The sequence below is a fragment of the Carcharodon carcharias genome, chromosome 20 (genome assembly GCF_017639515.1).
Source record: "Carcharodon carcharias isolate sCarCar2 chromosome 20, sCarCar2.pri, whole genome shotgun sequence".
NCBI lineage: Eukaryota > Metazoa > Chordata > Chondrichthyes > Lamniformes > Lamnidae > Carcharodon > Carcharodon carcharias.
Window position 1 is genome coordinate 18,827,791 of NC_054486.1, and position 576,716 is coordinate 19,404,506.

General features: G+C 41.8%; 2 protein-coding genes and 1 long non-coding RNA gene across 20 annotated transcripts; 1 reads left to right on the forward strand and 2 right to left on the reverse strand.

Moving 5' to 3' along the window:
- The first annotated feature begins 51,952 nt into the window (after positions 1 to 51,952).
- On the forward strand, positions 51,953 to 348,692 carry pcnx1 (pecanex 1). 8 transcript variants are annotated; one of them, XM_041214599.1, is made up of 36 exons: positions 51,953 to 52,283; positions 128,777 to 128,985; positions 143,106 to 143,211; positions 158,708 to 158,747; positions 166,336 to 166,425; positions 176,317 to 178,122; positions 202,999 to 203,128; positions 203,712 to 203,818; positions 226,710 to 226,791; positions 236,971 to 237,028; positions 239,617 to 239,831; positions 242,542 to 242,695; positions 242,783 to 242,815; positions 260,420 to 260,591; positions 264,065 to 264,175; positions 266,735 to 266,826; positions 271,252 to 271,361; positions 284,480 to 284,585; positions 285,501 to 285,593; positions 289,860 to 290,010; positions 291,563 to 291,704; positions 292,952 to 293,129; positions 294,962 to 295,070; positions 296,145 to 296,274; positions 298,425 to 298,483; positions 306,898 to 307,113; positions 313,442 to 313,695; positions 314,947 to 315,177; positions 316,438 to 316,538; positions 320,121 to 320,271; positions 327,665 to 327,895; positions 332,681 to 332,955; positions 336,888 to 337,087; positions 339,617 to 340,053; positions 345,269 to 345,409; positions 347,412 to 348,692. In XM_041214599.1, exons 1-36 carry the CDS (start codon positions 52,131 to 52,133, stop codon positions 347,550 to 347,552), a joined length of 7,014 nt encoding a protein of 2,337 aa, XP_041070533.1. In that variant the 5' UTR covers positions 51,953 to 52,130; the 3' UTR covers positions 347,553 to 348,692. The 8 variants fall into 8 exon arrangements, with proteins under 8 accessions (XP_041070533.1, XP_041070534.1, XP_041070531.1 ...); XM_041214600.1 differs by having other exon boundaries at positions 203,715 to 203,818; XM_041214597.1 differs by lacking the exon at positions 203,712 to 203,818 and adding an exon at positions 208,371 to 208,555.
- Positions 270,129 to 378,685, reverse strand: LOC121292522 (polypeptide N-acetylgalactosaminyltransferase 11-like). Of its 6 annotated transcripts, XM_041214610.1 has the most exons (13): positions 377,806 to 377,902; positions 376,999 to 377,307; positions 376,224 to 376,347; positions 375,477 to 375,643; positions 375,062 to 375,187; positions 373,371 to 373,620; positions 373,013 to 373,130; positions 372,497 to 372,649; positions 368,037 to 368,261; positions 359,782 to 359,886; positions 357,877 to 358,014; positions 355,012 to 355,144; positions 270,129 to 270,266 (listed from the first exon to the last, which is right to left on the reverse strand). In XM_041214610.1, exons 2-12 carry the CDS (start codon positions 377,267 to 377,269, stop codon positions 355,013 to 355,015), a joined length of 1,809 nt encoding a protein of 602 aa, XP_041070544.1. In that variant the 5' UTR covers positions 377,270 to 377,307; positions 377,806 to 377,902; the 3' UTR covers positions 270,129 to 270,266; position 355,012. The 6 variants fall into 6 exon arrangements, with proteins under 6 accessions (XP_041070544.1, XP_041070540.1, XP_041070542.1 ...); XM_041214606.1 differs by lacking the exons at positions 270,129 to 270,266; positions 377,806 to 377,902 and adding an exon at positions 378,553 to 378,685 and having other exon boundaries at positions 351,870 to 355,144; XM_041214608.1 differs by lacking the exons at positions 270,129 to 270,266; positions 377,806 to 377,902 and adding an exon at positions 378,339 to 378,384 and having other exon boundaries at positions 351,870 to 355,144.
- An 18,848-nt stretch (positions 378,686 to 397,533) lies between these two features.
- Positions 397,534 to 406,457, reverse strand: LOC121292826. 6 transcript variants are annotated; one of them, XR_005946338.1, is made up of 3 exons: positions 406,400 to 406,457; positions 401,430 to 401,558; positions 397,534 to 400,759 (listed from the first exon to the last, which is right to left on the reverse strand). It is a non-coding gene; the product is annotated as an uncharacterized LOC121292826 (long non-coding RNA). The 6 variants fall into 6 exon arrangements; XR_005946340.1 differs by lacking the exon at positions 406,400 to 406,457 and adding an exon at positions 406,362 to 406,384; XR_005946337.1 differs by lacking the exon at positions 406,400 to 406,457 and adding an exon at positions 406,218 to 406,351.
- Positions 406,458 to 576,716: the final 170,259 nt, after the last annotated feature.

Sequence of the window (576,716 nt, forward strand, 5' to 3'; positions counted from 1 at the left end):
TAACATAGGTCGACACTGTACAATACTGCTGTCCTGGGGGAGTTCTGCATTGCTGGAGGAGCTGTCTTTTGGATGCACTGTTAAACCTCCAACAATCAATTCAGGTGAATATTAAAAGGTGTATACAACTATTCAAGGAAAACCATGGTGTTTTGTCCAACCTTCTTCACTCAACCACCACGTCTGAAAAAGAGATTAACTTGTCGCATCTTGTTTGCTGTTTGTGGCACCTTATATACAAATTGGTTGCCTTTTTTATACATATGTTGAGTGCACTTCACAAGCAATTAATTATTTCTGAAGAGCTTTGAGACATCCTATGGACAAGATAAGAGCAAATTTTTTTTTGTTCCCCAGGAATTATTTATGTTCCTGAAATTTACTTCAAACTGCTTTGAAATTTTAATACATAGAAGTGAAGTCCATTGAGGGAAGATAGTGATTCTTTGCCATTGACTGCAAGGACAGTGATAAGTAATACACTCCATTGTAAGATTTCTTGAAATCTACATTAATACAATTTATAATCACAGAATTCTATGCATCCATCATACATAACATCATCCCACTTCACCCCATCTCAGCTCACCTGCTGCTAAAACCCTGCTTCATGCTTTTGTTACCTCTAGACTTAACAATTCCAAAGCACCTCTGGCTGATCTACCACATTCTACCCTCCATAAACTTCAGGCATTAAAAACTCCAATGCCCATGTCTTAATTAAGAGCAAGCACCTATTTGTCATATGCCTTTACGGGAAAGCAGCAGGACATCACTAAAAGGGAAATATGTCATGCAATCCAATCTTCATTTTATTTTTGCTTTTCACCAAAGCGCGCAAACGCAACCACACACATACAGCTCTGGTGTTGATATCTTCAAGCTTTCTACCTGTGTATATCTGTTCTCATGTGCCTAGTCTAAATAAATGAACCCACAATCTCTTTTAAGTGATTGGTGCCAGTATATCATTATAACAACACAATATGATGCTATGTGGTGGTCAAACAGCATGACAGGAAGATTAAGTACAGATATGACACGGTGAACAGCTTTAGATCAGGCTTCATGGTACAAAATGAACCTCAACGTTTTGGTCAGACTGCAATGGAGTTCCAGCATCGGAAAAGGCTGAGAATACAGTTGCCGACTGCACAGAAAAGCTTTGAGGACTCAGTGCTGAGATAGTGCTGAAGTAAAGAGCTGAGAAGCAGACGGATCCCTCGTGGTAAGATTGCAGCATATACACTGTCAGTTCTGTGAGTAGGACAGCATGTCAAGAGGACCAGTACCAGGTTAGCTTAGTCAGGACAGGAGAGTGACCAGGGTGTGGGCCAGATCAATAGCAAGACGGAGAGCCAAACAAAACAAAAAGCGTCATAAAAATCAGGCCAGAGAAGGTTGCAATAATAGTGGATGGAGCTTCAGAAAAGCAGCTGCATCGACACTTATCCCAAGTACTATAGGAGAAGGAAGGTCAAAGGGATATTGTCAAAATGTTTAAACAGCATACTGAGCTATGGTTTCTTGATTCTGATGTGTCCGAACCAGACCAGTGTTAGGAAATAGAGATAGTTTAAGTAAGTTATATTGGTATTTGTAGGTGTTAGGAACGAGTTTTAGCTTTAATGTTTAAATTTGATTTGTATTTCTGTATCTATGTATTAAGAAAGGTCAAATTGAGATTTAATTTCACTTTAAAAAGGTGCTTGCATTTCTAATGAGAGTTTACGACAAGAAGTTAAGCAAACACAGGAGTAAAAAAAAATAGTGCTATTGCCTAGCAACACAGGTCCAGAGAGGCAGGTCCCTCCCACAGGTACACACACAGACAAGAAGAAAGACAGCAGTTTGTTTTGGAAGCTGTTGGAGTTCAGCTGGTTTTGAAGATAGCTGCCAGAGAAGCAGCCTAGAACGGGATAGAAAGCCAGTCCCAAGCTAAAGAAAAACCCGTAAATCCAGGGGAGTGGAACAGGGGAAACTCCCAAGCAGACTTTCTAGTCAAAGGAAGGACAGGAACCTAGAAAAGGTCCTGTTAATGAAGTTAAGAGTGAGGCACAGAGATAAAGGCTCCAAGCTTCAGATTTAAAGAGACAAAAGCTGCAGAAAACAGATTTAAGTTGAGAACAGCTTGCAAGAGGCAGGAAGGTCCAAAGAGATGGCTGAAGGTCTGTAACTCTTTGCTACGGGCATGTGAAGCAGTGGTACTGTTGTTGGCTGTGTTGGTGGGAGAGAGTGCATGGAAGAAAGCTTGAATGCATCTGGCAACCCAGAGAAGAGGAACGTCGGGAGGAGAGTTCGAAACCCTGGCAGTGAACCCTTGCTGAAGGTGTCTGAGAGAATACGTCAGTTTGGGAGAAGAATCCAAGGCGAGTTCTTGGAGTGTGGAGATTGAAATCCTCATGTGAAAGATGGAGTTCAGTGAGACGGGTTGGCTCACTGTGTGACAGGCGTCTGGGGGGAATTGATGAGAGATCCATAGCATCTGGTTGGGTGGCATCTGTCACTTGGTTTCAGACTATGGTGTGTCTGACCACAGGGTGCCATAGGTTTACATAGACTGTACTTACTGTGAACATTAGAGTATAAGATAGCTTTATGACTTATGTTATCTTTACAAATTTGTATATATCTCTAAAGGTATAGTTGTGGCTGAAGGAGTATCGTAATATAGTTTACCCTTTCTTGTTGAATAAATGGTTTGCTCTTTTGTTAAAAGTTCATCAGCTGACTCCTGTGATTTTGTTCAGTAGCCACACTCTACATATCTAAACAAACAATTAAAAGGTAGGATCTATCAAACTGGGTTCCACCCTCGGATCAGGCTTGTCCAGGAGTAATCTCAATTGAGGATCATAACACAAGCAAACCATAAAAATTCATTGAGCAATTGGGAATGAAGGTCTACAGAGGCTGAACAATCCAGGGCCAACAGAAGAAGAGCTAAAGGACACCCAAAAATATGAACTACACTCGAAGACTGGTTCAGAATCAGGTATCAAGGACATGACATATTCTGCACTTTATGATGCAAGCAGTACATAATGAAGGATTGATGTTCAATAGTCTGAAATGTGACATCAACATACAACAGATCAATTTCTCCAGTTCTATTTTTTCCAGAGCTGGCGTATGTCCCAATCCAAGTGAAATAGAAGATATTAAAGCCATGCCAACTCCTCCAGATAAGGCCAATCTTCAAAGATGTCTAGGTGTCTTTAATTTATTGTCTCTATAAATTCCCAATTTTGCTCAAAAATCTTCATCGCTAAGGGAATTGTTGAGAAAGGATGTGCCTTTCCTGTGGCACGAAGACCACTAATTACTCTTTGAAGCACTGACAGAGTCATTATCAGAAGCATCGACATTGCAATTTCACAAATCTAGGGAGACAACTTCCCTGGAGATAAATGCCTCACAGAAAGGTCAGGGAGAATGCATACTACAAAGAGGCAAACCAATTGCATTTGCTTCAAAATCTCTTCCCTATCACAATCCAACTACTCCAACATTGAGCCAGAAGCATTAGCTTTAGTATTTGGAATCATGCATTTTCATACCTATCTCTTTGATGAAAGATTTGTGGTAGACACCAAATACAAGTCACTGGAGATGATTTGGCACAAAGCATTGACCAATGCACCACCAAGTTTGCAAGGTCTCTTTATAAAGATTCAACTTTGCAATTGTGAGATTAGGTGCAAGCCAGGTAACTTGATCATCACATCAGATACACGTAGCTGATTGCGTAACCCAGCAAAAAGAGAAGCTATATCTTTAGATCTACAAGTTGACTTCCTTGACATCGAACTTGAAGATGTTCTCCAAATTGATCTGGTACATTTTACACAACATAAATGCAAGCAACTACAAAGAGAAGTGTTGGAAGATTCTACACGATAAAACCTGTGGAAAACCATCATTGAAGGATGGCCTGATTCAATTTAGCATGTCCATGAACACGTGAGACCATTTTGGATTTATGGGACGAGCTCGGCATCTCCTGGGGAGTCATTTTTAAAGACAGGCAGATCATTATACTGGAACCTTTACAAATTGATATTCTGCAATGACTTTATCACTCACACATGGGCATAGATCAGATGAGAAGACTCGAGAGAAAGAGAGAGAGAGAGAGACAGCCTATTGGTCGGGTAAGAACGTTGATGTTGAAGTCATTGTCAAGAATTGCGAGGCATGCCAACAGCTTATGTGAAGTCAGCACAAAGCACCATTGATTCTACACGAAGTTCTTACCCATCCTTGGTCCAAGATCATATCCAACCTCTTTCATGTCCATGGCACTGGCTTCATTGTCATTGACTACTTCACCAGGTACCTCATTATTTGACAATTGCATACTATATCAAGCACAAATGTCATGAACACTCTAAGTGCTATTTTCAGTTCATTTTGTAAGCCAAGATGTATCATTATGGATAATGGTCTGCAACTTATTGGTAAGCCATTTCAGGATATGTGAGAAGTGGAATATCAATCACACTACTTCTTCTTCTCATTACCCTAGATCTAACAGCCTAGCTGAACAAATGATTTACATGTCGAATTCCCTAATTCTCAACTGTAGACAGACCAAACAAGACCGACACATCGCAATGTTACATCTGAGGGCAACACCTTTGAGTGCAACTATTCCATCACTGGCAGAACTCATGTTTGGCAGACCAGTGTGTATGAATCTACCTACTGTTACCCATTCTACTCTCTCAGAAACTAAAGAGCAACTTTTAAAACTGCAAGAGAAGATGACCAACACTCATGATAAAAAGGCAGAGACAGGATTGCCAAGTTTACAGTTGGGACAATAAGTTCACATGCAGGATCTCACAGAAGGTAAGTGGCAATCAGCCAAAATGACAAGTATCTGTTCAGAACCAAGGTCCTATGAAGTCATTACATACAAAGGCGCAACAGTGAGTTGTAACTGAGAACAGATCAGATCCATTCCGGCTCCTCAGCCACCATATAATCCTATTTCACCAGGGCAAGATCCTGAATTCAACAAAGGACAGCATCCAAGGACGACAATCCCATGGATCACTGTGAATAATTAAAGACACATCCAGACAAGGTTACCATTACAAGATCTGGGTGTACCAGCAGATTACCTTTACGATTTAGAGACTCACAGATTTATCAATTCCATGCACTTATGCAATGATAACTAAACATTAAAATGTATTGTAAATAATAGTACTTCTTTGGAAGGGGGGAAAGTATCTTTGAAAAGAAAGGGGGTGAAAGGGATTGCAGCATGACATCACTGGAAGGGAAATGCATCTTGTGATCCAGTCTTCGTTTCACTTTTGCTTTGAGCAGAGCACACATACACAGCTCTAATGTCTTTAAGCCTTATATCTATATACAACTGTTCTCATGTGCCTAGTCTGAAAAAATGAACCCACAACGTGTTTACCAAATCCCTTTTGAGCGATTGGTGCCTTATGTCTGGTACAGTAAATAAGCCCAAGGTATATCATTATAATAACATGGCAACAAAGGATGGTAGAAGTTTGAATCTTTATTCCAAAAAATGGCAATTGAGATTTAAATCTGATATTGATAGACCTTTATTATCCAAAGCTAATAAGGAATATGGGGCAAAGCCAGGTATATATGGAGTTAGGTCACAGTTCAGCCATGATCTCATTGAATGGGGGAACAGGCTCAATGGGGACTAAATGGTCTATTCCTGTTTCTATGTTCTTGTGTTCCATGTAACAAGTTGTCTTATCACTTTTAGCAATGTGTATCTTAAAATGGGAGAAAAGGTAGTCGCATATATAGGTTTCTTGATGCAAAATGTACCTCCAGTTTATTCCCATTTGGCCGCTGCAAGTGAAAGATTATTGTTTTGCTGTCAGATCACATGCCGAATGTCAGAAGTAAAGCTAATGTGGTGATAAGAGTAGCTCTAAGATTATTAATGAGCAGCACAAAACTATTGTCAGAGGAAACTTGCTTGCACTGTGTTTGGAAAAAGCAAGGGGTAAAATGGCACCGTGGGATCTTTTATGTCCACCTGAGAGGGCAGACCAGTCCTCAGTTTAACATTTTTAAAATATTTGTTCATTGGTTGTGGGCGTCACTGGCTAATTCAGCAATTTATTGCCCAAGCCTAATCACCCTTGAGAAGGTGGTGGTGAGCTGCCTTCTTGAACCATTGCAGTGCTGTTAGGGAGGGAGTTCCAGGATTTAGAACCAGTGACAGTGAAGGAATGGAGATGTAGTTCCAAGTCAGGTTGGGTTGTGACTTGGAGGGAAACTTGCAGGTGGTGGTGTTCCCATGCTGCCCTTGTCCTTTGAGGTGGCAGAGATCATCGGATTGGAAGAGTCTATTGAAGGAGCATTGGTGAGTTACTGCAGTGCATTTTGTCAATGGTAGGCACTGCTGCCACTGTGCGTTGATGGTGGAGGGAGTGAGTGTTTATTTTGGTGCATGGGGTGCCAATCAAGCAGGCTGTTGTGTCGTGCATGGTAAAGAGCTTCTTTCGTGTTGGTGCTGCACTCATTCAGGCAAGTGGAGAGTATGCCATCAGACACCTGACTTGTGCCTTGTAGGTGGTGGACAGGTTTTGGGAAGTCAAGAGGTGAGTTACTCTCTGCAGAAATCCCAGCCTCTGACCTGCTCTTGTCACCACAGTAATTATATGGCTGGCCAAGTTCAATTTCTTGTCAATGGTAACCCCCAGGAATTTGGCAGTGGGGGGTTCAGCAATGATAATATCAAGAGGAGATGGTTAGCTACTCTTTTGTTGGAGGTGGTCATTACTTTGCCCTTGTGTGGCTCGAATGTTGCTTGCCACTGATCAGCCCAAGCCTGCATGTTGTCCAGGTCTTGCTGCATATTGACACGGACTGCTTCAGCATCTGAAGAATCACGAATGGTTCTGAACGTTGTGCAAACACCTGCAAACACACCCACTTTTGACATTATGATGAAGGGAAGGTCATTGATGAAATAGCTGAAGATGGTTGGGCCTAGGACACCACCTCAAGGAACTCATTTAGCGATATCATGGAACTGAGATGATTGACCTCCGACAAAAACCATCTTCTTTTGTGCTAGGTATGAGTCCAACCAGTGGAGAGATTTCCCCTTCCCCCTACCCCCCACCGATTCTCACTGGTTTCAGTTTTGCTGGGGCTCTTTGATGCCTCACTCGGTCAAATGCTGCCTGGATGTCAAGGGAAGTCACTCTCACTTCACCTCTGGAGTTCAGCTGTTTTGTCCAAGTTTGAACTAAGGCTGTCATGAGGTCAGGAGCTGAGTGCCCTGGCAGAACCCAAAGTGAGCGTCAGTGAGCAGGTTATTGTTGAGTAAGTGCCACTTGATAGCACTGTTGACTGCACTTTCTATCATTATACTGATGATCGAGAGTAGGCTGATGGGGCAGTAATTGGCTGGTTGGATTTTCCTGCTTTTTGTGGACAGGACATACCTGGGCAATTTTCCACATTGCCAGTTAGTGTTGGAGCTGTACTTGAACAGCTTGGCTAGGGAGAGGGGAAATTCTGGAGCACAATCTTCAGTACTATTGCCAGAATGTTGTCAGGGCCCATAGCCTTTGCAGCATCCAGTGCGGAGGTCTGTCATAAATTAATTCTCAATAAGCGTCCAAGATTGATGCAAGTTATCTCTTGGTAGCTTTCTACTTTTGCCCATTCTGGTTGCCAAAATAACTTTTCAACAATGTACACCTTCACAAGATATAAAATGACCATATGTTCTCGACGATCCACTGTTAATTACCACATGACAAATCTTTGTTTAAGTCAGTTAGTGTGTCAGCCTGACTATATCAACGTCAGCCAATGCCATCTCTTGGCATCTGCCCTGATAAATACGGACAAATAAAAAGACCATAAGACGTAGAAGCAGAAATAGGCCATTTGGCCTATCGAGTCAGCTCCGCAATTCAATGAGATCATGGCTGAAATGATAATCCTGAACTCCACTTTCCTGTCTTTTCCTCATTACCCTTGATTCCCTTACTGATTAAAAATCTATCCATCTCAACCTTGAATGTACTTAACATAGAAACGTAGAAACTAGGAGCAGGAGTAGGCCATTCAGCCCTTCAAGCCTGCTCCGCCATTCATTATGATCATGGCTGATCATCCAACTCAATAGACTGCTACCGCTTTCTCCCCATATCCTTTGATCCCTTTCGCTCCAAGAGTTATATCTAACTCTTTCTTGAAAACATACAATGTTTTGGCCTCAACTACTTTCTGTGGTAGTGAATTCCACAAGTTCACCACTCTCTGGGTAAAGAAATTTCTCCTCATCTCAGTCCTAAATGGTCTACCCCGTATCCTCAGACTGCAACCCCTGGTTCTGGACTCCCCTATCATCGGGACTATCCTTCCTGCATCTACCCTGTCAAGTTCTGTTAGAATTTTATAGGTTTCTATGAGATCCCCCCTCATTCTTCTGAACTCCAGCGAATATAATTCTAACCGACTCAATCTCTCCTCATATGTCAGTGCCGCCATCCCAAGAATCAGTCTAGTAAACCTTCGCTGCACTCCCTCTATAGCAAGAGCATCCTTCCTCAGATAATGAGACCAAAACTGCACACAATGTTCCAAATGTGGTCTCACTAAGGCCTTATATAATTGCAGCAAGACATCCCTGTTCCTGTACTCGAATCCTCTGGCTATGAAGGCCAACATACCATTTGCCTTCTTTAACGCCTGCTGCACCTGCATGCTTACCTTCAGCGACTAGTGTACAAGGACACCCAGGTCTCATTGCACATTCCCCTCTCTCAATTTATAGCCATTCAGATAATAACCTGCCTTCCTGTTTTTGCTACTTAAGTGGATAACCTCACATTTATCCACGTTATATTGCAACTACCATGCATTTGCCTACTCACTCAGCTTGTCCAAAACACACTGAAGCATCTCTGCATCCTCCTCACAGCTCACCCTCCCACCCAGCTTTGTGTCATCTGCAGATTTGGAGATATTACATTTAGCTCCCTCATCTAACTCATTAATATATATTGTGAATAACTGGGGTCCCAACACCGATCCCTGCAGTACCCCATTAGTCACTGCCTGCCATTCAGAAAAAGACCCGTTTATTCCTACTCTTTGTTTCCTGTCTGCCAACCAGTTTTCTATCCATCTCAATACACTACCCCCAATCCCATTCACTTTAATTTTACACGCTAATCTTATATGTGGGACGTTGTCAAAAGCCTTCTGAAAGTCCAAATAAACCACATCCACTGGCTCCCCCTCAACAACTCTACTAGTTACATTCTCGAAAAAGTAGATTTGTCAAGCATGATTTCCCTTTCATAAATCCATGCTGATGCTGTGTGATTCTGTCACTGTTTTCCAAGTGCTCAGCTATTAAATCTTTTATAATGGACTCTAGAATTTTCTCCACCACTGACGTCAGGCTGACTGGTCTATAATTCCCTGTTTTCTCTCTCCCTCCTTTTTTAAATAGTGGGGTTACATTAGCTACCCTCCAATCTGTAGGAATTGCTCCAGAGTCTATAGAGTCTCAGAAGATGACCACCGAAGCATCCACTATTTCTAGGGCCACTTCTTTAAGTACTTAGGGATGTAGATTATTAGGCCCTGGGGATTTATCAGCCTTCAATCCCATCAATTTCTCTAACACCATTTACCTACTAATACTGATTTCTCTCAGTTCATCCCTCTCACTAAACCCTGTGTTCCCCAACATTTCTGGTATGTTATTTGTGTCCTCCTTTGTGAAGACAGAACCAAAGAATGCATTTAGTTGGTCAGCCATTTCTTTGTTCCCCATTATAAATTCCCCTGTTTCAGACTGTAAGGGACCAACATTTGTCTTCACCAATCTTTTTCTCTTCACATACCTATACTTTTAGTCAGTTTTTATGTTCCCCACAAGCTTACTCTCGTATTCTATTTTCTCCTTCTTAATCAATCCCTTGGTCCTCCTTTGCTGAATTCTAAAGTGATCCCAATTCTCAGGTCTGTTGTTTTTTTCTTGCCAATTTGTACGCCTATTCCTTGGATCTAATACTATCTCTAATTTCCCTTGTAAGCCATGGTTTGGCCACCATTCCTATTTCACTTTTGCTCCAGACAGGAATAAACAATTGTTGCAGTTCACCCATGTGCCCTTTGAACGTTTGCCATTACCTATCCACCATCATCCCTTTAAGTAACACTTCCCAATCCATCATAGCCAACTCACATCTCATACCATCGTAGTTTCCTTTATTAAGATTCAGGACCCTAGAATCAGAATCAACCACATCACTCTCCATCTTGATGAAGAATTATATCATATTATGGTTGCTCATCCCCAAGGGGCCTCACACAACTAGATTGCCAATTATTTCTTTCTCATTACACAATACCCAGTTGAGGATGGCCTGTTCCCTAGTTGGTTCCTCAATGTACTGGTCCAGAAAACCATCCCGTATACACTCCAGGAATTCCTCCTCTACGGTATTATTACTAATTTGATTTGCCCAATTTATATGCAGATTAATGTCACCCATAATTACAGATGTTCCTTTTTTGTAAGCATCTCTAATTTCATGTTTAATGCCATTCCCAACATCACCACTACAGTTTGGGAATCTATATACAACCCCCACTAACGTTTTTTATCCCTTAATGTTTCTCAGCTCTACCCATACAGATTCCACATCGTCGGAGCTAATGTCTTTCCTCACTATTGCGTTAATTTTCTCTTTAACCAGCAATGTAACTCTACTGCCTTTTCCTTTTAGTCTGTCCTTCCTAAATACTGAATACTCCTGGATTTTCAGTTCCCAAACCTGGTCATCCTGCAGCCATGTCTCCGTAATCCCGACTATATCATACCTGTTTACATCTATTTGTGTGGTTAATTAATCCACTTTATTGCGAATGCACCTCACATTAAGGTACAAAGACTTGAGGCTTGTCTTTTTAACATTACTTGTCCCGTTCCCACTATTTTTCACTGAGGCCCTGTTTGATTCTTGCCCTTGATTTCTCTGCCTTTGCTTTTCTTATTCCCCTTTCTGTCTTTTGTTCTCGTCCTTGATTCCCCCTCCTCTGACTCCTTGCATAGGTTCCCACCCCCCTGCCATTTTAGTTTAAACCTTCCCCAACCACCCTAGCAAATATTACTCCTAGGACACCAGTCCCAGTCCTGCCTAGGTGTAACCTGTCCAGTTTGTACTGGTCCCATCTCCCCCAGAACCGGTCCCACTGTACCAGGAATCTGAAACCCTCCCCCTCAAACCATCTCTTCAGCCATGTATTCATCCAATATATCCTGCTATTTCTACTCCGACTAGCACGTGGCACTGGTAGTAATCCTGAGATCATTACCTTTGAGGTCCTACTTTTCAACTTACTTCCTAACTTCCTATATTCTGCTTTTAGGACCTCATCCCTTTTTTTAACTATATCGTTTGTACCAATGTGTACCACGACCACTGGCTGTTCACCCTCCCCCTTCAGAATGTCCTATAGCCGCTCTGAGACATCCTTGACCCTGGCACCAGGGAGGCAACATATCATCCTAGAATTTCATTTACGGCCACAGAAACACCTATCTATTCCCTTTACAATTGAATCCCCTATAACTATTGTATTCCCACACTTTTTACTCGTCCCCTGTGAAGCAGAGCCTACCGTGGTGCAATGAATTTCGCTATTGCTACTTTCCCCTGAGAGGCCATGCCACCCCCCCCCCAACAGTATCCAAAGTGGTATATCTGTTTTGCGGGGGAATAGCCACAGGATATTCCTACACTGCCTGCCTAGTCCTCTTGCTCTGCCTGGTGGTCACCCATTCCCTTCCTGCCTGTGGACTCATAGCCTGCGGTGTGACCGCCTCTCTATACATGCTATCAACAATACTCTCCGCCTTGTGGATGCTCCACTGTGTCCCCAGCCGCTGCTCCAGCTCTGAAACCCAGGCTTCCAGGAACTACAACTGGAGATATTTCCCACACACATGCTGGCCCCGGGCACTGGAAATATTCCCAGCTTCCCACATAGAGCAGGAGGAGCACACCACGTCCTTGAGCTGTCCTGCCATGATTTACCCCTTTAATTAAATTAAACCTTTTGGAAGATACTTAATATTAAATAATATCAATTACTCTAGGGCCCTTCTTCCCTGCCCCTTGCTTTTACAGAATATGGCCCTTACAAACAATGAGCCACAAAATTAGACCTTAAAAACTATAAGCGATAAAAGTAGTAAATACTTACCTGACTGTACTCACAGTACTCAAAGGATCACCTCATTGCCTTTTCACTGAACTCCCTCAGTCACCTCTGTTCTCCCAGCTCCTTTTCAACTCCCGACTCCTCTTGCACTCCTCTTCAACTCCTGGCTCCCCTCAAACTCCTTTTCAACCCCTGGCCCCTCTTGTGCTTCTCTTCAACTCCCGACTCCTCTCACGCTCCTTTTCAACTCCCAGCTCCTTTCGCGCTTCTCTTCAACTCCCGACTCCCCTCGCACTCCTTTTCAACTCCCAGCTTCTACAGCCCTCTGCGATAAAGAATTCCACAGATTGCCTACCCTCTGAGAGAAGAAATTCCTCCTCATCTCTCTTTTAAATGAGTGACAGCTTACTCTGAGATTATGCCCTCTGGTCTGAGACTCTGCCACAAGGGGAAACAGTCTCTCCAGCATCTACCCTGTCAAGCCCCCTAATAATCTCATATTTTTCAATAAGGTTGCCTCTCATTCTTCTAAACTCCAATGAGTACAGGCCCAACCTACTCAAAACAAAAATAAAAATACCTGGAAAAACTCAGCAGATCTGACAGCATCTGCGGGAAGGAACACAGTTAACATTTCGAGTCCGTATGACTCTTCAACAGAATTAAGGAAAAATAGAAGAGAGGTGAAATATAAGCTTGTTTAAGGGGGCGGGGAGGTGGGACAAGTAGAGCTGGATAGAGGACCAGTGATAGGTGGAGATTGGCAAAAGATGTCATAGACAAAAGGACAAAAAGGTGTTAAAGGTGGTGATATTATCTAAGGAATGTGCTAATAGGTGACATTAAGGGTAGAAAGCAGGACAAGCAAGGTACAGATAGCCCTAGTGGGGGTGGGGTGGGGGGTAGGGATCGAAATAGGCTAAAAGGTAGAGATAAAACAATGGATGGAAATACATTTAAAAATAATGGAAATGGGTGGGAAAAGAAAAATCTATATAAATTATTGGAAAAAAGGGGGATTGGAAAGGGGGTGGGGATGGAGGAGAGAGTTCATGATCTAAAATTGTTGAACTCAATGTTCAGTCTGGAAGGCTGTAAAGTGCCTAGTCGGAAGATGAGGTGCTGTTCCTCCAGTTTGCGTTGAGCTTCACTGGAACATTGCAGCAGGCCAAGGACAGACATATAGGGATGAGAGCAGGATAGTGTGTTGAAATGGCAAGCGACAGGGAGGTCTGGGTCATGCTTGCGGACAGAACCTCTCCTCATAAGAGGACCCCTCCATCCCTGGGATCAACCTAATGAACATTCTTGGACTACCTCCAATGCCAGTATATCTTTCCTTAGATAAGGGGACCAAAATTGTTCACAGTATTCTAGGTGTGGTCTAATTAGTGCCTTCCATGGTTTTAGCAAGACTTGCCTATTTTTATACTCCATTCCCTTTGAAATAAAGGCCAACATTCCATTTGCCCTACCTATTACCTGCTGAAATTGTCTGCTAGCTTTTTGGGATTCATGCACGAGGACCCCCAAATCCCTCTGTGCTGTAGCTTTCTTCAGTATATATTAACCCAAAGCTAAATATATATATTATATATTATATGTTATAAAAATGAACCCAATTCTTAATGTATAATATAGCCCCAAAAATTGCACAACTCCATACCCCAATGGTACTTCTTTGAGTGCATGTAGAAGGGAAAGTATATGGGTACAGGAAAGGTAAACATTTTTCATGGTGGAAAAAGAGACAAATTTAGGACAGATGTCTGGACACTGCACTTCAAACATGGAAAGAACATCACAAGGCAAAAGAGAAATACTGCGGGTGCTAGAACATGGAAATGAAAACAGAAAAAGCTTGAATTTTGACCATTCGCTTTAAATAACCAGTCCATGTGAAGCCTCCATTGATACTGAGATGCCAAAATAAGCTGCTTTGATTGCGTCTTATAACTCATTGAGGGTATTCTATCTGTTTGGAGCAAGAGATAATGATGCATTGGAGCAAGTTAAAAGAAAACCAACTGATCACCATTCTGGGCTGACATTACTGTTAGCTGTCAGGTGATAGGTACGGCAATGCAACTAGATTAAGCATTTCTGGACTAAGGAGCAAAAAGGAATAACAAAGGTTCCAAATCTATGTTGTCAGATGAGTGGATGTCAAATGATGACAGTATCAGGCTCAGCAGTGACTTTCTCTATTATTGAGAGACTATCAATCACTGTTGAGTCTCACACATGAAGAGTGGTCATTGGCCCAGGTGCAAAAAGTCAATTGCTGGTCGTGAAACTATATTCCAGCAAGTCATCACTTCTAGCCAAGTGAAAATTGGATAGAAAACAAAAAGTAAGGACAGCAAATTCAGATGATAATGAGATTTAGAGCCCTGAGTAATGGTTAGTTTCCTGCTGTAAATTAAGCCAGGACTATCCTACCTGTTAGGGCTCTCACTTTCAAGAGTTATCAAAGGTCAAGTCAACCAAAAATGACAGGTTTATCCCTGATAGTCCCATTAGTAAACAAGCTGGCTAGTCGATCATCAGTCACTTAGAGAATTCTGGATGTATATGGCTCACTTCCACCAATAAGTGAGAGGAGCTCACAGACCTCTTTACCTCTAAGATCGAGGACATCCAGTCAGTTGCCTCTGTCACTTCCCTTCCTTCCATTAGTCACTGCCCCCCCTGTTAGTTTATGTTGTTAATGCTTCTCTCTCTTTATGTGTTAGCCCTCTCTCCTTTAAATCTGTTGTCATCACCCCATCTACAAAACAACCAACCTTTGACAAAGCTTCCTTGCAAACCACCACCATAGCTTCAACTTCCCTTTCTTCTCCAAAGTCTTTGAAGATGTTGTCACCTCCCAAATCCATTCCTGTTTCTGGAACTCCACATTTGATACCCTCCAATCAAGTTTCCACTCCTGCTACAGTACTAAAACAATTCTTATCAAAGTCAGAAATGACATTCTAGGTGACTGTGACAAAGGTAAACTTTCTTTCCTCATCGTTCTCGAACTGTTGGTAGCCTTTGACGCCCTAGATCTCATCAACCTCCTCCAATGCCTCTCCACTGTCATCCAGTTGAGCGGGACTGTTCTTACCTGGTTCCATTCTCATCTATCTAATAATAGATAGTGTATCATTTGCAATGGCTTCTCTTCTTGCTCCTGCTATCCCCCAAGAATCTATCATTGGTCCCCTCCTATTTCTCATCTACATGTCATCCCTCAGCAACATTATCAAAAAACACAGCTAGCTTTCATAGATACGTTGACAACAGCAAGCTCTATGTTACCACCTTCCCTCTCATCTCATCCATTGTTGCAAAGTTATCATACCAACATCCAGCACTGGACGAGCAGAAATTGCCTCCAATTAAATATTGGGAAGACTGAAGCCATTGTTTTCAGTCCCAGCTCCGAACTCCATGTCGCTCCCTGGCAATAGTCTGAGAATAAATCAGTTTGCTCACAACCTTGGTGTCATATTTGACCCCATGATGAGCTTCTAACCATATATTTGCCCACTTCCAATTCCGTTCATCACCAACACCGTCCATCTCAGCTCATCTGCTGCTGAATCCTCATTCATGTCTTTGTTTCCTCTAGACTTGACTTAGTACTGGCCTACTGGCTTTGAGATGGAGGGAAACTTGTAAAGGACATGCTCACTAACTTTATCACTTCAATTCGTTCATAGATCCACTGAGGCGTTGATGATGCAGACTGCAGGCAATCCTGTCTTGGTAATGGCTCTCATCCAGATGAGGAGAAGGAGTTTCCATCGCAGGTTGGCACAGGGCCAGAGGAGCAGGGGCATGAGCAGCAAGAGGCAGCAGGGCCTCAAGAAGGTCAAGATGCTGGAAAACTGGGTCCATTTCAAAAACAAACATTGGCCTGACCATGGGTATATCGCAGGCGGTGCTTTTATCTAGAAATGAGCAAAAGACAATGCTGGGGACACCTTCAGATGTCTCGGGATATGGTTACTCACATCTGCCAGCTTCTCCAATACAGGCTGCAACCACAAGGACTCTGGAGGAATGATATGGAAATCCTGGCCTGCATTGAGTGAATAGCTGTTTGGGTGCCCTTTAAATATGGTGCCAGGACCTTTGACCCCATGGGGTAAGAGCATGGCAGGCAACTTCCTGCCCACCTCTCTGCTGAAAGCACTTCTACAGGCTGCTCAACTACCCCAGGCATCACCAGATTTGCGATCTCCTTATATAATTACCCAGAATAAATTGAACCCCTACAATGGGCAATTTTTCTACCACTCCAACTATAACCTCGCCCGTCATCCATCTGCTCTTTAAAGTTACCTTCCACATCGGATTAGATTTAGCATCTCCATGAACCCCACTTATTATTACCTTCTCTTGCAACGCTCCCACCAAACAACAAATATCACTATCCTACAATATTAAAGATTGACTAGACCCTGCGTTTATTAAAACATTAACATCTTTACCTACTCCACTCTGCACACATGAAAAGACTTCCCCTTCACAAAGTCTTTAAACATTTCTGCAACCTGCTCCCCAGAATTCTCTTGAGTAAACTGTGAACACAATCCCGCTTCTTTACCTTTCACTAATTCTGCCTGTTTCACCTGTACACAAACCATTCATTTCTCCTGTGCCTGAGCCTCAGAACCCACAGTATTTTTACTTCCAGAGCTTTTCTGTAGCCCAATTATTCCTACAGATTTATCCTGAAGCCTCCAACATATTTGCTTCGTGTGCCCCACTTCATTACAATGAAAACACCTAAATTTTCAAATGTCACTTCGACCTTCAGCACCTTTGTTTTTATTCTGAGAAAAAACTTCCTGGGAACTTCCAGCTACTCCTCTTCCCTGACTACCTGCCTTCCTTTCACCTTCCCACTTTTTATCCTTTTCCAATTTGAAAGAGTGATGGAAAAAAAGGTTTAGCTCTATGAACTAACTCATAATCATGAGCTCTCTCTGCTGCTTGTCTTACAGAATCAACCCTCTGTTCTTGCACATGAGTTCTCACTGCCGAGGGGATTGAATCTTTAAATTCTTCCTAAAGAATGATTTCCCTAAGGGCTGCTTAGGTTGTCTCTATTTTTAACGCCAGTATCCACAGGTCAAAATTACTTTGTTTTACTCTTTCAAACTTAATATAAGTTTGCCCAGGCTGTTTTCTCATATTCCTAAATTTCTCTCTGTATGCTTCAGGAACCAACTCATATGCATTCAAAATAGTTTTGTGCACCATATCATAATTCACTGAAATTTCTTCTGAAAGCAAAGCATATACCACAAGCCCCCTACCTAATAACGTGGACTGTAATAATAACGTCCAGTTTTCCTGTTACTATTTCATCTGCTTAGCTATCTTCTCAAATGAAATAAAGAATGCTTCAATATATTTTTCCTCAAACTTTGGAAGAGCTCGTACAAATTTAAACATATCCCACTGGGTTCTACTCTAGAGATAAATCCTTCCTCACCTACTGAAGTCTCTTTTCTAACTGCCAACATTTTCAGTTGGAATTCTCTTTCTCTCTCTCTCTCTTTCTCTTTCCTCCTCCAGCTTCACAATTTATAATTCCCTTTTAAAAGCCATTTCTCTGTCCTTTGCTTCTGATTCAAGCTTTTTCATTTGCAGCTGAAGTCTCGCTACCTCCAGCTATTGACTCACTAGTGTCAGGTTTCATGCTTCACCATACTTTTAACTATTTCTGATTTCCTAACTCCCGCGGGTAACCTGGATTGTAACTTGTCCGTCAACTCTGTTAACTTACTTTTGGTTATTTTCTCCAACCCAATCAGAGTTAACTCTTCTACTCCCAGACAAGTCTTAGCTTCTCTGTTGTACATTCAGCTTCTGTGAAAAATATCCTATCGGTTTTTGAATTCCAGTGACATCTTCTTGTAACAGTACAACCACAATGCCAATATTGCTTATGCAAATGGCCAATTTGAATTGCTTGGCATAATGGGGTACTGCCAACACTGGTGTCTTAGTTAATACAGTTTTCAAACGATTGAATGACTTCTGACACTCCAGTGCCCATTGAAACTTCTTGTTCTTTTTTAATTGTTCAGTCTGTGGAGCAACCACTCAGCTAAAATTTGGTATAAATTTCCGATAAAACCCACTCATGCCCAGAAATCTCAAAACTTCTTGTTTTGTTGTAGGCACTGGGAAATCCACCATAGCCTTGACTTACGCGTCTCTTGGAGCCACCTTACCATGTCCAATGGTATGGCCTAGATAAGTAAATTGCGCTTTTGCAAATTCACTTTTAGCCAAGTTCATCACCAAATTAGCTTCTTGCAGTCAAGTAAATAATTCTTCCAGATTCAGTAAATGCTCCTCCCATGTCTGACTGAAAACAATTAGATTATCTGTATAAACCGCACAATTGCTTAGACCTGCAATTACTTTGTCTTGTCAGTCTTTGAAATGTCGCAAGTGCATTCTTCATCAAATGGCATGACTTTAAATTGATATAGTCCACTTGGCGTTAAGAAAGCTGATATCCCCTTTGCCTGCTCCGACAACAGTACATGCCAATATCCTTTTAGCAAGTCAATCTTTGTGATAAATTTCGATTGTCCCACTTTCTCAATGCAATTCTCCAACCATGGTATGGGATATGAATCCATGTTTGTCACCGCATTCACCTTTTGATAGTCCACACACAGTCTTTGTGTTCCATCCAGTTTCAGTACCAATACAATAGGCGCACTCCAGTTACTGCAACTCAGGAGACTTAATGATATCATTTTGAAGCATGAAATCAATTTCTTTTTGTACTTGTAATAACTTTGCCAGACATAATCTATGAGGTTGTCGCCTCACTGAAGATGATTTTTGTTTACATACATCATGTAAAACTAAATGTGTCTTTCCCAACTTATTTCCACAAATAGGTTTGTGCGACTGCAATAGATTTTCCAAATCACTTTGACACTTCCTTGGACGGTAACTGAATATTTCATTTAAATTTTTAAGCACCCCCTCATTATCCAGTTTGATTAGAGGAAAAGCTATTTCAGAGTCCTGCACTTCTATCTCTTTCTCATCATCCACCATCAGTAGTACCTCTTTTTGCCTTCTTATCTGCTTTTATTTTCATCACTTGCTATGAGATCTTTAAATGTTCCCTAGCCAACTCACATGCTCTGTTCAAGCTTTCCCTGAAATTTGAAACATAACCCAGGACAGTAGTTTCTGAATTTTGACCCACCAATTTCTCCTGAGTCAATGGTCCCCTTACCTCATGACCATAAACTAGTTCAAAAGGGCAAAAACCAGTTGGTGCATTAAGAGCATCTCTAATAGCAAATAACAAAAATGAAATTCCTGTATCCAACTCCTGTGCATAATCAAGACAGTATGCTCTTATCAAAGTTTTTAAAGTTTGATGCCACCTTTCCAAAGCCCCATGTGATTCTGGATGATAAGCTGCTGACTTAAACTGGTTTATCCCCAAACTGTTCATTACTTCCTTAAACAGCTGTGACATGAAATTTGACCCCTGATCTGATTGTATTTCTTTAGGTAAACCATATCTTGTAAAGAATTTAATTAACTCCTCCACAATCTTCTTAGTTGTAATATTTCTTAAAGGTATCTCCTCAGGAAACCTAGTAGTCACACCCATTATTGTTAATAAATACTGATTTCCACTTTTAGTCTTAGGGAGGGGTCCTACACAATCAATCATGACCCTGGTAAAAAGGGTCTTCAAATGATGGCATTGGGATTAAAGGTACCAGCTTAATCACTGCTTGTGCTTTTTCTGTTATTTGACATATATGACAGGTTCTACAGAATTTGACTACATCCCTATGCAATAAATACCTCTGTGTCTTTTCCTGTATTTTCATAATTCCTAAATGTCCCTCCATTGGAATTTCATGAGCAATCCTCAGAATCTCATTTCTATACCCTAATAGGATAACAATCTGATGCACCTCACTCCAGCTTTCATTTGCTGAGACATGATCTGACTGCCACTTTTTCATTAATATATTCCCTCGAAGATAATAACATACTGGAATAGATTTTGCTTCAGTTTCTGAATAAGCTTTCTGATATAACTGTTTTAATTGGAAATCATTTTTCTGTAACTCCACTAACCGCTTTGAGTTAAACACTTTAGCTCAACTGTCCTGCACTTCTTCCTCCTGAACAATGTTATCAAATACAGTGCCAGCTAATTGGATTTTGACACCTTCCTCTTGCCTTTGAACTGCCTGCTTATCTTAAACAAAAACAGAGATAAAAACAAAAAAACTGCGGATGCTGGAAATCCAAAACAAAAACAGAATTACCTGGAAAAACTCAGCAGGTCTGGCAGCATCGGCGGAGAAGAAAAGAGTTGACGTTTCGAGTCCTCATGACCCTTCGACAGAACTTGAGTTCGAGTCCAGGAAAGAGCTGAAATATAAGCTGGTTTAAGGTGTGTGTGTGGGGGGCGGAGAGATAGAGAGACAGAGAGGTGGAGGGGGTTGGTGTGGTTGTAGGGACAAACAAGCAGTGATAGAAGCAGATCATCAAAAGATGTCAACCACAATAGTACAATAGAACACATAGGTGTTAAAGTTAAAGTTGGTGATATTATCTAAACGAATGCGCTAATTAAGAATGGATGGTAGGGCACTCAAGGTATAGCTCTAGTGGTTTTTTTTTATTATTTTTTTTTATATTTTTTTTTATATAATGGAAATAGGTGGGAAAAGGAAAATCTTTATAATTTATTGGGAAAAAAAAAGAGGAAGGGGGAAACAGAAAGGGGGTGGGGATGGGGGAGGGAGCTCACGACCTAAAGTTGTTGAATTCAATATTCAGTCCGGAAGGCTGTAAAGTCCCTAGTCGGAAGATGAGGTGTTGTTCCTCCAGTTTGCGTTGGGCTTCACTGGAACAATGCAGCAAGCCAAGGACAGACATGTGGGCAAGAGAGCAGGGTGGAGTGTTAAAATGGCAAGCGACAGGGAGGTTTGGGTAATTCTTGCGGACAGACCGCAGGTGTTCTGCAAAGCGGTCGCCCAGTTTACGTTTGGTCTCTCCAATGTAGAGGAGACCACATTGGGAGCAACGAATGCAGTAGACTAAGTTGGGGGAAATGCAAGTGAAATGCTGCTTCACTTGAAAGGAGTGTTTGGGTCCTTGGACGGTGAGGAGAGAGGAAGTGAAGGGGCAGGTGTTGCATCTTTTGCGTGGGCAAGGGGTTGTGCCATAGGAGGGGGTTGAGGAGTAGGGGGTGATGGAGGAGTGGACCAGGGTGTCCCGGAGGGAGCGATCCCTACGGAATGCCGATAAGGGGGGTGAAGGGAAGATGTGTTTGGTAGTGGCATCGTGCTGAAGTTGGCGGAAATGGCGGAGGATGATCCTTTGAATGCGGAGGCTGGTGGGGTGATAAGTGAGGACAAGGGGGACCCTATCATGTTTCTGGGAGGGAGGAGAAGGAGTGAGGGCGGATGCGCGGGAGATGGGCCGGACACGGTTGAGGGCCCTGTCAACGACCGTGGGTGGAAAACCTCGGTTAAGGAAGAAGGAGGACATGTCAGAGGAACTGTTTTTGAATGTAGCATCATCGGAACAGATGCGACGGAGGCGAAGGAACTGAGAGAATGGGATGGAGTCCTTACAGGAAGTGGGGTGTGAGGAGCTGTAGTCGAGATAGCTGTGGGAGTCGGTGGGTTTGTAATGGATATTGGTGGACAGTCTATCACCAGAGATTGAGACAGAGAGGTCAAGGAAGGGAAGGGAAGTGTCAGCGATGGACCACGTGAAAATGATGGAGGGGTGGAGATTGGAAGCAAAATTAATAAATTTTTCCAAGTCCTGACGAGAGCATGAAGCAGCACCAAAGTAATCATCGATGTACCGGAGAAAGAGTTGTGGAAGGGGGCCGGAGTAGGACTGCAACAAGGAATGTTCCACATACCCCATAAAGAGACAGGCATAGCTGGGGCCCATGCGGGTACCCATAGCCACACCTTTTATTTGGAGGAAGTGAGAGGAGTTGAAGGAGAAATTGTTCAGCGTGAGAACAAGTTCAGCCAGACGGAGGAGAGTAGTGGTGGATGGGGATTGTTCGGGCCTCTGTTCGAGGAAGAAGCTAAGGGCCCTCAGACCATCCTGGTGGGGGATGGAGGTGTAGAGGGATTGTACGTCCATGGTGAAGAGGAAGCGGTAGGGGCCTGGGAACTGGAAATTGTTGATGTGACGTAAGGTGTCAGAGGAATCACGGATGTAGGTGGGAAGGGACTGGACAAGGGGAGAGAGAAGGGAGTCAAGATAACGAGAAATGAGTTCTGTGGGGCAGGAGCAAGCTGAGACGATCGGTCTACCGGGGCTGTTCTGTTTGTGGATTTTGGGTAGGAGATAGAAGCGGGCCGTCCGAGGTTGGGCGACTATCAGGTTGGAAGCTGTGGGAGGGAGATCCCCAGAGGAGATGAGGTCAGTGACAGTCCTGGAAACAGTGGCTTGATGTTCAGTGGTGGGGTCATGGTCCAGGGAGAGGTAGGAGGAAGTGTCTGCGAGTTGACGCTCAGCCTCCGCGTGGTAGAGGTCAGTGCGCCAGACAACAACAGCACCACCCTTGTCAGCGGGTTTGATGACAATGTCAGGGTTGGACCTGAGAGAATGGAGTGCAGTAAGTTCAGAGAGAGACAGGTTAGAATGGGTGAGAGGAGCAGAGAAATTGAGACGACTAATGTCGCGCCGACAGTTCTCAATGAAAAGATCGAGAGAAGGTAAGAATCCAGAGGGAGGGGTCCAGGTGGAGGGAGAATATTGAAGATGGGTAAAAGGATCCGTTGAACTGGGAGAGGACTCCTGCCCAAAGAAGTGAGCCCGGAGACGAAGACGGCGGAAGAAGAGTTCAGTATCATGCCGAGCCCGAAATTCATTGAGGTGAGGGCGTAAGGGTATGAAACTAAGTCCTTTGCTGAGCACTGAACGTTCAGCATCGGAGAGGGGAAGGTCAGGGGGTATAGTGAATACACGGCTGGGGCTGGGATTGGAAGATGGGGTGGGGACGGAGGGACAGGCAGGGGTGGAGGGTCCTAGATGGGTGTTGGTGTCGATGAGTTGTTGGAGCTTGCGTTCCTTAGCACTTGAGAGAAAGAGAAAAAGTTTCTTGTTGAGGCGTCGGATGAGCCGAAGGATAAAATGAAACTGGGGGCATGCGCAGCTTTGAAAAAGGGTACGGCGGTGCTGCTGGAGGGAGAGGTCGAGTGTGTTCATATGGCGGCGCATGGCACTGAGAGTGGATTTCAGAATGTGACGGGAACAGCAGTCCGAGAAACGTTTTATGTCCCGGAGATACCTGTAATCCTGGGTGGGTTCGAAACATGAGGGGTGGAATTTCAGTTGAAATCCATGTGGGGTAAGTCGGAGACGGAGACAGTCACTGAGAAAGGAGATATGGCTGTGAAAGCGAAAACAGAATTACCTGGAAAAACTCAGCAGGTCTGGCAGCATCGGCGGAGAAGAAAAGAGTTGACGTTTCGAGTCCTCATGACCCTTCGACATGAGGACTCGAAACGTCAACTCTTTTCTTCTCCGCAGATGCTGCCAGACCTGCTGAGTTTTTCCAGGTAATTCTGTTTTTGTTTTGGATTTCCAGCATCCGCAGTTTTTTTGTTTTTATGCCTGCTTATCTTGTTTATTTTGCTCTTCTCTAGGGGCCTTTGATCTTGTTATAACACAATCAGTAAACAATCCAGGATGTTCCTTCTGTAGCACTTCTGTTAAAAACACTTCTGCAGGCTGCTTAACTACCAAAGGCATTACCCACATTTGCGATCCAGCTATATCATTACCCAGAATAAATTGAACCCCTGAAATGGGCAATATTTCAACCACTCCAGCTATAAATTCACCCATCTTCCATTTGCTCTTTAAATTACCTTCCACAACGGAATAGATTTAGCATCTCCACCAACCCCACTGATTATTACCTTCTCCTGCAACACTCCCTCTGAACAACAAATATCACTATACTACAACATTAAAGATTGATTAGCCCCTGCGTTTCTTAAAATTTTAACAACTTTACCTACTCCACCCTGTACACATGGAGAGGCTTTCCCTTCACATACAAATGACAGAATTTTGCCCTTGGTGGGTGGGCGGGCAGCCAAACTCTGTCGCTGAAATGGGGCCCACTGCCATTTTGAGTGGGCGAGCCAATTAAGGCCCACCCAGCGGGCTGCCTGACGGGAAACGCTATGCACTTCCTGTGCGGGGGGCGGGGAGGGATTCCCCGTCTGTCAAAATGCGCTCTTTCATGTATGCGTGCAAAAGAGCGCACTGCTCCATGAGACTAAATGCTGTCTCAGGGAGATTACTGACAGGTAAAAAAACTCCAAAAATAGAAAAATATTAAAATTATTAACATGTCCCCCTCATGTGACAATATCACCCACGATGGGACATGTTAATAAGAAACACATTAAATTTGTGAAACTTTTTAAAAATGGACATGAAACCTCATCCCGCCAGTGGATGAAGTTTCATGTATTAACAGGAGCCCGCTGGGGCTCCTGGCCTGCCCACCAGCCTTAAGGTTGGACGGGCAGGGTCTTTAACAATCTTAGTTAGCCTGTCAATCCCGCATCATTTTCCCGTCGGCGAGCAGGCCACACCCCCAAATCGCCGATGGGAAAATCCTGGCCAAAGTCTTTAAATATTTCTGCAACCTGCTCCCTAGAATTCTCTTGCATAAACTGTGAACACAATCCCACTTCTTAACCTTTCACTGATTCTATCTGTTTCACAAACCACTGGTTTCTCCTGCGCCTGAGCCTCAGAACCCACAGTATTTTTACTTCCAGAGCTTTTTTGTAGCCCAATAATTCCCACAGATTTTTCCTGAAACCTCCAACCAACTTTGTGTGCTCCACTTTATTACAATGAAAACACCTAAATTTTCAAATGTCACTGCTACCTTCAGCACCTTGCTTTTTGTTCTGAGAAAAAACTTCCTGGGAACTTCCAGTTACTCCTTCTCTTCCCTGACTACCTGCCTTCCTTTCACCTTCCCACTTTTTATCCTTTTCCAATTCGAAAGGTGACGGAAAAAAAGGTTTAGCTCTATGAACTAACTCATAATCATGAGCTGTCTCTGCTGCTTGTCTTACAGAATCAACCCTCTGTTCCTCCAAATAAGTTCTCATTACTGAAGGGATTGAATCTTTAAATTCTTGCAAAAGAATAACTTCCCTAAGAGTTGCATAGGTTGTTTCTATTTTTAACGCCAGTATCCACCAGTCAACATGACTTTGTTTTACTATTTCAAACTCAGCATAAATTTGCCCAGGCTGTTTTCTCATATTCCTAAATTTCTCCCTGTATGCTTCAGGAACCAACTCATATGCACTCAAAATAGCTTTTATCACCACATCATAATTCACCAACATTTCTTCTGAAAGTGAAGCATACACCTCAAGTCCCCTACCTAACAACTTAGACTAATAATAACATCCAGTTTTCTTGTTACCATTTCATCTGTTTAGCTAGCTCCTCAAATGAGGTGAAGAATGCTTTAATATCTTTTTCCTCAAACTTTGGAAGAGCTCATACAAATTTAAGCATATCTCATTGGGTTCTATGCAAGAGATAAATCTTTCCTCACCTACTAAAGTCTCTTTTCTAATTGCTAACATTTTCAGTTAGAATTCTCTTTTTCTCTCTCTTTCTCTTTCCTCTTTCTCCATCTTCACAATTTATAATTCCCTTTTAAAAGCCATTTCTCTGTCCTTTGCTTCTGATTCAAGCTTTTTCATTTGCAACTGAAGTCTCGCTACCTCCAGCTATGACTCACTGGTGTCAGGTTTCACTTCCAATTGTAGATACTGTGCTATACTTTTAACTATATCTGACTTCCTAGCCCCCGCAGGTAACCCCAATTGCAACTTATCCACCAACTCTGTTAACTTACTTTTGGTTATTCTCTCCAACCCAATCAGAGTTATCTCTTCCACTCCCAGGCAAGTCTTAGCAATTGCCAAAGCCACCTTGCAGTCTCACCCCTTCTAAAATACCTCACCAACTCTTGAATTCAAAGAGCCTCTCGTACTCGTAAGCTTAATAATCACCAATCCCTAACCAAGCAAGGAATTAGCATTATAATTGAGCCCAGATGAGCCCCAAATTTTTATGACCTCTGCAGTTGGTAAAGCGGAGTTATTTAAAAATCCCAGAGGGAAACTTTAAACAACTGTCATAACCTATAATTTTAAGTGTTATATTTGAGATGCGACTCTAAATTCAGGAATCAGATCATCAGTTCTCGAGGTTTTACATTAAACTAAGTGAAACATTTTATTAATTTACACAGGTTAAAATATGTGTACACATGGCTACAAATTACTACTATCATAACTTTTAACAAATTCCCAAACTAATCTCTATTAAGGCAACAGCAACCCATAGACTTAGGCAAACCATTATCACCTTATGAATTCAAAATGTGGTTCTTGTTACTTTGATTCCTTTGGAGCCAGTTGGAGGCTTGAAGCTGCCTTCTGATCTTACATTGCCTCTGTGCTATGCAGATCTTACATTGCCTCTGCATCCGAAAACTACTGAAGTTATGCCTACCAGCCCCATTGAATGTTAATTTTCATTGTATCAACAACCTCTGAACTAAACCTTTCTAACAATAAAATTCCTTTCATCATATCAACTTTATTAGTAATTTAAACATATTGCTTGGTAGCTGCTAGAAAGGCGTCAGTTTTCACCCCACTTCTTGGATGCTCGATTCAAAAAATGCAAATGCATGCTATCTCTCTTACATATCAAAACTAGTACCCATCAAAGCACCCAGACCAGCTGGCTTTAATCCAATTAAGACACACCAGCAGCCTAAATCTCTCTTTTAATAGAAAAATATTTTCCAAAATATTATATACATTAATAACTTCATGACAGCCATGGAAAGCCAGGATTCAGGTTCATAGTTGTTGGAAGAACTGCAAAGTGGAGAGAAAATGCTTTCCCACAGAAAGGGTGAGGCTTTGATAAAACGCTAATGTTAAAAATTCCTTCCTGTGTTATATTTTTCTCACAGGATGTACTCATTATGGCTTTGGCTTTGAGATAAATGATTTACGGAGGAATTTCCAGCCATAACAGTTTCAAAGTGAACCTTGGAGCAAAGGTGAAGAAGTTTCTATGCACAAGTTGTGGGTTCAATTGCACTGATGAAGAAATACATAAATATCACAGATTGGAAAGCAGTCTTCATGTTTGTGGTGCAATTTTATCCTAAATGCAGGATCAAGAGCAAACACTCAACAAGGTAGGAGTGAAGGTGAGCTAAATCAAGAAGTAACATTTTAATGACAGCAAGCTTGGGTTTTACTGAAGCACGAAGAAAAAATCCAAAAAGGCAAGAAACAAATTGAGTTGCACCAGACCTCATCATGCTGGATTAAATTTTCCCATATGCTTCAGATACATAGCAAAGTTAGTGCAGACTTTGCTGTGGATTGATGACAAAGTCCATTAACAAGCAAAAAATTCACACTTCAACATCTTGATTCAAAGCCATGGGTGTCAGAGTGGAAATTAAATTAGAAAAGATTTGATTTTACTTAGGATTTTCTACGACCCATATGAACTGCACACTAAGGAGCCCTACAGTGAGTATAGTGATATTGAACTCCAATTATATGTTTGGTACAATCACAATCACTGCAAGAAAGGGATAAGGGCTCAATCTCAGAAATGAGAGGATGGAACAGACCCTTTCCACTTAATTACTTTGCAAAGGGGATAATGATTATATTCACCAGACTGCCCAGGAATCCATGCAGACGCAGAGTTTAGTGCGAAATGTGTGGCAGTGAGTTGGCCATCCTTTTTACCTCTACTGATGTTAAAGATCCCATGGCATTATTTTGAAGATGATCAGGGGAGTTAGCCTTGGTCCTGGTCAATATTTATCCCTCAATCAACATTATTAAAACCGATTATCCGTACATTATCGCATTATTTTTTGTGGGAGCTTGCTGTGTGCGAATTGTCTGACGCATTTCCAATATTGCAATAGTGACTACACTTCAAAAGTAGTTCATTAGCTGTAACATGCTTTGGGACTTCCTGATGTTGTTAAAGGTCCAATATAGATGTGAATCCTCTTTCATTTTACAAGGCAAGTAACTCCCAGTAACAATGGAAACTGAGACAACCCTCGGGGAATTTCAGCCCAATGCACTTCTTATTCTGTGGAGTAGCAAATCTGCTGTTGCAATGTGAACTCATGCTGCAACAAGGGTTGGCAGCCCTCCAGGATTGGCTGGAGTCTCCAGGAATTGAAGATCAATCTCCAAGACACAGCTGTGTGCAAACCTGGAGAACAATCATTGAGGCATTAAAAAAAAGAGTATTTTTGTCATTTTCTTTGCATGTCTCTCTTTGCCAGATATAAAAATATTGAAAATGGGGGGAAAAGGCTGTTTGGCTGACAGTCAAGCATCATCCTTTTGGGTAACGAGAGTTCTTGCTTTCCAATTGGCATAGGGAATGCATCACAAGGATGGGCGTGTTGGCGGCCTAATGGCTGGAGTGTGGGGGAAAGTCATGTGATGAAACCTTCAGGAATACTCTTAATCAGAGTTGGCAACCTTAGCTACTATGCTGATTTGCAGCCCTGAGAGATCTGACCAGAAAGGCAGCACTGACTGAAGCTTATATCTGATGTTTCCATTTTGTGCTGAGAGCAGGGACCGAACTATGCACTGCAAGTAAGAATCACTGGTCTTGCAAAAAATCAGAAACTTTCACCAACAGAACACAGGCGAATTTGTGAGCGAATTACTCAGGTTGCAAGTGGAAAGAACAAAGGCAATATCATCAGGGAAGAGCAGCGTCTCTCTGAGGGAGTTAAAGGGTAAGCAATTAAGCTTACATGAACAGGGAGCGGTTTTTGTGCAGCAGTAGAATACCAGCAAGAGGTTAAACGAAGAGAGCTTATGTGACCTGACAAGAGTAGAGGAGTGAGTGCTTCTGACAAGACATGTGCCTGTGTGAAGGTGGCAAATCCTCTGTGAGCAGAATGCTTTTGAGAAGGGTCAGAGTTACTGTTTAGGCAGTTTTTCAAAAGGGATTAGTGTATTGGTCAGTTGAATACAAATAAGCTCAAATATATTTTTAAAAGATACTTTATTTAAATTAATTGTGAAAGTGTTTTAAAATTACACAGAATGCACCACTTTAACATAGAAATGTAATAACTTTATGGAAGCATATGCCACTGACCAGCCTAGCATTGTATGCACCAATAGAAGCAGATGCAGGGTGTAGAATTTCAAATTTGCAATCAACAGCTGCAGTGGGTGGCCAATTGGCACAATGTACTGCAGGAATAATACCCATAGGACACCAAGACTAGGTGTTCATGCGTTCAAATTTCCATATGGTGAGTTACTGATCTCCTCTGTGAAATCAACAGGATTCACCAAGCAGAATTTTCTGTGGATAGACAGGCCTGACTTGTGTGCACCCAAGCAGCTGGTTATTGGGTCATATGGTCAGATGCCTTGCTGTAGGCTTCCTGCCTGCTTGCTTAATTGGCCTGGGCTCTGGCATAGTATGGGGAGACCTTGTCCAACAGCCCCATTTCTCTCAGTTGTACAAGATCCCTGGTATTCAAAATCATGAAGGGTCTGGACAGAACAGATAGGGAGAAACTATGCCCACTCATGAAAGGATCAAGAACGGCACGGATTTAAAGTAATTGGCAAAAGAAGCAAAAGCAACATGAGAAAACATTTTTTCACGCAGTGAGTGTTTAAGGTCTGGAGTGCACTACTTGAGAGTGCAACGGAGGCAGGTTCAATTGAAGCATTTAGAAGGAAATTACACTGTGATTTAAGAAGAAGAGTGTGAAGGGTTACAGGAAGAAGGCAGGAAAATAGCATTAAGTGGATTGCTCATTTGGAGAACCAGTGTAGACACAATTGCCCAAATGACCTCCTTCTGCGCTGTAACAGTTTTCTGGTTCTGTGAAAGATGGAGGGAAGTAAATACAACTAAAAACCAATAATCATATCAGAAAGTTGAAATGTATGATCAGCATTAAGGTAAGGCATTTAATTGGATATGAGATTCACACTCTGGCCATTATAAGTGAGTTAAGCTGTGAAAAGCTGGCCAGATATTAATATAGCTAATTAGATAATGGTGCTCACAACTCTAGGTCATTAAATTAGAGGTCACAGCTCACACTACTGGAGTGAATAACCTAGGCTGACATTTTAATGTGACACACAAAGAATGCTTTACTGTCAGAGGTACCTTTCTTTTGGAGATAGTAAACTGATGTTCACTTGTGCTGATACACGTGAACATTAAAACCCCACAGCATCGTCCTCACCCATTATCACCAAAAAAATAACTAGCTATTCATCTTAATGTTGTTTATTGGGTGTTATAGTGCATAACAGTTGCTTATCTTTAGCAACAGTACCAGACTTCAAAAAATAAGTTATTGTGTAAAGTACTCACGATGGCTCTGTCCAAATTCATTTAAAAACAAAAAGTGCTGGAAAAACTCATTTCTCTCCACAGGTAAGAAATAAATTGAACATTTCAGGTCAAGGACCTTTCATTAGAACTGTTCAGATCAGATGCAGCCTGACCTGCTGAGTTTCTCCAGCACTTTTTTTTTGTTTTTATTTCAGATTTCCGGCATCCGCAGTATTTTGCTTTTTTTCCCCCAGCATTGATTTTTCTTGTTTCAGATAAATGTGGCCCACTGCTGCATTGGAGGGTAAATTATAAGAAAGAATTACACAGAGGATGGTCACTAATAGGACTAGACTATCCAGGAATGGTGCATACAAGAGACAGACAGTGAAACTGAACTGTGCCTTTACTGAGGCAATGTGTCAATTTTAAATCTGCTCTCTTGACAGCCAGCATGGTCATCAACAAATGCCCCAGAACAGACATGAGGAGTAAGACCATCAACATACCCTCCTCAAAAGGAAAACACAGTTTCAAAAATTGTCAGAAATGACAAGGAGTACAGAATATGTACATAAAAAAATTAAATTTAACTTACAATTTCAAAAATAATCTTCAGTGGACCAACTCAGCTACAAGGTCCTAAAAAAGCTTTCATGTAGCTATTTATTGCCTATACCTAGGCAATAAATGCCAGCATAGCCAGTAACGCCCACATCCCATAAACTAAAAAAGAAAAACATCGAAGCTAAACAGTTGCCCTTCAAGCAAGGAAACCAATCTTCCAGTGTTCTAATGTTTCGTGTCTTTTACAATTGCTGGAAAACAAGAGCGGCTGTCTTCCCAATGTTCGTAAAGCATGCTTGCTCATAATTAATAAAGTTTGGAAAATCCTATTAATGCTGTCTATGTACATATCATTTGTTGCGTGGTTGGTAAATATTGCTGAATTAAGACCATAAGACGTAGGAGCAGAAGTAGGCCATTCGGCCCATCGTGTCTGCTCCACTGTTCAATGAGATCATGGTTGATCTGATAATCTTCAACTCCATTTTCCTGCCTTTTCCCCAAAACCCTTACTGATTAAAAATCTGTCAATCTCAGCCTTGGATACACTTAACGGTCCAGCCTCTTTCGCCCTCTGTGGTAAAGAATTCCACAGATTAACTACCCTCTGAGAGAAGAAATTCCTCCTCATCTCTGTCTTAAATATATATATATTTGTTTCTTCCAAGTCAGGAATCACATCCTCAACTCAAAATCATCTCAGAGAAGGAGAGTGAAGTGAAGGGGTCAAGAACCCACTCTGCTATTAAATCACCAGAGAGAACCACAGAATCACAAAATCACAGAGTGCAGAAGAGGCCCTTCGGCCCATCGAGTCTGCACCGACACGTGAGAAACACCTGAACTACCAACCTAATCCCATTTACCAGCACTTGGCCCATAGCCTTGAATGTTAGGACGTGCCAAGTGCTCATCCAGGTACTTTTTAAAGGATGTGAGGCAACCTGCCTCCACCAACCTCCCAGGCAATGCATTCCAGACCGTCATCACCTTCTGGGTAAAAAAGTTTTTCCTCACATCCCCCCCAAACCTCCTGCCCCTCACCTTGAACTTGTGTCCCCTTGTGACCCTTCAACTAGGGGAAACAGCTGTTCCCTATCCACCCTGTCCATGCCCCTCATAATCTTGTACACCTCGATCAGGTCGCCCCTCAGTCTTCTCTGCTCCAACGAAAACAAACCAAGTCTATCCAACCTCTCTTCATAACTTAAATGTTTCATCCCAGGCAACATCCTGGTGAATCTCCTCTGCATCTCCTCCAGTGCAATCACATCCTTCCTATAATGTGGTGACCAGAACTGCACACAGTACTCCAGCTGTGGCCTCACCAAGGTTCTATACAACTCCAACATGACCTCCCTATTTTTGTAATCTATGCCTCAATTTATAAAGGCAAGTGTTCCATATACCTTTTTCACCACCCCACTAACATGTCCCTCTGCCTTCAGACATCTATGGACACACATGCCAAGGTCCCTTTGTTCCTCAGAACTTCCTAGTGCCATGCCATTCATTGAATACTTCCTTGTCAAATTACTCCTTCCAAAGTGTATCACCTCACACTTTTCAAGGTTAAATTCCACCTGCCACTTATCTGCCCATTTGACCATCCCGTCTATATCTTCCTGTAGCCCAAGACACTCAACCTCACTGTTAACCACCTGGCCAATCTTTGTGTCATCTGCAAACTTACTAATCCTACCCCCCACATAGTGATCTATGTCATTTATATAAATGACAAATAATAGGGGACCGAGCACTGATCCCTGTGGTATGCCACTGAACACTGGCTTCCAGTCACTAAAGCATCCTTCTGTCATCACCCTCTGTCTCCTACAACTAAGCCAATTTTGAATCCACCTTATCAAATTACCCTATATCCCACGTTCCTTGCCTTCCTTATAAGTCTCCCATGTGGGACCTTGTCAAAGCTGGATATCTGAAATGAAAACAGAAAGTGCTGGAAAAGCTCAGCTGGTCCAACAGCATCTGTGGAGAGAGAAACAGATTTAATGTTTCAAGTCCAATATGACGCTTCTTCAGAACTCAGACACTGTTTCGTGCCATTAAAGTACATCTAATTTGTGCATTAAAGGTAAGTGATTTTCAATGTGCCATAAGTGCACAGTTAATTATTGTTTTTCAGGGACAAAATGTCAGAAGGTTGATTCATATATTTTTCTCTGAAACAACCAATTCTTCCAACTTAATCTTAGAAATGCAAAGGTATCAATTGCACTGAAATCTCACTGAACATCAGTCAGGAGTCCTGGGAACAAACCAGAATCTAAATATTAAAATTGATTAGGGAAAACTGAGACTTGCTGATACTACATATCAAAACATTGAATTCAGTTTCACTTTGCTAATGCAGCTCCTTCCTAGCAAATATGGTAACCCCCACCCCCCCACCCCCATCAACATCCTGGGGGTTACCATTGACCAGAAACTGAACTGGACTAGCCGTATAAATACTATGGCTAGAAGAGCAGGTCAGAGGCTAGGAATCCTGCAGTGAGTAACTCACCTCCAGACTCCCAAATGCCTGTCCACAATCTACAAGGCACAAGTCAGGAGTGTGATGGTATACTCTCCACTTGCCTGGATGAGTGCAGCTCCAACAACACTCAAGAAACTAGACACCATCAAGGACAAAGCAGCCTGCTTGATTGGCACCTCTTCCACAAACATTCACTCCCTCCACCACCGATGCACAGTAGCAGCAGTGTGTACCATCTACAAGATGCACTTCAGAAACTCACCAAGGTTCCTTAGACAGCACCTTCCAAACCCACGACTGCTACCATCTAGAAGGACAAGGGCAGCAGACACATGGAACACCATCAGCTGGATGTTCCCCTTCAAGTCACTCACCATTCTGACTTGGAAATATATCACCATTCCTTCACTGTCACTGGGTCAAAATCCTGTAACTCCCTCCCTAACAGCACTGTGGGTGTACCTACAACACATGGACTGCAGCAGTTCAAGAAGGCAGCTCACTACCACCTTCTCAAGGGCAATAAATGCTGGCCTAGCCAGCAAAGCCCACATCCCCTGAATGAATTAAAACAAAAATATTTAAGCAATATCTAGGTGGTGCAAAGCATCAGCACATGGTACAATGGTCTGTGTGGTTGGATTCTGACAGTATGACAGCAGGCCTGTTGCAAATGGACAGTGCTATGGAAGGAAAAATGTCTGATTAAGGTGTACTCCTTCCCTACTTCAATCTTTGTTAAATCTGTATTAGATTTATTAGACTTTTGATGCAGGCTGCGGGAAGTGTACCTTCTGCAGTTGCAGCATCGCTAAATATCCTATGGAGAGCTTCAAGGGATGTACTTAAAGGCCAACAGAAGTACTTCCAGTTAAGTGGGAGTTGGCCAATGATCAGAGGCGGACTTTCTTTGGGGAGTGTAGTTGGCCACCATGTTAAATGTGCAAACACATGTGGAGGAGCTGTAAGTGCACATTCAAGATTACTCATTAGATTACTGCAGTTTGGTTTGCATTTTTGTTCACATTCAGCAAAGAGGGCGTGAAAATGAGGGTAGTTTTGGTTTTGTTATTTCATGGAGTGCTGCATCATTATGGTATGCTTATAATAAGATTTTATGTTTTTGTACCAAAATTTATCATTTATTATAATTGTCCATTTCTTGAATGCTTATGACTGTTCCCCTCCCCCTATAAAATTTCCATACACAGACATGCCCCTGGCTAAAAGGATTGCCCACCTCTGTTCTGAAGGACATACAATGAAGACACTAGGTGGTGCTCTGATGGGAGTTTCAGCATGAGTAATTTGGGTATTGTGACAGATAAGGTGTAAAGAGTTCCACTGAATGCTCACATCTACCTTACATATAGGGGAGAATTTATTGAGGCTGGCGTTACCCATGGTCTATAGCTCTGCATTTTGCATAGGAACACTATAAGGTTTTGATCAGGGGAATTCATTGGTCCATTTGGCCTAATGTTCCAAACCACCTCTTGTCATGATTCTGTAACTAGTATCCCTGTATCATTTGCAGGACTCAATGGGTGGTGATCAACCAGTGAAACACTGCTTAACGTTTCTTAACCTAAGCTCAATTTCAGGAGTGTCAAAACTAACTGTAGTGTTCACCGCCATTCTAAATGCTGCCAGCCAACTCGGTAAAGGCCAGAAATGGAAGCTAAGACCTTTGTAGTCCTCATTACTGAAGTTAGAATTGAAACAGCTCAACTGGAGCATTGATCAGTTCATCAATTGGGAAATGCCATTCTATACAATATGTAAACTTCTCTGCTCTGTAGAAAATGAATGTACCTGATTCTAATTTAGACATCCCAAATTTCACATCAGACTTCTGGAAGCAATAACCTGCTCGAGGACCTTTTTAATCTTTTGTTGTTGAAACAATATAACCCGATGCTTTTAATGGCAACCCACACCAAACTGGATTGGTATGCCACTTCAAAGTGTCTCATCACCGGTGCTGGGTCTGATCCTGCCAGTTGAATAAAACTTCTAAGTATAGGCACAAAGCCTGCAGATGCCCTGTGCCAGATATATAGTGCCCTTTGGGCAACCACAATTAATATGTGTGCCCATGTCCTGGCCTCCAAATGGTTCTCCAGAATGGTGTTTGCAGTAGCTCAGTCAATTCGTGTCCATTATTCACCAGCTGCCATCTTATGGCCTGAATTTGACACTGCAATGTGGAAGCTGTTTTGAGTCATTTAATGGCGTGCATAGTGTTGTCAGAAATGGAATAGTCAAAGAAATTTGATTCAGTTTGTTAATCTAAACCAATAACATTTTGGATCCCATGAATCTGTATGATTCAGCTCAGGTATCATGTTCGTGCAGCAGACCTACTCCCGACTCTCCACCCATGGAAATGGGCGAGATTGGTCAAATGATAAGTCCTTTATTGAATTACCTAGAACGCTATCCTAATTTTATAGAAGCCTTTTTCTCTACTCAACATATCACAGAAATTCAATTGAAGTTTATCTCTCAGTAGAATAGGGGACCAGTTTAACATTAAAATGAAAATCCAGATTCAAAATCTTGAAATTTCCAATTATCAGAATGCTGTCAGAAAACTTTTAAGGAGTGGAACAATTTAGCTATCCCCTGCCCGAGTTTTGGGCATATTTATACAACACTTGCTAGATGTTAGGAGCTATGCATAAATGTTGTAGCTTTTACAGGAGTGTAATTAGGAGTTTCAGGGGAGGGGAAGGAGTTTAATGGTGTAATTTTCAATTGATTTTTATGAGGGGAGGAGTTGCGAAAGTAAAGATTGTGCTTTTTGAAAAATATTTTCATGGACAATCTGTTCAGTAAGTTAAATGCCTTCTGAACTCAGGTTAGGAAGAGTAGGGGAGGAATTGTTCCAAAATCTCTCAAAGTTCATTGTTGACAGTCTGTTGATTATCATGTGTATGAAAAAATGAGCAGCACAAAAATACCCTCCCTTTAGCATTCGCTTTCCTTTCCCACATCTGCCTTCATATCTCCCCGTCCCACAACCCCACCACTGCTTACAGGAGGCTGCTGTCCCTTGCATCCTTATCCCTTCTTCATATTCTGGGTGAGGTATCAAATGAGTACTTTGCATCCTTCTTCTGTCATCTGTCCAGAGATGCAGGGGGCTGCCAAAGCAGCAGTGAAGGAAGAGGCAGTAGCGATATTAAATAGGATAAAAGTAGATGAAGAGGAGGCACTTGAAAGATTGGTAGTCTTCCAAATAGAAAAGTCACCCTACCTGGAGGGAATGTATCCTAGGTTACTGAGGACAGTAAAGATGAAAACTGTGGAGGCTCTAGCCATTCCTCTTGCGACATGGGAATGATGTCAGATGACTGGAAGATTACAAGTGTTACATCTCTCTTCGAAAAGGAGAAGACGGATAAACCCAGCAACAAAGGCCAGTCAGCCTAACTTTGGTAGTTGGGAAACTGTTATTGACACTAATCCAGGGACAAGATTACTCGGCATTTGATTAAAAGGACAGTGGCCAAGTTGATATAAAATTAGTTAAGGGAAAAAAGGCAAAGAGTTGTGTTGAACAGTTGTTTTTCTGACTGGAGGGAAGTGTACAATGGTGTTCCCTAAAGGTTGGTATTAGGACTGCTGCTCTTTATTGTGTGCATTGATGACCCAGATTTAGGTATATAGTGGCAGAAGGGTTGTTATCTAGAGGCTTTAGATTTAAGGTAATTTGCAAAAGACCCAGAAGGAATGGAGAAGAAACTTTTTTTATGCAGTGAGTTATGATCTGGAATGCACTGCCTGAAAGGGCGAAAAAGCAGATTCATTAATAATTTTCAAAAAGGGAATTAGATAAATACTTGAAGGGGAAAATGTGCAGGGCCACGGGGAAAGACCAAGAGAGTGAGACTAATTGGATCACTCAGAGAGCTAACAAAGGCACAATGGGACCAAATGGCCTCCTTCTGTGCTGAATCATTCTATGATTCCATGAGAAGGATGGGTAGAGAAGCAGTGACACAGAGAAAAGGTGCCCACTAAAGAGCAAGGTGACCAGGCAGCTAGAGGTAGAGTGGTGGGAGGTGGGAGAGTGTTGGGGCAGGGGTTGGGGTCCTCCAAAAATTAATAGAAAAAAGAAGTGCATTTTATCAGGAAAGGAAATGAAAGAGACCCAGCATTGAGTAAGATATAGATGAGGGAATCTGATGGAGAGAACATATTTACAACAGAGCAATAACTATTGTGTGGACTGAACTGAGATGTACAAAAAAGCGATCACCCCAGCCTATGTTTGATCTCCCAAATATAGAGGAGACTGCATTGTGAGCAGTGAATAGTGTACTTCTTTCAATTTAGTATGCTGTATTTTCTAATCACAATACAATCTCCTATAGACTGAGAAGAGCAATTACAGTTTTGGTGTCCCTGAGCTTCTGGTTCCTTGCCATTTTAATTCTTCACCCTATTCCCGATCTGACTTCTCTGTCCTTGGCCTCTGACATGGTTCTATTAAGCTCTCCAACAGGTTACTAGGATTGCTGAGACCCAGGGCAATGCTTCTGTTGAGCACGACACTATGTCATCTCTCAGGAAGACAACATTCATCCTTCCACCCCAGCCACTCCACCAATGCCCCTGCAGTTGCTTGTAAACCAGCCAGGCCAGACTGCAGCCACCCATGCTGAGATGAGAAGTCTGAAACTGGGCCTCACGGCCCATAGCTACTTGAGGGTGTCAGCCAAGGCCATCTGCAGTATACCCCAAGAAAAATCAGCACCCTTTCACCAGCCATGTTGCAGTACTGTGTAGGAGCATTAAGACAAACAAAGGCACACAGGAAGAAGGCACTGAAGGAATACACAAGGGTGTTTTTGATGTTTATATGCAATATGTCATGATTTCACCTATAAATATAGCTTGGAATGTTTATTTTGTGTTGGATTTTATTTTGGCATTATAGCAAGTGGATGCTGTGATTGTCAATGACAGGGAAGGGAAGGTGTTGCTGGTTACTGTGGAGAATTGAGGTTGCAGCTACTGGTATCATACTGGGCTGAGCTCTTCACAGACAATCCAACCAGGAATTGGCTGTCTAGGTAGCCTCCTCCTATCCTCTTCCTCCTTATGCTCCCCTGCTCCACCCCCGATACTTCTGCTTCTCAGCTGTGCTGTCCATGTGGCTGTACCTTCATAATGATGAGATTCTGCAGCACACAGCACATCACCGTGAGTCTTAAAATCCAGCTCTGCCAAGTACTGCACTCTGTACCAGAGTGGTCCAGGCAGTAGGTGGATTGTATTGGGATGCCAATGATCTGCTTTATCCCATTTTGTTTGGCAGCATGGCTTTCATTGTGTGCCCACTGTGCATGTGCATGCCCAGTAGTTACCCTATGGTTTGCTGAGGTGGCTCAAATGCAGCTGGCATAGCAGATTGCTGCAGAATGAAGGCATCATGACTGCTACCAGGCTACCAGGCAACTAGGCATTCACCTGCAAGATTCATTGCATATGGTTACCCACCAGGGTGTGGACTCCCAGTGGAATCCTCCAGTATAGGGCAGAGTTGGCATGTGATGCCCCCAAAGAAAAGTGTGCACAGTTTATGGCATCTTGCAGTATGGGGAAGCCAGGAATACTAGGGTAACTGTATGTTTGCTCCAACTGCTTGTCTCTGGTAGGTGAGAATGAAATGTAGTTATCTCTCATTGATGGAGAGTCTCAATGACTTCCCTTATGCAACAGTGGGCGACAAACTGTGAGATTTTGCAAATATCTCCAGTTCCAGTTTGGAAGGAGCCAGGTCCATAAAAGTTCATCACCACAGTCACCTTCACATCCAATGTCAGTGCAGTACTTGCCCTGCTCAGGAGTTGCAATTGCGGCTGCACAGGTGTCAGATTTCAGTGAAGCTGCTTTTGTTGAACTGCAGACATCTCATACATTGCTCTTCGCTGAGGTTCAGCTAGGAAAATGCTCCTTGTACACCCTGGGCAGATAAAGCTGCCTGCTCAGAGAGCCCTTCTCCTCCTCCTCCTCCTCCTCCCTCAACCAGCAGCTTGACCTGGTCGGCATGACCTCTGTTCCTTCTCCAAGACATGCTGTATTCCAAGGGGAAAGCCTACTAATGCAGCCATCACCATTTCTGCGTATATCCTGTCTCACTGGCAGGACAGACCCACCAGAGGTTGTGGCACAGTAGTATACAGTTGAGAGTGAGTTGCATTGGGAGTCCTCAACTTTGGCTCCAGACCAAGTCTCCAAATTAAGTCTCATGGCATCAAGTCAAATATGGGCAAGGAAACCTCCTGCTGATTACCAGTTATTGCCACCCCACCACGCCCAGCACCCCCATCCCTTTCGGCCACCTCAGTTGATTAATCAGTACTGGCCCATGCTGAACACAATTAGAGGAAGCACTGAAGGTGGTAAGGACGCAGAATGTACTCTGGGTGGGGGACTTCAATGTCCATCACCAAGTGTGGGAATGTACAAGGAGGAAAAAAATTTTCTTGACCTCGTCCTCACCAATCTACCTGTCGCAGAAGCATCTATCCATGACACTATTGGTAGGAGAGAACACTGCACCGTTCAAAGTCCCATCTTCACGTTAAGGATGTCCTCCATCATGTTGTGTGGCACTAGCACCTAGATAAATGGGTCAAATTTTGGGCACATCTAGCAAATCAAAACTGGGCATCCATGAGGCACTGTAGGCAGCAGAATTGTATTCAACCACAATCTGTAACATCATGGCCCAGCATATGCCTCAGTATATCATTTCAATCAATGAAGAGTGCAGGAAGGCATGCCAGGAGCAGCACCAGGTATACCTAAAAAGGAGGTGTCAGTCTGGTAAAGCTACAGCACAGGACTACTTGCATGCCAAACAGCAGAAGAAGCATCCAATAGACTGAGATAAACGATCCCACAACCAACAGGTCAGATCTAAGCCCTGAAGTACTGTCATATCTAGTTGTGAACGGTAGTGGACAATTAAACAACTCACTGGAAGAGGAGTCTCCACAAATATCCTCATCCTCAATGATGGGCGAGCCCAGCACATCAGTGCAAATGACAAGGCTGAGGCATTTGCAACCTTCTTCAGCCAGAAATGCCGAGTAGATGATTCATCTCGGCCTCCTCCTGAGGTCCCCAGCATCACAGATGCCAGTCTTCAGCCAATTCAATTCATTCCATGTGATATCAAAAAACAGCTGAGGGCACTGGGTACTGCAAAGGCTATGGGCCCTGACAACATTTCTACAATAGTACTGAAGACTTGTGCTCCAGAACTAGCTGTGCCCCGAGCCAGGACGTTCCAGTACAGCTATAACACGGGTTTCTATTTGGTAATGTGGAAAATTATGCAGGTATGTCCTATCCACAAAAAGCACGACAAATCCAACCCAGCCAATTACTGCCCCATCAGCCGACTCTCGATCATCAGTAAAGTGATGAAAGGGGTCATCAACAGTGCTATCATGTGGCACTTACTCAGCAATAACCTGCTCATTTATACTCAGTTCGGGTTCCTCCAGAGCCACTGAGCTCTTGACCTCATTACAGCCTCGACCAAACATGGACAAAATAGCTGAATTCAAAAGGCGAGGTGTAAGAGACTGCCCTTGACATTAAGGCAGCATATGACTGAGTGTGACATCAAGGAGCCCTAGCAAAATTGAAGACAATGGGAATCAGGGGGAAAGCTCTCCATTGGTTGGAGTCATACCTAGTACAAGGGAAGATGGTTGTTGGAGGTCAATCATCTTAGTCCCAGGACATTGTTGCAGGCATTCCTCTGGTTAGTGTCCTCAGCCCAACCATCTTTAAACGGTTACAGAAAGAGCTGGAAAAACTCAAGAGGTTTGGCAGCATCTGTGGAGAGAGAACCAGAGTTAATGTTTCGAGTCCAATATGACTCTTCTTTGGAACTTCGGGTCCTTGACAAGGCACAAGTCAAGAGTGTGATGGAATACTCTCCCTTTGCCTGGATGAGTGCCACTTCAACAACATTCAAGAAGTTTGACACCATCATCAACCCAAAGCTTGATTGGCACCCTATCCACCACTTTAAACACTCATTCCCTCCACCACCGACACAGTGGCAGCAGTGTGTACAATCTACAAGATGCACTGCAGCAAGTCAACAGTGCTCCTTTGACAGCACCTTCCAAACTCACAATCTCTACCTCCTACAAGGACAAAGGCTGTAGATGCATGGGAACACCCAAAACTGCAAGTTCCCCTCTAAGCCACACACCATCCTGATTTGAAACTATATCATCACTCCTCCACTGTCGTGGGATCAAAATCCTGGAACTCCCTTCCTAACAGCGCTATGGGTGTACCTACACCACACGGACTGCAGTGATTTGTAAGGCTTTTTGATATTTTGTGTGTTTTTGTTATGCTGTTTGAGTGTAAAATGTAACTAGTTGTGGTGTGGACCAGCGTGCCGTGCTCAACACTGGGCAGTAGGAACGTGGAGTGAGGAGGACATCAGGGTGAAGGGAGAAGAATTCTAACTGAAGACATCATCGCTGGGGCTCATATTGAACTTTTTAAAAATAAAAGCAGCATAGCTCAACAGGGACACACACACACACACACACACACACACACAGGCATGTCAGGACATGTGATTAAGGTGGTGCATCCAGACATTCTGTCGACAACAACTCTCATAAACAATTACCTCTCTGAATATTTGTAAAAGGCTTTCTTCTTGCCTTTTCAAGATGCAGATTGCTGACATACACCTGGAGACACTTGCTTGCTGAGAGCAGGAAATGTCCACACGCAGGATGTCTTGCATAGCCATAGTTAGATTGATAAAGACACCAAAACCCAATTGGATGACCGGATTCAAGGTATTACCTTATCACAGTAATACAGGATCTTTACAGTGCAGAAGGAGGCCATTCAGCCCATTGAGTCTGCACTGGCTCTCTGAAAGAGCATTCCACCTAGTTTCACTCCCCTGCTTTAGTCCCATAACCTTGCACATTCTCTCTTTACAGGTAGCAATCCAATTCCCTTTTGAATACCTCAATCAAACCTGCCTCCACCACCCTCTCAGGAAATTTGTTCCAGACTCCAATCACTCTTTGAGTGAAAAATATTTTCCTCACATCCCATTTACTCCCTTTGTCCTCTAGTTCTTGATGTTCTCTTGAGTGGGAACAGTTCTCACTATTAACCCTGCCCATACTCCTCAGGATCTTGAATACCTCTATCAAGTTTCCTCTCATCCTTCTTTTCTCCAAGGAAACAGTCCCAACCTCTCCAATATATCATCATAGCTACAGTTCTTCATCTTGGGAATCATTCCTGTGAATCTCCTCTGTACTTTCTCCAATGCCTTCATATCCTTCCTCAAGCATGGCACCCAGAAACCTAACTAGTGTCTTATACAAGTTCAACACGACCTCCTTACTCTTAGGCTCAATGCCCTTATTAATAAAACCTAAGATACTATATGCTTTATTAACTGCTCTCTCAACATGTCCTGTCATTTTCAATGACTGATGTACATATACACCAGATCCCTCTGTTTCTGCACATCTTTTCAAGACTCTCCCTTTATTTTATACTGTCTCACCATATACTTCCTGCCAAAACGAATCACCTCACACTTCTGTTCATTAAACTTCATCTGCCACTTGTCTGCCCAATCCACCAACATGTCTATGGTCTTTTGAAGTTCAAGACTATCCCCAACACAGTTGACAACATTTCCAATCTTTGTATCATCTGCAAATTTTGAAATCATGCCCTGCACACCACAGTCTAGGTCATTAATATATATCAGGAACAGCAAGGGTCCCAATACTGACCCCTGAGGAACTCCACCACAAACCTTCCTACAATCTGAAAAACAACCATTTATTACTACTCTCTGTTTCTTGTCGCTCAGCCAATTTCTTATCCAAGAGCCTACTTTCCCCTTTATTCCATGACCTGGAATTTTGCTCAAAAGTCTGTTGTGTGCCACTGTATCAAATGCCTTTTGAAAATTTCTATACATCACATCAATAACATTTCCTTTATCAACATTCTCTGTTATCTTCTCAAAAACTCCAGCAAGTTAGTTAAACATGATTTTCCCTTAATGTCAAGGGACCAGGGTCAGAAAGGGGTAAAGCATTCTTCAGCTCCCTCCAATATCAAAATGTCATCATGGCATCATGTAATCCAAGGGCTACTCTCTTCAGAGATCTCACACAATCATATCACCACTGATTATCTCATGGAAACTTTCGCATCACCACCATCGCATCTATCATGCTGCGCACACTCCATTCTTAGCCCCTTCTAGGGAGGGCTCCCATAGGAGGCCTGCATCTTTCCCAACCTAAGCTCCATCCCTTCTCACCACATTGCCTTTCTGTTGTCTTCATCCAGGGCAAGCTTGCTGACAGCAGGCGTGAAAGAGCTCAGACTGAGGGAGGGGGAGCCAACATTGTGTCACTCATGGATTTTGAGGAGGATGCCGCTGGGATCACGGGGGAAGACAGGGATCACTCCTGTAGGGAAAGGGAGATCATTATGTCTCAGGAGACTCGTATGGATCACACCTCCATCAGTTATCACAATGAGTCACATGCTATTTGGTTAACCACATGCTCATCAACTAAAACTCTTCTCTTTCTTATAGGCACCAGAAGATCAAGGCCCACAAGGCAGCCCACCATAGGTCTTAGCCCCCAGAACACTTCCAAAGAGGAAGCTGAGGAAGAACTATCATAGCATTCATCTGCACCCTCCACCAGCACAGAGATACACACCTCAGTGGGGCAAAGTTCTAGATTAGGCTTGGGGTCACCTACTGGAGAACACCTCGCTGATACGTCCCCACAGCAGTCGGCGGCAGGGGTAGCCCAGGTCTCTGGCACTTGGAGGGCTGCTGCAGACCAGCCACCCGCTCAGTCCGAGTCAGATGATGAGCCTCGGCAAGCAGCTGCCAACTCAATGCTGGAGATGCAACAGGTGGCGGCGAAACATCAGGCAAAGATTCAGCAGTCATTCAGCAGACTAGAGTGAATGATGGAGGAGTCTGTCCCCGTTCTATTTGATGTCATGGCCCCGACCTCGAGGTCACCATGGGAAGGTTGGCAACTACCATGGACATCTTGGTCCAGCAGATTTTGTCAGATTTGCCCATGGCCCCACTCTCCATGGCCACACACTCTGGTGAGCACCATCAATGTGCAGGCAAAAGGGGGATGAGGCACCTTGACCTTCCTCCAGGTGCACCTTCTCCTCAACAACACAGGGCAGGGCCCTCATGCACCCACATGGAGAAAGAACATCAGCCAGACACTCCGGGGGCCTCCTCTCAGGACACCCCAAGGATGTTCAGCTGCTCAGAGTCCCCTCTTCCTTTGACCCCAACAAGGCCAGCAGCTTAAGCCATGGAGGGTGCATCTGCCCATGAGCAGGAGACCATTATCAGGCCGGGGCCCTCCAGGCCTCGGGGGCCAGAGGATGTCTGCCAATGTCATCATAGACATCAAGACGTAGCAGTCAGCAGGTTGCCTCTGCCTCTGCTGTGGATATTGGGGCTCCACCCAGGCATAGTTGTGAAAATTAAGAAATACTGAATTCACTTTTGGGTCAAGGGTGTGCTGCCACTGTGAATATATTGCACTTTTATAAATACATTTGATGTTCATGTGAATGATTTGGTCAGCTGAAGGCATTGTGATTATGTACCTTCGAATTCTCTTATCTTGAGGTTTAGCCATCCTCCCACTCAGTGATAATCCCTCTGTGAGATTCAAATTCATGAGATGTCAACCTCGCTGAAAATAATTTCCACACCCTTGTGTGACGTCAGGGAGATGTGTTAAAATCCTTGCTGGAAGTGTGTGATTAAGGCGCTAATAACCTTTCTTCCTCACAATACACCATTGTATGAGGGCAGCTCAGCAGCCTTGAGGGATTAGTGGCAGTTGTGCCTCCTCAGTGGTAGTGCCAAAGGACAAGACATGTACGGGAGGAGGAGATCCCCAACCATGTCCTCGCAGATTTTCATTTATGTGGTGGTGACTGCTTCAAGTAACTTTTCGCAGCATTCTCATTGTTGAGTGGACTTTCCCCTTGCCTTCACTTTACTCCTCCTGGAATCTGGTAGCAATTAAAATGTCATAGGCACATCTCCCACATCTTGCTTCCCCTATGGCGACGTCATGTTCAAACTGATCCTCTTCACCCTTTTGAGCTTCCTGGGCCTTCTGCTCTTCCTCCTCCTATGAGCTCTCACCCTGCTCTATTTCACCCTCTGACAAGGGATCACCTCTTCGCATTGCCAGATTGTGAAGGTTGCAACATATGGGGTTGTATTGTAGTGTACCACCTGAGCAGCCCAAACATCTGAATTGCATGCCAATGGCCTGCTCTATTAGGATCCGTGTGGAGCTGTGAGCAGCGTTGTACCTCTTATCTGAATGACTTTGAGTGCGACGCACCAGTGTCATCAGCGAGCATTTCAGTGGGGACTCCTTATCGTCAAGCAGCCATCCCTGCAGATGAACAAGTCCTTTAAATACCTGAGGCACCTGCGAGTGACTCAAGGTCTATGAGTCATAGTAACTCCCAGGGTACCTGGCACAAACATGCATTATGTACTTCCAATGATCACACACCAGTTGAACATTGAGCGAATGGCAGCTTTTGCAGTTAATAAGCTGCTGCCATGGAGCCCCTAAAGCTACATGGGTACAATCAATTGCACCCTGTACTCTTGGGAAGCTTGAGATAGCTGCAAAGACATTGAATCTCGCAGCCTGGCTATCTTTGTCCAGAGAAAACCTCATATAGTGATGTATCTTGCTGTAGAGGGAATCTGTGACCTCCTTTATGCATCTGTGTGTTGCAGACATGTTCCTTGTGGATCCCTGGAATGACCCACAGGCAAAGGAATTGAGCACGGCAGTCACCTTTAAGGCCACTGACAGGGGATAGCCTCCCACTCAATGGGGTGTTAGTCTTCATGAAGAATGTGACAGGTGTGATCTACCAATGCTTGGGGCAAGTGTCTGAGTCTCTCCACCTGACCTCTTGTTCCTGAGTCCCCTTGACCTTGGACTTCAGGCGGGGTCTCCTCCTGGAGCTGCTCTTGGTGTTGCCTCTCCCTCCTTCTCCTCCTCCATTTCATTAGAACCCTCAAAAAGGTAGCATTGAACCCTGGATCCATAATTACTTTATTCTTCTCTCCAAAATGAAAGATTGAACACATTAATGATTATCAGGTCAACATCGTGAAACTCACAATCTGTCTCTAATAGCAACTGTAATGGTCTATAGTAGTTTCTATCCTACTTGCATTGTTGCTGATATAGCTAACACACACATTGAGGTGACCAAGACGCCATCCCTGAGACTTGACATCTGAATCCTCAGTGGTTGGAGAAAGTTTGAATGACATGCGCTACCTAACCTAGCTCAGTGCTCCAATCTCTGATCTAGCATACCAATTAACAATAAGTTGCTCATGATTAATGACTAGATGCCCTTTGGCCTGTTATGAATGCCAATTCTGGAAAGCACATGACAGGCGTCTATTGATAGAATGCCATATAAGCTATACCTGTGCCTCCTTAACAGTTGACTGCATTTCCAAATTTCACATTCCTATGTGTTAATCTAATGGCGATCTTCTCAAGGAGGTTTTCCTCCTTTCCCTCAACGCAGGCAGCAGTTTACTCTTGTGGCGCCAGTAAGTTAGAGGATGCCCTCAGAAAGGGCCCCTTAGCCCAGCAGTGTGCTCCTCCCACACTGCCTCAGACCCATCCCATTCAGAATCGCTTCTACTTTCTAGTTTTAAATGCGCCATAACTCTGATAGAGCAAGATGGTGGTTCTACTATTATGAGACCAACTTTGGCGCTCCCTCTCATACTGTCCGCGTCCCAAATATCTACCTGGAACCTCACGATGTGCAAGTAGAGGTCCCTCGTGTTATTCTCCAGCCTCCCCGAGTAATACTGGATCCCATAGTTGTTGTGGTCGACATTCCTACCCTCCTCCCTTAGCCCATGACTACTGATGTGCCCATGCCCCATGTGGACCTCTACTCATTCCATCTAAAGGCTGTATTGCATGGTCACCTAGAGAGGAGAACCCCCCCAAGACAGTTTCACATACCCCCCATCCTTTTTATGTGTTCCCCAAATAGAGGCCGCAGATACATCCCATATCATCTGTAGCCCAGTACGGAAACAGGCAAGCCCATGGACAGTGACTGTGAAACAGCCCTGCACACCAAACTGAGCACACAGCCCTTGCCCATCCCTGGAGGTGGGTTACGTCATGCTTGCCATGAATACTCCTGCAGCATGGCCCACTCCACCCCATGACTGTCTCAACTTTCTGACTCTTGACTGTGAGGTCCACAGATCCCCAGGACTATCTCTACTCTCTGACTCCTTTCCACAGAGCACCAGGAGCTTCTCTACCCTCTGATTTCTGACTGAAAGTCCCAGACCAAGGACTTTGACTTTCACAGAGTTCCCCATTGCCCTCATGAGTGAAGACTACACTGTCTCCCTTCCCCAACACCCCCTGATTTTGAGTCTCCATGTGACCAATCTCTCTTGTGCCACACTAACAAACCCTCCCCCTTTCTTATTCTAGAGTCTGTGTAAATCCCCTCCCATTCATTGTGGTATTGCATTCAGCCCCCTATTAGTCAGCATTGCAGTTTCCTTTGTCGAGCTCCAGCTTCCCACCCTTGGTCTCCCCTCTGCCTGCCATCATTCCCCCTTCTCCTCCAGCTCCTTGTAAAGCCTTTCTGCCCCTTTGCCCCACTTTGTGTTTCCTTTCCCCCCACAAACACATTGCAAAACCTTCCTTCTCCTTTTCTCCCCATGTGTTCCCTTCCACCTCACCCCCTGTCAAAATGCTTGTCTCTGAATGCTCAATCCTGCATGAGTACCACTGCACAGTGGTGTCCTTGTGAACAACCGTGGCACCCACCTGGAGCAGACCAACCCCACAATCCCCCCCAAGCACAACACTGGTCTGTGTCTGAATGTTGAGTGCTCCCTGAGTAATATGCAAAATGGTATTCTTGTGACTATGGAGGCAACCACCAGGAGTAGATCAACCCTACTGCCCCAGCAGTGTGACATTCCACTGGCATCAAAACTAGACTGGCACAGCACTGTGTCAAGTTGGCTATGTATGTTGCACTCACCTTGAAGTCGTGAACGAAGTGAGGTCCGACCTGTGCACGCCACCCTTTTTCAAATGAGATTCAGATCGACGTGATTTCCCTCAGGCATGACGCAATATTGGAAGGTGGCATGTGAGTCTGGCAAGAAGCAAATTTAATGAGCATTCATGAGATGATAATGAATGTAAATGGCGTTTATGCCACTACTCAGCGGTATATCTTGCCTGCCAATAACCCACCACTGGGAGAATGGAAAACTGTTTTTACTCAGGCGGGTTTCCGATTTTTTGCCTTCCACTAGATTCTCTCTTCCCGTCCGTCATGAAACTTGCCACAGGCAGGATGGGAAATTTTCATCCTGAGTCATTGGCAAATTTTCTACTTTTTATTTATAGATTTTCAAAATAAAAATAAATTTGCAAAAGAATTGTTTACAATGGTATGGTTTTCTTTGGGATGGAGAGGAGTCATACTGCTGTTTGGTATTCAATATAACAATTGAAATGAATAATTTACCCCTGTCTATGTAGATGACTTAAGGGGATCATTTGGTAAATTTATATAGTTAAGAGAGCTACTTAATGTAGTTTAATTGCCTTAACAATATCACTTTGAACTTCTTCCCCGAACCCTTCTGCCTCTCTTTCTTTCCATCTTTGAAAAAACAATCTCTTTAATCAAGTATGAGTTCACCTCTCCTAATGCTCCCACAAGACTTGTGTTAATTCTTTTCTTCCCCTATGACGTCTCTTGGAATATCTTTCCCTTGGCGTGATGGGGTGTGAGTGGCACTAACGGGATAGCTCGTTCAAGGAGCTGTTACAAGTATGATGGGCTCAATATCCTCCATCTACGTTGTTTAATTCTTTGAATTCCCATTTTATACTGCTTTGCCTCTCCCCCTCCATCTCCTTCTTTAAACCTCGTATAAAACCCACCTTCCGCCACCCGTCCTAATATTTCTTTCTATGGCTTCAAATTCATTCTTATAACAGTGTCTCCAAGAGGCACCTATAAACGCACTACATTTACCTTCTCCGTCCACAACCTGCTGTATGTCAGCAACAAATCTGCTTCTCTGATGTTCCTTTTGGGCTGTAACTTAAAACCTGAAGATCTTAATCCAGAACTTTATTTTTGTAATGTTTTAAAGAAAATCACGCTTTGCTTTCTGATAATTCCAAGTTGTGCATGATCAAGAATGAACATCAAGCTGCCTGTTAGTAAAAAAGGACAGCTGATCTTTTGTGACATACTACTTTAACATTGAAGATGCCTCACAAATACAAGTTTTTTGATGCAACAAGGAACAGCTGAGAGATGTGAGTAACAGTGCAGCAAACTCCCCTCATTAAGTTTAAAGTTATAGGCAATTTGGAAGAACACATTTCCTTTTCAAATAACATCGTCTGATTTGAAAGATGTAGTAAGCCTGATGTTGCAAAAGCTCTGAATTAACCTGGGCAACGTTAACGGCATTATTCATTGTGTTTCAGCAATTCTGTCATTTTAGCTGTCTGGGTTAAATACACGCTCTGCTATACCTGGGACAAGTTAAGCAGGGTTGAGGTGTATTCTCAGATTTATTCATGTCACATTGTGACTATGGTACAAATGGTGGTAACAAATTTCCTATCTTGGTCAGGGTAACTTATAATGTGGTATTTTTAAAATATAATTCTGGTTTTGATTGATGCAGGATTATGAAATAGTAACTTAATCATTAACAACAACAACACTCATTGTTTTATCCCCACCTTTTATCCTATTTTTGATCTTTCCCCACCCTCCCCACACCCCCCCAATCCCAACCCCACTCCACCACCCCACCAACAACCCCCCCCCCCCACCCCCCCCCCCCCACCCCAATGATTTATGGCTACTTTTTGAACGATGAGTACAATGTCTTCCATTTTTTTTATTGTGGCTACCTCTAAACTTGACTATTCCAATGCTTTCCTGGCTGACCTCCCATTTTCCAACCTTGCAAACTCGAGTTCATTCAAAACTCTGCTGCCTGTAACATAACTCGCAGTAAGTCCTGTACTCAATGATCTACAACGGCTCCTGGTTCAGTACCAAATTCAAAATTCTCACCCTTGTGTTCCAATTTTTCAAAGGCCCCAACTATTGTTGTAAACTCTTTCAGCCCTACCATCCCCTGTGAGCTCTGCATTCCGCCAATTCTGGCTTCCAGCTCATCCCTGATTTCCTTCACCACACCACTCGTGACCGTCCCTTCAGTTGAGCTCTCAAATTTTCTCCCTAAACATCTGCCTTTCTACTTCTCCCGCCTTCTTTAAAACACTCCTGAAAAGGTTCAGTATCAAATTTTGTTTCTGATTGATAATACTCCTGTGAAGCAGGATAACCTAGACCTTTCCCATGCTTACAGGGGCTCATGAGGCAGACAAAGCATGTTATTTCCATGGCTATCTTTTCCTGGAATAAGTCACCAGAGGCTATAGCTTGATGGACACCACACCACGTCAAACTTGGCTGGCCAGTAGGATCTCCTGTTCTTACGTGGCCACATATACAAAAGTACCTTGCATGGCCATCAAGTCCTGGAGTGGGTCTCGAACCTGGAGCTTCTGGCTTAAAGCATAAATGTTACCCACTACACCACAGGGAATTCTGTTTAATTATGATAAAGGTGCTATATGAATGCAAATTTTTGTTGTCAGGGCGATGTCACGTGAGGTGATGCACTAACACTTTTTTAACACAGTGACAATTGATGTCAAAAAAAGAAGCGCTTGCCAAACATATTTCGTGTCTGCGGCTTGAAAGGCTTTCAGCAACATCAAACACCCTACGCTGTAGAATCGTCAATTAGCCTCTAGGTGGCGGCGCGCTCTGTGTTCGTCACCAGGAGACGGCATTGGGGTGTGTCCCTCTTTCTCATCGCACACTCGTTGGCGGCGCTCTCCGGCTCGCCTTTTGTAATTGGACCGCCGCCGTTGCTGTTTACCAGGCGGTGGCCCCGGGCGCTGTCGGGATAGCGTAGCTGGAGTTGGAGGACCACAGGAAGTCATCCGAGCTGCCGCTGTTGCCCAACGACAAGATGGCTGTTGGTAGTAAGTTGAAGCCAGCAGCGACCAACATAGCGGCATCTTACACGTACAAAGGAGGATAGCCGGGGCTCAGGGCTCCTGCTTTCATACCGTTGGGACACTATTAGACCGATATATGGACAGAAATGGGGTCTCAGACTCTACAAATCCTGAGACAGGGAGTTTGGGCTTCCATCACTGGCGGATGGTATTATGATCCTCATCAAAATACATTTGTGAATGCTTTCCATCTCTACATCTGGCTCTTCCTCCTTTGTTTCCCATTCACATTGTATATGGTGAGTATTTGGCTCTACGTGTTTACTAATAATCGTTGGGAGTGTTTTGAAATTCATCATTGATGTTTCAGAAATGTACATGTGTATTTGTGCAGGCTAATATATTATTTATATAATATTATGTATACACACACACACACACACACACACACTTCGTAAGAGTTCCCCCTCCAAGAAAAGAGGCTGTGTAGTAATTATAGGGAATTTTGAAAAGAAAACAAATTCTAATCTGATGTTTTTGGAAGTATTGGAATTAAAAAAAGGTGCAAAACAAGATGCATAAATGATAATGCTTGTAAAAAAAAAGCTAGAATGCAAAGGAGAATTGTTTTATAATTAATATTTAGGATTTAAGATTGATTCACTTGATGCGATTAATGTCAAAGAGTGCTGGACTCGGCATTGTTGTAGATTTAAAATGTCTTTCTCTAGTGAAGTGCATTTTTTTATTTCACAGGTCTATCTGTTTTTAATTTTTTTTTCGCTAGCACTACAGTAAACAAGATGAAATCAAGTTTGCACCTTTTTTAATATGTTGGATTTTGTTTATTTAAAGACATTGGTCTTTCGTGTAAAGCTACTTTTGAAATTATCTTTCTAATCTCATGAAACGATTGCTGTCATCTTTACTGCTCTGTATTTTAGCAGCTGGTGTTGTTTTTCCTGTTTTATTACTGGTTGTAATGTCACCTGATTCATTTAGTCGGTTATGATTCCAGAAAAATGGGCATGTAAGTATAAGAATAAACAAACAGCATAGGTGGTGTGTTGTGTATGATGCAGAAGAGGCATTTTTGCTGGGAGTGGAGAGTTAATAACAGCTCTTTCCCAAGTGCAAAAACCAGTTATGGCTTACGATAGCCTTTTATGATGGTGAGATTCTCTGCACATAGCTCTTGATAAACACTTGGATATAATTCTGTGTAATATGTAGGCCACAATGATATATTAAAGGAAAGCCATAGCAATGGGCTTTATAACAACAACCTGCATCTCTAGCTCCTTTATCATAGCAAAATGTTCCATGGTGCTTCAGAGGAGGCAAAAATAGACACTGCGCCAAAGATATTTGGGCAGAGTAGCTTTTCTTTCAAAAATAATTTTGATTTTTGTACATCCTTTGCTTCCATGTACTCATTTAATGCCCCGTGACTTGGTGACAGCAATGGTCACACCCGCCCATGTACAAGCTGCTGCTGGTCACATTCATTGGTTCAGTTTCAAGCATGTTTTAAATAAACATCCCAAAGTGCCTCATGGAGCAAGAGTGAGCATTGAGCAGTACTGTAGGCTTGCCTACCCTCCAGAATTGGCCAGGAGTGATGCGAACAACCCAAGAGTAAAACCAGAGGGGCATTAAAATGATTGTTTTATTTCATTTTCTTTTAACTTTTTGTGAATTATAACAATATTGATGATGTGAAAAAAGGCTGTTTGGACAGAATGGTGTGATATAGGAAGTCATGTGGTAAAACTTTCAATAATATGTCTGACTAAAGTTGGCAACTTTATAGTGAAGAGCTAGGGCTAGTTGCTAAGGAAACTTTGAAGAGGTTTGAAGGAGAAAAGAGTAACAGTTAGTTGGCAGAGTGATCTAGGGTGAACATGTCAGAATTTGTGGGCAAGATGACTGAAGGCTATACTACTGAATGTGCAGTTAGGGGAAGAGGAGTTGCATAGTTGTGAGGCACAAGTTCACATGTAGGACTGGAGGAGATTGGAGCATTGGAGAAGAGTGAGACTATGAAATGTCTAGTTGAGAAGGACAAGAATTTTCAGTTTTATGCGTTGGAAGATGGGAAAAACTGAGGATAGGAGAGTGGGAGTTTTTGTGCGTTAGTACATTGGGGGTTAGTGTTTCAAATTGCAGTTTGTACAGGTAGATCTTGGGAAGCCACAAGGAGCGTATTGGATCTGTCAGCTTAGTGGACCAGGAAGCAGTGAGGATGTGGTGCGAGTGGAGGGGCTGATGCTGAGAAAGAGAAAATAGGTCAGTCTTGGCAGTGCTTTGAGATAAAAGAATAGATTTGGACATAGTTTACCAAAAATAATTAATGTCAGTAGTAGAAAAATCATAAAATCAAATCCTTAATCAAACAACAAAATAATGTGAAATTTTGTGAATCATAATTGTGTTGAAGCAACTTTTTTTTGCACCTCATTTGTTTCACAGGAATCATCACAATGATGAGGCACGTTAATGATAACATGCATTTGTAAATGATAGCACTTTGATTTTACACACAATAGTGATAAAGACAATAGTGTTGAAGTTGTGGAATTTGGTAATTCTAGTGATGCATTCAGAGCTCTTCTCACTCCTGCAACACATGTACATGTGCATGCTCTCTTTCTTTCTTGCACTCTCTCTTGCACATGTGCACACTTGCATGCATGATCTCAGTGTGTTATGCTGGGTTTTGTGCTGATATTGAAAGTGGGCTAAGGCCTGAATTGGTCCTAAGTTTATGACTGGAGGATGGTAGAATGAAAGGGAAAAATCTAGTACTGTTTTGGTGCTCTTATAATAGTGTCAAGTCTGGGCTGTGGATAGTCTTCAAGGACTTGATGCTTCTACTGGGTGCCTGCATGGGAAATTGTTCCACTTGTTATGACCAGTATCTATCCCTCAACTTGAAAGTATAGATCAGCAAAATGTAGTCTGCAGAATGGAAACAAATAAAGTAGATAAATTGGAAGACATATATGCTGTATCTCAAATTCCAGCCAAGCTGGAATTTCATGGAGTTAGAACAAAAAAAAGGTGTGAGCATCTCAACACCAGCTTGGCAGTACCAAAGCACAGAGAGACCTTCAGAGCGTGAATGCATTACTCTTTAAGATAACTGATTGACTTGATGTAGACATCACACATGTTGCAAATTTTATCTGTATTTGGGGAAATTGCTTGCATAAATGTACAGGGAAATTGATATTGTGTACCTGACAGCTACTGAGGTAAGTAAATTTATTGTATGGCTGTGGTAGTACCTCAGCTATTTGAGAGAGAGAAAATAGAATTTGTGCGCATCAATTTTCATGAGTTTCTGTGACGTGTCTGACATCTATTAAATGAAGACCCCAGCATGCTCTTCAGCATTTGCTTTTCTATTATACAGTGTCCATATCCAGTGTTGAGGGAAATCTCATCTGCAGTATTTGATAAAAGCTTATGTTCTTATGAATCTCAATGTTTTTCAATAATTAGTAATAATAATGAGGCAGCATCATTTGACCAATGATGTGAAATATTAATATTAAATGTTTTTTATGAAATGGGAATGTTTTGAGAAAATATTTTAAAATCTATAATAGCATTTCATTGTGTATTTGAAAATTCCACTTCCTAGTTGCTCCATGTTAAATGCATGACATATTGCCATACATAGAGTTTGACCCCTGGTCTTTTTTTCTTGTCATTGCAGCAGTAAGGACACTACAGTTAACCTTAAATTTGATGGGTGGTGTTGGGGGGATTAATGCCAGGATCAAGGTTAGTTGTGTAGAATTGGCTGCTTTCCTAAGCTGATCGCTGTCCAGCAACAATCTCTTCAGCTGGGAAGTGAGAAAGTGTTGGTTGAAGACCGGGTGGGGTTCAGCTCCGATGATCCCATGGTTAAATGGTCTCCTGAAGCTCACGTTTCAGGCTCATTCATGAAAAATAGCCACGGACAATAGAGGGCTGCCGATGCCCTATCCTAGCAAGAGTTGCCACCTTTAAGAGAGGAGATAGTGCGGCGAGCTCAAGTATTTGCTGCAATGAACTACCTAGAATGTTTGTTTGTTGGATCTTGATTTGAACTCCAGCCTGGACTAAATTTTATGCTTCACTTCTCATTGCTAGTCATCAGATTGGAGGAGGGGAAAATGCACATCCCTCGGTGGCTGGACCAGGTAATGATATTGATTGAAATGTCCTGCTTGAGGGAACATTTCTGTGCCGCATTTTTTCCAGTTTCCTCTGAACTTCTCTTAGTCACATTCCCTTCAACCCTTTTTCTTTTTTCAGATGGTTGCTTGTGAAATTGCTGTAAAGTTATACTTTCCAGCATAGCATTGTCCTTTGGTACCTTGTGTAGTGGGAGAATCTGACCAATGAGTGTTATCAGGCTATTTTGAGTGAAGTGGGTGTGGGATAGGGACATATGACAGCTGGGCTCAATCTTGTCCTCATCAAACATCCACACAAATGCACGCAGCTGGAGTCACAGAACAGTGATTATGGAACATTTGGCTCCAACTAATAAGATATATATTTTATTTTAATTAGGACAATTGACTTAGTGAGATGCAGTTTGATTAGCATGTTTTTAAATGCCTTGTGTTTACCTCTGAGCATTGGGCGGATTTTCCAGTTGGTTGCTGGAACACTTGACTATGGAGTTTACAAGCACTCCACACACCAGCTGGAAATTTCCTTTACTCCTGCACAGGTCAAGAGAGGCAAAAGAGTGGCACTTTAAAATAAACTGTTGATTCAAAGTAATATTAAAATGCCAGTGACATGAGAAGCTGATGGGGAAAATAGCACACTTGGGTGAGAGTAGTGGGATTTATGGCAGGATATTGCGCCACAGAAAATCATTTGCCTTACTGTTGTGATTTGTTCTGAACTCTTCCAGATGTGCTATTAGGTTGGCGTCTTCTGTTGCCTCTGACTGTCTGTACATAAAAGCTGAAATTATGGTCACAAGCTTTTGTTGTGCTGCTTCACATCATGTGACCTGGAGCTTTAAAAAATGCATGATAATGCTAATTCTAAGCTGCAGTAACCTCAACAAAGGCGTTCATGAAAAATAATACCTTTGTGCCTTTTTAAATTAGTAATTTGAAGATATTTTAAAGCTGTTTGAATAATTTTGATGCCATGCAAGGCCAGAACAATAAAGGGGAAGAAAACATAACCGTTACCAAATGTTGACCACAGCTACAATTATACAGCCTTTACAGCAACACCCTTTTGCTTATCTGGTTAAAAGCACTCCAGATAGTTCTGAAACAAGCAATGTTGGTACAATTTACTGAACCAGGAGCAGCATGTATAGAAACATTGTAGTGGAGTGGAGTGCCAGCCAACGCCAAGAGCTTTCTGGCAACCTTGGGATTGGAATGCAGTATCTAACAATTTAGACCAGATTGAACTTTTGAGTGCCTTTGCTAAGAGTCAAATAATCAGCATAAGTTGTATTTTATTCCAAAGTTCAGAACTGGTCATTGGGATCATTCTTTAGGACCCACATTCAGCCAAACTCGATTATTAACTCTCATAAATTTGTTCACTCTAAAATGTCCAAGTTAAGACACGTAGAAAACAAAAGCAGCTTTAGGCAAATTTATTGATTCAAAGCTTGAAGTGTCCATTGGGTCAAATCTTCTGGACTCCAGATCGTCAGAGACCAGATGTATAACTGAAGATGCATGTTGGGATCCTGTGGAAGTCCTGACCTGCGGACCTACATGGGAATTACCCGGATGATTTAAACTTTCAATGGGCAATTCCCTTCTTCCCTGGGATCCTCCGCAAAAGTCTCCGAACTTGAGTTGGAGTCGGAGACCTTGGACTGTTCCGTGTTACTTACCTGGATAGTTACCTAAGAAATATTAGACAATTAAAATCTAGTCTAACACCTGGGTAACTCCACAACTTCCACGCCCCCTTACCCTGACCACCTGACTACTTCCTGACCCAACCTGACTACCTACCCGCCTACCACCCCACCCTGACATGACCTGACTACTCCCCCGACCTGACTATCCACCCTGCTCCCTCACCCACCTCACCAATTCACCCATTCACTGACGTTCAAAGACTGGGTCTTTAAACTTACCACATGGCATCTAGTGCCATTAAAAAAAAGAAGTGTCCTCTTCCCCTGATTCTACTCTGCTTTGGTGGAGTTTCCTGAGGAACGCTGTGCTGTGCATTTTTTTGACTGTTGGGTTCAGAAGATCCCTCAAGAATTGTGCAGCTGTGACTGGTCAGGGAAATCTTCGACCGCAGTGGCAACCTATTCATCATTGCCGCTGCTCAGAAGATTTGGGCAATCATCTGTTAAGTTGGACCATTTTTCAGGTGACCTAAAAGTAGGGAGCTACTTCCCCTAGAGAACCCATATAGTGTCCATTACCACTTGCAGTGCATTTGTGCACAGTATTTACAGTAGAGTTAATATTATTGACAAATGCTATACATTGAGGGGATTGCAACTATATCTTAGAAGAGCAAAATTTGAGTGTTCTGCTGAAGTTATCTGAAACCTCTCCACTGTCCACTGTGCCCCAACCCACCCTCTTGACAGTTTCAAGTTTGTTTTTATTTCTGTGTATAGAATGTCTTTATTAGAAATTAATAATTTGTAGTCAGTCAATCCAAATCTCCAATTTCATTCAACGAGAATGATTACAGAGAATGTTCTTGCAGTGTGTTTTGCTGGTAAAGAGAGAGAGACTGAAGCATGAGCTCCGCAGTCCAGGATAAAACAAGCAGGTTTGCCACACTAATTTTCCTGCAGTATATAGGTGACTCTTGTAGGAAAAAAAAGTTGAATTTAGCATAATTTGATCAAATGGTTCTTTTTTTCCCTATCAACTTTCTGCCGTCCTGTCCTCCTTGGGATTAGATTACGTGAGCAACAGTTGCCCTCCAGTTTCAGCCAAGTGACTACATTATTCATGGCAAGAAAGAAAATAAAAGATGAGTTAGCGGCGATGATTGTTTGAGTGGGGGAGGGTCACGGCTGAGTTGAAACCTAACGTGCACACCCCACGCACACACAATTCCAATGAGGTTTGCTGGATAGCAATCATAAACAAAAATGATGACTACTTTTATTTGTCTGGCCCCTCCTTCTAAGCTTATTAGGCCATTTGTAACCAATTTTATGGCTTCAGTTGGGAGCAGCAAAGTCATCCTTTATCAAGGATTGAATCTAGGACTTCAACACTGGCTGGGGATTGGACCTGGGACTTTCCATTTTTCATTGGATAAACTTGGTGAGCCATTTGGATAGCCATGTATCCTTCATTTTAGTAAGAAACTATGTTCCCCCAGTGACTAAGTAGGTAAATGTACTGCGTGATGTGGTACATAGAAACTAGAAGGTCCCAGCGTGATTTGATTAATACAGTATTAATTCCAGCAGGACAGCAGTGCAAATTAGCTCTGGATGCAAAGCAGCCAGGGTCCTTATTCCTGATCCAGTTACCCCTTGATGGAAAACGAACATGTGTATAGGTCAGGTAAGAACAAAATCAGGCTTGGGCACAATCCTTTGTATAGCTTATAGTCATAAACTCTTTGGGTCCTAACATACATGAAGATAGCTGAGGGCCCTTAGAACTGTTTGGGAGAGGGAAAGTTAGATCAGTGGTTGAAAAGAATATCATTGTATTTCTAATTGAAAATGTGAAAACATTCTGTTACTAACAGATAAAACCATTTTTGTTATTATTTTGGTTGTGCACAGCCTTGAGCACTAGTAGACTTTCTTCAGATCTCTAACACCCATTTTTGGAATGCCAGCTTCCACCACGTTTAAAGGCACACCCTCCAACCAATTGGATTCCAGGTTTTGATTTAAAATTTCTAAGAGCAGAATAGGATTGCATATAAGTGCACTTTACATATTCCATATTCTGCTGTACAAGTCAGGTATTTGACCCAAAAGTTAAGAAAAAAAGCTACTGTACATTTGCCCTGCTAGCCCAGGCCTTAACATTATTAGATGGGTTTTTTACGGCCTGAAAAGTTTTGAATGGGAATCCTGGACCATTTTGCTGTTCTCATCTGAGGTTAAAGAAAGCTATTTGTTCAAACCTTGATACAGGTTTGTCCCAGTTGAGCAAGTATTGAATACCAGATTATTGTGTCATCATCTTTAGAATTGAACTGACATGCAGAGGTGTTGCAGACGTAATGAAAAGTGATTGTCGCTCACCTGCTACCTCTGTGCTTGCTGACCTACGTTAGCTCCCAGTGTCTCAACATTTTCTTTTTACATTTTTCATCCTCAAATTCAAAGCCCTTCATTGCCTTGGCCCTCCCTGTATCTATAATCTCCCACCAGCTGTACAACCCTTTGTTACATGTTCCTCCAATTTGCATCGCCCACTCTTTTCATCCCACTATTAGTGGCTGTGCCTTCATTGTTGTTGACTGGTTAGAAATAACTGGATGACGCTACCACACAGAAAATGGATCTGGGGAGAAACGGGGGAATGTTGCAATAGTGCTGGAGGAAGATTTATTTGATATGTCATTTAGTAGAATGTAACTGGTCTGATCTCCACAGAGCCCATCAAGTATATATAAATACCCTCAGGTCTCTGAAATCCTCAAGGTATATGGACATTTATCAGTCAAATCAAATTTACTTGAGAATGTCTGTTGTACCACTGAAAAGAGTCAGCTGAATATCAGAGTTTGCCAGGCTTTCTAGTTCTGTTTCAAGTAGAAGCAACTGATACACAGGATTGCAAGCATTAGAGAGATCTGATCTATTCTTATTCAGTCCAACTGGATTAGTACAATAAAATGATTGCTGTTTATCTGTTACTGAAAATAAAGTGAATCTCTTGCATTTATGTTCTGCTGTATGGTGTTGTTGAAACAACTCGAAGCATTTCACACAATGACCTAGGGACTTGCTATGTCGGCAAATGTGGCAGCCATTCTCTGCCAGCACTCTTCTAATAGGCAATGGCATTTATTTTATTTCAGTTAATTTGTTTTTTTTGGTGATTTTCATTGTGGGAAGAACATTGGTCATTCTCCCTAACCCATCTTCAAATAATGTCTTGTGATCTAAAGGCAGATGGCACCTCAGCTTAACATGGCGCTCAAAGGGTGGAATGCAGGCCGAGATTATGCACTGAAATCCTAATGTGGAACTTAAGCCCATGGCCTTCAAATGAGAGGTCTGAGAATGCTATGAGCTAGCAGTGCATATTTCACTGTATAGTAGATTTGTTTGAAATTAAGTGAATTAAAATTAATTTTCTATTTAAAATGGTGTGGCATGTTCTTTTGTGCTTCCAGACTTTTAAAACACTATAGAATGGTGACCCTCATTATTTTTAAAAGGTACTGGCATGACAGTGTAATGGTTGTTTTAATGGTTTGGAGGCCTAAATAATTCAAAGAAGTTTGGGGGAATCTGATACAATTATAAAGTTTATAAAGTTATGTTTTGGGACTGTAGCTTTAAATTTAGGGTAAATATGGGGGTCATGTGACATGTTCTGAAGAATGCCTGACAAGCCTAGGTGGCTTGATTGTTAGAGATCAAAGAAGGGCTCAGATTGTTTTACTGAGAAGAAGATAGAAGATTTTAATGCTTGGAGACAATGGCAGCAGATTTTGAGTTGACCATGAGTAAATCCTGAGTCTCCCAAAATCCCAGAAAGTTGCTGTAGGCAATGGGTTGTAAACAGTGGCATTGTAAACATTGGATTTACTTCCAATATGAAAGGAGTTGAGGTCAAGAATAATTAATTAACATTTCACCTAGATACAAGGTTAATGTGTTTCATGTTGCCATGGGGAAGAGGGCAGAGGAAGCAATTTTTGGGATCAGGTTGCAGGCTTCCCTACAAACCAATGAATATCATAGACAGAAAGCAGGAGTTTAGCATGGTCAGCAGAGAAAAAAGATGCTTGACTTTGCGAGCTATCACAGCCAGGATGTGGGAGGGACATACGAAATAGGAGCAGAAGTAAGCCATTTGGCGCTTCGAGCCTGCTCTGCCATTCAGTAATATCATGGCTGATCTGTCTGTGTTTTGAATTCCACATTCCTAGCTACCCCTGCTAACCTTTGATTCCCTTGCCTAACATGAATCTACTTACCTCTGCCTTAAAAATATTAAATGAACCTGTCTCCACTGCCTACTGAGGCGGAGACTTCCAAAGTCGCATAACCCTCAGAGAAAGATTTCCTCCTCATCTCTGTCCTAAAAGGATAACTCCTAATTTTAAAATAGTGCCCCGTAGTTCTGGAATCACCCACAAGAGGAAACATCCTTTCCATGTCCACATCCTGGATCTTAGACACTTCAATCAAGTCACCCCTCGCTCTTCTAAACTCCAGTGGAAACAAGCCCAGTCTGTCCAGCCTTTCCTCAGAAGGCAACCTGCTCATTCCAGGTATCAATCTAGTAAACCTCTTGTGAACTGCCTCTCATGCATTGACTTCCTCCTTAAATAAGAAGACAAAAATTGTGTACACTATTTGAGATGTGGCCTCACCAATGCCCTGTATAGGTGAAACATAACACCCTTACTTTTATAAAAACAAAAAAACTGCGGATGCTGGAAATCCAAAACAAAAACAGAATTACCTGGAAAAACTCAGCAGGTCTGGCAGCAACGGCGGAGAAGAAAAGAGTTGATGTTTCGAGTCCATTTTGACTCGAAACGTCAACTCTTTTCTTCTCCGCCGATGCTGCCAGACCTGCTGAGTTTTTCCAGGTAATTCTGTTTTACCCTTACTTTTATGTTCAATTCCTCTTCTAATAAAGGATAGCATTCCATTAACCTCCTTAATTACCTGCTGTACCTGCATGCTAACTTGTTGTGACTAATGCACTAGAACACCTAGATCCCTCTGTACCTTGGAACTCTGCAGCCATTCACCATTTAAGTAATACTCTGCTTTTCTATTCTTCCTGCCAAAGGGAACAACTTCACATTTTCCTACATTAAACTCCATCTGCCAAATTTTTGCCCACTCACTCAACCTATCTCTATCTGTCTGCAACTTCCTTATGTCTTCTTCACAACATAGTTTCCTACCTATCTTTGTGTCTTCTGCAAATTTAGCTACCACGCCTTCATTCCCCTCATCTAAGTCATTGATATAAATTGTAAAAAGTTGAGGCCCCAGCACAGACCCCTGTTGGAATTCACTAATCACATCCTGCTAATCAGTAAAGGACCCATTCATATGTACTCTCTGTTTTCTGCCAGCCAGCCATTCTTCTATCCATGCTAATATATTACCCCCTATACCATGAACTTTTACCTTCAACAATAACCTTTGATTTGGCACCTTATCAAATCCCTCTTGGAGATCCAACTACAGCATTTCTACAGGCTCCTCTCTATCCACAGTGCAAGTTACTCCTTCAAAGAGCTCCAAAAAATTGGTTAAGCATGATTTCCCTTTCACAAAACCATGCTGACTTTTTCCGGTTACCTTGAGTTTTTTCAAAGTGCCCAGCTATAACCTCCTCAATGATTGATTTCTAACACCTTCCCCACGACAGATGTCAAGTTAACTGGCCTATAGTTACCTGTTTTTTGCCTGCCTCCCTTCCTGAATAGAGCTGTTATATTAGCTACTTTCCAGTTTGATGGAACCTTTCCAGGTTCTAGCGAATTTTGGAAACTTAACACCCACGCAGCTACTACTTCATTAGCCACCTCTATCAGGACCCGGAGACTTGTCAGCCTGCAGCTCCATCAGTGTACTCAGTACCACTTCACTAGTGATTGTAATTTCACCAAGTTCCCCTCTCCTTGCCACCTCCTGATTTACAGCTATTACTGGAATATTTTTTGTATCTTCTATAGTGAAGACAGAAGCCAAACATTTGTTCATTTCATCTGCCATTCTCTTATTACCTACTATTAACTCCTCACTGTCACTCTAGAGAACCAGTCGCTAATCAAAGAGATGCATCCTGCAGCCATCTAAATATTCTGAGAGATTTGTTTTGGTATGGCCTGTGGGGATGAAGAATCATTGTAACCAGCTTTACTGCTGTTGATGGATTTAAGAAACTCTCCAAAAACTGAGATAAATACCTGAAGACGGTCACTTGAAGTTTCTACTTGGTGAAGTGGGGATACGGGAACCCATTGAATGCTGGGAGCAACTATGAACTGCTGTAATTCCATGGAGAGTGTGATGGGTGATAAGTATATGAGGGGAATATCAAGTGTAGGTTGCTTGGATAAAAAAGTTTCGTCAGTTTTTTTTAGTCATTTGTTCCAGTAAAAGTTTTAAAACATCAAATCTTGAGCTGTTTTTTCAGCTACGAACAGGAAGATCAAATCTGTAGGTCTCTGCGGGGATTGTAACAAACCCCACTGTGGCAATTTGATAATTTGAATTCAGTTTATATTAAGTACAATTAAAAATTGGGAAATGAAAAGTTAGTATCAGCAAAAGTGACACAAAGCTGTTAGAATGACAGAAGTTATTGCATAAAAAAACTTACAAGAGACTGGAAAGTAGATATAATTAACACCATATTGAGAAACTTATCAGCCATGATTGAATGGCGGAGCAGACTGGATGGGCCGAATGGCCTAATTTCTGCTCCTATGTCTTATGATCTTATATCTCTTGCCAACACACTGGAATAGTAAGTTGGCTTCCCTGATGTCATCACTGCACATCTGGAATAGGTGGTGGGCATCTACTCCTCTGTATGTGCATCTACTACTCAGTATGCACATGTGCGGTGCAGCTGATGTCATAATTGTGCACCTGTTGAATGCTTGGCTCTCTGCCTGTTGCCGCTTTGCTTGCTGCTTCACTCAGAAATCCGCTCGCTGCTTCTTTCGTCGTTCTGCTTGCTAATGCCCTTGCCACTCCTTTCACTGCTCTGTTCGCCACCTTGCTCCAACAGTCAATATGAAATCAAACATAGATTCCACGAGTGTTTCTTAAATTCATAAATTAGATAAACATAAATTAAAGAAAGAACTCACTTACAGACAATTCCAGGATTTATCAGTTCACTAAAGGAGCACCTTAACCAACTGAGCTCCTGAGTCGAATGGCCCTATTGCCCTTTGACCTAGCCACTGGTATTACTGTTCCCACTGCTTGTATTATTTTAATTTCATTGATGCAACTACCTGTGGTGGTTGCATGTACAATGAGTGCAGTGGCAGCAAACACAGCCTATAATTAATACAGTCTAAGATATGGCAGAGAAGGTTGGACTGTGGCATGTGGTAGTTAGCAGACAGCAACAAAAGGTGACAAAAGTTAGTAAGAGCTAGAAACTCAAATATGAATAGAAACTTGCAAGGGATATCAAAGTCAACACACTTTTTTCAAAACTTTAGGAGGAAATCGAGGGGTGTGAGGAGCAATATGGGCCCTTGAAAACTGATCAGTGATATTGAAAATGAAAATATTTTGCATCAGTATGTACAGTAGAGGAAGAGAATAGCATGTCAGACATCCCAAGGAAGCTAATATTGAATCAGATGGAGGTTCAATTAAATTAACATGAGCAAAAATAACTGCAATGAACAAAACTGACAAATATCCAGAGCCAGTTGGCTTCCAGGTTTTTAAAAGGAGGTAGGTGAGAACATTACAGATGCCGCAACCATAATCTTCCAAAGTTCTCCCAATTTGGGAACTGTTCTCTTTGGTTGGAATGTTGCACGTGCCATTCCGCTATTCAAGAAAATGTGAGAGATGATGGAAGGGAATTAAGACCAGTTAACCTAACATCTGTTGTTGGGAATTTACTAGATAGGGTGATTGAACACCTTGAAAATTTTCAGTTGATGAGTGAGCTGGCATACATTTGTGAAGTATATGCCTTGCCTGATGAATATGATCAAATTTTTTGAATAGTTGACTAAAATAGTGGAGTGGAGAATATCAGTGGATGTTATTTATATGGACTTCCAGAAGACATTTGATAGTTCCCTCATAAGAGGTAGTGAAAACTGAAGCTCATAGACCTGAAGGCAAATTACTGGCCTGGTTATGAAATTGACTGAGCAGACTGAATAGGGATAATAGAGAAGCACCCTAATTGACAGGATGTGACTAGTGGTGTATCACAGGGATCTGCACTGGGGCCTCAGATCGTCACTGTATTTATTAAAGACTTAGATGATGGGATAAAAAGCCACAAATCCAAATTTGACAATAACACAAAAATAGATGGTATAAGCAGTGTAGATGGAAACATCAAATTGCAAAGCAATATTTACAGAGGAGGTGAATGGTTAAAACTGTGGAAATCGATTTCAATGTAGTCAAATGTGAGGTAATTCACTGCACCTAAAAAGGATAGAATAGATTACTTTCTAAATGGAGAAAAGCTACAAACAGTCCAGGTCCAAAGAAACTTTGGGATCTATGCACATAAATCATTAAGATGTCATGGGCATGCACAGAAAAAACTGAGAGAATGCTGACTTTTATACCCTGAGGATTAAAATGCAAGGGATGAGAAATCATTTTCAGCTATACAAAGCCCTGGTTAGACCACACATAGAGTACTGAGAGCAGTTTTGGGCACCACACCTTTTGAAGGATATATTGACCTTGAAGGGAGTGTCGTGAAGATTTACCAGAATTACCTGAACTCATAGGATTAATTTTGAGGTGACATTACACAAGGTAGGGCTGTTTTTCTGGAATTTAGAAGGTTAATGGGTGATTTAATCAAACGTTTTCAAAATATTAAGAGGAATAAGAGGGTAAATTCTTTTCTCTGGCTGGCAAGTGTAGGATTGGGGACCATGATCTTTAAAAAAAAATAGAACCAGGCCTTTGAAGTTAGGAAACACACCTATGCTCCAAGAATAGGTGAAGTTTGGAATTTTCTCCAGGGAAGTATAATTCATGCTGGGTCAGTTGTTGATATTAAATCTGAGATTGATAGAGTTTCGGGTAAAGGCAATTATAGAGATTTAGCCATGTAATAACCATGATCTCAGATTAGCCATGATCTCATTGAATGGTGGAACGGGGGCTGAATGGCCCACTCCTTTGTTCTGTGTACAAGGTTCACCATAATTGAAATAACTTAAAACCTGGGAATTTTCACTTGTTAGCTTGTCGGGGTTGGGTTACTCTATTGCCAGAAATAGCTGTGGCAGTCCCACAAATGCCCAGCTGTGTTTTTGTCCCTGAATCTACCACCCTTTGTTTTTACACTCACCAATTTTGTTGGTCTGCTGGTCTACCCTGCTTGCAGCACCCCTACTTTTCCATATCTCCCCTCCTGTTCTTTCCCAAAGGCGCTGACTCTAGTTGGGGTAAAGTTTCATGGGTGCTGTTTCTTTGGCAAGCTGGAAGATAATTTAGATGGGTTTTTAAAACAAAATGTAATTGGCAAGCAGGTGTAAAATATCTTCCAGTGTTGCCTGAACCAAGGCCAACTAAATGTGCATTGGTTAATCAAAATATTAGAATTAGTAAATGTGTTTTGAACCTTCAGAGACCCACAGGCATTAGTTGGAAGGCCTGCCATGAGGAACTTTACATTGCAATGGTACATTGCTCAAATTTTAAATAAGTTGCAGCCAATTGTGTTAGGTGAAAAATGGTGCTGATGAGGACTCTTGCTTTAAGAATTAGCAGATAAGAGATGATCATCTAACCAATTACGTCATTACATTTAAAAACAAAAGCTTTGCATGCAGTGCTTAATTATTTATAAATGGCGCATCTATGATTTTGCGCAAAAATGCCCTTTGGCGTCAACTTCAGTTACTGCCTACTGTTTTTTTTGTTGTTGACGATTGAAGGAAAACAGCTGCAAGCAATGTTGGACCTTGCGGACTGTTAGCTATGTGCAGCTTACCATAAATGATACAAACATGGGCAGACCTAAGTAAACAGTCAAATGCATTGCACACTGGTCCGATTCTGCAGATTGCTATATTTAATTTAATTTTAACTTCACACATTAACCCTGTGAGCACCGAGATGGCTGGTTAATTTAACAAAATAAAGGTTTTTGCTCATACAAATAATAAAAAAAATATTTTTCAGTTCCGTTTATTCATTGTGTTCTTTGAATAAACCACCACTAAATGGATGATAATGGCTACCTGGGATTAATTACAACGATGGCATTTAATTGTGTTCAGATGTTTCTGAACTGTGTGCGTTTGATTGTTTTCTGAACCGTGAGGTTAAATTACTGCCTTGCATAAGTCTATCCAGTGCTCTAGGAGCACATTGCTGATGGAACTATTAAATCCTTCAGTGCTTGCCAAACTATATTTCAGCTCCAGCAAAAGAGAACCTCATGGTACCTGCAAATGAAATACTTTTTATTAGATCACTTTAACATTGGCAGCCATCCAGCCATCCACAGCCCTCAATCCTCTACAAAAATGTATCCGTTCAGTTTCACTGGGCTTCTGCTTCTTTTAGCTTCTCCAATTTTACTTGGGATCACTACAGTGCTGGTTGATCACCCTCCTCCTTCCCCTCCCGTTAAGTCACCAATTCTTCTTCCAATTCAGCTGCATTTAAGTCTCGCCGCTGCAGTTTTCCATCTGGTCCTGGGCCTTCCTCCTCTTCTTCCGTCATCTCCATCACTTGTCTCACCGTATGTCTTGTCCTCTCCACAACATATGACCATTCCATTTCAATCTCTTCTCAGCTACTTTCCTTTGCTTCCACAATCTTCTCTGGTTTTGAGTTTCACAGGATTATGTGCTCAAAGTACAGTTTAGCAAAACCAACTTGAGAAGTGATCTTGACCACTAACAATATATGGGAGTCAAATGGCAAAGCAGTGTGTAAAGTTTAAATCTTTGCTGAATTAAAAGGCGAGCTAATTAAGCTCATTCGGTGAACGTATTTCACCCCAGCCTGTTTGAACCACTAAATGTTTTGCCAAAATGATGGAGACGGTGATTTAGCTTGACAAACAAACACAACTGTGTGACATCGAAAAGATCGTCAGTCACACCATAGCCATTTTATTGCTTCCTGGGTTTTATTGTGGGGGTCTCGCTGGATTCAAAAATGTGTAAGCTCCAGAACTTCCACTTGGTTGTAGACAGATTGTGCATCCCGGCAAGATGGTTGTGAGAGGAGCCTTTGATAAGCTAAATGTTGATTTGGGGTGCTGTGCAAAATAGCCCAAGCCCAAAAAAATCATGCTTTCAGAAATTGAGTGAAAAAAGTATTTTAGAAATCTGATCCTCATTTCTGACCCACCAGGAGTTGGCTGGCACATTTGTGATGCATGGTATAGGAACATTGGATATTGACTTTGTGAATATACATAGCAGTAAAACCTTAACCTGCTAATTCTTTGAATCAATTCTGCAAACAATACTTAAACTGTCACTGGCTATTGCGAAATGTATAATGAACTTTGCATGCTGAATGTGATAAGACTTAATATATTATCACATTTAATATATAATCACAATGACTGTGATTAAAATAACTTCTTTGATTTGGTGAGCTGCTGTCTGATAGTGGTACAGTCATATTGGCAGCATATATTAAATTTATGTTGATTAAGTACCTTTGTCTTGTTTGCTCTACCAGAGGAAATAGTTTCTCCTTACCTATTCCATTCAGTCCTTGTAACATTTTAAACATCTCAATAAGATCATCTCTCAATCTTCTATACTCACATTGAATAGTTTATTTAACCTGAACTCAAAATTTAACCCATTAAGCCTTGGTATAATTCTGATCAATTTATGTTGCCTCTTCCTTCAAGGTCCATATAATTTCCCTGAGGGGTGGTGGCCAAAACTGGATGCAGTACTCCAGATGTGGTCTGACCAAGGCTCTGTACAACTAAAGCATAATTTCCACATTTTTGTATTTCAGCCACTTTTGAGTTAAAGGCCAACATTTTATTTGCCTTTTTGAATTGTTTTTTGTACCTTTTAATTAATGAAGTTGGACTTTCAAATCTCCTTGCTCCATTTTGGGTCCAGATGGATGACCTCACACTTGTCTAAATTGAACACCGTTTGTCATTGTTTTGAAAGCTGAATTAATTTGTCTCTGTCCTTTTCATACCTTCCATCTCCCATCCACACAACTACTTTTGGCACGTTATTTAGTGTCATCTGAAAACTTGTGTTAATTACAACTCTCTATTCCTTCATCCAAGTCCTTAATAAGTAAGCTGCAAAGTTGAACCGCCAAATCAGCTCCCTGGGAACACCAAGACAAAGAAAAAACACTGTGGATGCTGGAAATCTGAAATAAACACAGAAAAAGCAGCTCTTTGAAAGGCCACATGCCTGAAATGTTAATTCGGGTTTTCTATTCACAAATGCAACTTGACCTGTTGAATATTCCCAGCAATTTCTGTTTTTAATCCATGGGAACACCACTTGTCACATCTTGCCAATCAGAGTATATACTCTTTATCTGCACTGTTTCCTCCTAACTAATTTCCAACCTAAGCCAAAAGGCAATCTCTAACCACAGTAATTTTTGCTAAAAATCTCTTTCCCTATTGAATGCCTTTTAGAAGTTTGTACAGAGACACCTCCCTGTCTATCTTATTAGTGACCTCAAAATTCAGCCATATTGGCACTCTTTGATCAGCTCAAATTTCAGGTGCACTGTCACTCTATCCTGAATGACAGATTCTATTTGCTTCTCTACAATTGATGTTAAACTGACGGACCTGCAGTTACCTGATTTCTCCCCCTTCCCACCCCTCTTAAATAATGAAGGAAAGAAAAAAATAGACTTGAATTTATATATTGTTTTCACAACACTCAGATGTCCCAAGGCACTTATCATATAGTAATTCAATGATGTAGAGTGGCAGCTGATTGTAACGTAGGAGATGTGGCAACCAACTTGCTCACGGTAAACACCCACAAACAGCAGTCTGATAATGACCAGATAATTTGTTCTAGTGATGTTTATTTAGGAATAAATATTGGCCAGGCCACCGAGGATAACTTCCCTGTACTATTTTGAAATCATGTCATGGGATCTTTTCCATCCTCCTGAGATGGCAGATGGGACTATCCCACAAAATGGCAGTGCAGCACTCCTTCAGTACAGCACCACTCATTCCTGGATGATTTGATCATATACATGTACAGTTGCATAATTTCAAATACTTGATTTACATTTTTTGAAAGTGGTGTTATTTGCTCAATTCAAATTATTGGATAATTTGTTTTGTCTAGTTGTGTTAAAAATAATGTTAAATTACTGTAATATGCATGCGAGGATGAAAAAGTAAAAACTGCATTTGGTTAGTTAATACTCCAGCTAACGCAATTGCTAGATGCTGCACTTAGTAGATTTATGAAGTGCAGCTGCAAAAATTGCACCTCAAATTTTGGAATTAATTGTTTAGCGAAAAACCCTGGTTGTTAACAACCATGTTTGTCATACCTCATTTACAAAGTATGATCAAGTAGGACTAGTTTTTCACAAGAATTATCTTAACATTAGTATAAAAATATTACTGCAGCCTTTATTTCAATCAGTGGGCAAGGTAATCGACAGATGTGAAGAAAGCTTGGTTCCACATGGAGCTGCAGCCTGTAACGCCAAGAAAAGCCAAAACGAATTGTATGCAGTTTATGTAGAGCCTTATGGTGTCTTTCAGAAATGCCTAAAATATTTCACATATAATGGAATACTTTAAAATGATACACTGTTGTTACATAGGCAAGCATGAGAACCATTTTATACACAGCAGTAGGATCAGAAGTAATAATACAAGAACATCATTCTGATTGCTAGTGCAGCTAAGATTTTTGTTCATTTTACAGAAGCCAGTACTCCTTTTGGCTCTTGTCTCCTATATAATAAATTCCCAGGCAATTAGTTTTTGATAGTGTTGGTAGAGAGGGGAATGTTGGCCAAGTTATTGGCTGAACTGCTAATCTCGAATCATTCCCTGGCATCTTAAACATCCATCTGAATTACTAGAATAACTAGACAGGATCTCAATTTATCATGTCATCTGAAGTACCTTTGACAGTGGAGCACTCCTGTAGTGCTGCGGTAAGGTGTTGGGCGTTTTAGTCTTTGTGGTCCAGGTTTCTCAATACCCATATATATGGTAAACTGTTAATAATGAATTGGCTGCAGTCAAATATTGTAATCAGAAACTTGGACCTGTACCTCCATGTATCAGTCATACACCCAGAGTCTCCAAAGCACTTGAGATTCTAGGCATGTGACTAATTTTAAATTATGCAATCCTAAGGAGGCTACAGATGACTGGCTGAAAAACAGCTGTATTTGTTGAGTTAATAAATAGGGTATTTTTTATGCTGTGTGGGTATAAATTCCAGCTCCTTTTAATTCTTTCTCCTGTGTAAATATGCTTCAAATACTTTCGTTGAAATTCACATACTGACCCTTGAACTGGTATTGTGTGAGATCACAAAGAGAAAAAAATTAGTTCATGTTGAAATGTCATTGCAGCTTATGCCTTATCCAAACAGATCTTTCCTGGACATCAGTGAGATATGTTTTAGGATGTAGTTCAATATTGAAAGGGATCGGTACCCTGAAAATTGAAGTGACCACACACATTCGGTTTCAAATTTACTCAATAGGAAAGCATTTTTTTTTAATTAGTTCCAATTAAGGGGAGTTTAATACCCAGGAGGTACAGTGAAAGAACCAAAAGAATACTGGCTTCTTTAAAATAAATTAAATCTGCACTAGTGACCAGCTGACTTTGTTGTACCATTAATTCTGATCCCAAGGAGATTAATTTGAGAGAATGTTATGAAAACCGTGTGTGGCATCATGGCAGAATAATAAAACTGTAGTTGAACCATTTCCATTCTTACAAGCGTTGTAGAATTTAGAGAAAATACAAGCAATTGCCTGGTTCTGGAAGCACAAACATTACCTTCTTTGTTTGTCATGAAGTAACCGGAAGTAAGTTATCTTATTGTGTTCTGTGTTAATAAACTGAGCCCAGAAGACTGTCCAACAACTTAGCAAGGTATCTGTCCCTTTTTAGGTTTTTTTAAAGTGTGTTTTTATATCTATCTAACTCTGGTTGGTTTTTCAGCCTTACAATATTTACTGGCGATGCTCACATTTGATCAGTTTGGAATTGCAACTCGGTGATTCCCTTCACCCAAATTTTCCTTGTTCTTGAGAAATTGAAATCAAGGGCCTAAGCATTTAGTGCAAGACAGTATAAATGTTTAACATGTGAGATAAGGCAAGTTAGGTCAAGTAGTGTTGGTTAGATGATAAGCATAGTGTTTGAAAGACTAAATTGTTGGAAGAAGGAGAAATGAGAAAGGCAAATTTGGTGGAGGCGGTGGGAGGGAATGGAAATTTTTGTGATGGGTTTATTTCAGCAGACTGTGGATGCAGTGAGAAGAGAGCTGGGGAACGTCCTGTTGAGCTGAAGAGGTGAAAGAGAGAAAAATCAAGAGATGCGCTGATAACACGGTTGATATGCGGGAGGTAATATTTTGTTGCTCACTTAGCTTTCATTTATATAACATTTTTAAAGTAGATAAATGCCCCAAGGTCTGTCGCAGAGGTGTAATGAGACAAAAATGAATGCAGAGCCAAAGAAGGAGATATCAGGAGTTGAATAAAAGAGACAATTTTAAGTCGTCTTAAAAGAGCATCGTGGTGATGCAGTCTGGGAAGAGTATCCTGCAGTCAGTTCTTGTTGAAAATAGCAAGAGTAACATCACAAGGCAGCACGATGGAGCAGTGGAGAGATCAGAACCAGTGCGAGTGCAGGGAAGCTTCAAAAAGTGATGTCAGCACAAAGGTGAGAGCTGATTGGTGAGTAGTGGGTAAGTGTTTTTCTCCAGTTTAAAATAGATTAAGCTAAGGAAAGATAGGAGTTCTAGTTTTTAATTAGAGTACATAAATGATTTGATTTTTTTTTTACTGCATTTAGCTTAAATGAAGGGTTTTTTTTCAACCAGAGGCATGGCAGGGCAGCTTAGTCCCATGTTATGTACTGCCTGCAACATGTGGGAAGCCCTAGATGCTCCTTGCGCTCTGGCCGACCACTTGTGCAGGAAGTGCCCCCAGCTACAGCTACTTGAGCTCCGAGTTTCAGAGCTTGAGCGGCAGCTGGAGGCACTGAGGTGAATCCGTGAGGCTGGATAGCACATATTTAGACATGGTCACCCCACAGCTTATGGAAGTGCAGACAGAGAGGGAATGGGTGACCATCAGTCAGAAGAAAGCTGTCAGGCAGGTACTCAGGAAATCCCCAGGGTTCGTCTCACTTGAGAACCGTTTTTCTGTGTTGCAAAACGGTGAGAGTGACGGTTCCTCTGGGGAGTGCAGCCACGCTCTTAGCACTGAGAGTGGCTCAGCTGCACAGGGGGAGGAAAAAGAGGGGAAGAGCAATAGTGGTAGGAGACTCGATAGTAAGGGGAATGGGTGTTTCTGCAGCCGTAGATGTGACTGACTCCAGGATGATATGTTGCCTCCCTGGTGCCAGGGTCAAGGATGTCACTGGACGGCTGCAGGGCATTCTAAAAGGGCAGGGCAAACAGGCAGAGATAGTGGTACAAATTGGTACCAGTGGCATAGGTAGAAAAAGGGATGAGGTCCTGCAAGCAGAATTTAGGGAGCTAGGAAGCAGATTAAAAAACAGGACTTCAATCTTTGGATTACTTCCGGTGCCATGCATTCGTGAGTAGAGAAATAAGAGGTTAGTCCAGATGGATGTGTGGCTGGAGAGATGGTGCAGGAGGGAGGGATTTAGATTTCTGGGACATTGGGACCATTTCTGGGGGTTCTGGGACCTGTACAAGGGGGATGGGTTGCCCTGGAATGGAACCAATATCCTTGCAGGGAGGCTTGCAGGTGCTGTTTGGGTGGGTGGGGGGTTCAAACTAACTTGGCAGGGGGATGGGATCCTGAGAGGAGGTTCAACAGGGGGAGATGCAAGCCAAAATTAGAAGAGAGAGCAAGTGAGTCTGGAAGGCTTAGAAATTATAGGCCAGTTAAGGCACAAGGGAGTTTGGCAAGGTTGGATGGTATTTATTTTAATGCAAGGAGTCTGACGAATAAGGGAGATGAGTTGAGGGCACAAATTAACACATGGAAGTATGATGTCATTGTTGTCACAGAGGCATGGTTGAGAGAGGGGGGGCAGGATCGGCAGCTTGATATTCCAGGATATAGGGTCTTCAGGTAAGATTGGGAAGGAGGTAAAAGAGGAGGGGGGTATCGCCACATTGATCAAGGAATCAATTACGGCAGTAAGGAGGGATGACATCTGAGAAGGTTCCTCAAATGAAGCCATATGGGTAGAACTTAAAAACAAGAAAAGAAACAATCACATTGTTGGGAGTGCACAATAGGCCCCAAACAGTCAGAGAAATAGAAGAGCAGATATGTGGGCAAATTTCAGAAGTGTAAAAATAATAGGGTAGTAATAGTGGGGGATTTCAACTTCCCCAACGTTAACTGGGTTAGTCATAGTGTGATAGGTTTAGATGGAGTGGAATTCTTAAATGCATCCAGGAGAGCTTTTTAAGCCTGTACGTAGAAGGCCCTACAAGAGAGGGGACGGTCCTGGACTTAAATTTAGGGAATGAAACTGGGCAAGTGGTAGAGATATCAGTGGGGGAGCATTTTGCAGATAGTGATCATAACTCCATTAGATTCAAGGTTGTTATGAAAAAGGGCAAGGATGGGCCAAAAATCAGAGTTCTAAATTGGGGGAAGGCTGATTTTAATAAGATCAGAAATGATTTGGCCAGAGTGGACTGGGAGCAGCTACTTTTAGGTAAACCTGCATCAGAGCAGTGGGACTCATTCAAGAAGGAAATAGGGAGAGTACAGGGCCAACATATTCCAGTAAACATAAAGGGTGGGACCAACAAATCCAGAGAACCCTGGATGTCGGGGGATTTACAGGATTGGATAAAGAGAAAAAGGGAGGCTTGTGGCAGATACCGAGGGCTCAAAACAGCGGAAGCCCTAGAAGAGTACAGAATGCGTTGGGGATAAAAGGAAATTAGGAGAGCAAAAAGGGGGCTTGAAAAAACATTGGCAGGTAAAATAAAGGAAAATCCAAAGTTATTTTACAAGTACATTAAGAGTAAGAGGATAACCAGGGAAAGAGTAGAGCCCATTAAGGACCTTGGTGGTACTTTGTGTGTGGAGCCAGAAGACTTAGGTAGGGTTCTAAATTAATACTTTGTGTCGGTTTTCACAAGTGAGAGGGACAACGTGAGTATGAAAATCAGGCAGAAGGACTGTAATATAATTAAAGAAATTAGCATAGAAAGGGAGGAGGTTCTAAGTGGTCTGGCAGACTTAAAAGTAAATAAATCTCCAGGCCTGGATGAAATGTATGCCAGACTGTTAAGTGAGGCAAGAGAGGAGATAGGAGGAATGCTGGCAATAATTTTCAATACCTCTCTGGCCACAGGAGAGGTGCCAGAGGACTGGAGGATAGGCAATGTGATACCGTTATTCAAGAAGGGAGGAAGGGATAAACCAGGGAACTACAGGCCAGTCAATCTAACCTCGGTGGTGGGGAAACTATTGGAAGCAATTCTGAGGGACAGAATTAATCTACACTTGGAGAGGCAGGGATTAATCAAGGACAGTCAAGGTTTTGTTAAGGGGAGGTCATGTCTGAACAATTTGATTGAATTTTTTGAAGAGGTGACCAGGTGTGTAGATGAGGACAATGCAGTTGACGTAGTCTACTTGGACTTCAAGGCTTTTGATAAGGTCCCACATGGGAGATTGATAACGAAGGTAAGAACCCATGGGATCCAAGGCAATTTGGCAAATTGGATCCAGAATTGGCTGAGTGGCAGGAAGCAGAGTGTGATGTTTGAGGGGTGTTTTTGTGACTGGATGCCTGTGTCTAGTGGGGTTCCACAGGGATCGGTGTTGGGTCCCTTGCTGTTTGTGGTATATATAAATGATTTAGACTTAAATGTAGGAGGGTTGATCAGTAAGTTTGTGGATACCATGAAAATTGGTGGGGTGGTAAATAGTGAGGAAGATAGCCTTAGATTACAGGAGGATATAGACGGGCTGGTCAGATGGGCTGATCAGTGGCAAATGAAATTTAATCCGGATAAGTGTGAGGTGATGCACTTGGGCAGGACAAACATGGCACGGGAATACACAATCAATGGTAGGACCCTGGGAAATAGCGAGGATCAGAGGGACCTTGGTGTGCATGTCCACTGGTCCCTTCAGGTAGCAGGACAGGTAGATATTGTGGTTAAAAAGGCTTATGGGATACTTGCCTTTATTAGCTGAGGCGTAGAATATAAGAGCAGGGTGGTTATGCTGAAACTGTATAAAACGCTAAAGTATTGCGTGCAGTTCTGGAATCCGCATTACAGGAAGGATGTGATTGCACTAGAGAGAGTGCAGAGGAGATTTACCAGGATGTTGCCTGGGCTGGAGAGTTTTAGTTATGAGGAAAGATTGGATAGACTGGGGTTATTTTCCTTGGAGCAGAAGAGATTGAGGGGGTACATGATTGAGGTGTATAAAATTATGAGAGGCATAGATAGGGTAGACAGAAAGGAACTTTTCCTCTAGGTGGAGGGATCAATAACCAGGGGGCATAGATTTAAGGTAAGGGGCAGGAGGTTTAGAGGGGATGTGATGAAGAATTTTTTCACCCAGAGGGTGGTGGGAATTTGGAACTCACTGCCTGAAAGGGTGGTAGAGGCAGAAACCCTCATAACATGTAAGAAGTATTTGGATGTGCACTTGTGATGCCATGGCATACAAGGCTATGGGCTTAGTGCTGGAAAATGAGATTAGAATAGTTAGGTACTCGTTTGACCGGCACTGACTCGATGGGCCGAAGGGCCTTTTTCTCTGCTGTAGACCTCTATGAGGAGATGGTGGGTGGACATGCTTGGGGGCGGGGGGTGGTTTGGGAGGGGAATCTAGACCCCAGACCAGACAGCTGAAGGTATGGTTGGCTTCACATTTGGGGAAAGGGGAGAAGAAAATGCCCTTTACTATTAGTGCCAATCAAGAATGGGACTCAGCTCCAGCATCCCAGCTGACCTGAGGGTCTTACGCCCTAAATCAGAGGAGCACTTTGAAAAAAATTGAAGTTTTGGATAAGGACTGTTGAGTTTTAAAAGAAGGAAAGAATGAGTGATACTCATATATGACCTATTAATAATTCCTTTATGTTGTATTCCTTAATAAGAGTTCAGAGATATTAATATCTGCACATAACAACAAATCCCTTGCTATGCACTCTCTTGCAGGAATTAGAGGTAGAGGCAGCATTATCCATACACAATAATAAATCTGCCTTTGTTTATGCACTACTGAATTTTCCAAGCAGTCGTTTGTGAAAATGAGCCCTTTTAGTTTGGATACCTATAATTCGGCTTTTGTATCATATAATTGCTGCCACTCCATGAGGCTGACTCTTGCATTTCCCTGCTTAAAAGGATTGAAAATTTTGCAGTGTCTGGCAGTGACAAAGCTGCGTACTTCATCAATGCAGTTGTAAAATTCTTGCACGTGATTTTAAATGGCATACCACTGTACTACAGTTATTACTTACTTCCTCTGGAAAGTTGAACTGAGGCTGCTCAGTGAAAATATTATACCTGTCTATTATATTTCCATAGGCTTTCAAAATTCAAACTTTCTGTCACCTAATCTGTAGCAGGTGAATTGTTTTCTCTTGTACTCATGGTGGCTTAAGCGCTTTGATCTTTTTGAAATCTTGCCTCTCCAGACGTAAACCTTGCTGGGGTGGCTGGTTTTCTTGGGCAGCAGCACAGCCTGGATGTTGGGCAGGACCCCACCCTGGGCTATGGTGACCCCTCCCAGCAGCTTGTTGAACTCTTCATTGATGCGGATAGCAAGTTGCAGGTGGCGGGGGATGATGCTAGTCTTGTTGTCCCGGGCTGCGTTGACAGCCAGCTCGAGGACCTTGGCCGTCAGGTACTCGAGGATGGTGGCTAGGTAGATGGGGGCTCTAGCCCCGACGTGCTTGGCATAGTGACCCTTGCCCAGCAACTGGTGGCTACAGCCGATGGGGAACTGGTGGTTGATACAGCCAACAGGGAATTGGTGGGGGATAGTCAGTGCTGGTGGGAAACTGCAACAAATTGGAAGAAGACATTAATGAACTCAAAGAATAGACATATATGGCAAGTGAATTTCAACATAAGTCACTGTGTGGTATTACATTTTGGTAAGAAAAAGATGAAGGTCACATATTACTTTTAAAATAAAAATCTAAATGGGGTAGAGATGCACAGGGATCTCCCTGATTACAAACCTTCCAAATTTCAATTAGTATTTTTAAATAATAAAAAATGCCATCTAATAAAGATATTAGACAAACGTAAACATTGAAATTTAATAGTAGACCTTCCAATTAGTTCTTTTAAATAGTGAAAACTGCCACCTAATAAAGAAATATATTAAGTCACCAGGAAGATGAACATAAATTGGCATTGAGTTTGTCCTTTTTGTACAGTGTTTGGAAATCTTGCTCCTCAACTGTTTGAAAGTTTGTCTGCTGGGGAAGCAAATTTTAGAATAATAGAATTTTACATCACCGAACCAATTGATTCCTCCCTTCTGAATGTTGAATTACTGCAGTCTAATCCTATTGTCCTGCCCATCTCATTCCCTTTAATATTTATTTTCAACTACTGTCCGATTTTCTTTTTTGGAATTTATGAATTGTGCATAAACAATGGTAGCAAAGAATTTCACACTTGATGTCCTTTCTATCTACCCTCTTGAATTCTTTTTGTGATTATCTTGAATTTGTGGTAAAGCAGGTGAGGAATTTAGAAATAGATGTCGGCCAATTTGGCCCCTGGAACCTGTTTTACCATTGTGAGATCATGGCTGATCTGCGACTGTACTCCAGATACACAGCATTTTCATCTATCAACTTCAGTTTTTAAATTTACAATTGATCCAGCATCAAGTGCTGTTTGCAGAAGAGAGTCACAAACTTCTACCACCCTTTGTGTGAAGAAGTGTTTCCAAATTTCACTCCTGAATGGTCTGGGTTGAATCTGCTGGCTGCTTCCCTTTAGTCCTAGACTCATCGACTAGCGAAATAGTTTCTCCCAATCTACCCTATCTTTCCCCCTGAGGAGCTTTAAAACTTTGATCAAATTACCCTCTCACCTTCTAAATTCCAGGGAATACAATGCAAGTTTGTGTAATCTCTTCTCGTAATTTAACCCTTACAATCCAGGCATCATTTTAGTAAATCTATGCTGCATCCTGTTCAAGGCCAGTGTTCCTGTCCTAAAATATGATGCCCAGAGATCAGCACAGTATTTAGGTGTGGTCTAACTAGGGCTTTGTATCGCTGAAGCATGACTTCTAATCTCCTTGTATTCTAGTTCACTGGATAGAAAAGCCACTGTTCTATTAGACTTTATGTCTATTTTCTGATGGCTGCTCATGACATTTTAATTATCTGTGTACCGAGGTCCCCGAGTCTCTTTGGGCCACCACTGTTTCTAGTTTTTCATCATTTAGAAAGTACCCTGTTCTATCCATTTTAGATCCAAAATGGATGATCTCACACTTGCCTACATTGAAATCTGTTTGCCACAGTTTTACCAAATCCACTTAAAATATCAATACAGGTCCCATGTCCAAAGTCTGGCATCCTCAGGACTGGAGACTATGCTGAATTTTGGTTTTTCCCAGAGTTTGGATATGGGACCTGAAAGGCCAGCAATGTTGCAGTCGGAAGTGTGGAGAGAATCCCTGACTTTACCCCACTTGTGGAACAGGCAGCTTTGTGTCTGGAGAATAGGGAGGGCCTGGCATGGGTGTGGGCAGTAGATCTTAAAGCGCTGCAATGGGCTCAGGTCCTGCGTGTGCACAACTCTAGCTGATTCCATCCTCTGGGATCAACCTGAGAATGGCCTCTACATCCCCAAGCTTGCTTTGTTCTGGGAGCAGCGCATAGATCTCCCGGGAGGAAAAAAACATTTTATTATTAATTTGATTTACCAGATGTATAGAGATCATTAATGCACCAGGATAGACTTGGAATTTATGAAATTCAAGGATTTAGTTGAATATCAAAAATGTCTGGTTTTCGGACAGTGCAGTCAAATTTTGGATGTCCAACCTGTAACTTTTTGTACATTCATGCTTTCATCTACACCGTTTTTATAGTATTGCCTATCTGTGTGTCATCGGCAAGTTCTACCCCATCATCTAAGGTGTTAATGAATACAATGAATAGTTGAGGCCCCAACACAGATCCTTGTGACTGGTTTTGTCACATGATGATACCGTCAAAAACCATTGTTAAAATTTCACTGTGATACTTAATCTCTCTCCATGTCCACATGAGCAGATCTGGATGCAAGAGGGATCAATCCATCTAATTTCAACAAGTGGAAGCAATCTATTTACCTTAGTATAATCTATCTAATATTGAAGAATTCTTCTTATTGAGTAAAAGAAAAAACTTATTGTTTAAACTCTGTTTCATAATGTTGGTGGGAGGGGATTTTAACTTGCCCAGCGGACATTATCCTCCCTTTAAATATCTAAATCTGGATTGTTGTGAAAGCCACACTTACACCCTGGGAGAGCGGGAGGTCAGGAACTTCAAGTCCCGACAGACCTCACAGTTCTCCATGCAGTCGCAGACTGGGAGAGGGTTGCACATGTGCGATTCAGCATAAGTTCTTTGGGCCAAGGACTGACCCTGTGTGCCTGTGCAGAAAGGGAAAACAGCACGAAAACCCAGATCATGTGTTTGATAGTGGAATGCGATTGAAGACAAGTGTCCCAGGCAAGGGACAGGGAGAGATTCCACAAGGAGAGGTCTCAAAAGAAGAGTCCCAGACAGGGATAGGAATAGGTTAAAAAATTAGGAGAAGGGCTGTGGATAGCAGACTTTAAGCGAAGACTGCTCAGGGAAAGCCCTGGTAATCGAAGTGGTCTCAGGAGAAGCCCTGAAGATTCAAGAAGGCAGGAGAATGTTGGTGACTCTGTGCTGTGAAGGGGTGTTGGGGTGACGGTGCCCCTTTGGAGAAGTAGTGTTCTGCTCGGCACGGCTGAAGTTGTGCTTGTGAGTTGGTGCTTGAGTGCACATTCAGGAATCCAAGGGAATGGAATTTTAGGAGACGAGATTGAAACCATGAGACCTCATTGTGACAATGTCAGGTGGGAAATGAAATCAGCAGCATAGTTTCTGTTGGAAACCTGAGTTAAAATCTATCTCAGTAACTCTTCAGCTTTTGTAACATTCTTGTGAATCTATGCTAACCTTTGCCACTGTTTTTGTATCCTTCCTGTAATAAGTTGATCAGAACTCTATATAATGCTTATAACTCTAGTGTTATTTTAGCATCCTAGCAAATTGATTTCTGTATCAAGGCCACACTAAAAGTGGTGTATGCCTTGGCACCGTTGGTGGTGATGTCAGATTGCATTGCATTGCATTGCGTAGCAATTCCGGAGATGCAAAACCCAGCATCTCATGACTTAACACCCTAACTGCAGAACATAGCATGGATGTGGTTGTATTTGGGATTGAGGAAGGAAACAGAATGCAGGATGATATTAAGGACAAAGGTTTCAACTTCGACATGCTATTTCATTGCTTCCCCAGCTATGTGTAGTGCAGACTTGATGGAAAATGGTTTCTTCTAATTCTAGCAAAAATTATAACATGTATTTGAAGATAAAATCAGTTATTTCAAATTTAAGAAATTGACTACATCTGTTGCACTGTGACTGTACAAGTTCTAGTGACTTCAAATGTCCATACGAGTAGACTCTCCACACCTAAAGTGTTAGAGTAGTGAGTTGAAAAATCTGGAATTATTTTAAACAATTAGATGCTGCACAGGGGGGCTAAATGGTTATCTTGGATCAATGTGTTAAAACGGACTAATTAACTTTCCTCATCCATTATTACTTGTGATTGATTTCTAAAAAGTTTAGAAAAGCCTTCAAAGATTAATGTTATATTCTGAAAGCCAAAATAACATTTGTTTCTTTTTTTGTGTCTTGTGTCCTTGTTATCCTAAATACTTCGCTTTCTTTGTTTTGGATTACCGTCAGAATGGAGTCTTAGCTCTTTATGGTCCTGAGAAAACCTCACTAGCTGCAATATATAATTGCATTTATGACAGTGACCCCAAATTCATGGACAGAAATTCTTTCTGTAAAAGATCAGTGTCCAATCACAGGAACTCTCTGCTGTTTTTTTTAAAAGGCATTGTTTCGCAACATCAGATCGCTTCTTAGATATTAACAAGTGAATTTATGTAAAGAAAAATGAACAAGCAATTATTTAATTGCAGTGTAACACTATTGAAAGCAGTTGGACTAACTAGGTTCTTGGATGAGAACAGTAACAATCTTTAAGCTAAGCTATTTGTGGATAGCTTTTATATCTGTGCTTCCCAAACAATTTTTCAATGTGACCCCATTTAACAATTGAAAATTAACATGACCCTAGATGCCAGCAAAAACAAAACCACAATAAAGCAGCATTGTAACATTCAGTATATAATTAAAATGTGCATAATAATACATCATATTAACGTGAAAATCTGAGTTTTTAGGGTACTCATGAAGGTTTCAACCAAGCTCTCCATGTTTCCTGAGGATAGAAGATTTAATGAAGCCCCTCTCCCACTCAACCCCCAACACACATTATAATCAGCCCTTCTCCCCCTCTCCTGCCACCACACATGCACGCGCACACATTCCCCTCTTCCAAACCCCCTACCCCCCCAAACACACACACACACACACACACCAGCCTCACTTCCCAACCCCCCCCCCTCATAATAACTCACTCAACAGGTTCTCTTCTCAACCCCCTCCCTGCACTAACTCACTAAGCAGCCCCTCTTCCTGTCGTGTTTTTATAATGATACAATACCTTGGGCTTATTTACTGTACAAGACACAAGGCACCAATCTCTCATAAGGGATTTGGTAAACTGTTTGGGTTCATTTATTTAGACCAGGCATATGAGAACAGCTATGCATAGATACAAAACTGGAAGGCATCAGAGCTGTGTGCTGTGCTCTGCTCGTAGCAAATGTGAAACTAAGACTAGATCACATGACATATTTGCCTTCAAATGATGTCCTGCTGATATCCTTTCAAAGCATATTACAACACCACCCCCCCTTTCTTTTTAAAAATATTCTTTCCCCCCCTCTTCCAAAGAAGTATAACCATTTACAATACATGTTCATGTTTAGTTACCGTTACAAATCTGAGTCTCTAAAGCATACGAGCATATGAATTAGGAGCAGGGATAGGCATAAAGCATGAAGGTAATTTGCTGGTACATCCAGATCTTGAGGTTTCTTTTATTGCTCACAATGATCTGTGGGGTTGTCATTTTTGGATGTTGTTCCTGGCTGCATTTGGGATCTTGTCCTAGATGCAATAGGACTGTACAGTGCTTAAGGAGCTGGAATGGATCTGATTTGTCTTTGGTTATGCCTCACCGTTGCACCTTTTATATGTAGTGGCTTCGTAGAACCTTATTTCTGAACAAGTCCTTGCCACCTTGGCTGGTTGCCACATACCTTCTGTGGGATCCTGGATGCAAACTCATTGTCCCAACTGTAAACTTGGCAATTCTGTACCTGCATTTTTATCTCGCATGTTGGTTGCCCTCTCTTGTAGTTGCTCTCTGTTCTCTGAGAGAGTAGAATGGGTAAGAGTGGGTAAATTGGCATGCATTGGTCTGCCAAACTAAGCTCTGCCAGTGATGGAATAGTAGCACTTATAGGTGTCTCTCTCAAATGTAACACTGCAATGTGTAGATGTTACTTGCCCTGTCTACATTTGAGATTTTGCATTGTTCGTTTAGTTAGGCCATTAGATCTAGAGTAATGAGGAGAAGTAGTAGTAGTGTGATCAATGTTCTGCTTCTCTCACATCCTGAAATGGCTTACCTGTAAATTCATAATGACCTCTAGGCACACCAAATAAACTGAAAATAGCACTTAAGAATGTGTGTGATTGTTGTGCTTGATGTATTGTGCAATTGTCGAATAATGGGGTACTTGGTAAAGCAGCTGATGATGACTATTGAAGTCAGTGCCATGGACATGAAAGAGGTCAGGTGCGATTTTGGACCAAAGCTGGGTAGGAACTTCATGTGGAATCAATGGTGCTTTGTGCCAACTTGGCATATGCTCTCAATGCCTCGCACTGCTTGACAACGACTTCAATGACATTGTTCATACCCAGCCAATAGACCGTCTCTCTTCTGAGTCGTCTTGCCTGATCTATGACAATGTGTGAGTTATGAAGTTGCTGCAGAATATCAGGCTGCAAAGATTCGAGTATGATGATCTGTATGCCTTTAAAAATGACTCCCCAGGAGGTGTCTAGGTCACCCAATAAGGCCAAAATGGCCTCATGTGTTTGTGTACGGGCATACTAGATTGGATCAGGCCACCCTTAATTGCTGGTTTTCCAGTTTTTGTAGTACAGAATCTTTTGCCGTTTCTTCTTGTAGCTGCTTGCTTTTGCATTGCGCAAATGTACCAGGTCAATCGATGGACTTGCATTCTCCTGCAAGTGTAATGTTGTAGCTCCCTTGAAACTCCCAATTTTGTCGAGACAACATTCTGGATATTTCGATGTTAAGTCATGAACCGAGATGAAAGGAGTAGTTTCTGAGGTTGATCTGCCTTGTGAGATCTGATTTGATTCCAGGAATTGTTGGTTGTGTGATTTCAAGACGTGCTGGTAGACCTTTAATCGTTGGGCCTTTACTTTTCATGATGCAGAACATCTGTGATACCCAGGAGAATTAATTGTACTTGTATTCCAGGACTATGGATCCTGGGCATGGAATTAGTGAACTGTTTTATGCTGAAAGTTTCACAGCAGTAGGTTTTGCCAAGGCCTTCCACATCTGTGGATACACGTCTTTTAGAATTCACAGAGGTAGTATGTTGGCACTTGTCCCTGTGTCAATCTTGGCCAATAATGAATTGTTACCAACTTCCTGAGGGCAGATAGTTCAAATCTTGGCAAAGACTTCGGATGGTATAATGGCATATGCTTTTTCCACAAGCTTGATGTTGTGAAACACGTGTTAACAGCTCTTCATCTCATCGTGGATATTATCGTCGTTTTCTGGTTTGCCAGTCACCTCATGTACATGTTTCTGGGGATACTGGATGGTCATTCTTATTGCTTGAAGGTATCCACTGTCTGTTTGGTGCACAGCTCTTTGTAGCTGCATCAACCTTTGCTCTCCTACACTGCCACTGGCCCTTTCTGCCACACGCTTTGCACAACTGATGAAGAGCTGGGAATTTCCTTTGTGCATGTGGATGTTCATATCTTCCACATGCTTTGCTAGGTTTAGGTGTTCTAGTGAGTGTGTCAACAATTGGGGTTTTGCTTGGGACCTTTAAGCTTTATCGACCTGCAAGGATCACTTCATACATACGTCTATCCTTGACTAGCTTTCGAAGCTATACCTTTTGGGCTTGTCTTGCAGATCTTTCTGGAATGCCTCCATGGGAGTCGATACGATTACCAACTCAACAATTCTGTCTCCTCGCTGTATGTTTGAAAAATTACAGTGTGTACCCTTTTTTTCTGCATCTGCTGACAAAGTGGTCTTCTCATGCCACGTAGCACAGTCTTAGGCTGTTCACCCTGTCATATTTGTTCTTAGTCTTACCGCCACCTGTCTCACCACTGCTGATCACCATGCCATGTTATAATGATATAATATCTTGGACTTATTTACTGTACAAGGCACAAGACACTTATATGGGGTTTGATAAACATGTAGTGGATTCATTTATTAAGACTAGGCACAGGAGAACAGTTACACATGGGTATGAAGCTTGAAGGCCTCAGAGCTATATGCTGTGCTCTGCTCAAAGCAAAAGTGGAACTAAGACTGGATCAAATGACACATTTTCCATCTGGTGATGTCATGCTGATGCTCATTAAAGTAATATCACAACACTTCCTAATTCCCCTCCCCCACACTCACTCAGCATCCCCAACTTGCTCACTGACCTCTCTTCCCAACCCTGCTCTTCCCCACCACACACACATTCACCAGCTGCTCTCCCCTCCCCCTTTTTGGTCTACTTGCTGGTGCCCACGAAACAGAGCTGCTATTGTGGGGAAGGAGCCTGCACAACAGGCAGACAGGGACAGAAACATTGTAAAGTTTGAAGCTGCCACTCGCCTTCCTGGTTCAGCCACATCATCTCCTGTTTTTTTCCCACACTCAGGTCAGTGACTGAGTTACACTTGTGGGCCTCTACCTATGCCAGATTGGTGCACAAAGATCCCAGGCCCACTTGAACTCACCTCTAAAAGTGGTTTCTGATGTTATAAGGTGCTTTGGGCTCATTGTCTGCTCCTTGTTATTTGGTGGCATCGATCCAGTGGGTCCAGTGCTGTCCTGCCTGAGTCTCCTCTACCCTACCCACAGTCGCCACTGCTGCCTTAGAAGAGGGGGAGCTCATGTGAAATGTGACCTCTGCGCCCCATTGGAGGTCATAATCCACAGTTTGGGAGCCCCTGCTTTATATGCACCATATTCCTTCCTTGTCGCTCTTCTAACAGCTCTGCTGATCCAACCTATTTGTCTTTAGGTTCATATTTTTAACTGTCTTGGCTCAAAATATTTTCCAATGTTGGATTTTGATAATTGTTAACTAAGTTCAAAAATAACTGCCAGTATTAATTTTAAGTGAGGAAATCACACTGTGTGTTTTGTTTGACTATGTCTTGGCTGCTTCATCAAGTTTTCTGTAGACAGCTGATAAATACTTAGAACAATAGTTTCAAGTTAGGCTGGAGACATGATTCTGACTGCAGCAGGTGTTCGAGCTGCTGCATGCCCTTTGACTGAATGAAGTGGAGAGCTAAGATGACAAAAATATTTATTATAAACCATGAGGAAAATTAAGTACCCAGACCTTGAGTTTTTAGAGAAGTAAGGGCTTGATGGTTCTGTTGTTGTAGCAGAGAGCTTAGCTAAACAGATATTTAGATATGTTTGGCTCTACATCAAAGGAGATGCGTTTCAGTGAGGGTGGTAGCTTCAGCTCAGAGGACTGTCTCTTCCCTTCCCAAACCACAGTTTGGCATAACATAATGAAACAACATTTAAAAAAAATTCCCACAAACCCCACAGTGCACCAACTATTAACGTGGGAGTGATCCTGAACTTCTATTCATCCCATGAACAACAAGATGATATTACAAGTAGGTCAACTATCACTATACCTGGAGTTAAGAATGTTCCCTTGTAATTATTCACCGCTATCCATATTTTGACATTCCTAAGATCGCCGAAAGCAATTAGAATACTTTTTTTTTACAAATGGTTGTCTGCAGTAAAAGAAGTTTTACATTTTTATAAGGAAAGTAGATCATGTGGTATCTTAGTTTTATTCTCAAAAGAAATTCACATATGAAGATGGTAAAGTGCTTGTTCTTTGTAAAGAATTTGCACATGAGGGCTACTTATCAGGTGAGCTACAACAGTTAATGGCCAACTTTGTTATGTGTGGACTTATCTATCGTGAGAAAGGGAAAAGGTAATCATGTTTTGTTCAGTGATTGTATGCTCCTGCCTATCAGTTTGTGGAAGGATATTGAGATGAGATGGAGAGAATTCTATGGTCCAGAAGGGGAGGGAGATCAAGGTTGTGATAACCTGCAAAGAGAGAAAATGGTGATTAATCATGCATTTATAACAGGTTTTATTGGTTATCTGTCACTCTGACCATCATCCATATCTTTGTTACCTCCAGACTCAACTGTTTCCATGTTATCCAACAAGTTAGCTATTAATCATGTGGCTAAGATGTAGCTAATTACGTTTTTGTTTAGTAAATAAAAAATAACCAATATTAGGCATGTGATTTCAATACTCATATTTGGATAGTATGTGAATGTGACCTATTTGTGTGTTACTTGATAAAATGGGAGGATGAAATACAGACTGTGCGAGTGTTTTCGATTGTGTGTTAATTTCACTCAGCCAAACCTCTGCTGCCTGCGCCCTATTTTGCTCAAGACATCACTGCATTCTCACTGATCTATATTAGCTGTCAAACTCTCAACACCCAAGTTGAAAATTTTCACCCTCCTTCTTCTATTTGAATCCTTTCAAGGCTTCATTCTCTCTCCATATCTGTTGTGCCTTCCAGTGGTACAATCTGTACCAAACTCTGCATTCCTCTGATTCTAACCATTTATGCATCCTCCCTCCCTTTGCTCCACTTTGACCACCCATGCCTTTAGCCATCTAGAACACGTACACTAGAATATTCTCATTAACCTCTGCATCTCCATCTCTTCCCCTACCTTTAAGACCATCCATGGAACAAACCTCTTTGATCAAGCTTTTGACTTTTTTTCTGACTCGGAGCGCATATTTTTCCCTGTGTCTCTGTGGAGCACCCTTGGGGGTATTGTCCTAACCATAAAGGTGCTAAATGAATGCAATTTAAAAAAAAACAAGCAGCCTTCGGACTTAAGACACAATTGGTTCCTGAAAGCCATGCCTTTAGTCAAAACATTGTAACTTGGAACCGATTTTCCCATAAGAACAATGTTATAAATGGGGAACAAAAACAGAATTACCTGGAAAAACTCAGCAGGTCTGGCAGCATCGGCGGAGAAGAAAAGAGTTGACGTTTCGAGTCCTCATGACCCTTCGACAGAACTTATAAATGGGGATTGGTTCCTGAACCAAGGTCCGATACCCTATTTTACCAAAATAACCTAGAATTTTGAACTAATCAATTATGGACGAGTAATATAGCAACATAAATATACTGATGTTGTAAAAGTTTGGAAACACAAAGATTCACCAAATAAGAATGACGTCAGAACAGCAACTGTGTGTCTAGAGTCAGGGAGATGGACGATGCAGAACATCAATGTGCTCAGCTGAACATTTGAACTTGTTTGCTGGCATGGCGTTGTAAAGTCAAGATTGACATGGGAAAGCCAAAACTGGCTGTCAGTTTATAAACATTGTAAGTGCTGCTCATCATAACTCGAACAACATAAAATTGAGGACTGCCTGTATAAAATACAGTAAAAGTCTACAATCTCGATTCTGGTAATACAAAGCAAATGATGTGCCATAAGCACTTACACAAGTTTTGATAAGTTACCTTCAGATTAGAGTGAAATAATTTGCTTCAATCTCATGGTCACCCACAAAATTATGGCGCTCAGCACAGACCTCAAAGAAACTTTTCCATAAAGATCAAGCGATCCCTGTGGCATGGATTTCTGCTTTCCCAATGTCCATTTGATTCTGGCACCAAATCAAGTGGACCTCCAGGTGTCCAGCAAAGTGATGTCATCAAGCCAATCACATTGAAATGATTTTGCGGACAGCAAACCAAGTAAGAAAGGTATCCTCCCACTTTTAATTATCTTTTACAGAAAATGAAATAAATGATTGGAACAGACATATGGGGTTAAGGTAGAATTTGAAATATCATAAAAATCACATTTTTAATTTGCTTATCATAATGGAAAAAGTTGATACTCTATAAATACAAACTTAGTTTTCCAGGGCCAGAGAGGTTTTTCAATAGTAATTGCACAGTTAAAAACCCAGTTACATCTCATTTAACAATGTGGAACTTTTTCAAGGATTTTTACAGACAAACTAATCTGTCCTGGCACATATTGCTGCGACACAACGAATCGAGGAAAACAAATGCCTCCCTATCCATCAGGACCTCACCAACGTCCCTCACTCCCACTTGAAGTCACGTAAGCCCTTTTGGACACCTGTGCACAACCTCAAGCAATGTGATTTCAACCCTGATGAAGCTTGGGAAAAATGAATGGTCCTCACAAGAAGCTACGAACAAACATCTCATGAGAGACCTGTCCCCGGTTTTGACCTCCCACGAAGCTCATGGACAACCCTAAACTGCATCTGTACAAACCATGGCAGATGAGGATGTCTGATGCACAAACGGAAATTGAAAAACTCTCCTGTGTGTGACTGTGGCAACCCAGAACAGACCATGGAACACAGAATGACTCCTTGCCTGACTCATAAATAAGAAGGAAACATTATCGTGATACACACCGCCACTCATGACTTAATATCCTGGTTTGACCACCTTGATGTAAAATTATAGTTGTTGCTTAACACCGAGTCATATTAAAGAAGTTGTCATCACACTAATAGCATAAAATCACTGACATTTTCTGGATTTCCATAATAACAGAAAATGCGGGAAATAGCTCATCTGGTACCACATGTAGAGAGAGAAACAGAGTTAGTGTTTCAGTCTGTGGCCTTCCATCAGAACATTTGCTGTCAGTTTCAGAGGAATAATGATGGCAAGTGCTGATTGAATAGAAGAATCCAGGCCATTAACTTTTCTAACTGCAAGTTAACAAAATGAGATTTTTTTTCATTTCCTGTGTTATTTGCTATATTTTTTTAAGAATAAAGCAATTGTTATATATTTCAGAAAACAGTAATTGGAACACAATTGTGTTTAGAAAATTTAAAAAGAAACATTCTTGTTCTCTTGAAAGTTCCCCTCTCCACACCCCCGAAGCACTTAACACAAAATGCCACAATGTACAAGGACAGGAACAACAATGACCAAGTCAGGCAGCCACATCCGGTGTTAAATATGAAAGACAATTCAAAATGTTTGGAAATGTGCAATATTTGAAGAAGATTTTTTTAGAAGTTTTGAATAGACTGTTCAGTTCAAAAAATAATTATATGCAGCATAGGTTTTTTACACTCTATCATGTGAGGCAATCAAGAGGGCGTTGGATGATTAGCTAAATAGAAACAATGTGCAGGGTTACGGGGAAAAGGCAGGGTTTTGGCACTAAGTGAAAATGCGCAGACAGCCAATGCAGACACAATGGGCCTGATAGCCGCCTCCTACACTGTAACAATTCTGTGATATGTTGTGTCTTTTAGCTAGCCAATTAGCCGGTTTCAGCTATCCAGCCTCCATTTTTGACCTGGAAGCTTTAATGCAAATCAGGCTAATGCCATCACACTGTCTTCTTGATTACTTCATGATATCAAACTTGTTTGGCCATTGGCAGCTGAGTTCTGCAGCTGGTGATGCAATACTTGCTAATGTTTGAATTTTACTAATTAAACCTGCTCCAAAACAAATGGTGTGAAGTGAGCCTTAAAATGGTCATAAGTATTGCAAGGAATGCCGTATAGATGAAAAGTAACTCTCAGATGTGGTGCACAGAAGTTATGTAACCAGGGATTTGGGATAATTTACAAAATACATTAACATTCATGGAAAAAGAGTTGGCAAGTTTTCTTTATTTGGCTACAAACATGTAGAGGAATTACATAAATCGCATTGAAATGACTTTCATCACTTGTACATGAAGTAATTGTAACAAAAATTGGACTTGATTCTTTTAGCCCTATCCAAAAAAATGTTCACCAAATAATTTCCGATTTTGAAAGGAATGTTCTTTGAGCATTGAACCGTTACATTTATCAATCCAAGGCCTTCTAGGCTATTTCGAAATAATCTTAATTGTAGTGCAGTATCATTACTGTCAAGGTTAAACAGTTGAGTGATGCAGTAGTTGATGGCCATTCATTTTATTGGTTGCATTGTGCGGTGTTCTCTATTGTGTGGATAGAGTGTGATCAGGGTTGCAGTTATTCATAGCTGCGTTTGTAATTGTCGCAGAACAATAACTGATGCTAAATAAGTAAATGAGGTATTTATACTCAGCATTGCCAGTCAGTGAAATTAATGCTCATTGGGAAAATTTGCAGGAATAGTTCTACATTGTTAAAGCTAGGATCTGAACCTTACACAAAGTATTTATTCATGAATTTTCCTGATTAAATTAATGTAATTATTACATCTAGCTATAGAAATTATTTTCATGTTAATTGTGAACAGGTTTAATGCAAGCAACCACTTACATATGAATCCAAACTGGCTTGCAAATTTGTCAAGTAAAAACTGCCATTCCCAAGTTGTTTTGCATGGATATAACATCCTCAGTAACTTTTTTTTATGCATTTATTAATGCTAAAGGCTGGATATAAGCCGCATCATTACTTTGACTGGTATAGCTGCACTTAATATTAGAAAGGTCATTAACCTGAAACATTAATTTTGTTTCTCTCTCCACAGATACTGCCACATCTGCTGAGTTTTTATCCCTGATTTCCAGCATCTGTAGTGTTTGCTTTCGTGTTTACATAATTATTGTTCTCCCAGGTTTCTGTTGGCTCTTGTCCCCAAATTTGCCCGTTGTTGCTGACTTATTAAAGGTTGACACTCGCTGTTTTGCACAACAAAATATGGCTACAACCCGGGCACGATTAGGACCAAAATATATCAGGGTATACATTCTTTTCGCAGGGATATGGAAAATAGGAAAGAAGGTGGAGCAAAAGTATAATTTTAGCGTCAGTAACAGTGGAAAGGATGATCATCTGAATTTGTGTACCCATCAATTGACAATATACACCAAAAAAGGTTTTTTTTAAATAGCATTTTATAGACTAGCTTGATGTGATGACCTAATGGGGCTGTTTGTATATGCAGACCAGGATGTGAGAGGACAAGATAGTATTAATGGGAGCTATTAACTTGCATATAAATTGTGAGAGAATTATCACAAGTGGAAAAGGAAATGGATTTTTGAATGCATTTAATAGTTTCCAAAAACATAATGTTCTAAAGCCAGCAGGGAATTGAAGATAATTTATTTAGTTACGGGGAATGCAACAAATATAGTTAAAATTCTAGTAGTAAGAGCATCTTGGGAATAGTGATGACAAAAAGGATAATTCAAAAAGATCAGAAACCAAGGTTTTCGATGTGAAGGTGACCATCTTTGAACGGATCAAAAGGTGGGGTGGGATAAATTTAGTTGGCTTTGGTAGAATCTATAGGGCAGATTGCAAAGCAGTGTACCCTGAATGACAGAAGGGATGCATTTGGGGTTGTGCTATCATGGTCTACAAGAATGGCTCATACCAATATAAATCAAAATGAGGAGGCTCGTGTAATGGTGAAGAAAACTGGCAAGTATGAGACTGGGAAGATTATAAAAAGCAACAAAAGGAGACTAATAAAATGTTAAGAACAAAGAGGGAGTATGAATCAAAAACCTTGCATACAGTGTGCTTTATTGTATCATGATCGTTGATAAATAGATGTCAAGACAGCATTGAAGAATGCAGAAAAAAGTTCTTCCCTGACTGTTATAAGAATGTGGGATGCATCAGCCCCAGATGGCCATAGATACACAATCAGTTGAGGTTCTTAAAAGGAGTCAGATAATTGCTTGGAATTTGGAATTGAAGAAATGAAGCTGCTAATGTTAAGAATGGGGGAATGGAGGCTTCATGAGCACACTCTTGTTATCCTATTATCAGTTTTGATCACATAGCTTAAATTAGGATTAATTCTGTTCCAGTGTGTCTTTCTTTGTCTCCCTACTGTTATCACTAAATACAAGACTTTCTCTCAATCAGAGCGATAGGACATTCAAATATGGACTGTGAGCTCTTGCTTGGCTTGCAAAGCTCCATTAAGTCCCCTTCTTTCTTAGTGTACTGGTGTACAAAGCCACATTGAGCTTCAAGCTAAAAGCAAAAAACTGCAGATGTTGGAAATCCAAAATAAAACAAAAATAAAAATACCTGGAAAAACTCAGCAGGTCTAACAGCATCAGCAGAGAGGAACACAGTTAACGTTTCGAGTCCATATGACTCTTCAAAGAGCCATACGGACTTGAAATGTTATCTGTGTTCCTTTCCACAGATGCTGTCAGACCTGCTGAGTTTTTCCAGGTATTTTTGTTTTTGTTTTTAACTTGAGCTTCAGCTTGTTTTCAGCCTAGAGTAGAAGAAAATAAAAAAAAACTGCTGCATGTTTATTGTAATCCACAAATCAGGAATCACCCTTGCAAGTCCTCCATTTCATATTTCAAGCCAGGTAAACAGAGGTGGGGAAGTAGTGGAAGGACCTTATATTCCTCGGTGTGGAATTTTTTTAAACTTCCCCTTTTTTTTAGATTTTTTAGAAATGCGAAAGATCTGTTCTCTGGATGTGGGTGACCCTAGCAAAGGTGAATTGGTTGTGGACTTTATTTCTTGAACCGTTGTGATGTTGCTGGCCCCATGATGGTGTGAGATGGAATTCCATGACATTAGCTTAGCTACAATGAAGAAATGGCAGTATATATCCAAGCTTGGATGACATGTGGCTTGGAGGGGAAGTTGCAGGTGATGGTGTTGTTCTTGTCTGCAGTCATCAAGGTCATGGGACAGGCAGGTAATTTTGAAGTAAGCAAGTCAAAATACTCTATTACTGATCTATGGCCCCTTTTTGTGAAAGAGTTAGTAGGAATAATATTAAAGTAGTAATAGCAATGATTGCCCTGGTTAGGAAATTGACTGAGTGGTAGGATTTTATTGGTGTTTTCAAGATAGTAAGGAAAAAAAGATAGGGTAAATCGAGAGAAGCTAGTTTTGCTGGTTGGATAGTTGAGGACCAGCGGGAATAATCTAAAAGTTAGAGCAAGAATGAAATTAGGAAACACTTCAAAACAAAAACAGAATTACCTGGAAAAACTCAGCAGGTCTGGCAGCATCGGCGGAGAAGAAAAGAATTGACGTTTCGAGTCCTCATGACCCTTCAACAGAAACACTTTGACAGGCAAAAGATGATGGAAGTTTTGAACTCTATTTAGCAAAAGGCTAGATCAATTGTGAATTTTAAATTTGAGATTGATAGATTTTTGCTGATGAAAGGTAGTAAGGGATGTGGAGCAAAGGCAGGTATATGAGGTTAGGTTACAGATCAGCCATGATCTTGTTGAATGGCGAAACAGGCTTGAGGGACTAAATAGGAACTCCTGTTCCTATGTTCCATTTTACGTACTGATCAAATTGACTACATTTCTGTACAAGAATGATATAGCTCATTGGAATTTATATTATAAAAAACATTTATTGCAAATCTCTCATTTATTCATTGGCCTGCCAAGCATAATGCTTCTTTCAGCAGAGACGAGCCTCTCTAAGTCTTTCTCGATGCCACTTCTTAGGCAGGTGCAGGAAGTAATCAAGAGCACCTTAGATTGTTTCCTGGGCTATGAATTGCAGGCATCAAGCAGAGGCTCCTGAGGAAAAATGTTCTGCTTGTAGCTCACAAAGATTTCTGCCTTCCTTTGTAGGAAGCTGCTTTCAGGAACCCACCAGTCATGTTGGAAACCTGGAAATGAATCACCTGTAATTCTTGAAAATATACCTTTGCCTCCCCCCACATCAGTGGCAGAGTTAATGTCTACTACCCTGTTTGTTGGCCTGTTAGTCTGTTTGACTGTAAGCACTATATCTCAAACACTCCTCAGTGAGGTGGAAGTTCTTAATAAAGATTTTTTTCAACTTTGTAGTCACAGAGCATCAGCCAGGCAGAGAAAATACTCAAGGAAGAGCTGTATACTTGAATTAACACGACGTGGCGGAGGGAAGCACTGCACTGTGTGCCCTCAAAACTTGTTAATATAATCTTAATATTTTGGCTCTGTGTAGTTGGCACCGTATTTTTTTTAACAAGGTAGCAGTTCCATGCTAGGGCGTATGACTTCTTAATACCTGAAGAACATTTTGTGCTTTAATGTAATTTGTTACGAACTCTATAGAGACCGACCACTTTTTTTTAAAAAAAGTAATTTGAATTTCTGGTTATAGCTGAATGGATGAGACAGATTTCACGTTTCAAAACATTTACTGCAACAGACTGAAAGCACTATTGACTAAACTCTATTTTTGTAGGCAACTTATACATTAAATTACAGGACAGAACTTTTAACACAACCAGAAAAACCCACTATCCGGTATACGTAACAGTGTCCTTTAAGTAGACAAAAACAAAAATACCTGGAAAAACTCAGCAGGTCTGGCAGCATCTACGGAAAGGAGCACAGTTAACGTTTCGAGTCAGAATGACCCTTCAACAGATCTGCTCTGTTGAAGGGTCATTCGGACTCGAAACGTTAACTGTGCTCCTCTCTGTAGGTGCTGCCAGACCTGCTGAGTTTTTCCAGGTGTTTTTGTTTTGGATTTCCAGCATCCGCAGTTTTTTGCTTTTACCCTTTAAGTAGACATACAGTTCCCAAAACCCCAGTCCAAAATGATTTTAGCCCCCGAGTGCCATTTAGCTATCCTTGAGATTCCAACTCTCTTCTATCTTGGAAGCAAATGGGCAGTTTAAAGCAGAATTGTTTATAGCCTGACATTCTCAACACCTTTTTGGAACTTTGGAGCTTAGTCTGTCTTTTAGAACTTTAGTCTGTCTACTGTTAGCACTCAGGCTGCTGCAATTGTCTTCACGTGTAAAGACCTTGCACCTTCTTCCCATTAAAACAATCTGGGATGCCTTTAATCTTTAACAATCAAACCACCCAGGTTTGCTTTCAGGCGGTTTGACTTCTGAATAGGTCCCCCTTCATCTTATCTTACATTAAGATACAGTCCCAAAACACAGCAATATTATAAACCTTAGAACTCTTAACAGTTTCCATGGTGCAGCTAATCGATCCCCTTGGCATTGTTCATTGAAATCCAGACCCTTCAACACTGTTTTTGATGTTATAATCTTTATTGCATTTTAGTTAACTCAGTTGCTACCTCTTCACAGAGGTGTGGTTGATTTATTGATTGGAGGTATTGTCACCAAGCTTCAACCAAAGCTGCCAAATGCAATGTGAAGAAAAGAATATAAATGTAAGATTTCACTTGAAGTTCACAACTTCATTGGGGGGGTGGGAGAGGCGGAGGCAATTGTCACTCTTAATTAATTCCAGTTTGGAAATACTTTCCCCCTCAGACTGAATTAGGTAGCACTGCAGTGGGTTGATGGAGTGCACAAAGCTGCTACAGTGCACTGTAGCTGGGGGAAATAATTTTTTTCAATTTAAGTATGTTTTGGAGTTCATGGTTTGTGAGGCCACTGTTGCTATAAAAGGCTCATGGAGCTAAAATCAGATAAGAGGCTTTATAAATTGCAGCTTAACAAAATGACTACTGTAATACAATTAATAACTCAGAATAAAAGCTTGGAGTGGGGCCCTCGAGGTGGCATATTCACAGGAGTGGCTGAAGCAACCAGTAATGGATTTTGGCAGGTAAGACAAGGTTGTGAGCACCTAATTGGATGTAACTAGTGCTGGTTACGAGGAGCCAAGGAGGCCACTAGAAAGCCATACCACATCATGCATCAATCAGCTTACATATGAACATATGAATTAAGAACAGGAGTAGGCCACTTGGCCCTATGAGCCTGCTCGGCCATTCAGTAAGATCATGGCTGATCTGATTAGAACCTCAGCTCCACATTCCCGCCTACCCCCGATAACCTTTCACCCCTTGGATTCTTGATAAGCAATCTATCTCTGCTTTAAAAATATTCAAAGACTCCTCTTCCTCAAAAAGCAGTGGAAGCAAGTTTCAAAGATTCATAACCTTCTGAGGGAAAAAAAAGCTCTCATCCAAAATGGGCAACCCCATATTTTTAAACAGTGGCCCCTAGTGCTAGATTCTCCCACAAGATGAAACATCCTCTCCACATTGATCCAGTCAGGACCCTCAGTATCATATATTTCAATCAAGTCGCCTCTTACTCTTCTGAACTCCAGCGGATACAAGTCTAGCCTGTTCAACCTTTCCTCATAAAACAACCTGCCCAATCCAGGTATTAGTTTAGTAAACCTTCTCTGAATGGCTTCCAACACATTCACATCCATCCTTAAATAAGGAGACCAATTCTGTACACAGTACTCCAGACGTGGTCACACTAATGCCCTGTACAACTTTTGTATTCAATTCCCTAGCAACAAGTGATAATATTCTGTTAGCGTTCCTAATTACTTACTGTACCTGCATACTAGTCTTTTGCGATTGAAGCACGAGGACACCTAGATCCCTCTGCACCTCAGGACTCTGCAATCTCTCACCATTTACAAAATGTGCTTTTTTATTTTTCCTGCCAAATTGGACAATTTCACATTATCTCACATTGCACTCCATTTGCTAGGTCTTTGCCCCTCACTTAACCCTACTATATCCCTTTGAAGCCTCCTTGTGTCCCCTTCACATCTTCCTATCCTGCCTATCTTTGTGTCATCAGCAAATTTAGTAACCATACCTTTTGGTGCCTTCACCAATGCATCATCTGTCTTACTAGCCACCTTTTTAAAGACCCTAGGTGAAGTCCATTAGGACTCGGGGACTTGTCAGCCCACAGCTTCAACCATTTTCTCAGTACCACTTCCCTGGTGATTGTAATTTTCCCCGAGTTCTCCCTTCCATCTCCTGATTTACAGCTATTTCTGGGATGTTACTTGTATCCACTATTGTGAAGACTAATGCAAAATACCGGTTCAATTCATCTGCCGCCTCCTTATTTTCCATTTTTAATTCCCCAGACTCACTTTGTTGAGGATGAATGCTCACTTTGCTAACTTTTTTTTAAGTATCTATAGAAACTCTTACTATCTGTCTTTATGCTTCTAGCTAGCTTTCTCATGTTCTCTATTTTTTGCTTTCTTATCAATCTTTTGGTCATTATTTGCTGTTTTTTATATTCTGTCCAATCTTCTGACCTGCCACCCATCTTTGAGCAATTATATGCTTGTTCTTTAAGTTTGATACTATCTTAGTAGCTTGCCAGAGGAAAATGCATTCAATGTTTTAGACAGTATATTGATGGATGTACAATCACTTGAGGAATTGTCACTAGAAAATTTCATGATTAATTACCAGTATGTTTTCTGTAACTGAATGAATGTCATAATTTAACAGAATTGTGGTATACATTCAAAAAGAAAATTGCCCATTCTTTAAGCCTATATGGTACTTGATATTTGAAAGTAGATTATTATAAATCAATATTTGCCCGATTGCATCTTATGTTTAAAACATAGGAACTTAGGAGCAGGAGTAGGCCATTTGGCCCTTTGGGCTTGCTCTGCCATTCAGTAAGAACGTGGCTGATCTGCTTGTGGCCTCACCTCCACTTTCTTGTCTGCCCATGCCCCATAACCCTTGACTCCCTTGTATGTCCAAAATCTGTCTAACTCAACCTCATATATTCAATGACCTAGCCTCCACTGCTTTCTGGGGAAGAGAATTCCACATACTAATGGCCCTAAGTACTGTATTGAGATGAGATGTTCTGTACCCCACCAGCTGGTATAATTATACCTTTAATAAAATTTGCATGTTGTGTTTAGAATAGCAAGCATTCATGCTTTTAATTACAACAAAAAGAAGAAATAATATTTTTGACATCAAGGCTGCATTTGACCGAGTGTAGCATCATGGAGCCGTAGCAAAACTGGAATCGGTGGGGGGAAATGCTCTGCTTGTTGAAGTCATACCTAGCAGAAAGGAAAATGGTTGGTTGTGGTTGTCGGAGGCAAGCCATCTCAGCTGCAGGGCATCACTGCAGGAGTTCCTCAGGATAGTGTCCTCGGCCCAACCATCTTCAGCTGCTTCATCAATGACCTTCCTTCCATCATAAGGTCAGAAGTGGGGATGTTTGCTGATGATTGCACAGTGTTCAACACTATTTACAACTCCTCAGATACTGAAGCAGTCCATGTCCAACTGCAGCAAGACTTGGACAATATCAAGGCTTGGGCTGCCAAGTGGCAACATTCGCACCACACAAATGCCAGGCATCTCCAACAAGAGAGAATCCAACCATCGCCCCTTGATGTTAAGTGGCATTACCATCGCTGAATCCTCCACAGTCAACATCCTGGGGGTTATCATTGACCTGAAACTGAACTGGACTAACTATATAAATGCTGTGGCTACAAGAGCAGATCAGAGGCTAGGAATCGTGCGATGAGTAACTCACCTCCTGACTCCCCAAAGCCTTTCCACCATCTACAAGGCAGAAGTCAGGAGTGTGATGGAAAACTCCCCACTTGCCTGGTTGAGTGCAACTCCCACAACACTCGAAGCTTGACACCATCAAGGACAAGGCAGTCAGCTTGATTGGCACCACATCCACAAACATTCACTCCCTCCACCACCAACGCACAGTGGCAGCAGTGTAAACCATCTACAGGATGCACTGCAGAAATTCACCAAGGCTCCTTCGACAGCACCGTCCAAACCCACAACCACTACCATCTAGAAGGACAAGGGAAGCATTTAAATGGGAACACCACCGCCTGGAAGTTCCCCTCCAAATCACTCAGCATCTTGACTTGGAAATATATCGCCTTTCCTTCACTGTCACTAGGTCAATACCCTGGAACTCCTAACAGCACTGTGGGTGTACTACCCCACCTGGACTGCAGCGATTCAAGAAGGCAGCTCACCACCACCTTGTCAAGGCCAACTAGGGAGGGACGATAGATGCTGGCCCAGCCAGCCAAGCCCACATCCCATGAATTAATTTTTTAAAAATCGCACTTCTGCTCTTATACTGTTGTACACAGTTATTGTCTGTTGTTCCCCATTTGAGGGTGGACAGATGACTTTCCTGCAGACCTCTGGTAGCCTGCAGCTGACTACTTCCAGAAGAAGCAGAATGTGAGTTATCTGTTTGGCATAATTTTGTTGTCTTTTTATGGTAGGTGCCTCACTGTTCTAACTTCAGGTGCTTGCCTATACTGTACCTGTAGGTGAACCTATACTGTACTGTCACATAATGCAACCCACTTTTTGGGTAAAATATTAAAGACTGTAATATGAGTTTACAGTGCCAAGATTGGATTGATGAATTCCTCTTCCTTTATAAATATTATGGTTTTTGCAATCTGAGCACTTCATTCTGTCAACTAGAATATGAGCCTGGTGACTTGTTGGCAAGACAGCCGGTTGGGATGCTTTCTTATTTTGAGTTGGGAATGGGAGAAGGCATGGTGGGTGCCGACTCACCCCCTTGCATGCACACTTCAACTGAACCATGTCATTAATGATGTAATAAACCATTGAATTTTTGAGTAAAAAGTGAAACATTTGAAAGAAATGTTCTTTGAAAACACAAGCTTGAAGGAAAATGTGAAATCAAGTGTTCATTTAGAATTAGAATTTTGTTTCAGTTTTACTAACAAAAGAAAATATGGGATCTTAAATAATGTGCAAGAACTTAGCCCAAGAGCTATTCATACACTTGTTGTTTGTTATTTAGGGCATGTACTCATCTTTACTGTCAGCAGAATAAGATTAATACAGTTCATTATAAGCCCTCTGCACCTGCTTGCCATTTTAAAGCAATGAAAGTAGAAATATTATACTTAAGCCTCAGCCACCTGCTGCACACCTCACAAAGCTGAGCATTACTGTGAGCACTGATGACACCAATAAACAGAATCGATAGTGAAGCCTATTTGTCACTGGAACCATCTGTTAGTGTTACACCATAAGTATTGGATGCTCTAGTAAAATTTCACGCTTTAAAACTCCTGTTTAATTCTGACATTTTTCATAGTTGAGCACCAAGGATTGTGTATTGGAATGATGTAGATCAGTGTGGTGGCCATTTCCCTACAAGTTGAAATCCTGATCTTAAAGCATTTTTTTATAGCTCTGATGTCTTCAGCTCTGATGCATATATTTCATGAACAAGATTGAATTGTCGAACTTAATTACTCTACCAACCTTGACCTGATAGAAATAGAGGTACTTGTGGCAATGGAAGAATCTGCTCCATGCTTCCAGCTGACCTATAGAAGACTGATGGGAAACTTCAAGTGGGAAGATAACACATGTTTTTTTTCCCACCATGGTCTCAAGTTCTGGATTACACCAATTTATAATCCAAGGGCACCTCTAATGGCACTTATGAAATGCTTGGAATCATAAGTCAAGTGTTTCTTCATATGGAGAGGACATAAACAGGAGGAAGAATCTCATTGCCCATCCTCCCAAGCCACTAGCAAGAGTTGTGGGAGGAGAGAAAGAAAATGAAAATAAAATATTAAAAAACATAGGCATCTACATATTGCACTGTTATTCCCTTCAGTCAACCAATTGAATAAATGTGCACACCAAGTTTTGAGTAATCATGTGGTAAGCAGGCAATGATGGCTATCCAGTGTTTGCCAGTGGACAATGCCAGTAATAGTTAGAAAAGAAGAAAACAGAAATCCAGCATATAAAACTTAAATTGCTTTAGTTCTATCTTACTGCAGGATAAGGTTCTGGGATATGTTCTAAGCTAGTAACATAACTCCTATCTGAAATAGCAAGAGGAAATGACTTAAGCTTTGCTGCTACAGAGTCTTATATAATATCTACAGCACAGAAACAGGCCATTTGGTATTTATGCTCACTCTTAGGCTCCCATCTTCCTTTATTCCTTCATTAACATGGCTTTTTCTCCCATGTGTTGATCTAGCTTCCCCTTCTAATGCATCATACTCAACTATGCCATGTGGTAGTGAGTTCCACACTCTAACAACTCACTGGATAAAGTTATGGCTTGACATTGTCTTAACCCATGATGTATTGCTGGGTTTCTAACACACAAGACTGGTAAATATTACATTTAAATATTAAAAATTGCTGAAGAAAGAATGCATTACTGGATTTATTTCAGTTTCATTAATTCTTTTAAATTATGCCTGTAAAGTAAATGGAGTAACCGTCTGCTATCAGTAGAGTGTGATCCACATGTGCCAAATTCTTTTCATTTGTTCATGGGATATGAGTGACACTGGCAAGGCCAGCATTTATTAACCATCCCTAATAGTCCCCGAGAAGCTGGTGAGCCACCTTCTAGAACTGCTGCAGTCTGTATGGTCTGATTATGCACACAGTGCTGTTAGGAGGGGGTTCAGGGATTTTGACCCCGCTGCAATGAGAAAATGGAGATTATATTTCCAGGTAAGGCTGCTGTTTGACTTGGAGGGGAACTTTTGAGGTGCTGGTGTTCCCTGCATCTGCTGCCTTTGTTTTCTAGGCAGTAGAGGTAGTGAGTTTAGGAGGTGCTGTTGAAGTAACCTTGGTGGGTTGCTGCAGTTTATCTTGTAGATGTTACAAATTGCATCCACTGTGTGCAAGTAGTGAAGGAAGTGGATGTTTAAGATTGTGGATGGGGTGCCAGTCAAGCAGGCTGCTTTGTGCTGGATGGTATTGAACATCTTGAATGTTGGAATTGCACTCATCTAGACAAATTGACGGTATTCCATCACAGTCCTGACATCTGCCTCCTAGGCGGTGGAAGTACCATTCGCAATTCCTCAGAAACTGAAACAGTCCATGTATGCATGCAGCATGACCTGTACAACATTCAGGCTTGGACTATTAAGTGGCAAGTAATATTCATTCATACAAACTGGCAATGACCATCTCCTCAAGAAAGAATCTAACCATCTCATGCTATTCCATGGAATTACCCACCATCAACAGCACCTTCCAAATCCACAGCCTCTGCCACCTGGAAAGGCAAGGGCAAATGCATGTCCCCCTCCAAGTCATACACAATCTTGGCTTGGAACTATATTGCCATTCCTTCACTGTTGTGGGTGCTCCTATCAGTACTGTCATGGACAGATGCATTGTGAAAGGTAGTTTGGTAAGGCAAGTTAAATAGATTTTAGCTCCCTCACCGCCAACTCCAGGCCCAGTCTGGCAGATATGTCCTTCAGGATTCAGCTAGCTTGGTTAGTTGTGGTGTTCCTGAGCCATTCTTAGTGATGGACATTAAAGTCCCCATGCAGAGTATATTCTGTACCATTGCTACCCTCAATACTTCTAAGTGGTATTCAGATGAGGAGTGCCAATTCATTAACTGTGTGAGGGCAGTTGCTCATGTTTGACCTGATGGCTTGTGACTTCATGAGGTTCAGAGTCGATGTTGAAGATTTTCAGGGTCGCTCTCTCCCAAACATATATCGCCTTATTGTCACCTGTGGTGGGTCTGCTTTGCTGGTAAGGCAAGACGTACTCGGATGGTGTTGAGGGTCTCTGGATTTTTAATGAATGGTACGATTTGGTGAGCATGACTACATCAGATTCTTGCTTGTGCCTGTGGGATGGCTCTTCCCATTTTGGCCCAGTTATTAGTGAGGAGGACTTTGCACAATTGACTGGCTGGGTGTGCCTATGTCGTATCCTCTGTCTAGCTTGATGCCGGGTGGTCGATCTCATTTTATTCCTATTATAATGTTGGTAATGGGCAATGATATTACAGATGGTGCGGCCTAGGATTAATATTAGGTTGATACCTCACAGTGATTACAAAATGTGGATTAATTTTTTATACATTTTTATTCCAATTTTGAATACTTTTAGTAAAAGATTAATTTTATTCTGTCTCCAAGATAAGTATGAAGTGCCCGTTTTTCATATGGGGTAACTTACAGACTGTGAAGTTGATCCTTGTCCAACGTTCCAATCAAAATAAAAATTAGAATTAGGCATATGGTTGATAGGACTTTTGCTGTGCCTAGAGGAATTTTCTTGTTCCTAAATAGTCTTGGGTCAAAGGTACATGAAAACACTGAAATTAGAGATGAAGTACAGTAAAAACGTTATCTGATATCCAAGCAACCTCTGAACTAAAAAATGATTTGATGCACTTCGTAATTTATTTAAGTATGTGATACTTTTCAAATCACAAACTAAATCTGTCTGCCTAGAAACGTGCATTATGCTGCCACCAAATAAGGGCTGATATCTGCTTTACATTACCAGTAGTTTTCACTCTTTTTCACTAGTTTCAATGAGCCCAACTGGAATACTATCATGTTTCATTCAAACAAAGTGATAACCTATGTTTTTAATTAAATTACTTTTGCTTGCTGACTGGAACTTGTATTAGCATTTTTACTCAGCATAACTTAAACACCTTTGAACCTTAGCCAGACAGTAAATTTCAAAAGAAAATAAAATTTACATTTCCTTTGGATAAAGGAGCTTGTGAGTGTGATGAGGAAGGGATATGCCAAACCATGTAGGATCACAGCAGCTATGAAAGTGGAGCTGAAAGTTATGAGGCATTGAAGATGGAGGGAGAAAGAGCAAATCGTTCTTCATCCTGGTGATCTGCTTTGTTTCTCAGTTTGCCAAAGCTAGAAGTTATCGAGTGACATTTTCTGTCAGATTAGTTCTCTAGTACTAATTCATTTGTATTGCTAGCGTAATCCTGAGGTGGGACTGTTTCTGTTCTTTTGAGCCTTGGGGGGAAATGACCTATTTGGCTAAAATTATTGCAATTTGTACTACCTACAAGATGTTTTTGATAAACTTACAACAAAACCTTTCAACAGTGATAGTAAATTGAGAATACAAAAATACAGAAAATTAATATTTATATCATAGACATGCATTTTGTTCTTCCCAGACAAAAACAGCTTCACTGGAAATGTTCAGATCATCTTGACTCCATTCCTGATTTTAATTTTTGCCACATTGAAAGATTATTGGAATTGCAGCAGATCTTCATCAGAGATTTATGCTACAGTTTTGTGAAGTACTATGTATCAGTGGTTCTGAGGCAAAAAAACTAGATAAATTAATGAACTAATAAATTAATTAATGAACTTGTTTTCAAAAGCTAGGATAGAGTCAGAGATGATCCAGATCGATGTTCCATTTGCCACTGACTTTCTATTCTAGCATGTGACATAGTTAAACTGAAGAATTCTCCCTAACTGTGTTTTCTCCCTTTTAATGGGATACCATTGTCATTGAAAAACTTGTCAGCAAATGATCGGTAATGATGGGTATAAAAAAACAATGTACTGAGTGATTTCTAAGGATACCATTAGAACAATATCATGAAGTTCCATTTTTCTTCAGTTCTAAACACTTCTCCATTCAATAACCCTTAACTGTCTACAAACTGAACTCTGTCCAACACTTGATTGCTACTCCTGTGTTTGAAGAGGCTAGTGAAGTCCCTGCATCACATTCTAGAGGAAAAATATTATTATACTTTGTTCCTCTCATTCTCTCAACTGAAGCCTCCACATTTTCTTTTGTCATTATAGTATTTTGGGGATTTTTCTCACTCATTGATAGCAATATCAGCAGCTTTTCTTCAAACTCCTGTTCTTCCTTATCTCCAAATGTGGCATCCTCCCTCCATCTTCTTCCTTCTTAAATTTGTTGAAATTATCAGTTTTGTTTACTGTTACGTGACTCTCAAAACCACAGAGCTGCTTAGTCTTCACATCTTGCAGCATATAAGATTTTGGAAACAAAATTTGATGACACCTGATTACTGCTTGATTTACCCCATCTCTTTACATTCTTACTGATGCTCTGCACTTTGGACCTTGCCATCCATGTAGGTTTATCAAATGAACAGACATAAAAAGAAATGACATTTCAAAGCTGCATTTATATAAAGAGTGATTTTATAGAGTGAATTAGCATCTGAATGTTTGGAGTTAATTTTCAGAAGAATTTTGGCATCTGAGATTAAACTGCTCTTGCATTTTTCAAAAAAAAAAATGGAATCCAGGAGGATGACTTATCATAAGTTGGCTCCTGGTTGTTTAGACTGTTTTTTGTTGTCTGGCAGCAGAATCGTCGAGCCAAGTAAAAATTATGTCCAAGACGGATGTATCAACAGACTTGGACATTTTTACTTGGCTTTATGATTCTGCTGGCAAACTACAGAAAATTGATTTACCAGCATTAATGCTAGGAGCCAGCTCATGGATGCAGGGACCCTGGAATCTGAATTTTAACAAATGTTTATAAATTTAGTAGTAGCGACTGTACTAGAGATCCAAAAAGAAACACAGATCTTTATATATCTGAAGAAGACCTCTTCAAACTTTTTCCTTTTTTTGTCTTTTCTATTTTTTCTTTCTCTTTTGTTATTCTTGGATCCTGTGCATAATCATGTTGAACTATTGGCTAACTTGAACCACCCCTGCTGTTCTGTGAATAAACTGTGAATCATCCCTTTCTGCCTTGTTTGGCTAAGTGTAATTGTTTGTCTTGCATTGTGAACGTTGGGAAGCAAAAGCCAACATTTTGTAACAAAGCAAAATATGGCGGATGTTAGAAATCTGAAATAAAAACGGAAAATGCTGGAAATAGCAAGCAGATCTGACAATATCTGTGGAGCGGAAAACAATGTTAATGTTTTAAGTCAATGACTTCAGAGTTTAGGACAGAAGATCGTTAAACCAAAATGTTAACTTGTTTTTCTCTCCACTTGCTGCCAACTTTTCTTCTTTCCTTTTACTTTCCCTTCCCTACCCCTCCAAAAAAAACTTACGTTTCACTAATTTTTTTTGGATTAGAAACAATTATTAAACAAAGGTGTATTTCTTGTAAATGCATTTGGGGCAAAAATATACCACCTCTCAAAGTCAAGCCGTAATGTAAAAACATGAGAAATTTAAGAACAGCAAAGGCCTTTCACCATTAGCTCAAGAATTTAGTGTATATCTTCTAAGTATCCAACAACATTTTCACAATGATGTATTTATCATCACTCCCCTGCCTTGTGAGTAATTCCAGAATTGATCAGTACTTGATTGCAGACGTGTCCATGCTCTTCCTCCAAGCTTTTGGAGGTTAATAGTAAAATGAAGAAAATAAATAGGCAAAGTGCCATCAAACCTCATTATCTGGAATAACTAGAAGGCAGTCACTGTCACAGCTATTATAGGTCAAAGCAGATTGGGAAAAAGCCATATTAGGCATAACTCGTCTGAGTTTCTATCAGTTAAATTTCTTTTGAGAGATAGTATATGACTAATTTGAGACATGACATAATTGTGAAGTGTTTGGGGTGAAAAAGGTGGCTTTGGAGCTATGGGAAAGTAAAATGAAAGTCAGGTTTCATTGTGTCATTTTTGGATCTGTTTTAGACCAATTGATAGACATTGATTTATATGATTTGTCACACACTCCATTATCATTGTCTAATGTGACAGCTAGGATGGTAAAAGGCAAACTAGATTGTCCTTGATCTTTCTTCACCTAGCAATTCCTTTGGTCTAACTCACGAAAACCACACTAAATTCACTTGATAGAGAGTTAGGAAATTGGTTACAACAATCATGTAGCAAAGGATTAGCTGATGTCCTGAAACATAGCTTATGAGTAATGATTGTGCATATTTGAAAGGCATTGTCCTTTGTAGTTTGACTTCCTTTAATGTTGCTGTTTAAATGGTCTTGCGATGTAAGTTAACTTTAAAGAGATAAAAATCAGAATCCAAATGACAGGTCTGTCAGCATCTACCCTTCAACTTTCAGGGTTAAAGCTGCATTGCAGTTCTGACTAAAGGGATGCTGCTTTGCTTCTCAAATGCTATTAAACCAGCATTTTCTGTTGTTATTTAATGCCAACCTTAAAAACACTCTCAAATTGCATCTGAGAAATCAAGCTTGTTGTGCCACCATTATTTTGTACATCACAGATACTATGTGCCAGGACCTTCTGTTTATTTTGATCACTTAGGAATCAAGGGATATGGGAATGGGTCAGAAATTGGAGTTGTGGTAGAAAATCAGCCATGATCGTATTGAATGGTGGAACATGCTTGAGGAGTCATATAGCCTACTTACTTTTGTAATTCTTGTATGTTTTTACTTCACTTGGTGATTTTGTGTTTTTTATTCCTATCTGAGCTATTTAATTTATCATAGTTGCTTCCAGCATGCCTTATCCTCCCCTGTTATTGGCTGTCCTGGAAAATGTGCTTGCTGGTAGCTTTTTTCACCAACACCCTTCTCATCTTCCTCGATTGACCTACTTAGCCCTCTTGGACTCTAGGTGATCAACAATCCTCGCCCTTCTCCATATTTCACTCCAGAATATCTGTTCACTCAAGAACAAGGCCCTTGCCATCCCTGACCTTTATTGTGAATAATTACATTGACACCCTAGCTTTTACTGACACTCTGCTCAACATGCTGTCTTCCCTCTTAGCCAAAATCTCTCCGCTTCTGGTATGAGGCTGTCATACCTTGGCATTTACTCCTACTCCTGTTGCATTTTCTCTTTACTTTGAGCACCCTTCTCCTTTCCTCTTTCCTCATTTAAAATCCTTGTGTTTACCACTTCAACCAGCCCCATTCCAAGTGTGTTTCTGAAATATTGTCCCTCAGTCATCCTCTGTCTTGAATAAATTCTCACCCTTGCTGTTTCTCAATCCATTTCAACCTCCTTTGCATGCTGGTCTCTGAATTCACTACTCTCCTGTCCTTTCTAAACCTCACTCTCCAAATAATTTTTCTATTCATGTATGAGGGCACTCCATTGACCTCTTTATTTACATGGTCTCTATTAATAACAAGTATTAATTCCAACCACTTTGTTGTAACTCTCACTATCTGCATCCTCCTACGCTTTTCTGCATCTATTCCCTTCTGCATCTGACCCAGTACTTCAGCCACTGATTGCTTAACCACTATTTTTCCTCCATCTTTAGTGTCCTTGTACCCAGCAAAACATCCACTGGCTCCCATTTCAGTCATCATCGCTTGCATGGCCTCCATCTTTGTCCCCTGAAATCCAAGGGATGACGATGGGAACAGTAGCATTGTGGTAATGTTATTGGACTAGTAATCCAGAGGCCTGGGCTAATGCTGCATAGACATAAGTTCAAATCCCATTGTGGCAGCTGTTGGAATTTAAGTTCTGTTCATAAATCTGGAATAAAAAGCTAGTCATAATACTGGTGACCAGGAAACTTCTGGAGAGTCACACAAACCTATTTGTTTCACTTACACCTCTACGGAAGAAAATCTTGTGGCCTTAGGCAGCCTGGCCTATAAGTGACTCCAGAACTGCAATAATGTGATTAACTCTTAACAGCCCTCTGAAGTGACCTAACAACCACTCAGTTGTATCAACCCACTATAAAAATGGCAAAAAATAGAATAAAAGTGGTTGGGCCACAATGCATTGACCTAGGCACCGGAAAGGCTGCCAGATTGTCTGGTCAACCCTGCGAGGTCCCCCATCTACAAGGCACAAACAGGCGTGTGATGGAATACCCTCTACTTGTCTGGATGAGTGCTACAGCACTCGAAACCATGCAGGACAAATCAGTCCACATGATCAATACCCCATTCACTGCCCTATAGATATTTACTCCCCCCACCATCAGTGCGCAGTGTCGGCAGTGTGCACCACCTACAAGTTGCACTGCAGCAACTTGCCATGGTGAAGTAAGTTGTGAAGACAACATAAGGAATCTGCATAGGGACATGGGTTAAGTGAGTAGGCAAAGATTTGGCAGATGGAGTAAGTGTGGGAAAGTGTGAACTTGTCCACTTTGGCAGGAAGAATAGGAAAGCAGCATATTATTTAAATGGAGAGAGATTGCAGAACTTGGTGGTACAGAGGGATCTGGGTGGCTTGGTACATGAATCACAAAAAATTATTATGCAGGTACAGCAAGTGATTAGGAAGACAAATGGAATGGTGTCGTTCATTGCAAGGGGAATAGAATATAAAAGTAGGGATGTTTTTGCTACAGTTGTATAGGGCTTGGTGAGACCACATTTAAGTGCTATTTACAGTTTTGGTCTCCTTGTTTAAGAAAGGATATAAATGCATTAGAAGCAGTTCAGAGGAGATTCGCTTGACAGATACCTAGGATGGGGTTATCTTGTCTTATGTGGAAAGGTTGGACAGGCTGTGCCTGTATTTGTTGGAACTTAGAAGATTGAGAGGTGATCTCATTGAAAAATAAGATATTGAGGGGACTTGATAAGGTAGCTGCTAAAAGGAAAAGACTGGGGACACAGTTTAAAAATAAGAGATGCCAAATTTAGAACAGAGATGAGAAGAATGTTTTTTTCTCTGAGGATCATGAATCTTTGGAGCTCTCTTCCCCAGAGACCGGTGGAGATAGGGTGAATGAATATTGTTAAGGCAGAAGTAGATATGTTTTTGACTAACAAGGGAGCCAAAGGTAGATGGAATGTGGATTTGAAGTCATAATCGGAACAGCTATGACTTATTGAATGGTGGAGCAGGCTTGAGGGGCCAAGTGGCCTGCTCCTGCTCCTAATTTTGTAAGGAACATATCTTTTTATTTCTGTTGGACTACGGATTAGAATTATAATGGCTGCAGTTTGAAAGACATGTCCATTGGAACAGGATGAGGAATATATACAGTGTTGTAGTCCTGGAACAGAGTGTGCCATGAAAGACAGCATGTGCCGGAAAGGAGCCCTGGATCAAGTGAGGTGCCTGACAACAGCATTTTAATTGGATCCTGACCACGTGACCAGGGTTTTGTGTGAAGAGCAGGGAAGCAGAGAGCTTCAGGCCTGCAAAAAGAAAATATCTAAAATCTCTCTTCCTCATACCTCGAACACCTGCTTCCCCCCCCCCCCTCTCTATCTCTCTCCCTCTCTCTGAGGAAGCCCCTAAAAAAGGAAAAGGGGAAAACCACTGTTAGAGACATTGAAAAGCAAGTTCTCAACCGGTGAACTAAATATTGAAAGTGCTGGAAGACCACCTCGTGTCATCAACAAGAATTGAAAGGAATTTGGAAGACATCGATCAAAATCAACCCATTGAATCCTGCACTCTGGATTGGTGCTATTGAACTGTTTTATCTCACCTGTAAAATCCATGTTTTGTGTGTGTGTGGATTTAAGGGGGTAGAGTTTAGGTTAGTTTTAGAAGTTAGAAGTTCATAGTTCTTTCTTTTGCCCTTAGTTAAAGACAAATTGTTCAAGAAATAGTTATTTACTTATTAAGTTTACAAACCTGGTGCTTGCATTCTGTTAACCAAAATTAAACAGTTAGGTAGAATTGGGGCAGTCTGGTCAAATTTTTCGTATTTGTCGTGGTACGGTGAACAGTGGGGCTTGATATTAGCGCACTATCGCAGTGAGTTGTGGCAATTTGTATGTTTATATGTATGTTCTTCAACAGCACCTTCCAAACCTGAGACCCCTACCACCTAGAAGGACAAGGGCAGCAGATGAATGAGAACACCACCACTTGCAAGTACCCTGTCAAGCCACAAACCATCCTAACTTTGAATTGTATTGCCATTGCTTCACTGTTGCTGGGTCAAAACCTGGAATCCCTGCTAAATAGCATCGCGGATGCCCCTGCACCAGATGGACTAAAGCGATTCGGGGGGTTCATCATCACTTTCTCCAGAGCAATTAGGAATGGGCAACAAAGTTGGCCTTGGCAGTGACACTCTCAAAAAAAAAATTGAATGTTTATGGAACACAACTAGCTTAGCCATTCATCACCAGATGCTGCTGGACCACATCAAGTGCTACCAGGCCTCATTCTCCTTTTGCCAAAACCAACCATTTATCTTGGGCCATCTGGAGAGAAAATTTACACCCTGGACCCTTTTCCACTACCAGCTATCCCCTTAAACCATGCTCTCCTGTATTCTGCTTTCTGACCTCCAATAATGAGTGCAACAAGCTTTTTGACTTCTGTGCCACGAAGTCTCCAGTTACCTTTGCTGTTTCCCCCTTTCCTTTGTCCACCAAGCCACGTTTCATCCCATGCTCTGCCCTACCCTAGCCCTGAACTCACATCTATTTCTCCATAATTTATCTGTCATTTCCCCTTGTGCTCTTTCTGAGCTCATCTCATCCATACAATTGACTTCCTGCTCCCTTTGCCTCATTCCCACTAATCTGGTGGTTACCGAACTGTCCCCCTTGTAAGCTGACATTTTAAATGATTCCCTTTCCTCAGGGTCTGCCCTCCACACTTTCAAAACTGCTACCATCAGCCATCTCTTAAAATACCCACCTTTTGATCCTGCTTTCCTTGAGAACTAGCACCCCATCTCCAAACTCTTCCTACTTAAGTACGTAAACTAGTTGCCAACTCCCAGACCTATGCACACCTTTTTCATGAGTGGTTTGAATCTTTTCATTTAGGCTTCTGCAAATTCCAAGGCCAAGTTACAAACAAGACTTTTCATGATTGGGACTGTGATGCATTACAGTCCTTCATGACCATGTCACTCTTGGCACACCTGACTATAGCAGTCTCGTCCAATGCCTTTCCTCTATTTTCCAGCTCAGTGGACTAATGCTTTGCCTCACAACTTCAGTAAGGCTCTCCTTTAAAAGCCTCCTTACAGCTCATTAAGCTTTTGGTCACCCTTGAATTTGAGCCGCCTTTGGCTCAGTGTCCATTATTTTGATTATACTTTTGGAATGTTTTCATTTGTGACGCTGTATAAATGCAAGTTATCATCTTCCAATTCTGGCAGAGTTTTTCTTTGTTTTATAAAATAAAGTAAAAAAAAAAGTTTATTTGTCCTAAAATATGATTGAAGCAAGTTGAAATTTAATTTTTCCATTATTTGCCCTTCAGCTGTTAATTAAAACCAATATAGATGGTACACGGGCTCACATTATTCTTGGCTTACCTGATGCAAACTAGACACAAGAACAAAGCATGTATTTTGTGGGACTTCAGCACATATGCTGTAATGTTTTTCTTTTACACCGTGGCAGTCATGAGATTTTGAGTAATGAATCTATAGGGATGTTGAAAGCTGTAAATGAAATACAAATGGTGAATAATATTCATGTTGGTATATCACTTTAGTATCAACAAATTACCAAAATGCTCAAGCTCAGAGTATGTCTCAGGAATAATATTTTACAATTGGAATATGACTACATCTAAATTGGGTGGAGAGCAGCACTAGGGGAGGAGTAATATTGAGTGGAACATTAGGCTTTAGCGTTGTGACTAAATGATGTTTTGGTGCTAAGTCAACAGACAGACTTTAAAAATAGGGTCTGTGTTTTTGACCTTGTTTTTTTTCCCCTGCCTCAGAGAATGAAGCAATTTTTTAAGGCAAAAATCTGGTCTATAAAATGCATCTTCATGCAAATTTGTTCATGAGCTCTACAGTGTGTGAATGCATCTTGTGCACCACTTTGATTTGATGAAACACACTCCAGGTAAATATAAAATATGGGTTTAATGAAACACGAGTAAAAATTGGAATGGGCAGATCTGTGTATGTAAGTTGTGTTAAACTGAATATTTGGTTAGCAAAATATTTGCTTTGTTCTTGTTTAGTCTAAGTTCTGTTTCCCAGTTTACTTTCAGACATAATCTTAGATTTGGCCAGAGTTTGTATGTCAGTTAGGATCCCCTTTCATCATTTATTTTTCTCTATCCCCTCCCACTTCATGCAGCTCCCCCACTCACCCATACTTTGAAGCTTCCTGTTTAGAAATCTACTCTCCAAGTATATATCAAACCATTGTCTTCACTCCGTACCCTAAATTCTGTTCCTCTCACTACCTACTCACTCCCTCTTCTTGTCCACTCTGAGGCTGGATCAGACAGTTTGTATCCTTGTAGTTCTAATTGACCCTGCGTGGAGCTTCTGACCCTATACCTCTCAATCATAATGATCTCCTTTTCCCAACACGGCAACATTGCCTGTCTCCATTTCTGCCTCAAATCATCTGAACAAAAACCCTCCCCCATGCTTTTGTTACCTCTAGACTTGACGATTTCAATGCTCTGCTGGCCAGCCTACCATCTTGCACCCTTCCTAAACTTAAGCTCATCCAAAGCCCTGCTGACTCAAGCTCATCTAAAAGTCTACTCTTATCCTAGCTCACACAACAATCCTTTCACTCATCATTCCTGTCCTCGTCAAGGGGAGCACAAATACTAGCTTGGACTATTTGGGCCAAAATGACAAGTTTCAGTGTTGTATGTTTTAAGTAATTCTGGGTAAAAAGCTTTGATTTTGAAATTTTCGTCTTTGTTTTCTAACCCTTGCTATCACTATCATCCAGCCCCACAAACCTCTAAGATTTCAATTCTGGTCTCTTGTGCATACATGATTTTAATTTTTGCACCATTGCCAGTCTTGGCTTCAGCTGCCTAAACTCTGGATTTCCCTCACTAAAGTTCTCCATCTTTTCACTTCTCTCTCTTTCTTAAAACCTACCTCTTTGTCCAAGTTTTTGTTCATCTGTCCTTATTTTATGGCTTGATGCCAATTTTTTTTTGATAACATTCCGATGAAATGCCTTGGTGTTAGTAAATGCTGAGTTGTTTAAATCCCAAATAGAAACTTGAAACAACTGCCACAACTTGTTTTGCAATTTGTATAAATTTCTAGATACGTGTCTTGAATTCAGTAGTAATAAGACCACCAAGCCTTATAGGTTTTTACAAAACTATATTAAACATTTATTAGTAAGAGAAATGATTTTACAGACACACATAGATCTACAAATTGCTACTATGATAACTTCTAAATCCCCTACTTGATCTGACTCCTCGTTATACTTTTGTTAAAGCAACAGTAACACACACATAGATTTTAAAAGACCCAAGCAAGGTGACGCATAATACCCTGAACCAGTCGAATTCAAAGTGAGTTTTCTTAACTTCAGTTTTTTGAAAACAGCTTGAGGCATAGATGCTGAAGACTTTTTACATTATTAGATCTTAAAAATGCCTAGCCTTACCCACAGCCTTTGCTCCTTTATATATATTACCCCTTTGAATGCAAATTCCCATTGTTTCACTATGTCTTTGGACTTTACCTTTCTGATAATAAAAATTCCTCATAACACGATGTTTTACCAGTAATCTTTGGGGAAAAATAAGCACCGTTTCTAAACTTCACCTAGCTAGGTGACATATTTCACCCCTCCTTTGAAAACTCCTGGTTTATTTAAAAATGCAAATGTTCTTTTACACCGTACATTCTAAACTTCCCTCATGTTTACATCAAAGCCTTCAGACCAGCTGCCTTTAATCCAATTAAGCCTCTCTCACATGTGCATATGCACACACATGCGCGCACACGCATGTATGCCGCGCACACATAAGCACATATAGGCACAGATACCACTATTTTACAATAAATTCCAATAACATTATGAGAATTATAATATCTTCCTAACACTTGGGTCATTTTACAACATTAAAGGCACCATCCAAATGCAAGTTATTGTGGCTAGCCTCCAAAAAACCTTGAATTCAGCCATCTTTACATTGATACGTCGGTCAGTGCTTTCAACAAGCAGCTTGACCTACTGCAATTTCAGCATATGCACATTTCAATCTGCTTATAGTTGACCAGTTTTCAATTGGATAATTTCTGGGAAATGGAATCAGCACACAGTGCTATTGATAAACAATTCTTTCACTTCGCCTTTAACAGCTGGATCCACTATAGGATCTATCGATCATCAGTAAAGTAATGGAAAGGGTTATCAACAGTGCTATCAAGCGACACTTGCTTAGCAATTAACTGCTCACTGACGCCCAGGACTACTCAGCTCCTGAACTCATTACAGCCTTGGTTCAAACATAGGTAGTAGAGCTGAACTTCCGTGGCGAGGTGAGAGTGACTGCTGTTGACATCGAGGCCACATTTGACCAAGTGTGGCATCAGGGAACCTGAGCAAAACTGGAGTCAATAGGAATCGGGGGAAAACTCTCCACTGGTTGGAGCAATACCTAGCACAAAGGAAGATGGTTGTGGTTGTTGGAGGGCAGTCATTTCAGCTCCAGGACATCACTGCAGGAGGTCCTCAGCGTAGTGTCCTCGGCCCAACCATTTTCAGCTGCTTCGTCAGTGACCTTCCTCCCATCATAAGGTCGGAAGTGGGGATGTTTGTTGATGATTGCACAATGTCCAGCACCATTCGTGATTCCTCAGATACTGAAGCAGTCCATGTCCAAATGTAGCAAGAACTGGACAATATCCAGGCTTGGGCTGACAAGTGGCAAGTAACATTCGCTCCACACAAGTGCCAGGCAATGACCATCTCCAAAAAGAGAGAATCCAACCATTGTCCCTTGATGTTCAATGGCATTACCATCGCTGAATCCCCCACCATCAACATCCTGGGGGGTTACCATTGACCAGAAACTGAACTGGGCTAACCATATAAATACTGTGGCTACAAGAACAGGTCAGAGGCTGTGAATGCTGCAGCGAGTTACTCACCTCCTGACTCCCCAAAGCCTGTCCTCCATCTACAAGTCACAAGTCAGGAGTGTGATTGAATACTCCCCACTTGCCTGGATGAGTGCAGTTCCCAGAGTGCTCAAGAAGCTCGACACCATCCAAGAAAAAGCAGTCTGTTTGATTGGCACCATATCTACAAACATTCACTCCCTCCGCCACCGATGCACAGTAGCAGCAGGCTGAACCATCTACAAGATGCATTGCAGGAGTTCACCAAGGCTCCTTAGACATCACCTTCCAAACCCACGACCACTATCATCTAGAAGGACAAGGACAGCAGATAGATGGGAACACCACCACCTGGAAGCTCCCTGCCAAGTCACCCACCATCCTGACTTGTAAATATATTGCCATCCCTTCATCATCGCTGAGTCAGAATCCTGGAACTCCCTTCCTAACAGCATGAAAAGGCAGCTCCCCACCACCTTCTCAAGGGCAACTAGGGATGGGCAGTAAATGCTGACCCAGCCAATGAAGCCCACATACCGTGAATGAATTAAAATAAAAGCTTGATGGCTACAAGCACTGAGGCATGTCAATACGAAAAGCAGGAACAAAAATGGCCATTCTGCTCTCACTTACAGGCTTGAACAATATGCTCCCTAGTGCAGTCTAAAAAGGTTCACAATTATTATATCATGGACATTTAAGCACTAAAGTAAGACATTTTGACCTAATGATGTCTATTCAGCTGCTGCCCAGAATTACTACTTTTTACTCATTTTCCTGATGTTTCCCCATACCCTTGAATATTTTTCTTTGCGTTTATATAACGTGCTTAAATGGTGTGATTGAATCAACTTCAGTAGCTGCTTTTGGTAATGTCTTCCACATTCTAATAATCAGTTGTGTGGGAAAAAAAAATCTCTTAACCTTCATTTTATGCTTCTAGTACTAATGCTAAGTTTATACCCCATGTTACCAATTCAAAAGGAAATAACCTTTCATTGTTTACCCCCTCAAATCTTTTCACTTTTTTAACTAAGCTGTTGTATTCCCTTTTAAGCTTTTCTGCTTTGGTGAATGGAATCTTAGTTTTTTAAGCTTCTGAGACTATTTCCTTTCACCCCTCCTATCCTAGTCAACCTACATTGCTGCAACATTCTTTACTGAGTGTGGCACTCACAATACTCTCACTGTAGTCTAGCATGCCTTATTTAAATTCTCCATCATCGCTTTGCTTTGGTGCATATAAAACCTAAGAGTCCAATCCCTTTTTATATCTTGCAACAGTAAAGATCTTCTTTTACGCATCTCCATAACTCTCTTTCCTGATAACATTGTGAATTTTGCCATTTTTGGATATATTTCCATTCTCTGTTTTTCTCCGAAAGTGTACCAGTTCACATATTTATCTTTGCTCAACTGCATTTGCCATACATCTGCCCAATTCCCAAATCTATCATATGTTCTCCTATGGTATTCTTTCTTAAAATTAGTCATGTCCCTTATTTGATGCCATTAGCAAATTGTAATATTCTCCTATGCTGCTCATGTTTGTATCACTTATGTAAATATGGGGACAAAGAGGTCCCAATACAGGTTCTTGGGGCATCTCGGCAGTTCCATCTTACCAATTCAAGAAATGTAGATTATTCTTCCCCTCTGCTTTTAGTCCTTCAATCCTCTGAATAATTGTAAAACCATTTCATCTTTATACCATCTTCCTAACAAGTCTCTTGTGTGGCTCATGATGAAACATTTGTGAAAATCCAAATAATCATACTGAATGAATTTCCAATCACAATGTTCTTCATTTTCATTAAAGCAGTTCAACTCAACGTGCCATGCTTCCACTATTAACCCAGTAATTGGCTGAACAGAAGATGCATTGGATTGCTGGAAAATTGAATGCTAGATGATGTTTGAATATCTGAAGTGTTTGGAATTGTGAAAACCTTTACAATGAAACCTCCAATTCTTCAATCAGAAAGTGGGATTCACAATGCTATTTTGGTTTTGATCTAGATTTGAGAGATATTGGATTTGGGCGACACTAGTTTCTTCAGTTGGTCCAAATTAAAGTTCCATATGAACTCTCATTTATCTTACAGTACTTTGCTTTGTATCAGTGCACTTCTTCATTTATGTTGTGCTAAACAACACACTTAGAACAGTGGAATCACACCTCCCATTGTGTGTGTGTTTCATGTTCAGTTCTGTCATTGAGAAGAGAGGCTGCACTTTTGTGCATGTCTAACAATTTGGTTTCATCTGCCTTTGGTTGCACTATCAGGTCGCTTAATAACAATACCGGGATCAGCAGACACAAGGATGGCTCTGGTCTCTATTTTGCTAAATTTTGACAATCGTTGTACATGGTAATCTCTCACCTAGTGACTGAAGCTGTACACCAGCTACCAATGGGATCTAGGTACAGGCTGATTTTGGGAGGAAATGGTGCCTCATTTTGCATATTGCTTTATGCAACAAGATGCCTGTATTGCTATTTTTTTAAAACTGATAGAAACTGGGTGGATAAAATGAAAAATAGCAGGAAATGACTCCGACTTGCCTTGGGTGAAAGATTGCAATTTTAGGCAAACAATTTAAGCAGACAGGAAACATCACTGGCTCAATACTACACTGTTAAACTAAATGCAACATTGAAAAACATTCTGTCTGTTATACACAAAGGACATGGTTTAGAACATAATATTTGTCATGAAAATCACTGATTGCAGAGTGTTCAATTCAATTTGCAACTTCTTAGATGCTGCAACTTGTGCAAAAAAGGCTACTGCATGGCATGAATATATTGCCATTTAAGTGCCAGGCAATGAGCATCTCAAACGAGAGAATCTAACCACCTCCCACATTCAGTTAAGTTACAATTGTTAAGCAGCCATCATCAACATCCTATGGAGGTTCACCATTGACCAGAAACTTGACTGAGTCAGCCACATAAATAATGTGGCTAAAAGAGGAGGTCAGAGGCTGAGCATTCAGCGGTCAGTGACTCCCTCCTGACCTTCCAAAGCCTTTTTGCCATTTGCAAGGCACATGTCAGGAGTCTGCTGGAATACTGTCCACTTGCCTGGATGAGTGCAATAACACTCAAGGAGCTCAACACCATGCAGGACAAAGTAGTCCATTTGAATGGCACCCCATCCACTACCTTAAACATTTACCTTGTCTATTACTGTGGAAGCAGCATCTACCATTTACAATGTGCGTTGCAGCAACTTACCAAGGATATTTCAACAGTATTTCCCAAACCTGCAAGCTCCACCACCCAGAAGATGTGCTGGGCCCACCACCACCTCCCAAGTCAGAAACCATCCTGACCCCAAACTATGTTGCTGATCCTCCATCGTCACTGGGTTAAAATCCTGGAACTTCTCTCCACCCCTCCTCCTGTACCACCACTAAACACTCTCTGTGAGGAAATGGACTGAAGTGGAGCATGATGATGATTCACTGCCACCTTCCCAAGGGACAATTAAGGATGGGCAAAAATGCTGAAATGGCCAGTGATGTTGCCATCATGTGAATAAATAAAAATGAACGCCTGTAAGCCTATAACTGTCTGCAAAGGAACCAATTTGAAAGGAACCTCATTTTGAATTCATAAAGTCAAATGTGCTTTGCCTGGTGTCTGTTTAAAGTCTATGGGTTATTGTTGCCTTGGTGAAGATTTACCCAGGAGTGATTAATTTGGGGATTTGTTTAAAAATTATTATGGTAGCAATTTGTAGACAGGTATATGTGTTTAATTTGTTGTTAAGTTGTTAAATATTTAGTTTAGTTTTATATTTAAAAAGCCTCTTGAGGCTTGATGGTTTTATTCCTGAATTCAGAGCTGCATCTCAAATTTACCATATGAAAATGTAGGTTATGACAGTTGTTCAAGGTTCCCTCTGGGATATAAACAACTTAACCTTTACCAACTGCTGTGTCAGAACAATTGTGTGCTTTGCATTGGTCTGTTGGAATCTATTTTGTTTTACTGTTGCCTTAACGGGTTTGTAACAGGGAGTCAGATTAATTAGGGGAGTTAGGAGTTATTATAGTAGTAATTTATAGACCTATGTATGTGCTTAAAATCTTTTATTTCATTAATAAATTTAGTTTTGTAACAAACCTCCAAGTCTCGGTGGACTTCTTACTGCTGAATTCAAAGCATACATCTCGTTATAAAATACAGATTGCACAACAGTTGTGGCAGCTGTTTCAAGTTTCCCTCCGGGATTTGAGCAGCTTGGCATTTACCATTCGCTGTGCCATAACAAAATTGCATAACATAAAAATGTGCCATTCCATCTTTCATTCGTGAGAATTATTTTCTGTGGTGTTAAACAGTAGAACTGAGGATCAATATTCTCTTGATCTAAGCTTGGTTTAATTGTCTTTTGTATAGAGTAATTTGCAGCATAAGGAGCCCATTGAGTCCATGCCAGCACCCTGCAGAGCAGTCCAATCAGACCTACTCCCTCATTCTTTATAAAATGGCCTCTTCTCTTTACATATTTGGGTGCACTTTGTGATTATAACTGTGAAACCATATTATTAGTAAACTAATTTGAAACACGCAAGTATTAAATGTTTAATATTGTTTTACGCTTGGATGGTAATCTGATTCGGCATAGTTAACATCGATTTATGAATGGGAAATCATGTTTGATGAACCTGTTGGAGTTTTTTGAGGATGTTACTAACAGAATTAACAAAGGGGGAGTCAGTGGATGTAGTATACTTGGATTTTCAGAAGGCTTTTGATAAACTCCCCCACAGGAGGTTGGTTAGCAAAACTAAAGCACATGGGATAGGAGGTAATATACTGGCATGGATTAAGAATTGGTTAACAGGCAGAAAATGGAGAATAGGAATAAGCAGGTCATTCTCACGTTGGGAATCTATGACTAGTGGGTTACTGCAGGGATCAGTCCTCAGGACCCCAGCTGTTCACAATATATATCAATGATTTGGATGTGGGGACCAAATGTAATATTTCCAAGTTTGTGGATGACACAAAGTTAGGTGGGAATGTGTGTTATGAGGAAGATGCAAGGTGGCTTCAAGAGGATTTGGACAGATTTAGTGAGTGAGCAAAGACATGGCAGATGGAATATAAATGCAGAAAAATGTGAGGTTATCCACTTTGGTAGGAGGGCCAGATGCACAAAGTATTTTTTAAATGATAAGAGATTAGAAAATGTAATGTACCAAAGGACCTGGGTGTCCTCGTCAGTAAGTCACTGAAGGCTAACGTGCAGGTGCAGTAGGCACTTAGGAAGGCTAATGGTATGTTGGCCTTTATTGCAAGAGGATTTGAGTACAGGAGTAGCGAAGTCTTGCTTAAACTGTACAGAGGCCTTGGTTAGACCGCACCTGGAGTAACGTGTGCGGTTTTGGTCCCCTTGCCTTAGGAAGGATATTATTGCCATAGAGCGAGTGCAATGAAGATTCACCAGACTTCTTCCCGGGATGGCGGTATTGTCCTATGAAGAGAGATTGGGGAAACTGGGCCTGTATTTTCTAGAGCAGAAGTGAGGAACCTTTTTCTTATCAAGGGCCACTCACAAGAACGAACTCAGTCCCGGGCCATACACACAATAACCAACTTAATTTATTTTTATCTAGAGAGAATACAGAAATGTTCAACTCACACTGCTTTACTGCAGTGGCTGAGTTTACTTTTTCTTAATGAACCTTATTATTGTAGATTCTACGCTGTTCACAATGACTGGTACTTCAGTCTGCATTACTGCCACATCCAAAACCTCCTGCCCATCACTGCCGTGTTCTTCAGAAACATGAACACTTTGGGCTATGATTGCTGCTGGTTGTGACCTTTAGATGGTGGAGTTTGACTCACACCGCCTTCTCAAGGGCAATTAGAGATGGGCAATAAATGCTGGCCTAGCCAGTGACGCCAGCATCCCATGAATGAATAATAAAAAGATGACACAATCTGAACTCGCCTCCATGCTAAACTTGGTTAGGTTCTGGGACTAGATTTCGTTATTGTGTGGTCCTCTGATATGCCCTGGTGTCCTTCTTTTCTCATCCTCCAGGGACACTATGGTCCTGAGGCCAATTCCCATGGTGTTACAGGAGAGTGGCAGCAAACAGAAATGGGCAGGTTGCTTTGAAAGAGCAGAAACGGGTCTGCATTGAACATTAACTGAAATGGTAAAAGAAAAATTAGCTCATTGTTTAACAGCGGGAATATCACAGGGTGCCCCCATCAGGCAATGTGTAACCTTGAACTGGTTAAAAAAAACGCTCTCAATAGGGTAAATGGCTCAGAGATTCATAAGACGTCATTAATTTCCACCTTAGAACCAGAAACACAGTGTGTTAATGGCAGAACAGGACAGAGGCATTCTCTTTGTCATATTAAATAAGAACAAAGTATTATAATAAAATGAAAGCAAAAAAACTGCAGATGCTGGAAATCAAAAACAAAAACAAAGATACCTGGAAAAACTCAGCAGGTCTGGCGGCATCTGTGGAAAGGCGCACAGTTAATGTTTCGAGTCCGCATGATGCTTCAACAGAACTAAGGAAAAATAGAAAAGGGGTGAAATATAAGCTGGTTTAAGGGGGAGGTTGGGACAAGAAGAGCTGGATAGAGGGCCAGTGATAGGTGGAGGTAACGAAAAGATGTCACAGACAAAAAGTGTTGAAGGTGGTGATATTATCTAAAGGAATGTGCTAATTAAGGGTATAAAGCAGGAGAAGCAAGATACAGATAGCCCTGGTGGGGTGGGGTGAAGGAATCGAAAAAGACTAAAAGGTAGAGATAAAACAATGGATGGAAATACATTTAAAAATAATGGAAATAGGTGGGAAAAGAAAAAATCTATATAAATTATTGGAAAAAACAAAAAGGAGGGGGAAAGATCAGAAAGGGGGTGGGGATGGTGGAGAGAGTTCATGATCTAAAACTGTTGAACTCAATATTCGGAAGGCTGTAAAGTGCCGAGTCAGAAGATGAGGTGCTGTTTCTCCAGTATGCGTTGAGCTTCATTGGAACAATGCAGCAAGCCAAGGACGGACATGTGGGCATGAGAGCAGGGTGGAGTATAAAGAATTAACCACTTAGCAAAGGCCATGCTAACACAGAGAGAGGGGGAGGGAGTGAAGGTACAATCAGAGAAACAAATATTCAATCATCCCAAACCATACTTAATCACTGCGAGGAAACTTCTAACCATCCATGGCGCTCACCTTATAAGAGTCTCTATTTCTGATGTGAGCAGGTTCACTTTAAGGTTAACTGACTTAACTGCAATAGTTACTTCCTTGAACTCCTGAAAGAAATTTATTTTTCACAGATAGTGTTACTTTGAGTTAACCGGTTATGCGCAGAGATGTCCAGAAGCTTGATGTAGATATTTTCAATAACACTGGGATAGCACAGGGAGATGTAACAAACGGAAGCACATCCTTATGCAAGTGGACACTCTGTTTCTGTTAAGATTCCAGCAATTCTCTGAGAATATTCAAAGCTTTACCTGACCAGCCATCAGTGGAATGACAGTCCCAGCTGATTTATGGTCAGTCTATCCTCTACTGATTCCTCACTTCACACACTGCTCTGAGTGTTGGAAAATGGCATTTGACATATTAGAAAATGGGACAGGAAAAATCTTTTAAAGGAAATGTATGATGCAAAAAAATACTGAAATTACTGAGTGCCTGTTGAATTTTGAATTTGGTACTATAATTTAGCAGAGTTGCAAGTGTAGCGAGCTGAAGTATATTTCTGCCTGGCTCTCAATCAACGACTTTAGGCGTTTGAAGCAAGTTGGGAAACCAATGAATGACAGAACAAATAATTGGCCAACTGTCATGGTGATTTATGTATTTATCTCAGTAACAGTCATACAGCAGCGCCACTTCACAGGCTGCAGGGCAACACTGTGGGTAGAGCTCTGTTATTTTGCCTTGCTTGTACTCTGGGTCTCTTCATAAGGAGATTGTCTGAGCGAGATTGGAATTAGAAAAAGTTATAGCAAAAGCATTGGCTTCTGAGCCATGTAGGTCATGTTTCACTTTACAAGTAACTCAGCAATGAAGCACACATTGCACAGTTTGGTATTTTGTTTGGTTCCAGACGTGTTTCAAAGTAATTATCAACACAAGATTATTCTGTTGTGTAGCATTTTTAAAAGACATATAGAAACAGCAAATGTTTTTTGGCCTAGCCAGCAGCTGACTGCCTTGTTAAGAAATTTGCTCATGAATAGGCTTTGCTGAAAGAGGGAGCATTTGCATGAAATTTTTGGCAAGCGAGCTATTAATTCGTGTAGTCTCTGTGTTTTCCTTGTTCTATGACTATTTATTTAGGAATTGTTTTCTCTGATACATTTTTTTGAAATTTCACTGCGGGCCAGATACAAAAATGCAATGGGCCGCATCCGGCATCCGGCCAGGGGTTCCCAATCCTGCTCTAGAGTTTCGAAAAATGAGAGGTGATCTCATTGAAACCTACAAAATACTTGAAGGGCTAGACAGGGTAGATGCAGGTAAGATGTTTCCAGAAGACATTTGATAAAGTGCCACATCAAAGGTTATTGCGGAAAATGAAAGCTCATGGTATGGGGGGGGGTAACATATTGGCATGGATAGAAGGTTGGCTGGCTGACAGGAAGCAGAGTAGGCATAAATGGGTCTTTTTAAGGTTAGCAAGATGTAACGGGTGGTGTGCCACAGGGAATCTGGTAAGGAGTATAATGTGGGAAAATATGAAATTGTCCATTTGACAGGAAGAATAAAAGAGAAGCATATTATCTAAATAGTGAGAGATTGCAGAGCTCTGAGATGCAGAGGGACCTGGGTGTCTTAGTGCATGAATCACAAAAGGCTAGTATGCAGGTACAGCAAGTAATTAGGAAAGCTGATAGAATATCATTTATTGTGAAGGGAATTGAATACGAAAGGGCAGTTATGCTTCAGTTATACAGAGCACAAGTGCAACCACATCTGGGGTACTGTGTACAGTATTGGTCACCTTATTTAAGGAAGGATGTAAATGCCTTGGAAGCAGTTAAGAGAAGGTTTACAAGACTAATCGCTGGAATGGGCAGGTTGTCTAATGAGCAAAGGTTGGACATGCCAGGCTTGTACCTGCTGAAGTTTAGAAGAGTAAGAGGCGACTTGATTGAAACATACAAGATCCTGAGGGGTCTTGACAGGGTAGATGTGGAGAGGATGTTTCCTCTTGTGGAAGAATCTAGAACTAGGGGTCACTGTTTAAAAATAAGGGGTCACCCATTTAAAATGGAGAGGTGGAATTTTTTCTGAGGGTCATTTGGAACTCTCTTCCTGAAAAGGCTGTGGAAGCAGAATCTTTGAATATTTTTAAGGCAGAGGTGGATAGATTCTCGGTAAGCAAGGATGTGACATGATATCAAGGGTAGGAGGGATGCAGGTTTGAGTTTACTATCAGATCAGCCATGTTCTTATTAAATGGAGGAGCAGGTTCAAGGGGCTGAATGGCCTACTCCTGCTCCTTGTTCGTATGCTCCTCTGTTTGGGGATCTTAGAAACAGGGGCCACAATTTCAAAATAAGGGCTAAGTCACTTAGAACTGAGATGAGGAGAATTTTTTGTTACTCAGAGGGTTGAGCCTTTGGAATTCTCTACCCCAATGGGCTGTGGAAGCTCAGTCATTGAGTATGTTTAAAGTAGAGATTGGCATTTAGAAATTTGTCAATAATGTAAATGGATATGGGGATAGTGTGGGAAAAGGCACTGAAGTAGAAGAGCAGCTATGATCATATTGAATGGTGGAGCAGCATTGATGGGCTGAATGGCCTACTCCTCCTATGTTCTGATGTTTCTTATGTTCCTATGTTTTCTTGTATGTTCATAATATCTGATCATTTGTTCCTGAAATTTTAGGCTGTGTTCCTGATCTTCTATTTGCAAGTTTGTGATGTAACAGTCAACATTTTGTTACATTTTGATTCAGCCTGCGGTAATTAGGAAAATCATGGGAATGCTGTCTAGTGGCTTCCATTTATGGATAGAATGGCAGGATTATGTTTATTTCTTTATCAGACAGTGAATTAATGAAAGCAAATACTGTACTAAACTTCAGGAAATGTCAACAATTACTGATGTACATATTATTGAAGTCAGCATCCAGAGGACTGGCCACAAGATAGCCGTTAAAACATTTTGGATTTAGCATTCCTTCTTTTGAGGTGAATTTATTTATTGTTAATTCTTACAGATGAGACATTACACTCTCGGGTGGATGTAAAAGATCCCATAGCACTATTTTGAAAAAAGGCTGGGGAGCTATATCCACTGTCTTGACTAATTTGGTCCCTCAATCGGCACAACAAAATCACATTATTTAGTAAATATTACATTGCTGTTTGTGGGAGTCTGTTGTCATCTTTCTTACATTACAAGAGCAACTACAATTCAAAAGTATTTAATTGGTTGCAAAGTGCTTTGGGATCTCTGGCCTTGAAAGATGCTATATAAATGCAAGTTTTCCTTTTCTTTTAATAGATTGTTTGTCCATTATTTTCTGATGCCCTTCAAATATACAGTTAACAAGTTGATGCGGTCAGCAACTGAATGGTGCATTAGGTCAGCAAGTTGTCCTTTCAATTCTTTGCTAAACCCTGAACACATTGAAAGATGTGTGCTATGATACCTTCTTGGAAGGAAGAAGAAAGTCATAATCACCGATGTATTACAAGTTATATAGTAACATAGGCAGACACCTGAAACCTAGTGACCTGCCTCCCCCAAGCTATTTGAGTGACACTTCTGTGCAGAATAGAAAAATAATTAGAGCAAAGATGCTTTATTTTTATATATCCATCCTGTAAAACATTGCTTGAAGTTTCTTAATATTTTGTGTACTTTTGTTCTCTTGCAGGCCCTTCCATCAAGCATGATCATTGTAGGAAGCTACAGCGCTGTGATAGCAGCTGTGTTTGTTGTGCTTAAGACAGTGAACTATCGGTTGCACCATGCACTGGATGAAGGAGAGATTGTGGATCAAAGCAACAGTGAGATAACTGAGAGACGTGCAAAAACTGAGCAGCAGGATGGATCATCCAGGAGAGATGACAGTAATGGACCAGGGTGAGTGAATGACATACTACATGCTTGACTGCAGTCAAAGATACTACTTTTTTTCAAAAATACTAACTTAGTTGTTTGTAATTGCCTTACTACTTTGAACAGACCACTAATGTTCTCCAAGGCATCATTACCTGAATGCCAGAATAAAATTGAGATCACTGAGAGATTATCTGAAGTGGTTTTCTTGCAAGTTGACCAGGCTGTCAATTATCTTGAGTTTATTTTCCTTTGCTTTGTAAATTGTCTGCTAATAGTTCAAGTTTAAAAACTTGCTGGTTATTACTGCAGCTTTCCATCAACATAATTGGTTAAAGCATTTCCTTAATTCCAAGTTTATGCCTAAAGCTGATTTTCTGTGATTTAAAATTTTTTAGCAGTATTCATATGTTGAATTCCAAGATTGGATGATTATATCAAATCTGCTCACTGATCCGATGTTATGAAACCTTTCATGTGGAAATTAGTGAATCTTTTAAATGGATTTATAACTGTTCTTACAAAGCAAAAGATATGATATTTGAAGGCATTCTTTGTGAAGCAAGATGTTTCATGATATTTGGCTAGTAATAAAGGACTTTTCATTTTATTGGCTTGTTTTGGGAAGGTAATTGTCAGAAAATGTCTGTGTCCTACATAATTTTGTTGCGTAAGAACTTCTGTCACATCTATATATTCCTCTCAGTTCTGTGCAGTAGCAAGGTATATGCTGAATTCATTGAAAGCTGTTGATTAATGGTCACATTTTGGATTGAGTATACTTAGAATGATGGTGTTTTATAATTGGCAACAAGAATTAGCTTGACCCGTTTTCTCGGTTTTGTATTCCTGTGGTAATACGCACCTATAACTGGTGAAAGAAAGAACTTGCATTTATATACATGTCCTTTGGGCGTCGCAGAGCGTTCTGCAGTCAATGAAATACCTTTGAATTGTAGACACTGTAGTTGTGTAGGCAAACCCAGCAGCCAACTTGTGGTTCTATCAGTAGTAATGAGATAAATAACCAATAAATATTTTTCTAATGGTGTTTATCAAGAGATAAATGTTGACCAGGACAAGAACTCTCCTCCACTTCAAATAGTGCCATGGGATCCTTTAGTTCACGTCACAGACAGATGGGACCTTGGTTCAATGCCTCATTCAAAAGATGGCACAACTGACAATTAATCCCTCTCTTAGCACTGTACTGAAGTGTCAGCTTAAATTATGGGCTTCAGGATATGCCCTTGAGGCGCAATAATTTACAAGGTTATGGGATGTGAGATTAGGCTGGGACGTGATGGACCAAATTGCCTCCTTTCATACTATAAGAACCCAGGACTTTGTGGCTCAGAAGTGAAAGTAATATCACTGAGCTAGACTGACTGTCAAACATAATTTGGAATCTTGGAGGAAAGTTCTGAAATCCCTAAATTACAATGATAAATGCTGCTGATTAAACTGAGAGATATACAATGTAATGGTCACTTAAGATACAGCACACCCAGACTAGGAGATGTAAGATCTCAAGGGCTTGATCATTCCAAAGAAACTTGATATAAGGTACAAGAAGAAAAATAAAATCCTGTTTTGCTGTTGAGAAGAAGGAAACTTGGAAATCATGGAGAATCCTCTTCATGTAAATAAATTCCTTTAATAAAACAGCATGTGCAGTAAGAACCACACATTAATAATTCCCAGAGCATTTTGGAGCTATAAAACAAACTTGCCATTTGAAGGCATCTGTAATGTAATATACATTAGAGTAATGTTAATGATGTCAACAGTAACCATTCAAAACTTGGTTCGAGTCACTTCCGTCCGATTATTAATGCAACAGAAGTCCAACTTCAGTAAAAGTGCAACAACACAAATCAAGCACTGCATTTAAATGTCAGTGCGTATTTTCCATGTCCTTTTAATACTCTTCCTGAAGCCCAAAGAAAGAAAAGTCATTGCATTTATATAGTGTCTTTTATGATCTCAGTGTATCCCAAGGCTCTTTACAGTACTTTAGACTTGTAGTCACCATTGTAATTTAGGGGAACTTGGCATCCAGTTTGCTCACAGAATGGCATCACAAGCAACAAAGAGGTAATTGACCAAATAATCTGGTTTAGTAATGTTAGTTGAGGAATTACTTTTGGCCAGGACACCAGGAGAACTTCTCTACTGTCCTTTGAATAGTGGCACAATAACTGTGTCCACCTGAGTTGGCTTAATATCACATCTGAAAGATGGCACCTCCAACAGTACAGCATTCACCCAGAACTGCAGTGAACTGTCATGTGCTCGGATCTCCGGACTGAGACTTGAACTCTCAATTTCTGAGTCCAAGGCAAGAGTACTCCTACTGAGCCAAATCTGACATCTGATAATACCCAGAGTATTTCACGAGCGACTTCCAAACTTTCTTTCAATTGTGAGAAATGTTGTAATAACTTATTTGAGCTTGAAATACTTTATAATTGTGGTTTAGCTGCTGGAGTTTTGAGTATGGGCTGTTAAACTGGATTCATGTCTGGAGCTTTCCGTGATTATCTTTTGACAATGGAAAAAATCTCCCAAAACGTTTTATCTGTGTAGTGGTTTCCCTTTGGTTGTTTTCTTTCATCGGGATTGAGCAGAGTCTGTACATTGGGGTCAATTTTCTGTCTGGAGGAAATGAGTTTGATAGGTCAAATAGCTTTTTTTTTGTTGGCTTATATTCTCTAAATTGTTCCAAAGATTTGCATTACTCCTCGTGCTGTTTTTCTCTTCAATCCCACATGATGGAATTTATCTTGGACTAGGAGGGTGTTTGGAATATAGGAATTATTGAATATAGAAAGGTTGAAACTCAATGAAACATGGCATTTAAGAGAAATTCGATAAATAACTCAAATGAAGAAAAGAAAGAACTTGCACTCAACTTTTTCCCATCCCAGAGCACTTAACATTCAATGTTTTACTTTTGGAAGATTGTCAATGTTATTCTATAAGGAAAACAGGGCAGCTAATTTGTGTTCAGTAAGGCACCGCAAATAACAAATTAAATGAATGATTGGTCAGTCTGTCTTTGATTTGGTTCAGCGAGTAAAGGATGTTGGGAAAGGCATTGGGAGAGCTGCTCTTTGATTTGTCCCTGCGAATGTTTTTCATCCATCTAAACCACCAGAGCAGGCAGACAAGGCCTTGCAATATAGAGAATAGGAAAGTAAAATTAGTGCAGTTAGTTTTGATGTGGAGGCAATAAAGTACATGAGAGCTTTTGCAATGAAGTAGAAGAATAGGTTTTACTGGATAACAATTGCCAATAAACAAAACCATGGACTATTATTTGATGTGAACTTTTGACTGAGCTGGCATATGCTTGTTTTGACTTGGTCTTTACCAGTCAACATTTCAGTGTTTGTTAAATGAAGGGGTTTAATCTGATATTGGTATTTAATATAATAGCCCCTGACTATCAGGAAAAGTGCAGTAATGTAATGTGAAAATTTGTCTGTATTCTCTCTGCATAGAGTTGCAGGTTTTTGTTTTATAAAGCTGACTGTCATATTGAAAGAAAATGTTAAAATTATTCATCTTAAAATTATTGTGGTTATTTAAGTGTTAGCCAATATTGTTGTAATGTTTTTTATGATCAGCAGAGATGCTTATGGACCACAGATCATAGGCATGCACCCCAATTGCAGTGCTTAGACAATAATCTTTTGTGTTAATAAAAACTTACACTGTAGCAACCCCTAGATTGGCAGTGACACACAGTAACGGTAACTCAAATTTTATTTGTAAAATTATATTAAAGATCATATGTTTCTGTTTAGATCAGAGATCCACAGTCCAGCAGTATCTCTTGTCTGAAATAGTCAAAGGGCCAACAAACTGCTGAATAAACAGGCTGATCTGACTACAAGGATTCCTCTATATGACTGCATATAATTCCAGACAACAGAAAGTGGAATAGATGTGATCACCAGGTTTGGCCTTCTATAACAGAGATGTTCAACAGTAACAAGTCAGGCAATGTCTTCAGGGAGAACGAGAAACAGAGTTGACCTTTCAAGTCAATGACCTTTCATCAGAACTGGTTGTTTAACTGAAATGTTAACTCTGTTTCTCTCTCCACCTGCTGAGTATTTTCCAGCATTTACTTTTTTTAGTTTCAAATTTCCAACATCCACAGTATTTTGCTTGTTTGTATATATCTGCTTGGATGTGGAATCTTAAAAGCATAATAATTCCTCCCTTCCCTTCTGCTCCCAAGAAAAGTTACCCATGGGAACTTTGCAGCTAGAAGTCAAAAAACATAATCTGTGCTATAAAAAGGGGTTAAAGTTATAAAACAATAAAACGAAGAGTCCTGTGAATCCAATGCATTGAGTGATTGTGGTTTAAACGTATGACTTACTGTGGTTACCATGATGATTGAACACCACTTTATGCATTTTTTTTCATTCATTCACAGGATGTGGGTGTCACTGGCTAGGTCAGCATTTGTTGTCCATCCCTAATTACTCTTGAGGAGGTGGTGGTGAGCTGCTCTTTGAACCGCTGCTGCCCATGTGGTGTAGGTACACCCACAGTGCTGTTAGGAAGGGAGTTCCAGGATTTTGGTGGTGTTCCCATACGTCGGCTGCCCTTGATCTTCTAGATGGTAGAGGTTGCGGTTTTGGAAGGTGATGTCAAAGGAGGTTTGATAAGTTATTGCAGTGCAGCTTGTATTTGGCACAAATTGCTGCCACTGTGTATTGGTGGTTGAGGGAGTGAATGTTAAAGGTGGTATAAGTGGGCTGTTTTGTCTTGGATAGTGTCGAGCTTCTTATGTGTTGTTAGAGCTGCACCCATCCAGGCAAGTGGAGAGTATTCCATCACACTCCTGATTTGTGCCTTGTGGACAGGCTTTGGGGAATCAGGAGGCAAGTTACTCGTTGCAGAATTCCCAGCATGTGACTTGCTCTTTTAGCCACAGTATTTATATGGCTGGTCTACTTTGATTTCTGGTCAATGGTAACCCCCCAGCATGTTGATTATGGAGGACTCAATGATGGTAATGCCATTGAATACTAAGGGTAGATGGTTAGGTTCGTTCTTGTTGGAGATGGTCATTGCCTGGCACTTGTGTGACACAAATGTTACTTGCTACTTATCAACCAGAAACTGAATTGGACTAGCCATATAAATACTGTGGCTACAAGAGCAGGTCAGAGGCTAGGAATTGTGTGATGAGTAACTCACTTCCTGACTTCCTAGAGCCTGTCCACCTTCTACAAGGCACAAGCCAGGAGTGTGATGGAGGACTCCCCATTTGCCTGGTTGAGTGCAGCACCCACAACACTCAAGAAACTTGACACCGTCCAGGGCAAAGCAGCCCGCTTGAATTGGCACCACATCCACAAACATTCACTCCCTCCACCAACGATGCACAGTAGCAGCAATGTGTACCATCTACGAAATGCACTGCAGGAATTCACCAAGGCTCCTTCCACAGCATCTTCCAAACCCATGACTGCTACCATCTAGAAGGACAACGGCAGCAGATAGATGGGAAAACCACCACCTGCAAGTTCCGCTTTTAAGCCACACACCATCCTGACTTGGAACTATATTGCCGTTCCTTCACTGTCGCTAGGTCAAAATTTGTGTAGCATAGACTTTCTAAAAGTTAGTTGGCTGTCATGATGGAAATTGACGATCTGTCAACCAGATTAGAATGGACAATACCTAAAAAAGGAGATCATTATTGTCTGGAAGGAGCCTTCGGCAGTGTGAACGTAAATTTTTGTATTTGCTATTATAATATGGTTGTCAGACAGATAAGAACCAAATAGGAAGTTTTCTCCAAAATTACCGGTAAATGTTTATTCAGAGCATTGTTTTGTTCTATAATACTGCACATAGCTGGCAGTCATTATATGGGAGTTTTATGGAATGTAAGATTTGTTTTGCACAAAAGACTTATTTATTGCTTTAGCAGCAAAAGATGCATTTTTTAAAATAGTTTTCCAATTTTACTCCCATCTACTTCTGAAGGCACTGATTGAAAGAAATATAATCCCACCAGTAACCATCTAGCACCTTGTTCAAGTGTCGTTTTTAAATTTTCTGCGTGATGTTGGCAGTGCTAACAAGACTACATTTATTGCCCAGCCTGAGTTGACCTGAGAAGTTCTGTTTGGTCTTCTGCATGAACCACTGCAGTCCTTGAGTGTTTCTGCAAAGTTATTAGGTTGGGAATTCTAAGCTTGTGACCCAGCAATGATGCAGGAACAATGATTCTATGTTCAAGTCAGAATGGCCTATGATTTGTAGGGAGACAGGGAGATGATGCTAGTTTGTAATTGTCGATGGCAGAGGTTGCAGAGCTGTTGCAGGAAGCTTGGGGAGTTGCTGTAGTGTATCCTGTAGATAGTAGGGTTAGAGTCAGGCTATTCAAACATGAGGTCACAAATGACACACATCAATGTTTTTGTTCTATTAAGGTTAGTGTCCACGCATGCATTCTTCAGGAGAGATCATTGGATGGTGATCAGAACCAGAGACCCTAGTTTTTCGCCCTCCTTGCAACCCCACCCCACCCCTCCCTCCTTACCCCACAACCTTCCTAGCCTGTTACATTGGTTATTTTTAGGGCCCCAAGTGGCTCAGCTAATGCAGTGTAGACTTGAGTTGGAACCTGAACCTTTCAGTTCCACATGCTTCAGTAATACACAAGGAAGAGGGAATGATGGAGGAAGGGTGGATGAAGAGGTGTTGGGGAAGAGAAGATGGAGGGACTGAGGAGGAGGAGAGTGGAATTTAGGTTTAGTACAATGGAATAAAGAGGAACTATTTGTGCATTGAACTGCATTCCTTTTTTACACTAGCTATTCGTTGAATCAGAGCAGAAATCTGTCAAACCTGAAACTTTTTACTGGTATAAACTCAGTAAATTCTGCTGTCTGCATCTTTCCTGGTTTCAAGTACAGTGCATCCAATTTTGGGAGAAGTTTTATGCTAGGGCCAATGGATTCACCACTGCTTCAAATCTACCTGAACACAATATATATATATATATATATATATATTTATATCTCCATGAGACATTTTCTTAGTTGATTTTCATATTTGGTAAATTGTTGTGCACCTTTTTTAGCTTACTCCCAGATATGTCTTTTGTGTGGAAGAGCATATTGGAGCATCAGTGCATCCTGCTAGTAAACCATGATACAAGGATCAATTTGACTCTTGCTGAATTCCATACATCAGCTGTGCTGCTGTGGAACTGAATCAAATCCAACATTGCTCCACAAGGAATGATGGAAAATCAAAAGAATTATGCTCGACTTGAGTAGCTCTTATGCAACTTAGAGCAACATTAACAAAGAACTGGAAGCATGTTCCTAACTCCTCCTTTTGGCAATAGTTGGTGCATAACAGTGGAAATGAGGAAATATAGAAAGAAACTGAGGATATTTACTTTTTTTAATGCAGATACCTCTTGTTTTTGCCTTGTTTCAGTCACCTAGCCTTTCTTTGTGAAAGGTAATGTACTTCACAGGGATGTTCTTACCACATTAATGGTACTGTACCAATGCAACTTTTACTCACATTGACCATCGAATATTTTATAATTGCTGCAATGAATGCTAATACAAAGAGTATAGATATAAAATGGCATTGATGTAATGTAGCATAGCCTATATTTGTATATAAGGGCTGGCAGTGTTTTGTTGGATTATTAATAAATAAATGGCACTTTGGTAAAAATAGGTTTTGTATCCAGAAAGCTAGGATGAATGCTGAGAGTAGCTTGCTTTCTAGCTGCCTATGTCAACAGATCAGCCCTTTCCTGCCTCTAACACCCAAAATGGCAGCTCTTCAGAAAGCCTCCTGAAATTAACAGTGGTTATCCAGTAAGAACAAATACAATAAGCTTTATCTAAGTTTTTAAACATTTTAAGTACATGAGGAACTATTTCACGTTGAGAATAAATATCTCCCTTTCCAAAATGTGGTTTTGTCCTTCTGGCGATTTAAGCAGCTAAATAAAAGTTATGGGTAGCGCTGTGTTGTAAACTCACATTCACTGGGATTAGGACTGACATTATTGCCACAAACTCATTTTACTTCAGATCTTTCCAGCTGTTGGAGACAGGTTTATATCCCATCAGTCTGGCTTGGATTCAGACCAAGGGACTGTGGCAGTGTAAAGTCAGGATTGTATTCCACTGTATGGAATTCAATTCTGTGTTTCCACCTGCTGTAGAAGCAATAACGGGATAGTCGTTTCCACCCATAAGCCTAAAATATTTTCACTTTGCCAAAAAATTGGGGCACTACTTACATTTTGAAGTTACTAGTTGCTTCCACAGTTAGCCTTAATGGTAGTGCTCTTGTCTCTTGAGTAGGAAGCCCATGGGTTCAAGCCCCAGTCCATGGATTTAAGCATGTCATCTGACACTTAAATGCAGCATTTAAAGATTGCTACTAACAGTGGAGTTCCCCTGGTGTCCTGGCCAACATCTACCCCTTGACCAACATTGCATAAATGGGTTATCAAGCCATTAACTTGCAGTGCACAAATCAGCTACTGTGTTCCTTGTTTTAGATTTAAAAATACTTAATTGGCTGTGAAGGGGTAAGGGATGACCTGAGGTCATGAAAGGTACTAGATAAATGAAAGTTCTTTCTTTAACAATCAAAGGTTTCAAATTACATCATTCAACCACAACAGGTGAAGCTTGATCCGCTGTGTTTTGTAATTTGTTTTTCTCCCCTTTTCCCTGCACAGATTTTCCCTGCCATGCACCTTCACCAGCCAAGAGGACAAGCTGCCAGGCCTCTATCAATGCTGTCAAGCTGGGCACAAGGTGTGTGAAAATGGCCCATGGTAACTTGGTCCCATGATTCCCCACGCCACACCATCACTCCCAACCTCTCACCACACCCCCAACCTTTAACCTCTGCTCATGTGAAAGTGCCTGATTCTTGCTTTGCACCAACCCTACGACAGCACTGTTTAAACATAAGGAATTTGGAATATGAGGATGTTCACGCTCTCAAAACTTAAGCAATTTTGAGAATCATTCCCAGATTAGATTTCTTCCTTGAAATTACCTGTAGATTTTTTATATATGTATGCAAGATGTAATTGGCAATTTTAAAAATATTGTATGTGACTTATTTAGGGACAACTTGATGATGTTGAGTATTGCAACCTTAATACTCAGTATCATAAAGTGGGGCATTGGAGGGCTGTTTCCTCCACACTGAGCAATGAGTTGATGCTTTGAAAAATGTGGATTAATAGCTGTGGCATCTCTGCGCACAAGAGCGCAAATATTAGATTGGCACACTCTGCTAAAGTAGCAGTTTAGACCTCCTACCATCCTACTAAAATAGGTAATGGCAGAGGTTGGGAGCATGGCTACCTAGCTGCTCATTTAGCAACAGAAACTTGAGTCTTGTTGAAATTAACTGTGTATTAATTGTGCTTGAGAATGGTTACAAAAGAAGCTCTGGGTTTGATTGTGCAAGTGTTAGTTGTCTGTGTGTTCCAGATAGATGCCAGATGATATTCACATTGAAAAATTAACAAGTATGCTGTCATTCCTTCAAGTTATTAAGAAAGAACATGCCGATAATTATTAGGTCATTCTGCAGCCTGTATTAAATATTGCATTTAAACATATGCAAATTAAACAGTTGAAGGAATTTAGAATGCAATCTCTTTGAAAGAAATCACTACATATTTTAATATGTTGTTTTGGCTCAAAATCATGATCAGTACCAGTTCATATTCAAATGAATGAAGCTGCTCCAGGACACATGGGTTGAAACGAGGGATATTGAGAGAAATTAAGGACAGAAGAGATGTCTCCTTGAGGCTGGAAATAAAAGTTGAGATCTCCAAATGGTAGGGGAAACATTTGCAATTTTCCTTGCAGTGAGTGATATGGGGAATTACTTCTTACAAAAAGTAGTTCTACCTTGATTTCCTTTGCCATGTGGCATCAGATGGGAGGCAATTTGAGATTAAGGGGTAAGGAGATGGGGGAGGCTAGTAAATTGGAATTAAAAAACGGTTAGAATGGAGTAAAGAGAGAGTAGTTAAAAGCAGTTTCTCAAAGTGGTTAGATGTGACTAACAGTGTTCCACAGGAGCCTCTTCTGTATACATCAGTTATTTGATTATATGGCTAGAGTGAGTGATGTCCAAACTTATATACAATGCAACAGAAGGCATAGTGAATAATTCTGAGGACCAAAGGAAGCTGCAAGTGATTATCGATAGTGAGTTGGGCTAAAAAATGATGGATGTAATTTACTGTCATAGTCTGTGAGGTAATATATTTAGGTAACAACTAGAAGTGCTGTTTATGTTTTGGGCTTGGAAGAGCAGTGAGATTTTGAAGTACAGTTCACAAAATATTAACTACAGCACCTCAAGAGCATAAGGCTATGAAAAGCTAATGGAATACTGGGTTTTATGGCAAGATGTATAGAATATAAAAGTTGAGTCCTTTTTAAAGCATTTATGTAAAGCTTTGGTAAGACTGCAGTTGGAGTAGCATGTGCAGTTTTAGCTTTCATACTATCGGAAGGATTCTGAGATAGTAGCAAGGGTGCAGCATAGATTCACTTGGATTTGGAAGCGTTTGAGGAAATTCAAATGCAACGAAAGACTGAAAAGTTGACTTGCTTTCATTCAAAACAAGATAAGAGTGTCAGTTGATAGATGTCTTTTGTATTCTGAAGAATGGGATATAACAGTCTGAAACTAACTGTTCCCAGTGTTTGAAGATTTGTGAATAGGAGGACATGGTCATAAGATCAAATCTGAGGGAGTTAGGACATGAGCTGGAGAAATGTTTTTACTGGGCAAATTCCACGGCCTCATAATCTTCTATCATAGTTATTAAATAGATCAATGACCATGTTGACAGTTAAAAATAAGTTAGATAGGTAGTTGAATCATAAGGTGATAAAGGGACAAGGGCACACAGTAGGCACATGGGTTTGGATCTGCAGCTCGTGCAGCAACTAAACATCAACACTGACTGGTTGGGCTAAACATTATGTTTCCATTTTAGAATTTGTGTATGATTCTATCATTTTGGGGTACCGTAAGGATCAGCATTTGGGCCCCAGTTGTTCACAATATATAACAATGGTTTGGATGTAGGGACCAAATGTAATATTTCCAAGTTCGTGGATGACACAAAACTAGATGGGAATATGTGTTGTAAGGAAGATGCAAAGCAGCTTTCAGGGGATTTGGACAGACTTGATGAGTGGGCACGAACATGGCAGATGAAATATAACGTGGAAAAATGTGAGGTTATCCCCTTTGGTAGGAAGAGCAAATGTGCAGAGTATTTCTTAAATGATGAGAGATTAGAAAGTGTAAATTTACAAAGGGGCACAGGTGTCTTTGCCAGTAAGTCACTGAAAGCTAACATGCAAGTGCAGTGAGCAATTAGGAAGCCCAATGGCCTTTGTCACAAGAGAATTTGAATACAGGAATAGCGAAGTCTTACTTCAATTGTATAGCACCTTGGTTAGATTGCATCTGGAGTACTGTGCAGTTTTGGTCCCCTAACCTTAGGAAGAATATTATTGCCATAGGAGTACAGCGAAAGTTCACCAAACTTGTCCCTGAGATGGTGGCGCTGTCCTATGAAGAGAGATTGGGGAAATTGGGCCTGTGTTCTCCAGAGTTTTCAAGAATGAAAGATGATCTCATTGAAACCTGCAAAATACTTAAAGGAATAGGCAGGGAGATGCTGGTAAACTGTTTCTCCTTGTTAGGGAGTCTAGAACCAGGGGACATTATTTCAAAATAAGGAAGAAGCCACTTAGGACTGAGGTGAAGAGAAATTTCTTTACTCAGAGGGTTGTAAATCTTCGGAATTCTCTATCGCAGAGAGCTGTGGAAACTCAGTCATTGCTTATGTTTAAAGCGGAGATTGACAGATTTCTAAATGTGAATGACATAAAGGGGTAGTGTGCGAAAAAGGCATTGATGTGGATGATCAGCCATGATGGTGTTGAATGGCAGAGCAGGCTCATTGGGCTGAATGGCCTCCTCCTACTCCTTTGTTTCTATATTCCGAACTTGCACGAGTACAGCGTGTTCAAAGTAGTAAAACATCCCAAGTGCTTCTTAGGACTGTTTTCAAACAAAATTTCACACCAAGCTACATAAGGAGATATTAGGATGATGACCAAAAGATTGGCCAAACAGGTTTTAAGGAATGTCTTAAAGGAGGAGAGATGGGTAGAGAAGTGGAGAGGTTTAAGAAGGGAGCTCCTGAACTTCAGGCCTTGAGCAGCTGAAGATATGGCTGCCAATGGTGGAATGCTGATAATTGGGAATGCTCAAGTGGCCAGAATTGGAGGAGCATTGAGATTTGAATGAGGAAAGGTTGGAAGAGATTATAGAGGTAGGAAGGTGTGAGGCCATGGAGGGATCTGAAAAGGATGAACATTTTAAAATTGAGACGTTGCTGCACAGAAGCCAGTGTGAGTCAGCGAGCCCTGGAGCGAAGTGTGAATGGTATTTGGTGCGAGTTAGGATGCAGGCAGCAGAGTTATTGATGAGTTTAAGATTATGCAAGGTTGAGGGTGGGAGGTTGCCCAGGAGAGCATTGGAATAATCAAATCTAGAGGTAAAAAATGCATGGATAATGGTGTCAACAGCAGATGAGCTTAGGTAGGGGTGAAGCCAGGAGATATTACAGAGTTGCAAGAAGGTGGTCTTGATGTGAATGGATATGTGGTTGAAAGTTCATCTCGGGGTTATGTATGACATCAAGGTTGCAAACAGTCTGGAGCAGCCTCAACAATTGCTGTAGAGATGGATGGAGTCAGTGGTTGCAGAGCAAGGACTTTGGCTGGGACCTAAGGCAATAGTTTTGGTCTTCCCAATATTTAGCTGAAGGAAATTTCTGCTTATCTATCCAGTAGTAGATGCTGAGCAAGCAATGTGACAAATATGTGACAGTGGAGAGTTTGGGACAAGATATTGTGAGGTAGTGCTAGTTGTTGTCAGCATACATGCAGAGTGTGACATGTTTTTGGATAATGTCATCTTGTGGATGCATGTAGGTGAGTAACAGAAGGGGGCCAAAGATAGATCTTTGCTGGACTGGTAACAGTGTGGGAATGGGAGGAAAAACTATTGCAGATGATTCTCTGGCTACGACTGGATAGATAAGAATAGAACCAAGTGAGGAAAGCCTCACACGGCTGAATAATGGAGGGGAAGCGTCGGAGGAGGATGGCATGGTCAACTGTATCAAAGGTGGCAGACACATTTAGAAAGATGTGCAGGAATAGGTTTCCACAGTCACAGAAACACATTGTCACTTGTGACTTTGATGAAAGATGCTTAAAATCATAAAGATGTAGTAAATGAAGAGAAACGATTTCCAGTGACTTTTATAGGCCAAAAACCAGAGGGCACAGATTTAAGCTGATTAGCAAAATAACAAAAGAAAAGAGTAGGGGAGTGGGACTACCTCTTTGTAGGAACTGGCCTGGACCAGAAGGGCCAAATAGTCTCCTGTATTATTTCCTGATACCATCATATGATTCTGTAAGGGTGTTTCAGTACTCTTGCAGTTTTGGAAACCTGATTAGAGGTATTCAAACATGGAATTGTAGGAAAGGTGAGCATAGATTTAGGAGGTGACAACATGTTCAAGGAATTTGGAATGTAAAGGGAATGTAAAGGGAGTGGTAATTAGCAAGGACAGATGAGTCAAGGGTGGATTTTGTGATAGATAGAAACAAATGAAGTATGGAAGGAACAAAGAGCAGACTTGTGTTCATGTAGTGTCTTTCATCACTTCACAATATCCCAAAGTAGTTTCCAGTCAATGAAGTAATTTTGAGGTGCAAACACAGTTGTAATGTAGGAAACATAGTGGACAATTTGCATGTACCATGGTCTCACAAACACCATGTGATAATGACTTGACAATCTCTTTTCAGTGAGTTGGCTGAAGGATAAATATTGGCAGGACACCAAAGAAATGAACAATAATTTTGCAAAGTGTCTGTTGCTCTGTTGTGGACAAGTTTCAATCAAAACTTTACTTGACAAGAGCCATGTTGGCATAATTTTTCTTTAGTTGTCTTCAAATTCCTCAATTGCCTGTATTTAATTTACAGTGACCCAGGAGGTGGAATAGAGATGACTGAGTTTGTACGGGAAGCTACACCTCCAGTTGGCTGCAGTTCACGCAATTCCTACGCTGGTTTGGACAGCAACCACCAGGTACTGTTAACATATTGTTGCTGCGAGCAGTGACTGCTGCTTAAAACTGTTGCTACTTTTTTGCTTTGGTTCAAGAATTTCCTAGCCAAACGTCAGAACAGCAGTTTTGTTGCAAACTCAAGAAACTTTCAATTAAAAAGACTTAATTCTGCACAATAAACAAACTACATATCATAAACATAGCCGTAAAATTCAAAATCAAAAGAACTTTGTCCTAACATTTTTCTTGTTCCACTTTTCAAATAACTTTTTGAATTGCTTTTTACAAATTTAATACGTCAGTTAAGGAATATCATCTCCAGAGTATCTCCGAGTCTAAATTCAAAAATGGCGGATCTGACAAAAATGAAGTCCTGTGGCAAAATAGAAACAAAATACTGTGAAGATCTGAAATAAAACAAAAAATGCTGGAAAAACTCAGCAGGTCTGGCAGCATCTATGGAGAGAGAAACTGAGTTAATGTTTCGAATCCAGTATAATTCTTTTGTGTTGCTGAAAAGAGACATGCTATCGATGTTTTTTGTCTTGCACTCATCAGGACAATTCACAAGAATACCAAATTGTTAAGGGTACAACAATTTATACTGCATGAAAAGAGAGTGCTGATTGGTTTGCAAGTGGACTCTGATAGCAGCGTCAGATGAACCTGTCTTGATGGGTGCAAGACGAAAAGCTTTGATAGCATGTCTCTTTCTTCAGCAATATTCAAGTTCTGTACTACAAAACAACTATATGACTCATCTCTTGGTTTATAATTTTTTTGCTTAATGGTGTTAGAGGTTATATTATACACATTTGGGGAAAGAAAAGGTCTGGAAACTGCACCCACTAATCAATTTACTTGTCCCACGAGTCAAGGTAACAACAGTGTTAAAATGAGACAAAATGTCTTGCATACATTACCATTTTAACTACAAAATTGTTAATGTCAATTCTGAACATGAACACATCCTGATAATTATCTACATAATTATATACTGAATCTAGAAATGATTAGCTTGTCATCTTGTTTGTCACCTTTGTAATTTGGGTATGTGTTTTGTAGTTCTTTATTTGCCTGTTGAAAATTTCCTGAACAAAAGTTTTAAAATCAAAAATAGGGAATTGCTATGACAAGTTTTAGATGATTACCTTCCTGGAGGAGTTGCGTTAACAGAAGTTGAAGCTCAGGGAATTAGTGGAAAAACTATAGTTCATTTCGGTGTTCTGCTAATGTTTATCCTTCAGCCAAATCACTAAAAGAGATTGTCAAGTCATTATCACATGCTGTTTGTGGGACCTTGCGTCACACAAATTGCCCCACCATGTTTTCTACATGACAACAACAGTGGCTACAGTGGGAGACAGGGTGTAGGGGTAATAGCAGGTATTCTAATTGGCAGAATGTGACTTGTGGTGCCCTGTGATCTGTGTTGGGCCCTCAACTATGCACCATTTATTAACTGCTTAGATGATGGTATAGAAAACCACATTGAAGTTTTCTGATGACACAAAGTTAGGCAGCATTGTAAGCAGTCTAGATGGAGGCGTAAAATTTTCAAGGAGATATTAACAGATTAAGCAAATGGAAAAAACTAACAAATGGATTTTTGTGTAGCAAGTGATGGGTCATGTACTTTGGACTCCTAAAAGATCGAACAAAATCCTTTCAAAATAGCGAAAAGTTAGAAAAAGTGGAAGCTCGAATAGACTTGGGGATCCATGTACAGAAAATAATTTAAAAAGGCCAGTGGAATGCTGGTCTTTATATCTGGAGGGCTGTAACACAAGAGGTAGAAGTCATGCTGCACAAAACCTTGCTTAAACCACATTTGGAGTACTGCGAGCAGATCTGGACACCTCTCCTCCAGGAAGATATATTGACCTTGGGGGGAATGCAACGTAGATTTACCAGAATGATACCTGGACTCTAAAGGCTAAGTTTGAGGAAGAGATTTTAAAAATCTAGGGTTGTGTTTCTTAGAATTTAGGAGGTTAAGGGATGAGTTGTTCAAGGGTTTCAAGATATTAAGGGAACAGATAGGGTAGACGGGGAGAAATTAGTTTTACTGGATGGGAAGCCTATAGGCTATAGTCTAAGAATTAGAGACTGGTCTTTCAGGAGTGCAGTTAGGAAACACTTTATGCAATGAATGGTATGAATGGCAGAAGTTTGTAACTTTTTTCCACAAATGGCAGCTGATGCTGTGTCAATTAATCTGAGCAATGATGACGCAGCTCTTGACACTCAAATTATTTTACCATTAGATTTGGTGAAGGCAGGTTTTAAGTATTCATTTACTGAAAATAACTTCTTTGCCTTTCCCAAAACTGATTTAAACGCATAACTTTCTAATGAACATTTTGCTCTAGTTTTGAGTGAAGAAAGCAGGCATTTGCTGAAGCTGATTTCGGAGTTTTTTTCCCTGAACTCCAGAAAAAAGAACAGACCAATTTGTATTTGACAAGGGATAAAAATAAAAGTTATAAAATTAGAATAAATTGGTTTATAATGTTGAGACTTCAAAAGTGAAATATTACCTGCAATATCATCAGAAAATATGGAATGAGATGGCTGCTATGGTACTTCCAGCTATACTCTACAGATGAAGTTTCGGCGGTTCTGCAGAACAAATCATAGCGTTCTATTGAGTATTCAATCATTTATGCTTCTATTTATCCTTGTAATCTCTAGTTGTGTTCGTATCCATACATTAACTTATCCATGTTTTGTGTAAGTTAATAAACATAATTGCTATGTGAAGTCATTTGAGTATGTTCAGTGATGTCATGCTAAAACTAAAGTGCAAACACCAGATCTCACCTTAAATTGTGTTCAGTTTTGGCACCAATGCATAGGAGAAACATTTGGACCATGCAGTCTGTACAGAAATGAGCCATGAGATCAATCCCCATCATCAAAGAATTAATTTATTGGAGGCAGGAGATCACTGCAAAGACTTGTTAGATGTATGTAAGACATCAAACAACGTGGTTTGCCAGGATGCTAGAACAAGGAAGTATAGGTTACATTTTTCGTAAAAGAGAACTTTGCAACAAACGTGAAGAAGAATTTCTTGACACAGAGTGACCAAGATTTTGGTGTCTTAGTGGAGGAAGCAAAATTGGAAATTAGCATTTATAGAGAAGATTTAAAAAAATATTCTTTCATGAGATGTGCGCATTGTTGGCAAGGCCAACATTTGTTGCTCATCCCTAAGTACCCTTGAGAAGGTGGTGGTAAGCTGCCTTCTTGAACTGCTGCAGTCCATCTGGTGTAAGTACACCAATGTTGTTAGGAAGTTACAGAATTTTGACTCAGCAACACTGAAGGAACGGTGATATATTTCCAAGTCAGGATGATTTGTGGCATGGTTGTGTTCCCTGCATCTGCTACCCTTGTCTTTCCCGGTGTTTGAGGTCATGAGTTTGGTAGAAGCTGCCGAAGGAGCCTTACTGAGTTGTGCAGTGCATCTTGAATAAAGTACACACACCGCTGCCACTGTGTTGGTGGTTGAGGGAGTGAATGTTAAAAGTGGTGGATGGGGTGTTGATCAAGTGGGCTGCTTTGCCCTGGGTGGTGCCGAACTTCTTCAATGTTGTTGGAGTTGCATTCATTCAGGCAAGTGGTGAGTATTCCATCACATGCCTTTTAGTTGGCGGACAGGCTTTGGAGAGTCAACAAGTGAGTTACTCAGTGCTGAATTCCCAGCCTCTGACCTGGTCTTGTAGTTTTCTGGTCAATGGTAACCCCAGGATGTTGATAGTGGTGGAGGGGTGGGGTGGGGCACAAGGATTCAGCGATGCTAATGCTGCTAACTGTCAAGTGGAGATGGTGAGATTCTGTCATTTTGGAGGTGGTCTTTGCACTTGTGTGGCGCAAATGTTACTTGCCACTTATCAGCCCAAGCCCAAATGTTGTCCAGGCTTTGCTGCATATGAACATGGACTGGTCCAGCACCTGAGGAATTGCAAATGGTACTGAGCACTGTGGAGTCTTCAGCAGACATCTCCACTTTTGACCTTATGATGGAGGTAAGGTTATTGATGAAGCAGCTAAAGATGGTTGGGCCCAGGACACTACCCTGAGGAACTCTTCAGTGATATCCTGGGGCTGAGATGATTGTCCTCCAATGACTACAATCATCTTCCTTTAGTGCTTGGCATGACTCCAATGAGTGAAGAATTTCCCCCCCCTCCCACTGATCTTAATTTTGCTAGGGCTTCTTGATGTCACACACAGTCAAGTGCTGCCTTAAGGTCAAGTCACTCTCACTTCACCTCTTGAATTCAAGTCTTTTGTCCATGTTTGGACCAAGGCTGTAAATGAGTCCAGGAGCTGAGTGGCCCTGTAGGAACCCAAACTGAGCATTGGTGAGCAAGTTAATACTTTATAAGTGCCACTTGATAGCATTGTTGATGACACCTTCCATCATGTTGGATGTAGTTGACCATCATCACATTTTGTACAGTTGGTGTTTTGGCCTCTCTTCATGCTGCTCAGCCTGCTAAATCATTTTTCAATTGCCTCATAATATTTTTTCACGTTATCTCCACCAAGCACGAGTTTTGCTTCAGTGCACAAATGGATGAGATAGTATGCAATGTATCATGGGGTTTTCCCACGTGAATGGGGAGTAGAAATTTTGGCAGGTATTTGCAAATACAATCCAAAGGAACAAATATGGTATGAGAAATAGACTCGGAAATATAAAACTTGTGCCAACTTTTGGCACACAATGAAACTTGCGTTACAATAACAATAATTATGTCATAACCTTTGAGATTTCACATTTTCTTCTTTAGATAACATTGCAACAGCTTGCAGCATTCAACATGAAAACTATCAAAAGGGATACAGATTAAATTATTTAACAAAATTCTACCAGGACAGCAAAAAGTGATGCATTTAAATATGTTACCTGTGACATTGTATTATGGATAGTTGTTTTTCTAGCTGAGAATGAGCCAAGGAGATCATACAGCAGGGAATGAAGGTTATTTGGTCCATCGAGCCCATGCCAAAGTTGTGTATAAACCTCAGAATTTTGGGTCATGATGGCCTGGATTTTGTGGTCAGCGGCAATGTGCTAGTGTTCACCACTGACCTGGTAGAAAGCTCCTGAAAAAGATCTAGCAATCTCTGTGGCATGGACCTTCCCCCTTCCTGCAGTTAATTTAAATCTGGCATCAACTGTAGGGGACCTTCAGCTCCCAGCAACAAAGATGTCATCAAGCAAGTCAAGCAGCCAAATCACTTTAAAGAATTCTCACACAGAGCAAACCAGGAAGTCAAATACAGTGGTTATCCTTCACTTCTTTACAGAGAACACAATAAGGATTAGGACTTACACATGAGATAAAGGTGCAAGCTGAAATCTCATAAATGTGAAAAAAAAATTATTAAAAAAATAAACCTTATAATGGAGAAATTTATCATTCCTCAAATAGAAAACTAGTTGTCCAAGGCACACTGGTTATTCAGCAGTAATTATGACTTTTGTATGTTGTTTAAAAACCCAGCTACACTTCGTTCAATAAGGTGTAATATTTTGGGAGAGTTTTGCCCTGGGATTGGAGCATTAAATATGGAAGTTCATGTCAGTTCAAGTGAATTCTAAAGGTTTCCATCTGCGGGGACTTCAGCCTTGTGGAGAGGTTGGGAAATCACTGACAGCAAGTTCTGGGTTTTCACATTTAACTGCATATGCACAGACGCCAGAAGTTCATAGCGGTTTCACAGTTGTAATGACAGTGAGTGCTGACTATTTTGTCATTGTTATAACTGCAAAATCCTGAACAATGTGTTTGTATGATTTTGCCGTTTGGTGTTGCAAACATACATGCACATACAGGCTCCAAACACACCAAGGATCTTTAATCAATTCTGCTATTCACCCCTTATTTGATAACATATAAGCGATTTTAAAAAACTTTAAAAAAAAATAATCTTATCACTTGGTAAGCTGGATTGTTTATTCCACTAAACATAATTGCATGCTCTTGTTCCCAGCTATGTTGGTTGTGGTTTTAGTAAAATGTGTCAACAGAGCAATGAACAAATATGCATTGTTAGGATCACTTGCCAGTGTGGTCCCTAGAAATGGTACTTGCCTATCAAAATCTTTGCACCAAGCTTGGGCCAATATCTTGTATTTTGTTTGCAGCTTACTGTGGATGTTGGAAATGGCTTATTTCATTTTCTGTGTAACTGGCATAACTGGCATAATCAGTGTTAATACAAGAAATACAACAAAGATCCTTATACTGGAATTTGCCTTTGGACATTGCTGGCCTTTTATCTGTGCAGTTTGCTTCACTAAGTTTTGCTCCTTTGAACTGGGATGTGGTGTAATGTGGACATTTCACTGTGCTCCATAGTCACATTTGTCATCTCTAACCAGCCACAATATTACAAGCATTTAATCAATTGCTAACTCAAGGTGGACAAAGTAAGAAAGTTATTTGAGCCACATGAAAGCCCTTTCTGATGAGCAAAAATAATGATCCTCAATTGGAAAAAGAGGCACTGCAAACATTCCCATTCTTAATAATGGCAAAGTCTAGTAAATCAGTGCCGAATACACAACGATATTTGCAGCAGTCTTCAGCCAGAAGTGCTGAGTGCATGATCCATCTTGGCCTCCTCCTGAGGTCCCCACCAATGTGAATGCCAGTCTTCAGCCAATTTAATTCACTCCATGTCATATGAAATGGCTGATCCCATTAGTTGATTGTACAAGGACTAGGGGACATAGATTTAAGGTTTTGGCAAGAGATGCAACTGGGTTGTGAGGAAGAATTTTTATTGCAGTGAGTGGTAATAGCCTGGAACTCTGCCTGTGAAGGTGGCGCAAGTAGAGATGATCAATGATTTCAAAAGAAAATTGGATGGACTCTTCAGGGAAATAAATTTGCAGGGCTTCAGGGATAAAGAGGTGGAATGGGACTGGCTGTATTGCTCAAAGATCCAGCATGAACTCAATGGGCCAAGTAACCTCCTGTGCTGTAATGACTCTGACTCTAAATGTTGGTCTTGCTGGTGTTGCCCACATGAACAAATAAAAAAAAACCATCATGGCCCTTTTGGTTTGATCATCATTATCCATTTTTCTCAATTTGTCAGCCTTTCAAAAGAATTACACACAATTTTAAAAAAAGGGAGAACGAACAGGAAAAGAAATAAGGGCAGCATAGTTGCCAACTGTTTTAGCTTTGCAGGAGACTGTTTAAATGGGCTAAAAGAAAAGTCAACTGATTTTGGGATCATCTGTAATTCACTTGGGTCTTGTGTTAACTGCAGTGATCTTTGTATGCCTCAGGAGGGAATTTACTTTGGTATTGGTTACCCAAAGTGTTTGAAAGGTTTGAATAACTGACTGTACTCACACCGACAAACTTAGAAATAGTTTAGAAAGAGGCAATTGGTGATATTGCTTGAGGGGCACCACTCCATATCAGGTATAGGGCAAGGAAGCAGGCCTCCACTGTGCAACCTGTGCTCATAATTTTACCCTTTTAGTCCAGGTAATTTTCTGATGATTCTGTTCTGCAGCCTCTGCAAGGCCTGTAAATTCTTCCGAAGGCGTGGTGCCCAGAACTGAACTCCATACTTTAAATGGGGTCTCACCACAGGTTTATATAACTTAACTTCCAGTTATTTTGAAGTCCAGCCCCTTGAGATAAAGGGCAACATTAAATTAGCCTTTTTGATTACTTTTGTACCTGTCCACTATCTTTTACTGATTTCTATTTTTGGACCACTAAATCTCTGTTCCTCCTACTTTTCACTATTTAGAAAATGCTCTTTATCTATCTTCCTTAGGTTTAAAGTGGATGACCTCATACTTGAAGCCAATCTGTCAATGCCCATTTGCAGCTTTCTACTTCCATCTACATTTTTTTATTTTACCATCTTTTAGAAACATAGCAAAAAACTGAGGCCCCAGTACACATATCTGGAGAATACCAATGGTCAAACCTGCCAATTTGAGTACATATCTGTTATTCCTACTCTGTCTCTTAGCTCCTAACCAATTCCCTACCCATGCCAGTAGCTTGCCTCTAATTCCATTTTTCATAACCGTCTCTTATCTGGAATCTTGTCGAATTTCTTCTGGAATCCCACATAAATAACATCCATAGACATTATCCACCATGTAGCTGCATCGTGAAAGTTAGTTAGACATTACTCGTCCTTGACAAATCCATGCTGGCTCTCTCTAATGAGTTTATAGTTGTTCAAGTGCTGAGTCAAGCTGTCCCTATTAACAGATTTTAGTAATTTCCCTAAAACAGATGTTAGATTTACAGGCCTATAATTTCCTAGTTTATTACACCTACCTTTCTAAAATAATGAATGACATCAGTTTTTCAATTCAAGGGGACAGTTCCTGAATCGGGACCATTTTGGAAGATTGCCATGTAAGTTTTTGAAGCTGTTTGTCAACTGTTCTGAGTTTTAAATTTTTTAATTCTGTACAGGATACAAGATAAATACAGGATAAAATTGTCTAAATTGCCCCTCTCATCTCTGTTCATCTTATAATTTACAATTCTTTAGGAGAGAGGGTAACTATAGTAATTCGGTTTTAATTTTACCTGTGATAACACCTGAACTTGTATTACCTGCTTACATTTGCATTATTTGAACCTTGCATCATTTTAAAGGCTGGATCTTATTTCCTACTTTCTTTTTTTCCCCTCAAGTGAAAAGAGGTGCATATCCATGTATTTGTAGATGCAATGAGTGTTTCTGCTTCCACCACAGTTTTAGTGAGCTCCAGACCACCTCTATCCTCAACTTCCCTCTAATCTTCTATCAGTAACATTAAAGCGATGCCCCCTGGTTATTGACACCTCTGCTAGGGGAAGAAAACCCTTCTATCCACTCTATCTAGGCCCCTTATAATTTTATAGATCTCAATTAAATCTCCTCTCAGCTGCATCCCTACCAAAGAAAACAATCCAGCCTATTCAATTTTTCCACATAGTTAAAATTCCCCATCTTTGGCAACATCCTCATGAATCTCCTGTGTAGCTCCCCTAGCATGATCATGTCCTTCCCGTAATGTGGTGATAAGAACTGGACGCAGTACTCCAGCAGTGGCCCAACTAGTGTTTTATATAGTTCGAGCATAACCTCCCTGCTTTAATTTTCTATGCCTCGGCTAATAAAGGAAAGTATGCCGTATGTCGTCTTTGAATCCTTTCAGTGTGCCTTGGTCCTTTCAGATGTATGTGCAACAACATTCAGGCGAAGAATGTGGCTACACCAATGAGTTCTATTGCTTTAAAATAGCTTGGTTCAATGTAATTTCAAAAAGCTTTCAGATGATTTCAGTCTTGGTGAGTAGCCCAGTGAACTGAATGCTTCTGCTTCTGCAGTTTTGCCGATGGAATTATTCATTCATGGTATGTGGGCATCACTGGCTAGGCCAGCATTTATTGCCCATCCTTAATTGCCCTTGAGAAGGTGGTGGTGAGCTGTCTTCTTGAACCGCTGCAGCCCGTGTGGTATAGGTACACCCACAATGCTGTTAGGAATGGAGCTCCAGGATTTTGACCCAGTGACAGTGAAGGAATGGCAATATATTTCCTAGTCAGGATGGTGAGTGGCTTGGAGAGGAACTTCCAAATAGATGGTGGTGTTCCCATGTATCTGCTGGTTCCATTTGAAATGTGACTGATCCATTTGGTCCTTCATATTTAATGTTTTCTCTTTTAAATACAAGGTGATACTTTTGTGTATCTAGCAGTGTAACCGTCATTCAGTGATCCATCTATTTTATTTGTCCAGACCAATTTCAGTTCTAATTTCCTTCACATTTACCACCTGGCAAAACCAACCAAAATACAATAAATACCCTTCAGTATATAACTTCTGAATTGTGTAACCACATTTGAGATTCATTTAAATTTCCACGTCATTGGCACCGACACAGATTCTTGCCCATTGATCGCCACTTGCTGTATGTTGCCAAAGCAGCTTTCGGTGCAGCCAGTTCATTTGACATGGATTCCTGGTGCTTTTATGTTTCTTAAAATTCCCAGCTATAAAGCTTTTACAGTCATTTTTCACTAGGCCAGGTATTTGTTGATTGATTTTGTTCCTGCAGTTATTATGGGTGCTTCTTCCGGAGACAAAAGAACTCAGAAGAAGCCCTCCCAAGTGTATTGTTGTTTTGGGAATCAAAATCTGTTTGCTTTGAAAGCATTTTCCACACAAAATGCTCTCTTTTTAGATATTTGTCATTGATGTATTAAATTTGGTGCAACAGCAGTTAAATATCAGTATCATTGAGTAAAAGTTATTTCTGTGACATTCAGAGCAAGTAGTACTCATGCTCATTTCCTTGTCTTTCTATGTGGCTTTCCTTTACAAAAGAGTGTAATGCACATTACCTCGATTTCACTCCTTTTCCATTCTTGTGCTCCCCCCGACCCCCGCTTATGTCGATCTTATTTTGTTTTTCATTTGTTTTCATATTTTCTCCATAATTGTGGGTGTTCCATATTCATGGTTTCAGGGATATTTTCAATAGCATTTACTCCTTCCAGAAATCTGAGAGTTTAGAATCTTCAAAGCAGTTTTGTTTTCATCTCTTTTTGGCTTAATTTTCCAATTGTTTTTGTATGTATTGCTGCTTCCATCGTTGCCAATTGACAGCCATCAGTGTCTTAAGCATGAATGGATTTTGAAGCCTAGACTGGATGAAAGTCATCTGTGCCCCTTAGCTGTAAGAATTATGGATGAAATGACATTGAGGCAGTCTCAATCCATTCATAATGATCAGAAGCCTTTGACCGAGAGCTGTATGAAATTCAGCGCATGATGATAGTAAAGTGACTGACTTTTTGACAGGGACCATGAGGCTGGAGGGGATTCATGTTGTTGGAGTTACTTCTGGTTTGAAAGAGATTTACTCTGTATCTAGCCTGCACAGTACTTAACAGAGAGTGCTGGATCCTAGTATGAGGGAGGGATGGGAAAAGTATTCAATCTTCAGTACTGAAGCCCTCATCTTGATCGCTAGAGGTTTAAGGAAAAAAAACTTTGGCTGCTATTCACATTCATCTTCCAAGTTAAATTAAGAGTTTAGTTAAAATTAAAAATTGCCATACAAGCAACTGTGAAGTAGAAGAAGATGCCTATTAAAAATCTTTCTAAATTCAATCATGGGTTGTGAGGACCAATGGCATTTATTGTCCATCCCCAGTTGTCCTTGAGAAAGTGGTGGTGAACTGCTGCCTTGAAACACAGCAGTCCGTCTGGTGTAGGCAAGCTCATAGTGCTTTTCAGTGGTTTGATACAACCGGGTGGCTAGCTGGGTCATTTCAGAGGGTAGTTAAGAGCCAACCATGTTGCTGTGGGCCTGGAATCACACATAAGCCAGACTGGGTAAGGATGGCAGATTTCCTTCCCCAAAGGACGTTAGTCAACCAGATGGGTTTTTTATGACAATCTGGTAATTTCATAGTTATCATTACTGAGAGTTGCTTTTAATTTCAGATTTATTATTAATTGAATTTAATTTCCCCAAGTTGCCATTGTAGGATGTGAACTTTTATCTCCAGAACATTAGCCTGGCTGTCTGGATTACTAGCCCAATAACATTACTGCTATGCCAGAAAACAGGACTTTAAATTGCCACCCTTTCAATCTTTAGCATTTCTACTGCCATCTCTTGAATGCAGTTGTTGAATTGTGGCACCTTCTGCAGACAAACTCCGAATGTAGTATTTTAGAAGCCATTTTCATTGTTATCTGTACAGGTCTTGTATTCCTCGCTTTAGGTTTTCACTTCCACCACACTGAGATGAAACAATTGTGCTACACCTGACTTAGTATTGGATACCGTAGGTAGCAAGAGTATGCTATTCTTAACGAGCACTAAGTCCTATCAAAATGACTTGGGACAACTTTGCTATGGTATAGAGGAGCCTTCTGCTCTTCCACAGAATACTTTGGTATAAATAGCTTCAACTTTTTTTTACTTTGTGTTTTATACTTGAGTGAAGACTTGTTTTAAATAAAAATTATTTTAAGTATACAGTAAATTAAACTGGAGACATATTCCACCTACACCATGTTGATCTTTCTGAAGTGATTCTTGTACTCAATGATTTAGTGTAACCTATAAGGTGCTGATGAAATGTCATGGATCTGTTTCTGTCTCCATTGATGTTGCCTGACCTGTTGAGCATTCCGAGCATTTTTTGATTTTATTTCTGATCTCCAGCAAGTGGCCTATGTAAGGAATGCAGATTTAGTGTGGGATATGTTCAGATCCCATATAACCAATGAGATCAAAGGGTGCCTGGGAAGAAATAACACCCACATTGTAGTTATACTAGGAGGTCTAACATCCATAGTTCAACCTTTAGATATGCACCTCAACAAGCTATTCAGGGATCATGTTCATGCCAGATGGAATAGACGGGAAAACATAAACTTCACAAAAAGTGGAAATATGCGCGCTGCCCTGCTTAATGTTTTGTGCGGTTTTGTCATCAAATCCATTGGATGCTGTTAGTCTACTAAGTATCATTGGATGATTCAAAAAAGGACTATCCAATTCAGTGCATAGATAGGAAGATAATTTGTTGTGGAGGGATGATTCTGAAAGTCAAAACCCCACATCTGATCCAGAGTGGGACCCTTAGGATGATTGTGTAGCCAAAGTGACTCAATGAATTCGATGAGCTCTTTATTTGGAAGCCGAAGGCAATAAATTTGACAGTTTTGAAACACCTCGATTGTGGTTAAAGGTATCTTTGTACATCTAATTTATTCAATAAACTGTGCTGCATTAATTTAATATGAATCACTGGGGCTATGTTTTTTATTCACATTTCAAAATGGCAACCACCAGAACATACGTTCACACCAATAGTTCACATTTTATATTGAGCGTATAAGTTGGCCCCTGTTTTTGGAGGCTTCAAAAATCGACTTACATGCCATGATCTACGGTACCCATAATGTTGTTTAAAGCTTTTGATCAAGTTGTACCTTGATTTTCCAGATTTTCAATCTTTTTTGCCTCCTTGTCCACATAACTTCATTTAAAAAATGCTAACTTTGTTAAAATAGTACTTAACCACAAAGTAAATGAACTGTTCAATAATGAAAAAGGTTTGTTGAGTTCATCTGTTCAAGTGCATCCTTCATTTATTTCGTGATATTGACAGAAGTTTTAGGTTCCATGCAGCTGTTTATACTCAGTGTCTCCCAGCACATGCTGCCATTTTGGAGAATAGCTTGGGAAGAATAGTTTGGTCTGGGATTTTGTGGTAAAAATAACAGTGAGACTTTTAGTACTCACAATTAATAAAGCGCAAGTTGGGTAGCAATCTCCAATCGTCACAGGTGTTCAGTTAAACGTGGAAATCAGGAAATAGTCGGCACAGTTGCCTTGATCCTCCAGAAGTTTCACTATAACGGTATCACACCTAAAAATTCAACATTGAATCACGTGAAAGGACATTAAGTTGCTGTGCTTGTTTAATATATAGCTACTGAACTCGCTAAAAAAATTTAGGGCTTGTCCATTCCAGCCTAAGTAAATTTTTAGTAGCGTGCTAAGTCTTAATTACTACAAAGAAACCTCCCTGGCACTGAAAATTAACTTTTATAAATATGGGTCTCGTTCCTTCAGATTTTAATTTTGTTGGAAATCTAAAAGAAAAAATTTGTTAACGTTTTCTTTCTGTTACTTTTGGACCCCCGCTTAATTCCATCTTTCTTTCCCTCTCTTCATTTCACTTTTTCATATTAAATTTGACATTTAATTAAATATTCAAACAGACACTTCCTTGTTCAGACTTTGCGCATTTCAGTAAAGCTGCTTCAATCTGATTGTTTAAGATGATACCCAGTCGCTTTCCCTGTTTATACAAGTCGAAGTTCCCCTGTGGAGGGTGCTGCACCTAAACGGATTTTTAATCACAAGTTTCAGTGTTAAAGCCTACAGACTTTCTGTGGGCAAATGTAATGAATGGCTGGTGCGTTTGTTTGACACTGACCACAAAATCTGGGCCAGTGCTCATCGCAGATTAAAGATGCCAGTTTATTTTTGGCATTAGGGTGTGCATATGAACAAGATATTTGAATGTGGGAAATGCCAGGAAATTTCATGTGGATTGTTATGATGTGGCAGATGATGTGTGCCAGGTGGACCAAATCCACAAGGGAAACCTGGTCCCACTATCACACCGGTTTTGCAATTTGTATTTATTACAAGGAGATGTGCATTGAATTCAGAAGTAATGAGTCCACCAAGACATTTAGGGATTTTAAAAATTAAATTAAAATATTTATTAACAAAATAAAAGATTTCAAGCACGTGCATAAGACTACAATTACTTAATACTATAACAAATCCTAAAATTCTTAATTAATCTGACTCCCAGTTACACACCCCTTTTAAAGTAGCAGTCCAAAATAGATTTTAGATGAAAAAAAAATCAGTAAATTAACACAGCACCCACTTGACAGTGGAATTCCAAATGGTTTTCTCCAGCTTCAGTTATTGGACACAGCTGACTTATGCACAAATGGCTGGATGCATCTTGAAGACTGTTTCTCACACTCCTGTTAGATCTTACATGGCCCTCCCCTCACGTAGATTTTTATTTTCCTTTTATATATGTTTCTCTCTCTTTAATATGTAAATTATATTGTTCCATATGTCTTTGGAATGGTACCTTTCCCATAACATAAAAACATTCACGTTGCCAATATTGTCAGTAACCTTTGGGAAAAATAAATGTACTCCTTAGCCTTGTTGATCTGGCTAGTTGTAAACAGAGTAACATCCCTTTGAAATCCAAACTATCCCTTCACTTATCTGAAAATGCAAATTCCCATCACACTTTACAGGCTAAGCCAACATCCATGTTTACTCATTAGCATTTCAAACCCATTTCTACACCTAGCTTCTTCTGATAACCCCAAGCTTGCAGCCTGCCTGACTCTAAATATAATTAAATCACACAGACCCAACTGTACTCGGACCCATAAACCTACTTTACAATAAACCCAAAAAATATGAAAACTATTATTCTATCGTAACAAGATACAATTGAGGCAATCTAAAAAGGGGTTGTACTTGCTCTGGGAATATTTGAATCTGGTACTAAAAATTGAGGGGCAAGGTAGGGAGGGCACTGAAATATAGCACCATTTTCCAACATTTTCTGCTCCATATGCATAGTGAAAACTCAAAATAAATATATTCTTTCAAATTTAAGACTGTAAATAGCTTCAAGAGCAAACCTTTTTTAGAATCAATGAGATCAATCCCTGTAACTGAAAGAGCGCATAGCTTTTTCTTTAAAATGTGCATTGATTATATTGATCTCCATCCAGGAAATGCTGTCTTTACAATCTTGGATTTATTTATAGTGTTTAAGCTGAAGTGTCTTATTCTTAACAACTGAATTTGATATACGGCAACAAACCTGAATTATGAAGTTTATACCTTTTTAATTATTTCCACTCCTTTGTTAACAGGTTGTGCCGCCTCACCTTGGAGCAACAGCGAGCATCAAAGGTATGAGATCTGCAGTCTAATGAGTTGAGGTTTTTTAAATTTACCTAGTAACATTGAATGTTCCAGAATTAAATTCCTCACTGAATTGTACTGAAGCAATGTGTAATAGTTTGCTTACGCAGTACTGATGCCCAGCTCATGAGTGACCTAAAAATAAGCATATTGAATTTTTGACTCTGTGAATTCGTGAATTACTTTGATCCTTTTTGCAAGATGTTAGCAAAAACTGGAACCATAAATCAAATGCCTTGATACATTAATTTTAACTGCAATTTAAAGCAAAAGACTGGAAGGAGATAGTAACTGCGAGGCAGAACTTACAATGCTGTTTAAATTTAGCACTGGTCTACTGCTCTGAACCCAGTATATTTAGGAACAGGCAGAACGTGAATGTATGTGATTGGTCTCATGAATCCCTGAAGGCAGTTTGACACGAAGGCCTGCTTCCTGAATTGTGTCCTCAATAGGAATGGAAAAGTTTTGCGTGCAGGCTTTCAACAATCACCAGTCTGTTTACATGAATTACTCTTTGGGAGATCAGTTTCCTTTGGTTTACCATTATTTTGTGGGGGGTTTTTTCTTGAAATTTTAAACAGATTGACTGTTAAGATACGGTGCTATGGAGTTTTACACTGTCAAAATACCTGATGGAATTTAAACTCTTGGTTTCAGTTAATGGAACAGGAGTTATTATTGGTCATTTCATTGTACTTACACGCTGGGGGAGGACCTAAACCAGAACCTTGTGACTCAGAAGTGAAAGTACATAATGTAGGTTGTTACTCTAGTGCAGTACTGGAAAAGTAATGCAAAAGTATCATCCTTTGATTGAAAAATTAAAATAAGACTTCATTTCAGGAGGACGTTAAAAGACACCAGGGTATTATTCAAAGGGGCATTCTTCCAGTGTCCTTGACCTTTTTGTCCTTGCAAATTCTCAACACCATCTCAAGCCACCTTTTTCTCTTAAAAAAGCTTTAAAGCATTGACTCCACCTAACTCTGTGCCCATCTTTCCCAAATTCTGCCTTTGATTTTCTGCCACTGCTACAGTACCTAAATGGCCCTGGACAATTGTCATCTTCTATAATTGTGACCATGGTGCATTATCTGTCCTTATTGTTCTGTAGTCATTGAGCTTGTTGACCTCGCCACCTTCCCCCATTTCAGTGGGACTGCCTCACTTCGTCCCACTTATCTGTCTGATCATAGTCAGACACCTCCAGCAATGACTTCCCTTCTTATCCTGTCACTGTCTGCTCAGGAGTTTATGTTTCTGTGTTAGTCCCTCAAGGATCTCTGCTTGGCCCCTTCTTCCTTACGTACATGGTGCCCTTTGGCGACATCTGCAAACATGGGGTCAACTTCCACATATATCCTGATGGCACCCAGTTGTACTCCTTCACCACTTGTCTTGCCCCTTCCACTCTTTGTTTTGTCAGATTGCTTTTTCAACATTTAATCTTGGTTCAGCTCCAATATCATTCAGTTAAGAATGGGCAAGATTGAAGCCATTTTCTTCCCCTGAAAACTTAGTACCTTTTTTGCCAATTCTAATTTCACCTTTTATGGCTACTATGTCAGGCAAAAGCAACCTTGGTATCCTATTCAATACTGAACTATGTTTAAGCCCCTTGTTGTATCTGTCCCAAAAACTGCCTACTGCATCTAACATGGCTGGAATTCACCTTTACAGAAGCCCATTTGCACATAAAGCTGTCACCCATATCTGTCATCAAGCTCAATTATTCAAAGCTTTAAAACAAAAGAGTGCTGTAAGGACTCCATTCCATTTTCCCAGTTTCTCCATCTCCGACACATCTGTTTCACACCACTGCTTCTGATATAGCTCCCTTTCTCCCCAACCGAGGACTCCCAAACAACGTTTCCCACCCCACCGCCCTGCCCCACCCCACTTTGATTGACAGGGACCTCACCCATGTGCAATCCATCTCCTACACTTCTGCTCTCACCCCTTCCCAGAACCACGATAGGGTTCCCCTTGCCCTCACCTTCCACCCCACCAGTCTCTGCATCCAATAGATCTTCCTCCACCATTCCTACCACCTCCAGCATGATGCCACTACCAAACACATCTTCCCCTCCCCTGGCAGCATTCCAAAGGGACCAGCCCCTCAGCGACATCCTGGTCCACCCCTGAGACACCCCTAACACCTTGATCCCTTCCCATGGCATCCTCCTTTGCAAACAGAGGAGATGTAACAACTGTCCTTTTACCTACTCTCTTCTCACTGTCCAAGGCCCCAGTCACTCCTCTCAGATAAAGCAGCCATTTACATGCACTTCTTTCAATTTACTTTATTGTGTTTGCTAGTCATATTGCACTCTCAACATTGGGGAGACCAAATGCAGATTGGGTGACTGCTTCGCTGAGCACCTCGCTAGTCTGCAGGTATGACCCCGAGCTTCTGGTGGCCTGTCATTTTAATTCTCCACCCTGTTCTCACCTTTAAATCTCTGTTAACTTGGCCTGTTGCAATGTTCTACTGAAGCTCAATGCAAACTTGAGGAACAGCGCCTCACTTTTAGATTAAGGACTTCACAGTTTTCTGGACTCAAAGTTGGCTTCGACAATTTCAGACGTAAATTCTTGTCCCTCCATTTTGCTTCATTTTTTTTTGCATTTAACAGTCTTAACCTTGTTTTTCATGTCTCTGCTTTTGAGCATGATGATTTATTATTCTGCATCCACTCTGGACAAATGTTTTGTATCTTTACTGCAACTATTACCACTCCCTTTGCTTTTTGTGCAATGAAATCTTTTATCAGTTAACCTTTCCTGCCCTCCAACCTATCACAGACTTTCCCTCTGGTTCTTTTCCCCCGCCCACCTTTCACTTGCTTAAAGCATATTACATTTCTGTCTTCCCTCAGTTCTGAAGCAAGGTTCTTAACCTGACATGTTACCTCTGTTTCTTTCTCCACAGATGCTGCCATATTGAGCATTTCCAACATTTTCTGTTTTTATTCTAAAGCTGTCCTGGATGGCTCCCTGTCCTCATAAACTTCAGCTTATCCAAAACATCTGTCCATATCCTATCCTGCACCAAGTCCCTCTCATCGATGAATCCATCCTCGCTGAACTACATTGACATTCTCAAATTTAAAATTCCCATGTGTACTTTTAAATCCATTCTTTCTCTTAGTAATCTCCGGAGCAAGATGTGATAGGGTTCTGTACAGTATAAGCACACTGTGATTATGGACTACTGCCTCCCAATTACTTGTGCTGTTTTGAAGCTCCAAATCAACGTTATGTACTGACTCAATGCATTGGAGAATTAATGCATGATGTCATTTGCTGGTGCAATGTGAATTTATGTCTAATGTCACTGGGGTGGGGGGGGTGGTGCATAAAAGGTGAGGGCAAAGGTTATGTGCTTCCTGTTGAGAAGCAAGGGAGAGACTGTCACCTACCTCCTGTGACCAATGTAAGAGCAACATTGGGGGAGCCCTAAAAGCAATTCATTGTCTGTCTTAAAAGCTGTGGGTGATACGTGGCACAAGTGACCTATTGTAGGGAATGGGGTGAGGGGGATGGTGTGGTGCTGCAGAAAACAGAAAAACACATTCACCTTCAATTACATTTAAGTACTGCAAACCTACCTTCACTGGTCAGTATATGCATTGGGATTCCTACTGCTCCATGCACTATAAGATTGGCCTTATCAGCAATCTCGTAAATAGGGCCTGAGCCATTTGCTAACCTAGCAAACTTGATGTCAGAATAGAGCGCATCAAAGTTATCCTGTAGGATAATGGCTGCCCTGATCAGATCATTGCTCATTGTGCATCACACATACTAGTGGGCCTAAGGCTGCCACTTTCAGACCTGAACAATGCTCAGTCTATCTCAAGTTATCCTGGAAGTGTTAGTATGTCAAAAATTTGAGCACAGGTGAAGCTAGCCGTTTCACACTGCTACTGTGCAGCAGCAACAGGAGTGGCATTTTCCACTAATAGAATGATGCCTTCAAGCCAAAAGGACATTCTCCCTGCCACACAAATAAATAGTGTGAATATAAATTTCAGTGCTGGTGCAATGCAAGGTACGTAAACCGTACGTGCCAACAATCAGTGGATCATATCAACAGCATGCCATTTCAGCTGTTTCTAATAGGCAGAGTACTGACCGTACTCAATCAGCCCATGCGTTCAAAACTTAAAGCATAATGCCTAATGTTGGATATGATTTGGTGATTGGGCAGAACTTGCCGAATAATCCCGAGTATGCCAATCTACGCTCTTTTTTTTCATGCGGTGTAAATTGTTGCTTGTTTTGTAATTGGCATTCTTGCCTCAGTCCTGATGAGTGCAAGACAAAAAGCTTTGACAGCATGTCTCTCTTTTCATCAATACTCAATTTTTGTACTCCCAAGCAACTAACCTTTATATAGTAAGTGTCCCAACTCTGTTCAGAGGACAAGTCAATACGGAGCAGTAACAGAAGAGTTAGGAGAAATGATGGAAGGTGTGATCAGAGAGAAATTTTAAGGAGGCTTTTGAAGGTGAGGATAGAGGTAGCAAGATGAAGGAGTTGAGGAGGGTTTATCTCGAGAGTTGATCTTGAGATAGCTGAAGGTTTTTGTGAAATGGAAAGAAAATGGGGATACTCAGATCAATTTCAGAAAACTGAAAGGCATGGTCTAGAAAGTAGAGCTGGAGGATGACTGCAGAAATAGAATGGGATGAGGCTATGAGTGGGATTTGATAAGAATAAAATGGGTAAAGGAGAAAATAGCCAGTGAAGAATGGCTGTTGTCTGAACTAAACTTAATGCATGACTGGATGGACCGGAGAAATTTTGGATAAATTGGAATTGGTGTAAACTGGAGCTTGAGAAGTTGTTTTTGACCTGGAGGTACCAAGAGTTGTAGTTGGGTCAGGTAAGGGCCGAGATGAGCTCTGCAGTGAGGGTGGAAGTGGGCAGTCTTGAGGATTGTTTGGATATCTGGCCAGCTTAGGGCCATACAAGACACCAGGGGCCTGCACTGTTGGATTCAGCTTGTGGCATTATCCTTAAGGAAATCTAAAGTAGTTGACCTTATTTTACCTCCTGATGTCCTAAACTAAAATTCAAAATCATTCAACTTGTTTAAAACTTAATTCTGCACTGAAAGATAGACCACTGAATATCTGGTATTTCGTTAAAGTAGAAAACAAATGTAGGCCAGTAAAGGATTCTTATTGAGCATGTCCTGTGCGATAGTGAAGTGCACTGCGAAAATAGGGACTAAGATCAGTTTAATTTTACTTTCAACTGAATTTTGCTGCTGTCAGATTCTCTGGGGTCAAGCTTAAAATTGAAAAGACTGCTTTTGGAGATTGCTTTTGGTAGATGCAGTTTGTTATAGTTTTTTTAAAAATCGCTGAAAATATATCTGTTATACTTGATATTTTCATTTAAGATTGCATTAGATGTTGAACTAAAGTAATGGTGGTGTGCCATTCATAGGTATTTTGAGAGGAATTTAGCATTAAATCATTTTTTTTTGATGTTGCTTGTCCTTTAAAATGTTTTGAATAACATTATTTTGCTGTGAGTGCCAAAGCTCTGAGTGCAGCCAACAAATACTTTGGATTATCATTGCATGATTGTGATGTGTGAGCTAAATAATTGTTAATACTAAACTATTGGCATCTTAACAACACATGTCCTGTGCTGTGTAATTTTACTTTTGTTACTTTGGGGTTGGCAATAATTCCTTGCTGTGGCAAAGTTTACCTGCATTATAAAGGCTCGTGTTTTCAGCCTCGTGTCGAGAGTTTTGAAATGTTGGTTTTTAACGGTGTTGATAGAGCACATGAGAGCTATAGCGTGCTATGTCAGAACGTTTGAGCACAGATTTTCACTTGTAGTTAATTAACAAGGTGAGTTCCATGATGCTTGCCCATTGGAACATACTGAATTTGCAAGTCAATTACACAAGCAGTTCACTGCCAACAGATGCTGATAAAGCCAAATTTCTTAACTGAGTAAAATTTGTAACATAAAGACACTCTGATTACTGAAATATTTCATTTAAATTGTGTTTAACTACAAAATGGTCATTACAATTCAGATTAGCTCATGTACATGAAGTACTTTAAGACATATCTCTATACAATTTTGTTTTGCTGAAGGAGTTTCATAACTTTTAAAATGAGTTCCTATTCAAATCAGAAATTCTTTGAGTAAAGCTCATTTAAGAAGGCCCCATTAATCTTGGTCTCAGCCTGTCGATTAATTAAGCAGGATCAATAGTTATGATAGTTCACCTAGTGGATGAAACAATCAAGGATACAATTAATAGGAAGCTTGGTTAAGTATATGGCATGCAAATCTGTGCCTTCTATATGAAGCAATCAGGATCTAAAATACTGCAAATAATAATTATTGATTAACTCCAAAAGGTGCATTTCGTTCATTCATTTGAAAGATTACCCTCCTGAAGTTAAGGTTCAGGTAATAGGCTTTGCTCATTGAAAAGCAAATCTGGCAAGGTTTTAAAAAATCCCACTTGATGCAGCTTCTCCCAGTACTGAGGAGTAATTGAGGAATAACTTGGTCATTATTTTGCAACCTTGGGTACCAGTTTGCCTTCAAACAAAAAATATTACTGCTACTAGAAAAGTAACTCAACAATAAACATCTTAGCTGAAGCACCAATAGCATTTAAGGAATAAAGATGAGCTTTTCTCAAATATTTCATATATTTCAAATAATCATTGATGAACTCCAGCGGAATGAGGAAAAGTTGCAACTAGTTTGAAAAACGATTATGTACAACAAGAAAACAAAGAAGGAAGTGATGTTCACAGGCTCATTGCTTTGTTCAGCTCACCAAAGGCTGGAATTAACTCATCCCAGACAAGCTGATCAGTGGAAATTTCCAGCCCTGTTTCAGATTTTAGCTGTGATCCTTTCTAGCAATTTTATGCCACAGGCCAAAATTCTAATTAAGTAAAGTTTTTTAAGGAGATTGGTTTCCCTTAAAATGGAAATAATCAGAAAAGGTAGACATAACTTTGTAAGCCACTAACCTTACATTAAGCACCGTAATTGTTTTGTGATGTGAAAATTAAATTTTCAATTTATGTCTTGATATGGAAAGACCCAACAATTATTTTATAAGGTACCAGTGGTTCTTTAGAGGTGTATGGTGTTGACATTAAGAACTCTTCAAATAGAGTTAACATGAAAACAAACTGTTAAGCGTTATCTCCTGTCATATTACAAGGCTGGCAAATCTTGGAGGTGTGCTTTTTTCCCGTTGTCTGCCTGTCAAAAATGTCATCGTATTTCTTCCTGCATAGAGACCCACCATATTGTGGACCTTTCTCCTCAGGGAAGGGAGGAGGTAACACATATACACTGAAGGACCCTTGCACATTGCGCTTAAAGCTAAAACTCTGGATGGTCCAGCAAAGTCATTGCAGGTCTGTTTTCCTTCAAGCTGAGTATTCAGCAGTATCTAGCTGGTAAAGTATTTTCTGAAGGAAGGGTCACTACAGATTAGCATATATCCACAGTAGAAAATTAACATCCGACATTTGGAGATTGACATTTCTTTCCATGTCCATTATAGGGGATGAAGAAACTGCAAAAACTTCTGACGATATTAGCTTGAGCTTGGGCCAGAGCTGCAGTTTGTACAAAGATGCGAATGATGAACAAGGTGAGCTTGGTCTGCAAGGATTTGACTGGCAAACAATACAGTATTCTTTGTTATTATATTGGTACTTCCATAAATGTATCTAGCTGATATTCTGTTGCATTCCACTTAAAATCACCTGTTTATTATTAGTGTAACAACCTATTTTGAGGAATAATGGAATTTGAAAGTTGATCTGCTTATGTAAGGTATAACCTAGCAATAAACATGCTTTTGATAGCTAGTTTAAATTAGTTGTGGGATTTGCATTATAGAAGAGCAAAAACTTAGGTATAGCATTCAGAACCTCAAAGGTAATAACCTCTGGATTACTGTCAGGGTCATGCAGATTAGAGACTTAAATTTGTGGCTCAGAGTGGTATGGGAAGAAGGAGTTTCAATCCATGAAACACTGGCAGCAATACTGTAGAAAGAGGGAGCTGCTCCCCTAAGAAATGATGCACTTAAATTGGGCTGGGATGGACACCCTGGCAACTTGTATAACTAGGGCTGTGGATCGGACTTTCACTGGCAAATGGGTAGATCAGGTGAAAGGAAATTTAGAAATCTAAAGAAAAAAATCAAGGCAATAGAGCAGTGTAGAGATTTGGGTAAAGACAAACTCTCCCTTCCTGTCCTACTCTGTTTAACGATAATTGTGCATTAATGAATATGGTCCATGCAAAGAATAATGGTTTTAAAACAAAAAACTATCAGAATACACAAAGAATTCATAACAAGATAGACAAACTACTGGTACAAATAGAGATAAATGGGCTTGATCTAATCCAGAGACATGGTTGCTAGCTGACCAAAGTAGAGAAGTAAATATTCCAGGATACTTAAGATTTTGAAAAGACAGGCAGAATGGAAAATGAGTAGTTGTTGTCCTGATAATAAAGGATGATATAAGGATGTGAGTAAGAAAAGATCTTGGCTCTGAAAATCAGGAAGTAGAATCAGTACGGGGAGGGATAAAGAGTAACAAGAGTTAGAAAACATCAGTGGGAGTAGTTTATAGGCTCCCAAATAATAATTATACTGTTGTGCAGAGCATTAAGCAAGAAATAATTGGAGTTTGTAACAAAGACAAGTAATAATCATGGAGAAATTTAGTCTTAATTTCACTGGACGAATCAAATTGGCAGAGTAGCCGGAAGATGAGTTTCTAGAATGCTTTTGTGACAGTTTCTTAGAACAATACTTTGTGGAACCAACTAGGGGCAACGTTATTTTAAACCTAGTGTTGTGTAAAGAAGTGGGACTGATTAGTAATCTCAGAGTAAAAGATCCGCTGGGAAAAAGTTTTCATGATACAACTGAATTCCATATTAGATTTGAGAGCCTTTAGTCCAAAACAAGAATCTTAAACTTAAATCCAATTGTATAGGAATGAGGGGAGAACTAACTATGCTTGATTGGGTGAATAGCTTGAAAGGAATGGCAGTAAATAAACAGTGGGAATTTTTAAAGAAATGATTCAAAATTTTGAACAAAAATATATTCTATTAAAAATCAAAACTCAGCAAGAAAGATCCAACTGTGGCTTACTAGGAAAGTTAAGGATAACATAGATTAAAAGACGATGCTCATACTGCATACTGTTGAGAAGAATAGCGGTAAACCTGAGGATTGGGAGATACTTAGAAACCAGGAATGGGCAACCAAAAAGTTGACACAAAGGAAAAAAATAGAATGAGTAAAGTAGCCAGGAATACAAAAACAGATTGTAAGAACTTGTCCAAGTATATATAAAAAGGAGGATGGTAGCTAATGTAAACATTAGCCTCCAGAGGCAGAAACCAGAGAAATTATCAGGGAAAATGAGGCAGATATGTTGAACAAATACTTTTGTCTGCTCTCACAGTACCTATGAGAAATGGAGGGTAATCAAGGGGCTAATTAAAGCTAAGAACTTAAAGTAAAAATATCAGCAGAGAATAAAAGCTAGAGAAATTTAAGAGATTAAATGCTGACAAGTACATTGAACCTGATGGCCTACCCCCTGGGGTGCAAAGATAGGTAGCTACAAGGATAGTGGATGCCTTGTTAATCCCTATTCTCTTATTACGATTTTCAAAAGTTTTCTATATTCCAGATGGGTCCAGTGGATTGGAAGTTAATAAAAGTAACACCACTATTCAAGAAATGAGGGAGGAGAAAACATGGAACTACAAGCCAATTAGCATGACATCAGTCGTCAGGATAATGTTGGAATCTATTATTAAGGAAGTTTTAACAATGCACTTAAGAAAATCATGGTTTAATCGGACAGGGAAATTATGCTTGATGAATTTAGCGTTTAGTATACTTGGATGTCTAAAAAGCAGTTGATAAGTTGCCGCACAAAAGATAATTTCCAACATAAGGGCTCATGGAGTTGAGAGTAATACATTTAAGATTGGTCAGTGGAGAAAAGCGGAGAATAAGGATAAATGGTCAATGGAGAGAAGCGGAGAATAAGGAAAAATGGGGCATTTTTAAGTTGGTAGGCTGTGACTAGTGGAGTGATATTTGGGTCAGTGCTAAGGTCTTAGTTATTTACAATCTATATTAATGATTTAGCTTTGTATTTTCAGCAAACATGGTTACATTAGTCCCAGTGTCTGTCTAAGTGGGACTACAACTGAGGAAGACACAGAGGTTGCAAAGAGATATAGACTGGTTAAGTGAGTGGGCAACAAAATGGCAGATGGCGTATAATGTGCGAAGTGAGAGGTTATTCACTTTGGTAGGAAGAATAGAAAAGTAGAACTTTTTTTCTAAAATGCGTGAAACTTGTAAATGTTGATGTGGAGCTCCATAGGAGCTGAAGTAGGCTATACAGCCCCTTGAGCCTGTTCCACCAATGAGTAGGATCATGGATGATCTTCAAGCTCATTTTTCCACCTGATTTCCATATCCCTTGATTGCCTTAAGAGTCCAAAAATCTATCAATCTTGGCCTTGAATATACTGAATGACAGCATCCAAAGCCCTCTGGAGTTAACAATTTCAAAGATTCACAGCCCTTTGAATGAAGCCATTTCTCCTTGTCTCAGTCCGAAATGGTCAACTCCTTATCCTGAGACTGTGCCCACAGTTCCTGATTATCCAGCTAGTGTAAACAACCTCTCCACATCTACCCTGTCAAAGCCTCCCAGAATCTTTTATGTTTCAATGAGATCACTTCCCATTCTTCTAGATTCCAACGATTAAAGGCCCATTTTACTCTCTCATTATAGGAAAGCCTTCTCATCTTCGGAATCAATCTAGTGAACCTTTGTTGCACTACCTCTAAGGCAAGTATATCCTTCCTTAGGTACAGAGACCAAACCTTTATGTAGTACTCCAGGTTTGGTCTCACCAAAACCTTGTGCAATTGCAGTAAGACTCTGTTACTCTTATGTTCCAATCCGCTTGCAATAAAGACCAATATATCATTTGCCTTTCTAATTCCTTGCTGCACCTGCATGTTAACTTTGTGTTTCCTGTACAAGAGCACCCATGCTCAGTTGTTGAGTATATTCAACACTGAGATAATTTTGTGGTCTCTTGGAATTTAGGAATGCACGGATCAGGCGGGAAAGTGAAATTGAGGCAGAAGATCAGCCATGATCTTATTGAATGGTGGAACAGGCTTGAAAGGCTGTATGGTTTACTCCTGCTTCTATTTTTTAATGTTCTTATGTTCTTATTTACAGAACTATTCTACCCAAGATACAGTGGGGTTCATTTTTATGTGAGATATTTTCCCCAACAGTTACTGAAATCTGCACTTTTGAGAGGCATTTAGAAGGAAAAGAGGAAAGTGAGATCTTCAGAAAGTTTTACTTTAAATAGGAAATCATACACTGCCTTTACTGCGCAGTTTAACCCTGTTACTTCATTTCAAGAATGCAAAATGGCCTTTAAGATTTTAAGGTCCTGCCGAAGTCAGTGGAGTTTAGAATGGCTCACCGCATTTTACAGCCCCGTCCCCGCCGCGACACGGCCGTAAAATTCCAGCCTTAGTGTGCAAAATAGACACAAAATTTAACTGGGCGATTGTGACTTGTGATGGCACCTTTAACATGTACATTTTTTTTCAAATCATAGCATAAGTGTACAATTTACGGTAATATAAATTTGATTTGTGTGCCAATTGATACTTGCCCTACCAAATTCAACAGAAGATGATGTTATGGCAGGAGTGTCCAAATTGCAATTATTGGACACGGGTAGCTCTAGCCCTGACAGTCCATTCCTCATGCATAGAATTTTTTTTTAAGTTGCATGTTTATCCTGCTTATTTCATGAGTCTGGATAAAGTATTTTTGGATAAATCCTACATCAGTACACCAAGGTGAGATTTAAGCCTCTTAAGGTACCTGCAACTTAATGGCTGCATGGATTTAAACTTTATATGGGCTGCCAAGATTTTATCATATACTTCTGTAAGATTCACAGAGACAAAAAAAAAATTCTGGCATCCCTGCTATATGATACTCTCTACTTTTGTCTTCTATCCATAAATTATTATCGACTCAGCAACTGAAAGCACTTAATACAGTGACAAAAGTCAGAAGTGCATTTCTCTCATTGCAATCGTGTCTCCTTTCGTAAAGGTTAGCTATGAACCTAAAACAATGTCCTAATTAGTGTTCATAAGAATAAAGCAGAAATGAGCTGGAGAAGATGACACAGCCCCTTGAGCCTGTTCCACCAATCAATAGGGTGATGGATGATCTTTAAACTCATTTTTCCACCTGATTTCCATATCCCTAGATTGCCTTAAAAGTCCAAAAATCAATCCGTCTCAGCCTTGAATATACTGAATGGCAGAGCATCCACAACCCTTTGGGGTGAGCAATTTCAACAATTCAAAACCCTTTGTATGAAACAGTTTCTCCTTATCTCAGTCCTAAGTGGCTGACCCCTAATCCTGAGACTCCCCCAGTTCTTGATCCTTCAGCTAGGGGAAACAGCCACTCTGTATCTACGCTGTCAAAGCCTCCCAGAATCTTATGTTTCAATGAGATCACCTCTCATTCTCCTAAATTCCAAAGAATATAGGCTGATTTTACTCTCTCATTAGAGGAAAGCCCTCTCATTTCAGGAATCAACTTAGTGAATCTTCATTGCACCACCTCTAAGGTAAGCATATCCTTCCTTAGGTACAGAGACAAAAACTGTATGCAGTACTCCAGGTGTGATCCCACCAAACTCCTGTACAGCTGCAGTAAGACTTCCTTATTCTTCTGTTCCAGTCGGCTTGCAATAAAGACCAATATATCATTTGCCTTCCTAAGTCCTTGCTGCACATGCATGTTAACTGTGTTTCCTGTACAAGAGCACCCAAATTTCTCTGAATACCAATGTTTAATAGTTTTTCACCATTTAAATAAAATTCTGTTTCTCTGTTCCTCCTACCAAAGTGAATAACCTCACATTAAGCTCCATCTGCCACCTTCTTGCTTACTTACTTAACCTGTCTTTATCCCTCTTCGGACTCCTTGGGTCTGATTTTCTTCTTCTTCTTGAATTCTCTGCCCGAAGGCAGGTCCAACCCACAGCACAACAACCTTCACCATGAGTAGGGCAAGGAAACAAGTCTGAATCCACCCCAGTCGGAATGTGGATCGACCCTATGCTGTTGGCACCAACCTGAACCACACTGGCTGTCCAGACAACTGAATCACTGCAGTACCTGTGCAGTACCCAGAGTGCTTCTAGGGAGGGAGTTCCAGGATTTTGACCCAACGACAGTGAAGGAACAGCGATATATTTCCAAGTCAGGATGGTGAGTGGGTTGGAGGGGATCTTCCAGGTGGTGGTGTTCCCATTTATATGCTGCCCTTGTCCTTCTAGATGGTAGCAGTTGTGGGTTTGGAAGGTGCTGCCTAAGGGGCAGCGCATCTTGTAGATGGTACACATTGCTGCCACTGTTCACCGGTGGTGGAGGGAGTGAATGTTTGTGGAAGAGGTGCCAATCAAGCAGGCTGCTTTGTCCTGCTTGGTGTCAAGCTTCTTGAGTGTTGTTAGAGCTGCAGTCATCCAGACAAGTGGAGAGTATCCCATCACACTCCTGATTTGTGCCTTGCGGACAGGCTTTGGGGAGTCAGGAGGTCAGTTACTAACTGCAGAATTCCCAGCTTCTGACCTGTTCTTGTAGCCACAGTATTTATATGACTAGTCCAGTTCAGTTTCTGGCCAATAGTAACTCCCAGGATGTTGATAGTGGGGAATTCAGCAAAGGCAATGCCATTGAATATCAAAGGGCGATGGTTAGATTCACTCTTGTTGGAGATGATCATTGCCTGGTAGTTGTGTCACGCAAATGTTACTTGCCACTTGTCAGCCCAAGCCTGGGCATTGTCCAGATCTTGCTGCATTTGAACATGGACTGCTTCAGTACCTGAGGAGTCGCGAATTGTGCTGAACATTGTGCAATCATCAGCAAATACCCCCACTTCTAACCTTATGATGGAAGAAATTTCATTGACGAAGCAGCTGAAGATGGAGTCCTGGTGTGGGACTTGAACCTGGAGCTTCTGGCTCAGAGGCAGGGATGCTCCCCAAACCACCACAAGATCTCCCTGTCCTGATTTTAGCTTTGTGCAATTGAAAGGATTTTGAGTGAGTTAAAATTTCGCCCCTTCGGTCCTTCCCATAGCTTAATTTCCCACCCAGCTTTTTCAGAAAAATTGGTTATTATTATTCTCAGTCCCTCCTTATTAGTGATTAATATAGATTATAAATAACTGGGGCCCCAGCACTGATCCTGGTGGCACCCCAGGAGTAATGGTCTGCCAACCTGTAAATGACCTGCTTATTCCTATTTTGTGTCCTTTAACAACTACTCTATCCATGCTAATAGATTACCTCCAACTCCATGAACCCTTGCGGAAGAATCTTTTGTGTGGCATCGTATCAGATCCCTTTAGGAAATCCAAATATACTACATCCATTGTTCCCCCTTTATCACCCCTGCATCCTCAAAGAAACTTTAACCAGTTTATCAAACATGATTTCTCTTTCATAAAACCAAATTGACTCTAATCATATTATGATTTTCCAGTGCCTTCTAACCACTTACTTAATAGTGGATCCTAACATTTTCCTGATGACTGATATCAGGCTAACTGACCGATAGTTCCCTGTTTCTCCCTCTTTTCTTGAATAGCAGTGTTACATTTGCTACCTCACAATCCACTTGCTAAGTTGTAGCTTCAAGTGGTTTTGGAAAATTGTAGCCAATGCATTCATTATCCCTGCAGACACCACTTTAGAACTCTAAAATGTAGGATACAGGGCCCAGGGGGTTTGTTGGAATTTAATCCCATTAACTCCTCCAGTACCTTCTGTTAGTGAAATTAATTACTTTAAGTACTTCACTCTCTTTAGACCCCTGCTTTCCCTCTATTTCTGGTAGGCTTTTGGATATTCCGCTGTGAAGACAGATGCAAAATATTTGTTCAATACCTCAACGATTTATTTATGCCCATTATATTTTTTCCTCTCTCAGCCTTGAAGGGACCAACACTTACTTTCAGTACTCTCTCCCTTTTTTCATGCAGAAGCTTCTACAATCTGATTTTATATTTCTTAGCTTACACTCATTCTATTATTTCCTTCTTCAAGTTTTTGGGCATCCATTGTTGATTTAGAGTCATGGGGTTACTTATGGCGCAGAAGGTGGCCATGCAGCCCCACCATGTCCATGCAGGCTTTCCGCAGAGCAATGCAGTCAATCCTACTCCTCCATCCACCAATTGCCCAGACCCATTACTCTACCTAGCAACATTATAAGTTTTGTTGAATGGGATAATACTCTTAAGCTCTTTAGCTAGTCACGAATGGATCACACGTCCTCTGGAGTTTTGATTTCTCAGTGGAATGTATTTTCGTTGAGAATTATGAAATATTTCTTTAAATGTTCACCACAGCTTTTCTCCAGGTCTATCTGAACACTGAGCAGGAGGTATTTAGCTATTGTAAAACCTGGTAATCTAATTATCTCACCTCGAGCAACAGCAAGGTTGTTCTGTTTATAGCACAAAGCTGAAATTCAGTAGTTTAGTACTGACCAATCATTCAGATGGACTCAGTTGCCATTCATATTCTTTAATTATCATTGAGCACATTTATTCTCTCAACTGGAATGCTTGATGGGCCATTCAGTAATGTTTGAGTTTGCAAACTCACGTTTGGGAATTGAGAGTGGGCATCTTTGAATCTTAGGAAATATATTATACTATGTGGTGAAATATATCTTCAGTTCACTTTTAGCAATTTTAATCTCTGTCAAATTAATTACCATAGGTTATGCAGTGATTGTTGTACAGTACAATCTCTATTGTCTGCCATGATATGGGCCCTCCCACCCAATGGATAATGGAAAGCGGCATATAATGAGTTTCCAATGTTTTCTTTCTCCTAAGATGTAGTTATATGTTACGAAGCAAATACAGCTATTCCTTGTTTAGCACTCTTAATGTGTTCCAAAAAAATGACATGCTAAACATAAATATGCTTAACAAAAAACACTTTCCCATAAGAAAGCATGTAATGAGAGTAGATGAGGTTCCTGACCTGCAATTTTTACATTAAAAACTTGTTGGCTGTCTTGAACCTAATAAGCCCAAAGATCCTCTTACTAACTCTTACTAGCTTATGGTTCTCTTTCAAATTAACTCCTGCTCGCCATGTCCCACCTCCAACATGTTACCGCTTCTCCCACTTGCTGCTTCCCTCCCTGACACTCCCGCTCACCACCTCTCCTGACTCTACATTCTCCTGCTTGCCACCTCTCCCGATGCAGCTCGCCACCTCTTCCTCTTGCTGCTATCCTACCCAACATTCCTGCTGGCCGCCTTTCCTGTTCAAAGCGTTTCTCTTGCTCGCCGTTTCCCTCCCACCTGCTCCTTCCCATCCAGCTCGCTACTTCCCTTCTCCTCGCTGGCCCTAACCCTCTCCTGATACCTCATTCCCTCACCTGAACCTTGTCATAAGCGAGGTGTCGGGAGAAGGGTGGTGTGAAGGAGGGAGTGAGCGAGAGGGACTGCGAGTTGGTGGGGAGAGAGTGGGAGGTTCAGGGAATCGGGGAGGATCGGGTTGGGTTAGTGAGTGGGAATGTTTTGGGGGGGTGGGGGCAGAGGCCAGGATTAGGAGGGTTGGTGATTGGGAGGTTCGGGGAGGGAGCTGGAGGGGTGGCAGCCGGAAGGGTCGGGGAGGGAAGCGGGAGGGTCAGGGAGGGAGGTGGAGAGCATGGAGGGTTTTGGAGCGCGGTGGCAAGCAGGACGGTCAGGGAAGGAGGCAGGGAGTGGCAGTTTGTTTTTTAAAAAAAGACTCAGTAACTGCCTTAATGGCGGTAATGCCCAAAAATGGGGCAACACTATTTGGGAAATGTCCCTAGTTTCCCAACAGCCTGAAATTCCCTCATGGCCTTGTCTCCCACTATCTGTGCAATGCTCTCCAGACCTCTAACCCCTTTTTAACTCTTTATTCCTCCAACTCTGGATTCTTGTACAAGTTTCTTTCCCTTACCCCATCTCAGCCTCATACTCTGGAATCCTTGCTCTAAATAACTTTAATTTATATCTCCTTGAAGATCTTCCTACTTCCCTGACCAATTTTGGCCATGCCTGCTTTCTGTGTTGCTAACATTATTTTTGGTACATTTCTTTGAAGTGCCTTAGAACTTTTCTCTGTATTAAAGTTGCAATATAAACACAGATCCAAAATATTAACCTTGCTTCACCTTGTTCGCAATTCAATAGCTCTGATGTTCGAATATTGTAATATAAAGTATGATGTCATAATCTTAGGTGATGGAAAATGCACAATTTAGCTCTTCATATTATCCTAATGTTAAAACTGTTTCTAATGATAAATATAGGTATGTTTGGAAGTTGCACAAACTTTGCAACTTCATTCTTGCCATTTCTTCCCACAGATCTGGCACTAGATTCCAAGCTTTTCCAAGTGGTGTCAAATGATTCCTTCGTGTCTAACCACCCATTAACATCTTCAGGAGCTCAAGACTTTCCAATTGATCCAAATGACAACATGTGCTACCACCACACAGAGCATTCATTGTCCACTGCCTGTGACACAGAAGCAGCCTCCCTTGTACCTTTGCATTCCTTGTCTTACAGGAAAGACCATAGGCCTAGAGGTGTGCCAAGGACTTCAAGTTCAGCAGTTGCTTTTCCAGACTCATCTCTTAGCGATTTTGCTCTCTTTCAGCAAAGGAGAGGGCTAGACACTGTCTGTGAATTAGAAAGTTCGAAACCTCTTTCGGGATCTAAGGAATCATTGAATGAAAACTCTTGTTACGCTGGTGTTTTCCAGTTAGATGACTTACTCAAAAGTGGTGCTTCCCAACCATCATCCAAATCGGGACTCAATAAGCCTCTAAAAACAGATCATAGTGTTGATAGCCTGCAGAGTCTCAGTACCAGAAGTAGTGGGTCAACTGAAAGCTACTGTAGTGGGACAGATCGAGACACTAATAGTACCATCAGCAGTTACAAAAGTGAACAAACAAGCTCAACCCATGTGGAGAGCATTCTCTCAGAGCAAGCAGAAACCTCAGCAGATGAGCGCAGCTCTGAGAAAAAACTTTGTGAGAAAAGCAATGCCCACTGCGGGTACAGTAGTGAACCTGAGGGCACCAGCTCTGTGGAAAATACTAAAAGGACTAACGGCAAAAGGATAAAGTCACAGACTGCAAGTAAAGATGGAATTTGCAGTCAAGATTCTGGGCAGGCTTCCGACCAGGTGCAGACTTCTGACCAGGTGCAGACTTCCGACCAGGCCCAGACATCCGACCAGGCGCAGACTTCTGACTCAGTACAAACTGGAGAAAACCTCAGTGGATCTGGGTCTGGTGATGCCAACAAAAACCCGCATGCTAATGAATTGACTGTGGATATACTGAAACAGCAAGGTGGATCACTTACAGAGGCATTGGCTGAGCAAGCAGAAGAGGTTGTTGAAAAATCCTCTTTGTCAATTGATATACAAGCACTAAAGGATGAAACGGCTAAGCAAAAAGATGGGGACGTGAGGCCCAAGTCTTCTAACTTTATTCACCGAGCTGCTTCTACACACAAGTCAAACCGAAGAAAGACAGGGAAAAAACGAGCAAGCAGTTTTGATTCAAGCCGGCATAGGGAGTATGTGTCCTTTCGTGCTGTGGCCGGTGTCAAAACTAGCAATAGTAGTTTTTGTCCTGATGAAGATTCAAGTGATCAGAGCGACCTGAGCAGGACCTCTAGCATGCATTCAGCGCATCGTTTCAGTTCAGACAGCTCATCTAGCACCACCTCCCATTCATGCCATTCTCCTGAAGGACGATATCATGTCTTAAAAGCAAAGTACTTGACTCGAGAAAGAGGCACTGACTCTGAAGCTACATTAAAGGTCCTTTCTGGCTCAGAAAGCAATGCGAATGCCAGGAAAAGGTCATCGCGCAGGACTCTTAGTGCAACCAGTGCCAAGACTCATGCAAGAGTACTGAGCTTGGACAGTGGCACAGCAGCCTGTTTAAGTGACCCTAGCAGACTAGGCACACCTGAAAAAGTGAGGCCTTTAACTACATCTAAATCAGATTTGGAAGCCAAGGAGGGAGAGGTGTTGGATGAAATGTCCCTTATAGGTAGAGCTTCACAACTAGAATCAGTAACTCGCTCACGAAATAGTTTGCCCAGTCAAGTAAACTTTCCTGAAGCAGAAGAGCAAGGAGCCACCAGTGGAGGTAGGTTGTTTGTTAGATAAACATCATCATTATGTACCTAATACACAATATTGTTTTATATAAATTGATCTGTATTTTCTAACTTCACTTTGTGTTGGCCTCATTAATTATTGTCGTTAAGTTTCAATTGAAATATTTTGTAGCATTAAGAAAATTATATTGGATAGTTCCAGGTATGCTTATAAAATGTATTCCCACTTGTTGACTGGTACGACCTCTGTAATGGATTGAGCGTGCTTGCCACCAGAGCAGTAATAATTGACTGAACCTGGAGGTCTATCTCTGGCAGCCAGCCATGTAAAGGGAGTTAGTAATTAAAAGTTAGAGTGTGATGATGCATTATTAATTGATCCAGATACACTGATAGAATTACAAAAAAAAATACAATACAGGTAGCACTGCTGTTCAGTAGAACCTCAAGCACAGACACTGCAAGCATAGTTTTTTCCAGAATAACTTTTGGGCCTTTTTTCCAGAATAACTTTTGGGCCAAATAGTTAATCTGTGCAGTTGAATAGCATCATTAGATTATGCAATAAAATGGCTTTTTACCTGACCTAGCAAAATATCCACAAAACACTGCATTCAAAATGTCAACATAACCATATATAATAGAAGATTTTGCAAAATAACTATCCAAACTGAGAAGATTATATAAACTCATCCAGTATAGCGTATTAAATAGAACTTACTGGGGATTGTTTTCCACCAACAGTTAAAACTTGCCTATCGACAACAGAACAGGAAGAAATGAATGTTTGCTAACTGCTAGTGAATGGTAAACAGATCCTAATGACGCAAAGCAAGGAAAACTGAATGCTGAATAGATACCATTTTGCTATGCGTTGAGGGAAGTTGTGTTTATAGCTTGTTGAGTGATCAATTCCTTTGGTGAGGAAGTGAAATTGACTTTAAGCCACCCTCAGATGAGCTTGGCATACTTCCTTATAGAATATAATTCCAAATAATGTTGATAAAAAGAGCTGAGCCTTGACTGAAATAGGTGCCCAAACTAGAAAGCTCAATGGCAATCAGGATTCTACTTTCTGTAAAAATCTGTTGTGGTTTTATGCCAGAAATATTGTCTGTACTCTAAAACTCATTTATAGTCGTTCTCATCATAATTACACAATCCAATCATTTGAATTTTTTTCCATGACTTTATTATGTATTGTAAACTTTTTGCTTCTAGTTTCTTTCAGTTTGATCTGTGTGAATGAGCAATGAAATTCTCAAAAATGGATTGAATAATGTTGATTAAAAAACCCCCTCCAGTTCTCTGCTTTGATTCTCTGCAGTCTGAACAGCAGACGCCTAATGGGCCATTTTGGGTATGTGCTTGGTGATATTAATGGGGGGGGATAAAATTGCAATTCTTCTGAAACCAATAGGAACATATGAAAGAGGAGCAGGAGTAGGTCACTCAGCCCCTCGAGTCTGCTCCGCCATTTAGTAAGATCATGGCTGACCTGCTTGTAACCTCAATTCCCCATTCCCGCCTACCCCCAATAACCTTTCACCCCCTCTCTTATCAGGAATCCAACTATCTCAGCCTTAGAAATGCACAAAGACACTGTTTCCAAACCTTTTGAGGAAGAGAGCCATAAAGACTCTCAATCTTCTAAGAGAAAATATTTTTCCTCATCTGTGTCCAAAATGGGCGACCCCTTATTTTCAAACAGTGGCTGCTAGTAGTAGTTTCTGCCATAAGAGGAAACATCCTCTCCACATAGACTCCTCAGGATCTTATATGTTTCAATCAAGTTGCCTCTTACTCTTATAAACTGATACAAGCCCAGCCTGCCCAACCTTTCATGAGAAAACAACCCGCCCAATCCAGGTATTACTTAGTAAATGTTTTCTGAGCTGCTTCCAATGCACTTACACCATTCCTTAAATAAGGAGATCAGTATTGTACACAGTACTTCAGATGTGGTCTCATCAATGCCCTGCATAACTGAAGCATAACCTCCCTACTTTTGTATTCAATTCCCCTTGCAATAAATGATAGCATTCTATTAGCTTTCCTAGTTACTTGCTGTACCTGCATACTAGCCTTTTGTTATTCATGCACGAGGACACCTTGATCCCTCTGATCTCAGAGCTCTGCAATCTCTCGCCATTTAATTAATATGCTTCTTGTTTATTTTTCTTGCCAAAATGGACAATTCACATTTTCCCACATTATACTCCATTTGCCAGGTCTTTGCCCACTCACTTAACCTATCTATACCCTTTCGTAGCCTCCTTGTGCCCTCTTCACATCTTACTATCCTACTTATCTTTGTGTCATCAGCAAATTTAACAATTTACCTTCAGTGCCTTCATCCAAGTCATTTATATAAATTGTAAAAAATTGAGGCCCCAGCACTGATCCCTGTGGCACACCACTTGTTACATCTTGCCAACCAGAAAAAGACTCATTTTTGGCTACCCTCTGCTTCCTGTTAGCTAGCCAATCTTCTATCCATGCCAATATGTTACACCCTACACCATGAACTTTTATTTTTCGGAATAACGTTTGATGTGGCACCTTATCAAATGCCCTCTGGAAATCTAAGGACAATACATCCACTGACTCCCCTTTATCCACAGCATATGTGACTCCTTCAAAGAACTCAAATTGAATGTAAAATTAAATCATATTATGATTGCTGTTACCTAGGGGCACCTTCATAATGAGGTCATTAATTAATCGCACCTTGTTGGTCAATACCAGGTCTAGTGTAGCCAGCTCTTTGGTTGGCGCCAGAATATACTATTCTAAGAAACTATCCCAAAAACATTCTCTGAACTCCTCATCATGGCTACCTTTGTCCATCTGATTTTCCCAGTCTTTATGCAGAATAAATACCCAATTATTATCACTGTACCATTCTGTCAAGCTCCCATTGTTTCTTCCTTTATAACTTGTCCTACATTATGGTTACTGTTTGGGGGCCTGTGCACCACTCCCACAAGTGACTTTTTGCTTTTATCAGTTCTCATCTCTACCCAAACCATTTTCACATCCTGGTTTCCTGAACTTAGGTCATCCCTCTCAATTGTGCTAATAGTATCATTAATTAACAGAGCCAGCCCTCCATCATTTCCTACCTTCCTGTCTTTTCTAAATGTCACGTACCCTTCAATATTCAGGTCCCAATCTATGTCATCCTGTAACCATGTCTCTGTAATGGCTATCAGATCGTCCTTATTTATTTCTATTTGTGCTTTCAGTTCATCTGTTTTGTTTCAAATGCATTCAGATACAGCCTTTAGTTTTGTCATTTTATTATTTTTGTAACCTCTAGCCTTATCTGTTGATTTACTCTTAGATTTGTCCATCCTGTAAGCTCTATCCTTTCCTGTCCTGGTCTGTTTATCATTTAACACATTGATACCTTTCTTGCCTTTTCTCTCTGCTTTGATATACCACATCTTCCCAAATTTAGTCCCTTGCTGCCAGTATTCAGTTTAAAACCCTCTCTACTTCCCTAGTTATGCAGCTCCCTAGATCACTGGTCCCAGCAAGTTTCAGGTGTAGACTGTCCCAACAGTATAGCCCCCACTTTCCCCAGTACAGGTGCCAGTGCCCCACAAACCGGAGCCCACTTACGTAGAAACATAGAAACTATGAGCAGGAGTCGGCCATTTGGCCCTTCAAGCCTGCTCTGCCATTCATTATGATCATGGCTGATAATCCAGCTCAATAGCCTGCTCCCGCTTTCTCCCCATACCCTTTGATCCCTTTCGCCCCAAGAGCTATATCTAACTCCTTCTTGAAAACATACAATGTTTTGGTCTCAACTATTTTCTGTGGTAACAAATTCCACAGGCTCACCATTCTCTGGGTGAAGAAATTTCTCCTCATCTCAGTCCTAAATGGTCTACCCCATATCCTCAGACTGTGACCCCTGGTTCTGAACTCCCCCACCATTGGGAACATCCTTCCTGCATCTACCCTGTCTCGTCCTGTTAGAATTTTATAGGTTTCTATGAGATCCCCCCTCATTCTTCTGAACTCCAGCGAATATAATCCTAATTGACTCAATCTCTCCTAATACCTGCCATCCCAGGAATCAGTTGGGTAAACCTTGGCTGCACTCCTTCTATAGCAAGTACATCCTTCCTCAGATAAGGAGACCAAAACGGCGCACAGTATTCCAGGTGTGGTCTCACCAAGGCCCTGTACAATTGCAGCAAGACATCCCTGTTCCTGTACTCGAATCCTCGTGCTATGAAGGCCAACATACCATTTGCCTTCTTTACTGCCTGCTGCACCTGCATGCTTACCCTCAGCGACTGGTGTACAAGGACACCCAGGTCTCGTTGCACATTCCCATCTCTCAATTTATAGCCATTCAGATAATTATCTGCCTTTCTGTTTTTGCTACCAAAATGGATAACCTCTCATTTATCCACATTATACTGCATCTGCCATGCTTTTGCTCACTCACTCAGCTTGTCCAAATCACACTGAAGCATCTCTGCATCCTCCTCACAGCTCACCCTCTCACCCAGCTTTGTGTCATCTCCAAATTTGGAAATATTACATTTAGCTCCCTCATCTAAATCATTAATATCTATTGTGAATAACTAGGGCCCTAGCACCGATCCCTGCGATACCCTACAAGTCGCTGCCTGCCAGTTGGAAAAAGACCCGTTTATTCCTACTTTGTTTCCTGTCTGCCAACCAGTTTTCTATCCATCTCAATACATTACCCCCAATCCCATGCACTTTAATTTTACTCGCCAATCTCTACACTTCTCCCACACTAGTCTTTGAGCTACGTATTCATCACTCTAATTTTGTGTACCTTATGCCAATTTGCAAGTGCCTCAGGTAATAATCCAGAGATTATTGCCATTGAGGTTCTGCTTTTTTAACTTAGTGCCTAGCTCCTCATACTCTCGATGCAGAACCTCTTTCCTAGTCTTCCCTATGTCTTTGTTATCTATGTGGACCACAACAACTGGATCCTCCCCTCCCACTGCAAGTTCGTCTCCAGCTATGAGCAGATTTCCTGAACCTTGGCACCAGGCAGGCAACAGAGCCATCTCACTCTTCAGTACCTCCATGTAGCTGTTTAAGAACATGGGGACAGGTTGTTTGTCTCATTTGTAAAAATTTGTAAGCTTAGGTAGGGTAAGGTGGGTTTTTCTGAGTATGAAGTCCCTTCACCTCATTAGTTTCTGATGACATTCCTGAGCCATTCACCAGTTGGTGGCAGGAGGACATTTAGAAGTCTGCCACTGCCAGATTTGCCTGCCTGTGAGAGATATGACAGAGCAGCTGTGGAATGTGCTTCTAATTCCTCTTTTACATTGTAGGAATGTCCTTGGCCTTCATTTGGCACCACTTGCAGCATTGTCATTGAAATTATGACACGTTGGCTTTTTAGGGGTGGTGGGGAGGCGTTCCTTTAAAGCGTTGGTTGATGCAGAATTGGTAAAAGCACGATGAAAATCATTTCCAAAATTATGAAAGATAATTTTAAGGTGTAAGAAACTATGCTGTGCAAATGTTAACAATGAGTTCTTGTTACTGTGCAGTTCCTTTTCTATTTTAATGGAGTTATTGCACTACTTTAAATATTTTAGTGCTTAGATGAAAGAGTACTTCTCTGAATCTTGTAGTTTATTTACAAGTTTGTAAACACGCTATCCTATCTTAACAAATCAAGAGTAATATGACCACTGTTAAACCTACCAATATATTTGAATCCAAATCTTTGTTCAACACTCCTTTCACCTTACTATTTCAATGGGGCTTGAGTTTATTTTAAGGCCATTGTATATTAAGTATTTTTTTGGATTCTTAAAGCAAAAGGCCTTGTGTTTACTGTTTTCAGAATAATCGACTGGCTGGTTTGCAGTGACAGCTGTGCTCAGTTAGTACCATTCTTGCCTCTAAGTCACTAGGTTCTGGGTTGCAGTTCAAGGCTTGAGCACAAAAATCAAGGTGGTCACTGGTGCAGTACTGAGAGAGTGCTGCACTGTCAAAGGTGCCATCATTCGGATTAGACTTTAAACTGGGGTCTGTGTGTCTACTCAGGTGAATGTAAAATATCCCATGACACTATTTCAAAGAAGAACAAGGAAGTTAACCCCAGTGTCCTGGCCAATATTTATCCCTCAATCGACATCACAAAAAAATCAGATTACCTGATAATGATCACATTGCTGTTTGTGGGAGCTTGCTGTGTGCAAATAGAGTTTCCCCCATTTCCTACATTATTACAGTGACTACGCTTCAAAAGTATTTAGTTGGTCATAAAGCGCTTTGACAATTCTGATGGTTATGAAAAATGCTACATAAATGCTAGTCTTTTCTTGATTTCTGTGAGCTTGTTTCAAATTTGGGCGAGTCAGTCAGCCCCCAATTGTATCCATGTGCAGTACTTACCACCCCAAAAAGCCAAATCTTACTTAGAAATTTGAGACTCAAGGTTTTGTGAAGAATTTTACATAATTCAGTGAAACAAGAGCAAGCATAAGCTAACAGATTTCTACCTTTAAAAAATTGAAGCCTCCACTCTCTTATTGGTGTATATGGTGTAAAATGTTGCTGTAGCAATCACTATTTAGATCCTAACCTAGTAATGATTTAGAATTTACTCAGGCTTAATGAGATGAAAATGTTTTGAGGTTTTGCTTCTTATTTCTTCTATTTCCTTCACCCATCCTTGCATCCCCACTTCTTGTTACCCCCTCCCCCCACAGCCTCATTCTCCAATCATCTTGCTTTCTCCTCCTTTGATCCGAATCTGAGTATGCTGTACTTTGGAGATATTTTTGTTTGCTTTCCTAATTATAAGTGCAGTCATGGGGATGAGGTTATACAGGATTGGGCCTCTTTAAAGTTGAAAATTGGGAAAAGAGATCTAACTTTTCTGGAGTGAAAATTACTTGGCTATTTAATTTACAAAATATCCAATACAATCTTGGTCATGTGAATAAAAGGAAAGAATCTACATTTACATAGTGTCATCTGTCCTAAAATGTTTCACAATCAGTGAATCATTTTCAAGGTGCGGACCCTTACTTTGACAGAGGAAACCTTGCCTGACATTTTACAAACAGCAAGACTTCACAAATTGCAAATAAGATGAATGGACCAGTATGGTGGGAGAATTCCCACCTTGTCAAACATTCCTAAGGTATTAATTACATTTACCTGGCAGATGGGGCCTTTCTTTAATGTCTCACCCAAAAGACAGCACCTCTAACAATGTAACACTGAAGTGAAAGCCTAAATTATGTGACATAGTTTGAAGTGGCACTTGGAATCATAACCTTCTGATTCAGAGGTGCGATTGCTTCCAACTGAGAAAACTGACACTTGAATGGTTGAAATTTGTTTTCATTAAGTTCTTTCGTCTGTTATTTTGCTAAGGTTCTAATCCAACAAATTGGGTTAATGCTTAATCAAAACAGGGGACAGAAGAATTTTCTAGAAGCATGTTAATATAATCTTTGCTATTTTTGAATAGTTCAGTTTCACCCAATTAGTCATCTTTTAAACTAATTAAATAATTGTAGAGTTTACAGCACCAAAACAGACCATTCGGAATAACTGACCTATGCTTCACACAAACCTCCTTCCACTCCACATTATCTAACACTATTACCATATCCTTCCATTCCTTTCTCCTTCATGTAAAAGAAAGGCTTGCATTTATGTAGTGCCTTTCATGACATCAGGACATCCCGCAGCTCTTACAGTCAACTAAGTACTTTTGAAGTGTAGTCACTGTAATAACACAGGAAATGTGGCTGCTATCTTTGGCCACAGCCAGCTCCCATGAACAACAAGCTCCCATGAACAGTAATGTGATAATGACCAGCTCATCTGTCATTAGTGATGTTGATTGAGGGATAAATATTGGCCAAGACACTTGGAATGCCTCTTCTGGTCATCTTCAAAATAGTACCATGGGATCTTTTATGTCCACCTGATAGTGCAGTTGAGACCTTGGTTTAATACATCGTCTGAAAGACAACTTATCTTGCTTCCCTTTAAATTGCCTCAGCTACACCCTGTGGTAACGAGTTCTACATTCTCACTACTTCTGGACAAAGAAGTTTCTTCTAAGTCTGCTAATTGATTTCTTGGTGACTATCTTAGGTTGATTGTCTCTAGTTTTACTTTCAAAAAGGGAAAACACTCTGTTTTTACTCTTATCAAAACCTTTCATAATTTTAAAGACATCTTAGGCTTCTCTTCTTTTGGAGAGAAGAGACCCAGGTTGTTCACCCTAATTAACACTGTTATTGAAGTTTATTTTGTGTTAATAATTTACCATAAATGCTAGTGACATTGCATTGAATTAAATAGAACTGGTGGTGCTGGAGGTTTCTCAGACACAGTAGAGAGAGGTTCACAGCTGAGCTGTAAAAAGTGTAGGGAAATGCAGGAACCTTGGAAGAAAAGCACACACCAGGAGAAAGAAGTGAGACACGGAAGAAAGTGAAAAAGCAAAAGATACGCTGTGATTGTAGAGATGTGAGTGAAAGTGTGATGAGAGGAAAGATCATGCAAAAACTGACTAGCAATGAGGTTTTGTTAATCACACAAGCAGCAAAAGTGTAAGGATAGAATTAACATAGATCACTTTTATGATCTATTTTTTTGAAGACTTACTGGAGAAGTGGTGAGAAAAAATGCTACTGATTACACCATGAACGCCATGAAAGGGCACAGGGAACGTGATTCTGGAATCAAAGGAACTGCATAAAATGGGAAAATCTCCTGAAAAGAATAACATAGAAATCAGTGTTACAACAACAGAAAATGCTGGAAAAACTCAGTGCATCTAACAGCATCTGTAGAGAGAAAGACAGAGTTAACAGAGTCAGGTCCAACCCTGACTTTTTTATCAAACCTGCCGACAAGGGTGGTGCTGTTGTCTGGCGTATTGACCTCTACCTCACAGACCTACTTTGATAGAAATCAGTGTACTTATTGTGAACTTCAGTAATTGTAGAAATGAGGAAATTTAATATACCTTATAATTTAAAAGTGGGTTAAATATATGAACTTTTACATCAGATTACTCTCCCTTCCACCTATTCCAAAGTCTTGATATCTGAGCTGTAGTCACTGCTACAGTCTGCTGACCTACATTGTCCTGACATTGGTTTTGGTTTGTGAGAGGATAAGTCTGTAGTAAAGTCGACACCAGTTTACACCAGATTTTGGATTTTTTTAAATCAGTGGAGCAGAGGGGGAAAACTTGCAGCGAAGGGAATAAACTTTTTAATATTGAAGAAAAGAAAGACTTGAATTTAAATATGCTTTTTGCAACCACTCAACATCTCAAAATGTTTTACAATCATTAAGTACTTTTCAAGTGTAGCCACTGGTGTAACGTAGGAAATGCGACTACCAATATGCAAACTCCCACAAACAGCAATGTGATAATCTCTTTTTGTTTTGTGTGATGTTGATTGAGGATAAATATTGGCTTGCACACCAAGACTCCCATGCTGTTCTTCAAAATATGCCATGGTTTCTTTTACATCTGCCTGACAGGCAGATAGGACCTCAGTTTAACTTCTCATCCAATGACAACATCTCCAACAGTGTGCAGCACTCCCTCAGTATTGCCTTGATTTTTGTGGTCAAGTCCTGGTGTGGACCTCATGATTCAGAGGCATGTGTGCTACCAGCTGAGCCACAGCTGACAAGCAGATGTCATAATGATTCTTGTATGATACACATAATGATATGTAGTCCACCCAGTACTTCATGTATATACCTTAAAACCCTGCAAAGTCTCCAAACACAAAACAAGCTTGAAAGGGTAAATTACAATTGTACTGTTCAGTGTTTTTCACAGTTCAAATGAACACAATCTAGAAATTTCATCTACCCATCATTGCACGTTATTGAAATTCTCGAAAGGGCAATGTAATGAAATGCAGCTGATTTTGCTTTTAAATTATGTTTTTGTATTACAACCTGTATGTATGTAGTGTCTGTATTGTGACAAAATGCCGTAAGGTTTTTCACAGGAACGTTAAAAGGCAAAATTTGTCACTGAGATATATATGTTTTGGAAAAGCCACTCATTTCTACTTTGTTATTTGGGATTAATTGTTCCTTAGTCACAAAACAGATCTATGTAAGGTCCTTATATTTTTCTGAGAAGGCGCTGCACATTGTTAAAAGTTAAAGTATGGTTCTAGGAAGTCTGATGCCCAAGCTGACTGTCACCCAACACAATAGCAATGTTTATTACAGGTGCGATGGATTTTGTGTTGACAGAAAGCTTGATCAAAATTTTTTAGCTGCAAACTTTTATTGACATTGCTAAGGATTTTTTAAATCTATGTGAGGCTGATGTCCTTTGTGTTTGAAATGCTCATTCTTTAAGACATTGCTGCTCCTTCTTCAATTACTGGGTTCTTTTCAGTTTTAAAAAAAATTGAAGACTGAATGAATTGAATGCAAGCAAAAGAGATCTGAAATAAAAGTGCTGGAAAAACTCAGCAGGCCTGGCAGCATCTGTGGAGAGAGAAAGAGTTAACTTTTCGACTTCTTCAGAAAGGCTGAGGATCTTCAGTTATGTGATTAGATTGGAGAAGCTGAGGTTGTTTTCCTTCGAGAAGAGAAGGTTGAGAGGGGATTTGATAGAGGTGACTAGATAGCATATAAAGAATGAAACTGTTCCTGTTGGCAGAAGGGTTAAGAACTAGAGGACACTGATTTAAGATGATTGGCAAAGAACCAGTGGTGATATGAGAAAAATATTTTTGCGCAGTGAGTGGTTACGGTCCAGAATGTATTGCCTGAGAGTGTGGTGAAGGCAAATTCAATTGTGGCTTTCAAAAGGGAATTGGATAAGTATCTGAAGAGAGAAAATTTGCAGTGCTACTGGGAAAAGTCTGGGGAGTTGGACAAGCTGATTTGCTCTTGCAGAAAGCCAACACGGACATGATGGGCCAAATAGCCGGCCCCTGTGCTATAACCATTCTATTTAAATAGGAGGGAGCCAAGGGTATACCCTTAGGGGACTCGTGGTAATGGTGCCTGTGTGGGAAGAGAAGCTATTGCAAGTGATATTCTGGCTGTGATTAGATAGATAAGAATGAAACCAGGCAAGTGCAGTCCCACCCAGCTGAATGACAGAGAGGCATTGGAGGAAGATGGTGTGGTCAACCATCTCAGAGGCTGAAGATAGTTCAAGAAGGACGAGGAGAGATACTTTACCTTTGTCACAGTCAAATAGAAGCGTAAACATACACACTCTTAATGCTTATTGCTTAGTTCCTTTGTTTTTATCTGCATTGCAGCTTAACTGCACTTACTTTTAAAAATTGACTTCAGGACTTGCACTTTATATAAAAAGAATGTGAAATAGAAACCTGTGTGCACTTAATTGAAACTCAGTTTGTCTTAATGCTGCCAACTGACTTTAGGACGGTACAGCAATTGCACCTTGCGGCCTTCCACTTGAGCATAACTGTAATATGTGCCTCATGTGGTACAGTGCTCCCATTTTTCTCAGTGTCAGTTGAAAATAAATGGAGTAACTCTTCTGTTAAAATAGTTAACAAATGAACAGTATTTGAGTGCACTAAACATTCATATGCTGAAAGTAGGCAAAGTGGTTTCACCCAATAAATGTCATATTAGGTGCATTGAGAGGAACTGAGCTTGAGGTATCTCGTCTGAAGCATTTCTTTGCCATCCTAGTAATGTTTGGTAAGATGACACAGAAATACTTCAGACAAGATGCCTCAGCCTCAGTTTATCTCAACTAAATAAATCTCCAGAACACCAAGAACATCACAGGTGTTGTCTTGCATAACCTGGAAAGGATTTATTTTGGTACAAAAATGACCCATTACATACGAATATTTAATACTCAAAAGTAAATAAGTAGTGATAGTGTTTGGTAATGCCACTTGATGCACTTTTTTGTTTCCAAGCTGTAACACTGGCATGCACCCAATGAGTGCACCTGATATATGAATAATGTCCTCTCCTTTATATTCTTCGACTTGCATGTAAATATATAATTGCTTAAAGACTGAACTTCTTTTGCATCTTGTTAACCTCTGAGAGCACTCAATTCTCTTCTAAACACAGAATCATACTACATAATAATCTGGGCTCCACAATCAGCAGCAATCTTATCACTTGATGTTGAAATCAACATGCGTATTGCTAAAATGACAGCTGTTATGTCCAAACTAAATAAGAGAGTTTGGAACAACAGCAACCTGGCTGAGAACACTAAACTGTAAGTGTACCAAGTTTGCATCCTCTGAGCACTGCTTTGCAGTAGCGAGACCTGGACAATATATGCTAGGCAGAAGAAAAGGCTGAAAAATTTCCACCTTTGCTTTCTCAGATGTATCCTTGGCATCTCTTGGCAGGACCAGGTCACCATCTCAGAGATCCTGGAGCATGCTTATCCCGTCAGCACGCACTCATTATTAAGCCAGCGACATCTGCGGTGGCTTGATTGTATTCATCAGATGGTTGATGGCCATATAAGGTGAACTGGCCACTGGGTCACGATCTGCTGGACACCATACCTCTGCTACACCTGCAAGTATGATATGAAGATGGTGGATATGGACACACAACTGGGAGACAGTCACTGACAGCCGTGACCTCTGGAGGCTGATTGTTTAGTAGGACATTGGAAGAGGTGAGCAGAAATGGAAAGTTCAGCTGGCCGAGAAGAGGACCCAGAGAAAACCGAGACCAGCAAATCCTGCATCTTCTCAACCCACAGTCTTCATCTGCAGCAAGTGTGGCAGAGACAGCCATGCCAGAATGGGGCTCCCGAGCCACACCAGGCAATGTTTCTAAACAAAGTTGACCACCATGGCGCGTACCATTGCCCAATGTGACTGAAGGCTGCCAAAGAGGAAATATCCCGGGTGATGTAGCATTTTTGTGCCAAAATCATCATTTTGTAGGTCGTTCAAGATGACATCTGTGATCTTTTTGCTGTTCTGGAGATCTATTCAGTTCAGCTTTATAATGAGAACTGTATAACAAATTTATTTTTTGCCCATGTCCCTGGATTTGAAATGGCAGATGAAACTGGAACCCTGCCACCCACCCGTCTCCCCAGTAGCTTGATGAACAAGAAAGTTGCATGATTCACATGCACAACAAAAATGACTAACATTGATTGCTGTGAAATGTTAATTTATTGCCCTGCCCTTTTCTTTTGTAGCTTGGCTACTGTTATTTCCTGGCGAGAAACAAGGTACCAAGTTTTGGTCATTTCAATTGCTTGGCAGCAGCGTCACCCAACACTACTGCAAGCAGACCTCACATTCAATTGGAACTTTCAAGACAACGTACAGATCAATTTTTGTTAGGTAATGGAATCGAGGGATATGGAGCAAAGGTAACTAAATGGAGTTAAGCTTCAGAGTATTCACGACCTAACAGAATGGGCTAACAGGCTTGAAGGGCTGAATGGCCTATACCTGATTCTTTTTCCTTACAATCAGGGTGTCCCCTTTTCTGCTCCCCTGAAGTAATACCAAAAACTGGCATATTGTAACAGAGTATGCTGTGCGGTAAACCGATCAGCAGAATATATCATGTGCTGCCACACGATTCTCCTCTCTTTAAAAATCAAAACAAATATACATGCTATCAAATTGAGATTCAGGCTTTTAACCACTAACTTATTGCAACAGTTTATCTCTCCATTTGTGGACTTTAAAACAGAAGGATACTTCTTAGACCATGAAACATGCTCAGTTTCAGAACCTGTTGAGCCCCTTTGTTGGCTGACGTAATCTTAAACACACAACTTTTCTGTTGGTTGAAGAACAGGCAGTCCATCCTACCCCCTTCCTAGGAAATTCAGGGAAGCAGGCTCCTTATGGAATTGCAGTCCAAACCTCCGAAGTTCAACAGGATAGAATCCAATAACAAAAGGTTACATTTGCTCAAATGTACTGCCAGTCATTGACAATGTCATACGATCCATGCTGTGCAATATGAAAGCTGCAACCATTCAACCCAATTAGTACTTTAGACTTCCTGTTGCGTTTTCCCTAATAATTCACACCCTATGAAATCTTCTAAGCCAGCATGCCTGCTCTCTTAATTGAAAGCGTTTCCTTTGAGAAATATCTTGTGACCATGGGTCATTATCCTGAGATGTGCTTACAGAAATAAAGAATACCAATTAAAACAAAAATTCAGCACATTTTTTTTTGCTGTTTGACAGCTATCCCTTTAAATCAAGTGCAGTGCATAATACTTTGAAAAAAACACTTATGCAATCTCTACCCATTTATTAAATATGTTGCAAAATTTGTTATTCTGTTGCCCTGCTAACAAGGTCGAAAAGAAGTCTAACAATTTTCAAGTACTCTGAGACTTTGAAAATTACGGTGTTATTTTATGAATGAGGATAGTAGTTATATGTTTCTAATGAAGTTTGCCAGAGAATGAAGCTTACAGAGAAACAAGTAAGCATATGGATTTTGTGGCCTTTTATTTGAGGGGATGATAACATTTCTCTGCTATATATATTTTATATTTTCATTTCTAAAGAAATATAGTTACAAGTTCACTTTGATTGCTGAAGATCTGACAATGTTCTATTGCTTATTGAGTACTGGATACATATCCATGATGGCAGAGCCATAACTTCAATAGTTTAAAAATAATTAATGGAGCAAGGCTTTTTTATTCAAGGCATGTTATCAATTGTTGAACTATATATTAAGACTGAGCAAGGCACTATGGAACAGTTGGACCTCACCTATGAGAGTGAGCAAACTTTGGAGAGTTAAAAGGAAAGAAGGGAGGAGAAGAGCCAAAAACATCATAATGAGTTCCTAATCTCAGTTACAATGTTGAGAGGAAAGAAGAGTGAGTGAAAATCTGGAGCAGGATCCAAGTTCTATACCGCGGTGTGAAAAGTCATGTCAGACGCAGAGAAATGTGATGTTTTGGCAAAGGACAGATTATAAACTGCCTCCCTGCTCTTTCATGGGATTGGCACAGAAAACGGGGGGAGAACATTACCTTCAACTAGAGAAGCATTTGGTACCTTGGAAAATATTCTCATTATCAAGTTGTGTTTTATACTTCTGAAATATAAGAATGAGGAAACTTGCACAAATAATTCTCATGAGAATGATTTTTGGAGTGAACAATATTTTGAGCCCAGTCAAGAGCCACTTAATATGAAACCTGTGATCAAATTTTGCCCTGTGTAATCTTTCCCCTTCAACAGAATTCTGGAATTTTACAGCACACAAGGCTATTGCATACTTGCCAGCTCTCCAAGAAAGCTATCCACTCAGTCTTACCCTTCTGCCCTTTCATTGTGGCTTCAAATATATAGTCACTTCCCTTTCAAAACCTACCATGCACTTCCTAAGCAAAATCTAGATCATTATAAATGTAAATTAACTCCTGGAGATCAGCACTGTTATGATCCTACTTTGGCTGACGTATTTCCGAATTCTCTTGTCCGGTGAGTCTTGCATGCCCCCACCACTGTCTAGGAAGCATCTTAAGTAGCCCTAGTATCTGTGTAAATTTCTGGCAGTGAACATAGGAAACAAAGCAAATACTCTCTTTTGATGCATCTATCCTGGGTTTTCACAGGAACTTACTTCCATTTTGGAAAAGATGCAGACCTTCACAACAGAAGACTTTATTTTAGACTTGAATTAACAGGTACCAACTTTGGCTAGGTGGCACTCTTGTCACCTCTTAGTTAGAAGGTTGTGGTTCATGTTGAGCAAGTGCTGCATTGTCGGAATTGCCATTTTTCAGATACAATATTAAACTTGTCCACCTGATCTGGTGGATATAAAAGATCCCAGGCACTATTATTAACAGAACAGCATGGTTCTCCTGATTAACTGATCTTTAACTTGCTATGGAAATGTTTGTTCTGTGCTATACAAATGCAAGAAAATTATTTTCAAAGTTTAAAAAGACTTGCATTTATATAGCGTCTTTAATGACCTCAAAGTGCTTTGAAGACAAAGTGCTTTTGAAGTGCGGTCATTGTTGTAATAAAGGAAATATGGCAATCTGCACACAGCAAGTTCCCAAGAACACAGATAAACTGTGCTTATAGTGATGTTGGTTGAATGTTAAATATTGGCCAGGACAATGGTGAGAACTTCCCTGCAAACAAAGAAACTTTTTAGATAAAAGCTGAGCAAGCATATATATGAGCACTATAATGTAGTGACAGATATTATGTTAACCTTGAACCAAAAGATTGGCACAGCCTATGTGTGGAGTTCTTTGTTTATAAACGTCATTTATAAAATTACTATTCCTGTAGTCTCAGTATGGGAGCTAAACTAGCTTATCTTTTATCTCTGGAGGTTTTGACCAGCTTGCTCATTTGACCGGCTCGGTCTGTTGAACAGTTGCGGATACTTGTTGGTTTTAAATAACTGTAACTCAGATAATTCCAGGCCGGATAATTTAACATGGGATGGTTCTTTTAGCTCAAGTAGGAACTGACAGATGGCGAATGGGGGGGATTGCAGTGAATTTGGTATACATGAACTTTCATAATGCCTTTGAGAAGCTATTTACATAGGAGAGGATTGGAGAAGATTAAGTGATGTGGAATTAGGAGTAGGATTTGCTTGAACTAAACTTGAGTTCAAAATTAGTTGGAAGGGAGAAAACAGAGTAAGAGTTAATGGAAGTTTCTCAGTACATGGGATTGGTAGTGATACTGTTCTAGAAACACTTTTATGAACTCTGAACAACAATGATTGAAGTATACAACATTGATTTGAGTATCTTTATAGACAGTAATAGATTTGGAAACTCAGTAAATAATCCAAGAGTCAAAGAAAGCCACATGGAAGACATTAAAGGTGGACAAAGAAGTGGCAGGTGAAATTCAGTACAATCCTCACCATGTATGCTGTCATCACTTACCCTGGTTATGGGAAAGTGTCACAAACCGTTTGCCATGACCATAGGCATCAATTACAAAGGCACACTTAAACTATATTCAGCTATTTCAGGCAGTTCAAGCAGCTGTTCACAGCACTTTAAGGTGTGACTATATCCCACCACCATCCCATGGCCTCTAGAACATTACCACTGTTGCAAGCCCTTCTTACTGGCATGCTGAACTGAATGCATTCTGGCTTTGTTTTAAATTTTGGAAAGAGATTGCATAGGCCAAATTGTTTAACTAATGAAAAAATTGGGCTAAAGTATGATCCAATTACCAAAATTAGATTACAAATTCCAGCACAGTTTTAAGATGAGAGAGTAAATTCAACTTTCCCTCCTACACACAGCTACCATTCCAGGGCTTTAATCGCAACAATGTTGATGGTGCAGGCTTCTGAATCATCCATTGTATGCGCTGAACAGAATTTTCCTGGACATTAAACAGAAAATGCTAGAAGTACTCATCTGGTCAGCCGGCATCTGAAAAATGTTAGCATCATTGCTTGCAATTTTCACCTCTCCCTCACCTTTTGCAAGACCCATTGTGATTCTTCCCTTCCCTTACTCGACTTCTCTACCTGAGGATTTGAGAGGATAAGCTATCAGCAAATATCCACTAAAAACTCTCTGACTCCCATAGCTACCTTGATTACACTCCTCTCACCCTGCTTCCTGTAAGGACTGTAATTCATTCTCCCAGTTTCTCTCAATTCATCTGTTCTGATAATACCATTTTCCATTCTAGTGCTTCCAATTTATCTACCTTTTTCCTTTAATCAAGGATTTCCCTTCAACATGGATGATGGGGCCCTCAGCCATGTCCATGCTATTTCCCCCACCTTTGCTCTCACCCCTTCACTTTGTTCCAGAACACAGGCTTCCCCCTTGTCCTCACCTTCCACCCCACCAGCCTCCACATTTAATGAATCATTCTCCGCCACTTCCAGAATGATGCCAGTTCAAACATAGCTTCCTTTTCCCATTCAGCATTCCAAAGGGACCATTCCTTCCACGAGATGCTGGCCCCCTCTTCAGTTACCTCTCAACAGCCCCTCCCCTTCCCATGGCACTTTCATATGCAAGCACAGGGATGAAACGCCCACCCTTTTGCTTCTTCCCATCATTCAAAAGGAGCATTTTCCAGGTGGAACAGGGATTTACTTGTATTTTCAATTTAGTAGAATGTATTCGCTGCTCACGATGCAGTTTTCTCTATATTGGGGGAGATCAAACGCAGGCTGGGTGACCACTTTGCAGAACATCTCCGTTCGATCTGCAGTAGTGACCCTGAGCTTTCAGTTGTTTGTTATTTTAATGCTCCATCCCACTTCTATTCTGACCTCTGTTTGCTACACTGTTCTAATGAAGCTCAGCGGAAGCTTATGGAACACTTTACAGCCTTTTGAACTCCACAATTTCAGATCGTAACCACTGCTTCCATTCTTTTTGGACTGCAGTTGCTTGAAATAATTCTGTAATTTGCAGCTACTCTGGACCTCATCTTTGATTTCTTTACTTGTCCCATTGCCATCGCCTGTTGCTTTGCACCATTATCCCCTTTTGTCATTGAATCAGTCCTGCTTTCCATCCTATGGGCACTTTCCTTTTGCCCTTTCTTCCCTGACCACTCCCGAAACCTTCACTGCATCTGTACTTGCTTAAAACTTACATCTCTTCTCCCAGCTCTGATAAAAAGGCATCAATTTGAGTCTTACTGTGTTTTCCTTTCAACAGATGCTGCTTGAACTACTGAATATTTCCAGCATTTCCTGTTTATATGACAGATTTCCTGCATCTCCAGTATATTGCTTTTGATTTCAGAATTATCTTCATTTTTTATGCCTCCACTATTTCACACAATCATTTATTTATTACACTATCCACCACTTCCAGCAGGTGAATTGCATTGACACAACCGTAAGTAGTGGGAACTGTATTTAATAAATACAGGAGGTATTTTAAAAGCGAAATAAAAATTAATAATTAGATAAATGAAAGCAGAGTAATATGGACAAGCAGAGGCATTTAAAAGTTCACAATATATTAAAAGCATCACCTGAAATGAATAAGTCCACAAAGAAAACTAAAGGAATACTGTTTTGTATGGCAAGTGATATAGAAAATAAATGTCAAGATATAATAGTGAACATTTATATAACTTTAGCAAGAATACATTTAGAATGTTGTGGACAGTAATAAGGCCTCACACTAAAGGAAGCATTTTGAGGCAACATAGAGAATACAGTGCAGATTTACTGGTATCCTGTCTGGGTGAGAATATGCAAATACAATTAAAGAACTGAAAAATTGGGGCTGTGTTTAGTAGAACAGGGGAGATTCTAAAGTGGTTTGATAGATGTGTTTAAAATTCTGAAGTGGTGGAAGTAGACAAAAACAGGCTGTTTTCAGCGATTGAGGGATCTAAAAATAGGAGGCATAGTTTATACGTTTAAATGTTAAGGGATTTAGGACAGAAGGTAGAAAATAATCCTTTGTTTACACACACAGGATTGTGATTCTGTTGAATAAACTACCAAAGTTGGTGATTTTGAAGCAGAAGCCATTTCAAAAATGAAGGGTGGGCTAGATATGTGATTGAAGCAAAAGGGTGATAGCAGGATGGGGAACTGAGTGGCACATGGGATTAGGACACCAACATGGACTTGTGGAGCAAATAGGCTACATGTGAAGGTATTACTGTTAAAGCATTACTGTAAAAGTGAAGGGATTCAGTGTTTGCTTAATCAGTCCATGTTGGTTTTTATCTTTCATGAGTAGTAGTCCCAATTCCATGTGCCACCTGATCCCCAACCTGCTTTTCCCATGAACAAATAAAACATTGACTCAGATTTGGCGGAAGTCATGACTGTTAAATGTCAGCATTTGTGAGTCATTACTCCTTTGAAATTGACCACAACTTCTGGAGTTCACAAATGCGTAGTTGAATGGGGAACCATCCAGGTTGCTGTCAGTAATTCTACAGTTCTTAAGAGGCCCCCCAGAATAAACTGACAAGAACTTCCACTGTTTCACTATTAGTCTTATGTTTAAAAATGCTTGAAAATGCTACACCTTGTTGTATAAGGTGTAATTGTATTTATAACAGTATGCTAAGTTCACAGTTACTACGTTGCAGAACTAACTAGAGAGCAGCCTGTTCTGGATTGGGTATTGTGCAATGAGAAAGGATTAATTAACAATCTTGTTGTGCGGGGCCCCTTGGGGAAGAGCGACCATAAAATGATAGATTTGTTCATTAGGATGGAGAGTGAAGAAGTTGAATCCGAAACTAGGGTTCTGAATCTAAATAAAGGGAACCACGAGGGTATAAGGTGCGTGTTGGGAATGCTGGATTGGGGAACCTTACTGAAAGGGTTGACAGTGGATAGACTAATATTTAAGGAACATATGCATGAATTACAACAATTATTCATTCCTTTCTGGCGCTAAAGTAAAATGGGAAAGGTAGCTCAATCATGGCTTACAAAAGAAATTAAGGATAGTATTAGATCCAAATAGGAGCACACAAAATTGCCAGAAAAAGCAGCAAGCCTGAGGATTGGGAGCAGTTTAGAATTCAGCGAAAGTGAACAAAAAGATTGATCAAGAAGGGGAAAATGGAGTATGAGAGTAAACTTGCAAGGAACTTAAAAACTGACTGTAAAAGCATCTATAAATATGTGAAGAGAAAAAGATTAGTGAAGACAAATGTAGGCCCCTTACAGTCAGAAATGGGGGAAATTATAATGGGGAACAAAGAAATGGCAGAAGAATTTAATACCTATTTTGGTTCTGTCATCACAAAAGAGGACACAAATCATTTCCCAGAAATGCTAGGGAACCAAGGGTCTGGTGAGAGGGGGGAATTGAAGAAAATCAGTATTAGTAAAACAAAAAAATGATGCTAGAGAAATTAATGGGGTTAAAGGCTGAAAAATCCCCAGGGCCTGATATTTTACACCCCAGAGTACTGGAGGAAGTGACCCTGGAAATATTGGATGCATTGGTGGTCATCTTCCAAAATTCTGTGGACTCTGGAACAGTTCCTACAGATTGGAGGATGGCAAATGTAATACCACTATTTAAAAAAAAAAGCGAGTAAAAACAGACCAGTTAGCCTAATATCGGTAATGGGGAAAATGCTAGAGTCAATTATAAAAGATGTGGTAACAGAACACTTGGAAAGCATTAATGGGATTAGACAAAGTCAACAGGATTTATGAAAGGGAAATCGTGCTTAACTAATCTACTGGAGGTTTTTGAGGATGTAACGAGTAGAATAGATAAGGGAGAACCAGTGGATGTGATATATTTGGATTTCAAGAAGGCTGTTGATAAGGTTCCACATAAGAGGCTAGCGGGCAAAATTAAAGTACATGAGATGAGGGGTAATATACTGGCATAGATTGAGAATTGGTTGATGGGCCAGAAACAGAGAGTGGGAATAAATGGGTCTTTTTTCAGGTGGCAGGTGGTAACTAGTGGTGTACCGCAGGGATCAGTGCTTGGGCCCCAGCTATTCACAACTTTGTGTGTGTGTGTGTGTGTGTGTGTGTGTGTGTGTGTGTGTGTGTGTGTGTGTGTGTGTGTGTGTGTGTGTGTGTCTGTGTGTGTCTGTGTGTGTGTCTGTGTGTGTGTCTGTGTGTCTGTGTGTCTGTGTGTCTGTGTGTGTGTGTCTGTGTGTCTGTGTGTCTGTGTGTCTGTGTGTCTGTGTGTGTGAAGAGATTGGTTCGACTGGGCCTGTATTCACTAGAGTTTAGAGGAATGAGAGGTGATCTGATTGAAACAGATAAAATTATAACAGGGGTAGACAGACTGGATGCAGGGAGAATGTTTCCCCTGGTTGGGAGTCTAGAACCAGGGGCCACAGTCTCAGGATGCGGGGCAGGCCATTTAAGACTGAGATGAGGAAAATTTCTTCACTCGAGAGTGGTCAACCTGTGGAATTCTCTACCATAGAAGCCTGTGGAAGCCGGGTCACTGAGTATATTCAAGAAAGAAATTGATAAATTTTTGGATACTAGCGGATCAAGGGTTATGGAGGGAAAGCGGGAATATGATGTTGAGATAGAGGATCAGCCATGATCATATTGAATGACGGAGCAGGCTTGAAGGGCCGAATGGCCTACTTCTGCTCCTAGTTTCTATGTTCCTATTACCAGACAGCCTCACTTGCCTGAAAGAGTAATTTTATATCTGTTGAATGTAAACAGTCTCCATTATGATTTAAAAACAACACAGTTTTAAAGTATTTGTTTTTGTTTATACAAAAGCTTGTTTTGCTGTTTTAGCTTCTACCTTAATCTCATATATATGTTCCAGTCTTTTAATTCTTTATCTGTACAATTTAAAATTAAAAGTGAAGTGATTCATTGGTTTGGTGGCTGAGAGTACTTCAATGCAATTGGCTGATTACCCTGCTTGGTAACAGCACCACTGTAGATGCTGGGAAATCCTCTTGACTAGGAGCTAGGTTCAAATTGATGTCAGGAAAGGGGAAATCTACGCTGCATGGATTGCACAGTCTTTGTGGGCAGCTTTCTTCAGGATCAGCGGCAAGTGCCACTGTTTCACTGCTGACCACGAATTCCAACCCAATATGTTCCTGTCTGAATGCATTTGGCTTTTCCGTCATGTTTTCCATAGCCCTGGAGACAATGCTTGCAATTTGTATGGAGTTAGTCTGGGGGCATGCCTCTTACTGTAGCTTGTTTTTAAACTTCTGGGAGCAAATTTTCCTCTTTAGCACTCAGCAATGACAGCCTGGTGGGGCAGAAAGGCTTTTTCCTAATTTGGACTTGAGTTGCTCGTGACTTTCATTTAATAATTGTTACTGCAGTTTGTGCCCATGTTTATGATATGTGCTTTTGCTCTGTGCCCTGCCAAGCTTTTCTGCCTCGGTACTGAGCAGGATAATCTGCCTCCTTATGATTTGTAATAGTGTTAGTGGAACCAGTAGTGAAGTAAGACAATAGGAAAATATTTCACAAAAGCATATTGCTGCAGGTGCTACAAATCTAAAGTAAAAGCAGAAATTGCTGGAAATACACAGCAGGTCAGGCAGCATCTGTGGTGAGAGAAAGAGAGTTAACATTTCAGCTCTAAGACCTTTATCAGAACTGGTTCATTGACCTGAAGTGTTGTTAACTCTGTTTCTCTCTCCACAGATGCTGCCTGTTACGCTGAGACAAATATTTCATTTTTGTCACAACCACCTTTCTAACTCTCTTGCTCTTCATTCAGCCCTCATAATAATGTCATCAAACTTGCTGTTAACAAAGTTGAAATGGAGAGAGGAAAAATAGCTATCATAGTTAATTTAATGTTATTTTTCAACTGTAGACTGATGGTGCGACTCCCAATGATTTCCACTTGGGGTTCTTTTGTCATCACATTATTTGCCAACTTTCTTGTTGCAAAAGTTTGTATTGTACTACTGTGCACGTTGAAGTCTTGCTGGCTGCGTATTTATACTTCATTACATTCTTGAATTAAAATATTAGCATCACAATAACAAGAGCTGACATTTAAATTGTGTCTTTAATATAGTAAAACGTCCCCAAGCGCTTCACAGGATAATTATTTCTGAAAATTTGATACAGAACCACACAAGATATTTAGATAACCAAAAGTTTGGTTAAAGAGAGTCTGATAGGAGGAGACAGAGGTGGAGAGGTATCGGGAGGGAATTCCGGATCTCAGGGCCAAGGCAGCCTAAGGTGCATCTGCCAAAGATGGAGCGATGAAAATCAGGGATTGTGGAATATTTTGGCAATTCTTCTGGTATTTTTGAGAGAAAATGTTAGGACTTATAACATTTTGACAATAGTATGATTAAAAAAATATGTTAGCAACACTCATTAACTGCAATAAAAACAGAAAATGCTGGAAAAACTCAGCAAGCCTGACAGCATCTGTCGAGAGAGAAACAGAGTTAACATCTCGAATCTGTATGACTATTCTTCAGAGTTTTTCCAGCATTTTCTGTTTTTATTTTGGATTTCCAACATCCACGGTATTTTGCTTTTAACTCATTAACTGCAGTTGGTATTCTGCATTGTTCTTTATACATCTGACTTTTGATCATTTTTACCCTCTTTTCTGCCTAGGCTTGTGGTAAACCAGCGCTAAAGCTAGTTGCTTGAAGATATGCACAAGTGGGTTGAGATGAGATTTCCTCTGATGTGCCCTACCATATGAGAAGGTGTAATGTAGCACCTCCCCAAAGTGGCATTGCTGAGATCAGAAATTTTTAAATGGCAGAATGTGGCTAATAGATCTAATTTCACCACCCTATGACAATTGACTGTATTTAGCTAATTACCATAGTCTACTTTTAAAAGCTATAGTGACGGATAGGGTTTGAAATTTATCAGCAAGGTCATTCATAATAGTTGTAGTAAGTATCTTAAAAATTAAATTTACGACACACTCTTCTTCCATTCTTTTTGGATTGAGTAGCCAATCTAATTCTTCTTATTGCCACATCTCAGCAGTAAATCTTTGATCAAGAATTTATGCTTTTGTAACATTTATTTCCATAGCTTGACTTAATCTTCTTAATACCTTTGGGTATCAGCTGAGCTGGTTAATTTTCATACAAGTAAAATCCTCAGCAATTTTCTGTTATTATCTTAAATTGACTTTTTTCAGGTAATACATTAGTTTGTAATGCTTTATATATTTTACATCAAATTACAGCTTTTAATCTTTGGACATATTGAAATTAACTGGAGCAACTCAGAAAGAGAGGGTATTAAAGTTCTCTAATATAAGTAACAAAATCTGTTCCATTACAATGAACTTGAGTGCCACTTGGTGTAAAAATGCTACATTAGGGATGACCTGTGTAAATAAATAGCTATTTAGCATGACCGGAACAGAATTGTTCATTCTGTTTTTTGACTGAGTTGTTAATGCCTGTCTTGCTTACACCTGTCTTGCTGTGCCAGCCCAAACCACTGATGAGACGGTTACTTTTCGTCGTGAACGCAGTACGTTCAGGCGCCAAGCCGTACGGCGGCGGCACAATGCGGGGAGTAATCCTACCCCTCCAGCCTCGCTCATTGGATCACCTCTCAGGTATGACATGAAATGACCATGCCAAATGCATGCCACAAATATCTCTTCCATTCTGTCATTTCCTCAGCTGTTTTTAAAAACTAGCATGTTCTGTGCCTTAAGGCTGTCAATGCATGACTTCATAAGCATGTTGGCTTGATGAAAATGCAAGTTGTCCTCTGTGCATAAAATTTTGATGTTGCAGATCTTGGACCAAGATACAGCTTCTCCATTTTAAAAATGTCCTAATCATTATCTGGTGTTTGTTGTGACGCTCACCTAATGAATTGGAAAAAGAAATCCTTTGTGCTTGCACTACAAGTTAGGCATTGTTAGTGTGGTTTTTCAATTCATAGTTGAGTAAAATCTGCAAACCATTACCTTTTTTTCTGCCCGCCTTCAGAAATGCAGTATACTGTACATGAGTTCAAGCACTTAAAATAAATCAAGTCTGCCCAAATACTTGATAAATTCTGATGAGTAATGAGTTTTTAATTAAAACTCAATTTTTATCAGTTCAGAATCTTGACTCTACACCTTTTAAAATGTTGTTGCCAAAATGATGTTGCTTCCCTGTTTTTTGTATGAATTGTTCCAATGGAAGAAGCCGTGAGTTGGAACAGGAGCATGGCTGGGATTCAACCCAAGATGAGATCGGTGGAACGGTCCATTTTGCCAAAGGGGAGCAGCATAAATTTGACAAAATAGAAGGTGTGTTTTCAGGATTATAAACCTTTAAACATTAGTGTTTAATAAAGGCTCTATCCACTGCTTCTCAGAATTGTAAATATTTGCAATTAGCAACTTAGGGAAAGCATGGTGTCACCATGCTCACTGAGTGGTTCCTGATAAATGATTTTCCAGTAAATGACCTGTGACGTGGGTTAATTTGTAATTTATAGTCTTTTACAGAAAAAGAACAATTGCTAATTAGTATTTTAAATGTGTTACCACGTGGACGACAGCAGCAGAAAATTCTGGAGCAAAATTTTTAATTTCTGCATCTGTTAAGAAATGTGCAAGTTATGCAATCTGTGAAAACCTAGCTATTTTCCCCTTCTCATTCTCCCTCCTCAATGATACTGGCAGCCCTCTGGTACCCTCCCAAGTGACATCTGCAAGGTTGGACAATGAATCTGTGCAGACTGTTTAACTTTGAAAACACCGCAACTCAGTTTAAAAACAGAAAATGCTGGAAGCACACAGCAAGTCAGGCAGCACCTGAAGCGAGAGAAACAGAGCTAATGTTTTCAGGTTAATGACCATTCCTCAGAACTGGAAAATTTGAACATTTTTAAGCAAGTATAGAGCCAAGGAAAAGGAGAGCAAGGGAAGAACAAAAAGTAAATGTCTCTAATAATGTATGACAGTGAAACAATTTTGTTTTCACTGACAGCCACATGCTTACTTTCCAACAGAATTCACTTAACTAGTCTTCAGGAATGGGAACCATGGCTAATTTCTCCTCTTCACCACTTCCCCCTCCCCCACCTGCCCACATGCAGGTAAATCATTACTACTCTGGCTGACATTAACTAAGCACAGACTGGCAATCAAACATGAGACCTTCTGGTCTATGTGGATTAGATCTTCACCAGTTGATGCTTTTACCCACTAATGCATTCAAGAGGGCTACATGACCTAGCTGTTTGCTTATCATCACACACATTTCCCCTCCATCCCATTTACTCTTTATTCTTCACATGATGCACTATTCCTAGCTAAAAATCTTTGAAGCCTTCACCACTGCATCCCTGCAACTGGCATTTAAAAGTTGGGGATGTGAGAAATTGAATTACCTAGGCTTGCATGTACTTTTATTTCCCTGCACCATTTCTCCAAGTATTCTGGCTAAGACTTGGACTTGATATTGCTAGAGTCAAGTTTATAAATCCATGGCTGACCACTTTCAACATAACACCTGGCACAGTAATATAATATGCCTGCCACCTCATAGCCACATACTTTGTTTAACTTCAAACACTTTAGATTTTGTAACCAAATTAAAACAAGAGGCCAGTCTTTTTATGCAAGCAGAGCAATAATTGCAATCTTGAAGCTGGATCGTTTTAAGCTTTTCAGTATCTCTCTTTTTAATCTGTAAACTCTTGGATTTGTTTTGACCTGTGTTAACAAAATTGCATATGTACAAAACAATTATCGAATTACATATTTGTATTTTTTAAATAGATTTGCACATCACTTTATGCAATATATTCACTTTATAGCTTTTATTTTATTAATAAGGAGAGACTTGAAGCAGCTTCATCAAATAAAACTTTTCTTGGAGTTAATAAGATTGGTGAGGAGGCATAATACAGTTCTTAAGATTAATACAATTGAAGCAACCAAGGATTTTAACATGGAGAATGATATAGAACTTGAGAGTACAAGTGCAAAATTTAAAAGCCCTGAGCATGGTTAAAGATGTGCAACGGGCTTCCAAATAAGTTATCTTCGGATTAAGTATCTTTTTTATAAAATAGCTGGATGAACATCTGCTGAGAAGGGAGATAGAGATTAGAGAGACACGAACAGATTGATTTTATTTTTAGGGAGGATAAGAGATAGAACTTAGTCTTATAGACTCATAGACACTTACAGCATAGAAGGAGGCTATTCAGCCCATCGTGTCTGTGCTGGTCAACAAAGATCTGACAACACTAATCCCATTTTCCAGCGCTTGGCTCATAACCTTGGAGGCTATGGCAATGCAAGTGAATATCTAAATACTTCTTCTGTTACAAGAGTTTTTGACTCAACCGCCCTTTCAGGCAGAGTTCCAGACTCCCACCACCCTCTGGGTGAAAAAGTTTCTCCTCAACTCCTCTCTTGGCCTTCTACCTCTTCCCTTAAATCTATGCCCCCTGGTTATTGACCCCTCTACTCAAGGAAAAAGTGCCTTCCTCTCCTCCCTATCTATGCCCTTCATAATCTTATACACCTCTATCAGGTCCCCTCTCAACTTTCGCTGCTCCAAGGAAAACAACCCCAGCCTATCCAATCTTTCCTCATAGCTCGGACCCTCCAACCCAGGCAGCATCCTTGTAAATCTCCTGAACCGTCTGCAGTGCAATCACATTCTTCCGATAATGTGTTGACCAGAACTACATGCAGTACTCCAGTTGTGGCCTAACCAGCTTTTTATACAGCGTCTTCTTTAAGATAGAAGCTCAACAGTGGGGAAGGAAGATTCAGATGCATGATGCAGTACCCAGATGGAACTAGCTTGATGGACCAAATGTCCTTTTCTCACTTCCAATTTCCTTATCTTAATGGAAAACTTTGTACAGTACAATTGAATTCACGATGGATCTAGTTCTCTTTATAGACTTTGTTACATTTTCATGCCTGTTCACATTCAAATAATTTCTTAATTTAATCCGAACAGTTTAATTTAACCGCAGCAAATATCTTTAGTATTAAAAATGCAGGGAGATGGGAAACAATTTTATCAAAAGAAAGTTCCTTTCCATGAAACACTTTTTCAAAGATCAAGAAGCTGCTACTTGTTCTGGACAATCCGGAAGCCAGAACTTGACAAATTGAAGTCAACTGATTTTTTTTTTTGTAAATCCTTCTTTGTAGGAAAGAAATTTTATCAAATATTTATAAAAGGAATTATACTGAATTCTAACTCTTGAGTCATTTCAATTGAACGATTCAGAGAATCAGTGATTTGAGTGGTACAACATCCTGCAAATTTCTACACTGACTACAAATAGCATGATTTGCTGCTTGAGTACCAGAACTTTACATTAAAAGAGCTGGAGACAGTTAAAATGGTGGCTACGGAATGGATCTGAGATAGCAAAAATCACTTGACTTAGTGATGATCATCTGAAAAATAGTCAGAATATTTAATTCATAAGATTTAACTTGGGTAAAAATAATAATCCAAATAAATAATGCTTTTTTGAAAAAAAGACAGGGAAGGAAGAGTTAGTTCATCAAACTTTTCCTGCCCTGACATGGTGCAACCTATATGCATAATCAGCCCAACTGATTGCACTCCCTCGATCATACAATCCTTGGGAAAGGCTAAAAAGATTTACTGAAGGTGCACATAATCATAAATCATCTCGGACCTATACATAGTACTTGTTGGAAATGACACCTTTTAGTCAAAGAATGGCAAAAACTCAGTTAACATTTAGTACGTATGGTGAAACCTGATCAAGATTCAAGTGGACAGTATTATACTTGTTTCTGTGTGCTTGTTCAATATGTATCAGAAGTCTGCTATTCCTGATTGATGTTGCATGTATATATTTCCAAATCATATCTGTCTCACTATAAGTGGAATAAGTTAGCTTTGCAGAGAAGCACGTTTTAAAAAAAAATTTTTTATAAGCAATGGGCAATTAATAAGTAACCCAGTGCCATTGCATTTTTGGGAGATGCTGTTGTTAGCCTTGGGAGTGTATGATGCATTATCCAATACCCTACCTCACACATCTATGGAATACCAAGGGGACTTAAGCTTTGCTTATCCTCTGTATAATTTGCTGTTTGGAACCCCATTCAAATTTAAAGCTAAATTAATCCTTTTTCTTCCCTCCAGCTTTTATAGCTCAGGTTTGGGGACAAAACAGTTTATATTATGCCCATATTATTTATATTGCAACATACAAATAAAATGCAAATTTTAATGGACTTTGCATGTTTTAAGTATCTTAGTTGTTGGTTTATAAAGATTTAGAAAGCCAATAAGCCACAAGATTCATCCATTCATATTCAGACATTGTTCTTATATTGGTCTGCCCCATTACAAGGCATCTCCTAGAACTTCACAATGCATTATCAGCTTTTATATTTTCCTTTGTGTTCCACCATCCATTCAGTGCATAGAATTTGTGCTATGATGTTACACACAAAACATTTTAGCTTGTAGCTGCAAAACAACAATAGAAGCCTGATGGGGAATAAATGCAACAGTATATATTTGTATTTTATTGTTGGTGTAACTTAGAAAGTGACATCTGCTGACTTGGTGGATGTTGGCCCATTGTCTGAAAGCCATTTGCTGCTTTAAAAATTCTCTGCCTTGTGCTTTCTTATTGATACTCTTCACAATGATTCATTTGATGGATTGTTTTCTTTGTTTTTGCAAGCATAAAACTGCATGAACTATCCAAATATGAACTCTTAGTGTGCTTTTGTGGTCCCACGCTAATCAGTGCATGATCAATTCTGTTAGATTAATGTTTTCTCTCATTGTCTTTTGATGTAATGTCTTCGTATTCACTCTTTTTTACTGTAGCCTTCAAGATAGTCAGCAGGGTCAGCCATCCACTTCTCAGATCAAAATACAGTCCCGTCCCCCATCACAGGCCGCTGTACTTAGCGCTAGCGCCTCCCTACTGGTCAGGAATGGAAGTGTCCACCTGGAAGCATCGCATGACAATGCCTCTGCTGTTGGTGGTTGCAGTTTACAGGATGGGTTTGGTAGGCTGCCTGGAAGACTACCCAAATTATTTATTATATTACCACTAGTATTATATCCTCTTATTAGCATATCAATAAAGAGATAGTATTCCTTTTAGAGAATCACATTGGCCAATTCAAATCAAAATTAAAATCTGCAGTATTACTTAAGCTACATGAGTCAAAACTCTTTCCCAAACATCAGAAGAAGCAGTTGGCAATGATGCCAGATGTACATGTCCACCAAAAGGACACGAGATGTCGGAAGTTTGCCCAAATTAATACAAGTATGTTAAATGTTTAATGCAATAAGTAAATTTTATTTTGGGTATATAGTTTGACCCAATTTTTGTTTAAGGATGTACTGTCTCTTTAAACTTACCACTTTTAGTTTCTTCATGCTTAAAAAAGATGATGCAGCTTTGAACATTCACCAGCTCAAGCTTGTGTTTGAAGATTGAGTACATTGACCTCCAGAATGAACATGCCTATATTTTGGTTTGTATTTCTTGTCCTTGAATTTTGTTGGGATCAGCTACATTGAATATCTATTGCGCTTTCTTCACGGAGTACATAAGGAATGGATGCAATTCAGCAGAAATGAAAGTAGATTAAAAAGGACAGATATTTCCAACAAATGTCCCAGGGTGATCAGGAATGGTATGAATTTAAATGGTAAGATGAACGATTTTGTATAAAGATAGTGAGATGCATCATCTTTTCTAAGAAAACAGTAGAATCTTTACTCTTGTCAAAAATTGTGTTTATTTTTCTATTTCTGAGCTGCTTGAAAGCTCACATAAAAGACGGAATTCTGATTCAAAGGGTTGTTACAATCAGCAACAACAAAAAAAACACTTCTCGAAGTGACTAATCTTATTGTTTTGTTGTTTTGGGATGATATTCACATTTAAAATTAATTCTTGAATAGGACCTTTATTACAGATGAAGTATTAATCCCACTTCAAGGCCCCACTGTCTCCCTGGCTTTCCAGAAAATATTCACCCTGAACTAACATAATTAAAAAATAGATGATTTGGTCATTATCACGTTGCTATTTGCAAATTAGTTATGTGTTTCCTACTTTGCATAAGTACTCCATTGGCTGTAACTATATTTTTAAACCCCTCTCCCTTGTCTCCTCCACCCTCACCTCCAAAGTGTGAAGAGTTCATGGACTTCTTTGTCACTAAAATCAAGGCCATCCAATCAGTTGCTGTGCATCCCTCGTTTCCACTCATCCACTGAGCCAAGTATCCTCTCAAGTTTCCCCTGTCCTAGCTCTGGACTTGCATCTTCCTCTTGTTTTTCTTCTGTCTCCCCTCATGCCCTCTCCAAGCTCATCTTGTCCATGGTATCCATTTCATGCCACCTCAACCCTATTCACGCTAAACTGCTGATCAGTCAAGTTCCCCTCTTGGCTCCCACATTAGCTGATGGTGTTAAAGGTTCTCTGTCTTCAGGTATTCTGCCTCTCTCCTTTTAAATTTGCTGTCATTACTCTGTTCCTTAAAAGAAACAGCCCTTGTCGCCACACATCTCCAACCTCCCTTTCCTCTCCAAAGCCCTTGAATGTGTTGTTGCTCCCATACCTTTGCCTGCCTTTCCAGGAACTCCATTTTTGAATCCCTCCAATCAGGTTTTCACACCGCCATGGTACTGAAACGGCTCTAATCAAAATCACAAATGACACCCTGTGTGACTGTGACAGAGGAAAAGTATTCCTCCTCACCCTCCTCGACTTGTCTGCAGCCTCTGATAGGGTTAACCATAGCATCCTCCTCCAATGCCTCGGCACTGTCATCCAGTTGCGTGGGACTGCTCTCAGCTGATTTCATTCTTATGCAACTAGCTGGAGCATTATTTGCAGTGGTCGTTCTTCCTACACCACACCATTTGCTCTCCTATCCCCCAGGATCAATCCTTGACCCCCCCTCCTATTTCTTACCTACATGCCGCCCCTCACTGACATTGTCCAAAATCAGAGTGCTAATTTTCACATGTACACTGACGACGCCTAGCTCTACCCACCACCACCCTCTCTCGACTACTCCACTGTTGTTAAATTATTGGACTGCTAATTCTATATCTAGCACTGGATGAACAGAAATTTCTATCAATTAAATATTGGGAAGGCCAAAGCCATTGCCTTTGGTCCCTGCTCCAAACTATGTTCCCTGACTACCGACTCAGTGCTCTCTTTGGCCACCATCTTTGACTAAATCAGACTGTTTACAACCTCGGTGTCATGTTTGACCCTGAGATGATCTCTATCAAAAGCCTGGAACTCTCTCTCTAACAGCACTGTGTGTGCACCTACACTGCAGGGACTGCAGTGGTTCAAGAAGGCAGCTCACCACTAACTTCTGAAGGACAATTATGGATGGACAATAAATGCTGGCCTAGCCAGCGACGCCCACGTCCCGTAAATGAATTTTTAAAAATGAGCTTCTGACCACATACTTGCACCATCGCTTAAGATCTCCTTTTTTCCACCTCCATAGCATTGCCCGACTATGCCCTTGTCTCAGCTCATTTGCTGTTGAAATCCTCATTCATGCCTTTGCTACAACTAGACTTGACTATTCTAATGCACCTCTGACTGGTCTCCCATGTTCTACCCTTCGTAATATTGAGACCATCCAAAATTCTGCTGGCTGGGCCCTAACTCACACCACATGCCATCCACCTATCACCCCTATGCTTGTGATCTCCTTTGACTCCTGGTCAAGCAACGTCTTGATTTTACAACTCTCATTCTTATTTTTAACTTTTTTCATGGCCTCACCCCTCCCTATCCTTGTAATATCCTCCAGTCCCACAACCCCTTCTGGGATACATGCACCCATCTAATTTTGGTCTCTCGTGTATCCCTAAATTTACTTGCTCCACATTGGTGGCCACGCCTTCAGCTGCCTAGGTCCTGGAATTCCCTCCTTACACCTCTCCACTTCTTTACCACACTTTCCTCCTTCAAGCATTCCTTAAAATCCACCTCTTTTACCAAGCTTTTGGTCATATGACCTAATATCTCCTTATGTGGTTTGGTATTCTATTTTCCTTTTATATTGCTGCTCTGAAGCGCCTTGGGACATTTTATTACATTAAAGGAGCTGTATAAATAATAGTTGTTGTTGGGACTTCCTGAAACACGCTATATAATGCAAGTGCTTCTATCATTATTAGTTGACCTATGCATACAAAAATTGGTCGCTGTTGTGTGACGTTACATAACTGCATGTCTTATCAATAATTGTTGTATTTGTTGAATGCTAAAGCCTTGGATTTCATTATGAAAAATAAAGTCAGAAAATGCTTTAAAAACTCAACAGGTCTGGCAGCATCTGGGGAAAGAGGAACAGAATTAATGTTTCAGATCAATAGCCTTTCATTGGAACTTGAAAAAGTTAGAAATGTAATAGGTTTTGAGTAAGGGAAGGGTGGGGAAAAGAACAAAAAGGGAAAGCCTGTGATAGGATTGGAAACAGGAAAGATTACATGACAAAAGAGTTGGTTATGCAGGGCCAAAAGGAGTGATGATGGGGCAAGAAAAGGAACAAAAACGCCTTTGGAATAGAGGGTGTCTATTCAGACCGGATAGGCAAAACAAAAGGTGGAGGTGGTGGGTGGTGTGTAAGAGGCATTGGCAGGCAGGATAGAAGGATCATGGGATATGTCTAGACTAAATGCAGGGGTCATTATGATAAATGTAAAAAAAACTTCCCTTAAGGCGTACTTTTGAAAACATGTCAAAATATCATAAATCTAACAATGGTGAAAGATAAACCAAGTAAAAATGTTAATAAAGCAAATGGGAATGGTAAAAGGCATTGGAGCTGCGCAATCATTAATGAAAGAAGTCTGGCAAATAAGACCTTCCAAGAAGATTTTGGAATAGACTTTCAGACATTGTAGAATGATTTTGATCAATGGGATGTACAATTTGAAGGGTATGAACAATTTACAATGCATCTGATCAGGAGAAAAGGAGACGATGTAATGATATTCTGTATATAAATTCCAGTGAAATAAAAGCAAAATACTGTAGAGGTTGGAAATCTGAAATAAAAACGGGAATTGTTGGAAAAACTCAGCAGGTGTGTCAGCATCTGTGGAGAGAGAAACAGAGTTAACATTTCGAGTCCAATGTGACTTCTTCGGAGCAACTTCTTCTGAAGAAAAGTCATATTGGACTCGAAACGTTAACTCTGTTTCTCTCTTCACAGATGCTGCCAGACCTGCTGAGTTTTTCAGCATTTTCTGTTTCCATTATAAATTTGAGTGTTGCGGTAGAAGGACAGAGGTAATGAAAAATTAAAAGGCAAACTCAGTTACTTGCCTGGAATTAATCAATGGTAACAGAGGTAATTATTATTGGAGTTATGCTGTAGGCCTCCAGGCCTGGATGAAAGCCTTAATTTGGAACTGGGATGAAAGGAGGAAGGCATCTCGTAAGGGACCAATTTTAATCCATTGAGATTTTAGCTACAGTAATCAGAAATTGATTGTGACAGTACCAGCATTACCATCCCACACCTTGATGACCATACAATTACCAAAAAGAACATTAACAACGATCTAGTTGTTACGCAACTGTACTCTTTACCAATAAGTTTGATTCAGTGGCTTCCAGCAAGGTAGTTTGGAAATGCCGGCAGCACTCACTGTTTAAGCAATATTACTCGTACAGTTTTTTTTTAGATAAAATTAATTTATAACACTTAATGATTTAATTTATTTTGAAGAGATGGTGTTGCTTTGATGCAAACCTGACATAAATTAAAAGACTGAAAAGTTATATCTACTGCAGCAATTTTGCTTGTTACCAAATTTAAATCTCATTCATTTTCCAATCCTGGATGGAATCAAGGTCTGCCTCAGTCATGTCTTCCTTTTGATTGCTCACCACTCAGTTTTGTTTTGCCCTAACTCTAGCCTGTGGCACAGTGGTATACAAATCCCATTTCTTGAGTAAGATTTTCTAAACAAAAAGCACAGCAGGAGGCTGTGGTGCATGGTTTTAAATTATTAATGGACCTGACCAGCATAAGCAGTTTGTGGCTCCCATCACTTATTTAGTAGTCAGATTTAATTGCAATAAGCCAGGTACCAGAGCTGTTTGCTGTACATTTTTTTTGATAGCGGGGCGAAGAAGAAAAAAAAATGGCTGTTATAATTAGTTCAAGTAGTAACCTGAAAATTAGCTTTTTTGGACGTGGTGCATTTTATGTAAGAGCCCAATTCATTGCCACAACTTTTGAAAGTTTCCTCTGGTCATAATTGCTCTGCGTTTCTAGCAACAGCAAGTTTAGTGGCATATACCATAGATCTTACGAATGGAAGTGCGAGTTCTCAAAATGATTGTAGATTAAAATTACTTTCAAGTTGTTTGCGCACCTTTTCCAGTTTTGAGATTTTTATCAGTATCACTGCTCTGTGATTTATGCATCTAGGTCACTCCAAGTCACTATATTAAGAGTATTCCATCACACTGCTGACTTGTGCCTTGTAGATGGTGGACAGGCTTTGGGGAATCAGGGGGTGAATTACTCGCTACGGAATTCCCAGCCTCTGACCTGCTCGTGTAACCACAGTATTAAGTGGCTGGTCCAGTACAGTTTCTGGCCAGTGGTAACTCCCAGGATGCTTATGGTGGGGGATTCAGCGATGATAATGCCATTGAATGTCAAGGGTAGATGGTTAGATTCTCTCTTGTTAGAAATGGTCATTATCTGGCACTTGTGTAGCACAAATGTAACTTGCCACTTATCACCTCAAGCCTGAATGTTGGCCAGGTCTTGCTGCATATGGACACGGACTGCTTCAGCATCTGAGTCATGAATGATGTTGGACATTGTGCAATTATCAGCGAGCATCCATACTTCTAACCTTATGATGGAGGGAGGGTCATTGATGAAGCAGCTGAAGATTGTTGTGCCCAGGACACTACCCTGAGGAACTCCTGCAACGATGTCTTGGAACTGAGATGATTGACCTCCAACAACCACAACCATCCCCTTTGCGCTTTGTATGAAACCAACCAACGAAGAGTTTTCCCTGAGTAAAGAGGCTTGAAATGTCTTTGAGATATATGTGCATCCATTTACTCATAACTGAAACAATCATAAAATAGTACAGCCCAGAAGGAGACCATGTGGCGCATCATGTTTGCACTGGCCCTTTGAAGAGCAACCCAATTAGTCCTACTCCCCTACTCACTTCTCGTTTCCCTGCAATTTATTTTTCCTTCAGGTATTTATCCGATTTCTTAAAACTGCTATCAAATCTATATCCATCACCCATCAGACAGTGCATTCCAAATCCTAATCATTCATGTCGCCTCTTGTTCTTTTGCCAGTCAACATAAACCTGTGCCCTCTCATTATTGACACTTAAGCTATTGGAAACACTTTCTCTTGCTTTATTCTGTCTGAAGCATTCATTTGAAACGCCTCTATGTAATCTCTGATTAGTCTTCTCTGCCCTAAGTAGAACAAGCCCAGCTTCTCCTGTTTATCCACATAACTAATCCCTAATTTATGGAACTTTTTTGTTAAATCTCTTCTGTACCTTTTCCAATGCCTTCACATCCTTCCTAAAATGTTGTGCCCAGAATTGGACACAATATTCCAGCTGGAGTTTAACTCGTGTTTTATATAGCTTTAGTCCTGGCTTTTGTCCTCAATGTGTCTAATTATAATGCTTTGTTAATTGCTTTATTAACCTTTCCTGCAACCTTCAAAGATTTGTGCACAAACACTCCCAGGTGTTTCTGTTCTTGTTCACTCTTTAAAATTGTATCATTTAGCATGTATGGTCTCTTCCAACCAAAGTGCATCTTTTCATACTTGAATTTCATCTGCTATGTGTTTGCCCATTCCATCAGGTTGTCTGTGTCCTCTTAAGGCCTATTACTATCATCTTGACTTAACTGTAATTGATTATTAATTACTGCAGTAATTGGATAAGATATGTTGTGTTAGTTGATTTAGTGAGGTTGCGCACTGTAGGGAAACAGAGAATGGATTATTTAAGTTCTGTAAATGATATCTATGACTTTACAATATTAAAAATTGAAAATCCCATGTGGAGGAAGGAGATACTACAAGATGCTAGTTGTTTATTCTTTGTAATAGCAATATATTTTTAACAATTGGGAATTTAAACTCGATCTTGAAACAACAAAGCATTTTGCTGCCAGGCTACCCAGCGCCATTATTTTTTAAATTTTTAGTGGCATACAGATGAAACTGGCTTAAATGCAGGAAAATTGCGATTACTATTGATTTTACTGAGGGCACAGCTATGATAATTGCCTTCTAATTCGAAGGCGTAAAACTCAGTTTGGTGGCGGGCCTGGTCTGGCATCCTAACATTTGGTGTGAACCACAGTTAGTAAATGTTATTTGGATATACTGGGGATAGAAGTTGGTCTGCAAGCTGCATAGATTTTGATGTACAATGAGCACAGTTTGTCCCAATTTCTGGACATGTGATCCTGCATCTAATTTGCTCCGGCGATCTGACTGTTGACATATGAATCCCCACTGATTTTAGGCAACTTGATGGCAGGATCAATTTAATTATGCAAAGAGAGCCCTGCTTTAGGACTGTCCTGCAAACTGCATGAAGGATTAGGTGGAATATTCACTCTGCAAGCTCCAACGAGTGTTTGCTGTTTTACAGCAGCCTAAATAGCAGTCTTTAAAGATCCTGCTGGAGGCTGCTAAAAATATAGTTGGGAAGGTATTTTTAGAAAACCAATGAGACCCACTGAGAAGCCACGACTGGGAATTATTCACTTAAAGATGCTGCCCTAGATGCAGGAGGTTATTTGCATATCACTCCCCATTCATTGTTTGTGTTAACACAGCATCTAATAGTCTGAAACAAAAACAGAAATACCTGGAAAAACTCAGCAGGTCTGGCAGCATTGGCGGAGAAGAGCAAAGTTGAGTCCTCATGACCCTTCAACAGAACTAAGTAAAAATAGGAAAGGGGTGAAATATAAGCTGGTTTGGGGGGTGGAGTGGGGGCGGGGGGAGGTGTGTGGGGGAGAGGAGAAGGGGGGGAGGGTTGTTGGGACAAGCAAGCAGTGATAGGAGGAGATAACCAAAAGATGTCACAGACAAAAGAACAAAGAGGTGTTGAAGGTGGTGATATTATCTAAAAGAATGTGCTAATTAAGAGTGGAGAGCAGGACAAGCAAGGTAGCTCTAAGCTCTAGTGGGGGTGGGGTGAAATAAACAATGGGTGGAATACATTTAAAAATAATGGAACTAGGTGGGAAAAGAAAAATCTATATAAATTATTGGAAAAAACAAAAAGGAGGGGGAAGAAAGAGAAAGGGGGTGGGGATGGAGGAGGGAGTTCAAGATCTAAAATTGCTGAACTCAATATTCAGTCCAGAAGCCTGTAGAGTGCCTAGTTGGAAGATGAGGTGCTGTTCAAGTTTGCGTTGAGCTTCACTGGAACAATGCAGCAAGCCAAGGACAGACACGTGGGCAAGAGAGCAGGCTGGAGTGTTAAAATGGCAAGCGACAGGAAGGTCTGGATCATGCTTACGGACAGACCGAGCTCTACAGCCTTCCAGACTGAATATTGAGTTCAACAATTTTAGATCTTGAACTCCCTCCTCCATCCCCATCCCCTTTCCGTTTCTTCCCCCTCCTTTTTGTTTTTTCCAATAATTTATATAGATTTTTCTTTTCCTACCTATTTCCATTATTTTTAAATGTATTCCACCCATCGTTTATTTCACCCCCACCTCAACTAGAGCTACCTTGCCTGTCCTGCTCTCCACTCTTAATTAGCACATTCTTTTAAATAATATCACCACCTTCAATTCCTCTTTGTTCTTTTGTCTGTGACATCTTTTGGTTATCTCCTATCACTGCTTGCTTGTCCCCATAACCACCCCCGCTTCTCTCTCTCTCTCCTCTCCTCTCCATCCACCCCCCCCACCCCCCCCGGCAGCTTATATTTCACCCCTTTCCTATTTTTACTTAGTTCTGTTGAAGGGTCATGAGGACTCGAAACGTCAACTTTGCTCTTCTCCGCCGATGCTGCCAGACCTGCTTAGTTTTTCCAGGCATTTATGTTTTTGTTTTGGATTTCCAGCAGCTGCAGTTTTTTGTTTTTATCTAATAGTCTGAGACTTTAATTGCAGAGCTGATTCTGACCTGGCAGAACCTGATTTTATTGCCCTGCTGCCAATCCAATTTTCAGGATCATGGAGATAACTCTGGATCGCGCACTTAGATCCATATGCACACCGCTCCTTTCCGTGGTTAGGTTTTAAAAGTTCTGAGAAAACCACTAATGGGATATCAAACATTTTATTTAACTCTGGGTAAATTCAGGAAGTGTTCAGTAGATCCAGGGGGCAAGGAATACTAGTTGAAGAAGCAGAAGTTGTAAAATACTGCTCTGAAACTCCATCAACTGTTTGATAAGCACCTCTGATCCTGGCCGCTGCCTACTCTGTTACTCACAATGACGTAACGGAGTAAAACAGTTGAACTGCACATGCATGTTTTGGCTACGAACAGAGCCATTTTTTAACTTCCTTTTCCAGTAGAGTGGGAGAAGCAGAAGTGCATCTGTCAGCTCTCACTCCAGCAATATTATGGGTTGTTGCCAGCTGTACTTGGCCCTCTTGTATCTCACGCCTCTGTGTATTGGTACTTGTGATTCTCCCTGAGCACAGGGAGGATCTTTGGTATCTGTCCCTTGTTCCCCATTTGCCCTGCAGTGCAAATAGTCATTCACTGTCTACTCACAATCAGTTCCCCAGTTTTCACTCAGGCCTTTACTAGCTGCTCTTGTCTTGGTATTACACTCATCATGCTGCTGCTTCTTATTCTGCAGAAACTTATGGGACCCACAACCACCCCTTTCTCTTCCCTTTCACCCACTCTCTTTCCTCCAACTGCAAGCCCCCAGATTCATTCTTTCTCCAATGCCCCATTCCCAGTTTCTGACACCCACCTCGCATTCCAGTCTCCCAGCCCTCTCTCCCACAAATAAAAGTATGTCCCTCTCCTCTTGTAAAACTGCATGAATCGAGTGGACCCCTATATTCTACAGCCTTTGATAAAGCAGGGGTGGAAATGAACTTCAGTGGGGGTGCAAAATGGACGTTAGTGGATTGTCAGCCTTCCTTGCACCTGATATTTTCCTTTCTGTTGAAATCATTCTTTTCCATGGAAAATTGGTTGAAGTGTATAAGTGGGTGATCCATCCTGTACCTCCCATAATTTGCATTCCTGCCAAAGTTGAATTTGTTCCCTGACATGTTCCCTAACTTGCCTCTGTCATGAAGCTGTTAATGTATATAATATTATTGGAAAATATTTTTCTTTTAAAGTAGAGGTTTAGTCTGTGGGCATGTCTTAATTGGATTAAAGACAGCTAGTCTGGGTGCTTTGATGTGTACTAGTTTTGAGATGTAAGAGAGGTAGAATGCGTTTGCATTTTTTGGATAAAGCATTCAAGAAGGCAAGTGAAATCTGGCACCTAGTTTGCAGGGACCAAACAGCATGTTTATATTACAAATAAAATTGGTACTATGAAAAGGGTTTTGTTGTTAGAAGTGGCTGGTGATACAATGAGAGTTTACATTCAATGAGTTGTGGTAGCTATAAGGATAGCAGGTTTTTGTGCGTGGAGCAGAGGCAATGTAAGATCAAAGCAGTTATAAGCCTCCAACTAACTCCACAGGAACCAAAGTGAAAGAAACCTCATTTTGAATTTGTAAGGTGAAAATGCTTTGCCTGGTGTCTGGTCAAGTCTATGGGTTGTTGTTGCCTTAATGGAGATTAGTTTGCGAATTTGTTAAAAGTTATGATAGTAGTGATTTGGAGCCATGTGTGTATATTTAACTTGTGTCGCTTAATAAAATGTTAAATTTAGTTTAATATAAAACCTCTCGAGAACTGTTGGTCTGATTGCTGAATTTAGAGTTGCATCTCAAACATACCACTTAAAAATATAGGTTATGACAGTTGTTTAAGTTTCCCTCTGGGATTTTTAAAAAATAACTCTGCTTCACTGAAAAGCTGTTTCATAACACCTCAAAAATGAACTCTAGCAGGTTCATTTTTGAAGTTATTGTTTGATTTTGATCCAGTTGTAGCCATTTATCGCACTGCAAGTAGTTAATTTTTAGGAATAAAGACGTCAGAAAGTGCATGCACCTTCATCCATTCCCATTTACTGGATCTCAGACCATCACATTTTATTCTTTGCTCTTCTTATGTTTTATTCTACCCAACTAGTGCCAATGCCACGAGGGGGAAAAAAACAGCCACCAGTAGTTGTGTAAGTGTAGATTTATATCTCTCCTTCACTTTGTCAGCCATAGCCCTGTTAGTATTGCTCTTGCCTCTGAGTTAGAAGGTTGAGAATTCAAGTCCTGCTCAAGACACTTGAGCACAAAATTCAGGCTGGCATGTTTGTGTAATACTGAATGAGTGCTGCTCTGTCTGAGGTGCTATCTTTCATTTGAGTTGTTAAACCGAGCCCTTGTCTGTCCTAATATGTGGATATAAAAGATCACATGACACTATTTCAAAGGTGAGCAATGGAGCTCTCCCTGCCCTCATAGCAAATGTTAACCTCTCAGCCATTATTAATTCAAAATAGTATGGTACAGAATTGGTTCAGTAACAGGAAGTAAAGGATGGTGATGGATGGATGCTTTTCAGTAGTTTCCTGAAGGGTCAATTCTAGGCCCATTACTCTCTGCAATTTTTATGAATGCCTTAGAATTGGGTCCAGGAAGCAGCATTATAAAATTTGGAGATGATTGTTACTTGGTAATGTAGAAGATTGTGATGAGAATCGTTGCAGACGTCAGGATGGTAAAATGGGCTGAAACGTGACAGATGGAGTTCAATGCAGAGAATTCTGAGCTGATGTACTTTGGGAGGACTAATGTGGAAACATTGTCTACTGTGAGAAACATGGAATATAAAAACAAAGTGATCATATTTGAACTTTCTAGATCAGTGGCTAAACCTCAGTGGGAGTATTGTCGACAATTCTGGGCATCACACTTCAGGAAAAATGTAAAAGCCTTTGAAAGGGCCCAGAGGAGGTATGTCAGGAAGTTGCTGGGGATGAGGGATTAGAATTATAAGGAGAGGTTGGAGAAGTTACGATTGTTTGTCTTGTAGCAGAGAACGTTAAGAGGTGAGTTAATTGGGTTTTCAAGATGATGAGAAATCTTGATATAGAGAAAAACTGTTCTCTCTGTTGTGTGGCTGAATAACCAGAGGTCATAGATTTCAAATCTTTGGAAAAAGATCAAGAGGGAATACGAGGAGAATTATTTTCACTCAGCACTGTTAGAAGGCCTTGCAAAGGTAGTAAAAACTGATTTCATAATTTTGAAAGGGAGTTGCACAGGCACGAGAGGATGAGGAAATTGTAGGATTGCGGGGATACGGTGGGGATATAGGGCAAAGCATGACTAGCCTTTCAAAGAGCCAGCACAGGCTCAATGGGCTGAATGGCCGCCTCTTTTGCTGTAAGTTTTTATGATTATTGCAGTGCTGTTTATGGAACCTTGCTATAAATGGATTGGCTGCCATGTTTCCTACATTACAATGGTGACCAAACCTCATCAATACTTTATTGGCTGTACAGATCTTTGGGCCACCTTGAGGTAATGAGAAGTGCTATGTAAAATGCAAATCTCTATTTTTTTTCCTTCTTTCCATAAAGGAAACATCTCCTCATGAAACCATGGAAGGAATTGTTCATACATACCCACATCTGTCCACTTTATGACGCACTCTACACACTGTTCCACATTTGGGAGATGCTTACCCACAAACACACCTTCTATTCTTGCCTTCTGCTCCCAAAATAAGATCTGTTTCTTGGAAGAAATGGCTGGCAAATTATTGATGGCTACCTTGCTGTTCAGCTTCTTGACTTGAATCTGTGTTTATGAGCAGTGTAAGTTTGAAAATAGTGCACAGATAGTTGGCACACCTAGTGCTGGTCTTCAGCATATAACATGATCTGTTTACTTACACTACATTGTGCAATTTTCATTTAGAGCTGTCTAAGTCCATTTCTTTTGTGTGTCTTCTATTAATCCTTAGGCCAAAATTGAACTATATAAATTATTGCATTTCACCAATGGCATAATAATGGAATTGGGTTACAATTTTACAAATAAATTAGTTTTAAATATTTACATGGAGGTTGTTAAAATCCAATTGATAAATCTAAATTCAGTTTACGCTTTTCTTGCCTGCTTTGTGTCCCACATAATATGATTAACGCAAAACTTGAGTTTGTGCTGTGTTCTTGTTAATCATAATTCCCATCTGCAGGTCTGTGCAAGAAATTATTTTATATTCAATGCTTTGAATAGCTGTGTTTAGGCTACACTGGTTGGGATTTGTTCTATATAGTTAATTTTAAGTATTGCAGGGTATAAAGATGTTTGGAAAATATTGCGTTTTGCTTGAACTCGTTTGAAGGATTTCTATGTTTGCTCGAATGTTGTAGCATTCAACATTCAGACTAAAGTCCATGAAACTTGATGATCCATTAACAACCTGTTACTGTTTGTGTTCTCTTGTTGGCTGCAGTAGCATTTGTGCACCAAAGTGAACCTTGGAAAATACTTCAAAATTAGTAAATACGGAAATATAAGTAGCATGAGTAGAGACTCTTTTGTGTTTATATTTCAAAGATTTTTAATACTCATGCTGACATTACAATTTAATTTGAGCAGTGCTTCTTTATTCCTTTAAAAAGTATTCCAGTATAATGGAACTAGCTATTCATAAAAGGCATTAACTTCTTGTGTCAGGTAAAATCTAGATAAGCATATTACGCATCCTTGGCAAATTAGTCATATTGTATGTTGCCATTTATGAGCAGGACGGTATAGAAAATATATACTGTATTGCAGATAAATGACTCAAAGCTGTTTAGCAGTTCTTTGCATTTTCAGAATCAGGCTGACCTACTTGTGACATTAGCCCTCTTTCAGTATTCTGAGATCTTATGATACCTATCTGAGATACCTTAAATGTGTTTTAAAGAACTGGTGTTGACACAATCATTTTGTTTTTATTTCAGTCGTGGAGGTATTCAACCCCCCTTTAACTGTGGTGCATTTTGGATGAGTAGAAACCAGTATTAATGGTTTTTCTTGTGTGCCCAATTAGCTTTCATCGACAGTTACTTATTTGTCTTTATGTTTGAAAGTAAAACTATTAATTGAAAAGCAAGCATATACCAGGATTGAGTCCATTGTCGTTAGAGAAGGAACTTGGGAAGAATGTTGCTTGGTTTATGGAAACGAAAAGACAGAAAACTAAAAGGTGTTTCCAATATGCAGTTAAATTTAGACACACCGGTTCTGATCAACTTGTAGTAACATGCTAAAAAGATTCAGTGACCAAAATAAATGGTAATACTGGTACAGACGGAAGATTACTATTGTGCAGTACAAGTGGTTCACGTGATTATGTTAAGTATACACATGGTACACAGGAGGGAGTAGAGGAATAGGCTGGCTGTTGGTATTTTTTTTTTATAAATTTAAGAGTATTCTACTTCCAGGAATTGTTTAAATCCATCCTTCCTTTTAAAGTATGCCCTTCCAATTATGCTGTCTTTGTGATGCTGTTAACCTGTATGCAAGAAAGGAATTCTGTGGCCTGAGAAATGGTACATCAAAACCGAATTCTTTCTGCTACTTGTGTGGAAACGAGCAATCCAAATGCTTTAGCTCCCATTCATAAAATGCATGCAAGAATTCAAAAGTTGTGCCACATACCAGAATCTGAATTAGCCAGCACATTACAGAACTCAAGAGTCAATTTCCTTATCAGCAATCATGTTTCTTGTTCTTTCTAGGCAATCAGAACTTAATTATGCTTATCCTTTTAATAACTTCTGTCATGTATTTCAACATGAAACATTGTTGTAATTTACTGGGCACCAAGTCTGTATGTCATAAATTTTGTAGATTAAACAAATGCTAATTGTTAAACCCTGCATTGTCTACCATAGTTCATATTTGAGGCTATTTTTAAAACCTCCAACACCTTTTAGTGTAATTGGGTTGACTGCTAAACTGCTGAATAAGAGGCAACACTTATATCTTTCATAAACCACTGCTAGGATGTTACTGCACAGAAATATCAAGTTTGTGCTTCTGTTTTTCCACATGCTCTTCAGAAGAGATGGGTTGAATTACTGCATTATTCTATGAGCCATCTAATTTAATTCCAGACCTCCTGTTTGCTCCTAGATCTTTTGAGTGTTACAATTTTTTAAAGAATTATCCTTCAAAGAAGTTATTTATAAGTTATATTTTGCCAGGTAATTCCACTTCCAAACCAGATTTTTAACCTAACCTTCCCTTCAAGTTTTTTTTGAGGCTATCTTAAAATAATGCCCTCATCCTGTCATCATGCCCTTGCTTTTCTATTCAATGAGCTAAAATAAAAACCTCAGAATCCCACATAATTTCTTACAATTTTCCTGCATTGTGAAGTATGTAAATCTGCATTTCCAGATTTCTCTATTGGTCTCCTGCATTGAAAACTTTGTTATTTTAAATTGTATTTCCATTCTCTGTTCTTCAATCCAAAATACACCTCTTCACACCTATATTCACTGACTAGACTTGTTCAATAAAAATGCTGACTCCTCTAAACTGCCTCTGCCTTCCGGCATTGCAATCCATTCTCCTTCATAGTTTGTCAGGTCCCCTGATTTAGCATCAGTTGCAAATTTTGATACACCCTCTAAGTTTACCGTATATACTCGAGTAATGGCTGGTCTTGTGTAAAAGTAGGCAGGAATGTGAGGTTAAAATCAGATCAGCCATGATCTTATTAAATGGCAGAGCAGGCTCAAGAGGTTGAGTAGCTTACTCCTCCTGACTCGTATGTTCATAAGTTTACTCTGCAGGCTTGGAAATAAATCTGCCTTGAGGCTGTCTTCAAACTCATTCTTTCCTCAACATACGAATATTGGATTTAACAACTTTTGGCCAAAAAAAATCATTCATTTTGCATCTATCTCATGTATAAGTCAGCCCCTGACTTTTGGTCAAAAAATCCAAACTCTTTGTACTTACCACGAACTCACCACTGAAATCAAACTCACCCTGATGCTGAATGCTGGCGTAGGAGTTGTGAGGATGTACGGTGTGGGTGTGCTGGTCTGGTCCACAGTGCAGCTTATGGCGGAACAGTGAATGACAGGCTGCAACCTCAAGCCTTTTGCAGTAATCTGTGTTTGTCCTAAATCCTGAGGTTGTGGTCAGGTTCAGAGGGGTAATAACAGTCAACGCTGATAATTATCAAAAGCCCCTGCAAATTCCAGGTAATTGTGTATTCGGGCACTTTTTACCAAGGCAGAGCTGGCTAGTTGGGAAATTTAAGGCCCAATGGGTCAAATGGTGTTCCATGTGCTTATAACATTTAAAGGATCGATGGCAAGGAGCAAAGGTGGTGTGATCAAAAGAATGAATACAGAATGGAATAGTTAGAAAAATAAACTTTGAGATGATTGTATATTTAGAGTTTGGATGATGAGTAGAAGAGGTAATTGTGACAGGGAAGGAGGACAGAGCACTTGTGAACCTTTTGAGTTAGTGGAAAAAGTCTGAACGTGAGGATCAACTATAGAACAATTTGCATTCATATAGCACATTTAACATAGTAAAATGTCCCAAGGCAGCACATAAAATACTTTTAGAGGAAAACCGATAATCCATCACCAAAGCTATGTTCGAGGATATGTGATGGTCACTTGTTTAGATGCGCACAGGCGTCAAAAGTTTTGGAAATATATGAAGCAATGACATGTGATTCACAAATGCATTAAAGAACAATGTTCCACTGATGACCAAGAGGCAAAGTGACCAAATAAGTGACTGCACTCCTAACATATAATTGACTCATTCAGTAAGTTGATTCTCAATTATGGGAATTCAAACCAATTGGCACTTAGGTTTTCTTATTATCCCACTATTTTCCTATTAAGCTGTTTTTTCTTCTCAAGCTTGAACACAGTGATTAATTGCCAGTGAGGTAAATAGTGGCCCAGGGAAATGGGAAGGAAGTGTTTCTACTAAAAGGGAAGTGGAAGAAAAAATAAGTAAGATTTTCTAAAGCTACTTTTTTCTACCCGTTATTTTCTGCCAAAGTTTGGTGCAATTTTTTTTTGTACAAGGCAGCTGTAGTTGAAGCCTTTTCAGCATGCTGGAGGAATAGCGTTTGATGGTTGATGGTCTTTGTTGCCTTAACAAGGGTTGTACAAGGGAAAGTACAAATACTGATGACTGGAAATACCAAGCCATCCAATTGGTCTACAGTGGTTTCACAAAATGCCTCTTTTTATCAACTATATTGTTATTTTCAATGAATTCCGCACTGCTATTTCAGTTTAAGGTAGCTGAGGATAAGAGCATTTGTGCCTCATGTACCTCATGCAAATGTATCTTGGTAACTCTATTTCAAACTTCGACTGTTAACACGTAATAAAATTGGGCAGTTATTTATTGATAATTATTTTTAATAAAGGGACTGTGGAAATGTTATGTAAAGGAACGCGGTTAGTTTAGGATGCACCGTTGGGTATTTTTTTCAGGGATTTTTGGGGGGTGAGCTGTGGGGTAGAGTGAGGAAATGAATGTGAAACTTTGCAGCCCCTGAGGAAGTGAGATTGGTTACATAGCTCTGTGAAATGAATGGACTTGTTAGGCCAAAATTACTTTTTCGTATGTCTTAGCTTTTTTGACAAAATGTAGCACTCAATTTTAATACCTTGAAATATTACATTTATACAAAAGAGATGGAATGACTGCTTTGTGAATGGAGCAGGTTAGGTTGTTACTGTTTAGATCTGAGGGCTGCTGCTTAAAAGTAACTTCTGTGAAAGTTACTTGATGGAGTATAGTAATGTGTTTTTTGTGGGTTATATTATCCGCTCAGGTGGATAATATAAGGTGCATAGCATATTGGAGATGGGACCAGAGAATAATGAAGCAGCTTATTTTCAGCTCCTTTTTTGTGAACCAATCTGTTATCATCATAGTTATTCAAATGACCGTTCTTTGAGAGTGTTTTGAAAGTTTTCGTCTGCTCAATCTGTTTTTCTTTTTTTTAACACGACTTTTTATTTCAGGCAAATTGTATGAAACAGGAGGCTGTGACATGTCGCTTGTGAACTTTGAAACTGCTGCAAGAAGGACATCAAACAACATATGGTATGTAACCAGGCTGGGAAAGAAAAATAATGAATCCCAATTGGAACACACTGTTGTTATCTCAGATTCTTTCATACCTGCCCCTACTCACATTACCAGTTCCACCGCATGCAGTCTGAGAAATCTTTGGTAATTTTTGTGGCGTTTGACATTGAACCTTCCCATTGTCTGAACCTCCCAATTATGTTAACAGTAGATAATTTGTGCATATTCTGTTTTGTACACATCAGTGCTTGTGAGGTATTGTAATTTTGTCGTGGAAATCAGTGCTTTCTGAAATGATAACATTGCTGGCAAAAGGTGGGCAACTACAAAACAAGTCACTGATGGGAAGTTTGTATGTATTATTCCACTATGGCAATATATCTCGTGGTTGTCATTATTAAGTCTCTTGAGTTTTATCTCCTGGTCTTTCAATTATGTTGCGTGTGTTATTGCTTTGTGTTTTATCAGGCATACATTCTTCATAAGCTGCAGTCATTTTCAAGCTATTAATCTATTTTTATTGTTCAGATCGCATACATTATTTTATCTAAACCCTTGACAAAGTTATTGCTTTGTAATCTCTGCTAAGTTCTTCATTACTTACTTTACTTTAATCTACAGCATTCAACTCTTAATATGAAATGCAAGAAGCAGTGACACTTAATGTGCTTGCATGGCATTACTTCTTCCACTATTTTAATGGAAGTAAGACCATGAGGCCATAAGAAAAAGGGGCAGAAGTAGGCCTTTCAGCCCATCGAGTCTGCTATGTCATTCAATGAGATCATGGCTAATCTGATATTCAACTCCACTTTCCTGCCTGTTCCCCATAACCTTTGATTCCCTTACCAATTAAAAATCTGTCTATCTCAGCCTTGAATATATTTAATGACTCAGCCTCCACAGCCCTCTGCGGTAAAGAATTCCACAGATTCACTACCCTTAGAGAAGAAATTCCTCCTCATCTGTCTTAAATGAGTGACCCCTTACTCTGAGATTATGCCCTCTGGTCCTAGACTCTCTCACAAGGGGAAACAATCTCTCAGCACCTATCCTGTCAAGCCCCCTAAGAATCATATGTTTCAGTAAGGTCACCTCTCATTCTTCTAAACTCCAATAAGTACAGGGCCAACCCACTCGACCTCTCCTCATAAGAAAATCCCTCCATACCGGGATCAACCTAGTGAACCTTCTCTGGACTGCCTCCAATGCCAGTATATCTTTCCTTAGAAAAGGGGATCAAAACTGTTCACAGTATTCTAGCTGTGGTCTAACTAGTGCCTTGTGTAGATTTAGCAAGACCCCTATTTTTATACTCCATTCCCTTTGTAATAAAGGCCAACATTCCCTCTTACCTGCTGAATTTGTCTGCTAGCTTTTTGGGATTCATGCATGAGGACTCCCAGATCCCTCTGTGCTGCAGCTTTCTGCAGTCTTTCTCCATTCAAATAATATTCAGCTCCTCTATTCCTCCTGCAAAAGTGCATAACCTCACATTTTCCCACGTGATATTCCAACTGCCAAGTTTCTGCCCACTCACTTAACCTGTCTATATTCCCTGTAGACTCTGTGTCATCCTCACCACTTGCGTACCCACCTATTTTTGTGTCACCAGCAAACTTGGCAATAGTACATTCACTTATCCAACCCATTAATACATATTGTAAATAATGGTGGCCCCAGCACTGATCCCTGTGGCACTCAACTAGTTACAGATTGCCACCCTGAAAATGTCCCCCTTATCCCAACTCTGCCTTCTATTAGTTAGCCAATCCTCTATCCATGCTAATATACTACCCCAACACCATGGGCTCTTATCTTATTAAGTAGTCTTATGTGCAGTACCTTATCGAACGCCTTTTGGAAATCCAAATATATTACATCTACTGGTTCCCCTTTATCTATCATGCTTGTTTCCTCCTCAAAGAATTCCAATAAATTTTTCAGGCATTATTTCCCCTTCATGAAGCCATGCTGACTCTGCTTGATAATATTATGTATTTCTAAATGCTCTGCTATTACATCCTTTATAACAGACTCTAACAGTTTCCCAATGATAGATGTTAAGCTAACTGGCCTATAGGTTACCTGTTTTTTGTCTCCCTCCCTTTTTGAATAAAGGTGTTACATTGGCAGTTTTCGAGTCCCCTGAGACTTTTCCAGAATCTAAGGATTCTTGGAAGATTACTACCAGTACATCCACTATCTCTGTAGCTATTACCTCAAATATCCTAGGATGCAACCCATCAGCTCCAGGGTCCTTATTGGCCTTTAGCCCCATTTGTTGCCCTAGTATTTTTTCTCCAGTGATAGTTATTGTGTTTAATTCCTCCCCCACTTTTGCCCCATGATTATTTAGTATTTTTGGAAGGCAATTAATGTCTTCTACCGTGAAGACTGATGCAAAGTATTTATTCAACTCCTCTGCCATTTCCTGGTTCCCCATTATTATTTTTCCAACCTCATTATCTAAGGGGCCTATGCTCACTCTGGCCTCTCTCTTCCTTTCTATATACTTAAAGAAGCTCTTACTTTCTGTTTTTATATTACTTGCTAGTTTACTCTCATAGTTTATTTTCTCCCTCATTATTATTATTTTGGTCACCTTTTGTTGGTTTTTAAAACTTTCCCAATCCTCTGGCTTACCACTAATCTTTGCCACATTGTATGTTTTTTCTTTCAATTTGTTACTATCCTTAACTTCCTTGGTTAACCATTGTTGGTTTATCCCCTTCCAAGAATCCTTCTTCCTCACTGGGATATATATTTGTTGTGAGTCATGAATTATTTTCTTAAATGCCTGTCATTGTTCATCAACCATCTTTTCTGCTAAACTCCTTTCCTAGTCCACTTCAGCCAATTCTGCCCTCATTCCTTTGTAATTACTCTACACAGTTGTTTCTGACCCACGTTTCTCACTCTCAAACTGAATGCTAAATTCTACCATGTTATAGTCTCTGTTTCCTAGGGGATCTTTCACTCTGAGATCATTTATTAAACCTGCCTCATTACACATTACTAGATCCAAAATAGCCTGATCCATGGTTGAATTCACAACATATTGTTCTAGGAAACTTTCCCAAATACACTATGGGCAGAATTTTGCCCTTGATGGGCGGACGGGCCCCACCGGATTGGCGGCGGCGGGCGGGCAGCCGATCGCCGCCGCCGAAATGGGCGCCACTGCTGCCATTTTAAGTGGGTGGGCCAATTAAGGCCCACCTGACGGGAAGCGCTATGTGCTTCCTGTGTGGGGGAAAGGGGGGTTCCCCAACTGTCAGAGTGCGCTCTTTTGCACAAGAGCAGAAGAGCGCACATCTCCCTGAGGCAAAGTGTTGCCTCAGGGAGATCGCTGAAAGGCTGGCAAATATTAAAGATAGAACAATAAAAAAAATCATTAACATGTCCCCCTCATGTGAAAATGTCACACGAGATGGGTCATGTTAATGAAATAAACAAAAACTTTATTAAACGTTTTTAAAACCGCTATCAAACCTCATCCCGCCACTGGATGAGGTTTGTAAAAAAAAAAAAATCACCTGCCCGTTGGGCCCGCGTGCTGAGCCGAAGTTCACACGGGCCCCTCAAAATCATTGACGGTTGGCAAGTTAAGGGCCTTAACGAGGCCTTTAATTAATGGCGGGCACGCGTCCCGCTGCATAGCGCGCCCGCTGAATGAAATATCGCTATGCCGCGCGCTGATGTCAGGACGCTGCGCGACATTTTAAGCTCTGGCATGCCGGCTCCGCCACCCACACACCAGCCAGAAGATTCTGCCCTGTGAATTCTTGCTCATGGCTACCTCTGCCAATTTGATTTTCCCAGTCTACATGAAGATTAAAGTCACCCATGGTTAATGTGCTGCCTTTTCTACATGCCATCATTATCTCCTAATTTATTCTGTGCCCTACAGTATTGCTACTGTTAGGGGGCCTATAGACGACTTCCACCAGTGTCTTCTTCCTCTTGTTATTTCTTACCTCCACCCATTTGGATTCTACATCTTCCAATCCAAGATTATTTGCTATCGTACTTATTCCGTCTTGTACTAAAAAAGCTACCTCAACACCATTTCCTTCCTGCCTGTCCTTTTGAAAAGTTACATACCCCTGACTATTTAGTTCCCAGCTTTGATCTTCTTATAACCATGCTCTGTAATAGCTATAAGATCATACCCATTTACTTCTATTTGTGCCGTTAATTCATTTATTTTGTTCCGAATACTAAGTGCATTTAAGTTAAGAGCCATTAAGTTTGCATTTTTACCATTTTTTTCCCCCTTTGACCCTACTTGCTGCCAATTATTTATGTTTTTGCTCTCTGTCCCTTCCTGTCACACTCTGGGTATCATTACCTAAATAGCTGTCCTGCAATGCTGCCATATCCTTTTGCTTTGTAAGTCTACGTATCCCCTCTCCAGAATCTCCCCCTCCACCCCAATCTACAGCCCTCTCTACAGCCCTGGTTATTCGATTTGCCAGGACACAGGCCCCAGCAGGGTTCTGGTGAAGCCTGACCCACCGGAACTGCTCCCTTCTACCCCAGTACTGGTGCCAGTGCCCCATGAACGGAAACCCATTTCCCCACACCAATCTTTGAGCCACGCATTTAATACGTTGACTTTATTTACCCTATGCTAGTTTGCCCGTGGCTCAGGTAGTAATCCCGAGATTATTACCTTAGAGGTCCTGCTTTTTAATTTAGCCCCTAAGTGTTCAAATTCTTTCAGCAGTACTTCTTTTCTAGTCCTATCAATGTTGATGATACCAACATAGCCACAACAATTACTCACACTCATGGCTGCAGAGAACAGTATCTATCCCCCTAATTATACTGTCCCCTACCACTACTACATTCCTATTCTCTCCCCCCGCCACCCCCACCCCTTGAATAGAGCCCTGTACCACTGTGCTGTGGTCAGTTCGCTCATCCTCCCTGCAGTTCCCGTTCTCGTCCACACAGCTGGCAAGAACCTCGTAACTGTAGGACAGTGGCAGGGGTCGAGTCTCCTTGAACGCTACCCCCTGGGTCCCGATACCTGCCTCGCCTGCAGTCACACCCTCCTGACCCTGATCACAGACCAAATTTGAATTGCCTAATCAGAGGAGTGTGACCGCTTCCTGGAGCAACGTGTCCAGGTAACATTCCCCCTCCCTGATGTGGCGCAATGTCTGCAGCTCAGACTCCAGCTCCTCAACTTGGATCCGAAGTTCCTTGAGCTGCAAACACTTACTACAGATGTGTTCGCTCTGGATCACCTTGGTGTCCAGCAGGTCCTGCATGCTGCAGCAGCAACACATCACCTGCCCTGCCAACACTATCATGATTTATTTAATTTATTAATTACTTAATTAAATCGCACTAAGTTGGCAATTTATATATGCTCCTACCACAAAAGGCCTATCTGAGTCACTTAATGAGGATCCAGTTTCAGCTGGTTCCTAATTAAACTTCCTTCACTGGAACCCTTGAAGAAACCCTGCTTAAGACTGACAACTACAGAATTTAAACTGTAGATTTCAGTATAATGCCAGTTAGAAACTAAATTAGGCTTGTATAAAATAAAAAATTAGACTTTCTTACCCAACAACTGCATGCACTCAGTCCTAGCAAATATTAATCCATTTATTTTAAACTTTTGTTATGTAAATGGACAAAGTAATATCACACAAGTATGTTAAACATTTGATTGCTAATGTTGCACTAGTAATTTCTGGGTTTGTATCTTTCACATCTCTGCTGTTTCTTGGAAGGTAATGAATTCGTGTCGTGTTTACTGTTGGCTGCATCTGAATAAAGTAACTTGAGAGCAGTTTAGTTTTGTCTGTGCTTGGATTTGAAGACCTAAAGTTATTTGGGATCTTTATTCCAGAATGGAAAGGGCTGTGTGCTTGGAAAAGAAACATGTTGAAGCTCTAGTACCCTGTGGTATGGATTTCATCACATAGATCTTGGAATGCTATCAGAGAAAGTAGATGAGTGGAGACTAGGATTGGGATTTTCAGTTTCATAGCTCCCAGAACATGTTGAGACCTTCTGCTCTTCAGGTTGTTGGAGACCAAATGCATTTTCATGTTTCAACTTCTGATGGGCAATTCCCCTGATCCCTTGTACTTTCTGCGAATGTCACCAACTTCAATTTATAATCGGAGACTTTGGACAGTTCCTCCAATGCATTTGGCTGAATGGTTACCCAGGAAATGTTAGACTGATGAAATCATAAGACCATAAGACATAGGAGCAGAAATTAGGCCATTCGGACCATCGAGTCTGCTTCGCCATTCAATCATGGCTGATAAGTTTCTCAATCCCATTCTCCCGCCTTCTCCCTGTAACCTTTGATCCCCTTACCAATCAAGAACACCTATCTATCTCGGTCTTAAATACACTCAATGACCTGGCCTCCACAGCCTTCTGTGGCAATGAATTTCATAGATTCACCACTCTCTGGCTAAAGAAGTTTCTCCTCATCTCTGTTCTAAACGGCCTTCCCTTTACTCTGAGGCTGTGCCCTCGGGTCCTAGTCTCTCCTACTAATGGAAACATCTTCCCCACATCTACTCTATCCAGGCCTTTCAGTATTCTGTAAGTTCCAATCAGATCTCCCCTCATCCTTCTAAACTCCATCGAGTATAGACCCAGAGTCCTTAAACGTTCCTCATAAGTTAAGCCTTTCATTCCTGGGATCATTCTCGTGAACCTCCTCTGGACCCTCTCCAGGGCCAGAACATCCTTCTTGAGATACAGGGCCCAAATATTCTAAATGTGGTCTGACCAGAGCCTTATAAAGCCTCAGCAGCACATCCCTGCTTTTATATTCTAGTCCTCTCGAAATAAATGCCAACATTGCATTTGCCTTCCTAACTACCGACTCAACTTGCAAGTTAACCTTAAGAGAATCCTGGACTAGGACTCCCAAGTCCCTTTGCACTCCAGATTTCTGAATTCTCTCCCCATTTAGAAAATAGTCTATGCCTCTATTCTTCCTACCAAAGTGCATGACCTCTCACTTCCCCATGTTGTATGCCATCTGCCACTTCTTTGCCCATTCTCCTAACCTGTCCAAATCCTTCTGCAGCCTCCCCGCCTCCAAAATATTACCTGTCCCTCCACCTATCTTTGTATCATCTGAGGCTGCCCTCAGTTCCTTCATCTAGATCATTAATGTATAAAGTGAAAAGTTGTGGTCCCAACACTGACCCCTGCGGAACTTCACTAGTCACTGGCCATCATTCTGAGAAGGGCCCCCTTATCCCCACTCTCTACCTCCTGCCTCCTAGTCTAACATCTGGTTAACTACATATCTGAGCTCTAGTCACTTACACTGAACCCTCGACTACCCCCTCTGATCACCCGGTTACACCCCTGAACCGACTACCCCTCCCACTCCCTGATGCAACCCAACTATTCCTGACCAGCCCCCAACCCAGCCTGACTACCTCCCTGACTTGACTACCCACTCACTCTAGCCTGCCAGCTCGCCTGCCAGCTCACCCACCATACCGCCCTATCAACTTACTCCCTATCTCACATGTTTAACCAATCACTCTTTTCCATCCACTTACATTCATTCACTAACATTTGTACTGGACCTTTAAACTTACCATACAACCAGTCAGTACTGTATGGGGGTGGTGGGGGTGTGGTGGTGGTGGTGGGGGGTGGGTGGGGCTTGTCCTACCTTCCCCCGACTCTACTCTGGTGGAGTTTACCAGGGGACGTTGTGTTGCATGTTCCTTGGAAGCCAGGCTCAGAAGGTCACAGTAGAAATGTGCAACAGTGTCAAGTTGGGAGAATTTTTAATTACAGCAACAATCCAATGATCATTGCCGCTGCTTGGAAAATCTGACTTATATTTTAAGAAATTCTACCAGCTCCAACCTGCGTTTTTATGATCATTATTAACAAAATTCCACACTCCAGATTGAGATTTTTCAGAGCACTAAATTGCAAAGATGTTCCAAAGGAAATTCGAAGGGCAAAGCAAACTGTGAATTCACTGAGTTTTCAGAAAATAAAAATAGGAAAAAGCCCGTTGAGCCTATTCAGTTTGACTTTAAACAGTCTGCACCTCAATTCCTTTTATCAATCCATACTCCATTTCTTATGATGATCATTACTTACCAAGTATCCATCAATCTTTATTGACCCAGCAATGTCAATCTTTTGTGGTAAGACTGTTGCAGAGTTCCCTTTGTGTAAAAAAAAATGCATTCCTGATTTTACTCATAAACGGCCATCTTTAACTTTAAGCTTATGGCCCATTCTTTTGACTTCCTCACCAGAGAAAATAGTTTGTCTGTCTACCCTATTGAATTCCTGTCTTTTTAAAAACCTCCAATAGATTATCCTTCAGCCTTCAAAGTTCAGGAGATTACAAACCAAATTTATTCAACATTTCCTCATAATGTAACTATTTTCGATCCCTCATATCATTCTGGTGAACCTACATTGAAACCTCTCCAAGGCCAATATATATTTCTTGATGCCAAAAATTGAATGCTGTGTTTCAGAAGGGTCTAACTAAGTCTCTGTGCAACTGAAATAATTGGCTGAAGGCTTAAAGGGGGCTGAGAATATCTATTTTTACTTAGAGGGTATTGGGATGTAGAATTCACTGTCTACAAAAATGGTCAAGGCAGAAAATATTTGAATATGCACTTGAAGTGCTGTAGGCTAAAGGGCTGCAGACCAAGAGCTGGGAAGTGGAATTAGACTGGGTAGCTCTTTTTCACCCTGCATAGACACAATGTGTATAATAAACACCTATCAAATTTTAATCATAGGTACTTCCCTATATACTGTGCTAGTGATCACCACAAGCAATTTAGCTAAGTTTATAAGATACCTGTCATATTAGCCAGATCGTAACATATGGCTGGAGGAACTAAAATTAAGGGAACATATTTATAGGAACAGCAGTAGGCCATTGAGCTCTTCAATCCTGGTTCATCATTCAATTAGGCTAGGGCCGATTTGTACCTTAACAGCATGTATCTGCCTTCTCTTGACGTTCTGCGATAATATCTCAGCTAATAAAAATCTGTCATCTTGAAAATTTTAGTCTTGGAACAATAATTGACCAATCAGCCCCTTAAGCCTGATCTGCTATTGTATTAGATCATGACTGGGTTGTAGCTGTCTCTCTTCTTTCCAGATCCTTCTTTGTACTTAATGTTTTTATAATTTTTTTTTGTGTTAGTAAATCAGGCTTGGGATACAGTTCGATGTTGGGTTGTGTATTCCTAAGTACACTGCACAGGAGGCCTACATTACTAGACCTTTTGTCATAACTGTAGAGCGTATTATTGCAGGTTCTTTAACCATATTAAGTAGGTGGAATCACAGCTAAGTTCAGCTCTTCTCTTTACCCAATGTTAACACCAACACCATTTGGCAGAAGGATAGTTGGATGGTGTTCAGGAACAGAAACCCCAGTTCATTTCTTTTTCCCCTTCCTATTCCAAGAAGGTTTATGGCAATTTCGGTACACCATGCTTGAGAGCAACTAACTTAGCACAGACTAGCGATTGAACCTAGAAACTTTCTAGCCCCTTTTAAACCTTTTGATATTGTAATGCATAATTTGTTCCTAATTTGGAGCTGGAACTCCAAACTGCTAATTACAGTATTGATGTATTTTTGAAACTCAACTAGTCTACTTGATGGGGCAGGGCAGATGCATTGCTAATTTTACCTTCAGGTGAGATTTAGCAGAAAGGAGACAGGTCATCATCACATGTACTTGTCAGAATTCAAGATCTGTCAGTACAGTCATTCAAATGCAATAACAGTTGAGATGGGAAGCAGGTCTAAACCATTTCCTCATGTGTACTTGGTTGTATTTGTCGACGCATGTGGAAGGTAGCCGGAAATCATGACTGACAAGATTTGTCTGAAAGAGAATATAGGACAGAGCAATAGCAATGTTTTTAATAGCGCTGTCCCTCAATTCAAGGTTAGCCTATGTTATTTACAGCTTGCAGGCTGTCTGGCATTTCAACTGCAAAATGTCAACATCGTTTTCTGAAGATTAAAATCTTTCTCTCTCAGACATTCAAGCTATTTTTAGTGTTGCCTAAGATTAAAAAGAACTGAAAATCAGCTAGATGCTGACTTGTGATACTCCCTCACCAGTCACAAGTAAATTTTATTATTTTCACAAACTGATGCGGTTTTATTTCTTCCTTTTAGGGACACAGATTCCCATCTATCAAGCTCTACCTCAGTTAGATTTTATCCACATGATCTAGTAAGTATTTGGTATAATGCTGTGTCTGCTGAAAAAAAAACTCCCTCATTGGGGCTCCTGTTACTTCTTGGATACTGTTGCCTAGTTAGATTTTCTATAGCAAAAGGAAATGTTGCAAAGACATTGATATCTGCTCAATATTTGGGAAAAAAAGACATACTGAAAGTTTTGAGTTGGATCTTTAAGGAAACACATTTTTATCTGAGTAGCATTTGTGACTTTTCTAATTAACTGACCCAGAGAGACATTGGCCCACATCTTGCCATCAGCGTCGATGCCGCTTGCATTGATGCTGTCCGTGAATATTTCTGCGATGCCACTCTTGTGATTTATCGTCTGGAACTTTCAATACTGGATGAAACAGTGATGGGACAGCACAGACATCACCAGGGAAGAACGTCGAGCGTAGGAAAAGATGCATGAAGATGGGACACTCTCCCTTTTCGCAACAGTAGCTGCGATGTTTAGATAAGTTTTTAAAGGTCTCAAGTCTTTCAGTAGGTGAGTGAGTTAGAGAATGGGTGAGTGGGTCGATGGATCTGGTCAGGTGGAGATAGTTGGTTGCGGTGGGTGGTCAGTTCGAGAGGGGATAGTCGGGTGGAGGGGGTAGTTGGGTCAGGTCGAGGGTGGGGTGTAGTCATGTCAGGTCAGGGGGATGATGGGTCAGCAGTGATGCTCAGTTCAGTTATGCTGGCTAATCACTGAGTTAGACCAGGTATTAACCAGCACAACATTTCCAACATACGTGTGCAGGTAAGCCATGCGTATCTGGCCACGGTGTCAGAGACCTTCACTGAGGGTCCTGGGCGGTGCAAATCTGCCCATCAGAAGCTTAAACTTCCTGGACAATTTCAGTGCTTGTGTGCACCTCTGGATCTCCGTGGAGTCTTGATGCGCATGTCCCAACTTAAATCTCTGGCGAACCAGATACTGGAAGATTTGGGTCATTGCGTGTCTGAATTGCATGGCAGTGGGTGTATATGGATACTCACAATCTATTGGATGAGCAAAGATTACTGTCAGTGAAGTAATGATGTCATGTGTCAGAAATCTCAAAGGCACATTGTTTCTGATTTTCGATTTCCAACTATTACGGCATGGAGAGGCCATATTGTCGAGACAGTAAACCCCAATGGAACGTAAAATGGTGTTAATACAAACTTCTTTGATTCTAGACCTAATTAAAATCTCTGACTATTATCAACAAGCAACTTGTGTTTTGGTTAAAAGTTGCCCAACTCACTGGATATAATGTAATCCTACATTACATCACAAAATACTCTTACACAGCAGCTATAACATTACAAACTAGAGATTTAGGTATTGCTGAAAAAAGACATTTTGTCAAAGCTTTTAGTCTTGCACTTGTAGGACAATCACAAGAATACCAATGTCCGGGGAAGCAACACTTTATACTGTATGAGAAGAGAGTGCTGATTGGTTGGCAAGTGGATACTGATTGGTAGAGGTGTTGCCATCAAGAATGCACCAGTTAATGGTGACTGACAGTTAACTGCCAAGCATTGTTTAAAATTTTAAAACAGGCAGCTTGACTCTGATTGGTCAAGACATTGCCCTGAGGAATGAACAAGTGAATGGCTATCACTTATTTTGTTTAGCTGCCACAGGCCTAAGGTGTGTACATGTTCCTTCTATCTGCACAGATCAGGGCCATGCATATGAATATATGTAGTTTCCAGTATGCGCCACACTGTGAGCCCAGCTGACAATCTTAAATAGCGATTCCGCAATTGCACAATTTGCTTAATAACCCTCGGTGTGCTTAAAAATTACTCTGGCAACCAATTTAAGATTGTCAGTTAGGCTCACAGTGGGACACATTTGCATGTACTGGAAGCTACACATATCAATACACAGGGCCCTATTCTGTGCAGACAGAAAGAGCATGTACACACATTGCACCTGTTTCAGCTAACCAAAATAAGTGATAGCCATTCATTGGTTCATTCCTCAGGGCAATGTCTTGACCAATCAGAGTCGAGCTGCCTGGTTTAAAATTTCAAACAGTGCTTGGCAGTTATGTCAGTCACCATTAACTGGTGTATTCTTCATGGCATTGTCTCTACCAATCAGTGCCCACTTGTCAACCAATCAGCACACTCTTCTCATACAGTATAAAGTTGTTGCTACCCCTACATTGGTATTTTTGTGATTGTACAAGATGAAAACAAGATGAAAATCTTCGACAAAATGTCTTTTTTTAGTAATACTCAAATTCTGTACTACAAAACAACTATAAATGAGAGATGAACAGACTGAAAAATACTTTTATTTTCAAATAAATAGTAATGTAAACAGTAGTAATTGAAAAATATCCAAACAGGCATTGTGAGCCAAATTCCTGTGTTTTTTTAAAGCACCCTGGTAATGAGCATCCAGTTGTCTTGGAGAGAAGCTCATTTTGTGTTAAGCCTACAAATTCACTTGCTGGAACATGTCAGTTTGTTTGGTTCAAAAGAATAATACTAACTGTTAAATAAAGAAACAGATTTTCTTCAAATGGAAGACAATGCAATTTTGTACACCAAGAATGTTTTAAACACAGCTTTGACCTAACCCAATTACAGTTGTCTCTTCCACAGATTCGACTGAACAGGTTGTTGACAATTGATCCAGATCTCCTGGAACAGCAGGACACTGATCTCAGCCCGGACCTACAAGATCACATCCAGCCACAAGAGGAGGCCCATAAAATCAAGCACTACTACCGTTTTTGGATCCTTCCCAAGATATGGATAGGAGTGAACTTTGACCGCCTAACCCTATTAGCATTGTTTGATAGGTAGGAGGTGATAAGTGCTTGAGTTAACAAACGCATGGATTCACATAGTGCAACACAAGACTGGTGTGCTCCAATGCACTATGATAGCTGAATTTTTAAAATTGTATCGTGAAATAAGGCTTAATTTTTTTTTTCACCTCCAATTTTCTGTATTTTACTCCTTGGTGCACAGTTCCATGGGTGTCAGCAAGTCTCTGGTTGCCAGTGTTTTGATTGGCCATTCTTTATATGCAAAGAGACAGAGTGAGCACCAACACATTATTCAAACATGGAGAGCATCATAGTTCTCCAGTATTGTTCTTGTCAGGTACCTGTACATGGGCGCTTCATACCATGTATGATTGGAAAGTGATCCAGAATGGGAGCTCTGTCTTGCTCCTTTTTAGGGTACTGAGACAAGGGGCTCATTTGCTGTCCAACTTAATATGAGTGAATTTTTCAAAAAGCAGGCAGCAAATCTGGAACTGCGTGGTGTGAATAGCAACTAACTTCTTTTAATAGCTCCACAGCTTTAATAGTTCCAGAATGTAATTTGTAGGTTCAAACCAGGATTTTGTTGAGCCCCCATGAAAATCTGAAATTAGAAGACTGAAGGCAACAGGACATTAACTATGAAGTCTGGTTATTATTATGTTCTTAATTTTTCTCACATTAGGCTCTCGTTCTCAAAAAGTGTTGGCCTTAATCTGATTTAAAATAAATATAGGAAAGAGGAACTTCAGACTAATGAGTTGAACATCCTCACTGTATAATTTCAAGTCTGTGATCAAATGGAATTCAATTCAAACTGCTGAGAACCCCATGTTCTGAAGTGATTTTAAAGCTTCGTTTCTATTTACAATGTTAGTTTACTGGATAAAGACAAGGTCAGCAAATTAGGTCCATATTAAGGACACACTACCAAACATTATTTGAACTGCTGGCTATAGCCATAGATAGTTGGGTACACTGTCTCTTAGAGAATTGCCCGTTACAATTTGGAATACAACCCTTAGAATTTGTGATTTTATCAGGGATTAGAGCCTGCTCATTAACTAGTTGATTGTAATAATCATGATTTTTTATTTCCTTTAATCAAGCAGCACAGTTTGTTGTGCAACAGGCAGAATGATTCAATCTGCAAAATTGATATGAATAATGCAAGGTAGTTTATCACAAAACTGAGATCATTTCATGCTTGGCATTTTAGACTTTCCATATATCAAGAATAGTTTAAGGCAAATGGAGAAAAAGAGTCCTTTACTTTGCCTCGTTTACTGTGATGACAATATGGAATGGTTTGTCACTATCATTGTCTTTATATTCTATGAGAGTTGAGCTAAATGATTTTGTGCAATTTGTGCATACTACATATATAGTATGACAACTTTATATGATGCATATAGTACATATATAGTATGACTACTTTATGTGATGCATTTTGCTTCATGTTAGTAAAACTCAAGCTGAAATTTGAGAGTCCAAAGTAAATTGTTGTCTGATGATTTAATTTTGAGGAACTATTTGTAAAGCAGTCTTTTTCGCTGTGAGCATTTAGCAATTTAATGGGCATAAAATAATATAAGAAATAGTTTCTTTTTATGGATACCTCTGAAGCACAGTTGCTGTTCAAAAGTTTTCATGCTGAATATGGTGGGGAAAAAAATTTACTACACTCATGACCATTAACACCTAGATATTAGTATTATGTTAATGTTTTAAGGCACTTTTACACTGGTTTGGTACAGTGCAGATTCCATTTTAAGCAGCCTTCCAGTGCCACGCTCCCATTTTCTTGTTTAAACTCTGATGCTTGTCTCTCCCAGACTGATTGATTCTGCAGAGGAGTAGTTCCAAAAGCAGGTCCAACAGCCTCAAAAAATAAATGTCTCTCTGCTGCTATTAAAATGAGGTAGATTAGACAATTCAGGCAGTGAACACCATTGACTGCAAGATCCACATTCCGGGAGTTGATGGCACCTCAGTGATATAAAAGTATCTTTTAACTAGTTTCTCCCTCCCATTTTAAAATTATTTGTGTCATGCTTCTCAGTTCCCTAGAATTATACAGTTGTTTCCCAGTTGCAAGTGCAAGCAGCTTGATCTAGTCTTAAGGGATTTTGGCAATGTTGCCTGAGGGCAAAACACTTCATGCTTACTTATTAGCTGCCTCCAGGCATCAGTTTTAGAAAGGTAACCTTGGAAGATCAGCATTAATATTTCAGAATATTTGATGTAAATCGCATTCACGTTTTATCACAACTCTCAACTGTCCCTGTGTCAAAGCAGTTGTATCTGGCTGCATATGAATTTTAAATTCAGTGACTTTTCTGAGATTTTTCAGTAAAACAACAGTCATTAAGCATTTGCCCCTGAGATCATATTTTTGAGTTGGCAAATAAGATTCAAAGGTACTGGCTGCAGTTTACGCAGGCAATAGGATAGAACCCTGGAACATGATCCACAAAAGACAGGTAAAAATTTTAGAACGGAAATTGAACTTGATTCCATTCAGATAACCAGTAGAGCAAAAATAAATCTTAAGGTGGTGTGGTACTTGACTGTGCATCATCCCTTCCTGTTAAAGGTGCTTGACAATTTACTGAAGCTAAAAGCAGGCTATGTGAAATTGGCAAATGAAATGGATAATGAAATGAAATTTTGCATGCCCAATTTGGAATTGCTTACCATCACATACTGGAATAATAATATGTCTCTGATCTGCTCCTAGGAATCGGGAAATTATGGAGAATGTTTTGGCCATTGTTTTGGCCATTCTTGTTGCCTTCCTCGGATCTGTTTTGTTAATAGATGGGTTCTTTAAAGACATTTGGGTCTTCCAGTTTTGCCTGGTTATTGCCAGCTGCCAATATTCACTTCTGAAGGTATGGGCTGTTTGTAGTCACAATGTTACTACACATATTACAAAATATTAATAAATTAATTACAATGACTGCGTTTTATTTTAATAGAGTGTGCAGCCTGATTCCTCTTCTCCCAGACATGTAAGTTTAAATCATTTTCTCTTTGAAAATCAGATATTTTATTCCACTTACCCAGCTGTCAAAAAACCTTTCATTTCAATAACTGTGTTTCTGTGGGAAAAGTATAATGATAAGTAACTGTACCCTGTTGTATATTGGCCAGGATTTTGTGGTAGTAATGATGGCAGTGAAACAGCCCGCTTAACTATGGAACCAGAAGTTGCTATCCATTATTACTATCCTTCCCTATGGCAAGTGCAGTCAAACTCCCCCTAGAATGGAGTCAAGTTGAAATCATTGACCTGAGAAAAACTTGCCCCTTTAAACTATTAGTCTCAGCGTAAAATCCTTTGAAAAAGTTACACCTTGTTGAATGAGATGCAATTGGGTTTTTACAGTATACTAAGTTCATAATTACCGCTGAAGAGTCTCACTTCTCCTGAAAAATTAATTTTATACTTGTGGTATGTCAGATTTCTCCATTATAATAAAAAGTGTCATTTTTTTTTAAAAAATAAACTTATTTTTTAAAAAAAAACTATAGTATTTCAGTTTCTATCTTAATCCCATGCGCATTTCCCAATCATTTATTTTGTTCTCTAGAAAATATTAATTAGAAGTGAAAAGTTAAGAGCAATTGACTTGTTGGTTTGCTGTCTGTGAAAATATTTCCGCGTGATTGGCTACTTACTCTGTTTGATGACTGTTGTTGGAGATCCAGTTGACTTGGCGTCAGGTTCAAGCTCTTGCCAGGAAAGTCGAAATCCATGCAGCAAAGATTGCTAGGTATCTGTGGGCAGCTTTTTTTGAGGTCACTGGTGAATGCCATTCCTTTGGCACTGACTGTGAAACCCATACTGTTTTTTTTGTTCAAGATTTTTTGTTTATGGTTATAGCAACTTTATGAAGTAGAAAAACAGCTAAAACGTTGAACATCTTTGGAACTATTTACAGTAATAGTCTTCAGCATACAGTTGAGAGATTTCAGTCACAGCTGCTCGCAGTAACTTCTCACTCTTACCCTGTGATCAGTGGTAGTACAAAATGTATTGGCACATATACAAACACTTCACACCGAATCAAACGCTCATTTGGTCATAATTATCATTCTGAATGTGGAAACTTGAACATCAAATTAGGTCAAAGAGACCACCATGCTGCGGTGAACCCAGTTATAAATTAAACAATTAAAAAGACTTATTATTAACTTAAATTAAAAAGAATCACAGAAAATGCAAATACTCTTACTTATATATCAACATCATCAGAAAAAGGGCAGATTAATAATGCCTTGTTGAAAAATCAATTTTTTTTCGATGCTGAGTGGCCTGTTGTGTATTTAGAGCACTGGTGGTTTTTATTTCAGATTGAAGGTTTTTATAATTTCATCACTGGGGCATAATTAAGTTTATTTTTAAAATGTATATTTTCATGTCTTTAGTGTTTTGCTGAAGTTGTTAGTATAAGCCCTGCAGATTGCCAGGCTGGAGGTAACTGATCCCAATTGATTTAGTCTGTACAGTTGGAGCAAAGCAATTGCTGAAACGTACTGTTTTAAAGATAGGGGTAGAATTTTATGGAGCCCACAAGAGCGTGAAACATGACAGGCAGGTTGACTTAATAGCCAGGAAACAATGTTTCGATTTTCTGGCATTGGGTTGAGATACAGTGATAAAGTGAACGGCGCCTTTGTGGCATGTTGCGAATTATGCTGGCCTGTCAGGTTCCTACTTGTAGCACATTTGCACGCCATGAATACTCATTAACATGAAATAGTTTTCGATTAAGTGATACATTCATGTTAAAGGCAGTGGTGTATGAGAATCTCACGGTACCCAGTTCACAATTGTTTAAAGGTGGCGTGCACCAATTGGCTTAGCGTAGTTGTTGCTAAGGTAAGCAGTTGACCACATTGAACCTTGTTCACCTACCACCTTGTGCTACAGAGGGTGGTGTTTGGGTGTCATGACTCACTGGTAATTGTGTGCTGCAATATCAATATCAAACCCCACTGCTCCCCGAGCCGCGACAAATGTGAAAATGTTTGATTAGCCCACCTAATTGTTTAATTTAGGTTAATAGAATACGAGCACCAGGTTTGTAAACTTAATGGGAAGAACTTTCCTGTCGGCAAGCGGGGGCGGCACGTAAAATGACACACGGTGACATCGGGCGGGCGTCCCGATGTCACTGCGCATCATATGGATTTTCAGCTGCGTGCCCACCGAACTGTCAAAGGGTCAGAGGGGAAATTGGGATGATCTTGGGTGTAGGCCCCAGGGGACAGATGGCATTTGGAGGGATAATGGTTAGTCCAGAGTAACTGGCAGAGGTTCAAGGGTAACAGGGAAGAGAAATGGTTATGTTGAGTGGGTCAAAGGTGATTGGCAGAGGAAGTATGTGCACGACAGGGGGCGGTTAGAGAGGTAAAGGAGCAGGTCTGAAAACTAACACGCACTGTACTTTTAGAGTCTCGTGCTGAACACAGTTTCTCTGAATGTAAGCTTGATTGAAGTGGCAGGAGGGTTGTTTTGGATGGGTGGAGTTCATGTTACCCACAATTGGCTGATTAAAGGGACTCACTGATAATTAGTTAAATGGATGAGAACCATAGATGGATATGCTCTCATGTTTACGTCTGCCCTCTGCACAAAGTGCCATTACTGTCCATAACCATGGGTCTCATTCATCCAATTCTCCTGCGACCTCGGGAGCACGAGGAGAGAATGTGAAGAAGGAAGCCGCAAGACCAACAGCAGGCAGCGCCAGAGGGGGAGGTTAGTCTGGGTGCAGACACCGAAGGAAGGCATCGGCAAAGACAGGCACTGGCAAGTCAACTTATCCACAGGACAAGAGCTAACAAAAACAGATGTCTGAGAGGTGATACCAGAGATGTCTGAGGACGTCTTGGGAAATGGTCATCAAAATATGCAGGATTGTTTACCAAGACATGTAACCACGTGTGTTTGGTGGGAACCCTAAAGCAAAGGCCCTCAAGGTTACAGCAGCCCTCAATTTCTATGCCAGCTGGAGCTTTCAGGGCACGATGCATGACATGTGGCACCTTACAGGCTGCTACACATAGGTGCATAAAGGAGGCGACCCTATTTAGTCATGTCAGTGATGTTATTCACTTCACCACTGATGAAGACAGCCAGGCTGCAAAAGCAGGCACTTTCGGAATCATTGCTGCATTTCCTCAAGTGCCAAGTGTAATTGATTACACTCATGTCACCATAAAGGTTTCCAGGGACCAGATATTTGTAAATGTAAAGGGCTTCACACCGTCAACATACAACTGGTCTGCAACCACAGGAGAATAATGGAGGTCTCTGTTCATTTCACTGGAAGCTGCCACAATGCATACACCTTGCGCAACTCACAGTTGCCAGAGCTTTTTGAATCCCCAGCCCAGGTTGATAGATGGATGCTAGTGACAAGGGCTAGCCCCTGCATACATGGCTGATGACACCAGTAAGGCATCCCCAGAGCAAGGCAGAGGAGCGACACAATCAAGCTCATGCCTCTACCAGAGATATCATAGAGCACGCCACTGGGCTTCTTAAAATGCGCTTCTGCTGCCTTGACCGGTCTGGACGGTCTCTGCAATACGTACCTCAGAGGATGTCATGAGTAGTAGTGGTTTGCTGTGCCCTACTCAGTTTGGGGCTGCAACGTGGACAGATGTTGCAAGGGGAAGAGCGTGAGACGAAACATCCCTCGTCAGATGAGGAGAATTTCTCGGAGAATGTGGAGGAGCCCAGGAATGCAAGTGAGTCTTTCATGGATGCCGGGGCCATGGAGAGCCGTGCAAAGGATGCCAGGAACAACCTGATCTACACACTGTTTGCACAACAATGACAGATCTGCATGACCATCATTCCACCGCCTGACCTCCACCGCCTTCCTGGGATGTAGAACTAGTTCTGCCAACCTCCCTTGCTAGTTACCTCTAAACCTGTTTCTTCTACCACTTACAATATGGGGAACAGAACTTGCAAGTGAGTGCTGATACCAAGGATATCTTAGGAGCACATGTACCTCCATGTAACAGCCTGCCATGCCCAAAGCACCATCATTCAACTGCTTTGCCTAAAACATCACCTGTCTCATTTCTAACCATTGAGAGTTAAGTGGGCCAATATCCTCTAGAGTGCAATGATGGCTGGAGTGGGGTGGAAGGGTGCTGGGGCAGCTGTGCCTGCATTTACAACCATGTTTCACAGAGTCATTACCACAGAATACAAGAAAATGCAACACATCATTCAGGGTTACTGTTGGTGTCTCTATCCCCTGTCTAGTCATCACACTGTCAGAAACATAGGATTTAGGAGCAGCAGTAGGCCATTAGGCCCTTCAAGCCAGCTCCACCGTTCAAAAGATCATGGCTGATCTAGTTGTGGTCTGAGCTCCACTTTCCTGCTTGTATCCCATAACCCTTGACTCCCTTGCCTAACAAAAATCTAACTAACTCTGCCTCAAATAAATTTAAAGACCCAACCTCCACTACCTTCTGGGGAAGAGAATTCCACAGAGCAACAACCCTTTGAGAAAAAAAAATTCTCCTCACCTCTGTCTTGAGAGAGACTTTCTTCAACTATGTCCCTGAGTTCTAGTTTCCCCACAAGAGGAAACATCCTCCTGGTATCCACCCTATCCAGCTCCCTCAATAGGATCACCATTTGTTCTTCTACACTCTAATGAATGTAGGCTGAACCTGTTCAACCTTTCTTCATAAGATAAGCCCCTCCTCCCAGCATGGGTGGGTGCCATGACTGTTACATCTGATACGATGCCAGGCTACAGCAGACCTTGATAATCATGAACAATTGCATAAAATGAATTTATTTGCAAGTGCAAATTATATGGAAATATCACCCGTGCCACCTTTGTTTTAAACAATTTCTCTTCCTATCGCTATGTCTGGGTGCTGACCTGACATCATAAGCTATGGTAGAAGCATCTGCTCACTGTGATGCCGCCTTGCGTTGGATGACCGTGGTGGGTGTCCTCTGGAGGCACGGGGCCTTGAGGCTCCAGCCTACTGGGGGGTCTCCTGCCCTGGTGCAGGTGTGTCCCCCTTTACTTTGCCTGCTGGAGCTGTTGAGTTCAACGGTGGAGGGGGTGAGGAGACATCGCTAATCCTGGGAGTGGTGTGAGAGGAAGGCCTGGGGCATCTGGCATGCACTCCTGATCCGCCAGGGTGGAAGGCACCTCCCTGTCTACCTGAGGGGAAGGGGCTCCTGGAAGGAGGTCCAGGTGCCTCATCTCATCTCTCGCCTGGCCTTTGCTGCACTGAGCCCATGGCTAGAGTGATGGAATGCAGGTCAGATGGATCTGAATCCATCATATGGATCGAATGCTTGATCTGGCTCTACATGGCGGTCACCATCCTCTCCATGGATAAAGTCATGCTCCCGTGCCTGAGAAATGGTAGAACTCATGGCTAGCATGGACTCCTTATACCCTGCACAAAGCTGTGCATAATCCCTGGCATCTCTGCCATATTTTCCCGTAACGTCTACTGCATGTCCTGCAGACATCATATGGCCATCAACAGTGTGGGGCTCAGGGGCTTGACCCCCAGCAGTCCTTCAATCTTCATGGGAAACCGGCTGTCACCGTTGCTGGGACCTGTCTGTGGTGTGGTCACAAGATTGTGCTCCCAAATCTATGCACAAACCCTCCCCGGACTGTGTTGTTGTATCTGGGCTGGTGGAGCTGAAAGATGACGGTGCTTCCTGTGAGGCACTGGCTGCTTCATCCCCAGAGTTGGAATCTTCTGGCTCCTATCTTTGTTGTGGCCTGATCCTTGAATGATGATGACCTGTAGTGGAGAACAAAAAGAATCACATTAGGCATCATTGCAGTTTGAGCGTGTATCCTGTGTGCCCATTTGCCACCAGCAGGATGGTTGCCTTGTCCTTCCTGCACCTGGCCGGTCCAGTGTCCCCATCAGCCACAGATCTCACTCCATCCTCGCCAGCTATCGCCATGGCCACCTCCTTCGCTGGAGATGAAGGTTGGGCACACTTCCACCTGCCCGCCTCCTCTCACTGCTGTTATGGGTTTACATGTCCTGCATGACAAAGTGTAGAGTTAGTGACATGTCGAGTGACACCTAACCCCTTGTTTACATGCATCCCCATCACACGTATGGTCCTGTCATTCAAACATTGAATCCAGGCACACACACAGCTTCCTTTGTCTCTTCACACCAGCGGAGGAGGTGGCTATGGCGATAGCTGGTGAGGACGGAGCGAGATCTGTGGCAGATCGGGAGACTGGACCGGCTAGGCATAAGGAGGATGAGGCAACCATCCTGCTGGTGGCAAACTTCCACACATTTCCACATGAATTACCTGTGGCACCAAGGCTGAACATGCATTCACTCTTCTGACAGAGCTGCCCACTGACATGTATACATTATTGATGGCCCAATGAGAGACTTCTCTTGAAGATGTGACTCTGGCACTCGCCCTTTTCCTGCATTCGACCCAAGTTTTCCTAGTCCCCCTTAGTGGCTTACCCCCTCTGCCACCTCCATCCAGGCCACCTTGGCCTGAGGGGAGGGCCGCCTTTCACCATGCTCAAGAAACACCAGTTGCTGCCTTTCACTTAAGGCCTGGAAAGAACCTGGAGGGAGCATTGCTAAAACATGCGGCCAGTCTGCTTTGGCAGTCATTCATGTTTTTGATTGTGGCAGTCTTAATCAGTGGAGCATCTTGGCAATGATGTGCAGCCTCTTTGCTTGACCAGGAGGCTCTAATAGGCCACCTGCAGATGCACCATTGTCAGCTGACAGCAGGTTTCATCAGTGAAAAGCTTCCCCACACTAAATCGAAGGCATTTTGCGTGCATGCCTCTGGGACTTAGAATTTTAATTATAATCACATGAGAAAAGGCAAAAAGAGAGAAAGCAGAAGTGGTGAGCAGTTCCAGTTCTGACGTTGGAAATTACACGATGTTGATAAAATTCCACTTGGATCTCATGAAGTTGATTGAGCTCCCTTATTGCAGCCAGACTCACCAATTACCCCAAAGCATTCTTGCAATAGTTTCAACAGCACCATTATTTAAAAAAACACAATCTTAATGCGCGTGGTTGGTACATTCTTTTTCTTTGTAAGACCTAGAGAGAGTGACCCAGTAAATGTTGTCCTGTGAAAATGGTATGATCAAAATGATGCTCTGGTATTCCAGCTCTCTTCCATTAAGCAAGAATGCTAAAAATGGAAAACAAGCAGATTGTTATGTCTCCCGGCTGAGGTTCCCCTAGACAAGCCCAGAGTGGAATCCAGCTTGATAGATCCTAACTTTTATCTGTTTGTTTAGAAAAGTGGAAAGTAGCTGCTGAACAGTCACAGGAGTTGGCTAATGAACATTTACAAAAGAATAAGACATTTATTCAACAAGAAAAGATAAACTATATTACAATACTCCTATACCTTTACAAAATATACAGATTTGTAAGGATAACACAAGTCACAAAAGCTATCTTATACTTTGATGCACACAGTAAGTACCCAGTCCATGTAAACCTATGGTACCCTGTGGTCAGACACACCACATTCTGACCTCAAGTGACAGATACCACCTCAACCAGATGCGATCGATCTCTCATCAACTCCCTGCAGATGCTTGTCAAACTATGAGCCAACCAGTCTCACTGAATCCTGTCCTTCACACAAGGGTTTCCAATCTCCACTCAGCAAGACCTCACCCTGGAATCTCCTCCCAAACCGACGCTTTCTCTCAGATGCCTTCTGCAAGGAGTCATCTCCAGGGCCTTGAACTCTCCTGAAGATCCTCTTTCCTGGGCCACCACGTGCATTCAAACTGTTTTCCATGCTCTCTCTCTCAGCTGTCAACAGTATACCACCGCTTCACATGTTCATAGCAAAGAGTTACAGGCCTTCAGATGTCTCTTTGGACCTTCTTGCCTCTTGCAAGCTGCTCTCGCTTTAAATCTGAAGCTTGGAGCCTTTCTGCCCCTCACTCTTCACTTTACAGGACCTTTTCCCAGGTTCCTGTCCTTCCTTTGAATACAGGGTCTTCTTTGGACATTCCCCTCTTCCACTCATTTGGATTTTTGGGGTTTTTCTTCAGCTTGGGGCTTCTATCTGTTCCCTTTGCTCTAGTCTCTCCTGACAGCAACTCCAAAACCAACTTAACTCCAACAGCTTCCAAATCAAACTGCTGCCTGTCGTCTTCTGTGTGTATGGCTATGGGAGGAACCTGCCCAACTGGCCCCCAGTTGCTAGGCAACAGCACTGCTTTTCTACTCTTGTATGTTTACCTTTACCTTTTATCAGTCGTAAACTCCTCATTAGAAATGCAAGCAGCCTTTTAAAGTGAAACTAAAACTCCATTTGACCTCTCTTAACACACACATACAGAAATACATATCAAACTTAAACTTTAAAGCTAAAACTCATTGCTAACACCCACAAATAGAAATATAACATACTTAAACTATCTCTATTTCCAACACTGATGTAAAAATGAATTGTAATATCACATCAAAGACTAGACTTTTCTATCAAAGTAATTCTGAGGCTAATGGTACTTGCCATTATTGATTCATAAATGGTACAGCAGCCTCATATGAGGAGAAGCTGTGTGGTTAACACAAATTTCCAAAAGTTGTTGTGCTGCTCCGCTGTTAGTAAAATGCCATTATTGTGAAGTTGGCTGCCTCATCATTGACATATAGCATCTTCATGACATTCAGTGTATTTGGATGTTAGATACAATAGTTAAGATGCCATTTCAAATATAAGTGCCCTTTTAGCAATGGGATAATTGTTAATCACTGCTAATCTGGCACTGAAAATTATCTATTGCTAGTATCAACTCTCATTGCTTCATTAATTATTGGAGGTTTTAAAAATCGCATTTTTAAGTTTTTACTTTTTTTTCTGTCTCATTTTTTCTCACCCTCCTAATCCAATCTTTCTCTACCTCTTTGCTTCATTTTCAGTACCCAATTTGACATTGAAGTCACCCATTCTGATTTATACTTCCTTCCCAGCCCTTGCATTGTTTATTTCTCAATTCTTCAATCTGATTTGTTGAGACGTTACATAATTGCTTGCATGTCCACTTGAGACCCGGTGCCTTATTTCCCTTGCTACACCATTACAAACTCGCACTTCCAGCAAGTTAGTGAGCAAAAAACAGCAGTGCCATTGGGTGCCTTGCCACAACAAAATCTAGCTCAATAACTTGGATTCTATAATTAGGGGAATTGATAGCATCCTTTGTAAGCAGGATCGAGAATCCCGCATGGTATGTTGCCTGCCCGGTGCCAGGGTGAGGGATATCTCTGACCGGCTTGAAAGGATATTGGAGAGGGAGGGGGAGGATCCAGTTGTTGTAGTCCACGTAGGGACAAATAACGTAGGTAAGACTAGGAAAGAGGACCTGTTTGGGGATTATCAAGAATTAGTAACTAAATTAAAGAACAGGTCCTCAAGAGTTATAATCTCCGGATTACCACCCAAGCCACGTGCATATTGGCAAAGGGACGCGAGAATAAGGGAAGTAAACACGTGGCTAAAGGAGTGGTGCGGGAAAGAGGGGTTCCATTTCGTGGGGCACTGGCATCAGTATTGGAACAGGAGGGATCTGTATCTTTGGGATGGTCTCCACCTGAACTGATCTGTAACCAATGTTCTAGCGAAAAGGGTAAACAGGGTGGTCAGCAGGACTTTAAACTAGAAAGTGGGGGGGGGCGGTGGTGTGGGGTGGTGGGTGGGGGGGGTGGGGTGGTGGAGGGATGGGTAAAATTCCAAGAAGTATGACTAATGGGAAACAAAGCAGCAGGCTAGCATGTTGGGAGGGTGGATTCCACTTCATAGAAAATTATGAAAAAGCTGAAAAGAAAGGAGCGCTCAGGAGAGACTATTAAAGTCCCCAGAACACAAAATAGGACAGAGTGTTTGGAAAGGGCTAGGAATCTAACTTCAAGCACATCAGATAAAGGGACAACAATGAGAAAGGGGACGGGAAAAACAGGACTGAAGGTGTTGTATCTGAATGCACGCAGTATACGAAATAAGGTAAATGAGCTTGTGGCGCAGATTGAAATTGGCAGGTATGATGTGGTGGGCATCACGGAGACATGGCTGCAAGGGGATCAGGACTGGGAACTAAATATCCAAGGATATACATCCTTTTGAAAAGATAGGCAGGTTGGCAGAGGGGGCGGGGTTGCTTTGTTAGTAAGAAATGAAATTAAATCGATAGTAAGAAATGACGTAGGGTCAGATGGTGTAGAATCTGTGTGGGTAGAGTTGAGGAACCGCAAAGGTTAAAAAAACCATAATGGGAGTGATGTACAGGCCTCCGAACAATAGTCAGGATGTGGGGCACAAGATACACCAGGAGATAGAAAAGGCGTGTAAGAAAGGCAAGGTTACAGTGATCATGGGGGATTTCAATATGCAGATAGACTGGGAAAATGAGGTTGGTAGTGGATCCCAAGAAAAGGAATTTGTGGAATGTCTACGAGATGGCTTTTGGAGCAGCTTGTGGTGGAGCCCACTAGGGAATAGGCAATTCTAGATTTAGTGATGTGTAATGAGGCAAATTTGATAAGGGAGCTAAAGGTGAAGGAACCCTTAGGAGGAAGTGACCATAATATAATAGAATTTACCCTGCAATTTGAGAGGAAAAAGCTGGAATCAGATGTAATGGTATTATAGTTGAATAAAGGTAACTACAAAGGCATGAGGGAGGAGCTGGCCAGAATTGACAGAGAGATGAGCCTAGCAGGAAAGATAGTGGAACAGCAATGGCAGGAGTTTCTGGGAGTAATTTGGAAGACACAGCAAAAATTTATCCCTAGGAAGAAGAAGCATACTAAAGGGAGGACGAAGCAACAATGGCTGACAAGGGAAGTCAGGGACAGCATAAAAGCTAAAGAGAAAGCATACAATGCGGCAAACAGCAGTGGGAAACCAGGGGATTGGGAAGCCTACAAAGACCAACAGAGGACAACTAAAAAAGAAATAAGGAGGGAGAAGATTAAATATGAGGGTAAACTAGCCAGTAATATAAAAGAAGGTTGCAAGCGTTTTTTTTAGATATATGAAGGGTAAGAGAGAGGCAAAAGTTGACATTGGGCCGCTGGAAAATGACGCTGGAGAAATATTAGTGGGGAACATTAGTGGCGGAGAAACTGAATAGGTACTTTGTGTCAGTCTTCACGGTGGAAGACACGAGTAACATCCCCAAAGTTCAAGAGAGTCAGGGGGCAGAGGTGAGTATGGTGGCCTTTACCAAGGAGAAGGTGCTAGGAAAACTGAAAGGTCTGAAGGTGGATAAAACACCTGGACCAGATGGATTACAGCCCAGAGTTCTGAAGGAGATAGCTGAAGAGATAGTGGATGCGTTAGTGGTGATCTTTCAGGAATCATTGGAGTCAGGGAGGGTCCCAGAGGACTGGAAAATCGTGAATGTAACCCCCCTGTTTAAGAAGGGAGTGAGGCAAAAGACAGGAAATTACAGGCCGATTAGCCTGACCTCGGTCGTTGATAAGATTTTAGAGTCCATTATTAAGAATGAGATTTCAGAATACTTGGAAGTGCATGGTAAAATCGGGCAAAGTCAGCATGGTTTCATCAAGGGGAGGTGATGCCTGACAAATCTGTTAGAATTCTTTGAGGAGGTAAAGAGTAGGTTAGACAAAGGAGAGCCAATGGATGTTATCTATTTGGACTTCCAGAAGGCCTTTGACAAGGTGCCGCACAGGAGGCTGCTCAGTAAGATAAGAGCCCGTGGTGTTAGAAGCAAGGTTTTAGCATGGATAGAAGATTGACTGTCTGGCAGGAGGCAGAGAGTGGGGATAATGGGGTCCTTCTCAGGATGGCAACCGGTGACTAGTGGAGTTCCGCAGGGGTCAGTGTTGGGACCACAACTTTTCACTTTATACATTAATGATCTAGATGAAGGAACTGAGGGCATCCTGGCTAAGTTTGCAGATGATACAAAGATAGGTGGAGGGACAGATAGTATTGAGGAAGCGGGAAGGCTGCAGAAGGATTTGGACAGGTTAGGAGAATGGGCAAAGAAGTGGCAGATGGAATACAACATGGGGAAGTGTGAGGTCATGCACTTTGGTAGGAAGAATAGAGGCATAGACTATTTTCTAAATGGGGAGAGAATTCAGAAATCTGGAGTGTAAAGGGACTTGGGAGTCCTAGTCTAGGATTCTCTTAAGGTTAACTTGCAGGTTGAGTCGGTGGTTAGGAAGGCAAATGCAATGTTGGCATTTATTTCGAGAGGACTAGAATATAAAAGCAGGGATGTGCTGCTGAGGCTTTATAAGGCTCTGGTCAGACCATATTTAGAATATTGTGAACAATTTTGGGCTCTGTATTTCAGGAAGGATGTTCAGGCCCTGGAGAGGGTCCAGATTCACGAGAATGATCCCAGGAATGAAAGGCTTAACTTATGAGGAACGTTTGAGGACTCTGGATCTATACTCGATGGAGTTTAGAAGGATGAGGGGGGATCTGATTGAAATTTACAAAATACTGAAAGGCCTGGATAGAGTGGACGTGGGGAAGATGTTTCCATTAGTAGGAGAGACTAGGACCTGAGGGCAGAGCCTCAGAGTAAAGGCATGACCGTTTAGAACAGAGATGAGGAGAAACTTCTTTAGCCAGAGAGTGGTGAATCTATGGAATTCATTGCCACAGAAGGCTGTGGAGGCCAGGTCATTGAGTGTATTTAAGACCGAGATAGATACGTGTTCTTGATTGGTAAGGGGATCAAAGGTTACGGGGAGAAGGCGGGAGAATGGGATTGAGAAACTTATCAGCCATAATTGAATGGCGGAGCAGACTCGATGGGCCGAATGTCCTAATTTCTGCTCCTATGTCTTATGGTCTTATTCCCAAAGCATTACTGACCGTGAGATTCTCTTTAAAATCACTGGTTTGCACCAATTGCAAGTTTGGCATTTTTCACTAATGTTCAGCCCTAATTCCTTCATATGCTAGTTTAATTTGAATAAAATCCCATGAGTTTTGTAATAATAACTTTACTACAATTGTCTGTTGGTTTGCTGTCTGAAGCCTGAAGCTCGTGTTGTAATAGGCTCCTTTTCTGCCTTTTGCTATCTCCTCTCCATGCCCACAATTTAAAATTCCTTAACAAGGCATTGCTGAATAATTTACATCTCACTTTTGAGTTCATTAACCATGGAATATGAAGATACTATTTCTCCCAAAAAGCACTGCCATTGTTATGCACTTAATGCTCAATTCATTTTGAGTCATCCATCTAATTGGTAAGTGCTGAAATCAATTAAATTGAAGGAGTATCAAATTAACAGTGTATTATCCATGACAACGCGCTCATCTCTAATTCAGGAGGTTATGGGTTTTAAGCTCTACACCAGGATTTGAGCCCATAATTTTGTCTGACAATCAGCAAAGTAAAAGCCCAGGGGATACAGAGAATGTGGTGAGTTGGATCCAAAATTGGCTCAGTGACAGGAAACAAAGGATAACGATCGACAGATGTTTTAGCAAATAGAAAGTGGTTTCCAGTGGTGTTCCACAGGGCTCAGTGTTGGGTCCCTATCTGTGATATATATTAATTATTTGGACTTAAATGTGGGAGGCATGATTGGGTAATTTGCAGATTACACAAAATTTAGCCATGTAGCTAATAGCGATGAGGACAGCTATAGATTCCAGAATGATATCAATGGTTTGGTTGTTTGGGCAGAAAAGTGTCAAATGGAATTCAATCCGGAGGAGTGTGAGGTTATGCATTTTGGGAGGGCAAACAAAGCAAGGGAATACACTGGGAATACTCAGTAAACAGGAGTATATTGAGAGAGTTAGAGGAAGTGAGAGACCTTGGAGTGCATGTCCACAGGTCCTTGAAGATGGTAGCACAAGTAGATAAGGTGGTAAAGAAGGCATATGAATGCTTTCCTTTATTGCACGAGGTACAGAACACAAAAGCAGGGATGTAATGCTGGAACTATATAAAACGGTGGCTCGGCCACAGCTGGAGTTTTGCGTACAATTCTGGTCATAGGAAGGGCATAGTTGCTCTGGAGAGAGTACAGAAGGGATTCACAAGAATGTTGACAGGGCTGGAAAATTGCAACTATGAGGAAATATTAGGTAACTGTGGTTGTTTTCCTTAGAACAGAGGAGGCTGAGGGGTGACTTGATTGAGGTGTACAAAATCATGAGGGGCCTAGACAAAGTAGACAGGGTAGACTTGTTTCCCCTAGCAGAGAGGTCAATTACCAAGGGGACACATTTAAGGTGATTGGTAGAAGGATTAAAAGGGATATTAGGAAAAACATTTTCAGTCAGAGGGTGGTAGGTATCTGGAATTCACTGCCTGGATTGGTGGTTGAGGCGGAAACCCTCAACTCATTTAATAGATACCTGGATCTACACCTGAAGCTCTGTAACCTGCAAGGCTACCGACTAGGTGCCGGAAGGCAGGATTAGAATGGGTGGCTAGTTTTTTCAGCTGATGCAGACATGGTGGGCTGAATGGCCTCTTTATGTGCTGTAACTTTTCTATGGTTTTATGGTTCTAATTCAGTACATTATTCAGAGTACTGCATTTTTGGAGCTATTGTTTTCAGTTGAGACATTAAATGGCTTTCCAGATGGGTAGAAAATCCCACTGCATTACTTGAAGAAGAATGAAGAGGAAGTCCATTTGTCTTGGCCAATATTTATCCCTCAATCAACACCACAGAATAAAAATAAACTAACACATTTTTTATCTCATTGTTGTTTGTGAGACCTTGCTGTGTGCAAATTGCCTGCTTTGTTTCCTACATTACAACACTGACTGCACATTAGTATTTAATTATCTTCAAGTGTTTTTGAATGTCATTATTAATGATGGGCCTTACCTTAGGGCAAGTTATTTTTTTCTGAATTCTTTCACGTGTATGAAATATGTAATGGGAAGTTAATAACATTATAAACAATGCTACATTGTTCTCCACCATACCACGGACCATGGAGAAAACGTATATTCAGAAGTAAACTTGTCGTGAATATATTTTAGATAAGATTATGTGAAGGAATGTTATGCCAGATTTTTTTATTAGTCTGGGACCAGGCAAATCACACACAATAGCACGGTATGTCAAGAGTTCTGTATTTAACATTTTCTTCTGAATTTGTTAACTTAGCTGAGCATTTCTGTTGATGTTTCGGTTGCTGGCAGTAAATTTATATTTGTGGAGATCCTCAAGAGTGTACCACTGGCTTAGACCTAACCAGTCTTCAATGTTTATAACTCCTTAGTTGGCCAGTCTCAGTCTCCAACACAGGCAGACAGTCACAAGACTTACACGCTCCCACGCTCTCGCACTCATACATACGAAGATATGAATTAGAAGCAGGAATAGGCCACTCTACCCCTCGGGTCTGCTCCGCCATTCAATAAGATCATGGCTGATCTGTATGTAACCTCAATCTCACATTTCTGCCTACCCCTAGGTCACCCCCTTGTTTATCTAGCTCTGTCTTTAAAATAATCGAAGACTCTGCTTCCACTGGCTTTTGAGGAAGAGAATTCCAAAGACACTCAACCCTCAGTGGGAAAAAAATTCTCCTCTGTCTTAAATGAACGATCCTTTATTTTTAAACAGTGACCCCTAGTTGTGGATTCTCCCACAAGAGGAAACATCTTCTCCACATCCATCCTGTTAAGACCCCCTCAGGATCTTAAAGGTTTCAATTAAGTCGCCGCTTGCCCTTCTAAATTCCATTGGATAGAAGCCTAACCTGTCCAGCCTTTCCTCAAAGACAACCTGTGCATTGCTGGTAAATGTTCTCTGAACTTCTTCTAATGCATTTATATCTTCATTTAAATAAGGAGACCAATACTGTACACAATACTCTAGATGTGGTCTCACCAATGCCCTGTACAACAGAAGCATAACCTTCTTACTTTTGTAATCAATTCCCCTCACAATAAATGATAACATTCTATTAGCTTTCCTAATTACCTGCTGTAACTGCATACTAACCTTTTATGATTCATGCACTAGGACACCCAGATCCCTCTGAATCTCAGAGCTCTGCAATCTCTCACCATTTAGATAATAAGCTTCCTTTTTATTCTTCCTGCCAAAATGAACGATTTCACATTTACCCACATTATACTCCATTAACCATATCTTTGCTCACTCACTTAACCTATGTTGCTTTGTAGCCTCCTTATGTCCTCTTCACAATTTACTTTCCTCACAGTTTCACTCTCACTCAGCACCATTTAGGAAATCAAATGAACACAGATCCTGGGTTTTATGATGCGGGAAATAATGTTACACTGGAAAGTGCTTTTCTGATAGTGGGTCAAACTAGACAGTTTTACTTTGTATCTGACTGTTATATCTGACCTCCAAACCGCCAACATTCCTCAACTTGATGAGCACCAAGTTTAACTAGTTGACTAGATGGCTTGAGAAATAACCCTGTAATCACTCTTAGCTTGCTGATATAGTTAATCATTGAGCTTGTTTTAAATATAGAAACCCAGAATTAGACACATGACATGCTATTTGACAGTCCCTTTAGTGGCATAGCAACATTTACATGGTCATATAATTAAATCTACATGAAATTATTTGTATGCACTGAGATCTGTTGCTCCAGCAAAGGTCAGATTTATTTCACCATTTTTTTTGAGGCATTAAAAATGGAAAGTTTACATAGATATTTCTGTCTTTTTTACATTGCAGCTTTTGAATAATATAATTGTTTTGAGTGTATAAAAGCTGGAATTTGCATCTGTTTTCTCAAATGGGAAGTGCAGTCACAAATTCCACATTTTTTTGCAATCTCTGGACAGGATCAAGTGCAGAATATATAGGGAATTCATTGCATGACTGAAAATTCAATAGCCATGTGTTTTGTATTTTTCTGGGGCATAATCATCTTTCTAAATTAATGTTCTGCCTCTTCCCTCCTATCCTTGGATTGAAATCCATATTACTTAACTGTTAAAATTATGTAAAGATATTTTGCAAGTTGGTTCAAAATGGCAATTTTGGCTTATTCTTGAACAATTTCCTCTACATTATCCGCCTCCTCAAATACTTAATTTATTTTCCCCTACCAAAATGCATAATTCCTTATAATTGTTAGAGATTTATGTTTGGGTTAATTACAGTTTGAAAATCTTGGGGCCTAGTTATCCTGGCACTTTGGAGTCAGCATACAGCAGTTTCTGCTGTTTATCAACACTCTAGTGGCAGTTTTACTCAGAGGTCAAGCCCCGATCTGACGCTAAAGGACAGCATTGTGAAACTGTTCTCGCATTGCTTAGTTTGGCACTGCATAAACCCATACCTTGTAATTGCATTGCTCAAATAATACTTAGGTGATCCATTCAGAACACTAAATATTTACTAGCTGGCAATGGGGTTTCTACTCATAAATGTAAACCTTCAAGCACTCTCTTAGGTTAGACAGAAAGTGACTTCAGCTAGGTAGCAAAGCAAGGGTCTTGTTGACTTTTGTTTGCATTCTATAGCTGGCAATCAGTTTCATATCAGTATTGCAGTGTAACCTGTACCTAAACTAAAATAATATTTATTGAATCTTTATTTTTCCCTAGGGTCATAATCGTATTATAGCCTACAGCCGGCCTGTCTATTTCTGCGTGTGCTGTGGCCTGATCTGGCTGTTGAACTACGGGAGTAAACATACATCAACAGCAAGATTTAAATTGTACGGAGTGGCCTTTACCAGCCCTTCACTTTTGACTTCTGCCAGAGATCTTGTCATGGGTAAGGAATATTAGATTAAAAGATTATTAAGATTGGAAAAGAAAAATACTGTAATCTTTCTTCAAAGATAATTCTTAAAAGGCTTACAAAACTGAGGCAAGCCTTTCAGTTAAATGGCCTACTGACCCAGCCTTCCAACTGAGAAACAATGATGCAGATTTTGTTTTTTATTTTCCAAAGCAGTCTGACTACCATGTTGCTTACCAGCCTTCAATGTGCCGTTTTAGTGTGAGCACGCTTCTTAAAGTTCCCTGTTTGACAATATACTTTTATGGCTTTCTTGCTAATAGAAAATTCATGTAAAGAGCCTTCCACTTTAAAATCTGTCTTAGTATTGCTCCCAAAGGAGCCATTTTAAAAGGAAATATTGATCTTTGAAAACTAAGCTAATTTGTTTGCTCTCTTTCTAACTGGTGTGTTGCTGTGTACACTTCATACCAATGTGCAGGCTCTTAGTTATTTTTTTGATGGAAAAGATTACAATAATGTTTAGTTTGCCCTAGAATAGTAACTTGATAAGTTTTAAATCAAACACCTGTTTTGGGATGGTGCCTGGCTAATTTTCATCATTGCTAGCTGGATAATGGACACTAAAAGCTGCATTTTTATACAGCTGTGTACCGTTTCCCATATGTAAAAGTGTATCCATTTTACACATCTAGACAGTGTCTTTACTTAGAGTGTGCTTCATTAGACAATGGGCGCCATGGCATACAAGGCTCTGGGCCTTGTGCTGGAAAATGGGACTAGAATAGTTAGGTGCTTGTTTGACTGGCTACAGACTTGATGGGCCGAAGGGCCTTTTTCTGTGCTGTGGACCTCTATGACTCTATGACTAGATGGGAGACCTTAGACAAAATTGTTCTCATTTATGGGTAAATCTTTGCCCTTTTTGTTCTGCTCATTAAACAAATTCAAAAGTATAAATATCAAACCCAAAATAACATTTTGCCATCACATGCTTTACCATAGTTTTGATAAGGTGTGTACATACTAGAGGAGGGAAGACAATAAGAGAAATTAAATCCTCCTCTGAGAGCTGCACTCAATAGAATAAATGTCAGTTGCACTCTGTAGAATAAGTGTTTGCAAAACTGACATGATCATTTACTTATGAAAATGGCCTTAGCGTCATGTTGTCAAGTAGATGGAGTTGGTCTCAGCAAATCAAATACAGGAGTTGGTTTTCACATTTACACACGCAAATGTTGACTCAATTCTCAGTTTTCTCTCTCTTAACAAGCCTGCCCCACCCTGCATCTCTGCCATCTTTTGTGCTTAAATGTAAACCTTTGAGATCTGCTTCAGTTGCCATCACCTCCTAACAGTTGGGTCTCCCCATAACAGTGGACCCAACATGCCCAGCAAAAAGACACAGAGGGGCGTGGAGATGCCTTATGTAAGAACAGTGTGATACAGGCTGTGTACAAGTGCCTACGGTTAAGCAGATAAAGTTAGTGAAATTGCAATAGTGCAAACTGAGCATGTAATAACTGGGTAGGCAGATTTAAAGTAATGGATTAGTTCTAAATTTTAATTGTAATTGAAGAAACTGATCTGAATTACCAACTTGGTTCTATTAATTTCTCTGACTTTTCCTAACAGTGTAGAACTCATCAGTTACTAGACGTTATGCTTGAAAAGGATCATTTGCTCAGGCACAGATTAATTCCCCGTATTTTCTAATGAGAAATCAGCTGGTTTACAGGAACAATGTAGACTGAGATTGCTGCTTTGTAGCTGCGATTCTTAGGCAACATTACAGGAATAGCAGATGTAAGTACTTTGAACAAAAGCAGTAGTGAGTAAATGCAGTGTTATTCATATTCTTTAATGGAGATTGTTTAGGATTTGCTTATGTATATGAACCGAGGAAGTTTAGCTGATATCATTAAGTGGTTCTCTGTAAATTCTTATTGAAAGAAACCCAGGGCAACATGCTGATCTTGTACCATCTTTTCATGTATCTGAACTAATTATTGGAGCTGAGTTAATGATTTGACTTCTTCTGAGACATGTTGGTCAAAAGCAATAAACAACAATTCAGTCGGTTCTGTTTTCCGACAGTAAGATGAAAGGAATATTTAGGTTGCCATGACTCTGTTTCCATTCAGAGGCTCCAGGCTTATGATAACAGCTTGTTAATTCATCCACATTTATTCTGTTCCCTAGTCTGTTTTCTTATTTATAAAAAAAAACCTGGATTTAGGAATTACAGGAAAAATTTGGAATTTGGTGACACCTAATTGGCTGGTGGGTGGAGTGGGGAGGATAGGTTTACATATGGTAAATTGTCAAAGGTAGTGGGGAAGACTGCAGAAGGACATAGACCGACTGTTGGGGTGGAATATAGATAGCAGACACAGTTCAATTTTAAAAAAAAATGTTAAATAAAGCAAGGGAAAAGAAGTGCACTGTGAAGGATTAGTTTTTAAGTGGAATACGGAAGCAGAGCAGTGTTGTGCAGGTGAACAAGTCATTAAAAGAGGTGGAGCAAGTAAATAAAATCAGAAGAAGGCAAGCAAAATCCTTTGTTTTCTATCTAAAATACAGAATACAGAAGTAAAAGGATAATGATGGATTTATGCAAGATGTTAAGGTGTAGTAAGAGTTGATGTATAATTTTGGGCACGACAGTATCGGAAGGGTAGTGGCAGTGGGAGAGATGTGATGTTGAATCCCTTGGACGATTATCAGGTTGAGGGATTACTGCTACAAAGAGATACTTGAGAGTTGGGGCTTTCTTTTCACTGGTGTTAAGAAAGTTAAAAGGGGCCTGATGGAGATCTTCAAGATTATGAAGGTTTATAATATAAATTGTAACAGTTGCTTTCAAATTTAAATAGAAGATAGCAAGATATAAGATGATGGCAAAAGAGGAATCAAAGCAAGATTAGAAAAATGTCTTTGCAATTAGTTAGAATTTAGATTCTTGCCCGCCAACTGTTATTGAAAGAGCATTTAATTTATTTTTAGGAAGGAATTAGATGGCAGCTTAAAAAAAGGAATATTGAAGTCGATGGGAGAGGAAGGTTGAAAAGTGAGATGAGGTGGCTTATATGGAGAAACTTGAGTTGAATAATCTATTTCTATACTATACTAATCCATGATTCTATAATTCCACTATTTTGGTCATAAAGCTGGAGTATATTCAATGCCAACAATGATTCCAGTAAAGAACCTGGGATCTTTTTATTGTCTATACAGCTTCATTGGGGTGGTATTTGGAAGGTCAGTGACTTGAGGACATTTTACCGAAGATTAACCAACTCGGGATCTCTAAAAAATCCATTTAAAGTTTGCTCATGTTAGTTAACTTCTTGTGTAAAAACTATTATGATATTCTATTTGCTTTCTTGCTTAATTGCTGGTATATGGAATATGTATTACTCTCAAACAGTTTTCTAATATCAGTTTAATTTTCATTATGTCCATAGCCCTTATTGTAATTGCATTTTCTTTTTACTTTACAGCATTTACATTGTGTTTCCCAGTCATATTCTTCATTGGATTGCTTCCACAAGTAAATACATTTGTGATGTACCTTTGTGAACAATTCGATATCCACGTGTTTGGTGGAAATGGTGAGTATTCGGATGTTTGCAGTATTTTTTGGTAAGCCAGGTGTTTGATGTGCTGATATCCATCATCAGGCTCAAGTCAAAGCAAACTGCCAAACAGTCGCCACATGTCATTTTCATTTTCCTGATGTTTCCATAAATTCTGTTCAGATTGACAAATGGCCTTGTAACTACATCAAAATCTTTTTGTTCTATCGGGCCTCACATCTCCTTCAGACTCCATGGCCAGGATTTTATGGCCCCACTGCGGCATGTCTTCCCCCCATCCCCCCGCAGTGAACCATTTAAATCTCCATTTAGTTTGGCAGGAACGTAATATCCCGTCGGGTGGGTGGGGCCATAAAATCCTGGCTCATGTGTAATGTGTTCAAGTTGAGGACCCAAATTGGGCACCTCTCACATGGTTATACCAATATATCCTGTAATGTACTGCAGTGGGGCCCCCGAGAGCCAGAGAACTTTGCTTTCTGTTTTGTGGGGTGGTCATCCAAAGCCTGTTACACATTGCAGTCGAATAAGTAGCCTCCAAAGTTGCCTGCATCTCCTTCCAAGGCAAGTAACTCAGCATAACAAATTATGAGTTCCGATCTGTGCGCCTATCATACATGCCAGCCTAGGTTAGTATTGCACTACCATGCACCAATTCAGAGCTTGTTTTAAAATGTATTGTTTTAAAATTTAAAAAAAGAAATAACTTACATTATGCAGCAACTTTTTTGCGCTCAAGGGTTTTCAAACCACTTCACAGGCACCAAATTAATTTTGAAGAATCCCTGTTGTTATGTAGGCAAATGCCTACAACCAACTTTCGATACAAGGTCCCGCATAGATTTACATATAAATTACAAGAGATAAAGCCAGTCTACTCAACCTGCCTGTGATGATATCTATCCTCCACACACGATTTTTTAAATTCTCTCACGGGATGTGGGCGTTGCTGGCTAGGCTAGCATTTCTATTGCCCGTCCCTAATTGTCCTTGAGAAAGTGATGATGAGCTGCCTTCTTGAACCACCACAGTCCTTTTGTTGTGGGAATACCCACAGTGCTGTTAGAGAGGAAGTTCCAGGATTTTGACCCAATGATAGTGAAGGAACGGTGATATAGTTCCAAGTCAAGATGGTGTATGGCCTGGACTGGAACTTGCAGGTGGTGGTGTTCCCATGCATCTGTTTCCCCTGTCCTTCTAGGTTGTAGAGGTCGTGGGTTTGGAAGTTGTGTCAAAGAAGCCTTAGTGAGTTGCTGCAGTGCATCTTGTAAATGGTACACACTGCTGACACTGTTCTCTGGTCGTGGATTGGGTGCCAATCAAGTGGGCTGCTTTGTCCTGGATGGTGTCAAGCTTCTTGAGTGGTGTTGGAGCTGCACTCATCCAGGCAAGTGGAGAATATTCCATCACACACCTGACTTGTGCTTTATAGATGGTGGACAGGCTTTGGGGAGTCAGGAGGTGAGTTCCTCACCTCAGGATTCCAAGCCTCTGACCTGCTCTTGTCACCACAGTATTTTTATGGCTCGTCCAGCTCAGTTTGTGATCAATGGTAACTTCCAGGATAGTGATAGTGTCTTAATTCCATGATTCTATATCCTTGTCCTTCAACTACTTATCTAATCTGTTCTTAAAAATTGAGATGGTCTCTACGTCAGTCAGTAATCCTGACATACCACAGTGCCTCAATCCTGCTGCTTTCTGTCTTAAATCTCCTACATTAATGTATTTTCCGAGCCCCTTTGCTCTAGACCTAGTTTCTGGAATCAATCATAAATCTCCTGTGTCATATCCAATATTTCCTCTAATTTATTTTAGGAATGCATGGGTGATTTATTTTATGTGCAGCCTCTCTTCCGCCCAGCCGTTTATACATGATGATTTAAAGGAGCCGACTTGTGTGAGGCCTGCGCGAGTCCATCCCTTTGTAATTTAAAACAGCTTCTGAATCTCCAAGTTCTAATGAAACCCAACCCAATTATTCACTTTGAGAGAAGGAGATATATATTCAGTTAGTGCATTTGTGGTGATGTTGGTTGTGGAATAAATGTTAGCCAGGAATTAGGGAAAACTCCTCTGATCTCCCTTGAATAATGCAATGGGATCTTTTGCAATCACCTGAACAGACATACTTCGCCTTGATTTAACTGTGTATCTGGAAGATAGCACAACTCCTGCAGCACTATCCTGGGGTCCCAGCCTAGAGTTGTGTTCCAATGTCCAATACAAGAAAAATACAGCAAGCCAAACTGGCATTTAAGTGCACTAAAGATGATGAAAGCATAGTGGTATGAAATAGCAAAAAGTTCTGGAGAAACATGGGGAAATGCTAGGATGTATTACCATAAAATTTTGAAATAGTATTGTTTCTTGCAAATTAGAAATTTGAAGACTAAAAGCTGAAGCAGAACTTTGGATGCAGCCAGTTTCTTTTATTGCACTTGACCTTCAAGTGTCTTGTGCTTAAGCAACAATTCATATAAATTTTAAATAAGGCAACCGGTGTAACAATTACATCTATAATCCTGATTACAGAAAAAATACTCAGTCATTTCTTACATTTGTATTTTTCAGCTACCACAAACCTCCTTGCAGCACTTTACAGCTTCATTCGCAGTATCTTGGCAGTAGCTTTGTTATATGGACTATGTTATGGTGCTCTGAGGGTAAGTGTTTTATTTTTTATTATGATTCTGTGGTCTTTGTGTGGTAGAGGTCATCTTTATCAGTAGCAATTGTATAGGATTTTTTTTTGTGAATTTTGTGCTCACCAAAGTGAAGAATGTTAATACTGGGGAATGTTTTGGGAAATCAGTGCCAACAAGTTAGGTTTAACAGCCAGCAAAGCTTCCTCTACTCTGAAATAAGTACCGATGAGGGGGGTGTTTCATTCCATCTACCACATCTTTCAATAAAACCCACAATTTCTCTCTGCCACGGAATCCTACTTCCTGCTAAATGACTTGACAAAGCTTTTGGCTCCTTTAATTAAAAAAAATTCCACCTCACTTAGTCCTCTAACACTGGGGAGTTAGCCTTGTTATTGTTCTTTATATGGTTTCAAGCACTTAACAGTTGGAATTTCAGTCTTATGAGCAGCCATTCCCTGGTCTTTGAGTGCGATTTTCAATAACTGCAAAATTAGGAGCAATTTTCTGCTGTGAACTTATTGATCGAAACTGTTCAAACCCATTTATAAGATTAGGCAGGATATATGGCACAGAAACGGCCATTTGGTGCAACTAGTCCATTCTGGTGTTTATGCTCTACTCGAGCCTCCTCCCATATTTTCTTATCTAAATCCACTATCGTAATTATCTATTCCTTTCTCCAGCATATGCTTGTCCAGATTTCCCTTAAATGCACCTATACTATTTGCTTTAACCAAATCCCGCATTCTTACCACTTTTTGGGTGAAGAAGTTTTTTTTCTGAATTCCATATTGAATTTCTTGGTGACTATCTCATATTGATGGTGTCTAGTTATTCTCTTCCATAACAGGGGAAACATTCTCTCTGTGTGCACTCTAAGAAAACTTTTCATAATTTTAAAGACCTCTTTTAGGTCATTCCTCAGCCTTTTTTCAAGAGAGAAAAGACCCAACCTTTCAATCCTTTTGTAATATATATAGAACAGTATTTAATGGAGGTCTGCCAGCTAGAGAGCCAACAAGAATTGCCTCCTTTTGAAAGGCCTGCCAAATTAAGCACCCCTCAGGCACTTAACTGGGCAGGGGAAGGCCTTCCCTGAGGTCAAGGACTCCAGCAGGGGTGTGGTGGTAGCTGGTGATAATGCTCCCACCCAAGGCCCTGGAATGCCAAGGGAGCCAGGTCACAGGTGAGGAGGGATGAGGTTCGGGGGGAGGTAGGGAGAGGTTGGTAGCAAGGGCAGGGGGTTGGCTGTCAGCAGGCGCTCCCGCCCCACCCAGCCGCTTTCTGATGCTGAGTCCCTTGATCAGGCACAGAGTGCCTTTGAACAAGGTACCCCCCACCCTCACTCTCCAGAACCTGAAAGCAATCCCAACTTGGTTTGTTTCTTATGCTTCCTGCATGACGAGTGCCGTGCCCACTGCTGGGTGAATACCAGCAGCAGCGGGCTGAGGCCCTTAAGTGTCTCTCCCCTCCCTGACCCTGCCACCGAACTTGGTTTGGGAGATTGCATTAAATTCAGCCCACAGACCCAAGCATTTCTGGCATTATCTCTGCAATCTCTCCTGTGCCCCTAAATCCTTTTCAGAATATGATGACCAGAACTGCACACAGTACTTTAAATGTGATCTAAGCCAAGGTTTGATACAGGTTTGACACAATTCCCCTAGCTTGCTGGAACTTGAATATTTCTGAAAAGAGAGACGTGTTGCTGAAGGTTTTCATCTTGCACTCATCACAACAAATGCAAGAATGCCAAATTTCAGATGATCACAACAATTTATACTACAGGAGAAATGGTTCAATGTTATGAGACAGCCTTTTGTAATGCTGAGTTATTTCAAAATCCCAGAGGGAATCTTTAAATAACTTTCATAACTCTAAATTCAGGAATCAGACCATCAGTTCTCGAGATGTTTTATATTAAACTAAATGAAATATTTTATTAAGTTACAACACGTTGAACACATGGCTACAACTTACTGCTATCATAACTTTTAACAAATTTCCAGACTAATCTCCATTAAGGCAACCACAACCAATAGACTTAACCAGACACCAGACAAAGCACTTTCACCTTACAAATTCAAAATAAGGTTCCTTTCACTTTGGTTCCTGTGGAGACAGTTATAGGCTTTGATCTTACATTGCCTCTCCTTCTCACACACACAACTGTTGAAGTTATACCAGCATCGCTCACTGAATGTAAATTTCCATTGTATCACCAGCCTCTTTGAACCCACATCTTCTAATAATAAAACCTCTTTCATACTACCAATTTTATTAACAGTATAAACATATTGCTTGGTCTCTTCTCGCTAGGTGCCATATTTCACCCCACTTCTTGAATGCTCTATTCAAAAAATACAATGCACTCTACCTCTCTTACATCTCAAAACTAGTTCACATTAAAGCAACTGGACTAGCTGGCTTTAATCCAATTAATACACACCCACAGACTAAAACCTCTATTTTAAAAGAAAAATATTTTCCAGTAATAATATATACATTAATAGCTTAATGACAGTCAAATAGCATACCTTTTCAGTATCTATGTAAATTCTAAGATTATATTCTCTTGTTCCCAGGTTTCCCCATTACGCGGGATAGTCGTTCTCTATTTACCCTGTTAAAATCCTTTTGTCATTTGAAGTGCTTGAATACAAATATCGCTCAACTTTCCCACCTCCAGGGTACATCACCAAAGTCTTTCATTACAACTAAATTCCTTCACCCCTAGTGTTACTCTGAATCATTGCTGGACTGTTTCAAAGGCCAGTATATCCTTTCTGATGTGCAATGCCAAAAGCTGAGCACAGTGCTCCAAGTAAGATCAGTATTTTGCAGTAACACCTTCTTGTTATCCTACACCTCATGTGATGAAATCTGGTGTACAGATAGCCCTTTTGATTGGCCTTTGCACCAACATGCCAGTTTTTAATAATTTTTATCAGTACTTTGAAAATGTATTTTTTAATCTACTCCCAGTGCTTTCTCAACAAGCTGTAGCTCCATGCCATTTTTATGACCAAAGTATGCTATCTCATGCTTACATTAAACTGCACCTATCATTGTTATATCCACATGCATAATCTTTTAATAATCATGTGAAACTTTTGCTCTCTTCTTCACAGCTCAGTATGCTTCTTAGCTTAATGTCATCTGCAAAATTGGCTTATTTATACACAAAGCATAAACCGAGGGCCCTCTTTGAGGGAATACGTGTCACTGCCCATCAATCTTGAGATTGTCTCGTTTTTCCCAGCTCTGCTACCTGCCACAAGATTGCCGCCAGTTCTATGTCCTCAATTTTAGCAAAGAGCTTCATCAGATGCCTTTGAGAAGTTATTTTAAGTGTTTGCACTGATCCTTTTCCATTCACCACTTCAATGATTCCATTACGGAAAGTTAGGTAGACACGATTTACCATTTGGAGAACTAGCTTCTTCAATTCCTAACTGTAAAAGAAACAATTAAGATTCTGTGAGATGCTTTATTCTACTAGTTTGCTTGTTTTATGAATTGTTATGCACCTGATCATTTCAATTAGTGATGGTTTGTTAACTTTAAGTTGAATCCAAATATTTTAATAAGTCCGCTTTAAAGTAACCATCATGTTTATTTTTTTATTCATTTATGGGATGTGGCTGTCGCTGGCTAGGCCGGCAGTTATTGCTCATCCCTAATTGCCTTGAGAAGGTGGTGGTAAGCTGCCTTCTTGAACTGTTGCAGTCTCTGTGGTGTCGGTACACCCACAGTGCTGTTCGAGAGGGAGTTCCAGGATTTTGACCAGCGTCAGTGAAGGAACGGCGATATATTTCCAAGTCAGGAAGGTGAGTGGCTTGGAGGGGAACTTGCAGATGGTGGAGTTCCCATATATCAGCTGCCCTCGTCCTTCTAGCTGGTAGCAGTCGTGGGTTTGGAAGCTGCTATTGGTGGAGCCTTGGTGAGTTCCTACAGTGCATCTTGTAGATGGTATACACTGCTGCCACTGTTCGTTGGCGGTGGAGGGGGTGAATGTTTGTGGAAGAGGTGCCAGTCAAGTGGACTGCTTTGTCCTGGATGGTGTCAAGCTTCTTGAGTGTTACTGGAGCCACACTCATCCAGGCAAGTGGAGAGTATTCCATCACACTCCCGACTTGTGCCTTGTAGATGGTGGACAGACTTTGGGAAGTTAGGAGCTGAGTTACTCGCCACAGGATTCCTAACCTCTGATCTGCTCTTCTAGCCATAGTATTTATATTGCTAGTCGAGTTCAATTTCGGGACAATGGTGTTAGAGCTTGACTATTTATCCTGCTGTGTTACAGTGTCATCGTATAGTTTTGATCAAATCACATGGTCGCCATTAATTTAACGAGCAGCAACAATGACAAAGATTATGGTAACTATCACCTTGTGTTCAATGGTGTGAAATAATTTTGTTTTTACTTCTACCTTCCAGGATTCCTGGGACGCACAACATATTCCAGTTCTTTTCTCTGTCTTTTGTGGCCTCCTGGTTGCTCTCTCCTATCATCTAAGTAGACAAAGCAGTGACCCCTGTGTACTGATGTAAGTGATCCCATTTCAAGAAGCAAGAGTTCTTATCATAAGTCTTTAAACTGTCTTAAAAAAACACAGGCCAGGTAGAGGTGTAATTTAAACAAAAAATGCTGGAAATACTGAGGTGTCTGTAGAGATGGAAACAAAATTAACATATCAAGTCATAAGAACATAGGATCAGGATAGGCAATATTCTGGAAACGTTAACTCTGTCTTTCTCTCCACAGATGCTGTCAGACCTGCTTTTTGTTTTTGTTTAAGCAATATAGTCACTCAAGTCTGCTCTGCTACTAAAGATCATGGCTGATCTTTGCCCTCAACTCGACTTATCTGCCTGCTCCTCATATCCCCGTAGAATCCAAAAATCTACCAGTCTCAGCCTTGAAGGTGTTCAACAGCTGAGCATTCATAGTCTTTTGGGTAGAGACTGCCAAAAGCTCCTAATCCTTTGATTGAAGACATTTCTTCTTATCTCAATCCAAAATAGCTGACCCTTCATCCTGTGTCCCCTGGTTCCAGACTTGCCAGCTAGGGAAGCGGGCCTCTTAGCATCAAAAGCATCTCTCAGTATCTCTGTGCAGCAAGATAGGATTAATTAATGACCTCTGGGTGAAGACACCCCTAGGGCGCAGCAATCATAAAATGATTGAATTTTACTTTTATTTTGAGGGAGAGAAGAGTGGGTCTAAGACTATTATTTTAAACTTAAATAAGGGCAATTATGAGGTCATGAAAGTAGAGCTAGCTAAAGTGAACTGGAAAACTAGGTTATGGAATAGGTCAATAGAGATGTAGTGGCAGACATTTAAGGGGATATTTCAGAAAAAATAGAATAGATACATTCCAGGGAGAGCATCCGCCACCCCCTTCTCCCCCCTACCCCCCAATCTGTGGTTAACTATAAAATTAAAGGTGACATCAAAATTAAAGAAAAAGCATATAATTGTGCAAAGTTAGGTGGCAGATCAGAAGATTGGGCAGAATATAAAAACAGCAAAGAGGGAAAAATTAGAGTACATGGGAAAGCTAGCTAGAAATATAAAGACAAATAGTAAGAGTTTCTGAAGCCATTTAAAAAAGAAAAGAGGTAACAAAGTAAGCAGTGGGCCGATGGAAAGTGAGCCTGGTGAATTAATAATGGAAAGTAAGGTGATGGCAGATGAATTGAACAGATATTTTGCATTGCTCTTCACTATAGAGGATACAAATAATATCCTAGAAATAGCTATAAATCCGGAAATGGAAGGGAGGGAGGAACTCAAAATTGCAATCACCAGGGAAGTGGTACTGAGCAAATTGTTGGAGCTGCAGGCTAACAAGTTCCCAGCTCCTGATGGACTTCATCCTAGAGTCTTAAAAGAAGTGTCTAGTGAGATAATTATCTTACTGAATGGCAGAGCAGGCTCGAGGGGCCAAGTGGCCGACCCCTGCTCCTAATTCGTATGCTCGTATCTACCCTGTCAAACTCTTTCAGAATCTTGTATGTTTTAATGAGATTACCTCTCATTCTTGTAAAATCCAGAGTATTGGTTCATTCTACTCAATCTCCCCTCATGACAACCACATCATCGCAGTAATCAATCTAGTAAATTTTAAGGCAGTGATCTTTCATCAAAAGATGTGCTGCTTGCAGCCATAAATTGAGATTTCTTTGCGTCAATTCCAGTTATTGAAAGTTATGGTAAATGTGTAACTTCTAAAGCTGGAATTATAACTTAATTGCTAATTAGTGTTCTGGTTCTGGAGTTTTATTATGCAAATTTTGATGTAGCTGCAGTGTGTATGAGTGGGAGAACATGGCATCAGGGTGACAATGAATGTATCAAAGCCAGGTATGCATTTACAAGATATTCTTTCTCCTTTGGAGAAGCAGCACGTAATTATATAGCCTTGGAATGAGAGCAGAATGTAAAGGCTGTTATTGCAGGAGAAAAGCCTTCAAGGCAATATTTGAGTAGAAATTTTATAAAGAAGTATTAAGCGAGATGTAAAGCTCGAAATCCAATTATGAAAGCAGACATGCTTGGCAGGTCAGCGGTGTTGATGAAAATCCTGTGGATTGCTTCCCCAGTTTGACAAATCTATGAATAACTGATCAATTATTCATTGCATATGGAGCTAAACATTCTTGAATTTTACTCTTGAAGAATGTATAATGAGTGTGGCCTTAAAACAAGCTCACACCAGTGACATACTGTTTTCACAAGTCATCTGGTGTAGCACATGATCAGTTATCTGTCTGCTTGCACTCTGTTCTATTCCAATTTTTGGGATATAAAAAAGCAATTAAACATTCAAGCAAACTTGAGATGGGTCTTAGGTTTGGACTACCACCAAAAGTGGAAGTTATTATTCAAGAAGAAATTGTGTAAAAAAAGAGTTGCTCAAGCTTAAAGCAAATGTATCCACGAATATGATGATTTTATCCAAAATAATCTCAAGGGAAGAAACAGTGGAGGTTCTGATAAGCACATATTTTCCCAAATTCTGCTGAGAGAAAAAATGTCAGAGGATGGAAAATGTGATGTTTTCCTTCAAACAAAAGCAGAGGGGGCAAACGTAGGCTGGCTAATCTATTTGATCAACTACATGAGCAGAAATTTCCCTGTGAGCTTCTGAACCCTATTATCAAGCTCAAAAAGGGGTCAGAAACCTGCACTCCGTGGGAAGCAGTCACTCAATGTGATTTTTCCCAGAGTGGGCTCTCCAAGCTGGAGAGCCAGTCACAGACCTTCCAGCTTGATAGCAGTAACAGAATGCTCTGGCAGGTAAGTGAGGGAGAGGGCACTTCAAAATGGAGGCACCCTCTCTTTAACCTTTTTAAACAAAATTTAAAATGGCCTTTGCAGCCAGGTGAATACTGTGGGAAGTGGGATCCCTTTCACAGGATGACCTTTGTCTGGTGATGCACCCAGATAGACAGGGGGGCCATTTAAGCTTGTCCGGTGCATTTTGCTGCCATGAGGCTGCCTCCAGGCAGATAAACTGGACTCTGCCACCTCTGAGAAGCTGAGGCTGACTGGAAAATCCCAATTGGCCTCCTTTAATTGGCCTTAAGTGGGACAAAGCCTAGGGTGAGATGGAGCCAGGAAAGTGGCACACAAGCTGCTAGTGTTATTTTTACTTCTCTTGCTCCTCAAAGGCAGGGGGCTCAAAATCAGGCCCCTTCAGCCTATAAAGGATGCAATTATTCAGCACTTGCATCAGTCGGGGCCAGATACAGATGGTTTTTGATCAACTTTATAGAATTTCTTGAATAGATATATTAAATATTGTGATTTTGTTTATATGTGAGTATTCAATAAAGTAGAATATAAAATATGCATGATGAAAGCAATTACACATGGAGTTAAGGGGAATGTGGCCACAGGTTTAGACAGATGATTAGAAGGCAGAAAAGCGAGGGTTAGATTAAATAATAGTTTCTTGGACTGCAGAAATCTGGGCCTTAGGGATGGGCAACAAATGCTGGCACACACACTTCACATTTCCTATGGGTGGAATGACGAAGGACAAGAGCACTAGGCTTCGCATGAGCCGCAGTGTTTTCTAGGGTCCAAGATACCATAGACTGCATCTGCATTGTTATGTGTGCTCTCATCACCAGTCCTCAATAGAAAGGAATGCCACTCCTTGGATGTGCAGCTTGTTTTGGACCACAAGCAGTGCATTTTGCAGGTTAGTGCCTGTGCTGGCTTGTTTTGATCTGTTTCAGATAAAGTTTTATTCCAGTCATGAATGGCATGGTAGGTCTGCCATTGTGGCTAGCAGATGAGTAGTAAAGACAACAGGAGAGAGCAAGAGCGGCTGGGAGAAGAGAATGGGGGAGATTAAGTAGTCATGCTAATGTCACTAGATTCCTAATCCAGAGACCCAGGCTATTGCTTTGGCAACAAGGGTTCAAATCCCATCATGGTAGCTGGTGGAATTTAAATTCATTTAATAAATCTGGAATTGAAAGATGATCACAGTAATGCTGACCATGAAACTATTTTCGATTGTCATAAAAACCCATTTGGTTCACTAACATCCTTTAGAGAAGGAAATCTGCTGTCCTTATCTGGTCTGGCCTACATGTCACTCCAGACCCACAGCAATGTAGTTGACTCTTAACTGCCCTTTGAAATGGTTGAGCAAGCCATTCAGTTCAAGGGTAATTAGGGATGGGCAACAAATGCTGGCCTTGCCAGCAACATCCACTTCCCATGAAGTGGGTGTCGCTGGTAGGGCATAACCACAGTGGGAGTCCAGGGAACACTCCTCCCAACTGAACATCACTGAGAAGCAATGTGTGAGGTGTCTGCGTTTCCCAGCTATCACTGACCTGCATCCTTTAGGAGCCACTTCTAGAGCTTCAGACCGGAGCAGCACTGCCTGTGGATGTCGAGGTCTCTGTGGCTCTTAACATTTTTCAGTTTATGTTGTATTAGGAAAGTCACCGAGGCTCTGTAAACCAGGGGGAACACACACATCACATTTTCTATGGGTAGAATGACGAAGGATGAGAGCACTAGGCTTCGCTTGAGCCGCAGAGTTTTCTAGGGTCCAAGATATCATAGACTGCATCTGCATTGTCATGTGTGCTCTCATCACCAGTCCTCAATAGAACGGAATGCCACTCCTTGGATGTGCAGCTTGTTTTGGACCACAAGCAGTGCATTTTGCAGGTTAGTGCCCTATTCCCTGGCAGAAACTCATCTAACGGCGCTTCACCTGAATCAATCCTCCCATCTCAAATGCACAAACATCCCACGATCCTTATCATCAGCATCCTTACTACTGCCATTCAATTGCCTTCTTTCAGTCCAAAGTCTGAGGTTTTGTCCTCACTTGACTACAAATATGAATGCCAACACCAAATCCAGAAGCAAAAACTTTACTTAACTGCACAAGTGTATAATAGTTAACAGGAATAATTAAGAATCAACCTTATGCAACTCCTCATGCCTGTCTTGTGAGCTGGATTACCTATTCCACTGGGGATACACTTCGTAGGAGCAATGTCTACAGCGAGGTAAGTGGAAGACTGCTGAGCATTCATTGAGGACATTTCAGATGGCCATGCCCTAGCTCCTCCACATGTGCACAGTGATTTACGATGTGAAGACGTTTCTTCTAACTGATCAAACCTGCCATCCAAAGTATGGATGGTGCCATCTAAGCTATGGTCAGATCAAGTGATGCTGCATCTTCAAGAAGGCTGCCAAAATCCGCATGAAATGGCACAGGGGCAGTGATATTTTCAGCTCCTGAAATGTCAGAGAGGGCCAAGGGTTAATCTTTGATGTGATGGGAAAGCAGAGAGAAAGGTGAACGTTTCTGAAAGCAGCTGCAGTTTGTCAGTGTGTAGGCTGAGATAGAAGTGAGAAGAGAACATCTTAGTTTGGTGTGAAGATACTCTGCACAATGTTTCCTCTGTGTTTGTTGTGGTTGAGCTTCTAAGCCCTGGTATTCCAGGGGAGTCCTTTCAGCTACCCTTATTTGCTATATATATCTATATATATATATATATGAATGACCTGGAATTGAGGGTTCAATATTGAAATTTGATGATACTAAATTGAGAAATATGCAAATTGCTGGCTTGCTTTGATGGCTTGCTGTGAAAGCCCAGAGGAGGACATAGACAAATAATATTGGTGGATCAATAGGTGACTGATGCAGTTCAATATAGAGAATTATGAGGTGTGGAAGTAAGAAGAGGGAAATCAAGTACATCTTGAATCATAAGATTGAAATAGACTGGAGGAACAGTGGGGCCATGGTATGAGAAACATATCATTAAAGGTGGCAGTAGTTTGATTTTGTATCTTGGTATATAGAATACAGAAGCAAGAAAATAATATTGAACTTGTACAAGACCTTCGGCTGCAGTTGGTGCAATATGTACAATTTTGTGTGCACCTCAGTTTAAGAAGAATATAAAAGCAATGAACATGGTGAAGTTCGGATTGCTACGAGAGACAACAATTACAAAAGAGACTTGAGAAATAAACCTTTTTTCACTTGAGCTGAGATGGTTAAAGGGTTGGTCATCTGATATAAGTGGCTAAGATTATAAAGTTTATGATATAATAAATACTGATTGGTTGTTTCCATTGATCAGAGAGAGAGAGCAAGAGTATAAAGAGGAAAAAAAATTAAAATAATCAGATGAAAGATGTTTTCACCTTGAAGGTGGTTAGAATGTGGAATTCTGCCACAAACGATGATTGAAGCAAAATCTATCAATTACTTTTAAAAGGAATTAGTCAGTTGCTTCAAAAAGAGGGATTATAATGGATTTTGGAGAGCAAGCAGAGGAATGAGATTTATAAACTAGAGAAAAATATTGGCACATTCTTAATATCCAGTATTTTCAGCACCATAAATCTATATTTGTGTGCAACAGCACACAGGCCATATTCATGATAAACCAGGTGTACACCAGGCTCAAAGTGGTTTTGGGTGTCTGAAGCTGGCAATTTAACCAGAGGATCCAATCATGCATTCTGGCTGTCATGTGTATTGAGGTGAAAATTCTGAGACCACTTCTAGTGCTTTGAGTTACGAAGTGTTTATTTCTAGCTCTGTCCTAAGCTGTAGATTGGACCACCTGTGCATTTCATAAACTCACTTTTCAATGGCTTTCATAGTCCCACCCCAACATTTTTAAGCAGCCGAAATGCATGCTTTAAGCTCCTTATTCCTCAATTCAGCAAGTGCAGCTAGCTGTATTATATCGATCTGAGACTAGTTCCTAAAGTGTAACTGCAGCATAAGTTAGATCCTTATTGGGCAGTTTTTAAGAAGTGTCAGCATGTTGCCATTTGTATGATAATGTGGACAGGCCTCTGCAGTGAGAGTGTGGCGTTCGACTGGAACACGTGTGCAGATGCATTTAAGATGCACTGCTGTTTGTGCAGCCGAGGAAGTTTAGTGGGGTCACCTGCAGGTATGAAGTGGTATTGCAACAATACTAATAAGAACTTCTTCATTTATGCAGCACCTTTAACATAATGAAACATCCCAAGGCACTTCACAGGAGCATTATAAAACAGAATGACACCAAGCTACATAAGGAGATATTAGATCAGATGACAAAAACTTACTCCAAAGAGGTTAGTTTTTAAGGAGTTAGCTAAAGGAGGAAAGCAATGTAGAAAGGCAAAGAGGTGTAGGGAGGCTACTCCAGAGCTTGGGCCCTAGTCAACTGAAAGCACGGCCACCAACAGTGGAGCAGTTATAATTGGGAATGTACAAGAAGCTAGAATTTACGGAGTGCAGATATTTTGGAGGGTTATGGGCCTGGAGGACGTGAGAGATAGGGAGGGGCATGAGGAATTCAAAAACATGGATGAGAATTTTAAAATCTTGATGTTGCTTGACTGGGAGCTAATATAGGATAGTTATGGAGGTAGAATGTGGGAGACCAGCCAGGAGTGCATGGAAGTAGTTGAGTCTAGAGGTAGTGATGGCACAGCTGAAGGTTTCAGCAGCAGATGAGCTGAGACGGTGACAAAGCCATGTGATGTTACGGAGGTGGAAATAGTGATGATATGAATGAGGTCAGAAGCTCATCTCGGGATCAAATGTGACACCAAGGTTGCAAACAGCCTGCTTTAGTCTCATTCGCCAGATATAGTATAGTACCACTATTTCGCATTAATAAGCCTTGGAGGCAATGAAATTCTAGCTCCAGTTAGTTCTGTGATGGCAAATCATGGCTGCAGTAACTCACTTGCCTTATTCATAAGTAGATTATTTACTTGCATTCAAAATGTGACAGATTTGGCTTAGGAACTCTCACGATGCCTCATGATTGTTATGAATCACAATAGTGCAAGAGTCCATGGAGTGAGAAAAACTATCTGGCCTACTAAATTTAGTTCTTCAACAGATCATTTGCAATCCGCTCCATTCAGACACTGCATCCCAAATAAAATACTGAGAAAAAGAATGATCACATTCTGTCATCAATTGTGGGAAAGTTGCTAAATTTATCATCAGAGGCAGAGTGACTTGGAAACATATAAGCTGATCTAATTCAATTTGGATTTATGAAGGATTGGTCATTACTGACACGCCTAGTTGATTTGTTTGGAGAATGTCATTAGCACGGTGGTGTAAGAGTTATTCATACCTCCTACATTGGATGTTTAAAATAGGGTTTGTGAACGTGAATCTGACTTAATAGCAACATACAGATGTGCTATCTCTAACAGAGATTATCTTTATCTAACCACAATTACACAAATTAAATAAGAAACACAACTGGACCTATTCTGGAGTCTGAAACCAACAATCACTCAAAGCCTGTTGAATATTTAGATGTCGTCTTGCTGTTAGATTCAGACATCAGTCCTAACCAACTGCAAAGAAAAAGCTAGACATTGTTTAGCTCCTATGTTCTATATGACCATATTTCCTTCATGAGGCTGACAAGCAGGTCTCAATTACTAGTTCCTTCAGGCATGCCATTACCCCTTGTCTATGATAAGTTCAAAGTTTAATAGGGTTACTTCATCATGTGTGCCATTTGCTGCAGATTAATGATGTTTTATCTCAAGACTGTACCAGTTAATTCTGTTGATTCTATAGCAACTCGAGTATTGTCCTTGGTTACAAGTTGCTTTTGTCTGGTAGTTTATGTATGTTAATGTCCCTGTTCTCAATTGCAATTTATTGTGGTTTAGCCATTATTAAAGTTGTTTTGATACATTATATTATTCAGATTGCCAGCATCCACAATATTTTGCTTTTGTATTAAATTTCTTATTTTTAAGCATGTTTATAACAGATTCTTCCTTCAGTGGATAAGGGGGTGTCTACACAGGTTGTCTACATAGACTTCCAGAAGGCATTTGTTGAGATTTTTGATGAGGAATTATTAGCAGAAATGAGATTGCATGGAATTTGAGATAATCTTGCGATGTGGGTTGAGAATTGGCTGGGAGGCAGGAGATAGAGAAGATGGATAACGTGGTTGTTCCCTGTCTGGCGAGAGGTGATAATGTGGCGTTAATTGGGGATCTGGACTGGAGCCTCAGCATTTCCACCAATTTTAAATGACTTTGATGAAGTAATTGAGTTGTATGCCAGATTTACAAATGACACTAAATTAGTTGTGTAGATGGCAGCAAAAAGTTGCAATGGTTTGTAAACTGAATGGGAAAAGCTGTGGCAGGTGCTGTGAAGTGTTGGCCACTGAGAGGTTTTAATCTGAAAACAAAATATTTTCTAAATAGTGAGAGATTAGAAACTGGAGGAGCAAAGGGATTTATGTGTTCCTGTACACAAATCATTAAAAGCAATTACAGGTACAAAAAGTGATCAAAAGGCTGAATGGAATTTCAGCCTTTGTATGAGATGGGGCTAGAATTCGGAAGAGATGCTTTAGTAGTATCGAGCCTTGATCAGACAACATCTAGAGCACTACATTCAGTTTTGGGCGCCATACCTCACGGAATGGTGCACAGATTCACTAGGTTGATACAAGGATTAAAGAGTTAAATTATTGCATAAACTTTGATTTTGTTTTCTTTGAGTTGACAGGATTGAGGTATGATCCTATTGAAATGTTTAAAGTGATAAAGTATTTCTCTGGTGGATAAATTCAGAACAAGGGAGAATAATAAGATTAAAGCTAGGCCATTTAGGTACGAAATGAGGAAGGCCTTTTCACTTGAAGGGTGATGGAAACCTGGAACTTGCCCCAAATGGCTGTGCATGATGGATCAACTGAAGTCTTCTAGTTTTATGTTGGGTAAAGGAATCAAGGGATTTGGATCGGGCATGGTCTAGTTGGATTGAGGAACAGGCTTGAGGAGCTGAGTAGCCTACGTAGAACCATAGAAAAGTTACAGCACAGAAGGAGGCCATTCAGCCCATCTTGTCCATGCCAGCCCGACACCCAGGTGCCCTTTCTAATCCCACCTTCCTGCACCCCGCCCATAGCCCTGCTGCTTACAGCACTTTAGGTGCAGATCCAGATACTTTTTAAAAGAGTTTAAAGTTTCTGCCTCTACCACCAACTTGGGCAGCGAATTCCAGACACCCACTACACTCTGCGTAAAAAAAGTTCTTCCATATTTCCCCCCTACACCTTCTGCCACTTATCTTGAATCTATGTCCCCTGGTTCTCGAATCCTCCATCAAGGGAAACAATTTTATCCTGTCCACTCTATCTATTCCCCTCATAATTTTGTACACCTCAATCAAGTCACCTCTCAGCCTTCTTTGTTCTAAGGAAGATAACCCCAGCCTATCCAATCTCTCCTCGTAGCTACACTTTTCTAACCCTGGCAACATTCTTGTAAACCTCCTCTGCACTCTCTCCAGAGCTATTACATCCTTCCTGTAATGTGGTGACCAGAACTGCACACAGTACTCCAGTTGTGACCTCACCAGTGTTTTATACAATTCCAACATTATATCCTTACTTTTATATTCTATACCTCTGCCAATGAAGTCTGATACTTCTGTGCGTCTAATGTTTCACCCACCTATTGTCTGCAACTGCCGCCCACCTAAAGGTGAAACAAGCAAACAAAACTCCAGAAGGAAGAACAGAAAATGTTGGAAATACTCAGCAGCTTTGGCAACATCTGTGGAGAGAGAAACAGAGTTAATGATTCAGGCCAAAGATTTCTCATCAGAACTCGAGTTCTGTCTCCAAATGCTGCCAGATCTGTTTGAAATTACTTGTGGTATGCTGCATTACATAAAAAACCAAAGTGAAACAGCTTAATAATTACTGTTTGTAGTATTAGCATTTAAATATTTAATCACATTTCAGTGACATTCTTCACCAGTGTTTTAATGGAGGCATTAATTTGTTGAGACTCAGCAGAACTCAGGTGAAGTGTTGAACGGAGAAATGCTGCACACATCTGTTAATTGTTTGTACACTGCGTCACACGCAATCAGTTTTGGATTGATGTAAACAAGTAAAAAGACTGCTGAATACAATTTCCGTTCACTAATTTTAGTGGGAAAACAGATGACTATAATGTAGGAATAAAACAGAAAATGCTGGAACCACTCAGCAGTGGAGAGAGAATCAGAGTTAGTGTTTCAAGTCGTTTAACTTGCATCAGAACTGGAAGATGTCCGAAACCCTGGCATTGGACAGGCAACACAGCCTTCTGAGCTCACGCTCTCATCTATAGAAAACTTAGTCTATCCCTCTGACTATACTGTCTCCTACTACCACCATATTCCTATTAACTCCCCCAGATCTAATGGCTTCTTGTACCATGGTCAGTTCACTCATCCACCTTGCAGCCCCCGCTTTCGTCCATACAAGCTGCAAGAACCTCAAAGCTGTTGGGCAGTTGCAAAGGCTGAGGCTTCTACCTTTTTGACCCCATTCCTGATTCACTGACAGTCACACCTTCCTGTGCCTGAACATGGCCAAAATCAAACAACCCTATTCCAGGAAGTGTGACCACCTCCTGGAATAAAGTGCCCAGGTAACCTTCCCCCTCCCAGATGCGTTGCAGTGTCTGCTGCTTGGCCTCCAGCTCAATGACTGTAAGCCAGAGCTCCTCAAGCCACAAACACTTACTGCAGATGTGTTTGCCTTGGAGTCACACTGGCGCCCACGAGTACCCACATTCTGCAGCTGGAACACATCACCTGCCCTGCAGGTCATTTAAATAATTAATTATTTTACTGATTAAATTTAATTGAAGTCTCTGGTCCTGCCTGTGCCCTATATTCTTATTATTTAAATAAATATTCTACTTGCCCAACTGAAATTACCTAGTCCAGATAAAATAAATAAGAAATACTCACCAGCCAATCAACTACCTGCTTCCCTGTGATGTCTTTTCTTTCCAAAAGCAGGTTCTGACTGGCTCCTGGTTACAGGCTGCATTCCATGAACAAATTAAAATAACATCATAGTTCCAAGCTCAGAAGAATGAAGGTGACCATAATCAAGTGCACACCCTTCACATGGGGGTTGATGAATATATTTAACAAGGAGAGAGATAATTTTTGCTAATTCAATTGGGATAGTGGAAGTAATTGAGGAGCATGAGTCAAGACTATTTTATGGTAATTCTTACTGCGATTTGACATGATGGACAGCATGTTCTTAACTTGATGAGAAACACTTCAATATATTCTAAAGCTTAACTGCTTTTAGCGCAAAGAACTCTTTTTGGCGAGAATGTGTACTACCAGTTGGAAATTGTGTTGACAGTGAATCTTCCTCAACAGAAAATCTGATACACATATAACAATATCTTCAGTATTTGGCACAGAGACGCAAAGCTGCATTATATTTAAAATGGTAGAAACATTGACATTATGTATACCTAATAAAAATTCTAATTTTGTTGAAATTTCTTTAAAAAAAAAGGCAATTGTATGCCTGGGAAGCTGCAGTCATGCTACAATTGACCACCTTGTTCACCTTGACCAGAGGAGAAAATTGTCCAGAGTTCTGATTACAAATAGTTACTGTCCATTGACGCTTGCTAGAAAATTTGGATGTGGACATCAGGTCCACATTAGTTTCTCCCCTGACTTTAGCAGGAAGGTTGGTCGATTGAACAAGGTACTTTCGGGGGCCCAACAACCATGGAACTGTATCCCAAGAAGAAGCATGCAACAAGGGGACGGGAAAATGCAACTAAAATGAACATACTTATGACACTTGTTGCAAAATAGTTAATAAAGAATCTTAATTGTGTTGTCATCCAGGTAAATCAGGTTATAACTTAACTCTTGGTAACAAGCTCTGATTATCCAAATGCTCCTTGATTATTGCAGTATTCTTTCAGAAAGTGATTGCTTTTTAATTTTCTGTTCAAATTTATTTTTAATTTACTGAAGTTCCCACATTACTAAAAGTTTTTATGGTTATGACATTTTATTGATATGACAAAAAAGAATGAACATAGCTATGAGAACAAAAATATAATTTAGAGTTAGGCAAAGTTTCTCCTGTTTTACCTTAAATGCATCTCCACACAGGAAATGTTTAAATAATTCACAGAGGAAAAAGAATGGGTTATGAGTCATGTAGAGTGAACAGCGATGATCTCCTAGTTAGTGTTAATATCCAGTTAATATCCACTTTGAGTGTAAAGGTTGTTGAGTAAGTAAGCACTGTTGTGTTTGTTTTGAAATTATAGGTCTTTGGTGCGATCAAAAATTTTTCCAAATACTGATGATAAGAACCCTGAAGACCCTCTAGCAGAGGTAAAAGACCCCTTACCAGAAAAACTGAAACAGTCTGTTGTAAGTAATATTTATCTTTTATTAATTACACTTGGATTTATATGCAATTTAATAGCTTAGAAATGGTTCTCAGCTATACGGCTTTTTGTATATGTTCTTGGGATATGTGTGACACAGACAAGGGCTTGACCATGTTGTGGTGACAGATCCCTTCCATTAGAACCTTAGTGAAACAGTTGAGTTTTTACAACAGCATATTCTTGGGCTAACCCGTAAATTGCTAGATACATTTAAATTTAATGTCACAGATTGCCACAATGGAGTTTGAACTCTCAACCTCTGGGATGCTGGTCCGATAATTTAACTACTAAGCTCATACCCCTGTTTACATTGTTGTATTTTCAAGCCTACCCATGTCACCAGTCAGCTTTCATGCTTTGTTCCTTCTGCTTTTCCCCAACCTACACCCCCCACACCCAGCCCTGGCAACTTTCCTCTCTGTTCTCTTGAAGGCACTAACTCATGATAGGATGCAATTCCATAAGCACTCGTTTCCTTCAGTCATTTTCCCCATGTGTCCTCTTTAAGTTAACATGTTGCTGTTTTGTCTGACCGTTTTCTGACAAGTGGGGAACATCACATCTGAGTTTGAACCTGTCCTCAGTCAAAGTGTACGTGCATTTCCTTCCAGGAGGTGTCACTGCATAGGTTTTGGGAACCTTGGCTTTTTCTCAATAAAAACTTCTTCGTCTAGATAACCAAAATTTTCCTGACCTTTGTGACTTGTCTGAACATTTGAGCACTGTTATTATCAAAGGAATAATTGGCCAAAGTAGGGACTTAACGGGGCTTCATAATGAAAAGGCTTGTTTAAGGAAAGAAATAACAGAAATTAATCATCAAGTGTAATTGCTAAAATGATTTAATGCAAACATTTCAGAAAATAACTACTGATTTTTTAAAATTCTTCTCTAGAATGAACGTTTACAGTCCGATCTGATAGTTTGCACAGTAATCGCCATCTTATACTTCGCCATCCACGTCAGCACAGTCTTCATTGCCCTGCAGGTAAAGAGCTTGAATTTTACTTCTACAGAATAGCATGCACGAAACCAAGATTCAGAGAAGCAATGATTAATGGACCTATGACTTGTAGCCATTACATACTAGTAGGTTGGGTGTTTTAGGGAAGGTTTTAGAGCTGTTTTAGGGAAATATTGGGTGAATAAAAAAACCCATTTGTGCAGAGAAAAATTTTGTGGAATGCTCAACAGTCTGCTCTTGAAAGCCAAAACTGCTCTACAACCCTCAGTGTGTAAGCTCTGCTTGAGAGACATAGATTTATTATGGTTATGCGCTAGCTAGTTGCTTGATCCAAATATTGAACTCTGCTGTATTGATCATGTAGAATGATGACCAGAGCTATAAAGAGATGTAATTCCTACAAACTTTATAAGTGAAGTATGTTTCTTAATCATACACGCAGTATTTTCCTTAAAATTTACTTGTCAGGAGCAGAATTTTGCCACGTTTTATTCCTTAAAGTAAGACAATGCTTCATTCGTTGAGGGAGAAACTATAATGTAATGTTACGGAGCTTCTCATTTGGGAATGAGACAGCTTACCTGGAATTTGAATTCAAGTATGTGAATAATACTGCATTTAGGTTGCAGACTCAACTATGCAGTAAGCTTAATTCCAGCTACGTTCGTTATCTGTCTACCTTTATAAGCATCACTTATCCAGTACCACTTTCAGAGTGTATAATTTTGGGTGTCCTCCTCACTTTTATTATTTTCTCCAATTGTGGTCCAATGAAAGCCCTCTTCCTTTCAATGCTGTACTATCTAGAATTAGTGGCTAACTAATTTTTTGATCATAGCTAAGATATAACCATGCATCTGGCTCTAATATCAACATGAATTACATCATGACCCTGTGTGGCCCCTTTATTCTGCCTTGGTGCTTGGCCTAAATAGCCAAGTGGTTATGGTACTGGGCTCGTAACCCTAAGATCAAGAGTTCAGATCTCACAATGGCAAACTATGAAACAATGTAACTTCATCTGAATAGGAACAGATGGAAACGTGTTTGTACTCGAAAGAGTTACTCTGCCTTGGTAGACCACAAGTAAGTGTCCTCAGCACTCCAATTGGAAAATCAATGAAGTGGGGAATGAATCTGAATTCCTCCATGACTCCAAGGTCTTTTTTAATGGGATTAATGGTGTCCCACAGAGATCTGTGTTGGGGCCTCAGTTATTCACCACGTTTATCAATTAATTAGATGATGGGAGCACAAAGCCACATCTCCCAAGTTGCTGCCAAAGATAGGTGCCATTGTAAGCAGTGTAGATGGAAGCATAACATTACAAATATATGTTAATAGATTAAACAAATGGATAAAACTGGCAAATGGACTTCAATGAAGCAAGTTTGAGGTCATCCCATTTGGACCTGAAAAGGATAGGACAGGATACTTTCTAAATGGTGAAAGGCTACAAACAGTGGAGGTCCATAGAGACTAGGAGGTCCAGATAATTGAAATTCCATGAACAGGCACAGAAAGTAATCAAAAAGGCCAATGGAATACTAGCATTATGTCTGGCGGATTAGAATACAAGAGGTTAGATGTCATTCTACAGCTATATAAAGCCCTGGTTAGACCACACCTGGGTGTGTTCAGCTCTAGGCACCATACTTTAGGAAGGATACATTGGCCTTAGAGAGAGTGCAGCGTGTGCTTGACAGAATGATACTTGTACTCCAAGAGCTAATTTACCAGGAGAGATTGCACAAGTCCGGGTTGTGTTCTCTGGAATTTTGAAGGTGAATGGGGTGATTTGATCAAGGCTTTCAAGTTATTGAGGAAAACTGATGGGGTAGACCGAGAGAAATTCATTTTACTGATTTGAGGAGTCCAATTCTAAGGGACATAGTCTGAAAATTAGAGCCAGATTCTTCAGGATTGAAGTTGGGGAAACACTTCTACATTCAAAGGGTGATAGAAGCTTGGAACTTGCTTCTGCAAATGACAATTGATATTAGGTAAATTATTCATTTTAAATCTAAAATTGATATATTTTTGTTAACCAACCAGAGGTATTAAAGAATATGGGGCAAAACAGGTTAATGGAGTTACATCACAGATCAGCCATAATCTCATTGACTGGTGGAACAGGTTTGAGGGGGCCAAATGCCATTTTCTGGTTCCTATGTGGCTTAAAATCTACTGTTTAAAGTTAAGTGACAAAAAAATGGCCTCTAGTTTCTTAATCTAACCCAGGATGGTTAGATTTTAAAATTAGATCTTAAAATTGTCCAAGGCCAACTTGACTTTTCTTGAAGAGTGATAGTGTGCTGTGCAATATTGGTGTAGGGATCCTTTTGAGAGCAAACCAGAATAACGTTGGCACAAATTACAGCTTTATAATTAGCTGTTAGGTTATGAAATATCAGAAAACAAAATTAAATTTAGAATTTTTTTTACATTTAAATGTCATTGCTGGTCAAGCTGCAGCCTGTGAGCTGTGCAAATCAGGGGATTAAGAAATACATCATGAGTTTCCAAATCTCTGGAACTTGCTGATTGATTTATGCTGCTCCATCATTTGCTTTGCACAACCAGCATCTCACCCTTCACCACTTTAAAAAACCTTGCGCACTAATTGCTCATTAAACCCATCACAAAAGGTCAAGTCTGGTAATTAACAGAATAAGCACTTTTCAACAACATGATAATTGTTAATGCAATGTTAATCAACCTCTGGTTGTTAGAATAATAGAAATTTATGCCAGAGAAGGAGACCATTTGGCCAGCTGAAAAAGGGATATCCAGCCTGGTCCTACCTTCTAATTATAGCTTTAATTGTTCTTGGAGATTTTTAAAAATGTTAGCTTTTATGTTTTAAATTACTTTCCCTGACTGCCATTTTTCAATCTCTGAGCCTTTCTTTCACTCTTTTAATTTATCTTTCTAGACTAGATTTGACTCTGGTTCACCAGCTCTGACTTGCCCTCCTCATTCATTCCTTTGCTTCTGTCTCAATCCTTAAACCATATTAAATAAGGAAGGACATTGTTGCTCCCATCATTCACTGAGGACCCAGGTGCCTGTTGGCCTTACCATATCTTTATCAGTTCTCACTTGCAACAGATAATGGCACAAAGGAAATTTAAGCTAAAGAATAAAGGAAGAAGCAACTGACTGGGCACACTGAGACACACTCCAGTTTCAACAAGTTCTAGCCCACTGTCATTGCTGTTATGTACTGGTTGTCCTGTACCATCATTAATCACTTTTTGAAATATGTTTTTTACATTCCACCCGTAATCTCTGTATGCGGGATCGTGCAACTGAGAAAACCAATCTGCAATACCTCTCATCTCTTTCAGCAATTTTTTGGTGGGAGTGAATATCTATGGCATTTTAAGTTAGTGCCATAGTTTCCTTCAATTATGATGATTCTAGCAGAAACAGTTTGAAGAGTTATGCACATACAATTGGCCACCCAATTGTGAAATGTACATAAATCTTCTACACAGAAAAAAGCCTTGTGAAGTATTTGTAAGCAGGATGCAATCATTGATGTGAACAGTTATTGTTGAAACTTTAATCACTATTAAATGTTCTTAGTTATGATTGTAAAATTAGGAACTACCTGCTGCAAATTCCTCTCCATTGGAAGATGAATTATCTGCCATTCCCCATTGGTTAGTGGAAATTGGTGGATAATCAGAGTTCCTTTAGAATTAAGACTGCATTAGTTAGTTGCTCAGGGGAGAGTAAGAAATGTTTTATTTATTGTCATCTTAAGAGAACAGGATTACCAAGAGAGTCATAGTTTAGTTTATGCAGTGAAGAGCAATCAACATAGTAAGAACTTGCATCCACCATGAGCTGCTCTCTTGTTGCGTAAGACCCCTGTAAGACATCTACTAGTGTGGACACAGTTTGTGTGGCTCAGATACTTTGGGGGGGAAAAAGTGGAAAATTTGCTGGATATTAATATTCTACATTGTTACTCAACACTTGTGAAGCGTATTGTGTTAATCTTCATTTTTGATCTCAAAATGTGCAAAGGTTTGAATTTTAACCCCTTTCCCTGCCCCCAAAATAAAGGGGGTGGCTAACACAAAGATTACAGTAATGCCGTTGAGAAGGATACAAAATCTCATAGACCCCTTTGTCTTTAATTTTCAGAAATGTATTTAAATTTGCATTTATGTTGTTACACTATCTCAAAAATGGCTTGCACGGCAAATTGCCATTAAGTGCTGCAGACTCAGTAAACTGAAGTAAATGTATTGACTGTGTATTTCTCTTGTCTCTCAGCCCGTCCTCAGTTATGTGCTGTATACCCTAGTAGGTGCAGTGGGATTTCTAACACACTACCTGCTGCCTCAGCTGAGAAAACAGCTCCCTTGGCACTGCTTTTCTCATCCACTGCTGAAAACCAAGGAATACTATCAGTTTGAAGTGAGAAGTAGGTACTCCTGTAATAGCTATAGAAATAATAACTATAATGAGTTGTGACTGTCCATAAAGTTGGAATGAATGGTTCACTGATTTAATTTTGCACTGTAATATCTCAAAGTATTACAATTCAAAGTAGTCTGGCAATAAAGTCAGCACAGCATTTACCAATGTAACGCTGTGATATTCTGATGAGATTCTCAACTTTTCAAGCAAGAAGCAAGTTCAAAATGAAAACTGGTGCAAAAGTTCATAATAAAGAGTTCACTGAGGCAACTGTCAAAATGATCATAAAAATAATTTTGTGGAGTTAAGGATAAAACAAAACAACGGAGGTGGTTTAATCAAGCCCAGTTGAGGTTACATTCCAACTTCCTCTTCCAATTTTATTGGCATGTGCTCTAAAGCATGTAATTGGATCAAATTTTAAAACTGAATTGGAGGAAAGACACATTTCCATAGTTAATAATATGCAATTATTGCAAATGACTTGCAAGTTTCACTTTATATTAGAGGAAATAACCTTCACATTTTTGGCAAATTTCAGGTGATTGGGTAATTATAGTATTTAGAATACTAAGAGTAAGTTATATATTTGTAAATTTCAGTGATATTTCGCCACCAATATGAAATAATTTTTTGTTAAAAGCATCTGCAGAGGGATCACTTTTTTTTATTCAGTCATGGGATGTGGGCATCGCTGGCTAGCATTTATTGCCCATCCCTAATTGCCCTTGTTCAGAGGGCATTTTTAAGAGTCAACTACATTGCTGTGGGTCTGGTCTCATGTAGGCCAGACCAGGTGAGTGGGATTTGAACCCGGGTCTCCAGAACCTGAGCCTCTGGAATACTAGTCCAGTGACAATGCCACTACTCCATGTTCTCCCCATGACCCTGGTTATGTGTTACCTACAATAAGTGCTTGTCGTGGAAGAATGAGTCCAAGCTAGTCTTTTACTTCAAGCTAGTTTATTCTCAAGACAGCTCTCCAGTGTAACAGCCCTTTCCACACTGGAATGTCACAGCTGTACCCATTTATAGGTGAACTAATGTCCACTGTTTTAACAATTAGTTGTCTTAATGTAATTGCTATACAATGTAATTGCCAGCTTGGCCTAAATAGCCAAGTGGTTATGGTACTGGGTTTGTAACCCCAAAAGCAAGAGTTCAAATCTCACAATGGCTAACTATGAAACAATGTAACTTCATCTGAAACAGATGGAAATGGGCTTATACTCGAAAGAGTATCAAGAGTTCAAATCTCACAATGGCAAACTATGCAACAATGTAACTTCATCTGAAACAGATGGAAACGGGTTTGTACTCGAAAGAGTTACTGGGTTTGTAACCCCAAGAGCAAGAGTTCAAATCTCTCAATGGCAAACTATGAAACACTATAACTTTATCTGAAACAGATGAAAATGGGTTTGTACCCGAAAGAGTTACAATGTAATTGCCAGTCAACAAGAAGATTGTTATTGAATATTGACATTATGCACTAATGTTGAATTGTTTGGCTTTGTGTCCTTCAGAAAGCCACCTTAACTGTTTTCTTCTCACAGATGCTGCTCATGTCATGTGGTTTGAAAAGATTTACGTTTGGCTTCTCTTTGTGGAAAAGAACGTTATTTACCCATTGATTGTTCTCAATGAACTGAGCAGCAGTGCTAAGACAATAGCTAGCCCAAAGAAACTGGACGCAGAGTAAGGTGTTTCTCTTTATTATTCTCTCCCTCACCTAAGAATTTTTTTCCTTTTATACCTTTTCTTGTGCTGTATATAATTCCTGGCAGCGGCATCAGGTCAATTCATATTTCTTAGCAACTTCCCAGACCTAACTGCTCAAGAGAGTACCGAATAGCTTAGAGTGATCTCCCATGAATCTGAAGTACCGTTTTATTTTAGATCCATTTCCACAAATTAGGAAGTGCTTTACCTCTACTTGTTTGTTTCTTCTGAGTTATCTGTGGAGATTTGGTAACTATATGTGAACCACCGAGGAGCTATAAATATATATCCATAGTGTTTTTGTATTGTACAAGAAATCATTCCCCTTGGTGCTGCTCATGATATCATTCTTTTCAAATGCAATGCTGTTGACATATCTGACTAGATATACTTATAAATAATTTTTGAGGCTAGTACAGAGATGTAGGGTTTGATTAGGCCCAGACTTTCAACTTAGAATGTTTGCTGTCATTTTTTTCACGGGATGTGGACGTTGTTGGCAAGGCCAGCATTTGTTGCCCATCCTAATTACCCTTGAAATGAGTGGCTTGTTAAACCATTTCAGACGGCCGTTAAGACTCACCAACATTGCTTTAGGTATGGAGTCATATGTCGGCCAGGCTGGGTAAGGATGGCAGATTTTCTTCCCTCAAGAACATTAGTAAATCAGATAGGTTTTTACAACAATCAGTGACGGTTGCCATGGTCACCATTACTGAGACTAGCTTTATATTCCAGATTTATTAATTGAATTCAAATTCCAGCAGCTGTCGTGGTGGGATTTGAATCTATGCCCCCAGGGAATTAGCCTGGGCCTCTGGATTACTGGGCCAGTGACGTTACTCCACAGTGTCCTCTAAAATTATTTGAATTTTAATTTTTTGTGTGAAACCGTAATGGACCCCCTCTGGGTTCTTTGTGGAATGAGATTCTTTGATCTGATTAATGGCAATAATACCATATAGGTGGCACAGAACAGTTAGATAGTTGCACTTATGCATTCATAGAGATGGAAAAATACTTTGATTTGCTTATTTATTACTGAATAAATTAATTTAATAGAAAATGGCATTTTTGTTTGGAATGCAACTTTCGCAGCATTTATTGCAATTCTTTTTGATAACCCTAAAGATTCAATCATCGTATTTTTGTTTGACCTGTTGGTTACAATTGATTGCTTTAAGTATGGTACTCTCAAGAACCAATTCTGTGCTCTCCTCTAGGTTTGGCGCACTAATGATCACAATTGCCGGGATGAAATTGCTTCGATCTTCTTACAGTAGCCCCACATACCAATATGTAACTTTTGTTTTCACTGTGCTCTTCTTCACCTTCGACTACAAAGCTTTTTCAGAGACCCTGCTTTTGGACCTCTTCTTTATGTCCATACTGTTCAGTAAGGTATGTTATAAGAACAAAAACACAACTGGTTGCCAATCTTTCTACTATTGACTGAGAGCTAAGCAGTCAGAAGGGTTTTACACAGTTCAGTGATTTTTCATATATTACCTGTATCGTGGATTGTAGGTAACAATTAATTTCAGGGAAGATCTACCTTGCCTGTTGTATGTTAACTAATACTTCCATATGACAGGAAAAATTTACAACGGGATGTCTAATTTGGATATCCATACAGTGGCCTCCTGTGATGCTGTGTGGAGTGATGGGGTGGCTCCTGCGAAATCTCTGAGGGCAGCCAAATTTGAGGAGGATACTCCATAAGCCTTCAAGGTTGACAGAGTCAAAGCTTTTTGTGAGGTTGAAAATGGCCATGTATAGTGATTGGTGCTGTTCCTTGCACTTTTCTTGAATTTGCCATTCAGCGAAGATCATGGCTGTGGTGCCTCTTGATTGGTTAAAACCGCACTGCAACTGTGGAAAGTGGTCCTCAGTCACTGGGAGGAAGCAGTTCGGGGGGATCTTTGCAATGTTCATCCCTGCAGCAGACAGTGGGGAGACTCTTTCGTTACCGCATTTGGACTTGTCTCCCTTCTTGAATATAGTCACGATCGCAGTGTCTCTGAAATCCCCTGGCATATGTTCTTCCCAAATGAGGGATATGAGGTTGTGTAGCCATGCCAGGAGTTTATCTCCACCATGTTTCAGAATTTCAGCAGGAATTCCATGTGCTCCAGAGGCCTTGGTGTTGCTATTGGATGAATATTAGCTGCAGTTTTCCAGAATGGTGGCCCCAATTTTAAGTGTTTTTGTGGTGGATTTTTCAAATTTTCGTGAATGGTCAGTGTTGCTCATGACTTTTTCCATCTCATGAAGCATAATGGGGAATGATAAGTGGAGAAATGTTGGAAAGTACCGGGAGCCAGAGACTAGGGGCAGGACTTTGTCCTTGGTGGGGATGCTCGGCAGGGGCAGTTGGGAAATTGCAGTTGGGAAGCAGACACCTGCAACCGGCACCGCACCGTGATTTTATGCGAGTGGGCCAATTAAGGCCCACTCAAGTGTGGAATGCGAGCAGCAGCACTCAGTGCTGCCTATGTGGGTGAGGGGAGGAGGGTGAGTGGGCCTTGCATAAACTTCGCGTACATGCACAAAAGAGTGCTTCAATCTCCCTGAGGCACGGAGCTGTTTAAAAAAAGTAATGAACAAAATAAAAATGTCATAAAACAGGTCCCCTCATGTGACTCTGTCAAATGAGCAGTGACATGTTTTTAATTTAAGTGTAAAATTTTTATTTTATTTTTATTGGCTTTAGGAAACCCCATCCTGTCCGTGGATGAGGTTTCCTAATAAGTGCAAAGGCCACTTGGCATTTTTGCCTGCCCACCAACCATAAGGTTGGGCAGCATAAATTTGAATGTAATTACAGTTTTAATGGCCTTTTAATTGTCGACGGGTGCCCTGCCAACTCTGGCACGCGCCCGCCGAATGAGATATTGCAGGACTATGCGATAACGTCGGGATGCTCGCCCGATGTTGTCATGTGTTATTTTCATGCTCAGCCAGGTCGGGCGTGCACCCGCCCCCGCCCGCCAAGCTCAATGTTCTGCCCTAGGGATACTATTGTGGTGTGAAGTGTTAACTAAGGGAGGAAAATGAAGTACCTAAGTTACGCTATCCTGTAATATTGGTATCAAAACCATCATTAAACTGAAGGAAGATTAAGTCTTTTTTTTTGGAAATCCAACTTCAACCAGTATTTCATTGAACTGTAATATTTGAAAGTTTTGAGCTTTAAAAATGTAGATGCTTAATATTTTCCTTTTTTATTTTAGTTATGGGAACTTTTCTACAAACTGAGATTTGTCTACACTTACATCGCTCCTTGGCAAATCACATGGGGATCAGCGTTCCATGCTTTTGCTCAGCCTTTTGCTGTGCCCCGTATCCTATACTCATACTTTAGGAATCATCTGTATTGTTTGTACGTCCATTTGCTGTACACTAAATTGCAGTGGAAGTGCAGGATTTCATAGATACCTGCTTGTCAGTTTTGAGAGTTGAGGATTAGCTGCACACTAATGCCCAGAGGAGCAGTTAACCTCTTATTGTAATAAAACCTAAATGAGGGCAGCAATTCTAACAAAGTAATTCACACAGAGGATTATATACTTAATATAAATATACTTTAAATAATATACTTTAATATAAATATACTTTAAAAGCATAAAAAATAATACACTTTTGTTGTACATTGGTGTTACAGTACTGTTTATATAAGGGATAAGGCGTTCAAAGTAGCTCTGTATTAGAAATCATGAAAATGTGTTTTATGATCCAGATTGTGATATTAACTTTATAGGAGTCTACTGGAGTCTGGTTTTGTACACTCTACTTAATTCTGACATCTTTGTAATTTAAATTAGAATGCTTTAGATTGATGTACCTTAATGGACAAACACCATCAAAACTGCTTTGTGAAACCAGTCAATTAGAATGCATTTATATCAACTGAAAGCTAAATTACAGAATCAAATGATTTTAAGTGCCTATACTGTATCTGCACCAGTTTTGACGTAGTTAGGAACAAATTGTGCTGCAAGGACAATTGCAGAGAGGTATCAGTGTTGAACCACAGTGCCCCACAGTCGGCACCAAAAGGTCCATGCACCTGTGTAACTTTAAACAAATAAACTGGCATGTGTGCTCGCTCAGTATTTTTGACAGTACCTTCTTGTCGGGTTTGTTGATTGCTACTTTGCATGTTTCTTTGGACAATTGAATTTCTAACCATTCTAACAAATGCAGAGATACTCATTAACACACAGGAAGACATGTCTGAAGGTGTGTGATAAATGGGCCAATAGGGAATGCTTAATAATGTGGCCTCAAGGTGGGCTTTGATGGAGAAAGCCCTTTGGCCCATTGCCTGCCATCATTCCAGAGGTTTCAGTATAGTGCAATGTGTGGTGTGGTTATGATGTGCGTTTTTTATTTCTTAACTACACCTTGCTTCAGATTCAGCCATGTTATTCGTCCAGGCAATCGTATCAGCTTTATTCTCAACTCCTTTAAACCCATTTCTTGGAAGTGCAATATTCATTACTTCATATGTACGCCCAGTCAAGTTCTGGGAAAGAGACTACAAGTAAGTGTGGTTTACGTGATGTAATAATAAACTCAGCACTCCTTGAATGTAATAAGCTTTTTGTCAGTGGCTCTAAGTGATGCTAATAGTACACTGACATCTAATTTAAGAACTTGACATTTATTATCGAAATGGCTGTAACTGTGCTACGATAAACATTTTGAGAAAATCATGGTTAGAAGTCATGGAACTTAAAGTAAAATCAGTGAAATCTCATTGTCTATTTTGTGATAAACCAAGCAATCTTTAATTTGCTACTGTCCCTCTCTTTTGGGGACATAGTCTCAGGACCGGGTGGGGGGTGGGGGGGTGGTTAGGTGACCCTTTTGGGGACATAGTCTCAGGAGGGGGGGTGTGGGGTTGTGGGTACGTGCCCCTTTTGGGGACATAGTCTCAGGAGGGGTTTGGGTGGGGTGGTCTTCTCTGCTAATGCTGTCCGTCATAATCTCCATTCTCTAACCACCAACTCTAGACCCCTTCATCATCACTGTCTCAGTCTAAATCAGACTGTTTACAATCTCGTTGTTCTATTTTACCCTCTTGAGCTTCCAACCCCATATCCTGTGACATTACCAAGAATGTCTACTTCCACATCCATGAGACTAACCATTTCTACCCTGCCTCAGTTCACCTGTTGAAACCTTCATCTATGGATGACTAGTCCAGTACTCTCCTGGTTGGCCTCCCATATCATCCTCCATAAATTTGAGCTCATTCAATCTCTGCTGCCCATATCCCAATTTGCACCAAGCCCTGCTTACCCATCATCACTGTGCTTGTATTGGCTCCCGGTTGGTAATTGCACGATTTTAAAATTCTCATCTTGGTATTCAAATCCCTCTGTGGCCTTACCACTTTTTTCTCCTCTTCCAGCCCTACAACCCACAGAGATAATTGCACTGCTACAATTCTGGCCTCTTACAGCATCTATGATTTACCTCACTCTACCATTGCCTGTGTTTTCATCTACTTAGTGCCCAAGTTCTAGATTTCCCTCCCTGAACCTCTCTGCCTTGCTACCACTCCTTTATTAATTTGCACCTTAAAACCTACCCCTTTTATAAAGCTTTTGGTCACCAATCCCAGTATCTCTTGTGTTCCAGAAATGAATTTTGACTGATACCATCCTTGCAAAGCACTTTGAGACATTTAAGTATTTAAAAGTTGCTGTATAAATGCAATTTGTTATTTCTCTCCTAAAATGCTTTACAATTAATAATAGAGTACTTGGAATTGATTACAGCACTATTCCTCTTTAAATGTTATGCTGCTCTTCAAAAACAACGACGTGAAAGCTGATGGAGGCAGTCAGTAGATTGTGGAATCTACAGGAATTAGATTAACACTATTCTAACAGTATTAGATTTCTGGAGGTTGAGTTCCAACTGAGCACCATAGATGGCAGGAGATCCTCCTTCATATGTGAAAATAAGTTATTTTGTCAAGAGTAGTTTTACAGGGAAATCAAACAGTTCCCATTTCAGGCATGCAGTGTCTGTACTGGGCACTTTCAAGATAACTATAGCACAGCCAGATACTAAATAAAGCTTCCTTTACTCTGCTCTGACATTGTACCTCAGCTGTCACCCCAGAAGGGAAACCCAAATTATTTTTTCTCTGTTTCCCGCACTGGCCATTTTGTGATTTGAGTGAGATTGCGAATTTGTGAGAAACAGAGAACTGTTTCATTCTGTCAAAATGTAAATACAACGTGCCACATTGAGACTACCCAAACCTATTCCTTTTTGGATTCTTACAGTTGGCAGGCAGAGGAGACTTTCAATTCATCACTTTAAAGTGGATTTGAAACCTGGTATCAGAGACATAAGGCCAGGTTCTACTCCTTCACTTCTGTACTGCCAAACTCCTTCCAGTGCCATTCTATTACCAGTCCCTAGACATTGCAGTTATAGAGCCTGAGTAAGACCCTTACTCCAACAGTTTATATCTTCTCTCTTTCCCCCTTGGGGAACCTCTAGCCTTTCTTCCGGCTGAGATTATGATTTTGTGAGTGGGTTGGTGAAGGATTGTGACCCTGACTGTACACCCTTACCATTGTCTTATTGATTTGATATGTGTCATTGCTGACTGTTGCAATTTTGTTTTGTGTGCTGCATGTTTTTATGTTAAAACTTCAAATTGTTTTATAGCACAAAGCGGGTGGATCATTCAAATACCAGATTGGCTTCTCAGCTCGACAGAAACCCAGGTGAGATATGAAAATTTTTGCTTAGAAGCTAATTTATTATATTAATCCAGCAAAATCTTCTTCACCTTGATCAGATCACTCCTCAATCTATACTGAAAAGAATACAAGCCAAGATTATGCAGTCTGACCTCGTAATTTAACCCTCCAAGCCCTGGTTTCTGTCAGAGGCTACAGGCATAATTTAATGCTTGCAACAGGGATCTCAACACATTACATCTTCTGTTCCCCATGTTCTGTTGAAGAGTCATTCGGACTCAAAACGTTAACTGTGTTCCTCTCCGCAGATGCTGCCAGACCTGCTGAGTTTTTCCAGGTATTTTTGTTTTTGTTTCACATTACATCTGTTGTTGGTCGATATCGTGCCCATCAGGCACGTAAGTGGCCAGCATTAGGCCTTCCCCTGGATCAAGGAGGCCATGGGAGGAAATTCCAGACCCCCATCTCCACGGAGAGCTGCCAGCCAAACACCAGGAAAGATGGCAGCAACTGGTAATGCATCCAGCAGAGGTCCAGGATCAAAGAGGGACCCTATGCCAAAGGTAAGTGAAGGCAGGATGGGGGTCATGGTTGGGGTCACAAGAGGGGGATCAGAGGCAAAGGCAGGTGAGTGATTTTCAGCAGCACTCCCTCTTCCTGATGCTGGGCCTTTTGATCAAACGCCTGACGACGAGGGGCACCCCCTAGAAGCTCATAAGTTAACTCAACCGGATTTGCTTTTCGGGCTTCCCATTGTCAACTCCTAAGTGGCGGGAGGAGGCCCTAAGTGGCATTAATTGCCCACTTAAGGACCTCAATTAGTGTCTGGGTGGGAAGGCCATCTACGAACCTTCCCACCCTGGACTTAATTGGTCAGAGGTTGGTAGATGTTGGAGCCCCCACTCAATACCCTCCTGCCCAATTAAATGCCCTCCACCTCCAAAACTCATTGCATGGGGGGGCATTAAATTGCACGCAGCAAGTTATTTCTCAAATCTTGTTTTATCTCACCTCTAATTGCATACTTCGCCACTGACTTTTCCCTTTGTCAAAATGTTCACGAGGTGAGGGGAGAAAATATGCTGTTTTTACAAGGTAAAATCAAAGCATTCAGAATAGACTTTCAACTCAGTTCAGCTCATTTACTTGTCAATCATTTCTTCTGTTTGGGTATTGCTCCTTAAACTGCTCATCTAAAACTAATACTGCTCCAATGCAACCTTCAATTACATCAAATATTTACTTTAATATACTTTAATTTACTTTAATTTATAACATTGGTGGAGCTTGCCTGAGTGCACTTGGGCAGAGCTCCCAGATGAGCTATAAGCAGACCTTGCAACAATGCAATGACTGTCCACTGCACTCCAAATTGTTCTGGTGCCTGTTACGACGCGGCAGATGATGTGTGCCAGGCCTGATCAAATCCATGAGGAAACTTGGTCACGCTATCACAGCAGTTTTACAATTTGTATTTATTTCGAGATGCTTGCCCTGAATTCAAAAGTAATAAGTCCACCAAGACTTTCAGAGATTTTAAAACAAAACTAAATTACAATGTTTATTAACAAAAGTGAAGATTTCAAGCACAAACATAGAATTACAAATTACTACTATAATAACTCCTAAAAAGCCTAATTAACCTGACTCCCCTTTTAAGACAACAGTCCAAAAATAGATTTTAAACAGATCCAGCAGATTAACACAATACCCTGGACAGTGGAATTCAAAATGACTTTTCTCCAGCTCTGGTTTCTGTAGACAGTGGGCTTATGCACAAATGTTTGAGGCTTCACACATTTCCCTTAAATCTCACAATGTCTTCGCTTGACACAGCCTCATTCTCCTTTACATACGTTTCTCCCTTTTTAGTATGTAAATTCCATTGTTTTTATATGTCTTTGGAATTTTACCTTTCTCATAATATAAATCTTTCCATGTTGCCACTATATCTTGTCAGTAACCCTGGAGAAAAATAAGCACATTCCTCAGCTTGCTTGTCTGGCTTTTTGTAAACAGACTGAGATCCCTTTGAAAACCAAATCCCCCTTCATCTATCTAAACATGCAAATTCTCTTTACACCTTACATGCTAAGACCCCAACCATGTTTACTCATTAGCATATTAAAGACACTTCTACACTGTACTTCTTTTGATAACTGCAACTTGAAGTCTCCTTGGCTACAAAATGTAATTAAATCACACTCACAGACAGAACAATACAACGCAACCTACTTTACAATAAGCCAGAAAAATATTATGAAAATTATTATGCTCATGACAGTGCCTCACCAGTGCCAGCAATGCAACAGCAGCACAAGATAGCTTAGGTAAATTACATTGCTGGAGATTAAAATGGGATTTCAGTCAATTAATAATATCACCTGGTGTTTTAAAGGTGTGAAAGATACAAAAGGGTGGATACAAAGAAAGATTGCAATGACATAATCTTAAAATTAGAGCTATGTGATTAGGAGGGAAGCCAGGAAACACATTTTGCAAACAAAGGGTCTTAAAAAATCTGGATTTTTTTCCCCTAAAAGATGCTCCACCATTGGCAGCCAAAAGAGTTGTGGAGCTGGGATAATTGAAGCCTTCAATATCAAGATTCAGTAGCTTTTTGATGGGATACGAAGCAACGGCAGACAAGCTTTGACCAGGTTTTTAGTCATCTAACCTAATATCTCCTTAATGTGGCTCGATGTCACACTTTGTTTTATTATGCTTCTGTGAAGTGCCTTGAGGTGTTTTATGACGTTAAATCACCATCTAAATGTGAGTTGTACAAGTACAGAATGATTTTTTTTACAAATCATCAGGTGGCTTTCATGCCTACACATGTGAGCAGCCTTCCATTTTCACTTAATAGCTTTATCTCACCACCAACACCTCTCAACTCCTCCACTATTGTTAAACTATCAGGTTACTTGTCTAACCTCCAGTACTGGATGAGGAAGTATATCCTCCAATTAAATATTGGGAAGACTGAAGCTATTGTTTATGATCTCTGCTACAAACTGTTTCCTAGCTACTGATGCCATCTTTCTCCCTGGCAACTGTCTGAAATTGCACTGATCTGTTTGCAGCCTTGGTGTCTTATTTAACTCTGAAATGAGACCACTTATCTGTACCAACACCATGACTGCCTATTCCCAAGTCAGTAACATCGCCTGACTCCACCTCTGCCTCAGCTCAAACCTCCATCCATGTCTTTGTTACCTCTAGACAATTTCAGCACACTCCTGACCAGCCTCTCACATTCTTTCCTCCATCAACTTGAGGTCATCCAAAGCTCTGCTACCCATGTCCAAACTCTCACTAAGCCCTGCTCACCCATCACCCCTGTGTCATTGACCTAACTAGCTCTCATTTAAGCAATGCCGTAAAATTCTCAACCTTGTTTTCATATCTCTCCATTGCTTCATCATTCCCTATTTCTGTAGCCTCCTCCAGCCCCACAACTCCTGAGGCATCTACATATCTAATTTTGGCCTCTTGAGCATCCCCCCCATTTTAATTGCTCCACAATTGGCACTCAGTTCCCTAGGCTCTCTGGAATTCCCTCCCTAAGCCCTTCCACCTCTACATCTCTCTTTCCTCCTTTAAGACACTCCATAAAGCTTATCCCTTCAATCAAGCTTTTGATTATCTGACCTAATGTCATTTTATGTGGCTCAGTGCCAATTTTTGCTTATGATATTCTATGAAGTGCCTTGAGATGTTTTTATTACGTTAAAGGCATTCTACAAATACATGTTGCAATACTATTTTCTGTCATTTCATTTTTAAAGTTGGGTAAGCTGGAAATCTTTTTTTGTGCTTGATTAATTATCCTTGTTTGACAGTATAAGTGCTCTCTGTAAACAATAGTAACATTGGAGAAAAGCAACACTTTGGCAAGTTTTTGCATGTTCAATTTGAAAAGATTTGTGCCAGCCCCATAAGCAGCATTTCAGGGCTTTTAATGAATAACTTGGATGTGTTTTTGTTAACCCTGTGATTGTATGGTGTAAGTTTTGCAATATTTGGCTAGAGCAAAAGGCTAGAGCGAAAGACCTCTTATTATTTACACTGGGGTCTGTTCAAGCCTTGATGGTATATTTCTAGCCTGCGCATTCAGGTTTCCATGAGGTAGATCATCTCCATTATCAGCAATGGACAAAGCCTGGTGTCACTTGGCACATGACTTCACCGCACTGCAATGCTGGACGTTTTGTTGTGTCTTCACAAAACATTCTCCAAATAATTTTTTTATACCAACTGTCCCTTTTTAAATTATAAATTTTGAAATCCAAATTCAAATGCCATAAATGACCAACGTTAAAACTTCCAAACATAAACATATGGTGAGCAGTAAAGTATAAAATCTCCATAAAGAGGATTGGATGGTACATCAGCACATTTTTACTTCACCTCTTGAGACCCGAGTTCGGATTTAGCCCAGGCTGATTTACTAAAAGCCCCTTTTCTCTGAAGGGCTTTAAGATCTCAATTGTAATTAATTTGAACAATTTCAGTGCTACTTCTAATGAGTATTGCAGTTAGTGAAGTATTGGTAGCTAACCTCAGGATGTAAAGATTACTGGTGCAGGAAATGAGAACATTAGATTAAATTGTGCTCTTGTAATATAGGGGTTAAGAAGCATTCGAGGATGGGAATAAAGAGAGCTTTACTCCATCCCATACTGTATCTGGCCATCCAGTGCTTGATGTTGAAATGTGTTTGCCTGATTAGAGTATAGTAGCATAGTGATTATGTTAGTAGGCTAATAATCCAGTCAGACCTGGACTAATAATGTGGAGACAGAGTTCAAATCACAACACCAGCAGCTGGACTCAGTGGGCCAAATGGCCTCTTCCTGTGCCATAATCATTCCATGACATATACCTGTTCTGGTTTTGGCTCTCACCTCTGTGCTCATTGCTTCTGTTCAAATCTCTCCAGTTTCTATCCTTCTCGTAACATTACAACAACATGAACCAAAGTCATAAGTGGCATTCTCCATTATGACCATGTTACCTTATCTTTCTACAGCCGCTTTGCAGCTTTCAACATGGGTAAACATACCATGACCCATCGGATCTCCTCCATTATTTACTTCTCTGGGACTTCCCTTGCATAGTTCAATTCTTGGCTATAAAAGCATCATCTTCAGTAATAGTTTCTCTCTTCCGAATCTTGCACTATCACCTCCTAAGTGTGTAAGGATTTATCATCTACCTTGTCCAATTTCTCATCTATATGCTGCACCTCTGCCAATTTGGGACCAATTTCACACTTATGCAGATGATCCTTAGTTGTCCTTGTCCAATGTATTTCTTAGCCCCTGACTGCCACATGTTATTGGACCTATTTGACATCCAGACTTGACTTCCTCCAGCTGAATATTGAGACAATCATGGCCATTGTCTTCAGCCCCAACCAGAAACAGTGCTGCTTTGCCGTTTCTTGGGTCAAACCAGTCTGTTTGTAGCCTTGGCATCCTGTTCGGCCCTGAGTTGAGCTAACTACTTAAAATGTGCTCCATCACAAAGACTACTTGCTTCTATTTTCACAGCTCTGTCCCCACCTCAGTTCTTCCACTACTAAAACCCTTCTACACTGCCGGATTAAATTAATCCAGTATTGTCCTTGCTGACTGTCCATCCTACACCTTCTATAAACCCTAACTTGCCCAAAATTACCCCTCAGCTTAGTCCTCATTGACAGTGAATCCCTGTCCCACAGCATTGTAATTGTAAAATGCCAGTTTTTAAATCTCTAAATGGCTTCTGCACTCTTGTATCTGCATTCTCCTCCAGTCCTATATCACCCCAAACTCTTCTTTTTTCCTGAAATCATCCTCTTGTACATCTCTCCTTTATTTGCACCACTATCAGTGTGTCTTTGGCCACTTTGATTCTAATCTCCGGAAGGACATCTCTTGGACCAAGACTTTAGTTACCCATCCTAATTTTTTCCTTTCTGCTAAGTGTCTATTTCTGTGCTTGGGCAAAGGTATATGATAAATGTAAGTTCTCTTGCTTATTGATAATGTTAAAGATTCCATTGCACTCTTTGAAACTGAACATGGGCTATCCTGGTCTCCTGCCCAACATTTTTCTGTCATAAACAGATTAACCCGTTATGCATTTTTCTGTTCGTTGTGAAATATTGCCATCTGTAAAACGGTTGCTGCGTTTGCCTGTTCGATAACCACACCAGTGATCCATAGCATTTCACTGTATGTAGGGCACTTGGAGACTTTCTGAGAAATTTACTCAGCTGCTATATAAGCGCAAAGCTTTTTTTTGGTCGGTTCATTTGAAGAAAAATCTGAGTGGTTTTCCTACACCTGTGGTATAAATAGAACCACAGGTGGCTCTGAGGAGTAAGAGCACTAATACTTGTCCTGATCCTGTTATCATGGAACCAACCTTTTAGTTATGGGTGACTGCTACTCTGTAGACAATAAGTTGCCAGTTCAGTTATGTTAAAGTGCTTCACCAAATGCCAACCAAACATTCTAAAGTGTCTTTATAAACCTCTCATTTGGTCCTGCTTCTTCTAAAGCAAGTATATCTTGAAGTGTGCATATCTAAATGTGTATTTTTTCGAAGAAACACATGTGCCTTGCACTTGGTAGTTTGGCACATTTTAAAAGGAATTCCAGCAGCATTTCTGTCACAAGACAAGTAGGGTATGTGTTTACACCTACTGTCCCCAATGAATTGAATTCTAAATCTCAGTCATGCTTTTGTGGGGAAGTGCAGGGGAAAGTACGTCGCTCAGCAAGATAGGGAGCAGCTGCAGTTCATTGTAGGATTACGAAAATTAAGAATAAGGAAAGGAAAAACAGCTTAAATGCTAAAATTTTAAATGGAACACAGGTGCAAAGAGACCATAGTTAGCTGATACCAAGGTCATGGAAGTTGATAGAGTAGGTAGATGACAATAACAATGTGTTTTATAATATCTTTAAGGAAGGAAGATGTCTCAGAGACCTATAAGCTTTAACTAAGGCAAATAGAAAAAGTGCAGTGCACATTGGAAAAAATGTTTCCATGATTAAGAGGTTGCTGTTATGATGAAAAACTTGAAAAATTAAGGCTCTTTGTCATCGGAGCTGAGAAGGTTAAGGAGTGACCTGATAAAGATCTTAAAATCATGAAGAATTTTCATTGGATAGTAAGGATCAAGAAGTTTCCACTCTTTGGCGCAACTGTGACAAGAGGACACCAATTTAAGATAACCACAAAAAGAATTACAAGGCAAGTTTTTGAAAAAAAAATTCCTATTCAAAAGGTGTTTGGAAAGTGGAATTAATGTCAGAGAGAAAAATTTCATGTGAATGGGTTGTTTATTACAAATAATGCTTTGAACCTGTGTGTCCATGAAAACCATAGTTGACATGCTTGTAAAACATGTGAGATTTTCTCAAATAAGCAGAACACAAATTTGCTTAAAAAGCAATTGGATAGTTGCTTGAAGAAGAGGCATATTAAGGAGAATGGGGAGTGAGCAGGAGAATGGTGTTAGATTAGCTGGTTCATGTGGAGAAAAAGAGTTGCACAGATTTGTGGGCCAAATGGCCATTTTCTGTGCTGAACAGAGTCTGGGCCACAGGCAGAAAGGGTACACGGGAGGTTGCTCTGAGGCTGCTTCATGTGCACCTCCTGATTGTCTGCTTCAGTGCAACATTGACAGGTGAATTCAGCCAAATCACCTTGTTAAATGCTTGGGAGTTCTGCAAGAGACCCAAGAAAACTGTGCTGAGGAGAAAGGAAGCAACAAAATTTTCATTGGAGTTTAACTAAACTTCATAATCAGTTTTGTTTTCTGTAATTCCTTTAGTAATGGATTTTTTGACCTAAGTATGCCCTGGTTGAGAAAATCCCATATGTTTTATGAGCATGTCTACTTTGTTGTTTTATGGACACATGGGTTCAAAGCATTATTTGTAATAGGTAACCCATTCACGAATTTTTTCTGACGTTTGCTCAAAAACACCTTCAAACAAGTTAGTGCCTTCATTTAAATAGTGGACAGAGGAACATTAGTAATGAATGCTAAATCAGCAATAGTAAATCTTAGGACATGATAGAAACCCAACCACTGAATGATTAAGTACAGACTGCAAGCGTAAAATAGTAAACCTATTTTGTTTTCCAAATTATTGCTGCAGTTTTTAAACTGGACCCTGCAGCTTCAAAACATCATTTGTATTTTTGTAAAAATCTCCTACTCCTCATCATACTCTAACACATATGCTTGCTTTCATCTCCTGTACTGGTCCTTTGCAATCCTAGTGTCAGGATTAGTACTAGTGGGGGAATGTTGTATCCTGGTGATTAAAAATGTAGCAATGATAGAATCATTACAAATTTGAAGTGCTTTCATAAACTCAAGACAGATCTGTTACTTGATGCCTTTAATGTTGTTTTTTCATGTTTTGTAGGCTCAGATGACAACAATTTGAATTCCATCTTTTACGAGCATTTGACGAGATCTCTGCAGCACAGCCTGTGTGGGGATCTGATGTTGGGACGCTGGGGCAACTTCAATACTGGGGATTGCTTCATTCTCGCCTCCGACTACCTCAATGCACTGGTTCACCTTATAGAAATAGGAAATGGCTTGGTCACCTACCAGCTACGGGGCCTGGAGTTCAGAGGTGAGGATCTTACTATTCCAATTAATGGAAAGTCAAAAATGTTTTAAAATTGTTTAGATTCTAAGGCTTTCTGTCTCGTTCTCTAAATTGGCACACAAGAGTCAGTTTTATTCATTTGTCTTTGTATCTGTTTTTCTTTAAACTGTCTACTTTGTGTGAAATGAATACTCGTTTTGGTATTGATCTTTAGGAAAATAACTTTTTGTATCTGGGGTAAAGTGGCCATTCCTTTTTGTTCTTTAATTTTTTTCTTGATTCTTTTCATTAGGTTGCTGTTCATGTTAGGGGTCAGTTCTGTCGATTATGAGGCCCCCTCTGAGACCATTAATCTTGTGTGAGATCAAGTCCTTAGTCCCAGTAAAGTACTCAATAATGGGGGAGGGGAAGGAGTAATCACAGTTGAGACCAAAATAAAAGCAAAAAACTGCGGATGCTGGAAATCCAAAACAAAAACAAAAATACCTGGAAAAACTCAACAGGTCTGACAGCATCAGCGGAGAGGAGCACAGTTAACGTTTCGAGTCCGAATGACCATTCAACAGAACTAAGTAAAAATAGAAGAGAGGTGAAATATAAGCTGGTTTAAGGGGTGGTGGGTGGGGTGGGACAAGAAGAGCTGGATAGAGGACAGTTGAGACCAATCTTGTTCACGGCTCTCTGTCTCAAACACATAAGTGCACACATACTTTCAAGCTTGGAGTAACGGAATTACAATTAAGAGTGAAAACCCTAACTGCCTGTTTGACACCCCCACTGGACCCCCAACCCCACCAAAACAATTTGTGGAGCTGGAGACCAGTTGTGTTGTCCTTGCATCTGACTTGATGAAGAGCATGGAGTCAAACTTGCAACCTTACTGTTTGCTATCAGTGATGGAATGTCTATTCCCACAGATGTTAAACAGTAACTTGGTGCATTGTGGGAACCGTGCTGTTTTATTAAATAACTGAATACAATTATTGCATAAAGTTCGCTCCCTAACAGCACTGTGGGTGTCCCTACACCACATGGACTGTTACGGTTCAAGAAGGCAGCTCACCACCACCTTCTCAAGGGCAACTAGGGATGGGCAATAAATGCTGCCCTAGCCAGCAACACCCACACCCCATGAAAGAAGAAGAAAAAGCTACCTTAGTCTTCTCATATGTCAGTGGAGTTTGCAGTTACAACCAATTGAAAGAAATGAAAGGGCCTGTATTTATACACCTTTCACAACCTCAAGATGCCTCAAAAGTGCTTCACAACCAGTCAAATACTTTTGAAATGTGGCCACAGTTGTGATTTATACATATGTGGCAGCCAATTTGTAGACAGCAAGGTCCCACAAACGTTAATAAGGTCAATAACTAGCTAATCTGCTTTAGTGATGGATAAATATTGGCCAGGACATGAGGGGAACTCTCCTGCCCTTGTTGAATCCTGTCATGCACCCTTGTATATCCACCATGGGAGGAAAAACAGGGTCTCTATTTAACATCTCATCCGAAAGATGACATGTTACAGTGGAGCCCTCCCTCAGTACTGCATGGAAATGGCTATCTATATTGGCCTGGAATTTGAGAAGATGAGGCTTTCAGTGCTTAGCATTGTAAAAGAGGGAATCTGGCACCAGCTTTTGAAGTAGTCACATACACAGTTGAATGCAGAGACACCCTGCTCCTCCACACAATGTGATGTTGCAGCCCTCACCAACAGACTCAGTGTTGAAATGACTGCAACAGTATGAACTTGTATTTATGCATTTGCTCTACACTAAGGATGATTGAAAGCATAAGGCTGGTGAATTAAGGAATGAGTGAACAATCCCTCTAGCCCAGGAAATTATTTTGTACAGTGAGGAGTCTCATTCCCTCAGAAGAAAATTAGTGTTGGAGATTTAAAAAAAAATCAACAACAATTTATTTATATAGCACCTTTAACATAATGAAATATCCCAAGGTGCTTCACAAGTGCGCAGTAGCAATAAGTATGACACCAAGCCACAAAAGAAGTTATTAGGTCAGATGAGCAAAAGCATCGTCAAAGAGAGAGATTTTAAGGTGCGTCGGGAAGGAGGAAAGCAAGGTTGGTAGACAGAGAGATGTAGAGAGGGTATTCTAGAATTTGCAGTCTAAGCAACTGAAGACACAATAGTGGCACAATTAAAATCAGAGATTCACAAGAGGCTGGAATTTCGGGAATACAGATACCTTGGAGGGCTATAGGGCTGGAGGAGATTACAGAGATAGGAAGTGACAAGGCCATGGATGGATTTGAAAACAAGGATAAGAATTTTAAAATCAAGATGTTGCTTGACCGGAAGCCACTGTAGGCCATTGAGCATAGGGGTGACAGGGGAACTGGAGTTGCTGCAAGTTAAGACATGGGTGGCAGAGTTTTGGGTAACCTCACGTTTATGGAGAGTAAAATGTGTGAGCCCAGCCAGGAGTGCATTGGAATAGTCAAGCCTCGCAATAACAAAGGCATGGATGAGGATTTCAGCAGCAGATAAGCTGAGACAGTAGTGAAATCAGATAACATTGCAGAAGTGGAAATAGGCGGTCTTAGTGATGGCCCGACAGTGAGCTCAGAAGCACATCTCAGGATCAAATGTAACAGCAAGGTTGCGAACATACTGGCTTAATCTCAGACAGTTGCCAGAGGGCTGGAATCGGTAGCTAGGAAATCGACTTTAGAGCAATGGCTTCTGTCTTCCAATGTTTAATTGGTGGAAGTTTCTGCTCATCCACTACTGGATGTCAGAAAAGCAACCTGATAATTCGGCAGCAGTGGAGGATTCAAGGTAGATGGTGGTGAGGTAGAGCTGGATGTCATCAGCATATGTGTGAAAACTAACACTGAGCGGCAGCATGCAGATGAGAAAAGGGGGTGGGGAGCATGCAAGGATAGATCCTTGGGAAACACCAGCGTTAAAGTTCAGGAATGAGAAGAGATGCTATTGATGCTAATTCTCTGGCTACAATCATATCGGTAAGAAAGAAACTAGGTGAAAACAGTCCCACCCAGCTGGATGACAGTGGAGAGGCTTTGGAGGAGGATGGTGTAGTCAACGTGTCAAAGGCTGCAGACAGGTCAAGAATGATGAGGGGGGGAAAGTTTACATTTGTGACTGTTATATAGGATGTCATTTGTGACTTAAGAATGATTTCAGTAGTGTGGCAGGGACAGAAACCTGATTGGAAGGATTCAAACTTTGAGTTCCAGGAAAGATGAGATTGGATTTGGGAGGTGACAATTCATTCAAAGACTTCAGAGAGGAAAGGGAAATTGGAAATTGGACGTTGAACAGTAGTTTGCAAGGATGGTGGAATCAAAACTTGATTTTTTAAGGGGATGGGTGATGGTGGCAAATTTGAAGGAGAGAGGGGCAACACCTGGAGAGTTCAAACAGTTTACAATATTGGCTAGCACAGGGGCCTGGAGGTGAGGTTGAGTGATCAGTTTAATGAGATAGGATTGAGGGAACAGGAGGTGGATCTCATAGACAAGATGAGCTCAGAGGGAGCATGAGGGGAGATAGGAGAGAAACTAGACATGGAATTGAGTTCAGGGCAATGGCATGGAGTAGCATTAAAGGAAGTTTGGCCAGGTGAGCTAGTGTAAGGGAGGGATGCAGCAGAGGTGGCTGCTTTGGATTGCCTTGATCTTAGTGACAAAGAAGACCATGAGCTGCTAGCATTTGTTGGATGTAAGGGTGAAGGGGGCAGGGAAGAAGGGCTTAAGAAGATGGTTTTTAGTGGAGAAAAGAAGCGAGGATTGTCTTTGCACTCCAGGGTGATCCTGAACTAATGAGCAGTTTTAGCAGTTGAGAGCAGGACCTGATAAAGATTTTAATTGGCCCAGCCAGATCTCTTGGTGGTTGGCTGAACCAGTCTCCCGCCATATCCTTTCAAGCCTGCTTTCCTTAGAGTTAAGGGAGCAGAGATGAGGTCTGTACCAGGTGGAATGGGCTGGGTGAGACAGAGTAATGCTTTTACTGGGGATTAAGAATCAAAGATGGAGGTGAGGGTGCGGTTGAGTAAATCAGTTGCTGCAAAAATATTGCGCTGAACAGAGGGCCAAAGAATTGAGATTTTGAAAGTGCAGTTGTAGGTGAATTGGGGTGTTGTTTTTTTTTCCAGGGCCTGATACAGGAGGAGATATGGCTGGGGCTTGGAAGGGGGCTGTGGGTGGTGTGTGACACAAGGAAGTGATCGGAGGTGGCCTTATTTGTAATTGATATGATGGGACTAGCAAGACCACATGAGGTGGCAAGGTCAACAGGGTGGCTGTGAATATGGGTTGAGAAGTTTACGTGGAGGGAGAGATTTGGGGAAGGTAAGAGGGCAGTGAACTCAGGAGAGAGAACATGATGTGTTGAGATGGAGGGTGAAATCACTGAGGATGAGAAGTCATTCAGTGCAGAGGCTGAGAGAGGGAAGCAGGTGAAGATATCTCAGTGAGAAAAATTTTATTATACTTTGGAGGGCAGTACAGAAAAAAGATTTTGAAAGAGGGGTTAGGGAATGGAGCAAGGTGAAGTGCTCGAGGATGAAGTGCCAGAGGAATAGAGGGTCAGGCCAAGGTGTGATCTGGTGATGTGCCACACCGTCAATGTGACAGTCTGATGGGGCAAGTCGTGAAAGATGGAGAGTCTTTAATAAGGCGGAAGGTGTACTCACCCCTCAGCCAGTGCATTTTGTTTACTTTTTCTGTCTGTTTTATCTCTCTTCCTTAATCCCATCCGTATTTCCCAATTTTTATTCCACTTTTGCACCGTGTTAAAATCTAATTTATATTTCCTGCTTTATGCTTTGGACCCCGTGTGCCTCCGTGAGGATTCTTCAACAGCCTTGCTATTGTTTACCAGGGGCAGAATTTTCTGCCTGTCGGGCGGGTGGTGTGGGAGCGGGCGCAGGCCCGATCGGCGCCGCCATTTTACATGGGCGGGCCAGTTGAAGCCCGCCCAGCGTGATGCGCACCTGGAAGCGCTATGCGCTCCCTGTGTGGTTGGGGAGTGGGTTGCCTGAGTCGGGAGTGCGCTCTTTAGCGCATGTACGTGAAAGAGCGCAGAAGTCTCCCTGAGGCAGGGAGTTGCCTCAGGAAGATTAATTTGAGTGTGATAAACAGAAAAAAAGATTTAAAAAAAATATATTCAGACATGTTCCCTCATGTGAAACTGTCACATGAGCTGGGACATGTGCATTGATTTCAATTTAAAAAAAATTTCAAAATTTAAAATCACTCTTGATATCTCATCCCACTTGTGGATGAGGTTCCATGAAAAATGGAAAGGCCGCCTGAGCTCTTCGCCTGCCTGCCAACCTTAAGGTTGGACAGGCAGCTCCATTAATTATTTTTATTGACAGTTAAATGACCTTAATAGGCCTTTGACAGTGCGGCAGGGGTGCACACCTGCCGAACTGAAAATCTAAATGATGCGCCATGACGTCGGGACACACGCCCGACATCACCACGCGTCATTTTACACCTCAGCAAGCGGTCCCCTGCCTGCCGAGCTGAAGATTCAGCCCCTGGTTTCTTAGGCATCACAGATCCCTTGCAGAGGGAGCAGTGCTGCAAAAGATACCAGACAAACGGAAAGCTTTGCTGACCATCCTGCGAAAATTCTGAGCAGCTGTCAGCGAGGTGAACAGCGAGTCCTGTCCCTGTGTTGCTGAGAGCAAAATCCGGGCTGTGATGTGTTTAAAATCTCTGGAGGGGGGCTTGAATCCACAGAGTCAGAATCAACATTAGATCCAGACTAACACACTGAACCATTTCAACTAGCAAAATAAATTACTTTCTGCAAACAAGTATGTAATGCTACAGTTTCAATCCTCAGATTGAATGGAGACAGCGTAGTGTCAGACAGAGCAGAAATTGTCAGGTTCAATTCCAGGTTAGCTAATTTCAGTTTGAGTAAGTGTCTTCAGGGAAGGGGATATTTGGCTAGGGCTCATTATTGCTATCCAGTGATTCTTTAAAGCAAGTATGTGTCTGTTCATTGGGTAAGGATTGAAGCAAGATTGGTTTTAATGCCCATCACCTGGTTAGATAAAGTGCTGAAAATTCCAAATGCAGAATAGCCACCTGAGCATGGAGGATTGTTGGTACCCTGGAGTCTTCCAGAAAGATGGAGAGAGTTGAAAACTGCAATCAGAATCAGAATCCAGCACTGAAGAAGAGTCATACAGACTTGAAAAGTTAACTCTGTCTTTCTCTCCACAGATGCTGTCAGACCTGCTGAGTTTTTCCAGCATTTTTTGATTTTGAATCAGAATTTAGACCCATTTGTAATAATTTTAACAATATAATGACAGCCTTGATCTTTTCTCTCTCCCTGCAGGCACCTACTGTCAACAGCGGGAGGTGGAAGCAATCACAGAAGGGGTAGAGGAAGATGAGGGATTCTGCTGTTGCGAGCCAGGTCACATTCCTCACATGTTATCTTTTAATGCTGCTTTCGGTCAGCGTTGGCTCGCCTGGGAGGTTCTGGTCACCAAGTATGTGCTAGAGGGCTACAGCATCACTGACAACAGTGCTGCATCCATGCTGCAGGTGTTTGACCTGAGAAAGATCCTCACAACTTACTATGTGAAGGTAATCTCTTCATGCATTTTTGCACATTGTCACCTCGACTACATTAATGTCTGATTATGCTGAACGGCTTAACATAAAGCAACATTATCTCTGAACGGTAATCAGGTGCTATTCAACAGTATGTAAGGGCCACAAAAACCCAGTGCTTCCATTTTTTTGAGGTTCCTGTACTTTATGGGATTTTCTGTTCGAATGTAGGATGGAGGACTGAGATCCCTAATCTGGGGAATTTCACTGTCCAAAACGCCAAGTAAATTTAGACCATATCTTCACATGTGCCACCTATCTCTTGGTTCAAGAAACTACGGGCCTTGAGCAACTTCAATACTCCCATATTGCTGTAATGTCACTGGGCCCAGGGTTTTATTCTGCATTTCACCAAGCTGTCTTGGGTCTCGATCAGCTTGATGCTGATGCTGGGCGACAGTGAGAAAGTATTGAAATTTCTTTCATATCGACCACAAGAATAATTTTCCCAATAAAATAATAAAAAAGTAATAGAAGGACAAGATCAAGAAGCAAGAAAGTAAATTGTGAGTTTATAGATATTTAATATAACCTTACATTGAAGAATTCCCATATGTACTCAAATGAAAGTCCAAACAATTATTGAAATGCTTTCCTTGTGTACTGATTTTCCATTTGTGAAATGATACAGTGAAATAGAATAAAAACCATGTGAAAAGACATGATTGCAGAGAAAATGTGTCAGGAGATGGAAACATTGTAACCTCCATTTTGTTTTAGCCATTCCTTTCTAGCTTTTAATTCGTATTCAAGAACAGAATTATAATATCTTACCATTGCAGTGTCAATACAGCTCTGCTGAGCAGCAGGGCGTGTGTCACGTCACCAGGTTCTCCATTTGCTGAGGTCATAACTTCAACTGTGCTACTGTGAGGGAGCACCATGAAGGGGCCAAGCACTTGTCTCTGAGACACTTGTCCCTCAGGCCATTTGCATTACCTGCTGTTGACAGTTGCAAAGCAGCCTTGGCAGAGACTTGATTGTCAGCTGGACCAGGTTGGTATGATGGACAAAAAGAACAATCTGGGAAAGAAGGGGAGAAAATAGTTTCAAAACTAGTCTAAGCCACCAAAGATATTGCACAATGAAAGTGATGTTGAATTGGGTGATGTCAGGAATGACCAATGTTAATGTAATTTCGTTCAAGTGGATGCTGTTTTGTGGGAAAGGTTACCCATGTGTAATTTTAGTGCCTTCATTCTCTGTCTTCATATTCACATCTAGAGCATTTTATTCTATGTAACGAGTTCTCCCAAACTCGAGGAATGGCTTGGTAATGAAACCATGCAGGATGGGCTTCGACCATGTACTAGTCATAATTACGTGGATGTGGATCCCACCTTTAATCCAAACATCGACGAGGACTACGATCACAGATTGGCTGGAGTATCAAGAGAGAGTTTCTGTGGAATATATCTCAACTGGATCCAGTACTGTGCTTCTCGAAGAGAAAAGGTATTAGAAGCAGCAGCTGTGTGATAGTGATGGAAATGGATCCAATAGTAGCTTTTGAAAGGGAATTCATTAAGTACTTGAAAGAGAAAAAAATTGCAATTATTTGGGGAAAGAACCAGGGAATGGGAATAAATGGATTGTCCTTCAAAGGATCAGTGGGCCAAATAGCTTCCTTCAGCTTGTACTATTCCATCATTTTATATTCACTGGATAAAAGGTCACATCTCGTCTGATTCTCTAGTCAGGTCCTTCACCTGTATGATGGGTGAGCCACAGTATATACTAACCATAGCAGAGCGGTATACAAAGTATGAGATGGTTATAGGTCTTCAGTTCTATTTCTAGGACCATTGAGTGCAAATTATACTTCCTTTCAGATGATTCTATAGCATTATTCATAGTTAATTAGAAAAAATGTTTTTAGTCAGCAGAAATGCAAGATGATATGATCATGTATGTTTAGAAATGTTATGAAATGACTAATTGATTTTGTTGAGACTGAGTTGTATACCCAGTGGCTATTTGACCTCTGCTGAGCTCATCAGATGAGTCTCAACACCTTAATCAAATTTCTAGTTTAAGTAGTTTGTGGTGCACCTTAGCTGCAGAAACAGGCCTGGTCTGTTCCATATTGTTAAACACCTTGAACTGGTTGATTACAGCGTGCTGATTGCAGCATGCAACAATCCATTGGCCAGATTATGTGACTAATAGGGAGATTATAAAACTAGTATATTTTTCCTGAAGTCTTTATGCTGGGTATTCATTTCATATTGCAGTGTACGATTAAGGGATGTTTCCATAAAATTTGCAAAAAGGCTCCAAAAGTAACAGATCTTAAGATCAACAGTATATATATATATATATATATATATATATATATAAAAAATGAGAGGGGAAGGTTCAAAGCTTTACCTTGATTATTATATAGAACATATGCAGATGTAGATGAACAATATAACTTTAAACAATATGAAAACATAGTGCAATGCATGCAATATTGATATGCACACTTCAAAAAAAATCCCTTTTAATAAATTCATGAGGGAGTCTGCATGTTTCAGCAGAATGTAACTCAAAAATAGGACTTACGGTTGTGAGACTGAAGGGCAATTCTCTTTTTACCTTTCACTGAATATTTATGATTTCTGATGATTAAAAAGCTCCATGCTGACAGAAATAACTTGCTAAATGAGACAATGATGGGCTGTAGATTTATATACTGCATTTTCTGATGGTTTGCTTTTTAAATAATTTCAGCCTATATCTTCAGACAGAGACTCTGCATTGGTGATTCTGTGCTATGGGCTCAGTGTGCTGGGCAGGAGAGCTCTCGGAACAGCTTCCCATCACATGTCCAGGTACTCACTCCCTTTGACAAATTGAAGAATACTATATTGCGCACCAGTGCTGGAATTATGCTAACCAAATGCATTGTTCTTTATTGGGAACTTTAAGACTCTATCTGAATGCAATTGGTTGATATTTTGACTACTGGAGACCTAAAGCACGGGTATCATATAGAAGCTGTACTGATAAATATTTGGTAAGCTTTACCAGCCAACAGAGTTATAACATTTAATAACTACTCCTCGACTTGCTTATAAACGTAGTTAGGAATCAAAGACAGTAATGTGAACAACTTAACAGATTTCTGATATTAAAACAAGTTAGGAAAGAATTAGCAGAGGCACAATTACATATATATGGCAATTTATTAAAAAGGGTGTAATGCCAGAGGACTGGTGGACTGCCAATGTTATTCCTATATTTAAAAATGGAGATAGAATAAGTCTAGGAAACTATAGACCAGCTAGCTTAAAGTCAGTGGTAGGAAAGATAATGGAACATTTAATCAAAGGTGCAATAAAAAACATGTAGAAAATGAAAATCAAGAGCAGTTGGCATGGATTTTTTAAGAGAAGGTCATGCTTGACCAAACTTTTGAATTCTTTTAAGAAGTAACAGAACAAATATAGACAGGATGTAATATATTTGTATTTTCAAAAAGCCTTCAATAAGATACCACAAAGTAGACTTACAGTTAAGGTCAGAGCATGTGGAGTCAGGGAACAGCAGGCAGAATGGTTAGCATGTTGACTACAAAACAGGAGGCAGAGTAGAAGCTTTGGGTAGCTACTCAGATGAGCAAATGGTGGAAAGAGGTGTTACACAGTGATTGGTGCTCAGATCGCTGTTGTACTCAATTTATATTAATGATTTGGACTGGGGAATTAAATGCAGTTTCAGAATTTGTGGGTGAAAATAAGACATAAGAAATGGGAGCAGGAGTAGATTATTTAGCTCCTCGAGCCTACTTTGCCATTCAATAAGATCATAGCTGATCTGGTTATTGCCTTAACGCCACATTCTTGACTTCCCACGCACCCTGCTCCCCATCCTGTAACTCTTGACTACCACATAGATCAAAAATCTGTCTCTCAGCCTTGAATATATTCAACAATCCAGTCTCCATTGCTCTCTGGGGTAGACAATTTCAAAGGTTAATGACCCTCTGAGGGAAGAAATTCCTCCTCATCTCCATCTTAAATGGAAGACCCTTTATTTTGGACCTGTACCACATCCTCTCGGCATCTACCCTGTTAAGCCCCCTCAGAATTTTATGTTTCAATAAAATCACCTCTCATTCTTCTAAACTTCAATGCATATAGGCCCAACCTGCTCAAGCTTTCCTCAAGACAAACCCCTTCATCCTAGGAATCCCAACCTAGTGAATCTGCTTTGAACTGCCTCCAATACAAGTATATCCCTCCTTAAATAAGGAGACCAAAACTGTACGCAACATCCTAGATGTGTGTAAGGTTGTAGCAAGGATTCCTTATTTTGATACTTCCCCCCCCACCTTGCAATAAAGACCAACATTCCATTTGCCCTCCTAATTACTTGCTGTACCTCATGTATGAGAACACTCAGACCCTCTGTGCAGCATTCTGCAGTCTCTCTCCATTTAACTAATATTTTGCTTTTCTGCCCTTCCCACCAAAGTGGAAAACTGTACATTTTCCCTCAGCATACTCCTTTATGCCAAATTTTTATCCACTCATTTAACCCATCCATATCCCTTTGCAGGCTTTTTGTATCCTCCTCAAAACTTGCTTTCTTACCTATCTTCTTATCATCAGAACATTTGGCTATACTACACTCGGTCCCTTCATCAAAGTCATTAATGTAGATTGTAAACAGTTGAGGCCCCGCCACTGATCCCTGTGGCACTCTACTATAGTTACAGTTTGCCACCTGAAAATGACCCATTTTTCTCGACTTTCTTTCCTGTTCATTAGCCAATCCTCTTTCCATGCTGATATATTACCCCCAAAACTATGAGCTCTTATCTTGGGTAGTAACCTTTTATGTGGCACCTTATCAAATACCTTTTGGAAATCTAATTACACTACATCTACTGGTTCCCCAATTTGCCAAACAATTTCAAAAAATGAAGCAACACCAAGTGTAGTTGATAAAACCAGAATGCTTCAAAATACAGGAAAATATTAATAAACTTGCAAAATGGGCTTGTAATTGACAAATGAATTAAGTTGCAGGTTTTGTATTTTGATAGGAAGAATAAGGACGTCACATACTACCTGGATAATGATAATCTGAATGGGGTAGTGGAGTAAAGGAATCTCAGGGTAGAAGTACACAAATAACTAAAAATAGCAATGCAGATTAATAAGGCCATAAAAATGAGCAGTAAACAATAATATAAGGAATAAAACAAAAACTTAATGACCAGGGAAAATTGGGAAACTATGCTCATGTATATGTGCACTATTAGTTCATGCTTATCATAGGCTCACCTTATATTAGAGTTCCTCTAGTGATTGGAATAGAGTCTGAGTTGACATTTTGCTAAAAAGGAAATCTACTTTTAACGGAGTCTCTTCCATGGGGAAATTTTCTACAAGATTAGCTGAAGAAAGTCAACAGAGGCACATATCTCTTGTCTGTTACTGATGAGAGTATTTCTAGTAAATGGTCTTGGTTATTACAGTAAACATGATCATTTCTTCACCATTGAATGTCTGCTGTATTTAAAAAGTCCACATCTAAGCAATTTACATAACCGATTATGTTCGTTCATCTCCCTTTTAATACCTGTAGTGAAAAAGCAGTAACATGAAATAAAAACAGAAAATGTTAGAATTGCACACCAGATCTGTGAAATTTGTAAAGAGAAAGGATGGTTAATATAATCAAATTAATATCATTTGCAAGGATTTTGCTTGGGCTCCAAGCACTCAGGAAAAGCACTCAGAACCATAGATCAGTGGCAGCACAGAAGGAGACCATTCAGCCATTGTGTCTGAGCTGGCCTCTGAAGGAACAATTCACCTAATGTCACTTTATAAACATTACTCCTGGATTTCCAAGAGCCTTTACAACCAGAAAAGGTGCACATTCCGAATCTTTAACTTGACTCCCATCTTTTCAGATCTTGATGAACTGGCTTTGTTTCTGTTTCATGTCTCTTTTAATACTTGCCAGACTTTGCAACTTCACCTAGTCAGTTACCTTAATTGTGTCATCAGCAAACACTTTTGAAATGTAAGTATTCCCAAATACCTGCTTTTTATCCTCAGCTTGCATTACTCTTCTTTCAATCACCCACTCCCACTCCAGCTGATATTGGTCATTCTCTATTGTAGGCAGGGGAATATAGCTTCCTGGAGGAATGCAAGAGCAGCAGTTGATTTGTAAACATTACTGTCTGGTTTCTATGGGCTCTGTACAACATTGCAACTGAGATGAAGAGATAGACAGGAAGGAGGAATTGAGTCCATGTTGTGTCACTATTTGGTGCTGAATGTTGGTACTTCAGTGCTTTGCAATTATAGTCTTAAAGTCATGGGATTTATTGATGGTGATTTTTTTTGCAGTGTAACTTTGACATGATTAATAGCTAACATGTTTCCTTTCAGTAATCTAGAGTCCTTTCTGTATGGCCTCCATGCACTATTCAAGGGAGATTTTCGAATTTCCTCTGTGCGAGACGAGTGGATATTTGCTGATATGGAACTGCTGCGTAAAGTGGTAGTTCCTGGAATACGAATGTCCCTTAAACTTCATCAGGTAAAGTAACCACTTTTGAGCTGTACAAAAGTTTCCATCAGTTGTCTACAGACTGATTAGAGAGCTGGGCTTTAGTGATTTAGTGACCTGACAAATATATGCTAAGGAACCAGACAAATCCTAAATAACTCTCCTTAGCTATGTACCAAGGAACTGGCTGAAGATTTACCTCTTAGTGGAGGTCTAGGGATGAATAATGCCTAATTCAGTTTGTGAAACTTTCTTACGCTAACCAGCACAGATTGGAATACATTTAATTTACTAGACCCTGATCAATGTAACTTCAAGATGTTGAGTGAGTGAATTAAATCTTTCTTACTGAATCAGCAAGAAAGAAGCCAGAGCACAAGTCGTGTGCTAAATACTATTGGTTACAAATCTCAGTGGAAGTTGAGCATTAAGCATAATGGTGACAAAAGCACGGGGTTATAAATTGGTGAGATTACAAAAATTATAAAGGGCATTTAACTGAACTAGTCTGTGCTGGTGTTTATACTCCATACGTGTCTCCTCCCATTCCATCTGTCTCATCTTAACTTTTCACCATATCTTTCTATTCTCTTTTCTCCCATATGTTTGCCTTGTTTCATTTTGAAAACTTCTAAGCTATTTGCTTCAGCCTGGACTAGTGAGCTCCACATTCTAACCACTTTCTGAATAAAGAAACTTATTATTTCCCTATAGGATTTATTAGTAACTAGCTTTTGTTTATGGCCCCAGGATTTGGATTATCCCACAAATTGAAACATTATCTCTACATCCACTTTGTGTAACCCATCCATAATTTTAAATTCATAATTTTATCTCCTCTATCAGGAGATAATTTATAAACATCTAAGGAATTATTCTTGAAGTTAACAGCTTTGAATAGATTGTCAACTAACTCAAATCTATTTGTTTGACTAACAACGTTCAGAATGTATACAAGATAGTAATGCAGTTGGGTCAATCTCCTTTTATTCCCTGGGATGCAGGCTTTAGCTTCACGAGTGTTAAATTGATGAACCCTTTGCAACAGAGTTTTGTGTTGCACTTGGATATTTGGTTCAGATTGAACCCGGCTGAAGCACAAATGAGAAATCTGACCTGCCTTCCTTGAGAAGTTGGCGATGAGCCTCTTGAACTGCTGCTGCCCACTTTGCAAAGCTACATCCTCAATGCTGTTTGTCAGTGAGCTAAAGGAGTTTGATCCAGGAACGATATTTGCCCAAGTCAGCACTGGTGTGTAACTTGGAGAGGACTTGGCAGAAGCTGCTAAAGAATTTTTTTCAGATTGTTGCAGTGTATCCTGTAGATAGTTCACACCGGTGGAGTAATTGAATATTTAATCTAGCAAAAAAAAAAAACAAACAAAAAAACTGCGGATGCTGGAAATCCAAAACAAAAACAGAATTACCTGGAAAAACTCAGCAGGTCTGGCAGCATCGGCGGAGAAGAAAAGAGTTGACGTTTCGAGTCCTCATGACCCTTCTGTCGAAGGGTCATGAGGACTCGAAACGTCAACTCATTTAATCTAGCAGATGGGCTGCTGATCAAGCAGACTACTTTGTCGTAGATGGTCTTCAGCCTTTTGAGTGCTGCTGCAGCTGTTCAGTCAGACATATTCTATTAAACATATTCTATCAAACATATTCTATCTGTCTTTGTTTCAGATTTCCAGCATTCACAGCATTTTGCTTTTATCGTAGTATTCTATCAAACTCCTGACTTGTGGATAGTGGACAGGCTTTGGGAAGTATTTGCCTCAGATTACACTCTTATCTCCTAGTTTCCTCGGCATTTATGTGGCTGGGTCTAGTTGAGTTTCTGGTCAATGATGAACCCTAGGTGTTGGTATTAGGGGACTTGGTAATGGTATTTTTGTTGGGAGGTGGCTAGACTCTCTCTTGTTACAGATGGTCATTGCTTGATACACTTGTAGCATGAATGTTGCTTGCCACTTATCAGCCCAAGCCTGGATATTGTTCATTATCTGAGGAATTGAGCAAGAAGCTGACCACTGCCATCACCAGCAAGCAGCCTCACTTCTGTCATTGAAGGAGGGAGGCTCATTGAAGAAATGGTTGAAGATAGTGCTGCCTTAGGTTATGGGGCTGAAATCATTAGCTTCCAATAGGCACAGCCATCGTCCTTGGTGCCAGGTATGACTCTAGCTGCTGGAGAATTTTCTTAATGATTTCTGTTGACTTCAGTTTTAATAGGCTTGATGCCACTTTTGCCTAAAGATGGTCCTAATCGGTTCAGCCTTGTTTTTTGTACAATTGTGCTGGGCCCCATCATTGAGGATGTGGATAGTTATGGAGTCTCCTGCTACAATTGGTTGCTTACTGTCTATTACCATTCACAACTGGATTTGACAGGGATGCAGAACTTTGACCCCGATCCACTGTTTGTTGGATGTCCTAGTTCTGAGTGTAGCTTACTGCCTTTGCTATCTGGTATGCATGTAAAGCCCATGTTGTATTGTATGATTTCATTTTAAAAACCAGTATTAACTATTCACTTATGAGTACTCAATTCAGCAACTGAAATCCATGTTGTATGGATATGCTCAGGCAGCTGACAGGACATTTCCCTTACAAATCTTGAAGGCAATTGTTCAGGCAATTTTATGCAATACTGTTACCACAATGGAGTATTATTGTTTGGGATTGTGTATTCATTTTGTGCATTCAGTAACTGCTTGGCTATCCACAGTATTATACAGATAAAGATTACTTTATTTGTATAGTGCTTTGACACATCAAAATTACATAGTGCATCAAACAGTGAACTCACAAGAACAGGAGGAGGCCTTTCAACTCTTCAAACACATTCTGAATTCACTTAGATCATGACTGATCTGTATCTTAACTCCCATCTACCTGCCATAGTTCAGTAATCCTCAAAATCTCTGCCTAACAAAAACCTACCCATCTCAATTTTGAAATTTCCAGTCAACTTAGCCTTACCGGCTTTTTGGGAGAGAATTCCAGGTTTCAACCACCCTTTTGTGAAGATGTGCTTTCTAACATCACACTGAATTGCCTTCCTCTAATGTAAGGGTATTATTCCTTGTTCTGGACTCCCTCCACAAGAGGAAATAGTTTCTCTCTCTCTGTCCTGTCCATCTTCAACACCTTAGTTTTATCTCCTCTTAATCTTCTGTACTCTGGAATACAAGCTTAGTTTATTCAACCCGTCCCCATAAGTTAAACCTTTTAGCCCTGGTATCATTCTAACAAATCTATACTGCATTCACTCCAAGGCCAATATATCCTTCCTGAGGTCTGATGCCTAGAAATGAATGCATGGTTCCAGATGCAGTCTAACCAGAGTTTTGTACTGTAGCGTAACTTTCATTTCTTTGTATTCTAACCCTCTTCAGGTATTCCATTATCCTTTGTAAATTTTTTCCTACTTGTCCACTAATTTTTAGTAATTATTGTGCATGGACCCCTAAATTACAACAGTGCAAGGATCATATCCTTTTATTTCTGTTGGACTGTTGTCAAAAAACTTATCTTTTTATTTTCTGTTGGACTGTGGATTAAAATTACAATGGCTGCAGTTTGAAAGACAAGTCCACTGGAACAGGATGAGAGCTATATACAATGTTGCAGTCCTGGAACAGAGTGTGCCATGAAAGACAGGATGGTGCCGGAAAGGACCAAGGGAGCTGCCTGACAACAACATTTTAATTGACTCTTGACCATGTGGCCAGGTTTTGTGTGAGAGCAGTGCAGCAGAATAGCTCCTAGCCTGAATGGAACAAGACCTAAAACCTCTTTTTCCTGTGTGTGGAAGATTCCAGTAATTCCCCAATAATAGCTAGCTGGCTTTTTCTTCTCATATTTCTATAACTTGCTCTCTCTCTGAAAACCCCTGTCAAGAGGCAAAAGGGAAAATCACTTAGAGACATTGAAAGGCAAGTGCTCAACCAATAAACTAAATACTGAAAGTGCTGGAAGACCACCTCATGTCATCAACAAGAACTGAAAGGAATTTGGAAGACAACGATCAAAATCAGCCCATCGAATCCTGTATTCTGGAATTGGTGCTATTGAACTGTTTTGTCCCACCCTTAAAATCCATGTTTGTGTGTGTCTTATGTGTTTTGAATGTGCATGTATAGGGATTTAAGAAGGGGTAGAGTTTAGGTTATAGAGTTAGAAATTAGCAGTTCATCTTTCTTTTGCCACTGGTTTGTCAGTTTATCCAATAAGCAGTTATTTACTTATTAAGTTTACAAACCTGGTGCTTGTATTCTGTTAACGTAAATTAAACAGTTAGGTAGAATTGGGGCAGTCTGGTGTTTTGGTCAAACTTTTCACATTTGTCGCGGCTCGAGGAACAGTGGGGTTTGATATTACAGCGCACTATCCCAGTGAGTTGTGACAACAGTGACTGCACTTCAACAATTAATTCATTGACTGCCAAGTGCTTTAGAATATTTGGAAATGCAAGCCTTTCTTTCTAAATCCCACGTACTTAGCTTCTCACCATTTGGAAAATATTCTAATCAATCTTTCTTGGGTCCAAAGTGGATGATTTCATACTTCCGAAAGCTGAATTCCACCTGCCATAGTGTTGCTTGCTCACCTTGTCTATCAGTAGTATCCCTTTGCAACTGTCTGCACCCATCTAAGCTACTTACTGTACCACTTAACTTAGAACCATCAGTAAACTTGGATTTACAGTTTTTTATTCCTTCATCTATGTCATTTATAAATATAATGAAAAGTTGAGGCCCCACTATGGATCACTGGAGGACACAACTAATCACATCCATTATCCCTATTCTCTGTCTCCCACATCCTAATCAATTCCCTATCCATGCCCTTGTACTACTGGTATGAAGGTAAGCAATTTTTCAAACAATTACTTAACTGTTATAACATAATCTTGCAGTTCACTACAATGTTGACACTCTCAAGCAAACTCTAATGAAAACAGAAGCTAACCTGTTTGACAGCTACCCTCCCACTGCCCTATTCTATTTACAGTTGCTGGTTCATCAGGAGGAGGCCACTGTACTTCCCAAAAGAGAGAAGGAAAATTGTTTGGGTTGTCCTAGTTGGTCAGTGCACCACAGGGGTTTAGAGATAGTCTGCAATCAGAAAGGTCATCTGATCACCAGTAGATGGAATTGAAATCAAGGGGTAGATTCCCCATTTATTTTGGAGGGTGGGGGGAAGAGGAACATTTCTATAAAATCCATGCACGAGATATCGCTAAATTAATACTAAAAACACAAGTAGAGATCGAGTTACCTCCTCCTAATTATTCCATGATTTAAACAGCAGTTATCTATGCTTTACTGCACACAGTTCTCCACATAACTGATGTATAGGTACCTCCAGTAGCAAGAACAGATGCAGCTGTCTGCAGTAAAACATGGAACTTATTCTGTGGAAATTGCAAAGGTGAAAGATAATTGTTACCCCTATTGGGTCCTGACATTTGAGTCTACTACATAAATCCCTCAATGTGAATTGTTAATATTTTAGCCACATAACAATGTACTCAATCAAAATATACTGATGTTATGTTGCAAAATTTTGCAGAATTGAGCATCTAGTTCCCAGTACCTATTTGGAGGAGTTGCAGTTGCCTGCATTTGAAATTCCTGGGTTGTGGCCTCTCACTGGCATGCATTTTCTAGGAGTTGCAGGCTGGAAAATATTACAAGCATTGAATATGCTAAGTTTGATGAAATAATTTAAAATTGATTTAAATAATAGAAACTGTAAGGAAATCTGCAATTTACCACAATCTTTTACTCAATGAAGTGTTAACAGGCTCCACCACTCGAGTTTTCAGGTATACTCTTAGTTGCCGTAAAATGTTCTAAAACTTAAAGCGTAGTGATGTTTTGGGCTGAAGACGACAGTCTAGCTGACTCTTTCAAGCCTCTGATCAAGTTTGTTACTATAATAATAGCCCTGAATCCTCTTTATTAACACATTTAATCTGTCTTCTACAGTTCATTCATTAATGCTATCTTTGAAGCCATTACTGTTTTGTGGAATTTTAATGTTGTAACCGGTATTAAGTATGCTCGAAAAACTGTTTGCAAAGGCATAATTTTGACAGCTTTCTTTGCCCATATAAAATTCAGAAATCCTAAACCTCCATAAAATTGATGTAATTAACTACAGGAACTCTATTTTCATGACTTTTAAAAATACGTTTGAGCTTTTGGAAAGTAGAACATGTGATTTAAGGGGAAGGACATTGTGTTCAAAGTGACTTCCATATTGTCTATTCAAATGAAAATTGAAAGAAGCAAACCTTGACTAAAATGTTGTAATGCTTACCAAGGAAAGATACTCTATACGTCCCAGAATGGCTCCACTGATTGGGATGGAGGCCACGACTTTGCACATCCAATTTTTAACATGCTATTACGGGAGTAAGGGTATATCCAGAATTTCTCCCAGGCTGGTCTAAAACCACAATTCTCACTGCAGTCAGTGGAGCCACTGTGGCTAGAAAAAGCACTGCACTGCCTGTCACTAGACCAGTGGGCCTCTAATTGAAGAAAAATGATTTTTTTAAAACACAAGACTTGTACCTTTTTGAATGGACAATAACAACATAAGAACACAGAAATAGAAGCAAGAGTAGGCTATTCAGCCCCTCAAGCCTACTCCGTTAGCCAGCAAGATCATGGCTGATATGATGTGGCCATAACTTCACTTTCCTGTCTGTCCCGCTTAACCCTTGACTCCCTTGTTGATTAGAAATCTGCCTAACTCAGCCTTGAATATATTCAATGACCCAGCCTCTATGGCTCGCTGGAGGGAGAGAATTCCAGACATTAACAACCCTCTTGAGCGAAGAAATTCCTCCTCACCTCCATCTTAAATGGGAGACTCCTTATTTTGAATCTTGCACCCTCGTTTTAGATTCCCCCACAAGGGGAAACATGCTCTCAGCATCTACCCTGTCAAGCCCCCTCAGAATCTTGCATGTTTCAAGATCACTTCTCATTCTTCTGAATTCCAGTAAGTACAGGCCCAACCTGCTCAGCCTTTCCTCAAAAGACAATGCCTTCATTCCAGGAGTCAGCCTGGTGGATCTTCTCTGAACTGCCTCCAATGCAAGAATGTCCCCCCTTAAGTAAGGTGACCAAAATTACACATATGTGTGGTCTCACCAATGCCTGGTACTGTTGTAGCAAGACTTCCCTACTTTTATACTCCACTTCCCTTGCAATAAAGACCAATATTGCATTTGCTTTCTTAATTACTTACTGTACCTGCAATAGGGAAACAAAATTGTCTTCCTGGACTTTGCTGCCTCTTTCCTTCTAATCACATTATTAACCAGGCAGTTTTTTTGATTTTGCCGTTTCAAAGATTCTTAAAATCAAAGCGTTTCGTTAAGTTTTGTCTGTTTATGTCTTCAGGATCACTTCACCTCACCTGATGAATATGATGATCCCGCGGTATTGTTCGATGCCATAACATCCCATGAGCAGAACTTAGTCATAGCTCATGAAGGAGACCCAGCCTGGCGAAGTGCGGTGCTGTCCAACTCCCCCTCGCTGTTGGCTTTGCGACACGTTATGGATGACGGGACCAATGAATATAAAATCATTATGCTGAATAAGCGATATCTCAGTTTCCGAGTCATTAAGGTACATTGCTTTAAGGTTGCATTGTTATATTAGGTGTTTGGAATCATCTTGTGCCTTGTACGGCCATAGAAGTTTGTTGCACATAGTCTAGGACTGCCCAGAAAGTCCATTTCAATCTATAGCTTATTCAGTTTCAGTTTCACACCTTAGTATGCAGCATTTACACAGGTGCACCATAAGACCCTGCTGGTAGTCCAGATGATATAATGCAGGTCATGAAGTTCAGAGATGCCATTAAATAGTTTATATTTGTATTTTATGGTCAATGTTACCGGTTTGAAACAATACAGCCTTTTTGAAATTTATCTCTCCTGTGGAGACAGAAGTAGAGATTGTGATTGTGCTGTCCTTCATGTGGCATATCTGTAAGGAAACCAGAATAAAGCACTGAGGAGTTGTCCTCTGTAACAATTAAGTCAGTGGTCCTCAATAACCAGAAATCTAGTGGCTCCCAGTGGTTAGCAAACCAGCAGCTTGAAACTTGAGACTCAGCAGTGGCCTGGAGATATTTCCCGTTTACAAAACTCGTCCTGGAGAAGCTGGGCTGAAACCCTACCCATAACATTCCTATGTCGTTCTCCCCCATTTACCCTTCTTCCTGCCATTACTCTGAGTCTTGCAATTCACATTGCTAAAAACAGAAGGAGTCTGACTCTGTGGGTTCCTGTTTAACTGGCAGCTTATGAAAGCCACAACATTTTGGGTGTTTGGTGCAATCAGCTCTCCAAAGGCCAGATTTATATCAGAGAGTGCTTCTGATGCCAATAATGTTCCTCCTTTGCCATTAATGCTTCTGGCAGTGTAAAGTTACCATAAGGTTCACACTAGTCTAGTATCTTGGTCAATTAATGGATGCATGAGTTTCATTATATTAAAAAAAAGATGCTTATGGCCTGAATTTTTCCTGCATTGAGTGGGCTCGGTGGGAGGAGGGAGAGTTGGGTCCAGCGCTCTTTCACACGTGCATGTGAAAGAGCGCTTCAGTCTCCCTGAGGCACGGAGTTGCTCAGGGAGATTGAAGTGCTTTTGAAAAAGATAATTAAATGCAATAAAAATTTAATGAAACATGTCCCCTCAAGTGACTGTGTCACATGAGATGGGACATGTTTTTATTTTTCAAAAGAAGTTTTTATTCTTTTTGTAAAAGCTTTCAGAAACCTCATCCCGCTGGTGAATGAAAACGTAAAGGCTGCTTGGCCTTTTTGCCTGCCTGCCAACCATTGGGCAGTGTAAATTTGAAATTAATTAGTTCCTTCATGGCCTTAATAGGTCTTTTAATTATTGGCGGGCACGTAGCTGACTCCATTGCCTGCCCATCAATACATCACGAGACATTGGGACGCACGCCCGACATCATCGCGTGTCATTTTGCGTGCCAGTATGTCGGGCCTGTCCCCGCACGCCGACTAAAAAATCCTGGCTTATGTCCCCGCTGCTCCAACTCTCGCTGGCAATGGTCTTGTTCCTCAGTTGTATTATAAATTGCAGCATAATCTTTGGGACAGTGAGCTAAGTGTGCCACTTTCTTGCATTCATTTTTGTAATGTACAGCAGGTTTTCTGCATATCAGCTGCACTGTGGTGGCCACCATCCCTCACTTTACAAACCCACTGTGATATTTTGGCTAGTACATATGCTCAAATCATGTCAGGAGTACAGGTTAGCTAGCAGCATGTGTAATGACTTTGTGTTGTGGCATCACAGCTAAAGTATATTGCTTTCAAGCAGCTGTTTACCGGCCCCAGGACGACTGGTAGAAAAAACCAGACCTTCCTGACAGCCAGCTTGGTAAATTTATTTTGATGTGGTGACCTGCTGCATTAGTTCTGAGATATGGAATCTGGCAACTGAAGATCAATATAAAATCACTCCTGCCTATTTCTAATCTCCTCCACACAACCGTCACTGTGCTGCTCCACTCCTGGCCTCACGAGCATCTCCAATTTTAATTGCTCCACCATTGATGGCTATAGCTTCAGCACAAGGCCCTAAGCTCTGGAATTCCCTCCCTAAACCTCTCAGGCTCTCTGCCACCCTCTCTCCTCCTTTAAAAAGTTCATAAAAACCTATCTCTTGGATGAAGCTTACGCCATAATATCTCCTTATGTGGGTCGGTGTCAAGGTTTATTTGATAATACACCTGTGAAATGCCTTGGGACATTTTACTAATTTAAAAGTGCTATGTAAATTCAAGTTGTTGTAGTAGTTGGCTTCGGTAGCTAACTGATCAATAAGTGCCATTCTTGTGTATCAGCCAGTGCCTGTGTATCAGTAGAAGTATCTGCAGGCTTATTGATTGGAAGTAAAGGAATCAGGGTCTGTTATCCTCCTGATGTCCTTTGAACTGGCAAGATATCTGCTCCACAGACAAACTCCACCAAACCCAATGTCCATTTAAACCCAATGAAAAAGCAGAATAAGAAACTCTACATAATTTTTCAAGGTTTCCTTCTAGCAACATCATTGGTTGAGAACTTCCTGGCAGGGCAAATAGCATTTTTTTTTAAATTTAATGGGGAAAAACAAAAGTTGCACATGTTTATGAAGATCAGTAACCCATGTGTAGGACAGTGCAGTGACTAAGGCTTTTTGATTTAATCTGCACAGCTTGTGTTGTCTTCCTGCAGCCTAATCTCCAAGAACTTCTTTCATTTCAATAAATCACCTCAAGTATTTGAATTTTGATTGGTTCCTCTGAAGATTTTTTTTAATTGAGCACATGATAGTTTGCTCCTGCTGATCCTGCATCTGCTGTATTTTGCTTTTGTATTAGTGTTTCATGTGCTGATGGTGGTTTCAGTCAATTAGACTCGAGCTATTCTGTCACTAATGAAGACTTGTCACAATGCAGGAGAATTCATTGACCATAAGTGAACCCACTTAACTGGGTGGAAGCTGACTTGCACAATATTTATATGGGTCTGGTAATACTAGCTACACATCCTGAGCTCTGACTACCCTGAATTTTATAGGGTCTTAAAAGAGGTGGCTAATGAGGTAGTAGATGCATTAGTGTTAATTTTCTAAAATTTGCTAGATTCCGGAAAGGTTTAATCAGACTGGAAAGTAGAAAATATAATCCCCCTATTCAAGAAGGGAGGGAGGTAGAAAATAGGAAACTATGTGCCAGTTAGTCTGATGTCTGTCATGGGGAACGTGCTAGAATCCATCATTAAGGAGGTTATAGCTGGGCAGTTAGAAAAACTCAAGGTAATTGGGAAGAGTCAGCATGGTTTTGTGAAAGGGAAAGCATGTTTAACTGATTTACTGGAGTTCTTTGAAGGAGTAACTTGTACTGTGGATAAAGGGGAGCCTGTAGATATACTGTACTTGGATTTCCAGAAGACATTTGGTAAGGTGCCACATTAAAGGTTATTGTGGAAAATAAAAGCTCATGGTGTAGGGGGTAACATATTAGCCTGAATAGAAGATTGGCTGGCTGGCAGAAAACAGTGTATGCATAAATGGGTTGTTTTCTGATTGGCAAGATGTAATGAGTGAAGTCCCACAGGGGTTTATGCTGGGGCCTCAGCTTTTTACAATTTATATCAATGATGTAGATGAGGGGAGCAAAGGCATGGTAGCTAAATTTGCAGATAACACAAAGATAGGTAGGAAAGTATGTTGTGAAGAAGACATAAGGAGGTTGCAGACTAATATGGATAGGTTGAGGAAATGGGCAAAAATCTGGCAGATGGAGTATAATGTGGGAAAATGTGAAGTTGTTCACTTTGGCAGGAAGAATAAAAAAGCAGAGTATTACTTAAATGGGGAACGACTGGAGAATTCCGAGGTACAGAGGGATCTAAGTGTTTTCATGCATGAGTCACAAAAAGTTAGTATGCAGACACAAGAAGTAATTAAGAAGGCTAATGGAATGTTATCCTTTTATTACGAGAGGAATTGAACATAAAAGTAAGGATGTTATGCTTAAATTATACAGGGCATTGGTGAAACCATACCTCGAATACTGTGTGCAGTTTTGGTTTCCTTATTTAAGGAAGGATGTAAATATGTTGGATGTGGTTCAGAGGAGGTTTACTAGATTGATACCTGGAATGAATGGATTGTCTTCTGAGGGTAGGTTGGACAAGCTGGGCTTGTTTCCACTGGAATTTAGAAGAGTGAGGGGTGACTTGATTGAAATATGTAAGATCCTGAACGTTTTTGACAAGGTGGACACGGAAATTATGTTTCCTCTTGTGGTTGTGTCCACAACTAGGGAACACTGTTTTAAAATTAGGGGCGTGCTCCTTTAGGACAGAGATAAGGAGAAATTTTTTCTGGGGTTGTGTGACTTTGGAACTCCCTGCCTCCGAAGGCGGTGGAAGTGGGGGTCATTGAATATCTTTAAGGCAGAGGTAGATAGATTCTGGCTAGGCAAGGGAATCAAAGGTTATCGGGGGTAGATGGGAATGTGGAATTAAAAATACAAACAGATCAGCCATGATCTTATTGAATGGTGGAGCAGGCTTGGGGCTGCATGGCCTACTTCTGTTCCTATTTTGTATGTCTGTATGTCAGCAGTTCCATGGGCACCTGTATGCATGTACAATTACAGGTAGATGCTTTGAGATTCAGAACATGGAGAGTTGTATAACGTATATTTTGACACTAGTACCAAAAGAGTCACTTCGACAGTCAAAATAGCTGCTCAGTTTGCAACACAAGTCATGTGTAACATCAGTGTCAGATTCTAAAGCTAAAGTGAAGAAATAGAAAAGAAAAAAATCGAGTGATCTCTCAGCTGTATTTTATCACAATCTTGTCTGTATGTGTGTGCAGGTGAACAAGGAATGTGTCCGGGGTTTGTGGGCCGGACAGCAGCAGGAGCTGGTCTTCCTGCGAAACCGCAATCCAGAACGAGGAAGTATCCAAAATGCAAAACAAGCCTTAAGGAACATGATAAACTCTTCGTGTGACCAGCCAATTGGTTACCCCATTTATGTTTCTCCACTCACAACATCCTACTCTGATACACATGAGCAGCTAAAAACCATCCTGGGAGGACCCATAAGTATCACAAACATACGGAATTTCATTGTGTCTACATGGCACAGGTAAGTGTCCACACTGCATCTCTAAAAATTTTACTTTTGTCAAAAAAACTTTTTGTATAGTTTTGTTCAGTAACCGAAAGTATCAAATAATACACAAGTGACAAAACTCCACGCATTATTGAAGATGGATATAGGAGTTGGATAAAAAGTTGTGTCCAATTGAAGTCGATGTTACATCCTCTTGGGTTAGATATTCTTTTTTCATTTCAAAATGTAATTTCAAAGTTTGGCACCACATTTACCAAGTTCTCCCTGACCTGGAGATGCTTGATACTTGTAGTGGGTACCACAAATGAGACTATGTTGCATCCCACACCTTGATGAATACACACACACACACTTACCAAAATAAATTCCTCTGTTAATGCTCCTTTTTTTTAAAAATTCATTCACGGGATGTGGGCTTCGCTGGCTGGGCCAGCATTTATTGCCCATCCCTAGTTGCCCTTGAGAAGGTAGTGGTGAGCTGCCTTCTTGAACCGCTGCAGTCCATGTGGTGTAGGTACACCCACTGTGCTGTTAGGAAGGGAGTTCCAGGATTTTGACCCAGCAACAATGGAGGAATGGCGATATATTTCCAAGTCAGGATGGTGAGTGACTTGGAGGGGAACTTTCAGGTGGTCGTGTCCCCATCTATCTGGTGCCCTTGTCCTTCTCGATGGTAGTGGTAGTGGTCGTGGGTTTGGAATACTGCTGGTTCCCTGTCATCGTGCTGCCTGTTTTGGACAGTTCAAGCTTGTTCGTGTGAAGATATGCTGAAATATCAGGAACAAAATTGGGTTTGAACCTGATTGATGGGATGAAAACCTTTTTTCTGCTAACTTGGTACTGGGTAGTTTGAGCTCATATTGAGGATGGCGTAATGTAGGTACACATTGCTCCGACAGTTTCGATGCAAACTGGCAATATAACTTTGATGCACTCCTCTAAGGATAGGCTGTACACCTGCATAACAGGTGTAAGAGTTAAATTTAATATGTATCCAGTCTATCTGTATCTGACCTGATGGGGTGTAAAGGAGGGTTGGCTCCTCTCACACGTGGGCTCACCATGCACTATTTGGAGTGGCTCTTCCTGTGTTGGTCCTCATCTTCACCCAGCATCAAGATTGGTTCAATGATAACAATAAGGTAATCTAGAAACCACTCGAGGAGAAACATCACCCCTACAGGGTTCACCTCAGTGACAAGTCATCACTATCCAAGTACGATGCCAACCAAAACATCCGCAGGACTGTCCAATGCAAGCTCATAGAGATGGCAAGACATTTGGCTGAATTGGGAAGCAGACGAACTTCAGTTATTTGCAGACCACAAAGACTGGAAGAGATTGTACAATGCTCTGAAATCTGTCTGTGGACCGCAGTCTACTGATTCATCACCAATCCTCGGTGCCAACGAGTCAACACTGTTCACAGAAGAAGCCCAAATTCTAGGAAAATGGGCAGAGCACTTTAACCACATCCTCAATCAGCCTTCATCCATCAGTGAAGAAATAATCAACAGACTGTCATCAGCTGCTCCCTTGATGATCCTCCCACACTGATAGAAATGATGGATGCGATCAAACTCCAGCTTCAGGAGCAGATGCTATCCCAACTGAGGCCTACAAGGCTGGGAGGGGTCAATGCCTTGGTCAATGCCTCTTCAAGAAGCCCACTGAATTCCTTCAGTCTTTGTGGGAGCAAGGAACCATCCTGCAAGAATACAAAGATGCTTCCATTGTCCACCCGTACAAGTGAAAAGGAACTTGCCAATCTTGAGACAATCACAGTGGAATCTTACTTCTGTCAGTCATCAGCAAAATCTTTGCCAGAATCCTTCTAACTGCTTAGTGCAACACCTCGACCTGGATCTGTTGTCAGAGGGTAAATGCAGTTTCAGAAAAGGCCGTGGAACCACTAATATTTTGTTTGCAGTTAGACAGCTCTAGGAGAATTGCCAAGAACAGAACATGGACTTCTATATCACGTTTGTTGACCTGACCAAGGCCTTTGACAGTCACCTGCGAGGACCTTTGGAAGATAATGGAGAAATTCGGCTTCCCTGAAAAATTCATCACAATGGTTTGACAGTTCCATTACAGCATGCTCGCATGTATCTTGGATGATGGTGAGTCTTCTGACCCATTCCCAGTCGCTAATGAAGTTAAACAGGGCTGTGTGCTAGCCCCAACCCTCCTTCAGTATGTTTTCCTCAGCCATGCTCACCAATGTCTTCCATGACGGTGATCCTGGCATGAAAATCAGGTATTGCATGGACGGGAAGCTGATCAATCTGCGATGACTCCAGGCAAAGACTAAGGCCTTCAAGAACATACTTTGCAATTTCCTAAACAAAAACAGAAAATGCTGGAAAAACTCGGAAGGTCTAGCAGCATCTGTGGAGCGAGAAACAGAGTTAACGTTTCAAGTCCGTATGACCCTTCATCATAGCTGAAGAGATGTGGAAATGTGATGAAATTTACACTGTTTAGGGGGGCAATTTCCTGTTTACCAATGACTGTTGACTAGCTGCCGGTTCGGTCAGGCAATGCAGCATGGACTTGTTCTCCAATGCTACGACCACTTCAGCCTTACAATCACCAAAAAAACTGAAGCAATGTTCCAGCCCGTTCCAGAAAAACCCTATTTGAGCCCAAGCTTTAAATTCATGACTAAAACCTGTTAGCAGTGCATAATTCACTTCATCTTGGCAGCACACTCTCTCGAGCTGTCAACATTGATGAAGAGACATGCTCTACACATGCAAGACTTGGCCTGTGTACCAGGATCAGACCAAGAAGCTCAACCACTACATTAAGGCAGTCATAACTGAGTTGGGCTGGTCATATAGCCAGAGTAAAAACACAAAATGCTGGAAAAACTTGGTATGTCTGGCAGCATCTGTGGAGAGAGAAACAGAATTAAAGTTTCGAGGCCATATGACTTCTTCAGAGCATATTGCCAGAAAGCCTGACGCTCGCTTACCAAAGCGAATCTTCAAAGGAGGGTTTGAGGCTGGGTTGCACACTCATGCCAGTCAAAGGTAGCGCTACAAATACACTGTGAAGGCTTCACTTAGGAGTTTTGATATTGACTTTGAGTCCTGGGAGAAGCTCACCCAGGATTGCTGCATCTGGCACAACCAAATTAAAAATAGTGAGGCCTCCTTCTAAAGCAAGGGCATATCAGAGGCAGAGAGAAAATGCAAGGAGAGTTAATCCTGAGCCATCAACTTGCCAAAAACTCAATCGTCTGTGCTATTCTGTCCTATTTCCAGCAAAAGTTTCTGGGTGCAAATCAGCTGTAGCAGTCACCTACATACCCACCGGAATTCCACTAAACACCCCAGATGATGAACGTGGTCATCTTCGTCTTGAAGGACGATCGAGAACCTGACATGACCATGTTAAGTGCCAAAAGTTGGCAGCCAACAGTAGCATTAGTAAAATATTCTGCATTCATATTAAACATGTGTTGCTATTTGTCTAATTGGACAAATATTTGTTACTCGACACAAGCTTCAGATAGGAAAAGGAGGGAAACGCTGAAGCTGGTTCTAATTAGACAATTTGCTGTCTGATAGGTTTGTGGTCAAATGTGACAGAAATTGTCTTGTCACTTTATACATTGTCATCAAACGGTGCAAAACCAGCTTCCAGTGAGAACAGGTGGAAGAACATAAAAACTGATAGAGCACAATGTTACCTGAGAACACGGCAGAAATAGCAATCATGCACTACAGTTTTTTTTCTGCTCAGGATCTGCACAGGTACCTCAGTTGAGACTGGGATATTTGTGCATTGTGAGTTGTAAGAAAGAGCCCATTAAGCTGCCCTAATTCTGCCACAATCCTGGAGTATAGTGCTCCCCTGTCAGAAGGTGACATACTCTTGCTGAACAAACTCAACACAAGTGGCCACACACTAACTGAGGTATCTGTTCTCTTCAGGTTACGGAAAGGATGTGGTGCTGGTTGTAACAGTGGTGGAAATATTGAGGATTCAGATGCGGGTGGAGTCTCCAGTGCCAGTAATAATGTAACTGCAAATGAGTCCCAAAGTAGTACTTCCCATGGAGGCTCTGGACCAGCTGGATATGGGCCTGGAGCAGGTCTCCAGCCTCCAGTCACATCTAATCCACCCATATTGGGTAAGGTCATGTTATTCTGTGTTATATTTGAGCACATTTTTTAAGACAGATTCATAATTGTAAGTCCCATCAGTATGAGCCCTATACTCAGTTACTGCACCATTAGCTAAAAATATTAATGATGGGTTCAGTTTCTTCTGTTAGTCCATTGCAGATCGGTTAAGCAGCAAGCTGTCAGAGGACACTGAACCTGCCGGATGTTTCAGGAGATCTTTACTTGATGCAGCTTAATTTGGAGGGTAAACATTCACTGACATATTCAGAAGGCATTTTTGGTAAACATGAAACAGTTCATTTTGCATTGGACCCTTTAAATCAGGCATGACATTTTAAAAATAACTCTACTGTACAGTCAGTATTGATGTGTTTCAAAATTTATTTTTCTGTCTTTGATATTAGCTTTGACTCAGTGGGTTGTCTTGTCTGTTAAAAAAGGCTGTGGGTTGTTGCCAATGCAAGAACATGAGCACAAAATATAGATTAGCATTCCAGTGCAGAATTAAGGGACTGTTGGTGTTGCTGTCTTTCAGATAAGACATGTAACTGAGGCATTGACTGCCCTTCCAAGTAGATGTAAGTGATCCCAGTGTGCTATTTTGAAGAAGAAAAGGGGAGTTCTCCCAGCCTCCTGGCCAATATTTATCCTTCAACCAACATTACTAAAACAGATTTTCTAGTCCATTATCTTACTGATGTATGTGGGACCTTGCTGTGCACAAATTGGCTGCCACATTTCCTGCATTTACAGCAGTGACAACTTCAAAAACTTGCTAGTCTTTGAGACTTCATGTGGTCCTGAAAAGTGTTATAGAAATACAAGTCATTCTTTCTCTGGTACTAGGCTTCAGAGGGAGTCGAGCACACATTTTGAAGATATGCAGATTTTGTAATAGGTCCTCTTATAGATACGATAGCCAATTATTTTTGGAATAAGGCTGGCAGCTATGAATTTTTAAGAAGCTACGGCAACCTGCTGAGGGATATAAAAAAAATCTAAGAACAGTCTTGGAACTGGGACTGCATCAAATAAATAACAAAATGGCAATATTTACTTAACCCCTGCAAAGGGGTTAAAGGGAAATAATTGTTTATTGAGTTCAGTAACTAAATTGCCTTCTTTTGTTTTCCTTTGAGGAAATGGATAACAGTTCTATTGTAAATATCTATTTAAAATTGTGCTTACAGCTTGTATTTCCTGCACGAGTTAACCTTGCTTCTTGTGTCATATTTTTACAAGAATGTTTTTGGGGTTTTTAATGTAGCAAGTAATCCCACAGTGTTTCACGAAGGTGTAAGGCAAAACTGGCTGCAGAGCCGAAGGAACTATTAGGAAGACGTTAAATAGATTGAAAAAGAGGCACTGTCGCTTTTAAGGAAGGATCCTAAAGCGGAGAGGGAGCTGGAGAGGGAGAATTGTTTAGGGAGAGAAATTTAGAGTGTGGGTCCTAAGTGTCCACAAATAATTAGACAAAGGGGGGAAGGATGCACAGAGGCTGCAGTCAGAAGCAAGGAGAGCTTAGGAACTGTAATGCTACTGGAGGTTAAAGAGATTGAGAGGGGCCAGGACATGGAGGGATTTAAAAACATGAATTTGAATTTTAACTTTGAGGCATTGGAGAACAGGCAAAAAATGTGGATCTGTTAATGGCTTAATTACAATTTTCACAAAGGCTTCAGCTTCCCTCAGAACCTGGGCTTTGACCTGATATTTTTTAAGCTGAAGTCTGAACAAGTACAGTGCAAACAATTTCCAGCATGCATCAGTAGCATTGAAATATTTCTCTGTCTCTCCAAAAATCTATTTTCAAAATTGTTTGATGGAAAGCTGCAGGATAAATTTTAAGTGATTTATTGAGGAAAATTTTTCATTGATTTTTTTTTTTCCCAGTGGAGTTGAAGCTTGAGTGAGAGAGAGGGAAAAATATTTACAACATGAACTAGCGTTCGAATTTGTTTATTATAGCTTTTGACAGTGTTTGAATCATACTGCATAACCTCTAAGTTTCCTTTAAAGCTGTGCGGGTGGAAAGAAACCCAGAGGGCCTTTCTTCCTCCTAATTTAAGTCATTTTCTGAGGATGGAATATTGAAAGCAAGCAAAAAATTTAATTCTCACCTGCTTATCATCCATTCAACACCACCTCTAGTATAGTTAGGTTTGAGTTTATTATTCAACATAAGAATGAGAAAAATCAATAGTTAAGGCACTATTCCAGGGAGGAAGATTCCTTGAATTTATTTGTGACTAATTGTTGATGAGTGATTTATTACAGCACTGAGATTGTAAACATAATTAGGTATTACCAAAATGCTATGATTTAAGATGTTTGCTATTCAAAACATAGCATCGTAGTTTAAAACTAAGAACCTGGGTTGATGTCTAAGGTGTATAAAGAGTTCTGAAAAAGAATCCTATTGGACTCAAAAGGTTAACTCCTGTTCTATCTCCACAGATGCTGCCAGACATACTGAGTTTTTCCAGCACTTTCTTTTTATCGTACAAAGAGTTATTTGTTCTTGGTTTCAACAGGCACCAGCCACAGCAGTCACTCAGTGCAATCCAGCCTCGTCAGACATTCCCCTGCACGTGCCTCAGTTGCCAGCCAGTCTTCATATCGATATAACACCCGTCATTCTTCCTTACGGACATCAGCCACTGGCCTGGTGCCATGCCGCCGTTCATCCACCAGCCAGTTGTCTTTGCGAAACCTGCCCAACTCAATCCAATCCCGACTGTCTATGGTGAACCAGATAGAACCATCAAGCCAGGCGGGCACTCTGAGCATACAGTGCGGCCTGCCCTCATCCAGCAGCTCCAGTCAGAGCATTCCCATCTGCAAACGCAACACACTGGCAGGACTTCTAGGAGCAGAAGGTGTCACCAGTGTGGACATTCAGCCAGGCAGCAACTCGAGCACAACATTTAACACACCTGCCAAGAAGGAGGAAATTAACTACAGAGTCCAGGTACATGCTCATTAAGAAATGTTGTATTCCATACAAGCTGGAGATGAAATGACATAGCAGTAAACATTTCCTGTTGTGCTTCCTCCATTTAAATGAGATGTATCTTACAGCCAGCCATGAAGCCACTTTAGAGAATTTATCTTCCAAATTAAGCCAAGGGACAGGTGGCCTCTGACTTTGGGATCCAACTGAAGAAGCCCAAACAGCTCAGTTCTAATTGTGTTTATATTATCACTAGCTGGTGTCATGTTTTGTGAGCCCTGACATTGGAAAGGGCTGTTCTTGTGCTGTTGCCTCACCAATAGATAAATCTTAAATCAGTACATGATCTTTTAGTATCTGTAGCTTGAAATTAATGAGAACATTAACAGCTAAATCAATGTGTGGCCCACAAGGCTTCATGATGTCCTTTTCAAGAACTTGAGACAAATGTTTTGGCCTTACCTAGAGTAGCCTATTCGACCTGCGTGGATGGACATTGTACTCACTCTTTGTCTTCCCCCAACATCTTCCAATGTGGACAAATTGCCCGTCTTAGCTGGACGATCACTCGGAGGGAACAGAGGCTTTGCTACTCCATTCCTACGTTGTGGGCTAAATAGCTACATATACCTGTAGCTATATCTGTCTGATCCATTTACAGTTACAGTGCGTCATGGGGAGAGGAAAGTAAAATGGAACAAAGTAGCAAAAAGTGACCCCTCAAAGATTCGTTAAAGATGGGCAGGCAGCAGGGAGTATATTTCCTCATGCATATTTAATGCAGTGAAGTACAAATCTACATTTATCTCTCCAGCTAAAAAACTTTGTCACTGTTTTACCTCTGAGACTCAGGTTTTACACACAACTCAGGCAGCAGAGACCCGTTGAAAGTATTTATGAGCAAGTACGATAATCAAGAGACAGGGATCAATTTAAAGTAGTTTGAGCAATTTTTCAGATCCAACTGGGAGATGTCCCAGAGCAAGTGTGAAAAGTAGAAATGCTCCGTAAGTTTAACAGTGGTCTCCAATGAGGTCAGGTCATTCCTTAGCTAAACGCTCATGGCAACCAGAATGCTTCAGCTGCAAGGATTCAAAATGGGGAACTAGTAGGTAAATATGAATGATTTTGTAGTACAGAAACATTTCTGAATATTTTTGCCTGCATAACAAGTCTCTGTGCTCTCTAATTTATTTTACATAATTTTTTTGAAAAGTGTAATAGAACAGTTTGTAAATGTAAATTTGAGGTCTTTGGGCAGATTTTACATTTATCACTTGGGAGCAGCAGAACGATCATTGTCATTGTGTTAAAAAGAACTACCCTGGAACATTCCATTCAAATGTTATTTTGGTAACTAGGGAAGATTGACACAGATTGTGCTCAACTTTACAATATGGCTATTGACATCTAATTTCTGCAATTTAATAATTTCTTAGATAGGAGTGGTGAGATGATATATTGTGCATTCAAAATCTTTTAAAATTAACCTTTTGTTCAGGAGTCACATCTGTTAGTCATAAACAAAATTCAAATAGGTGATAGTGCATGGCTTGCTGCTGGGCTCCTATTTAACTATCATTGAATCATCAACAATTACAGAGCTCAATGTGGTCAAATGCAAGGACCCAAATTCCCAACAGCACCATTCATTAATTTAAACTGCATTTGCATTGTAAAACTGCTGGAGGAAACAGAATATAATCCCTCAAAGTAGTGGCTCTGTAATGCAGCCAATGATTGCTAGCAGGGTGTGCAGTTTTAGGTAATTTATATAGATAAGACACTGTGTTCTGTCAAGTGTGCTTTCCATCATTTCCCATGTGAGGCACCGTCTTGCTGCTTTGGAAGAATGGGTTGCACCTGTTCTGATGGGGAGGTGCTATGACTGGAGCAAGCAACGGAAAAAATGACAAGGTTATTAGATGGGTCTAGGGCAGGCTGCAGCATCTCTTTCAACATAGGGATTACACTGTGGTGAGAATAAGTTAGTTTTTCTGAACCCAGTTACTTCTGTAATTTATATAGATAAGACATTGAAGACCTGTGCCAGGAAGTGTATCAAAAAGTGGCTAAATTCAGTAGATTACTTCATGCAGAGGATTTGGAGATAAAATTTATGAATATTAGAGAGAAATGGAGGGTGAAAGACTACCTTCAGGAATAATGGAGAAAAATATGTAAACGGCAGAAACTTAGAAAGGTATAAGAGTATCTTCGTAAACTTCTGACAATGTTATTGATTTCCACAGCCCTACATAACGTAGCTGAATCCAAATCTATTCTGTCAGTTTTCACCCCAGCTGTAGCACTGAAGACTTGTGCTCCAGAACTAGCCGCACCCCTAGCCAAGTTGTTCCAGTACAGCTACAACACTGGCACCTACCTGACAATGTGGAAAATTGCCTAGGAATGTTGTGTCCACAAAAAGCAGGATAAATCCAATCTAGCTAATTACTGCCCCATTAGTCTACTCTTGAAAATTAGCAAAGTGATGGAAAGTGCCGCTGACAGCACTATCAAGTGATGCTTACTCAGCAAAAACGTGCTCATTGATGCTCAGTTTGTGTTCTGTCAGGCTACACAGCTCCTGGCCTCATTATATCCTTGGCCCAAACATAGGCCAAAGAGCTGAACTTGAGGTGAGTTAAGTGACTGCCTTTGACATCAAGGCAACATCTGACTGTGTGTGGCATCAAGGAGCCCTAGCAAAATTTAAGTCAACAGGAATTAGGAGGAAAACTCTCCATTGGTTGGATTCATACCAGCACAAAGATGTAGTTGTTGGAGGTCAATCATCTCAGTAACGGGACATTGCTTCAGGAGTTCTTCAGGGTAGTATCCTAGGCCCAACCACCTTTCAGTGTTTCAATGACTTTCCCTCCATCATAAGGTCAGAAGTGAGGATGTTCACTGATGACTGCACAATGTTCAGTACAATGCGCTACAACTCATACTGTAGCAGTCCATGTTGATATGCAGGAAGACCTGGGCAACATTCAGGCTTGGGCTGATAAGTGGCAAATAACATTTGTGCCATATAAGTGCTGGCAATGACCATCCCCAACAGAAAAATCTAACCTACTCTCCTTGACATTCAACAGCATCGCCATTGTTGAATCCCCCCACTATCAACATCCTGGTGGCCGCCATTGACCAGAAACTTAACTGGACCAGCTATATAAATACTTTGGCTACAAGAGCAGGTCAGAGGCTGGGAATTCTGTGGCAAGTAACCCACCCTGAACCCCTAAAAGCTTGTCCATCATCTATAAGGCACAAGTCAGGAGTGTAATGGAATACTCTCCACTTGCCTGAATGAGTGTAGTTCCAACAACACTCAAGAAACTCGACACCTCCTAGGCCAAAGCAGCCTGCTTGATTGGCACCCATACACCACCTTAAACATTCACTCCCTCCACTACTGCTGCAGTGGCAGCAGTATGTACCATCTACAAGATGCACTATAGCAACTCGCCAAGGATCCTTCGATAGCACCTTCTAACACATGACTTCTACCACCTAGAAGGACAAGGACATCAGATGAACGTGACCACCACCAAGCTCCCCTCCAAGCCACAAATCATCCTGACTTGAAACTATATTGCCATCCCTTCATTGGACCATAATCCTGGATCTCCTTTCCTAACAGCATTTTAGGTGTACCTACAGGAGATGGACTGCAATAGCTCAAGAAAGCAGCACGCCGCTACCTTCTCAGAGGCAATTAGGGATGGGCAACAAATGCTGGCTTTGCCAGTGACCCTCGCATCCCACAAAATAAAAAAAAGTTTCTATCCTAGAGTGACTTTGCATATTAAGTTTCATTCAAGGACTGTACTTTGGGTCCAATTTGCTCATAATGTAGTATTGCCTCAAAAAAAGGTGAACTGGGGCAATGAATTAATTATAACCAGGTAAAATGGAATCCTTTCCAGAAAATCTGATCAATAGCAATTTGGATATTAAGTTAAATTGGAATTTCTGACTGCCATAGTGCCTTGTTTCACTGTTGGACTTGTGCATTGATCCTACAGTATAACCCAATATGGTCTTTCCACCACAGCCCATCAATGCAGTTCTTAGTTGGAGTGGTGATTTTGAAGCTACTGAAGTGTAGCCTGAACGGATGGGCTCTGTGCATTCTTGTGTGAGCAATCCATTGTGTTTGGAAGTTTTCACCTACATTCCCAATGTGAGCTGATTGGAAAGACTTGCCCATCAGATAACTGCAGACTGACCACAGCCTGAGCTGAGGTCTGAATATTGACATTGGAATGGACATTCCTGATGTTCCATGCTTTGCAGTACATTGGTGTTGATCAGTGAGTTAAGTGATAATTCCTCACAAGGGATAAAATGTGACACAAACAATGCTATGTTCAATGCAAAGGTATTGATAGAATGTTAAGTAATCAAAGTAAATGCCAACAAGAGTGCCAAGCATTTCTGCATCAAGTATGTATCTGGTGACAGCCAATTATCCAGCTTGGAAATCACACTGGACTCAGTATAATAAACATACAGCTTAGAGCCAAATGTTCTGGTACAAAGATATTCAGTTAGTTCTATATCCTAAAATATATATTCCAAAGCAGGGTAAAGGCTGTTACAGTAGAACATCATAACTAAGTTGGCACTTTGTCACCCTGAATTTAGCACTGAAATTTGCAGATGAGAATATAAATGGGAGGAGATCTTGTGGCGCAGTAGGTAGCATCCCTGCCTCGGAACCAGAAGCTAAAGGTTCAATCCCACTCCAGGACTTGTTGGCCAAGGAAGACGCATTCATAATTCGGCCAAAAAGGTTGAGTAAATCCTTCACAGGTATGGTGATGGCTTAATGGTCAGATTGGGAGAGATTCCTGGTCAGCCATGTGATGGAAAGAAATTGGACTCCCCACCATCACTATTCATAGTTCCAGGCTACAAGTGTATGTTCCCATAGCAATTTGGACACCTTAGAGGGTTGATTGGCTGTACAGCCAATGTGGATCAGATGGATGCCTGGAATGCAGGGTTTGATCCCTGTTCCGGCTGAGGTGGACCCAGGACCTGCTTCCTTGCCCAACCGATGGTGGAAGTTGAGGCGCTGTGGGTTGGACCTGCCTTCGGGCAGAGAACTGAAGAATATAAATGAGTTTTCAGTTTGAATGCTAGATCGGATATCGTCACGTAAAATGTTTGCCAGTTAGTGATGCCAGTATTTCTTTCTTTTCCTGTTTCTTTGCAGATAATTGACACTGGCCAAGTCATGGAAGCCATCAACATGTCCAAGAGGAGAGAGCTTCACTGGCCAGATGAAGCAATCCGAATGCGAGCTGGTCGAATCAGCTGGAAAGACTGGAGCCCTCAGGAGGGCATGGAAGGCTATGTAAGTTTCCATGACCATCAAGAATTCCTCCATTTTAGTGATGAATGGAGCACCCCTCTCAATTGCTAGTGTAATTGTTTAACATGGTGGACAGAGCTCATAAATCGTCACTCAAAGGGTGGAGTGAGAGTTGGTGAAAAAGTTGATATATGGGAGGATAGTAGTGCATATTTGTTTTCCAAAAGGGGAGCTAAGGCAGTCATAAAGTTAAATGAGAATATGCCTTTTGATAACCAAGTAGTAGGAAGTAAAAAAAAATAAAAACAAAAACAAAAAACTGCGGATGCTGGAAATCCAAAACAAAAACAGAATTACCTGGAAAAACTCAGCAGGTTCTGGCAGCATCGGCGGAGAAGAAAAGAGTTGATGTTTCGAGTCCTCATGACCCTTCGACAGAACTTGAGTTCGAGTCCAAGAAAGAGTTGAAATATAAGCTGGTTTAAGGTGTGTGCGTGGGGGGTGGAGAGAGAGAGAGAGGTGGAGTGGGGGTGTGGTTGTAGGGACAAACAAGCAGTGATAGAAGCAGATCATCAAAAGATGTCAACAACAATAATACAAAAGAACACATAGGTGTTAAAGTTGGTGATATTATCTAAACGAATGTGCTAATTAAGAATGGATGGTAGGGCACTCAAGGTATAGCTCTAGTGGGGATGGGGGTCTCCCCACCCCCACTAGAGCTATACCTTGAGTGCCCTACCATCCATTCTTAATTAGCACATTCGTTTAGATAATATCACCAACTTTAACACCTATGTGTTCTTTTGTATTATTGTTGTTGACATCTTTTGATGATCTGCTTCTATCACTGCTTGTTTGTCCCTACAACCACACCCCCACTCCACCTCTCTCTCTCCGCCCCCCACGCACACACCTTAAACCAGCTTATATTTCAACTCTTTCTTGGACTCGAACTCAAGTTCTGTCGAAGGGTCATGAGGACTCGAAACGTCAACTCTTTTCTTGTCCGCCGATGCTGCCAGACCTGCTGAGTTTTTCCAGGTAATTCTGTTTTTGTTAGTAGGAAGCAAAGTTCAGTATAGTGATGAATTCAAGTATAATTTAAGATTCAAATGAAAATGCTCAATGTTAGTAATGCAAATAGCTTTAGTAAATAATGGTAGTGAGATGTTTCATAGTTATCTTTATTTTTAATCTCTCTCAAACTATAAATGGTCTGTTAAGAAAAAATCCTCAGGATGTGTTGGAGTACTTCACAGCCAATGAAATACTTTTGAATTGTGGCCAAAACGTAGGAATTGTGGCAGCCAATTTGCACACAGCAAGTCCCCCACAAATCACAATGAGGTAATGACCAAATTATCTGTTTTCGTGATATTGGTTGAGGAATAAATATTAACCAGGACATCTTGGAGAACACCCCTGCCCTTCTTTGAATAATGTCATGGGATGTGGGTGTCACTGGCAAGGCCAGCATTTGTTGCCCATCCCTAGTTGCCCTTGGTGTACTAGGGCAATTACAAATGTGTACCATACAGATAAGAACATTAACATTTGCCCATTGATCAAACTTTTCACTGTTGATTTCACTGGGAACTTTAACTGTATTGAAAAGCTACAGTGGCTGCTTCAGCAGTCAGATTGGTCTCCAATCTCAATTGTTCTGAAGGAGGAATATGCTCAGCAGTGGAGGAAGGAGGAATATGCTCAGCAGTGGAGGTCCAGTAATTTCCCATGGGGAGGGAAAATCGGTGATTTTTGGACCTCCATTATGTTCCTGTCTGGTTTCAAAGTGGACTCCTTTGTCCATCCACTTGGCTATTAATTTCACATGACATGGGGAGATGGGAATATAAATAGCAAATAAAGAAAACAATAGTGAAATAATGATATTCCAAGACAGTTTTAATCTGGAAACCAGTATATTCAAGGTGAATGAAAACATTGGACAGAACAATTTGCACTTTTGATCATGTAAAGTTCTTCAGTATTCCAGACTTTATTTCCTGCCACTTCAATATTTCCTTCTCTGTATAATCAGGTGATTCACCGTTGGGTGCCTTGCAGCAGAGAGCCAAGTAGCAGGTCCCACATAGACAAGACGATCCTGCTGGTTCAGATTGAAGACAAGTATGTTCCCATCATTGAGTCTGGGGTCCTGGAACTGGGGGCTAAAGTTTGAAACTCTTGCAACAGTAGCTTGAGTGTGGGAGATGGAAATTGGAGTAAATCTCTTTCTGCCATCCTGTGGTCCGAATGCATTACTGCAACAGCTGGAGACTGGATTGGAATATCCAGAATTTGAACACCTGCAGTAAAAAGCTTCGAAGGATGTTGCTTTGTTAGATCTCACCTGAGTTGAGAAAGGAAAACTGCATGGAGGCAGAACTCTGATCTAAAAATATATTTTGTTTTTTTTAAACATTTAAAAGAATTCTATGCATTTCATATGCTTTAAAGAACATTTTTCTTAAGTTGTTAAGTAGATTTTTTGGGGTATTTTGTCCATGTTTATTTATTTGCCAATACTGAGAATGCCATAGTTTCATGCAGTGCACGTTTAAAAACTCTTTAAATGAAAATATTGTTTTTGAAGTTATTGATAGGTTAGAATTCTATTGACCATACAAAGGAACTATAATGTCCAATTTGATCATTTCACTACTGTCTCATTCCTTCTGAGTCGTGACTGTGTTAAAGACAACTGCACTAATTAACAACAATGCACTAAATATTCTGGGATTGCTCAGAGCTTTTTATTTATATAAATGCCATTATACTTCAAAAATGCCTTTTGGGATGAGAACATTAATCATCAGCTCATGTCATGCTCCAATCTCGCCTTTACTCTTTTTATTTTGACTTGGAATTTATTTTTATTGTTTCAATAGAACTTGTATACAGTTGTATAATTCTTTTGATATTTATTACTGTGAACTTTTTTGTTATAAAAGCTTTTGTTTCTGTATATTCAGGGAAAAGATATTTTAAGATAAAAGCTAACAGTGGGTTCGGCAAGTTTTGCTGGACTGAATTGCAAAATGACTGGATACAGTTCACTGTTTCCTCACAGGCTGTGCAATTTAAACCCCTTCCTCATGTAACAAACAACCACCACCACAAAGCATATATCAAGGGGACGGGTGCTTATGTGTATGTATACAGAAAACTTGTAAATAATGTAGTTGATGTTTAAAACAAAGATGACAGAAGCCTAAGTGAAGATTTTTTTTCGCAGTGTACTGCATCTGAAACTAAATACAGTATTGAAACTATGATCAATAAAGCAATTTTATAATAAAGCAAATCCTTCTTGGTGTAACATTTGTCTCCAATTTCATTTAATCCTTGTTTTGTAATATGCAAACAACCTTTTGTTCATATATGGAGAAGACTAAGAGATTTGAAAGCGAGTAATAAAAGGTAACTTGTTTTCAAAGGCTGACAGGTTGATAACCAGAGGGCACAGATTTAAGACAATTAGTAAAGAACCAGAGGTGATAGCTTTTTTGACACAAGTGATTAGGATTTGGAACGCATTACCTGATAAGATGGTACATACACATTCAATAGTAGCTATCAGAAGGGAATTAGATAAATACTTGGAGGAGAAGTTGTTGTAGGGATATATGGGGAAAGAACAGGCAAGTGGAACGAACTCAAATAGCTGGCACAGGTTCAATGGGCTAAATGTCCTTCTCTGTGCTGACACCTTTTATAATCTCGGGACACAACAAAGCCATTCACAGTCCATGTCACTGTAGGTAAATTTCCCCCCAACTATGTCCCATAAACATCCATGTGATAAATGCAGAGATGATATTTTTAGTGCTGTTGGTGGAGGGGATAAATATTGGCAAGAAAACCAGCTGGGGTCAGGTGGGGCCTTAGTTTAGCATTTCATCTGAACGACAGCACCTCCAAATGTGTAGCACTTACTCAGTACTGTTCTGGAATGCCAGCTACTCTGGAATGGGGCTTAAACCCAATGATATTTTGACTCAGAGCCAAAGCTGGCATAAAAGGAAGCCATGGCTGGCACCAAGGCACTATACTATATGTTTTATTTATTCTGAGAACCTTATTTCATTATAAAACTATCCTGCATGAAAAAGCACTTGATAGTTACAATTTTTCATTTGAAGATTACAGTTCTGGCAAAATTGTGCATATCCTGTGCTGACAAACACAATATGAATGTCTCATTCTAATTATATTGCCACCCTCATTGGCTTTTCCCATGTTTGGAACAAAGTCATGGTAGACTTCATAACATTTAAGTTCAGAAATAATCTCAATATAGTATGGCATTTATGTTACACTGAGTTGCAGGCTGTTAACATTCTCAGGATATGAGCATTAATTTACTGCTATCCTGAGTTGCCCATTAGAAGGTGGGCTGCATTATGTGCTGAAAGTGCTCCAACAGTGCCACTTGATAGGAAGTAAAAGGCATTTGACCCAACAACCATGAGCTATTAGTGATATATCTCGAAGTCAACATGGAGGGCAACTTCCTGTGCACTTGTTGTCTTTGTTCCTTCTAGATAGTGGAGGTCATGGGTTGAGAGTTGATGCAGTGCATTATAATACATGTTGTAGCCAAGGTGCGTCGCCGGTGTTGGGATTGGTGTTTGAAGCGTCAGTCAAGAAAATTGCTATGTCCTGGATGGTGTTGAGCTTCTTGCACGTTGTTACAGCTTCATCAATCCAGGTAAGAATATTCCTTCACACTACTGATTGTCCTTGTAGAATGTGGAGAGGCTGTGGGGCATCAGGAGGTGAATCACTTGCTGCAGAAGATTTACTGTCTAGCCATTTCTCATAGCCATAGCATTTATGTGATTGGTCCAGTTCCTGATCAAAGTGACCCCCAGAATATTACGATGGGGAGAAGTGCTGGGCAATGATATGGCTGTTGAATGTCATGGAAAGGTGGTTAAATGCTCTCCTGTTGGAGATGGTCATTGCTTGGCAGTTCTGTAGTGCAAATGCTACTGGTCATTTAACCAGGTCTTGCTGCATGCAGGTATGGAGTGCTTTATTTTCTGAGGAATAGGGTTAAGGTGACCAGCCTCAACTAAGCAGTCATCTACCTTTGTGCTAGGTATGATTCCATCCATTAGGAAAAACTTGATCAACGTCCACTGACTTTCATTTCATTACAGCTCCTTGGTGATCTACTTCGTCGAATACTGCTTTGATGACAAAGGCACTCAACTCACTCTACCCTTCTCTGGAATTCAGTTCATGTCTGAACTTGCACCAAGGCTATAATTAGTTTTGGTGCTCAGGAGCCTGCCAGAATATTGGTGAGTAAATGCCACTTGATAGTACTGATGACTTCTTCCGTCATTGTATTTATTGTGTCAGACAATCATCAACAAAAAGTCCTCAACTGCAGAACAGGCTAAATGAAGACTGTCTCTCACATCAGCTGTGAAGGCAGGAGAAGGCTACAGTGTCAAGATGGTCTTGTCTTTGTGGTTTGAGGTATCATTGAAATCTGATCAGACTCATTGATCGTGTGGACAATGCTGGCACCCCGAGGTCCCCACTTTAAAAAGGCTTCTACCAGGGTTATAACCCTGACCCTGAGTAGATGTCATCCTCGAAGCAAGGGACAGCTGACAACAAATGCAACCAGGATACTTACTGCCCTGATTTATGGGCAGGGCATACCTGGACAATCAATGCCAGTATTGTAGCTGTACCGAAACAGTTTAACTAGAGATTTTGATACTTTTAGGGCACAGATCTTCAGCAATAGAGCCAGGATGTTGACTGGATCTATTATATTACTGATCATTGGTACCTTCTGCATCCTTGCCACCTTCAGTGCTTCCTCAAAGGTGATGTCTGTCATGGAGGATCAATGTGATCAGCTGAGGGTGGCATTAGGTGATCAGTAGTAGGTTTCTTTGCCCAAGTCTGCTGTTAACCAACTCCAAACCTTTTACCTGCCCAGCTGTATACCCCTAACCTTTGGTGAATCAATGCTGTAAAGAGAAGAGGACTTAGAGATAGTATGGAGAGGTCTGGGATGATACATATAGTATATTAATGGTACCACTGACAACATTTTGAAAAGAATATTTACTCTAAACACCTGAACTCAGTGCAGGTCTGCAACTTGACCTTCCATGGGAGGCCAATTATTTTCCTCTTGTGATACTTGATTTCTGCATGCTCCTTGACCATCTACTTCTGGCACTGGCAGCTTTGCTTCCTCACAACCTGGCTACCAACACCTCTCTTGAAAATACATTTAGAATTTCATCAGTGATAACACAAATATTTAAAAATAAATAATGACTACAACAAATACAAGCAGTCAACTCATAAGAATTTGCTAATTGACCCAAGAGAAAAGTGTTTTTTTTTTGAGAGAGTTAATTGTGGTATTTTCTAGTTGCTGTGAAACAAAAATCAAGTGAAATTATTCAAAATCAGATGGCCAAGAGCTCCTGTGCATTAGCTGATTAGCAAAACAGGATGATTATTTAAAATTAGATCTTTATTCCAATAAATATCTCGCAGCTTTTATTTGATAAAATTGATTTCAATACAGAGAATGTCTCAAAATTAACAATTGGGCATAATTAACATGAGCAGAATATTTAATTTACATCCAACTATTTACTGCTTAGGCTTCAGATGAATTGCTCTTTTGCTGATACAAAATATAAATGAATATCACAGCCACACTATTTATGTAAACAAATATGGCCTAAGCCATTTTTGAATAGGCCTGAACTTATCCCTCGCTTAGGAAAGACACGAGTAAAATCAATGCAGTTACAACCAAATCATGTTATTAGCAACTTTCCAGTTATTGTTCATCAAGCATAATAAAAACCCATTACATTTTAATGAGAAAAAAATTTCAACTTCAAGTTTAAAAAATTAGTTTTGCAAAACTAAGTATCCCACATGCTGGGGATGATACTTCAGAACGTGGAGTCTGCACAAGACATCAGTAGAGACCATAGACTCTAATGTGAAATGGCAAAGTGCTTGTCAATTGTAGCTTAAACTTGGTCCCAATGGCAGTCTAAATTGACCAGATTTGTTTATAAAACTTAGCTAAACCATTGTCTGATCAGTACAGCTCCAGCGGTTAAAGGTGTTTTCCATACAATGGAATTATTTGTTCACCAGCCATTTCCAAATGTGTGACAACACTGCTAAGGTTTACTCGACTGCTCACAAACTTGTGTCTTTCCTATCAATTAAAATGAATAGGGAAAATTTGCAAGCTGTCAGGGAACACCAGTAGTAAACCCTGCCAAATCTCTGCTTTCATGGATTGAAACTCTACTTTCATGGATTGAAACTATCACTGTGGAACAATATACTGGTTAAATCTGCATTCGGTATTAGTGATTTTAACCTGCTCCACATCAACTAACATCATTGTTGCTCCATTTCAAATGTTACACTTTTAGCAAAAATTCCTGCCAGCAGATACTATAGGATAAATACACAGTCTGTATCGATTTTACATAAATCTCCAGGAAGCACCTGTAGTAAACAGGTTGATATTTTTAATCCTGTTTTGAAATTTTCTGATCCACTTTCATAAAAGCCACACTGCTCAAACCAACAAATGAGATAAATGTTTGAATAAAAGGAATTTGGTCAGAAATTACAACCCAAATGAAAACTTATTAAATTAGGTTGGAATAATGGAAGATGGCCAATTTCCTTAATGCCTATTTTTGTTTTTTAAAAATATTCTCAGGACTTCTTAAAGTCAATTGCTAGGCTGCTTCAGAGCACAATTGGAACTGGAGTCTCGAATGGTTTTCTTCCCTAAAAGGACATTAGTGAACCAGTTTCTTTTAAAGCACAATAATTCGACAGCTTCTTGGTTACTTTTATTGATACCATGTTTAATTTCCAGACTTTCTTCTTTTAAAAAAACTGGGTTCAAATTCTCAAATTGCTGGAATTAACTCACGTTCTCTGGATTAGAAGCTCTGGATTACTAGTCCAGTAACACAACCATTATCCTATGACTAGCACACCACTGGAGCAGAAAATTCAAGAAAGGCTTATAAATGGGAATAGTGCTAAAGTCTGTTGGACCACCTTGAAGTACTTTTGGGGGATTTCTGGTGGCATTAAGTTAAAGGCATCTCAGCAGTGAGTTTTCTGATGAAAATCAAACGGTTTACACTTTGGTTAGAAAAGGTTTCCTGAGGAAATCCTCCTGTTTTTGTCATTATTGCACAGTGAACAGAGGAAATCCTCCTCCTGCATTTAACAATTCACTGAATCAAATGAAACAGAGGGAAACCTCTTGCTACATTATAAACAGCCCTATCAGCTGTTTATAAGAAACATTAATGACATTTAAATAATTCTTAAATAATTATATTTAAAAACATCAATGACATTTAAATATCAGTGACTGAAGCTTTATATACATGCAGTACTCGTTTTTTCCCCCGCATTTTGAGAATCAGGCTGAGCCAACAGTATAACTTGGGTACAAATTGATGCTGCCACATTCACTGATCTTGAAGCCAACACCAGTTTCAAATAATGTAACTGTGGCCTGAGCTATCTTTATTACTAACTAGTACAAATGTAGTTTTAATGTAAACGTTTTGCTTTACATCCAATTCAACAATAAAATAGTCAACCCTTTAACAGGATATTTTTATAGCCTTTTCACAACAATCTATTAAGACATTCAAGAGGTTCCAAACCCCAAACCAATATAACATTGCACCGTTCTTTTTGTATGAGCTGCTCTGCCAAATGATACCATTACTAGAACAAGTAATGAAGAAAGTCAAAACTTCAACAAGTCACATCAGAACTGGTACAGTCCATTCAGAAAAGTATAAACTTGGACATTTTGATTAGTGATTTATTTTAACTAGTGATTTATTTTGAGAACTTACTTTATTTGTGCCAAATTAAAAATTGGGATCTCTTTCCCCTTTTCCTTTAAGTATGCTTCGTTACAGTTCCATGGTTGCCAGCCACTCAGATATCTTGCACAAAAGGCATGTATTATTTCAGATCACAAGTTCTGGCAAACTATTCAACTGCAGGTGCTATCATGGTCAAATCCGATCCTGTCACTGGGCAACCTCTACAAGCAAATATAAACTTTCCAACTGGTTCGGAGAGAGTGAAGCAGACACTTTAGCTGCTCTTTCCTGGCTCTAGCCCAGAGGAAAACTCATCATGGAGCAGGCATCAAACCTAGATCCTGGTCTACAGGACTTACCTCAGTGGCTTGTGCAGTTATAACATGAATCACTAGGGGAAACTTACTTTAAAAACTACTGATGCATGCATGATGTGCCTCTATATTACCACCATATCCAGCTGAGCAAATTGGACTGCTTTTAAAATTAAAAACATAAATAAATTATTCCACATTTTTCACGAATTTAAAACTTTCCATCTCACAATAATTGTAAAACAGCCTATAGAGAAAATAGTCAAAATACTTTGATAAAATTACTATTCACCTCACTAAAAATTGAGCAGTTCTACCATCATCCAGCATTTCTATTTAAACATTAATTGCTATCCTCTCTATGCTGATACGTCTTAAGAATCAGTCTCAGGCAGTTGGTTAAACTGCTCCCCATGGAGTATTTTAGTTTGTTGCTCACATCAGTTGTCCAGCTTCCACTGCTGTGATCCAGAATCATCACAGATTGCCATGGCAACATATCCTTTAGGACTATCCGGATCTATCACCTTCAGGCACTGTCCAGCGGATATCTGATACAAAGAATTATTTACCTATAAAAACATGAAACAAGGATAACAAACTTTAGTTTTAAATAGACAGTCTTTTCAGAGCAGGGTATTTGGTCTGTAGCATCCCAAACTTGGCTCTGGAACTCATCATATATTTCTGCAGTGGTAATAGCACTATAATTCATATTACCTTTGGTACGCAAAATGGTAGGAACATGGTCCTGCATTCTCCTACAAAAACTGTATTGTTATAGAACTTTAGTACACCAAGTGCGGTGGTGATCCTTATCCCATGCTTATCCTTATCCCTAGCCGCAGCTTCCCCAATACTTGAAATACTAATCATCCATTACTAGCACCTGCTCTCTGGAAAAAAATGTGGACTGTGATTAAGATCTAAAGTTGTTAAAGCCAAATCCAGATAAAGTTTGGAGGCAGGGTGGTGGAGGAGAAACCTCAACCAAGAAAATAGGAAAATATCTTGCAAAATCTGGTGTGGAAAGTAGCATTGTCAAAGCAGATGAGATGGAAAAACTGGGAGAGCAGTATGCCGTTCTTAATAAAAAAGGTTGTGAACAAGTATAGTTGAGGCTGCAGTTGGAGTTGGTGGGCTATTAATAGACGATCTATCCCCAGAGATGGAGAAGTCATAGAGGTCGTAGGAGAGAAGGGAAGAGTCAGAGACTGACCACATGAAGGTGATGGAAGGGTAACGTTAGAAGCAAAATTAATTAAATCCCCAGACTAGGGTGAGGAGAGGGAGTAATGGCAACACATTCTGTACTAAAAGAACAGATCCGGGAAAGGACCTGACCAAGAATGTTCAACAACCTACAAAAAAGCAGGCAAAGCTCTGAGCCAAAGTGATTGTTTTTACCGGAGAAAGTCCAGAAGTTGAAAAAGTTGTTCAATGTGAGAACAAGTTCAGTCAGGTAAAGGAGAGTGGTGAGCAATGGAAACTGGTTTAGCCACTGTTCAAGGACAGTCAGTCAATCAGGCTGCCCTCGTGGGAAAGATGATGTGGAGTAACTGATCATTCAATGAAAAGGTCACAGCCAAGTTACAGGAACTGGTTAAAACAGCAGAGGGTGCCAAGATAGTTGTAGATGGAGGCGAGTAGAAATTGGATAAGGGGAGAAAATATAGAATGAAGAGAAGAGGAATTATGTTCTTGGGACGGCAAAAGATTACAAGGAGTTGGGAAACTGAGTTCAGGCCATTGGGTTGAGGGAGGGATGGGGTGAGAAAATTTCCAGGGAAGATAACTGTTTGCTGTTCAGTAATGGGCTCATGGTTCAGGGAGAGGCTTTCAGTCTGCACTAGATTCATTCAAGGGCTTGGGAGAAGAAATGGGGGCCGGAAATAAGGCTGCAGGTTGCAAGGCAATGGAAGAGAAACCGAAGAAAGATGAGGATTCAGGGCTAAAGCAGGGAGGAACAGGGTCAGGGTTTATTTGGCTTGATAGGCAGGGGGAAAGTGAGCAGCAGAGAAAAAGAGAGGACCTGAACAAGGTAAGGTGCTTAAAGGAGTAAACGGTACCAGAAAGAGACACAGGTCCAAGTTGGTAATAAAGGGACAGTGTGGGTGGGGTAGGTGGTCTGAAGTATAGCCAGGTATAGAGGCACTAATAAGGATAAAACATCACCAGCTGTGAGCCAAGTGTCTGCTAAAGACTGGGTTATCAATGCAATCATCCATGATAAGGTCATGGATGGAAAGACCTTTTTCATAACTGATCAGACATTTGAGAGGAAAATACAGGGAGAGGCACAATTGTTGACCTACTGATAGAGCCTGGAAGACAGTGGTCTGTGGGCACACCTTGGCAAGATTATCATACATGGTTGTAAAAAGGCCAGCAAGAGAGGATTGTAGGCTTCTACTTATAAGAAAACAGTGATGGTTTCTTCATTGGACCCTTCGAAGAGGCAGTAACATAGTAGTTGTGGCCTTAACAAAGAGGAATTCAAGCTGGAATGGCAACAAAAAAGCAGAAGAGTAGTGGAAGATTAGAGTTGGGATTGAAGGGGAAAAAAAAACTTCTTCCAAGTTGTAAATGTACCTCACTACCAACAGCACACGTGCAAAACAATAATGGTTGTTCTGCATAAAGCAATTCAGTATTAACTAAAAGTGAATCATTAACCCTCCAAATTAAATGCATTTCTTTTTAAAAACCAAGGTAGAGAACAGGTAAACTGCTCCCAGGCCTTCCACTCTGGAGATAGCCAGGATAAAATGATCCAGGTAGCAGTCTCCTCTAACTTCTGAATGCATTTAGTCTCTCCCCTTGACAGCTGGACTAATGAGTGAGCCATCCCATGACATGAATCTATGCTCCATCAGTTTATGGCATAATATTGCTTCTTTGACATATTCAATTATTAAAGTATATTTATGTCAGTTGTTTTGTGAAAACATTTAAGAAACTAGTATTCTTTTGCCTTTCTTGATTCTCCAGATGCCTCATCCAAGCAAAGCGTGCAGGGAAGTAGCCTGTTCCCAGAGACTGGTAAGTAAGAACAGCACAGGAGCTTCTCCCATTGATTTCCCTTCACTGGCCTTCAATCAGTGCTTGTTGGCAACAGATCCATAACAAGATAGGAAAGGTCTTGCTATTAATCTGCATGCCAGTATTCAATGGTGGGAATTAAATACACTTTGCCATTGCATAGTTAGTTCAGTTACAGCTCCTGTTGATACACAAGAAACTATTAAGCCAAAGGAAATACTGGTAAAATGTAAAAAGCTTTCTGATCGGGAACTAATCTTACCCCTAGTGTCCACTGTTGTGATCCTCCACCACCGTGGCATTTCATAAGACGAGGCGAGTCTGATAAATGGGTTTCAGACATATCCAAACAAAGCAGGTTGGCCAGAATTAGGTCATGTTCTTCATTGTAAATCCAAACCTGTAAGCACCATCAACAAGGAGTGATGGAAAGCAAAAACACAATCTCCTGTAAAATATTAACCAGAATTTTAACAGCAGCAGATAACAAGGGTACTGAGGATACTGAAAATCTGAAATAAAAAATGGCAGCAAATATGGGAGAGAGAAAAACAGGATTAACGCTTCAGTTTGATGACCCTTCATCAGAACCTCTGAAGCAGAGTTATCAACCTAAAATGTTAACTCATTTCTCTCCATAGATACTGCCAGATGCTGCTGAAGAGGGTTCCAAATACATAGGTGAATTGGCCCTTGAAACCTCACAAGTAGCCCAAGATAAAGCATAGATGGGGGAAAAATTCTAAACAGGTATTGCGTCCAGTTCTGGGCACCACCTAGGAAGGATGGAAGGACATTAGAGGTCTGGACAGAGCAGTACCTCAAAAACTAGGAGTCAATGGAAAGTTGACACTTTTTCCTCCTCCCCTTGGAACTTATTAATTTTTTTTCGCAATCTTTCAAGAGTTGTGTGTTTTGTATGGGGTCAGGAGCTGGGACTGTTTCTGACAGTGGCCTGGGAGGATGCACTGAGGCGAGTCATTTTTAAAAGAACCTATAAACAGTTCCCCCACCCCTTAGCCCTCTCCCAGTTACAACAAACCTTATATTTAACTGTAAAAGAAAATTGGGTTCCATTGACAGATCTGGAGTAGAGCAGGCGGCCAAGATGGTGGTGGATCTAGTAAAGTAGCCCCAGCTGTGTCTGAGAGCGAGAGGGAAGAAGGGAAAGGAAATGAGAGCAGGGAGGGGAGGAAATGAAATGAGCACGCGGAGGGAGGGAGGGAGGGAACCGAAACGAGGGGAGGGAACGAGAGCAGGAGGGAGTGTGGAGGGAGGGAACAAAACGAGAGCAGGAGGGATCACTCTAAGCTCTGCAGTCCTGCCGCATCCAGTCATGAATGGTGGACAACAATTCACTGGAGGAACAAACTGAGCATTCACAGTTTGATAGAATTTCACAGAACTGCACCCCTCCAAGTAAAGAAATTCCTCATTAAAGTCCTAACTGACCAACCTCTTATCCTGAGAAGGATTCTTTTGTCGTCTCGGGTTGGGATGGTGGGAAAGGGAATGGAAATTACAGAACACTGGACAAATCATCACACTCATTGGCAATTGCCTTTAGGTTTTTTGAAGCGGTAGTTTGGGAGATGGGTTGCTATCTGTTAGGAGGGCCCAGACTTTGAAGGCATAAAGGACCAGAAACATAAAAATACATTACAGTTAACTCCGCAATAAATTTGTTCCAACCCATCTCACCTCAACCAATGAGGCTAAGAAGTCACCACCTGTCTAGCTCACTTCTGGGAAGAGAAGCGATGATTTCATGTCTTCTCAAAGGGTGCAATATAAATGCAGTAAAAGTGCAGATCATAGTTTAACACTACTTAAACTCATGGGGTCCACAGCTGAAGCTCTCTGATGGCCAAATGTTTTACCAGATTCAATTCCAAGGCTGTGTTACAAGTTGAATCCACATTCTTGAAGCCAAGGAGGGAAAGAAACTACAGCCCAGGGTTGCTGCTCCTGGTGTTAGATGAAAACAGAATTAGGGTTTGGTTTACAGGTCAATTTTGACCAAAAGGCTTGGGAGACTTTGAACATGGAGACACTTTATTCCAAAGTAACTCAGAATTCAAAAATTCACTAGAACCAAAGGCCAATTTCTCTGCATGTAATGAAAGGACTGGTTTACTGGTGAAATAAATCTCAAAAAACTGCTCACCTGATTTGAATCTGTCCAATCACATTCTTTAACCACCACTATTCCTCCTTTTTGATCAGGATATTTTTGGGCAGCCAGGCATTTGCTTGTCTGTAGATTGTACAGCTGCAGAGATAGAAAACAATAAAAAGATATTGTACCCAAACTTGAGGTTACAGCAAGGAAGAAAAAAAACAATCTAATTTAAACTTTTTGGATTAAAACACGGCCTATATCAAAATAAACACTATAATTCTTAATTAATATATCTACCTAGGAAAGACATTCCACTATTACTGCCCCATTATTTAAAAAGAGTTCGGTGCAGCCTCAGAGATATTCATTACACTGTAACCCCTCCAGTACACTGAAGTGCACAGGACCACGTCGTTTCTGGCTGGTGGAAATTTCTGGATGATGGAATGACGTTAGGATACCCAACCACAAGCATGTGAACCTGAACAAGCTGTAGATATAAATATTTACCTGAAGCATAAAACAGTGATAAAACATTATAAAAATTCTTTAACTTATCCAAATATTTTATCTTCCGTGTTTCCACCCCCAAAGTACTGTACTAAAATGATGCATCGGATTGCTTTGGGTTTGCTCAAAAAAAAATTCCGGACAACTTTTTTTTCCAAACAATAGATTTCCAGACTGCAGACGGTACAGCATATCACATTTTAACAAAAATGTACAATCAATTCAAGTCCAAGTTATGTAATTCTCCCAAACTAACTAGGTAAGTATCAGTACAGTGATCATAGTGCCTTAGGGAAACAAAGCATGAATACATATAGATTTCCCAGCCTCAATTAAGCCAACAATGGGAATGCTTTACTGAACTAATATCAGGAAATAAAATATGAGAACAGCGTGGTGGGAAACTACATGCACTTCATAGTAGTTGTTTGTACCGCAGCCCTGATAGATATCTGGAAACCTGACCTGTCTGTCCAGAAACAGTGAACGGTACAAACAGCAAGAATATTCTAAACCTCGTGATAAAGGCCAGCTAGTCATTCATCTTGAGTGCTTAAATCCAGCAGGGAATAACCATATTTGTTTCTCCTCCTCATTAATTATTCTGACATAACACAAAAAATGTACATGCCAGGCAAAATGCATCTTATGGGGCAAGATGGTAGTATAGTGGTAATGTTGCTGGGCCAGTAATCCAGAGGCCCAGGCTAATGTCACAGGTTCAAATCCCACCATGGTAGCTGGTGGAATTTAAATTGAACTTTAAAAAAAAAATCTGGAATTGAAAGCTAGTCTCAGTAATGGTGATCATGAAACTATCATCAATTGTTGTTAAAACCCACCTGGTTCATTAGTGTCCTTTAGGGAAGGAAATTTGCTGTCCTTACCTGGTCTGGCTTACATGTGACTCTAGACCCACAGCAATGTGGTTGACTCTTAACTCAAGGGCAATTAGGGATGGGTAACAAGTCCTGGCTCTGCCAGTGATGTCCATATCCTATGAATGTAAAATAAAAAAACTCTACATTTAAAAAATTGCTGCGATTTTATTAATGAAGGACCTGATGAGAAGACTCTCTCAAAAATTATTTAAAATGCAGATGGTACCTTATGTCAACATTAATAAACACCTTCAAGGCACAAAGTAAAATAACGTCGTATTTTGGCAATTTACAAGGTCAGAGGCTGAACTAAAGAAGTTTCCTCAAGAGATGGACGTTTGCTCAAGAAACAGGCTCTGACAGGCTCACCGGCAGAAAAAGTTTGGAACAACGGTTGATTAAATGCACCAGAACAAGGGGAAAAAATGTAATAAAACAATCGTGGAAAATTATCTAGTTCTTAGTGCTATGAGAGCCATATTTCACAGCATCTCTGTCTCCAAAAGATTTAAATTCAATTTACAAGCATTGAATTAGGTGATACATGAGCTGGGAGTCCTCATGGATGTATGATTTCTTCTAGGACTCAAACTGACGGCAACTATTAACTTCTCAATCTGGGGCTCTTCCCAACAACAGCATAATTCTGATAGTATACCTTGGCTACTATGCCCATCTCTAGATAGATGTTCACTGAAGCAGTTCTAGAAATTCAGCTGGTTCCTTTCTCTTTCAACAATTCAAACACACAAATGGTATCATGTTCCTTCTGCACATATCATCGAGATCAAATAATACTGGACAAATGGACAATTCGTCTTAATGAGTTTGTCAAAGATCAACCCCAGTTAGTCCCACTCCCTTGCTCTAACCCTATACCCCTGCAGTTTTTTGAGCATTGCTGATGAATAGAGAGACATGTCTGAGCTTTGCATCTTGCATTCATCAGGGGACTCAAGAACACACTAATGTAAGGGGAAGACAACAATTTATACTGTATGCGAAGAGAGTGTTGATTGGTTGGCAAGTGCTGTTGCCATGGAGAATGCACCACTGATGGTGACCGACAGTTAACGGCCAAGCATCATCTGAAATTTAAACCAGGCGGCTTGACCCCAATTAGTCAAGCCTTTGTCAGCGAATGGATGTCACTTATTTTGTTTAGCTTAAACAGGTGCAGTGTACGTACATGTTCTTTCTGCCTGCAAAGAACAGGGTGCTGTGCATTAATTTATGTAGCTTCCAACATGCAAATGCGCCATACCACCAGCTCGACTGATAATCTTAAAATTGGTTGTCAGCGCAATTCTTAGCACATTGAAGATTATTCAGCAAAATGTTGTCCAATCGTAGAATCACATCTAATGTTGGACACAGTGTTTAGAGTTTTGCAAGCATGGGATGGTTGGGTACGGTCTGTACCCTGCCTATTGCGTTCAGTGCTGGGACATTCTGTTTGATATGATCCGGCAGTCTTTGGGACATACAACCTACACAACTAGCATCACACTGACACAAATTCATATACCACATTACTCATTTGTGTGATAGACAGAACATCTTTTTGGCTCGACGGCAGCATCCTGTTAGTGGCAAATACTACTCGTGTTGCTACTGCAAAGTAGCAGTGTTGAATAGTTAGCTTCCCCTGTTGCTCAAATGTTTGAAATACCTTCCAGGGTAATCTGAGGTAGACTAGACACTTTTCGGGGTCAAAACTGATGGTCTTAGGTCTGTTCGTGAGCTTGCATGATACACAGCGCAAAATGATCTGATCAGGGTAGCCATTATCCCACAAGATGCCTTTGATGCACCCTTTTTCAGCATCAAGCTTGCATGGTGATCAAATGGCTTGGCCCTATTTATAAGGTTGTTGATAAGACCAATCTTATAGCACGTGGAACTGTAAAAATCCCAATGTGTATATTGGTCAGTGAAGTTATGCTTGCAGTAGACAGTGATAGTGAACCCCCAGCAGACTTCTCAACTAGTACATCAAGGAAGGGGAGTCCATTTGACTGCTCCATTTCAAAAGGTGAATTTGAGCGCAGGATGGAGCCCATTAAGACATGTAAGGAAAGTATTATATGCAGCTGCAGATCTAAATAAAGCGAACGTATCATCCACATATTGGAAAAATGTGAGGGGTAGGAGGTTAGGTGTCATTCCATTGAAGATACGTTTCTCATGGAACCCAACAAAGATGTTTGCGAGAGCTGGGCCTCAATCCTCAACGTGCTAAGAATTACGCTGATGAATTTAAGATCGTCAGTCGGGCTCACTGTGGCTCATTTGAGTGTACTGGAAGCTACATATAATACACAGGGCCTTGTTCTTTACGGAAGGAACATGTACACACATTGCACCTATTTCAGCTAAACAAAATAAGTGATAGCCTTTCGCTGATTCATGCCTTAGGGCAATGCCTTGACCAATCAGCGTGAAGCCGTCTGGTTTAAATTTCAAACAATGCTTGGCAGTTAACTGTCAGTCACCATCAGTGGTGCATCCTCCATGGCATGAGCACTTGTCAACCAATCAGTGCTCTCTTCACATATAGTATGGATTGTCTTCCCCTATATTGGTATTCTTGCAAGTGTCCTGATGAGTGAGAGACGAAGAGCTTAGTCTTTCTTTCAGCAACACTCAAGTTTTTTTTCTTCCTCAAATATTTATACGAATTCTCTTCTGAAAGCTATTGAATCTGCTCGCACCACCTTATCATTACATAAACTAGACTTCCACATGTCACTTCTTTTACCAATCATTTTAAAATTGGTGTCCTCTGGTCACCCTATTCACCATTCCACCAGCCTAACCTTGTCCTCTTGGAGCCTACTGCTATCTTCTTCAATGTTTACTAAATTTCCAAGTTTTGTGTGATCTGCAAATTTTAAAATTGTGCCTCACACTGCCAAGGCCTAGTCATTAATGTATATGAAAAGCAGCAGGGTCCTAGTACTGAATCCTGGGCAAATACACACGGGCTAGAATGGATTTCATTTTGATTTGAGTTTGGTATGTATTTGTTTTAATGGTTAGCTTCAGTATACACAAGCCATTAATTGTATGGGTTACTGTGGCTTGTAACTGATTGAAAGCACTACAGGTATTAACAAGCAGATGGTCCTATCAGATGTCTTCAGCCATCAATATTTGTTTTCAGTCAAAGTGGATTACCTCCACCCCTCTTCACCACTATAGTTGCTTAAAAGCTTCAACAGAACAGGAAGTTAGCAATACAAGGTCAGTCACTTGGTTTTTCCTGCTACAGATGCTGCCTGATCTGCTGCATATTTCCAACATTTCCTGTTTTTATTTAGGTGGAATACTTTTTTGGGGGGTCGGGGGGCTAGTGTGGATAGAGGGGGGAAGGGAAAGTGTCAAAAAAAAAAAGCTATGCACACCCATGCATAGATCGATATAAGCTTAAGTCAGTCCAAGCTGGATAAAAACACTGCCTACAGAATGTAAGAATAAACACATATGGCTTGTAATCTAAAGTGGTGAACTAGTTAACTTGAGTAAAGGCAGAAGACATGTTGGTTTATTCTACCTAGAATTGCAGTTGGAACAGGTAGTTTAGTAGGAAATTTGGCTTCATTTGTGTACTTTTCAATCCATCTTCCACCGAGAGAGAATTGAATCTATCCACTGCCACTACAATTACCTAAAGAAGATTGGCTATTGTTACAAGAGATTAGGCAACCTCAAAATGAATGTGTTCAGCCCCAGTTTCCACCATGCACTGGTCACACTGACAGCTTTTAATTTATGATACACAATGTACTTTATTGTTTAACATTTAAATGTTTAGTAGGTATGTCACTGTTTTTAAGCTGTGAGATTCTTTCATGGATTGTGTACATTTACCACTTTTACAGCTATAAAATCAATCACTATACTGTAGCTGATGTGGAAGGACAAAATTGTCAAAGTCCCAGCAAAGAAAAAAGGACAGGCAAGATTCCAATGTGTCCATTTGGGGTGGGGGGGGGGGGGGGGGGGGGGGGGGGGGGGGGGGGGGGGCGACGGACGGAATAGTTCACATCCATAATCTGCAGTATTTTACACTGAAAATACAAGGTACCAAGTGCCTGTCCCTGAACACAAACACCCAACTCTACCTGTCAACCCTTCTTTGTAATAACCAATTTAAGGATCATGCAGTGGTGCTCACTGAGCTGCCTGCAATATTGATCTCCTCAGAAATAGTCAACATCCATTAGTTAATGAGCATTCTGCTGCTGACAACTTTGGATATTAGCATCCATCAATTACAAAGGAACTGGAAAATATATTTAACTTCTCCACTGCAGATATGATCCTGTTTATCATAGGTAATTGATATTAGATCCTAGCATGCATCTAACAATTCATTACATCCTAGCACTGAACAGTAGCATTACATCTATCCTCTCCCAATGTGCATCTGCAGCATGCATTCATCTTATTCATAAGGTCTATGAAGCCAGTACTTCCAATGCAGAACAGAAGTGATATTTCTCCTGTTAGATGAACATTCATGAGGTAGCATTCAAACACAGTGCAGAACAAACAAAAATACTGGAAACACAACAGCTCAGGCAGCATTTGTAGAGAGAAACAGAATTAATGTTTTCGGCCAATGAAGCTTCATCAGAATATTTTGCTGCAAAAAGGTCATAGACCTAAAATGTGACTTTGTTGCCTCTTTCCACAAACGCTGTCTGACCTGCTGAGTATTTCCAGTATTTTCTGTAGAAAACAGTTTAATGACAGGAGGCTCACCAACACACTAACAAAATTTATCAATACCATATAAAAATACTCACTAAAGTGGAACACCAAATTTACCAGCACCGTCTCCCACACTGGTTTTTGCAACACATGTTCCTTTTTTTGGTACCAAAAAAATGAATGAGATTTTAAGTGTTTTAGATTCAACTCCTATGGTTTTGCTGGTTTGGACAATTTCTTCCTTTTATTGAAACATTTTTTCAATATGAACTGAAACTTTCTTCATTTAGTAAAATATATATATTTTTCTTAATTAGTTCTGGTGACAAAATTACTGCTCCATTACATCAGAGGATTCAATGTCCCAATTCCTGTTTGTGGAGGTGAACAATAATGATTATTGCAAAACAAAAATAAAAATACCTGGAAAATCTCAGCAGATCTGGCAGCATCTGCTGAGAGGAACACAGTTAACATTGAGTCCATATGACTCTTCAACAGAACCGGTCGTTACGGACTCGAAATGTTAACTGTGTTCCTCTCCGCTGATGCTGCCAGACCTGCTGAATTTTTCCAGGTATTTTTATTTTTGTTTTGGATTTCCAGCATCTGCAGTTTTTTGCTTTTATCTTAATGAGTATTGCAGGTTGCTGCTGACTGGTGCTTTTACTTAAACAGCATGAATTGAAAGCTAAAGGAACTGAAAAGGTGTGAAAATTAGGCCAACAATACCTCAATTGTCAATAGGTTTAGAGAGCTTGTTTTAGCCTGAAGAATGGACAAAGCAAGCTAAAGAAAGCAACACCATTTTATGAGCCCAAAATGAACAAAGTGGTGTTTTATTTCTAACTTTTTCTTCCCCCAAACTTTGGTTAATAGTCCAAACATGCTACTTCTGGGTAAAATATAGAGGTAAGAGGGAATAAGCATGTAATCTTAAAGGACTGAATTTTTTTTGTAGAACAATATTGCATCCAACCATACAGGAAGATAAATGCTAGACTTAGCACTAAACTCAGCCTGAAATATCATTACCGACCACTTCACACAGGCAAAACAAAAAAATTACAAAAAAAAATAGAAAAAGAAAAAATATTCATTTGATTGAATATAATAATTGTACAAGAAGGTTTTGGTTTTGAATTTAGTTACATACACGAATGTGTAAACAAATCAGTTGCAACTACATTTCAAACCTTAGAATTTTTAAACACCTGTAGGTCACTATGAAGAGTTAGTTACCATGGAAATTGTACCTAGGTCTAAAATCGGCAACTAGGAGGTAAAATACCTTCTGAGAGGCATCAATCTCTGTTGAAGATGGATTCTCTCAGTCAACCTGAATGGAAGTATATTTTAAAAAGTTTGTTTAATAGATTTGCAACAAAGAAAAACAAATAGATCTGGAGAAAAGGTGAAAAAGCTCCTCCCAATATTCCTCAAAAAGACTTCCCATTTAGCAGATTTATATTCAGATAGAACTAGCAATGTTTCAGAGTTGACTCAATAATTGTCACCCTTCCAGTAGATTCACATCCATAAAAAAACTAACGAGGCTTTGGCTTCATTTGTTTTAGTGCACCATTCTTCCCAGTAGACTTCATAATCCAAGCAATTCCTTTTCAATTGAAGCAAGACTTTCCATGAAGTGCACAGTTGAATTTATTATTTTTTTTTAAAAACTGCACTGAAAGGAGGATATTTTGGTAGCTAACACACCATATTTAGATGAAACCAAATTTGGTACCAATTTAAATAAAATTGCAAGCCTCCATTTAGGAGATACAAATGTGCAAATCTAATATTGGACAAGCCAAAAAAAAAAAATGCACAGGAAAAAAAGTGCTTTTCCACTCTCACCATTTTGGTTTTTTTGTTTAAATCTATTTTGCCCATTTTAAATCCTGAACAGCACTTGCAATACTAAAACGTTAAAGCAGTTCATGAAGATATTTTTCACACAAGATTAATTTCTTCCCTGTATTTATTTTTCCTCAGGTTAAGCATTGAGCAAACATCAAACAAAAAAAACCGAATATCCTGGATATCTCCTCCCCTCTTTCCCCAGTTCCATTGCATTCTGCAGAAAAAAACATTGTACTGTATTAAGGTTGCAGGGAGCAGAAAAAAGGGAGTCTCTGAAAATTCAAAATCTTATATACAACTTTGTGCAGGTCTGTTGAATCTTACCCTTCCTTGCTGCAGTATTTTAGATCGTTTTGGACTTTTGTTAATAAATAGTGGTTGTTGTATTTTAGCTTTTTCATTTGGTCCATTAACATTCATCTCTGGGTAAACATTGTCCAGATACCACTTGAAAGATGTACAGTTCAGCTTCTTTCTCAGGTTCAAACGCTCAGTAATGTCACCATAACTTTGTTTCCTCAGATCAGGTCTTAAAGATAAGTATTGTTCCTAAGAGTCAAAAGAATTTCTAGATTTTAGAATTGAGCAAAAAAATAGTAAAAACAAGTCCAAATTAGGTGCTTTTATCCAGACTGACCTTTTTCATTTTACACCCTCCCCAAAATTTACTAACAGTAGCTACACAATGGAATTCATTTACTTGAGATTAGAGTTTGCCATAGGAATTAATATTTCTGTAGTGCTTTATTTCTATGTTTCTATTTGTTTATGACTTAAGACAAAACTCTTGAGCCTCAGCTTCAGAATTACTTTCATAAAATTAGGAAACTGAAATCTTCTGGTTTCCTTCAATTCTAAAGGTTCTTGTTCACATCACAACACCAACTTTCTTACCATATGCTACAATTATTCACATTGAATACTACATAGTTTTTATTTTAAAAATCAGTTGCTCCCAAAGATAACAATAATACAAGCATTCAATGACATCACATACAAAGTCAAGGAAACTTTACAAGTGTAGGAATTCCAGTTGAGAAGTTGTCTCCTGTGGAAAAAGCTGGGCCATAACAGCAAACATTAAGTGTGAAGTAACAAGATTCTGCTTAAAAGTTAATCTTCAGTAAAATACCTTAACCGAAGTCAAAATATGAACTCCAGCTCTACAAAACCAAGTTAATGGAAAGCTCTAAAACAAAAACAGAATTACCTGGAAAAACTCAGCAGGTCTGGCAGCATCGGCAGAGAAGAAAAGAGTTGACGTTTAGAGTCCTCATGACCCTTCGACAGAACTTCGACTGTCGAAGTTCTGTCGAAGGGTCATGAGGACTCGAAACGTCAACTCCTCTCTTCTCCGCCGATGCTGCCAGACCTGCTGAGTTTTTCCAGGTATTTCTGTTTTTGTTTTGGATTTCCAGCATCCGCCGTTTTTTTGTTTTTATAATGGAAAGCTCTAGCTGGGATAAGAAGAAAAAAAAATCACTGCCTCAATCATTTGGACTAGGAAGCAGCCAAGCTTGATCCTAGCTAGTGACACAAACTAATCTCACCTGTGACATCAGTAAGGCTGGAACAAGTTATCCAATATTGGTTGGTTATGAAGAAGCCATAGAAGTTCCTGCTTTTAAAATTACTATACAATGATTCCTGCTAGAAATGCATGTTGGGTATGTGTCAGGTCAGCTAGACTGGACCTATAGTGTAATCTATAGCCTCAGACATAGAAGACTTGTACAAGTTAATGGGATGATTGTTATTCATGGGAGTCAGTCAAGTAAAGCAGAGACATATTTGATAGGGGCTCAAAGATAAGATGCAAGTTAAAAAGAGCTACAGCCACAAAATGCACATACCGGCAATTTGAAATTTGCTGTTTAAGTGAAGTCTACTAACATGCAAATTTTATTCCATCAACACATTCAAATTTCCAATTAGCAGATGCTGATAAACTAGTTATGGTGGTGTGGTGAATCAAACCAACATAGCCATTGTTAGCTCAGATTATGGGTGACAGGTTTTAAGAGAGAGAGGTATTCTATCAATTTGTCCCATAATTCTAAATGCAAGCAAGCGATACCTTGTACACTGAGCAAAGCTCAGTCACATGTGGTTGTTTGGTTAAATATTAGTACTGCTGGTAAGAAGCAGCCTGGGAGCAGACGCTTCCTGTAGAATTTCTCATCTTATAGGATCATAAAATCTTGTCCAGACATCATAAATAGGGCATGTGATGGAAGTAGAGCAACAGCCTGTGTCAAACAGAACATTTGTTTTATCTTTTTAAAAAATATACATAACTTTAGATAGAAAGGGTAGAGTAAATTACAGATTGAAGGTACTGCTAATCTGAAACCAGAGATTTCTGTCTTGAGATGTATATAAATTGACCAGTAGATCAAATAGGAAAGCTTAAAGTGCTACTCTAGCTGAAGTGCAAAATGATTGCGTTGTTTTAGGTCTCAGCAAATCAAAACATTTCGGCTGAGTGTATTTTCTAAAAGCATCTTCAGTTATGTGTCTTAAATGCTGGAAATTTGAATGAACCATATGTTTTTCCCCTGTAATCTTTAATTCCCTGCTTCACCATACCTATTAAAACAGATACAAGGGATTCCATGGTCTATTGTTTGCAGACTTATCCTGGGACAATGAATACATCATGCAGGTCAAGTAGTTTATTATAGTCTTTCATCCATCCTCATTGAGTGTCGGCCACATGTATAATCTTTCTCCATTGCACGTACTACCTGTCCCATAGAGGTGCCAGTCCATGTTCTGATATTATCCATCCATGACATCTTGGGTCTTCCTTTTACTACTAAGTTTACTCTTGCTAAACTTTTACTTCCCTTACCATAATGTAACTAAATCCAAAATGTTAGATTATGCTCGTGAAAATGTTATTTAACACCTTTTGATATGTGTGTGAAACTGGGGAACAATTCTAGTGTCTGATGTGTAATTCACTGTTAGGAGATAATTCTATAACACCACCCTTCATGATATGTAAAATGCAAATGTGTTACAATCATGAGAATTAAAAGACTGTTGTTTTGGGACTCTCTTTAATTTAAGGTAAAATGGAAGGGCATCACGTGCTGAAGTCTGCCTGACAGGAAGCTTGGGTGATCCGATTGAGAGATTAAAGAGACCCAGATTGTTTTACTGGGAAGGTGGTGCAAGGTTTAGACTTGCAAACAGCTGCAGCCTGTGTGCTAACAGTGGATAGACTGAGTCTCCAAAGTCCCAGAAGTGCTGAGAATGTCAGGTTGTAAACAATTCTGTTTTAAAACTATCCATTTACTACCAAGATAAGGGTTGGGCACTCAAGGATTGCTAATTAGCATATCTAAAAGAAGAGCTGGACGCAAGGCCCATGTGATTCACACTGTTAGAGATGAACTCTGAAATTTCCAAAGTGTCCCTGAAAACTCTCAGACAAGGCTAGCCTGCCAGTAATCTAGAGAGGGAATCGCTATAGGCAGAAATGTAGGTAGGAGCTCACACTCCTGATTGAAAAGACCAAATTCATAGAGTTGAAAAACGAGACTGGAAGATTTGCTGAGCTTGCGCTATAAGAAAAGTGGTGGGATTGGGTAGGTGGGTGAGCGAGAGCAATGGATGGAAGAGCCAAGAATCATCCTGGATTGGTGCTAGGAGAATTGAATGTCGATTTTTCAAAAAAGAGCACAGTAAGGTATGTGGTTTTTTTTGGTTGTGCTAAAAAAAGGAATGTTCCGTTTGTGCTTTAAAGTACAAGGTGTTTAGTCAATAGTGCTTTGTCTTTTGTTACAGCAGTGGTCTTAAAAAGATGAAAGAGTCATGTCATCCTTCATCTATTAACTGGAAGTTTGAATTTCTTTGAAAAAGTTATTGGTCTCTATGGAGATCGTAACAAATGGAAACTCAGTCTCTGCATATTCACAAAATCTTTTTACTGCAGACAAATTTAAAACTGGGAAAGAACCCAAAAAATGGAAAGCGAGCAAGTTTATAATCTACTGCCTTCGTGTATTATATTAGCAATATGGAAAAACACACAAACTTCCAGTTCAAAGATGTAATAAATGGATTCATTGGGTCAGTAAATCCATTTAATAAATACATTTGATTGGTCAGCAGGCTGACCAATGTTTCAAAAGAAAAAGGGGCACTGGAGAATTAACAGACAGCACAGAATAAAGTCAACTTGGCAGTTGTCTTCACTCCTTCACATCATTATGTTGAGACTGCAAGAATCTAACCTTGACTTATTCCACTCAAAGTGCCGGTCAGTGACATCATACATAGGAACACAGTCAGCTCACATGCAAATACTAATGACTCTACTTCAGGAGCCACCAGTTTGTGTGTTAGTCTGCCCGTCCATCATCTAGTGAAAGCATCACGATCTTCTCCAGCTCATCATTGTGGTGTTCCAATCTTAGCCTCTGCCACACCTAAACTCAATTTCAACGTCTTCTTTGGTGACATCCCATCGATCATAAATTCTAGCCTGTCCAAAATGCTGCCGGACACTTATCTTGCACCAAGTCCTTGTTTGTCACCTATACCACACCACCCCCCCCCCACCCCCAAAACATATTAAATTGAAATTCCTTGTTCTTAAGCTTTAACCCTTCATGGCTACCCAGCAATCTCCTTTAATACTATATTGCCTCTCCACAAACACACCGTTACTGATTCCCTACCCACCACTAGAACAGACCATGTTCTAGCATTCTACACCTGAACAATTTCTCCATTCCTCAAAAACATTCAACTCACCCTTTGTAAATGCATACCTTATATTCATCCATCCATACATGAGAAAGACGCAGAGAGTTGTATGCCATGGTATCCACTCCTCCTGGTGAGCCATACGGCCTCCATTTCCGGAAAATATGCCCAACACGGGAACATGGAACTATTTTCAGCTGCCCACCGCACATCCAAATCTGACCCAAACAATAAATGTTATTGTATAGAGGGGAAAGGTATTCTAACACTGAGCTTTTTAATACCAGATATTTGGAGAAGCTATACATTTTCTCAAGCAGTTTGCGTGCAAGTTACTACCAGATAAAGTAATCACTGAGTATTTATTCAATCAACACTAATTTATAAAAATTACAGTGTACGATTAATCCACAAGTGCTTACTGATCTGACCAACAAGCAAATAAAAAAGGGGCAGAAACCCACGTAGAATAGAGATATGATTTTATACAAGTCACAGGTATAAATCACAACACAATATTTAAGAATCTGTTTGTGTAATAAAAACAATTTAGATATGAGGTGGGTAGTGAGGAAAATTACCCTAAAGGAAATTTCCAGGTTTTCCCCTCCCCAGATATCCATGCCACTGTCATACTGCCCAAGTTTATTGAAGTAATCCCGGTTCATTGCGAACAGTCCTCCTGCCATTGTAGGCGATCTAAGTGAGGGAACACAAAGAACATTCAAGCTAATCCACATTGAATCAAAATTAAACTGCAACAATCCAAAGTTTTAAATCTGCACAAAGTATTTTCTAGTTTGAGGCCTATCCAGCAGTGAAGTTAATTTTGTAGTTTGTCATCTGGTAATCTAAATACTCCTATTACAACAGTTTCTCATTTCTTTCAACCCACTCTCCCACACAAAAAAATTGAATAAAAAATAATAGGATTGGTACTTGAATGGTTCAGTTGCTCCTTCTGGTCCATTCAGCAGCGAGACTGGCACAGGATCCCACTTGAAGTGCAGGCCCCAATTAAACCCTCCCTTCACTATTGGAGAAGAGCTGTAGATTAGTGTGTCAGCATTGATGATATCAATTAGTGGGCAGACTACAGTGCTGTGATCCTCCTTAATTGGAGTCAGGAGAGGCTGCAGCCACATCTCATTTACTTCACAGTGACTATCAATGAACACCAGCACATCACCTGCAAAATATAATGAATAGTTACATCAAAATGGAAATTCAACAAAGGCAAATTCAGGACAACACTTCAAGTGAAACCATGAAGAGTGGAGCAGGTTCAAACTATGGCAAATATAGGATGGATGTGTGGAAAGTTATTCCCACAACCAGTGATTAGTCTATTAGGTGAATTTTTGGTGTACAATATTACAGACAAAAGAAAATCATGGACTTACTGAAGAAACTGCTGAATGTTTTGATGTGAAGTTGGGTCTTTTTTTTTTTTACAGGGACCTAAATTAGTCCCTGTAAAAGCTGATGCAAGTGCTGGAGAAATCAACCCAAGTTTTCAACTGACAGTTCCCAAAGGAACCATCAGCATAGGCTCCACTGGAATCCATTCAGGTGCACTGCAACTTCTGGATTGGAGTGCAAGCGGGCTCCCAGGAAGTTGCAGTGTCATTGCATCTCAATTGCAGCAAACTTCTGTTTGCTGCTATTGGGATTGCAAGATTTCAACCAATATTAATGACACCATCTGGTTTCACAGCTGATGTACAATGGGAATAGATGGAGAGAGTGACTGAGGTTCCATAAGAAGTCATCAGAAAATATCTATTTTAGGTAAACTAGATTACTTTTCTGTATCTTGGAATACACACAGGTTGCCAGGAGGGGTGGTTGAGTTCAGGATACTGATCTCATTTAATAAACAGCCAGTTTCTATAATTGTAGGTTAGGGAAGTGCTTCTATGCAGAAGGTGGAAGGAGCTATCTTAAAATGAGCAGAATGATCTTTTCTTTCTTGGATGGTATGATTCAAGGCCCCTCATCCAAATCTCAATTTTTAAATCACAGGAGGCCATTCACCCCATATGTCTGCACTAGCTCTCTGAACAAGCATTTCACCTAGTGCCATTCTCCTGCCTTCTCCCCATACTGCTCCTGCACATAAAAGCAATCTAATTCCCTCTTAAATATCTCGATTGAACCTTCCTCCACCACATTTGCAGGCAGTGCATTCCAAGACCCTAACCACTTGCTGTGTGAAAAAAAGTTCTCATATCCTTAGTGCTTTTACCAATTACCTTAAATTTGTGCCCTCTGGTTCTCGATCCTTCCACAAATGGGAACCTCTAAACAAGCTTATTTCTACCAACTGCATAATATTAGTGTGGTTTATAAGATAAAAACTTTTGGATTGTATAACCTAAGCAAAATAAAAAAGAAACAACCAAATTAAAAAGCCAAAAGAAAAATGGTCATGAATTCTAAACAAAAGATTGTCTGACTAACTATCAATGTGTTAAAAGGGTCACCCAAAACAAAAAACGGTTATTTCCAAGTTCTACAAAGCTCCACATCCCCCTTCTCCAGTTTGACCAAGAACAAAAAACCCATCACTTAGAATATAAAACATGTGCCAAACTAAAGCTAAAGAAAGATGGAGCCGAAGCTGGTACCTGTTGCATGAGATGATCCAACCATTCTGCCACGTATTAAACCTTCTCGCATTACATTCCTTATTAGTTTCACTTTTTTAAGTTGGTTGTTGTCAATGTACTTCTCCAGCTCATCTTTCAACTCAACTGAAAATGGAAACAAAGTATCAGTTTGGGAAGGGGGGGGGGTGTTAAAAAGGAGGGGAAAAATCATCTAGCTACAAGTACCATTTTCACCGGCTGGGAGGGGTTTCAGTAACTAAACATTTAACGTGGATTTTACAAGACCGGGGTAGGATGTATAAAATCAACGTCATGCTGACTATCATTTATTTTGATGTTTTGATAGTACCCAGCAAGGGACAAAATAAAAGATCATATCTTTACAAAAGAAGGGATATAAGCAAAAGATGGGGAAAAATGAACATTTACTCACTGAAGTCACTTCTATCATCCACTAGGATAATTTCATGCAATAGGTATGCAGGAGTGCGATCCAGGATGCTGTGAACTGTCCGAAGCAATGCCGATAATGCTTCATTATAAAAGCAGATAATGACGCTAGCTGATGGTAAAGCGACAGGGTAGCTCTTTTCTTTACATCTATGAAAAAACAGCTTATAATCAAACCATAACATCTTTCCCAGTATTCACTTCAATGTTTTGTTACAAAAAAAAAACACTACTAGTTTTATTCAAGTTCCAATTTTCCAATGTAAATGCAATCATGCATCAACATAGAAACCCCTGGACATTTCTGTATCGGTAAAATAGCAAATTAAACTTAAGTGCATCTGTACAGTTTTAATTTTGCAAAAGATGTCTAATCTGCAAAGAATTCAAGGGAAATCAAAAGACTTTATAAAAACCAGTCACTCAGCTAAATCTCCCACTCCCCAATCACTGGTCCTGTGAAGATTCCTCACAACTAAGCTAACAGCAGCAACTTCAACTTTCAGCAGGTGACCTGCCTCCTTAACCTCACTAAAATGAGTGAGTCAGCAACCGAGCACAACAATAGGGCAAGATGACTTCACCCTCCCTCCAGGATATACAGAGCATCTGATTTTTAATATTTAATTTCTCTAACAAATCAGTATTTTAAAAATATGCTCTCTTGCACCAAGCTCAACTCAATGCAGGGTTTACTTTAGGCATTTCATTAAAAAAATGCAGAACTTGCTTTGGGTCTCTGGTATCAGGAATATTCCGATGGTAACCCAAGCGATTACTGATGAGCACGTTGAAAGCATGTTTCTGGTATCCCGTATCCCGAACTTCCTGATCAGCTTCATTGAAAATCCTTCCTGAAAAGAAAGGTTTGAATTTACTAGTGTTGCTAAAATCCAGAGAAAATATCACATTGCATTTCATACCTAGCATATTTAAAGACTGAACTCAGATATAATCCGATGTGAATATTGCAATTTGCTCCTGTTCTTAAAATAAATGGGCATCATTATAAAGCTTAACTCACCAGGAAACAGTTAAAGGACACCAACATTCAACCTTAAAGCATACATCCTGACCATCACAAACTTCTTGCCACCACACACTGCTACTGCACGCAGGCCATTGCTTTTCATTGCTTCAGGAAGTCACTATACATCCAAGCTGATACCAAAGATCATTTGCACATTCCAAAAGGATCAGCCTCTGAGCATGTCCAATGCTAAAATTAGTTGAATTAGGTTTGTTCCACGACCTACAATAGCTTCCCTCCACCAGTGGTTCCCATTGTCCATGAAAATTACTTCAAGTATGAGAAATGGGCTCATTTACACAATTCTCTTTACTTTGCATGAAACGTCCATGCATTTAATATAAACAATATGAGCTTACGCTTAAGACAATAAAACAAAACTGGGATTTGACAGAATGGTCCGTTATTGGATTAGATTGTAGAAATGAAGATCGTTCACTATTCAAAGAATTCGAAGCAAGAAAAGGTCACTCACCAAGTTCAGGAGACAATTCAATTTTCTTTAATTCTTTATTAATGGGTTTCACAAACTGAACACCAGGTTTCTGAAATTCAGGAAACCATTTAGGACTATGTGTTATTGGAGGCTGGAATTTCTGCACAACTCCTGGATTCCCCTGGAAGGGCACATTACTGAAGGTATATTTTTCCCAATTTAAATTGAAGTAGATGAAAAGGAGAAATGTCCAAATCAATGAAGAAAAAAGGCATCCATAGCAGAAATAGTGGAACCTGATACTACCCATGATACTCCTAGCATTGTCAGAGGCCCATTCTTGTCACTCTGAAACAGGGGGAAAAAAATTGGTCACTCAAATTAGTCAGCACTGTCACATCCACAGATAAATATGCAATAAGCTACAGTAATATATCCAAAATCTTCATGTAAACAAAAATAAAAAACTATCAGCAGAGGAGCTTTTGTTGATCAAGCAATGGGATTGGAGGAGCTAGGATTGTTATCCCCAGGGCAAAGAAACTTAACAGGAGATGCAACAGGTGTTCAAAATGTAAGTGTCTTGCTGGAGAAAAGAAAGAGTTTCTCATAGCAGAAGGGTCAGTAACTAGAGGACAAATATTTAATGTAATGGGGGGGGGGGTTGCAAACAGATGAGGGGGGAAAATATGCCTCCCCCACCCCCAGCAAATTTGAATGCACTGCAAAAGATAACACCTTGAAGGGGAAAAATTGCAGGATTGTGGGGAAGGTCTCTATGACTATGCATTTACGAAATTCCTTCTCAAACTGCACCATTTCCTACCAGCCAAAAAGATGACATACATCTAACTTGTTAATGCTGTACCAGAGCAAATAATCATACACTAATTATACTCAAAAATTCAAGTCTCCTAAATACAATGCACTAAGTTATTCTTGAACCAGCAGGACTACATCAGCATGATATTTACTTAATTCCCTAAACCTTGCAGGCCTGTTTAAACACAGCTGATGACAGCACTGTAAAGTCCGCCCACCCACAAATGAAAACATGGATGAGAGAGGAAAAGGGGGCGGCTAGAAAGAGAAGGAAGACTGACAGACCGAAAGCCCACTTTGTAATACATTGAAAGCATGTTCAAAATTCTACACGGGGAACGAAAAAAATTGACTGGCAAGAGCCAACACAAAACTCAGCAGCAATGAGGGGAAAGTTGACAGCTGAAGTTAAAGAGATCTTTGGGGGGTGGGGAAAGAAAGAACGTGCAATATTAATCAGCCATGACTGGGCGTTCTGCCAACATACGCTCAAATTGGGTAATCGTTAGGAGGAGGAGGAGGAGGAGGAGGAGGAGCAACAGCAACAGCTTATTTACCCTACAGAGCCGCCCAGCACCCACTGGCTCTCCAGCCGTCCGCGCTCCGCCTTTTATACTGACCGGGGAACGAGGCGCTGCGCAGGCGCGGGCCCCCAACGGCATCCGCTCGCGCCGCCTGCCTGCCTGCCGCCCGCGCGACGCCATTCACTTGCATGCTGCAGAATTCCAGCAGGCAAAGCTCCCTCTGACAATCAATGCTCCCCGAGCTCACCTCAGTTAACGGGGCCGGATCCGCCGACCGCAGCAAATAAATCGTTCGGTTGGGTGATTTTCTTTTCCCGCTCCTGTGGCACTGTTTGCGGGAGACAGCTGTCAATAAACCGGTGCATTCTGGGTGGGCGGGGCGAGCGGTCGATGATAGACATTCGCTTGGGGCGGGCATAAACTAGATGATAGACAGTGGAGGCGAGGGATCTCGGCGATTGACAGTCGCCTGGGGCGGGGCGAAAGCTCGTTGTTTGACTGTCGGCTGGGGCGGGGCGAAAGCTCGGTGATTGACAGTCGCCTGGGGCGGGGCGAAAGCTCGTTGTTTGACTGTCGGCTGGGGCGGGCGAAAGCTCGGTGATTGACAGTCGCCTGGGGCGGGGCGAAAGCTCGGTGATTGACAGTCGCCTGGGGCGGGGCGAAAGATCGGTGATTGACAGCAGCATGTCACCCATTAATTGGGGCCCCAGAGCAACGCTGCAAACACAGATCTGGCAACCAGTCGCTTCTGCTGATTCAAAACTACGCCCTAGGTAGGATTTTTAGTTCGGCGGGCCCGGGAGCAGCCAAGCTTTCCTTGCCCAGTGCTGCTGGCTCAGGGGCGGGGGCGGGAGGAGGGCTTGCGCTCACTGAAATCCCCTGAAGGCACAGAGCTGCTCCATCATTTTCACGTGGTCCATTGCTGACACTTCCCTTCCCTTCCTTGACTTCTCTGTCTCAATTTCTGGTGACAGACTGTCCACCAATATCCATTACAAGCCTACCGACTCCCACAGTTACCTCGACTACAGCTCCTCACACCCCGCTTCCTGTAAGGACTCCATCCCATTCTCTCAGTTCCTTCGCCTCCGTCGCATCTGTTCCGATGATGCTACATTCAAAAACAGTTCCTCTGACATGTCCTCCTTCTTCCTTAACCGAGGTTTTCCACCCACGGTCGTTGACAGGGCCCTCAACCGTGTCCGGCCCATCTCCCGCGCATCCGCCCTCACACCTTCCTCTCCCTCCCAGAACCATGATAGGGTCCCCCTTGTCCTCACTTATCACCCCACCAGCCTCCGCGTTCAAAGGATCATCCGCCATTTCCGCCAACTCCAGCATGATGTCACTACCAAACGCATCTTCCCTTCACCATCCCCCGGTGGCTTTCCGCAGGGATCGGTCCCTCCAGGACACCCTGGTCCACTCCTCCATCACCCCCTACACCTCAACCCCCTCCCACTGCACCTTCCAATGCAACTGCAGAAGGTACAACACCTGCTGCTTTACTTCACCCCCCCTCCTCACCATCCAAAGGCCCAAGCACTCCTTTCAAGTGAAGCAGTGCTTCACTTGCACTTCCCTCAATTTAGTCTACTGCATTCAATGCTCCCAATGCGGTCTCCTCTACATTGGAGAGACCAAACACAGACTGGGTGACCACTTTGCAGAACACCTCGGTCTGTTCGTAAGCATGACCCAGACCTCCCTGTTACTTGCCATTTCAACACACCACCCTGCTCTCATGCCTACATGTCTGTCCTTGGCCTGCTGCAATGTTCCAGTGAAGCTTAACGCAAACTGGAGGAACAGCACTTCATCTTCCACCTAGGCACTTTACAGTCTTCCGTACTTAATATTGAGTTCAACAATTTCAGATCATGAACTCTCTCCTCCATCCCCACCCCCTTTCTGATCCCCCCTTTTCCAATAATTTATAATTTTTTTTAACAACTATATTTTTTTTCTTTCCCCCCCTATTTTTAAATTTATTTTGATCTATTTCATCTCCACCTTTTAGCCCATTTCAATCCCTTCCCTCCACCCCACCCACACTAGGGCCATCTGCCACTAGCTTGCTTCCCTTAATGGGCCCATTAGCATATCCTTTAGATAATATCACCACCATCAACACCCCTTGGTCCTTTTGTCTATGACATCTTTGGCAGTCTCTTCTTGGCCTCCACCTATCACTGCCCCCCCCTATCGAGTTCTTCTGTCCCACCCCCTTCTACCAGCTTATATTTCATCTCATTTCTATATGTCTTAGTTCTGATGAAGGGTCATACGGACCCGAAACGTCAACTCTATCCCTCTCCGCAGATGCTGTCAGACCTACTGAGTTTTTCCAGGTATTTTTGTTTTTGTTCTAGATTTCCAGCATCTGCAGTATTTTGCTTTTATCAGGGAGCTGGAAACCTGAACAACCTCGAATGAAGGTCACAGAAACCGGAAAAATAAACCCAAGCTCCATAATCAGTCACCTGAAAATGTTGGTAATGAAAATGCCGTCCACAGAAAATTGTTTTTATTTTAATTCATCTGAAAGGTGGATGAGATTTCCTGAAAAAAGCAAAGGCCGATTCGCCCGCCCGCCAACCGTAACATGGAATGGACAATGAAAATGCTCTGTTAATTGCGCTGTTAATGGACTTAATTGCCCACTTAATTGTTGGCAGGTGCGTTTCTGAGTTTAGCGTGTGCCCGCCGAATGAAATATCACGCAAGCGCATGATGACGTCAGGATGCTTGCTGGACCTATGACTTAAGGGATGAGGCCCTCTTAATTTCAATGGAAAGTCAAAGTAGGTGTAGTGTAAAACCAGCGTGGCACATGATCCCATCAATTTCCCAAAAAGAGGCTCAAGTCAAAAAAATTCCTATTGTGAAAGGCCTGGGTTATGCTTTTGCAGGGCAAAATACAGACAGAACCAGTGCTGTACGTTCTGTGTAAAAATACAAAAATGTTTGGCACAGATTCATAAAGGAAACATGTGAAACACTTTGATGACTCTTCACCTGCGTTCCATATCCACTTCTCTGCCAGTGTAGAATTCACATGACAAAAAATCCAGCGTATGAAGTTTCATTGTTCTACATCAATCTTGCAAGCTGGAAACACCAAGTTTGTTGATCAGCACAAGGTACCTGAATGCTCTACATTCTTGACACTGATCTCCTCTCAACTTCATCATTTCAACATTATCTTTCTGCAACAAAAAGGTGCACGTGACAGCTGGAGCCAAACAATGAGCCAGGGGGCTCCTGCACAGTTAAGACCTCTGACTCCTCTTGAGCATAGGTGAATCATATTCTGGGACTGGAGCCATTTCAGAGAGTGGGCAAGGGGAAGGTAAGAAGATTCCCCCTCAGCTTGCAGGGAGTACCATACTTCGCTTTTTAGTTCTTTACTCATACACGGGCATATATTGCAGTGCTACACACAATAATGTCTTGTTATGTGATCTGTTTCAAGGGTCTTTTATTGCCAGCATTCTAAATTTCTTCCAATCCAAGAGAAACTCAAGAAAGAGAGATGTCAAAGAACATTATCCTTCATGGGTCGAAGCACCCTGTATTACTCACCCCTGTGAGAGCAAGCGCCAACACAGATAAATCTTAACATTTTGTCTTACTAAGCAATTGTTGAATGAGTGGGGAAGGGTAAAAGTACACAATCTTTGATGGAGAAATAGCTGTCCTATTTTGTAACTGGATAGATTTATAGCTTTATACAGGCACTGGGTGACCGGAGCTCAGTATAGTCACCCTGGATGCATTAAGCTCGTTAGAAATGAAAATTGCTGTTGTCCCAGAGGACCACGGACTGCTCTCTTCTTAGAGAGAGATGTCTGGGGATGAATTTAACCCGAGGGTTACCACACCTCAGGCGAGGGGGCGAGGTTGAGAAGGCAGGGCCTTCATGGATGACCTCAGACAGTACGGAAATTGAACCCACGCTGTTGGTCACTCTGTATCACAAACCAACCGTGCAGCTAGCTGAGCTAACCAACCCCCATACAGGTCATTTACATCACCTTAATCAGCTGAGCACCATATTTATCTCCTGGCCACATGAGGGAGTGCTATGCTTGCGGAATAAGACTAAGGCCTATGTGTCCAGTAATGTGTGTCTCACACATCCAGGGTGACCAACTCTGTGAGGAAAAAAATAAGGGAGACTTCGACAGCAGTGGGGGAATGCTGGGGGAAGGGCTGATGAGGCTGTTGACCTGTGGGCATTGGGGGATGCTGACACTGCTGATGGAAGGTGGGGAGGGGATAGAGGGTGCTGGCGAAACCAGAAATCAAGTGGTGGTCTGCTGGCAAGAACAGAGCCTGGAGGAGACGGATTGCAGAGACTTCAGACCCACACCCGGGGTAGGGAAGGCGGGGGTGTGGTTTCGGGGGGACAGCGTGCACAACACTGACAGGATTGAGAAGGCCATAAAGAATGGGCCAAAAACAAAACTCTGCCCTTGCAGCATTACGCATATGAAATACTTGCACTCAGCACCTCCCCACCCCCTCAATGCTGTACACACCACTCCCTCGAAGCTGCACGATTCTCCCCAACACAGGCACAGATCTCTGCTCAACATGCCACCCCTCTCCTTAAAACCCTCTCACACTCACTTGAAATGCCCTCTTCCCAACCACACCTTCCCCCCTCTCAGATATCTGTCTCCCCAACACCTCTTACCCTGCTCACTCAGAAGCCCCTCACCCTTCCCCCCGTTCAATCAGCAGACCCTCTTCCCCACCCACCCCCAGGGCTTGCTGGACTGCTCCACAAGGCAAACCTGCTGCTGGCCCACACCCCTGCTAGCTCTGGCCTGCAGGATCCCACCCTCCTGGGACACCAAACTCTCCACACTACCCATCACCCCCCACTGACTCGGGCCACCCTGCCAAGCCATTAGACTCCAGATCCCTTGCCTCAGGCCTGCTCTGCTGGGATTCCAAACCCAAACCCCTCCCACAACATTTGCAATGCCAGACCCCTGCCCACCCAACTACCCACCTGTCAGATGATGGTTAATGTTTTTAATAATTGTGGAATATAACAGGTTGCATTTAAATAGAAAGCCTTTACAAGAAAAGCATGTCAAATATTCTCCGGTCCACCATGCTAGCATTAGTCAGATATGTTCTGCCCTTTGAGCACTGGTCAGTCATGTTCCGTGTAGCTGAATGGGCTGCGCATGTGCAGTATTCTCCGATCCACCATGATAGCATTAGTCAGATATGTTCTGCCCTTTGAGCACTGGTCAGTCGTGTTCCGTGTAGCTGAATGGGCTGCGCATGTGCAGTATTCTCCGATCCACCATGCTAGCATTAGTCAGATATGTTCTGCCCTTTGAGCGCTGGTCAGTCGTGTTCCGTGTAACTGAATGCGCTGCGTATGTGCAGCAACATACTGCACATGCGCCGACACCAAACATGCTTGAGCAGCTGCAAGAGGCTCCAGCTGTATCCTCAATTGTTGCCCGGAGAAATCTGGGACAAGTAGCATCCTGGGCAACCAACGTAGAGGAGATGGGACAGCAAGGCAAATTACAGGCCGATCCTGTGAAATATGGGACGGTTGGTCATCGAGCACACAGCCATGCCCCATGCACCACTGATGACTATCAAATAGATCCTAATTTAGAATTCGTGCTTCTTTGTCAGTATACAATTAATTTTTCCTGTTCCTGAACTTTGAAAGCTTTGATGAAAGGTCATCAACATGAAACATTGGGCGGAATCGTCCCAGATTTGCATAACGTGTGGTAGCGGGCGGGGAAAAAAAAGCCATTTTACCCGCCAGCCACAATGGTGGGTTTTCGCACCATATCGTCTCATTACCATCTCATTAATTATGCAGCCACAAGAAACACACCACCACGCTGGCGGGCAGCATCCGATTTACCCGCCACGCCATTACCTTGCCGCTTCCTCACCCAGGATGCAACAGTTAACCTGGAGCCACACGCACACTTCTCAGTGGAGTTCGTCTCAGGACTGCTCTGGTGAAGACATGGCCCCAAAAGCCAAGAAGAGTTCAGCCCCCAGAATCAGTGATGCATCCCTGGGATGCCTCTGGATGCTGTGGAGGCCTGTTGTGATGTCATCTACCCCTGCTCTGGCTGCAGGAGGCCCATCACTCTCACCACTCCAGCTTTGGAGGCAGTGGCAAAGGTGGTCAGTGCCAGTGCTGCACACAAGAAGTCAGCCATCCAGTTCAGAAAATGGATGAATGATCTCATCTGTGCCACCAGGGTAAGGCAACCATCTCATCACTCTAAACTCACGCATTCACAAGACCATCGCACATTAACTGGCATCTCACTCACTGCCAGCTCAAGGGATATCACCATTCACTCTCTCACACGCAAGCTCACATCTCCAGCTGGTCTCATCTCTTCTGGAGGCTGCCCTCTCATCCCTCAACATCTTGAGGCTACTTGCACAGATCAACATGTGTCCCCGTACACACCTTGGAATACCCCCCTTCCACGGTACAGCCTTTGCCCTGCAGCCTCTTCCCTTGCCCGAGGCCACTTCTCCCCCTTCCCCAATCATGGGGGGTGGGGGGGATGATTCCGGCGAGCAGGGCTTATAATGAGATGCTAAAGCATTGAAATTAGGAAACCTGGCCCGCCATTGACGGGCGGGGCAGATGATCGCAAACTGGTTTCATGACGGCGTGAAACCGATTTTTGGCCTTCTCGCCATTTTGTTGACCCCGCCTGCCATGACGCCAGACACCAACGGGGCCAGAAAATTCTGGCCATTAACTGTTTCTCTTGCCACTAAAGCTACCTGAGAGTTTCCGGCATTTAATGATTTTATTTTGGCCTACACAGTTTCACAGGAACGATTGCTTTAGTGCAGTTGTTAAAGAAAACAGCAGGTGGCACTGGAACAGCCCAAATACTCTAGCTCAAAACAAAAACAGAATTACCTGGAAAAACTCAGCAGGTTTGGCAGCATCGGCGGAGAAGAAAAGAGTTGCCGTTTTGAGTCCTCATGACCCTTCAACAGAACAGCTCAAAGACCAGTTTTGTCAATGTTCTTTAGAATGAAATTAATTCAGTGTGTTCCATTGAAATTTGTTGAACTGCATTCATAATTTGTTTCTTCTCTTTTCTTAAAGGGTTCCCTTTTATTTCATTCCTTTACCTAGATATAATGGCTAGCTCAGTAGTAGCACCCCTTCCTTTGAGTTAGAAGTTTGTAACTGTGGTATATTGTAAGAGCTGAGCATTTTGTTCTCCTGCCTTCTTTGCTGACCCGTCAGCCAGAACCTTGTGCTCCCACTGGTGGCAAGCTTGGAGGCAGGAAGGACATTTACTTAACAAAAACAGAATTACCTGGAAAAACTCAGCAGGTCTGGCAGCATCGGCGGAGAAGAAAAGAGTTGACGTTTCGAGTCCTCATGACCCTTCGACAGAACTTGAGTTCGAGTCCAAGAAAGAGTTGAAATATAAGCTGGTTTAAGGTGTGTGTGTGGGGGGCGGAGAGAGAGAGAGAGAGAGAGAGGTGGAGTGGGGGTGTGGTTGTAGGGACAAACAAGCAGTGATAGAAGCAGATCATCAAAAGATGTCAACAACAATAATACAAAAGAACACATAGGTGTTAAAGTTAAAGTTGGTGATATTATCTAAACGAATGTGCTAATTAAGAATGGATGGTAGGGCACTCAAGGTATAGCTCTGGTGGGGGTGGGGAGAGCATAAAAGATGTAAAAAAATAAATAAATAAAAAATTTTCTTTTTCTCTTTTTATAATGGAAATAGGTGGGAAAAGGAAAATCTATATAATTTATTGGAAAAAAAAAGAAAAGGAAGGGGGAAACAGAAAGGGGGTGGGGATGGGGGAGGGAGCTCACGACCTAAAGTTGTTGAATTCAATATTCAGTCCGGAAGGCTGTAAAGTGTCTAGTCGGAAGATGAGGTGTTGTTCCTCCAGTTTGTGTTAAGCTTCACTGGAACAATGCAGCAAGCCAAGGACAGACATGTGGGCAAGAGAGCAGGGTGGAGTGTTAAAGTGGCAAGTGACAGGGAGTTTTGGGTCATTCTTGCGGACAGACCGCAGGTGTTCTGCAAAGCGGTCGCCCAGTTTACGTTTGGTCTCTCCAATGTAGAGAAGACCACATTGGGAGCAACGAATGCAGTAGACTAAGTTGGGGGAAATGCAAGTGAAATGCTGCTTCACTTGAAAGGAGTGTTTGGGTCCTTGGACGGTGAGGAGAGAGGAAGTGAAGGGGCAGGTATTGCATCTTTTGCGTGGGCATGGGGTGGTGCCATAGGAGGGGGTTGAGCAGTAGGGGGTGATGGAGGAGTGGACCAGGGTGTCCCGGAGGGAGCGATCCCTATGGAATGCCGATAGGCGGGGTGAAGGGAAGATGTGTTTGGTGGTGGCATCATGCTGGAGTTGGCGGAAATGGCGGAGGATGATCCTTTGAATGCGGAGGCTGGTGGGGTGATAAGTGAGGACAAGGGGGACCCTATCATGTTTCTGGGAGGGAGGAGAAGGCGTGAGGGCGGATGCGCGGGAGATGGGCCGGACACGGTTGAGGGCCCTGTCAACGACCGTGGGTGGAAAACCTCGGTTAAGGAAGAAGGAGGACATGTCAGAGGAACTGTTTTTGAAGGTAGCATCATCGGAACAGATGCGACGGAGGCGAAGGAACTGAGAGAATGGGATGGAGTCCTTACAGGAAGTGGGGTGTGAGGAGCTGTAGTCGAGATAGCTGTGGGAGTCGGTGGGCTTGTAATGGATATTGGTGGACAGTCTATCACCAGAGATTGAGACAGAGAGGTCAAGGAAGGGAAGGGAAGTGTCAGAGATGGACCACGTGAAAATGATGGAGGGGTGGAGATTGGAAGCAAAATTAATAAATTTTTCCAAGTCCCGACGAGAGCATGAAGCAGCACCGAAGTAATCATCGATGTACCGGAGAAAGAGTTGTGGAAGGGGGCCGGAGTAGGACTGGAACAAGGAATGTTCCACATGCCCCATAAAGAGACAGGCATAGCTGGGGCCCATGCGAGTACCCATAGCCACACCTTTTATTTGGAGGAAGTGAGAGGAGTTGAAGGAGAAATTATTCAGCGTGAGAACAAGTTCAGCCAGACGGAGGAGAGTAGTGGTGGATGGGGATTGTTCGGGCCTCTGTTCGAGGAAGAAGCTAAGGGCCCTCAGACCATCCTGGTGGGGGATGGAGGTGTAGAGGGATTGGACGTCCATGGTGAAGAGGAAGCGGTTGGGGCCAGGGAACTGGAAATTGTTGATGTGACGTAAGGTGTCAGAGGAATCACGGATGTAGGTGGGAAGGGACTGGACAAGGGGAGAGAGAAGGGAGTCAAGATAACGAGAAATGAGTTCTGTGGGGCAGGAGCAAGCTGAGACGATCGGTCTACCGGGGCAGTTCTGTTTGTGGATTTTGGGTAGGAGATAGAAGCGGGCCGTCCGAGGTTGGGCAACTATCAGGTTGGAAGCTGTGGGAGGGAGATCCCCAGAGGAGATGAGGTCAGTGACAGTCCTGGAAACAATGGCTTGATGTTCAGTGGTGGGGTCATGGTCCAGGGAGAGGTAGGAGGAAGTGTCTGCGAGTTGACGCTCAGCCTCCGCGAGGTAGAGGTCAGTGCGCCAGACAACAACAGCACCACCCTTGTCAGCGGGTTTGATGACAATGTCAGGGTTGGACCTGAGAGAATGGAGTGCAGTAAGTTCAGAGAGAGACAGGTTAGAATGGGTGAGAGGAGCAGAGAAGTTGAGACGACTAATGTCGCGCCGACAGTTCTCAATGAAAAGATCAAGAGAAGGTAAGAATCCATAGGGAGGGGTCCAGGTGGAGGGAGAATATTGGAGATGGGTAAAAGGATCCGTTGAACTGGGAGAGGACTCCTGCCCAAAGAAGTGAGCCCGGAGACAAGGACGGCGGAAGAAGAGTTCAGCATCATGCCGAGCCCGAAATTCATTGAGGTGAGGGCGTAAGGGTATGAAACTAAGTCCTTTGCTAGGCACTGAACGTTCAGCATCGGAGAGGGGAAGGTCAGGGGGTATAGTGAATACACGACTGGGGTTGGGACTGGACGCAAACTGGAGGAACAACACCTCATCTTCCGACTAGGCACTTTACAGCCATCCGGACTGACTATTGAATTCAACAACTTTAGGTCGTGAGCTCCCTCCCCCATCCCCACCCCCTTTCTGTTTCCCCCTTCCTTTTCTTTTTTTTCCAATAAATTATATAGATTTTCCTTTTCCCACCTATTTCCATTATAAAAAGAGAAAAAGAAATTTTTTTTTTTATTTTTTTATTTTTTTACATCTTTTATGCTCTCCCCACCCCCACTAGATCTATACCTTGAGTGCCCTACCATCCATTCTTAATTAGCACATTCGTTTAGATAATATCACCAACTTTAACTTTAACACCTATGTGTTCTTTTGTATTATTGTTGTTGACATCTTTTGATGATCTGCTTCTATCACTGCTTGTTTGTCCCTACAACCACACCCCCACTCCACCTCTCTCTCTCTCTCTCTCTCTCTCCGCCCCCCACACACACACCTTAAACCAGCTTATATTTCAACTCTTTCTTGGACTCGAACTCAAGTTCTGTCGAAGGGTCATGAGGACTCGAAACGTCAACTCTTTTCTTCTCCGCCGATGCTACCAGACCTGCTGAGTTTTTCCAGCTAATTCTGTTTTTGTTTTTGTTTTGGATTTCCAGCATCCGCAGTTTTTTTGTTTTTAGGAAATTTACTTAGCCAGGATGGTGGCATACCAAAACCCCACTTGCTTCACGCCTCCACCAGAATTAAGTTCTGGACGGGAAGGCCTGTGGTTGACCTTCCCACCCCACGGCCAATTGAGGCCCTTAAGTGACCAATTAAGGGCCTCATCCCACTGCCACTGGTATTAACCCAGCTGCAGGCATGTCTGTTGCCATGTAGTGTGCATGACAGGTAAAACTGTGCAATGAACGTGTCGCCTCGGGCAATGAACGTGTCGCCTCGGGGGAGGGGGGGATGGCGGGGGGGTGGGGGAGGTGGGGGGTGTGGTGGGGCAGTAGGGGGATGGTAGGGTGGGGTCCCCTTGATGAAAAGCACTCAATGCCTGATCAAGGGACTGCACATCGGGAAGGGAGTACCAATGAGAGTCACCCCATATTTTGCTGCACCCCACCACCCCCACCTCTACCATCACCCGACATTACTCTGTGGCCTGGGTCGCTCCGCAATCCTGGGATTCCGGCGCCCATCCTTCCGGCAGCAGCCATGGCCTACCGAGTGATGCTGTTGAGCACAAGATCTCAGAAGGTGAGAAATTAAGGAGTGAAGAACATTGTGACACATTTTTTGGAGCTAAAGTTGATTTTGAGGAAGTCAAAGCGGTTTGAAAGATTGCTCTGTGTGCACATGAACAGCTCAGTGAGTCAGCATGATATGTAATTGAATGGAAAAAATGGCACTGAAAGCATATTTGGGGACAATGGGGGAATTCAACTCCAACAAAGAGGCCTGGTATAATTACAAACAAAGGTTTTGCATTTGGCTGAAAGCGAGTAAAATAGGAGATGAGAATAAAGTAAATGTTTTCTTCACTATGATGGGGCCAAATGCTTTTGCCGTAGTGGCTAAAATATATTGCTAACCATTCTCCAGTGCTATGGAATATGCTGAAATTATTGAGATCCTGGACTTGTATTATGGCACAACTAAGAATGAAACTGTACTGAAAGTTGCATTCCATTAAAGGAAGAAATTGCCAAGTGAGACTGTTGCAGATTACATTCTCAAGTCAAAGAAACTCTCTCGTCACTGTGGGTATGGTGTGAATTTAGAAATCAACCTGAGGGCACATTTGTAAGAGGCCTAAAGAACAATAAGTAACAAATAAAGAGGCCAAACTTTTGAGTAAAGGCAATAAGCTGACAGATAAGGAGGCATGCAATAAGAACATGACCAACATAAAGGTAGAAAGAGATAGTTGAAAATTGCAAGAGAGTTCTTCTAAAACAACAGGCAAAGTTCACCCAATTTCAATGGGATCCAGACCACAGCACCCAAGTTCACAGTTTCATTCAGAAGTTTAGCTGTTACCATTGCCATGGTAGCCACCCACACTCTAAGTGTCTCTTTTCCAAAGTGCTATCCCTGTTGGTAAGTTAGTCATCTCTAGATGTCATGCAGGAATAAAGGAAACAGTAATACACCATTGCTGCAGTGCATCAGGTTGAGGTCGTGGTAGATCTAAAGTTAGTTCAGGTGTCTGCAAGTCTTCGAATTGTGCATGATAGATATGGAAGCAAGTTGATATTATCTTCCAAACATTATATTCCAAATAATATCACCTTCTAACCTCGCGACCTCTACCACCTAGAAAGACAAAGGCAGCAGATGTGACTGAGTGTGGCATCAAGGAGCCCTCGCAAAACTGGAGTCAATGGGAATCAGGGGGAAAACTCTTCGCTGGTTGGAGTCATACCTATCACAAAGGAAGATGGTTGTGGTTGTTGGAATTCAGTCATCTGAGCCCCAGGACATCACTGCAGAAGTTCCTCAGGGTAGTGTCCTAGGCTCAACCGTCTTCAGTTGCTTCATCATTGACCTTCTTTCCATCATAAGGTCAGAAATGGGGATGTTCGCTGATGATTGCACAATGTTCAGCACCATTCACGACTCCTCAGATACTGAAGCAATCCATGTCCAAATGCAGCAAGACTTGGACAATATCCAGGCTTGGGCTGACAAATGGCAAGTAACATTTGCGCCACACAAGTGTCAGACAATGACCATCTCCAATAAGAGAGAACCCAACCATCGCCCCTTGATGTTCAACGGTGTTACCCACTATCAACATCCTGGGGATTACCATTGACCAGAAACTGAACTGGACTAGCCATATAAATACTGTGGCTACAAGATCGGGTTAGAGGCTAGGAATCCTGCAATGAGTAACTCACCTCCTGACTTCCCAAAACTTGCCAACCATCAAGACACAAGTCAGGAGTATAATGGAATACTCCCCATTTGCCTGAATGAGTGCAGCACCCACAACACTGAAGAAGCTGGATACCTTCCAGGACAAAGCAGTCTGCTTGATTGTCACTCCCTCCACCACTGACACACAGTAGCAGCAGTGTGTACCATCTACAAGATGCACTGCAGAAATTCACCAAGGCTCTTAAGACAGCACCTTCCAAACCCACAACCACTACCACCTAGAAGGACAAGGGCAGCAGATAGATGGGAACACCATCATCTGGAAGTTGCCCTCCAAGTCACACACCATCCTGACTTGGAACTATATCGCCATTTCTTCACTGTCTCTGGGTCAAGATTCTGGAACTCCCTAACAGCACTGTAAGTTTACCTATACCACATGGACTGCGGTGGTTTTACTAGCTGATAAGCTAGGCAGTAATTCCCATATTCCTGTTCAACACAGGCTAGACAATTTTCTGTTCTCTTACAGAATAACTCACCTTTTCAAGGGCAGTTAGGGATGGGCAATAAATGCTGGCCTAGCCAGCGATGTCCACATTCCATGAACAAATTTTTTTAAAAATGAGCAGGAAGATCAAGAGTTGTACTCAGTCAGAGGGCAAGAAAAACAGCATATGGAAAAGAGTAATAGGGCTAAAGATAAAATTCCCATGCCCACAGATGGAATGACAGTCAGAGCTTCACAACTTACTTTCATCATTGGTACAGCTGCAGCAGTATCTGTTATCTCAGAAAGAGAGCACAAGAAACCCTAAGTCTCTTTCCCTTCCACAAAACCAGTGTTGAAACTGACTACTTATTCCAATAACAGTATCCCAGTGTTAGGACAAACTAGTGTTCAGGCGAAATATGATGTTACATCCTATTCCTTGCCATTGGTAGTCTTGGAGAGTATAAAATCTCCCTAATGGGAAGGAATTAGCTTAAGAAGATACGGTTCAACTGGGCTGAGTTATTTACAGCAGGGATCAGTACGAGTATATCTGATGTTGAGAAAATGCCAAGAAAGCACAAAGTTGTCTTAAAGCAAGGAGGAAAAAATGATAAAATGAGTCATCACAAGATCACAAGACTGAAGTCATGATAAATGACAATGTACAGCTGACATTTTGCAAGTCTAGGCTAGTGTCCGTCAGAAATTAGTGAAGAAACTCGCAAGGAGGTATTGCTCAAAGTGCTCAATTATGTCAAGAATGGCTGACCTAAAGAGTGGTAATGAGAAATCGCAGGAGTATTTCGCGCACAGAAATTAACTGACTGTAGATCAAGGCTATCTCTGTTGAGATTTAAGAATTGTTATTCTGGCAAGGTTTAGAGATAGTTCAAGGAACATCATCAAGAGCACAAAGGGGTACTCCATATGAAAGCAGTAGCTAGAATCTATTTTTGGCTCCCTAAAGAAGACAGAGATATTGAAAAATTGGTGAAAAGTTGTGTGACTCAGAATGAGAAATGATGCAGCCAAAGTCCCTTTCATTCCATGGTCAAACTCAAAAAATTGTGGGAACGAGTACATGTTGATTTATTTGAGGTGAAGAGAAAGAGTACCTTGTTTTGGTTGATAGCTGTAGTAGTGGATAAATGTTGAATCTGTGCCCAATGTCACAAGTGCCAAAACTATTCAGGTTTTGAGAAGTTAGTTTGCGGTTTATGGGTTGTCAGAGGTGTTGTCAGACAGTGGTCTGCAGTTTATATCAGAAGAGTATTAAATATTTCTGAGTAAGAATGGAGTCAACACACTGATACCACCATTTCAAACAGTATTGAATAGTGCTGCACAAAGAAATGTACAGATTTTGAAAAGGTATTTGCTGAAGTCTTTATTAGGTAACAAGTAGGCATTAATTCCCATGTTCCCCTTCAACACAGGCTAGACAATTTTCTGTTCTGTTACAGAATAATCCCAACGACAACAGGTTGCTTACCTTACAAGTTAGCGTTTAAACGTAATCCTAGGGCAAGGTTTAGTTTCTTGAAATCTGACGAGAATGGCAAAGTAAGAGAAAAGCAAGACAAAGTGAAGATGATTTATGATACACAAGGCATGAAACTTAGAGAGTTCAGTGCTGGCCAGAAGGCTATGGTGAAAACAAGAAGTGTGTGATTGGGGTTGTTGTAAAGAGACTGGCTGTATTCACGTATCTAGTGAAGATTGAACAGAGGTTCCGTCAGTGTCGCATAGATAATTTGCTTGAAAGAGGAAATATGACAAAAGGAGAATATGGTAACCCTCCTATAGCCCAAATTCCTCCTCCAGTCCAAAAGGAAGTCAGAAAGAGAGTGAAAGTCACAACGAAACTGAAAGTTTGCTGTTATTTCTCAGAATCCATTGGTAGAGCAAAGTGAGCCAGGCCTTTGATTAAGACAAATCATTCAAAGTCACAGTTCCAATCATTAAGTGAGTTGGTATTCAAGGTTCATGGCAGATACAGTCAGAGATGTTGAGAGAGCAGAGTCAAGCTAATGGAGATGAAAAAAAAAATATCCAGACAGAAAGAGAAAGATGCCATGTAGGTTAGTTGAATGTATGTAGGAAGAAAGAAGAAGAAAAAATGGTTCTTTTCATTATTTGTTGTTAAATGATGATGTTTGTTAAATACATACTGGCATTAAGGAAAAACAAATTTTTCTACATATTAATTACTCTAGTAATATTGGTCATATATGCATTTTGTTTGTGATTACAGTGAAACAAATGTGCAATGCAACATGTTAAATTTCAGGTATTGTCGATATTGGTTTAGTCAAACTGTATTCTGAAAAGCTATATACATGTAGCATTTCACATTTTCATGTATAAGTTGTTTTTATTTAAATGGGAATGTGTGTAGTATAGTGTAAGAGCTGAGCATTTCGTTAGACTGACATTTTTGCTGCCCTCTCTGTTGGGGAGCTGTAAATAAAGTCAGTTCAACAATTGTTGCTTGCAATGAGTCCACATGCTGAGTCTTTTCGCAGTGGAATACACAACAGTACGTTCATATTCCCATTCTGAAAACTTGAGCCCAAAATCTAAGTTGAACATGTCCAGTGCAGTACTGAGGGAGGGCTGCACTGGTCAGAAGTGTCATTTTTTGAGCTTTTAGATATGATGTTAAATTGAGGCCTTGTCTGTCCCCTCAGGTGGGTGTAAAAGATCATTTGGCATTATTTTGAACAAGAGTAGGGAAGTTATCCCCAGTGTGCTGACCAATATTTATCCCTTAACCAACATCACGAAAACAGATTATCTGGTCATTATAACATTGCTTTTTGCTGGAGTTTGCTTTGTGTAAATTTGCTGCTGTTTTCATCAGAGTAGTAACTTTAGATACTTCAAAAGTACTTGCTTGTAAAGCACTTTGGAATGTCCTAAGGTTAGGAAAGGTGCAAGTTCTTTTATCCATTTTAGGATTATTTTCTCTCTTTTTATAGGCACTCATAACAACATTCTGTTCTCGTGTTTGATTGCCAAACCTCTACTGATATTAAACAAAATCAAAAGTTGCTGGAAAAACTCAGCAGGTCTGACAGCATCTGTGGAGAGGAAGACAGAATTAACGTTTCAAGTCTGTATGACTCTTCATCAGAACTCTTCATACGGACTCGAAACATTAACTGTCTTCCTCTCCACAGATACTGTCAGACCTGCTGAGTTTTTCCAGCAATTTTTGTTTTTGTTTCAGATTTCCAGCATCCGCAATATTTGGCCTCTACTTTACTCTACTGATATTAGTCATGTTTGCAGACTTCCACTAATGCTATTCTTCAGTTATTAGTAGGTACCAAGAGTAGCTCAGACTGACTTGAATAATTACTCTCCTTTTCTTTTCTGAAACCCTGGTGTCTGCAGATACAGGATCAGGCAGCTAACATAGTTCTGAAATATAAAATGAGTAATAATTTAATGTGTTAGCATCAAGAAATCTTTCTGCACTTTCCATTTTCCCAAATGTTGCTTCTGGGACTCAGCAGACAAGCTATTTTGTTCCAATCTGTCAGCCTTTCTTCCAGGTTTTGAACTGTCTCTTGCTCTTCTTCATCACTCTTTCCGCTGTATGATGCTACAAGTCCCTGCAGTGGACTTGACTTTCTCTTTAATGGACTTTCGTCTGTTTGATAGACATTAATGCACACAGCTGGGGCATTAAGGGTATTTTTTGGCTGTTTAGTAATTGAATAAGTGCCAAAACATTCACTCCCTCCACCACCTGCACACAGTGGCAGCAATGTGTACAATCCACAAGGTGCACTGCAGCAACTTGGCAAGCCTCCTTCTGTAGCACAAATGCTGGTCTCACCAGTGACACTCACATCCTATGAAAGAATAGAAAACGGTAAACTCAAACATGCGCTTTCCCTCACGCTTGCTTTCCAACCCACATGAGACTAATGGAGCTCACTTTAAGGATACCATTAAGAAAAAGGAAAAAAGCTTAGGATGCCCCAAAGCTTTTCACAGCCAGCAAAGTACTTTTGAAGTGCAGCCTCTGCACGCCAGAGACCTGAACCAATAATCCAGAGAATGCGAGTTGAAATCCAGTTTGAGAATTTGAATTGTTTTTTAAAAAATCTGGGAACTTAAAAAAGCTGGTATCAGTGAAAATTGATCAACGTTGTCAGATTGTCCTAAAAGCCCAACTGGTTCACTAGTCTGCCATCCTTTTCCAGTCTGACCTCCATATGAGTCCTGTACCACACCGACGTGGTTGACTCTTAACTGCCCTGTAAGGTTTCCTAGCAGTAGTATCAAACAAGAAGAAGGCCAAAGTACCCCCTTCCCAAGGGCACCTAGGGATTGGCAATAAATGTTGGCTCAGCCAGCGATGCACACATTTTTTTTTCTTTATTATTTCATGGGATGTGGACCTCGTTGGCAAGTCTGCCATTTGTTGTCCTTCCCTAATTGTCTTTGAACTGAGCGGCTTGCTAGGCTTTTACAAAGGGCAGTTAAGAGTCAATCGTATTGCAGCGGGTCTGAAGTCACATGGAGGCCAGACCAGATAAGGAAGGCAGATTTCCTTCCCTAAAGGGCATTAGGGAACCAAATGGGTTTTTACAATAATCGGCAATAGATTCATGGTCACGATTACTGAGACTAACTTTCAATTCCAGATTTTTTTAAAAAAAAATTATATTTAAATTCCACCCAATGCTGTAGTGTGATTTGAGCCCATGTCTGCAGAGTCTTGGCTGTGGGATTACTAGTCCATTGACATTACCACTACACCACCATCTCCCCTAATATCCTGCAATAAAAACAGTAAATGCTGGAAATGTTCAGCAGATCTGGTAACATCTGTGGAGAGAGGAACAGGGCAAGGATATTTCTTCAGAACATACATCCTGAGATTGAATTCAAAAAGAAATGAGTGAATGTAGTATAAACACATGGCTTGTCGGTGTTACGTTTAAGTTCTATGACATCCACATTACTGGAGATAACAGAGTAATGGTTGTTATTTTTAACTAATGATGCATTAATGTTACAGAGGTTCTGCTGGGCTCAGCTCAGGTTCTGTAATAAAATTAGTGCAGGCTCCTGCAATGCCAGAACTCCACCTGAGGAAGTGCTTTATTTGCCAGGTTGCCGGGAGTAACAGGCCACTTGCACCAAATATAAATGGCCACATGCTGCAGGGCATCATTTTTGCAGACTGTAGGTAAACTAAACTTCCCATTAGTACGGGTCAGCTGAGCATCTTTGGGCATTTGCTGGCCTGTGCCATCTTTACTCCAATATGAGGGAAGGCTAGTGGTTTGGAAAATTGTTGTCCATTGCTCTGACACTTCTAAATCTGACACGCAACCTACATTAAAAGAATTCCAGAACACTAGCACCTCACTTAATTCATTGCAGGATGTTCTGCAGAAGAAATTAAACAATATGTTCATGCTGCAATTGACCTTCAGAATTGACGAGTCTGGTGGGTATGCAATTGATACAGTTGCTGTATCTTAGTTAGCCGCTGCCATTTTGACGAGGAAACAGTGCTAAATTATTTCATTCTATTACTGCCGCATTTCTATTTCTTCCAACTTGAACTGCTTCTTAGCACCTGCAAAAGAAACAATTGATGTGGTCTCTGATAACATCAACGTAGTCTCAGACAAAGAGAAGCTCATGGCTCAAGACATCTTAGGGTGAATGCTGTCCCATGTTATTTTCCAAGATGCAGCATACTTTTGTCCAAACTCCGCTGAGGCATTTCAACTTGAATTCAAAACAAACCAGCTCAGGTTTCCTAGGTAACCAGTTTATTTTAGACATAATTGGCGGTCTGATAGCTTGGCATGCTGTTGAAGTAAGATATCAACTCACATCTGCAATTTCCCACATGACAAGTTCTCTATTTAGCTCTCTATCTCTTCTCTCAAATATTAAATGTGATTTCCTCTATCTAAGTCACTCCTACCTAAGTCACTGCGCTCTGACACAGTGACACACAGGTCTCAGAAATTTGACCAAAGTAAACTGACCAGATACATTAAGGCTGGTGGAATTGAAGGCTGAAGGCCTGAACTGTCTGAACCTGGAAAAATCCTATCTGGGCTGGGGAGTAGCGATTTGGGGGTGGGATTCATTTCTACCAGGCACCTGCCTCCTTTTCCTGGGCATCAGAAAAGGAGGTGGAACTCAAGGGATAATGCCACCTGGCCCACAAAAGGAAAGAAAATGAACTTATTTTTCTAGGGGCTCTTCTAACCTCAGTTCCTCTTGCTGCCAGGTTATTCTGATGGAGAAGCTCGTGGTTGCTTCTTTGCACAGGCCTCAGCTTAAAATTGAAATGGGGGTCCTGATGACATTATAGGAGTCCAATCTGCCTACTTAAAGAAGGGTCCTGCTGCATTCCATCAGGTGTACCTTCATCTGCTCAAAGAGATTAAGATTGTAACTCGTGGTAAAGTGGCAGGATTGCTATGGCTATTTTAACTGCCCACCCATTGGTTTCTGCTGAGCCGGCAGCTTAAAATTGGCATGATCACGTCCAAGCATCATTCCATTGGGTTGGATACCCTGCTCACCTGACTGTAAATGTGATGTCTATAACCTACATAAATATGAAACCGCTGTTAACATCTTGTGAACACGAACCCCCAAACCTCCCGGCTCTTCAAACCACAGGGCTTATTTTCCTGCTGGGCAAACCAGGGGTGCTTATTGTGTTGGGAAAACCATATCTCCACGAACTGTATTTTTCTTCTGAAATTTGGAAAGACATTGCATTACTTGGATACTTCTTTTTACAAAAAGGTCATAAGTTCACCTTTGGGCTGGGAGTAAGCATGCCTTTTCCAAGAAATCACCTCAGCAGCATAGTAATTAAGAGGGAAAAGCTGTTTGCTTGTTTATACTGCAATTATTTTAATGGATGCGAAAAAAACTGGTTTAAAGGCAAAGGCTAGTGATTTACTGGAAATCATATGACAGGAATGAGCTTTCAGTTTTCGACTTGGTCTTTTGAATTCAGTTGGAACTGCACCAAGAAAGTAAAAAGCTGCCCAGCTCGCCTTCTTGCCTTGCCTGAAATAAAGTAGTTATCAGTATCCAGCTAAGAACCCTCCTTTCAGTGGAACTTGTCTTGTCTTTGGAAACCCGAGAGATGGAGGCAAGAAGGATTGATCCGGCTATATTCTCCTCCATGTCAGAGCTCTATTGGTGAGAACTTCCATACACCCACTGGGATCAGCAGCCCGTCTTCATACGAGGGAGCGCCAGATTGACAGCATTTAAAACCTGTGAACTTTATCCTTTATTTTATAAAGCTTATCCTCCAAAGTCCATCTCTGCAGAGACCCTATCTGTTTGTCCTTTGATTGTTTGTGTGTGCATGGGGAGTTTTAAAAGGGGCAGATAGTTATACTTCCAGATTACAATTGTGTGTTAACCAGTTTTGCAACTCGGTTTAAAAAAGAAATTTTGTTACACATGAACATACGAATTAGGAGCAAGAGTAGGCCACTTGGCCCATCGAGCCTGCTCCACCATTCAATGAGATTGTTGTTGATCTGATTTTTACCTCATATTCCTGTCTACCGCCAATAACCTTTCACCTGCTTGCTTATCAAGATTCCATCTACTTCTGCCTTAAAGATATTCAAGGATTCTGCCTCAACCACCTTGTGAGGAAGAGAATTCCAAAGTCTTACAACCCACTGAGAACATTTTTTTTCCTCATCTCTGTCCTAAATGGACAACCCCTTATTTTGAAAGTAACCCCCGAGTTCTAGATTCTCCCACAAGAGGAAACATCCTTACCACATTCACCCCCTCAAGACCACTCCGAATCTTATTTTTCAATAAAGTTGCCTCTTACTCTTCTAAGCTCCAGTGGATACAGGCTTAGCCTATCTTGTAATAAATCAATCATTCTGAGTTTATTGAAAGAGGCCTGGTTGAAGTCTCTTTTATTCTGGGTCTAACAGTAGCGAAGGTAAAAAAAAACAATTGGCCATTTTGGTGAGTGAATTAAATTTTTAAACTAATGATGTGACCTGCGGAGTATTGGGGCTAGATAACCTGTGCACTCCTTCCATCCTGGTTGTAACAAGTGCCTGCGAGAGTATCCATGGAAATGAAAATTGGACAGAGTGTATAATAGATATCATCCATTTGCATCCCTGCTGAACTAGGATTACGTTCCAAGAATTCTGTGGCAGCAATACAAAAATCTGCTGCCCATATTCCAACATGCACTAAATCCCACTCACACATCATCCCTGTGCTCGCTGACCTACACTGGCTGCCAGTCCAGCCATGCCTCAGTTTTTAAATTCTTATCCTTGTTTTCAAGTCCTTCCTATCTCTGTAGCCTTCAGTTGCCAAGGCTCTAGAATTTCCTACCTATGCTTCTCCACCTCTCTATTTGATTCTCCACGTTAAGACCATGTTATTGTTGGGTGCCACCACCAGCTATTCCTGCACATTTATTCTCTATATTTCAAACAGTGCATGCCTTTCTTCTTCACTAAATTGTTAATGACCTGGGGGGTATACAGTGAGTGAGGAAGCAAAAAGTGAAATACTAGCATCACTAGATAATCAGAAATGTGTATTTTCCTCAGGCTGTGGCACATCCACAAAAGGAATAGAAAGATAGAGGGGTTGGAATGGGTTCCTGAATAATGTGGCTCACATGTCACATGGAGCCAAAAGAGTGACATGTGGCTTTCCAATTATTGTTCTGTAACAATTAAGAGACACAGAATGTGCTAAAAATAAATCTTCATGTGGCATATGCTGGCCTGCTTCCCCCATCTTCAACACCCTTTATGACCTTTCTCCCCTGGATCTATAAAACTTTCTCCTTATGTGAGGTAAGAAATCTCAAGGCCATTATTTTCTGGCCCCTCCAGCCAGCGGGATCTTCTGGTCCAGTAGCAGTTTATATGGCTTGTAGCATACACTGAGGCGAGATCCACCATCCGCAGCCAGACATTCCCAGCTAGTATGAACGATCTTATTCCTTTAAAAAGATAGAAAAAATGAGAATTACCTTCCAAGACCAACAAGAACAATAACCCAGGTGTCTGCATGCAGCCTACAATAGCATGATGACAGCTACATGCAGTTAGATTCCATTTGACGCTTTTAGTAGGGTGATTACATGCCTGTCTGTGTGTCAAAAATCGCTTCAAGCAGAAGGCTAGAGATGTAAAGGCCACCATGATGTCTCCTCAGTATTAAGGCTAACCAATTCAAAGTGTGAGAGAAGAACACTGTAACTAATTGCAGACATGCTAATTTAAGTGCATTTTTAGAAGTTGTGGCTGAGGTCTCTTATTTTCTCGAATCCCTTAAAGCCATTAGACTTCTTCCTGCACTGAGAGCTGGTTCGTGGGATTGTGGAATTGGCACAAAGAGCTCTGGCCCCCTCTACCCATTTGCCTTGAGTTTTTCTCATTGGGGTTCTGCATCTCTATACCAAATCAAGCTTTCTTGATTCTTTGAGCCTCCTGTAGTAGGATTTGCACTACAGCATCAGCAACCCTGTGGGATGCTTAGAGTGGACCTTTCAGACTCTGTATGCAATGGATCTTTGTGGTTTTCTGAGAATTGTCGCCCCTTTTAAGTTGCTGCAGGTGTTTGAAGCTTGCAGCAGCTACCGTCAAACCAGCAAGCTCCCAATCACTCACGTCCTCAGTCTCCACAGCTCATCCGATATCTGCATGGCATTCTAATCCCAGAAACTTTGATGTGGTTGGTGCTCATACCATCAGGTGATGGAAGTCACAGTACACCACGCTTCCAGGGGTATTGCAGGCCTGCAGAAAATATAAACTGAAATTAATTTTGTATTACCTGCATTGGTATTATTCAATACATTCCCAGGCACCTTTCCCTGGCCATTTCATAGATATGTATACAGGTTATCTTTAACAGGACAAAAGTGCATTTCCTGCTGTTTTCACTGATGAACATGGGGAGGAGTATGTATAAATGCCATTGCCTCACTGTTCCCTTGGAAATGAATTCAATTTCCAGCACCCAACCCTCAATCTCAAAATCCCAGCCCGATTCCTAATTATTGCATCTCCGTCATTTCCTGTTTTTAGATTTAGTGAATCGATAGCCTGGACTTTAACCCAGCCTGTCCCATGTGAGCGAGACAAATAGGTGGTTAAAAATGTTGGTTGCATCCACTGCCATTTCGCAATGATGTTTTCAAGCAGGAGAATGGCTCCCTTCCCAGACAGGCGTAGGCCTTATTTAAATGCAAGAGTCATAGTTCGATGATGCCATCCACACTGCAACATAGAGTTTACGCTAAAGTGCGGGAGCCACACCCAGAGGAATATGTAGGATTGATGAGATTGGAATCAGGAGAAGGACTGAAGCTAAAGGGTCAGTAAGCTGCAGCTCAATGTAATCTTTGGGCTGGATTTTATAGCCCCAAATCAGATGGGCCAGCCCCTGCGCTAACATAAAATATGGCATGATGGCGTTGAGTAGGCAATTTGGTCCTTTGTGTTTTTCCAGTGGAATTTCTGGGCTGCAAGTGACTTATTACGAACTTTTTGTCATCTTATTAGCCTCCGAGACTTTTCCCTCATTAAGGGTGCTATTATTATGAGTTAGTAAGCGACTATTGTAAGTGGAGCTTTTCTGTTCTAAGCTTTCTCTATGCCAGGTACTGAAGATTAGGTAAGACTTCCTGAAAAAAAAAGTTCACACGAGTTGCAGAGACCACCAGTCAAAACAATGATGCAACCTAGCTTTAAGAACTGGATATAGAAATATTGAAAACGGGGGGAATGGCAGTTTGGCTGACAGTCAAGCATCATCCAATTGGGTAATGAGTCTTTTTGCTTTCAAATTGGTGTAGGGAGGCAGTATGTCACAAGGATGGATGTGTTGCCTGTATAATGGTAGGAGCATGGGAGAAAGTCATATGATGAAACCTCCAGGAATAGGTTTAATCACAGTTGGCAACCCTATCAGCTATTCATTATGATCATGGCTGATCACCATTACTCAATTTTTCCATCCTCTCCCCATATCCCTTGATTCCCTGAGAATCCAAAAACCTATCTATCTCAACCTTAAATATATTCAATGATGGAGCATCCACAACCATTTGAGTGAAGAAATTGCTCCTCATCTCAATCCTTTTCCTGAGACTGTGCCCCATGTTCTAGATTCATCAGTTAGGGAAAATAACCTTTCAGTGCCTATCTTGTCAAGCCCCTTCAGAACCATGTGTGTTTCAAGAGATCACTTCTCATTCTACTAAAGTCCTGAATATATAGGCCTAATTTACCCAGCCTCTCATCATAGGCCAACCGTCTCATCCCAGATCCCAATCTCGTGAACCTTTGCAAGAATACCTCTGATGCAAGTATATCCTTCCTTAAATATTGAGAACAAAACTGCACACAGTATTTCAGCTCTGGTCTTATCAGAGCCCTGTACAAATTATTACATTCAAATCCCTTTGCAATAAAGACCAACATGCTATTTGCCTTCCTAATTGCTTGCTGCACCCGTATGCTAACTTGCTGTGTTCTTTTTACCTAGTACATCTAAGCCCATCTGAACATCAACATTTACAAGTTTCACGCCATTTAAAAAATACTGTTTTTCTATTTTTACTACCAGATGAATACCCTCACATATCCTCACATTACACTTCATCTGCCTACTCACTTAACCTGTCTATATATGTAGCCTCTTTGCGTCTTCCTCGCAGCTTACATTCCCACTAGTTTTGTATTGTCAGCAAACCTAGATACATTAGTCTCTGTCTCTTTGACTAAGTCATTGATATAGATTGTAAATAGCTGAGGCCCCAGCACTAATTCTTGTGACACTCCATCAGCCACAGCCTGCCAACTTGAAAATGTCCCATTTATTCCTACTCCCCGTTTCCCCTCTGTTAACAAATCCTCTATCCAGGCTAATATATTGCCCCGAACTCCATGAGGCCCTATCTTGCGTATTAACCTTATTTTGTGGCAGTTAATTGAATGGCTTTTGGAAATCCATGTATGCTACATCTACTGGTTCCCCTTTGCCTACCCTACTAATTACATCCTCAAATAACAAATAAGTTGGTCAACCATGATTTCCCTTTCGTGAAATCATGTTGACTTTTGTCATACTATGATTTTCTAAGTGTATTGTTGAGACTTCCTTATAATAGATTCCAGCATTTTCTTGACGGATGATGTCAGGCTAACTGGCCTGGAGTAACCTGTTTCCCTTTCCCTTCTTTGAATTGCAGAGTTACATTTGCTAACTGCCAATATCTGCTGGGACAATACTGGAACCTAGGGAATTTTTAAAAATCACAACCAATGCATTCAACATCTCTGCAGCTACCCTTTTTAGAACCCTAAGACATTGGCCAACAGGTCCTGGGGATTTGTCGGATTTTAGTCCTTAAGTTTTTCCAATAGTTTTTCTTGGCTGATACTAATTACCTTAAGTTCCTCACTCTTTTAGCCCCTACATTACCCTCTGTTACTGATAGGTAATTTGTGTGAAGACAGGCACAAATATTTCCTCAACAATATCATTTCCGCATCCCCTGTGATAATTTCTCCTGTCCTGTTTAGAAGTGCATCCCTACATTTAATATGCTAGGTCTAGAAGTGATGCTCAAGATTTCGGCTGACTGCCTGATTCACATCTACATCAGGAGGGCAGCCCAATATTTTTATTCAATTGAGGCCCATGCAGGCTGTAAAACGCCCAGGCCTCACGCTGAGGAGTCCAAGGGAAACTGTACTGCCCGCCTCAAATGCACTCTGTTAAAATCCGGGCTAATATTTCAGTCATCAATTTATTTCACAAAGGCTTTAGTTCTGAGTTAGTCAGACTGCACAGAGGTTGATAAGAATTGGCGAAAGAGTGACAGCCAAGCTGAAGCAAACCATCATTAAAATGGGCTATGCATGCCTGATGCCATTCAATACCTAGTTTTTTTTATTTACAAAATTCATGGATTTCTATAAATTGGATAATGTATGCACCTGTGGGCTGCCTTAACAGTGCAGCTAACCTTTTACAAGGAAACACACCACAGCTCTTAAACACTGCAGTATAATTTCTGATGATTTACTTTTAATGGGTTTAGTAAAGGAACACTAGTGAATCTCTCAAGGTATCGCTCATGGTGAATAGATGCAGACACAGAATGGAGATGACAGGGCAGCAGAGCTAAAGGGATTTTTTTGCAGATTGAAGTTTTTCAATTAGCAATTAATGCAGGGGAGTTAGTGAAGCAAGAAAGGGCTTATATTTATACTATACCTTTCCACAACCTCAGGATGTCCCAAAGTACTTGACAGCCAGTTAAGTACTTTTGAAGTGTAGTTACTTGTAATGTAGAAAATACAGGAGCCAATTTGGGCAAAGCCAGCTTCAATTGCAATGAGATAAATTACCAGATGATTAGTTTTTTATTTAGTTGGTTGAGGAATGTATCTTGACCTGGGGACTGGGGAGGTATTAAGTAAAAGTAAAGGATGTAGGCAGAAGCACTAGGAGGGTTTCTGGAGGAAATAAGGCCGAAACTAGATATGAAGCAGGCAGGTGGATGGATCTTTGAATCCTCAGGAACTATAGAGAAAAGTAGCAGAACCCATTTGTACAATCGTAATGTCAAAATCTAAAGGATAATTATCTTGATGACAAAGTTGAAACTGGAGAATAATGATAGGTCAGACCAGCCATTTATTTTCCACAAAGAAATGGGACTACAACTATCCTTTGTTTAGCACTCCAGCTGTGTTCCTAAAGAACGGCATGCTAAATGAAAATATGCTAAACGGAAATCACTTTCCCATAAGGAAACATGTAATAAGGGTGGATGACATTCCTCTCCTGTAATATTTACATTAAAAGCCTATTGGCTGCCTAGCTGGGCCAAAAATCCTCGTACTAACTAAACTAATAATTTAAAAACTTTAATTACTTTGAAACTCTTTCTGCTTACCTCCTGCTCACTGCTTCCTCCCTCCAGCTCACCACTTCCAGCTCACCGACCCACCCAATCGCTGACCCTCCCACTCGCTGCCTCCCTCCCCAACCCCCCTGCTTGTCGCTTTCCTCTGCCACTCCCTCTCACTCACTGTTTCCCTTTCCTGAAACCTGTGAGCAGGGGCTTAGAAGAGGGTTGATGAAAGGGAGGAAGTGCACGAGGGAGCGAGAGGGGCTGCGAGTAGAAGGGAGGGAACGAGCAGGAGGATCGGGGAAGGAAGTGGCAAGTGAGAAGGAAGCGGCAAGCAGGAGAGTCAAAGAGGGAGGCAGTGAGTAGGTTGGTCGCCGAAGCAGAAGTTATTTTAAAAAAAGAAACTGAGCATGCTCAGTGACTGCACTAAAACGAAAATAGAGGCAGTGTAATTTGGGGAACGTCTCTAATTTACAAACTACACTAAAACAAAAACATGCTATTAGAACACGCTTTAAACAGGAAATACCTGCATTGGGGAGTTTTATGTCTTGGATAAATGAGTTTGTTGGCAACTGAACTTTAACTACACGCCTTCCTGTGTTCTGTTCGATTGCTGCTTGCAATCAATAACGGGGTGAGACTGATGTAAGAATAAACATTGATGGCTTACTGAGACATAGGGCAGAGCACCAGATCATATGTACTCACTCAGAAATCTCCAGAGCTGGACTTACAGTGCCCAGTTGCCCACGTTTTACAGTGATTCGTCAGTGCTGTCACATGATCAATACACTTGGATTCTCTTAAAGGGACAGGGTACCTCACTTTACATCCCTCCCCCTTTACTTAAAAGTACAGCTAACAAGCTTAAAACACATTAACTATTTACATAATAACTATTTACAGGTCAAATCTCTCTGGAGGCCCTTCTTTGACAGGTTGAATGTTGTAGCCCAACAACTTCAGCTGGTGTTCCCGAGACCTCGTTTTCAGAGGACAGTTATCCACTAGGTTCCTCAGTGGATGTTGGCAGGTTTGTCTCCCTGACCCCCTCAGGTCCTGCAGGCGCTTCCAAATCATGCAACCTGTCCTCTACATGTGGCACAACCTCAAGCGTAGATGAACACTGAATTTCTTCTTGTGGGACTGGTGTTCTTTTGCGGAGATGATCCACGTGTTGTCTAATTATTCGGCCGTTTACTGAAACACTATAGGAGAGGGGTTCAGTTACTGCATTCACCTCTCCTAACAGTCAATTGGGCCCATCTCCAAAGTTCTTCATGAGGACCACATCTCCTACCGTGAAAGTTCTTTCGCAACCATGACCATTGTGCCTGGTCTTCTGCGCATCTTGGCTTTTCTCCACCCTTCACTCTAAAGTCGGCCGGATAAGGGTCAGGCAGGTGCGGAGACGTATTATCATTAGTAGTTCTGCAGGGGCAATGCCAATTGTCATGTGTTGCATGGTCCGGTATGTGAACAAGAACCGGGACAATCTCATGCCGATGGGATCCCCTTCCATCTTTTTCATCCTGGATTTAAAGGTTTGGACAGCCCGCTCAGCCATGCCGTTCGATGCTGGGTGGTAGGGTGAGGTTTTGATATGGGTAATGCCGCTAAGGGTCATGAACCTACGGAACTCCCTGCTGGTGAAAGCAGTCCCATTGTCAGACACGAGGACCTCCAGCAACCCATGCACTGCAAGACATGCAAACGGTCTATGGTGGCAGCCAATGTGGGCTACCGGACGTCATCGACGTCCATCCATTTAGAGTCAATCAGTAAAAGGAACATTGTGCCCAAGAAGGGTCCCATGTAATCAACGCAGAGGTGCACCCATGGCCGCTCCAACCATTCCCATGGGTGCAATGGAGCTAAGGAGGGAGCTTTTGCACCTGCTGGCATTGAGGACAGCTTTTGACCAGGGTATCTATCCAGGGTATCTATATCCAAGCCCATGCCTGGCCACCACAAATAGCTGCATGCGAGCATCATCATACTGCTAATGCCTGGATGAGCACCATGTAGCTCGGCTAATAATGGCCTTCGCCCCCTCGGGGGCACGATAACCCTTGCTCCCCAGAGTAATATGCCGTCCTGGCAGGGAGTTCATTTTGCGATCAGAATAGGGCTTCATCTCCTCCGATTTAGATCGACCTGACCAACCATTCAAGAATTGTTCCCAGACGTTAGACAATAGTGGGTCCCGGCTTGTGCACTCACAGATTTGCCTGACCTGAACAGGGGAGGAATCCAGAAAATTTAACATTTAAGACTGTGGAATCGGAGCCTCCCCGTTATTAGCTGGCAGGGGAAGGCAGCTTAATGTGTCAGCACGTGTGATTTGAGTTCCCAAACGGTGAACAAAAGTGTATTCGTAGGCGGCTAATATTAGTGCCCATCTCTAGATGCAAGCTGATCGCTTTGTTTTCTCCAAATAATCCCAGTTGGGGCTTGAGGTCAGTTATAATATGGAAATGGTGACCGTGGAGGCATTGATGAAACTTCCAGACACCAAACACAATAGATAAGCCCTCCTTTCAATCTGGGAATATTGACACTCTGCGACACTGAATGTGTGAGATGTATAACTAATGGGTCATTCGGAGCCATCCACCATTCGACGTGAAAGGACAGGCCCTACTCCATAAGGGGATGCATCACATGTTAAAATTAATTCCTTCTTGGGGTCAAAGTGGACCAACAAGGCCGACAATCTTAACAATCGTTTCACTTTCAGGAAGGCATCCTGATGCGGGGCTTGCCAACTTCTGGCTTTCCTTAAACAGGCCGTACAATGGGGCCAGCACAGTCGAGAGGTTTGGGAAGAATCGGCTGTAATTGTTTACCATGCCTAAGAAGGCCTCAAGCTCTGTAGTATTTCTCAGGGCAGGTGCCTCACGAATGGCCTGGACTTTTCCTTCCACAGGATACAGGCCCTGCGCATTAACCTTGTGGCCCAAGTAAACTACCTCCTCAGCCTGGAACAGACACTTCTTTCGATTTAAACGTACTGAGCACCTCTTCCAGATTTGTGAAGTGTTCACCATCAGTCAGTCCCGTGACCAATACGTCACCCAAGCAAACAACAACATGGGGCAATCCTTGGAGCAGGTTTTCCATCGTTCTTTGGAAAATAGCACACACCAAGGAGACCCCAAAGGGTAGACATGTATATTGATACAATTCTCGGTGCATATTAATGGTGACAAATTCCCTAGAGTCCTTTTCCAACTCTACCTGCTGGTAGGCATGGCTCATGTGGTGCCCCCTGCCAACTTTCAAATATATGGTGCCCCCTGCCAACTTCGAATACAATTCCTCAATCTTGAGTATCGGATGTCTGTCAATTTGGCCACCTTATTGATAGCTTATAGTCGCCGCATAAACACAAACTTTGGACTGGCTTCAGTACAGGTACAATGGGTGCAGCCCACTCAGAAAATTGCACTGGTTGTAGGATGCCCAATTCGGCCCATTTCAATTTAATCTTTTTGAGCCAGTTGTGACCTGTTAAGCTGGGGCCTGTCCAGCTACCACTAACAAGGGCAAATTTTCCGATTGATCTCCATATGTCACTGAGACTTGATATAACCCTTTCAGTCTTATTTCTTCGCTCGTGTATGTCCTCAGCTTTGTGTCCGAAACTTCTAGCTTCAGAGGATGGGTTCCTTTACTCAGATATCTAAATGTTTGCTCTCCAATGACGGACATCAACGTTTCATATCAACTTACATCTTAATGGGTTGTCCGTTAACTGTGATGACTGCTTGGATTGGCTCAGCTTTACCCACTTTGAGGTTATATAATGAATGGATGTCTGATTCTATTTCTTCTGGCTCTTCCTTGAGGCATATTTCATGATTTTTCCTTCTGCTTTTATAGCGTTGTTTTAGCCTTTATCTACAGTGCCGCCTTATGTGGCCATAGCGGTGGCTGAAAAAGCACTTGACTTATTTGAGTTGTCGTTCTCTCACTGGAGGCCTGGATATATTTCTCTCATTCATTTTGTGGGCTTTCACTGCAGTACTGTTGTTTCTCAATGCTCTGGAGCTAGAGAGCGTTTCCCGCCTTTCCGTGGAGTCGAAGTTTTCGTGCCTTTTGTTGCCGGATTGTCCCGCTCGACCAGATGGATGGCGCCATTTTGTGTATTGTTTATAACTTTGGAATTTCTGACAGCATTCTCCATCATGGCAGTTAATTCTAATGCCTTATTGAAGTCTAGACTAGGTTCGGCTAGCAAACGCCTTTCGACAGTATAATCTCCAATCCCACACATCTACCAGTCTCTCGACGTATCACTAATGGACATTCCAAATTCGCAATGCTCAGTTAATGCCTTTAAAATGACCACATAATCAGCTATTGGCGTCTCCTCCGGAAGCCTGTTCCTTGAATTGAACTTGAAGTCCTGCATAGTAACAGGGCTTTGGTCTCGGGTGGCTCTGTATAATTTTTTATTAACTCATCGAAAGCCTTCAAGTCTGGGGCACTAGGTGAAATGAGGCTGCAGATCAATACGTTTTGCTCCCATATGAGGACAAAAGAATTGCCCCCTTCTTTTCCTCCCCCCAATGTTGTTAGTGGTAAGAAAAACACTATGCATTCGACATACTGAGACCAGTCATCTGAAATGGGGTCGAATGGATCAACACGCCCAAACTGCGGCATTGTGAACGATTGCAAGGGGACTGCATTTCCGATAGGCTTTCCAGGTAATGACAAATTTAAGCGTTTGACTTACTTTGAAGTTGCCCTCTCTCTGGGGTCTCGTATAATTCTGTCCATAGCCATTTTTCATGTATTTGCCAGTTTAAATGTATTGATGCTTTAAAAGCAGTCACTTTTTTTTAACTCTGTCTCTGCAGGTGTTAGCTTTTCTCTGCTGGGTTTTGTGCTCTTTTCAAGTTTTGGTGGGATCCCCACGATCGCAATTCTGCCAGGTTTTTTTTTTCATTTTAAACTGCAGCACTGCTTTCTGCTCTGATTGCCGGCTGTCACCTATTTTATGAGTTAAGTACAGATGCTCTTTCCAATGCTTTGTTCTCTTGTCTTGAAATTTATTTTCTTTTGTTCTTTATCCTCGATGCCACTTTTATGTCTTGGGTAAATGAGTTCGTGGGCCAACTGAATTCCAGCTGCGCGTCTTCCTATGTTCTCATCAATTGTTGCTTGCATTCAATAATGGGGAAAGACTGATCTAAGAATAAACAGTGATGGTTTATTGAGACATGGGGCAGAGCACCAGATCATACATGCTTACTCAGGAACCCCAAGAACTAGATTTACAGTTCCCAGTTGCCCGCGCTGTACAGTGATTCGTCAGTGCTGTCACATGATCAGGACACTTGCATTCTCTTAAAGGGACAGGGTACCTCACTTTACCTCAGGGAGGCAAAAAGAAATAAACTTGCCTCAAGTTTTGAAATATCCAGCAATACAAACATAGTGAAGGATTGCAGTATTTGAGCTCTGAAGAGCACAGTTTCCATTTATTTTCCATGGATTGGCAAATGTACCATTTATTTATTAAATTTAGATGGCAAGAGGGGCAAGTTACTGGGGGGGAAAAATCAAGAAACGTACTTCAAAGTTAAAAATATATGACAGTAAACAGTGTGGAACAAAATACCTGAAAGATTTTGAGTAACAATGTTTGAAGTCAGCCATTTATTTACTTCTGACACTGGAAAAAGTGATTAAGAAAGTGGACCAAAACAGCCTGAATAAATTGCTAAAATTGTTTGTGCAGTTAAAAGCCAAAACATACATTTATTTTGTCAAAGAGTACAAAGGAGTTATTTCCATTGAAGAAGGCAAGTGTAACATATGAACTAGGAGCAGGACTAGGCCACCCAGCCCAGCAAGCCTGCTCTGCCATTCAATAAGATCATGGCTGATCTGACTGTAACCTCAGCCCCGCCTACCCTTTCAACCCTTTGTTAATCAAGAAACTACCCAGCTCTGCCTTAAAAATATTCAAAGACCCTGCTTCCACTGTCTTTTGAGGAAGGGAGTTCCAAAGACTCATGACCTTCTGAGAGAAAAAAAAATCTCCTCATCTCTGTCTTAAATGAGGGATCACTTATTTTTGAACAGTGACCCATAGTTTGAGATTCTCCCACAAGAGGTAACATCCTCTTCATATCCACCTTGTCAAGACCCCTCAGGATCTTAAAGGTTTCAATCAAGTCACCTCTACTCTTCTAAACTCCAGTGGATACAAGCCTAACCTGTCCAACCTTTCCTCATAAGACAAACTGCCCATTCCAGATATTAGCCTGCTAAACCTTCTCTGAACTGTTTCTAACGCATTTACATTCTTGATAAAGGAGAGACTGTGTATTGTAGGTGTTTCCTTACCCTATTAAATTAATGGACCAAATCCTCTTAGAAAATATAATGGTGTTTTAATGATGCATGCTGTTAACTACTATGCAAATTGGCCAGCAAATTCTGGTGATTAAGAAATATAGGGCTGGAAGTCAACACGTGTCAAGGCCTGCCCCATAGCCATAAGGCACTGTGAGCAGGCTAAATTGTTTAACAGTGGGACTTCCGCCACTAAGTAGAAGGAAGTCCCACCCTCAGGAGCTGCTGACCAATCTGATTAGCTGAAAGCTCCATCAGTCCCGGCAGCACCAGAGGTCAGCATTGGCTATTGCCTGGACCACAGGAAGAAGCCCAAAAAGGATCATGGCTGCTCAGGAAAGCTAAGTCCCAGGATTTTGGTGGGGGGGAGGGGAGGGATCCTAGAGCCCAGGGAGAATGGGGTGGTGGCTAGGTTTTGTTGGGCAGGTGGTGCGAAGGAAAGGGAGGGGCAACATCTGTGGTGGGGGGTGGGGGGCTCTGATGCACGCACCCTCCAAATGAGGTGCCTCCCCACAACCCCCCCATCCCATCTACCCTGCTTTTTTTTCACATAGGCCTTATAAAAGCCTGCCCACTCTTGCCTGAGTTGCCTGAGTGGCGTATTTTGGCATGGGCAGTGTATTATTCAGGTCAATAGGCTAACAAGCCTGATTGATCTTTAAATATTAATCTAGATGTGGCAGGCAGCCACTGATATCAGCACAAGTTTAACTCAAAAGAACTTTATTACACAAAAGTCAAAGAACATGAAAACTAATAAGTACAATCTGTCTTCAATCGTCAGTTACATTACAGATATTAAAAGTATAATGAACACAGATATTTATACTTTCTTTCTACACCCATTTTACTTACACCCCAAATAAACTCAAGTCAGATACTTATCAATAATTGGAAGATTAACCACTTGGTCTGAGTACCGTTTCAAAGATTCATACACGCGGGCTGAATTTCTGGGACCTTTGTTTACTTCCTCACAGTTGTCCTGTCAAATCTCCCTGTTCAACATGGGCATCTCTAGCATCTTAAGCATAGCCACCCCATTGGGTCATTTAATCATGTGGGAGGGTGGCAGGTAGGAATCCCACTGCCTTCCCGCCTCCACCCCAATTAAGTCCATGATGGGAAGGCTCGTGGGCAGCTTTCCCATCCTGCTGCCAATTGAGACCCTTAAGTGGACAAATTAATGCCCACTAATGGTCTCATCCCTCCGCTGCTGGTATTAACCCAGTAGCAAGGGGGGTGTCGCCATGCAGGGAGCACGACAAGCAAACCCATGTGAGGTTGCTTGTGGGCTTCTGGGTGGTGGGAGATGTTAGGGGGGATGGGGGAGTTCCTTCGTTCATTGGCACTCAGTGACTGATTGAGAGACCCAACATCAGAAAGTGGTGGTGGTGGGGGGGGGTGGAGGATGGGGACACTGAGAGCCCTTGCTGCTAACTCCACCCTGCCTTCACTCATGTGTGGCCTGGGATCTAGCGATGATATGAGGCTTTGGGTGGGTGCGTTATTACCAACAGCCACTGCCTCCCTGATGGCACTGCTGTTCAATGCACTTGGCGAGTAGGATTTCTGCATCTGGGGTCTTCAATCCTGGGGAAGGCCTGCCAGTGTCCAGTTAAGTGTTTGAGTGACACTTAACTTGGCGGGCTTTGCCTAAAGGAGACACTCTCCAGCAGGCCGGTAAAACCCCCATTGTCTCCATTAAATACCATCCAATGAGTCACTTTGGTCTTATCACAGCCTTCACAGAGACAAAGGGCAGGATCATTTGGCCCTGCCAGCAATGGGCAGGGGCATTTAATTTGGCAGGAGGCAAAAAATCTGTTCCTCGACGGCAGGATAAACTGTTGGAATTTTGTTCTCTCAACTTTCAAGGCAGGTTAAGGGCAGGTCAAGCTTCCTGACTATAGAGTCCTGGATTCTGTAGGCTTCCAGTCTGGAGCAGCAAGTCAGTACAGTAGAAGGTACAGGTATGGAGCTGACCCATTCTAGGTCTTAACCCAACTGTGCCCATCTCCTGACTGACCTTGTCTCTGGGTCAGGTGCCTTCCTACATCACTGTGTGGGTAGTACTGTACTCAATCCCACATTAACCCTTTATGTACCAGACCTCACTACTACACACCCCCATGTCTTTATCCCATGGATATAGAGTTACTTTAGTTTACTTCCAAGTCTTACATTGTTATAAATCTTGTGCATTTACCTTATTGTTGGAACCTTAATGCTATTTCAGCATTATTGTAATGCTGTTACTGTATTAATATTAACAACGTTCTCCCCATCTCCCCCTTCAAATCTTTGAAGTTAGAGGTTCAGATCTGGAGGCCTTATAACCCTTCCACATCTCGTTCACCATTCTGTTGGGAGAGTGGTATACTCTGATGTTGCTTGTTCTTGTTGGCTTGGGGCTAGACTGGTGTTTAGGTATGTTTTCATCTGTTTCTTCCTTTGCTTGAAGTTATACCACACCTGGCTTGTCTGGCTGGTTTGGCGGCATGTGGCTGTTGTTATTCTTGAACATTTCTGCGGGGTGGACAAAAATGGTATTCTTCTACTTGGTGGTGTTTTTTCTTCTTCCTTCTCCATGTAGGTCATCTGGAAGCTCACTGAGGCTGAGGAAGAGTGTTCCTGTGGCAAAAAGAAGATTGAGTAGCATGCTCACCTCTATTTTTTGTTGTTGATGGTGCGTAACTGTTCCAAGTTCCAGCAACCCTTGTGGTTTTGGCACACTGGCTGGAAGTTGCTCTGTGTGCACAGTGGTTGGTGTGTCTCCACCAACTGTACCATCATCATAGTTGGAGGTAGAGGTTCCTCAGACTGTTCATGCTCTCTGGTACCACTTCCACCGGAGGTGCTATGGTAAATCGTATGCAGTAGGTTGGTCTGACCATTGGGGACTTTCCAGGACCTGGAATGAAGATGGGCAACCCTGCTCCGCAAAAAGAAATGAAAGGTCACAGATAAAATCAGAGTCTGAATACTGTTTGGTGTTTGAGGACTCAGAGCCATGCTATTCTGGCAGACTAAGGTAGTCTTGACATCTTCCGCCAGCTGGATAATATGGAGGGCTACGCAGGCATCCCTTGATCGGAAGAGAGAAAGGCTGATTGTGGATGAGATACATCAGCTCAAAAATTTGTTTGTCACCATACCTCAGTGGTTCAAGAATCAAGCCAAAGATTGGGAGTCGGACTCCCCCTGACCCATACAGTGGAGTGTCTGTCATTCGAATCCAACGACCTTGTAGCCATGGTTCCTCATCTGACAGGACTGTCACTCTGGCACCTGGATCTAATGTAAAATTGGTTAGATGACCATTTACCACTGAATCAGCATTCCAAAATGAAGAACCACATTCTCTGATACCCCCCAAGAAGCATAGATGTGTGTCTTCTGGGTTTTCGGTCTCGACCTTGTGGATTACCTTTGGGATGTCTTTGTGGTGCTGGGCTTTTGACTTGGACAGTTTACCAAAGTGTCCATGTCGTTGTAATGGAAGCATTGGGCAGTGCTCACAGGATACTGATCTTTCTTATGAGGGCCCACCACACCGCTGTGCTGGCATGGTCACTCTGCTAGGCAGTTCAGGGGTTGCATTCCTTGACTTGTGTGATCTCTGCATTTTAGTTACTCGCTATGGTGGACTGAGGGTTGGTTTTTGCCCCAAGTAGAGTTCTCTCCCCTTCAGATGGTCCTGTGTTGCTTTTGTAGCTTAGACAGTCTAGCTAGCTGGATTGCCTTGTCAAGGGTAAGATCATCTTTAGCTTGTAGGAAGTCAGAGAGTGAATTGTTTGCAACACCCACCACAATTCTGTCTCGGATGAGCTCAGACTTTAAATCACTACATCCTTCTGCCAGCCTGTAGAGATCGTTTTTGAAGGAATTGAAAGGTTCACCAGGGACCTGGGCCTTCTTATTAAATTTAGCTCTCTCCAGTATTTTATTGGATTTCAAGTTGAAGTGGACGTCGAAAGATTTCAAAACATCATCAGGTTTGACAGATGATTCATCAAAACTTGTCGTGCAATGATGTTGTCTGCCCTTGGCCCAATCAAGTTAAGAAGTGTACTAACTTATTCGGCCTCATTTTTTTATTGAGCCCTCCAGCAACACTGTATCTTAAAAATCATCTCCTCCAAAAACCCCAATTGTGTGACTGGTCTGGCCCAGGGGTGAATCCCAGTGGAGCTGGAAGTGTGGAACTGCAATCTATTTTTGAAGATTTCAAAAAGTGTGGGTACAGCTTTTAAGAGATTACAGCCTTTCAAGATGGTGTCGCCGGTTACTGCTGAACAAAGGATCTTACCACGCTTGCCGGGTTTGGCAGTCTTTTGGAAATGGAGGCGTGCTTTTTGCCTGAAGAAGAAGGGACTGCAATGGCGGCAGAGGTCAGCTGGCTGCCGGTTCAATCAATTCAGCAGTATCACGTTATGAGCTGGGGCTCTTGGAAAAGAACCACGGGCTTGCTGTTTCCGAACCTGGACGGTTGCAGGATACCTAGAGTGGATGAACTGAATGATTAATAATGATTTTTTGTTTTTGCCATGCCGAACTCAGGAGCCACGTGCTGAGACTCAGAGTCTGGAATCGGGTTTAGCAATGAGTTGTTTTCAAACAAAACTTCCAACTGAATGTCTTAAAAGGGTTTCTCAGGGCTGGCTGGCCAGGAACTTTAAAAAATTATCTCACCCTGCGCTGCTTGCTGAAGCTGAACTTCCAAGGCCGAGCAATGGAGTGCTCTGCTTCAGTAAAGCTTCTGCCTTTCTTGTCTGCTTCCAGGCTCTTGTGTCTCTGCAGCTTTCTCTTTCTGGTGAACTTTCTCAGTGTCTGTAGCTTCATTTGGGAGTTAGGTTCAGTGCAGAATCCATTGAAGGTGTTCTTTTTCCTAGTTGTTCAACATTCTTGTGAGGATGGGGGTTTTAATCCCGAGGCTACCATCATTAAGAATTCTGCTTTGTTCACCATGAAGTAGGCTTCCAGTCTGAGGTACATTAACAGCAAGTCTTTACTAAAAACAACAATGTACATTTTACAGTAGGAGGTATGGAGTTGACCCCATTTTAGTTCTTAACCCAACTGTGTCCATCTCCAGACTGACCCTGGCTCTGGGTCAGGTGTCTTCTTACTTCGCTGTGTGGGCAGTACTGTACTCAGTTCCATATCACTTTATGTACCAGATCCTACCACTACACTGATGAACGATGCCGGAAGTTGTTTTGCATGCAGCATCTCATGCACGCTCATTAAAATGCCATCTCACTGGAATTAAGCTCCCCCTCCAAATTAGGTTCCTCACCAGCGAGAAATTAGAAATTTCAATTTTACACCTGTACTTAAGTAACATGCACCTGGTGAGCTTCACTTCTTCCAAACCTTTGAGGTCAGTAGAGACTATTTTTGCCTTCTAGGGCACTCCCATAACTTCACTCATATCAAGTGCCAGTAGCAAAAGCTGCACTAGGCTGGGCATGGGAGGCAGCCAAAGGCTGGAAAGGAGGATAGGATGGAGCGAAGGCTGGACAGAGGGTGCAGGCTAAGCGGGGAAGTGGGGGGTGAGAGTGTCAAGCGAAGGGAGGGGAGAGTGTTGAGGGAAGGTGATGAGAATGTTCAGGGAAGGGAGGGGGAGAGTGTCTGGGTGAAGGGGAGCAGAGACCACCTTAGAGGATGGGGCCGGTGCTGTTGACGGTTCAGTCCTGGGAGTTGAACTCAGAGTACAGGTAATAGGAGGGAATAGACAGTCAGGTGGGGGAGGGCAATGCAGTATGATGGCAGGTTCAGAGTGAGAGTTTGGGGTGGCAAGGTGTTACTGAGGCAGACTAGACAGGTGGATTGGCTAACAGGAGGGGTCAGCTTCAGGATGTGCATGGGGATGGTAACAGGTGTCGGCTCTGAGGGGAGGGAAGGAATGTGGAGATGGATCTGAATAGGATCCAGGGCAACTTGGGGGTGGGGTTCATGGATAACAGAGGGGAGAGGAATGATGATCTTGGGTGGGTCTATGGCGATGGAGGGGTACCTGGCGGGTGACAGGGGAATGGCAGAAGGTGGTGGATCAAGTCTGGAAAGATGACGTGCACAATTTTTCAAATTTGACCTTGTCCACATAATCAGTGAGTGAGAGCCCTCAAAGTGGGAGGAAGGTCTTTTTGGGTGGGTGGAGTTTAAGGTCAGCACAAGTTGCTGACTAAAGGGACACACTAATAATTATGAGGCAACTGGATGTCAACCATGCTCACTTTTTGGATCTGCCTTTGCAAAGGACAAACTTGCTACCCAGGCCGAGGTGAGAGAGGAGGTAACTGGTATGTTAGAAGAACTTACAATCAAGAGAAAGGAGGTGTTAAAAAGGCTACCTTTACTTAAAATAGATAAGTACCAGGACAGAATGAGATGCATCCAAGGGTACTGAGGGAAGTGAGTGTGGAAATTGCAGAGGCACTAGTGATAATCTCCCAATCTTCCTTAGACACAGGGGAGGTGCCAGAGGTCTGGAGAGCTACAAATGTTACACCCTTGTTCAAAAAAAGATGCAAGGATAAAGCTGGCAACTACAGCCCAGTCAGTTTCACCTCAGTGGTAGGGAAACTTCTGGAAACTATTGGATGGGATAAAATCAATAATCACTTAGACAAATGCAAGATAACTAAGGAAAGCCAGCATGGTTTCATCAAGGGAAAATCATGTTTAACTAACTTGCTGGAGTTTCTTGAGGAGGTAACAGAGAAGGTTGATAAAGAAAACTTTGTTGATGTGGTGTCTATGGATTTTCAAAAGGCATTTGATACAGTGCCGCACAACAGACTTGTGAGCAAAATTCTAGGTCATGGAATAAAAGGGAAAGTAGGCACTTGGATAAGAAATTGGCTGAGTGACAGGAAACAGAGAGTAGTGATATGGATGTTTTTCAGATTGGAGGAAGGTTTGTAGTGGAATTCCTCAGGGTTGGGACCCTTGCTTTTCCTGATTATATTAATGACCTAGGGCATGATTTCAACATTTGCAGATGATATTAAGATTGGAAATGTTGTCAACTGTGATGAGGATTGTCTTGAACTTCAAAAGGATGTAGACATATTAGTGGATTGGGCAGACAAGTGGCAGATGAAGTTCAAAGCAGAGAAGTGTGAGGTGATTCATTTTGGCAGGAAAGATATGATGAGACAGTATAAAGTAAAGGGAGAGAATTAAAGGAGGTGCAGGAACAGAGGGACCTCGGTGTATGTGTTCATAGGTCATTGAAGATGGCAGGGAATGTTGAGGGAAGTTAATAAATCATATAGTATCTTAGGCTTTATTAATAGGGGCTTTGAGTACAGGAGTAAGGAGGTCATGTTGAACTTGTATAAGACACTAGTTAGGCCTCATCTGGAGTACTGCGTTCAGCTCTGGGTGCCATACTTGAGGAAGGAGGTGAAGGCATTGGAGAGATTACAGAGGAGATTCATAAGAATGATTCCCAGGTTAAAGAACTGTTGCTGTGATGATAGATTGGAGAGGATGGGACTGTCTTCCTTGCGGAAAAGAAGGCTGAGAGGATACTTTATAGAGGTATTCAAGATCCTGAGGGCATGGACAGGGTAAAGAGTGAGAAACTGTTCCCACTCCAGAGAACATCAAGAACTAGAGGGCACAGATTCAAAAATAATTGGTAAAAGGAGTAAATGTGATGTGAGGAGAAATTTTTTCACCCAGAGGGTGAATGGAGTCTGAAGCAAACTTCCTTGAAAGGGTGGTGGGAACAGATTCAATCATGGTATTCAAAAGGGAATTGGATTGCTACCTGAAAAGAGAGAATGTGCAAGGTTATGGGGATAAGGAAGGGGAGTGGGACTAGATGGAATGCTATTTCAGAGCGCCAGTGCAAACTTGATGGGCCCAATGGCCTCCTTCTGCACTGTAAAGATACTGTGATACTGAGATACTATTATAATTGTGTTCTCCTCTCTATGGTGAAACCCACATAACAGCAGGTTTGTCCCGACTCATGGGTCTCATAACCTCAAGATCTCAGCAAGGTGTGGATCTGCGGCTCATTCTGTGCATTTGCCATCTGCTGCAGTCAGAGGCAGGGATGAAGGGAGGGAGGGAGGCGGAATGCCTCCAAGGGGCAGAGCTGGTGGAGGGCAGCCAACTCACGACTCCAAACTGCCATCCTCCTGGGTGAATGGTAATGCCTGACAAGGCTTCATATGGTTTGTCTTTTCTATGCTTCCAAGACAATGATCTCTCTATAGAGTCTTGAAGGTAGTGGAGGCAAGTGGAATAGTATCAAAGGGAGGCTGCTTGCACATGGCACTCATCATCATGGTCAAAGAAGAATGGCTCCATGGATGAACAGGAGAAATGCCATCTCTGGTCCTCCAAAATAGGCAAAGGACTAAGCAGTGACTGGATGCCTGTGTTCCACAGTGATTGGTGTTCGGTCCCTTGCTCTGTGGTCTATATAAATGGTTTAGATTTGAATGTAAGAGGTTTGATCAGTAAGTTTGTGGATACCACGAAAATTGGTGGGGTGGTAAATAGTAAGGAGGATAGCCTTAGATTACAGGAGGATATAGATGGGCTGATCAGTGGCAAATGGAATTTAATCCGGATAAGTGTGAGGTGATGCACTTCGGCAGGACAAACAAGGCACAGGAATACACGATGCATGGTAGGACCCTGGGAAGTACCAAGGATCAGAGGGACCTTGGTGTGCATGTCCACCGGTCCCTTAAGGTAGCGGGACAGGTAGATAAGGTAGTTAAGAAGGCATATGGGATACTTGCCTTTATTAGCCGAGGCATAAAATATAAGAGCAGGGAGGTTATGCTGGAACTGTATAAAACGCTGGTTAGGCCACAGCTAGAGTATTGCTAGCAGTTCTGGAATCCGCATTATAGGAAGGATGTGATTGCACTAGAGAGAGTGGCAGAGGAAATCTACCAGGATGTTGCCTGGGCTGGAGAGTTTGTTATGAGGAAAGATTGGATAGACTGGGGTTATTTTCCCTGGAGAAGAGGAGATTGAGGGGGACATGATTGAGGTGTATAAAATTATGAGGGGCATATATAGGGTAGACAGGAAGGAACTTTTCTCCTGGATGGCAGGATCAATAACCAGGGGGCATAGTTTAAGGTAAGGGGTAGGAGGTTTAGAGGGGATGTGAGAAAGAATTTTTTCACCCAGAGGGTGGTGGGAATCTGGAACTCACTGTCTGAAAGGGTGGTAGAGGCAGAAACCCTCATAACATTTAAGAAGTATTTGGATGTGCACTTGCGATGCCATGGCATACAAGGCTATGGGCCTAGTGCTGGGAAATGGGATTAGAATAGTTAGGTACTTATTTGACCAGCGCAGACTTGATGGGCCGAAGGGTCTTTTTCTGTGCTGTAGAGCTCTATGACTCTATGACAGTGGCCTGCTGGCTTTGAGATGGAGGAAAACCTATAAAGGACACACTCACTAAATTGATAACTTCAATGCGTTCACAGATCTACTGAGGCGTCGATGATGCAGGCTGCAGGCAACCCTGCCTTGGTATTGGCTGTCATCCAGTTAAGGAGAAAGAGAGCCCGTTGCAGGTTGGCAAAGGGCCAGGAGGAACAAGGGCCTGAGCAGCAAGAGGCCGCAGGGTCTTAAGAAGATCAAGGTGTTAATGAACAGGGTGCACAACGGCGATCATCGGCCCAACCGTGGGTGTATTGCAGGCAGTGTGCTCTTATCTCTAAGTACAGACATATGAATTAGGAACAGGAGTAGGCCACTCAGCGCCTCAAGCCAGCTCCGCCATTCAATAAGATTATGGTTGATGTGATTGTCTACCCCCGATAATTTCACCCCCATGTTTATCAAGAATCTATCTACCTCTGCCTTAAAAACATTCAAAAACTCTGCTTCCACTGCCTTTTGAGGAAGGGAGTTCCAAAGACTCACCACCCTCTGAGAGAAAAAAATTCTCATCTCTATCTTAATGGGCAACCCCTTATTTTTAAACAGTGACCCAAGTGAAAGGCAATGCCGAAGGCAGCTTTGTGTGTCCCGGGATGTAGATGGCCGCATCTGCCAGCTTCTCCAGTATGAGCTGCGGCCGCAAGGATTCTGGACGAGTAATCCGGAGCTCCTGGCCTACAGTGAGAGAATGGCTGTCCAGGTGCCCATTAAATATGGTGCCCAGACCTTTGATCCTATGAGTTAATGGTGGGGATGGAGTCTTCCTGCCCGCCTTTGCCGCATGGATGAATAATTAATGGGCTGACGAGTGCAAGATTGCGCGTGCTCAGCCATCCCGCCCCCCTCACTTTTGCCCCCACCATCAAACTTAGACCTCACAACGGAAGATTTTGCTCAAAGTTAATACACTAAGAGTTAAAGAAGGCCAGGCAAAGGTGTTGACAGATGGTGTAAACAGAGCATAACCTTGAATCACTTAGTAGGTTGCACTAATTGCAATTTTTTGTACTGTTTAATAATTCAAAGGCTTAGCTGATGGATTCCAGCCTTTGCATAATAAAACAGTTAAAAATAGTAAATGTGATGAACTGAAGCCAATCAAAGCTGAAACTGGCACAGGAGTTTTATCTTCTGGAGTTGATGGAAGATGCTGTTATATAAATAGATTAAGTTCAAGGTAATTTAGTCACTACATTTTCATTCAATTAAGCACCCATGAACAAATAGCACAAACTTCATTAAGAAGCTTTCACAACAATGATAAGAATTTGCATTTATATTTTGTATTTATATATTGTCTTTAATGTAGTAAAACATTCTAAATGTTTCACAACTATTAAAGATAATTTGGCACCGAGGCACCTAAGGAGATATTAGGATAGGTGACTAAAAGCTTGGTCAGTTGGATTGGCTTTGTGGAGTGCCTCAAAAGAGGAGGGTTAAAGGTCAAGGGGTTTAGGGAGGCAATTCCAGAGCCAAGGGCTTAGGCAACTAAAGGGTGGCAATGGTGGAGTGATGAAAATCAGAGATGCTCAAGAGGACAGAATTGGAGGTGATGGAAAGCTTCTGCAGGAAGGTAGCATTGCACTGCTCAAGTTCTTCGAAAATAACTTTCTTGAAAAAGACTGTGTCAATGGCCTATTACTTTTTTAAACCAGGTTTTTCTCGTGGACGACAAGTTAACTTACTGTTCCTGTCTGTGGTGGAAAGCAGGCTCCAACACCACTCCCCATTCTAACTTTCCACTCCTCGCCCACCACTGCCCTCCCTATCCCGCAATCCTCCTACTGAGTAAAGATTTCCTGTTTGAATTGCCTTCTGCTACATGTGCAGTAAGCTACATTCCAGCCATGTTTTAACATTGCTCAAAGACCTAATTCACTTCTTTCCATTTTTTGTGTAATGCATAGCAAAATTTACTACTTAAACCCTTTGATGCAGTGTGATCCATTATAATATTTTTATTTGTTCATGGGATGTGGGTGTCACTGGCTAGGCCAACATTTATTGCCCATCCCTAATTGCCCTTGTTCAGAGAGCATTTTTAAGAGTCAACTACATTGCTCTGGGTCTGGAGTCACATGTAGGCCAGGCCAGATAATGATGGCACATTTTCTTCCCTAAAGGGCATTAGTGAACCAGATGGGTCTTTACAACAATCAGCAATGGTTTCATGGGCCTGAATTTTTGTGCTCGTCGGGTGTCCCCCAACTGCGATCGGCCTCCAACTGTGATTTCACGCTGGCTGTCCAAATGATGGCCAGTCAGCGTGAAACACAGCTGGAGAAAGGCTCAGTACTGCCGGTGGGGGCGGGAAGAGGGTGGGTGCTGATGTCACCACGGGTGCTGGTGAGCACTTCCACTGAGCTCCCTGAAGGCAGACAGCTGCCTCAGGGAGCTGCAGACCTACAAATAATAAAAGAAAGCACAAAAATGCTGCTAAAAATGTCCATGCATCACAATCAAGCACCTGAAAGCATATCTCATAAAAAATAAGTCCCCAGATATTTCTTTTTATTTTAAATCCTAATGGAGATTTCATCTCGCCCTTGGATGAGGTTTCATTGAACATGTAAAACTCGCCTGGCTGAATGGCCTGCCTGCCAACCATGAGGTTGGACGGGCCACAAAAAATCGCTTACAATTGGGCCATTAATGAGCGTAATTGGCCACTTAATTGTCGGCAGGCGCTCTTCCAACTTTTGTGCACGCCCGCCGAACAAAGTATCGTGCGAGTGCAATGACTTCGGGATGCTCGCCCGACATCATCTTGTGCAATTTTACACCCGTTTGGATCGGGCGCATGCCCGTTCATGGGACATAAAATCTTGGCCATGGTCATCATCAGACTTTTAACTCCAATGTTTTTTTATTGAATTTGAATTTTGCCATCTGCCATGGTGGGATTTGAACCGGGACATTATTCTGGGACTCTGGAGTGGAAGTTTAGTGATAATACACTATGCCAACCTCTCCAATACTATTTATCTTTTCCAACATAGCTGTTTAATCCAAGATGTGCAAAATTCCATTTACATTACATACTGGTCTTCTGAATTGACATTTAGATACAATTTGCAACTATATTTTTGCGGAGGAAAACACTTATAGTTTTCAGCTGCCCATGTCAAGCTTCCTTTGACATGGATAGATTATTAAAGCAGGACCCAGCGAACTCAAAACATGGTGACTATAAGATTTTTCTGGACACTGTAAGAGCTGAACCAATTTTTTTGGGTCAAGCAACAATGTGATAACACACTGAAAATCATTACCTTGTTCAAGAATATTCAAATGAAGTTTGCGATAAATCTATATTTGCTGGGGGTCATTTTGACTTGTACAATAATGTAAAATGGCCAATAGTCCCTTTTACATTGGGGCATTTACTCTCTATTATAATCTTGATCACTCCTCAGAATCCTTTAAAGGCTCTTTGCTTTTACTTAGAAGTTTGTCCACTCTTTTCTGTTATTTTAACAGGTTGCTGCTAGGTGAATGAGCAGCAAATAGCTTCTGTTTGTTTCTCATTTCAGCTGAAGTGGCAAGGAAATTGATTGCTACCAAGGAGAGTGATTGGGAAACATGCTTCATGTTTCTTCATTGTATATGAAATAGGACCAGATGCACTAATGTAGCAGAGATAAAAAAGACAGGTAAGTAATAAGAAGATTAAAAAAAAAAACAAAAAAACTGCGGATGCTGGAAATCCAAAACAAAAACAAAACAAAATGGCCAATAGTCCCTTTTACATTGGGGCATTTACTCTCTATTATAATCTTGATCACTCCTCAGAATCCTTTAAAGGCTCTTTGCTTTTACTTAGAAGTTTGTCCACTCTTTTCTGTTATTTTAACAGGTTGCTGCTAGGTGAATGAGCAGCAAATAGCTTCTGTTTGTTTCTCATTTCAGCTGAAGTGGCAAGGAAATTGATTGTTTTTGAATAAGAAGATTAAACTGGTTATGATTTGAATGCAACGTGAGGCAAGCATCAAAGATCCAACAGCCAAATAAGTGTCTACAATAAATCAAAAAAGTAAATAAATATAATTGCACAACAGACATCTAAATGGTAAAATCCTGGTGCTGTGAAAAGGAGTGGTTCTGGTTTCTGACTAATTCAATGAGCAAATCAATTTAGGGGATATGGGGATAGTGCAGGAAAATAGCATTGAGGTAGAAGATCACCCATGATCTAATTGAATGGCAAGGCAGACTTGAGGGACTGAATGGTTTATTTCTGCTCCAATTTCCTATGTTCCTAATATAGAGCAATGTTGCTTTCCTGACGAGATGTTGAGAGGTTGTTTCCCCTTGTGTGAGAGTCTAGGACCAGAGCGTCTAATCTCAGAGTAAGAGGTCGCCCATTTAAGACAGAGATGAGGAAGAATTTCTTCTCTCAGAGGTTAGTGAATCTGTGGAATTCTTTACAGCAGAGGGCTGTAGAGGCTGGGTCATTAGGTGTATTCAAGGCTGAGATAGACAGATTTTTAATCAGTAAGAGAATCAAGGGTTATGGGGAAAATCAAGGAAAGTGGAGTTGAGGATTATCAGATCAGCCATGAACTCATTGAATGGCAGATCAGACTTGATGGGCCAAATGGCCTACTTCTGCTCCTGTGTCTTATGGTCTTATGGACTGTAAAAACCAAATCACACACTTAAGTCACTTCGCTTATTTACATCTGGTTAAAACCATAATGCAAAATTTCATTAACATTTACCATTGAGTGATGTTTCTACCTAAGGATCTTCGACAGTATGTTTTGCATTTGTAATGGGGGCAGATTAAAAGATAGACATCTATCCATTACCACTAACGTCTCCCAGAGATGACCACACAATGATTCTGTCTAAAGAGATTCAAGCCCTCCCATATCTCAACAATGAAATGTGGTCCTGGATCTGTTGTCTTCGATGACTGTAAAGCTCCCCCCTCCCCCCACCTCCCTCCCAGACATTTCATCCTTCTGGTAAAGTGGAGTGCTATGTAACTTTAAGAAAAACAAAAACAAAAAATAAAAATATCTGGAAAAGCTCAGTAGGTCTGACAGCATCTGCGGAGAGGAATACAGTTAACGTTTCAAGTCCATATGACTCTTCAACAGAACTAAGGAAAAATAGAAAAATATTTTTCCTTAGTTCTGTTGAAGAGTCATACGGACTCGAAACGTTAACTGTGTTCCTCTCCGCAGATGCTGTCAGACCTGCTGAGTTTTTCCAGGTATTTTTATTTTTGTTTTGGATTTCCAGCATCCATAATTTTTTGCTTTTACCTTTGAGAGAATGTAGTTAATCAACCACGTGACTGTATCGCCCAATCATTATACACCACGGGCTACTTTGGTAACAATAAGTCTACAGCTGGAGGTGATTGAAGAAGCACACATTGTGTTAGTACTCTGTTCTTAGTTCCAATAAGCCACCAGTGTTTATTAAGTAAATCGGTCTCTCTCTGCCTGTATTGTTTCAAACACCAACTAGTGTATAGATTTCAAGGGGGCAGCTCGCGTTTGTAGGACAAAGTGAACCTGATAACCCAAAACATAAAAATCCTGCTATTAATTACCTTCAATCTCATTGTATGATCTTAAGGGGTTTTTTTTCTCCCAAAGAGCTGATGTAAATGAATCGTCAGCGAAGCTGCAACAGAATACTTTGATAAATTGCATTTTGCCATGCACCAGACACCGCTCAGGTTTACAACAGAGAACCAATGTAAGCACATACAGTACATCAGCCTCAAGGGTGTTTATGACTGTTCTTAATATTATTACAAAGCAGATTACTTCAGGCTTTATAAATATTACAGTAATATGTTATATTTATGAGTCAATAAAGGATAAAGAGTCAACAGTTACCAGAGTCTAAAACCTCTGAGATAACACTGACTCCCTTGCCCAGAAGAATGAAGGTCTTTCGGGCTTTGCAAGCATGTTTGGGGGGGTGGGGTGAAGGGGGAAGGGTTGTCATGTGGTAGTGTTTATTTTCTGCACCCACAAATTTAAAATCATTCATGTTTTCTATCGTACTCTGCATTTCAGCAGCATATTGCATTTATATACTTGCCCCAGCAAAGATTGCCAAGGCCATCTGAAAGCCCCTTTGGAAGGAGATACTGTTTGATGCCAGGAAAAGCGTGCTTAAATCTGATGGTATATCCTTCTTCCTTAAACTGCTATTGCCCATTATTTTCCACCAGAATGCAATATGTCACATTCATTTGCAGAGTTAACCCCTCTCTCTTTCCTTATTATTGAGAAACCTCGATGAAAATCCAAGGTGCAGGATCCCAAAAAGCTTTAAAAAATTTTTATTGGAGGTAAGGTAACTGAAGAAGTAACAGTCAGGTAATGTCGAGTTTGATTTTAAAAGTCTGTATTCACCAGAAAGCAAAAACTGATGGCAGCAAGGGGTTCCACAGCTTTCAAGGCCCTGAGGCAGAATTAGGAAGATTCCTGTGCTATTAACACCCTGCATGTGCCAATTCACAGACGTAGTGTTACAGATAAAGGAGTGAGATTTATAATGCTGGTTTAAGAATTGCATTGTCAATATTTCTGGCTCAGGGATAGTGGGGATAGGGGAGGAACAGGAGCTTCATCATATTATAATACATGAAGGTAGCGTTTTTACAGCTTCTAGACCATTTTATGGTCATTGTGCCAGGTTTATGTCAGGTACAAATTCCACTTGTTTATAACGGTGCCCTGTGCTACTAAACACTATGCTGTATATGACAATAACTTTAAAGGGATCAGTATAAACATTCATTTCACTAGGGCCAGGTATAGAAATCATGGGGCCCTGGTTCTCCTTCTGTTTCCTCCCCCTCATCTACCCACGCCCCATTCCCACCCCCTTAACCCTCCCTCTCAATCATGTATGTTGAACACGTGTTCAGCTGTGCGAGGTTAAGGGAGGACACAGGTTAAAGCCTATTGTTCTAAAATGACAGCTCTGGCATCAGATCAATGATACTCGCTGATTGATGTCATGATCTGCCTACTCTGCACATTTCTGGGAAACATTAGGTGTGTGCCACAAACCCCTCATCAAATGGCATCTGTAGTATAAGGGTCTGGCACATAAAGAGTTCACATGAGACTGAGTACAGTATCATCCACACAGTGATGAAAGAGAACACATGATCTGCACTTAGGGGTCACTGTAGTGTTGGACAGAGCCTTGCGTAGAAGCAAGCATGGACGCAGTTCCTACCTTGGACCTTTACAGTATCTATGTATATAGTTTCTAGTAGTTAATAAATAATTACTGTTGAACCACCTAAGACTAAGAATACCTTAATAAGACCCACTGAACTACACCTAACACCTAACAACAGCATCCAGTTGCTGGCCAGCACACTTTGCATCAGAAGTGTGTGCATGTGCCACAAACTCCATTTTGAAACTTTAACGTGCCTCATAGCACCCAATAATCCATTTTTGGCCCCAATCCCAGCATTTGGTCCCTTCTGTTTGTGAATCCTGCTAAATGCATATTGAGTATCAGAATTCACTACATAACAACATTGACTACTTCACAGTAACTGAGACTCCTGAGAGAAGCACAGTTGTGAAGTTGTGAAAGACATTCTATAAACCAATTGACAGGCAAAATAGAACTAAGGCTACACCATTGAGAGGAGGAGGTCGGGAGAGGGCGGGGGAGAAGCTGTGGTAGAGGGCCACACACTATCGAGCAGGAGGAGGTTGGGTCGGGAAGGGCCTGGCCCAGAGTTAAATAGTTGATAACAAAAAATAAAAAATACCTGGAAAAACTCAGCAGGTCTGGTAGCATCGACGGAGAAGAGTACAGTTGACGTTTTGAGTCCTCATGACCCTTCAACACAACTAAGTAAAAATAGGAGAGGGGTGAAATATAAGCTGGTTTAAGAAAGGGTGGGGGGTGGTGTGGAGAGAGAAGGGGGGGTGGTGGTTGTTGGGACAAACAAGCAGTGATAGAAGGAAATAACCAAAATATGTCACAGACAAAAGAACAAAGGTGTTGAAGGTGATGATATTATCTAAAAGAATGTGCTAATTAAAAATGGATAGCAGGACAAGCAAGGTAGCTCTAGTAGGGGTGGGGTGAAATTAGACTAAAAGGACATAAAAGGTATAGATAAATGATTGGTGGAATACATTAAAAATAATGGAAATAGGTGGGAAAAGAAAAATCTATATAAATTATTGGAAAAAACAAGGAGGAGGGGGAAAAAAATGGAAAGGGGGTGGGAATGGAGGAGGGAGTTTAAGATCTAAAATTGTTGAACTCAATATTCAGTCCGGAAGGCTGTAAAGTGCCTAGTCGGAAGATGAGGTGCTGTTCGTCCAGTTTGCGTTAAGCTTCACTGGAACAATGCAGCAAGTCCAGGACAGACATATGGGCAAGAGAGCAGGGTGGAGTGTTAAAATGGCAAGCGACAGAGAGGTCTGGTTTATGCTTGCGGACAGACCGAAGGTGTTCCGCAAAGCGGTCACCCAGTTTGCGTTTGGTCTCTCCAATGTAGAGGAAACCACATTGGGAGCAATGAATGCAGTAGACTAAGTTGAAGGAAATGCAAGTGAAATGCTGCTTCACTTGAAAGGAGTGTTTGGGCCCTTGGACAGTGAGGAGAGAGGAAGTGAAGGGGCAGGTGTTGCATATCTTGCGTTTGCATGGGGAGGTGCCATAGGAGGGGGTTGAAGAGTAGGGGGTGATGGAGGAGTGGACCAGGGTGTCACAGAGGGAACAATCCCTACGGAAAGCCGCTGGGGGGGGGGTGAAGGGAAGATGTGTTTGGTGGTGGCATCATGCTGGAGTTGGTGGAAATGGCGGAGGATGATCCTTTGAATGCGGAGGCTGGTAGGGTGATAAGTGAGGACAAGGGGGACCCTGTCATGGTTCTGGGAGGGAGGAGAAGGCGTGAGGGCGGATGCGCAGGAGATGGGCTGGACACGGTTGAGGGCGCTGTCAACTACCGTGGGTGGAAAACCTCGGTTAAGGAAGAAGGAGGACATGTCAGAGGAATTGTTTTTGGAGGTAGCATCATCAGAACAGATGCGATGGAGGCGAAGGAACTGAGAGAATGGGATGGAATCCTTACAGGAAGCAGGGTGTGAGGAGCTGTAGTCAAGGTAGCTGTGGGAGCTGGTAGGCTTGTAATGGATATTGGTGGACATTCTATCACCAGAAATTGAGACAGAGAGGTCAAGGAAGGGAAGGGAAGTGTCAGAGATGGACCATGTGAAAATGATGGAGGGGTGGAGATTGGAAGCAAAATTAATAAATTTTTCCAGGTCTCGACGAGAGCATGAAGCAGCCCCGAAGTAATCATCAATGTATCAGAGAAAGAGTTGTGGAAGGGGGCCGGAGTAGGACTGGAACAAGGAATGTTCCACATACCCCATAAAGAGACAGGCATAGCTGGGGCCCATGCGGGTACCCATAGCCACACCTTTTATTTGGAGGAAGTGAGAGGAGTTAAAGAAGAAATTGTTCAGTGTGAGAACAAGTTCAGCCAAACAGAGGAGAGTAGTGGTGGATGGGATTATTTCACCCCTCTCCTATTTTTACTTAGTTCTGTTGAAGGGTCATGAGGACTCAAAACGTCAACTGTACTCTTCTCCGCCGATGCTGCCAGACCTGCTGAGTTTTTCCAGGTATTTTTTATTTTTTGTTTTGGATTTCCAGCATCCACAGTTTTTTTGTTTTTAAATCGTTGTTAGATAGAGATTAACTGATTAGAGTTGAAATCATTATAGGTTTAATGTTTCGCAATAACTTAACATCAACTTGGCCCTCCTTATGAAAGGATTCCATCAATGTCCAATATTGAAGTGAACTCAAAAAGGCTATTTAAGGTTAGGTTCCTTTCGGGCATGTCAAGTTAAAAGCTTTCAGTGTTAAATATGTCCAAGGGAGTTGGAGTCTAATTCATCATATTGTTGCTATGAACTTCACAATGTTGGCCCAGGTACAGTGGAGAACATCTGCTTTTCCCTAGTTACTTCTATTCATCTTGGGACCGCTGCAAGGTGCATCTCTGGGGCAGACCACACATCATCGAGAGAGGGGAAGTTGGGTCAGGAAGGGCCTGGCCCAGGGCCACGCAAAATCGAGAGGGAGGAGTCGGGCGGGAATACCAAGATGCCAGGGAAAGGGCCATACCACACCATCAGGAGGAAGGAGGTCAGGTCAGGAAGGGCTCAACCCAAGGCCACGTGCCATCAAGAGGGAGGTCATCGGGAAGGGACTTCTTTGGATAGGGCTGAGGCAGTAGGCATTTTAAATTACCTTGCGCTCCAGCAACCTCCAGCCAGGACTGAAGTGAAGAAAGCTCCAAAAGAACAGAAACTAAACAGTCTTCACACAAGTCCCGACAGGAGGTAAGCTAGGAAGGTGGTACTGCGGAATCTGGCCCATCCTACTCAGCCAATGATTGTTGTTGTTCAGAACAATAGCATTCATTGGCCGAGTAGCCTTTTCAATCAGAGTGGTCTATGCACCAGATTAGCTGCTTTGGACACTGACCATCCAGATTGACAGGCCCCCCTAGAGCACAGGCTCTGATGATTAGCATTGCGTACACCCCCCCTTTCCTGGACCATTGGTGGGGTGATGCCTGTATTCCCCACTCTGTTTGATGATATAGGGAACGGACAGGAAAGTGGAAATGAAGTCCAAGGTCAGCATTGATTGTATTAAATGACGCAGAAGGCTCAATGAGCCAAATTTCTTGTGTTCTTGTGATAGCTCATGTAAAACCTGGGAATATTTGCAGTGTGTCTGTCAGTGGTTTTTTTAAACACAGTTACTTAATTACCACCTGATTTTCGGGGTTCCTTTCAAATTGGTGACAGCAAGTATGCTGATGATCCACGTGACATGATCTCAACTGACTATTGACAGGGACACTCCAAACATGCAAATTGGCATTGTCAAGGAGCAAAAGTGAAGTACAGGGAAGGAGTGCACCACTTCACCAACTCCTTCCTGGATGTGGTGCAGGGGCTGTGAGGACCCCAGGGGAGCATAATAACGGGAATAAGAAGCCTGCTGCTGAGACAGAGGATGTGGATGGAAGTTACCAAAGAGGTCTGCAGCAAGAACGTGGATCACGCTCCTGAATGCAATGCAGGAGGCATTTCAATTACCAAATCAGGGCAGGAAATTAGAACAATGGCCCATTTCCCTACATCCTGATATGCATATCAGCCCAACATTCTCACTCTGCCCTCATAAGCCTACTCCATTGTGTCTCCTCACTAACTTACCATGCAGGTATACCATCACTCTCTGTCTATCCACTTGCTCATATCCCCATATATCCATCCAGCACTGACACTTACCCTCAACCTTATTGTAATAGGAGAGGCTTATGAGAGTATTTATAGGGATTGGGCATTGCAAGATTTAAATAATTTCAAGCTTTGTGCTAGAGCTGCTGTTCTGCAAAAATATACTGCTTTTGGACTGTGACTCTAGGCAGGTGAAGTATCATAAGTGTTCTCTCTCTCTCTCTCTCTCTCTCTCAGCTTGGCTATACCAGAAATTCAACTCATAATTGGTAGAGCTCTTCCATTAAAAAGAGTTTTAGCTCTTTCAGCCAACACCCAGAATTTCAACTGAATTCTGCTGACAGAGAAATTCCCTTCACTCCAGCTTGATCTAAACTCTCAAACTAAGCTTCTCAAAACAGAGAACCATCTCTAGGAATCTACTTACCCCCTATAATTAACTTGTTGACCCTTTTATTATATTTCTCATCTCTCAGGCAACTTAATTATGTGATCATTTACTGGAACACAGCTTTTCAAAATCAGAACTCAGATCCTAGTTCTTAAAGGGACCACATAAAATATAGGTTTATATCCCAAAAACACATGGACCATCACAACAAGTCCTACATAACCTCTCTGCTTCTGAATCCTATTCCTGAAAAATGCTTAGCTTGACTTCCATGATTTGGTAACTTGCATTGTTACTTTTAATTATTAATGAATGTGTCCCCTTTATTTAAGCTCATTTAAGCTCTTACGAACATGAATTAGGAGCAGGAGTAGGCCACTCGGCACTTCGAGCCTGCTCCACCATTCAATAAGATCATGGCTGATCTGATTTTAACCTCAACTCCATATTCCTGCATACTCCCGATAACCTTTCACACCCTTGCTTATCAAGAATCTATGTACCTCTGCCTTAAGGACATTCAAAGATTCTGCCTCCACCATTTTTTGAGGAAGAGAGTTCCAAAGACTCACAGTGACCCCTAGTTCTAGATTCTCCCACAGGAGGAAACATCCTCTCGTCCTCCACCCTGTCAAAACGCCTCAGGATCTTATATGTTTCAATCAGATCACCTCTTACTCTTCTAAGCTCCGGCAGATACAAGCCTGGCCTGTCCAACCTTTCCTTATAAGACAACACATCCATTCTAGGTGTTAGTCTAGTAAGTCTTCTCTGAACTGCTTTCAATGCATTTACATCCTCCTTTAAATAAGGAGACCAATACTGTACACAGAACTCCAGATCTGGTTTCACCAGTGCCCTGTACAACTGAAGCATATCCTCCCTACTCTTGTATTCAATTCCCCTCGCAATACACCATAACAACCTATTTGCTTTCCTACTTACTTGCTGTTGCTACATGCTAACCTTTTGTGATCATGCACTAAGACACCCAAGTCCTTCTGCACCTCAGAGCTCTGTAATGTCTCCCCATTTAGATAATATGCTTCTTTTTTATTCTTCCTGTGGAAGTGGACAATTTCACATTTTCCCACATTGTACTCCATTTGCCAGCTCTTTGCCCACTCACCTAATCTATCTATATCCTTTGTAGCCTCCTTATGCCCTCTTCACAACTTACTTTCCCAACTATCTTTATGTTATCAGCAAATTTTTATCACTTTATAAATTGTAAAGAGTTGAGGCCCCAGCACTGATCCCTGTGGCACACCACGTGTTACATCTCGCCAATCAGAAAATGACCCATTTATAGAAACATAGGACATGATTTTACCTCATCAAGCGGGCACAGCGGGCATCCTGTGACGGCTGCAAAAGCGACACCCGCCCGTGATTGGGCCCCGATTGTGATTTCATGCTGGCTGGCCAATTGACGGTCAGCTAGTGTGAAAGGCGCACTCAGACCCTCAGTGCCACCGGGGTGTGGGCAGGAGGAGCACAAGTGCTGAAGTGTGCGCATGCGTGGGGGTGCGCTCAGTGAAAGCTCCCTGAAGGCACAGAGCAGCTCAGGGAGCTGAAGATTTTTAACGTTACGAATAAAAAGCTGAAAAACAAGGGAAACATGTACCCTCGTGTGCCTCAGTCACTTAAGTAAGGGCATGTTAAAATGAGTTTTAAAAGTTTTTTTTTAATCACTGGTTGAAACCTCATCCGCCCGTGGATGAGGTTTTGCCAAAAATGCAAACGCCACTTGGCCTATTTGCCCACCTGCCAACCGAACGGGCAGTGAAAAATTTGATTTAGTTAATTGAGTAAGGGCCTTAATAGGCCTCTTAATTGTTGGTGGGCGTGCTGCTGCCTCTCTCACATGCCCGCCAAGCGAAATATCGCAAGAGTGCGCAATGACGTCAGGACACCTGCTTGACGTCATCACGCACTATTTTACTCCCGTTTAGGTTGGGTGCACGCCCGCCTGACGAAGGAAAGATTCTGCCTATAGAAACATAGAAAATAGGAACAGGAGTAGGTCATTCGACCCTTCGAGCCTGCTCCGCCATTCAATATGATCATGGTTGATCTTCTATCTCAATGGCGTACTCCCACGCTCTCCTCACACTCCTTGACACCTTTAGAGTCCAGAAATCTATTTCCTTCTTAAATATATTCAATGACTTGGCCTCCACAGCCCTCTGCGGTAGAAAATTGCACAGGTTCACCACCTTCTGAGTGAAAAAATTTCTTCTCATCTCAGTCCTAAATGGTCTACCCCATATCCTGAGACTGTGACCTCTTGTTCTAGACACCCCAGCCAGAGGAAATATCATCCCTGCATCCAGTCTGTCCATCCCTGTCAAGAATTTTATATGTTTCAAAGAGATCCCCTCTCATTCTTCTAAACTCCAGTGAATACAGGCCCAATCTCTCTTCATATGACAATCCTGCCATCCCACGCATCACTCTGGTGAACCTTCACTGCACTCCCTCTATGACAAGCATATCCTTTCTTAGATAAGGAGACCAAAACCGCACACAATGAATGGAATTTTCCATACCTGCTGGTGTGAGCGGGCAACATGGTGCGATCGGTTTCATGATGGCGTGAAACCAGTTCATGATTGTCCGCTCATTCCACCGATGGCAGGCAGCGTTTCCTGCCACCGGATGTTGAGAACCTCATTGACATGCATCAGCATTTAACTATCAGGCCAGCCCGCCGTAATCATCCCCCCCTGCTGGATAGCCTGTCCACGTCGGCGGGAAAGCACACTCACTTATTTTACAGCAGCACATAAAAGGCGTGCACTTGGCTGCCTGCACTTTGAGGGGAACCCGGAGGTGAGTATACAGTAACATTGTGCAGTGCCCGCCAGGGTCGCCTGTTGGGCGAGGGGTGTTGTGGGGGAGCCTAGCCACTGAGGCAACCTGTTGGGTGGGCAGTTTTTTAAAAAAATTCATTCATGGAGTACATGCATCGCTGGCTAGGCCAGCATTTATTGCCCATCCCTAACTGCCTTTAAGAGTCAACCACATTTCTGTGGGTCTGGAGTCACATGTTGTCCAGACCAGATAAGGACGGAAGACTTCCTGCCCAAAGGTCATTAGTGAACCAGATGGGTTTTTATAACAATTGACATCATTAGACTTTTAATTCCAGATTTTTTAATGGAATTCAAATTTCACCATCTGCCGTGGCGGGATTCAAACTCAGGTCCCAGAGTATTACCCTGGGTCTCTGGATTACTAGTGCAGCGACAATACCACTACACCTCCCCTGAAGTTAAGGGCAGCCCAGCTATTGAGGCAACTTCTGAGGGAGGGGGGGGAGCAAGCGCAGCACTGCCGTTAAGGCAACTTGTGGGGGCGGGGATGGTGGGCAAGGGCAGCCCTGCCATTGAGGTGACTTGTTGAGTGGGGGGCCAACGGCCTGCCATTGAATATAGTACACAAGCATGCGGGATGGAGGGTAGGGTGAGCAAGGAAAGTGGCCACACATTAGGGATACCTGTATAAAGCGACCATTTCTCTGCAACTCAGACAGTTCAGGCGCAGCCACATTGATACGATTGGAGTCAGGCTTCTAACTTATCTGCCCATTCAAGCAATGCAGAGGCATCAAAGTGCCGCCAAGTGCTCCAAAGCTTTTCACACACCCCCACCCACCGCACCCCCGGCACAGACTGCAAAGTCATGAGCATTTTAGTGGACAGCAGAACAGTTGGATGACTGCACACGTTGTACAGTCTCCTTGCTAAAGCTGACCATGGAGCAGTCACCAATGGAGGTGCTCACAGCCCTTTGCAATGCCAACATCCTGGTTTGGACCAGTTTCCTCCATGGTTCAAGCTAACAGTGCAGACTTGCAGTGCGGGTTAGGAGAATGCCTGCGCCTGAGCTGACAGCACAGCATGCAGTCCAATTTGCAAAGCTGCCACCAATCGGTAGGGTGGACTGGGTTGGAAGTGGTGGGGTTTCGGGCAGCCATGCAGCACACTAATGTCTGACCATCCAAGTGGTGGCCAGCACTCTCTGGGAATTGTTAAGGGGCCTTCACACTTAACCAGGACAGGTTTTTAGTACACTCGTGCTAACCATGTGTTTCTCTTTCTCTCTCTTTCACATCAAGATCAAGGAGCCTGGTGAAATAGCTGTATGCTTGATGGCCTACAGAGTGCGAAGGCGATGGAGGAGAGAGCAACTGAGGCTCCTGGCTGCACAGAGGCCGGAGCATCAACCTCGGGAAGAAGGGATGGCTGGGATTCCTGCACATGCTGTCTAAGAGCCAAAGCAAGCCATCACAGGCCAGTGCCTAGCGACACCAAGTGCCTGTAGGCGCTGCCTTTTATCCCCGCAGATGACAGAGAACCAGTGTCGCCAGAGACTGCACATGGCTAGGGAACTGGATAGTCACATCTGCCAGCTACTGCAGGATTTGGCGCTACGGGAGCATGGAGGGTATCCATTGCCAGTGGCCGTGAAAGTGACTGCGACACTCAATTTCTACACCAGTGGCTTGTTTCAGGGCTCCAGAGGTGACCTCTGTGGGATGTCACAAACCTTCACCTACAAATGTATCCATGAGGTTACATATGCCATCTTTACAAGGGCACAAAACTTTGTGCATTTCACCTGGGAGCATGACAACCAGGATGCAACAGCGATTGGATTCATTCAGATCTTGGGTTTCCCACAGGTGCAGGGTGCGATCCACTGCACTCACATGGTGCTCAGATCTCTGTCACAACACGTGGTGAACGTGAATCACAAGGGGTTCCATTTGCTGAGTGTGCAGCTGGTGTGTGACCTCCAGAAACGCATCCTACAGGTGTGTGCACATTTTCCAGGGAGTGGGCACGATGTCTAAATCCTCAGTCGGTCACAGATTCCTGGAATCTTCCAAGGTCCATAATAGCTGCAGGGATGTCTCCTCAGGGACAAGAGCTAATGATACCTGTGCATTGGCCTCAGACTGCAGCAGAACGACGGTATAATTAGGCTCATGCTGCAGTTTGAAACTTGGCAGAGCAAACCATCGAGATGCTGAAGATGAGGTTCTGGTGCTTGGACTGGTCTGGTGGAGCCCTGCAATATAGTCTGCAGAGAATGTCAAGCATCGTCATCATCTGCTGCTGCACCCTATACAACCTGGTGTTGTAACGGGGAGAGGAGCTGGATGAGGATGAAATGGAGGAGCTGAAGGTCTCCTCCGATGAGGAGGACGCCGACGAGGATGAAGGTAATGAGGTCCTCAGAGGTGATGATGATGGGGATGAGACCCTCGCACTGGCTAGATGAGGCAGGCATGCTTCGGAGGCCCTCATAGCTGCTAGATTTGTGGAGGATGATGACAACATGCAGTGAGGTGACCCCATAGATAGTCACATCGCATCTGTGAACTTTTGACTCCAGTCTGGCTTATGGCAGCGTGAATATCTTTTGTGAGAATGCTCCTGTCATGGAGACGCAGTGGAGGCCCTAGTAGTCACTCGATTGCAGGAGGATGATGACGACATGCAGTGAGGACACTCCACAAATCTTCACATAGCCTCTGAGAAGGTCTGACCCCTGTCTGGCCGAGGGCAGGTTGCTTGTGATCTGTGATCAGGGTCATATTATAGAGATGCAGCCATGAAACTTTAGAAGCATCTGATCCTTTGTCCGCCTTCAGCACCTGAGCCCTTCAGGAGCACAGCATCACTGGTCACAGACGCTGAAGAGATAGGGGCCAGCCCATCCTTGAAGGTGCTGAGAGCACACCGAAAGATTGAACTCTGTGGCGCCTGTCCACTACATTCTGGCAGCAATGACCAGCACCGCAAAGGTGCAGGCATCAATAATGTTCCCAGGAATTGTGAGGCCAGACCATCACTTTGGTCTGAAGGCTGCACAGAGGACAGGGAGGAGGCCCTGGACTGAGACACCTGAATTTTTCTCGTGCGGAAAGGTTTCACATCTGAGTGACAAGAATAAGGAGGCATAGGCAGAGAGACATCCTTGGGAGTTTATTGACAATAGTGAACAGTATGTACAAGTGATTAACATTTGTGCCTAGGCTGCGCAACTAATTCTTCTTAACTTTCCTAACCATACTGATATGTGATGGTGCTCCCCGGTGACCCATAGTAGAGATGGAGGCAGCCTGCTGACTGGGACACCCTGTCTGTGATGACCTTGGCGGATGTACTCTGGAGGGCTGAGGCTTAGAGGGCCCCAACCTGCTTTCAGGGTCCTGCTGTGTGGCAGTGGCACCCTCCTCGGCCTGTGGGGCTGGAGCTGCTGAGGTCACAGGAAGAGGGGAGTCAGATGGGCTGGGCACTCTTGGAGTCACCTGGATAGATGGACACAGACTGTGCACCTATTGATCCTCCTCCCTATGGGTGCTCGGGGGCCCCATACTGATTCCTTGAGGAGTGAGATCGAGCTACCTGACACCTCTCTTGACTACACACAGTTGGAGGCCAACTATGGCATCATTGATGGAGTTGAGCTCGCCACCAGTGCAGGAGCAAAGTCCTGGACCAAGATCTCCATGGCGGACACCATCCTACCACTGGTGACCTCGGTGCATTGCATGCCGGCGCTATCACCTCAGAGTGAAGGCGGTCGGACTCCTCCATCATGCCTTGCAATTTGAGAAGTGCAGCAGACATCCCTTCCTGATATTCCTGAGCTTGCCTTTGCAGCTCCAGCAACTGTGACATGACTGAGTCCAGCGGCTCGCCGTCTGACTCAGACTCAGCACATTTCTGGCCTCCAGCATTCCTCCGAGTACCGGACACCTGGGTGGTCCCTGCCACCACTTGTTGTGGATCAGACAGTGCAATGTGCTCACCAGATTGTGATCCCAGGGTTCTTCTAAAGCTAGGTCCCACCGAGGTGTGTGTGTCTGTGCTGGTGGAGGGTGTGGGTGGGTGTTGTGATGAGACTTCAAGAAGGGTGCCTCCATATTCCTCTTCAAAGAATTCTTCGGGGCTTGATTGGAGGCCCTGGGTCATGGACCCTATTGGCTATTTCCCTGATGCCTGTGGAAGCAAGGGGAGATAATTAGTACATGGCAGTGGCCTGAGAAACAGGACACATTACTCACAGCATCATTACCTGATGGATATTGCATTGCTGGACCCTTACTTGGTAGAGCAGCGCCGATCTCACCGTCAGCACAGGAGCGGTCCAGATCGTGGCCGGCCAGCTGGATGGCTCTGCTTTCAAAATCCGTGAAGACCTTGATTTCAGGCAATCCTCCACCAGTCTGTGACCTCCCCGTCTTGTTGTGTGTCAGCTTGTCTTGCATGAATAGAGATGGAGAAAGTGTAAGCAGGACACCTGCCAGGCCCTTTGTGGGTAGTGAGTGGTCCCATGGATGGTATGAGGCCAATGACAGGGAGTGTGAGAGTGAATGGTGATGTCCCTTGAACTGGCAGCAAGTGAGATTACTGTGGGTGTGTGATGGGTTTGTGAGTTTGTGAGTTGAAAGCGATGAGAAGAGTGACTGACCCAGGCGGAATGGAGATCATTCATCCTCTTGTGGCACTGGGTGGCTGTCCTCTTTTGAAGGGCGTTGGTGCTGACCACTGCTGCCACCGCCTCGCAAGCTGGGTCAGTGCTGTTGTTGCCCATCCTGCAGCCAGAGCAGGGATAGAGGACATCTCGGCAGGCCTCCACAGCTTCCAAAAGGTGCTTGAGGGATGGGTCACTGAACCTGGGCTTGCAGTCTTCTTCAGTTTCAGGGTCATGTATTCTGTGCAGCAGTGGTGGTCTGGAAGCACTGGGATGTGTGCTTGCAGCTGGACTTTAAATATGGCGCCCAGCGTGATGCAGCAGCAGGGTGATGCCGGAGAGCCCGCTCGCCATGGAAATCACAGGAGTGCAGAAATAATGTGGTGGGTTTGGGACGATATGTCGTGAAAACTCACCATCGCAGCTAACGGATAAAACATTGTTTTACCCGCCTGCTACCGCACTTAGTGCAAATCTGGGTAAATTCCGCCCAATACTTAAGGTGTGGTCTCACCAAGGCCCTGCACAATGGCAGTAACACATCCTTGTTCTTGTACTCAAGTCCTCTTGCAATGAAGGCCAACATACCATTTGCCTTCTTAACTGCTTTCTGCATCTGTATGCTTGCTTTCAGTGATTGGTGTACGAGGCCACCCAGTTCCCTTTGCACATCAACGTTTCCCAATCTATCATTTAAATAATACCCTGCCATTCTGTTTTTCCTACCAAAGTGAATAACTTCACACTTAACCATGTTATATTGCATCTGCCATGTATTTGCCCACTCACTCAACCTGATTAAGGCACCTTGAAGCCTCTTAACCCCCTCCTCATCGTTCACATTTCCACCAAGTTTTATGTCATCAGCAAACTTGGAAATATTACATTTGGTTCTGTAGTAACTGTTGGTTTAAGAATAATCCTGTGTTGTAAGATCACATGTTTGTGTAAACCAATGAGTTAGTAGCACAGGTAACCTCTAGGGGAGTTCTTCTTTAGTTATGGAATTAATGTACCCATGTAGCTGCTGCTGCTGTCTTGTAAATAAAGTTCAATGTTTCCACCAAGAAGAGTTGCCTAGAAAATCAACTCCATAGCAAACTGGAGACAAGGATAAATTAAATCCGTCCCTCGCCCAGTGATTGTGAGTATCTAAGATAATTTACAAGAAAGGAAGATATATTCATCTGAGATGCCACAGTTTTGCAGAATCAATCCCTTTGAGCCAGCTACAGATGACTGGTCTCAATATATAGAATGTCTTGCATTCTACTTTCAAGCCAATAAAATCACGGGGGAGGAAAAGAGGAGAGCAATTCTCCTGAGTATTTGTGGGAGTAAGACCTACAGTTTAATTCAAAGCTTGACGGACCACAGTGCCCCAGATTCGAAGTCCTTCAGTGAATTAGTGGACCTTATTAAAGGACATTTTCAACCCAAGCCTTCAGTCACAATGCAGTGGTTCAGGTTCAATTCATGGAATAGAGCCCCCGGGGGAGACCATTGCTACCTACATGACGAAATTAAAACAACTAATGGAATATTGTGATTTTGGTAAAACCCTGAATGATATTCTCAGGGATCATTTGGTCTGTGGTGTGCAAGAGGATGCTATTCAGTGAAGATTGCTGGCTGAAGTGGATCTTGATTTTAAGAAAGTGTTAGAAATAGCACTTGCAATGGAAAGCACTGTAAGGGCTTTTTAAGCAACTTAAGGTGCGTAAATGGTGCCGTTTTCCTAGTTGAGTGGGAACAGTCAGCTGAAAGTGGCGCGAAAAGCCGGGGAAACAGTCCCCGCTAACCGAAAACTTATCAATGGCTGTAACCCCTCTACATTAACTGCTAAAGAAAAGCCAGCATTGGGTTTGGAAGTCACCCCAAGAAGAAGTCTCCATGAAAGTAAAATAGTTCTTGCACTCTTCAAATTTGTTAGTGCACTACAACCCGACAAAGGAATTGGTGCTAACCTGTGATGCGTCCCCTATGGAGTGGGAGCGGTACTATCTCACAAGGTACAGAGAGGCCGATAGGCTATGTATCCAAGACATTTAACGCAGCTGAAAAATGATATTCTCAGATTGAAAAGGAAGGTCTGTCGATTATTTTTGGTGTAAAAAAAATTCTACCAATACGTGCACGTGTGACATTTCACAATAGTATCAGACCACAAACCACTTTTGGGTCTGTTTAGCAAAGAAAAGGCTATCCCTCCCAAAACTTGCATACGAATTCAAACATGTACCCTAATTTTAGCGGCATATGAATATGCTTTTGTGCATGGACCAGGGATTCATATAGCCAGTGCCAATCCCGTAAGGGGAGGTGGTGGCATAGCAGTACTGTCACTGGACTAGTATTCTGAGACCCAGGGTATGGCTCTGGGGACCGGGGTTTGGCTCCCATCATGGCAGATGGTGAAATTTGAATTCCATAAAAATCTGGAATTAAAAGTCTGCTGATGACCACGAAACCATTGTCGATTGTCGTAAAAACCCATCCAGTTGACTAATGTCCTTTAGGGAAGGAAATCTGCCATCCTTACCTGGTCTGGCCTACACGTGACTCCAAACCCAGACCCAGAGCAATATGGTTAACTCTTAACTGCCCCCTTAGCAAAGGCATTTAGGGATGGGCAATAAATGCTGGCCTAGCCAGTGACGCCCACATCCCATGAATGAGTTTAAAAAAGTCGCCTTCCTTTGCAAGAGAACAATGACCATGTAATTCCCCAAGTGCTCGTACCTGGATTCCTCACCAGCCTATGCCAGGCAGATAAGAAACTGGGCGAATCATGATCCGGTCCTTTCTCAAGTGAGAGGCCAAGTATTACATGGATGGTCCCAGGAGCTAATCTCTGATAAATTGAAGCCATTTTTCAACCAAGATCATGAAATGTGCAGCCAAGATGGTATCCTATTACGTGGTGCACAAGTAGTAGTTCCTTCACAAGGCAGGACACCACTCTTAGTAGAGTTACACAGTGCCCATCCAGGAATCTCAAGAATGAAGATGATAGTGCGAAGTTATCTTTGGTGGCCGGGAATGGACAGCAATATTGAGAAGACGGTTAAACACTGTGTGCAATGCCAACAGCTAGAAAAAGTTGCCGGTGGCTATCCCGTTACAGCCATGGGAGTGGCCTGGTAGACCCTGGGTGAGATTGCACATAGATTATGTCAGTCTTTTTCTTGGAACTATGTTTCTACTGATTATAGATCATTCCAAGTGGTTAGACATTTATGAGGTTAAGTTGCCAACATCAGGCACTACTATAGAAAAGCTAGACCTTGTTAACTCTTCTTTTTCAAATATCTGTAGAAACGCTTAGTATATTATATATCTATATTTCTAGCCAGCTTTCTCTCATACTGTAATTTTTCCCTTATTCATTTTTTAGTCATTTTTTGCAGTTTTTTATATTCTGTCCAATCTTCTAACCTGCCACCCACCTTTGCACAATTATATGCTTTTTCTTTAAGTTTGATACTATGTTAAACTTTTTTAGTTAACCACAGATAGTGGGTCCTCCCCTTGGAATTTTTCTCTCTCGGAATGTACCTATTCTGTGTATTCTGAAATATCCCCTTAAATGTCTGCCACTGCATCTCTATTGACCTATCCCTTAACCTCCCTCTATATTCACCACCTCCCCCACCTCCTCTTCCTTGTCCTTTACCTGTTATGAGCTTCCTCTTCTGCCTCCTGCATGCTTGCTGGCTTTTTGGGTTCTTTTTTAATTCATTCATGGGATGTGGGCATTGCTGGCTAGACCAACATTTATTGTCCATCACTAATTGCCCTTGAGAGGGTGGTGGTGAGATGCCTTCTTGAATCACTGAAGTCCATGTGGTGTAGGTACATCCACAGTGCTGTTAGGGAGGGAGATCGAGGATTTTGACTCAGTGACAGTGAAGGAAAGTGATATTTTTCCAAGTCAGGATGGTGAGTGGCTTGGACGGGAACTTCTAGCTGGTGTCGTTCCCATGTAGCTGCTGCCCTTGTCCTTCTAGATGATAGTGGTCGTGGGTTAGAAGGTGCTGTCAAAGGAGGCTTGGTGAGTTCCTGCAGTGCATCTTGTAGATGGTACACACTACTGCCACTGTAGGGAGTGAATGTTTGTGATGGGGTGCCAACCAAGTGGGCTGCTTTGTCCTGGATGGTGTCAAGCTTCTTGAGTTTTGTTGGAGCTGCAGTCATCCAGGCAATTGGGGAGTATTCCATCACACTCCTGACTTGCGCCTTGTAGATGGAGGATAGGCTTTGGGGAGTCAGGAGGTTAGTCACTTGCCACAGGATTCCTAGCCTCTGAACTTGCTCTTCTGGCCACAGTATTTATATGGCTAGTCCAGTTTAGTTTCTTGTCAATGGTAACCCCCCAGGATGTTGATAATGGGAGATTGAGCAATAGTAATGCATTGAATGTCAAGGGGCAATGGTTAGATTCTCTCTTGTAGGAGATGGTCATTGCCTGGCACTCGTGTGGCGTGAAGGTTACTTGCCACTTGTTAGCCCAATCCTAGATATTGTCCAAGTCTTGCTGCATTTGAACATGGACATGGTTCATGGGAGAGGGCGGGAGAATGGGGTTGAGAAACTTATCAGCCATGATTGAATGGTGGAGCAGACTTGATGGGCCGAATAGCCTAATTTCTGCTCCTATGTCTTATGGTCTTATGCACTGCTTCAGTATCTGAGGAGTTGCAAATGGTGCTGAACATTGTGGAATCATCAGCGAACATCCTCACTTCTGACCTTATGATGGAAGTAAGGTTTCACAGAATTAAAAATCAGAAAACCACATCCTTCTGTTTGGATTGGTGGCAATCACAGGAATGTTAACCAGGCTTTAACAGTTAAGAATAGTCCAACGGAACATTCTAATCCTTAGAATGAAGCTGTGCAGTTCAATCATCGCTATGACCTCTGCCGTCCAATTGTAATTACTTGCTTAATGGTCAAAATATCTGGCGTTTCTTACAGGACTGCCCCTTCAGCAAAGAGAGTTTTAATCAAGTGGAAAGCCCTGAAGAGAGAGCCAATCTTAACCCAAGTACTTCAAGACTCCTGGAAAGGGAATTGGTTTTCCCTGGCTGTGCACTGCTGAATGCTGACTTGAGCACTATTTTAAAGTGTTAACCTATTCATTTTAAAATAGCACCCAAAGCAATTTTATGAAAATAACAAGCTGCCAAAGGAAATTAAATCCCACAGATGTCCAATTGCTGCTATTGAAGGGAAATTATCTTTTATTTCAATTACCTGTAGGTTGCTGTAACAATGTCAGCTGTGGCAGAGCTGGTGGCACTCTTGCCTTGCATCACAAGGTTCTGGGTTCAAGTCATACTGCAGGGCTTGAACAGAAAAATCAAGGCTGTTACTCCAGTGAAGTATTGAGGGAATGATGCCCTGTTGGAGCTGCATCTTTTCGATGAGATGTTAAACCAAGGCCCCATCTACCTGCTTGGATGTAAAATATTCAGTGGTGCTATTTCAAAGAAGAGCAGAGGAGTTATACCTGTTGTTCTGGCCAATGTGTACCCTTCAATCACCTCACAAAAAAAAACAGATCACCTGGTCATTATCCCATTGCTGATGGTGGGAGTTGGCTGTGCGCAAATTGGTTGCTGTGTTTCCTTCATTCTAACAGTGGTGACACTTCAAAAGTACATCATTGGCTGTAAAGCACTTTGAGATGTCCACTGGTCAAGTCTTCTGTTCTTCAGCGGCAAAGGTATCAGCGCTTGCTGTTATTATGGGGTAAATCTGGTGTCTCCACGTATACAGTTAAACATGGAAATCCAAAGTTGCTGTCAGAGATCTCCTGCTCCTCCACAGGGTGCCCTGTTGCAGACCTTGCCGACAGACTCTGAAGTGATCATAATGCTATGAACTTGCTGTAGCTTGTCTCTTTTATCTCCCTTTAATCCAATTTGTATTTCCCAGGTTTTATTTTGCTTTGCGTACATGATTTAAATTTGATTAATATTTCCTGCTTAAATAGTTCCAGATTTTGACTCTGCCTATCTCAGTGAGGATTCTTCAATCTGGCTGGTAACAACCTCACTCTTATTACCCTGCTCACAGATGCTACAGATCACCTGTGCTTGATCAGAGGCTGCATAGAGCCAAAGCTCTATGGGCAACTGACTTTCTTTCATCAACTGGGAGCAAATTCCTGGCCAATATGCTTGAAGCACGTTTTAAATAGTGTCTACAACATAATATAACATGATTCACTGGAGCTTCTGGCAAATCAGTAGCCCATGAACTTGAGTATCAATTATTCTATGTTACAATCCAATTCTATGCAACAAAATGCAGTTGATAATTGTGAAAAAAGACAAAATCAAGGTACTCCTCTTCACCTCTTCATTCACTATAGTCCAGAAATTAATGCTGGAAAATACATAATGCATTCTTGTGACATTTCCCTGCCTTCTGAATGAATGCAAACCTTGACCCTATACTTCAAATAGGTTAGCATTTCAAAAAAATAATGGACAAAGAACTGTCATATGAATACTATTTTCATACTAATTTCTAGGCTGTTATCTGCATTAAAACTCTAAAAGTAAATCTGTTGAACATCTAACATGGAGTTAATTTTCCACCCTGTGATAGACTTTTCTATTTATTCAACAATACAATTTTACAGCATTGGTGGATTATGGAAAATGCTTGTCAATATTAATTATTCATGATTTTTCTTTACTCCCTTAGCAGGAGAAACAATTCCAATTTAAATGTCTACCTAAAATAAATTAATATTACTGGGTGATGAAATTCAGTTTACCCTGAAATGGAGGAGGAACAGTAATTATATTTAATTATACTTAGCCGGTGCCAATGTCTGCTCCACAAAAATAAGGTTAAAAGAGATAAATAACCTTGACTTTGTTTTACACAGAAGTTGCAAAGATAATAAAGTAGTGTACCTCAGAGACCTAATTCAATGAGATCTAACTTCATTCAGACATGATTTGCCTGCCTTCAGTATTCTTCATGTCTCCTGCTATCATCACTGTGTGCAAAGTCACCTTTAGAGAAAAAAGCTCGGGGCTTGAATCAATTTCAATCCCAATTTAAATGAATGTGTTTGGAGACGTACTGTGTGGCCCGCAGGCTACTTGTGCTTCATTTTCTCTGCAGAGTACTATTCATTAAAGTTCCTCATGGAACTGATCAACATTTGTGATTGACATTGCATCAGAGAGTCGAGTTAGCAAAAGGATGAAACTCTGTAAGTTCTTTACTGAACAGAATAGCAAAGGCCTTAAACTGTTTGTAACATATAACCAGAAACACAGGTTGAACCCTTTCACCTACATACATTATGAAACTTCTTGATGAAGTAAAAGTGAGTGCAGGTTTAAAGATTGGGCCTGGATTTTGCGATAGGTGGTGAAGGACTAGCACTTGCCATTCAGTTGGCTGACAGCTCCCTCGCAGGCTTTTGTGTGGAGGTGGGGCTGCAAAATTCAGCTCCGTATTGCCAGTGTTTTCATTGCTATGAGTGCCATTTTGCATCCAGAATGCTGTAGAAGCTGTGTGCACATACACTTCTGGTGTGGACCACACCAAATACCATTTTGGGTAGGTCAATAGCACCGGAGATAGGCACATATGTCGGAAGTATGCAGATTAGGCAGTCCGTGACATCAGCCTGAGTGTAATGCTGATTTGACTCCAGCAAGGCTCATTTCAACCTCAATGGTATTGCTGATGACCTCTCTTAACCTTGCATAATTGAATATGAATTTAAGGAAATCACATTCTCAACAACGCTATTAAAGGGGTCATCAAAAACTTTCAAGTTAGTTGCTGATTGATTTATATTGGCTGCTGCTAAATTAGTAGAAGTTTGTGGTTTACTTTGCCATTTAAAGTTGGCAACTTCCAGAGGGAGTGATGTGACTTTTAGTGAAGGTTCTGACTTCAACTGTTCTGCTCTGACCACTTTTGCACAGCCATGGGTGCAGTAGTTTCCATCCTGATTGGCCTGCAGCATGAGAGGGTCATTGAGCAGGGTCAGCACAGAGGAGGACGAGCTGCTGGAAGAGGGAGGAGAAGGGCCCTCAGCAGGAAGTCTTATCCAGCCAAAGTCTTCAGGGAACGATTCTCTTACCTCAACCTCAGCAAGCAACAGTTCATTAGATGCCTTTGCTTCACTATGGAGGTGCTCATAGAAATCTGTCACATTGCCAGCAGACTTGCAGCCTCAGAGCAGAGCAAGAATGACACTGGCAATGGCTGTGGTGACCATGGCTTCTTCATGTCAGGCTTATCCAGGCTGGTGTTGAGGGATATTTTCAATATTTCGCAGTTCGCTGTACATTTTTGGATAAGGAAGTTGACTGACACACTGTATGCAAAGAGAGGGGACCTAATTGCCTTCTCTCTCTGTGGAGAGAAGCAGGCGGAAAGTGCACATGACTTTGCCAGGACAGTGGACTTACCTATGTGGCAGGGCACTATTGATGGCACACACATTGCTTTGCAGGTGCCACATCTAAATTCAGAGATGTACCACGCACTTACACAGCAACAACCGGCTCATCAATGCTCAGTTTGGGTTCTGCCAGGGCCACCAGCTCCAGATCTAATTACAGCCTTGGTCCAAACATAGACAAAATAGATTCCAAACATGGACAAAATGGCTGAATTCAAGAAGTGAGGTGAGGTGACAGTGACTGCCCTTGACATTTAAGGCAGCATTTGACTGAGTGCAGCATCAAGGAGCTCCAGTGAAATTGAAGTCAATAGGAATCAGGGGAACAAATCTCCAGTTGGAGTCATACCCGAATGGAAGGAAATGATTGTGGTTGTTGGAGGCCAATCATTTCAGTCGCTGCAGGAGTTTCTCAGGGTAGTGTCCTAGACCCAATCTAAGACAAGCTAAGTCAATGACCTCCTCTCCATCATAAGACCTAAATTGGAGATGTTCATTGATGATTGCAGCATTCAGTACTGTTCGTGACTCCTCAGATACTGAAGTAGTCTGTATCCATGTGCAGCAAGACCTGGACACCATACAGACTTGAGTTGGTAAATGGAAAGTAACAATTATGCAACACAAATGCCAGGCAATGACCATATTCAATAAAAGAGAACCATATCCCCTTGGCATTCAACCGCACTACCATCACTGAATCCCCCATCAGCAACTTCCTGGGGTTACTATTGATCAGAAAGCTAACTGGACCAGGCATATGAACACAGTGGCTAAAACAGCAGGTCAGAGTCTGAGGGCTGAATTTTACACTGGGGATGGGTTCCCTGGCCCCCTGGTGTAGAAGTCAGGAGCAGCAGCACTCCCACTTGGTCAGTTCACCTCGCAGCCATTTAATGCCTGTTGGGCTGTTAATTGGCTTGAGGTGAGATTTCTGTCTCCTTCAGGGAGGAAGTCCTCCCCTCCAGGAACTGCTGGCCAATCAAATGGAAGTGAGCAGTGATGGAGCTGGACCTCAAGGTTAGCCTGGGGCCTTGCCAGGCCCAGGCTAGTGGGATCCAGTGAGGTGGCGGGGGAGGGGGGCAGCAAGGGGGTTGGGGGGCAGTGGGTTACAGGGCAGGTTGGGGGGGGTAAACATGGGGGAGGTGCAGGAATACCTTGGGGTGCTTCCAATTGGTACAGAGGGCCTGAAAAGGAGACATACACCCATTGCCTGACCACCAGACTGCCATGTTCAACTGGTGGGTTGGACAGTTGGTGCTGGCATCCCCTGTTGCAGGCAAAATCCCAGAAGAAGTGAGGAAGGCCCTTGAAGGCTCATTAATTGGCCACTTAAGGGCGTCACTTGGCCCACGAGCGAGTGGAACATCCGTTGCCTCCCCTACCACTTGTAAAATTGTAGCAGGGTGGGGTCAGGCAGGTAGGCACCAGGAACAGCGCCACTAGCATGGCACCAAAATTTACAAAGCCCCCCACCCCCCTCACTCCCCATCTGCCAACCCAGCCCTAGGGGAGCCAGAAAACTCGGCTCAGGAATTCTGTGCCAAGTAACTCACCTCCTGACTGCCCAAGGGCAACAAAAGCATGGGAAGACCACCACCTGCAAGTTCCCCTTCAAGCCACATACCATCCTGACTTGAAACTTTATCGCTATTCCTTCACTGTCACTGGGTCCAAATCCTGGAACTCCCTCCCTAATATCACTGTGGCTGTGCCCACATAACATGGACAGCAGCGGTTCAAGAAGGCGGCTGACTACCATCTTCTCAAAGGCAAATAGGGAAGATTGCCAGTCATGATCACATTCATGAAAGACTATAAAAACACGAAAGACTGCCTCAATGTCCAGCTGGTGTTTGACAATGATCAGCACAACATGCAGGTCAATGCCCACTATCCTGGCAATATTCATGATGCCTTTATTCTGCACCAGAAAGACCACAGCATGGCTACTGGCAACAAGGACTATCCGCTGACCACCTGGTTTATGACTCCTGCAGAAGTGGGACTGAGACCAAATTGTGAAAATCAGGCATTTGGTGGGCTCTAAGCAAGAGGGGCTACCTACCTAGCAGCAGTGAGTAGCCAATCAGGTTCAATTTAGGACCAGCTTATGGCCAAGTTTTTGACGCTGCCTGATTCTTCCAGCATCAGACCAACCAGGAGGCTGGCAGCAACTGGGAGGTGGGCCATTGGTCCCTCATCTCAGTGGCCCCATTATTATGCTGTATGAATACAAAGGATGGAGTCTGCATCATGAATATTTTCTGTCGGGTTTCCCCTCCACAGTAATGGCAGAACTGTGGGCCTTCTGAACTTTTAAAGCTTAGGCAGGCTTCTGAGGGTGCCTCCATTTTACAGTGCCTTCATGGTCCCCCACCTGTCTTGTTAATTGTATAAATTAAGGTTAATTGTATTCAGGTGGGGGGGGCATTCATTGAATAATTACATAAGCACGTATAAAGAGACATTTATTGACACTGGTGTTGGGTGGTAGGGTTAGATGCTATATACTTGTAATGTTTCACTTTGTGAATAAATCTAAAACTGAGTAAAAGTTGACTTATGGTCTCCTCCTTCAGCAACTGGCTGTCGGGAGTTTGACATTCCTCAGTTCCTCCCACATCTTCATGGGGCTTCAGCCTGTCAACTGCTGTGGGCCCTAAATTAGGCCTCACACCCGCTATCTTTAATTGGATGGTAAATGTGGAGATGGACTCTTAATTGGCTGCCTCCTGCAAGATCATCTCTTACCCATTAAGGCTCGGGACCTGGAAATGGCCGTGACAACAGAAATTTTTCTGAGGGCAGAAGATTCCGCCCACTGAGTCTAAACCAGGAATTAAAAACCAAGATTGATATATTAGATTTAAATCATGTGCAGAAAACAAAATAAAGAGGGGGAAAGAACAATGGGATCAATAGAGAGAAAGATGAGAGAAAGGATAAAAAAGAGATATTTTATCTTTTTTTAAAGCTTCCAACACTAATTCTGATGGAATAAGACTCAACACTTATAAAGTTACATTTTCAGTTCAAGAGAGGTTGTTTGAGAAAGATTATGACATATCATGATTTTAAAAATTTACTTACTACTAGCCCTAACTTTTTCTGGCATGTCTAGTGGGTAACTAATGGGTAAGTTTCACAAGTCTATGGTACTGAGTCTGTCAACAAGGTGTCAACAAGTGCAGCCAATGGAGGAGCACCACAGCCTCTGCATTTCCACCTATAACCGCACATGTGCATACAAAGGTTGCAGTCCGATTTATTCTGTAATAATGGTGAGACCTGTTAGCCTCCTGGTTATTATCAACACAAAATCCTGGCCATTGTGTAATTTTTTCCCATAATAATCCCAAATAACTTTCACAAAACATACAGCTCAGCCTCCAAATTTTTAAATCTATGTAAAAATTGGGAATGTCCAAATACCAACAAATTACTTGTCACTTTCCCGTTTACAGTTACTCCAAAATCCTCAAAACATGAACTTTATCAGAAGATGTTAATAAACTTGCAGAATGCGTGTGTAAATCACAAATTAATCTCAGTGTAGTTAAGTGTGATGTGGTACAGTTTGGTGGGAGAAATTCCTACTCCTTGGAAAGTAAGAGTCAAAGTGCATAGAGGAGCAAAGAGATGAAGGGGCACAGATACAAGAATCATTATAAGTAGAAACTTGGATTAACAAATCTATTTAATAAGTAAACAAGGCACCAAGGTTCATTTCTAGAGGGTTTACATTGTAAAGCAGAGAAGTTACCAATATGTTAAACTTGTATAGAACCATGGTTAGACCAGACTTGGAGGACTCCAAAATAATGTAGACACACTGGGTTTTACATAATTTTTATGTACAATATTTACATAGATTTACATAAAAGATTTACAAGATGATAGCAAAGTTGAGAGATTATAACTGTCAAGAAAGACCAATCAGGCTGGCCCTTAATTTCTCTAGAAACCTAAAGAGGTCATTAAAATTTTGAAGGGGATTGATAGAGTGGATGTGGAGAAAATGTTTCTGTTCATGCAGAAATCCACAGAGGTGTGTGATAAAAATGAGATAGTCATTAAATCCAATCAGAATTTCAGGAGAATCTTCTTTATCCATAGAGTGGTTATAAAGTGAAAACTGCAATAAAATGGATTGGTTGCATTGAATAGAGTCATAGAGTCATTTATGGCCATTCAGGCCATTGAGTCTATGCTGGCTCTCCATCAAGCAATCCAGACAGTCCCATTCAGTTGCTCTATCCCTGCAGCCCTGCAAGTTTATTTCTTTAGCAAAGCATAGAATAACAAGGATGAATTTCAGGAGACACTTCTCTCTGCGTACAAAGTGATAATATGATCAATAACCACACCAGGAAGATGGTCCCTGTTCCCTATGGGCAGAACCTTTTGCACTTAGGCTATAAGTGTGAGTCAGGACCAATTCCCGCTCCTGACCCCACTCTGCCTGTCAGGGCACTTGCCTGTGAGATCTTCCCAGAGGCGGTCTCTTAATTGTTGGTGGGCACGCTGCCAACGCTCACATGTGCCCGCTGACTGAAATATCACGCAAGTGTGTGATGATGTCAGGATGCTCGCCCAATGTCATCGTGCACTATTTCCACTCGAGTGGGTTGGACGCGCACCCACACGCCAAGCAAAAACTTCTGCCCCAAATGTCAATTCATTTTGCGAAGTGTCTCTAAAAGTTTCCCCATCACCGATGTTAGGCTGACAAGCTTGAATTTGCCCAGTCTATGCCTCTCTCCTTTCTTTGAATAGGCATAACATTTGCAATCCTCCAATCCTCTGGCATCACTCCCGTATCTAAGGACGTTTGAAGGTTGTGGACAGAGCTCCTACAACTTCGACCCTTACTTACCTTCGCAACTTCCAATGCATTCTATCTGGACCATGTGACTTTTCTACTTAGAGCACTTCCAACTTTTAAAGTTTTTTTAAAATTAGTTTACGGGATGTGGACTTCGCTGGCTAGGCCAGCATTTATTGCCGATCCCTAATTGCCCTTGAGAAGGTGGTGGTGAGCTGCCTTCTGGAACCACTGCAGTCCATGTGGTATAGGTACACCCGTGGTGCTGTAAGGGAGGAGTTCCTGGGTTTTGACCCAGCGGCAGTGAAAGAATGGCAATATAGCTCCCCTTTGAGGGGAACCTGGAGGTAGTGGTGTTCCCATGCATCTGCTGCCCTTCTCTTTCTAGGTGGTAGAGGCCACGGGTTTGGAAGGTGCTGTCGAAGGAACATTGATGTGCATCTTGTAGATGGTACATCCTCCTTATTTATTTCTATTCTATCCAATTTCTCTCCAACTCCTGCTTTACTGTGCCACTGTTGGTATCTCTTCTGTACTGAAGACAGATGCAAAATATTCATTTAGTACCTCACCCATGTCAGTTCACTCCATAATAAGATCCAATTTATACTCCCTGATCAATCCTACCCTTCCTTTGACTATTCTTTGAATAATTATATGTTTATAAAAGACTTTTAACTTCTCTTTTATGTAACCTGTTGATCTATTCTCATAGACTTTCTTTTCCCCTCTTATTTCATTTTTCAGTTCTCCCCTATACCTTAGTATTCAACTTTGTTCTCTACTGAGTTATGAACCTTATACTTATCATAAACCTTCCTTATCTGTGTCATTTTGAGCTCTATATCTTGAGCTCCCTAGGTGACTATAGCTTTGGATGATCTTCCTTTTCCTCTTGTGCGAATGTGTTAACTCTGTACCTGAACTACCTCCTCTTTGAAAGATTCCCATTGCTCATTTACTGTTTCCTCTGCCACTGTTTGATTTCAATTCACCTGGATTCGATCTCTTTTAAATTCACTGAAATTAGCCACCCTCCAGTGAATAGTTTTACATTTGATTTTTCTTTTTGCCCTTTTCCATAATTGCTACAAATCCAAGGCTTTCCCATTGAAACGTGCTCCAATTCATCTCCAGCATTTGATCCAATACAGCTTCCTTCTTCATCAGAAACACACTAATCAAGAATGTTCTCTTTCACAGATTTCAGGAATTTATCCTGCTCTTTGCCCATTACACTGTTACTATCCCAGTCTATGTCAGGATAATCAAGGTTCTCCCATGATCACTACTCTGAAGTTCTGGCATCTTTCTATAGTTTACATACAAATTTGTTGCGTTCTCTCCTTCCACCACATGGTGGCCCATAGTATACACCCAGCAGCGTAATAGCTCCTCAAGTGTTCCTTAATTCTAACCAAATTTGATTCCATCTTTGGATTCTCAAGTGGGTCACCTTTCTATTGCTGTAACAGTTTCTTTGATCAATACTGCCATCCCATCCTTTTTTTTTCCTTTCCTATCTTTCCTGAATACTTTGTAGCCAGGAATATTTAGTGCCCATCTTTGCTTCAGCTTGGTCTCTGTAATTGCTACTATATCATAATCACTTGTGGCTACTTGTGCCTGCAGCTCACCAACCTTATTCATCACATGCATTAAAAATCCATCTTAGTCTCCCACTGTCAGATTGCTCTGATTTCTTCCCCTGCCAAGTTACTTTAAATCTTCGGTCACAGCTCTGATAAACCTCCCAATGAAGCCATTGGTCCCAGCCCTGTGCAGGTCGCTACTCCCTCAGTACTGCTCCCAAAGCCCTCCCTCCTCAACCATTCCTGCAGCCATGAGTTAACTTGCTTTATCTTTGTGTTCCTATGCTCACCAGATTGTAGCAGTGAGAGTAAACCTGAAATTTCGACCTTTGAGTTCCTGCTCTTTCATTTCTTCCTGAGTTCTTGAAACATTCTGGCTGCAGGATCTCAATCCTTTTCCAAATTGCATTATTGGATCCAACATGGACCGTGACTTTTGGCTGTTCTCCTTCACTACCCCTCCCATAAATGATCTGCAACAATTTACTGATGCCCTTTACCAGGGAGGCAACACATTATGTAAGACTCATATCAGCAGTTGCAAAGATGCCTGTCTATCTGCCTAATTATCAAATCCTTTTGACTGCTGCATTTCTACACTTTGCTGTGACCCCCCACCGTGGATTCATTTGCCCTGCAGTGCTGTGGATGTGCTATAGACTGCAATTCCTTAGACGTCATCACCCTGATTGATATTCAATTCTGAACATTGGCTTGAGAGTGCCGCACTCCTGGAGGCTGCCTTTCTCTTCCTACTCTACCAAAAAGCCACCAACATGCTATCCTGCTGGAGTCTCCATATTCATGGGAGGACCACCTCCTGGAACATGCGCTCCAGGGAATTCTCAGCCTTGCTGGGCAATAAATGCTGGCCCAGCTGGTGAAGCCTACATCCCATAAATGAATAAAACAAAAGGAGCAACTCCAGCCACACCTCAAGCTCAGTAATCACTGAACTCAAGTTCGAGCTACTGGAGGCACCTCCTGCACATATGCTTATCTGGGACACATGAAGCATCCTGGAGTTCCCATATAGCACAGGAATTGTAGGCAACGTGTCTCAGCTGTGCCCGATACTTTGTTTAGCAGTCTATCTACTTATTTTCTATACGTGATTTAGTTTGGTACCCCTCTTACTCCTATTTATTAGATTATTATTTATGTATACCAGATTTTATTGAATACAATTCGAATCCCATTTCATGTTGGTAACATAGTGAATTTTTGTTCCTTTAGGTCAGTTTCGGAATAGTAATTTGTGGACATGTGTATGTGTTTAATTTACTGTTAAATTAATAAATGTTTAACTGAGTTTTATCTAGAAAGCTTTTGAGGCTTGGTGGTTTTATGCCTGAATTCAGAGCTGCATCTCAACATACCAATTGACAATATAGGTTATGGCAGTTGTTCAAGTTTCCCTCTGGGATTTAATCAACTCCGCTTTTACCAACTGCTGTGTTATAACAGTGCTGAAGCACTTTTTTTGCTGATTTGTAAAGGCTTATGCACGGACCAGTTGCTCCCAGATATGAGCGGACCAGTAAGCTGCCACCTTGTTATTGAGCATGACTGGGAGAATGAAGAAAGACCATGCAGAGCAGGACATTCTGATAGGAGAGGGAGGAGGGACAGTAGGAAAAGAGATCTGAGCTGGAGGCCATTTCTGCAGAGTGTCTTTAGAGCAATGATCAGTTGAAGAACAAATTTCTGGAGTGCTGTGACATCCTGGAAGCTGTTATTCACACTGGCATTAGAGCCCTGATGGCCACAGTCTGAGATTTCACTGCACCACCCAGGTGTTGTTTGGATGCTGCTTGTGCTGCAATGGAAGCTGAGACATTGTCCATCAGATGTGTCATAATTGTTGGTTCCAAAGTTGTACTGCTAGAGGTAGCCACACTTTCCAAGTTGGTGCTGGACACCTCCATGCATCTTGACATTGAGGACAGGCTTTTTGGTGGGATTCCCAGCGCACCGAACATTTGGCTGTGTGTACACATCAGACTTCTTCTGTGGCTTGGCCCATCAAAAGCATCATCAAAGTCCTCTTCTGCTGCAGAACTCTCTGGCAAGTTGGCACATGCCTATACAGTCCCAAGCCCTGGATGCAACACACTTGCTCATCACATGCAGATCCCATCCCTATGCTATCCTCTAAGGTACAAGTAGTGCCAGTATCTGAGCTGGTATTTGCAAATGTGAAACCAAGTGATGGTCTGTCTATCTACGCTGTCTTCTTTGGCCTTCCTCCACTGGGCATAGCAGTTGTTGGACATCAGAAAGAAAAAAGGGACAAGGGTAATGTTGTGGTGAAGGAAGAGGAGAAAGATGGTTATGACATCTTCAGCTTTTCTGTTATAATAGATTGTGGGATGAGGGAGGAATGAGGTGAAAGAATGGTTTCAGCCCTGCTAGTGGCCACAGCGTAGCCCTTCCCATAATGGCCATCACAGTCTCCTGCATGGGGCTTAGAACATGCAAGGTTGCCTTTCCTTCCGTGGTTTGTTCCTGCTACCTCTAGTTGTGCATCACCTTGTCCTGTAACCAAGAGGGCAGTATGCAAGTGAGTGCCATACAATCTGTAAATATGATGCGGCTGTCATAGTTGAATAGTGTATGCAAGCTGTGAGAGATGTGCTTGAGGCTTGTAACAGTGCTAAGTGCGTGAGGCATATGATGAAGCATATGAATGTTAGGTTCATCCCGATGGTTGACGGGCGAGTGATAAGGGTGTGGTGAATTGAGTAGGGGCTGAGGCTAATGGTGCAGTTGGTAGGGAATGGTATTGGAAGATGCATGAATGGACATTATCAACTCATTTAAGGTCATTAAACTTCTTCCAGCACTGAATCCAGGTATTTAGAGCCATACTCCAGGTATTGATCTCCTCCACTATGTCTAGCCACTGCTGCTTGAGCATGTATCTGGAGGACTTCTGACCCCTGAAGATGCAGGATGTCTTCTCCTCCTTTCCACCTCTTTCACCAAGACTTCCAGTGCAGTGTTTGAAAACCTTGGGCCTCTCACCCATTGTTGATTGGTGCACAGCATTATTCCTAGCAATCTCAGCAGCCTCAAACCCTTTATGAGATGCCAGCTGGCCTTAAATCATGCAGGCTAGCTTTATGTAATGCTGGGGAGTAGCCATATTGTGCCCCCTCCTGGCCGCATGCAGAAATCAGCATAATGAATAGCGAGCATAAAATTTACGAGCTGCCTGCAGCTGAGTTAAAGGAACAAGGATTAATTGTGTATCATGATCTTCCTCATGCCCATTCTGAGGGCTAACTAATTTAATCGCTTTTAGATTTATTATTTGTTTGTTGGAGTTATAAGTGTGAGTATTTAGATTGAAGTTTTGTCTATCTCAGATATAAGTGTGAGTGTTCAGGTGTAGATTTGATACTGTAGGTGTAATATCAGTATTTAGCATGTATGTGTGTGTATATTGCAGGTAGGTGTGTCTACACTGCAGTTTAAGTAGGAATATTTTGGTTGCAGATTTATTTAGAGCAAATGTCAGTATGTCTGTCAAAATCACATTCAGACCAGTGATGTGAGACCAGCACCAGGAGGCAGTCTTGTATTACTTCAGCTTCGCACTCATTACAGTAAAATTGCAACCAATACCAGGCAAACTTTAATAAACACAGTAAATAGATGGGCCAACTGATTGCATGAGAACTTTTTATTCATTACTTCCACTTCAAAAGTAAACGAGAAATTTACCATCTATAATTCTGCTATTTATTAGCAATGTCTCTTCAGAAGGAAAAAAACAGTTTGGACCGGTACTTATTTCCCAATTTTTACTGGTGTTCCACTTTAAGATATAAAGACCAGTTCAGACCAGAATTCTTATTTCCCAATTTTTACTGCTTCTTCGATCTGGGTTTTAAAGAGTTTCTCCTGTCATACCAACAATAGTTTCAAATGCTGGAAGAGCCTATACCATTGTCTCTGTGGAAAATTTGCTGGCCTGGATTTTAATGTTCTGCCACTGCCAAGGGAAGGGGGTCCTGATTTCCAGGTTTCCTAATCTATCAGAGTCAGCAGGAATGATAATGACTCGTGATTTCATCTCCACTCTCTAACGAGACACTCCACACATGCAAGTTAAAGCAGTTGGTGAAGGTGAAGGAGAAAGATGCAAGTGTTGCCAGGGAAGGTTGAAGGTCAAAGGCTGTGTCCCACTTCAGTGATGCCTCCCTTGATGTGCTGCTGGGGCATGTGAGGAGCTTGAGGGTATAGTGTTTCCTAGCAACAGGAAGAAGAAGCTGGCTGGGTGGACTAAGGAGGCATGGTTGGAGGTGACACACACTCCTGGATACAATACAGGAATTAGTTTAATTACCCAAGCCGGGCAGAAAATGTGAGAGCAATGGTGCACTGCCCTACATCCTGATGTGTTTATTGCCCCAATACCCCAACTCTGTCTTCTCAAGCCTATTCCAGCACACATCACTCCTCATACCCTTACCTTTCAGGTACACGTATCCATCTCTGTCATTCACCCTCTCTGTCATTACCCTCATGCCTCTCCCTCATAATTACCCTCAACAAATGCTCCCCATCCAGTGGGTGAACACGTGCCATTTCTCTCACTCATAGGTCTCTTCCTTCCCTCCTTGCAGGAGAAGGGAGCACAGAACACAATAGGACATGACTCTCCAGCCATCTCACAGCTAACAAGTGCAGAGAAGGAGGCACTGGGGTTCAGTGGAGTCTTGGTGCGACTGGTCATTAGAGATGGAGAGATAGGAGCCTCGCTGATGACATATCAAACATCTAAATGACAAATACCACTCACTCATGTTGATGTGATGTTAACAATGAGTGAAATATGATCATGTGGCATAATGATAACTTCAAACATTCTTACCTCTACAGTACTCATTCACATCCTTAATCTCCCACAAGCCTTTACATATCCTACACAAGGTGCTCCAGCTGGCTGAACACAACTCCCCTGCAGAGGAGGCCATTCACTCTGAGGATACACCTTCACAAGATTCATATAGAGCATGCCCAGGCTCAGATACCCACACCTCGTTGGGACCAGTAAGAAAGATAGCTGTGTTTTTACCTGGTGGTACGCAGCTCCCAAGTGAGCATGCGCAAATGACTCCGCTCAGCTGGACCCAGATGTTGTACCTCACAACAAACAGGGTACTTCTGAGGTAGCAGCAGAGGATATGTGATGCACTGGCAGACCTTTCAGCCACATGGTGCATGCTTGCAGAGAGACTGGAGGAATCTGTCTCAAGCACAAGTGGCAGAATGTCACAAACCTTTGCAATGGTATCTTCATCTATGCAAATAGTGGACATCTCCATGGATCATCAAATGCGGTAAACACAGATATGTATATGCCTTCCCCCTATGCACGCTATGAATGCCACCTGACTGATGGCAATCATCAGACTGATGACTGACCTAGCTTTGGCTATTCATCACCACATTGGATCTGCAACAAAGTCTCTCAAGCTCATGGATAGCAGGGAAGTGCATCTGGGTCATGAAAGGGATGATGGGACATGGCCGTGGGGAATTGAGTTAAAGTGCTTCCACTTTGCATGCATTGTCCCCTCCTCAGTCAGTAGCCCACATGCAGCCTCATGTCCAGAAGGCCAAGGCTGCCTCTGTACATGAGCAGGTGGAGCAATCTTTGGCAGAGATCTCACAGGTTCCAAAACTATTAGATGTCAGCCAAGAGCATCTCAACCGTCAGAACAAGAATCTGAGCAGCCTAACTCTACCTCTGCTGAAGCCACAGGGACTTGCAACAAGTACAAGTTCTTGGAAGAGGAAGAGTAAAGGTTTGTAGTTGCGCCATGGTAAGTGCATGGCTGTCTTGTGCATTGTCACATTGTTAAGTTTTGATTGTAAATTTGAAGCAGTTAATTTTTTTTGCACACTTTCCAACCTTGTTCATTCCTGGTTGCTGGTTAACAAGTACCTTTATCTGTTGCATGATGGTGAATGGAAAGACATGAATTCACATTGAGCAAGTGGACACTGTGAAGAGAGGCTTGGTTATTTGCAGGACTGCTTTGTACTAGTGGCAATAGTGGGGGTGGGAGAATGGGGAGCCGGGTGAGGGTAATGTGTGGAGTGAAAAGTGAAAAACTGCGGATGCTGGAAATCTGAAATACAAACAGAAAATGCTGGAAAAACTCAGCAGGTTTGACAGCATCTGTGGTGAGAGAAACAGAGTTAATGTTTTGTGTCTTTATGACCCTTCTTCACAGCTCTGAAGAAGGGTCGTACAGACTCGAAACCTTAACTAATATGTGGGGTTGTCAGCTGGGTGCACTGATAGAACCTAAGTGAACCTTGCAATAGTGAGAGCATCCGGGTCAGCAATGTGCACCGCTGTTGATGCATTGCCTGAATCACTATCCTCTTCCTCCTCCTCCTCCTCTTCAACTTCCTCCTCCCTGAAATTGCCCGAGGAGGCTCTGTACTCTGTGACTTGTTCCTTCTGCAGGTCCAAACCTTGCTGTGCAATGCTCTACAGAACGTAGCACGCCATGATGGCTCTAGAGGCCTAGGAGCTGAATTTTCAAGTCGGAGGCGAGAATCCAGAGACAGGTTTAATGCCACAGTAGCAATTCCATCTCCATCTTGAGACTGCCAGGAGGAGGGATCTACAGGGTTAGGGGGTGGTGTCCAGGCCTAAGTGGCCTGGAGAGGTGGCAGGCCCGAAGCAGAAATGGAGGTGGGCTGAGTCCAGAGTGGGCCCCCCTCCATTCCCAGATAACCTATGTGCAATGCAATCAGCAGCTTATCTATATATAGTTGAAACTTCGAAGGGGGTTGTGTGGTTCAACGTGTAGTGTCCCTATCTCTAAGCTAGAAACTCCAGATTCAAATCCCACTCCAGGACTTGATATCTATGGAAGGTGTGTTCATGTTGTGGCCAAACAGGTTGATCACCGTGACTATGGCAGGTGATAAGAGCAGGTGTCTCCTGGTTAGCCAGAACTGTGAGGCTGCTGCATTGCAACAGCCTCCCCATGTTAAGACTCCACACACAGGTTCTTGCCATGGGATGTACTCTGTGGCATGTCCTCCTAGTTTCAAGGGAGTACCAGAGAAAATTGAAACTTCTAACCAGTTTAAGCCCCTCCCTTGCCACTTCACCCCTTCTTAAACTCTCCCCTTCAGCCTACCACTGAGATGTTGTGGAAGTACTTGCACCTGCTGTAGTGATAGCTTTTGCAATGTAGTTTCCTGGTTCCTTTCTCCAAAGCAGAAATTAGTTTGGCAATTTTTTTTGCAATGTTAAGTCTGCGCATACCAATTTTACCCAGCCAATACTTTAATGAACATATTATTCTAAGGGCACCATGCCATAGAAATGCTGTAGTAATTCTTGATCTAGTTCTTGAACTGCACCTTCTTGAACTGCGTCTGACCTTTTGGGGAAGGCGTACCTACAAAGCGTTTTGCTTAGTGACAATGAAGAAATGATGATATATCTCCAAGTCAGGATGGTGTGTAACTAAGGGGAACTTGGAGCAATACTTTCCCATTCCCCTGCTACATTTGTCCTTCTAAATGATTTGAGGTTGAATTTTTGAGATGCTCTTGAAGAAACCTCTAGAATGGTACATTCTGCAGTTTCCATTCACTGCTGATGGAGTCAGTGGACATTTATACTAGTGAGTAAGGTGCCGCTCAAGTGGATTACTTTGGCCTGGATGGTTGAGCTTCTTGATTGTTGATGCAGTTGTACCCTTTCAAGCAAGTGGAAAGTAATCCATTACATTCCTGACTTGTGCCTTATAAATGGTGGATTTGGGAAATTATGAGACGAACCACTTGCCACAAAGTACCCAGCTTCTGGTTTACATTAGAACTGACGGCTGGTCCAGTTGTGTTTCTGACCAATGGTGACTCCCAGAATGTTGAGAGTGGATGACTCATGATGGTAATGCCATTAAATATTGGGGCGGTAGTTAGATGCCCTCTTGTCAGAGATTGCCATTGTCTGACACCTGTGTGGCATGAACGTTGCTTGCCACTTGTCATCCCAAGTCTTGCTCCGTGTGGACAAAGACTGCTTCATTATCTGAGGAATTGTGAACACACATATACAAAGCAGTCAAGGGATTTGCTTTGGGTTCAGAAAAAAGAAATTAAAAACTTGCTATGTATATGTTTAAATCCATGTTGATATATTACAATAAGAACCATTGGTTTACAATTACTAAATTACTCAAATTTTAACTTATTACATAGTGAAGTCCCTAGAGTGATACCTGAGAGTAGTAGGCTGTGGGGAATGCTCCTTATCACAACATATTGTTGGTGCAAGATTTGAAGATGTCTCATCAGGTGTAGCTCTACATGTGGTGGGATAGACCTTGATTTAATGTGATAGTGTAAAATAGACAGCTGACTTGCTGTCACCCCTGTTACACTATTACACAAAGTCAAGCTCTGCCCTAGTGTATCTAAGCACCGGTTCTAAAGCACAAAACCCTTCAGTGAACCCTCTACATCAACTGGGAAACGCACCAACACAAAATTCTAGACTCATGCCTTTGCAATCTGTGTGTTGGAGAAGGTGATCGGGGGAATTGAAACAATAAGTCAAAAAAACCAGGAAGTATAAACGATTTCTGCCTTAGGGCAATATAACAGAGCATGCTTCACTTTAAATTTAGCCATTTACTTTACTGGCATACTGTTGCAGTCCTTGGGTACATTTGAGGAGCTGAGACTAACAGACAAGTTAATTTTGCTTCTCCTTGGACCCCCATATCTTTTAATATTTGACCAAAATCCCTTTTCCGAAGATGACATATTCCTGGCACAACAATTGAGTGCAATTGTTAACAAAAAAAAAGTTGCAATCTATTAGATGCTGCTCAGAGAATGTTGTTAAGTTTTGATTTGAATCAGCAAGGATCTGACAAAGAATATCATTACACAACATTTATAATATATCAAAAATGTTAAGTGAATAAGGACATTCCATCTGAAAATACATTTAGAGCTCTTGTGTCAGGCTTGGTCAAGGGGCTAAACCATTTTTGAATTATTATCAATTGCCTGTTATACAATCACATCAATAGACGGCAGTGTAAGTACTCACCCAAATGTGAAAATGTGAGGCCTGGAGGGAAGGTAGGTCTGGCTAACATCCCACTGAGAGGAAATTTAAGGCCAAAGTGTGGGAGGGACATCAGCTGAGGTGAAATTGTGGGTCAGACCTCCAAGCTGAGGTCTCTATCTTCCCCCATGCTACCTACCAGCTATCCTCTCTCCCCTTTTCCATCCACCTCCCATCCTTCTCTAACACCACCGCCCACCCCCAATCCAAGCCACCCTCTCACTCCTCTTCTCTCTATCCCTTTCCTTCCCCATCTTCCTTCCTCCATCCTACCCTCCTCTCTTTGATCCTTTATTCCTTACCTTCTTCCTTTCCCCAGCCTGGGTCCAATTATCTTGTAGCACTCTAAACTGGCTTGATCTACCTTTGCTCTCCACTTCCTGTGTCAAATGTCACGTGAGACTGATTAGTGGCCTTTATATTCCCACGGTCTGGTATTCACTGTCAGATCTTTCTTAACCTATGTTAGTGGGCCTTGAACTGATCTCAACTGACAAGCCTACTTTAAAATACTGTTAATTGATTTCACAAATGTTGAGTTCAATAATTCAGGTAAATGATAACTTTAAAAAAAAACTAGTGGTTAAATTGTTGGCTTACAAACTCCTTTTATATTTTACAAGAAATGAACAGCTGATCCAGCAACCTCCATTGCCATTTGATCATGCTAGCTATGGTGGTAAGGCTGCCTCTAATAACCAGTACAAATACCCTCTTTGTTTTGAATACATTGAGGAATCACACTGCCCTGAAATCCATGCCAAACTGACAGGATGAAAGAATGTCTTCTCTGATGGTTGTAATTGCTCATAAAATACATGAGTTAGTACAGTCTCAACCAATTTTCTACAGGGCACAAATTCACAAACACAAAAGCATTGAGTACTATTTGGCACAATATTGGCCGTCTTACTCAGAGATGCTAAAAGGGCACTAGTTTGGGGTAATAGTTTGATGGTGAAGTACAGTGATTGAGTGGTAGAAATAAAGTTTTAGCCTGCATATTATACTCAGCCTGTGAACAAGCTGACATCATAGGAACCAAAAAAGAAAAATGTTCTATTTTCATTCATTGGCATTCCTCACCTTGGTGAACCCAAAAAGAATCTTATAACAATATATAACTACAAACCGAGTGGCACTGAGTCATACAGGCCACCAAAATCCTGACTCAATATTTCAGCTATGTTAAGTTAGTTGACTTCAACTGAAATAGCACGATTACCACAATTTGCTTCAGGATTCCTCGGCTAGGTATAGCAAACATCAGCTCGGATTCCTACTTCTGATCACTATCCAGTAAGTGTGAAATTGGATGGGATTGATATTGATTGAGTTCTCTCTTTGACCATTAAACATTTAACAACATTCAGATGGGGTTTGTCACTGTGCACAGGTAGTCTGTGGTTTTCCTGTCTATTAAAATGACTGGGCGGAATATGGGACAGTGAGTAGGCAAGTAAAAAACCAAGATTTCACTGTCTAGATTCACAATTGCAAGTTAGTCACTTGGGCATAAGACTGTAAAGCTCTTGAAACCTGTGTAAATGTATTTAATGAAACTTCACAGTTTCATAAGAGCAAGGAAATGCCTCCTGAACCACACACTGGAACAATATTGATCTGTCAGTCAATGATTACATTCCAAAAGTATTTAATTGGGTGCAGCATTTGAAATGTTTCAACAGCATGATTATGTGCTTACATAAATATCAGTATTGCAGGCTGAGTTTGCATGTGTGTCGATTCACGGGGATGATTAGGCCTTTTATCAGTTCCAAGTTGCCAGGAACAGTATGTGTGCAGGACGATGCCCTTGTGGCCAAAATTCCACCACTGCCTATCTCTCATAGTCAGGTGGTATTTTCAAAGCTTTTTGAAGCCAGGAAATGCAAGTTTGGCGGAATCTGAATTGGCAATTTCTCGTGCTGCTACAGGTGGATAAAGAAGGGAAAAAAGAACTTGCATTCAAATTCCATTTCTCACTTCCTCAGAATGTCCCAAAGCCTTTTACCACTAATTATGAACTTTTGAAATGTAGTCACTGTTGCAATGTAGGAAATGTAGTAGCCTGTTCACACACAGCATGCAGACAGCATTACGATAATAAGCAGATTATCTGTTTTAGTGATGTTGATTGAGGAATGCGGTAAAGTCCTGCTGTTCGTGGGGGGTACCTACCCACAAAATCTCACAAACGGTGAAATCATGAATGGAGAATATGCTTTTGAATGGGACTCAATTAGATGGGTTCCAGCCATGCGAGGACAGTACTGGACTCTCCAGCAAAACTGTGGTGCAGTATATGTATAGGACGGATCGGGGAGCCTCTGAGCAATACACCGGTGAAGATTTAAAATTGAATAGAGACCTTGTTGCAGCCCTGGACCTAGCAATTCAGACATTTCTGGGTTAATCAGTCCGTTTGGTCTGCACTTCAGCTGAAACCATTCTAGGCTCTGCTCCGCCATGGCTGCCATCTACCAGGGAAAGAAGAGAGAGAGTCGCAGACAAGCGAACATTGCTCACGCGATGGGCAATGCTGTGTGCAAAGTACAAAGCGCGGGTAAGTGAAAGCATGAATGAGGAAGTTGCAAATAGCAGGACTGTACATATTGGAGATAATCTCAGTACTTCCTTAGAGTGGCCAAGGAACAATGGTCTAGATTTGGGCTATGCAATACTGGCATTGAAGGTTTGAGAGCATCAACCCACCTGGATTTTTGAGCAATTACACTGTAGCCTTGGGGATTATTCCTTGACCTCCTGTTGGGCCAAGGGGAACTGGTAAAGTGCTAGTCAAAGTCGTGGATCTTCTGAGCTTTGGGAATAGAGTGGAAAGCAACTCTGAGGTCACTCTGAGATCACTGTGAGAGAGTGGAAGACTTGTAGGGAAAAAGTGCATTGGAAGATAATTTCATGAGTAAGTTTTATGATTTTTTTTCAAAATTGCTGAATTGTTTTTGTTACCATTATTTTAGCCATTTTATTTTTGAGGGGACATACTGGTGTAGATGGGAAAAAATATGACATTTCAAAGTCCTTTACACAAGGTGTTTTCAGGAATATAATTAGTTTCGGATTTCTTTTTCTTAAGGCAAAGGGTGCTCTTTCCAGTATTGGGGGTGAGAAAGGCAAGGCTCAGAATGTGACCGGGGTGAGGGACTACGGCTGCCCCTGCAGCGCTTGAGAAGCCCGTGACTTCCTTATGAGGTCTGGAGGAGCCTCCTGGCCCACAAGGAAAGCTGAAAAATCAGTATGAAGCTTATCCACCAGGACTGTTGTGGCCCAGGATGCATCTTGTAGCAGGTTTCTCCTGACGTAATGACCCACCTGCTCGGGTCTCCGCTTGAAATCATAGATGGGGGCTGGACAACATCATCATACCTGAACTACGTGGTTAAAACTAGAGCTTGCTTCCTTCCTCCGGGTGTTCTGCTTGCCTGATCATAAGGGCAGGTTAATATGAAGGCACGTGGTGGGCCGGTAGCAGAATTGTAAGCGACGTTCCTAACTTTGACTGCATCCTCCCGATCCTGGTTTCCACTAAGCAGAGGCAGTTTAAATCCGGCCCAGTGTTTCTGTGCTTGTGACTGTGTCATAAGTTGGATCGGTTTTCACCAATTAGAGTGCTTTGTCCCATGAACATGTTGGACATCTTCCCATGCCCTACAGATCGATTGGATTTATGCCAGTTACCAAGTTTTAACTATATACATAGATGGATTATTTAGTCCATGTGGAGGAGTCAAATTGGTATGAGATCAATGAGGGCAAATGCCTTGAGCAATAAAGCTCTTAATGTCTGTCTGCACAATTACGGTTTTAAGTGCTCAATTCATTTGGAACAAAAAAAATAGTCATGAGTTCATCATTTTCTCCATAGCAAAGGCAGTCAGTTGCTCAGGCTCACAACCTGAAATAAGGTAGGCAGTGAGACCAAGTTCAATGACAGGCTCAAGATTGCAAGTTTTCTGTGCAAATTGTGTGCAGAAGAGAACCTAATTTTTGTTTCTGCATTTTACTAAACTGTCAGTAGTGCTCAATCAACTTGCTTTTGACCTAGTGAAGTTTATTTCTGGCAAACAAAGGATTATAAAAGTTGCATTGTATTTCTGTGGGCTTATTTATTGCAAAACCCATCTAAGAGAGGGGCTCCTAGCAGATGAGACTTCACAAATCATTGATTAAAGGTTGACCCCTTGTGCTGTTACCAATCTAACTCTTATGAGCACACGCCAGAAGCTATAACATTGATGTATCTTTATTTCCTTATTGCATAACATTACAGTTAGCAATTGAGCTAAAACAAAAGTGCTCTTCCGCAGAGTAGGGAAGTGGTGGAAGCCTCTGGTTGGTAAACAGAAACAGCAACAGCTTGTATGTATACGGCACTCTTAACATAAAAAAATCAAAGGTTTCACAGGAATATTATATAAACTCAAATTTGACACACTAAGCCACATGAGGGGATATTGGGACAGATGACCAAAAGTTTGGTCAAAGGGAGGTTTTAAGGAATGTCTCAAAGGAGGAAAGAGAGGTAGAGAAGCTGAGTGAAAACGTCAGAGGAAATTCCAGAGTTTAGTGCCTCGGCAGCTGAAGGCATGGCCACCACTGCTGGAGCAATTAAAATTGGGGATGTTCAAGAGGCCTGAATTAGAGGAGCGCAGATATCTCAGCTTTAATAACTGAATGTCCAAACCCATACCAGATTACCAGCTACTAGAATCCCAGCAGTGGTGCCTAGAATTAGACAGACTAATATCTCTAGTACACCGCCATTCAACATTTCTTTGGAATATTCTCCTTTGCTATGGTGGTGCACAACCAGTAGCTGTACACTTACTGGGTACAATGAGTCAAGTCAAGAAAACTTGTAGCAGGAAACAACGGTGTTGATAAACGGACTCACCTGTCCCCTCTGTGCAGATATTCCAGGAGGTACTCTCAGTCTGCTGAAAATCTGCTTGGTAAAACTGGTTCAAACTAATCTGAACCTAATGTTTTGTTTTGGGTAAATTAATGCTAATTGGCCCAAATGTTATCACCAGTTTTCTGTCATCACTTAAAAGAAAAACAACCTATTAAGGATGTGTAAACATTGGAGAGAGTGCAGACGAGGTTTAAGAGAATGGTTCCAGGGATGAGACACTTTAGTTATGAGGAGATATTGGAGAAGTTGGGACTGTTTTCCTTGGAGAGGAGAAGGCTAAAAGGAGACTTGATGGAAGTTTTCAAAATCATGAAGGGTCTGGACAGAGTAGGTAGGGAGAAACTGTCCCCTCGTAAATGGATCGAGAACCAGAGGGCACAGTTTTAAAATGTTTTGCAAAAGAAGCAAATGTGAGGAGAGAAAAAATCTTTTTCACACAGCGAGTAGTTAGGGTTTGGAATGCACTGCCTAGAAGTGTGGTGGAGGCAGTTTCAATTGAGGCATTCAAGAGGGTATTGGATGATTATTTAAATAGAAACAATGTGCATGGTTGTGGGGAAAAGGCAGGAGATTGGCACTATGTTAAAATGCTCAGAGAGCTGGTGCAGACACGATGGGCCGAATGGCCTCCTTCTACACCGTAACAATTCTGTGATTCTATCATATTGTGTTGTACTGCTACAGATTCTCCAAAATGGGAGACAGAGAAATAATTAATTAACTCAAACTCCTCTGAATGTCCCATCTGTGTTTTCTTTTACTTTTAGCTATTAGTATGTGTTCCAGATATAATGCATGGCCCCTTTAAAAGAGGCTTTGTGGTACTTTGATATTTAAATTGGGTTCTAACACCCATGGGCTGGATGTTAACTTAGTAACAGCCTAGGAGCAGGAGGGGGAGGGGGTGATGCACTAATGTGTGGGACACTTGGAAGGAAGTGCAGTGCATCTGTCAGAGGCTTTTTAACATAATGGTGCCAGGTTTCCTGACCAGTTAGGTTGAGCAGGCATGATGATGATTCCAATGTGTGACTTCAACTCATGGTATTTAAAGGGACTTTGCAAACTTTAATTTTGATGGATTCAGAAGTTGGGAGCAGAACACAAGGAAGTGACAGAATGGAATGAGCACATTTAAAGGCTGCACCTCACTTTCATGATATCTTCCCGGATGCTGAGGGCTATGAGGTACCACATGGTAATGCGTTACCTACCAATGGGAGGACGAAGCCTGCCAGTGAAAACTAGAGGCAATGGAGGAGGTCAGCAGCAAGAGCATGGTTCCATGCTCCTGTATTCAATGCTGAAAGTATCTTAATGACCTAAGCCAGGAGAAAAGATGAGTAACTCGGCATGTTCAGCTATCTGACATGTCATGCCAACCCCCTCACTCTGCCTTCTCAAGCCTATTCCAGCTCATCATTGCTCGCACCAACTTACCTTACAGGTGCAGCCATCCCTCTCTGACTCTGTGTTTCCTCACATCGCCATCTGTCCATCCACCACTGTTGTCTTTATGCAATGTCATACCACTTCCTGCTGGTGACGCCCGACAAGTTCTCTCTATTCATTAGGTGAACACATGCTATTACTCTTATTCATGGGTTCTCATCTTTTCCTACTTGCAGGAGAAAGAGCACTGAACATCAGGCAGGCGCCTTTCATGCAATCAGGTAAGAAATCAGCTATGAGGTTTCAATGCTTACTGGCATATTTCCCTGCCTTGTCTTCAGTTCCCTCAATTGCTACTGTGTTCTTCCTTTGCTTTCACTGGCAAGTTCTAGGAAATCAGTGCATCCACAGTTAAATTCCAAAAGCCATGTTAATTGCAATCTAATTGAGTGAGATATTTTGCCGTCAACAGTGAAATAAGAGTTCCCGCTGTGGATCTTGAAGAAAGCTGGCTGCAGAACTCTAGTGATCTCTGTGGTTTTTTTAAAATTCTTTCATGGGATGTGCTGGCTAGGTCAGCATTTTTATTGCCCATCCCTAATTTCCCTTGAGAAGGTGGTGGTGAGCTGCCTTCTTGAACCACTGCAGTCCACGTGGTGTAATTACACCAACAATGCTGTTTCTCATATCACTTTTGCTTCCTTCACGAATGACTTGAAACCTGTGCTCTCTTGTTCTCGATCCTTTCACGAGTGAGAAGTTTCTCCCTATCTACTCTGTCCAGACCCATCATGATTTTGAATCCTTCTATCAAATCTCCTCTCAGCCTTCATTTCTTAAGGAAAACAGTCCTAATTTCTCCAATCTACTTTCATAACTGACATTCCTCATCCCTGGAACCATTCTCATGAACTTTTTCTGCACTTTCTCCAATGCACATCCTTCCTAAGTGTGGTGCCCAGAATAGCTGAGACTGAAATAATGACTTACACAAATTCAATATAATCTCCTTGCTCTTGTACCCTATGCCCCTATTAATAAAGTCCATGATACCATTTGCTTTATTAACCACACTCTTAACCTGCCCTGCTACCTTCAATGATTTATTCACATATACACCCAGGTCCCTCGGCTCCTGCATCCCCTTTAGAGTTGTACCCTTTATTTTATATTGTCTCTCCATGTTTTTCCTACCAAAATGAATCACTTCATATTTCTCTGCATTGAACCTCATCTTCAACAATACAGCTGGGAATTTACAGGATTGTTCAGGAGGCGATTGAATGTGTGAGGTATCTTATATTGAGCGAGGCTGGCATAGAAATTGCATCTGCGAAGCAGCCGAGATGCAGACAGAGTCTGGGAAATTGCTGTAAATTGGGTTCCAGCATCTAAAGCAACTCTCTCAGATCCCAAACAACCATGATCTATCCAGTGAACACCCTGGGGCCATGGGCATCAACTAATACAACGCTGAGATCAAGTCTCTTTGGTCATTACTGTTAACTGCTGTGAAGATCTCACCAGGCAACGTGCCTTTTTCCTGATATCTCCTATGAACTTATCAGTGATAGAGGAAAGTCCAGTGTTTGCCAATTGATGTATTCCTCTTCGTACAAAAAGCTTTTGTTACACTCAAGCTAGTGTTTGGCTGGCCGTGCTTGAAATTCAACTAATACCTTTGACAAAATGATTACTATGTATTTTTTTTGCAGAGTCAAAGATCACAAGCATGTAGAGGCTTGATTTTAAAATTAATAGCAATTGCAAAATGGCCTTGTCTACATGTCTCAGTTGAAGTATTAAGTTCAAAATAAATCTAATCATATATTACAAAAGATGACAGTAGGCACTCTGACGTACATATGCTCACTATTGATAAATTAATGTCCTGTGTATTCACAATGAGTACTCATTTTAGTTTTTTAATATAACCTAGTTGACGTGTATCACACTAAATGAACACTCCATTCCCTACATGTGTAAACGATTAGAAAAATTGGTAGTGCAAATGATGAGGGAATCTGCTTCTGTAAAGTTCCTTCAATTAGTACTAATGTTGTTTGAAGGTGATTTCTTCCTGTTCATAAAGAAGAGAAGACACTTGATAAAAGCTTGTTAATTGCTTGTTAACATCGGGAAGGTGATTTTAGAACCGTTCTATATTTCAACAATTGATGAACTTGGATGTACTTAAAAGAGGGTTGATGATAGGTCACAGATCTGAAACACTGGGGGGAGTTTTATGGAGCCTGCAAGGGTGGCATGCAGGGTGACTTAATTTCACGGGTTAAGAAATCTAAATTTCCTGACAGCGGGTTGAGATGCAGAGATAAAATCAGCAGCGTGTTTGCATCATCTTGAGCCTCACATTGGTTCCTACTTGTAATATATTTGTGCACCATGAATACTCATTAATGTAGAACTTTTTTAAAGTTACGTTCTACCTTCAAGATTAAGTCGGTGAGAATCTCATGGCACCTGGTTTGCATTTGTTTAAAGGTAGCAATCATGAGTCAGCTTCTTGCAATTGTGTGTAAGGTCAGAGGTTTTCCTTGTGGCGCAAGGGAGGGGAGCAGGCGACTGGCAGCTTGCATGGAGCTCGGAACTGGCAAGGGTGAGTCAGTTATGGGGTGTGCGGGGGAAGTAGAATGGGCTGGGACATGAACAAGTGGAAGAGGGATCTGGAGGGGTGGGGGGGTGGGCCAGAAGGTGGGGCTGGCAGCATGGAGGAGTTAATGGGAAGGACCTGCATGGTGTCCTGGATATGGCGGGGACAGAGGGTGGTGAAAACAGTCAACCAAGGGTAAGAAAATGAGGGGCATAAAGGGCGGTGTCAGTACTGTCCAAATGTGTAATAAAAACAGGAAGTGATGGAAAAACTCAGCAGGTCTGGCAGGATCTGTGGAGAGAGAAACAGTGTTAACGTTTCAAGTCCAATATGACTCTTCTGAAGAAGAAAATGCTGCCAGACCTGTTAATTTTTTTCAGCGTTTTCTGTTTTTATTTCAGATTTCCAGCATCCACAGTATTTTGCTTTTATTTTACTGTGTCCAAATGTGGGTCCATCTCAGGGTGTCGGCTGGCAGAGTCCTTACGGGTCTTTGAGTTTACCTCCAACATTTCAATTATCCCTGCTGAGTGATCTTGGACAATGCATAGAAGGGAGGGGCCAGCTGAGCCCGCAGGTTCAGCCATGTCCTGTAGATTGGCGAGTACAACTTTGGACACTGACATGAACATTCAATAAAGAGGGAACAAACAAAAATTGCTTTTTCTGCAATAAACAAAACGTGCCTAGCTCCCCTGTAACCGTCAATGCGTGCCAACCATGAGGCTTGCCAGTAAATTTGCTTTCTGACTAAACTAATCTTAATGAATAACGATGATGCACAAATGAATAAAGTCAAACCACTGTAATGTGAAATACTTACAAGAACCACTGTAATGTGAAATACTTACAAGTGAAGTTTAAATTTGAAAATCACCCGTGCCACCTTTGTGCTCTCAAGTCTTATGTAGTAATGTATTTGGGCAACAAGTTTTAGCCACAATGCAGAGCCTCCCTGTTTGACCAGGAAGCTCCAATACAGCTCCCTGGTAACTGCAGCACTGTCAGCTGACAGCAGGTTTCACCAATGAAAAGTATCGCCCGCTGCAGAATTGCACATTTCCTGTGCAGGCTGCCAGAACTTTAAACTCAAGTTGTAATCATGTGGGAAACGGGAAAAAGCAAGAGAGCTGAAGTGATGCACACTTCCAGTTACGCTGTCGGGAACGGCACTCTGTTGACAAAATCCCCTCCATTAATAGTTTTTTTCTCTCTCTACAGATGCTGCCTGATCCAGAGTATTTCCAGCATTTTCTATTTTTATATCGAAGTGGGTGATATTGTTATCTAGTAAATTTCAAATGGTGATACAGTTAACCAAACAGTATATTCCACTATAACGTCATTATAAATTAAGTATATAATTTTTGTAACTATGCATACCTTTACATTTGAGCGGGCAACACTTTTGTGAAGTCGGGTGGAGGCTCTGGGGTCAATACAAATGATCATCCTCCTTCAGTTTCCAGCCCGCTCTCAAACAGGGCCCATATTATATCAATCATGGTGCTGGTGCTAAAATCCCATTTCAGCTGCAACCTGACATAAAGTAGCTGAGATGTAAGTTTGTGGAGAACACCTTCACTCTTAGTATAGTGCACAGAGGTGTTGGGAGACTACATCCTTTATATTATTCTGCCAGCCACATAAATCATCAGTCTTCTTCCACACAATATTGTGCATTTTAACAAGTTATGTCATGTAATGCATTTGCTTATCACACCTTAGCTGTATGCTTGCCATATGTTAATGCATTTCCCCTGAACGTTTAACTTAACTGCAGCCCCAGGCTAAGACACTTCTGTGCAAGGCTGGAACTCATCAAGATACAGTTTACGATAAGGTTCAGGCTGAGCAAAAGAACTGTTGCTGAGATTAACAGGAGCAGCAGGACTGTAGGACTGGACCTAACAGTGACCAGCATTTTGCATTTCTACATCAGCACTTCAAGGACTCATCAGAGACTCCAAGAGCAACTGGTTCATATGGAGTGTGACTAGAAGATGCACCAGTTCGTAGCTAAGGGAGTTTGCTTCAGACAGCTTAATAATTTCTTCAAAATGCAAACCATTCCAGAGCTAGCAGAGGGTTTTACTCGCATGATGTGATGGTCATGCATGTGAATGCACAGCTTAGAATTATACATATGAATTTTTAATCTTACAATTGGAGCTAAACTATAGGAGCAACATTAGGAAGCATCTTTTCAAACACAAGTTAGTGGGATCTGGAATTCTCTCACCTTAAAGTTTGTGGATCTGGGGAGTGGGGAGGGGATTAATTGGAAATTTTGAAGACTGAGATTAATGGATTTTTGTTAGGCCAGGAATATTGAATAAAGGAGGATAAATTGAATTGAGATATAGATCAGCAATGGTTCAAATGAAAGTTTGAACAGGTTTGAGGGGCTAAACGGCCAATTCCTGTTCCTACATTCCAGCCTGAAAAAGAACAATGAATGCATTAACTCTGCTGTTTGCAGAGTTGTACAAAATTTCCACTCCTTCACTACGGTGTTGTGCAATACACTGCTTCTTCCTGCCCCCCACATCTGTAAGTCCAGAGATGCTATTGCATAGGCTGCTATTGCATAGGCAAATGCTGATGCTGGATAATGTTTGGCCCTTCATTGATTCCCACATCACCATCTATAAAAAGGAACTAAATATACATTTGAGTGCATTGGTGCATCTGTCTCTTCAGGAGATCTTCCCTTCACAGATTCTGGAGGCAGAGGTTATGATCTAGAATCGTTGAACTCAGTGTTGAGTCTAGAAGGCTTTAGAGTGCCGAGTCAAAAGATGAGGCGCAACAAGAATGATTTGAAGTAATAATTGGGCAGGCATTGAAATTGTCCCAGTAAATAACAACACAAAGTAAACTTTCAGGTGTATAAATAGGGAAAAAAGAAAAATTTGAATTGATATAGTACCTTTCATGACCATAGGGGTCCAAAGGACTTTACAGCCAACGAAGCACTTTTGAAGCAAAAACAAAAATAGTTGGAAAAACTCAGCAGGTCTGACAGCATCTGCGGAGAGGAAGACAGTTCACGTTTCGAGTCCGTATGACTCTTCATCAGAACTGAAGAAAAATAGAAATGAAGTGAAATATAAGTTGTTTGAGGGGGGTGGGACAGATAGAGCTGGATAGAGGGCCAGTGATAGGTGGAGGCAAAGAAGAGATTGCCAAAGATGTCATAGACAAAAGGACAAAGAAGTGTTGACGGTGGTGATATTAGCTAAAGGATGTGCTAATGGTGACATTGAGGGTAGAAAACAGGATGAGCAAGTGACAGATGGCCCTAGTGGGGTTGGGGTAGGGGGAAGGGATCGAAATAGGCTAAAAGGTGGAGATAAAACAATGGATGGAAATAAATTTTAAAATAATAATAGAAATAGGTGGGAAAAGAAAAATATATAAATTATTAGAAAAAAGGGGGGATCAGAAAGGGGGTGGGGATGGAGGAGAAAGTTCATGATCTGAAGTTGTTGAACTCAATGTTAAGTCCAGAAAGCTGTAAAGTGCCTAATTGGAAGATGAGGTGCTGTTCCTCCAGTTTACGTTGAGCTTCACTGGAACATCGCAGCAGGCCAAGGACGGACATGTGGACATGAGAGCAGGGTGGTGTGTTGAAATGGCAAGCGACAGGGAGGTCTGGGTCTTGCTTGCGGACAGACCAAAGGTGTTCCGTAAAGCGGTCACCCAGTCTGTGTTTGGTCTCTCCAATGTAGAGGAGACCGCATTGGGAGCAGCGAATGCAGTAGACTAAATTGAGGGAAGTGCAAGTGAAGTGTTGCTTCACTTGAAAGGAGTGTTTGGGCCCTTGGACACTGAGGAGGGGGGAAGAAAGGGGGCAGGTGTTGCACATTCTGCAGTTGCATTGGAAGGTGCCGTGGGAGGGGGTTAAGGTGTAGGGGGTAATGGAGGAATGGACCAGGGTGTCCTGGAGGGAACAGTCCTTACGGAATGCGGACGGGGGTGTGAAGGGAAATGTGTTTGGTGGTGGCATCATGCTGCAGTTGGCAGAAATGGCGGAGGATGATCCTTTGAATGCTGAGGCTGGTGGGGTGATAAGTGAGGACAAGGGGGACCTTATCATGGTTCTGGGAGGGAGAGGAAGATTTGAGGGCGGATGCACGGGAGATGAGCCGGACACGGGTGAGGGCCCTGTCAACCATCATGGGTAGAAAACCTCGGTTAAGGAAGAAGGAGGACATGTCAGAGGAACTGTTTTTGAAAGTGGCATCATCAGAACAGATGCGACGGAGGTGAAGGAACTGAGAGAAGGGATGGAGTCCTTACAAGAAGCGGGGTGTGAGGAGCTGTAGTCGAGGTAGCTGTGGGAGTCGGTAGGCTTGTAATGAATATTGGTGGACAGTCTATCACCAGAAATTGAGACAGACAGGTCAAGGAATGGAAGGGTAGTGTCAGTGATGGACCATGTGAAAAGGATGGAAGGGTGGAAATTGGAAGCAAAATTACTAAATTTTTCCAGGTCCAGACGAGAGCATGAAGCGGCACCGAAGCAGTCATCGATGTACTGGAGAAAAAGTTGTGGGAGGTGGCCTGATTAGGACTGGAACAAGGAATGTTTCACATACCCCATAAAAAGACAGGCCTAACTGGGGCCCATGTGGGTACCCATAGCCACACCTTTTATTTGGAGGAATTGAGACGAGCTTAAGGAGAAATTGTTCAGTGAGAGAAGTTCAGGAGGAGGAGAATGGTGGTGGATGGGGATTGTTCGGACCTCTGTTCGAGGACACTCCTTTCAAGTGAAGCAGCACTTCACTTGCACTTCCCTCAATTTAGTCTACTGCATTCGATGCTCCCAATGCGGTCTCCTCTACATTGGAGAGACCAAACGCAGACTGCGTGACCATTTTGATGAACACCTTTGGTCTGTCTGCAAGCATGACCCAGACCTCCCTGTTCCTTGCCATTTCAACACACCACCCTGCTCTCATGCTTACATATCCATCCTTGGCCTGCTGCAAAGTTCCAGTGAAGCTCAACGTAAACTGGAGGAACAGCACCTCATCTTCCGATTAGGCACTTTACAGCCTTCCGGACTTAACATTGAGTTCAACAACTTCAGATCATGAACTCTCCCCTCCATCCCCACCCCCTTTCTGATCCCCCCTTTTTTCTAATAATTTATATATTTTTATTTTCCCATCTATTTCTATTATTATTTTAAAATTTATTCCCATCCATTGTTTTATCTCCACCTTTTAGCCTATTTTGATCACTTCTCCCTACCCCAACCCCACTAGGGCCATCTGTCACTTTCTCATCCTGCTTTCTATTCTTAATGTCACCATTAGCACATCCTTTAGCTAATATCACCACCGTCAACACTTCTTTGTCCTTTTGTCTATGACATCTTTGGCAATCTCTTCTTTGCCTCCACCTATCACTGGCCCTCTATCCAGCTCTATCTGTCCCACCCCCCTCAAACAGCTTATATTTCACCTCATTTCTATTTTTCTTTAATTCTGATGAAGAGTCATATGGACTCAAAACATTAACTGTCTTCCTCTCCACAGATGCTGTCAGACCTGCTGAGTTTTTCCAACTATTTTTGTTTTTGTTTCAGATTTCCAGCATCTGCATTATTTTGCTTTTCTCTAAGTACTTTTGAAGTGCAATCATGGTTGTAATGGATGAAATGCGGCAGCCAATTTGCACACAGAAAACTCCCACCAACAGATGACGACCAGATAATCTGTTTTAGTGATGTTGGTTGACGGATAAATACTAGCCAGGACACCAGGTAGAACTCCCTTGATTTTTTCAGTATTGTGCCATGGGATCCTTTACAACCTCAAGAGGGCAAATGTGTTTTGGTTTAACATCTTATTTGAAAGACACCATCTTCAGCAGTGCAGTACTCCCTCTGTATTGAACTGGAGTGTCAACCTTAATTTTTGGGCTCAAAACCTGGAGTCGGAGTTCAACCCAAAACATTCTACTTCAGAGACATGAGTGCTACAAACGGATCTATGGCTGACACTCAGCTGAGTAAAATTTCAGAGATGAAATATTGCAAACGTAATGTTTATTCTCGACACATAACTTAGTCAATAGGGTCAAGTGAACCATTACGTTTGATTTAAATTGGCTCCACTCCATCAAACATCAGTTTGCTGGAGTCCATAATGCAATTGATATCTTGACTTTGTGCCAAGTGTCAGGTGTGGCTTCTGATTTTTTTGATGAATAACATTATTCTGGCACTTCCCACAAAATCCAACATAAATGAATTTAAAACCAAATCATGTCTCAGCCTGTTCAAACCGGTTAAGTTTGTGGGCTGGGTAGGTATGTTGTTTTAGTGCTGCAGTATGTACGCCAAGGGAGCTGACATCACAACATCCTGAATAATGAATGGACACCTCAATGTCACCACGTGTATGAGTGAGGATGGCTGTTCTATCAGATTGGTTAGATTGTTCATTGGAACTGTTGGCAATTCTGTACTCTGAATAATTTATAGTAAATTAACTTATTCTGTGAAAATTGGATCCAAATTGGCAATCTAAGAGAAGCACTCTTGCCGTTTTGATCATGTTGGAATACAGGAATGATTACAGATGAGCCGAGGGACTGATTTTGTCCATACTCATATTTCTTTAATTTTCCAACTCTTTAAAGACAGTAGCCCAGAGATTCTGGAGGGAGGTTTTTTAGGATGGAGCTGTATGAGCCAGAATTTCTGCCCACCCACTTGATGCCCTCCGACCTGAGCTCAACTCCTGCTATGGGGCATTCATATATTGTGATGAGCATCCAGTCCATTTAGGACACAGATGGGGTGCATGCCTCAGATGAGAATGATGCTTTGCCAGGGCACAAATGTGCCAGTGGTCCCAAACAGCCAAAAGATTTAGAAAATGTTAACTTCTGCCGCTGTCCCAGTTGGTTGATTTCCAAATTCATTTCTGTGGGGTTAGTTTGCTTTTGGGGACTAATCTTTTAAATTATTTATTTCCCCCAAGGCCAGTTTTGCTAGGCAAATGACTGGAAGCTCATTGGCCGGGATTTTCCATGCCCACTGGCGTCGGGCATGTCCGGTAGCGTGAGTGGACAATATGGCATGATTGATTTCACAACGGTGTGAAACCAGTTCTTGATCGTCCATTCAGCCCACCGATTGCCTGCCGTGTTCTCTGCCATCGAACGTTGGGAACCTCATCTTAATGCATCAATATATCATTATTAGGCCTGCCTGCCGGAATCATTCCCCACCGCTGGATCATCCACCAATGTCGGTGGGAAAGCATGTCTTGACCGCAATACATCTTGACAACTGTGACATGCAGAACTCAGGACTTATCCGCCAGGACTTTGCTCACATTGCAGGCAACCAGGAGCAGAAGATGCTGGAGCCCGACGCCAGTGGCACACGGGAGGAATGTCCATGGCAGGCTCGGTTAATTCTCATGGACATGGCTCTGCTGAGTAGCAGCACAAGGAAGTTGGAAAGTCACCATTGATGCTCACAACGGGTGATGGTGGAGGAGGTGGAAGAGGAAGGACTAGGATTGGCTGGGAGAGGAAGAAGTGTTAGAATGAGGGGAGGTTGGAAGTGGGGGGAACGAAGGTGTCAGGGTGGGGTGAGGTTGGGAGGGGGGAAATGAATGTGTCAGGATGAGGGGGGGTTGGGAAGTGGGAATGAAGGTGTCAGGGGGAGGTTGGGGGGGGGTGGTGGATGGAGTACAGGGGGAGAGGGGGGTAACAGGGAAGAAGACTGCAACTGGGGAGGTAGGTGTAAGGGGCAGATGGAAGGTTCAAGGGAAGGAGTGCAGAGAGGGGAGGGTGGCCAGGGGGAAGAAGGGGTGCGGAGAGAGGAGGGAGTAAGGGTTGAGGAAGAAGTAAGAGTGGTGAAAGGAATCAGGAAGGGGGTAGGAGTAAGGCTGAAGGAAGAAGTGAGGCTGGAGGAAGGAGTCAGGAATGGGGAGGGACTAAGCGAGGGAAGAGTCCGGGGGTGGTGGGAGGAATGTGGGGGTAAGGGGTGTAAAGGGAGGAATGGTTGTAGAGGGGGGAAGGGGTGCAGAGGGGGGGATATGCAGGTGAATATGCATGGGAGGGGTCGGATAGGTCCATGACTGCCTTTTGGAGAGTGAACTGAGGGTGGGCGTGGTATGGAGGAAGGGTGAGAATGAGCGAGGGCAGAGTGAGATGGTAGGATGGGAGGGTGGGTGTTCGACGATAGCAAAAGAAGGGATGGCAAGGGAGATTGGTGAGGACCCGAAGGCAGACACGGACCCTGGGGGTGGGAATGAGGAGGCTGGGACATGAATGTGGATGGGGGTGGGATTTTCAGGAAGGAAGCGAATATGCATGTTCACCTGGAAATCCCTGAAGGAAAGGGGTTGCGGCCGTTAGGTCATGGAGGGGAGGTGGAAGGTGATGCCTGGGTGGTCAACTGTGATGGATAGGAAATGGGTGACTGGGGGAGGGGAAAAGACAGGGGAGCGCACAAAGAACTGAATACAGAGCATGTTGTCTAAATTAAAAGTGAAACGGGAGTCGTAGTGGACAAAATCAGGTGCTGAATGGCGGTGTGATCATTGAGTGGGCAGAGACGCAGGTTAGCTCAAATGGACAACTGAAAATGAACCCCAACAGGCAGCATTTAAACTGCTCAGGACATTGAAATGAGTCTGAAATGTGAAGGATCCACGTATGCGTGAGAGTGCTTGAACGAGGCTCCGAAAGGCCCTGCCATACACACACACGTTTCCCTCCAGAATTACCCATGGACTGGCTGCTCCCTCTGCAGTCTTCCGGGCTGCTTATTTCCAGCTCTTCGCTGGACGAGGTGTCCTCTTGGCTGCAGATGAGGATGTGGTTGGAGCTGAGGGATTGGCTGGCTGAGGATGTTGGTCCCTTGACAGAGATCCCTGTGAACCAAAGTAGAGTTAAGTACTGCATGGCAGCAGAATCAAAAGCAGGAGAGAGAGCACTCACAATTGGGTTGAGGGAGGGATGATGTGGTGCAGGATCCTCAGTCGGGTGTTCGCCACTGACCTCACTGTCGCCGCAGCTAAGGTCCACATCCTCACTAGTTGGCATGATGGCACGCTCCTCAAAGTGAGTGAGGGGCTTAATGTGGGCTGGGATTTCTCCCTGCTGATTTGAGCAGGCGCCTCCTGCATGAAAACAGATGGAGAGAGTGTGAGCGGGACAAAGGCACTGCATGGAATGCTTGTGTGGTGAGCAGAGCCATGGATAGGAATGAGGATGTGAGCTTGAGGATATGAGATGGAGATATGAGGGTGTGTGTGAGAGCTAGTGATGTTGTCCCTTAAGGTGTGAGATCCCTGTGGATGTGTGGTGGGTTTGTGAGTGTGTGTTGAGAGTGATGAGAAGAGTGAGTTAACCTGGTGGAATGGATGAGACCATTCATCCTGCAGTGGCACTGGGTGGCTGTCCCCTTTTGCAGGGCATTGGCACTGACCACTGCCTCCCTAGCCTGGTTGGTCATGCTGCTGCTCATCCTGCAGCCAGAACGGGAGTAGAGGACACGGCATCCAAAAGGCGTTCCAGTGACGCGTCATTAAACCTGGGGGCTGTAGTCCTTTTGCCTTTCGTGGACATCTTCCCTGCAGTGGTCATGGCCTGGAAGCACTGAGATGTGTGTGCATGGGTGGACTTTAAATATGGTGCCCAGAATGATGAAGATGCAAGGTGATGGCAGGTGGGCGAATGAGAGCCTGCTTCCTGGGAATGCATAAATAATGTGGCGGGATAGGGACGATACGGCGTGAAAACCCACCATCGTGGTTGGCGGGTAAAATGTTGTCTTACCCACCTGCTACAGCACTTAGTGCAAATCTGAGACGATTCTGCCTACTGTCTTTTGTATTTCCCCCATTTGCATTGTAGCTTAATGCACTATTATGTGACTGCTCCACATATGACAGAATTTGTGATGGGCAAGTTAAAGGACAAAAAACCATGTTTAACCTGCCCCAAATTCCAACCATTTTTCTGTCCCCAGGATGCTGGAATTTTAGTCAAATCTATCAGAATGCACTTTGACATACATTTCTTATATAAAGGTTTAGACACCATACTGTTTTTTTTGAAGGAGGTTTGACAAGAAGTGAAAGAGCAGTAATCATTTCCAATGAGCAGCAGCAGCAAATAACAGAGTCGGAAGCTTTGGCCGGAATCTTGTGCTCTCGCTGGTGGCGAGCTTGCAGGCGGAAAGAGCATTTACTTAGGTGGGAAGGTGGCGTACCAGCACCCCATTGCCTTCCTGCCTTTGCCAGAATTAAGTTTTAGGCGGGATGGCCTATGGTTGACCTTCACGCCCATTGCCAAATGAGGCCCTTAAGAGGCCAATTAATGACCACTTAAGGGCCTCATCCCGCCACCACTGGGATTAACCCAGTGGAAGGCAGGCCTGTCGCCATGTGCTGTGCATAACAGGTAAAACCGCGAGGCCAGCTTGTCACATACGGGGTGGAGTATCCCTCAATCAAAGGCATTCAATGCCTGATTGACAGACTGCACATTGGGAAGGGGAGGCCCATTAAGAGTTACTCCCTTGCCCTTGCTGCTGACCCCCATGCACACTTCTCCCCTTGACCCCCACCTAACAAACATCTCCCCATTCACATTACTTACCTGCGTCACTCCACAATCTGGGAACCCAGTGCCTGTCCTTCCGTCAGCAGCCAGTCTCACCTGTGGCGCTGCTGAGCACAAGGGCTGCTGGCCTCTGATTGGTAGGCAGCTCTTGGTAAGTGAGACTTCTGGCCTCAGGCCCTTAATTCCAGGGGAAGGTCTGATGCTGACCTCACCATTGCCTAATTGTAGTCTGATCCGGTGGGTCTTTCCGAAAAGAAGCACCGCAGGTCCCTCGCTGGCTCTCCTGCCAGTAGGCGAGACCCCCTATGCCTCAACAAGATTCCGTTCTTTGTGTTTTGTTTCCAACAGCAGCCTTGGTATAATCAGACAGCTCAGTCACAAAATGGGCAGAACTTGCAGTCTCCAGAACTCTCTTCACTTTGTGCATGGGTACATTTTCAGGTGGGTGTGACTGGCAGAACTCAGTGCACTGCCCTAGAAGATTAGATGCTCCATTTGAATATTAATCTGAGGGTGTGTCTGACCTGTGCAATATTCAGTGCCATTCTAGCCTGCAGGATGTTCAATGTAACTCACAAACATTTAAATGGCTGCCAGGTTGCAAGGTATCAGTAATGCAAAGGGAACAGTCATATGAAGGAGGTCTATTTTAGCCATGTCAGAACTGTTTTTCTTTATTTGTGTTTTTCTGTTGTTAGGAACATGAGTTTTGAGAACTTTTCTGTCCCAGCACCATCATTTCCATTATCTGGGCCTCCAACGGGAATCTTAACTCCTTTGCAAGAATAGAAGGACCTAAGACGTATAGGAGTCAGGTTAAGTTGGCGTGTAACAATCTGCTGGTACCACTTAGCAGAAATGGACATGCCTCAGTTAGGCAGGCGTTTGAAGCAGGGGGAGGCTCCTCTTCCCAAAGGAAACAAGGACAACGGACTTGATGACACCACTCAAATGTGTCAGTGCCTACTAATCTTCAGTTAGTTGCTTCTTTAGAAGCACACCAATCACGTATGCCCTACTATTACTATTGTGGCGGTTGTCTGTCATTATCCCAATGCCATTAAGTTTTACTAACATGAAACTTCTCACTCCCATCATTAGCATGTTCCTTATACCCATCCAAGTACACAACTGAAGCCACTCAACCTTGAAAGCTGGATGCAAACAACACCATCCAAATCGAGTCTACCTAAAACCTAACCATTGCCAGTCTGGCATATATGATGCTGTCATGAAAGTATAATGATTTTCATAATATTTTTTGGTTTATTGTGAAGTAGGTTTATGGGGATAAGTATAGTTGGGTCTGTCTGTGTGTGACCTAATTACATTTGGAGTCAAGTAGACTGCAAGTTTAACTCATCAAAAGAAGCTAGGTGCTTGACATGCTAATGGGTAAACATGGATGCTGGATTAGCATGTAAGGTGTGTAGGTAAAATTTGCATGTTTAGATAAATGAAGTGATTATTGGATTTCAGAGGGATCTCTGTCTGGTTATAACAAGTCAGATAAGCAAGGCTAAGGAATGTGTTTATTTTTCCCAAATATATATGGTGACAACATTAAAGTTTTTATATTATGAGGGAGATACAGTTTCAAAGGTGTATGGAACAATAGAATTTTCATATCAAAAAAAGAGAAACATATAAAAAGGAGAATGAAGAGTTATGTAAAAAGGAGAAGGCCATGTAAGATCTAACAGGAGTGTGTGAAATAGCTTTAATGAAGCCTCCAGCATTTGTGGAGAAGTCTGCTGTCTAATGGAACTGAAGCTGGAGAAAAGCCATTTGGAATTCCGCTGTCCAGTATATTGTGTTAATTTGCTGAGTCTGTTTTAAATCTAAAATCTATTTTGGGTTGTTGCCTTACAAGAAGTGTAACTGGAGGTCAGGTTAATTAGGAATTTTAGGAGTTATTATAATACTAATTGTAGTCTTATGTATGTGCTTGAAATCATTTATATTTTGTTAATAAATATTTTAATTTAATTTTAAAATCTCTAAAGTTCTTGGTGGACTTATTACTTCTGAATTCAGTGCATCTCATAATAAATACAAATTGCAAAACCGTTGTGATAGTGCGACTAAGCTTCCCTCGTGGATTTGATCCGCCTGGCAGACATCATCTACCACGTCATAACAACGCCAAAGCTGGAAAATCTGGGCTATGATCCCGGATTGGCTTTTGTAATCACACTTTCAAATCAGACATTTCACCACAGCCTGAAAGTTGTAAAAAGCTTCTAATTGAGGAGCAATCAAGCTTTGACCTTGGCCTGCTTTTACCTTGCAGTAATTCTATTTTGTAGATTTCGCCTTATTAGCAGGACAGTATGTTATGCATTATAGAATGCATAAAATTGAATCCTTATAGAATTGCTACAACACAGAACAATGCCCATTCAGCATTTCATATCTGTGCTGGCCCCCTGAAGGAGCACTTCACTTGGTGCCGCTCCCCTGCCTTCTCCCCATAAACCCTGCACATTAGTGCTTCTTTTTCCAATGACCTTAAACCAGTGCTCTCTGGTTCTCAATCTTTCCATTGCTTTGTCTGCCTCATCTTAATCTGCATCTTTTTGCCATCCAGGGAGCTCTGTATTTTTTTGCCTTACCTTTCCCTTTTATGGAAATATACTTGGATTATGCCTGAACTATCTTTTTTTTAAAGGCTGCTTTTTGTTGAGTTACAGTTTTACCTACCAACCTTTGATTCCAGTTTATCTGGGTCAGATCCATTCTTACCCCATTGAAGTTGGCTTTCCCCCAGTTAATCATTCTTACTTTGGATTTGTCATTGTCCTTTTCCATAGCCAACCTAAACCTTACGATATAATGATCGCTGGCCCCTAAATGTTGCCATATTGATATTTGATCCACTTAGCCTGACTTATTCCCTAGAACCAGGTCTAGCAATGGCTTCTTTTTGGTTGGACTGCTCATTGGAAACATACTGCCTTAGCAAATTTTCCTGAACATACTCTAGGAACTCTTGCCACTCTCTGTCCTTTACACTATTGCCAACCCAGTCTACATTCAGATGATGAAAGTCTGTCATTGTAACTGCTCTGTAATTTCCTTGCAGATTTGTTCCTCTACTTTTTTGCTGGAAGTTGCTGGCCTGTAGACTACACCAAGCAACGTAATCAATATAATAAAACATGATATCATTGGCTACTATGAGCAACTCCACAGGACTGCTTACTCCCATTAATATATGAAAAATCTGGCATCTTGTGTATACTTTGTGTTTGCCATACTTCTTGTAGCTTGTAGCTTGACACTTCTAGTATCACATTGCTGCAAAGCTTCAGTGATTGGTTCAAAGTAAAACATCAGTAAAATAGAACTGAAAAGATCAGGCACATACAAATCAACAGTGAGGAAAACATTGGTAAACAGTCAGTGAGAAACTAGTACAGACTTACAAACATAAATCATCCACAGAGCCAACTAGGATCTCACCTGTGGCTCAGTTGATTGCACGCTCACTTCTATATTCCAATTCCCACTCCAGGACTTGCCTGCAAAAATCAAAGTTGATGTTCCACTGCTGTAGTGAGGGAGTGCTGCACTGTCAGGGATGCTGTCTTTTGAAAGAGATATTAAACTGAGGACCTGTCTGCCCTCTCAGGACGATGTAAAAGATTTCAAAGAAGACCAGGGAAGTTATCCTTGTTATCCTGGCCAATGTTTATCCCAACATCACAAAAACAGATTATCTAGTCACTATCACATTACCGGGTAGGAGATAGCTGCAAGCATATTGACTGCTGCGTTTCCTACATTACACAGTGACCAAGCTTCAAAAAGTACTTCATTGTCTGTCAATAGCTTTGATATGTTCAATGGTTGTGAAAGGTGCTATATAAATGCACATTCTTTCTTTTCAGTCAAAAAAGCTACAAAAACAATTTAATAGGAAGGGAATTGAACCAATTGAATCACTCAATGCACGATTTGAAGAAAAAATACATCTACCATTGTTTCTCAGTAACTGAAACTTCTCAGGGTAGAAGTTCATTTTGACAGTTACACAAAACCAGAGAAGCTGGCTGTTATACACAGCATGTTATATATAATTGTATTGACTACAATGCAACTCAATATCAGGTGCTGTATACAGCAGGTGGCAAATACAACACTGCTTGTTTTTTGCCACCTCTCCTTAAGAAAACCTTCTACCCTATAATGTCCAAATTAAGATTCTTTTAGCAGAATAAAAGCATCATAATGTAAATATTTCACAGCAATGTGGTTAAATTCATCCATTGAATTGTCTTCTGATAACTTTTAATAACTTATTTCAAGCCCTCAATCTCAAAAGTTTAGGAATTAACAGGATATTGTTTTTATCAGCCACATCTGTATATTATGAACACGTGCAATTTAGGAACAGTTGCTTTATCTGAGTTGAAATACAAAGCTGTGTCCTGTGATGATTTATGTGTTTGCTTTTTCCAAAACACTTTGACACTAACTGGAAATTGAATTTCAGCCAAAAATTACATTTAAAGTCTTAACAATTGCTGACTTTCCATGATGAATTTATGATTAACAGCACTGCTGCATTTGTATTAACATTTAGAAAACAGAGCAAAAAAACATTTAATGAGACAACGGCAATGAACTGCGGGTGCTGCAAATCTGAAATATAAACGGAAAATGTTGGAAAGGTCCGTCAGCATCTGTGATGTGAAAGAATGGAACGACCAGGATAACGTTTCAGGTCAATGGCCTTTCACCTGAACTCCACAGATGCTGCCGGGCATGCTGAGTATTTTTTTTAGCACTTTTTGTTTTTATTTATTATTGTTGTTGAAAATGGGTTTCTTTTTCTTGGTGAAAAGTCGAATATTTTTGCAACTATTTTTTTCTCCAGATGATTTAAATCCAGCTAGAGGGATGAATTGAATGATAATTTTCCTCCTGATTGACCAATTATCAGTCGCAGCAAACTTCCCCTCACTTTGGCTCCGACTTTATTTTGAAAATCACTTGTGAAAAAGACTGAGCCATTTTTTCTGCAGAAAAACTCAGACGTTGCATTGACAATGACTGCTTCAGTATTTAATAATGTTACTAGCTTGGTTTGTGGCAGTGTCTAAGGACTATATCAAGTGTTTAACTAGTTTTGCTCATTGTGCTTTAGGGGAAGAAGCCACTAACAGAAGGCAAACTGATAGAAGTGTACCTGTTCACCTAAAAGGGGCGGTGAGACTGTTCTAACAGGCGGAGAGAGAGAGAGAGAGGTGGTATGTGTTAATCCAAATAAAAAGAGAATATTTTGGAACCCATTCTTCAAGGCTTCAGTCCCCACCTTTGCTAAACCTTGCTCCCAAAACTGTTCAGTTCTTGGCACTCCTTCATAGGGTCAGATCTTGCCCTACCCTACCCCCTCAATACTCCCAAATGTTTCTCCCCAGTCCTGTTGGACTGTAGAGTCATCCCCACCATCATGCGCTCAGAACCTGAGTTGCCCTTCCCCTACAAATCCCCAGCCCACTTTCCCAGTGCCTCCAGAACTGCCCCAACACATATGGATTCTTGGACCCTTCTCTCAGAGCCCAGATTTGGCTTTCTGCTCTCAGGGAGCCCTCTCAGCAGTGTTCTTGGAGACGAAGGGCTGAGTCAGTAGGGGTGGGTAAAACAACATTTTACCCGTTGGCCACAATGCCTGCTTTTCATGCCGCATCGTCTCAAACCCGCCGCATTAATTATGCATTCCCGGGAAACACATGCTTTCATGGCGGGCGGGCTCTCATACACCTGCCATGCCATCAGCTCGCCGCGTCATCACGCCGGGCGCCATATTTAAAGTGAGCCGTGCGCACACTTCTCAGTGCTTCCAGCCCACAACTGCTGCACGAAAGACGTGACCCTAAAAGGCAAGGAGACACAACCCCCAATTTCAGCGACATGACGCTTGAGCCTCATATGGATGCTGTGGAGGCCCGCTGTGATGTCCTCTGCCCCTGCTCTAGCCACAGGATGGGCAGTAACATCACTAATCTGGCTTGGAAGGCGGTGGCCAGTGGTGGTCAGCACCAACAAAAGAGGACAGCCAACCAGTGCCACAAGAGGATGAATGATCTCCATTCCGCTAGGGTAAGTCACTTCTCATCACTCACAACTCACACACTCACAAACCCATCACACATCCATAGGGCCAATTCAAGGGATATCACCATTCACTCTCTCAGACACTCATTATCTTCGTCCATGGGACCACTCACCACCCACAGGCCAGGCATACTTATCATCTGGCCTGGTAGGCATCCTGCTTACACTCTCTCCATCTCTATTTATGCAGGACAAGCTGACACACAACGAGAGGGAGAGGCCACTTACCGGTGGAGGAATGCCTGAAATCAAAGTCCTCATGGAATTTGAAAACAGAGCCATCCAGCTGGCTGGCAAGGATCTGAACCATTCCTCTGCTGACGGTGAGGTCGGCAGTGCTCTACCAACTGAGGATCCAGCAATGCAACATCCATCAAACAACCATGCAGTGAGTGAAACAAAAACAGAAAATACTGGGAAAACTCAGCAGGTCTAACAGCATCTGTGGAGACCTGCTGAGCTTTACCAGCATTTTCTGTTTTTGTTTCACATTTCCAGCATCCGCAGTATTTTGCTTTTATCACGCTATGAGTGAAATGTCCTGTTTCACAGGCCACTGCCATGCACTAATTATCTCCCCATGCTTTCGCAGGCACATCTGCCAAACAGCTGACAGAGTCCACACCCAGGGCCTCCAATAAAGCCCTGAAGAAACCTCTGGAGAGGAATCCGAAGACACCCTCTTTGAAGTCCCATCACATCGCTCACCCACACCCTCCACCAGCACAGAGACACGCACCTTGGTGGGACCTAGCTTTAGAGTAGCCTTGGGATCACAATCTAGTGAGCACATTGCACTTTCTGATCTGTGGCAGGGACTTCCCAGGTTTCTGGCACTCAGAGGACTGCTGGAGGCCAGAAACTTGCTGAGTCTGAGTCTTTGGACTTGGTCATGTCACAGTTGCTGGAGCTGCAAAGGCAAGCTTGGGAACATCAGGAAGGGATGTCTGCTGCACTCCTCAGATTGCAAGGCACGATGGAGGAGTCCGTCCGCCTTCAGGCTGAGGTGAGAGAGCTGGCATGCCAATGCACCAAGGACAACACTGGTAGGATGGCGGCTGCCATGGAGGTCTTGGTCCAGGATGTCGGTCCTGCACTGCTGCATGGGTTGAACTCCATCGTTGACGCCATTGTTGGTCTCCAACAGTGTGTACATGAGAGGGGTGTGGGCAGCCCGATCTCACTCCAGCTACCCTTCTCCTCAAGAAGTCAGCCAAGGGCCTTGGGAGGATCAGCAGGTGCACACCCCAGGACCATCCACCCAGATGACTCCGGTGGTATCCAGCCCATCCAAACCCCCTCGTCCTGTAACTCTAGCAGCTCTAGCTTCACAGCTCAAGGAGGGTGCCACTGCCACACAGCAGGTCCCTGAAAGCAGGCTGGGGACCCCTAGGTCTCAGCCCTCCAGAGGACACCTGTCAAGGTTATCACAGACAGGGCATAGCAATCAAGCTGCCTCCATCTCCACTGTGGATGTCCAGGAGCACCAAGACCTTGCATCAGGGTTAGGAAGATTAAGAAGATGTAACTCTTTCGAGTACAAACCCGTTTCCATCTGTTTCAGATGAAGTTACATTGTTTCATAGTTTGCCATTGTGAGATCTGAACTCTTGATCTTGACATAATGTTCACTATTATCAATGAACTCCCAAGAATGTCTCCCTGCCAATGGCTCCTTGTTCTGATGATCAGTGTTCTTGTCACTCAGATGTGAAACCTTTCTGCACAAGATAAAGGCAGGTGTCTCTGTCCAGGGCCTCCTCCCTGTGCTTTGTGCAGCCTTCAGATCAAAGTGATGGTTCAGCCTCACACTCCCTGGACACATTGCTGATGCCTGCTTCTCGACGGTGCTCGTCATTGCTGCCAGAATGTCGTAGGCAGGCATCACAGTGTTCTGTCATTCTCTGCGTGCTCTCAGCACCTTTAAGCTGGGGCTGGCCCCCATCTCTTCAGTATCTGTGGCTAGTGATGCTGTGCTCCTAAAGGGGTCAGGTTCTCAGGGCGGATAAAGGATCAGATGCTTTTAAAGTTCCATGGCTGCATCTCTATGATATGACCCTGATCACAGAGCACAAGCGAGCTGTCCTCGGCCAGACAGGAGTCAGACATTCTCAGAGGGCATGTGAAGATCTATGGAGTGTCCTCACTGCGTGTCATCATCATCCTCATGCAATCGAGCGACTATTAGGGACCCCACTGCGTGTCCATGACAGGAGCATTATCACAGAGGGTATGTGTGCTGCCATAAGCTAGACTGGGGTCAAATGTTCATATATGCAATGTGAGGATCTTATGGTGTCTCCTCACTGTGTGTCATCATCATACTCCACAAATTAAGCAACAATGAAGGCCTCCTGAGCATGCTTGCCTTGCCTGGCCAGTGCAAGGGCCTCATCACCATCATCATTGCCTTCGAGGACCTCCTCACCCTCATCACCTTCGACGTCCTCCTCATTGGAGAAGACCTCTAGCTCTTGCATCTCCTCCTCAGCCAGCTCCTCTCCCTGTTGCAGCACCAGGTTGTAAAGAACGCAGTATGCGACGACAATGTGTGACACCCTGTGTGGACTATGTTGCCAGGCTTCACCAGATCGGTCCAGGAACTGAAACCTCATTTTCAGCAACCCGATGGTTTGCTCCACCAAGTTGGGAGTTGCAGCATGTGTCTCATTATACCTTTACTCTGCCACACAGGTGTCATCAGCCACGTTCTCTGCGGGTAGCCCTTATCCCTGAGGGACCATCCCTGTAGCCTCTGTGGACCCTGGAAGACATCAGGGATCAGTGACAACTGAGAATGTAGAAGTCATGCACACTGCCTGGAAACTGTGCACAGACCTGCAGGATGCATTTGTGATGGTCGCACACCAGCTGCACATTCAGCAAATGGAATCTCTTTCAGCTGACAGTGACGGAGATCTGAGCACCATGTGAGTGCAAACGATCACACCCTGCACCTGTGGGAAACCAGAGATCTGGGCAAATCCAGTCGCTCTTGCATCCTGGCTGTCTTGGGTTGCAAACAATAACCAAGAGTAAATTAACAGAGTTGGCAGATAAGCTAAAATTGGGGTTACCTGCGGGGGCTAGGAAATCAGATATAGTTAAAAGTATAGAACAGCATCTGCAGTTGGAAGTGATACCTGACACTAGTGAGTCATGGCTGGAGGCAGTGAGACTTCAGTTTGAAATGAAGAAGCTTGCATTTGAACAACCAAAGGAACTGATAAAACTTGAATTAGAAGCAAAGGAAAGAGAAATGGCTTTTAAAAAGGAGCGAGTAGAAAGGCAGGAGAAAGATAAGAAGTTGGAACAGGAATTTCAGGAAAGAGGGACATAGAGAGAAAAAGAATACCTGCTTAAAAGGCTGGAAATTAAAAACATGCTTTGACAGGGAAGAGGAACAAAAATTAGTGATGGTGGATGATGAGAAAGAGGTAGAAGTGCAGGACTCTGAAATTGATTTTCCTCTAATCAAATTGTATAATGAGGGGGCGCTTGAAAATTTAAATTAAATATTGAGTTACCTTCTAAGCAAGTGTCAAAGTGATTTGGAAAAGATATTGCAGTCACACAAACCTATTTTTGGGAATAAATTGGGAAAGACACATTTAGATATACATGATGTCTCTGTACAGGGTTCATTTTCAATAAGGCAACTTATAGATTAAATTTGGCAAAGTTATCACAAGTAAAAAAAGAAACTAATTTTATGCTTCAAAATGATATAATTGAGTCTAGTTGCAGTAACTGGAGTTTGTCTATTGTGCTGGTACCGAAACCAGATGGAACAATAAGACTGTGTGTGGACTATTGAAAGGCGAATGCTGTGACAAAAGCAGATTTATATCCTATACCAAGGTTGGAAGGTTGCATTGAGAAACTGGGACAATTGAAATTTATCACAAAGATTGACTTGTTAAAAGGATATTGGCAGACATCCTTGTCAGACGAAGCAAAGGAGATATCAGCTTTTGTAATGCCAAATGGACTATATCAGTTTAAATTCATGCCATTTGGTATGAAGAATGCACCTGCAACATTTCAAAGGCTGACAAAGTAATTGCAGGTCTAAGCAATTGTGCTGTTTATACTGATGATCTAATCATTTTCAGTCCTACATGGGAGGAGCATTTACAGCATCTGAAAGGATTGTTTTTTTGATTACAAGAAGTTAATTTGGTTATGAACTTGGCTAAAAGTGAATTTGCAAAAGCGCAAGTTACGTATCTAGGCCATACCATTGGACATGGTAAGGTGGCTCCAAGAGATGCGAAAGTCAAGGCTATGGTGGATTTCCCAGTGCCTACAATAAAACAAGAAGTTTTGAGATTTCTGGGCATGAGTGGGTTTTATTGGAAATTTGTACCAAATTTTAGCGGTGAGATTGCTCCACAGACTGAACAATTAAAAAAGAACAAGAAGTTTCAATGGACACTGGAGTGTCAGAAGTCATTTGACAGTTTGAAAACTATTAACTATGACCCCAGTGTTGGCAGTACCCAACTATGCCAAGCAATTTAAGTTGGCCGTTAACACAAGTGATATAGGCATTGGGTCTGTTACAAGATGACACTGGAATTGAAAAACCGATAGGGTATTTTTCACGGAAGCTGAATGTACAACTGGGAAGATATTCAACAATTGAAAAAGAGATTTTGAGTTTGGTGTTAGCATTGCAGCATGTTGAAATTTACGCTGCCAACAATTCATCAGAAATAATTGTTTATACAGGCCACAATGCTTTAAAGTCTTTGGACAAATTTTGAGACAAAAGTGCAAGACTTCTCAGGTGGAATATATTATTGCAACCATTTAATTTATACATGTTGCTGGTAGAGAGAATCTGTTTGCATATGTGTTATCAAGAGTTTGAAGCTTAAAGGAAAATTAGATATTTTTTAAAAAACCTGGACACTGAACTGGAGGGATTTCTGTTGATTCTAAGAACTTGTGTATATATATTGTTATGTTAATACATGCATCTGATAGTGTAATAAGTATAGGAGATAAAGAGAGAAGGGTTATTAAAAAATGAAGCCAGCCGACTTTTAGAATTATGACGGTTCATTTTTTGATAGGGAGGGGGTGTCATGAAGATATTAATGTATATAATGTTATTAAAAACTATTTTTAAATTGGACTTGTAGCAGGGTTTGTGTCTGTGGGTGTATGTGTGTCTTAATTGGATTAAAGACAGCTAATCTGGGTGCTTTGATGTATAGTAGTTTTGAGATGTAAACAGTAAGATACATTTGCATTTTGTTCAATAAACCATTCAAAGACTGGGGGTGAAATCTTGCACCTAGCTAAGAGACACCAAGCAACATGTTTATATTACTAATAAAATTGGTACTATGAAAGGGGTTTTATTGTTAGAAGAGGTGGAGTTCAAAGGGCCTGGTGATACAATAAGAATTTGCATTCAAAGGGAAAACTAGGTTTTTACAGACAAGATTTGTGTGTGTGGGTCAGAGGGATGCTGCCTGTAAGCCTGCAACTGTGTGAAGGAACCATATTGAAAGGAACTTCATTTTGAATTCGTAAGATAAAATATGCTTTGCTTGGTGTCTGTTTAAGTCTTTGGGTTATTGTTGCCTTGGGGAAGATTGCCTGGGGGTGATTAATTTGGGGATTTGCTTAATAGTTATTATGGTAGCAATTTGTAGACATGTGCATGTGTTGAATATCTTGTTAAATTAATAAATGTTTAATTTAATTTATATAAAAAGCCTCTTGAAGCTCAGTGGTCTTGTTCCTGAATTCAGAGCTGCATCTCAAACATATCGATCGAAAATATAGGTTATGACAGTTGTTTAAAATTTTCCTCCAGGATTTTAAATAGCTCAGCTTTTACCAACTGCTGTGTCATAATGTCGGTCATCTGTAGGAATGAAAGGTGGCATCTATAGATCTTGGGTCTAGCTAGGCGCTGACCAGCGACGGTTCACTGTGGCTCTTCAGTATGTGCAGCAGCCCCAGCTTCCCCTTCTCCGAGGGGTGCAGTTCCTCCCTCTGCACAGCCAAGTACGTCTGTCACTCTATTCTCTGTTGTTTTTGCTCTCTGTAAGCCATGAGGCATACAGCTGGTTCACGATCCTGATCTACTCCATGATCCTCATGTACTCCTCCTGCAGGATGAAAGAGACCGATGCGTGGGTTAGCATGGATGTACTAAGAACCTCTCTTGGTTAAGTCTGAAGGCTTGTTAATGCATTCCGGAGAATGCTGGCCACCACTTGGATGGCCAGAGATTAGTGCATTGCATGGCTGCCCGAAACCCCACCTTCCTCTGTCCCACTCCAGCTGACCAATTGGCAGCAGCTTTGCCCATTGGACTGCATGCTGTGCTCTCAGCTCAGGGGCAGGCATTCTCCTAACCCATGCTGCAAGGCTACACTGTTAGCTTGAGCCATGGGAGAGACTGGTCCAAATCGGGATGATGATATTTCAAGGGGCTGTGAGCACCTCTACCAGTGACTACTCCAGGGCCAGCTTTCGCAAGGAGATTGTGCAACTTGCCCAGTCGTTCAACTGTTCTGCAGTTCACTAAAATGCTCATTAGTTTGCGGTCTGTGCCCTAGGCACTCTGGAGTACTTGGTGGCACTTTGATGTCTCTGCATTGCTTGAGTGGGCAGACAAGCTAGAGGTCCGACTCCAATCATATCAATGTGGCTGTGTCTGAACTGTCTCAACTGCAGAGGAATGGTCACTTTATACAAGGTTTTCCTAATGCGTGGCCGCTTCCCTCGCCCATCACCCCCACACCTCGCACGTGCATGCGTGCTACCTTCAACCACTGGGCAGCCTTTGTTCACCCTCCCAAAGTTGCCTCACCAACAGGGAAGCCTTCGCCAGCTCCCTCAAAGTCACCACAACTGCAGGGCAGCCCTTGCTGCCACCCCCAAGTCACCCCAAATGCAGGGCAGCCCTTGCCCCCACGCTTCTAACGCATCTCAACCTTGAAGTCCAATAGGCGACCCAGGCGAGCGCTGCGCAATGTAACTGCGCACTTACCTTCGAGTTCCGCTTAAAGTGCAGCCCACCAAGTGCACGCCAAGTGCATGCTGCTATGCAAGATGTTGGCATGCAATCACGCCAACATCAGCAGACGATCCAGCTTGGTGGGGGGGGGGGCGCGATGGGAGGAGGTGTAGGGGATGAGTCCAGCAGGCTGGCCTTATAATGATATGCAGATGTATTACAATGAGGTTACGTCCGATGGCGGGAAACGCAGCCTGTCATCGATGGGGTGAGCAATGATTGCAAACTGGTTCCGCCCTAAAGTTCCCTTCCTCGAGTCATCAGCTCCAGGATCCTTTTGAAGTATTGGTAAACCCTGAGCTCCAGCCCAGCTCTACCAAACCCCTGTACTCCCAAATCATGAGACTCCCCCCCCCACCCCACTCCCCACCATTCTGGTGCTGATTAAATCAGAGCCCCTGATAATAGCACTGACATTCACTGCTGTATTTGAGCAACACCACAAAATGTTGGCTTTTATATGTAAACAATTCTAGCATTTAACATGCAACCATCCCACTCTAGCTTGACAGCTTGTTGCAGATGCACAACAAGCCATTTTACCCTGAGTTCTACGATGGGAATTCCAAAATTTACATTTGCTGACTTCTAATTGACCTCAAGAATTGAACCTTAATTCCCGCAGCATGTACCGTAACATTAAGGGTTAGCAAGAAATTCACTAATGGTCTTAAAAATTCTCATGTATCTAAATAAGTAATGAGGTTCTGATGCTGCATGAATCATGGGCAGCTTGTGAAATATCACAGCTTGTGACATTTGAAAATAGCTGAAGACGAAATTATAGATGCCAAGTGTGCAACTGAGTGTGTAACAGAAACTGCTAACAGATGTTGTAGAAATGACATCTGTCTGGCAGGGGACATAAGGGGGAGAGAAGGTTTTAAGGAGCATCTTAAAGTAGGAGATAGAGGTAGAGCAGTGGCGAGGTTTGCAGAGGAAATTTTAGAGCACGGGGTCAAGGCAACTGAAGCATGTTTACCAATGATGGAGCTGTTTAAGAAGCCATAATTGGAGGAGTCCAGAGAACTTGGAGCACTGCGGGGCTGGAGAAGTTTACAGAGATAGGGAGGAGCGGGATCATGGAAGGATCTGAAAACAAGGGTGAGTATTTTAATATTGAGCCATTGCTGGACCAGGAACCAATGTCGGTTAACGAGCACATTGGTGATAGGTGAACAGGAGCTATAGGCTATTCAACTGTGGACAATATCATTGGCAAATCAGATACTGTCTACCAGCAGCCATTATTGGATAGCAAATAGGAGCAGGAAGCCTGGTTGATTTTCTTCACCCCCTCTAAACCCAGGGGTATGCAGGCAATTGTCATTCTCCAATTGGCACCTTGCACATGATCAACTGATTCAGCAAAGGTCGACGAATGAGATTTGGATTTGGAGTTGCTGTTAGCTGTTCGCTGATTAACATGCTGAGCCAAAAGGGGAGCACCAAAATACTGAGTTTTTTGTGATGCTTTCTTTATAATTTCCTCAAATGGATATTGATGGTGTAGGTCAGAAATTATAGCAATAATTTTAGGAAATGTAGGCAGCACATTAACACAGGTCATCTATTCCAGAGATTCTAATTCATGATGGATAATATTTCTGAAAGTACTATTTAATAAAATTTGTGGATGCTGTTTTCAATTAAGAAAGAAATGATCATACCTCTAGATGAAGAGAAAATAATTGGAAATAGCACTGATTTCAAAAGGACCAAGGTTACTAGCAAAGCAGCATTTGGGTGGAATTTAATGGTTGCAGCAGTGAGCCTGTCCACTGGTTGGAGAGCTGGTGGCAACTCTGCTGCGCCATTTTGAGACCCCCTCCCCCGACCCGATTTAGAGTCATAAAGTCATAGGGGTCTACAGCACAGAAAAAGGCCCTTCAGCCCATTGAGTCTGCTCCAGTCAAACAAGTACCTAACTATTCTAATCCTATTTTCCAGCACTAGGCCCATAGCCTTGTATGCCATGGCATCGCAAGTGCACATCCAAATAAATGTTATGAGGGTTTCTGCCTCCACCACCCTTTTAGGCAGCAAGTTCCAGATTTCCACCGCCCTCTGGGTGAAAAAATTCTTCCTCAAATCCCCTCTAAACCTCCTGCCCCTTATTTTAAATCTATGCCCCCTGGTTATTGTTCCCTCCACCAAGGACAAAAGTTCCTTCCTGTTTACCCTATCTATGCCCCTCATAATTTTATACACCTCATTCATGTCCCTCCTCAATCTCCTCTGCTCCAGGGAAAATAACCCCAGTCTATCCAATCTCTCCTCATAGCTAAAACTCTCCAGCCCAAGCAACATCCTGGTAAATCTCCTCTGCACTCTCTCTAGTGCAATCACATCCTTCCTATAATGCAGATTCCAGAATTGCACACCAATTTAATGCCAATCAGGCACTTAATGGGGTCCTTGGTGTATTCAAAGGGAATTTACGACCTTCGAGAGTTGCTGGCCAATCAACAGCTCTTCAATACTGGCATCGCCACTGGGAGTGGTGGCCACTACTGGTACTGCAGTGGACCCAAGTTGAAGATTGTCACTGGAGCCCTGGAGGGAAGGTAAGTGAAGAGTGATTGTCAGGGCCAGTCAAGAACGCCCCACTGGGGGGGGTGGGGACAGCGGCGGAAAGGGGTGTCAGCTGAAAGGATAGGCAGGAGTCCTCCCATATGGTGGCCCTTGCCACTGGCGGGGTCTTCCATTGGGTACAGGCTGCCCAAAACGGAGGGACTCACAGGCATACCAGTCACAGTATACCTGGCAATTTTTCCACATGGCATAGGCCTCAGCCACCACTGTTTGAATACCAGCAGCAGTAGGATGAGGCCCTTAAGTGGCCACTTAAGAGCCACAATTGGCTTCTGGGTGGGAAAGCTGTCCTTGAACCTCCTTTCCCGGACTTAATCAGGGAAAGTCAGGAAGGCGATGGGGTCTCCACCTTGCAACCTCCCGCCCACTTACACAGCCCCCCCACCTCACAGCCTGCCTTTGGGGTGTAGCGTGATATACCTCCCTTTATTTCCCATCCTCAATTATCTCTGAGAAGGTGGTAGTGAGCTGCCTGTGGTAACCAGCTGCTGCCCATTGTTATATTGTTATATTATTCCAAGATGATTTACAAACTATTATGTCACGTGTAGGCATGCATGTATAGTCAGATTGTAACTTCACTCATCACTGCACTAGTTTGTGCACCAAAGGTACAACGTATCGTTCCACCATCCACGTGGAGAGCTGCAAGACACAGGCTGGGATTTTCCGAGGAGGATCCCACCATGGCGGATGCAGCGAGCCAGCCAGGCTAATTGACTTCAGCAGGACCAGAAGATCTCGCCGGTGGGTTGGCCAGAAAATCCTGCCCATATGGTCGATGAAAGCACAGTATCATGCCCAAATGTGATTATTTCAGACTTTTGGGAAGCACAACACCCACAGTATGATCGGATGGGAAATTTCAGGATGTTGACACAGTGACCATGATGGAATAGTAATATGCTTCCAAGGCAGGATGATGTGTGCCTTACAAGAAATTTGGTGGTGGTGGTGTTCCCATGCGCCTGCTGCCTTTGTCCTTCTGGGGTGTGGCGGTCATGGATTTGGGAGTTACTTTTGAAGAAACCTTGGCCAGTTGCCACATAGCATCTCATAGATGATACAATCTCCATGGTGTAGTCAAACATGCTGTCGATCTGGAGTCACATATAGGCCAGACAGACTAAGTATGGCAGATTTCCCTCCCTAAACGACATTAGGTGAGCTAAATGGATTTTTATAACAATCTGGTAGTTTCATGGTCACCATTACTGATACGAGCTATTTTAATTCCATATTTATTTAATTAATTGAATTTAAATTCACCCACTTCCTTGCCACATATCTCCGGATCCATGTCTTGATTGTTAGCCCAGTAACATAGCCACAATGCTACAGTTATCATGTGGGAGCTCACTAGAGAAGATTAAGAACTATGGAATTAGAATACGAGTAAACACTTGATCAGAAATTGACTAGAAGGTAAAAAGCAGCGAATTGTGTGCTATTTTAATTTAACCCACCTAGCAGAAACTGGGTAAAGGGACTGTTAAAATGGCCTTAGTTACTTACAGGTCAGAAAGCCACCCATTTCCTAGTAACTGTTATTTTTAGTCAGACGTTTGGATGGACCCTGTTGGGGTTCTTCATTAAAGATACAAGACAGGATCCAGCAATGTCATTGGACCTTGACTGTGATTTTAACTCAGACCTGTGAAGTCATGGCGGTTAACTGTCAGACAAGACGAAGATTCCCAAACAGGTGAGTTCAAATACTTTTGTTTGTGGGACCAGGGAAGCAGGAGTTCTCCTTGATTCAATTGTTGGTTTCCGGGGCAACAAGAAAAATTATGACCTCTCCTGCCCTCTTCCCTCTCACTCCTACCTTCAACTGATGGATGGCAAAGGTACAATGACTTGGATACAGGCCAACAAGAAGTGATATGAATATTCTATTCATGAATTTAAAAAGAGACTGGTTGAGGGAGCAAAATTGACCAGGACACCAAGAGAAAACCCATGCTCTTTTCCTAATAGTGCTGTGATGTCTTCGAGATTTAGAATATAGAAGAATATTCTAGAAGAATAGAATTAAAGCTAATTCTTTAAGAGAGGAAAGGAAACTGCAAAAGGATGTTGAACAGATAGGGGACTTAGGCTAAAAAAATAGCAGATCACATTTGAGGTAAATGTGAGGTGTTGCATTTTGATTTAATAGAGTATTAATTAAGTAGTAGTAATAGAAGGTGGCTCAGTGCTGTGGAAGAGCAGAGGGACTTGAGGTACAGATTCAAGGAACATTAAAGAAAGCACTTCAGGTTGATAAGGTCAAAGGTTATTAGGTTGCTAATAGAATTCTATTTTAGGAGATATACAATATAAAAGCTAGGAGATAATAAGCCTAGATAAAGGTTAATAAGGCCTTAATTAGAGTATCATATGCAATGGGCTTTGGATTACAGTGTAGATTCACTAGGATTCTGCCCATATGAGGAAATACAAATATGGAGAAAGATTTGAAAAGCTCTTTGATTGTTTAAACAACCAGATTACAGGCCAATATAATGCGAGCATTTAAAATTATGAAAGCATTGGACATGAAGAAGCAGACATATCCAGCAGATGAGGGGTCAAGAATAAGGGGCAATTGATACAAGATTAAAAGTAAGGGATTTTGAACAGAGGCCAGGAGAAACCTTTTCACAACAAAATTGTGCAGACATAGAAATCACTTCTAGGTTAGTGGTGAAGAAAGAAACTAAAAGGATAAGGGAACTGCGTGGGTAACTGATTAGAATGAATTGCTCACGCATAAACGTCAACATGGACTACTTAAGTGCCTTGATCCAATTTTCTAACTTAAGTATTTCTATGCAAGTGTCATCCCATTCCTCGGTGCTTTAATATCTAGCTACGCTGTCTGAATGGACAGCAATTAATCTCTCTTTCATTTAAAATGTTAATTTAATTCAATTTGTCTGTTTTAAATAAATTAGAAACCTATTAGAAATTTAAAGGCTTATTAATGCCGGAATGCTATGAATTTTTAAAAACGTATGCATATTAGATATTATGCAAATGAAGGATTTAATTTGCTATATTGTGAAGATCAATCTGATGAAGTTTCAAAAAATTGACATGTCTTATGTGAGCAATTAAAATTAAGCTTCCTTCAAGGCTGTTATTAAATTCATAGATACTAGGAATCTTTCCTAAGTAGTGCAATAGATCTATTCAAGTTAATCAATGCTTGGTGAAGACTAGAACAATGCAATAAAGGAGGATTGCATGCACAAGCTGAGGTCTGCACTGTCAAGAATAACATTAAAAATGTGGGACAGCTTTTATGAATTGGTGCCCCTCATGGAGATCATCATGTGGGAGCAATGATCAGAGATTCAGGAAGATACCGATGGATGGAAATCATATGGGATACACAGGTTTGCATTCTTGAAATTCCAATCTGCAATCCCATTGCAAAACTGGAACCATTACTTTGTAAAATCTAGCATTTAGTATTAGGAGACTATTACAGTAAATTTCAATGCTACAATACACATTTCACCTCCCAATTAAATTCCTATATTTGAGTTGCAAATTAATCATGCATATTAAAATGAAAATCATATTCAAGCAATTCAGATTAGATTAAATAAAGCTTTAATGAATTACTGCGATTGCATTAATTAAACTGGTAAAGGTAGAAGAATACTTGGCACAAACAATATTTGTAACGAAAACGCAATTTCATTATCTGATTCATCAAACGCAGGATGCGAGTCAGCTTTTTTTGCACTCCACTCAGTTGTCACACAGTAATTATTGTTTCGCAATGGGCCCAACTGAGGTTACTTCCCACCCCTTGCATTAAATACACAGTATTCCATGGACCTAATGTGTTCCACACGTCCACTATCATCCAGAATCTGCATATCCATATGATTTGCAGCAGTGAAGGTGTGTATGCCAGCAGTCACAGTCATTCCAGATCATTGTTAGGGGAGATCTGTCTACCCTGAGAGGAGGCCTTTGAGGGTTGACGCTCATGGAGCTATCACAATAAATGGACCCCATCAGATAAAACAAGTCAGTTCATTTTCGTAACTTGTTGCTGCTCCAAGCACACAACATGCCAAGAGTAGAAGACTTTTATTGAGAATTGGCCAATGGAGGGCTGCTAGCCACTCATTGTACAATGGGCATTTTCCCAGGATGAGTTTTGGGACATAGGACGGGAAAGGCAAAGGTAAAGGGAACATGGGGAGACTGGACATGGGGAACATTAGGAGAGCCAATGGTGAAGATTCCCAATTTTAGTTTTAAATTTAATGATGGCCTCTCCCTCAATAACCATTCTAAATGGGTACTGTGCAACTGCACCTTTTTGTTTTATCTGTTGCATTTGGCAGGATGGGGAACACTGAGCAAAGATCCAGCCGTACGGTGTCTGAGCAGTGAATGCCTCGACATGGTAGATGCTGAGAAGGTGTTTCCTTGCATTGCAGAATCTAGAAGCTAGGCGGCACAGTTTCAGAATAAGGGGTTTCCCATTTAAGGAGGAAATGAGGAGGGATTTCTTTACTCACGGGGTCATTAGTCTTTGGAATTCCCTATACCTCAGTGGAGGTTGAGTCATGGAATATATTCAAGGCTGAGTTGGACAGAAATTTTTTTATTCATTCATAGGATGTGGTGTTACTGGCTAGGCCAACATTTAATGCCCATCCCTAATTGCCCTTGAGAAGGTGGCGATGAGCTGCCTTCTTGAACTCTGCAATCCATGTGGTGTAGTGCACCCAGTGCTGTTAGGGAGGGAGTTCCAGGATTTTGACCCAGCGACATTGAAGGAATAGCAAGACATTTTCAGGTCAGGATGGTGAATGACTTGGAGGGGAAATTCCAGGTGGTGGTATTCCCATGTGTCTGCTGCCCTTGTCCTTCTAGATGGTAGCAGTCATGTGTTTGGAAGGTACTGTCGAAGGAGCCTTGCTGAGTTCCTGCAGTGCATCTTGTAGATGGTACACACTGCTGTCGCTGTGTGGTAGATGGAGGCAGTGAATGTTTGTGAATAGGGTGCCAATCAAGCGGGCTGCTTTTTCCTAAATGGTGTCAGGTTTCTTGACTGTTGTTGCAGCTGCACTCATCCAGGCAAGTGGAGAGTATTCCTTCACACTCCTGACTTGTGCCTTGTAGATGGTGGACAGGCTTTGGGGGAATCAGGAGGTGAGTTACTCATCTCAGGATTCCAAGACTCTGACCTGCTTTTGTAGCAACAATGTTTATGTGGCTGATCCATTTTAGTTTCTGGTCAATGGTAACCCCCACGGTGTTGATAGTGGGGGATTCGGCGATGGTAATGCCATTGAATGTCAAGGGGAGATGGTTAGGTTCTCTCTTGTTGGAGATGGTCATTGCCTGGCACTTGTGTGGCGTGAATGTTACTTGCCACTTGTCAGCTGAAGCCTGGATATTATCCAGATCTTGCTGCATTTGGACATGGCCTGCTTCAGTATCTGAGGAGGTGCGGATGGTGCTGAACATTGTGCAATTATCAGCAAACATCCCTACATCTGACCTTATGATGGAAGGAAGGTCGTTGATGAAGTAGCTGAAGATGATTCGGCCTAGGAACTAACTTTAGGAACTCCTGTAATGATGCCCTGGGGCTGAGATGATTGACCTCCAACAACCACCTTCCTTTGTGCTAGGTATGACTCCAACCAACGAAGCATTTTCCCCTTGATTTCCATTGACTTCAGTTTTGCTAGGGTTCCTTGATGCCACATTCAGTCAAATGCTGCCTTGATGTCAAGGGAGTAACTCTCACCTCACCTCTGGGGTTCAGCTCTTTTGACCATGTTTGAACCAAGGCTGTAATGAAGTCAAGAGCTGAGTGACCCTGGCGGAACCCAAACTGAGTATCAGCGAGCAGGTCTTTGCTAAGCAGGTGCTGCTTAATAGCACTGTTGATGACCTCTTCCATCACTTTACTGATGATCAAAAGTAGGCTGATGGGGCGGTAATTAGCTGGGTTGGATTTGTCCTGCTTTTTATGTACAGGACATACCTGGGCAAATTTCCACATTGCCAAGCAGATGCCAGTGTTGTAGCTGCACTGGAACAGCTTGGCTAGGGGCACAGCAAGTTCTGGAGCACAAGCCTTCAGTACTATTGCTGGATATTGTCAGGGCCCATAGCCTTTGCAGTTTCCAGTGCCTTCAGCCATTCCTTGATATCATGTATCTTGAAGACTGGCATCTGTGATGCTGGGGACCTCTGGAATATTGTTGCAAATGCTTTAGCCTTATCTTTTGTACTGATGTGCTGAGTTCCCCCATCATTGAGGATGGGGATATTTGTGGAGCCTCTTCCTCCAGTGAGTTGTATAATTGTCCACCAACATTCACGACTGGACCTTTCAAGACTGCAGAGCTTTGATCTGAGACATTGGTTGTGGAATCATTTAGCTGTGTCTATTGCTTGCTGCTTATCCAGTTTGGCATACAAATAGTTTTGCGTTGTAGCTTCACCAGGTTAAGACCTCAGCTTGGTGCTGCTCCTGGCATGCCGTCCTGCGCTCTTCAATGAACCAGGATTGGTTCCCTGGCTTGGTGGTAATGCTAGAATGGGGGATATGCCGGGCCATGAGGTTACAGATTGTGGTTGAGCACAATTCTGCTGTGCCTCATGGCTGACCAGTCTTGAGTTACTAGATCTGTTCAAAATCTATCCCATTTAGTACGATGGTTAGTGTCACACAACATGATGGAGTCTATAACAAAAACAGAATTACCTGGAAAAACTCAGCAGGTCTGGCAGCATCGGCGGAGAAGAAAAGAGTTGACGTTTCGAGTCCTCATGACCCTTCGACAGAAGGGTCATGAGGATTCGAAACGTCAACTCTTTTCTTCTCCGCCGATGCTGCCAGACCTGCTGAGTTTTTCCAGGTAATTCTGTTTTTGTTTTGGATTTCCAGCATCCGCAGTTTTTTTGTTTTTATGATGGAGTCTATCCTCAATGTGAAGACAGGACTTTGTCTCCCCAAGGGCTATACGGTGGCCACTGCTACCAATACTGTCATGGTCAGATGCATCTGCGGGAAGCTGGTTGTTGAGATGATGTCAAGTATGTTTTTCCATCTTGTTGGTTTCCTCACCATCTGCTGCAAACCCAGTCTAGCAACTATGTCCTTTAGGATTCGGCCAGTAGTGGTGCTACTGAGCCACTCTTGGTGATGGATATTAAGTCCCTCGTCCTTGCCACCCTCAGCATCTCCTCCAAGTGGTGTTCAACATGGAGGAGCACTGATTCATCAGCTGAGGAAGTCGGTATGTAGTAATCAGCAATAGTAATACTACCTTTTTGGCTACAGCTTTTATAGATGCTTAATCATAAAATCCAGGAAATATTACCCAAACTGAGAAATTGCTTTCACTTTAAACAGAAGTCGATCCACGATTTCCCAGAATAATTCCACATTGATGTGATTTTTCCAAAGAGAGATTTAAAACAAATTATTTCTCAGGAAATATATTCTCCTGGCCCAAAACTTGAGTTGCTTTTCTTCAATTAAAAGACTTTCACAGCTTTTCCAACATACTTCACACACACAGGAATTGCCCATTCAGTGGGCCTTCCCCCCACAGCAACTCACTATAGCTGAAGCTCTGTTGTCACAAATTACCCTTTCATCTTAGTCCTCCATTGTTTTCAAATATCCCTTTGAAAACTCAGTTTCCCAAATATTAAAATTTTTCAGGTTCCTATTTCACCACGATTTTGGATCAATACAATTTTGAAACGCCTGTTTCTGTTTACTCACAAATCTCCTGAAAAATGCAAATGTTCCTTGGTTCCTTTGAAATGCAATAGCCACACAACTATTTCAACACATAACCCCAAATGCAAATTTCAAATCTACTCTGATAAAAGCAAAAAACTGCACATGCTGGAAATTCAAAACAAAAATAAAAATACCTGGAAAAACTCAGCAGGTCTGACAGCATCTGTGGAGAAGAACACAGTTAACGTTTCGAGTCCGTATAACTCTTCAACAGAACTAAGGAAAAATAGAAAAGAGGTGAAATATAAGCTGGTTTAAAGGGGGGGGGGTGCGACAGGTAGAGCTGGATAGAGGGCCAGTGATAGGTGGAGATCAAACACCAGGAGAGAAATGGAAAGCAATGAAGGTGAACAAGGCAAAAGAGAGAAACGGAAATCCTGTTGGAGAGAAGATCAATACTTCTTCAAGGTAGGCATTCCTTGAAGAGAAGTGGCAGTCAATTAAACATTAAGATAAAAGCAAAAAACTGCGGATGCTGGAAATCCAAAACAAAAATAAAAAATACCTGGAAAAACTCAGCAGGTCTGACAGCATCTGTGGAGAGGAACATAGTTAACATTTCGATTCATATGAGTCTTCAACAGAACTAAGGAAAAATAGAAAAGAGGTGAAATATAAGCTGGTTTAAGGGGGGGCGGTGGGACAGGGAGAGCTGGATATTTGGATTTCCAGCATCCGCAGTTTTTTGATTTTATCTTAGTGTTTAATTGACTGTCACTTCTCTTCAAGGACTGCCTACCTTGAAGAAGTATTGATCTTCTCTCCGACAGGATTTCCGTCTCTCTCTTTTGCCTTGTTCACCTTCATTGCTTTACATTTCTCTCCTGGTGTTTGATTTCCACCTATCACTGGCCCTCTATCCAGCTCTAACTGTCCCACCCCCCTTTAAGCAGCTTATATTTCACCTCTTTTCTATTTTTCCTTAGTTCTGTTGAAGAGTCATATGGACTCGAAACGTTAACTGTGTTCCTCTCCGCAGATGCTGTCAGACCTGCTGAGTTTTTCCAGGTATTTTTATTTTTGTTTCAAATCTATTCTGTTCACTTGTAAATTAACAGCCCAGCATAACGCCTCATTACAAAATACAAGATATCACCTCTACACTTTTATCCCTTGCTTTCCACAGACAAACTGGCTCCAACGACCTCACCTTTAACTAACCCTGGACACACACAGAACAGTTTACCCTTACCTACACAGAATATTTACGTAAACACAGAAATATAAAAATATACACATATCATCACAGATGTTTGACCTGATGCCATGAGACTTCATGGTGCCCAGAGACGACATTGAGACCGCCTGACTCCTTCCTGATTGTACACCACTGTGCCGCCACCTCTGTAGGGTCTGTCCTGCCAGGAAACAGGACATACCCAGGGATGGGTGATGGTTGTGTATGGTTCATTATCCGTAAGGTATCTATAACAGAGTCAAGGTTATGGGTGACATGCAGAAAAGTGGAGTTGAGGCCATGATCAGATCAGCCTGAACTAGTTGAATGGCAGAGCAGGCTCAAGGGGCCAAAATGTCCTTCTCCTGCTCCTATTTCTTATGTTGTGGGCACCATGTGCCTGTCATTGTATTGTCAGCCCATGAACATTTGGTGTTAAGCAGAGCACATGGCCTAACAGCTTGATTCAATGCAGTGGCCTTCTATCTTTCGGATGCATTCTCACACAGATGTTACCATGGTGTCTTCCTTTTGTCAAGATGTGTGACAATAACTCAGTCCTATGTGTCGTACGTACGAACATGCAGTGAACGACGATTTTTGATCTGCTGTACTCTTGGAAATAATTTTGCTGTCTTTTGCAGCAATGTTACTTGCATTTACCTTGTTGAAAACGAGTGGAATCCAACATGCATTTACAGTGCAACAGAGTTTATAGTTGTGTTTTTTTGTAAGAAGCATTTAAACTGGGTTAGTTCATCTTCCAAGTCAGTTGGCAGTTTCTGAAAGAAGCTAGTCTATTACCTGACAGATGGGCTGTGCTTCTGCTACTGCAGATTATCCTCCAGCTCCTGCACAACATGACTTGGGTCTTGCTGAGTTCCAGCTACTTGTCCTCAGCACTGGGCTTCCCTCCAGCTCAAAAAAAACTGCAGGCCAAAAATTTGAAATGTGCAGCTCAAAATGGAAGGAAAGGGTGTGCATTATATACGTGAACATATTACGCCCAAAGATTTGCAATGCATTGTTTCTTACATTATATCTTATACAGGTTCAATGAATATTGAGTTCTTCCGAGTGGTTGCTTTAGAAATCTGTCAAACAAAGGGAAAAGAATAACATCCAGGATATGAAGTGGAGCATTGTACTAATCAATCTGAGGAAGTTCCCTGAAGCTGACATGACTTGCTTGAGCAATTAACATCGAGGCACCTTTTTCAACCGTTTCCTTTAGAAACATAAAGGTAATTTTTCAGCAAACAATAAATTTTATTTATTTAAGTGGATCAAAGCCCTGTGGAAAATCAGTGCTCATAAATGACGGCACATAAGCCATTGTTTGGATTTTAAATAGCTCCTTTGAACAGTCTCTTAAGAGGTCAGGAGTGACACCATTGTGACATTTGGCGATAGGATTGTTATGTGACAGGATGCCTCTGGAAGCTAATAATTTCTGCAGATGTATCTCAGCTCCCATTAAAAAGCCTAACACTGCACCTTTTCAAAGTGTTTCTGCAGCTTTTTCAGACATTTGTCAGCCAAATATTGTTATTCTTCCAATTCTGGATAGACATTTTTCTTGTATTATCAAAAGCAAGATATGACTGCACATGATTAGCATCTCTCGCTTTCCGCTATCTTACAGTTTAATCTGTTTGTGTTCCAAATGGCATCCTACCTTTTATCCCTTTTTGATCCTGTTATTCTGCTTTGCTGATCCTGCTCTAAACATCAATATAATGTTGCTGTGTTGATGTGCACTTAAACCCAATTCTATTTCTTTGATTTTAATATAAGCTTGCTAGACTTCACGTAGCTGTAACACTTTCCTGTCACGTTTTACTGCCATGTTTAATCATAGTTTTTTTTTGTTCGCCCTATTTCTTCTGCTGATCTCCGATTCTTCCTTTATGACTGACTCCCAACTCTGATTCGCCCATCTCTGGTTACCCCAGGTCAGGTCCAAGATTAATGCCTGATGCTCCACTGATCCTTCCACATCTATGTTCAAACTTTGCTGGAAGGATGCCATTCATTTCTCATGGCCTAGCTGCAGCCATATCCATTGGTACCAGTGCAATTTATAGCACCTTTTGCAATTTCAGGATGTCCCAAAGTGCTTTGCAGCCAGTGAAGTACTTTTAAAGTCCAGTCACTGTTGTATTGTGGAAAACACAGCAGTCAATTTGGGTACCTTCATTACAAGGGGTTGGAGTATAAATGTAGGGATGTCTTGCTGCAATTCTACAGAGCATTGGTGAGACAGCACCACCAGTATCGTATACAGTTTTGGTCTCCTTACTTAACGAAGGATATACTTGCATTGGAAGCATTTCAGAGGTTTGTGACTTTTGTGACATGACAGAAGTTGGCAACTGTGGGTTTACCCACATGATGGTTGGTTCTCCAACTGAAGACCTTTGATACTTGGTGCTGTTACTGTGGATGGAACATATTGTCTGCATGGGTTTAATAGAAAAATAAAATGAGTTAAAGAATAAAACACTTATAATCTAAATTCTGAATCTATTCTGAGCTATTTGTTTCACTATTGGAGGATAGGTTCAGAGAGAGAATGCTTTTCAATATTTTTGTTTCAGGCTATCTACTTTTGTGTTACAGTGTACTTTATGACCATGCCATGAGTGAGGTGACTCATCATAATCTAGAGCTAGTAGAGTCAGTGTTATTAGCATATTTTTAATGTCACTGGCATTACTAAACTGCTTGGTTGCAGCTTAATTCTGATTATATTGTTGAGATTTTCCATGATACTATTGCTAACAAACCAGCAAGCAGATTGTAATGCGACTAATTGAAGTGCCAGTATAGCTGCACTAAAATCAGGCTTTCACTTTCACAAGCTACAGTGACCAGAATTTTACGTCTCGTGGGCGGGCGCATACGTGACCCAAACAGACATGAAATAGCGTGAGATGACGTCGGGTCAAGCGTCCCGATGTCACCCCACGTGCGCACAATCTTCAGGTCGGCAGGCACATGTGGTTCCCGGAGCCATGCCTGTCGATAATTAAAATGCCACTTAAGTTCATTAAAAAGGCAATTGTACTCGGTTTTACACTGCCTGTGCGATTTTGCGCTCGTTGCATGGGCAAAATTTGCAGCCGGGCAGCCCACTTTTAACGAAACTTCATCTAAGCGTGGGATAAAATGGATCTGCAGCATTGCCATTGTGAGTAGTGAGTGGTTTAGGAGATAGTTTGCTCTTGGTTGTTTATTTGAACTTGACAGAATCATCTCTGTTCTGAGCTTCAGTATTAGCATTTCTAGGCTTCATTTCAGGACCCATTGGTGTCTCCAAGTTTCCAGGAGGATTTTGACCATGTGGGCCTTCTAGGCACCAGGCAGGTTTCTCTTACCCTGAAAATGGGATTACCTACTCCACTGGTGGTACCTCCTCTAAGGAGGAAGAGAGGGACAGAAGGGAGAGGAAGTCAGGTGTCCCTATGCATCTTCCAGGGGAGCAACCTGTGGTAAGAGAGGCACAGGCACAAGGGGCGCAGGGCCAGCCGTTGTCCAAGGCTGCAGAAGACACCACTAACCAGCTGCCAGAGTTTACAGGCAGCGATGCAGCTACTTCAATATGCTCAAGGTGCAATGCCGAAGGAGGCTCCTCGTGCAGTCTGTGACCTCCATTTGTCAAATGATTGGGCCTAAGAGCGCCTCCAACTGTGTGGGTGGACACCCCGTGCCAGTGGCTCTGAAGGTCACAGTGGCCGTCAATGTCTATGCCTCCAGCTTCTTCCAGGGGTCAGAGGGGGATCTTTGTGGAGTGTCCCAATTAGCTGTCCCAATCAGTTGCATCAAGTTGGTGACTGATGCTCTGTTCAGGCGGGTAATTACATTTATTTCCATCCGGATGAGGCCAGCCAGGCTGAGTGATTGCTGGGTTCCCCCATGTCTAGGGTGTAATCGACTGCACACATGTAGTCATCAAGGCACCAGCAGGTCAGCCGGGTGCCTTTATTAACAGGAAGGGCTTCTGCTCAACAAACGTCCAGATAGTTCGTGACCACAAGACACAGATTCTACAAGTCTGTGCAAGGTACCCTGGTGGCTCCCATGACGCTAGCATCCTCAAACACTCACAGGTGCCAAGGCTATTCACTGCTCCAGCTCGACTGGATGGTTGGCTGCTGGGTGACAAGGGCTATCCATTAAAAAGGTGGCTCATGATACCTCTCCGTTACCCAAGACCAGAGGCAAAGCAGCATTATAATAGGAGTCATGCCTCCTCAAGGGGGGTGATAGGGAGGACCATAGGTCTTCTGAAGATGCGCTTCTGATGCCCAGACTGTTCAGGGGGAGCACCACAATTCCCTCCAGAGCAGGTGTCACTGAGGGTGGTTGCATGCTGCACTCTCCGTAAACTAGCTCTGGCAAGCGGGGACCCACTGGAGGAGGAAGATATTGAGGCAGCTCCGCAGGCCAGAGAGGATGAATCCAGTAGTGAGTCAGAAGAGGAGCATGGTGAGGAGGACGCTGAGGGACTGGAGGCAGACCCCTGGATCCTTTATTGAGGCAAGGACACCAAGGGTAGCTTGATTTAACGCTTCTTTAGCTAGGTTTTCATAGATCTGCTTCCACCTCATGCCAGGGGTGTTGCCTTCATCCCAGATGTTTGAAATGATCCTTTCCTTTGAACCCAAAGTCCACTCAGTGCCTTGCAATAAAGTTTAGAGCAACTCATGTCCAGCATTAAAGACTGGTGTGCCCTACGCCTACAAAACAAGTGAAGCATCTTCAGGCCATTAAGACAAAAGCAAAGTTTATACCATGTTGGCACTCATATCAAATGAAAATAACAATATATGCTGTTAATGGTCACACCAGTAAACAGATTAACAAAACATGGCAGAACAGAAGGCCTCCATGCCTAACATAAACAGGTGGAACCAAACTCAACATTTTATTCATCCTTAAACTTCATGGGGAAAATATCTTGCGAGTAAAGGCACTTTAATTAGCTTTGTTTCATTAAGGATTGGCTGAATGATTAGACCAAAAATTTAACTTCACCAGAGTTTAACTTACTACAATGAGTTAACTGAGAAATTATTAAAATTTTCTGTTCTAACAAATAGAAGCAAGCCTGTACAAAAGTGATTTGCAATGTTTTGGTGGTAAAATGGAGAATATGGCAACTAAAGAAAAGACATGAAGGAGGAATTTCCAAAGAGAAGAAATAGAATTTCTGCCACACTGCCAGCAAGAGGCATGGCAGCAGAGTGAGAGCCGCACTGAGACAATTCTTGATCTTTGGGACTCACCAAGGGTACAGTAGCATTTTGGTATGTTACTGGAGTAGTTATCCAGAGAAGATCAGCTGATGTTTCCAGCCACTGGCAAGGCCATTGTTTCAGTCTCCTGGACAGACTCCAAACATTCTCCCTGGCAACATTCAGGGAGCTACCTCCACCATCCAGCATGGATTCCACATACACTGCCACTCCCACTGACTTGCATGAAATTCAGGCAGTGAATTCATGTTTCAAATTAAATGCCATCCTATGTGTCAAAGGTAAACTGTCCCTCCTCATCCTTAACATAAGAACATAAGAAATAGGAGCTGGAGTAGACCTTTCAGTCCCTTAAACCTGCTCCGCCATTCAGTAAGATCATGATCCAATTGTGGTCTTAACTCCACTTTCCTGCCTGCCCCCCCATAACTCTTTATTCCCTTGTCAATTAAAAATCTGTCTACCTCAGCTTTGGATATGTTCAATGTTCCACTGCCCACTGAGGAAGAGAATTCCAAACACTAACAACCTTCTGAGAGAAGAAATTTTTCCACTTCTCCATCTAAGGAGGTCCTTTATTTTGGAACTGTGCCCCCTAGTTTTAGATTTCCCATGAGAGGAAACATCCTCTCAGCATCTACCCTATCAAGCCCCTTCAGAATTTTATGTTTCAATAGATCATCTCTCATTCTTCTAAACTCCAACGAGTATAGGTCCACTTTGTTTACCTTTCCTCATAAGACAAACCCTTTCATCCCAGAAATCAGCCAAGTGAACCTTGTATGAACTGCTCCAATGCAAGTATGTCCCTCCTTAAGTAAGGTGACCAAAGCTGTGCACAGTACCCTAGACGTGGTCTCACCAACGATCTGTACAGTTGTAGCAAGACTTCCCTATTTTTATATTCCATCTCCCTTGCAATAAAGACCACCATTCCATTTGCTTTCCTAATTACTTGCTGAACCTGTATGCTGATTTTCTGTGAATCATATACAAGGACACCCAGATCCCTCAATATTACAGCATTCTGTAGTTTTTTTCCATTTAAAAAATATCCTGCTTTTCTATTCTTCCTACCAAAGTAAACAAACTCACTTTTCCCACATTATACGACACCTGCCAAGTTTTTTGCCCACTCACTTAACCAATCTATCTCCATTTGCAGACTCCTCACAGCTTGATTTCCTACCTTCATAACATCAGCAAATTTGGCTACCATACCATATCCTCATCCAAGTTATTAATATAAATAGTTGAGGTCCCAGCACATCGATGTGGCACTCCACTAGTTGCAGTTTGCCATCCTGAGAATGGCCAATTTATTGTGACTCTGTTTCCTGTTAGTTAGCCAGTCCTCTATCCATGCTAAACTATCGCCCCAACGCCATAAGCTCTTATTTTGTGTAGTAACCTTTTATGTGGCACTGTATCAAATACCTTTTGGAATTCAAACACACTACATCTACTGGTACCCCTTTATCCACCCTGCTTGCTTATTACATCCCCAAAGGACTCTAATAAATTTGTCAAACATGAATTCCCTTTCACAAAACCATGTTGACTCTGTCTGATAGTATAATGATTCTCTAAATCCCCACTACTACTTCTTTCATAATGGATTCTAGCATTTTTCTAATGACATATGTTAGGTCAACTAGCCTATAGTTTCCTGCTTTCTGTCCCCCTCGTTTCTTGAACAGAAATGTTACATTTGTAGGTTTCCAATCCGCTGGGACCATTCCAGAATCTAGGGAATTTTGAAAGATTACAACAATGCATGTACTATCTCTGCAGCCATTCCTTTTAAGATCCTAGGATGCAGGCCATCAGGTCCGGGGGACTTGTCAGCTTTAAGTTCCATTAGTTTTCCCATTTTTTTTCTCTAGTGATATTGATTGTTTTAAGTTCCTCCCTTCCTTTTGCCTCTTGATTTTCTACTATTCTTGGGAGGCTTTTTTGTTTTCTGCTGTGAAGATGGATACAAAATACTTGTTCAAAGCCTCTGCCTTTTCCTTGTTTCCCAGTATTATTTCTCCAGTCCTACCTGCTAAAGACCCAATGCTTACCTCACACTCCTCCTTTTTACATAGAAGTTTTTTGTTAGAAGTTTATACTGCCTGTTTTTATATTTCTTGCTAGTTTTCTCTCATACTCCAATTTCTCCCTCTTTATGTTTTTTTTTGGTTATCCTTTGTTCCAAATCTTTCCCAATCTTGTGGCCTAACACTAAGCTTTGCAGCATTATATATCTTTTATTTCAATTTGATACCATCCTTAACTTCCTTATCTAGCTATGGATGGGGCATCCTTCACCTAGAGTGTTTATTTCTCAATGGAATATATCTTCGTTGAGAGTTATGAAATATCTCCTTAAATGTCTGCCACTACTTCTCTATCATCTTCCCTTCCAACCTATTTACCCAGTCCAGTTTAGCCAACTCTGTCTTCATAGCTTTGTAATTGCCTTTATTTAAGTTTAAGACATTAGTTATGGATCCACATTTCTTACTTTCAAATTGAATGTGAAATTCTATCATGTTATGAACACTCTTGCCTAGAGGATCCGCTACTGTGAGATTTTGAGTAATCCTGTCTCAATATACATTACCAGATCCAAAATGACCTGTCCCCTGGTAGGTTACAGAACATACTGTTCTAAAAACACTGTCCTAAATATAGTATTTGATCTCATCCTCCAGGCTACCTTTAATTTGATTTGACCAATCGTTGTGGAGATTAAAGCCAGGATTTTGCCCTCCCGTTTGTGGTGGGCGTCACAGTGGGTGGGAAAAGAATATCAGGAGGTCACAACAATCGGTTTTACGTTGTCTAAAACCAGTTTGCGATCATCCGTCAATGGCAAGCCGTGTTTCCCACCGGTGCACATCAGGAACCTAATTTCAATACTTTAGTGTCTCATTATAAGCCCTGCTCACCAGAATCATCCCCCCACATTGGATCACGAGCTCACGCTGGTGTGATTGCATGCAAACGTGTTTCACAATGGTACATAAGCGACATGCACCTGATTACCCGCACATCGCTCGGGACTTCGAGGTACATTTGCCTACCTTGCTTTTGGGCAGCACTCACGGTCATCAATGCCAGGCTTCACAAGCAGCGAGCACTGCGTCACTTTTAGGGGGTATCATTGGCAGGTCTCTACCTACCAGACCAGTGGTAAGGCAGGAGTGGCTTTTCAATGGCTGCAGGGCTAGGGCATGTTTGGGGAAGGAGGGTATCCCAGGATGTGTGTGGGGGCATATGTTGATCTGTGCAAGTGGCTTCAAGATGGTGAGTGTTGAGGAGGCAGTTTCCAGAGGAGATGAGGCCAGATAGAGATCTGAGGGCGTGTGTGAGAGAATGAGTGGTGATGTCCTTTGAGCTGGTAGCGAGTGAGATGCCAATGAATGTGTGATGGCCTTGTGAGTTTCTTTTTATTTACTCACGGGATGTGGGCGTCACTGACTAGGCCAGCATTTATTACCCATCCCTAATTGCCTTTGAGAAGTTGGTGGTGAGCTGCCTTCTTGAACCGCTGCAGTCCATGTAGTGTAGCTACACCCACAGCGCTGTTAGGGAGGGAGTTCTGGGATTTTGACCCAGTGACGGTGAAGGAATGGTGATACATTTCCAAGTCAGGATGGTGAGTGGCTTGAAGGGGAACTTGCAGGTGGTGGTGTTCCCATCTGTCTGCTGCCCTTGTCCTTCTAGATGGTAGCGGTCATGGGTTTGAAAGTTCCTGCAGATGGTACACACAGCTACTACTGTGTGTCGGTGGTGGAGGGAGTGAATGTTTGTAGATAGGGTGCCAATCAAGCAGGCTGCTTTGTCCTGGAAAGGTGTCAAGCTTCTTGAATGTTGTGGGAGCTGCACTCATCCAGGCAAGTGGGGAGTATCCCATAACACTCCTGACTTGTGCCTTGTATATGATAGGCAGGCTTTGGGGAGTCAGGAGATGTCAAGGGGCAATGGTTAGATTCTCTCTTGTTGGAGATGGTCATTGGCGAGCACATGTGTGGCATGAATGTTACTGCCATTTGTTAGCCCAAGTCTGGATATTATCTAGGTCTTGCTGCATTTGGACATTAACTGCTTCAGTATCTGAGGAGTCACGAATGGTGCTGAAAATTGTGAAATTATCAGAGAACAGCTCCACTTCTGACCTTATGATGGAGGGAAGGCCATTGATGAAATAGTTGGCGATGGTTGGGCCAAGGACACTACCCTAAGAAACTCCTGCAGTGCTGTCCTAGAATTGAGATGATTGAACTTCAACAACCACAACCATCCTCCTTTATGCTAGGTATGACTCCAAGCAATGGAGCGTTTTCCCCCTGATTTCCATTGACTCCAGTTTTGTTAGAGCTTCATAATGCCACACTCAGTCAAATACTACCATTATGTGAAGGGCAATCACTCTCACCTCACTTCTGGAGCAATGATGTCAGGAGCTGAGTGGTCCTGGTGGAACCCAAACTGAGCGTCGGTAAGCAGGCTTTTGCTAAGCAAGTGTCATTTGATAGTACTGCTGATGACCCCTTCCAGCACTTCAGTGAGCGTATGAGTCCAGAGTGTTGAAATGATTGCCTGCCCCTGCACAATCCCCCCATGTGTGCAAAAGAAGTTGACATTTGTAAGCACTATGGCATGATTTATTTTATAAGTTTGGTTGAGAATATTCATTTTGTGGTGGCGTTTATCTTTGTATAGTGGCTAAGCAGACACTGTCAGCGACAGAGAGAAGGTAAGGTGTGAGACCACTGGTGAAACCATTAGGTTTCAGTTACTGGTGTAACGCTTGGATAATTTCTTCATGGACAACCTGGGCATATCGGAGCAGTCCAGGTTGCCTCGTCCCTTTCCTTTTGTCTTCTTCCACTTATCCCTGTACTCATGCTCCTTAGCAGCTTGCCATGTAGTTGGTGGCAAGGACTGTTCCCTCATGAATACTGCAGGGCTCATCAGAGAGGTCCAGGCAGCAGAAACACTTTCAGTGAACCAATGGTCAGCGCTATCACATTTCGTGTGGTAGTATGTCTTTCATTGTGTGCATGCTACACACATGTACGTGGGCTGCATACTGAAGTCATCAGCTGTGTCGTCAGTGGATAGCCCTTGTTGCGGAGTAGCCATCCTCAAGGTGTCTCAAATACAGCAGGCACAGCGGATTACCACAGAATTAAGGCATAACTGCTGCCAGAATACTGGACATTAACCACAACCTATGGTCACCAGCTAGATGTTGCGGGAGTCGCACCCCTTTCAGTTCCAGTATGGGGCAGAGATGACATGCAGTGCCTGCAAAGCGATATGCGTACAGTCAATGGCACCCTGCATCAGGGTGAATCCTGCAATCTTACCCAAGCCACATGCTCACTCTAACTGCAAGAGGGAATGAAATTATGTAAACTATCTTTGAGTTGAGAGACTCAGTGACCTCCCTTACACAAAAGTGGATAGCAAACTGTGAGATGTTGGAAGGAGACTACATGCATAAAAGTTTGTAACCATGGTCACCTTTGCAGCCATTGGCAATGTGGTCCTTGCCCTGCACAGAAGTTGAAGTTGTGACTGCAGCTGGTGACAGATTTCAGCAAGGATGGCCTTACTGAAGCATAGATCTCTCACACATTGTTTGTTGCTGAGGTTCAGGGAGCAGTTGCTGAATGGATTTGGCCTCCTGCTGAGAGTCCTTCCCTTCCTCCTCCTTCCAACCACTTGTCCAGCTCTGTGTAGCTTCTGTTCATTCTCCAAGTCACGATGTATTTCTAGAGGAATGCCTAGTAGTGCAACTGCCAATTGGTTTATGTGGAAGCCTCTAAGTCAGTAAAAAGTCCTTCAGCACCTGCCACATCACTCCCTGTAGACTTTTGTAACTTGAAACTATTATAGAAAGCACAATAGGCATGTAGAATTGTAGCAATGGCTAGAAGAAATCAACCAGCAACTAACCCAAACATAGATAATTATCTCTTTAAATAGTACTCATGTGGGAGTCCTTCCTGTTGCAAAGTGCATGTCTAACTGTGCCAGGTTAAGACGAGGCATTAGCTGGAACATTGAACACCAGAATGGCGGGGTTGGCATCAAATTAGCATTGTATGCTGGTTGACATTATGACCTGAATTTCACACTGCCCCACCAGCATGTTTTTTGACAGGTGGAGGGGGGAGCATGAAATAGAAGGAATGGGCTTCCTGCTTGCCCTGACCTTGCAGCGATTTTACTCTGGGGTGGACAAGGCTTCAGATGGGCTGCGCACCCTTACCCAGTTGAAGTCCTTAAGTGGCACACCTGAGGGTCGGTTCCTGCCCAGGATCAATTTTTAGGCTGTGGGTGAGGATTTCCCAGGCATGGGGGAAGCCCAAAAATAATTGGGCTTAGGTCTTGGGTGGGAAGGGGGAAGAGGTGCCTAGATGAGAAGCTCCCTTCTCTAACTTCAGGCTTTAAGGTCTGGTGGCTGCTGGACCTCCCCCCCCAACCTCCCCCCACACCCCCCACCCCACCCCCCATCCCAGGCCTCTCCTCCGAAACCCAGATCTCCCACTTTCCACCAACCCCCCCGCCCCCCCCCACCCAAGCCTTCCCTACTCTCCCCATCCTGGGACCGCCCAGCCCTGGGACTTAGGCTCTGTCATCTTCATGGACTTCCTCTTCTGCCACTGCAGCTTCTGTTGCTGCAGGGACTAGAATGTTGCTGGCCAGTCAGATTGGTAAGCAAGTCTCTAAGGTGGGACTTCCTTCTGGGTGAGGGGCTGAAGTCATTTGTGCATGAAATGGCTGTGGGGCAGGCAGAGTCGGTGGGGATGTCTTCCCTGCCAGCTCTTCAGGTGGCGGGAAGGAAAATCTTGCCATCCAAAGTATCCTGGCCCATGATCTACCTGCTCTGCATACTTCCGATGGGCATGCTAAAAGCCTCACCAATATGGTGTCTGGTGTGGTTTTCCCCATGAGTGTGCACACAAACTGTGGACACCATTTTGGAACTCTCAGGGCATTCATATTGTCCAATAAAAACAGGTGCTAACAAGCCCAATTTTGGGTTCTTTGTTTCCTATCTCCATATTAATTAGCAACCCGAGTCCCTAGGTGACCTCCAATTTTGTGCACACTCATTTTTGTTAATAATACTTCGTGCAGAATTTTATCAATTGCCTTCCGGGAAGTCCTGATAGACAACACCTTATACACACACCTATCCATGAGGTTTGTGGCTCTCTCAAAAAGTTCAACCAGTTTCGTCAGGTATGATTGACATTTCACACTTCATATGATATATGTCACAGAAACAGGCCATTTGGCCCAATCAGTCAATGCCGCTGTTTATGCTCCGATTGGACCTTCTCCCATCTTTTCTCATCTAAATCTACCATTGTAATCATTTAATCCCTTCTCCCTCAAATGCTTGTCTAGTTTCCCTTAAATGCTGTACTATTCACTTCAGCCACTTACTGTGATAGTGAGTTCAACATTCTTACCACTCTTAAAAGTTTCTTCTGAATACCCTATTAGTTTTATTGGTGACTATCTTCTATTGATGGCTTCTAGTTATGATCTTCCCCTCAAGAGGAAACATTCTCTCTATATCCAGTTTATCAAAACTTGTCATAATTTTAAAGACCTCTTTAATCAACTTACACCCAGTCCAGATGCTCAGTTGCTTTGTTTCTGATGGCCGATTCCCGTAATTTCCCCACAATTTCTGTTAAATCACAGGTCGGTAGTTAGCTGGTTTCCTTCTCGCACGCTTCTAAATAAATGGAATGACATTTGTCATTCAAAAGCAAAATTCCTGCGTCTTGAGAACTTTGATACATTATGATTTGATGCATCTGCAATTTCCTCACCTATTAACTTTAAAAGTGGCATCACTCTGGCCTCTGTGTCAGAAGATTATGGTACTAAGTCCCACTCCAGAGAACACAAAATCTAGCTTGTCACTACAGTGCGGTACTGAGGGAATGCTGCACTGACCGAAATGCCATCTTTTGGATCAGATATTAAACCAAGGCCCCCTCTGCCTCCCGAGGTGAACAAAAAAGATCCCATGGCACTATTCTGAAGAAGAGCAGGGGAGTTCTCCCCATTGTCTTGGCCAATATTTAACCCTGAACCAATATTATTTTAAAAAGTGAATTAACAGTTTATGGATGTTTGTGGGACCTTACTGTGTAGGGTTGCCAATTGTAATTAAATGTATTCCTGAAGGGTTCACCACATGACTGTCCCCCATGCTCAAGCCATTAGTCGGCTAACATATCCATCTCTGTGATGCACTGCCTTCCTACGCCAATTCGAAAGCAAAAAGACTCATTATCCAATTAGATGTTGCGTGACCGTCAGCCAAACAGCCTTTTTTTCCCCATTTCCAATACTTTTATATCTGGTAAAGAGAGATATTCAAAGAAAACAACATTAAAAAATCTGTTTTTAATGTCCAGATGATTTTCCTCCAGGATTGCAGAGCTGTGTCCTGGAAATTGATTTCCAATTCTCGGAGACGCTAAGTCAATTCTGGAGGGTTGGCAACCCTACTACAGTGCACAAATTAGCTGCCGTATTTCCTAATTATAACAGTGCCTGTGTTTCAAAAGCGTTTCTTTGGCTCTAAAGCATTTTGGGATGTCCTGAGACTATGGAAAACATTATATGAATGCAAGTTCTTTTTTTCTTCCTTCTTTTAATGGCCTGGCATGGAAACCACCAGTTCCTGGAGATTTGTCTGTCTGAAGTCCCATTGTTTGTGAATTACAATTTTATTCAATATTAAATCCACTAAGTTTCTCCCTTTGTGTTATTTTTAGCCTCCCCTATCTTGTTGGTACTTTGTTCTCTTTCTCCACCGTGAAAATAGGTACTAAGGACTCATTTAACATGTCTCAATTGTCAGCCAACTGACAGGGCTTGTCACAAATGAGACTTGTGTTCACATCCCAAGAATGATGTTTGCTAGACATCGTAACTGATGGAAAACTGTCCATCTGCCAAGTCTGGGTCAACTACTTCCCCGCTATGAGGCAAACCAACTGCAGGTTCCCAGCTCTGATCCATCTACAAATAACTACACACCAAGCACGCTGATAATTAGGAGATACTGAGCTGATAAGATGAAAGCCCTAAGGCTCTAGGGCCCATTACACTGCTGGGGCAGAATACCCACCCTGCCTGGCCCCAGCTGGAGATCCCGTCACAAATCCCAGGGATGGATTCATTGATACAGCAGGGTAGGCTGCCACCACCAGAAGAGTGACACCAACAGTGCCACTTCTGCCAATCCTGTTCTGCCTTTATAAAACAGAGCTATTTTTAATTCTTTGATAAGGTGCGGGCATTGCTGGCAGGGTCAGCATTTATTTCCCATCCCTTGCCCTTGAACTTAGGGTGTGCTTAGTCATTTCAGAAAGCAGTTAAGAGTTAACCACATTGCTGTGGATCTGGAGTCACATGTAGGCCAGACAAGGTAAGCATGGCAGATTTCCTCCCCTGAAGGACATTAGTACTTACATACATATGTATGGACGTACATACGAATTAGGAGCAGATGTAGGCCACTAGGCCCTTCAAACCTGCTCTGCCATTCAATGAGATCATGGCTGATCTGATCGCAACCTCAACTCCACATTCCTGCCTACCCCCAATAACCTTTCACCTCCTTGCTTATCAAGAATCTATATAGCTCAGGCTTAAAAATATTCAGATTCTTCTTCCACTAACTTTTGAAGACGAGTGGTCCAAAGACTCACAACCCTCTGAGAGAAAAAATTTCTCCTCACCTTTGTCATCTATCCCTTTATTTTTTAAACAGTGGCCCCTTGTACTATATTCTCCCACAAGAGGAAACATCCTCTCCTCAATGACCCTGTCAAGTCCTCTCAGGATCTTATGTGTTTCAATCAGGTCATCTCTTACTTTGTAAACACTGGCAGATACAAGCCTAGCCTATCCAACCTTTCCTCATAAGACAACCCGCCCAACCCAGTTATTAGTCTGGTAAACCTTCTCTGAACTGCTTCCAATGCATTTTTATCCTTCCTTAAATAAGGAGACCAATGCTGTACATAGTACTCCAGATGTGGTCTCACCAATGCCCTATATAACTGAAGCATAACCTCCATACTTTGTATTCAATTCCCCTCGCAATAAATGACAATTTTCTATTACCTTTTCTAATTGCTTTCTGTACCCGCACATTAGCCTTTTGCGACTCATGAACTAGGACCCGAGATCCCTCTGTGTCTCAGAGCTCTGCAATCTCTCACCATTTAGATAATATGCTTCTTTTTTTTTCACTTTTCCTGCCAAAATGGACAATTTCACACTTTCCTACATTATACTCCATCTGCCAGGTCTTTGCCTATTGACTTAACCTATCTATATCCATTTGTAGCCTCCTTATGTCCTCTTCAGATCTTACTTTCTGGCCTATTTTTGTGCCATTAGCAAACTTAGCAACGATACCTTCGGTTCCCAGATGGGTTTTAACAACAAAAAAACTATGGGCCAGAATTTTACATCCCATGGGTGGGCATGCGCCTGACCTGTCCAGCTGTGAAATAGCGTGAGATGATGTCGGGTGCGAGTCCTGATGTCATCATGCACTTGCGTGATATCTCGCTTGGCGGGCGCACGTGGCAGTTGGAAGCGGCCCTGCCAACAATTAAGCAGGCAATTAAGCCCATTAAGGAAGCAATTGAAAACGATTTTTTTTGTGGTCCATCTACTTTTACAGTTGGCACTTGGCCTAAATAGCCAAGTGGTTATGGTACTGGGTTTGTAACCCCAAGATCAAGAGTTCACATCTCACAATGGCAAACTATGAAACAATGTAACTTCATCTGAATAGGAACAGATGGAAACGTGTTTGTACTCGAAAGAGTTACTTTTACAGTTGGCAGATGGGCCAATTGGCCAGGCGGCCTTTACATTTTTGCTCAAACCTTGATCCAGGACGGGATGAAATCTCCATGGGGAAGGAAAATAAAAAGAGATATTTGGGGACTGTTTTTTTATGAGGTATGCTTTCAGGTGCTTAAATGTGCTGCACGGACATATTTTGCAGCATTTTTGTTGTTTCGTTTATTCTGTGGAGGTCTGCAGCTCTCTGAGGCAGCTGTCTGCCTTCAGGGAGCTCAGTGGAAGAGCTCACCAGCATCTGCAGTGACGTCAGCGCCCACCCTCTTCCCGCCCCCACCGGCAGTGCTGAGCCTTTCTCAGCACATATTTCATGCTGGCTGGCTGTTAATTGGCCAGCCAGTGTGAAATCGCAGTCGGGGTTCAATCACGGTTGGGGGCCCGTTTCCCATCTGCTCCCTGGCCCACTGATCGCGTGCGCCCGACAAGCGAAAAATTCAAGCCATAGTTTCATGGTCACCGTTAATACCAACTAGTTTTCAATTTCAGATTTTTTATTAACCAACTGCTTTTGTGGGATTTGAATCCAAGTCCCCAGAGTACTGGCCTAGGTCTCTGGATGACTTCCACTCCCATCTTCCACTGCAGCAGTGCACACCACTCTGCCAATGGTCCACCTATGCCCCAACTGAGCTGAAGAAAACAGGTTTGGTTTCATTCTTCAGCTCCCAGAGAGTTCCCTCCAGGATCAAACAGCTTATTCCAATGAAAGTTTGAGATCTTCCAATTGAATTCCAATTATACCTTTTAAGCATGGAAAGGCAAGATATTTCCTGAAATAAAAGCAAAATACTGCAGATACTGGACACCTGAAATAAAAACAGAAAATGCTGGAAAAACTCAGCAGGTCTGGCAGCATTGTGGAGAGAGTAGCAGAGTTAACATTTCGAGTCTGTTTGACTCTTCAGAGCTTCGAAGATATTTCCTGACATGCTGTCTTGATGTGGAAGTCATCATCAACCCCTATTATATCCACAAGCACCCCTGTCCTTTCCTTACAAAATTTTAATTAAATTACTTTGTGCTTGGCTGTTTTGATGCACTGTAGTTCACATAAAGCACCAAGTGTATCAGCAAACACTGTGTACTCCCTTTCCAGAGCCACGTCAACACAAATACAAAAGTAGGGAGGTTATGCTTCAGTTATACAGGGCATAAGTGAGACCAAATCAGTGTACAGTATTGGTCACCTTATCTAAGGAAGGATGTAAATGCGTTAGAAGCAGTTCAGAGAAGGTTTACTAGGCTAATATCTGGATTGGGCGGGTTGTCTTATGAGGAAAGATTGGATGGATTAGGCTTGTATCCACTGGAGTGTGGAAGAGTAAGAGGTGATTTGATTGAAACATATAAGATGCTGAGGGGTCTTGACAGGGTGGATGTGGAGAGCATGTTTCCTCTTGTGAAAGAATCTAGAACTAGGGGGTCACTCTTTAAAAATAAGGAGTTTCCATTTGAAAATGGAGATGAGGCCTATTTTTTCTCTCAGAGGGCAAAGAATCTTTGGAACCCTCTTCCTGAAAAGGCAGTGGAAGCCGAATCTTTGAATATTTTTAAGCAAAAGGTGGATAGATTCTTGGAATGCAAGGGAGTGATAGGTTACTGGGGTAGGCAGGATGCAGATTTGAATGTACCATCAGACCAGCCATGATCTTATTAAATAGTGGAGCAGGCTCGAGGGGCTGAATGGTATACTCCTGCTCCTTGTTCGTATGTTTGTAACAGATTTCTGCCATTTGAAATAAAGGCCTTGAAATTTAAAATAAGCAGATTGGCAACCACCAAATAGTAACAGGCAAAGGAATTTGTTCTGAATGTGTCATATTTATTGTTAATATTACACAGCATATTAATACTATGTTGAACAGTATAATGTTATGGTCATTGCAAACTTCAACACTTTCATCACCTACAATGTAAATGGATTTTGAGGGGCAGTTTGCATTTTAAGTGTCTCATGTATTTTAACACTTTCTGTGACCATTATCTATTTTATTCTTAGTGAATAATGAGAGAAAGGAAAACTACTTCCGAGCAAGTACACTAGGACATAACGTAACTGCAGCTCTGCTGCTCACTGACAGGACAAACATGGCCCCTTAATATGATCTACACAGCACTATCAGTACATTGTGTTGCTGGAGGACGGGTCTCGGGAGTTGGTAGTGACCTGAGCACAGTGCATCTTCAAGTCCTCAAGTTGACTCTTCAACCATTCATGAAATCATCAAAATGAAGAGGATTCAAGCATCAAATAACAATGTTTTTCTTACATTTACAAACATCAGGATTCTTATTAAAATACAATTGGCTTTGTCCTGTATAAGTATACAAAACAAATGATGGCCTGTGTGCCAGAGCACATTAAAGAAAAAGATAAAACTTTTCCTATAGGAGTAGTTTTCAATTTTGGGATCTCTTCATCCACCAGGAACATATATTTGAAATTTGGGTACAGAGCTCAGTGAACCCCATAAGATTTTCCATCAATTTGATGAAAAATTCCTCGAGGCCTATTGACCACTGCACAAAAATCCCTTAAAATGCACTGCCTAATTGTAGTTTTAAACCTTTGCCTCTATTAGTTAATGTTCTTCTCATTATATGCAAATTTGAATAAATTATATTTTCTATATAAATATTATCTGTCATGTTAAACTAGTCTTGCAGGTGAACAGAGGGCAGAAAGTCAGATAAGCAGGCTTGCCTGAGGTGTGGGCAGTGCTGTCTTATGGCCAGATTGGTCCTGGTGTACAGAGCTAATACACACCTCATAATGTTAAAGGATTCACAAATTATATTAATTATATTCCATGACTCTTGAATTTAGAGCTAGGGATGCATTAGAGTCACCGAGTGCCTGTTTAAAATGAGCGCTAGATTGATGCATTTATATTTTGGGGATTGCCCTTGGACAGTGCCAATTACAGCTTTAAAATGTTATTCTGCAGCAGCATTCATTGTCCATTATTTTGCCCCATTTTCACTATTCTAATGTTGCTGATTGCGACTGATTTGTAAGGGTTTATTTGCCTCTACCTTATTTTCCATCAGTGGCTAGTGGGCAGCTTGAATTTAATTTGCCAGAAGCAGAAATCATAAGATGGCTGCACTGTTGGGCATACCTCTCTGTTTGTTACTTTTAGCAAAGGAACTGGAGGAACATGCTGTTTGATTCAATCAGTCAACTGTAGGGATGTACAGCCTCCGTACATGGCATCACACTGGCACTGAAATTCATACATGATGTTGTTGAATTGTGTGATAGGCAGAACGCCTTTCTTTCCCACCAACAGGATGCTGCTGTCAGTTCAAAACGATGTTCTGCCTATCACCCAATTGAGCAAATTCATCTATGAACCTAATTGTTCACAGATCTTTAATCAGCCAAAATTTTACACCAAGCCACATAAGGGGCAGAAATTTGCCTTTGGTGAGCAGGGGGCGTGGCCTGCTCACCAACGTGTAAAATGACGCTGTGATGTCGGACGGAACCCCCGACGTCATCCAGCCCCATTTAAATTTTCAGGAAGGCAGGGGTGTAGCAAAATCAGTCAATTGAGGCCATTGACAGGATCATTTAAACAATTAAAGGACCTGCCCATCCAACCTTAAGGTTGGCGGGCAGGCCAGGAACCCTGGCAGCAAATAGAGAAAACATGAAACCTCATCCAGTGGTGGGATGAGGTTTCATGCAGGGTTTTAAAAAATAAAGTTATTCTGTTAATTATGAACATGTCCCATCTCATGTGACATTGACACATGAGGGCGACATGTTAGGGTATCTTTATTTTCTATTTTTAATACTTTTCAAAGTGGAAGCAATCTCCCTGAGGCTGCACTAAGCCTCAGGGAGATGTGCGTTCTTTCGTGTGCATGCGCGAAAGAGTGCACTCTCACTTTTAGGGAATCCCCCCCACCCGCACAGGAAGCGCATAGCGCTTTCCGCCGGACGTCACACTGGGCGGGCCTTAATTGGGCCACCCACGTAAAATGGCAGTGTGGCCCGCTTCGCTGGCGGGGATTGGTTTCCCGCCCGCCAGAGATTGAGTTGGACCCGCCCGCCCGACAGGCAGAAAATTCTGCCCAAGGAGTTATTAGGGCAGATTGCCAAAAGCTTGGTCAAAGGGGTTAGTTTTAAACAGCATCTTAAAGAATGAGGGAGAGTAGAGAGATGGCAATGTTGAGAAAGGAAATTCAAGTGCTGAGAGCCAAGGCAGCTGAAGGCATAGCCACCAAATGGAAAAGCAATTAAAATCACGGATAGACAAAATATAATACTCCGCAGCATTTTCAAACCTGACAAATCAGATTGGTTTATTTTGGAGCATAGGGTGTCTCTATCCCTAAATTGTTCATTAGTGAACAATTGGTCTTCAGACTTATTTGAGATGGCCCTAGAGTTCTCAGGCTCTCTTTGTTGGTCTGTAGTTTTTGTAAACCATTCTTTTATCACTTGACAGATGTGGACAGTGCACTTGCTTAGACTGTGCAGGGATCCTGGCACACACATAAAATAGCAAATGAAATGCTCATGGTGAAGTCTTCATCTCTGTTCTCAGCAGTTAAAGGAGAAAACAAGCAGGGTTCTACTCCTTCAGAACAAAAACAGAATTACCTGGAAAAATTCAGCAGGTCTGGCAGCATCGGCGGAGAAGAAAAGAGTTGACGTTTCGAGTCCTCATGACCCTTCAACAAAACAGTTCTGTTGAAGGGTCACGAGGACTCGAAACGTCAACTCTTTTCTTCTCCGCCGATGCTGCCAGACCTGCTGAGTTTTTCCAGGTAATTCTGTTTTTGTTTTGAATTTCCAGCATCCGCAGTTTTTTGTTTTTTTCTACTCCTTCAGTACCACTTCAGCTGCTCTTGCTCACTCATGTTCAGTCAGGTCCTACTGCTTTCCTCTGAAACTCATGACACAAATTTCCAGAGGGCTTTTAGCTGCACTACTATCTTTTGGAGTAAGAGATTGATGCCCGTTGCTGTGAGGCTCTGGGGAGATGATGTCCTCTTGCTCCCTTTTCTCATGAGCACCTCTATTGACAAATTAGCATTATGTTTGAAGACTGCTGTCATCTTAGTACATCTCTTCTGTACCCTCTCCATGCCCTTGACATTGGGCCTAAAGTAGGATGCTCAAAACTGGATACAACAATGCCAAAATTCTATGGGCATGCGATGCTGTTCCTTAACCTGGGATTGTGACCATTGGCCCAACCTCCCTCTCCACCAGAAACATGAGACTGTGCCATGCAGTAGCCCCTTTCTCAAGAGGGTGGCTCCAAAATAAATGATCTGACTCCCTCCTAATCAGGGATGCAGGCCACAGGCTTGAGTCCCCAGTGCATGTCACACAAATATCACTCCTGAACCCTTCAGGCCATATTGATTCATGATCCTCCAAGCATTATATTCCATGTAGGTACATGAATTGCTGTGCTTGCCCACTCTCAGCCTTTGGGCCTAATCAGTGCATTTAATACCTTTGTTTTGGCAGAGGCTTTACATCCCTCACCCCATCCCAGCCCCCAAACATAGGATATATAAAACTCACAGGAAAACACGATACCTAGCATATCCAGGCTCTAGCCTAGTTTGTTGCCCCACTACTGCCTTCGCTCCAAATTGGCAATGGAATTGCTGGAGGAACCATTGAATTTCAGTCCCAATATTTGAACTGCTGCCTGACTAATGATTATTCTAGGCTGAGCGGTTCTTTATGCTTTTTTCACTCTCCGCCTTCATTTTATAACCTGGAATTATATATGCTTTTTGATAGTTTCATTAACTTATTTTCCTTTAAGACCTGTGCATATGAACCCCTAATTCTCTCTGCTCCTCTCAATATTCACCATTTAGTGTGCATTTCTTACATTTCTGCCCATTAACGTAGTGATTATCCTCGGTTTCTAGCCAGGTGCACAGCATCACTTGGACACAGTAAACTTTGGGAAATCAGCTTTTGACCGCACACCTATAAGGGAATCTACCTAACTTTCCTCCGTTAGTTTAATGCCTGGTTTTCTAATATTCGTTGCATCAGGTGACCCAGTGCATTTAGGAACTTTAGGAACAGGAGAAGCAAACTACTGAGGACGCTAGAAATCTGTAATAAAAACAAAAAAAAAAAGCTGGAAATACCCAGCAGGCAACATCTGAGGAGAGAAACAGAGTTCATCTTTCAGGTTGAGATGACCTTTTATCAGAACTGAGGAGTTAACCATTCAACCTGCTGAGCATGCTCCACCATTCAGTTAGATCATGACTGATCTGTACCTCAACTCTATAGAAAGATAAAAAAAAGGAGCAGGAGTAGGTCATTTGGCCCTTTGAGCCTGCTCTGCCATTCAATATGATAACGGTTGATCCTCTACCTTCACCCAGACAGCGGTGTGCCTGTGGAGTTCTCTACCACAGAATGTAGTTGAGGCCAAAACATTGCATGTTTTCAAGGAGTTAGATATAGCCCTTGGGGCGAAAGAGATCAAAGGATATGGGGAGAAAGCGGGAGCAGGCTATTGAGTTGGATGATCAGCCATGATCATGATGAATGGCACAGCAGGCTTGAAGGGCTGAATGGCCTACTCCTGCTCCTATTTTCTATGTTTCTATGTTTCAATGCCATACTCTCGCTCTCTCCTCGTACAACTTGATGCCTTTAGAGTCTAGAAATCTATTTCCTTCTTAAATATATTCAGTGACTTGGCCTCCACATCCCTCTGTGGTAGAGAATTCCACAGCTTCACCACTCTCTGAGTGAAGAAGTTCCTCCTCATCTCAGTCATAAATGGCCTACCCCATATCCTGAGGCTATGACCCCTTGTTCTAGACCCCACAGCCAGAGGAAACATCATCCCTGCATCCAGCCTGTCCAGCCCTGTCAGAATTTTATATGTTTCAATGAGATCCCCTCTCATTCTTCTAAACTCCAGTGAATATAGGCCTAGTCGGCCCAACCTCCTTTCATACGACAAGCCTGCTTTCCCAGGAATCAGTCTGGCAAACCATAGATCCTTCTTTTCTACATATATCTTGAAATGCTAACCTAGAGAAAAAAAACCATCCATTTCTGTCTTGAAATCTCCAATTAACTTTCACCATCCTGGCCTTTTGGCCTACTGCCTTTTATGTGAATAAGTGCTTCCTGAGTTTCACCCCTGAAAGGCCTGGCTCTAAGTTTAAGATTAAGTCCACTTAATCTTGATGTCCCCACCAGAGGATATGGTTTGCCTGTATCTAGGAAGCACAGAGCTAAGAAAGTACATCTGTCCCTTTGCTGGCTGAAAAATGTCGAGATCTATGAATCAGTTTTTGTTTTAAATCTAGTGTTTTATTGTTTTGGCATCAATCTGCAAATCCTTTTGTGCTGCTAGTCATGAAATACTGCATTTGTACCCGACTCACACATGTTTAAGTAAGCAGGGATAACATGAGGAAAATTTTTTTAGGCAACGAGTGGTTAGGGTTTGGAATGAACTGCCTGATAGGATGGAGAATACAGATTCAATACATGTTTTCAAAGGGCAAAATGTTCCCTTTGGCGTGCAGAGGCGGGCCCCGCACTTCCACGCATAAAATGACGCACGGTGATGTCAGGCGAGCATCCTGACGTCACTGCGCGCTATCGTGATATTTCGTTGGGCGGGTGCACAATGATATCCGCTGCGTGCCTGCCATTAATTAATGGGCCACTTAAGGCCTTTGACTCAACAATCGACGCTGATTTTTTGGCGCCCATGCAATCTTCGGTTGGCACATGGGCACAACGGGCAGGCGGGTAGGACACATTTTTATAAACCTCATCCACGGGCAGATTAAGAGGGCTCACTGGGGTCACGGGTGTGCTCTCTCAAGTATTGATTTTTCAAAGTTTTTGAAACTTGCCTGTGTGATCTGCAATACTTCAAAACACGTACCAGCTGCTTTGTCTGAGTCAGCACTCTGCAGTAAGGAATCTTTTTTGGACCTGTAGGTTTCTGGAAGCCTTCCTGGGAATGGGAGCTGAACTCTCCACTGGAGGCAGCTCCTCTGAGGAGAAAGGGAGGGCTAGAAGGGGGAGGAAGCCATGAGTGCACATTCAGCCTCCCGGAGAGCCACCTTTGGGAGGACAGGCGCAGGCACAAGGGGCGCAGGGCCAAGAGGTAGACCAAGGTAGAAGGGGCCACAGAAGATGTCACTATCCTGCTGCCAAGGTATAAAGGTGGCAAAGCAGCTACCTCAATAGGTCGGAGATGCAGTGCCGAATGAGGCTCCTTCTCTCAAGGGAGACAGTGAACTATATCTGTCACATGATTGGGCCTGATGCTAACTGTGTAGGTGGACACCCCATGCCAGTGGCTCCAAAGGTCACAGCTGCCCTCAACTTCTATGCCTCTGGCTCCTTCCACAAGTTGGTGGGTGATCTTTGCAGTGTCTCCCAGTCAGCTGTCCACACTTGTGTCAAGCAGGTTTCAGATGCTGTGTTCAGGCGGGCATTGACCTTCATCCAATTCCGCTGGGACCAGGCAAGCCAGACACAGTGAGCCAGAGGCTTTGCAGCGATTGCTGGCTTCCCCCGTGTCTAGGGTGCTATAGACTGTACACATGTGGCCATCAAGGCGCCAGCAGGTGAGCCCAGTGCCTTCGTCAACAGGAATGTCTTCCACTCCATGAACGTGCAGATAGTGTGTGATCACAGGATGCTGATTCTACAAGTCTGTGCAAGGTACCCAGGCAGCTCCCATGATGCCTACATCCTCAGACACTCCCAGGTGCTGGGGCTCCTCAGTGCTCCAGCCTGGCTTGATGGATTGCTGCTGGGTGACAAGGGCTATCCCCTCAGAAGGTGGCTCATGACGCCTCTCTGCCGTCCAAGAACAGAAGCTGTACAGCGGTACAATACGAGCCATGCCTCCACAAGGGCTGCGGTGGAGAGGACCATCGGTCTTATCAAGATGCGCTTCTGATGCCTGGACCTCTCGGGAGCGTATTCCAGTACCTCCCAGATCATGTCTCAGTGATAGTGGTTGCATGCTGCGCTCTCCACAATCTTGCGCTGGAAAGGGGGATGCAGTGGACAATGAAGACATCAACACAGTGGCTGTGGCTGCACACGATGAGTTCAGCAGTGAGTCCGAGGATGAGCGTGCACAGGGAAATGCTGAGGGGATAGATGCTGACCCGGACATACTGCAGGGAGGCAGGGACACCCGGGAAGCTTTGATCCTTCAGCTAGCACAACACAGGTGGACCTCCAGGACAAGCCTGGGCTGTAGGCTCCATACTCGAAACCTAAGTGCCAAATCTTCCAGGTTAGGAACAGTAACTAAGGGCCTTGTTAATAATAGCTGAATATCTCACAAAGCACTCCTAACATTTTTGGAAACTATACACATTCAGAAGAAAAAAGGCACCCTCAGTCATGGTCATATGTCTGAATTTAATATCACAGGCAAAGAAACTTAATAAAACAAAATGACAAGGGTGTTCCAATTCAAAGCAAATCATAAGGACCTCATCTCGGGCCAACACAAAAGCACCAGTGATAAACCCATGGTGTGCCTAAGGTGCCTTATGTTTACGTTTCCGGGTGCTACGTCTTGGTGCTGATCCTCGCTGGGAGTGGTATCTGAAACAGCCTGCTGACTCCGCTGTCCCGTTGACCTCGATGACCTTGGAGCCTGTGCTGGCCCCGCCTGGGAGGGATCTGCCAGTTCCACAGCTGACATCTCCCCAGTTATCGTAGCCTCACCAGATGCTACGGTCACTGAGAGAGGGGCGGAGGAGCTGCCGCCCTCATCTGCAGGGCCCTGAGAGGTGCCTGCAGAAATGACAGGCAGCTGCTGCGCCAATGTGAGGTTGCTTCGGACCTCCCTGCTCACCATGAACGGATGGGCACTGAGCTAGGAAACTCGGTGCTCACACATCTCCCACACTGGCACTGACCAACTGAGGTCAATGCCGATATGAGGGCTTGCTGGTCAGAGCGCATTCCCAGGAAGCCCTGACTGGTCTCCTGGAGGAGGCTCTCCACGAGAGTCGCCAATCTCTCCAAAGAGGACACATGGCGCTTGGACATGTGGCTCATTGCTTCGGCGATCATCCGCATGGACTCCTCCACCACGGAGACCAAGCCAAGCATAGCCTCATGTATCTCCCCAAGATGCTCCTGCACACCCGGCTGTATTTACTGCCCCTGCTGCGTTGCAGATGACTCCAGAGGCACATCATCAGGCACCAACTGAGCATGTGCCTGGTTTCCTGCAGTCCTCTGACTGCTAGCGCCAAGGGCACTCTCTGTTGCTACCGGCTCCTCCAGTAACTGTAAAGTGCCCTCACCGCTGTGCCCCGGGACACTAGCCAATGTTCTAACTCCCACCGAGGTACTAGTATCTCTGCAGGTGCTTGCCTGGCAGAGATGGTGTGATGCTGGTGAGACTTCAGGGCCCTCAGGTGTGAGAGGGGGCTTCTGTTGCTCCTCCTCCCGACCCTGTTCCAATGATGCTGAAAGCAAGAACAAGGACATTGGATCAGTTAATGTTGAGACAATGACAAAGTCCATCCCTGTCCTCTGGATCATTACGTGCTCATCCTTCCATAAGCAATGGTCAAGCCATGTTGCAAAATTAAATTACTTAACATTCAGCGCTGCTATGGCTGTTGGGAGAACAATGCTGACCTCACTGCTGGGCATAAATACTTGGCCATGACACCCTAGCCTCACCAATACCAGTGGACCTAGGTGCATGGCGCCTCTCCAAATCCAGGGCCTCCTGCTCAAGCTGGCTGAGAGTGGCTAACTGTGCCTGGCTGCCGCCTGTCCTCGCACATCTGCAGCATTATGAGCATTCTTCTCCTGAAAATGAGAGACGAGCATTGATTTGTGCAAATTGTATACAGACGGACTTCGCACACGGCCCACCCCAACCAGAGTGGGACATATCAGGGCTCCAGAGCCCCCTCACCCCACTGCTGCCAAACACTCGCACAAAGGTGCTAGGCCTGTGTCATCCACCACCCCCCACCCCGCCTTGGCCACATGCTGCCTCCATCACATTAGGCACCACACAGTACATTCTTCCATAGCAAGGAGGCACAAGCACGTGGAGTGCAGAGGGCAGCAGATAGCTTGTTGCCACGCCACCTTGAAGCTCCCCTTCCAGCATGTCATCACCTTGACTTGGACATGTCCTGGAGTTCCAGCACTGCACCTAGGTGCAGCTCCTCCAGGTTGCCCCTAAAACCGTCATGTGGGTCTCAGTGTACCACATGCTGCAGGCGCAGAACCCATCACCATCCTCTCAGGCTGACCTTGGCATGGGCAATATCTGCTGGCCCACCCAGCTGAGGACAGATATGCTGTCAATGATTCAATGCCATCACTACACTCAGACTTTTTTGGGGGGGGGGGGGGGGGGGGGTTGGGGCTGGTTGGGTAGTCAGCAGGGGGGAAAGCCTACCTACTGGGTTATGTGACCAATGCCAACATTGTCCTCACCTTTCCAGAGCGCAACAAGTCATTGAAGCGCTTGCGACACTGATCCAAGTGTGCCACACCATGTTGCAGGAGCTCACCACCTCCACCACCTCCTCCTAGGCATGTTTCGTCATGTGGGGGGAGCCTCCTTCTCCCATCCTAGGGAACCAGCACCTCGCGCCGTGCTGCCACCTCCTCGAGGAGGGCAACAAGGCAGTCATCAGAAAAACGAGGGGCGCACTGGCCCCCCCGGCCTTACCCTCTAGCCTGGCCTGCCCTGATGGACTACCCTCCAGACTGGCCTGCCCCGATGGCCTACCCTCCGGACTTGCATAACCTTCATTGCCCCTCTGCAGAGCCCTTCACCCAGCCATTGCGAGCAGCCTTTCCAATGCTGCCAGGTTTTCCTTTATACAGACTGCTGGGTTGCCATTGTACCCGACAGGCTGAGCATGCTCGCTGCCATCCACTCATTCCCGCTATCCATGGGAGTCGTGAAGTATGCTGGGTGGGCCTTAATTGGCCTGCCCGCGTAAAATGGTGGCATGGACCCAATCGCGAGCAGCGATCGGGTCCGCACCCGCTCCACGCCTCCCCCCCACCATCCATAAAATTCTGCCCAAAGGGTAATTAGAGAATAAGTGGCAGGAATAAGTAGAAAAAGCAGGGGAGTGGGACTAACAGGATTCCTGCTCCAAAGAGTCAGCACATGATAGGCCAAATGGCCTCCTTCTATGCTGTACAATTCTTTGATCCTATGATTCTACGTTATGAAATTCATTTAACTTTAAACATATCAGTCTGATCCATTCCTCAATCTCCTCTATTCAAGGGAATACAAACTAATCTTATGCAACCTGTCCTCTTACTTTAATCCTCTAAGCACATTGGGCACGGATCCAGGGAAAGCTCCCGTTAAATTTCATTCGCCATCTGTCTAGCAAATTGCATGTCCTTGGTCTCCTGACGTTGCTGAAGGTCCTTTTCACAGTTAACCACACTCCAAGTTTTCATCTCATCTTCAGATTTCTGCCCACTGTACTTGAGTTTGGATTATTTAAGCACATCAAGAAAATCATGGACACTGACCCAAAGGGGACAGGTCCAAAAATGACCAATTAACCAGTGTCTATTTGCAAATGTTTTCAGTTGTAATTTATAGCTTGAATGTGTTCCTTGTTTATGTGCATCGCAAAGTAAGTAATGAAAGAAAAATTATTGCAATCCTATTGTGCCTTCCAGGACTTCAGGATTCCAGAAACACTTTATAGCCAATGGAGTACTTTAAGAAATGGAGTCTCTGTTGTAATGTAGGAAATGTGACAGCCAAATTGACACAACAAGCTTGCAGAAACAGGAAAGTTACAATGACTAAATAATGTCCTTTCGGGAAGGAAATCTGCCATCCTTACCTGGTCTGGCCTACATATGACCCCAGCCCCACAGCAACGAGGTTGGCTTTTAACTACTCTCTAAAATTGTCTCGCAAGTCATTCAGTTCAAGAGCAATTTGGGATGGACAACAATGCTGGCCTTGCCAGTGACACCCATATCCCCTAAAAGAATAAGGAAAAAAACAAAGTCGTGATGTTGATTGAGGAATAAATATTGGCCAGGACATTTGGGAGAACTCCCCAGTTCTTCAAACTAGTGCCATACGATTTTTACAGCCACCTTAGAAAGCAGGCAGGGCCTAGGTTTAATGTCTCAATTCAGCAATGGTATCTCCAAGAGTGCAGCATTTCCTCAGTACTGCAGCATCAGCCTAGAATTTTATAGTCAGGAGGGGGACTTGAAGTCATAACCTTATGACTCAGAGCTGAGAGTTCTACCACAACTGAAACTCTAAAATAGTGTGGAGGTTTGGCATTGCCAACAATAAACGTGAAACAGGTTGATAAGTAGCAATTTGGCATGCCAGGCATGGTTGGTGGTCTGACCTTAGAATTTTCCTTAAGCTGCACTATCTTTCATTCAACTTTTTTTTTCCAGATCCTAGGAACATAGGAATCTTGAGATGAAAAACTAGACCACAGTCCATCTAATTTGCCTTCTACCATCCTGATAGTCATCTAATATGTTGATAGCAAAACAATCATAGCAATCAATCTCTATCAGTTAATGTACATCAAGCTCGTATCCTGTTGACATTGGTCCTCATCAGCAGCTGTTAGCAGCCATGCTACATTGCTGTGCTTTGCAGTGAGTAGATTCTACCCTTCTTTCATCCACTTCACGCAGCAGCAGTTCCATTTTGTCAGCCATTGAACAGGGAATAGGTGCAACAACGCCTTCTCTTGGTCAGCAATCCTGTTTTTTATGCCTCCACACTTTGTTCCATGTGGTGGGTAAATGGCTTCTCCCTGAATCCTTTCCTCACAAAGGAATTACATCAGAGGCCAATTGACTATGGCAAGCTATATTACACAATATGCACAGCGCACAAGGGAAAAGGCATTTCTCTGAACACATTTGTTTTACTATCTACTCATTTTTGCTAGACACTTCATTCGCCCTTTATAGCCTTCGGAGAGGCTGACAAGTAATTTTGTACTCATACACAGCCACTTCAGTTTAATTGGTTATATCCCTTGTTCATTCCCTGTGTCCTTTATGATGCTTAGTTCAGGAAGGGGATCCTGACATTGCTCCCATCCACTCCCCAACTCCCTATCTATTGCCTTTCCTGTCAGCTGGACCCAGCTGCCATCCGAGTCAACTGTTTGTCGTGCTTCCTGGGACCCAGGAGTTGTCTCTGGAGCTGCAGATGACACCCACAGCTTGTCGCTAATAAACTAATGAGGCCGGCCAACTAATTTTGCATGCTCCTGCCACCACTCTCTTTAGGCGCACGCGCTACACCAGCATCATGACCCAATTCAGGTGGAATCTAATCTCTGAGTTTGTATAACTGTCAGCTAAATTCAAAAGGAGCTGCCTGTCAGATATATGTCTGAACAAACCACACAGCTTTTTTCTGTGGCTTGGCTCCTCTCCCACGTCGACAGCCTAAAGATGACCAACTAATTACTGAAAGACTGATCAAGGTTGAGAGATGATTCCTGTTCTGAAATCCTGATGGCAATAATGTCACATGCTCAATGCTAAACTTTACATTTGCTGAATCCAGATCAGCGTTTGGCTTCATATTCCCTCACTGCCTTTTTTTCTCTGCCAGTACTACTCTTTCATCCACGAAGAGTACATAATTTATTTTTTCAAGTTATTTGTCTGTTTGGTCCACAACCAAGGCATTACCATATAAAGCAAACAGTACCAATAACAGTGTGCTTCTCGGTTCCATTCCTATGCCCATAGATAGGTACACTGATGTTCATTGCTCAATGACTATCACAATGTTTATATCCATGTAGGGTGTAACTAAAGACAGATACTATACATCCTTATATTGTGCAGAACATAGTCTTTCATATAAAGGTTCTTGCCATCTGTCATCTTAAGCACTTGAGTTATGCTGGAAGTAATCCTTCCACTAAGTTGTTGGAATGATCTAAACATAAACATAATTGGTGGGGACTCGATGGCACAGCATGTTAGAACATTGTGCTTCTTGACCTAGATTGGAATCCAGCCCAGGCTGATAGCATATGAATCTTCTCTCCTCTCTGAAGATTGTACAGGTCATAATTGAAGCATGTTTATGCGGTCACATCCAAAACTGTCTATAGAAGACACTGTTCATAACATGACATGAACTTGGAGTGGAACCTGAATCCTACAGGTGCAGAATTCATGTCTGAAGCATCACCATGATGGCCATCCTGGGCGTGTTCATTGTATCACCTGCTGCTTCTAGTGCAGCCCACATGGCAGGCTCTCTTGAGAAAGACACTCACCCGGTGTTCCTTACGAGTGCCAGAAGAAGCCGAACCCATGTTATCTTGACATCACACAGCCCTACTGGGTGCTGTGGAGCCCACTGTCCTAATTTGGTCCACGCAGATGTATTCAGCATTCACTTATCAAAGATCAAGCACTCTGCTGTGTGTAGGGCCCAGCACGAATGTTATTTAAGCGACCAGGCACCCACCTTTCAGGCAAGGTGAATTTGAAGAGCCATTACTCTTACATAGTGTCTGTAAGTACTGTTGGAGAGTTTTTGGAGGTGCTGTAGTGATTTCCTCAATTTGGCAGGGTATAATGCTGCATCCTCGCAGGGTGGGGGTTGTTGGTGGGGGAGAGGATTTGGTGATCTGTCCACACAAAGGATGCAAGAGGTATGGGGGCTGCAGGGACAGTGTCTCTGGGTCTACAAGGCAGCAGGGGATTGGGAAGAGGCAAGTTCTGCATGGTGCCCTCTAGCAAGTGGAAACCAGGCTCCTCCTTGCTCCTTGACAGTGACAGGAGGCTGTCTGGCAGTTCTGCCGTTGGACCCAGCATCTCAGTGTGCATCCTTATCAGCATTCTCTATGTACCATCCCACTGAGGTCCTCATCAGAGCCTCCTGGTGGCAGACCTCTATGACCTTAACCTTCAGTGAGCTGCAACATGAACCATCCTCTCTGCCTGGGCTAGCTGCAGCCCACTCATGTTGGGTGACTCAGCACTTTCAGATTCTAACTCTATACAGGTCTCCAAGGTACATGCAGTGTAATTATCTTAGCTGGAGGCTATGAGTTCCAGATCAAGTGACAGGCCCTATTCATCAGTGCTGTTGGTCTCTTTAAGCCTCCTGGGGGCCTGAACATTTTACAATTTATATCAATGACTTAGATGAGGGGAATGAAGACATGGTAGCTAAATTTGCATATGACACAAAGATAGGTAGGAAAGTATGTTGTCAAGAGGACATAGGGAGGTTGCAGACAGGTGTAAGTAGGTTGAGTGAGTGGGCAAAAATCTGGCAGATGGAGTATAATATAGGAAAATGTGAAGTTGTTCACTTTGGCAGGAAGAATAAAAAACAGTATTATTTAAATGGAGAGCAGCTGCAGAATTCCGAGGTGCAGAGGGTGTTTTCATGCATGAGTCACGAAAAGTTAGTAAGCAGGTACAGCAAGTAATTAAGAAGGCTAATGAAATGCTATCCTTTATTACAATGAGGAATTGAACATAAAAGTATGGATGTTATGCTTCAGTTATACAGGGCATTGGTGATACCATATCTCAAATATTATGTGCAGTTTTGGTGTCCTTATTTAAGGAAGGGTGTAAATGTGTTGGAGACAGTTCAGAGGAGGTTTACTAGATTAATTTATGAATGAACAAGTTGTCTTATGAGGAAAGGTTAAGCAGACTGGAGATTATAAGAGTGAGGGGTGACTTGATTGAAATATATGAGATCCTGAGCAGTATTGACAAGGTGGACGTGGAAAGGATGTTTCCTCTTGTGGGTGAGTGTAGAACTAGGGGGCACTGTTTTAAAATTAGGGGTTGCCCTTTTAGGACAGAGATGAGAATTTTTTTCCTCTCAGAGAGTTGTGCGACTTTGGAACTTTGCCTCTGAATTGGAGGCAGGGTCGTTGAATATCTTTAAGGCAGAGGTAGATAGATTCTTGTTAGGCGAGGGAATCAAAGATTATTGGAGTTAGATGGAAATGTGGAATTCGAAGCACAAGAAGATCAGCCATGATCTCATCAAATGGCGGAGCAAGCTCGAGGGGCTGAATGGCCTACCTCTGCTCCTGTTTCTTATGTTCATATGTCAAAACAGAAAATGCTGAAAATGCTAAGCAGGTCTGGCAGCATCTGTGAAGAGAGAAACAGAATTAATGTTTCAGGTCTGTGATCTTTCATCGGAGTTGGGAAAAGTTACAGATATAACAGGCTTTAACCGAGTACTGAAGCAACGAAAATGGAGAGGGGAGAAAAGAAACTAAATGGAATGTTTGTAATAGGATGGCAGCAGAGGTCAAATGACAAGAGAGGTGATGAGGCAAACCAAAAGAGGATGGTAATGGGACAAGTAAAGAAACAAAAGATGAGTCCAGCGGAAGTGTAAATGGGAATAGCAGAATCATTACCAAAAGCTGTCATCTGAAAAAATGGAGGCAGTCATTATGATCTGAAATGGTTGAACTCAAAAATTGAGTGCAGAAGGCTGTCAAGTGCCTAATTGAAAGGTAAGGTGCTCTTCCTCAAACTTACATTGAACATCATTGGAACAGTGTAGAGAAGACTATTCCCTTTTGGTCACTTTACAAATGTCCATCTAGACATGGATGAGGGAGGTCCCTGAGTGTGGAGGTCTTTGAGTGGGGAGGACTCTAAGTTGGAGCTTCCAGGTCAGAGGCAGGGACACTACCCACTGTGCCACAAGACCTCACAGATGCCTGTAAGGGGTAGCTAAATAAGCATAAAAGGAGTTAGGTTTGGGAGGAGGCTTATTAGGGACATAAATATCAGCATAACAAGTTGGATCAAATGGCCTGTTTATATACCGTAGGCTGGATGTGAGCTCAAAACCTATTCTTTATAAGTATATTTATGATTTTGTTAGGCCCTTGGCACAGAAAGCATCTTCCCTCCCAGTGTCTACTGCCCTTATTTATCATTTCCAGTTTAATGTTAGGATTTTCCTCAGTTTGAATCCATTTCTGCATCAAAGATGGGAATAGTAACCACTTGAATGCTCAACATTATTGGTAAATACCCACATTGATGGATTAGTGTTTTCTGCAGTTCAATACTAGAGAAGTCAATGAATATCTAACTCAAATAATTATCATTCTTTTCCTGTCAGCTTCATCACACCTGATCTTTGCTGATGGATATAAATAGCAAAATGGTTAGAAAAGCTCTATTAACACCTGACAGTGGGGTATTACTCAGGTGTCAGAAGAAAAGACGCTTTGTCAGGTAGTCGAAGTATACACAATCTTGAACAGTCTTTGTACTATGGATTAACCTTATGCAACTGGATATGAGTGCATTTCACATTTTATGCAATATTATAGGGCAGGATTACCACTAAATGTTCTGTGTGGACTATTGACCTCCATTCTCAAGGTCCTGAATACTTTGATGGGTCCATATTCAGGGACCTCCAAACTCAGTGATCTTGACACTCAGGGACCTCCGCTTGCGGGGACCTCTGCATGCGGGGAGCACAATTTAGCTGGACAACCTGATTTGTACTATTTCTATAGTTTCTGGAATCACCTGTCATCAGTCACTTTTCTATACTGAGTCCTGGCTTCAGTAGTAGGTTTTTATGATTATGCCATTTTATAAATTTATTATTTATCACACCCATTGATATCCATGTGCATATTATTCAGACAGTCATTTGTAGAATTGCAGTGATAGTACTATAAATTCATGTCGTGAAATTAATGCTTAACTCAAGTCATCTGTTTATCAAAATATTTAATTGTGGGATCAAAACAGCACTGTCGAGTACAATATATCATAAATCACATGTTTTCTCAAACATTTTTTACTTACTGTCCAAAGGCTGTGCAAATATGCTTCCTGAGTTCACTGGGCCTGAATTGTCCACCTGTCAGAAGTTTGAAAAAGAGTTGCAAACTTGATTTAAAGGGCACAGGGAATGGACAGAGGATTGGGCTGAAGTGGGCAGCTCTTTCAGAGAGCTATCAGAGCTGTGATGGGTTCAAAACGGCCTCTTCCTATGCTGCAAAATTGTATAGGCTAGGAATTCTGTGGGAGTTGCCATGAAGGTTGCCAACTACACCTGAAATCATGAACAAGGGAACACCTTCATGGTCAGGATGGATTGTGATTTCCGGCAGGGGCGCTCCAACATCATTTCCCCCCCCCCACTACATGTGTAAAGTGAAGCAACCTACTGACACTGGCGGACCCAGATCCTATCAGGGGGATGATAAAAGGTGGCTGTGGCAGTCTTCAACTCTGAAAGGAACCATATTGCCTCAAAATCAAAAGTAATTGGTCCCTGACAGGATTGATTAGCTTTATCTGGGTAAGGTTGAGGACTTTCAAAAGGCCTCAAAATTACCAAGAGCAGAAAATAATCCCTGTCATATCTGACTGTGATTCCACCTTTTACCAGAAAAAGCTACGCTGAATAAAACTACATTACTAAACACACTGGGTCCCAGGATGTAAATGTAAAACACCCACGGCTGTGTTTAAGACATCACACAGCTGGAATGCGTAAAAACTCAAAACTGCGTCATTCCCCTTTGCTAATTAGTGAACCCTGCTTGAAAAAGGACGGCTGGGACTTTTCTGCCCCAGTATGGCAGGACCCACCACAAGAGATGCGGCAGGTCAGCCAAAAGCCCTTTGACTTTCAGTGGGAGTGGAAAATCCTGGTGGAGAGTGGGGCCAGAAAATCCTGGCCCACATGTCTAGATGTTGGGCGACAGCACGATCAGGCTTGGCAGTGGTCCCATTTCACATGAGAGCCGAATAACTTGCAAGTACCTATTATTAAGGCCTGCATACAAAGAATGGTCACATTAGCAGGGCACAAGAGGGTAGAAAGCGCCCCAGGGACAAACATAAGTCAGCAGCTCCATGAGCGAAATAAAGCAAGTTACAGGAGAAAGCTTTACATTCATAGAATTCCATACAGCTTAGAAATAGGCCATTCGGCCCAACAATCCATGGCAGCATTTAAGCTCCATTGAGCATTGGGAGATAGTGACGTAGTAGTAATGTCACTGTACACTGGGAATTCAGATTCCCAGGCTAATTCTCTGGAGCTGGTGGAATTTAAACACAATTAATGAATCTGGAATATAAAGCTAGTCTCATTAATGGTAACCACGAAACTATCATCAGTTGTTGTCAAAATCTGTCTGGTACATTAAAGCTCCTTTAGGGAAGGAAATCTGCTGCCCTTACCTGGTCTGGCCTACATGTGACTCCAGACCCACAGAAATGTGGTTGACTCTTAACTGCCCTCTGAAATGGCCTAGTAAGCCACTCAATCTCAAGGGCAATTAAGTTTGGGTAACAAATGCTGGACTTGCCAGCAATGTTCACATTCTGCCTCCTCTTCTCTCTAAATATTTGGGAAGGCATCAAACAAATCGAAAGGCTTCATCAGAAACGTGCGGAGGCAAAGTCGAGACATCGGAGGGAGTGCACAAACCTCCAAACAGCCTGTCTCCTCAGTCGTTCAAGCACCATCTGACCCTCATTTGGCAGAGTCTGCTGATCGTGCATTGAACTTATCAGCCATCTCAGAACTCATTGAACTGGAGAGGAAGCAAGTGATCCACTGCCAAGAAGAAATCTGCATAACCCTCTATTCCCTTCTCCCTCATATGCATATCAAAATCCCAATAAATGCATCCATACAATTAGCTTCAACTGCTGCCTGTGCAGCAAGTTCCACATTTTGATCACAGTCTAGGTAAAGAAGTCCTTCTGAATTCACTCACTCACTTCTTGGTGACTATCTTATATTGACGGCCTCTGCTTTTGATCTTCGCCACAAAAGGAATCTTTCTCTCTGCGTTTACTCTATCAAAACCTTTCATAATTTTAAAGACCTCTGTCATGACTCACTGGGGATAGTACGCTATATATCAAGCCCCACTGTTCCCCGAGTCGCGACAACTGTGAAAAGTTTGATCAAAACACCAGATTTAATTTAGGTTAACAGAATATGAGGACCAGGTTTGCAAACTTAAGTTTATTGAACAAACTGTCATTAACCAGTGGCAAAAGAAAGAAATATAAACTGCTAACTTCTAACCCTATAACTTAAACTCCACCCACTTCTTAAATCCCAAACACACAGACACGACACATAAGACATACAAGTCATGGATTTTAAGAGTGGGATAAAACAGTTCAATAGCACCAATTCCAGAGTACGGGATTTGATGGGTTAATTTTGATTGATGTCTTCCAATACCTTTCAGTTCTTGTTGATGACATGAGGTGGTATTCCAGCACTTTCAGTATTTAGTTCACTGGTTGAACACCTGCTTTTCAATGTCTCTAAACAGTGATTTTCCCCTTTGCCTCTTGACAGGGGTTTTCAGAGAGACAGCGGGTTACAGAGATATGAGGAGAAAAAAACAGCTAACGATTATTGTAGGATTACTGGAATCTTACACACACAGGAGAGAGAGATTTAAAGTCTTGTTCCTTTCAGACTAGGAGCTATTCTGCTGCATTCACACAAAACCTGGTCACCTGGTCAAGAGCCAATTAAAATGCTGTTGTCAGGCAGCTCCCTTGGTCCAGGAATCCTTTCCGGCACCATCCTGTCTATCATGGCACACCCTGTTCCAGGACTGCAACATTGTATATTCATGTATATATTATCCTGTTCCAGTGGACATGTTTTTCAACTGCAGCCACTGTAATTTTACCACAGTCCATCAGAAAATAAAAAGATATGTTCTTTAAAACAGTCCAACAGAAATTAAAAGATATGTTCCTTACACCTCTATTAGGTCACCTCTCAGAGAGAGCTTTCAAGAGACCTTATTTTTCATTTACAGTAGGATTTTTTGAGACAACTTCACGACAAGCAAAACATTGCTTTAAAACTCCAGAAAATATATTCAACAAGAACCCATAATGTAAACTTATCAAGTGCTGTTTCTTTATTTAGGGAAATGTTATGTTGATTATCATTATCAGGCTTTTGGCCTTGTCTCAGCAGAGATGTTTACTGCTCCTAGATAGCTTCTCCTTTTGCGGCTATTTATAAAGCAGTTCACATATTTATTAACTCAGGCCCTGACATTCATAGTCCTTTGCCATGCAAAGTATGTCATTAAATAAGAACAATCTACTTGTTCAGAAGCAGTGATGGTCTGATGAGGACTGCAAGTCTAATGAATACCTTCATGTGGAGAAATACCATCCTGAGGAAGTGAGCAATGAATCTATCAACTTAGTAGGCTGATAAATTGCTTATTGAAATCTTTAAAGAGGATTCTTATGTAGATACCTGGAAAACAGATTTCAGCCTTTCGGAATACAAAAGAAATGAGCTATTTAATAGTAACCTGTACAAACTGCAATCCGCTCTTATAGAGGAACATTATACCTCTCTAAATTTATATTACCTCTCAGTAAAATTCCTCTTCCTGTCAACTATCCCTGTTATAACTCTTGTCAAACACGATGTTATAAAACATCTGTCATATGATTCAATATCTAACCTGATCTTGGCAAAGAAAATATTGCGCTAGTAATGGAAGATAGGATCACACACCAACTTATTTGGTGAAAAAACAAAACTATATATCTTACAAAGATAAAGGCTGTCGTTTAACACATTTGCTGCAAAAAGCTGTCTGCTTTGTGACTGATTGCATAGATTCTTGAGACGGTATAGAGAAAATTTACCAGAATGGTTCCAGGAATGAGGGACTTAAGCCACATATTGCGTTGAAAAAGCTGGATTGTTCTCCTTGGAGAAAAGGAGATTAAGGGGACGTTTGATAAAGGTGTACAGGATAATGACGGGTTTCATTAACGTGGACAAAGAAAAGTTGCTCCTGTTAGCTGTTGTTACAAGGAATGGGGGACACAGATTTAAGGTTTTGGGCAAGAGATGCAGGAAGGATGTGAGAAGAATTTTTTAATGCAGCAAGTGGCAGTGACCTGGAGCTCGCTGCATGGAGAGTGGTGCAAGCAGAGACGATTTATGATTTCAAAAGGGAATTGGGTGGGCACATGAGGGAAATGAACTTGCTGGGCAATAGGAATTGAACAGGGGAATAGGACTGACTGGATTATGCTACAGAGAGCTGGCATGGACCTGATGGGCCAAATGGCCTCCTTTTGTGCTGTAATAATGGCTCTATGACGACTAAAATAGGATTTCAGATATCACAATTACTTGACTGGGTTATAAAACACTTCCAGCCATCATTTTATATTCTACAAAAAAAAATTCTTATTTTTAGCAGAAATGATCCTGACATCCTCTTTTGTTTAAAAAAGAAAGAATTACACATGTTTTTAATGAAACTGCTTGAGCATGAGGAGGAAAAGAGGGTGGGATGGCTGGACCTAAGAGTATTAGGAAAAGTCTTTGGATATCTATTCTCTTCCTGTCACATGGCACTGAACGGGAGATGATCACTGCAATCTTCTATTCAATCATGTAATTTTAGTCGCAACTACAAAACTAGAAACAGTAGAACAGATGGCAACTTGAATCTTATGACAGGAACGGAAATGAATATGATTACAAAATAGATGCCAAGGAGCAAAATAACTCAGCTCATCTTACTAGATCCAGAAAGAAACTATAGTCCCCCCTCAAACATTAACAGCATTCAACCCAAAAATAATTCCAAGGTAACAAAAACAGAAAATGCTGGAAAAACTCAGCTTGTCTGGCAGCATCTGTGGAGAGAGAAACAGAGTTAAGGTTTCAAGTCTATATGACTCTTCTTCATACAGACTTGAAACATTAACTCTGTTTCTCCCTCCACAGATGCTGCCAGATAAGCTGAGTATTTCTAGCATTTTATGTTTTTGTTCAGATTTCCAGCATCTGCAGTAATTTGCTTTTATCTTAGTGAATAATTCCAAAGTCTTTGTCTCCACAATGGGCAGGATTTTGCCACTGGTGTGCGGGGATGGGTGTAAAATGATGCACGATGATGTCGGGCGTGTGTCCTGACGTCATCGCGTGTCATTTCAATATTTTGTTTGGCAGGTGCGCACCAGAGGTGGCTGCGTGCCCGCCAAACTGTCAATGGCCTATTAAGGCCATTAAAAAAGTAATTAACCTTGTTAAGAACGCTGCCCGTCCAACCTTAAGGTTGGCGGACAGGCGAAGAGCCTAAGTGACCTTTGCATTTTTCAAGTAAACTCATCTACGGGCGTGATGAGGTTTCCTAAAGCATTTATAAAATAAATAAATAATTTTTTCTAACTTCACAAACATATCCCAGCTCATGTGACACAGTCACATGAGGGGACATGTTTGAATAAATTTTTACCTTATTTATTAAAAAGATTTTTAATCCATTCAATCTCCCTGAGGCAGTTCCGTGCCTCAGCAAGATTGCTGTGCTCTTTTGTGTGCATGCACGAAAGAGTGCAGGACCCAACTCTCCCTCCTCCTCCCTCCCAACAGGTAATGCTGAGTGCAACTGGGCACGCATTACGCTGGGTGGGCCTTAATTGGCCCTCCCGCATAAAATGGTGGCATGCAGCTCCGCGCCTGCCCCCGCCCGCTCCCAGCCAGCCTGCCTGCCATAGGAAAAATTCTCCCCTATGTGTAGTATAAGGGTCTGGAGCATAAAGGGTTAACGTGGCTCTGAGTACTGTCGGCACACTGATGTAAGACAACACATGACCCACAGTGTAGTGTTGGACAGAGTTGTGTGTAGAAGCAAGCGTGGAGACATCTCCTAGCCTGGACCTTTACTGTACATACATATAGTTGCTAGTAGTTAATAAATGCTTACTGTTGAACAACCTAAGACTCTGAATAGCTTACTAAGACCTACCGAGCTATGCCCAGCATCTTACAATATGGTAGCAGCGAATGGAACAACTCAGAACCTCACAGAGACTGTGGAAGGAAATTAAAATCCTGGAAAACTGAAAGAAAAAGCAAAAAAGCATTCTGAACTGAACACAGGAGCAGGAGTAGGCATAGGCCATTCATAGGAGTAGGCCGTCATATACATTTGACGTAGTCTACTTGGACTTCAGCAAGGCTTTTGATAAGGTCCCGCCTGGGAGACTGAGAACAAAGGTAAGAACCCATGGATCCAAGGCAATTTGGCAAATTGGATCCAGAATTGGCTGAGTGGCAGAAAGCAGAGGGCGATGGTCGAGGGGTGTTTTTGTGACTGGATGTCTGTGTCCAGTGGGGTTCCACAGGGATCAGTGTTGGGACCTTTGCTGTTTGTGGTATATATAAGCAATTTAGACTTGAATGTAGGAGGGTTGATCAGTAAGTTTGCAGATGACATGAAAATTGGTGGGGTGGTAAATAGTGAGGAGGATAGCCTTAGAATACAGGAGGATATAGACGGGCTGATCAGTGGCAAATGGATAAATGTGAGGTGATGCATTTGGGCAAGACAAACAAGGCACGGGAATACACGATGAATGGTAGGACCCTGGGAAGTACTGACGATCAGAGGGACCTTGGTGTGCATGTCCACCGGTCCCTTAAGGTAGCAAGACAGGTAGATAAGGTGGTTAAGAAGGCATATGGGATATTTGCCTTTATTAGCCAAGGCATAGAATATAAGAGCAGGGAGGTTATGCTGAACTGTATAAAACGCTGGTTAGGCCACAGCTAGAGTATTGCATGCAATTCTGGAATCCGCATTATAGGAAAGATGTGAATGCACTAGAGAGAGTGCAGAGAAGATTTACCAGAATGTTGCCTGGGCTGGAGAGTTTTAGTTATGAGGAGTTATTTCCCTTGGAGCAGAAGAGACTGAAGGGGGACATGATTGAGGTGTATAAAAATATGAGGGGCATAGATAGGGTAGACAGGAAGGAACTTTTCCCCTTGGAGGAGGGATCAATAACCAGGGTGCATAGATTTAAGGTAAGGGGCAGGAGGTTTAAAAGGGATGTGAGGAAGAATTTTTTCACCCAGAGGGTGGTGGGAATTTGGAACTCACTGCCTGAAAGGTTGGTAGAGGCAGAAACCCTCATAACATGTAAGAAGTATTTGGATGTGCACTTGCGATGCCATGGCGTACAAGGCTATGGGCCTAGTGCTGGAAAATGGGATTAGAATAGTTAGGTACTTGTTTGACCGGCGCAGACTCGAAGTGCCAAACGGCCTTCTTCTGTGCTGTAGACCTCTATGATTCTATGATTCAGCCCATTGAGCCTGCTCTGCCATTCAATACGATCATGGCTTATCATCCACTTCAATGCCTTTTTCCCACACTATCCCAGATCCCTTTATGTCATTGGTATTTAGAAATTTGTCAATCTCTGCTTTAAGTATACTCAATGACTGAGGTTCCACAGCCTTCTAGGGGAGAGAATTCCAAAGATTCATAACACACTGAGTAAAAAAAAATTCTCCTCATCTCAGTCCTAAGTGGCTCCCCCCTTATTTTGAAATCGTGTCCCCTGGTTCTAGACTCCCCAAGCAGGGGAAACATCTTACCTGCATCTACTCTGTCTATCCCTTGAAGTATTTTGTGGGTTTCCATGAGATCACCACTTATTCTTTGAAATTCTAGAGAACACAGGCCCAGTTTCCCCAATCTCTCTTCATAGGACAGCCCTGCCATCCTGGGAACAAGTCTGGTGAACCTTTGTTGCACTCTCTCTTTGGCAATAACATCCTTCCAGGTGCCATCTGGCCAAGGTTCTATACAATTGAAGCAAGACTTCGCTAGTCCTATACTCAAGTCCTAACATACCATTAGCCTTCCTAATTGCATGCTGCACCTTGCATGTTAGCTTTCAGTTATTGACAAGGTCAGCCAGGTCCCTTTGTACATCTACACTTTTTAATCACCATTTAAGAAATACTCTGCACGTCTGTTCCTCCTACCAAAGTGGATAACCTCACATTTTTCCACATTATATTCCATCTACCATGTTCTTGCTCATTCACTAAGTTTGTCCAAATCCCCCTAAAATTGCTTTGCATCTTTCTTACAGTGCACATTCCCACCTAGCTTTGTGTCATCTATGAACTTGGAAGTGTCACGTTTAGTCCTCACATCCAAATCATTGATATATATTGTGAACAGCTGGGGCCCAAGAACTGATCCTTGTAGTACCCCACTAGTCACAGCCTGCCAATGTAAGAAGGACTTGAGAATGAAAAAACTCAAGAAGCAAAGGTGAAGGAAATCATTGGAGAAAAGCTCCAAAGAAAGGCTTGGAAACTGAAGGCAGAAATTAAATTCCTCACTGCAGCAGGAGATTCCATTGAATCCCATGGAAGCCCAGCTTCAATATCCAGACAGTGCAGACTCAGCAATTCTAGCAGTGGTGAGCCAAAAATTTAAAATTCCTGGACAACACAAGTCTTGATAAAAGTTAAATACTGCAGTAGTCAGAAATTGCCATTTAAATCGCAGTCTGAGAAACCCGATTCCCGAGTCAGTACCTGAACATCTGGCTGCCAAGCTCACTCTGAACAAAGAGAATAATAATAATGAATTAAAAACTAATTGTGACTGAGTAGGCAGCATTAAAAATCCAGCAAAAGCTGGGATTCGACAATTCCAAGACCTGAGAGCATTGTGCTAAAGTGAGGAAGACTCTAACCAATCAATCTAGGCATCCATTTTTGGAAAAGTTTAAATGCTGAGATAGTGGCGGGAGCCCGCCAAAACTGGCAAGTGGCTGAAAGCCCTTTGTGAAGAAGTGTGCAGTGGCACCAACTTGGATTTTCAGAAACCTCTCAAAGCTGAACCTGCAGTTAAAAATTTTAACCATAGTTCAGAAATCTTCTTTTCCAGATCAGTTGGGACTTATCCAAGGGCAAGATCAATCACAAAATTGGCACTCTGGAGAAAGAGATTCCTTAGATACAAATTGCTTCAGAAGCTGAACAAATTAACACACTGCTTTATTTGGTAGGCCCAGTGGCCGACAATAAGGTAACTAGACAAGGAGTCAACAAATCATCTGCAAAATTTGGCTAGGTTTTTAAGATATGTGCTGAATGATTTTACCTCAGAAGTAACACAATCATTGTAAGGGCTAAATTTAATAAATGTAGTCAGGAGAACCTATCAACTCCTTCATTAATGAACTGAACAGAATGGCTGAAGGCTGTGATTATGATAACCTGAAATCTGTGAAATCTGAGCTCCTCAGGGATAGAATAGTTGTAGGAGTGGCGGACGATGCACTCTCAGACATGCTTCAAGTGAAGGCATATCTAAACCCTGAGAAAGCCCTTCAGATTGCCAGGCAAGCTAAAATCCGTTTGCAGCACAGATCCAAACTAAGAGGAGAAAGCAAACTTTGGTACAAATTAAACCCCTCTGTTGAGTTGGTGAAACAGTATAGAAACAGGGACACTCCAGGTGTCCCTAACCAACCAGTATAGCAACCATGCCAGCGCTGTGGAGAAAAGCAAGATCAATATCTGGCAATTTCAGACCAATGCTTTCAATGTGACCGAATAGGATAATTCGGAATGCTGTGCAAAGTCAAAACATCAAAATGCATAGAAGATCCCAAAAGGATTCACAAGGTCGAGACAGCACACACAACCATGCTTCTTGGGTGAGGACAAAGATCCTGGATTTTCATTCTGGAAGGTGGATATCTTGGTTAATGGCCACCTCACAAACTTTAAGTTGGACATGGGAACCAGTGTTACGGTCCCATCGGACAAAGAACTGTGGTTGAGAGACCTCTGGCTACGAATAACAGACACAACACTTTATGGGCCCAGAGGAATTCGACTTCAGGTCATAGGCATGATTCTGGAACCATTAAGGTACAGCGGCAAACAAATCTTCGAGCTAATGTTTGTCATTTGTAACAAGTCTTTTGCTCTCTTGAGCATAGGTGCCTTGTAGCCCTGAATCTCCTCAAAATGGCAGAAGATTGAATTTATGAATAATTATCTAGTCTTTATGGCCCCCAGATTTGGAATCTCCCACAAGTGGAACATATTCTCTCCACATTTACTTTATCCCACCCATTCTTAAATTAAATGCCTCAACCAGTCCCTTCAACACCTTCTCTTTTCTAAAGAAAAGGGCCCTAAACCTGTTCAATCTTTCCTCAGAGCTATAATATCCCAGTTCTTCTAGCATCCTTGTAAATCTTTTTTATTTGCATTTTCTCCAGTGCTTCTAAGTAGTGTGGACACCAGAACTGTGCACAATATTCCAAATGTGACCTGACCTGGTTCCTTACAAATTTAACATAATTTAACTACTTTTGAATTTTATAAATAGAAATAAACCCCAGGCTCGAGATAGATAATTCTCTTTGTGAGGGATCATGAGGGAACCTATGATAAAAGCAAAATACTGCGGATGCTGGAAATCTGAAACAAAAACTCAGAAGGTCTGACAGCATTGAAGAGAGAGAAACAGTGTTGATGTTTCGAGTCTGTATGATTCTGTCAGACCTGCTGAGTTTTTCCAGCATTTTCTGCTTTTGTCATGAGGGAATCTGTGTTGTGACCATTGCAGTGTTTCATGCCTACTTGCAACCTCAAGCTACCAACCCTTCGGTCTTGAACATAGCCAGAGTCTCCTGCCTAGGATCTAAAATCACTGGAAGATGTGATGGCTATAAGCCAATCTTCTGGTAACTGCATAAACTGCTTGAAGCTTACTCTTGGCCATCAGCCTTGGAACAGGTTTCTCTGACAGCTGCTGTTCCAATGCTTTTCAAAGCAACAGTGCTTTGTATAGAGTCCTGCTGGATTCCTGTGGTAACATCAGTTTCTGTGGCCCATGAAAACTCAGTTGAATTCATTTTTAGTTCCACTTCAATGGAAACATGGCAGTCATGTTCATTCTGAAATGCTCTATTGGAGCAAATGTCACCATCACTCTCAAGATAAGTGAAATGTGAAATGAGGCCACCAGATGTGGAGGTTTAGTTCTGGAGGACAGCAGGCCAGAGATAAGTAGCAGAGACTGGGGGTTGAATATTCTAAAGTTTTGCTTGATTAGCATCACTGATTCGGAAGTGTTTATGCAAGAGTTTCACTGAGAAGATAAAGTAGGTTGTTGCTCATCATAAGACAGATTATAGATGGTCCGTGGGAGAAGCAAGCTGGCAAATAATATTTATTTAGAATTTTTTTTTGCTGGCAAGGGATAAAGTAATTTTCTGCACTGATAGCGTAAGGTGGCAAGATCTGAAACTCGCCATGAGGGAAATTGCCAGCTTCAAATAAATAATTGCACTGTCATTTCTGTAGAAGGGAAAATAGAGGCTGAGTCACCCAAGGCCACCCGTGAGTCTGGCATCGAAGATACCCCTGATAGTAAACCGACCATATACCGCTGGGAACTGATACTTGATTTCAGTGTGTATCTCAACTAGAAATATAAAATTATAAACTATGAATCTGCAGATCACTTTAGCACTGATATTCTTTTGTATTACCCAATTAGGGGGGAATAATGGTGCAAAGGAAAGTATTCCCTCCGACAGAATATTGGATAGTGCCAGCCAACCAACACAGGTTGGATGGGGTGAACAATCCTGGTGTCCAAACAGGTAGGTCCAAAGTCCAATCGAAGTTGATCCTCATTTTAATTAGTCCAGCCAAACTGTGCATCCCTGTTGGCAACCGCCTTCAGGTAGGCCCTGGGAGGTGGGGAAGGCGATTGATAGAGGGCTAGTCTGCAGACATCAATGGTATTTAAGATTCCTGTGGAAGAGGGGCGCTCTTAATCCTCCTGGTTCCAACTCAGATAAGAACATCTGATGAAATTAAGCTTTTTGGTAGTGGCTTCCAGCAATCCCTTTAAAGCCAATCCTACTGGTTAGGCCCTGTATACACTTGGTCAACTTGAATGCAGCAGACCCAGCACCAGTTGTATTCAATGTAGCCCAATTTCAGGGACAGGGTCCTAAAACTGGCATTTGGCCTTTCAGTAAAATGGGATGCTCTTGGCGGATTAATGCAGGCACATTCACATGATCCTTAATTAGCGGTCTGTGCAATATGCAACAAAGCTTCAGCATTTTAAAGTTTCTTTGCTACTTCTTTCATTAACTTTATCATTTACCTGCCCCCAGTAAAGTATTAGACTCTGACATGGGGAATGCATCAACCTCCCTTCATGCCCTTCCAAGAAGTCTCAGCAGCCTGCAAGAAATAGAAGGATAACTCTTGCCTTGCCATATTCCACATTTACTGGAGAGGAAGAAAATCGCATGTTTTAACAAAACATGAACATGTGAACCCTGAGTTAAGCTATGTTCTCTTCTTAAATCTATTACATGTGCTTCTACTTTGTGCCCTCCCTGTCAGTTGAGGTGGAGGCAGGCTGCTGACCTTGCTGCCCAGTGGATCTTGGTAACTTTGGCGGTTGTCCTCTGGCTGCCTGAGGCCTGGAGGGCCACGGCATAATGCAGGCCTCTGCAGGAGCCTCCTCTGTCATTATGGCTAAGTGAGGCACTGGTGTCACTGACAGAAGAGCTAAGAGCCACTGTCCACAGCAGGAGCACCCTACGAAGGGCCCTCTGATGCAGAAGGCAGCTGCTCCTCCAACCGTCACAAGGCACACATATCTCCCTGCTGTCCTGAGGAGTCCAAAGACCTGCCAGTGATTTCAGATGGCTCACTATCCAGATACCTTGCCCATCACCAACGCCCCCCAACCTTCCATCGTCTTTCCAATCTCACCCAGCCATTGTTGCACAAGGCTCATGGAGTTGTCAATAGCTTGTGAGTCCACATGCATCTCTGGCATCCACTGAGTAGTCTGCTGGATATGACTCGCCAAACTCTCAATGCAGGAAGCCAAATATCCATACGTCAGACACGTGGCAACATTCATAGCCTGGATGGGCTCCTCCATCATCTATGCCAGGATGATCATAGCCTCCTGAAGTTCTGCCATATGTTCGCACATCTTCCATATCTTTTGCTGTACATGCTGCATCTGCCACCTTGTTGATGACTCCAGAGGCATGTCATGAGCCTGAGGTTCAGCACTCCTAGAACCCTCCAGCAGACTTCCGAATGTCTGTGGCCCTTAGCTGTCACAGACTCTGTCAGCTGCTCTGGCATGTCTGTGATGTGCTCACCAGTTTGTGATCCTGAATCAATTCACGAGTGTATACCCAGTGATGTGAGAGTAGCTGCGCTTGTGGAGGCTGTGGGGATATGATATGATGGTGCACCCTCTGGAGCTCCCTTCTCCTCCTCAGAGGTGGACAGCTGTCCCTCTGTAACTGGAGCAGTCTGTGTTTCTTTGACCTGGTGGTGTAAAGGAAATATCATTTTTTTCTCTGATATTACTGTGGGATACTGAAGCAGGCTTATGGGAACTGTGTGTATGTATGTTTATGTGTGTGTCTAGTTTAATTAAATTGCAGACAGTCAGACTGCAAGGTTTGAATCATCAAAAGGGTTTAGGTGTAAAACAGACATTTGAAAGAGCGATGGGTAAGCTAGGATGAAGTCTCAGCAGATACAGTGTGAATGGAATTTAATTTTTAGATAAGTTGAGAGCATGTTTGATTTTCAAAGGGACATGAAAAGATGTTTACAACTGGCAGGATAAATAAGGGAAAGTTATTAAATTTATTTCTCCCAGAAGTGCTGACCATAATGACAACATGAAAGTTTATTATATTCTGGGAAGAGTAGCTGCCAAAGAAAGGTTGAAACAATGGGATTTACAGATCAAAAGGCAGAACATATATTAAAAAAAGATAGAAAGCTGTGTGTGAGGTGGCCATGTAAGACCTTGAAAGGTGCACTGTGTGAAGCAGTGTGGAAAAAGCCTCTGGACACCCTGGAGAAGTTTGCTGTTCCAGTAATCAAGGTTCTGCTAAAAGTCTTTGGAGTTCCATTATCGATTGAGAGGAAGACAAAAACTGAGATACCTCCCTTATAGCAACAGTAGGTTCTTGTGATAACATTGCTGGATGTTTTATAGATTAAGAATCTATTTGGACTGCTGCCTGAAAGGCATGAGTAGTTAGAGGTCTAGTTAAGTAGAAGTCTTGTGAGAACTGGTGTAACCGTTGTCTTGTGTGCTTAAGTTTTCTTTTCTTTTGTTAATAAATGTTTTAATTTAATCTTTAAAATCTCTAAAGGTGGTAGTGGACTCATTACTTCTGACTTCATTGCACAAACTTTTTCATAACAAATACAAATTACAAAACTGTTGTGATAGCGTGGCCAAGTTTCCTTTTGGGATTTGGTCAAGCTCGCAAGTACCGCCTGCCATATCATAACAGTGGGAGATCAATTGGAGGATAATAAGCATTCCATTGTGTCCTTCACAGCACTCCTATTGTGGAGCTCCATGTGACCAGCAGTGAACACATAAGCACTATGTCTAAGTTCACTAATCCATACATTAGATCACTCACTCTCTTGTGTCTCCACTCCTCTCTCACTATCAACCCCCTTGCTGACCCCCAAGTTTGAAAGCCCCCTCCATGGAGAGCCAGAAAGATGAGGTTGGGGATATTGTCACTGGTCTTGGCACTTTCTTTGACATTGTGGGCAGTCTTCACCCACAAGCACATAAACAACCATTGATAGTTGCCCAACAAAGAAGCACAATACCTATGCTGGTGGCAGCCTGAATGTCCAAGAAGGTGCCATGAGAATTCCTCCTGCATGTGGCCATTCAAAAGCAGCAGCGCAGCAGTCAACTCTGATGGACCAGGGCTATTCACTGAGAGGTTGCAGTGCCTATGACAGGCAATACTGCTGCCCTGGCCCCATTGCCACCATCTGGGTTGGCTTTCCCTTTACACCAATCTCACATGCAAACCCTCAGGAAAGCAATAAGTGGCGCACTCACCTTGGCGAACCACATGTGATCATTCTCAAAACTCAGCCAGAATATGTTCAAGACAGAGCTCGATAGATTTCTAAATAGTAAGGGCATCAAGGGATTTGGGGATAGCCATGGGAAATGCCATTGAGGTAGAAGATCAGCCATGATCTAATTGAATGTGACAGCAGGGTAAAGGGGCTGAATGGCCTACTCCTGCTTCTATTTCCTATGTTCCTATTCAACTGCTGGCGGCACTGCAGCCATGTTCAAGGGATGATTCCCCTGCTGCTGACCTCCTCTGCGATCCTCATCAAAGATTGCTGGCTCTCCAGGGATCTTCTCCTCCTGAAGGGCACTTAATATGGTTGGACCTCCCCCATGGAACAGATGGGGGTTCCCCGCTGGTTCTCTGACCAGTGGACGAGACCCCCATCGAGCTACTAAATCCAATCCAGTGTCTTCATTGCTATAGTAGACAGTGCAATGGTGAACAGCTCTCCTGGCAGGAAGTAAATCAGGATTATTGGTTTCAAATTTAAAAAGGTTTGCTTGTTTTTTGTTTTGTTTTTATAAAGCTTTTTGTCCTCAAAACCATTTCTTAGTAGTATTGATTATTCAACCAATTTCCCATCAGTTTCTCGATAAATTAATATCCCTTCATTTGGCAAAAGCAGACGCAATAATAATCAAATTATGGAAGATTAATAGCATTGCCCTATATCAATTGCTGTAACATGTTTCCTTTGATTATTTCTCATTTAAAACCCTATTAATTGCAGCACAGACCTGAGGATATCTAACTCTCTGTTAGGACAATGAATTTGCCCACGGAGCATTAAGCCAAAGTATACAAAAATCTCTTAAGTGGGCAATTTAAATTTATGAATTAAACTTGAAAAGTGACTGAATAATGCATCTGGCAGGTGCAATGTTGTGTGAAATCATTAGGTTTGGTTTCAAGCATAACATAGAAATGACGCTCCATATGTTTTTTGAATAGACTGGACAGACACAATCACCATCACTTCACACATGTGATCTGTACCTCAGCATAATTTCACTGCTGTTAATGCCAGGCCATCTCCATTGAAAATGTGTTTGTCTACTCGTGTCTATAATTTGATTGAAGGCTGCACTTTATTTCCCCCCGGTCAGAACTTGTTTTCATTTATCGCTCTAGACAGTCACACATTCATAACCAGCAGGGTACACCTCTAAACTCTGTTCTTTTGAAAACTTAACTCCCCTAGTGACCAACTGACTGCAAATCAAATTAACCTAATGACAGTTTACCACAGGGATTTTATGTATAAATTTGGTTCGAGTCCTCAGGGGATACAAACCCAAAACCATCTCAATTACAATCATTCCAGATTCCCTGCCCCCATCGCTTAATGGGTAAACACATCCGCTTGTGGTTCTGAATCATGCAGGTAAGCCTGTCAACTTGGAGGTATGCTTGGAGGCTTGATCATGTGACAGCTCAACCACAATGACTGCCTGGTCGTGTGATGCCTGATCATGTGATCAAATATTTATCCTACTCTCTCTTAAATTAAATTCTCTACCTCAATAGTCATGTACGGTGAAAATTCCCATGGGGTGACCATGGGCCAGAAACTGAACCGGACCAGCCATATAAATTCTGTGGCTACAACAGCCAGTCAGAGGCTGGGAATTCTGTGGAGAATAACTCATCTCCTGACTCCCCAAAGCCTGTCCCACATCTACAAGGCACAAGTTAGGAGTGTGATGGAATACTCTTCGCTTGCCTGGATGAGTGCAGCTCCTGCAGCACGCAAGAAGCTCAACACAATCAAGGACAAAGCAGCCCACTTGATTGGTACCCCATCCACCATCTTCAACAATCACTCCCTCCGTTACCGACACACTGTGGCAGCAGTGTGTACTATCTACAAGATGCAATGCAGCAACTCACCAAGGCTCCTTCAACAGCGCCTTCCAAACTCCCAAACTCTACCATCTAGAAGGACAAGAACAGCAGATGCAACGGGAACACTAGCACCTGCAAGTTCCCCTCCAAGTTACACATCATCCTGACTTGGAAATGTATCACCGTTTCTTCACTGTTGCTGGGTCAAAATCCTGGACCTTCCTTCCTAACAGCACTGTGTTCCTACAACACATGGACCACAGTGGTTTAAGAAGGCAGCTCACCACGACCTTCTCAAGGATAATTAGGGAAGGGCATAAACACTGGCCCAGCCAGTGACACCATCATGAATATAAAAAAACAAGAAGTCAGCAGTACCGGGAGTGAAAACAAATCCTGTGCCTGCATTTTACAAAGTGGGCCAGTGATGCGACACAGGCTCTACCTCAATTGTCCCAGCTTTTCCACACAGGAAGCATTGTGTGGAAGTGAGAAAGGTGGGACCATCACGTAAATATTTTTATGTGAATGTGAAAATACACAAACATCAAGAATTTCTTTGGGGGGAGCGGGCTGGGAGGGGTTTACTTCGATTGACCACCCAAACTCTGGTGGACATTCAGAGTAAACTCCATTGACATGGTTCACCCGGGGCGACAGCAGCCAATCAGGAGAAGCCCCCTTTCCACCTCCCCCAGGAAATTCCCAGTGAATGTTCATTCACAATAGCAGAGGTAACTTCTCCCTAACATCAGCTCAATTACTAGAAAAGAACCTAGTACTCATCCTGCAGGACTGAGGGGCAGGCCAGAGGCTTCACCTGGAGGTATTCCACACTGTATGCTTCTGTGAGGAGGACAGGCAAAGCAAGAAGATGCCTTGTAAACTCCTAGGGGAGGGTTTTTTTTAAATTTCTCTCTGCCCACCTGATATCAGTGGGGTCTTTCCAATTGTGAGGGACCAAAATGCAACAACTGTAGTGTTCTAAGTGATGATGGTCTGGAACATGCTTCGTATGCAGCTTAAGGTGCAGGTCCTTTGCTGTGGAGGGGAAATGAATTCCACTGACATGAACACAACCTCTGCATTACATACAAATACTCTTCAAAAAAATCCATAACAGGCCAGAAACTGCTGAAGTCTCGTAGTTCTATTGCCATTCCATTAATGCATGTTGTCGGCTGTCCCTCAACTTGAGGATGACGTTCACTCAGGTTAGCGAGTTTCTGCCATTGGTCTTCATGTGATTCTCAATCTGCAGATCTTTGGCCACATGGGGCAGGACATCCCACAAGGTAGTGGGGGCCATAGTATAGGATTTTCTTCCTTTTCTTCTCTGCCACTGCCCTGCCTCATCACTAAGGCTTTTGGACTCAAAATTAATGTAGCTTATAAGGCCATAAGATGTAGGAGCAGAAGTAGGTCATTTGGCCCATCGAGTCTGCTCCGCCATTCAATGAGATCATGGCTGATCTGATAATCCTTAACTCCACTTTCTGCCTTTTCCCCATTAACCTTGATTTCCTTAAAAATCTATCTATCTCAGCCTTGAATATACTTAATGACCCAACCTCTCCAGCCCTCTGTGGTAAAGAATTCCACAGATTCACTACCCTCTGAGAGAAAAAATTCCTCTCATCTCTATTTTAGATGGGCACCCCATTACTCTGAGGTTATGCCCTCTGGTCCTAGAATCTCTCACAAAGGGAAACAACCCCTCATCATCTACCCTGTCAAGCCCCCTAAGAATCTTGTATGTTTTAATAAGGTTGCCTCTCATTCTTCTAAACTCCCATGAGTACAGGCCCAACCTACTCAATCTCTCTTCATAAGAAAATCCCTCCATTCCCCGGATCAACCTAGTGAACCTTCTCTGGACTGCCTTGAATGCCAGTGTATCTTTCCTTAGATAAAGGGACCAAAACTTCACAGTATTCTAGGTGTGGACTAACTACTGCCTTATATAGTTTTAGCAAGACTTCCCTATTTTTATAGTCCATTCCCTTTGAAATAAAGGCCAATATTCCATTTGCCTTACCTATTACCTGCTGAACTTATATGCTAGCTTTTTGAGATTCATGCACGGGGACCTCCAAATCCTTCGATGCTGCAGCTTTCTTCAGTCTTTCTCCATTTAAGTAATTTTCAGCTCATCTATTCTTCCTGCAAAGTGCATAACCTCACATTTTCCCACATTATATTCCATTTGCCACGTTTTTGTCACTTAACCTGTCTATATCTGTCTGTAGATTATTTGTGTCATCCTCACCACTTGCCTTCCCACCTATTTTTGTGTCATCCACAAACTTGGTGATAGTACATTCATTTCCCTCATCCAAGTCATTAATATATATTGTAAATAATTGTGGCCTCAGCACTGACCCCTGTGGCACTCCACTAGTTACAGGTTGCCATCCTAACTCCCTGTCTTCTATTAGTTAGCCAGTCCTCTATCCATGCTAATATACTACCTGCAACACCATGGGCTCTTATCTTATTAAGTAGCTTTATGTGTGGTACCTTATCAAATGCCTTTTGGAAATCCAAATATATTACATCTACTGGTTTCCCTTTATCTATCCTGCTTGTTACCTCCTCAAAGAACTCTAATAAATTTGTCAGGCATGCTTTCCCTTTCATGAAGCCATGCTGACTCTACTTGATTATATTATGTTTCTAAATGCTCTGCTATTACATCCCTTATAATAGACTCTAACATTTTCCCAATGACAGATGTTAAGCTAACTGGCCTGCATTTAATTGTTTTTTGTGTCCTTCCCTTTTTGAAAAAGAGTGTTGCATTGGCAGTTTTCCAATCCTCTGGGACTTTTCTAGAATCTAAGCATTCTTGGAAGATCACTACCAGTGTATCCACTATCTCTGCAGCTATTTCCTTTAATATCCTAGGATGCAAACCATCAGGTCCAGGTGACTTATCAGCCTTTAGCCCCATTAGTTTCCCTAGTACTTTTTCTCTGGTAATAGTTGTTGTATTTATTTCCTCCACCCCTTTTGCCCGATGATTATTTAGTATATTTAGTATGCTATTAGTGTCTTCTACCGTGAAGACTGATGCAAAGTATTTATTCAACTCCTCTCCATTTCCTGGTTCCCCATTATAATTTCCCCAGCCTCATTCTCTAAGGGGCCTATATTGACTTTGGTCTCTCTCTTCCTTCTTATATATTAAAAGAAGCTCTTACTGTCCATTTTTATATTACTTGCTAGTTTACCCTCAAAGTTTATTTTCTACCTCTTTATTTTTTTTAGTCATCTTCTGTTGGTTTTTAAAATTTTCCTAATCCTCTGGCTTACCATTAATCTTTGCCACATTGTATGTTTTTTCTTTCACTTTGATACTATCCTTAACTCCTTGGTTAACCATGGTTGGTTTATCCCTTTCCTACAATCCTTCTTCCTCACTGGGATATATCTTTGTTATGAGTCATGAACTATTTTCTTAAATGTCTGCCATTGTTCATCAACCGTCTTTTCTACTAAACTGCTTTCCCAGTCCACTACAGCCAACTCTGCCCTCATTCCTTTGTAATTACCCTTATTTAACTTAAGTGCAGTTGTTTCCACTCCCAAGCTGAGTGCTAAATTCCACCATGTTATGGTCACTATTTCCTGTGGGGATCTTTTACTCTGAGATCATTTATTAAACCTGCCTCATTACACATTACTAGAACCAAAATATCCTGATCCCTGGCTGGATTCACAATGTATTATTCTAGGAAACAGTCCTGAATACACTCTATGAATTCTTGCTCCCGGCTACCTCTGCCAATTTTATTTTCCCAATCTACATGAAGATTAAAGTCACCCATGATTAATATATTGCCTTTTTTACATGCTCTCATTATCTCCTGATTTATTCTCCGTCCTACAGCATAACTACTGTTAGGGGGCCTATAGACTACTCCCATCAGTGTCTTCTTCCCCTTGTTATTTCTTAGCTCCACACACATGGATTCTACATCTTCTGATCCAAGATCATTTCTTGCTATCGTACTTGTTTCATCTCATACTAACAAAGCTACCCCACCACCCTTTCCTTCCTGCTTGTCCTTTCGAAAAGTCACATACCCCTGAACATTTAGTTCCCAGCTTTGATTTCCAAGTAACCATGTCTCCGTAATGGCTATAAGATCATACCCATTAACCTGTATTTGTGCCGTTAATTCATTTATTTTGTTCTGAATGCTACATGCATTTAAGAGCCATTAATTTTGCCTTTTTACCATTTTTCCCCCCTTTGACCCTATTTGCTGCTGCTTTTTTATATTTGTACACTCAGTCCCTTCCTGTCACACTCTGGGTATCATTAACTAAGTAGCTGTCCAGCAATGCTGCCATATCCTTTTTATTTGTAAGCCTACTTACCCCCTCTCCAAACTGCCCCTCCCTCTATTTAGGTTCAAGCCTTCTTTACAGCCCCAGTTATTCGATTCGCCAGGATACTGGTCCCAGCACGGTTCAAGTGAAGGCCTTCCCACCGGAACAGCTCCTTTCTACCCTAGTACTGATGCCAATGCCCAATGAACTGAAACCCATTCCTCCCACATCAATCTTTGAGCCACATATTTGACTCCTTAACTTTATTTACCTTATGCCAGTTTGCCTGTGGTTCAGGTAGTAATCCCGAGATTATTACCTTGCAGGTTCTGCTTTTTAATTTAGCTCCTAACTGTTCAAATTCTTTCAACTGAACCTCCTTTCTAGTCCTATCAATATCATTGGTACTAACTGGATCCCTCCGCTCGCATCCCATGTTCCTCTCCAGCCCTGAGGAGATGTCCTTAACCCTGGCATCGGGCAGGCAACACAGCTTTCGGGACTCACACTTACAGTTGCAGAGAAGTTTCTATCCCCCTAACTATACTGTCCCCTACCACTACTACGTTCCTATTTCCTCCCCCCGCTTGAATAGCTGCCTGTACCACGGTGCCGTGGTCAGTTCACTCATCCTCCCTGCAGTCCCCGCTCTCATCCACACAGCTTGCAAGAACCTCATAACTGTTGGACAATTGCAGGGGCCAAGGCTCTTTGAACGCTACCCCTTGGGTCCCCATACCTGGCTCACCTGCAATCACACCCTCCTGTCCCTGATCACAGGCCAAATTCAAATTAGTTAACCTGTGAGGCATGACTGCCTCCTGGAGCAAAGCGTCCTGACGACTTTCCCCGTCCCAGATGTGGTGCAATGTCTGCAGCTCAGACTCCAGCTCCTTAACTTGGATCTGAAGCTCCTCGAGCATCAAACACCTACTAAAGATATGTTTGCTCTGGATCACCTTGGTGTACAGAAGCTCCCATGTGCTGCAGCAGCAACATATCGCCCGCCCTGCCATCACTATCTTATTTTATTTTACTTTTTTCTTTATAGACGTTCATGGAATTAATAAGATTAATTAATTAATTACTCTAGTATCGCTGCTTTTAACACTTTATTGAAATTAATTATTTACACCAGTATCGGTGTTATACTTAAACTATTTTTACTAAAGAGAAAATAAAGACTAGAGATCTAAACATTAACTATAGACCTTAATGGACAAAATGTCATCATTTTGAATGATTGGTAGCAAACTCCTCACAGTCATTAATGTCAATGCTGCAGCGCTTCAAGGAATGCTTCTGAGTATCTTTGAAGCATTTTCTTTGTCCTCCCCTGGCATGTTGGCTGTTTGAGAGTTGAGAAAACAGGACATGGCAGGGGAGATGCTATTAGGCCATCTCGACTCAGGGTCTGGGCCACCACAGTTGGTTTTGCATGAGTTTTGCCTGAATGCTTCTGGAGTTGGCTTCAAGAAAAACACTAGCGTTTGTTTGACAGTCCTCCCATTGAATCCAGAGGATGCAGCAGGAACATTGGTGGTGGAATTCCATTAATTATAACATGGCTAAACAACTTATGCCTCTAAACAAAAGGAGCACAGTTGAAGTATTCCTGTCATGTAATTGTCTGGTTTCTACTTGCACTTTGGGGTGTCCTACCTTATGAGAAGCAATATAAATGCAAGTTTTTCTTTCTAACTTTGCAAATGCAAAGCTGAGGTTGTAAAATCCTGCCAATTTATGAACAGTATATGTCGAGTAGAATATCGTGCCAAACTCAAGTGTTAATCCCACACTTCATCACAAGTATTCAAAACAGGCCAAAGCCTTTCCTGAGGTTCCGACATTAGACTACAGATGTATTTATGATCCCATTCCCAACCATCCACTCCTAACAGGAGGAGGTCAGGAAGAGATGCACAGTCAGAGAGGTGAGACAGAGACTGAGTGTGTATATTTGGAATTTGCTTCAAAGTGGGAATTCAGTGCATGGGGGGGAAAGAGGTGCTTTAAGTAAGATTTACTCCAAGAAGTGAAGTGTGCTGAGCGGGGAGTTCAGTGAAGGGTGGGGAGGGGGTGCTTTTTTTCCCCTTCTACTCTTTTCCAGCCTCCACAGTATTTGATTTCTATTTTGATGCAGCAGTAGGAGCAGGTAAGCCAGAAACTAGTATTATTAGTTTTACCAGTATTGCCAGTACTCTATTGTTTTATCAGTATTGTAAAATTTACTGGCAGTGCCAAAACCCATTGGGAGGTGTAGGCTTCATTAATTATAAGTAATTAATGCATATTGAAGATGGCAGGGCAGGTGAAGTACTGCAATTATAGGATGTGGGAGCTTCTGGATACCAGTGTGATCCAGGGCAAACACATCTGCAGCAAGTGTTTGCAGCTGCAGGAACTTCGGCTCCGGGTTACTGAACTGGAGGCCAAGCTGCAGACACTGCGGCATATCAGGGAGGGGGAAAGTTACCTGGACACTTTATTCCAGGAGGCAGTCACACCCTTTAGGATAGACTCTTCTGATTTGGTCAATGGTCAGGGACAGGAGGGTGTGAGTGCAAGTGAGGCAGGTAAGGGGACCCAGAGGGCAGGAGTACAGGAACCTTGGCCCTTGCAATTGTCCAACAGGTTTGCGATTTTTTCAGCTTGTTTGGATGAGAGTGGGGGCTGCAGGGTGGATGAGCTAACTGCCCATGGCACCCTGGTACAAGGAAGCCATTCAAACAGGGGGAGTTACAAGGAAAGCAGTGGTAGAATGGGACGTATAGTCAGAGGGATTGACAGCATTCTCTGCAGTGTGAGTCCTGACAGCTGTGTTGTCTGCCCGTTGCCAGGGTTCGGAATGCCTGCTCAGGGCTGGAGAGGGATTTGCAGTGGGAGGGGAAGGCACCAGTCATCATAGTCCATGTTGGTGCCAACGACATAGGCAGGACAAAGAAGAAGGTTCTACATAGTCAGTATGAGGAGCTTGGCACCACATTAAGGAGCAGAACCTCAAAGGTCATAATCTCTGGATTATTACCTGAGCCATATGCAAATTGGCATGGGACAAATCAGATTAGGGAAATGAATGCGTGGCTCAAAGACTGGTGTGGAAGAAGTGGGTTCCAGTTTGTGGGGCACTGGCATCAATACGGAGGAAAGTGGGATCTGTACCATTGAAATGGGCCACATCTGAACTGTGCTGGGACTGGTGTTCTTGCAAGCCTCATAACTAGGGAAATAGAGAGGGTTTTAAACTAAGTTGTGGGGGGCAAGGGTACAAATTTGGGAAGGTGTGGTAAATCAAAGAGGAGAGACAAGGCATAGAGAAAGGTATTATTACCAGAAATGAGAAACAGACGGTGAAAGGAAGGGATAGAGAGCACAAATCTAACAGTAAGTCAACAGGTGAGACTAGAGGGTAGGAAAAGAATTAAAGGATAAAACTAAAGGCTCTGTACCTGAATGCACGAAGCATTTGAAACAAAACAGATGGACTGAGAGCGCTCATAGAAATAAATAAATACAATTTGATAGCCATTACAGGAGGACATGGAGTCGAACCTAAATATTAAAGCACATAGGACATTTAGGAAGGACAGGAAGCAAGGAAAATGTGGAGGGGGTGCTCTGTTGGTTAATGATGGTATTAGCATAATAGAGGGGATGGCCTAAATTCAGGAAACCAGGACAAAGAAATGGGTTGGGTGGAGATGAGAAATGGTAAAGGCAAGAAGTCACTTGCGGGAGCTGTGTACAGGCCCCCTAATAGTAACCACATGATAGGATGGAGCATAAAGGAAGAAATAATGGGAGCTTGTCAGAAAGGCACAGTGATAATCATGGGGAATTTAATTTACATATAGGCTGGAAAAGTCAAATGGGCAAAAGTAACTTAGATGAGGAGTTCATAGAATGTTTCCGGGATAGTTTCTTAGAACAGCATGTTCTGGATCCAACCAGAGAGCAGTTTATACTAGACTGGTATATACTGGTATAAAAACAAAAAAACTGCGGATGCTGGAAATCCAAAACAAAAACAGAATTACCTGGAAAAACTCAGCAGGTCTGGCAGCATCGGCGGAGAAGAAAAGAGTTGACGTTTCGAGTCCTCATGAGCCTTCGACAGAACTTGCGTTCGAGTCCAAGAAAGAGTTGAAATATAAGCTGGTTTAAGGTGTGTGTGTGGGGGGCGGAGAGATAGAGAGACAAAGAGGTGGAGGGGGGGGGTGGGGGTGTGTGGTTGTAGGGACAAACAAGCAGTGATAGAAGCAGATCATCAAAAGATGTCAACGACAATAGTACAATAGAACACATAGGTGTTAAAATTAAAGTTGGTGATATTATCTAAACGAATGTGCTAATTAAGAATGGATAGTAGGGCACTCAAGGTATAGCTCTAGTGGGTTTTTTTATATGTATAATGGAAATAGGTGGGAAAAGGAAAATCTTTATAATTTATTGGAAAAAAAAGGGAAGGGGGAAACAGAAAGGGGGTGGGGATGGGGGAGGGAGCTTACGACCTAAAGTTGTTGAATTCAATATTCAGTCCAGAAGGCTGTAAAGTCCCTAGTCGGAAGATGAGGTGTTGTTCCTCCAGTTTGCGTTGGGCTTCACTGGAACAATGCAGCAAACCAAGGACAGACATGTGGGCAAGAGAGCAGGGTGGAGTGTTGAAATGGCAAGCGACAGGGAGGTTTGGGTCATTCTTGCGGACAGACCGCAGGTGTTCTGCAAAGCGGTCGCCCAGTTTACGTTTGGTCTCTCCAATGTAGAGGAGACCACATTGGGAGCAACGGATGCAGTAGACTAAGTTGGGGGAAATGCAAGTGAAATGCTGCTTCACTTGAAAGGAGTGTTTGGGTCCTTGGACGGTGAGGAGAGAGGAAGTGAAGGGGCAGGTGTTGCATTTTTTGCGTGGGCATGGGGTGGTGCCATAGGAGGGGGTTGAGGAGTAGGGGGTGATGGAGGAGTGGACCAGGGTGTCCCGGAGGGAGCGATCCCTACGGAATGCCGATAAGGGGGGTGAAGGGAAGATGTGTTTGGTGGTGGCATCGAGGCCCGAACAATCCCCATCCACCACTACTCTCCTCCGTCTGGCTGAACTTGTTCTCACACTGAACAATTTCTCCTTCAACTCCTCTCACTTCCTCCAAATAAAAGGTGTGGCTATGGGTACCCGCATGGGCCCCAGCTATGCCTGTCTCTTTATGGGGTATGTGGAACATTCCTTGTTGCAGTCCTACTCCGGCCCCCTTCCACAACTCTTTCTCCGGTACATCAATGATTACTTCGGTGCCGCTTCATGCTCTCGTCAGGAATTGGAAAAATTTATTAATTTTGCTTCCAATCTCCACCCCTCCATCATTTTCACGTGGTCCATCTCTGACACTTCCCTTCCCTTCCTTGACCTCTCTGTCTCAATCTCTGGTGATAGACTGTCCACCAATATCCATTACAAACCCACCGACTCCCACAGCTATCTCGACTACAGCTCCTCACATCCTGGTTCCTGTAAGGACTCCATCCCATTCTCTCAATTCCTTCGCCTCCGTCGCATCTGTTCCGATGATGCTACATTCAAAAACAGTTCCTCTGACATGTCCTCCTTCTTCCTTAACCGAGGTTTTCCACCCACGGTCGTTGACAGGGCCCTCAACCGTGTCCGGCCCATCTCCCGAGCATCCGCCCTCACGCCTTCTCCTCCCTCCCAGAAACATGATAGGGTCCCCCTTGTCCTCACTTATCACCCCACCAGCCTCCGCATTCAAAGGATCATCCTCCGCCAACTCCAGCATGATGCCACCACCAAACACATCTTCCCTTCACCCCCCTTATCGGCATTCCGTAGGGATCGCTCCCTCCGGGACACCCTGGTCCACTCCTCCATCACCCCCTACTCCTCAACCCCCTCCTATGGCACCACCCCATGCCCACGCAAAAAATGCAACACCTGCCCCTTCACTTCCTCTCTCCTCACCATCCAAGGACCCAAACACTCCTTTCAAGTGAAGCAGCATTTCACTTGCATTTCCCCCAACTTAGTCTACTGCATCCGTTGCTCCCAATGTGGTCTCCTCTACATTGGAGAGACCAAACGTAAACTGGGCGACCGCTTTGCAGAACACCTGCGGTCTGTCCGCAAGAATGACCCAAACCTCCCTGTCGCTTGCCATTTCAACACTCCACCCTGCTCTCTTGCCCACATGTCTGTCCTTGGTTTGCTGCATTGTTCCAGTGAAGCCCATCGCAAACTGGAGGAACAACACCTCATCTTCCGACTAGGGACTTTACAGCCTTCTGGACTGAATATTGAATTCAACAACTTTAGGTCGTAAGCTCCCTCCCCCATCCCCACCCCCTTTCTGTTTCCCCCTTCCCTTTTTTTTCCAATAAATTATAAAGATTTTCCTTTTCCCACCTATTTCCATTATATATATAAAAAAACCCACTAGAGCTATACCTTGAGTGCCCTACTATCCATTCTTAATTAGCACATTCGTTTAGATAATATCACCAACTTTAATTTTAACACCTATGTGTTCTATTGTACTATTGTCGTTGACATCTTTTGATGATCTGCTTCTATCACTGCTTGTTTGTCCCTACAACCACACACCCCCACCCCACCCTCCACCTCTTTGTCTCTCTATCTCTCCGCCCCCCACACACACACCTTAAACCAGCTTATATTTCAACTCTTTCTTGGACTCGAACGCAAGTTCTGTCGAAGGCTCATGAGGACTCGAAACGTCAACTCTTTTCTTCTCCGCCGATGCTGCCAGACCTGCTGAGTTTTTCCAGGTAATTCTGTTTTTGTTTTGGTATATACTGGTATTGTGCAACAAGATGGGATTAATTAATGATCTCACAAAGAAGGCACCCTTAGGAAGCAGTGACCATAATATGGTTGAATTTTACATTCAGTTCGAGAGAGAGGGGAGTGGGTCCGATACTATGTTTTTAAACTTAAATAAGGGCAATTATGAGGGCATGAAAGCAGAGCTGGCTAAAGTGAATTGGCATATTTGGTTCAGGAATAGGTCAATGGAGATGCAGTGGAAAACATTTAAGGCGATATTTCAGAACACACAGAATAGATACATTCCAACGAGTAAGGAAAAGTCCAAGGGATAGACACCGCATCCGTGGTTAACTAGAAAGGTTAAAGATGGTGTCAAACCCAAAGAAAAAATATATAATTGTGCAAAGCTAAGTGGAAGGCCAGAAGATTGGACAGAATAAAAGGAACAGCAAAGGATGAATAAAAGATTAATAAGGAAGGAAAAATTAGAGTACGAGAGAAAGCTAGCCAGAAATATAAAAACAGACACTAAGAGTTTCTGTAAGTATTTTAAAAAGAAACAAGTGAACAAAGTGAGCATTGGTCCTATAGATAGTAAGCCTAGAGAATCGATAATGGAAAACAAGGAAATGACAAATGAATTGAACAGGTATTTTGCATCAGTCTTCACTACAGAGAATACAAGTAACATCCCAGAAACAGCTGTATATCAGGAAACGGAAGGTAGTGACGAACTCAGGAAAATTACAATCACCAGAGAAATGGTACTGAGTAAATTGTTGGAGCTGCTGGCTGACAAGTGCCTTAGTCCTAATGGACTTCATCCTAGGGTCTTAAAAGAAGTGTCTAGTGAGATAGTTGATACATTGGTTTTAATTTTCTGAAACTCCCTACTTTCGGGGAAGGTCCCATTAGGCTGGAAGATAGCAAATGTAATGCCATTATTCAAAAAGGGAGGAGACAGAAAGCAGGAAACTACAGGCCAGTTAGCTTATCATCTGTCATAGAGAAAATGTTAGAAGCTATAGCAGGGCACTTGGATAAGTTCAAGGTAATCAGACAGAGACACTTGATTTTGTGAAAGGGAAATCATGTTTAACCAACTTATTGGAGTTCTATGAGGAAATAACATGGATAAAGGGAAAGTGGTGGATGTACTGTACTTCGATTTCCAAAAGGCATTTGATAAAAGTGCCACATCAAAGGTTATTGCGGAAAATAAAAGCTCATGGTACAGGGGTAACATATTGGCATGGATAGAAGATTTGCTAGCTAAAAGGAAGCAGAAGGTAGGCAGAAATGGGTCTTTTTCAGGTTGGCAAGATGTAATGAGTGGTGTGCCACAGGGATCAGTGCTGGGTGCTCAACTGTTTACAATTTATATAAATGACATGGATGAAGGGATTGGAGGGATGGATGCCAAATTTGCTGATGACACAAAGATAGGTAGGAAAGTAGGTTGTGAAAAGGACATAAGGAAGCTACAAAAAGATATAGGGCAGGATTTTACATCCTGCAGGCGGGCGGGCGCGCACTCGACCTAATCGGGCATAAAATAGTTCCCAGTGACGTTGGGCCAGTGTCCCAACGTCATCGTGCCCTGTGTTGGTTGGGGGACATGCGCGAGAGTCAGCAGTGCGTCGGCCCACAACTAAGAGCGCTATTGAGCCCTTTAATCAATAATTAAGCAATATTTTTTGTCGGCCAAGGGGCCTTTGGATTTTTTTTTAGGAAACCTGACCCACGGACAGGATGAGGTTTCCAACAGTAACTAAAAAGAAAAAAAAGTTTTAAATATTATTTTTTAAATGTCCCTGTTTATGTGACTGAATCACATGTGGGACATGTTTCTCTCATTTTTAAAATCTTTATTTTTGAATCCACAATTCTTCAGCTCCCTGAGGCAGCTCTGCCTTCAGTTGGCTTTCAATGTGAGCTCCCCCGCACATGCGCAGATTTCAGTGCTCACGCTCCTCCTGCCCCAACCCAGCAGCGCTGAGCTCCTCAGCGTGCCTTTCATGCTGGTTGAATGTTAATTGGCCAGCCAGCGTGAAATCACAGTCTGAAGCCGATCACGGATAGTGGGCCATTTCCCAGCCGCTCCTGGGCCCAACTGCCGCACACGCCCAACGAACGGAAAATCCTGGCCATAGGTTACATGAGTGGACAAATCTGGCAAATGGAGTATAATGTGGGCAAATGTGAAACTGTCCATTTTGGCAGGAGGAGTAAAAGAGTAGCATATTATCTAAATGGTGAGAGATTGCAGAGCTCTGAGAAGCAGAAGGATCTGGGTGTCTTAGTGCATGAATCGCAAAAGGCTAGTATGCAGGTACAGCAAGTAATTAAGAAAGCTAATAGAATGTTATCATTTATTGTGAAGGGAATTGAATACAAAAGTAGGGAGGTTATGCTTCAGTTATACAGAGCACAAGTGAGACCACATCTGGAGTATTGTGGACGGTATTTATTGTCATATTTAAAGAAGGATGTAAATACATTGGAAGCAGTTCAAAGGAAGCTTACCAGACTAATACCTAGAATGGGGGTATTGTCTTATGAAGAAAGGTTGGATGGGCTAGGCTTGTATCTGCTGGAGTTTAGAAGAGTAAGAGACGACTTGATTGAAACATATAAGATCCTGAGGGGTCTTGACAAGATGGCTGTACAAAGGATGTTTTCTTTTGTGGGAGAATTTATAATTAGGGGTCACTGTTTAAAAATAAGGGGTCGCCCATTTAAAACAAGAGATGAGGTGAAATTTTGTTCCCTCGGAGGTTCGTGAGTCTTTGGAACTCTCTTCCTGAAAAGACAGTGGAAGCCGGGTCTTTGAATGTTTTTAAGGCAGAGGTGGATAGATTCTTGGTAAGCAAGGAGGTGATAGGTTATTGGGGGTAGGCAGGATGCAGATGAGGTTACTTTCTGATCAGCCATGATCTTATTAAATGGCAGAGCAGGTTTGAGGGGCCAAATGGTCTACTCCTCTTCCTTCTTCATATGTTCGTAACAAGCAACCCCAATGCTATCAAGAGTGGAAAAATTCCTATACATGAGATTTTCAGCTGTGAACTGTAAATCTAAATCTGAGGTATCACCTTGTGCCTAAAAAAAAAACATGGGTCAGACTTTTATCTCTGGGCTTCAGGATCCCACCACCATGGTCAAATCGGTGTCAGGAGCCCACATTGTGTGGGGAACAGTCACCTGGCTATGATATTCCCTGAATTAGCCAATTAATGGGTGGGCTCTCAAGAGCCCTTAGGAAGCACTGAAGAAGCAACCGGCAGCCTTTTCAGGTACGTGAGAGAGAGAGAGATCACCCCAAAATGGAAGCGCCCTCCCTCCAACTTCTTTAACTTAAATAATTTACCTCAACGCTGGGCCACCATTGTGGAACTCCTCCACATAGGGTGGCCTGAAGTTGCAGCTCAGTCTAAGCAGGCAGGCAGGGAAGACCTCTAAGATTGTCTGGAGTCCTGGTCACCCCTGACTGCCACAGGAAGGCTTCCAGGCAGCTTTTCTGTTCTCTGACACCTCCAGAAACCAACTGGAAAATTCCAATTGGCCTTGATTAGCCTTAATAGACCTTTAACAAGGTCAGTTGGTTACTCATCATTTGTGGGCGGATAGCCCTGCCACCCTGCAATCTTGCTACTGGGAAAATGGCCCAGGGGTGGCATGGAGTCAGGGAACCTCCACTCCAGCCAGCAGTGTGAATTTACACGCTCACAAATTTCCGTGCTCAACTCCCACTCTCTTTGGGGCCTAAAAATTCCACCCATGGTTATAAGTAGCAATCTGTCCAGCTGAGACACAAGGGACAATAGCTTGGAAAAGTGCAGTGATACTTCACTTGGATAATATCAAGGGTGAAGAGAATTTTTGTAGCTCCTCAATTGCCTGACTAAGACAGACATGGGATTGAACATTGAACTTTCTAGTCTCTATAGTTGAGTACTGGGGCAAGTTCATTTACCCAGTGAGAGTGAATGATAAGCCTACAAGTTTGTAAAACAAATACATTGGCAGAAAAAAATAAATGAACAGTATTTGCAAATGATTCATCCATGGATGTAATTGACCACTTATACAAGCCTGTTGTTGATGTGCACCTATGAATGCGCAAGTATTTTTGGATCCAAAAAGCTGAAATATTCACGATGTAAAATTATTTCTTCTTACGATGTAGGGTATTGACATTTCATGACTCGTAAAATAGGGGACCTTTGCAAGAGTCAGTGTACTGATCCTGAAGTGCCACTTAATCTCAGAAATGAAAAAAAAATGACGCATCAACTGAGTTTGCACTGAGAAAACAAACACTTTAGAGCAAAGCTTTACATTTTCAACGTAAAAACAGAAAATGCTGGAAACAGGTCAGTATCTGTGGAGAGAGAAACAGAGTTAGCGTTTTGAATCCAATATGACTCTTCTTCGGATCTTTCACACTGTCTAGTCATTATACACTGCAAGACCCTTGGGTAACAGTGTGCAGATATTTGAACATACTCACCTGAAACTTCTAGCTCTCCAATTTTGGTATTAACTCACTTTTTTATGAATGTCTTAAGTATCTGTATGTAGATACCCCACTGTATAATTTAAGAGTCCCTGACTATTTGAAAAATAAGTTCATAGCTCTTCATTATTTCTGTGCCTATATATTTTATTAAGTCCTTCTTTTACTTTCAATAACAGCACTGTCACCTTTGTATTATATCATTGCAGTGCTGCTATGAATTGATTGCTTGCTTCTCCTACATGTAGCAGCTACAATATATTTTCATCAATGG

Coding starts and splice junctions, on each gene's coding strand:
- pcnx1 (XM_041214597.1), top strand. CDS start 52,131: ATGGGGTCTCAGACTCTACAAATCCTGAGACAGGGAGTTTGGGCTTCC. Junction 296,275..298,424: donor TTCTGGGAAAGAGACTACAA/GTAAGTGTGGTT, acceptor ATTGTTTTATAG/CACAAAGCGGGTGGATCATT. Junction 332,956..336,887: donor ATTGTGTCTACATGGCACAG/GTAAGTGTCCAC, acceptor TGTTCTCTTCAG/GTTACGGAAAGGATGTGGTG.
- LOC121292522 (XM_041214610.1), bottom strand. CDS start 377,269: ATGGGTAGTATCAGGTTCCACTATTTCTGCTATGGATGCCTTTTTTCT. Junction 372,650..373,012: donor ACCTGGAAATTTCCTTTAGG/GTAATTTTCCTC, acceptor TGTTTGGGTCAG/ATTTGGATGTGCGGTGGGCA. Junction 359,887..368,036: donor AAATACTGCAGCAAGGAAGG/GTAAGATTCAAC, acceptor CTATCTCTGCAG/CTGTACAATCTACAGACAAG.